General features: G+C 42.8%; 142 protein-coding genes across 142 annotated transcripts; 70 read left to right on the top strand and 72 right to left on the bottom strand.

Annotated features, from left to right (window-relative positions):
- Window positions 1–1,278: 1,278 nt before the first annotated feature.
- EAF02_000848 (uncharacterized protein) lies at window positions 1,279–4,670 on the bottom strand. Its single transcript, XM_038896896.1, has 2 exons — window positions 3,352–4,670; window positions 1,279–3,192 (listed from the first exon to the last, which is right to left on the bottom strand). The coding sequence occupies exons 1-2, from the start codon at window positions 4,375–4,377 to the stop codon at window positions 2,845–2,847; spliced, it is 1,374 nt and encodes a 457-aa protein (XP_038763755.1). The 5' UTR covers window positions 4,378–4,670; the 3' UTR covers window positions 1,279–2,844.
- Window positions 4,671–6,868: 2,198 nt separating this feature from the next.
- EAF02_000847 (uncharacterized protein) lies at window positions 6,869–8,486 on the top strand (the record flags this gene model as incomplete). Its single annotated transcript, XM_038896895.1, has 3 exons — window positions 6,869–7,032; window positions 7,089–7,255; window positions 7,864–8,486. 3 exons carry the CDS (start codon window positions 6,869–6,871, stop codon window positions 8,484–8,486), a joined length of 954 nt encoding a protein of 317 aa, XP_038763754.1.
- A 1,247-nt stretch (window positions 8,487–9,733) lies between these two features.
- Window positions 9,734–11,520, top strand: EAF02_000846 (uncharacterized protein; the record flags this gene model as incomplete). Its single annotated transcript, XM_038896894.1, has 3 exons — window positions 9,734–9,833; window positions 9,918–10,549; window positions 10,600–11,520. 3 exons carry the CDS (start codon window positions 9,734–9,736, stop codon window positions 11,518–11,520), a joined length of 1,653 nt encoding a protein of 550 aa, XP_038763753.1.
- A 333-nt stretch (window positions 11,521–11,853) lies between these two features.
- On the top strand, window positions 11,854–12,838 carry EAF02_000845 (uncharacterized protein; the record flags this gene model as incomplete). The annotated part of the gene is made up of 2 exons (XM_038896893.1): window positions 11,854–12,026; window positions 12,079–12,838. The coding sequence occupies 2 exons, from the start codon at window positions 11,854–11,856 to the stop codon at window positions 12,836–12,838; spliced, it is 933 nt and encodes a 310-aa protein (XP_038763752.1).
- A 566-nt stretch (window positions 12,839–13,404) lies between these two features.
- EAF02_000844 (uncharacterized protein) lies at window positions 13,405–14,964 on the bottom strand (the record flags this gene model as incomplete). Its single annotated transcript, XM_038896892.1, has 1 exon — window positions 13,405–14,964. One exon carries the CDS (start codon window positions 14,962–14,964, stop codon window positions 13,405–13,407), a length of 1,560 nt encoding a protein of 519 aa, XP_038763751.1.
- Window positions 14,965–16,566: 1,602 nt separating this feature from the next.
- Window positions 16,567–18,036, bottom strand: EAF02_000843 (uncharacterized protein; the record flags this gene model as incomplete). The annotated part of the gene is made up of 5 exons (XM_038896891.1): window positions 16,567–16,992; window positions 17,049–17,156; window positions 17,222–17,271; window positions 17,328–17,757; window positions 17,848–18,036. The coding sequence occupies 5 exons, from the start codon at window positions 18,034–18,036 to the stop codon at window positions 16,567–16,569; spliced, it is 1,203 nt and encodes a 400-aa protein (XP_038763750.1).
- Window positions 18,037–20,066: 2,030 nt separating this feature from the next.
- On the bottom strand, window positions 20,067–21,100 carry EAF02_000842 (uncharacterized protein; the record flags this gene model as incomplete). Its single annotated transcript, XM_038896890.1, has 3 exons — window positions 20,967–21,100; window positions 20,854–20,914; window positions 20,067–20,772 (listed from the first exon to the last, which is right to left on the bottom strand). Exons 2-3 carry the CDS (start codon window positions 20,889–20,891, stop codon window positions 20,067–20,069), a joined length of 744 nt encoding a protein of 247 aa, XP_038763749.1. The 5' UTR covers window positions 20,892–20,914; window positions 20,967–21,100.
- Window positions 21,101–22,404: 1,304 nt separating this feature from the next.
- On the top strand, window positions 22,405–23,133 carry EAF02_000841 (uncharacterized protein; the record flags this gene model as incomplete). Its single annotated transcript, XM_038896889.1, has 1 exon — window positions 22,405–23,133. The coding sequence occupies one exon, from the start codon at window positions 22,405–22,407 to the stop codon at window positions 23,131–23,133; it is 729 nt and encodes a 242-aa protein (XP_038763748.1).
- A 542-nt stretch (window positions 23,134–23,675) lies between these two features.
- On the bottom strand, window positions 23,676–24,728 carry EAF02_000840 (uncharacterized protein; the record flags this gene model as incomplete). The annotated part of the gene is made up of 2 exons (XM_038896888.1): window positions 23,676–24,495; window positions 24,559–24,728. 2 exons carry the CDS (start codon window positions 24,726–24,728, stop codon window positions 23,676–23,678), a joined length of 990 nt encoding a protein of 329 aa, XP_038763747.1.
- Window positions 24,729–25,331: 603 nt separating this feature from the next.
- EAF02_000839 (uncharacterized protein) lies at window positions 25,332–27,718 on the top strand (the record flags this gene model as incomplete). Its single annotated transcript, XM_038896887.1, has 6 exons — window positions 25,332–25,354; window positions 25,407–25,685; window positions 25,768–26,094; window positions 26,829–26,872; window positions 27,432–27,498; window positions 27,601–27,718. 6 exons carry the CDS (start codon window positions 25,332–25,334, stop codon window positions 27,716–27,718), a joined length of 858 nt encoding a protein of 285 aa, XP_038763746.1.
- Window positions 27,719–27,874: 156 nt separating this feature from the next.
- On the top strand, window positions 27,875–28,297 carry EAF02_000838 (uncharacterized protein; the record flags this gene model as incomplete). The annotated part of the gene is made up of 1 exon (XM_038896886.1): window positions 27,875–28,297. One exon carries the CDS (start codon window positions 27,875–27,877, stop codon window positions 28,295–28,297), a length of 423 nt encoding a protein of 140 aa, XP_038763745.1.
- A 2,609-nt stretch (window positions 28,298–30,906) lies between these two features.
- Window positions 30,907–32,299, bottom strand: EAF02_000837 (uncharacterized protein; the record flags this gene model as incomplete). Its single annotated transcript, XM_038896885.1, has 2 exons — window positions 32,126–32,299; window positions 30,907–32,006 (listed from the first exon to the last, which is right to left on the bottom strand). The coding sequence occupies exons 1-2, from the start codon at window positions 32,139–32,141 to the stop codon at window positions 30,907–30,909; spliced, it is 1,116 nt and encodes a 371-aa protein (XP_038763744.1). The 5' UTR covers window positions 32,142–32,299.
- A 2,657-nt stretch (window positions 32,300–34,956) lies between these two features.
- EAF02_000836 (uncharacterized protein) lies at window positions 34,957–35,481 on the bottom strand (the record flags this gene model as incomplete). The annotated part of the gene is made up of 1 exon (XM_038896884.1): window positions 34,957–35,481. The coding sequence occupies one exon, from the start codon at window positions 35,479–35,481 to the stop codon at window positions 34,957–34,959; it is 525 nt and encodes a 174-aa protein (XP_038763743.1).
- Window positions 35,482–36,292: 811 nt separating this feature from the next.
- On the bottom strand, window positions 36,293–37,303 carry EAF02_000835 (uncharacterized protein; the record flags this gene model as incomplete). The annotated part of the gene is made up of 1 exon (XM_038896883.1): window positions 36,293–37,303. The coding sequence occupies one exon, from the start codon at window positions 37,301–37,303 to the stop codon at window positions 36,293–36,295; it is 1,011 nt and encodes a 336-aa protein (XP_038763742.1).
- Window positions 37,304–37,695: 392 nt separating this feature from the next.
- EAF02_000834 (uncharacterized protein) lies at window positions 37,696–38,749 on the bottom strand (the record flags this gene model as incomplete). The annotated part of the gene is made up of 3 exons (XM_038896882.1): window positions 37,696–38,252; window positions 38,315–38,415; window positions 38,475–38,749. The coding sequence occupies 3 exons, from the start codon at window positions 38,747–38,749 to the stop codon at window positions 37,696–37,698; spliced, it is 933 nt and encodes a 310-aa protein (XP_038763741.1).
- A 2,011-nt stretch (window positions 38,750–40,760) lies between these two features.
- On the bottom strand, window positions 40,761–42,815 carry EAF02_000833 (uncharacterized protein; the record flags this gene model as incomplete). Its single annotated transcript, XM_038896881.1, has 7 exons — window positions 40,761–40,941; window positions 41,023–41,327; window positions 41,481–42,107; window positions 42,273–42,464; window positions 42,520–42,593; window positions 42,655–42,707; window positions 42,778–42,815. 7 exons carry the CDS (start codon window positions 42,813–42,815, stop codon window positions 40,761–40,763), a joined length of 1,470 nt encoding a protein of 489 aa, XP_038763740.1.
- A 1,061-nt stretch (window positions 42,816–43,876) lies between these two features.
- On the bottom strand, window positions 43,877–44,816 carry EAF02_000832 (uncharacterized protein; the record flags this gene model as incomplete). The annotated part of the gene is made up of 3 exons (XM_038896880.1): window positions 43,877–44,544; window positions 44,622–44,675; window positions 44,789–44,816. 3 exons carry the CDS (start codon window positions 44,814–44,816, stop codon window positions 43,877–43,879), a joined length of 750 nt encoding a protein of 249 aa, XP_038763739.1.
- Window positions 44,817–47,228: 2,412 nt separating this feature from the next.
- On the top strand, window positions 47,229–48,479 carry EAF02_000831 (uncharacterized protein; the record flags this gene model as incomplete). The annotated part of the gene is made up of 1 exon (XM_038896879.1): window positions 47,229–48,479. One exon carries the CDS (start codon window positions 47,229–47,231, stop codon window positions 48,477–48,479), a length of 1,251 nt encoding a protein of 416 aa, XP_038763738.1.
- Window positions 48,480–49,071: 592 nt separating this feature from the next.
- Window positions 49,072–50,623, bottom strand: EAF02_000830 (uncharacterized protein; the record flags this gene model as incomplete). The annotated part of the gene is made up of 3 exons (XM_038896878.1): window positions 49,072–49,238; window positions 49,301–50,310; window positions 50,373–50,623. The coding sequence occupies 3 exons, from the start codon at window positions 50,621–50,623 to the stop codon at window positions 49,072–49,074; spliced, it is 1,428 nt and encodes a 475-aa protein (XP_038763737.1).
- Window positions 50,624–51,724: 1,101 nt separating this feature from the next.
- EAF02_000829 (uncharacterized protein) lies at window positions 51,725–52,248 on the bottom strand (the record flags this gene model as incomplete). Its single annotated transcript, XM_038896877.1, has 4 exons — window positions 51,725–51,857; window positions 51,994–52,036; window positions 52,104–52,182; window positions 52,246–52,248. The coding sequence occupies 4 exons, from the start codon at window positions 52,246–52,248 to the stop codon at window positions 51,725–51,727; spliced, it is 258 nt and encodes an 85-aa protein (XP_038763736.1).
- A 1,790-nt stretch (window positions 52,249–54,038) lies between these two features.
- Window positions 54,039–55,747, top strand: EAF02_000828 (uncharacterized protein; the record flags this gene model as incomplete). The annotated part of the gene is made up of 3 exons (XM_038896876.1): window positions 54,039–54,454; window positions 54,525–55,640; window positions 55,696–55,747. The coding sequence occupies 3 exons, from the start codon at window positions 54,039–54,041 to the stop codon at window positions 55,745–55,747; spliced, it is 1,584 nt and encodes a 527-aa protein (XP_038763735.1).
- Window positions 55,748–56,689: 942 nt separating this feature from the next.
- Window positions 56,690–58,600, top strand: EAF02_000827 (uncharacterized protein; the record flags this gene model as incomplete). The annotated part of the gene is made up of 4 exons (XM_038896875.1): window positions 56,690–57,872; window positions 57,937–58,139; window positions 58,184–58,519; window positions 58,598–58,600. 4 exons carry the CDS (start codon window positions 56,690–56,692, stop codon window positions 58,598–58,600), a joined length of 1,725 nt encoding a protein of 574 aa, XP_038763734.1.
- An 805-nt stretch (window positions 58,601–59,405) lies between these two features.
- On the bottom strand, window positions 59,406–62,199 carry EAF02_000826 (uncharacterized protein; the record flags this gene model as incomplete). The annotated part of the gene is made up of 4 exons (XM_038896874.1): window positions 61,608–62,199; window positions 61,143–61,560; window positions 60,908–61,082; window positions 59,406–60,856 (listed from the first exon to the last, which is right to left on the bottom strand). Exons 2-4 carry the CDS (start codon window positions 61,515–61,517, stop codon window positions 59,406–59,408), a joined length of 2,001 nt encoding a protein of 666 aa, XP_038763733.1. The 5' UTR covers window positions 61,518–61,560; window positions 61,608–62,199.
- A 1,048-nt stretch (window positions 62,200–63,247) lies between these two features.
- On the bottom strand, window positions 63,248–64,465 carry EAF02_000825 (uncharacterized protein; the record flags this gene model as incomplete). The annotated part of the gene is made up of 1 exon (XM_038896873.1): window positions 63,248–64,465. One exon carries the CDS (start codon window positions 64,463–64,465, stop codon window positions 63,248–63,250), a length of 1,218 nt encoding a protein of 405 aa, XP_038763732.1.
- Window positions 64,466–64,870: 405 nt separating this feature from the next.
- On the top strand, window positions 64,871–67,300 carry EAF02_000824 (uncharacterized protein). Its single transcript, XM_038896872.1, has 3 exons — window positions 64,871–66,011; window positions 66,075–66,687; window positions 66,737–67,300. The coding sequence occupies exons 1-3, from the start codon at window positions 65,112–65,114 to the stop codon at window positions 67,228–67,230; spliced, it is 2,007 nt and encodes a 668-aa protein (XP_038763731.1). The 5' UTR covers window positions 64,871–65,111; the 3' UTR covers window positions 67,231–67,300.
- Window positions 67,301–68,677: 1,377 nt separating this feature from the next.
- Window positions 68,678–72,052, top strand: EAF02_000823 (uncharacterized protein; the record flags this gene model as incomplete). The annotated part of the gene is made up of 3 exons (XM_038896871.1): window positions 68,678–69,019; window positions 69,100–71,365; window positions 71,412–72,052. 3 exons carry the CDS (start codon window positions 68,678–68,680, stop codon window positions 72,050–72,052), a joined length of 3,249 nt encoding a protein of 1,082 aa, XP_038763730.1.
- Window positions 72,053–75,464: 3,412 nt separating this feature from the next.
- EAF02_000822 (uncharacterized protein) lies at window positions 75,465–77,630 on the top strand (the record flags this gene model as incomplete). The annotated part of the gene is made up of 4 exons (XM_038896870.1): window positions 75,465–75,624; window positions 75,789–76,678; window positions 77,129–77,453; window positions 77,509–77,630. The coding sequence occupies 4 exons, from the start codon at window positions 75,465–75,467 to the stop codon at window positions 77,628–77,630; spliced, it is 1,497 nt and encodes a 498-aa protein (XP_038763729.1).
- A 2,584-nt stretch (window positions 77,631–80,214) lies between these two features.
- EAF02_000821 (uncharacterized protein) lies at window positions 80,215–80,727 on the top strand (the record flags this gene model as incomplete). Its single annotated transcript, XM_038896869.1, has 1 exon — window positions 80,215–80,727. One exon carries the CDS (start codon window positions 80,215–80,217, stop codon window positions 80,725–80,727), a length of 513 nt encoding a protein of 170 aa, XP_038763728.1.
- A 632-nt stretch (window positions 80,728–81,359) lies between these two features.
- Window positions 81,360–84,221, top strand: EAF02_000820 (uncharacterized protein; the record flags this gene model as incomplete). Its single annotated transcript, XM_038896868.1, has 2 exons — window positions 81,360–81,870; window positions 81,930–84,221. The coding sequence occupies 2 exons, from the start codon at window positions 81,360–81,362 to the stop codon at window positions 83,963–83,965; spliced, it is 2,547 nt and encodes an 848-aa protein (XP_038763727.1). The 3' UTR covers window positions 83,966–84,221.
- Window positions 84,222–87,285: 3,064 nt separating this feature from the next.
- On the top strand, window positions 87,286–90,202 carry EAF02_000819 (uncharacterized protein). Its single transcript, XM_038896867.1, has 7 exons — window positions 87,286–87,594; window positions 87,691–87,745; window positions 87,820–88,010; window positions 88,069–88,748; window positions 88,805–89,074; window positions 89,126–89,516; window positions 89,565–90,202. The coding sequence occupies exons 1-7, from the start codon at window positions 87,498–87,500 to the stop codon at window positions 89,870–89,872; spliced, it is 1,992 nt and encodes a 663-aa protein (XP_038763726.1). The 5' UTR covers window positions 87,286–87,497; the 3' UTR covers window positions 89,873–90,202.
- A 1,691-nt stretch (window positions 90,203–91,893) lies between these two features.
- EAF02_000818 (uncharacterized protein) lies at window positions 91,894–96,110 on the bottom strand. Its single transcript, XM_038896866.1, has 6 exons — window positions 95,849–96,110; window positions 95,370–95,798; window positions 95,161–95,267; window positions 94,378–94,938; window positions 93,170–94,329; window positions 91,894–93,082 (listed from the first exon to the last, which is right to left on the bottom strand). Exons 2-6 carry the CDS (start codon window positions 95,375–95,377, stop codon window positions 92,096–92,098), a joined length of 2,823 nt encoding a protein of 940 aa, XP_038763725.1. The 5' UTR covers window positions 95,378–95,798; window positions 95,849–96,110; the 3' UTR covers window positions 91,894–92,095.
- A 208-nt stretch (window positions 96,111–96,318) lies between these two features.
- On the top strand, window positions 96,319–98,214 carry EAF02_000817 (uncharacterized protein; the record flags this gene model as incomplete). Its single annotated transcript, XM_038896865.1, has 2 exons — window positions 96,319–97,155; window positions 97,210–98,214. Exons 1-2 carry the CDS (start codon window positions 96,775–96,777, stop codon window positions 98,212–98,214), a joined length of 1,386 nt encoding a protein of 461 aa, XP_038763724.1. The 5' UTR covers window positions 96,319–96,774.
- A 709-nt stretch (window positions 98,215–98,923) lies between these two features.
- On the bottom strand, window positions 98,924–100,180 carry EAF02_000816 (uncharacterized protein; the record flags this gene model as incomplete). Its single annotated transcript, XM_038896864.1, has 4 exons — window positions 98,924–99,184; window positions 99,289–99,834; window positions 99,915–100,063; window positions 100,117–100,180. 4 exons carry the CDS (start codon window positions 100,178–100,180, stop codon window positions 98,924–98,926), a joined length of 1,020 nt encoding a protein of 339 aa, XP_038763723.1.
- A 2,357-nt stretch (window positions 100,181–102,537) lies between these two features.
- EAF02_000815 (uncharacterized protein) lies at window positions 102,538–104,244 on the top strand (the record flags this gene model as incomplete). The annotated part of the gene is made up of 3 exons (XM_038896863.1): window positions 102,538–103,133; window positions 103,188–103,760; window positions 103,851–104,244. 3 exons carry the CDS (start codon window positions 102,538–102,540, stop codon window positions 104,242–104,244), a joined length of 1,563 nt encoding a protein of 520 aa, XP_038763722.1.
- Window positions 104,245–105,110: 866 nt separating this feature from the next.
- On the top strand, window positions 105,111–105,422 carry EAF02_000814 (uncharacterized protein; the record flags this gene model as incomplete). The annotated part of the gene is made up of 1 exon (XM_038896862.1): window positions 105,111–105,422. The coding sequence occupies one exon, from the start codon at window positions 105,111–105,113 to the stop codon at window positions 105,420–105,422; it is 312 nt and encodes a 103-aa protein (XP_038763721.1).
- Window positions 105,423–105,894: 472 nt separating this feature from the next.
- On the top strand, window positions 105,895–106,505 carry EAF02_000813 (uncharacterized protein; the record flags this gene model as incomplete). Its single annotated transcript, XM_038896861.1, has 2 exons — window positions 105,895–106,237; window positions 106,339–106,505. 2 exons carry the CDS (start codon window positions 105,895–105,897, stop codon window positions 106,503–106,505), a joined length of 510 nt encoding a protein of 169 aa, XP_038763720.1.
- A 250-nt stretch (window positions 106,506–106,755) lies between these two features.
- EAF02_000812 (uncharacterized protein) lies at window positions 106,756–107,274 on the top strand (the record flags this gene model as incomplete). The annotated part of the gene is made up of 1 exon (XM_038896860.1): window positions 106,756–107,274. One exon carries the CDS (start codon window positions 106,756–106,758, stop codon window positions 107,272–107,274), a length of 519 nt encoding a protein of 172 aa, XP_038763719.1.
- Window positions 107,275–107,401: 127 nt separating this feature from the next.
- EAF02_000811 (uncharacterized protein) lies at window positions 107,402–108,208 on the top strand (the record flags this gene model as incomplete). The annotated part of the gene is made up of 1 exon (XM_038896859.1): window positions 107,402–108,208. The coding sequence occupies one exon, from the start codon at window positions 107,402–107,404 to the stop codon at window positions 108,206–108,208; it is 807 nt and encodes a 268-aa protein (XP_038763718.1).
- Window positions 108,209–116,027: 7,819 nt separating this feature from the next.
- On the bottom strand, window positions 116,028–121,053 carry EAF02_000810 (uncharacterized protein; the record flags this gene model as incomplete). Its single annotated transcript, XM_038896858.1, has 13 exons — window positions 116,028–116,141; window positions 116,200–117,071; window positions 117,126–117,551; window positions 118,192–118,197; window positions 118,256–119,133; window positions 119,203–120,062; window positions 120,126–120,187; window positions 120,244–120,363; window positions 120,429–120,460; window positions 120,515–120,552; window positions 120,719–120,726; window positions 120,789–120,809; window positions 120,912–121,053. 13 exons carry the CDS (start codon window positions 121,051–121,053, stop codon window positions 116,028–116,030), a joined length of 3,579 nt encoding a protein of 1,192 aa, XP_038763717.1.
- Window positions 121,054–125,345: 4,292 nt separating this feature from the next.
- Window positions 125,346–134,617, bottom strand: EAF02_000809 (uncharacterized protein). The gene is made up of 10 exons (XM_038896857.1): window positions 134,338–134,617; window positions 134,257–134,277; window positions 134,126–134,152; window positions 133,697–134,068; window positions 131,425–133,646; window positions 131,311–131,370; window positions 131,229–131,260; window positions 126,915–128,098; window positions 126,116–126,850; window positions 125,346–126,061 (listed from the first exon to the last, which is right to left on the bottom strand). The coding sequence occupies exons 1-10, from the start codon at window positions 134,374–134,376 to the stop codon at window positions 125,708–125,710; spliced, it is 5,046 nt and encodes a 1,681-aa protein (XP_038763716.1). The 5' UTR covers window positions 134,377–134,617; the 3' UTR covers window positions 125,346–125,707.
- An 813-nt stretch (window positions 134,618–135,430) lies between these two features.
- On the bottom strand, window positions 135,431–136,747 carry EAF02_000808 (uncharacterized protein; the record flags this gene model as incomplete). Its single annotated transcript, XM_038896856.1, has 4 exons — window positions 135,431–135,872; window positions 136,005–136,384; window positions 136,444–136,548; window positions 136,601–136,747. The coding sequence occupies 4 exons, from the start codon at window positions 136,745–136,747 to the stop codon at window positions 135,431–135,433; spliced, it is 1,074 nt and encodes a 357-aa protein (XP_038763715.1).
- A 1,817-nt stretch (window positions 136,748–138,564) lies between these two features.
- EAF02_000807 (uncharacterized protein) lies at window positions 138,565–141,506 on the top strand (the record flags this gene model as incomplete). Its single annotated transcript, XM_038896855.1, has 4 exons — window positions 138,565–138,866; window positions 138,926–139,197; window positions 139,425–140,568; window positions 140,672–141,506. 4 exons carry the CDS (start codon window positions 138,565–138,567, stop codon window positions 141,504–141,506), a joined length of 2,553 nt encoding a protein of 850 aa, XP_038763714.1.
- Window positions 141,507–141,569: 63 nt separating this feature from the next.
- Window positions 141,570–144,224, bottom strand: EAF02_000806 (uncharacterized protein). Its single transcript, XM_038896854.1, has 6 exons — window positions 143,758–144,224; window positions 143,604–143,688; window positions 143,201–143,511; window positions 143,090–143,144; window positions 142,583–143,033; window positions 141,570–142,528 (listed from the first exon to the last, which is right to left on the bottom strand). Exons 1-6 carry the CDS (start codon window positions 144,094–144,096, stop codon window positions 141,973–141,975), a joined length of 1,797 nt encoding a protein of 598 aa, XP_038763713.1. The 5' UTR covers window positions 144,097–144,224; the 3' UTR covers window positions 141,570–141,972.
- A 3,192-nt stretch (window positions 144,225–147,416) lies between these two features.
- EAF02_000805 (uncharacterized protein) lies at window positions 147,417–149,027 on the bottom strand (the record flags this gene model as incomplete). Its single annotated transcript, XM_038896853.1, has 2 exons — window positions 147,417–148,434; window positions 148,489–149,027. The coding sequence occupies 2 exons, from the start codon at window positions 149,025–149,027 to the stop codon at window positions 147,417–147,419; spliced, it is 1,557 nt and encodes a 518-aa protein (XP_038763712.1).
- Window positions 149,028–149,470: 443 nt separating this feature from the next.
- Window positions 149,471–150,350, top strand: EAF02_000804 (uncharacterized protein; the record flags this gene model as incomplete). Its single annotated transcript, XM_038896852.1, has 2 exons — window positions 149,471–149,850; window positions 149,921–150,350. The coding sequence occupies 2 exons, from the start codon at window positions 149,471–149,473 to the stop codon at window positions 150,348–150,350; spliced, it is 810 nt and encodes a 269-aa protein (XP_038763711.1).
- Window positions 150,351–151,021: 671 nt separating this feature from the next.
- EAF02_000803 (uncharacterized protein) lies at window positions 151,022–153,343 on the bottom strand (the record flags this gene model as incomplete). The annotated part of the gene is made up of 3 exons (XM_038896851.1): window positions 151,022–151,769; window positions 151,829–151,908; window positions 151,961–153,343. The coding sequence occupies 3 exons, from the start codon at window positions 153,341–153,343 to the stop codon at window positions 151,022–151,024; spliced, it is 2,211 nt and encodes a 736-aa protein (XP_038763710.1).
- Window positions 153,344–155,037: 1,694 nt separating this feature from the next.
- On the bottom strand, window positions 155,038–157,342 carry EAF02_000802 (uncharacterized protein; the record flags this gene model as incomplete). Its single annotated transcript, XM_038896850.1, has 4 exons — window positions 155,038–156,752; window positions 156,813–157,129; window positions 157,198–157,228; window positions 157,279–157,342. The coding sequence occupies 4 exons, from the start codon at window positions 157,340–157,342 to the stop codon at window positions 155,038–155,040; spliced, it is 2,127 nt and encodes a 708-aa protein (XP_038763709.1).
- A 1,076-nt stretch (window positions 157,343–158,418) lies between these two features.
- On the bottom strand, window positions 158,419–160,700 carry EAF02_000801 (uncharacterized protein). The gene is made up of 2 exons (XM_038896849.1): window positions 159,862–160,700; window positions 158,419–159,807 (listed from the first exon to the last, which is right to left on the bottom strand). The coding sequence occupies exons 1-2, from the start codon at window positions 160,424–160,426 to the stop codon at window positions 158,729–158,731; spliced, it is 1,644 nt and encodes a 547-aa protein (XP_038763708.1). The 5' UTR covers window positions 160,427–160,700; the 3' UTR covers window positions 158,419–158,728.
- A 794-nt stretch (window positions 160,701–161,494) lies between these two features.
- EAF02_000800 (uncharacterized protein) lies at window positions 161,495–164,282 on the bottom strand (the record flags this gene model as incomplete). Its single annotated transcript, XM_038896848.1, has 11 exons — window positions 161,495–161,911; window positions 161,960–162,388; window positions 162,697–162,816; window positions 162,909–163,017; window positions 163,105–163,178; window positions 163,226–163,716; window positions 163,772–163,866; window positions 163,917–163,942; window positions 164,001–164,035; window positions 164,106–164,122; window positions 164,173–164,282. The coding sequence occupies 11 exons, from the start codon at window positions 164,280–164,282 to the stop codon at window positions 161,495–161,497; spliced, it is 1,923 nt and encodes a 640-aa protein (XP_038763707.1).
- A 2,125-nt stretch (window positions 164,283–166,407) lies between these two features.
- Window positions 166,408–168,167, bottom strand: EAF02_000799 (uncharacterized protein). Its single transcript, XM_038896847.1, has 4 exons — window positions 167,759–168,167; window positions 167,503–167,650; window positions 166,996–167,407; window positions 166,408–166,932 (listed from the first exon to the last, which is right to left on the bottom strand). The coding sequence occupies exons 1-4, from the start codon at window positions 167,835–167,837 to the stop codon at window positions 166,579–166,581; spliced, it is 993 nt and encodes a 330-aa protein (XP_038763706.1). The 5' UTR covers window positions 167,838–168,167; the 3' UTR covers window positions 166,408–166,578.
- A 294-nt stretch (window positions 168,168–168,461) lies between these two features.
- EAF02_000798 (uncharacterized protein) lies at window positions 168,462–168,989 on the bottom strand (the record flags this gene model as incomplete). Its single annotated transcript, XM_038896846.1, has 1 exon — window positions 168,462–168,989. One exon carries the CDS (start codon window positions 168,987–168,989, stop codon window positions 168,462–168,464), a length of 528 nt encoding a protein of 175 aa, XP_038763705.1.
- Window positions 168,990–170,891: 1,902 nt separating this feature from the next.
- On the bottom strand, window positions 170,892–171,341 carry EAF02_000797 (uncharacterized protein; the record flags this gene model as incomplete). Its single annotated transcript, XM_038896845.1, has 1 exon — window positions 170,892–171,341. The coding sequence occupies one exon, from the start codon at window positions 171,339–171,341 to the stop codon at window positions 170,892–170,894; it is 450 nt and encodes a 149-aa protein (XP_038763704.1).
- A 3,963-nt stretch (window positions 171,342–175,304) lies between these two features.
- Window positions 175,305–179,114, bottom strand: EAF02_000796 (uncharacterized protein; the record flags this gene model as incomplete). Its single annotated transcript, XM_038896844.1, has 2 exons — window positions 175,305–176,861; window positions 176,913–179,114. 2 exons carry the CDS (start codon window positions 179,112–179,114, stop codon window positions 175,305–175,307), a joined length of 3,759 nt encoding a protein of 1,252 aa, XP_038763703.1.
- A 658-nt stretch (window positions 179,115–179,772) lies between these two features.
- On the bottom strand, window positions 179,773–180,789 carry EAF02_000795 (uncharacterized protein; the record flags this gene model as incomplete). The annotated part of the gene is made up of 3 exons (XM_038896843.1): window positions 179,773–180,491; window positions 180,544–180,633; window positions 180,702–180,789. 3 exons carry the CDS (start codon window positions 180,787–180,789, stop codon window positions 179,773–179,775), a joined length of 897 nt encoding a protein of 298 aa, XP_038763702.1.
- Window positions 180,790–181,328: 539 nt separating this feature from the next.
- EAF02_000794 (uncharacterized protein) lies at window positions 181,329–182,585 on the bottom strand (the record flags this gene model as incomplete). Its single annotated transcript, XM_038896842.1, has 3 exons — window positions 181,329–181,384; window positions 181,434–182,116; window positions 182,170–182,585. 3 exons carry the CDS (start codon window positions 182,583–182,585, stop codon window positions 181,329–181,331), a joined length of 1,155 nt encoding a protein of 384 aa, XP_038763701.1.
- A 1,680-nt stretch (window positions 182,586–184,265) lies between these two features.
- Window positions 184,266–189,740, top strand: EAF02_000793 (uncharacterized protein; the record flags this gene model as incomplete). Its single annotated transcript, XM_038896841.1, has 5 exons — window positions 184,266–184,976; window positions 185,032–185,419; window positions 185,482–185,889; window positions 185,941–186,098; window positions 186,153–189,740. Exons 2-5 carry the CDS (start codon window positions 185,404–185,406, stop codon window positions 189,738–189,740), a joined length of 4,170 nt encoding a protein of 1,389 aa, XP_038763700.1. The 5' UTR covers window positions 184,266–184,976; window positions 185,032–185,403.
- Window positions 189,741–194,336: 4,596 nt separating this feature from the next.
- On the bottom strand, window positions 194,337–199,502 carry EAF02_000792 (uncharacterized protein). The gene is made up of 3 exons (XM_038896840.1): window positions 199,055–199,502; window positions 195,193–199,000; window positions 194,337–195,141 (listed from the first exon to the last, which is right to left on the bottom strand). The coding sequence occupies exons 1-3, from the start codon at window positions 199,282–199,284 to the stop codon at window positions 194,548–194,550; spliced, it is 4,632 nt and encodes a 1,543-aa protein (XP_038763699.1). The 5' UTR covers window positions 199,285–199,502; the 3' UTR covers window positions 194,337–194,547.
- Window positions 199,503–200,847: 1,345 nt separating this feature from the next.
- Window positions 200,848–201,798, top strand: EAF02_000791 (uncharacterized protein; the record flags this gene model as incomplete). The annotated part of the gene is made up of 1 exon (XM_038896839.1): window positions 200,848–201,798. One exon carries the CDS (start codon window positions 200,848–200,850, stop codon window positions 201,796–201,798), a length of 951 nt encoding a protein of 316 aa, XP_038763698.1.
- Window positions 201,799–202,363: 565 nt separating this feature from the next.
- EAF02_000790 (uncharacterized protein) lies at window positions 202,364–204,650 on the bottom strand (the record flags this gene model as incomplete). The annotated part of the gene is made up of 3 exons (XM_038896838.1): window positions 202,364–202,572; window positions 202,646–203,201; window positions 203,250–204,650. 3 exons carry the CDS (start codon window positions 204,648–204,650, stop codon window positions 202,364–202,366), a joined length of 2,166 nt encoding a protein of 721 aa, XP_038763697.1.
- Window positions 204,651–205,811: 1,161 nt separating this feature from the next.
- On the top strand, window positions 205,812–209,213 carry EAF02_000789 (uncharacterized protein; the record flags this gene model as incomplete). Its single annotated transcript, XM_038896837.1, has 1 exon — window positions 205,812–209,213. The coding sequence occupies one exon, from the start codon at window positions 205,812–205,814 to the stop codon at window positions 209,211–209,213; it is 3,402 nt and encodes a 1,133-aa protein (XP_038763696.1).
- A 963-nt stretch (window positions 209,214–210,176) lies between these two features.
- Window positions 210,177–212,014, top strand: EAF02_000788 (uncharacterized protein; the record flags this gene model as incomplete). The annotated part of the gene is made up of 6 exons (XM_038896836.1): window positions 210,177–210,202; window positions 210,266–210,374; window positions 210,428–210,508; window positions 210,562–210,712; window positions 210,763–211,702; window positions 211,762–212,014. The coding sequence occupies 6 exons, from the start codon at window positions 210,177–210,179 to the stop codon at window positions 212,012–212,014; spliced, it is 1,560 nt and encodes a 519-aa protein (XP_038763695.1).
- Window positions 212,015–212,670: 656 nt separating this feature from the next.
- On the bottom strand, window positions 212,671–214,563 carry EAF02_000787 (uncharacterized protein; the record flags this gene model as incomplete). The annotated part of the gene is made up of 4 exons (XM_038896835.1): window positions 212,671–213,302; window positions 213,377–213,550; window positions 213,605–214,061; window positions 214,147–214,563. The coding sequence occupies 4 exons, from the start codon at window positions 214,561–214,563 to the stop codon at window positions 212,671–212,673; spliced, it is 1,680 nt and encodes a 559-aa protein (XP_038763694.1).
- Window positions 214,564–215,337: 774 nt separating this feature from the next.
- EAF02_000786 (uncharacterized protein) lies at window positions 215,338–216,972 on the top strand (the record flags this gene model as incomplete). Its single annotated transcript, XM_038896834.1, has 5 exons — window positions 215,338–216,040; window positions 216,114–216,473; window positions 216,536–216,594; window positions 216,669–216,770; window positions 216,859–216,972. 5 exons carry the CDS (start codon window positions 215,338–215,340, stop codon window positions 216,970–216,972), a joined length of 1,338 nt encoding a protein of 445 aa, XP_038763693.1.
- A 464-nt stretch (window positions 216,973–217,436) lies between these two features.
- Window positions 217,437–218,015, top strand: EAF02_000785 (uncharacterized protein; the record flags this gene model as incomplete). Its single annotated transcript, XM_038896833.1, has 5 exons — window positions 217,437–217,457; window positions 217,511–217,556; window positions 217,615–217,718; window positions 217,778–217,891; window positions 217,953–218,015. 5 exons carry the CDS (start codon window positions 217,437–217,439, stop codon window positions 218,013–218,015), a joined length of 348 nt encoding a protein of 115 aa, XP_038763692.1.
- Window positions 218,016–218,091: 76 nt separating this feature from the next.
- Window positions 218,092–218,841, top strand: EAF02_000784 (uncharacterized protein; the record flags this gene model as incomplete). Its single annotated transcript, XM_038896832.1, has 1 exon — window positions 218,092–218,841. The coding sequence occupies one exon, from the start codon at window positions 218,092–218,094 to the stop codon at window positions 218,839–218,841; it is 750 nt and encodes a 249-aa protein (XP_038763691.1).
- A 127-nt stretch (window positions 218,842–218,968) lies between these two features.
- Window positions 218,969–221,612, bottom strand: EAF02_000783 (uncharacterized protein; the record flags this gene model as incomplete). The annotated part of the gene is made up of 6 exons (XM_038896831.1): window positions 218,969–219,729; window positions 219,834–219,912; window positions 219,968–220,231; window positions 220,288–220,586; window positions 220,648–221,267; window positions 221,323–221,612. The coding sequence occupies 6 exons, from the start codon at window positions 221,610–221,612 to the stop codon at window positions 218,969–218,971; spliced, it is 2,313 nt and encodes a 770-aa protein (XP_038763690.1).
- A 4,539-nt stretch (window positions 221,613–226,151) lies between these two features.
- Window positions 226,152–230,704, top strand: EAF02_000782 (uncharacterized protein; the record flags this gene model as incomplete). Its single annotated transcript, XM_038896830.1, has 4 exons — window positions 226,152–226,693; window positions 226,746–226,816; window positions 226,873–227,405; window positions 227,453–230,704. The coding sequence occupies 4 exons, from the start codon at window positions 226,152–226,154 to the stop codon at window positions 230,702–230,704; spliced, it is 4,398 nt and encodes a 1,465-aa protein (XP_038763689.1).
- Window positions 230,705–232,730: 2,026 nt separating this feature from the next.
- EAF02_000781 (uncharacterized protein) lies at window positions 232,731–235,257 on the top strand (the record flags this gene model as incomplete). Its single annotated transcript, XM_038896829.1, has 4 exons — window positions 232,731–232,813; window positions 232,862–233,406; window positions 233,456–234,674; window positions 234,741–235,257. 4 exons carry the CDS (start codon window positions 232,731–232,733, stop codon window positions 235,255–235,257), a joined length of 2,364 nt encoding a protein of 787 aa, XP_038763688.1.
- Window positions 235,258–236,018: 761 nt separating this feature from the next.
- On the bottom strand, window positions 236,019–236,674 carry EAF02_000780 (uncharacterized protein; the record flags this gene model as incomplete). Its single annotated transcript, XM_038896828.1, has 3 exons — window positions 236,019–236,160; window positions 236,220–236,565; window positions 236,617–236,674. 3 exons carry the CDS (start codon window positions 236,672–236,674, stop codon window positions 236,019–236,021), a joined length of 546 nt encoding a protein of 181 aa, XP_038763687.1.
- A 3,375-nt stretch (window positions 236,675–240,049) lies between these two features.
- Window positions 240,050–241,999, bottom strand: EAF02_000779 (uncharacterized protein; the record flags this gene model as incomplete). Its single annotated transcript, XM_038896827.1, has 4 exons — window positions 240,050–240,898; window positions 240,950–241,323; window positions 241,373–241,848; window positions 241,917–241,999. The coding sequence occupies 4 exons, from the start codon at window positions 241,997–241,999 to the stop codon at window positions 240,050–240,052; spliced, it is 1,782 nt and encodes a 593-aa protein (XP_038763686.1).
- A 3,211-nt stretch (window positions 242,000–245,210) lies between these two features.
- EAF02_000778 (uncharacterized protein) lies at window positions 245,211–245,777 on the bottom strand (the record flags this gene model as incomplete). The annotated part of the gene is made up of 5 exons (XM_038896826.1): window positions 245,211–245,343; window positions 245,405–245,495; window positions 245,548–245,577; window positions 245,634–245,660; window positions 245,720–245,777. 5 exons carry the CDS (start codon window positions 245,775–245,777, stop codon window positions 245,211–245,213), a joined length of 339 nt encoding a protein of 112 aa, XP_038763685.1.
- Window positions 245,778–246,336: 559 nt separating this feature from the next.
- On the top strand, window positions 246,337–249,782 carry EAF02_000777 (uncharacterized protein). The gene is made up of 3 exons (XM_038896825.1): window positions 246,337–246,431; window positions 246,591–247,952; window positions 248,005–249,782. The coding sequence occupies exons 2-3, from the start codon at window positions 246,810–246,812 to the stop codon at window positions 249,115–249,117; spliced, it is 2,256 nt and encodes a 751-aa protein (XP_038763684.1). The 5' UTR covers window positions 246,337–246,431; window positions 246,591–246,809; the 3' UTR covers window positions 249,118–249,782.
- Window positions 249,783–250,537: 755 nt separating this feature from the next.
- On the top strand, window positions 250,538–252,688 carry EAF02_000776 (uncharacterized protein; the record flags this gene model as incomplete). Its single annotated transcript, XM_038896824.1, has 4 exons — window positions 250,538–251,158; window positions 251,208–251,480; window positions 251,666–252,478; window positions 252,536–252,688. 4 exons carry the CDS (start codon window positions 250,538–250,540, stop codon window positions 252,686–252,688), a joined length of 1,860 nt encoding a protein of 619 aa, XP_038763683.1.
- A 684-nt stretch (window positions 252,689–253,372) lies between these two features.
- EAF02_000775 (uncharacterized protein) lies at window positions 253,373–254,483 on the bottom strand. The gene is made up of 3 exons (XM_038896823.1): window positions 254,344–254,483; window positions 254,207–254,288; window positions 253,373–254,144 (listed from the first exon to the last, which is right to left on the bottom strand). Exons 1-3 carry the CDS (start codon window positions 254,344–254,346, stop codon window positions 253,786–253,788), a joined length of 444 nt encoding a protein of 147 aa, XP_038763682.1. The 5' UTR covers window positions 254,347–254,483; the 3' UTR covers window positions 253,373–253,785.
- A 550-nt stretch (window positions 254,484–255,033) lies between these two features.
- Window positions 255,034–255,914, top strand: EAF02_000774 (uncharacterized protein; the record flags this gene model as incomplete). The annotated part of the gene is made up of 3 exons (XM_038896822.1): window positions 255,034–255,070; window positions 255,123–255,287; window positions 255,456–255,914. The coding sequence occupies 3 exons, from the start codon at window positions 255,034–255,036 to the stop codon at window positions 255,788–255,790; spliced, it is 537 nt and encodes a 178-aa protein (XP_038763681.1). The 3' UTR covers window positions 255,791–255,914.
- Window positions 255,915–256,394: 480 nt separating this feature from the next.
- On the top strand, window positions 256,395–257,187 carry EAF02_000773 (uncharacterized protein; the record flags this gene model as incomplete). The annotated part of the gene is made up of 3 exons (XM_038896821.1): window positions 256,395–256,533; window positions 256,581–256,839; window positions 256,944–257,187. The coding sequence occupies 3 exons, from the start codon at window positions 256,395–256,397 to the stop codon at window positions 257,185–257,187; spliced, it is 642 nt and encodes a 213-aa protein (XP_038763680.1).
- Window positions 257,188–258,354: 1,167 nt separating this feature from the next.
- EAF02_000772 (uncharacterized protein) lies at window positions 258,355–260,038 on the bottom strand (the record flags this gene model as incomplete). The annotated part of the gene is made up of 2 exons (XM_038896820.1): window positions 258,355–259,053; window positions 259,106–260,038. 2 exons carry the CDS (start codon window positions 260,036–260,038, stop codon window positions 258,355–258,357), a joined length of 1,632 nt encoding a protein of 543 aa, XP_038763679.1.
- A 3,922-nt stretch (window positions 260,039–263,960) lies between these two features.
- Window positions 263,961–265,506, top strand: EAF02_000771 (uncharacterized protein; the record flags this gene model as incomplete). The annotated part of the gene is made up of 2 exons (XM_038896819.1): window positions 263,961–264,634; window positions 264,690–265,506. The coding sequence occupies 2 exons, from the start codon at window positions 263,961–263,963 to the stop codon at window positions 265,504–265,506; spliced, it is 1,491 nt and encodes a 496-aa protein (XP_038763678.1).
- Window positions 265,507–266,698: 1,192 nt separating this feature from the next.
- On the top strand, window positions 266,699–267,883 carry EAF02_000770 (uncharacterized protein). Its single transcript, XM_038896818.1, has 4 exons — window positions 266,699–266,916; window positions 266,986–267,016; window positions 267,109–267,535; window positions 267,585–267,883. The coding sequence occupies exons 1-4, from the start codon at window positions 266,800–266,802 to the stop codon at window positions 267,622–267,624; spliced, it is 615 nt and encodes a 204-aa protein (XP_038763677.1). The 5' UTR covers window positions 266,699–266,799; the 3' UTR covers window positions 267,625–267,883.
- Window positions 267,884–268,121: 238 nt separating this feature from the next.
- Window positions 268,122–268,986, bottom strand: EAF02_000769 (uncharacterized protein; the record flags this gene model as incomplete). The annotated part of the gene is made up of 4 exons (XM_038896817.1): window positions 268,122–268,250; window positions 268,397–268,450; window positions 268,474–268,673; window positions 268,764–268,986. The coding sequence occupies 4 exons, from the start codon at window positions 268,984–268,986 to the stop codon at window positions 268,122–268,124; spliced, it is 606 nt and encodes a 201-aa protein (XP_038763676.1).
- Window positions 268,987–270,054: 1,068 nt separating this feature from the next.
- EAF02_000768 (uncharacterized protein) lies at window positions 270,055–272,231 on the bottom strand (the record flags this gene model as incomplete). Its single annotated transcript, XM_038896816.1, has 6 exons — window positions 270,055–271,117; window positions 271,171–271,269; window positions 271,321–271,578; window positions 271,626–271,743; window positions 271,803–272,056; window positions 272,122–272,231. 6 exons carry the CDS (start codon window positions 272,229–272,231, stop codon window positions 270,055–270,057), a joined length of 1,902 nt encoding a protein of 633 aa, XP_038763675.1.
- A 542-nt stretch (window positions 272,232–272,773) lies between these two features.
- On the top strand, window positions 272,774–273,388 carry EAF02_000767 (uncharacterized protein; the record flags this gene model as incomplete). The annotated part of the gene is made up of 2 exons (XM_038896815.1): window positions 272,774–273,219; window positions 273,277–273,388. The coding sequence occupies 2 exons, from the start codon at window positions 272,774–272,776 to the stop codon at window positions 273,386–273,388; spliced, it is 558 nt and encodes a 185-aa protein (XP_038763674.1).
- Window positions 273,389–273,665: 277 nt separating this feature from the next.
- EAF02_000766 (uncharacterized protein) lies at window positions 273,666–275,253 on the bottom strand. Its single transcript, XM_038896814.1, has 3 exons — window positions 275,100–275,253; window positions 274,370–275,045; window positions 273,666–274,305 (listed from the first exon to the last, which is right to left on the bottom strand). Exons 2-3 carry the CDS (start codon window positions 274,967–274,969, stop codon window positions 273,922–273,924), a joined length of 984 nt encoding a protein of 327 aa, XP_038763673.1. The 5' UTR covers window positions 274,970–275,045; window positions 275,100–275,253; the 3' UTR covers window positions 273,666–273,921.
- Window positions 275,254–275,913: 660 nt separating this feature from the next.
- Window positions 275,914–281,913, bottom strand: EAF02_000765 (uncharacterized protein; the record flags this gene model as incomplete). Its single annotated transcript, XM_038896813.1, has 3 exons — window positions 275,914–276,554; window positions 276,609–278,808; window positions 278,857–281,913. The coding sequence occupies 3 exons, from the start codon at window positions 281,911–281,913 to the stop codon at window positions 275,914–275,916; spliced, it is 5,898 nt and encodes a 1,965-aa protein (XP_038763672.1).
- Window positions 281,914–282,506: 593 nt separating this feature from the next.
- Window positions 282,507–284,996, top strand: EAF02_000764 (uncharacterized protein). Its single transcript, XM_038896812.1, has 3 exons — window positions 282,507–282,993; window positions 283,048–283,629; window positions 283,677–284,996. Exons 1-3 carry the CDS (start codon window positions 282,904–282,906, stop codon window positions 284,583–284,585), a joined length of 1,581 nt encoding a protein of 526 aa, XP_038763671.1. The 5' UTR covers window positions 282,507–282,903; the 3' UTR covers window positions 284,586–284,996.
- Window positions 284,997–285,058: 62 nt separating this feature from the next.
- On the bottom strand, window positions 285,059–286,927 carry EAF02_000763 (uncharacterized protein; the record flags this gene model as incomplete). Its single annotated transcript, XM_038896811.1, has 3 exons — window positions 285,059–286,222; window positions 286,274–286,384; window positions 286,439–286,927. 3 exons carry the CDS (start codon window positions 286,925–286,927, stop codon window positions 285,059–285,061), a joined length of 1,764 nt encoding a protein of 587 aa, XP_038763670.1.
- A 1,212-nt stretch (window positions 286,928–288,139) lies between these two features.
- Window positions 288,140–289,982, bottom strand: EAF02_000762 (uncharacterized protein). Its single transcript, XM_038896810.1, has 2 exons — window positions 289,684–289,982; window positions 288,140–289,584 (listed from the first exon to the last, which is right to left on the bottom strand). Exons 1-2 carry the CDS (start codon window positions 289,747–289,749, stop codon window positions 288,475–288,477), a joined length of 1,176 nt encoding a protein of 391 aa, XP_038763669.1. The 5' UTR covers window positions 289,750–289,982; the 3' UTR covers window positions 288,140–288,474.
- Window positions 289,983–293,272: 3,290 nt separating this feature from the next.
- Window positions 293,273–294,197, bottom strand: EAF02_000761 (uncharacterized protein; the record flags this gene model as incomplete). Its single annotated transcript, XM_038896809.1, has 2 exons — window positions 293,273–293,973; window positions 294,026–294,197. The coding sequence occupies 2 exons, from the start codon at window positions 294,195–294,197 to the stop codon at window positions 293,273–293,275; spliced, it is 873 nt and encodes a 290-aa protein (XP_038763668.1).
- Window positions 294,198–300,414: 6,217 nt separating this feature from the next.
- EAF02_000760 (uncharacterized protein) lies at window positions 300,415–303,150 on the top strand (the record flags this gene model as incomplete). The annotated part of the gene is made up of 2 exons (XM_038896808.1): window positions 300,415–302,212; window positions 302,273–303,150. The coding sequence occupies 2 exons, from the start codon at window positions 300,415–300,417 to the stop codon at window positions 303,148–303,150; spliced, it is 2,676 nt and encodes an 891-aa protein (XP_038763667.1).
- A 682-nt stretch (window positions 303,151–303,832) lies between these two features.
- EAF02_000759 (uncharacterized protein) lies at window positions 303,833–305,004 on the bottom strand (the record flags this gene model as incomplete). The annotated part of the gene is made up of 3 exons (XM_038896807.1): window positions 303,833–304,521; window positions 304,578–304,809; window positions 304,873–305,004. The coding sequence occupies 3 exons, from the start codon at window positions 305,002–305,004 to the stop codon at window positions 303,833–303,835; spliced, it is 1,053 nt and encodes a 350-aa protein (XP_038763666.1).
- A 2,408-nt stretch (window positions 305,005–307,412) lies between these two features.
- Window positions 307,413–309,147, top strand: EAF02_000758 (uncharacterized protein; the record flags this gene model as incomplete). The annotated part of the gene is made up of 4 exons (XM_038896806.1): window positions 307,413–307,572; window positions 307,643–308,236; window positions 308,276–308,577; window positions 308,665–309,147. 4 exons carry the CDS (start codon window positions 307,413–307,415, stop codon window positions 309,145–309,147), a joined length of 1,539 nt encoding a protein of 512 aa, XP_038763665.1.
- A 591-nt stretch (window positions 309,148–309,738) lies between these two features.
- On the top strand, window positions 309,739–311,100 carry EAF02_000757 (uncharacterized protein). Its single transcript, XM_038896805.1, has 3 exons — window positions 309,739–309,852; window positions 309,953–310,595; window positions 310,679–311,100. The coding sequence occupies exons 1-3, from the start codon at window positions 309,802–309,804 to the stop codon at window positions 310,759–310,761; spliced, it is 777 nt and encodes a 258-aa protein (XP_038763664.1). The 5' UTR covers window positions 309,739–309,801; the 3' UTR covers window positions 310,762–311,100.
- Window positions 311,101–313,114: 2,014 nt separating this feature from the next.
- EAF02_000756 (uncharacterized protein) lies at window positions 313,115–315,001 on the top strand (the record flags this gene model as incomplete). The annotated part of the gene is made up of 9 exons (XM_038896804.1): window positions 313,115–313,358; window positions 313,481–313,553; window positions 313,605–313,688; window positions 313,744–313,868; window positions 313,918–314,057; window positions 314,115–314,235; window positions 314,300–314,408; window positions 314,461–314,720; window positions 314,818–315,001. The coding sequence occupies exons 1-9, from the start codon at window positions 313,291–313,293 to the stop codon at window positions 314,999–315,001; spliced, it is 1,164 nt and encodes a 387-aa protein (XP_038763663.1). The 5' UTR covers window positions 313,115–313,290.
- Window positions 315,002–315,885: 884 nt separating this feature from the next.
- On the top strand, window positions 315,886–317,877 carry EAF02_000755 (uncharacterized protein; the record flags this gene model as incomplete). Its single annotated transcript, XM_038896803.1, has 1 exon — window positions 315,886–317,877. One exon carries the CDS (start codon window positions 315,886–315,888, stop codon window positions 317,875–317,877), a length of 1,992 nt encoding a protein of 663 aa, XP_038763662.1.
- Window positions 317,878–319,761: 1,884 nt separating this feature from the next.
- Window positions 319,762–321,233, top strand: EAF02_000754 (uncharacterized protein; the record flags this gene model as incomplete). Its single annotated transcript, XM_038896802.1, has 3 exons — window positions 319,762–319,938; window positions 319,994–320,948; window positions 320,998–321,233. 3 exons carry the CDS (start codon window positions 319,762–319,764, stop codon window positions 321,231–321,233), a joined length of 1,368 nt encoding a protein of 455 aa, XP_038763661.1.
- A 1,419-nt stretch (window positions 321,234–322,652) lies between these two features.
- On the bottom strand, window positions 322,653–323,291 carry EAF02_000753 (uncharacterized protein; the record flags this gene model as incomplete). Its single annotated transcript, XM_038896801.1, has 1 exon — window positions 322,653–323,291. The coding sequence occupies one exon, from the start codon at window positions 323,289–323,291 to the stop codon at window positions 322,653–322,655; it is 639 nt and encodes a 212-aa protein (XP_038763660.1).
- A 585-nt stretch (window positions 323,292–323,876) lies between these two features.
- Window positions 323,877–325,700, bottom strand: EAF02_000752 (uncharacterized protein; the record flags this gene model as incomplete). Its single annotated transcript, XM_038896800.1, has 8 exons — window positions 323,877–324,230; window positions 324,286–324,354; window positions 324,445–324,848; window positions 324,906–325,226; window positions 325,284–325,343; window positions 325,401–325,450; window positions 325,502–325,547; window positions 325,676–325,700. The coding sequence occupies 8 exons, from the start codon at window positions 325,698–325,700 to the stop codon at window positions 323,877–323,879; spliced, it is 1,329 nt and encodes a 442-aa protein (XP_038763659.1).
- A 4,071-nt stretch (window positions 325,701–329,771) lies between these two features.
- On the top strand, window positions 329,772–330,608 carry EAF02_000751 (uncharacterized protein; the record flags this gene model as incomplete). The annotated part of the gene is made up of 1 exon (XM_038896799.1): window positions 329,772–330,608. The coding sequence occupies one exon, from the start codon at window positions 329,772–329,774 to the stop codon at window positions 330,606–330,608; it is 837 nt and encodes a 278-aa protein (XP_038763658.1).
- Window positions 330,609–330,641: 33 nt separating this feature from the next.
- Window positions 330,642–331,672, top strand: EAF02_000750 (uncharacterized protein; the record flags this gene model as incomplete). The annotated part of the gene is made up of 2 exons (XM_038896798.1): window positions 330,642–331,137; window positions 331,202–331,672. 2 exons carry the CDS (start codon window positions 330,642–330,644, stop codon window positions 331,492–331,494), a joined length of 789 nt encoding a protein of 262 aa, XP_038763657.1. The 3' UTR covers window positions 331,495–331,672.
- A 1,971-nt stretch (window positions 331,673–333,643) lies between these two features.
- Window positions 333,644–335,731, bottom strand: EAF02_000749 (uncharacterized protein). Its single transcript, XM_038896797.1, has 2 exons — window positions 334,581–335,731; window positions 333,644–334,535 (listed from the first exon to the last, which is right to left on the bottom strand). Exons 1-2 carry the CDS (start codon window positions 335,100–335,102, stop codon window positions 334,095–334,097), a joined length of 963 nt encoding a protein of 320 aa, XP_038763656.1. The 5' UTR covers window positions 335,103–335,731; the 3' UTR covers window positions 333,644–334,094.
- Window positions 335,732–343,279: 7,548 nt separating this feature from the next.
- EAF02_000748 (uncharacterized protein) lies at window positions 343,280–344,759 on the top strand (the record flags this gene model as incomplete). The annotated part of the gene is made up of 2 exons (XM_038896796.1): window positions 343,280–343,486; window positions 343,605–344,759. The coding sequence occupies 2 exons, from the start codon at window positions 343,280–343,282 to the stop codon at window positions 344,757–344,759; spliced, it is 1,362 nt and encodes a 453-aa protein (XP_038763655.1).
- A 4,933-nt stretch (window positions 344,760–349,692) lies between these two features.
- On the bottom strand, window positions 349,693–350,137 carry EAF02_000747 (uncharacterized protein; the record flags this gene model as incomplete). The annotated part of the gene is made up of 2 exons (XM_038896795.1): window positions 349,693–349,860; window positions 349,913–350,137. The coding sequence occupies 2 exons, from the start codon at window positions 350,135–350,137 to the stop codon at window positions 349,693–349,695; spliced, it is 393 nt and encodes a 130-aa protein (XP_038763654.1).
- A 995-nt stretch (window positions 350,138–351,132) lies between these two features.
- Window positions 351,133–352,671, bottom strand: EAF02_000746 (uncharacterized protein; the record flags this gene model as incomplete). Its single annotated transcript, XM_038896794.1, has 1 exon — window positions 351,133–352,671. One exon carries the CDS (start codon window positions 352,669–352,671, stop codon window positions 351,133–351,135), a length of 1,539 nt encoding a protein of 512 aa, XP_038763653.1.
- Window positions 352,672–353,575: 904 nt separating this feature from the next.
- EAF02_000745 (uncharacterized protein) lies at window positions 353,576–354,305 on the bottom strand (the record flags this gene model as incomplete). The annotated part of the gene is made up of 2 exons (XM_038896793.1): window positions 353,576–354,015; window positions 354,101–354,305. 2 exons carry the CDS (start codon window positions 354,303–354,305, stop codon window positions 353,576–353,578), a joined length of 645 nt encoding a protein of 214 aa, XP_038763652.1.
- Window positions 354,306–354,875: 570 nt separating this feature from the next.
- EAF02_000744 (uncharacterized protein) lies at window positions 354,876–357,292 on the top strand (the record flags this gene model as incomplete). The annotated part of the gene is made up of 2 exons (XM_038896792.1): window positions 354,876–355,195; window positions 355,555–357,292. The coding sequence occupies 2 exons, from the start codon at window positions 354,876–354,878 to the stop codon at window positions 357,290–357,292; spliced, it is 2,058 nt and encodes a 685-aa protein (XP_038763651.1).
- Window positions 357,293–357,968: 676 nt separating this feature from the next.
- Window positions 357,969–359,139, bottom strand: EAF02_000743 (uncharacterized protein; the record flags this gene model as incomplete). The annotated part of the gene is made up of 4 exons (XM_038896791.1): window positions 357,969–358,009; window positions 358,071–358,341; window positions 358,399–358,766; window positions 358,836–359,139. The coding sequence occupies 4 exons, from the start codon at window positions 359,137–359,139 to the stop codon at window positions 357,969–357,971; spliced, it is 984 nt and encodes a 327-aa protein (XP_038763650.1).
- Window positions 359,140–359,883: 744 nt separating this feature from the next.
- Window positions 359,884–360,890, bottom strand: EAF02_000742 (uncharacterized protein; the record flags this gene model as incomplete). The annotated part of the gene is made up of 3 exons (XM_038896790.1): window positions 359,884–360,056; window positions 360,127–360,813; window positions 360,860–360,890. The coding sequence occupies 3 exons, from the start codon at window positions 360,888–360,890 to the stop codon at window positions 359,884–359,886; spliced, it is 891 nt and encodes a 296-aa protein (XP_038763649.1).
- Window positions 360,891–361,618: 728 nt separating this feature from the next.
- EAF02_000741 (uncharacterized protein) lies at window positions 361,619–362,443 on the top strand (the record flags this gene model as incomplete). The annotated part of the gene is made up of 1 exon (XM_038896789.1): window positions 361,619–362,443. The coding sequence occupies one exon, from the start codon at window positions 361,619–361,621 to the stop codon at window positions 362,441–362,443; it is 825 nt and encodes a 274-aa protein (XP_038763648.1).
- Window positions 362,444–367,073: 4,630 nt separating this feature from the next.
- EAF02_000740 (uncharacterized protein) lies at window positions 367,074–370,304 on the bottom strand. The gene is made up of 6 exons (XM_038896788.1): window positions 368,827–370,304; window positions 368,675–368,738; window positions 368,397–368,611; window positions 368,014–368,340; window positions 367,569–367,961; window positions 367,074–367,499 (listed from the first exon to the last, which is right to left on the bottom strand). Exons 1-6 carry the CDS (start codon window positions 368,934–368,936, stop codon window positions 367,418–367,420), a joined length of 1,191 nt encoding a protein of 396 aa, XP_038763647.1. The 5' UTR covers window positions 368,937–370,304; the 3' UTR covers window positions 367,074–367,417.
- Window positions 370,305–370,477: 173 nt separating this feature from the next.
- On the bottom strand, window positions 370,478–371,115 carry EAF02_000739 (uncharacterized protein; the record flags this gene model as incomplete). Its single annotated transcript, XM_038896787.1, has 2 exons — window positions 370,478–370,582; window positions 370,813–371,115. 2 exons carry the CDS (start codon window positions 371,113–371,115, stop codon window positions 370,478–370,480), a joined length of 408 nt encoding a protein of 135 aa, XP_038763646.1.
- A 447-nt stretch (window positions 371,116–371,562) lies between these two features.
- On the top strand, window positions 371,563–373,106 carry EAF02_000738 (uncharacterized protein; the record flags this gene model as incomplete). The annotated part of the gene is made up of 2 exons (XM_038896786.1): window positions 371,563–372,104; window positions 372,155–373,106. 2 exons carry the CDS (start codon window positions 371,563–371,565, stop codon window positions 373,104–373,106), a joined length of 1,494 nt encoding a protein of 497 aa, XP_038763645.1.
- A 659-nt stretch (window positions 373,107–373,765) lies between these two features.
- EAF02_000737 (uncharacterized protein) lies at window positions 373,766–374,059 on the top strand (the record flags this gene model as incomplete). Its single annotated transcript, XM_038896785.1, has 2 exons — window positions 373,766–373,796; window positions 373,848–374,059. 2 exons carry the CDS (start codon window positions 373,766–373,768, stop codon window positions 374,057–374,059), a joined length of 243 nt encoding a protein of 80 aa, XP_038763644.1.
- A 1,140-nt stretch (window positions 374,060–375,199) lies between these two features.
- EAF02_000736 (uncharacterized protein) lies at window positions 375,200–376,215 on the bottom strand (the record flags this gene model as incomplete). The annotated part of the gene is made up of 2 exons (XM_038896784.1): window positions 375,200–375,849; window positions 375,903–376,215. 2 exons carry the CDS (start codon window positions 376,213–376,215, stop codon window positions 375,200–375,202), a joined length of 963 nt encoding a protein of 320 aa, XP_038763643.1.
- Window positions 376,216–377,846: 1,631 nt separating this feature from the next.
- EAF02_000735 (uncharacterized protein) lies at window positions 377,847–380,879 on the bottom strand (the record flags this gene model as incomplete). The annotated part of the gene is made up of 1 exon (XM_038896783.1): window positions 377,847–380,879. One exon carries the CDS (start codon window positions 380,877–380,879, stop codon window positions 377,847–377,849), a length of 3,033 nt encoding a protein of 1,010 aa, XP_038763642.1.
- Window positions 380,880–381,627: 748 nt separating this feature from the next.
- On the top strand, window positions 381,628–382,639 carry EAF02_000734 (uncharacterized protein; the record flags this gene model as incomplete). The annotated part of the gene is made up of 3 exons (XM_038896782.1): window positions 381,628–381,676; window positions 381,727–381,902; window positions 381,968–382,639. The coding sequence occupies 3 exons, from the start codon at window positions 381,628–381,630 to the stop codon at window positions 382,637–382,639; spliced, it is 897 nt and encodes a 298-aa protein (XP_038763641.1).
- A 350-nt stretch (window positions 382,640–382,989) lies between these two features.
- On the bottom strand, window positions 382,990–383,644 carry EAF02_000733 (uncharacterized protein; the record flags this gene model as incomplete). Its single annotated transcript, XM_038896781.1, has 5 exons — window positions 382,990–383,053; window positions 383,110–383,189; window positions 383,246–383,368; window positions 383,433–383,512; window positions 383,575–383,644. The coding sequence occupies 5 exons, from the start codon at window positions 383,642–383,644 to the stop codon at window positions 382,990–382,992; spliced, it is 417 nt and encodes a 138-aa protein (XP_038763640.1).
- A 311-nt stretch (window positions 383,645–383,955) lies between these two features.
- On the top strand, window positions 383,956–389,496 carry EAF02_000732 (uncharacterized protein; the record flags this gene model as incomplete). Its single annotated transcript, XM_038896780.1, has 6 exons — window positions 383,956–384,033; window positions 384,101–384,167; window positions 384,239–384,619; window positions 384,673–387,185; window positions 387,233–387,446; window positions 387,494–389,496. The coding sequence occupies 6 exons, from the start codon at window positions 383,956–383,958 to the stop codon at window positions 389,284–389,286; spliced, it is 5,046 nt and encodes a 1,681-aa protein (XP_038763639.1). The 3' UTR covers window positions 389,287–389,496.
- A 247-nt stretch (window positions 389,497–389,743) lies between these two features.
- On the bottom strand, window positions 389,744–391,049 carry EAF02_000731 (uncharacterized protein; the record flags this gene model as incomplete). Its single annotated transcript, XM_038896779.1, has 2 exons — window positions 389,744–390,503; window positions 390,553–391,049. 2 exons carry the CDS (start codon window positions 391,047–391,049, stop codon window positions 389,744–389,746), a joined length of 1,257 nt encoding a protein of 418 aa, XP_038763638.1.
- A 164-nt stretch (window positions 391,050–391,213) lies between these two features.
- On the top strand, window positions 391,214–392,233 carry EAF02_000730 (uncharacterized protein; the record flags this gene model as incomplete). Its single annotated transcript, XM_038896778.1, has 2 exons — window positions 391,214–391,363; window positions 391,415–392,233. Exons 1-2 carry the CDS (start codon window positions 391,340–391,342, stop codon window positions 392,231–392,233), a joined length of 843 nt encoding a protein of 280 aa, XP_038763637.1. The 5' UTR covers window positions 391,214–391,339.
- A 1,007-nt stretch (window positions 392,234–393,240) lies between these two features.
- Window positions 393,241–395,844, bottom strand: EAF02_000729 (uncharacterized protein; the record flags this gene model as incomplete). The annotated part of the gene is made up of 2 exons (XM_038896777.1): window positions 393,241–395,427; window positions 395,482–395,844. The coding sequence occupies 2 exons, from the start codon at window positions 395,842–395,844 to the stop codon at window positions 393,241–393,243; spliced, it is 2,550 nt and encodes an 849-aa protein (XP_038763636.1).
- A 3,530-nt stretch (window positions 395,845–399,374) lies between these two features.
- Window positions 399,375–400,584, top strand: EAF02_000728 (uncharacterized protein; the record flags this gene model as incomplete). The annotated part of the gene is made up of 2 exons (XM_038896776.1): window positions 399,375–399,561; window positions 399,641–400,584. 2 exons carry the CDS (start codon window positions 399,375–399,377, stop codon window positions 400,582–400,584), a joined length of 1,131 nt encoding a protein of 376 aa, XP_038763635.1.
- Window positions 400,585–401,182: 598 nt separating this feature from the next.
- EAF02_000727 (uncharacterized protein) lies at window positions 401,183–402,403 on the bottom strand (the record flags this gene model as incomplete). Its single annotated transcript, XM_038896775.1, has 3 exons — window positions 401,183–401,448; window positions 401,502–402,281; window positions 402,358–402,403. 3 exons carry the CDS (start codon window positions 402,401–402,403, stop codon window positions 401,183–401,185), a joined length of 1,092 nt encoding a protein of 363 aa, XP_038763634.1.
- A 1,677-nt stretch (window positions 402,404–404,080) lies between these two features.
- On the top strand, window positions 404,081–405,034 carry EAF02_000726 (uncharacterized protein; the record flags this gene model as incomplete). Its single annotated transcript, XM_038896774.1, has 2 exons — window positions 404,081–404,167; window positions 404,237–405,034. The coding sequence occupies 2 exons, from the start codon at window positions 404,081–404,083 to the stop codon at window positions 405,032–405,034; spliced, it is 885 nt and encodes a 294-aa protein (XP_038763633.1).
- A 5,158-nt stretch (window positions 405,035–410,192) lies between these two features.
- On the top strand, window positions 410,193–411,336 carry EAF02_000725 (uncharacterized protein). The gene is made up of 2 exons (XM_038896773.1): window positions 410,193–410,675; window positions 410,772–411,336. The coding sequence occupies exons 1-2, from the start codon at window positions 410,369–410,371 to the stop codon at window positions 410,984–410,986; spliced, it is 522 nt and encodes a 173-aa protein (XP_038763632.1). The 5' UTR covers window positions 410,193–410,368; the 3' UTR covers window positions 410,987–411,336.
- Window positions 411,337–411,753: 417 nt separating this feature from the next.
- EAF02_000724 (uncharacterized protein) lies at window positions 411,754–414,192 on the bottom strand (the record flags this gene model as incomplete). Its single annotated transcript, XM_038896772.1, has 1 exon — window positions 411,754–414,192. One exon carries the CDS (start codon window positions 414,190–414,192, stop codon window positions 411,754–411,756), a length of 2,439 nt encoding a protein of 812 aa, XP_038763631.1.
- An 800-nt stretch (window positions 414,193–414,992) lies between these two features.
- EAF02_000723 (uncharacterized protein) lies at window positions 414,993–416,667 on the top strand (the record flags this gene model as incomplete). Its single annotated transcript, XM_038896771.1, has 2 exons — window positions 414,993–415,017; window positions 415,241–416,667. The coding sequence occupies 2 exons, from the start codon at window positions 414,993–414,995 to the stop codon at window positions 416,665–416,667; spliced, it is 1,452 nt and encodes a 483-aa protein (XP_038763630.1).
- Window positions 416,668–418,029: 1,362 nt separating this feature from the next.
- Window positions 418,030–418,756, bottom strand: EAF02_000722 (uncharacterized protein; the record flags this gene model as incomplete). Its single annotated transcript, XM_038896770.1, has 3 exons — window positions 418,030–418,202; window positions 418,360–418,378; window positions 418,679–418,756. 3 exons carry the CDS (start codon window positions 418,754–418,756, stop codon window positions 418,030–418,032), a joined length of 270 nt encoding a protein of 89 aa, XP_038763629.1.
- Window positions 418,757–424,155: 5,399 nt separating this feature from the next.
- On the top strand, window positions 424,156–425,853 carry EAF02_000721 (uncharacterized protein; the record flags this gene model as incomplete). The annotated part of the gene is made up of 2 exons (XM_038896769.1): window positions 424,156–425,515; window positions 425,588–425,853. 2 exons carry the CDS (start codon window positions 424,156–424,158, stop codon window positions 425,851–425,853), a joined length of 1,626 nt encoding a protein of 541 aa, XP_038763628.1.
- Window positions 425,854–429,405: 3,552 nt separating this feature from the next.
- EAF02_000720 (uncharacterized protein) lies at window positions 429,406–430,927 on the bottom strand (the record flags this gene model as incomplete). The annotated part of the gene is made up of 4 exons (XM_038896768.1): window positions 429,406–430,129; window positions 430,194–430,596; window positions 430,660–430,725; window positions 430,786–430,927. 4 exons carry the CDS (start codon window positions 430,925–430,927, stop codon window positions 429,406–429,408), a joined length of 1,335 nt encoding a protein of 444 aa, XP_038763627.1.
- Window positions 430,928–432,855: 1,928 nt separating this feature from the next.
- Window positions 432,856–434,475, top strand: EAF02_000719 (uncharacterized protein; the record flags this gene model as incomplete). The annotated part of the gene is made up of 2 exons (XM_038896767.1): window positions 432,856–433,497; window positions 433,576–434,475. 2 exons carry the CDS (start codon window positions 432,856–432,858, stop codon window positions 434,473–434,475), a joined length of 1,542 nt encoding a protein of 513 aa, XP_038763626.1.
- Window positions 434,476–435,376: 901 nt separating this feature from the next.
- EAF02_000718 (uncharacterized protein) lies at window positions 435,377–436,594 on the bottom strand (the record flags this gene model as incomplete). The annotated part of the gene is made up of 3 exons (XM_038896766.1): window positions 435,377–436,250; window positions 436,317–436,466; window positions 436,566–436,594. 3 exons carry the CDS (start codon window positions 436,592–436,594, stop codon window positions 435,377–435,379), a joined length of 1,053 nt encoding a protein of 350 aa, XP_038763625.1.
- Window positions 436,595–437,732: 1,138 nt separating this feature from the next.
- EAF02_000717 (uncharacterized protein) lies at window positions 437,733–438,869 on the top strand (the record flags this gene model as incomplete). Its single annotated transcript, XM_038896765.1, has 2 exons — window positions 437,733–438,795; window positions 438,853–438,869. The coding sequence occupies 2 exons, from the start codon at window positions 437,733–437,735 to the stop codon at window positions 438,867–438,869; spliced, it is 1,080 nt and encodes a 359-aa protein (XP_038763624.1).
- A 1,057-nt stretch (window positions 438,870–439,926) lies between these two features.
- On the top strand, window positions 439,927–441,819 carry EAF02_000716 (uncharacterized protein; the record flags this gene model as incomplete). Its single annotated transcript, XM_038896764.1, has 1 exon — window positions 439,927–441,819. The coding sequence occupies one exon, from the start codon at window positions 439,927–439,929 to the stop codon at window positions 441,817–441,819; it is 1,893 nt and encodes a 630-aa protein (XP_038763623.1).
- Window positions 441,820–442,635: 816 nt separating this feature from the next.
- On the bottom strand, window positions 442,636–445,399 carry EAF02_000715 (uncharacterized protein). The gene is made up of 4 exons (XM_038896763.1): window positions 444,685–445,399; window positions 444,518–444,635; window positions 443,896–444,464; window positions 442,636–443,833 (listed from the first exon to the last, which is right to left on the bottom strand). The coding sequence occupies exons 1-4, from the start codon at window positions 445,018–445,020 to the stop codon at window positions 442,784–442,786; spliced, it is 2,073 nt and encodes a 690-aa protein (XP_038763622.1). The 5' UTR covers window positions 445,021–445,399; the 3' UTR covers window positions 442,636–442,783.
- A 572-nt stretch (window positions 445,400–445,971) lies between these two features.
- On the bottom strand, window positions 445,972–447,157 carry EAF02_000714 (uncharacterized protein; the record flags this gene model as incomplete). Its single annotated transcript, XM_038896762.1, has 4 exons — window positions 445,972–446,125; window positions 446,183–446,819; window positions 446,872–446,957; window positions 447,009–447,157. 4 exons carry the CDS (start codon window positions 447,155–447,157, stop codon window positions 445,972–445,974), a joined length of 1,026 nt encoding a protein of 341 aa, XP_038763621.1.
- Window positions 447,158–449,999: 2,842 nt separating this feature from the next.
- Window positions 450,000–453,262, top strand: EAF02_000713 (uncharacterized protein). The gene is made up of 4 exons (XM_038896761.1): window positions 450,000–451,387; window positions 451,440–451,527; window positions 451,597–452,535; window positions 452,661–453,262. The coding sequence occupies exons 1-4, from the start codon at window positions 450,464–450,466 to the stop codon at window positions 452,705–452,707; spliced, it is 1,998 nt and encodes a 665-aa protein (XP_038763620.1). The 5' UTR covers window positions 450,000–450,463; the 3' UTR covers window positions 452,708–453,262.
- A 537-nt stretch (window positions 453,263–453,799) lies between these two features.
- EAF02_000712 (uncharacterized protein) lies at window positions 453,800–455,975 on the bottom strand. Its single transcript, XM_038896760.1, has 2 exons — window positions 455,608–455,975; window positions 453,800–455,560 (listed from the first exon to the last, which is right to left on the bottom strand). The coding sequence occupies exons 1-2, from the start codon at window positions 455,817–455,819 to the stop codon at window positions 454,351–454,353; spliced, it is 1,422 nt and encodes a 473-aa protein (XP_038763619.1). The 5' UTR covers window positions 455,820–455,975; the 3' UTR covers window positions 453,800–454,350.
- Window positions 455,976–457,352: 1,377 nt separating this feature from the next.
- Window positions 457,353–458,825, top strand: EAF02_000711 (uncharacterized protein; the record flags this gene model as incomplete). Its single annotated transcript, XM_038896759.1, has 1 exon — window positions 457,353–458,825. One exon carries the CDS (start codon window positions 457,353–457,355, stop codon window positions 458,823–458,825), a length of 1,473 nt encoding a protein of 490 aa, XP_038763618.1.
- A 634-nt stretch (window positions 458,826–459,459) lies between these two features.
- EAF02_000710 (uncharacterized protein) lies at window positions 459,460–460,542 on the top strand (the record flags this gene model as incomplete). The annotated part of the gene is made up of 8 exons (XM_038896758.1): window positions 459,460–459,486; window positions 459,548–459,588; window positions 459,864–459,879; window positions 459,941–460,006; window positions 460,062–460,176; window positions 460,228–460,293; window positions 460,346–460,424; window positions 460,479–460,542. The coding sequence occupies 8 exons, from the start codon at window positions 459,460–459,462 to the stop codon at window positions 460,540–460,542; spliced, it is 474 nt and encodes a 157-aa protein (XP_038763617.1).
- A 1,630-nt stretch (window positions 460,543–462,172) lies between these two features.
- Window positions 462,173–464,185, top strand: EAF02_000709 (uncharacterized protein; the record flags this gene model as incomplete). Its single annotated transcript, XM_038896757.1, has 6 exons — window positions 462,173–462,221; window positions 462,272–462,497; window positions 462,546–462,777; window positions 462,834–463,191; window positions 463,245–463,827; window positions 463,918–464,185. The coding sequence occupies 6 exons, from the start codon at window positions 462,173–462,175 to the stop codon at window positions 464,183–464,185; spliced, it is 1,716 nt and encodes a 571-aa protein (XP_038763616.1).
- Window positions 464,186–465,116: 931 nt separating this feature from the next.
- Window positions 465,117–467,619, top strand: EAF02_000708 (uncharacterized protein; the record flags this gene model as incomplete). The annotated part of the gene is made up of 4 exons (XM_038896756.1): window positions 465,117–465,529; window positions 465,576–465,753; window positions 465,806–466,207; window positions 466,261–467,619. 4 exons carry the CDS (start codon window positions 465,117–465,119, stop codon window positions 467,617–467,619), a joined length of 2,352 nt encoding a protein of 783 aa, XP_038763615.1.
- A 4,965-nt stretch (window positions 467,620–472,584) lies between these two features.
- On the top strand, window positions 472,585–474,910 carry EAF02_000707 (uncharacterized protein; the record flags this gene model as incomplete). The annotated part of the gene is made up of 4 exons (XM_038896755.1): window positions 472,585–472,900; window positions 472,963–474,219; window positions 474,272–474,544; window positions 474,597–474,910. 4 exons carry the CDS (start codon window positions 472,585–472,587, stop codon window positions 474,908–474,910), a joined length of 2,160 nt encoding a protein of 719 aa, XP_038763614.1.
- Window positions 474,911–478,248: the final 3,338 nt, after the last annotated feature.

Raw genomic sequence — 478,248 nt, 5'->3', positions numbered from 1 at the left:
CGGAGCCAGCGTTGGGGGCTAGGCCCCAGAAGATTAAGCTCCCTGGTTGGAAGTGAGTTGCCTGAATTCGCATCAGTCTACAACACATTTTCTTCCACCGTAGCAACACTACTAAGGAGATCAGTGAAGAGGCATGGTCACGCCTGCCACGGATTAGTCAAATTTTTCGAACTTCACCGCTGCAGATCCATGTAATTACATATTCATTGGCGCAACCAAAGGATTCATTGGTGCTTCTTAAGGAGGTGTTGTGAAAGTCGCACTTTTGAATGCACCAGATACCGGTGCTGTGGTGGTGAATGCGAACCCATCATTACCTTTCGTCGGGAACAAATGATGCCAGTATGAATGTTGACAGAAATGTTGTAAATTTCCGCGAATAGTTTGTCTATTAGGTGATGACCTTCCACTAATTAGCTGTATTTAATACTTTATATGGGCGAGAAATTGGATCTGACCGATTTCCCGCTCACATAGAGGATGAACTCAGACGGGAAAGATGTCACTAGATCTTATGTATCACAATAGACAACTTTTAGAAATTCTTTCAAGGACTGGTGTCATGTTCTTGATGATAGACACGATCGTGCAATGCGATGGAATGTGACTTTGGTTGTTGGGGGGTTGCGTGTGTTTATGAGACACTTTTTTGCTTCTCTAATTAACAAAGCACAAAAAAATAGTAAAATAAGGATCAAAAAAAGTTGGATCAAAGCCAATGGGTGGGGAAAGGGGTGCAGATTCAAACAACCACGAGAGTACTATTCAAGAAAGAATTAGTATACCGCTGTGCCAACAAGTACAAAGTTTCTCGCCCAATCTATCTCTCTGGTTAATCTACAGTCACTATCGTCAGGTGGTGTGACTATGATGATCTTAGGGATAGAGAGGCATTTTCCAAATTGATCAGAGTCTCTTGAAATAGGGGGAGGCTAGAGGTAATCTGACTGCTTCTAGTTTGCTTCTATCTCAAGACGAATTAGGTCAGTGTGCCCATAGGTGCACATTTTCCTGGCCAATCTGCAGTCACTATTATAAAATGATCTAGCTAGATAGAAACATTTTACGAATGAGCAGATTCGCTCGAAGTAGGGGTGGCCAGAGGTAATTTAATTACTTCTGGTTTACTTCTATTTCAACATGCACTGGGAAAGTACTGTGCTGACGAGTACAGTCCAACTTTCTTGGCAATCTGCTCATTGCAAGCTTTTTCTTCCTTCTTCTTTTAACCCTTACCGGTGACTATGAATAAAAAGAAGAAGATGGGGATGGGGATGGGGATGGGGGTGGGGGATGAAGGCACCTTTTTCGACTTAGTCGAAAAACGCCGGATTCGAATCTAGACGTAGATACCCAGATGTAGATGGTCAATGGATGAAGGGGTGGGTGGGAATAAAAAACTTTCGAACAGCAAATGAGGTTTCGAGATGAAGTTGAAGTCTGGTTAGTATCAGAGAATATGAGAATTGATATCTTTTGGGAATTTCCTTGGGATCTGGGAGTAACGGATTGCGATTAGTAATTTGGAATAAGGCCTTTTCCGGATGAATTTTGAGATCTGTATGTCTGGGTTTGGCGCCGGTTTTCTTGGGAGGGGGAGATTCTTGGGGGCTCAGAGAACGGAGATTTTGGTAATTAAGGAATGGAGTTTGTTGTTTGAGGTTGGGATGAGTGCGGTGACATGACGTGTCTTGTGAAGTGAGGTGAATTGTGTGAGATTATGTTGTGTGTGGTGATGATTTTGTAAAGTTTGGAGTTTGATGGTTGGTAATTGAGGTGTGAGGTGTGCGATATGATATGAAATGAGGAATGCTTTGAAGTGTACTGGTGGATGTTTTCATATGTCGTTTTCGACAATTAGTTTGCAGGATTATGATCGATATTAACAAAGGTGATGGTTAGGAGCCTTCGTATCAGGCTTTAGAAGGCGCATTGGTTGGAGATAAGATTTTGAGGATGATACGGCTGAGGTTCGATGGATTCAGGGAGGCTTGATGGTGGGTTGTGTTTGGGATGGAATCTGGAAGTGGAAACGGAGGAGTGTTGATGGTCGATGGTCGATGGTTGAAAAATTGAGATTTATGCCCTTTTCTGATATGGGAGGGGGTTTCACGTTCAAGAAAAAGGGGGGTTGATTTGAGCTGAGTAGGGGGAGGTAGGGTTGAGAGTATGGATCTGGGTGAGGATATGGGCGAGGTGGAAGGAAGGTATGTGAGAGAGAGGAATAGAAGATGAGATATTTAAAAAATGAGATGTTTGGGGTATGAATGCGATGATGGATGCGATGATGCGCATACCTAGACTTGGAATCTAGATTTACGAGAAGGAAGCGGGCTTGATATGCGTTATCTCTACTCGTTCTGCTCTGCCCTTCTCTACTATACTCTAAAGTCTAAATCCCTATATTGTCTCCTGGCGAGTTGTCCGATTCATCCGATTCCTGATGATTTGATTGTGACATTGATGTGATGTACAACAAGGATTTTGTCTATTGTTTATCGGGGGGTTGGCGATGTTTCTGGAAATACCTAGATAGGTACTGTAAAGTTTCATTGCCACAGCTTTCAATCCTCAGGCTCTTTTTCGAGTGTGTATATTGTAGATCCTCATTCCCTCCCCCCCTTTTTCAAATATTCCCTTGGGGCTTTCTCTTTTCTGATAAGCTCCCTCATCCTTCTCTTTTAGATCCTGGTCCTCTTCTTTGGTTGGTAAGAGGAGAGGAGAGGAGGTGTGTATCTTACACACCCAATTTGGGATTTGGAATATCAAATCTACTTGGCCAATGGCCGTTGAAATTGTCACCCATGACCATCTATCCAACATTTTGTATATTGACACATCCACTCAAGGATTCGAATGCAACCAATGCGCACTAGTACACTTCGTTTTCGAGGTCCATTCCCTTATTCTTTCCAAATTCCATCCGGAGATATACTTCTGATCATCTTCGTTCTTGGGTAATCGCTTCCCGCCAATTCGGATTGTGTGGGATAATGCGCAGGTATCGCCGTGAGAAACGAATTGGAAACATAGCTTGTCTGCGATACAGGCTGCTTTGCATTGTGAGAAGGATACTGGAGTGCCTTTGTTGTGATATATTTTCCAGCCTTCGTCTGTGTTTTCCCAATCGTTCATTTGAGGGACTAACTGGGGAGCGATGTATTCAAATAGGTCTTTGAAGAGGAATGGTTGCTATGTGAATATATTTAGCAGGAATGGACTTTAAATGGGGTGTTGGAAATATGTTTTTAAGAGGTATTCATGTATGAGTGGAGACTTCCTGAGTTCATAATGTATTTAATTCTCCTTATTTATCTGGGGTAGAAGGGGGTAAAATAAAGATTTATATACCATGCTCATTGTACAGGCTTTCCAATTTTCAATCCATAACCACAAGTCTTCCATGTCTGTCCCAGTGAGGTGATGTAACGACAGTACAGGCTCACACCAGATTTCGCTCCCAAAACCAAGAGTTGACGGTACTTCTCCATTAAACATTGGCCAATAGCCTTTAAGCATGATACCTATCTCCTTTAGTGCTTTCCCAAGAGCTTCATCACCACAACACAAGGCTGTTGTGTTCACGCCGAATTGACTGTACATTGGTTCTCTATCGCCCTCTATGTCATGCATATTAAGTGACTCCAAGGCACTATACGAGAGAGCATATGCACTACCGCCATGAGCAAATGGTGCTTTAGGATCAGCCCAGACGGGACTTCCTATGTATAATTTCTTTTGGGGGTCTAAATTCTCCAATAACGCAAGGAGATTATCCCATTCGACAAAAGTGTCTGTGTCAATGAATACATACCATTTTCTTCTTGGAAGAGCAGTGCTAGTCTCTCCCAGCATCTTCCAGATCTTTCGCTTTATAGCCATATTCTTATACTTGGCCAATTTCCATCCGCCTTTGAGCTCCCTGGTATCTTTCCCCAGCTGTTGATACCTCTGCAGTTCATCGTAAAATGTGAATTCAGGATAATCCATTCGTTCGCGTATCGAGATATCCGCTAGCGCATCAAGAACATGAAAAGAACCAACCTCTTCTTCCAAATCCGAAAAGATCAAAATATTCTGACGAGGAACCTCAGACATCAGAGTGGCAAGTTGGTACTGCAGTCTACTTTGGGGTTCCGAGCCGCCGGTTTCAATCACTATTTGCACATCTGATGCGATGGAGGCTCGCGAGGCCGTACATGCTTTGCTGAAGGGGGATAGTTTGTGACAGCTGCGATCCCAGACCCAGGTATCGAAGCGTCGTTTTGGGAAATTGGGAAGAGGGATTCTAGTTGCGAGGAGGAATGTGAGGATGAGACATATTGTGGCTTTGAGAAACTTGTATCTTCGTGAGCGCATTGGGTAGCGAAGAACCATTGTTGATTAATGTGGTGGCTACAGGAGATGCGGGTAGATACTTTCTAATGGGTGATTTCGACACTGTTAGAGCTGGCGAATTTTGTTCATTTTGAGGTCAAAGAGGGGGAGGAGGAAGCGCATTGGATGCTCCAAGTACATAGAGGCAGTCATGGTCTGCCTATATACAACACGAGAAGAACATTAGCCTATCTATCTTACACCCGACAGCTTGGGTCGTAAGTGGTGGTTATCATTCATAATTATCGAATTTCTCGCTGATGAACCATCCAATCTCTTAATATACTGCGCCGATAATACTACATCGTGAGAACCAACACTTTCAAAAATCTGACTGTGCTTGCTGACTTTTAGTGCGGTACGTAAGATATAATTGAGCTATGGACAAGGACACAAGCGGGGCAGAATAGGCAGTGTTTTGGTCCCCTGCATACCGCAGATTTGGTTATTAGGTGGTAGGTATAGTTATCAAACGCAACTCCATTCTCCTTCTACCCCATTGGCGACACCACCGCAGAATTCTCAACACCTACCAAGATAGGCAGTTCGCCGAGATGCTTAGTTATGTGATCCTTGCAACATGTCGTGTTTTTTTAAAAGTCTAGCATTTTTCCTCACATGTTCTGGGAAGATTGCTGAATTTGATCCACTTTTCTAGCTTGTCGTATTGGTGATGAAAAGTTCCACTTCTTCGACCGAACAATTTATGCGGCTATCGGAATCACTCCGCCGGAAGATATCAGAGGATCCGTCGGCCTTAAAAGGGGCTTGATGCTAGTTTGATTTTCTCTTGAATTAAGCTTTTGGACGGATATATATATTGACTACTAGAAACGATACCTAATCACATTGATCAATTGAATGTGAAAATAGATATATGTAAGGTGTCGAATTACGAATAAAATGTTAGAAAAATTATGAAATTATTATTTGTACGAGTACAATGGAGTGACATTCTCTGAGCAGCCAACTCCGTTGATCTTCCTCGTACTCGCTAAGATACCTTCCACTAGTGCTGATATGAGGCATTTAAAGATTTATGTTCTTCCTCGCAAAATTGTAGGCTGTCGAGGCTGTGTCTAAATGCATTGCCATAATAAGTCGAAATACTCTGAATGATTGTTGAAGGGTTTTCCGGATGCTGTTGCCGAAGAAGTGGGTTTGGAATTGTTCAGATGTGATATCAGCACAAGATATGTTTGGTAGTTGTTGGGGTGGTGTACTGTTGATATGCAATATGAAGTCATCGCATTGTATTGTCAGCAAGCTCCGGCTTCTTGAATGTTTTTATTTTGTGTACTGTTGGGAACACTATTCGCGAGGGGTTAAGCGAGGGGTAAAGTCTTTAAGAAGGACGACTTTTGGAGAGTAGAATCAGTGATTGCTTATCTGATTTTTTTTTGAATGGTATCGTCTTATGGTCATTGAGATAATATCCTCGAGACCATCTGTCGCAATAACGATGAATATATTATGTGTGGTACGCAGCGAGCGCATGCTTCTCGTCGATATAGATTTCTTGGATTTCAACCTTACTCTAAATACCTAGATATCCAAGTGTCTTATTCATCTGAGTAGTTTGGGCAGTAATCAATTATTGCCATTGAGATGATATTGGCGAGTTTAGTCATGATGTTTGGATGGAGAGGAGAAGAAAATCCAGTGCTTATACTGACTCAAAAGTTTGAGAATGGTACACCAGTGGTACTTTAGGCGGAAAGTCAAGAGCGTATGCGTATATCTCTTTGAGGTGTTAGTTCACTCATTGTTGGATATGGTACAATCATATTGTAAACTGTATACGCTTAGACTTGAGTTGTCTCAAAAGTACGTGAAGTGTACTAAAGTTCTGGCTACATTGGGTGCTTCAAAAGTTCTATGCAGTTGCCTTTGGACGTATCAAGAATCTGGGACAGTTCGCTCTGCTGCTGTTAAGTTCTGTGAATTGATTAAAGCTCGAAAAATCTGGAAATCAAGAGCCTTCTAATGATCAATACTCAAACGATGATTGGTTGCACTGTTAGTGAATTCGAGATGTTTCTGCCGCACTTGTTTGGTCACCGAACTCTATGGAATTTTATCAAATTTGACAAAACCATTTGCAACGAATTTGCAATATCATTACACATTCCCAAAGATATCAAATGTCTGAAGCGGTTCTTACCAAGGTACGGAAAATATCACAACAAACTCCTTGATAGTGCTATCAACGGTTGTACCTCAGTACCGAAAGCTCCTCTTGGAAATCATATCTCGCGGCGATTCACTGCATGAACCAGTTACCATGGACATCTCGAATTTCTCAGACCATAACCAGACTGGACTTATAGTCGAAACGAACTCATCCCATCCAATAAAGCTTTCTCTCAAGATCTTCTTTTCCATATTTGTATTCCTTCTCGATATAAATTCTCCAGTGCTATATCCCGCTGTCAACGCTTGCTCTCTCTTTCTCTATGTATACATGGAGTTCACAAATCCAGCATACAGCATGACACATCCCACGGTTTCTGACAACGAGCAATCTTCGACCAAATTCCTCCGACACATCCTCTTTACGATCGACTCCTCATTGAAATTTATCGATTCGCAGACGCCGGAACAGAGAATACTTTCTGGTATGATGGTTCTATACAATGGTGTCAATGTATACTGGTATGGTTGGAGGAAGCACAATGTTGAGAATGAACCAGTGGAAGTGCGAGGGTTAGGGAAGACTCTGATAAATGTGGAGGATCAAGAGATGGAGATGAGGATGGAAGCTTTGGTGCCAGGGAGGTACAGCATGGGGATGAATACAAACTTGTAGGTCTGATGGATGATATAGGCGCGAGAAGGGAGAAACAAGGGTGGAATTACGAACGTTGGAAACTCGAAAGTATGACATTTTTGTTTATCTCTATCTTGCTACGACATCGACTGACAAGCCATCAGGATAGATTTGGGAGTTGGATATTTTTGAACTTGCGTAGGCTGCCATGCCAGTCCGTTATCATTTCATTCAAAATCGTTAGCTTTATCTACACTTGGTTTTGAGAATTGAAAAATATCATGCGGGACTCTTTCAATCAAGTTCTTTTTCCTTGATTTAGTGCTTGTGATCGTAGAATAGCCAGATTGAAGTACTTAGTGAGAGTATTCGCAATGAAATAGTAAGTGGTAGAATTTGAACTTAGTTTTCTTAGATGGTCATAGTGGTATCTTTGAAGGCCATGATAAGAATGTCTTTCAAGAATGTTCATGAAGCTGAGATTCAAGCATGCGTGTTCATAGAATTCGATCGAATAACCTAAATTCAACCAGTAAAGTGAATACTAATTCAATAGGTATTAATGAACCTTACACCATACAGCTAACTCAGCTAACGTGTTTCAAAATCTTCTTGTGCACTGTGGCCTCAAAGGCTTTACAAAAGGAAATCCACAACATCTGCAACATCTGCAACAAGAACAATCAAACTGCAGGAATTCTTAACACAATATCAAGAGCAACATGGACCAGAGAAACTTCATCAACGTCACGAGAATCAGCACATCGACTTTGACAACATCTTCACGAATTTGGCAACTCAACAAATGGCTCCGAATATCTCTTTCGAGGGCCAGCTCCCCAAGACTCTCAGTCGTAATACGCTGAATGATTCCGGAAGTAAGAACTTTGAGGACGGCAGCAACGACCGCTGTATGATTTACTACGTTACAATTTTCTTACTTGCACTGTTATGCGCGTCTTTGTACGGCATTTACCTGTGGATCAGAATTCTACACGTGGTGGTGTTAAGATCTCAGCGGAATCAGTTAAAGATCAAATTAGAGGAAATTGTTGAAGAAGTGGACAAAATTGATATGAAGATTCAGATGAAGGACATGAAGATCGAGATCAATAAAATGGAGATGAAAGTGGATGATCTTGAGGGAAAGGTGGATGAGAAGCTCACCCAAGAGCGACTTGATCATCAAAATAAGATGCTAGATCGGAAGACGCAGGCACAAAAGGAGAAAGATGACTTGCAGGTCGAAATTCTGAAGATCCAGGATCAGCTTGATCAACTTGAGCAATGGTTGAAAGAGGCCTTGGTGTACGTTCCTGGAAGGCAAGAGCAAAGATAATACAGAAGGTAGGATTACATCACCCATCCTTTCAATCTATAATACCGACTAATTAAAGTACTCCCAGGCAAACTCGAGGTGTCGACAAGAGATGTATTTCGACACTTTTTCCTCAGATGACCGACATTTGTTTTCTTCAACAATCTTACGGACGATGCATAAACGTTGGATATTCGTTTTGGCATATTTCTTTGGGCAGCCTGAGGACATACGCGGATGGGGTGGGTTTGTGATGATGTAGAGATCAAGAGATCACTGGCTTCAATGATGGATGATTTTTATGTAGACAAGACGTCTCCACTCGACTTCATTTGAGTAATTCAATCAAATACCCTTGCTTTTCAGAATGGATCTTGCTACATCTCAATATCTTCGTATGATGAAAAGGATGCTGTGCAGAAGCTCGACCAGCGCTTCCCCGTTTGTTGAGAAATATATGTATGAATAGTTTCAATTCGATAATTCGGCATCATCTTTCAGAGATTTTCTCCATTTGTCGGATCAAAAACCCATTTATAGGTAGGTACCTGCTGGTCATCTTCAAACTCGCCTAGCTTTCTGGAATGCTGAGCTACTCTACCGAGCCTAATACAAGCTTGTTAACATTGACCTCCCTGCTTTTTATGTACTGCTAGAACACTTCTAAAAGTGAAAACGCTGAGCACAAGAGTAGAATAAAATTTAATGTATAATAGCAGGCTCTCCGGATGCTCTCCAGAACAATCCGAATTTGCGGATGTATGGGGTGTTCTGTTGGGTTGTCTATATAAGGAAGTCTCAATTTGAACGGTTGATGTCCGATTGAAATAGGGGAAGCTTTTTTAGTCCCGAGGTCATGTTAAGTAATCAGATCAGGACAGCTGGTGAGCTACTTAAGCAGTAAGTCGATGATATCCGAAAACTCGTGACTTTAACCGAGCTTGAGACAAGCCAAGATCTGGGGTAAAGTGTCTGAGTGTCAATATTACCTCGGTGTTTCGGCTTTGCAGAAAGTTCTGTGGTCCCTAAGGTTCTCCACAAAGGCGTTGTGATGGATAAGGCAATCCTGACACCGCATATCTCCAGCCAACCAGATTGCTGATCAGTAACGTATTTAGGGAGATGAGTTTCCCTTACTTTCCTCCGCTGTGCTTTGATTTCTACATAGCCATTTTGTTCCATAGAGACCTCTATAATAGTTTATTACTTTCTTGTTTCTTACAATTGGTAACCTGCAGACAAACCGATAATATAAATACAAACAAAATATGCCTACTGCATCAACATATCCCCTATTAGATATCCCACAGGTGGATCTCTGGGAGTTTCTTTTCGAACGAAAAGATAGAGAATATTCAGATGATAAAGGTACCGATTACATTCTGCAGTGTTGATTATCATTTCTATGAAATGAGCCTTCATAGATCAATGACTGACTCTTTGCTTCTCCAGCAATTTACACGGATGCCGAGACGTCACGGTCATACAACTACAAGCAACTGCGAGATACTGCGATAGAGTTTGGAAAAGGTCTGAAAGCTGTTTGGGAATGGAAGAAGGGCGATGTACTTGCACTTTACACACCAAATTGTATCGACACTCCTGCTATCTTATGGGGAACCCATTGGGCCGGCGGAATAGTCTCTCCTGCGAATCCCGGATACACTGTCGAGGAGTTGACCTTTCAATTGAAGGATTCCGGGGCAAAAGGGATTGTTACACAGAAGCCTTTTCTGAAAGAAGCACAAGCAGCAGCTAAAAATTCCGGTATACCTGAAGATAGGATCATTTTGGTGGGTGATGGAAGGGATGAGACGCACCGCTTTAAGCACTTTACGAACGTGCGAAATTTGGCTGGCACATCAAGATATAGGAGGACAAAGAGTAAACCAGAGGATCTAGCATTTCTGGTTTACAGTAGTGGGACGACTGGTCACCCGAAAGGAGTTATGCTTACGCACGGAAACATTGTTGCGAATACCTCCATGGCAAACGCAGCTGAGAAGGGCAATCTAAGTTGGAAAGGCGGAAATGATGGCAAAGGCGACAAACTTCTGGCCGTTCTCCCCTTTTTCCACATCTATGTAAGTCACTTCGCTACTGCAAGGTTGCCGGTTTTGCTAACTACTTTCAGGGCTTGACATGCATTATTCACTTCTCTCTCTATATGGGTTTGGAATGCATTGTGATGGAGAAGTTCGAGTTGGATAAATTTTGTCAAACGATACAGAACTTTGGAGTTACATTTGCTTACGTGGTTCCCCCTATTGTTCTCATGCTTGGAAAGAGCCCAGTAGTTTCTAAATATGATCTATCATCTGTTAGGATGATGAGCTCAGGTGCGGCGCCATTGACACGAGAACTTGTTGATGCTGTATATGCCCGTCTCAAGATACCAATCAAGCAAGGTTATGGTCTTAGCGAAACAAGTCCTACCACTCATCTTCAGCCTTGGGAAGATTGGAACAAATATCCAGGTTCTGTCGGACGTTTACTATCAAATCAAGTAGCAAAGTATATGAATGCCGAAGAAAAAGAGGTTCCGGCAGGACAGACTGGTGAGCTTTGGATTAAGGGGCCCAATGTTTTCAAAGGTTATTTGAAGAATCCCGAGGGTACTAAGAACGCGTTAACAGAGGATGGATATTTCAAAACTGGAGATGTAGGACATCAGGATAAAGATGGCAATTTTTACATCACTGATCGAGTCAAGGAATTGATCAAGTACAAAGGTTTCCAAGTACCACCGGCAGAGTTAGAAGGACTCCTCATCTCTCACGAAGATATAGACGATGTTGCAGTGATCGGTATCTACAACGAAGAACAAGCAACAGAAGTACCAAGAGCTTATGTTGTCCCAAAGAAAGGAATTGCGGGCGATAAAGAAGAGGAAAAGAAGATCATGGCATGGTTGCAAGCGAAGGTCGCAAGTCATAAGAGGTTAAGGGGCGGAGTTAAATTCGTGGACGTGATTCCCAAGAGTCCCAGTGGAAAGATTTTGAGGAGACTCTTGAAGGATCAGGCATTGAAGGAAGGGGAAAAGGCGAAGTTGTAGAGTGGGACTAGATGCATATAAATATTGAAAGTTGTAGACTTTTCCTCTATCGGAAATATTGGATGATTCCAAATATCTCGAGATGATTCAAATGTCTTTCTCGAGATAATTGATTTGTTTTTTATCATTTTCATTTCTTTTTGTGTTCACATCGGGATTGGATAGTATGAGACATCCCGAAATCCGGGGTCGGCTAGAGGTCGGGCAGTAAATCGGAATCTCGGTGGTGCGGCCGCGTCATAATTTATCTTTACAAACCCAACCACAATTGATATTTTGTGAGGCTTCTGATTTGTGAAATTGATCAATATATTGATTGTTACTCGACAAAACATGGCAATCATTCGTTCTCCGGCAATCCGTCGCATCATCTCAGGTGCGCCCCCTTATCTGCGAGCTTCGCAAAAAAGATGGGCACAAGTTCATGATGTCCGGTTCTTGGCCACTCAGCAATCAGACAGAGTGTTGGAAAAGTACAAGGAGAAGCTTGAACAGAAAGCAAAAGAGTAAGAAGTGAAAATCAGTAGATGCTATGCCTGTAGCTTATGAGATTCATAGGGAAGGTCTGCGAGACGCCAATGAACTGAAAGAAGTCTACAAATCCAAAATCGAAGAGCTGAAAAAGAAAGCCACTGTTGCTATTCCTACTCCTACGAATGCCCCTCCCACCCCACCACCATCCCCGACCACTTCGTCACCTTTTCCTGCACCTCCACCACCGCCTCAAACTCCGCCCGAGAATGCGCCCTCTTCAACTCCTGGGCTGAAGACTTTGTCCTCATACCTTGATCTCGAGAAGGTCCGCGATTTATCACAAGAGAAGATTGAGGCACTCTGGCGATACCGACATGCCAGCGATCCCAGGTCATTGTGCGCAGTTATACCCCTAGATACATATAAAACGATTGAGAAGACCGCCAAGAAATTCCCTCACTTCATTCTCCCACTTCCAAAGGAGGGACAAGGTGCTGAAATTCATTTCTTACAATGGACTTTCCCAGCTGAGAATACCGTCACTGTCCTATTCACACATCTTGCGGAATACAAATTGAGAGGAGAATACAGTCAAGCGCATACTACAATCACACATCATTTAGAGCTAGAGAAAGAGAAAGGCTTGGTGTTGTTACAGGGTCAGGTTGTTGAAGGAAGAGGTGTGAGCGTGGATGAAGCGAAATGGTTGATTATGTGTTTGCAGAAGTTTTATGGTCCGGTTGGGGAAAAGAGTGATAGACGTCGACTATTAGAGATGTTTGGAAGAGGTGATCCGGCTTTCAAGGTCGAGGATTTGGTCGAGGAGGCCGAGAAGATTATATAGAGGGGGCCTAGGCATTAACGAATTGTACGATACGACCAGACGACTTGAGACATGATCTGGGGTTGGAGTTTGGCTCAGTCTTGTAAGCATGTGATGACTCTTCTCTCCCATAACAAGTATGTGTCATAGTGTATGGAATAAAATGTACTGAGTTTGCAAGCTCCAAAGGAAGAATATCATCATGCGGAAGCTTAAAAGTTGTTTCTCACACTTGCTCGAATGGATAATACGACATTTCGCATTCATTCTTCACCAAATCAGCACTGCAAGATACATTGGTACTTCAGTAGTATCGCAAAATGAAGCGGTTTTCGAAGTCCTCGATTGATGATGCGGCATTTTCGATGTTTCGCCAGCTATATTATACAACATCAAGAATCACGGCGGATTCAAATATAGTTCACATAAATCGCAAATCATGTATTGGTAGGAAATTATTATTTTAAATTGGAATTAGTCTATACAATTGTCCCATATCTCTCACAATTATATCAACTTCCGCAAAACGAATGCCAAAACAATTTGGAAAGTCCTTCCTCATCCACATTTCTTGAGCCTCCACCATTTTATTTCCAATCCGCCATTCCGTAAGGGTTAGAATCACACTCTGGGACTATTTTGACTTTACTAGTGTTAGTAGTGGTGATATTGGCAACGACTTCATCAGGATCCACCACATAAAGAATCTCCGCCTCCTCTTCGAATGGCTCGTCGACTGGTAGCTCTGCCGCAATAACTTTGTCTCTATTCTCTTTATTAAGAGCAGGTGAGTATTTCTCAAGATAGTTGTCAGTATAGTATACTCTCGTATCAACAGCCCCATCCCAATCCTCTTCTAACCAAACGACTGTCCAATCTGCAAAAACCGGTTCCATTTCCAGCTTATCATCTTCCAGAAACAAAACAGCACCGCATTCCTTCAATGCTTTCTTGATTCTCATAATGTATCGCTCTGTTCGCTGGTGAAAATTCGCCAAGATCTCTTTGTCGAAACTTGGGTCCAGACAGCCTAGAGTGTACAAGAGCTCTTGGAAAGCGACAAGATTGCCTCGTGTTCCAGCTGCATTGTTGACTCGCATCCAAATGGTAATAGTCTTCTTCTCTTTGGGACCAAATGGCTTGACAGGATCTCGAGGCGGTAATTTTGGTAGCAACGTATTTGTGGGATCGAATTCCTGGGTAATAGCTTCTGATTCAAGCTGAGCGTCTGGATTTTGAGGTTGTATTTGACCATCAACGGCGTTGTTTCCTGCATCTTCGAGCTCTCTGAGAGGCTTTCGGGCTCTCGACTTCGGCTGCGGAGTGTTGATGGACAGAAATTGGTTTGTGCGAGGTGTTGTATTTGCGGTAGCGCTTGCGGTTGCGTTGGCCTTGGTCTTGGTCTTGATCATTGCCTCATCTATATCGTTTGATCGTTTCCGGATTGCAGCGACTTCTTTTTCTGCGAACCTAGATTTACTGGGCGCATCTTGTGCTGATGGTACCGGTTCCAATTGTGCTGGTTGTGCTGCCAATTTAGACACTTTAGACTTTAGAGTGATGCTTTTTCTCACGGTAGGTATTGCATTTGTCTTGCTCTTAGTCTCTAGCTTAGTCTTGCTCGGTGTATCGTCCACGTAGACAGAGGTTGTGGACTTGTCAGACTCAACACTAACAGGCGAACGTTTGTTCTTTGCCTCTTTAGAAGGACTGACTGATTGTTTTCCGGGCGCTTTGAGAAGCTTTTTCGATACTACTAGAGTCTCCTTGGTCTCTGCTTTCTTCTTCTTCTTGATTGGCTCATCATCTACAGAGCCAGCTGTGGTAGATTTTGGAGATGGAACGCTGATTCGCGAACTTTTCTTCTTACTTTCTTTCTCTGAAGGATCGATTGGTTGTTTCTGGGTCGCTTTTAAAGGTGCCTTAGCTGCTTCTGCATCTTGCTTGAGTGTGAGGATGATCTTCAACTTCGGTTTTGGTTTGGTAGTTTCCGTGTTGGTGTTATTAGTTCCAGTCTTGCTCGACGCGTTATCTGCAGGAATCGAGGTGGTGGACGTAGGAGACGCGCCATTGACACGAGCGCGTTTAGGTTGACGTAACTCTGCGGAAGAACTGACGGATCGCTTCTTTGAGATCTTTGGAGGCATCTTGTTTGTATAATAAAGTTGAATAATTTGATGAATTTTATTCAAATACTTTATTATTTTGAGTTAATGATGAAAGAGATCAAATTTGGGTTGAAGGGAAGAATCGTGTTGAAATATAGAAGTAGTTGTTGTAATTGAAGTTTCCTGTATTATTCACAGGGAGCGCTACAAGGAGCTCTTGTTAAGAGCCTTTTGAAGATGGACGTAGCAAACTTGAGGGTTTACGGTATGGTAGATACAGCGGCTTGTGACGACGCTAGCGTGCGTTTTCTTGTACTAAGAAATTTAATTTTTATTCCAGTTGATCACATGCGGAACTGAAAAGGGTGGAAAGCGGAATGGGATGGGATTTAGAAGTGAAGAGAAGAAAAGTTGAAGTGAATCTTCGAGATGAAACAAGGTTACCTAGGTATGTTGGCTAAATACACAAGTAAGATGAATGTAGGCGAAGGTGATAGTATGATAATGTTTCAGTCAAGCTTTTCCGATGAAGACTGACATCTCCATGTTTCCATTTAAGTACCGTGGATCTTGGGGTTTGGGAGGTATTCGAAGTGATGGAAGCGTTTTGCTCAGTTTTGCAGAATTAGGTTGGCTGATTAGGTATTTATCGTGAGTCTGTAGTATCGATGTGTTTCGTTTCATACTTGGACTGTCTCATCTAATCTGCCGTCATGTTTTCGAAGTACGTCAACAGCTTGTATTCTATTGCTATCATCTAATCAGCTATCTTGTGAAGAAACGCTTCATATTTCATCTTCAACTTTGTCTTCGTCTCCTCATGCAGAATTTACGCCTTTTCGTCAGGTCAATCTCTCCAAATAAATCTCATCTCGTCAGTTATATATGTTCGTACAGCTACTCGGTAATGCATGACGGAACGTCAAAGTAAGGATAGGATGTAAGCGAGAATGAAGTCACTACATCAGGCAGCTAAGACCAATAGTTATGTATTTTCTATCTATTAGCATTTTTACCAATAAGCTAAATTTTTGTGATTGGAAACCTCGCTGCTCTCTACAGTCACATTTCTCATTGCGACATCTCTTCGCTATAATTCACAGACTGTACTTGGCCATCGAAATTTAGTCTTGCAAATCGCTACACACCCTTGAACACAACACGTGCATCCTTCTGATGAATTCTACAATAAGTTGTGACTTATTGTCTTTGATTTTATCGGCGTCCAGTTGAAGTAAGCTATCAGAGAAGATGATCGAGTGGTTAGTTGGTCAAATTTTGTCGAATTGTGTACTATATGGTGCATGTATCAGTCGTGTCAGGGTCGCATGCATCAAATAGTCCGCAGGCTTCGGTGCTGATGTTTATCGATTTCCAGCCGACCACAAGACTGCAAGATCCGGATGAACGATCTTGCCTGGTTAGTTGCGTATCTTAACCAGCATAAGAATCATAGTAATCAAAGAGGTATATAACTAGTAGGATGACAGAGGATTTTATTGCAATTCTGCTGAGTAGGTAGTCATAGCTAGGGTTTTAAGCTATCAAAGAACATGAGGAACTTATCATTAACTATTAGTAGGTCAATTAGCAACAGAAAACAAGCAGGACAACGTCTAAAGTCTCAGTTGCAAGTGATCCTCATATCAGCCATTCTTTAGGTGGTTCCAAGTCCTCCAGTAAAACATTTTCGGTTCCCAAACCAGAACAAATATGATTTCCAAGAGTATCCGCTATCAACTCATCTTGAACCAGTCGAAACATCATTCCGGTTCTTTCCTGCAGCTCAGCTGCTTTAGGTCGTAGTAGCGGCTCTTTCATACAACATTCCATAATCAGTGCTCTGAGCATCTGCGAATACGCATTTTTTATATCCTTTTCATCTTCAAGATAATATGCCATATTTACACCGCTTCTAAGCCTCTCATTATAATTCACCGCATAACCTTGGGGGGGCATAAAAACAGATACTTGGCTGTCTAGTAGACCTAGCATGATGAGTCCAACCATGTAAACGTTAGAGCAAGTTCCGTGGCGGGGATGATCAACATCAACTTTTCTTTGTTCCTATTTGAAGTGTTAGTTCATTTTGCTTTCGAGGATTTGATGTTAAAAATTCTCACAGGAGGTCGACATGCTATGGCACCCCTCTCTTGTCTATCTATCTTGGCAGTGTCATCGGTCTGAAGATCTAATCTTCTGACTTCCATTGCATCTCCGAAATCCCCAATCTGTCATCAACCACCTTGGTTAGTGCATCTAGCTTTATTTGATTACACAATATACTTGTACATACCTTTATAACAGGGCAGCGCTTATGTACTTTATCGCAATACCCAATAAGTACTTGAAGAAAATTTGTTATTAGCGCTCAACATCTCTAAGACGAATTGAGTATTTACCATTGCTTGTGATCATATCATAATGACCAATCTCGTCTCTATCCCACCCGTTCTCGCTGAGATCTTCTGTTCCACGATCCAAAACTGTTACAGCTTGAGCCAAACAATAAAAAATCGACCACATATCAGTTTCCGAGACAGGAAACCTCATCTCCTTATCGATGTGTATGTCCAGTAAGGATGATAAAGCGCCGCCGGGGCACATTTCGAGGAAATACATTACATGTCCTCTGTCATCCATTTTGGGGGGACCGTACATATGAACAATGTGCTTCGTTGGAATCTTTCTCAACAAGTCTAAGAAAGCCGCTTCCCCTCGCAGACCAGTATAGGAGTCTGGATATACCTCATAGCCATCGTAAACAAGTTTGACAACCACTTGCTTCAATTTCGGCGCATTCTTTGCCTTTGGATCACCACGCCACTCCCACTATCAGAGAGAATTATCAGCCAAATTCTTTGGTATGGAATTCATTCTCTAGTTCTAGGAATTGATTCTGCCTGCAAAGATTCTACTCACAAGTGAAGCCCCACCCCCTGCGCCCGCACCCAAAGTTTTTGATATCACCCAACCATCCCCAAGACGATTTTTCCATAGCGGCTCTCTCGTCTGCCATTCTTTGAAGTATTCATTGAACTGACTCTCTTTACGTGTCAAAGCGTAACGAAAGTGCTTTTCGATGCTTAGAATGGGAGCTGGGTTGGACATTGCGTTACTAGTATATTCGATGAACTACCAAAGCTCTTGAGATGTATTTGATTGTCAACAATTTGATGGTGATGATTTTGAAAAGGAATTAGGTTCTTTGTAAATATTTTCTTGTTGGGTTAGTTCGTCAGGAATCAAAGGCCATCGAGTGTGGAACAAAGGGAAGATAATCTTCCTCTCCTTTGACAACATTAACATATCCGAGTTCGAGAACATTCAATTCGTACTTGAAAGATGTGAAAATACGATGTTAATTTGATTTTTATAGCCATGATAATCAAAACTTCTACCTAATCGCAATCATAGTTTCAGATTCTGTGAGACCATTTTCGTGTCGGAGCTTTTGCAAAAGATTCTTTTGTACACTGTGAGATGTCTACGGGTTATAATAGGTCATATTATATAGTTATTCATTTATATGGTCTCTATATCGTGTTGATGTCAGATCATAGCTCCTTTAATACTAAGAGACATGTTGAGAGCCCCGCTCCCTTCTTTATGTGACGAGGACAACGAAAAAGAGACAGAACGGGGGTTGAAAAAAAAACGGTATTCAGCCAGGATTCAGAGCAATAGATGCGATATACCCCCATAACTAATAATTGTACTTGATATCTCCTTCCAGACAGAAAGAACACATCAGCATTTAAAGGTGAGGGGTTAGTTGGCTATGTCATAACTGCTTTGTAGTACTATTTGTAGTACTACAGTAGAGAGTAATTTCCAGGAACAATAGCGAAGATAATAGATATCCACCAAATCTATGATAATTAATACTAAATCAATAAATTCATATGTTATCCAATCTATTCATTGCCAAAGGGGTTTAACGGGAGAGAGATCCGTCTACGCCCTCTATCTGGTCCAATCATGTGAATATCACTCTCACTATTGCCTTTTAGACATTCAGAGCCTCTCGGATCACTCCAGATCCTATCATATAGAATGTAATTTACTGTAACAGACAAGAAACCAACGATCATGTAAAACCAACCAATCCTATGGGCACCCATATCCTCATTTGTCAGAAGTCCTCTAGCGAGCCTCATTTCAACACACGAACTACACGTCCTAACACTCAAGCATTTGAAATTCCATTCATTCTCTCTACACATCTTGATCTCTTAACCATCACTCAACGAAATAGCTATTCCAATATTATCCGACAAATCAGAAAAAAGCTTTCATTTTGAAGTGAAGTTGGGATTTTGGAGAATAAAGAGCTGTAACTGATGGAACGGATAGTTACGTCATTGCATCGACTTTGTAGGGAGTAAGTCAAACCATTCCCCTTCAAATAAATCAGGGCTATATCTCTTACTAGGTGTGTGAAAGTTCGGGGCTTTGATAGCTCTGATTCAGAGCGGACCTATTAATGATTGTGTAAGCAGACTTGAGGACTGCTGAAGGACTATCACCACTGCGAGCGATAGTTCAATGTATTTAGGGTAACAAAATAGAAGAGATCTGGTATTTTTCTATAAATTTGAAGGACCATTGGATACTACTGACTCATCATTTCGAATGTTAGAAGGTGAAGGCAATATAAGCGTCACATGCTTCAGAGCCGAGACAGCTAGCCGTGGGACATACAATTCGTGCAGATGAAAATGAAACAGATCAAACACATAATATTGTGTGATAAGACAGAACACAAAACAAGGACAAGGTGGAGATGTATGAGGTGTATGCATAAAATGTGACTGATGTGGCAAAATTGTTCATACATGAGTGTTGTTCCAATTTCTATATGTTTTCATTTTTAGTTTTTTAGTTGCATGTCTTGGATGGGAATTGGCAAGATGGGACAGCGTATCTATTCACAGGATGGAAGAAGAGTTTTACGCTAGACGAAATAATGTATTGTCTAGATATTGTAGCCCTAAAGAGCAATTGACGACCAAGACGCCCTATCATCTGAATAGCGTTAATCATTAACACACGAATTTGAATCGAGGTTAATTCTTTTTTCGGATAGTGCGGGGAAAAGTATAGAAGCTAAGAACAGCTATCACACGTGCTGACCCTTTTTATGTAGATGGCCTGCTTAAGTCATTCTTCTCGTTCCCCATTGTCTTGGACCCCTTAGCTTTCCTGTAGCAGATACCATCGGGACTATGAACATGGAAACCGCATGGTCCAAAAGCATCCTTAACACCTTTTGGTGCACTACCTAAATTGACGAAAAATGCTCTATGTGTAGAAATAATCTGGAAAATCTCTACGAAGAGCTCTGGGCAAGATTTGTTGAGCGGGAGGTAATTTTCTATAGCCCCTTCTGGGTCCTTAGTTGCAACGTGTATCGCGAAAGCCAACATAGCCGAAGCGTATAGTCGAAGCTTACTTGTGCTATGAGTATGATTGTGAATAGATTGAACCGGCCCTGCAGCAAAACCTCCTGGGTACTTCATCATGTGGACTTCCATAATCTTATCCATAAGTTCATCCATCAATAATGGCATGCAGATCTTTTCTGCTAGACAGTAAAGTTCTAGCATGGGACGAGTGGTGGTTTCGTCGGCATATGGAAGGGTACCGCGATAGAAATATTCGATAAGATCAGCACAGGTAGCAGGATCATCTTCAGGAAGATACATTTCACCGTTGGATCCCTCCTGAAACCCTTTGTTGAACCCGGCATTGAAGAACTCTGACTGGTCGCACAACACCTTTTTATGAACAATGTACTTCTCTCTCTTGGGTCCAACATATAAAATGACGGTTTCGTTGAGTACCCTGATATTTCAAGATTAGTTACAGGTCATATGAAAATCATGCTTTCATCATAGCAAGCGGAAAGCAATAGAAAAGACTTACTCGGGCGTCATGAGAGGTGATCTAGAGGTGGAACTCATCGTGGCAGTTGAGGATGGATGTCCTGAGCTTTATTAGAAATAAGTAGAGGTTTGATATAATTTGATGTTGCATACCTTTGAGAATTACTAAATCTTTTCGAAGCAAAAAAACTCTACCGTACTTTCTACTTCAAGACCTTCGAGATGGCGGATAACGTCTTGGTTGTAAAAAGGTTGCAGTGTTTCAGTTGATAGATCCAGCCTTTAGCTGTGAGCGATGGCAACCCTTGGAAATTCATTTTCTTTTTGAGAAAGTGGGGACTTTTGATACTATTCACCTACATAGGCAGGTAGCTGCAGCCTCGTATTAAAATGATATTCATCGCCGCCACAGTGAATATATCCAGGATTTTCGTCTGGTGAATTGCGTTTGCTTTTCCCAGGACTTCCAGAATCCTGCAAGTTGTCCTAACCGCCTTGGCAAAATGATGAACCTTTGATCTGCAGCCCTAAAAAGGTTCGGTTGGCGCTAGGCGTTACAACTACCTAGATCTAACGACATGATGACGAGTTAAAAGATCGCGTTGATCAAAAATGCAGTAATACAGATCTTCAATTATGAGCTACAAGAAACAGTGAAAAGTCTGGTGAGATTTTTGGGATCCAGAGAACATATGCTAAGTAGATAACGTTGTAGTTGCGGCGTTATTCGACAGCAACAGGTTATGTTAGGGCACCATCTTCATGTTAGTGGTAGTCTTTCAATGTTAACATGACTATATTAAGATCCATAAAAAATCAGCATTCTCCCCACTCTTTCTATCAAGATTTCGTTAGTTACTTGTCAAACTCGTCATTAGCTCAACCTTAATTGCTTAGTGATTGATCGAAATGGCGGGGTTTTTATGGGTTTCTTTCTCAATTCCATCATGTGGAGATACTTTGGGTAAAGCATATAACTTAATTCCAAAACCTTGTTAGTAGTACCAGTGGAGATTGCTTTTTTTGGCATTGGGATGACAAAATTGAAAGTTAGAAGTCCATGGAGATCTAAATCCGACGACAAGCTTTCATTTGGCTTGGATCTAGCATTTGAGTTCAAGGACTTCATATTTTAGGACACTATAGACTCGAACTAACGCTCATAGTCTCATGATTAGGCTCTGAGTAATTTTCATCATTATACGCTAAACATTTTCTTATATATACCTCAAACATCCCCTGTACTTGAATTTCACTACAATTTTTCAAATTTCAATACTATTTTTGACATTTAGATATACCTTAGACACCATCACTTTTGAACACCGTTACAAGCTTTCAAGCTCCGACACAAGTCTAGTCTCCATTTCTACAGAGATCTCGAGACCCCTAGCAAAGACAGAAGCAACATCAAGAACGATTTCTCACTTCATCAATACCCACAGTCGACTAGGCCGAATACCACAACACCTACCGCACAAAGGCACTTCAGACTTGGCCATCGAGTGAGCACCTTCCGAGAACCAACGTAGCCAAATATAAAACACTAAGACTAGATTTCAGTACCATGAACGATAACTTGTTCACAGCAATGTACCAGTTTGTCGTAATCGGCAAAGGTGGCATAAGGCTCGATTCCCACAGAGGCCTTCTCTGTGATCACTTCAAGTTCTTCAGAGCACATCGACTAAGACGTGATCCTCTAGAAGTCCCAGCAATGACCCAAAAAATGTTTGATTCTCTATGTTCATACGCACACAGTAGATGCCTAGATCGCTTTACTGTCACACCCCTCATTAGCAATGCCACTCATACATTCCGAAGCCATGCAGGCCGAAAACTTTTCGAAGAACATACTCAATATCTGCGCGACCTCTACTACGCCGTCGAGCTAGTCGATGAAAAGCCACTTATGAACGAAATCATGGACGAGATTCAAGACCTTCAAGCTGCTGCATATTCTGTTATCTCCCCCGAAACGATCCAGGAAATCTGCATGAATACGAAAAGATTCAGCCCCCTACGTCTGTATGCTCTCTTCACCATGAAAAACGAATCAGAGAAAGGTACCGAGGAGGGTGTAATTCCTGGAATCGATGTAATATCGCGAACCTATGCATCCGAGGCAGCTACTGATGATGAAGAAATAAATTTAGATGAATTCTGCCCAGACTATCAGTTTGTTTGTATGAAATGGAAAGCAGAGGGAGAGTTCGATCCCACTGTCATAGGTAGCAGATTTGGAGATCATGGTTGCGAATTTCATGAACATGATGACCCTGAAGAAGTTGGAAAGTGCGGCCCACTGTTCAATTACTAGCAGATCAGCTGGCAATATTTATGTGGATTAGCCTGTGGAGAATACGGTTTTTGCGTATCATGCATTGGGAAAAGGACAGGCATATGGAGCGATATAAAGGAGTATTTGCACAAATTTATAGACTAAATTAAGGGACTGGGTGGTTTTAGTATTCTTCATTTCATCTGTTAAAAATCTTGTATTTCTAAGAATAATAACATCAAATTGGAATTCACTAACATGCCATGGAAAATAATTCGCCTCTACATCCACTTTTGCCTTCAAATTTCACGTTATGAAAGCAAGAATATGATCAAGGGAATCATACATTCATAGTTTTGTATGCATCGTATGGTATGATATGTAAGAAGGAAGCAGATATGTTCCCGATAACTCACTGCTACCTTTGATTTTTGAAATATTAAAGATCCACTTGCGCCGCTTTACTTTTTGCACGTCGTCGTTTGCTCCTTCCCAACCGCTTTCGACTCCAGAAACGCCGTGTATTAACATGAGAACCCTCAATGCGTGCTCATGACAATATCCAGTCGTCTTTGCTTTGTCTAAACTTCTAGATCAGCCAATAAGTAGCAGATCTCGTCATCCTCAGTACCATTAGCGGCTCCTGAACCAGATCCTGATCGACCATGAATATGGAATTGGCATGGATGAACACCTGGACCAACAACAGGAACAGCAACAGGAATACCATCAACAGCAACTCCTCCGTTCTCCAATTCCTCTTCCTTTATCTTGGTTTCCTTCGCATATTCTTGCTTGGCATCGCGAATACGAGGATCGGTGCCCTTGGTGAGCTTAATGAGCATCTTCATGAATTCGGCAAAGAACTCATCACTGTTCTTTATCAACCACTGAAATCCAGTTGTGTCGAGACCTGGTACCATGGCAGAATAAAGAGCATTTGCGGCGCAGAACTTGCGAAGTGGAGACTCTGGCTGAGAGTGTTCAAGAATGTTTCTCACCAAACTAAATGTCAAAAGGGTAGAACCAACAGCAAGACCATCTTGAATTGTATCAATGATCTTGTTGAGAAAAGTGTTGTCCATCTCAAACATTTCCGCGAAAACATAGAGTTGACAAAGCTCCAAGATTCGAGTTCCTTGCTCAGCTTTAGACATGCGGTGACTGACGACGGGAATGCGACGAGTGTAGAGATACTCATTAAAGTATTTGAAGATAGCAGGACTTGTATCGTGGATGGAATACATTTGATTACGATCCAAAGTACCACCTGTTCTCAACATCTTTGCGAATCGACGAGAAGAAGCGATTAACAAGTTGTTGTGGATGGAAAAAACCATATTGCCGTGTATATCATCAGACGGTCCAACCTTTAACATTATTGTTTCCATTCCCATTGTGCTGCACACAAAAAATTAGATCGAAGGCAAAGACGGGGCAAGAATCGAAATGGTTTATACTGACTCTGTGAATAAGACGTCTGGTTCAAGCTTCATCAATGCTGTTGACTTCGATTGCACGGCAGATTGATTGCTTTGACTGGCGCTTTGGGGTTTCTTGGGTGAAACATTTCCTGCAGATGCATTCCACTGCTTGGTAGCTTCTTTCGCGTATTCATTAAGCTGATCGGCCATGTTAGAGCTGATCAATGGATTGCTCAAGGTGGATGGAATACTTGCATTACCCATCGTGGCGGCAGATTGCAGTAGATACAATTGGATTTGAAAACGAATCTTTGTAGGATTTATCTGTTTATACGGCTCAATCGTCTGTCCGAGAATAAACAGTTGCTTTGATGAAATATTTGGGTATTGCTAGGTGAACAACCACAAGTAAAGGTGGATGCGGAAGAGGAAGAGAGAAGGAACAGGATGAACGGAAAGAAAGAATTGAAGTGACTTCGAAACTCTAAGCGGAAATTCGATGTCCTAAGTCTTTCGTAGGTTGGAAAAAGAAATATCATTTCGAAAGTGAATCGACTGTCAATTTATTTGGAGGACGAGGCTGAACTTCGCGACTTTCATTTTCAGAAGAAAGTCGTTCGCCTCGAAGCTCTTCTCTCACCACAATTTATCCAGCTCTCAAGCCGCAGTCGTAGACTCTGGTGGTTCAAGAACCTCAATTACGTTGAGATAGGTAATCTTGTTTCCTTCTGAAATTCAAGTGTCAACATTAATTATTATTCAAGCTTCTTATATTTGAACTCTGGCGCATGGTCTTTGATTGATATGTCATCCATGGCAGGGCTCAACCTCGGAAAGTAAGATCAACACCAGTTACTTCCATGAGCTCTCCTCACTAACACACTTCAGAGTTCTGGGCAATGAGCTAGTTACAATAACTATAGGCAAGGAGAAGCAAAAGTTCACTCTGCACAAGCAGCTGCTATGCGAGTCTGTGGAATATTTTCGCGCGGCCTTCTCAGCAGGTGGATTTCAAGAGAGCCATAGTTCCTGTATGGACATGCCAGAGGATGATCCTGAAGCTTTCGAGCTGTTTGTTCATTGGTTGTATCGCGGAGAAGTAAGGAGGGCAACGAAGCTTACGGATATCGACCAATTTCTCAAACTTTACGTCTTTTCTGAGAAGTTGTGCCTAAACGAATTAGCAAATAAGACTATGGACGCGATACAGGAGATAGTTTATGACCTTTATGAATACCCCCAAATGTAGTCAAGAGCAACTGGACGGCGTCTGGAGAAACACGTCTTCTACATCGCCCTTACGCAAATGGCTCATTCGTCTACTTGTCTACAATGTTTGGGACGATGAAAGATCCGGTACACCCGAGAAAAAGACATTTCCGCTGAATACTGAAGAGCTCATCTCTTTGTGGCAGCTCTTTAAAGACCACGAAGATCTTTATGCGAGTTTCTTTACTCAATTACATAAACACCCAGCAGACAATCCACCACCATGCCCATTTGAATCAACAATTCAAGGCCTTGTACCTATCATCGACATTCGGAAGGAGAAGTCTGCCATCTTGATAGATCATAGGTTTAGCTTATTGAGGAGACTGGGAACAGGGGCGAACACTAGAGTTGTTTCGAGGACCAGGTGTCTTTGAAAGTGCATCTGTATGGCTTCATTAAGCACAGCATTTGGAGCGAATGTTCCCAGAGCATTTTTACTGGCTAGAAGCAAGAAACACATACTCAAAGATGGAAATATTATAGCAGCTGCTAGATAAAATACGTTGATCGCAACTAACAGACGACGATAGTTTTAGAGACATATGAAGATTCGCCTTCCATCATCCATAGTCAGTTACGTGAGCTTTCTAATACTATGCTCCGAGGGTTGAAGATAATATTAAAAGTGATTGTGATCTCAAATTGACATGATAGTTTTGTTTGGCTGCTTAGATAGTCAAGCAGCAAACATAAGACAGCACTTTTGATGGGCTGCATGGATCCCAAAGCTTTAATTTTCCCAGCTATAGCTTCTGATTATGGAAGCTGTACCAGAGTCACATCTATATTTTACATATCGAGGGGTTTCTCCTATGTTTTGAATCTATAGATATGGTAGATTATGAGTTAAGAGGATTTGCTGATGCCAGAGCCTTCGTATATCTGACTAACGGGGCTCCCGACTTGTTACCAACAGTATGAAGAGAATTCTTGCGTATCAGTTCTCAATACCCAATACTTTCATGGGCCATTCTAAAAGCGTAATGTTTCGAATAGTCTTCATCATATTTCACGCCAAGCCAACTTATACTCGCTTAGTTCACCAACTCCACCATTGCCACCCGAATATTGTGCTTCAACCAGTCAGAATTGAACAAGCATTTTGACCACTGAAATTTTCTAAATCGCAAATGAACAGAGATTCTCACACTATCAATATTCATATTCACGTGATAAGGTTATCAGATTCAAGCACCGGAGCTAGATACAAATTAGTGATGTCGTTCTTCTCAATGGCCAAGCTAGGTCTTGACTACTCCATACTAAAAACACTAGCGTCAAAAACTCAACTTCATCGGCTGTTACAAGCCTCAAAGTCTTTGTAAATGTTCTTTTCAGAACGTTTTTCTGTCACGAATGTCATTTCCTCGTGATATCTAACCATCTGATAGTCAAATCCAAGGCCCTAGGCTTATTAGTTTGAAAACTTCACACGAATACTTGGCCTTATTGCTGGAGTATATATTCATTCATCGCCCCCCTGACCAAAGTTCTCTTTTACATTACAGGACTGTTAGACACATACACACAAAGATATTCTGTACATACCTTCACTCAGCTTGGATATATTTAGATCTTTATCAACATATATACCATTATAAGATATAATTCTATCTCGTCATTCTAAACAACATAAATCAGACTTAAATATTTTAAGCGAATCAATAATGTCTCCGCAAGAAGTCTTTAAGATTGTGACTTCGAGAAAGTAAGCTTGATTCTTCCCTATCATCGACCTATAGAATATCTTTCATACCCGGTCTATAATCAAAGTTTATACTCCCTTGAATATGCTAATGAAACCAATTAGGAAAAATCCTGACCCAGTAGTATTAGTCGTCGGCCCAGAGAAAGAAGTATTCGCAATCTCCCAAGCCCTTCTCGTCGACTCTATTGAATACTTCAGGACAGCCTTTCTCCGGTGGTAGTTTCAGAGAGGGTATAGAAAAGGAAATATATTTGGAAGAAGAGAAACCCGAAGCCATTAGATTATTGGTTGGATGGCTTCAAAAGTCCAAAGTAAACCTCGACTTCACCAGCCAGATATTTAGAAATTTCTGGGAGCTCCGTATCAGCGCAGACAAATGGTGTTCGGAAAAGCTTGCAACGATGTTTCCGACATCATCTTAGCTCTCAGAGGATCGAACATTTCCTTCGAACACCGAGATGCATGGAAACTTTCCGATGAAGATATTTCTGCCATTTGGCAACTCTCACTACCAAACTCGTCTATGAGAAAACTCTGCATCCAATGCTTAGCCTGGGAATTTCGCGAAGATCTGGATGACCCAAGGGACGGAAGCGTAATTGGACTCCTGATTATCAACAGACTGCATTCTATTGTCGACATGCCTGATTACATCGTCGAGGATATCCAAGCCGATTTTGACCCCAGCACGCCTTGCGATTTCCAACATAAATACAATATCTCTTGGCACGAGAAAAGAGACCGGACCGTTGTGACTTTCACGACCATCGTGAAGGTCAAAGGAAATGTGAAGAGGTGAAATATAGCGTTGACACCGCTGATGTATTGGATATGGCTGGGTTTCTCATCAGAAAGCCCAAAGTTAATCAGCATTGGAACGATGGAGGAAAGAAGGCATTAATGGCGTTTTCTACTATGGAATTTTACGACCGTTTCTTATCACAATAAATCCAAGTATTATGAGAGAATGAAGGTCGAGGTGATTTGTATCCCGATTGTAAATTGGAGGGGAATTGCAGGAAGGATGAGCATAGAGGCCTGGCCAAATGTACTTATAATATGTTAGATTATAGACAAGTATACAAATATTTTCTCACCCCCGAAAGAAAGAAGTATCTGTATCTGGTTTATTCTGGTGATATGATTGAACAAATACTAGGTAACTCTTAGAGAAAGTCCTTCCAAGCTCCAGCTTTCACAGTATTGAGGCAAGAAAATTGAAGCATTGCGTTCAAACCTAAGCGAGGATGAGTGAACTTCCAAATTCACTCCGTTTTAATTTCACTTCACTTTTCTTTCCCAATTACCCAACAAACATGAATTGAATAATCAACTCGTCAATCATCCACTACAGAATCTCTTCTGATAAGATTGTCGGCGCACAAAATTTTATACACTCTGAAATTTCTTCGATTCTCATCGCATCAGTTTGAAAGAGAGTAAGGAACCTCTTCCGATCTACCATATTGTAAGCATGAATACAGCATTATTCTTCTATAACTGATGCGATAACTAACAGCTGGCTGCAGACTTGGGACAATATTACATGCAAAGCGCAACAATTGACCTCTACGACTTTGGCAGGTACTCCAGTACCCGTTGAAATTCCTGCTTCGAAGAGTGAGCCGTTTTTTCCAGAATGATAGGAACTTAGAGTTACTGACAGTATCATCCTAGTACTCTCGGCACTGAAGTTGTCAACTCATGGTCGGACCCAAAAGAAAAGAATTTACCGTACACAGAAGCTCGTATGCGACTCATGTGATTACTTCCGAAAAGCTTTCTGTGAGCCGTTTAAAGAAGCCGGGGAGGGGATCATTTGCTTGACAGAGGACAGCGCAGATGCCGTGGGATTGTTCGTTGAATGGTTATATCGAGGCAAAATCGAGTTCAGTAGAACCTACGCACATTTCAACACTTTAATCAAGCTTTATTTGTTGACGGAGAAATGGTGCTTTTACGATTTGGGAAATAATGTCACGGATGATATAATAAAATTCTTTTGGAAAGATACCCTAGATAGATCCTGCTATCTATACCCAGATGTGGTCAACCATATTTGGAATGAGACTGAAGAGAAATCGCCACTTCGAAGACTCTGCATTGAGCGGTTAGCCTGGGTTTATTGGGACGCTAGTAAAACCAACATCACTCCTGGCGAAGATAGACTATCATAGATTTGGAACGTTTGCAAAATCATCGCAGTTTCTTCTGTGAATTTTTTGCATACTACCAGGATTTCGATCGGTACGCGACACCCCCGAACCCTGGTCAGCCATCAGTTTCAGCGAGCTGTGGTGATCTTAAATGGGCACGCGGCAATTGCGCATTTCATCGTCATAATGAAGGAGAAACACGTAAGAAGCTTACAAAGGCAGCCGGGGATTAGACGTACAACAGCGAAGCGCAGAGCAGCAAAGAGCAGAGCCATGACTTTTTTGCTGAATTGACTTCAATATAAAATATGAAAGATGATGCTTGAGCATCATATGGAGAATTTGAGAGCAGGAATTCATCTTTTGACGTCCAGATTCAATCACTTTTTCGAAGGTAAAAAAAAGATCATCACTACAATAGTCCAGGTTCATGGCAGCCATGCCCTTGCTATCACCATCACAATTCAGCGCCACTTTCCTGCACTTTTAAGTAGGTTCATTCAGTCAAATATGTTGCATTACTCGATCACTTGAAGATTGGGTGTTTAAACGTTAATTTCAGTTGGGAGGAAAAAACAAATGATTTTTGAACGATGACTAGTATGGGGCCGAGGTGCGGATAGCGAAGCACATCAAAATCAAAAGTTTAAAATTTCAATGGTCAAATCCACTGCAATCAGGTTGAGGCTTTCAATCTTCACAGATATCAGGTGAATGCGGAAAACAATCACCTATCGTCTGCGAAAGGGATTCAGATACCACTTTACCTGTCAAAAGAGGCGAGCACTTGAGAGAAGGGGTCGGGAATTGACAAAGCGGGATATGCATACTATCATACCTTTCCGCAACATCTCAGAAAATCCGAGCTCCTCGTATCTTATACTTACAAGTGCTTGTGCTGCCACGCTCAATATTTACTCATGAATAGCACTAGCGTATGGAAATGAGTATGATACATATGAACTCCCAACAGTAGTGATTCGATATGGAAATAAATTGAATATCGAATGCTATGGTATCGAGCATTTTAAAACACACATATAAAAGAGAAATAAAAAAGTTGGTAAATATTTAATAGAATTTCACTTGCTCGCTCGCGCAGTATATGCGTACAATCTAAAAGGTATAAAAAAGCATTGAAGAATATTCCAACCTTCTTCATCCCATCGCCGCGCCATTAAGAATCCGAGAAGGCGATCACACACAAGATAATCACTCATTATGCCTCACCACAAAATTACATCCCAACCCCTCAAGCTCTTCTATACATCTCCCTTCTTCTCCCTCCCTCATCCATAACCACCCTCTCCCTCTCCGCAAATCTTCCCGCCGAACTTCGCGGTCTCCCAATCGATCCATTATCATAGGGAATACTACCCCTCCTTCCACCAAATTCCGAAGGTGATACCTTTTCTCTCTCCCATTCTCTCTCTCGATGAATATTCACTATTCCAACTCCGCTTCCTCTCCTCGCTCCCGCACCGTCCACAACTCTATATCCACTCGGCGTAATAGGTCTTCTATCATCCCATCCCGTTCCCTCTACCGTCCGGTAACCACTTTGCACCGGTTCGGGGGTACCACTTCCTCTACTCCCTCTCCTTGCAAATGAGCTCGGACTCGAAGACGCATGCCGAGATGGAGTACCACGCTCAATAATACGATCTCTTTGGATATAGATTTCCTCTCTCTCACTCCTATCTCTATCTCTTCCGCTCGAAACACTCCCCTTCCTACTTTTCCTCCTTGAAACATGGATTGCGCTTGGACTAGATCGTCCATGGGAATGCGGCGGCCAGTGTTCTTCTTCCACTTTTATCAACTCGACTCTGCTTTCTTCTGGTGGAGTAGGCACGCGAGGAGGTGAGAGATCGCGGTATGAAGGCGCTGGGCTTTGGGGCATGATAGATGGTGAGGGCGGGGGTATATGATGATGATGTGATGGGGGCGGCGCAACCGACATGGGAGGCGGAGGATATCCGGGGGCATATCCTGGAGGAAATCCTACCGAAGCTGGCGGGGGTGGTGGAGGTGGTGGTGGAGGGGCAACGGACGCCGGAGGAGGAACGGGAGTAGCTGGCTTTGGGGTCGGCGGAACAGGAGTGTGTGAACGGTGGATTTCCGTCATGGAGCTAGAATGCCGATGGCTGGGTGGCCCGCGGTGAATCTCGGTCATGGAGGTGGAATGCCGGTGAACTTCGGACATGGGTGTAGAAGGTCGGCGGCTGTGTTGTCTGATGACCGTTTCTGAGACGCGGGATACGGGGCGAGATGAGTGGGAACGTCTTTCGCGGACTATTTGGGTGGATTTACGGCGGGGAGCCCGGCGATCGACAAAGACTATATCTTCGTCTTTAGGACTGTGAAGGGGAGGTATGTTAGCACGGAGGTTTTTGGAGAAAATGGAGTAAGAATTTTGGTTAGGAACGAAATGCATCAACTTAGGATTGAATAGAAAGAGAAAATCTTACTGCCGAATAAACACATTTTATCTGCTTATTTTATCTTCTTTCTATGTCTATTTGTTTGCGTGTTTGAAGATATATTTCTGTAGATAAATAGAATATTAAACACAATCGTAAATAAATATTCCTTTGAAGGATATAGCAATATTAATCAATTAAATAATAAAGTCAATCGTTTTCATATATTCTAAAAAAAAACTTCTTCTTCACCGACCGAGTACCTACCCTCTATATATATATCTTCATCTCCACCCAGCTGCCATTGACTCCAGTCTCCACACCACCTACCCTTCACCATAAACAACTTCAATTACCATCAAATATCAAGGCGTGGACCCATCATGACGATGTGCACCTATAGCAATCAAACCCAATCATAATAAACGCATCATTTATTGGAATCCAGGGTCTGAATACCACCAATCCGAACATTGGACGCAGGCTGGATACGAAAATAGAAGGTCCCCAAGGAAAAGAAAATCCCAACCCAGCCACGGTCACATGTGCACACGATAATCCCTACTCGACCTGACGAATCCCCGCCGTCGCCCTACCCAAAGAATGATTCGCAGAGACGACTTCTCTCGCGAATGATTCTCCCTCCGCCGAACAATCTAGGTATATTCCAAGGAAGTTGATCCCAAAATCTAGATCCCGGATTCCATCACCTATCCCGACCATCCAGAGACCCAAACCATTCTCTCTTTATTATCGTGCATGATCTCTCCTCTGCTCTTCTGATTCGTCGCTTCCCGCTTCGCACAAAATATCCGAGTGGCGTTAGGCTGGTCCGGGCTAGGGATTCCCTGCCCATCAAGGCCTCGTTGGCAGTTTTGGTGTTCGCCTTGCGCGCAAGGCCTGCGAGAACTAAGCTGTTATCGTACAGTCATGTGATGCGTTTGGCTGGAATCGGATTCCTTGTGCCGATCGCGTATCCACGTCGGCAATCTCGGTACTCGCCGCTGCGTGGGAGAAGGCTCCGTTGGGCGTGGAGGCAGTGAAGATCGAGTGTCCGGTCGATCGCTAATGCGTCGCGTTGCATAGAATGTGTCTGGAAAGTAAGGCTGGTCTAGATGGGAACGAAACATGTCAAGTCGATGAGTGGAGTGAACGGTGGTCCGGAGGAGTTGGATCTGAGAATACATATTTTCATTTTCATTCTAGATTCATGAAGAACCGTGATTGCTGTCATTTAACGTTCTAGGGGTGTGAGATCAGATCAGAGATGAGATTGCATTTCGTGTGAAAAATGTGTCTACAGTCAAAATCCAGACAAGGTCATCACCCTACTGCAACAAAATGAACGTCGATCAAAATCGGAGTATGCACTCTGTACTTCCTAGCGATAACTCTTCATCCCAAGATGCTGTAGGTTAGTACTTCATCGACAATTACCGACAATCACCCGGATCTACTTCAGCTGAACCCATCCATCCGATAAGCTGTCCTTTTATTGAAAGGTAGGCAACATTTTCCCTCCACAATTCCTACCTTGCATGCTCGATTAGCATTTGACATTTTCCACCTACGTAATATTACCTTTGATTCGGATAAACCCCTTTTCATATCATTTTTCGATACAGTCGACTGTGGAAAGAGATGTTTCTCCGAGGTTTTTCTCTCCAACTTCGCAAAGTATACTCGTACGAAGATCCAACTCTTTCGCATGATGAAATCTTCATACGAAGAGTCTACATCATGTTTATCTTCGCCATCGTTCAGAAACAAGATAGACAGCGTAGAACGAAGAATTTTCTAGTTTTTTTTTCACACCCTTGATCCAAGTTCATAATTTGTTCATATTATAGGAACCTCAATTCAAGGATAGGTATCGCAGAGAAGTTGTCAAAGACACCTGGGCAATCTAAAACAAAAGTCTCGGAAGTTTAACACTCAACGCTCGGGGTACCAAAATTTGATGGAAGAAGTAGTTGCCATAGAGTTTGATGCTATATACCGGTATCGCTCTCGGTTCACTTTGCAATCTTTCCTTGAAATGTCGAAAACATCCGCCATTGTCATTTTCGGTGTTGAGGATGAGAAGATATCTGAACGAGCATCGATCATAAATGGTTCTTCGCTTTCGGATACATTTACACATGTTCAGCTTTGAAGAATACGCTCGAGTTAATTGGTCAGATTCAAAAATTGACTCTACAACAATATTACGAAGCTTGATTTAGAGTTCTATCACGCCATTTATCTACTCTCTGGTCATTACTACCATAAAGATTCCTCAAATCATCACATTCATATTCATATAAACTCATACACATCCACCTCACCCTCTCTAATCAGATCCCTAGTTTCCTCCTTCACATCCCGCCATTCATCCCCCAACACCCCCAATATTCCCCTCGCCTCTCTCTCTCCACATCCCCCAATCCACCAAATCTTCCTAACCCTCACAAACAGCGCAAACACAATCCCTAACAAAACCAACGCTCTATCTCTCCCCTCGCTAACCAACTCCCCAAAGCGCTGCTCGATAAAAAATGGAAAACTAATCAACAATCGTGTAATTACCGCTGGATTCGCTTTCGCTTCAACATGATTATACACATATCCCAGAAAACAAATCGTAGACAAATACGCTTTTTCAATTTCTTCACTCCACTCCTCATTTTTCCAATCCGTATGATTTCTCCTCAATAAATGGATGAATTTCTCCGCATTTTCCCGATCGAACATTTCCACAGGGTGAGCCAAAACCGGCATTCGTTTCACAAACATCCACGCAACGCTTTTCTTCTGCGCTTCGTCGTTTGCGTCTAGATCTCGGGATGAGATGCACTGACACGCGGTTTTGAAAGCCATCGATGCGCTGCGGGTTATGTTCATCCAGTCGGAGGGAGGAGTATAGGGGGATAGAGAACGGGTTTGAAGCATGGCGAAGGCGCAGACGCGGAGATGGCTGGAGGTGAGACAGATGGCGTCGGCGTTTTGGGGGGTGAGGTGGTGGATGTCGTGGCGGTGGAGTTGGAGAGTTGTGTCGAGTAGGTGTAGGCGTCTACTAGAGATGTGTTGGGGGTGGGAGTGGGTGGTTTGGTACTGGATGAGGGTGCTTGGTTGTTGAGGTGGAGGGATGATATACAGTAGATAGAGTATAGGAGTGCTTCGTTTGTTAGAGCGATTTCAGGAACAATTTGTGTGAAGATATCGATAGCAGTTTGGTCGGGGTTGGCTGAATTAGTAAATGTTACTGTTCGGCTCGTGTTGGTTGTGTAATGATGAAGCAGGGTAAGTTCTCGTAGACGTCTTTCGGCGGTCTCAGGAAATTTAGTCCGTAGTTCTTTGGCAGTGACGTTTCCGTATTGGGTTTCTCTGGAACCTTTCTGGATGCAGTAGATTCGTACTTGCATTCCACTCCATGCCGTTTACAATTGAGACAACTTGGTTGGCATTCATCGCACTGAACCGATGGTCAGAACTGGCGTCAGGGACCTGGAACGACATTGCAAACCCCGTAAGCCCCTCCCTTGAGATTTGAGCTCATTGGAACTTCGATTGTGCATAACGGGACTCGAACCATCTTCATAGTTCAAAAACTTCCTCAACTTTCAAATGTCGTCCCAGGTAGCACAAATAGCATCACGTGTCGAAGGAAATACACCACCTACTTTCACCCTTCTTATCCTACATCTTATACACCCAGTCTTACTCTTCCTATGAAATGTTTTCAAAGGTCCTTTCGCACACTCACTGCCAGGAGTCCACGATACCCAAGTATTACTGGTTTCCATCATTGCCAGTCTCACTAGCTTTCGGAATTTCTTCAGATTCGAATCCATGTCAACAGCATTCTCAACCGAAGTAGAAGCTGAGGGGATGTCCATATTCGTTGTGATATACGTCAGATGTTCTAAAGTAGAATCCTGAATGAAATTGTATATCGTGGGTTTATTCGTGCTGGTCGTGCATCTGAAGCAAATCAGCCTGTCACGTTTTGAGTGTTGTGGTAGTAAAATGTGGCTGACTTCCATCCGTAGGTACCTAAGCGTATCATTGTAGAATTGGGCTTAACCTTAAATGCAGCACCATTTAGTTAAACTTTAAACTATTTTCACGTCTACAACATTGTCATCATTCTCACAACTTTTCAATGCCCTTGATTTACAATCTTCACTGTGGTATTTCATGTTGAATGATCGTTATCTATACAATGTCCGTGCACTACTTTTTATTCGATTCATTATTTCTTTCCCCTTCTGCATCTTTCAAGCACTCGATAGCAACCGAATACAGCTCACCCGATGTCATGCTCTCGTATACCGTGGTTACCATACTTCCGATGGATTGATACGAGTTAGGCTTATCGGATAACCATTCCGAAGACTTGAGGTATTCCTCGTCAACGAAAGGGATGTGGAGCTCATTGCGTACATAACAATACATCCGCTCACCGGCTTTGCCCAAAAAGAACTTAGCAACCCCGGTTGATTCAGAATATTGTCTCTTTGTCACTTTGTGGGTGTCAATCATTTGCTTCGAGCACACTTTCGTCCAGTCTTTCAAAGCTTGCAAGATATCTAGACTGGGCTCCAAATTATCAAGAATGACTGCCTGAAGCGATTGAACTGCATGTTCAAAGCGCGTGGTCGAGTCCATTATTGAGCTCCAATTGAGATTTGTTGTCAATTTGTCCCAGAGGACCAGTTGCAAGTCAGAGAGTTCCTTCGTCTCCATGGAATCGTCGCATTGACCATGGCTTCCCTGAGTATATTTTCCAAGGCTCCGATTGAAAGAACTCTCAAACTTAGGCCTCAAATTCACAAAGAATAAATCCTGTATTCCTCTAAGATCTAGAGCTTGACATACAGCCACTAGATGCGCTGCGGAAAGCTGTGTCAGAACTTCCAAAGCCGATAGCGTGTATCTACTCGAGATCAGTCCTAGAGAATTCAAAGCTTGATTTCCCATTTCAGCCGTCTGAACATGTGATCCAACGGGATTAGACAGAAAACCAAGCTCAGATTGCAATGCCGCAATCATAATATCAATACCTTTAAACATCCAAGATTCGCTTGGCTCATCTGCCACCAGATTAGGAGGGAGGCCGTTGTTTGTTGCTGGATTTATCAACTCGGTACATTGTGCAAATAACATTTGACCAATTGATTGGCAAGCTTGTCTAGTCTTCTCTACGGCAACTTGTGATGGACTTCGCTTGGAAGTTTCCACCATGATGCATCTTTCCGTCATCACTAACGAGGGGATTATCAGTGGTGGAGTTCAACTCGATTGATACCTGTTCATAGGATAACAAAAGATCCTCTAGTGATGGACCGATCCACTGTGACGCAGTTCTAATAGAATAACGATCTTGACGTAGATGAAATTCTTGAGTATCATTTCCCTTGTCAACTTGGAGCCAGCCAAGAACGAGTAGATGTTTTTCGCTGAAACCGTTTGACCTCTATGGGGTCTGACATCAGCAAAAAAAGGATTAAAGCTTTCGTCCGTACCAGAAAGCGCTTCAACAGACATAGCAGCAAGAATTTGTGAAAGCAGAGCTTGCATAATCGCTTCATGCATGGCTAGAGATGCAACTGCAGCTGTCACTGCTGTTCCATTGACTAACGATAATCCCTCTTTAGGTTGGAAAACTGCGGGGGGATATCAGCTTGCAATAATGCTTTGTCTGCTGAGACGCGTTTTCGATCAAAATCAACGTAAACCTGAATCGCCGGCTTCCCTTCCAATGCTCCACCTATGTATGACAACGGGCTAAGGTCACCGGAAGCAGATATGCTTCCTCTAAGTGGCACTGCTGGGATAACTTCCTTGTTTAAAAGATCGAACAGAGATTGAACAATGACTGGTCGAATTGCAGAGGCTCCCTTGGGCAAGCGTATTGGCACGAATGGCCATTGCTCCACGAACCCAGCTCTCTGCATGGTGGTTGAGCAAACGGGATCAGACAAAGGAATAGCCAGTCTTGCTAGTTTCGCAGCTGTAGACTCCCTGTATTCAATATCGCTCACTGAATCGTTTGTTGCTAACTCTTCAACATGACGACTGTCTAGAGGGCCAGAAATAACTCCGTAATGGAGCATTCGAAATAAGCTTGCAGAAACTTCGGAGACGTTCTTGGGTCGAACATCTGCGCTTCCACCAAAACCAGTATTTACACCTTCCAATGTATGAGCTTGCGTGCTGTTGCTTTTACGTTTGCTCAAAAGCGTGTGAACTCACCATAAATTGAATCGCCGTTTTGAATCCGTTTTTGCAAAGCCTCTGCACTTTTCTTCATTTTGCCGGTTGCTCCTTCGCTAAGTGAGATTTTGCGACGGTATCTTCGAGACTTGTGTCAGTATCAACTTTCTTACACGTAGCGGTCAGAACTGACACTTACCTCGCGATGGCAACCAGGGTCGCTAGGTTCAAATTAGATCCATCGGCTCTTATTGGCTCGAGTCCAGAAACTTCATCTTCAATTGCACCTGAAAAGGCTTCCCAATGCGACAAGACCGTTCGATTGAAGCAATCCATCTTTGGTACTTGAAATGCGCTAGTTGCACCTGCTTGGTTGGAAGAACCAATCTCCGGTGTCAATGTCGTTCCATTAGATGGAACCACCTCTGGTGTTAAGGCTACTGATGGCGAGACTTTTCCATTAGAGGAATCCATTTGTAATGAGAAATTGTAAGAACACTCCTGACACTTTTGGTGGATATTCTAGTAGTGTAGCGCAAGACTTCAACCCTCAAAGGACCCTTGATGTATTCGGAAAATTGTGAAAGAACAATTCATCTTTAGATTATACATACGTTTTTTTAAAAGAAGTTATATTTCTTTTGCTATACAACTCATCCGTCTTCGTAGAATGAAATCAAGTATTAAGTTTCAACTAAACCATTGGCATTCAACTAGTTGAACCCTAAATCTGAATATGACTCCTTTCACCTTCTCGAGTGACCAGAAAGTATACAGTTCAGCTGCTGTGAAAAACGGGTTAGTCCTGTTGTAGCTTACCATCTTGTGGTATATGCTTTCTAGCTTTGGAGTTGCATAGATTCTGACAGCACGATTAGATGCGTGGTAGATCTTCATCACTTCACACCGCCCTTGTCATACCTGAATTCTTCGCATTGTACAGGAAAGACGAGAAGAAGAAATAATCAACTTCGATGGAATGTGGAATCTGGAAATAAGATTGACGTAACACAAAGTAATGCATGAGTAGTGAAAATGAAATGCGATTGTAGTATGACAACGAAGTGATTGATCCGTTGTGTAGAATTTGAGGTGGAAAAAAGAATGTCGATTACTAATCTTGCATAATGGATTTGGTAGACGCATTCACTTACTATGTCATATGTATCTAATTATATATCAATATGGGCGTCTGTTTTCCAAAGAAAAGTGCCATATTGTTGAAATCAATTCCTTGGGATACGGAAGGAGCGTTCACAGCGGGATAGAACACAAAGTCAAGATTCTTCCAGCCAGATTCTCTGATATTCCGAGTTGCAGTCCGACAGCCAGAAACTTTCATTTCTGAATGCCCCTAATAGTTGAAATGGTTTGGAATACTGAATCTTGTTTGGATAATTGTACGGCTTCCAAAAATCAGGAGCTTGTTGGGTATCTTCTAGTCCGGAAGTATAACCATCCTGCTTCACGATGAATGGGAATGGCTTCAGTAAGCTTGTTGATTGTGATCAATTCGGCGACCAAATTGATCAGAGCTATTGAAGGACTTCTGTTTTCAAGAACACTGATCATCAAGACTCAGGCAATGTTTTAATGAGAGTGCCGTCAAGAATTATTGAGAAATATCTCGCCAAGGAAACTACCGACATAAGTACGCTGACAGAAAAACTGCCAAAAGACTGTATGAACAACAGCGACTCATTTCTGTATGATAAATTATTCACAATACGCATTTAAAGTGTGGTTTCGTTGCCTTGATGGTTACATTTATCTTGTCAAGAACGAACGACCGAGGTGACTTCTCCTCCTGCATTTTCGATGTGCCTTATGTTATTGACTCGATATCAATATTGGCTCAGGAGCAGATGATATAGTAACATTAGGTATGCTGGCAATTCAAGCACTAACTTGTCCAGAATTTCATAACAAAAGAGTAAGCATTCGATTAATAGAATAGGAAGGAGCGATTCTGAGACCTTCATGGTGTACAGATTCTTTGCTCCCGACTGACCAATGTGCATTATGGCTTCCTGTAATATGCTATTTTTCTCTCTATCAATTATCACATCATGTAGCTGAATACATCTCATCAGTACAGAATTTTTGCTAAAATGCAGATAAATTCTTGTATCCAAGAACCGTGAAAGACTACTTGTCAATGAGAGCGAAGACATGGTGGCGAGACACCAAGAAATACTTGAAAAATCAGCCAAGTGGCCGAGATCTTCGAAATGAGTAGTTCGTATGAAGTTGCTGAGGCCATTGTGCTCGATCCACATGGGATTTAAGAGAAGATTCACCCAATATATAGGTACTCATGATGAGAACCATTACGTAAGATTGAATCGCTAGACTCGTGAAAGGGTTTCAATCATGGACTTGCACAGATATTCAATACACATCATCAGATATTCATATGAGATACAGTTTACTGGGATTTTGATCACCTAACTAACAGAGATCCCAAGTCCGGATTGACAGCAAACTAGGACTGAGGATTAGCAAAATACCACCAATAAGCTCCCTGCAATTTGCTCCCCTCGATGTAATTCGTCTTGTTAAGTTTTTCATTGGGACCATGAGCCGCATCATCCGACATCCCTACTGGCAATAACATGATACTCTTTTCCCCCAATGCCTTTTGCAGATCAAGTGTTACTCCGATACTACAAATTCGTCATACTGTTAGCCAAGAACTCTAAACAAAGAGCCAAACTACCAAAACCAGAAAAATAATATAAACTAACCTTCCACCCTCCCTCGTCAAATCAGGTTCAGTATGATAAACTTTCTGCGTAGCCGCCTTTCCAGCCTTGTAATTTGCATCATCAGGCGAAGCAAGCCAATACGGAGCTGTTTCTCCAAACTGTTTCGCTGTGCATGTATTTTTGCTTCCGAGTTTTTCAAATTCTTGGCAGAGATAGTTAATGGTGAGATTGGAGACGGTTTCCTGATCCATGGACGGCACAGTGCGTATGGAAAACTTGGCAGTTACTTTGGGGTAGATGGCGGTGGTTTGGTCGGGGCTGGAATCTGCGCCTGCGATACCGTGCTAGAATTGGGATTGTGAATATTTTCTAGTATGAAAGGAGTTCAAGGAAAATGGTTGTGTAGATAGCTGAAATTTGCGGTAGGTGAAACATATGAGATAACGGAGAATGTTGGAAATTGAAAAGTATAAAATGAAAGAGCTGGTTGGGCTTACAATGGTGAGAGACGGATACCTAAACCTATGCATGAGAGTCTTCTTAGGATCATCATAAATATTCGCATCGCTGCCAATAGTCTGTTGAAAATCCCGCGTCGAAAACTCTATCGTAGCATATTCCTCCGCCTCTTCCTTGGACACATCATCTACAAGTTCATTAATCCCCGGGATCAAGATTTTACCCTGAGAATCCACAAGTTTCGAAAGCAGAATCACTAGATCCGTCATGGGCTCATACACACATCCTCCAAACATTCCACTATGGAGTTGAACACCTGCATGTTCCACTGTGAGGTTGAAGTAATTGATACCGCGAAGTCCATATGTTAGACATGGTTTCTTGGTCGTAAGCCAATAATTGTCAGAGATGCATGCAGCATCGACGTGTTCGAAGAGAGCGCGGTTGGCGATTGCAAATTCTGCGAATCCGGTGGATCCAGATTCTTCCATTCCTTCGAAACAGAATATGAGATTCACGGGGACATCGACTTTTGCTTCCTGGTAGGCTTGGAGTGCGTTGAGCCAGCCGAGCACGGGTCCTTTGTCGTCGGTAGAGCCTCGTCCGTAGAGTTTTTTGTCGGGATCTTCGCCTTTTTCTGTGATGGTCCAGGGGTCGGTATCCCACTTGAAGATTAGATTATCAGTAATATTCATCAAAGAAGGGTGTGAGGAAATAATGAAAGTGAAGAGCCGAAGCTTTATCGACAAACACAAATAGTCGCTTCATAAAGCATCGCCAACAAAATCGAAAATCGAGAATAGAGAACTTAATAAACTAATCAAACTTACACCTTCTCCCGGAGGCTGAACATCATAATGACCATAAATCAAAATAGTCTTCTTCTTACTCTCATACATTTTTGGATATTTAGCAATAATAACATCCGGTAACTGAAGTTCTGTTTCTGGTTCTTTCCCCAACGAGTGTCGATCCACAGATGCATTTAAGTTCGTGAGTTGATCTGTCAGAAAATCCGTCATCTGATGCGTGTCAGAGTACAAAAGATCTCCAAGGAGCAAAAGAAGATGTACATACAGCAACTACATGTTTGCGTCCCTCAACAGTTCGCTCAGAAGAGATGGATGGGATTTTGATCGCGGGTACGAGTCCTAGATTGTAGTTAGAATATCTGATATTTCATTATCCGCAGATTTACTTTTCTTCACTCACGATCATGGATAATGTTGAAGTTGGGAGCGGTAGCGGTAGCAAGCTCATCGATTCTATATTAAGCACGAAGTATCTAGTGATTAGCAACAGGTTCAAGAGTTCCTATCCCGTAGATCCAAATACATACTTCTTAAAACAAGGTCCAAATCACCCGTAGCCATGGCTAAATGGAAGATAAACCACTGCACTTCGTAAAAGGAGATAAGAGATTCGAAAAGGAGATCAACACTATAGAAATCTCAAAACCAAACAACAACTTTCAATTTTTAAAACGACACTCACACTTGGGCAAAACACAAATGAAAAAGCGACTCATACTCAGGCCGAACTTTTGATGAACTATATACACAACCTCGTCACCATTCCACAGCCAATCCTCTCACAAAAATCTCACCTATGTATGCATGTATCTCTCTACCCCAGAGTGCTACCACTGAATTGCTTCCTTCAATCCCACACAATAGCTTCCAGCTAGTCCAAACCCTCCTCGACTTTATCCCACCACCGAAGCACCACTCCACTGACAACACATCTCCCAAGTGTGACTCCCCAAGAAATGCGGGGAATTCCTCACAAATCACTCATCACATCTCGCGGATCGCGCATCACAATTGCAGATGCAGATGCACTCTCATAACTGCATAGAAGCACAGTAGCGTAAAACCCAAATACACTAGCACACATGTCGTGCCCTCCATCCGCCTGTCACAACCGCAGAATTCCCATTCCACAAACGGATGACAGTCTTGGTAGACGTAGCGAATCCTTATGGAAGTTACACAATCGAGATACAGTTGTACGTGTACCCATTATACTTCAGTACACTATGGCGTTCGATGACGAGCTGAAATCTGGGGGTGTGAACGATCATGTATGTATGTATACGAGAGGGAGTTATTATTGCAGATCAGTTTGAACGAGTGATTTCTATGCGATGTGATGTAGCATCATACGCAATCAATCATGAAAATGTATTCTTGCATGTTGGTGAATTTACAGAAGATGCGCAGGAGAATGTGCATTGCTGTCACCAGGGTCTGGTGACGAAATTTTAGGAGGAAGGAAAAAGTGTCTGTAGATCTTTTGAGACACGTGCAGAAAAATCGGTCGTTCAGATTGTCTAAAGATAAGATGCAAAAGATTGATACTTGGTAAGGACCAGCCATGACTCGAATATATCACAGAAACATCCACAGAATCATATTGCCAACTTCACTCTGACTCAAGTCACCAAAACTGGATATGAATATGAATTTGATTTACCCACCTCTGGAAGATTATCATTCCCCAAAATGGGCTGTCCGAATTTCTCCCAAAAAGGTATCGTGCCCTCCCAATACTCCTTGCAGAGTTTCTTATCCTCGACATAATTTTGTACTTTCAGGCCCAAAACCTTGAGTAGCGAATGCGTGTGTGATTTTTGCACATTGGGGTTAATCTTGATGATAGAAATAAAATCCACTTCTGTGCCAAATGGCCAATGATGATTCCATAATCGAATCTGCGAATTGACAATATATCTCATGATGTCTTCTCTCTCAACTTTGTGATCCTTGGATACACCCATCAGGCTAGCAGTTCTATTGAGCACACCATTGGCAAACGAGAAGCCAGTGGCAAATCCTGAGAATCCAAGATAGTGACTATTAACCATGCTAGCCGCAACGCTGACGGGGATATCAGGATCGCGCTTTTCGATCCCCTTGAGAAGACCTAGAACGGGTTCTTGCACATGACCATACCATACAAGGCTTCTGGCTATCGCTGCATGTGAAGATCTTGCCGACGAGATAACAAACAGTTGGGTACTCGGAGTCTTTGGTAAGAAATGATACGTGCAGAATGTGCTATTGTTGATGATCTCTTTTGTGAGATTGGCGTCATATTCATCTGAGAGAAGAGAAGAGACGGGACATGATCAGCAATATTCAAGACGGCAAAAGGTAATTGGGGGATATGCTACTTACTCCATGCTGGAGCTGGGTTAGCTGTTGATGCAGCCAGTGCTTCTGTGTTTTCGACTAAAGACCAGATACAGGGGTTAATGTTAGCATGAAAACTTAGACAATTGTGAGAACTAAGTTACTGATTCAGAGAAGAAGCTTTAGATCATGGTGTAAAAGATCCAAGCTACTTCGTTCTACATGACGACTGGTGACCATAGACAGAGCTTATTCCACAACAATCTAAATCAAGAGAAAAACAACCAGAAATTTGATTTCCCCATCCAATACTCGGGGAGAAGTAGCGGTTTCGCGTATAAAACCGTAAATGCATACTCTAAAAACTCACACCACATGTCCTGCACACTTGTGGACTGCAATACATTATAGTATGTGTGCTTTATGTATTCTCCATTGCCATACCCTTATCACTTTCAATTCATTAGCCATGGGAATCTGATATTCACCTGAAAATCATACCACCAAAGCCGGTAACAAACAACCTCAAACGTCTTATTGTCCCGTTACCTGTGAATCTCCGGTGTCCAAACACTAAAGAGCCTTCCCTCATCTGCCAACCACCAGCCACACCACAAATAAAACCGAAGGGTAAATAAGGTCCGACATCCACGTATTCAATATTCAGTGTCATTCACAAGCTCAAACTTAGGCACGCACTTGTACCCTACTCAACCGATCTATCCAGAACCCTTACTCCAATTCAGATACACACACATACCCGCATCAAGACGAAGCATGTGAGTACCCAAGTAGACCATCTCATCACTACATCTCCATCCACAACACAACACAACACAACACAACACAACTAACCGCCCATCTGATCCAAACATCTGCGCCAAAGATTCCTACGCCGAGATCGAACGAACAGCATACATACATATATCTTACATCCACTTCAACCCAACCCCCACAAAACGATTTGTCGTTTCCTGCCAATCTCCAGCACTCAAATTTTATTACCCCGCAGTCTCGTGTTTCTCGAGAAGAGTTATTATTAGCGTAGCTCGATTCATCTTAGACGAGCATACTATACAAAAACTAATATGCAGCAATACCAATGAAGAATAACTAAAGACGCGAGATCAACACAAACGAAGAAGGTTAAAAGCGGATACGACAAAACTGTTCCCCGCGTGCCACTTTTGTCTCTCGACTTCTCTTTTTTTCTAGGGTACTCGTAACGCTACCGATACGATTGGCTGGTAGAAGTAGTTTGACAGTGTTAGGCGGGTGCGGGTGCGACCGCTTTTAGTGTTGGGGTTGTGACGCGGTGTTGACGTTTTAGTTCCTGATCAACAGCGCTCGTGCTGCTAGAAAGTATGCAGCTTCGACGCTAATGAAATCAGACACACCCACAATCACACGATTTTCAAAATTCTGGGTTAAAACCATCCATCAATATTTTTGATCGTGAAATGTATGGAAGTATTGGAAGGCATATATAATATAATTCTATCATCTTTGTGGACTTCATAATGTTATTTCATATCATTATTTGTTTCCGAAACGTCAGTGTCTTGAAAAGAATTTCAACTTGAGCGAGTCTAGTGTGCCGGATATTCGGTCCAGTGCATCAAATTAGTGCTCTTGTAGTTTCCCCATCTCGTGATACGTATCTCTAGCTTCAGAGATGCATATCTTCTAGCAGCACGAATAGAAGACAGGCTGAATTTCCGTGGGTAAAAGACTTGTTCTTGTCCAAAAAAAAGATAGTACGAAAGAAGATCCCTTATAACCCACTTGGCCAGCTACCAGGTAATTCTACTACAACAACTCCCCTTTGTTTTACCCAATCCTTCTGCAATGTTTACCCAGATATGAAACTCATCCAGCACTAAAGCTGCGTCTATTCCAATCTACAATGACTCATTGCAGAGCCAAAACCCCCAACGAGATATCCAGATACTTCATATCACTACCCCAAAAGAGAAAGGATTCCCACCATCTTCTCACTGCTAGCAACAACGATGTAACGATCTTACCCAACTCAACAACAAGAATCGTTACCATAACTTCCGGAAACCCACAGCTATCTCACGACGCATGACTCAGTATAACGAATGTGCGAGTGTGATGTGATGTAATGAGCGAATCTCAGAACATGTTGAGCCCTTGGCTCCTAATCGAAGCACCTACATCATTACATTCACCGCGTATACACGAGTGCGACAGAGATGAGCTGGCTAAGGAACTTGACAAACCCCTCATTCCTATTCCAAGCACTCGCATCGTTACAACCAGCGTACATACGACTATTACGCACAGTATTGTGCAGACCTCATTCCCGCCTCCCAATCTTCAGGCCACCTCCAATATATCCTATCGACGCAAGCATATGCACTCATGCGTGTTCAAGTGCAACAAGAGAAAAACTGCGTCATGGGTCGTCAGAACCGACTGAACGAAGAATACATAAAGCGCTGCGAGAACCACGATGAATGCGAAAAGCCCAGGTCTGAAACAACTCCTCAATCAATCAATACATACATACATACTCAGCATTGAAAACTCTCACCCATCATTTATCATCTATCATCCATCATCCATCCCTCCATCCTAACCCCCAAAGAAATCCCCAAACTCCTACCAACTCCCCACCCCACCACCATGCCCACCTACGCCCCCATCGTCACCGAGCTACGCGACGAGCTCCTCCGCGAAGTCGACGATCTCGACACCGCCGTGCGCAACGCCCTCGCCCACGACATCCCAGACATGAAAACCTACGGCATCACCTCCGGCAAAGGCTTTCTCGATTTCGCAGACTGGCTGGTGCGCGGCTGGATCCCCACCGAGAGCACCAACGGCCGCGACATCTACTACATCCTCTGTATCTTCTACTTCGTGCTGGCCCAAGAACCGTTCGGCGTGCGTCAGACGTCCATTCTTCCCAAGAATGTGAATAAGCCGCTCACGCCGCTCTCGGACTGGCTGGTGCGCTATGCCAAGGCGATTGGGAACTTCATGGATAAGCCCGAGTCGTGGAACGAGACTTCCTTGACGAGTTATCGAAATTCTCCTCGATTCCGTGTGTTTGAAGCTGAAGATCCAAAGAATTGGACGACTTTCAATCAATTCTTCTATCGCAAGCTCAAGGAACCCCGTGAAATCACCTCACCGGAAGATGATCGCATCATCACCTTCCCTGCCGATTCCACTTTCGCCGGTGCCTTTTTCATCACCGATGAGTCCGAGGTCGTACTCAAGAACCTCCCTTGGAAAGTATCAGACTTGCTCGGCCCATACGGGAAACAGAAAGTTCCAAACCTCGACGACAAAACTACATACGGAGAAGTGTTCCAAGAAGGAATTTGGACACATTCTTTCCTCAACACCTTTGATTATCATCGACAGCACGCTCCCGTCTCTGGAACCGTCGAGGTCATCGATGTGATTGAAGGTGCTGCCTATTTAGAGGTACTCGTCGAGACAGACAAGAAAGCCGGAGGACACAATTACCTTGCCCCTCGCCGTCGCATTTCCCCTCGTATGAAGAAGCCAGAGTCCAACGGAGTCACCACACTCGACGCTCCTGATTCACCCGGCTATCAATTCTTGCAAACCCGTGGAATCCTCATTATCAACAATGAAAAGTTGGGACGGGTAGCCGTCATGCCGATTGGCATGGCGATTGTTTCCTCTGTCAACATGAACATGGAACTAAAGGGCAAGAAAATCAAGAAAGGAGATGAGATTTCGCATTTCGCTTTCGGCGGATCGGATTGCGTCATGATGTTTGAGCAGAAGGCTAGAGTGTCCAATTTCCCGGATTTGGAGGCGGGCGAGCATTTCTACTATGGCGAGAAACTCTGCAAAGCTCATTACAAAGATAATGTTCCACCTCATCTCAAGAACTAAATTGCCGTCAATTAAATAAACCATTGAGCACTATCTCGGTTGTGTTGTCATTCCCTTGATGTTTGACGTGGTAGTTACGGTATCCATTTATGTTAGCCAGCTTAATACATCGAATTTTGATCTGGTAATCACACCAATTGCCTTTGACCGAGTGAGATTGTGATTTCGAGAAAACTTGCAAGTAGTAAAATTGGAAAAAAAGAATTAACAATAATAGATTTAATCCATCCACCATCAATTTCCCTACGACTTCAAGAGCACAGGCGGTGGCACTTGATGAATAGCGTGTATACCCCTTCATCATATGCCACAACTAAATAATCACATGCGCTCATGATGAAGCACAATACGTTCTCATTACTCCACTGAAACAACCACTTGGAAGTTGTTCATACAACAGAACAGACAAAGACCCCCTGATGTCTTTTCGCTTCTTCGATTTGGTCGCGTGCACATATTAAATCATACACTAGGCGTGGGAATTTCGGCAAAGACGTGAAAATAATTATTGTCATGAACTTTCGTGATTTCATTAACATTATCATTATCATTGATCGTCTACAGGTCTATGCCATCATGCTATGTAAGAAAATTACTCCAGTATCTCTGACAGAAACCCCCCAATTTTCTCCACCAGCTGCCTAGCAGCCTTGGGGTTTCTCCAAAAGTGCTCTCCATTAGCGATCTCTTCGTACCTGAAAACTACTCCGTTTGCAGATCCTCTACTCTTACATAAACTCGACAGTTTTTCAGTCCAGCCTGGAAAGCGAAAGTCAGTGCTCATTCATTCAAATTTCTCATAGCAATTGGCTTTTACTCACGTTCGACAGTTTTAACTTGGACGAAAAGATCACCGGTCCCATAGATAACCAAAGTAGGATCAATTGTAAACTTGATGTTGTTATCTATTTTGGGACCTTGCTTTCCGAAAAGGGAAGTCAACCTGAAGCTCCCAATACTGGCCAAATTGTTGATCATGCCATCAGGAGGCAAAGGGGAAACGAGTAGGTAAGCAACTTTGAAATCACTTCCAAGAATTTCCATGATATTGGCATCTTCTCTATCACGAGAAAGTCTCTCTGGAATTCCCACATTCATCACACTATCTTTGCCCGGGTCAATGGACGAAGGGTGGCTTTCTCCTCTCCTTGGCGACCCGGGATGAACAATAGACTTGAACTTGTCCATACTCTTTCTGACCTTCATCGGTGCATCCACAGAAAACGATCGTCTCATTCCAGATCCATGCATATCATGACTAGCTCTTCTAATATCTTCATTGCCGCCCATTCTGACCCCTGAGCTAGATAATCGAGTTTTGTGATTTGTGATTTGTTCTCCTGATTGAAGACTACGACCTCTCCGATGACCTCCAGCTCGAAGCAATGAATATGTAGCTTCCATCATTTCATTTTGTTGAGTGGCTAAGAATCGTGCTCGAGATCTTATGTCTGCGTATGGACTGCCAGATGCTGGTTGCTGAAAAGGAGCTAGCATGCCAAGAAGGCTTGGCTCGAGATTTATAGTGATGAGGGATCCGTATGAGTAGCCGGCAAGTAGTAATAGAGGCTGTGCATCACTGCTCTCAACTGATCCTGCGGAGGTATATCTGCCTGGAAGGGTATCATTCATAGGCTGCATCAAGCGTTCTGATGGGACAGGAGCGAGGGTGTGGAGTTGAGAATCAGACTGTGCAAACGACGGTGGTCTAGATGAATATGGCACAGAAAGGTGATGTAAATAGGTTACGATGAATCCGAGAAATGATATATAATCCTTTTGCTCGGGCAAGGAGGACCATGAAGTGTGCCCTTTTGAGGAGCCCGCACCACTGGAGATACTAAGTGAGTCTAATGTTCAAGCATATGATGATAGATGGGCAGTTTTATGTACCGAAAATTGAAAGTTCCCACAATGAACCCATCATTCAAAATGGTAGAAGCAATCAAACCAACGACCGCATCATCATAACTTCCCCCCAATGGAGCGTAAGGATGCGCAACAATAGCAGCTTTCTTTCTCGATGGCAAAGCCTGCGAGATGGAGTTGGGTGCCAGACTTGACGGATGGTAGATACGACACTCGAGATTTAGATTGTCGTGGACAGAAGGAATTGTGAAGCTCAAAGTAGGTGGTGGTAGCATAACGGTTATGTTTCCTGAGGATGAATAATCTCATCCCAGGAGTAAGTTCAGTGGAATTGCTGTTGGCATAATGGAGTAAACTTCTCCAAAGTACTATGACATCAATGCCGATTTCCTGTGGTGATGATTAAAGTCGAAGGGTATATGTAAATGTTCAGACTGTGATGGATTTGAGATTGAAAGATGAACATGATGAGGTGGAATAGTTTAAGGCTGTTGCGCCCCCACTAGCCTGTAGATCTCCCGAACGTAGCCCATAAAGAATCGCCAATCACCAATACCAAGGTATTCAATGACGGGACGAGTACCTGGTGAAGTAAAGTTGCATATAATTAATAGGCATGTACAAGATCTGCATTAGAATGATACGAAGCCATTAATACCAGTCAATCCAAAGTCCAATTGACTTTTCACATGTAATTTCTGTTTCGAAATAGTTTTCTGTCGATTACAAGACATAACCATAACCGTAGATGATAGGGCTGAGCTGAATTGGCTGAATAAAGGCTTGTAAGTCTTGCATACAACGACTTAAACAGAACACGTCCGTTTACTGGGGTTTCTTGTTGTTGAAGAGAGGTAGGAAAGTAAAAGCCAAGAGAGGTCAAGAGATTTCGAAGATCTGATAGAAATAGAGAGAGGAAAAGGGGAGAGTGTGGTGTAAGAAAGATCCGGGTAGAGAGGGGCAGAGGGGGGCAGAGAGGGATACAGTTAAAGTCTAGTAGGAAAACTCGATTTCGGGTCTTTTCGGCTGGCCCTTCGGAACATGGGGTATCAAGATGTGGAGATGCCCTCTGAAGAAAAATATACATAGTTCGCAATACATCTTCTGTCTCTGGCTACATCTTCATTTTCTTCCTTTGCCTGCAAAAGTATCCTAACTCATAGAGAAGAGAGTACCTCCCATCAACCTTGACCATATCGTCGTTGTACCGCCACCTTCAAGCGGACATGTCCACACAAAAACGCCCAAAACTCCATGGGATCTCGACCCCTATCGATCGTTCTCCAAATCGCAAGGTAATCTTGCCGTGAATTCATTCCCTCCGCGCATCTGAGATGCATGTACTCTTTTTCGCATATCCGCTTCGAAGGCCACAATCATCTCTTTCTCTCAAAGAAGCCGGAAGACCCTGCAAAGGCTACCGATGTATCCATAACCCATTCACCAACTCCAAGATATTTCTCGATCCAACCGTTAATTTCTTTGTTTTCGGTGACATCTTTCTTAAGGCTGGGTCTAGAGTCCCGAAGGATGGGAATTGTTAGCCTTCTACACCGCCCAATGAAGAAACCCAAAATTTGCATCTGTAGTGCTAGTTCATCATTTCGCAACATGGTCGCAAAGGAAGGTATAGGGGTTAACACACGTTAAACCAGTTGATCTCTTCATACCAGCCAAGAATGCTGAGACTATATCAAGGAGGTCAGTATATTTTCGAACCTTTTGCCGCAAGGAGAACCGGGAGGGAGTAGTTACATAGGACAGCATCAAATGCATAATGAGTAAGTCTTCCGAGCTTTCCCGCGAGTCCAAATGTCAGTAAATTGAGGAAGAACTGAACTGATTAGGTTCCCAAGTTCTGAAAGACCTGAAAGCTTAGGGGGAGGCAACTAATTACCATATTTATGACTTGAAAGGCGAAGTTTACACGCTCTCTAAGATAATAGTATGGAAAATATAATGTGAATTATCCGGAGCCCGACAAACGTTTGATGCGCAAAAGGTTGGCTTATGATTTGCTTGTTTTGGAAACCAAGGTTGTTACGATGTGAGCTGACTTTGAGATTGGGATAATAGGTCGTCTCGGATTCATTCATTCACCGACGCGATATCAGAACCTTAGGATAAGAAACTAAGGAGCTGAGCTAAGAAAGATCGTTGTTGCCTTGCATGTTAGGCACTTAGGCCGAATCTCGGAAGTTTGCACGGTCGACCGACTATGGATCATGGAGTACTCCGTAGAGCGTCCTGCGTCCAGTCCTGCGTCCAGGCGCCCAAGTGGGTTCCTGTTACATTTTAGTCTTTGAGTTTTGGCATTCAGGACCGAAAGAATGGCCGATGCTACTTACTACTTACTTGGTGCTTAGGGATTCATGTGGACTAACGCACATCTCTATCTGCTATCGGACCTGAGTTGCCCAGTCTCGAGAGAGTCTCAGCAGGCAAAGAAGCAAAGAATGGCCCGACAACAACACACGCATTTCACCAGATGGCACCCCAAGATATTCTGTTTCATTCGGGGTAAGGGATCTGTGTGCCAGGTACCTAGTGCATAGGTACCGGCCTGTACAATTCAATAGGTGTCATTGCACGAGAAGATATAAAGGTAAAATGTGTACGGAGTATCGGTGAGTAGTAGGTTTACTGGATTGTATGTGAAGGCTGCTACTTGTTCGTACATACACCCCGATATCGACGGAGTACACTTGAGTATATATCTACTAGCTACCCAGATACACATCAGTGAAAAGAGAGGCAAGAGAGGTAAGAGAAATAATAATCCAATTATTATCAATGATTTTAACCTTGATCCTTTGCTGCGTAATTCTCTCGAAACCATTGCATGGCAAACACCTCAGCTACTCCCTCCCAAGACCTGAGGTACACCGATACCTGAAAGATATTTGACATAGAAATTCAAAAATTCACTATCACGGACCTCCCGGCCGGTATCTCGCTGGACCCTTCACTCCAATGTCACCTCAAACATATTGATGTGGGGTTGCACACCAGGCAAATCTGCGAAGTGGGATACACATCCCTAGTACCCAGCAGTGGGTGAGATGGCTAGCTTGGAGATGAGGGGGAGTCGATTAGATTTTTTGCAAAAAAAGAAAGATTTCCCCTCCTCTCCCCTCCAAGCTCCTTCAACCATAAAAGCTTCTCAACACAACCACAAGGTCTTTAGATTATCTTCTATTCGTTCGAGTTCTTCCTCTTCCTCTTCCTCTTCTTCAATCCAACTCAACCTCTGGTCAACTGGTAAGTGTATCATTTTATTTCCCTTCCCCTGCTGTCCATCATTAATATACTTCGGTGGATGGGGAACCCCTTGTGCTTTGTATTGGATCTCAGCTCAACAATCCAAATATTGGCATTCTTGGACTGTTTGATCGTTGTCCGTGTCTTTTGATCCAGCCAACAGATTGGCAGAAACGCGGCACAACTCCAAACTAATAATACCCTTCCTTTTCCTCTCTCTGCATATTTCCATCCTTTTGTTTCTCATTCTGTACCTCTCAAAAGTATTTCATTCAACCTTGATTCTGCATTTTCCTAATCCGATTGCTCACATTTAAACTGACGAATTGAAAAAAAGAAAGGCTTTTTAACAGTTGCACTTACCCCCACCACATCGAATTCCACCTACATATTCCTCCTCCTCAACCTCCCTCTTGATTATTTTACAAAATGGCTACCGCAATGGATCACTTAGTTACCGGAACCTCCAAGATTGCTTGGTTGGCAAACCTCAACACTGAGTTCAAGCCTACCAAGAACTATCGCCGTACTTCTATTATCTGTACCATCGGTCCTAAAACCAACTCTGTCGAAGCTCTCAACAAGCTCAGTGTGGCTGGTCTCAATGTTGTCCGCATGAACTTTTCCCACGGTTCATACGAATACCATCAATCCGTCATTGACAATGCCCGTGAAGCCGAGAAGGTTCAACCAGGACGTCAACTCGCCATTGCTTTAGATACCAAGGGTCCAGAAATCAGAACTGGTAACACAGTTGGTGATGCCGATATCCCTATCTCTGCTGGATCAGAGATCAACATTACAACCGATGACAAGTATGTCACTGCTTGTGACGAGAAGAACATGTACGTGTAATTCACAACAAACAATTGGTCATGAGAGTATCCAATGCTAATCTATTGCGACGCTTTTCAGGTACGTTGACTACAAGAACATCACCAAGGTCATCGAACCAGGACGCATCATCTATGTTGATGACGGTGTCCTTGCTTTCGATGTTTTGGAGATTGTTGACGACAAGACCATTCGTTGCCGCGCAAGAAACAACGGAAAGATCTCTTCCAAGAAGGGTGTCAACCTCCCAAACACTGATGTCGATCTCCCAGCTTTGTCTGAGAAGGATCAAGCCGATTTGAGATTTGGTGTCAAGAACAACGTCGACATGGTCTTTGCCTCATTCATCCGTCGTGGTGAGGACATCAAGTCAATCCGTAAGGTTCTCGGTGAAGATGGAAAGCACATTCAAATCATTGCCAAGATTGAGAACAGACAAGGTCTCAACAACTTCCCTGAGATCTTGAAGGAGACTGATGGTGTCATGGTTGCTCGTGGTGATTTGGGTATCGAGATCCCAGCTGCTGAGGTTTTCGCTGCTCAAAAGAAGATGATTGCAATGTGCAACATGGCTGGTAAGCCAGTCATCTGTGCTACCCAAATGCTCGAGTCCATGATCTACAACCCAAGACCAACTCGTGCTGAAATCAGTGACGTTGGTAACGCCGTTACCGATGGTGCTGACTGTGTCATGTTGTCTGGAGAGACTGCTAAGGGAAACTATCCTAACGAGGCTGTTACCGAGATGCACGAAACTTGTTTGAAGGCTGAGAACTCCATCGCATACGTTTCTCACTTCGAGGAGCTTTGCAACCTTACCGAACGACCAGTCAGCGTTGTCGAATCATGTGCCATGGCAGCAGTCCGTGCCAGTTTGGACATCAATGCAGGTGCTATCATCGTTTTGTCCACCAGCGGAGACAGCGCACGTCTTCTCTCCAAGTACAGACCAGTCTGCCCTATCTTCATGGTTACCCGAAATGCCAGTGCATCCAGATACGGTCACTTGTATCGTGGTGTCTATCCTTTCCACTTTGCTGAGGAAAAGCCAGACTTTTCCAAGGTTAACTGGCAAGAGGATGTCGACAGAAGAATCAAGTGGGGTATTGCTGAGGCTCTCAAGCTTAAGGTATTGGCTCAAGGTGAGAGTGTCATCGTTGTCCAAGGATGGAAGGGTGGTATGGGTAACACCAACACGTAAGTTTTGATCATGCCGAATTCAGTCTGAATCTCTGCTAATCTATGTTTCCAGTCTCCGTGTCATCAAGGCTGAGCCAGAGAACCTTGGTTTGGAGCAAATCTAAATAGCAAGGGAACAACTTGAAATAATACCATCATGAACTTTAGTTCATCTATAGAAACGATATACCCGAACCTCACCTCGCATCGAACCAAGCTTCGATGCTTTATACGGCCTCTCGAGTTCGTACCGTAATTAGTTTTACCATTCTTTCATGCTTAAAATGGTTATGATAATGAAGAACAAACAAACCAGAAGGTCACGGATTGGGTGCAAACGTACAGAATGTACTGCCTTGTTTATAGACGAATACCAAATGCTTTACCGCCTGAAAATGTGATTTTTATGATGATCTATGGCTAGTCCGATGAGAGTGATACTGATAACAAGTTATCCCCATTCCTTTGAACTTTCTTCAAAGCTATGTGATGTTTGGTTTACAAATTCAAACAAGCACGACGATCTAATATAAGTTGAATTTATACAATCCCCTTGAAATTCCCACACTTGAACTTGCTTGTAGAAAAGCGCTATTGTCGAAAATTATGGCCTTGCTTGCGTTCAGCCTCGTCTTCGTGCACGTCCCCAACGAGGCTGATCTCCGCATCTTGTGCCTGTCGCATGTGATAGAAGCCACTGCTACTTGTCTAGATATTATATACTCAATGATTCAAACTGGCAATCCTGCTTATCCTGCTTGATTCACATTTATGCATGTGTTCATATCATTTCAGATAGTGCTCTGCAACTTTAACTAAGTAGTTGTAGCTGTTCCAATTCTATTGCTCCTCCCATTCTAATACTCTTACATTTCTCCGTTCGAAGTCAGCTTGTAGCTACAGCTCTCACAATCGATTTCATCACATCACAGCAGTGGTAGCGAATACATGTTAAACCTATAAGATATCCTATAGACGAATCTTCAACTGTTAAAGAAGTTACAAATTCTCATAATACCAAAACATCAGATATCAACAAAAGAAAGGCCTCCAATCTCGAAAACAAAATGTCCCGCTCCCGTAACTCATTCTTCAGCAACTCTTCAGGAACAAATGATCAAGATCATCCTCTTCTATCAAGCGTATATGATCCGCATAATGATGTTCGTCTGCGAGACCTCTCTTCCCCTTCAGCATCGAGAGCTACACCAAGTCCACCGCCAGAATTCTATAGGGATATGAGGTCACCTACTAGTGCGAGTGCGAGAACACTTTCTCCGAGACCAATCTCGGAATCTGGATCTGCGAGTAAATTGAAAGGGAATGGGAAGGCGAAGGGAAGGAGAATACAATTTGCTGCTCCTCCGCCGCCGATTGTAGGGAGTGTTGCTGGGTTGGGCAATATTGGAAGGAGCTTAGATGGAAGCGGAAGTTCTCATTTGAGAGGGAGCGTGGTTCGGGAAGGAAGAGGAGTTGGAATATTGAAAAGTGTGGGGAGTGCTGTGGGAAGCTCGGCACAAAATGACAGTCTTTTGGGGCTGGAAAGGAGAGAACGAGCTTTGCAGGCGGAATTACAAATGTTGCTAGATGCGCAGAGTGAGGGTTTGATGCAAGGATTCGGTGGAGGTGGTAATAGAGAAGAGCACAGTGGAAGTAGCACGCCCACGACAAGGTCATTACAACGGGATAGAGATAGGCAGGGAGGTAGAAGTACAGAAGGAGCTCATGTGCGTACAATTCCTGTTCGACAACCAAAACGAAAATCGATCGGACTAAGAGGATCCAGAAAAGGATTGTTAAGGAACATGGGTCTGTTGGCAGATGTTAAAGTTGAGGAAGATGAATTGTTGACAGAAGAAATCAAGAGGAGAGAAATGTGTATTGCAAAGACAAAAGATTGGAAAATCAGAATCGACGAGGTTAAGAGAGAAATTGGCGAATTCGTCTCAGCAGACATAACAAATAATAGAGTCTCTTCACCGAATGAAGAAAGTCATCAATCTCCTCATGCAAGCAAATCCGAAGAAGATCGAGAGATAGCCGAACTACGGACTGAAGAGCGGGCTGTCGAAAACGAAATCCGAGAGACGGAAGATAGGTTGTTACAAATGAAAGCCAGACGGAGCTGGCTGGCAGACCGGATTAATGAGAGAGTTAATCAGAGGGAATCGCGATTGTCTAGCTATCGTGGTGCTTTGAGGGAAGTGGAATCAGAAGTCCAAATATTCTTGACGAGACCCGACGGCTATGGTATCGATTAGTATGGGGAGTGAAGAAGGATTCATGACACTGCCCCCTAAACGACGGACATTAGAAATGGCAGAGGAATGGTGGAGTAAAGAGATCAATTCTTTGCAAGCCCGAAAACTAGAGGTGCAAAAGGAAAAAGAAGCACTAGAAGATGGAGCAAAGCTCTGGGAAGAATCTGTCAAGACAATTGTGAACTTTGAGGATGAATTGAGAGAGAATATGAAGAGTAGCAAAGTGGGTGATATCGAGGGATTCAAGATGCAAATTGTAAAAATGAAGAAGGTGATAGGGAAGTTGGCTGAAACGGAAAGGATAGCGGAGAGCAAAGGCTGGAATCTGTTGGTGGTGGCTGTGGGTGCGGAGTTGCAGGCTTTCATACAGGGAGAGGAGATTCTGAGAGACGCGTTGGGGAAGTTCGGGTGGGGGGGGTTCTTGGTGATGATCTTGCTATTGAGAAGAAGATAATGGAGAAAGATCATGATGAGAGAAGTATCGATACAGATATGGAAGTGAGAACTACGCACTCGGGAGATGGAGAATCGGCGACTGATGATGATGGGTTGAGAGAATTGGAGGCGGAATTTGCGAGGCAGGAGAGAAGGGAGGGAGGGATGTTGGGAGAGGGGAGAATCGGTGGGATAGAGTGGGTGGGGATGGGGATGGGGATGTGGATGTGGAAGAGAGTGATGAGAAAAACATCTGAGGGAGTTGATGGTGGGGCATAGTAGAGGGGATGAGGAAAATGATACGGATCATGAGGGGTTTTGAGGAGGTTGGCTTGGCTTTGTAAAAGGGGGAGATGGAGTGGTAATATGGTTAGGGTTGAGGAGGAGGAGGAAAGTACTATTGATACCATTGGGGTGGTTCCTTTTCTTTAATCACGAGATTGCGTAATGTTGATTATTAATGGATGAATGAATGAATGAATGGATGAAATACATGTATACATATGCTTACACCTTTTTTTTTTTTTTTTTGCAAATCCCATATCATTCCCTTCCCTTCCTCCCTCCATGAATTTTTGAAATATACTTGAGTATAGAGATCAGAGAAGATGAGAAGATAAGAAGATATAAATAAGATGATAGGGATAGGGATAGGGATAGGAATATGTTATACGGTATGATATATATAGGTATATATATATATATATTAATCCCACCCCATCCCATCCCATCCCATCCCATCTCTCCCCTTCCAACACATGTCCCCATGGAAAACTTCTTCAACTTGACTTGATTTCTTGAAATTTAAAAAATTTAAAGATGTTAAAGATGTTAAAGATGTTAAAGATGTTAAAGATGTTAAAGATGCAAAAATCCAACCCAATTTCCCATATCCATATCCATATCCATATCCAAAGCCCAGTTCCGGTTCCATACGTAGATACATACATACATACCTCAACCCATCCTATTTCATCCTATTCCATTCATCCACCCTAACCAATCCATTCATCCATCCACCCCAACCCCCCAACCCAACCCATCAACAAACCCCCCCCCCCGATCCACCCGATCCCCCCACCTCACCTCAGCCCATCCCATCATGCACGGCACACCTCTTCACAGCCCACAACTCCCAAAACTTCCAATGCTGCTTCAACACAACCTCGCTACCCTGCTCTCCCAAATCCCCCATCGCATACCCATCCGCACACTCACAATTCGCATCCTCCTGACCCTCTCCCCCACTCTGCGCCACTCTCCCACCTCTCTCCCCCCCCTCCACCCCCCTCTCCTTACTCAACGACGAAGCCGAAGCCGCAGAAGAAGAAGAAGGTAAATGCACCGAACTACTATGATGACTCAACGTACGATCACCAATCGCCGTATCCTCGAAATCTACTTCCTCGTCGCTCTCGCCGCTCGAGTCGTCGAGATCCATGTCTGCATCGATGGGGTTATTGAGAATGGCATTATTTCCCTGGTTGCCCGCTCCCATTCCGATTCCGATTCCGATTCCGCCCGCCCCTCCGATTCCACCCATGCCATTTGTGCCTCCCCCGACATACCCAATGCCTCTCAAGCTAACCCACTTCAATTCCCGCAACTCCCTCCTTAACATCCGCACCACTTCGATCCAGCTACTCCCCTCTTTCAATTTCACGCTTCGGAGTCTCACGCTCCTCAGCGTATATTTATGTCTCCTGAGCAAACCGATAATCTCCTCACTATCCAAATGCCATGCTCCAAACCCTAAATATCTCAGATTCTCCCAGGTGACATTGTGAAAAACCGCTTCGAGGGGTACATGAGCAAGTGGTCTATTAGACGGGAACCCCACATGAAGACCCTGAATCTGATGAGCCGAAGTGAAGAACGTGTTGAAGAGAGCTGAAAGTTGGTACATTTTATCATCCGACGGTTCCTGTATTTGAATTTCTAAACAAGTGAGTCTATTTGCCAGAGTGGATATTGTGTTATGGGAATGTGAATTGAGGAGAAATGGAATACGCGGATTGACGAAACGAGATGAGAAGCGTGTTGCGGGAGATTCAGACTCGAGAAATGCGAAGCCGAGAGCCCGGGCGGAATGTTCGCATGCGGCTGTCCATTCCAGCGGGTCGAGATCGAGAGATAGAATCGGGTCGGTGATATTGTTGTTATTGTTATTGTTTTGAGAAAAGGCGATCCAGCGTCTTTCTCGGAGGAAGGAAGACCAATCCATATCTACTCTATCCTGAACTCTCATGAGACGAACTTGTTGAAGATGCTTGAACAATCGAAAGGCACGTAGTAGACTCTGTACATCTATTCTATTATTGATGATGGTAGACTGTTCACGTGCTCGTGATAATACTCGAAAAATAGTGAGCTCATCCTTGCGACTGCGATCAAGCTTTGTTCGAAGCTGCTTAAGCGATGGCCGAGATCTATCGACTTGACGTGCATTGCCATTTACTTGTTTAAGATTCACTTGTCTCTCGAGATCAACTGTCGCCGCGTGTGTCTCATCGAATAAAATCTGAAGTTGACTTAGACCTTTAAATGGGTTAGCGGTTCTTCAAAATAATAGGTAAGACTAGAAGATACCTCGATGGTAAAAGACAGGAATCATGTACGAGAACTTCTTGACGTGTTCAGCTAAATGAGGACGCTCTTCTACCAAGAATCGTAACCGATTGAAACCAGCATCAGAGCATCGAATGGAGACACGGGCAAACTGTCTTCCTAGTAACAAACTGTAGAATTTTCTGCACGTACGGCTCTGATAAACTTATCGTTAGAGATGTAATTGGGGATTAATAACGAATGGGAAGATCCATACAAGAGTTGTGGTAATGTTTGTATCCTCTAAGGATTGTGGTGGCATAGATTGAAAACTCTCTACACTTAGAGAGGCTCTATGGTCAATGGGAATCAATTTCCCAGAATTATGAACCAGATATTCAAGGATATTCTCTAGAACCTCGTTCGAGAGTTTGAATATAGGTGTAAGCTTGGATCTAGGTGTTCGCGATTTACATAAGGAATATGCTCTGTGAAATCTCCTCTGCGTCAAGCAGAAGTTGAGCACGTGTGGCGATTGAGTCCATGGATTCCAAGAAGGCGGTCTTTCATTATAATCTTCGTAAAGTAATTGCAAAAAGATTCGAGAAAGGATATCATCTGGGAGTCTCTCAATAGATTTCAGATCGTCCATCTCGAGGAATACAAATGTGATGATGGACGGAGAGCACTTTTTTCTAGAATAGCTTGTTAGAAGAATTCAATATAATCTATGCAGTCTTACCTCACATAACGAGCGTATTGGGACAGAGTGTTCTTGAGGTTATTCGGAGAATATGCAAGGATATAACTAGAAATAATGAATGTATATCAGATTGTTACATCATAGTGGGTGGAATTGAGTGCCGGCACTCTATGTATGAAATTGGATTTCAACGTCGAGCAGCCAGGTTTTATGATTTCTGACGTGTCGATGCGTCTCGAGGGATCACTCAAGGGATATTTCAACGGACAAATGTGTGTGGATGGATCTCTCCTCAGATATTTATTAGAATTTTATTGTCATGCAGATATATTGCTTGCTTTGGGTTTGGTTGGTCAGAACGATTTCATGGCCTTGCTGCAGCGGCTTGTGGGTTACCGATCGTTCGGTGCAAATACAATCATGTGATCTTGGATGAAAACCAATCAAGTATGGAAGAATGAATATTGAGAGGGTGCAATTGATATAATTTGATACAAGAAAAGATACAGATTTACTACAAGGATTCGCCCATTCATGGCTGCATGGAATGACAACGAATCGTAGGTTAGCGGAGTAATGGATCGTCTTAATTAATGTATAGCGAACGAATTACGGGTCAGAACACGATGATTGTGGTCCTTAGGCCCTAGCACGGGTAGGTGTCTAGACAAGATGATAAACTACGATGCAGAAAAATTAGATAAACTTATCTAATTTTCCGACATCTTCATGGACAAAAAGTGTGATGCATACGATTAGATGGTTCGTCAGATAAATGAAGGACAAATTAGACCGATAAAAGAAACAAAAATGTATTAACCCAATGGTTAAAGGGTTTAAAAGGGTGGTTCTTGCTTGCTTATTATGCCCATGACCTAGTCTCAAGGCGAAACATGGATCAAAAATTGAGAACGAACGGCTTGTTAATGTAGAATGTAACTGAAGGCAAGTGAATGCAACTCTCAACCATTTCTGTCGAATTTAATACACATTCGATAATAAACCTAGTCCAGTAGACACACTGATTTGCTCTTTTTAGTGTGGGTAAATCCTTCCACAATTATTGGAAAAAGGCTTGAATTCATTTGAACCTATGCATCTGAGAACCTGTGCATTTGTGAGATAAACATGATTGGATGATGGGCGCTTAATTCAATAGTCCCCGCATAACTCGACTCAATTGCACCACACGAGGAGAGATGTCTGAAGGACCAGCTTTCATTATATAATTCTCCGCGACTTGATGAAATAGAGTCCAATTGACGTTCCATCCGGTTGCTTAATTGGAAAGCCCCTCATTAGCAGGGGTTCTAGGCGTTGTTGAATCATGGAAATGGTACTATGAGGTCGTAGTCGTGGGCGTCGATACCCAGACGCCATTAATACGTTGAATCAATATTGAGAGCTACGTTCCAGACAAAGTGAAGCGGGAAGAGATGAGACGATGAACCCTGTCGGATGGTGATTCCTGTGCATGAACTCTGTATTTCTGCAAATGACGTGCATATTGTGACGGCGCAGCAGGCTCGATATTGGGTCGAGAAATTCTGCACGGAAGATATCACTCTACAACCTTATATCCGACAACAGTGGTACTGTATTCATCCTTCTCCTTAATATAAGCCCGGGCCAAGCTGGGCTATCTATGCAGAACGAGGTCTCTCGAGGTAAAGTTTTGATTAGAGTGACGATGTCCGGGCGCGATCCGCCATCTGCTTTCTTATTGCAGTACTACTGATTTTTGAAGCAAAGTCTGATTTAGGGGTGTCTCCGAGACCAGCTTGCGCATCGAGCACGTCGACTTCATAAACCTCCAGTGCCTTCCAGCCCTTCTCGACTCTTCTATCGTTTACTGCTTGTCCGCCCGACCTAGTTTCTCCCGACACAACGAGTGCGGTGACAGATTCATCCGTAATAGTTGGCCCATAAGCATCTTGAATTTCAACACACTCGATGGTGATCGAGCAAGTAGTGAGTTTGGTATGTGTTGCTCGACCATTTGAAGTTGCCAGTGGAACTGTTTGAATTGCTTCCTCCTGACTAGTATGCGTGAAAGAAAGAATCGATATGAGGAATTCAACGACGTCATTTTGTCGTTCCTCCCAACTCTGCAAGTGATCGGCATATTTTTTATTCTTCAGCAATTCGTCCCCTGTGATACCGATAATCAATCTCCGGGAAGGGTCCTGAGCGTCGGCGGTTGGTTGTAATAAAAGTGCCGTAGCTGTAAGCAAAAGTTTGTGGCCCGCATGAAGATGATCAAACGTGCCACCAACTGCTACTACAGTATGGGAGGCAGAAGAATTTGGTTGTACAGGCTGTGGAGTATTTTGAATCATGCTCACTCCACCACTGACCATTTGAAGTTCTGCACCTAAAGGAGGACTAATGCCATTTGCGAAATGTAAAAAGTCTCGAAGCAAATTCTGTCCTTCCTCGCCTTGCACTGAAAATATTTTGCTCCATTGGCGTCGAGTGCTTGCGAAGAGAGGAAGTCCAACGATCGGACCGCCAGCCAAAACCCCAAGACTGGCATCACGCCCAGAATTCTTGTTAGTGGAAAAGCGCGTAGAATCATAATCCAATAAAACGATGCGAAAATCCACAGCGCCCGGTAACTTGGATGTAATGTCAATGTCTTCCTTGGCACATATAGAACAGATCAAGCTGTATAGACCGCCCAAAAGCCTCTCCACCTCATTGTAAATTTGAGATCTTGGTTCCTTCAACCGATCCTTGAAACTTGACGAGGCAAGTGCAATTATAAGCTTGGTACTTGGCGATGAAGTTTTAAGACTCGAAAGTACCGCCGACAATGATGAAGAGTATGCCGCACTGAGAGTTGCTGGTGTAGCTGGTGCGGGGTGTTGAGGGAGCAAAAGTAGGGATTGTGACATGATCGCCAACTAGGTATCTCGCCGACACACTGGGACTTATTAAATCGATTGAGATCCGATGTCAGAATCGAATGGAAGTATGAATGAATGCGAGCAAGACTGCTTGTATAAGAGAACAATGCAATAGGAAGAGAGTTGTTTGTGTAGGAGGTATTTAGTTTGTGAATGCATCCATGAGTTGAATACAAACAACCAAATAATACGTAGTAGGCAAGTCAGTCAAGTATTACTCAATCACTCCGTCACTCAACACAGGCTTCGAGGGGTAATTTCTCGCCAGCCTTATCAGATGCGATGTTAGGCTCTGTTGTGTCCACCAATGCCATAAACTTTGTCTGCTAATGGCCTAATCAAATCAAAGGCCCCATCAGCCATGCCACCATAACCTTACAAAGTCCATCCATACCTGTACATGCTCACCTGGGTCCCTCCATACTTTTATACCAATGATATAACTTCCAACCTTAATTCTCCCACTTTCTCATCCCGAAGCTCCATCACATTGGGCAGTCAGTCTTATTATTGTCATTATTGTTATTACTACTGCTGCCACTTTGGTCGTTGTATGTAGGGGAAGGGAGGAAGCAGCCACTCAATTGTCTGACATTTGACATTGAATAGGTAATTTATTCCCTGCGCCTGCGCCATGCCTTTCGATTCTTTTAATATTCACTCAAACTCTCGTTCGTCTTCATCGCAACAAAATGCTTTACCGGGAAATTCGACTTCGGGAGGTATATTACAAGCCGCAGCAAATCTAGGTAGTTTTGGTATGCCTTCATTGTCTAGCTCTGCCACAGGACAATCTGCACCACCACCAACAACATATGGTTTACCCCATCCAAATTCTTCCCTGCCGACCACTTCCAACAACCACACATCAATGAATCAACAGTCTCAACAATACGAAACACCAAGGCGAGCTCGACACGCCGACGAGCTGCATTCAAATATGTCTGCGCAACGAGGTGCTTTATCTCCAAGAGATTACGGTGCAAGTGGCCCACGTATGACTTTAGACCAAGCCACTCCAGACTCATCTCAATATTCAAATGCAGCACCACTTCCAGGTACTCTACAACCAGGAAGACCAGGTGTGACTTCGACAAATACAGCCCCTTCAATACCCACAATATCGCAAGATCAATATTCAACCCCCTCACGATCCGCAGGCCTTTCGCACAATTACACTCGATCTAGCCCAGCGGCAGGATTTGATAGTCAAGGTTTTGCAACATTTCAAGCAACCACACCGGGCGGATCCGAGCAAAATACACAAAAATATACAACACAAGGCTCTCAAAGAACTGTGTCCAATACTCCTCTTGGTCTTGCAGACATCCGACCGCGTACCGATTCAACACTTGCCGAAGGCTTACCTGGGGCCAATCCATATTCATATGATGGTACCAGCGCAACACCTACCAACAGCAACTACCTCGCGCCGTGGGCTCTATATGCATTCGACTGGTGCAAATGGCCAGCGCAAAATAACGATGCTGGGAAGATCGCAATAGGAAGTTATCTAGAAGACGGGCATAACTTTGTAAGTTTATTGATTTCACTTTGAGCCTTAAGCAGATAAATCAGTACTGATATCAGCTATTAGATTCAAATCCTTGATTCCCATATTGTTCCCACCCAGTCTGAATCCTATGTACCTGGAGCCCCAAAATATGGACTTGAATTTACAAAGGTTGCCGAAGCCACACATTCATATCCTGTAACTCGGCTCTTGTGGGAACCACCATCATCGCAAAAGCAATCTACAGATCTACTAGCTACTTCGGGTGATCATTTGAGGTTGTGGTCGCTCCCATCTGAAACTCCAGTCGCATCGGCAAATAACACTATCGGAGGACGTACTTCTAATTCCGGTCGAGACTTACCTCCTAGCAAACTCACGCCACTAGCCTTGCTGTCTAATTCAAAAACACCAGAACATACTGCCCCTCTGACCTCCTTGGATTGGAACACTGTCTCGCCTAGTTTAATCATTACTTCAAGCATAGATACGACATGCACCATATGGGATATTCCCACATTGACTGCCAAGACACAACTGATTGCACATGACAAAGAAGTCTTCGATGTCAGATTTTGCGCAAACAGCGTGGATGTTTTTGTTAGCTGTGGAGCTGATGGAAGTGTGAGAATGTTCGACCTTCGAAGTTTAGAGCACAGTACCATCATCTATGAGCCAACTACAAAGGATGATAAAGGTATGATTTACGAAGCTAGTGTTAGGCATTTTACTAATTGCACTCATAGATACGAGTCCTGGAGGTGGCAGAATAAGTCCAACTTTAGCCCAGCAAACTATGTCCTATGCACCCCCTTTACTACGACTAGCAGCATCGCCACATGATACTCATCTCCTCGCTACATTCTCACAAGATTCCAACATTATTCGTATTTTGGATGTTAGACAGCCTGGACAAGCACTCCTTGAACTTCAGGGGCATTCCTCATCCATAAACTGCATAGAATGGTCTCCAAACAGGAGAGGTACTCTTGCCTCTGGAGCTGATGATTCTTTGGTTCTTATTTGGGACCTACTGAGTCCAAACACTGCCCCTCCTGTTGGTCCTAGCATGAATGGCGCACCAGTATCTGATAATTCTCGAGGGCCCACTGCCAGTTGGCAATGTGATTACGAAGTGGGAAATATTAGCTGGGCGCCACGAAGCAACTTGAACAATAATGAGAACGGCGATTGGCTCGGAGTAAGTGGAGGAAGGGGTATCTGGGGTGTGAAACTGTGATGAATTATGATGAGCTTTCAGGTCGGCTATTAGAAAGGAGCGTAGCATTATCGCATGTTAAAGCCTGGAGTTCGGTTTCCTGGAGATTGCATCTACAATATTCGAGTATTCATGATTTTATACTCATCGGAGCTCATGTATGATAGGAGTGAGGTGACTGGTCACTTAAATTTACAATTACGAGTAACTCGTATGGCCAAAATTGAAATTTCAACAACCAATTGTTTGCCTGATATTGCAATATACGCACGCAATTGTCCGAGATGATTGTAACTACAGCCCTGCATCTTCTACAACATCATCAGTTATGACTAGCCTGACCAGCTCCACTGTGATCAAAAATTCAAATCAACCTCCTTGCCATGAATATGCTCACTCGGCAAGTATCGACTACCTCTCGGCATTAAAACACGGTACCAGGCAACCCGAGTCCATGTATATGAATGGTAGTCCTGCGAGAAATTCGAGGTTCTAATGTCTACCACAAGCCCATGAAGAGTGTGAGCGTGGGAATACGCTGAATCCATGAGCTCGCAGTGCCGTGCAGTCCCCAGTGATTATATTCAAGACTGAGAGCAAAAATCTTCGATTTTTTCTTATAACAGGATGCTAGTCTTGTATTTGATAGAGGATTCAAATACCAGCGAAGAATGGTTGAAAGTATATGGACAAACCGATGGTACATCCTTAGAGATACAACAAAGGAATGAATTTCCTGTATGTAAGGAGAGCTTTTTATTGGTTCGACTTCAAATATCGAATCTTTCTGTATAGTTCAATTCAGGATCAGAGGAAAATAAGTCGGGGGTCAGTGGGATCAGCATCAAAAATTTATATTTACATCCTTTCAACTCAACTTGCACACACAACCTAAAATTCAACAATCATCCACAGGAGAGGATTCACGAGTTCCCTTCAGTCGCTTTTGGATACCCAGTAGTAAGTTCCTAATTCATATAGCCCTGATATAAGGATGGGCATAAGAAATTCTTCAATTGATCAGCCAATAACAATGCTAATTAGAATATCAATAACCACTCGCACCTTCCAACCTTTACTTTCCCCCCCCCCCAAAAAGCCTCAAAAGATAGTTGAATCTCTTTCATTTTATAGTCAAGTTTTCCTCGAATAATTCAGTCCTATATAATTCTCCAACAATGAATTGTATTGAAAAAGATCTTGAAAAAGAACTGTACAATCTATTAATAAGTCTTTGAGCAGTACACTGGCTCAAGACTCATTGGCTTAGGTAATTCGGGGTTATCCCTAGATAAGTTAGTCCCACTACGGGTCGGAAGGCTGAGGCCATTTTGAACAAAGGTTAGCTTGCCTTGCCTTATATACTTTATCCATTGACCTTGAGATTTGTCTTCTTGAAAAAAATCTACAAATACCTCTCATTTCCCTCTTCGAATGCACATTTTCTTCTTTCAACCTTTGTATTAAAATGTCTACCTCAAATTTATTGAATAATTCCTTTGATGAAAGCGACGAAGAGGACGATAATTTCAATCCCCAACCTGCGGATCTTTCAGACAACGAAGATGAAGGAAACAACACAACCAGCGCGCAAAGACAAAATGAAGCTTCGCGTCATCAAGTAGGCGATGACGATGGCTCCGATGATGAAGCAGGCCCCTCGAGTAATAGAAAACACGGGTCGGGTGGTGCTCAAGACGACGATGAAGACGAAGATGATGAAGGCGAGGGAGAAGACATTGGTGGAGGTGCTAATGATGATGACGATGAGGAAGAAGAAGAAGAAGAGGATGATGAAGAGGAAATTACGGTAAGCACTTCTGAGCTGCATATACAATTCCTGTTCGCCCACAATGCAGTGACCGACATTTTTCTAACCGCAAAGTGTAGGGACACCGCCGCAAGCGCCGCAGAGACCGTCGCAATGTTTTCCTCGATGTCGAAGCTGAAGTAGATGAAGATGAGGATGAGAATGAGGATGACGAAGATGAATTGAACGAAATGAATCACACTTTCATTGCAGACACACACCCGGATGATATGGCAGACCTTCCAGATGGTGGTGAGACAGATGACAGGCGTCACCGAGATTTAGATAGAAGACGCGAAATGGAGGCGAGTCTTGATGCGGAAAAGCAAGCAGAAATTCTACGACAACGATATGCGAACAAGGGTCGATCATCAAGAGGCACTGGAGACTCAGCGGTCGTTCCAAAGCGTCTTTTACTTCCTAGTGTTGACGATCCTAGTATTTGGGCTGTACGATGTAAAGAAGGAAAAGAAAGAGAGGCCGTCTTCTCTATTATGAAGCGCATAGAAGAGAGAGCTGGTACTAAAGAGGAACTTGCGATCACTTGCGCTTTTGAACGTGGTGGAACGCAGTCTACAATGAAGGGTTTTATTTATGTTGAAGCACAGCGACAAGCCGACATTTTGACTGCTATGGATGGCCTTATGAATGTCTACCCTCGAACTAAGATGATGCTGGTTGAGATCAAGGAAATGCCAGACCTTCTCAGAGTTACGAAGAGTCCAACTGTAGAGGTTGGAGCATATGTACGACTTAGGCGTCCAGTGAAATATGCGGGTGATCTTGCGCAAGTGTTGGAAGTCACTGATACTGGTCTCGAACTCCGTGTCAGATATGTACCTCGTCTCGACTATGGTCTTCATGAGGATACTAGTGTAGGAGCGGACGGAAAAAGAAAGCGCCCAGTAGCCGGACCACGTCCACCCCAAAGACTCTTCAGTGAAGCTGAAGCTAAAAAACGACATGCAAAACATCTGCAAGGTCGACCAGACACGAAAACATGGAATTACTTCAATGAAGAATATATCAATGGATATTGCGAGAAGGAGGTTAAAATCCAGGCGCTGATCACTAAGGATGTTAATCCAACCCTCGAAGAAGTCACAAGATTTGCTTCTGGTGCCGAAGATGGAACCGAAAACTTGGATTTAAATGCTCTCGCTGCAAGCTTGAAAGCAAGCACAGCCAATGCCTCTTATTTACCGGGAGACGTCATTGAGGTTTACGAAGGGGAACAAAAGGGTGTCGTTGGTAAAGCAGTTTCTGTCACTGGTGATATTGTCACAATGGCTGTGTCCGAAGGAGCATTAAGAGGTCAAACTATCGAAATTCCTATCAAGGGTCTACGTAAGCGTTTCCGTGAGGGTGATCACGTCAAAGTGATTGGCGGCAGTAGGTTTAGAGATGAAGTTGGTATGGTCGTCAAGATTATTGAGGATCGTGTCACTTTGTTGAGTGATCAAAACAATAATGAAATCACTGTTTTCAGCAAAGATCTTCGGGAAGCAAGCGATTCTGGTGGGAGTGGTGCGTTAGGAAAGTACGAGCTTTGGGATTTAGTTCAACTAGACCCGTCTACTGTTGCTTGTATCATCAAAGTTGATCGCGAATCGCTTGTTGTTCTTGACCAGAATGGATCTAACAGGACCGTCATTCCATCTCAGATTTCCAATAAGCTCGAAAAGCGTAGGAACGCGGTGGCGACAGATCGTAATGGTGCTGAGATCAAGATGGAGGATACCGTGAAAGAATTTGGGGGAGAGGCTAGGTCTGGCAGAATTCTACATATTCATCGAGCCTATCTCTTCTTGAAGAGTTCCGAGCTGAGCGAGAATGCTGGTATATTTGTGGCGCGAACTACCAGCGTGCAAAGTGTCTCTGCCAAGGGAGGACGCATCACTGAAAATGCGGCTTCACCGGATCTTAGCTCTATGAACCCGGCAATGAAGCTCAATCCCAAGAGCAACGGCCAAATGCTTCCACCTAAATCATTTGGTCGTGATAAATCTATTGGTCAGACTGTTACAATCCGCAAAGGCCCATACAAGGGATTACTCGGTATTGTTAAAGATACCACAGACACCCATGCAAGAGTAGAATTACACACAAAGAGCAAGGTAATCAGTGTGCCAAAAGACTGCCTTGGATTCAAGGACAAGATAAGTGGAGCATCGGTAGATCCAAATGGTTTCAGAGGTGGTCCTGGTGGTGGTAGAGGAGGAGGAGCTCCAAGAGGTCGTGGTGGATTCGGAGGTGCAACTCCTGGACCAGGTTGGGACTCTGGTGCTGGTGGACGAACACCAATGCCAGGTGGTCTTCCTGAACGCACTCCAGCTTGGGGAAGAAGTAAGTTGATTCTATCTTATTCTCCAATATTTACTAACATTTTTAGCTCCTCATGGTGGTGCCCAAGGTGGAAGAACGCCTGCCTGGAAGTCTGGTCCCACTGATGGTGGTCGAACACCTGGTTGGTCGAACGATGGATCTCGAACTGTTTATGCCGCAAATGATGGTAGTCGGACAGCCTATGGAGGTGGCAATAGAACTCCTGCTTGGTCATCCGGTGCCAAAACCCCAGCTTATGGCTTATCAGATAACTATGGATCCAAAACTCCCGCGTATGGCGGCAGTGGAAATGCTGGAGATGCATGGGGTTCGAAGACTCCAGCCTATCAACCAAATAATTCAAACGACAACTGGAACTCCGGCCAATCCAATAACAATAATTGGGGAACAGCCTACGATGCTCCAACCCCTGGTGGTCCTTTATCGGCACCTACACCAGCTGCTATGAATGCACCAACCCCAGGTGGATATTCTGCTCCCACACCAGCTGCAATGAACGCTCCAACTCCCGGGGCTTATTCGGCGCCAACACCAGCTCCAGGTTATTGGGGTGCTCCTACACCTCAAGCAATGGATGCTCCTACACCTGGACCAGGATATTATGCAGGTGCCCCTACACCGGGTGCCTATGCTGCGGATACTCCAGCAGGTAATTGGCAGGATGATGGTCCTAGATACGTGGATTAATGGTGATAAGTTGCATTTACTTGTGGGTTGGCATGCATGCGTCGGTGGTTCGGAGGAACTTTATTGATTAAAATGGAGCGATGGAGTTTTCTTTTTTCTGAGGTTATTTCTTGGGCATGTTTGAACAGAATGGTCACAAAGGGAATCCCGTTTTTCGGGCAGAAAAGCGCGTAAATGCATGAGATATCAAGATTTACAAAATCAAAGCAAGATTGTTCATATGGAATCTTCTCTCAGACTTTCCCCCATTATTCGTCCTTCTCATCAATATGAGCATCTCAACTCCACTCTTTTAATAATCAATGACCAGTGTACAATACTAGCGCTCCGAGCAATAATCCATGTAACCTCTTCATCTCTTTACAATCACAACTACCTGTTTGATATTTATAACTCACAATGAGCTGTAATGGTAGGTTGGTACCTAATTAAAGCAATATCTCGAATATAGTGAATGGCGAGTGCTTCCCTTGGTAAAACTTTAGTAGTTGATATAGAGAGACTTATCACAGGTAGAGCAGATAGATTATTGATTGTCATCTTCAGGGTGTAGATGATGGAAGAACTGCATGTATAGGATAGCAGGAGTGAGGAGTGAGGAACGAGGAGGGTTTATATGATTGCGCACTAGTAATCCTACGGCATCCAATTGATTCTTGCGCAGTACTCATCTTCCAATAGTCTGTGAGATTGCTTGGATTGAGGAGAGACAATGTTGGCTTCTACACTGCCATACCGTGCTCAGTCATGTTATCTCGATTGATACGAACATATCAGGTTTTGTTGCACCTTTCGTGATCGATCGGGCTGCTCGTTTAGATGGCGCCGGGAGAGAGTTGGATGGATTTGAGTTTGGAATTGAGGACGATATGGCGTGGTGAGGTGGAGTTGGAAAGTGGATATATGTAGTAATTATGTATGTTATATGATGTGATCATTATACTCGTGTGGCCAGAAAGTATGCAACTCCCAAACTTAAACTAGATGTACATGCCAATGCCACAAGATGATAAACTGGTTTTATCGCGGCAGCGTTGCATACAGCACGGGTATTTGTTGGGTTAGCGATTCCGATTGGGTTTGTTTTGAGGAGGATATGGCGCGCGTGGTGTGATGGGTCGTGAGGTGTGGAGAACTCACTTGGAACAGATGTATAATATATGTATTCATGTATATCTCATAAATTGATCAATATATTATAGTTGTTATCGCATATTCGATGATAATATTAGGTAGGTGGTAGTATCCATACGGCGGTTGGGGATCGAATGGACAATTTCGTAACCAACGTTGCGTTCGTTTGCTGATGCCATTTTTGGATGTCACTGGACTGGAGTGGGCTGGGGATTCCCCATGTTTATCTGGATACCAAGGGATTTTATCGGCAGTTAATTGACGCGTGTATAGAGATCTAAGCTTATTTTATATGGATTAATAGTTCATTTTCAAGAATGGTATTCGCGTATTAATCTTCTATTATGCATCTTTTAGAATCTATCTTGGTAGATTAAGTGTAGATTAAGTGTAGATATCTCAGATGTATGTATCACTTCATCTCATATCTCTCCGAACCCACCGGTAATGTTCAACGCCGGGCTACCAAAATGTGTTTTCTGTTCAGATCATGAATGACGAATCTCTCTAGGAAAAAAGTAGCTTTGAGTCCGAGAGTGGGAGTTTGTTCTATCATACTCCGCACACAATTAACAACTAACGATCGATGCTCAAGTTTCATCTAGACCTACGAGTGTTCTGTTGCATTCGTACACCTTGTATCTCAACAAACTCTTGCCTTCCTATTTAATTCATAGTACAATTGTTGGTACTATCAAAAGATATCCACCTACCCAGTATCTCCAATGTACATATAGATCCTAGCCATGCCACGAGGAACAATATCACGACTTTCTCCACGCACCTTCCGGAAGCGCTTGGGTCGACTAGTAAGGGTGGCACGGTGAAGACATCGCATGCTGGGTTGACAAGGATAGATTGAAGGATGGGGAATAATTCGTGGGTGAGTGGAAAGAATGAGGAAGGGAGGCGACATCGGAGTTACTTGATTTAATTGTAGAAGGTTGGAAAAGGTTGGGCACTAGATGGAAAACTCTGACTTGGTAGACGCAATTATTGGTGGAGGAGATGAAATTGAGAGATGATTGACATGACCGACATGAGATTCGATGGTTTTGTGAATACTAATACATGATTGGCATGGGATTGCGTATTTTGCTGGCCTGACATACAGGAAGGGGACGATTGAACGATGTTGACAAGAAAACGTGCGGTTGTAGCTTCGATTATCAATCATGGCGATTGTGATTGTGGGTGATGAAATGGCTTGGTAATTGATCTATAATTGATATCTTAGTTCAATTCCAAGCAAATTCATTCAAGCCGTCCACGGTGTGAACAAATGATATGTTAGAGAAAGTTGCAACCTAGAAGTCTTGTCATCATATATCACGGGATGTCACCGCGATACCGAACCGATGTGATACTTCCCTTTTTCGGAGAATTCTTTACCCTTGAAGCATTAAACAATATGTAGCTTATTATCATTCTCGTCTCCAAATTATTTGATAGATTCAACGTTCATCTGTAGATACCCCTTCATCACTTATCATCTCTGTCTCGCTAGAGGGAGGGAGGTAAAGTTAGTAACCTTTTAAGCCGCCACCGGTGAGCTTAAAATCATATTGTGATCGTTTTGACTTGCAGTCATTCGCCAAGAATACCTAAACACCTGTACAAGTAATCGTTTCAATAATTCTCTTCGATTTTTGACCTGTTAGCTCCTTCAAGAGAAAATAATATATTTCTTTCTTCTTTAAACTTCATAAATACATCCCATCGGCCGAAGCTAAATTACCTTGTTGTCCTGCTGTAAACTACGCTAATTGTGTAGATCGCAATAATCAAGCTTTCTCATCTAGTGCATTGAAACAACAACCGACGAATATTTCCGATTCACATCTGAAATAGGAAGCTCACCAACCATCCATACATACACCGTACACCATTTTCACCGTATAGTGAGTAACGGCAGTCCAATTCCAAGAATTCTGATCATTCTATTTGATCATTCAGTCTTACCGTCCAAGAGATATCACAGTGAAACTAAACAGAGGAAAAGCTTGCGAGCATTATCAAATGATCAATTAAGATCTCATCATCATCGAATAAGACGTTAAGAAAGACATTTTCAAAAGAAGATATCAATCCCATCGTACCCAACCACATCTGATTGAACAATCTACAACATTGTACCCAATATATCTCGGTTTGGTCATAAGGACACAAACATTCCCCCTTCGTCCTTTTTAAAATCTGCTCCACCTTCCAAGTTAGAGGGCCTTCTCGATAGAGCAGAACAGACGAGTTTTCTTTCGTTTGACAGAGAGTCTATCAAATGGAGAACGAAAAATACTTGCATGGTCGGTTGGATCCCGGCATCGAATCGACTCTTCAGTTAGTCGAGGCAGTGGAAAGTCCTGATATGAGCAATTTCTTCTCTTCCCAGGAAGCACCATCCTCTGAATCATCTCAATCCAAAAATGCGGCATTTCCGGGTATGTATCTTTCTTCGTTGCATTGTATTTGCTTGGTGTTCTTGGCTTTCGAGCTGTGTTTTTTCGCTTGATGGAAATGACAAGATCTTTCAGTTAAGCATAAGTCCCAATTACTGTATCCAGTTGAAAGAACCATGGCTGATAGCAATCATTTCTATCCTTAGGTATCGGATCTCCCAATGATACCCAGCTCAAGCTAACCCACCTTCCGGTTGAGATACTTCGCCAAGTTTCTTCCTATCTTTCGCCATGCGATCTGATAAAGTTAGGCAAATCGTGCAAAATATTGTATGAAATCACAGAAACTGATTCACTTTGGCGGCGCCTGGTACAAGAAAATGTGCCCGGTGTCAAGCTTAATTCTCCTTTCCCATGCGAGTCTTTCAAAGAGCTTTACCAATCTCATGATCCTCACTGGTTCCTTACCAAGAACAAACTATGGTTTGGCGACTCTGATTACTACGGGCAGCTCATGATATCTAAATACAACCCTGAGACTGGTTCTATCGGATTATACAGACTTCTAACACAAAGACCTTCACCTCAATTTTGTACATGGAAGGATGATATGTCAGTCGTAATTCATTGCTTTGATCCCAGAACGCAATTAGCTACTTCTCCTCAGCAACTAGACCTCCATTCTTATTCGCACCGATCCCTATCAGATATGGGTCACACCGAACGAAGGCTCAAGGGTGAGCTACCGCTAAAAATGGCGAATCGCGGAAATTCTACTCGGGAATGTCCTTCGAGGTTCTTGCTATCAAAATTGTTAGTAGGTAATCAGCCCAACAGGCCGCAAGCAAATAAATGGCCACCACCAAAGATTCCAGCAAAAGTTCGAGCAGGTCGTCCTACCATTTTCGATAATTCATGTACAGCCACTTGGGGTCGACCCGAGAATCGTTCTCAGATCAATGAAAAATCGTTTCGTATTAGAGGCTGGATGGAAATGAATGGTTTGGTACAAATAGGAGATCAAATCCAAACATATTCGACTCTTGATTTTGAATTGTATACACCGACAGAGGATAAGCCTTATAGAGGTATCTTTGTAAGTTTGCTCTCACTTTATCGCTTCCTCAATTCACTCAGATCTGAGCTTTAATGGAGAAGTTCATCGGAAACTTTGCCTGTTTTACGAGGCCTCTCAATTGCATATCTCTTCTGTACATTCATGACTTTTCCCAGGCTCATGATATATACACGATATGACTTACAACATGTACAATGAACGAGGAAACGATCAGGATTTCCAACAGTCCGGATACCTAGGCAAAGAATATCTCAAAGGTTTCTGATCTTTTTCCACATGTTCGATTCATCTAGAACACTGAATCGAATCAGAACCAAACTCGTTTGAAATAATCAAATCACTCTCAGAGATTCATAACTTCGCAAAACTGAGACGCCACATCAACCTATTATTAGACAAACCGGGTTCAACGGATCATCACCAAATCAGGATCTTAAATTCACCTGCTGATTCAAATCACAATTCTAGGTCGGAGACTACTCAGGTCATGGATGCGAATATCTACTATTAGATCAACGAGATGGACTTCAGAAACAGGACGAACCAAACATGTCGAAATCAAGAGGCGAATCGCACGAAGCGTGGGAAGCAAGAAAAGGGCAAGCGCGAACTCCCACAGGGTCTCTATGCGCTATTAAATTGACTGGAGATCCAAATATACCTCGAGGGGAAATTACATGGGTCGCTGATGATATTAGTGACAAGGGATTAGTTCGTTATGGGGAGAAGGATTGGCCTGGTGCAAGAATTGTGAGGAGTCGCGGTCAAATTGCCAATCAAGGATATAAAAATCGTATTTGTTTCCTTTCTCCAGCAATTGTAGAGGGATTCTTACTGACTGTTGATAGCAAAATATATCGAAACGGAACTGATAATGATTTCCCCAGATGTGTTGGCACAGCACTGGGTACCCTTCGGACATATCTCTTTCTTTCATAGAGTAGATATTGATAGCTATGTAAATCAATAGCTGGGAAATCATAAGGAGAAAGATAATTTGAAGGAAGGATAAGGTTTCTGTTATATCTTGAAGACGATCTAGATGGCTGAATTGAGTTTGGGATGATATCTAGTGGGGACCGCGATGGTCAAACTAAGCGGCACACCAGACTCAAAGAACTACCTAGGACTCTGAGGACTATCTGATAATGAGTTTCAGTTTTGTGATTCGAATTCGATAGTCGGATGGTCCTTCATTGCCAGATGATACGACCGGCATGTTTTTTGATCTGCTATTTATTGCATTTACTGCGTTCATTGCACAGTATGGATGGAGTTTTGAATTATAATACACCGGGAGTTCAAAGGATTGGATCTATTTTAGGATACTATTATCGCTTTGTTTCTTTGTGTATAAATTGATACCTAGCCATTATAATAACAATTCATCATATTATTTACAGAACTTTTCATTGTTCTCAAGTTTTTGATCAGGTAGTAAGAATGATTTGTCTGAAGTTCCTTCATCAACGCACAGACATACACTCACCCGCCAATAATATATAATCCACTCTTAAATAATGTTTACAACAAATCCCATAGGACCCGTGGATTAGTGGTTATATCGCATCCTTTACATTGTAATTCAACTTTAACAACTTTGAATTAATTAATATCGGATTAGGTCCCCGGTTCGACCCCGGGCGGGTTCATCAATTTTATTTGTTGCTGTTTTTTTTTGGGTGAGGGTTCGGGATGGTGGAAGGGGATGGAGGAAATCGATGGATGGGTTCGCTGGCACGTGGGTGGGAAAGAGGAGAGGATTGGGAAGGAGTGGATCGGTGTGGGGTGGAATGATTTTGTTAATAAGTGTATGTATGTGGTGGTTGTGATTGGTGGGCTATTCACACGTGGTGTACGATGAATAATGATTGCTCCACCTAAATATGGGTCACCAATCACCTTGTAGCAGATACCTAGTTATTATGATTTGATGTGTAGAAAGAACTCTGATGTTTATCATTGGATATAGTTATTCATTCACTAGACTTCTGATAGCGAATCAATTATTTGCTTTGTTTTTTCCTTCCTCGAGCCTTCTTCATAAACAGATAGACGAGTAAGAGAGGCTCCTGGTAGAGGATATCATCGAATCACGAAAGGGTGAGATAACATAGGTGTAAGTAATAGTAAGTGTGTGCACAGCGAATTTGCATGGGGTGTTTTAGTGACTGGTCTGGAATTAGGAAAGAGAGGATGGTTTGCATGATGATGTCGAGGGGAGTGGATGTTGGGATTCATTGGCTATGTATGTACGAGCGATCTAGATTCATCTATAGTGATCAGGGGACGAGTGGTGGTCATGCAGGCGGATCATCTGAAGTATGTTTGTTCTATGTTCGAATCGATTTGGGGGGTGCTGAGTAGTATTCTTTCATACTTATTTTGTGAGTACCGATATTGGAGATGGGGAGTGTATACTGGAAGGAAGGAAGCATTACGGATGAGTGTTGCAGAGATTTTGGATGTTTGAGTTTGGTTTAATGTTTGAATTTATTTGAATGTTTGAATTCAGTTAAGTGTCTGAAGTCTGTTGGATATCTGAATTAAATTAAATACCTTAAAGTATCCGACAACCAAAAGCTCCTCGTCGTCGGACTAGGAGTAAAAACCGTATCCTCTACATACCTACCCGTATTTCTTTCCCCCGACCAATCAACTACCTTCCATCCACCTTTAGGCTCTAGATATATCTTGCTCCATTTGGTTTCCTTGATCTTGATGGCTTTCTTTCCCTTTGCCGTCGCTGCTCTTTTACATCTTGCACATTTGTTTAAACTCCATAGTCTTGATTTCCCGGAGGCTTTTGGGCATGGAGATGTGGTTTTGTAGGATTTGTTTCTCAATTGGAGAGAACAGCTATGAGTATATTTGGTTATGTGGGAACAATCATGGTGGGTGTGGGTGATGGTACACATGATTTTGTTTGTGACTATTATGCTAAGTTGTTTTGTGATTGGTGAGTATAATGAGATTCGAAAAAGATAACTTGGGTATGTATATTTGATATGGCGGTGACTGACTTTCGATGGTATTTGTGGTTCCGGTATGTGTTGAGTGAATCACAATGACTTTTGAACAAGAAATGAACAATGTGGTTGTTCGCTACAAAGCTTTTGTACTGGAACATAACAAAGAAAGCAGAGTATGAAAGACAGTTTTGGAACTACAAAGAAGACAAACAACGTTTGATAATGTTCCTAGACATTGGAATCTTGCTCAAAGGCTTAGAAGATTTCTTTGTGTTGTTTCATTGTTAAGAACAATCGCCTTATTTATAGTTTGAACTGGGAACTGGGTGTTATAGAGATCGATTTCGTGAAAGTGTAGGAGTATCTTGTGTTAAATCTTCGTTCTTATCCGAAGCAAATAGATAGGTGAAGGACAGAAACAGAATGGGATCAGAACAACCCTCTCCCATGAAGTATAAATCTGGCTGATTCTATACTTCTAAATTATCATCAAATCATCACTCCATTGATTAACACTCCAAGCCCCTATAACAACAACTCAAAACAACCAAGAAAACACCAGATAAACTTACCAACCACATCATGTGTAACTGGATCTGCACCATTGAGGTTTGCCCCACTTGCAACAGCAAGCAGAAGACTAGCTACGAGGCTTTCCACTGTGAAGCCAATTGCTACCCTGTCCGCCGAAACGCTTTCTTTTGTAAAAACTACAGAAAACTCAACAACGAGATCATAGCTGATTCTCCATGCATCGATTGCGAAGAACCGATCTCTGTCTTCGAAAACTCAGATTCAAGCGAGGATGAGCAGAAGACAGAAATGGACAGCGAGACTGTTGCAGTTGACGACGCTTCAGAGGATGAACGCGACTCAAATGATGGGAACATGTCCGATGTCTCAGAAGTTTCAGCACTCTCAGACGAAGATGATCAAGATCATGAGACAGTCATGGAAGGTTTGATGGCAGGACAAATTCAGTACGACGACGACGACACGTTTGACGCGCGGGAATTCTTTGGCGATCCAGACTTGGACGAAGAGGAATCACCATTCTGGCCCAGAATCGAGATGTTGAGGAGAGGGTTGGATTAGATTGGCTGGACCAATCAGATCGGACCTCCTTGACTGCGAGAGATAGAATTTGTTTTTTCCCTTAATAGATAGATATTGTACCTAGTTAATTTTGAATATTTGAATGTGAGTCCCGAATGTGAGATGAACTAAATACCGAACCCAAAGGTTGGAGAGAAATGAAATTGACCTTGGAGAAATAAGAGATGGGATTGAAGCCGTCTCTGAGAAGAATCAATTCTGACACATGAATGAAGATCTAATGGTTCATCCTTGACGATATATCGTTTGATGGAATGTGAGTGAATTTACACTATGGAAATATATGAGAGCTGCGAGGGGGATATATATGAGAGACTTTGGCGTAGACAACCTCGGCAGTTGCTTCGAGAAATGGACTATACCTAATCTAGCTTAGTAGAAACCTTCATCTCTCTGACCGCGGACTTTCCAAGAAGCACAATTGCAATGAAATGTAAAGAGTTCATGATGGCCCGTGTAGCACATCTCCATTCATCACTTTGTTACCATGCAATGTACGTGGTCTGCCTGATCGAAGGAGCTGGGCGCCAAGCAGAGTTGAAAAGTTGCAATGCTAATAAGGAAATTACTTCTGCAATTCCAGCACAGCAATGTAAGCATTTCTCTTGAACATGTTGTCTCGGCTTTTGAATTCTACGCTGGAAAAGCTGTCAATCAAAGAAGCAACACCTTTGGAATCTCCTAAGGATTTATATCCAACTCTGTCTTTTCCTCCGCCTCATCCGGCGGGGAAAGGAACCCGATCAATATGTGCACGATGTCTGACCCTACTCTCCCATATGATAAAACTATATGGAGATGGAACAAAGCAAGATAAACTTCAGATTATGCACTCTCCATCAATGCAAGTACGCGATTTTCGACCAAAGCACAGAAGTCTGTGGAGACATCCTAAGGATGACCCCGAGGAGGATTCATTAGATGAGAATTGCGTTCTATGTGCAAAGATCAGAATTCTTTTCGATGCAATGCAAGCACATGTATCATTTGAACCTTCCTTGAGAGATGCACCTTATGAGGACTGGAGCTTAACTTGGGCGGGAAGCATTGATATTCCGGATAGATGTCTTAGTGTACTTATTACCACAAAACATAAGGGCGGATTTTCATGGGAATTGGTATGTATCTACAACGAAATTTATTAAAAATTGTGGCTAAATGATGATCTAACTTATGATCAGGTGGCTTTAAGGTCTACCCCGGTGCGGACAATAATGTTGCACATATACCAGCCTCCGAGGAAACGTCCCGTGATTACCCTGTTATTGTACCACTGGATTTTCAGGATCCCACAGGGCAAGATACTAATATCATTCAACCTGAGCCTGCTGCTTTCTGTTCAACACTAAGCGCTGGAACAACGGCCGGGGTAAGGTTATGGATGAATACTTGCGCAAACTCCCACACACAGTGTCGCAGGATATTCAGAAAGGGTGGCGACGATCAATATGAACCGGAAACATATTGGTTTCCAGATCGCCTACTTAAAATTGCTCGAGACGACTCTGAGCCTGGATATTCGGACATAAGTGCGCGTTTGGTAGTCAGATCTGATCCTGCCGACTTTCCTCCAGGATGGAAGGGGTTAGACTACGCTTCTCTCTCTCATTCTTGGGGTCCTGAACCGGATCCTTCTGCTCCTCTTGGTGGTCGTATCGGGGCAGTGCTCACTAAGTCAAATCTTGCCCTTTGGCGAGTTGACGTACCACTCGATGATCTTCCACTCACCTTCAGGCATGCAATAATTGTCTGTGTGACGTTGGGATTTCAGTACATCTGGATTGATAGCTTATGTATTATTCAAGACAGCCTTGAAGATTGGCAGGAGCAGAGCGCTATGATGAGAGATGTGTACAAGTTTGCATGGTTAAATATTGCGGCTCTATCCACCACATCCGACTATGAAGGTTTTATCAATGAATATCGAGATCCACGAGCCGAGTTTGGATTTCGAACTTCTTTTGCATCTATTCTTGGCCATGATCTTGAACAAAAACACGCTGATAATGACGACTGCTTGTTACTTAGTGGCGTAGCAAGGCTTTTGTGGAACTTCTCCTCTGATATACCTGGTAATACTGTGTCGAATGCACCCTTATTTACACGAGCATGGGTATACCAAGAGCGCAGTCTTGCTCGACGGACTCTCGCTTTTGCGAAGAATAGTGTGTATTGGGCTTGTGATGAACATTCCGGTGGAGAACAGCCCGAATGGTCTGGTGTTGAAGGCTCGAGTTTACGAAGAACGTTACACTTTGTGCGGGAAACGGCTGTATTGAACCCGCCTTCTGAAGAGCAACTAATGCGGTTACTAAGAGATTTTGAAAAAACCTGGCAATCCACCGTAGCAGCATACACACGTTGTAAATTGACACAAAGCATTGATAAACTCATTGCCGTTTCATCCATCGCTCAAGAACTGGCGGCAATGATGCCACAGAAATATCTCGCGGGACTATATGATTTCAACGTTGTGCATCAACTGACTTGGGTTAACATAGATGGACGAACCACACCACCAAGAAAGCGAGTTGGAGACCCAGAATACGTAGCTCCAAGTTGGAGTTGGGCCAGTGTTGAAGCACCAGTACATAATTATACCATCACTGCATCCGGCGTCAGTCCAAAATATGAAGAAACCCCTGGTTTTAAACAATTTGCACTAGCCAATGTAATAGGCGCAGACGTGGCACTTGAAACAGAGTACCTCTTTGGTTTTGTGAAAGCGGGATGGATGAGATTACGTGGACGTTTGAATCGTGTAAAGGCAGCTTACAATAGAGCACCGAGTTGGAATGCTTGGGAAAAAAGTGTTCAGCTTATTGACGAAGACACGGGACAAGGTATATGGTATACCGGAGATACTGTAGAGGCATATGAGATTATTAGTTGGAATACGGGAATCAGAAGCTTGGTGTGGATGCCGCTGCTGATAACATTCGATAGCACTGTGTCATGTCAATGCATCTTCCTTGTTGAGGTGGATGCTTCGGATCAAATCGGCGATGATGGAAAATTTGTCAAGCCGGGTGAGAAAGTATATAGAAGGGTTGCAAGTGGAAATTTTGGGAGTGTTACGAGTAGTCATCGACATAATAAATTGATTATGGGATTGGGGAGATATCCGTTTATGCGAGAGAAAGATGGCCAAGGACAGGCGTTAGCAAATGGGTTTAAGAGAAGAGAAGATGGATTCGAGCAGATAGTTATCATTTAAATGGGGACGATCTCTGGTATATATCGAAGAGCTTAAAGTTCTCACATAGTCTTGATTACAATCAAATCAACTATGAAGACTATGAGTTTTTCATCCCGACGCTATACACTTGGTTAATTGAATCGGTGAAGACATAGTATGTATATACTTCACATTGTGTACAAGCTGGTGCTCGCGTTGCTTTAGAACCATTATACCAGAGAAGTGGGTGGGAGATGAAGTGTAGATACAAAAGGGAAAACCCCTTATAACCCTCCACTTCCTCCCTCTCCACCCCTTTTCAAAGCTCGATGATTGTTTCAGTTGATATGATTATTTCACTTGATATGATTATTCTACTTGACATGATTATCCCAATTGATATAGTTATTCTATTTGATATAATTATCCCACTTGATATAGTTATTTTGTTTAACATGATTGTTCTACTTGATATGATTATCCCAATTGATATAGTTATTCTATTTGATATGATTATTCTACTTAATATAATTTTTCTACTTGAAATGATTATCTCAATTGATATGATTATCCCAATTGATATGATTATTTTACTTGATACGATTGTTTTATTTGATATAATTATTTTACTTGATATGATTATCCTAGTTAATATGATTATCCCAGTTAATACGATTGTTCTACTTGATATTATGATTCTAATCAATTGTAATATATAAGTCGGTTACCCTACTTTCGGGCCACCCCTGTTATGGGCCACTTTTCGATCACTTTTCACACCAAAAATGGAATTTCTAACTTTCTTATTTATAAATAGAATACATTGAAAATTTATATATATATAATTCAAATCGTTTTGAATTTATTCTGAAATTTTTAGATTTTTAGGATTTTTCTATATTGAGATCTAGAGCTTTAAAATATCGATTTTTTAATTTGTATAGGAATCACATACAAATTTGAAAATTTTATAAAATCTTTAATAACTTTTTAATAAAAATTCGCTCTAAGTACCTTTACATACAAAATTTGGTGTAAAGGTACCTGTCCGAGTTCCCCATATGTCCGAGTTCCCCATACGTTACGTTATAAAAAGAGAATATAATATTAAAGAATCAGATGTGACGAATATCACGTGACATACGTGATGACTCATCACAACTAAGTTCAAGGCTAGCTTGAACTAGGCGAGTGTTATTATACAAGAGATAAAGAGATCCCTTAAGGATCTCTTTCCTCTTTAGCTTTCTTATTCTAGTTATTTGACCTCTATGATATGCTCTAGTATGTGATCGTGACAAGAAAATGAATTTCAGATTCAAAAACGTTTCGGGTTGAAAAATCCATATGAAGTGTCATACTGAGCAATGCCCAACTTTGCTATCAAAATCGACAAAATTCTACCTTCCATCTCCCATTCTCAAACACTTTGCCCCACCCCCATCATTCCCACCTCAGAGATAGTTTTCCATGGGGTAAACGGTTCTGCCTTGCAGAGAATTTTTTGGAAATGCTCAATCGGAACCATACTTATTATTATCGCTAAAACTAACAAATGTGCGGTAATTGTGGACACGATGGTTGTGAACTGTGTCAGGCTTCCTTATTTTTTGTCCATATGCAACACTTTTCCTATAGGGTGAATGGGGGAGGAGGCGATTAGCAGATTTTTACTGCAGTCTGCTTACTCGTAGGAGTACTTGCTTTCTCACAATGACCTTATGCATATACCGTTCCTGTAGGATAAGTCGGGACAGCAGGCGGTTTGCAAGTCTCCACTACCTAAGGCGTCCTTGTTTTCTATGCCCAATTGTTAAGACTTCCTCATTTTCATCAAATCCATTTCCCAATGCCCAATGCCTGATCTTAAGCGCTGCGATGGATCCATCAAAATTCCATATTTCAAACTTGCTGAAATTACTTTGTTGCCTATCTAGAAATATGCTTTCGCGTAGTTAGAGGCGAGGGCGAAATTTTCATGGGAGTCTTTACGAATCCGAGGAACTGCCAAGCTGGATATTCCTTGTGCACTTACACATAATATGTTACACCAAGAATCCGAAGGTACCCCGAATGCAATGTGTCAAAGGGTACCTAGTACCTACTCCACAACTTTCATGGATGATAAGGAGTTTGACGGGCTTCCCGTATCAAGTCTTCCCTTTCTTCCATGTGAATTTCCCCAACCGGAGCACAAGCCGATGCGCGGAGTTGGTCGTACGCGATGTTCCAACTCGCTTTTGAAGCGCTCACTTGACCGCAATAGTTATTGATGATAATATACCTACCGGTAATGGTGGCTGTTATCCGTAATGTCACAGGGTACCTACATATTGTATGTCCATCTTCGTTACAAATTGCTTGGGAGGAGGTTGGAAAGTAAAAAGTTCAGAGTTGGATAGTTCAAGGAATACTTAGGTAGAACTATTCTGTGAGATTAAAAAGCTGTAGGATTCAGAGAGTGGATATTCGAGATCTAGTTTAACGCGCTGTGTCCAATGAATATGAAGTTAAAAGAAATATGGTATGATCATGATGATATCTAGGCTGGGCTGGAAATGGAAATGGAAATTTCGCGATGAGATCAGTGACCAATGACCAAGTTTTTGAACGGAGTATATCCTGTTTGAAATAAGCGCGTGGGTCGAGGCTTTAGGAAATAACATGGAGTTAATTCATTGTTTATATTTCGATCTTTGATTTGATGCCTGGTGTCCTGGTTTGCTGGTTTGCTGGGAGCCTGTGGCCAATTGATTGTTACCTAAAAACAAATACCCCTTCATCTCCGCTTAATTATGATTCGTGATTCGTGATGAAGTCTTGGAATTTGACATTTTCTTTTTGCTCTCTACGTAGATGATTTTGCTCTGTACGATACGATCGATACCTATACGATTTTCCATCATTTGATACTTAATATACATAGCATACACCTTGACCCCAATTAGCTTAACCTTACCCATAATCCCAAACCTTATTAGCAAATAGGTTTGTATGTAGGTAGTAAGCGTTCCCCAGCTCAATATCTGGGTATATAGCGGTGGTATTGTGGCAGTAGCGGTATAGCGCACACACACGGCGGTTATTGGTAGTTCAGAGGCGTTCCGAATAATTAAGGATCTAGGGTCTACGCGTCAGGGGGGAAAAGATGTTTATCTTTACTACCCAAGGTGGTTAGGTTGTCAAATCTTGAAAGGATTTCCTCCGTACGCAGTATTCGGCCATCTAAATTGTCCTAGTGATTTGAAATAACCCCTCGTATCAGACTAACCTTGTAAGCTAGCCTCTTGATCCATTATTACCGAGTATGTATGGAGTACTATCTAATCTTACCATTATTTCTCCATTCCGACACTTTTGGGTCTACTCTACATCGTACTAACACTCCATCTAGTAATCATGTCTAACCTACTCTTTAGCATTCTTACTTCTTATTCTTAGCCCTGCTTCGGCAGGAGCGAAACCCCATTCAGTGAACGTTGTTTCCCCACAAATTCTCTTGCGCAAGAACCATAGAATCATATCTTTAACATCCGAAATTCCACGTTCCCACCACAATGGTTCCGTCAAAATGGAGGCTCAAAGCCAGACTCAAAGTCTATTTGAATGCAACCAGTGTGGTAAGAAATTCCAACGTAAGGCACATTTACTTCGACATCAACAGCAACGTATGTATTCTCCCCATTCCAAAACCCAAGATACTCAAGCGACGATCTTATGCTGTCATCGAATGTGGAGAGTTTCCTGACGTGTGCGAAATCTAGATTCCGGTGTTCGACCATTCAGCTGCATATTCTGTACCAAAACTTTCAAACGCAGGTAAGTACCCGAGAGATGCACAAGCTTGTATCTTTGTATACTCTTCAATACTCAGTACTGACAATGTATCATAGCGATGTTCTCCGAGACCATTTCAGCAGATGCGAACTTCGCGGATCTGCCGCTATCCCAGATTCCCTAGAACGAGGGCGGAAACGACACGCTTGCAATGAATGCTCGAGGCTGAAGGTCAAATGTGACAATGAAGTACCATGTCACAAATGCAAGGAATTTGGAAGGCGTTGTATCAAAACTTGGGGTACCAGTATGTTGTCAATGCTCACTGAAAGAAAGTTTGCGATATCGTTAACAATATGTTCAAGATTCCGCTTCATCGATAAAAACTTCTGCAAGCCCGGAAACGCCAGCTCCTCGATCTCTAACGCCTCCATCTACCACTCCGGAACCTACATCAGATCGAAATTCCATTGGCTTCCTATTGAATTTTCCAAATGAGGCAGACTTTATGCGCGAATTCCCAAAAGCTTCAACAGGGAGTAGTCCAAAGGAAAGAACTGCGGAATACACAAGCTTGGTCCCTCATAATACAATCCAGCCATGGGCCACAGGAGACATGATGAACCAGAATATGGCAAATTTTGGATACACTTCGAGTATGGATGTGGACCAAAACCTGGCCTTTCTTCACAATTTGGAATTCGACACATTCGAAAGACAAACGCATGGATGGCAGTTTCCTCAAGACAATTTAATTCCTTGGTCACCGGATGGAATGTTTAACGATCGAAATGTTCTAGAACAACGTGCCTACGATATACGGGAAAAGTTGAGATATGCTGCAAGCTCAATGGTTGGACCCAATGCTATCTCCAAAGAAGTTTTGGAAGCAATCGAGATCATAACTGCCGATACTATTGCTGCGTATATCAAATTATATTTTAAGCATTGGCATCATCATGCACCTATGATTCACGAAGCTACCTTCAATCCATGTACAGCTGCATTACCCCTAGTACTTTCGGTCATGAGTCTTGGTGCAATGGTAAGCGTGCTTCATATTCCATAAATATTAGAGTTAAATGGCTAATGAAAATTTAGTATTGCAAACAGGCCGATGAGGTAGCGAAGGGAAAGCTCCTTTTGGACATCATGGAAACCTACATCTATTCAATAAATGGATTCAATGACGAATTCGACTTACCCGGTAGAACCTATGCTGAGCGTACGAAAAACTTGTCTCAAGAATGGTTACAATACCAATTAGAGGAATTTCAAGGCGCATATCTCATTGTGGTTGTGCAATACTGGATTGGCAATGAGATAGCAAGGACACGGGTGAGGCAACAACGCTTCGCAAAATTAGTATCAGTGAGTACCACAAATCATATGTTTTCATGGAGCCGAGCTAATATTGGGCAGATATACCGCTATCTAGAATTGAATATCGTACAACATTCTCCTGGGTTTGTTATCAAAGATCAATCTTCGTTCAGGGATTGGATTCGTAAAGAATCTTATATCAGAACGGCAACTGTGATGATGATGCTCGACAACGCATTTGCAATATTCAACAATCTTACTCCAAGACTTCAATGGACAGAGATAGATCTCCCATTTCCTAGCAATGAGGGGTATTTCAAAGCTGCAAAATTTGAAGATCTCAAGGATCATGCAGGTTTTCCCATTTCAAAAATAAAGATAAAGGATGCTTTCCTATTATTGTTTTCTCCTATGGAAACCGCCAAAGAAGACCTGATACCATTATGCAACCGCAATCTAACTGCTTTGGATATGCAGATGCTCATTCACAGTAAGACTATCCATTTACATTGAACCATGTACAAGGCTGACTCTATAGTTCTCTACGTTCATATATGGACTTCAACATTCTATAATCCTTTGGTTCACTTACCCTCAACGTCCATTCCTTCAATCGTTGCACCTTTCAAACTCGCGATAAAAAATTGGAAATTTGTTTGGGATGATATCAAATCAGCGGTAGATGCGGATGAATGGAATAGGCTTGGGTTTGAGAGAACAGCGGAAACTTATTATACTGCCGTTAAAAGTATCCTAGACGTTTTTGAGCTGAGGAATGGAAAATTTCCTCCTTTGCCTAGTGATTGTGAGAAGGGTGCTCATATGAAAAGGCTTTTGAGTTTTTGATTTGGTAGCATGGAGATATATATGTTGGTTATTCGGGTTTGGGAATCGGAGTGAGTCGGATTTGGTGGAATGGATGGTCGGATGGATGGATGGTGTTTTGGTTTCATATGGAAAGTGATACTCAAATGCATATTGGGAATACATGGGATTTGATTCAACGAACATGTTTATGGGATTGGGTAGGAGTGGAATTTTTTGATATTCAAGAGTCTGAGATTTTTGAGGAATTGTACAATTTACCCGTGTCTTAATCATGGAACACCAAGTTCCCTATTATCTTCAATCTCCATTCTATACCTAATGTTAATCCATTACATTCATTTGTCCAGTTGGGATTATTAATCTTATTTACTTTTGTAAAATCCAAGTAGATTAATTAAGTGTTATTAACAAAATGGGAAATACGTGTGCATAGGTACTGGTATCTAAAATCTCAAGTAGAGATTAACCTTACGAGAATTCTTCTGAAAAAATGACGTCTACAAGTGTATATGATGTGATTGATTGTGGGTATTTGCCGACGGGTTTGAGATCGGCGACGCCCCGAGGTTTAGGAAGTTCTAAAGTCTAAATTAAGGAATAGTGCTAGATTGGAGATCATTGGTGGATACTAGATGGAGAGTATAATTAGTTTCTTTCTATTGGAAGAAGATGGAAATTATATGAAATTATAGAGATAACTTGATGTTCGTACATCGGAAATTACGAAAACTCCGCTGCGAGAAAAGAAAAAAAAAGGGCTATGCGAGTTTTTATCTGCAAATACTAGCTAGGTATGTAAGGTTATGTATGTATTTTATCTTCTTGCGGTAGGTATCTGCGTGTCATGTGCGTATAGCTAGCTTCGGAGGAGTGTACATTTTGGCGATGGGATGGGCGAGGATTCGGAGACTAGAAGTGCTGGATGTTTCAGATGGGGGAGGGAGGGAGAAGTGAGAAGTGAGAAGTGCCGAGGTCGAAGGAGCGAGAGAGGGAGAGAGAAGGGAAGAGAGAGAGAGAAGGGAAGAGGGAGAGGGAGGCGAGATGAGGAGAGTTCGACCGAATCGGTGGTAGTTCCTGGATCAGGATGTTTTGTCCGGAAGACCTTCGGAGGAGGGGGGCGAGCGAGTCAGTGGTTGGTAGGTAGCATCGGTGATCTGCATGGGATTTTTAATGTCCGTTATGGGGATTGCATGTTGTGTGGGAACGTGAAACTTTAAGAGATATGGGTGATCTATTTAGGTCTTTTCCAAGTGATATCGGCATGGGAAATTGGTGATGGGGAATTAGAATACGATACCTGGGTTTTGGGGGATGGTAAATTTATCTATGGGTAATATTTATGTGTGTTTCTACACATCGTGCAATTACCTCGTCTTCGTTTGGATGTTAATATGCGCTAGCATTTGATTTTATACTAGTTTATAGCTTATTTTTTTTTGGCATCTTCATTGGGTAGGTGGTTGATCAGTCTTGTATTTACGTCGCGGCAGTGGCGCTTATTGAGTCTCTTTCTTCCTTCTTAAGACTATACCATATATCCAACATCACAATATCAGAATACGATCATCTCTCTGCCCTTAAAACCAACCCATGTTTTTCAAAATCTCATTCTATTCTATATATTCGTTTCTCTGCTATACATACCTAGGTACCACCCGGTCTCTTCGTACTATGTCGTGTGGATATCTATATCTATATCTAGGTATCTGTGAATTATCTATCTATTATCAGGACTCTCTCTGTGTAGGGAAGTTCATGAAGAAATGAAATTTGAGGGATGAGATGGCTTTGGGAAGAGAGGTGAGTGTGAGTATATCATTATTACAACTGTTGAATGGAGTATAATGATTGAAAGATTTCCCATCATTATATTTCAATCAGAAATTGAAAATCTTTCAACCATTCTGATCCTCTCGATTGCCAAATCAGATTTGATAACCGAAACCCATTGAATTGTTGAACCAGATCTGACGATTAAAAGCACTTCATTTATTGGATTGAATTCACAACATTCCAAATACTTAGGTGTCGATGAAGTAACATTCCGAAGAAAAGATTGATTATATTAAACATACAAGAAAATGTCACATCATATGTCCACCTCTTTCCATCTCCCCTTCAACCTAAATTTATATCACTCCACTATAAACAAGCATTCATTAGCATATCTTTCCCATACAATCTCTCCATACATCCATCCAACCCAGCTCCTTGACAATCACACCATCCTCACGTCGCAAATCAAAATAAACTCACCCTCTCAACTTCACAAATCACCTCTTCCCACGCCTCCAACACGTCGAATCCCATCCCCAACAAAACATCCCGATCACTTCCCACAACCCAATTCAACACCACTCCCTTTCCATCCCCCTTATTTCTATTCTGTCTGATACTCAACATGACCAATCCTTGCAAGATTGTTTCTCGTTGCGCATTATTCGATGGGATGATTGGGGCTAAGATACCTCCTACTGAGTTATTCCCATTTCTATTTTCTTCCTTTTCTTTTCCCTTGGGATTGAAATTGTTGGGATTTGTATGGGAAACAGAAGTAGATTGAATAGGAGAAGAAGAAAGAACGGGCATCCAACGCGAAAGCATAGTACCAGACTTTGAGATAATAATCGTGCCCACGAGACTCCCATCGATTGGTGATTTAGCCCTCACGATACCACAAGATTTTGGATCCATGATTGCGAGATTATAAAGACTATGAATTTCAGGCGATGAATGGGTCTGGACGAAGTCGAGAACTTGGGTTGCGGAGTTGGAAGGACCATGAATCAAATCAAATTGAAGGGATAAGCGTTGGATCGTTCCTAAGAGGCCTTCTGGAGGTGTCCAAATTGATACGTTGCGAATTATCAACGTGTATAGGAATCTGGGAGAAAGGATGTCCCAGCCATTTGTAGCGAACCAACGTTTAAGGCGTGCACCTTCGGTGAGGTCACTCATAGGAATGCCAAGGTAGATAGCTGGGAGGGTAGAGCCGAGTTGAAGGTGAGTGATATTTGGTTTTTGGAGGAGATGACGGAGGGCACGTTGATGGAGGGAGTGGCCGATTGAGAGATTACGCTTGGAAGGGTCGACAAATAGGGTGGAGATTGTACCGGTGTGAGTACTGGGTAAATAGGTGGTGGAGCAAAATCCAAATAGAGCTTGAGTACTGCTGTTGCGCACAACGTAATGAGACTCTTCAAGAGAATTATTGTTTACGGCAGATGGCTAAGAACGTGGAGGAAAGTGTTAGCTATCTTATACGTGAATTTAAATGCGAATACCATGGTGTAAAAGAGAGTCTAAAACACATACCATTTCAAACGAGCCCGCTGTTGCACCCGCTAATGCCGATTGTTGATTCGGTGGAGTAGTCTTCTCGATAGATGTAATAAGTGCTTGTAGACCTCTTGCATCTCTATCTCTATTATAACTCTCCACTAACCAATGCTGTCTCGATTTCTGTACTTTCCTACTCTTTCTAAGCGTAACAGGTAATGTTCCTTGAGGAACAAAATCCCCAAATAACGCCCTCACCAATGCTTTCATAGCCGTTTCCGTAAAATCAAAAGTACAAACATATGTCCCAATACTCTTGTCCATAGCAAAATCATATGGAGAACTAACTGAAACCACAATCAATGACTTCTTCTTTCCTGCAGAACTAAGCATCGAACACATCATAGCGACATGTTTGGTAAATCCATTTTGATATAAATTTCGAGTTGCATCAGCTGTTATAATGATAATGGTTCCTGCTCTGTTGATCAGATTTTCATGGACTGGTCGAACTCCATTTGCGGTATATGAAGTATGAAGAAGTCTTCCATGTCTTTGACGTGCTAGAGCTCTCCCTAATTCTCGAAAAACACCTTCACCACTCATGATTGATGATTTGTGTGATTTTTCAGATTCATTGTTGGTAGATTTTGCACTCTCGTGACCAAGAGTTGCGGTAGATGCTGGTAATGGCTTCACTAATGGTGTTAAAAGGAGAAGATCATCGTCATCTTCAGAGTAACTATTTGATAGCGGGAGTAAATGGCCTTTGTCTCTCATGATAGTTATTGAGTTATCGTATGCTTTTGTAGACAAAGCGAGATGGCCAGGATGTAAAGATGTTAGATGGCTAATACCTGGAGGGTTCAAGGCTTTAGCCCAAGATGTGCACTGTGATTTGACCCTCAAGACTCGCTTCAAAGAGAGGTTTATACGTTCTCTAGAGATCATGTCATTTTCCAGTCCAAGTTTCAATCCTGCAATGGCTTCTCTTTGAACAGAGTAAGAGCGACAGAGAAGTACCAGATCACATCCAGCTTCTACTGCCATGACGGTACCACCTCTAACTCCAATATCATGGCTTAATGCTTCCATCTCAAGACACTCAGAAACAACTACACCATTGAAGCCAAGATCGTTCCGAAGGAGATCATCCACAACTTGATCACTAAGACAGGCGTGCATGACATTCATTCCTATTCAGTGTTAACAATACAACTCAACAATACAAAAGATGAACAAACCAGCATTTGCTATTGCACATCCACCAACCATGATGGAATCCATTCCTTCACGAATAGCATTTCGGAATGGAACCAGAGCACCAAGACTTAGCTGCTCAAGAGTCTCTGTGATAATGGGCATGTCAAGAGATGATCCTAGGAAATCTAAATTTCCATAAGATGGAAAATGTTTCCCGCAGGAAGCGAGCCCGGCATCCTTATACCCATTCATGGCAGCAATACCATATTGAGAAACTTCTTGAGGATCATCTCCAGTAGCTCTAACACCCAATGGTTGATAACGAGCATTTGTCAAGACATCAAGACAAGGGCCCATTATCATATTAACACCAACTGCTGATAATTCTTTGGCTGTTGCATTGGCAACTTCGTATGCAAGCTCTAGAGATCCAGTTGCTGCCATTCCCATTGCACTGGGAAACTGACAGATGTAATCTTCATCAAAAAGGCTATTAACGCCACCATTCTCTTGATCAAGAGCAATGATTAAAGGGACTAGATGACCAGCTTGGTGCGCGATCGTTTGGAGTTCCTGTACTAAATTTGCTGTCTCTCGGGCAGCTACTCAGGTCAACGATTGTCTATAAGGGAACTTGAAGAACAACATCATCATCATACAAATGATATGCACGTGAAATATATGCGACTGGGGGGCGAATTACATGGCTGGGTCAAAAGCCATCAAGGTGACAAGTCAAAGCCACTGCCAACTGCCCATTGGATTACAAAACGACGGGGAAAAAAGAAACACTACAAACAGAAATAAGAAATACAAATTATTACACTTCATGTTCTTGGTCGACAGCAAAATAGCACCTAGATGATGATCTTCAATAAGAGTCCTGATTTGAGGAGTAACCTCGGTCCCCTCAAATCCCATCATAAAGCATCTGTAGTCAGAGATACCCGATTAGTATCCAGGATCAAAAAAAAAATCGCAGAGCTATAAAACATTGTCCCATACAGCTCGGTAGATTAAGAATATACTCCACTGTCCCATGGCCCTTTATTTTGTTAGCCTATTTCCAAGTCTCTATGTAAATGGCCCAGAACCTACCAATCGAGGTCCTTCCACAAAGGATCCAGTTCCTCTTCTGTAGCATCCATCTTTGATATGTTCTTGCTGTACAAATGTCGTTATTTTCCCTCCGGACAACGTAATTTAGAGAGTGTAACAGGGCTATAAACTTGAGCGCAACGTTGGCCGGGTGTCTAGGATGATCGTCTGCTCCGCTTTCCGTGTGTAATTAAGAAATCATGATATGTGAAGAATGCTATTGGATGGTGTTATACAAGGAAAAATGAAAATGAACGTATTCATCACAGCCGTCGCTTCTTCGCTACTATTCAAAAGGTATGCATGAAATATATTTTGATGTATAATCATCAGCCTCACATATCCAGCACCTTGGGGTGTGTCACTTGAACAGATGTAAGTGGTTGGTTTCAGCTAGGGTGTTGTAGGACGTACAAATGTACCTACGAGGTACTAGACAGTGATAAGTGGGTGGCTGGGATGTTGTTCTTCCTCCATCTGAATTGGTCACATGATGTTGCACCGGGGAATTGTCGGACTGTGCGCCGTGGTGTGTGTGGCTTTACTCCAGACAAATATCACGACTTGAAAATTGATTGCTCAGGAAAAGACAAGCCAGCATGTTTTCAAAGTTCATACAAAATTCAAACAATAACATATAATCTCGGCGACTTGGCATATCATTATTATCATCAAGTGATTTCAAGTGTGCTTGATAAATAGATTATTATTCGACAATTTAATCATTTCTCTTGAATTTAAACTACCGACCTCCGATGATCCTTCGATTCGATACGACGTTACATATGTATTTGCGGTTCCCTTACAACATAAGATCCCAACATTGAACGTTGATGGTAGCTCGTCTTCCTCTCCACTCAATCAACCACACCCTCTCTACCAGCCCAACGCTACGATATGGTGGATAGGATAGATGCAATATGACATGATACTGATACTGATGCTGATGCTGATGCTGGGTCATGGTATGATACAATTGATAACACATGAAATTTTCAGTTTGGAAGATACTTTGCCCTTCCAAGGTTGTTGTTTAAGGTTATCATGTTTTAGATGAGCTAATGTTCGGATTTGCACTATCAAATCATCCCCAGTACGGCATATGCGTTGGTAGGTAGGTAGGTAGGTATGGTCATATGTAAGTAAACTATGGAAGGTACAAGTGAATTCTCAAAGTTCTTCAAATCTAGAGATATTCATTTTCTAGTGAATGAGATTGCAGTACTATTTGCATGATATCTTCAAATCTTCTTTCTCTTTGTCTCCTACCTTATTTCTTAAAACACTTCCTATCTTCCTACCTTCCTCTGTAACACAACTCTACAATCAAGCCCACAATCATGCCATCGGCACTACCGACCTCGACTTCCAAAGTCACAAAGTTTACAAATTGTCGTCTCCTAAAGGGCGAATCTTTAGTAACCCAAGATCTATGGGTCTCCTCCTTCACCGGTAAAATTATCCAAAGCCAGGAAGCTTTCTATGGTCAATTATGTGTGCCAGATGAAGTTATTGATCTGGGTGGTCGCATTATCTCACCAGGTTTCATCGACACACAATTAAATGGAGCTTTTGGATTCGATTTCGCTTCTATACCAGAAGGTGATGATCCTAATACTTATGCAAAGGAATTCAAGAGGATTAATCAACTGTTGATTAAGACGGGCGTTACTTCACATTTACCTACTATCACATCATCGAGGCCGGAGGTCTATCATCATGTAAGTATTTGGTGTGATCTATATGGATGAATTTGTACTAACAATCTCCTCAAGGCACTTCCATTTCTAGGTCCATCTGGAGCAAGTCGTCTTGCATCAGATGGAACCGAATCACTGGGCGCTCACGTTGAAGGACCATTTCTCGCTCCCACCAAAAATGGAATCCATCCCCTTCCCGTCCTATTAGCTCCCAAATCCAACGACCTCACTTCCCTCTCAGATTGTTACGGTGCTTCAAACCTTCTCGGAAATATCCGTCTCATAACCGCTGCCCCCGAACTTCCACACATGACTTCCCTCATCCCAACCCTTACCTCCCCCCCTCACAACATCATCTTCAGTATCGGCCACACAGAATCTACCTACGAAGACGCCACCGCCGCCGTCACCGCCGGAGCAACAATGATAACCCACCTCTTCAACGCCATGCTTCCTCTCCATCACCGCAATCCCGGAATCTTCGGTCTCCTCGGCACAACCCCCACAACCAATTCCTCCCCCTCCACCACACCCCCCTCCTCTCCCCTCGTCACTCAAAACATCATCCCCCCTCTCCCCAAACCCATCACCCAACGCCCCTACTTCGGCATCATAGCCGACTCCATCCACCTCCACCCCACCACCATAACCCTCGCCTACAACGCACACCCCTCAGGCCTCATCCTCGTCACCGACGCCATGCACCTCGTCGGTCTCCCCAACGGCCGCTACGCTTGGAACAACGATTTCATCCTCAAATACGGCATCCACCTGCGTCTGGAATCCGATGGGAAAATCGCAGGCTCCTCCATCACGCTCGTCGAATGCGTATCCAATTTCCTCAACTGGACAGGATGCAGTGTCGCGCAGGCCTTGAAAGCAGTTACCGAGACCCCGGCGAGAATGCTGGGCTTGGACCATGTGAAGGGTGGGTTGGAGGGGGGAATGGATGCGGATTTGTGTGTGTTGGATGTGGTGGTTGAGGAGGGCAGGAAGAGGGTTGTGGTGGATGAGGTGTGGAAATTTGGGGTTAGGGTTTTTGAGAGGGAAGGGGAGGAGAGGGGAAAGATTATTGGATAGGGAAATGAGGAATTCTGGTTGTTCATTATTGGTGGGAAGGAAGACTATGAACGCTTTTTCAATTGGAGTTTCTATTTATTTTTCTTCATTTGTACTTACAGATTAACAAACATAGCGAGTGTACTCTACCAAATTGCCAAAGAACTACATAGATAGAAATTGGTTTCACAGCCCAAGTCAGAACGAAAACACATAGATACAGATGAATTTTTGTCAAACTAGATACTCTTGATACTTTGTATACTTGTGTTGTATGTGTATATTTGTGTTAAATATTTACAATAATCCCATACACAACACACAACGCGCACACATCATTGCAGAACACAATAAAGATTATTAATTTATATATTCATTTATTCATTTCTCATTGACCCTCATCTTGTCTATTTAGTAATACAGAGGATTCGTGGGAATCTTAGAAATTTAGTGTAGGTGAGTTTACTTTAATGTAAATAACTTCCGCCTCGCTCGCCATAAAAAACAAAAGAAGCAGAAAGGACTTGGTATCTTGCAAAGATACATATGGTCCAAAGAAGAAAGTGAAGAGAAACGTAGAAAAGCGTTGCGTAGATCTACCCCCGAAAATCGTAAAGACTAAAAATTCCGCTACGAAGAGAAGACCTTGTTATCTTGTGTCCATGTAACCCAATTTGATCCTCCCATGCCCAATATTATCGAATCCGTACCCAAACTACTAACCGCAGTATCAAACCGATACAATTCTGCTTCCCATACGGTCAGGAATTAAATCTGGAGTAATGCTTCTGCGAATTGGATACTCGGTAGCTGGTGCAGCCAAGAAAGTGCTTGTGAGAGGTTGTGGAGACTTGATGGTAGGTGTTTCTTTGATTAAGCTCTCTGCCATAGGTGCGAGAGGGACAGTACGCTTGGGGCCTGTACGAGCAGCAGATGGAAGGATTTGTTCGAAACCTTCATCGGCAGCGACTTTCTCAATTGATTTCCAGTACTGTTTGAAGTTTTGTTAGTAACGGAGTTCAACTATGATTAAGAAAGGAAGTTGACCATGGAGGGGTAAGTGGATGGCGGGGTAAAGTAAAGTGGGGCAATTACTCTGACTGTTTTAACTCGAAGCTCAAGTGTTGCATCTTCATCTGCAACGATCATTGGATGTGGATGCATCTGTAAAGAAGAGAGGGTCCACATGTGGTTCACACCTTCTTCAATACATTTTGCCAAAGCCAAAGCTTTATGTGCTCCAGTGATAATGATGACAACTTCTCTAGCCTCCAAGATAGTTTGAATACCCACTGTCAAAGCCATCTTTGGAACCTTTTCCAAATCGTTATCGAAGAATCGGGAATTGGCAATGATTGTATCATATGCCAAAGTCTTGACCCTTGTACGAGATGCGAGGGAAGATCCAGGCTCATTGAATGCGATATGTCCATCTGGTCCAATTCCGCCAAGGAACAAATCGATTCCGCCCTTTGCTTTGATAGCTTCCTCATATTGTACGCATTCGGCCTCGAGATTCTCGGCATTGCCATTTAGGATGTGGACGTTTTGAGGAAGGACATCAACGTGGGAGAAGAAATGCTTGTACATGAATGTATGATAGCTTTCTGGGTGGTTGCGCGGAATACCAATGTATTCATCCTATGCAAGTTACTTATGTTAGTGATCTGACTTGATACTAGAGGTGAACGCAGCTTTGTGTGCAAAGTATACAAACATACCATATTGAAAGTGACCACATTTCTGAATGAGATTTCACCAGCCTTGTACTTTTCGACGAGAATCTTATATATGCCAATCGGGGAGGAACCAGTAGGAAGACCAAGAACGAAAGGATGGTCTGGGGTAGGTCCGAAAGCGTTGATACGATCTAACCAAAATGTCAATCGATGTTTGTATCTTCAGCCAGAGGTAGAATCTTACCAACAATGTACTGCGCAACGTAGGCAGATGCCTCTGTTCTGCCATCTCTGATGATGAATCTCATTTTGATTGTATTTGAATTAATGTAGGAAGTTATGAGGATTTCTGAAGTGTGGATATTAAGGTATGTAGGTGTTTGTAGATTGTAATGTAAGTTTGCAGAAAGTTTAGGTATGATTATATTCCCGCAGAGATGGAGTATACGGCATGCGAACAGTGAATATAAAACCGAAGATTATCTACCTTGTAGATAATCAAAGAAATTGGACAAATGGATTGCCGTACCTGCCCTACCCTACTGATATGGGTTTCGTCGCAAGATGATGGCATCAAGCCATTAGCTTCCATGCTTCACAACAAGGAAATGCAAACTTTCATCGACAAACCTTGATAGAAAGTTCTCATGATGGTGTTGTTCATTGGACAGTTTCAAGTGTTGTGACCATTGACTCTATCATTCTGCCCCTCCATCATCTTGATAGTGTATGGAACGTCACGACGACCCAGTACTGATAGCCTTACTGATACCGGTAGTTTGATAGAAAGAAGGATGGTAGTTTGCTTACCCCACAAGATCGATGCATCTCCACTAACGGCTGTCACAATGAGCCCTAGAAGCCCCGAGTCATAAGTTGGTCAATAAGTTCCGATGAACGATCAAGCACGTTGACCATTTCATTGGCATATCATATCCATATCATAATTGTTGGTTGTTGGTCGTCGTACACATAGTTACACCCACGATACAAGCTTTCCAAAATCCCTCCCAAAGTTGATGGTGGTGAAGTTTCAAGGAAGGAGGTGGGAGGGGAGGGTCGGAGAAATTCCAAAGGACGTTTTGATGGATGGCTTGGTGTTTCTTCTCGTTGTCTTACCGTTACATTCGCTTAAAGCTTATCCCGATTAGAATTGTGGATTGGAGGAATGAATGTACGGAGGAACGCTAGATTAATTCATGAAGTACTGATGGATCATGGATGGAATTGATCTTCCGTCTTGGTACTTGGGTTGTGAAGTCGTAGAGGAATATTAGTTAGAAACTGCCACGACATATCAGATCACAGCTGATGAGAGAAGTTGATATCCCAAAATCCAACCTGTACTTTGACAATAGAAGTGATCATTATTGATGCTTAGATAAGCTTTCAAATCTTCTCAATTCCTCCTTCTCCCCAAAGATCCTCCTCTGAGTTCTCTCACATTTTTCTATCATGTACTGTACATATCTAATCCACTCACAGCTTTGTGCCGTAGAAAGAAATCATATCCAAGCTTTCCTGTAGATGGTGGTGGGTGGTGGGACGGAGATCCAAATGCAAAATGCTCTCCCCAATTGTAACGTTGCTTTCAAACGAGCAAAGCAACTAATCGTTTTTGCTCGCTACGATTGTATTGGAACCCATTATATGTAATATTACTACATACGGTTTAAATTCAATGCGATACGAACCACATATCATGAAATCTTGACAATTTGACTCATGGGAATGCTCTGGGAATGTTTCCCTGAGTCTGATTCTGATTCGGAGTCGGAGTCGGATTCTGCGTCGGATCTACTACTACCTAGGTACTTTACATAGTATCTCATCCAAAGATGAGGAAGGGGCTATTATGCAGGGGCATATCCATTTTCGATGGTCTTGAGGATCTTGTCCTGCTGAACAATGCAGCAACGCAGCAACGCAAAATTATGATCAACTTCTAAACAGAATGGAGGGACGGCTTAGCATTGGACCCTTTATTTCCAAGTAGCTTGTTTCAATTGAAGAAGGTCACTTTTGTTAATTTATTTTCATTACCATTGGGATCCAACTTTCTGGGAAATGACGAACCGAGTGAGGATACGATGTTACTCCCAATCATTCTTGTCTACTTGTAGCATTCTCTTCAGTCTTGGCTTAAACCTTTTCCCTTATCCTACCAATTCAATCTATTCTTGGAGCTGGGTAACCAATTGTTTGATATTGCATTCCTCGTGAATGATGGCGCAATAGTTACCCTCCCCAGGAAAGTAACAGGTCTTGTACGTGTTTCCTCCATAGACAACCATTCATTCATTCATCCATCCATTCATTCCAGCTTGTTACCACAAAACGGCAGAAACGTCTAGCCTACATAATTTTTACGAGCACGAGGGTAAAAGTCCTACTGCCATATTTCTTTTTCACATCGTATACCTCTAGCGCCCGATCTGTCCTTTCCTCTTACATCCATTGGATCCATTTTTTTGACTCAATTGAAGTTTACCATCTTATCAATCTTTCAGTTGTTTAAACTCCCTTCTTCATCTTTGTTGTGATATGGAGCAGGCGGGATCCATATCAGCACTACCCTAGCACTTTCGTATTTTAGCGCGTTAGTCTCATTGAGCATTTCCTATATGTATGAGGACTTCATATCATGCAGCCGTTCATCGCTGCCATGCATAGCGTACGACAGGCTTTCTATGCCGCATTTATCAAATCTTTTCTTAAGACAAAGTCGATTTTAGAGATCATCATCAAATTCTGGATTGCGCCCTCGACCATCAAACGGATCAAGGACGAAAATGTTGATGTAAAGGAGATTTCACTGACGAAAGTCAAGAAGTTTTTAGACGAGGTTGAAGCTGCCTTTAAAGATTCTACGACAGAGGCCTCCTTGTTGGCATTATCAGATGGCTTGAGAAAAGAGTTCGCGGAGAGCTTATTGGAAAATCCACAATGTATGCTTCCTTCATACAATCATCAATTACCTAGTGGTCATGAATGTGGAACATACCTTGCTCTAGACGTTGGGGGGTCGACTTTTCGAGTGGCTTTGATTAAACTTGCTGGAAAAGGATGTGAAGGGAAAGAGATCGAGGTTATTGGATTGAAGTCTTTCAAGATCAAAAATGCTGAGAGACAGCTTGTCGGGGTACAGTTCTTCGATTGGATGGCAGATCGAATTGTCGACACTCTTTCCGGGGAAAAAGAAGAACATGAAATTTCACAGGCACCCTTATCCATGGGATTATCCTGGTCTTTTCCTATTAAGTATGATCATCAAGATAATTATCCAATACGAAGTCAGCTGACGGTAGTTCACAGTCAAACATCACTCAGGGGCGGTTCTCTCATGATCATGGGCAAAGGATTTTGTGCTGCCGATGGATTGATTGGCAAAGACCTAGGCGACTTGATTGAAGACTCTTGCCTGAAAAGAGGACTCAACGTTCAGTTGAATGCCATTGTGAACGACTCTTCAGCAACATTACTTTCCAAAGCATATATAGATCCTACCACTCGTTTCGCATTGATCTTGGGAACTGGTTTGAATGCTGCAGCTCATCTTCCTGTCCACATCTTTTCACAGCCAAAATTTGGGATCCGTCCTGCATCTTGGCATGATTGCGCAAAACATGTTATTGTCAACACGGAACTCTCAATGTTTGGTGGAAGTTATCTTCCGTACACAAAGTGGGATAAAACTTTGAAGGCAAATCACCCTCGACCAGACTTTCAACCATTTGAACATTTCGCAAGTGGTGGATATATAGGAGAAATCGTACGATTAATATTGATTGATGGGATTCAGAGCGCAGGGCTATTTGGAGGAGTGGTGCCTATGAATCTAAGGGAGAAATACTCGCTAGAGACCGAAACTCTCTCATACATCGAAGCGTAAGTCACCAACTATAAGACACTTTTCTTTGTAGTTGCCATCATCTTCATGCATTTATAGTTACCAAACTAGACTAACACTATCCTTAGCGATACAACTCCATACCTCACTACTGCCATAGAAATATTTACCACCCGTCACCCATCCTCTCATATCCCCACCGAAGTCGATCTTCGTGCTTTACGACTCATAGCTTCCCTCGTAACTCTTCGATCTAGCGGTCTCATTGCTGCTGGTGTCCATGCCCTCTGGCACATGCGTAACATATCCGAATTAATCTCACCCGCCAACTCAACTCACACAGTCGTGGCTTACAATGGCTCTGTGCTGGAGAATTATCCAGAATTTCGAAAAAATACACAAAAACATATTGATATGCTGGTAGAAGCAAGTGGTGCAAGAGGCAGTATTGTGGAGTTAATGTATGCGGAGGAGAGTTCACTGTTGGGAGCGGCAGTCGCGGTAGCTTGCTGCAATGCTTGAATTGCAAAAGTAAGGAGTGCGGTAACAGGTAGCAAAGTTTTACATCGTCTTGCATATCATGAATATGACATACTGGCAGTGCATATATACCTAGGTAGGCATAGGTATACTCTGTTAAGCGGGATTAGGTGTTGCATGGACATAGAAAATTTCTTCTTAAAGCATTGTCTTGGAGTTTGAGATTACATCGTTGATATTATCAGTATCATTTATAAATTACAAGAAATATAAAAGTTACCTGTCTCTATACAGAAGAAAAAAGAGGCTAAAGTTTCTACTAAATCAATCGATAAAAAAGTCAGTAATATTAAATAAACTCTTGAATGTTCTTTAATTTAGAGAATTAAACGTTCAAATAATCTAATCATTCTAATTCAATTTAGAGAATTAAAAGCTTAAATAGTATAATATAAATAGAAGAAACTATTTAATACTATTAAATCTTATAGACTTGTTATATTGTTGATTTAATATGAAATTTAATAAGGTGATTAAATTTGACTTCTTTTTTCTCCTATAACCTTACATCCTGTCTGAATGAGTGAGATGAGATGATTAGAAAACGCATGACTTCGCGTATTTAGCGCGATCAAAATACGCCAATCCTTAATTTATCGCGTCGCGTATCGTCGTCCTCTTCCTTATCAAGTCCATCTTTTCCTTTCCCGAAGTTTTTAGGCTCAAGATCAAGCACGATTGAATCTTTCGGAAGAAGAAGAAATATAATGCTCCTATGACCTAACTTGCAGATGCTCCAAATCCCTGGAAAATCACAATGCTCATTCCATCTTATTTATCCAAACCATCTCCCATTTTCGACAACGCGCAAGCCTGAGACATCTGCCAGCGGAATTCAAGCCACGAAAATGACCATTGATAACCTTCTTAGGGGCCTCAATGCTTCACAAAAAGCCGCCGTCTCATCACAAGCAGATACCCTCGCTATATTGGCAGGACCAGGAAGTGGGAAAACACACACTTTAACGTCGCGAACGGCTTGGTTATTGCAACAAGGATTGCAACCATGTAATATAATTGTGGCAACTTTTACGGTCAAGGCAGCTCGAGAGATGAAAGAAAGGATTGGGAAGTTGATAGGAAATGGATTGGAATCAAAGTTAATACTGGAACGTTTCATCGGATTGCGCGAATATACCTGGCACAATACGGGCATTTGATAGGGATTCGAAAGGGCTTTGGAATCGCAGATTCAAATGATTCTCTAGCCATCATCAAAAGAATTGTGAAGCGGAAGGACCTGAATATAGACCCAAAAGTCGCGCGATCTCGCATAAGCTCTCTAAAAGCAAAAGGTTCTGCATCTGCGAGCAAGGTTCCCGAGGCCAAGAAGAAAACTGTGGATACGCAAGAATTCGAGATTGTACATGCCGAATACCAAGCAACCCTGGAGCTTTCGAACTTGCTCGACTACGACGATTTGCTTGTAAGATGTGTCGAGCTTTTACGACTCTATCCATCCTGTGTAGCCAACATTGAAGCCGTTTTGATTGACGAATTTCAAGACACAAACCTGGTGCAATTTGATCTCATGCGATTATTTGCTGTATCTCAAAACGAATCACTATTGTTGGAGACCCCGATCAAAGCATATATAGCTTTCGAGCTGCCGAAATCAAAAACTACAAACGAATGATTAAACAATATCCGGATACAGTTACCATCTCGTTGGAGGAGAATTACCGGTCATCGGGCGCCATACTACTCACAGCACTGAATGTAATTGAGCAAGATTCATCCAGAATTGCAAAGTCTCTTTTGCCTACCCATGTTGTTGGCACACGTCCAGTTCTCCGCAAACTTGCAACTGCTCAGAAGGAAGCAGACTGGATTATTCAAGAAATACAAAGGATAATGGGTATGACAGGCGACCTACTAGACTTGAATGACTTCGCTATTCTGCTAAGATCTTCGGCACTTTCAAGAATAATTGAAAGCTCATTAGGCAAAGCAGGTATAGCCTACCGTATGGTTGGTAAGCATCATCTCTTCTACCAACTGTGCAGCTTACAGCCAGATCAGCGCCTTTAAAAAAAATGCCAGCAACGCGACTGACCTTTGGCTAACATATTGCAGGTGGTCTTCGATTTATGATCGTATTGAATCAAAACGTTATTGGATTATTTGAGAGTGTAAATTTACCTGATCATAATGATGCTTTGGCGAGAATCATCAACACTCCCTCGAGAAGAATCGGCGAAAGTAACCATAAAAGCTCTACTCGAAGAGGCAGAGCAATCTAAACTAACCCTTTGGTCATTGATCCTCAAGTCTGTGCAGGGAAGACGCACACAAAAACCAAGCTCACATCATCAGTCGAGAGAAGTCTTTCGGTCTTTGTTGATATTATCTTGACGGGTATGAAGAAAGTTGCGGATCCCTCAAATAAGGAAAATTCGATTGTAGAGATTTTGGAGTTATTATAGAGAAAAACGTCTTACGAGACCTGGCTTGAGGAACACCGTGGTGACATTACTAAGGCACAGTGGGACAATGTTGAAAGAGCTTATGACTCAGGCTGCAGACTTCCAAGAGCTTATATCCAATGGTTATGAGGATGAATCGCTCCCTCAAATCGATGGTTTGAAACAAGAAGATGCTTCCGATTCCCTCTCTCGATTTTTAGCCAATGTAGCATTGGCTTCGGAAGTAACGAAGGAGGAAGACAAAACACATAACACACCTCAAGTCACAATATCTACCATACATGCTGCTAAAGGTCTAGAATGGCCAATAGTCTTCATTCCTGGTGCATATCAAGGCAGTATACCACACTCTAGAGCAGAAGACACTGACGAAGAACGAAGATTGTTATATGTAGCTATGACCCGAGCTAAGGCTTTACTTAAACATGAGTTGTCCCCTCAAAAACTCATTGCAAGAGTTGACAACGACTTGTCCCTTTCTCTCTGCCCGTGGCCTCAGAGCACATTTAGACTACAAGGGCCCTTCGTTACGTTCAAATACAGTTCAGTGCCTGGCTCAGATCCTCCGGCGACCGTTTCCGACTAGAGAATCAATCGCCGAATCTTCTGCCTGTCTCGAGCGAACTGAGGATACATATTACCCCTTGGAACCGGAGAATGACAAAGAGGACGAGTCCAAGTGGAATGTTGGCAATGGTAACCCCAATTTCACCATGGGTCAGCGACCTGCTAAACGTCGACGTGCTGATATAGCGGACCAAACTGGAAACATTTCAAGCGTGGTCTATAACAACACGCCCACGACAACCATGGAAAGAGCCTCTAAGTTTACCTTGAGTGGTGGGTTTGTTAGTGCTGGCTCTCATCTTCAGGTCCTTGGCGAGCAATTGTCGAATCAAACCAGGGGTGAAATCAAATCAGCTTCAATAAACGAGAAAGCCAAAGGCTCTAAAAAAGCCATCAAAAGTCCAGCTACTAGCCAAGGTACACTCTTGGGGTTCTTGGGGAAGCAAGAGCCACAAAGGGAGACTAAGCCAGCGCCCATAGTCGATGAGTACCGAGAAGAAAAGACCAGGGCTATTGCACAATTACATAGACAGCGAAACACGACCTCCGAAGGACTGATGCAATTGACGCCGCAAAATGATAGCGAAACTCTGCCTCCACTTTTTTCCGGACATCGTCTAGGGACGGCTGCTGCACTATCTCGACCAAACGTTAATCGGATCCAAGGAAAACAGGACGATAACTATGTATTCCTCTCTAGCTCTCCACCTAGAGCAAAACAACCTAGGATACTTGCCGAACCGGCGCCAGAAGTCCCTTCCCCTGGTCTAACAGCAAAACCCGCAATCATGTCGTTGGTCCGTCCCGCGAGAACGATGCATACCACTAGCATGTCAATAGCACAAGGATCGACTGGTGCCAAAAAGACACTCGGTGTCAAAAGGAGCATGAATGGCTGGGCCAATCGTACAACACAGCCCTTTGTTCCCCCAACTAGGAAAAAAGAGAGCTAGATAACGCTTATGAGGAATAACGGTCTGGGATAGTTTTGGATATGGAAATCGCTGTACTACAATCCTGTTATGATATCTTCCATGCGTGGTGGATATAGGAGAGATGCCTCCACTGGTGTGGATTGGAGGAGTATCGGATTTGCTCATGAGTCTGCCTATATGTTGCATAATGCTTAATGAATATATGATTATGAGATCTGATCTAATCTGACCGAATCGATTCCTCCTGGGCTGTAGTGATCACAAATATAGAATTACTCTTTCCTTTTGTATAGTGCATCGCTCTCATTGTTTTTCGGGGCGAAACTACTATTTACCCTTCATTTGTACATCCTGGACAGTTTACAATAGCTTGAAGGGTACTTTGTGGATGGATGTGTAGAAAATCGCTATATTTATGGAGATACAAACACAAGTGTAGTAATATAATAGTAATGATACTACAGCTTGGTTTGTTTCAGGGGCTCTTTGGCACCGGAGGTATTGCTACTCCTATGGCCTGAATACATCTCGAGGCTTCCAAAAAATAAAAAATAAAAAAATAAAGATGTTAGTGAAGTTGTAAGCTGAAGGGAAGTGAGTAATTCTATGATGAAACATATTTGAAGAAAATTGAAAGTGAGATGGTATGATATAGTATAGTATGATATGGTATAATATCAATTTAATGTTTAGAAGAATCTTCTAGAAAAAAGATATATAAAGATATATAAAGATATATAAAGATATATAAAGATATATAAAGATATATAAAGATATATAAAGATATATAAAGATATATAAAGATATATAAAGATATATAAAGATATATAAAGATATATAAAGATATAGACAGATATACTATATTAGAAATTACAATAGAATACTATTTATAAAATGAAAAATCTATATTTTGAGGAAAAGCTTGGAAAGAAACCTAGATTTCTAATTCTATAATATTATTATTTTTCTATAACGTGGTTTAACAGTGGCTCGGCCATATCAGTGGGTCGGCCCACTTTAAAATACATATAAAATCAGCCTTTTTCAATATTCATATTTTAATTATCAATCATTATTTTTGAAAAAGAAAAGAATATTAAATAAGAATAAAAAATCAGTTATTCAAAGTAATAATTTTTTTTTCAAATAATTCTTTTCGATTTCAAAAAAAAATCAAAATTGTCATGATTTTCGTTACAAAAAAGCTTTTTTTTATAATAACTATTTTAAAATTCTAATTTATTGAAACTAATTAGATTTTTATAATCTATATATAATCAAATATTTAATATTAGATTTTTAGAAAATTATATCAATAAATAAAGAAAGTGCACGGTTGTGCACAGACGTATTTTGTATGTAAAAATGGTGGCCGACTTACTGATATGGCCGAGCCACTGTTAAACCACGTTATGTTTAAATAGTTATTGTTAAGTTTTTATATTAATATCACGGGGCAGGCGGGCGGGATAGGGTTCTAATAACTTTGCCCTAATCTGGCAAAGTTATATTGGTTCAGGCAATGGGTTCAGATTGAGGATTAAGACGTAGCTCAAAGAGCTACAATACAGGATCTTCTGAGTTGAAGATATACAGAATTTTCACAGCGAGCTAGCCCGATCGGGCCCTAGCTCGCTTGCGCTCCGGTGCGAGCGCTCCTTTCGGTCCTCTCCGATAGGACCAGCATATCACGTGAGCTCACACCGTGACAATTAAATTATTATATAAATAATTACTCTATTTTATATAATCTAATTATTTAAAGTATTCCTTCTCTATCGATTAAAGTAATCTACTATGTTTCAATTAAAGTAATTTATTAGAAATATTTTAATTATAAATCGTAGGTAACCAGATAATTTAAATCTCTCTAAACAAATTCTATTTATAATACTATCACGCTAAAAGTGATATCACCGATAGCATTAAGCTAATTGGGTTTATATAGGCATATTCTCTCGTGACAAATACTCTAAGTATTCATATATATATAAATTTCGAAATTTAAAAAATTCTACTTTTCTAATAAATTCTTTTATTTCAATAATCTTACTACTACTTTTAATTTTGATAATAAATCTTTTGTATTTAGAAAGAGGAAATACATTAGTATAAGAAGATATCGAGATATCGAGATGAATTCGCTTCTTCTCTTTAATTTTTTCTACTCCTGGTTGATTCTTGTGGGATTTTTTTTGTTCACTTTTAGACTTTCTCTTTCCTTACTTTTCCTCTCCCCCCTTCCCCCCTCCCCCCTCCCCCCTCTCCCCTCTCTTCCCCTCTCTTCCCCTCTCTTCCCCCTCTTCCCCTCACCATCTCCTCTCATTCCCAATTCACTTGTTTTTCATTCACTTTCCTACCCTTCTCCCCCGCCCTCCCGCCCTTCCCCTCTTCTCTCCTCTTCCTAAACTTCTTCTTTCCTCCCTATTCACTTTCCTCCTTCAACACCCCTCTCCCTTTCGTCTATTCACTATTTCCCCCTCTTCTTCATTCTATTCTCAACACATCATTCACCATCTCTAATTTATAATTATCACTCACCAATCCATATCCACCAATCCATAGTCACCATATCATATTCACCAACCCCAATCCCTCATATAGTCCCATCCAAGCACATTCAACAAAATCAGCTGACCACACCCAATCCATCCATTCTACAAGACTACAACCCTCACCAATAACCATCCATCATTCACCTATCACCTACCTACAAACATCTTCTCATCTCGTATCGCAAAAAGTGTGTGTGTGGAGGCTTCATCCGACCATACCAATCAATCAATCAATCAGCCACACACACACACACAACTTTCACACCCTTTTTGCAAAGCCTTGTGATCAAACCCAATTCTCCAAGATCACACTTTTTCCCCCTTCCAAAAGAAAAAACTTTTGTTGCATATCTATCATCCAATCTTAATATGCAAATTTCCGCACCCAAGCTATCAGCTGCTCATTGTTGCATATCGGAGTATTTATACTTTTTATTGGTTGCGCACATGATCTTTATGTTTCAGGCGAAGAATATCTAGGTAGGTAGGTAGGTAGTAATAAGTATGGGATGTTTATTGTAAGGTATCTAGGGAGGGAGTGAGGGGAGGTGGCTGTTGAGGTATATGTATATTTGTATTTATATTTACATATTTTAGGAAGTATAATAAAAATGATAATGATAATGAAGTATTATGAAGTAGGTATTAACCTTGTTATTTATACCAACCACCTACCAACCAACCAACCAACCATCTAGCATCAAACCCAAAACTCACAAACCAAACAAAAATCATTTGTTGCACATCTCAAATCCAATAAAAACACCATCCCATCTCTCCTCAAAAGAAGGTGAAGAAAGAAGAAGGATGCGTGCGTGCGAAAATCTCCACATTATCAAATCCAGTACCTAGTGTCCCCCAAACCAATAAAACCCCAACCCCCCAAAACAAAAATCCCATTTTGTTGCACGCCTCCCAACCAAGGAAACTTCTTGATTTCGTCCCTCCCCCCTTCCTCATTTCTCTCACCTCTTTGTTGCACATCTCAAGCCAATCTCTTCATTTTCTCATCCTTCAGTGCACGACGCACACCCTTCAAAAGCGGTGCTAGCGAAGAGTCCCTAATCCACTCCACTCCACACTTCTACACCGTTCGCTGTATACCCCTTTTCACACCTCCTTTCCTCCCTTCCTCCCTCCCTTCCTCCTGCCTCTTCATCCTTTTGTTGCATATCTAAACCAACCACCGACTCGGAATTGTTTCAAAAGGAAAGGAGATGGATTCAAAGTGTGCATCCATTTCATTCGAATTAAATCAGATGTAATCAAATCTCCACTCACTCACTCCTTTATAACTTCTAGCCAGTAACTCACCTAGCTATTACTAACAAAACAATGACATCTAAATATTACTCTCTACAATAAATCCCATCCCTTCCCAACCAATCCGCATCCACCCCTTCCTATCTCCTCCCTCCCGACCCAAGATCCTCTCCAATTTCCTCCATAAGTTATAACCTTACCTAAGTAAAGTAACATTCATTCCTTCGTATTCATCACGATGCACGATGCACGATCGATACGAATCCGCCCCCCCCCTCCAAAAAAAATTAAAAAATTAAAACAACCACCAAGCGAGCTATTTAGGACAATTTCCTCCATTTGTTGCACATCTATCCACGAACCATAAACTTAGTAACCCCGAACCATGTTCAGTCAAGAATAATCACTGGGTCCTCTGATGAAATTCTCCACTACTACCGATACTCTCTCGTCTCTCCCTCTCTTCTCCTCTTTTATGTAAACTCCTTTCTATTGCTAGAACTGTATTTGCGAATATCTATCTATTCTTATTCCCATTCTCAGTCCTCGTAGTGACAACTTCTCCTTATTGCACTCACTATATTCCTAAACATATACATATACATCCAAATCTCTCTCTCTCTCTCTCTCTCTCTCTCTAACTCACCATCAGTTATCAATGTTCAACCATCAACCATTAACCCAAACACCAACACCAACACCAATATACACACATACAAACACACACCAATCCCCTCCCTCCACCTCACGGATTCTCACCCTATAAAATAAAATCCAAGCGTCTTGATTTAAAAACCTATAAATGAGATGAGCAGAATAGCGATATAATAACCTATAGATATCTACTGGGAGATAGGTACCTAGATGGATAGATAATAAATATATAGAAGCAGTGAGCCTATATACTCTACTCTCTCTACAATAGGTAGATATCTATTTCAATCAAATCAAATCAATATCTCAAATCATTCATTCACTCATTCAATTAATTAGTAAAAACCTTTTATTTCAATTTCTACGTACCTATTCCAGTACGAAGTATATCTAGTATTAAACTCCATATTAAGTAGTCAAACCGCTTTCAATCCTTAATCCTTAAATTCAAATCCAAATTCAATCAATATCGAGAGAGAGAGAGAGAGAGAGAGATCAGCAATTCCAAAACTCTATCAACAATCAATAATCAACAATCAATAATCAATAATCAAGAATTAAAAAAGCTTTAAATCCCTAAACTCAATCTAATCTAATCCAATCCAATTCAATTCTTGATTCCTTATAAATAGTTAATAATTATATTATAACATCTATTCTCCTATAATAATAATAATAATAATAATAATAATAATAATAATAATAATAATAATAATAATAATAATAATAATAATAATAATAATAATAATAATAATAATAATAATAATAATAATACTAACCTAAATCCAAATACTAAACACTAAATATCAAACCTATAAAAACAAAATAAATCTAGAAATAATTTTTTTTTTTTTTTTCAAAATTCAATAATAAATTTCTATATCTTATATATATATATATCTTGAAAATTAAAGACAAAAAGACCATTGTCCTCCGCAAGGAGCCCGGCTGGTTCAGTGGTAAAGTGATCGGGCCACTCTCCCACTGTTCTACGACTTAAGGCTATAGCGACGAAATTTTCGTATATATGGGCCAATCCCCATCTTTGGGATCCACATGGATCCACTCTATATGCCGCCCTCATAGGCCACCTTAGTGTGGACCTCATAACACAGCTCCTCTGAGCTTCGACAATCTACCGCTAACCCTAATAGAGCTTCTCTATTATGGGCCGCAAAAGCGATCGATCGAGTGCTGAGGAGGAACTAGTGATCCCCCCTCCAGCCACCACCACTGCGCCTATGCGCCACTCCGCTATCAAGCAGAACCACCGTTCCGGCCGCTCCTCTTGAGCGGCCTAATAGCCGACCCTCCGCTCCTCTGGAGCACCACCACACACACACCCGCTTCTTTGAAGCGGCACACCTGTACACACTGCTCCTGTCTATAAAACATGGTTCTATGACAGAAGTAATTGTACAATCAGAGCGCTCCTCTCCATGAGCAGAAGGAAGCGCTAGGAATATGGGGCCAATCAAAAAAAAACGGCCCTATTTGCGATCATTACACTGGCTTGTTTAGGATATATAGAAGGAACTGGGTTTACCCTATGAGGTTTTACTAGCGTGCGCATCAGCGCCTTTCTGTATTTGTAACTCTAGATCTAGTCACGTCTTTCATACCCCTCGGGAGGTCCTCCACAAGACGTTAATCACTAAATAAATAAATATAAATCTTGAAAATTAAAAAAACTATAGAATCTTTCTCTAAGAAATTATTACTAAATATATATATATATATATATATATTATATTATTATTATTATATTAGTAATTTTTCAACCGGGCCGTATAGGCGAGCCTCCCAGGGGGCATTACGATTGGGCTAACTGCGGGATGATCTTCTAATTTACATAATCTCCCTTTCCTAGGGATAGGGTCTCAATACTCTCAATAGCCTCCCAAGCGATGGCTAGCGCACTGCGCCTTTATCTCCGATCCTCTGAGCGCCTCCATACACGCTTTCCGATCTCCTATATAATATTTGTTTGAAAGCTGCTTTATCCTGTAAGGGTAGCTTTTGTATACATTCTATTACAACATGGTATACGCGTGCTTCAATTTTTTCCACATAGCTTTTCTAGATCTATTCCCTCTTATTCTCTGCTTATATTCGCCTGAATCAATCGATCCCTTTTCTTCTCTTCTTTTATTCTTCTGATAGTGTTTTAGGGCATATACTCCTATAGAAGTTTGTTATAGTAATAAATTTAGCGAATTTGGCTGGTGTATACATTAACTGTTTCAGTAGTCGTTCTTGAGCTGCTTGATTGCAGGGTGGGTATTTGGGCTTGATATCTAGGGGCCAGGTTTATATATATATATATAATTTCCAAAAAAAAGAAAAAAGAATAAATTAAATTAATCTATTATTTTAATATTAAAGTTTTAATCAAGATGTAGAATTTTGAGAAACAGATAGATAGCTTTTTCTCCAAATCGTAAGATGTATTTATATACTCTTACATATACTTATATACTCATATACTCACATATTCACAAACTCATACTTACACATACTCACATACTCACACTTACTATTCACACTCATCTTCACATCACATACTTATTACACCTCCACCTCCACCTCCATCTCTATACATACACATGCACATTCATCAACTCCCCCCTATCAACTCCCCCCTATCAACTCCCCCCTATCAACTCCCCCTATCAACTCCCCCCTATCAACTCCCCCTATCAACTCCCCCCTATCAACTCCCCCCTATCAACTCCCCCCTCCCCCTCCCTCCCCCTACCCTCCCTACCCTCTTCCTCTTTCCCCTTCATCATCCATCCCCCCATCCTCCCCCTCTCCCTCTCCCAATCACACACCTCCCCTCACCCCCCCAAAACCATCTATTCATTTGTTGCACATCTCAACACGAACCATAATCCCTAATCCCTAATCCCTCTCAAAAAATTACCCTTGAATATTTTTTTTTTACATGTGTGTGTAGGTAGCTGACCTCACTCATCAACATGGGTTTGAGCCTCGGAACCAATAAATCTTTTTTCTAGAAGCTTTCGAGGAAAAGGTGTGAGTGGAGATTCAATTTAATCAAAAAGCAAGCGGGTATAATATCTTCTCTATTGGTGATGGTTTTGGGGGCTGAATACGAGGGGCAACATTATATCATTGGCTCTCAATTTTCACATCATGTTACGAAATCATGAGGTCACAAAAACCACCAGAATTTGATAAAAGCTCATTCATAATTCTATAAAAAGTAGGCACAGCTCATTATCCCACTAAGCAATAACCTTTAAACCTGTCAATCATAATCCATTCATCCCATCAATACTGCCAACATCTGATATCATAATAACCGCTCCAAAACTTGCATTCGTGTTGAAATTTGCTATTTACTCTCCTGCCTTGACAATTTTACAGATGAGATCAGAACCTCCAACTGAATCTCCTTCTTTAATTTGCATACTGCTGACCTTACCAGCATGTGGTGCAGAGATAACCATTTCCTATAATCATAATTAGTATATTGTTCATTGCATTTAAATCGAGAAAGAATAGACTCACCATCTTCATGGCACTCAAGACAGCAAGTGGATCACCCTTCTTGACTTCACCACCATCCTTAACTCTCAACTCAACGACAACACCTGACATAGGAGCTCCAACTTGGCTGGAATCTCCTGGATCGGCCTTTGGTCTGCTGGTGTTCTCAACAGCTGCCTTGTTGTCATCAACTGTGACTTGTCGAACTTCTCCGTTCATCTCGTAGAAGACCTCTCTCTGTCCAGTGGTATCTGACAGTGGACCAACAGCAAGAAGCTTCAAGATCAAAACCTTACCCTTCTCCAACTCAACATGGAATTCCTCACCAATTTCTGGTCTTGAGAGGAAATATCTAGTTGGAAGGACACTCAAATCACCGTACTTTTGAACGAACTTTCGGTACTCATCATAGACCTTAGGGTACATGGCATAACTTGAAACATCGCACTCAGTGACACTGCCCCATTTGGCATGGATATCTTTCTTGATTTGAGCCAAATCAAGTGGCTCAAGAGTGAGACCAGGACGCTTATCAAGCTTGCGTCGGCCACGGAGAGCATTGGTTCTCAATGGTTCAGGGAAACCACCGTATGGTTGACCCATCAAACCTTCAAAGAATTCCAAAACGGAACCTGGGAAATCCAATTCACTGGCTCTAGCTTGAACGGCATCGAAGTCGAGTTTGTTGGAAACCATGAATTGTGCCAAATCACCAACAACCTTAGATGTTGGAGTGACCTTGACGATATCACCAAGTAAGTCATTGGCTTGCTCGTAAGCTTTCTTTGTTTCGGCCCATTGAGCACCAAGACCAAGTTGAGATGCTTGGAACATCATGTTGGTCAATTGACCACCGGGTATCTCGTGCTCGTACACATCCGGGTCAGGTCCATCTCATGGGAAGTTAGCAGGGTATTCTTGAGTAGAGCAGGTAGATAAAAACTTACGTAAACCAGCCTCAAATGGTGAGTACATGAGACGAAGTTGAGACCAGTAGGTGTCGATAGCTCGAACATGGTGAACATTCAAGCCTGGGTCAAGCTCTGATCCTTCCAATGAAGCAAGAACAGCTCCAACACTTGGTTGAGATGTCATACCAGACAAACTATCAGTAGCAGTGTCGACAGCATCAGCACCTGCTTGAGCGCAAGCAACCATAGATGCAACACCAGTTCCGGCAGAGTCGTGAGTGTGAACGTGGATTGGAAGATCGGGGTACTTCTTGCGCAGAGCTCCAATCAACAATGTAGCAGCTCTTGGTCTAAGAACACCAGCCATATCCTTAACACCCAAGATGTGAATCTTCAGAGCAACCAGCTTCTCAGCCAAAGACAAGTAGTATTCCAAGTTGTACTTCTTGGCTGGGTTCAACACTAAAGTACCAGTAAGTTAGTAATTGATTCTGTGAAATAGTTTGAAAAAGAGGGTGAAACTAATTTCGGGACAAGGTTTTGAATGTCCGAATTGTTATCGGCAATTGAAAAGTCAATTCTATGTGAAGGAAAACGAGAACGAATTGCTCTCCTCGCCTGAAAGGAAGTTGAATTACTGCCCCTCTCGCAAGCTTTTCAATGTCCCGATTGTTATTACCAATCGAAACAACAACTTGGGATCAGAAAAACAGGGAAAAGATATTGCTCTTCCCACAAGCTTTTCAATGCCTGAAATGTGCTTGACAATTTAAAAGATTGCTCGTTGGGAAGATGAAAGGGAAGCTCTTTGACTCCATGGAGTTTTTCAAATGTCTAAAATGTGAAGGATCAATGAAGAGGCGCGCCAGAATGGAGTTTATTCCCATGAATGTTTTCAATGTTCAAAGTGCCATGAACAATTGAAAAGATTCCAGGAAGATTCACCCCTCCGATAGACCTTTTCAAAGATCCAACTGTGATAGACAATTGAAACAGGGTCTGAAGTAAGGGTAGGAGCGGGAAGGATTAGGAAGGAGCGAAAAGAACGAAACAAAATATAGGGAAAACATCCAAACGAAGTTGGATATCGAAAAGTACGTACTGTCACCTAAATAAAAAGTTAGTATGATAGCTTCAACAGAGTGAATGATTTTTAGGATTTTTACCAGAGTAACAAATCGTCGCTTCAACAACACCACCAGCCTTGTGTACAGCCTTAATACCAACCTCAAGTTGATCAATATCGTTCAAGGCATCAAAGACTCTGAAAATATCAACACCGTGCTTCTTTGCTTGCTCACAGAAGTGATAGATAGCATTATCAGGCAATGACGAGTAAGCAACACCGTTAGCTCCACGCAACAACATTTGGAATGGAATGTTTGGAACAAGCTTTCTCATCTTTCTGAGTCTGTCCCATGGATCTTCATAAAGGAAACGCATGGCAACATCGAAAGTAGCTCCACCCCAACATTCCAAACTGTACAAGTTGCTGTAAGCATGACTTGTCTCCTTTGCAATGTTCAAAAGATCAACTGTTCGAACACGTGTAGCAAGAAGAGATTGATGAGCATCACGCCATGTTGTGTCCATGAGAAGACATCCTTTGTTTGCTCTGACAGCCTTGGCGAATGCTTCAGGACCTTCCTCAACAAGAATGTTTCTCCATCCCTTTTTGCATGGTACAGAGGTATCAATCTTGTTTCCACTCTCGTCAAAGAGCTCTGGCATGATGATTTCACCCTTGAATTTTGGTTCTCCCATTTGACCCTTGATGCTACTTCCATTTACGGCAACATCTCCAAGGTATGCCAACAATTTTTGAGCACGGTTTTGACTACCGACCAAATCGAACAGTTCAGGGGTATCGTCGATGAATGTGGTCCAGCAGTTACCATCAATAAAGGTAGGGTGAGTGAGTAAAGTAGCCAAGAAAGGAATGTTAGTCTTGACACCACGAATACGGAATTCGATCAAAGCACGAAGGACCTTTCTTCGAGCGATTTCATAAGTAGATCCGTGACAAGTACATTTGACCAACATACTTTGAGGAAGTTAGTCATGGTTAAACAATAATAAATTTCTAGGGAAAATGAGAAAAACAAATACGAACCTATCATAATGAGGGGTAATAACTGCGCCAGCGAATCCGTTACCACCATCAAGACGAACTCCATTACCACCAGCCGAACGGTAGACTTCAATCTTTCCGGTATCTGGTGAGAATCCTTGGGATGGATCTTCTGTGGTAATACGACATTGAATAGCAAAACCTCTGGTGGAAATGCGATCTTGTGTAAGACCCAATTGAGCAAGTGTTGCACCTGCAGCGATTTGAATTTGTGCTGCAATGATATCAATTCCAGTGATCTCTTCGGTGATGGTATGTTCGACTTGAATACGTGGGTTGATTTCGATAAAGTAGTAACGGTTTTGTTGATCAACCAAGAATTCAGCAGTTCCTGCGTTACGGTAGTTGACCGACTTGGCAAGTCTGACAGCATCAGCCAAGAGGTTGTCTCTAACTTGTTGAGGAAGATCCTTAGCTGGTGCGATTTCCACCACCTTTTGATGTCTACGTTGTACGGAACAATCACGTTCGTACAAGTGAACAATGTTTCCGTGGTTATCTCCTAAAAGTTGTACCTCAATGTGCTTTGGTTTGTCAAGGAATCTTTCGACGAAAACAGTTCCATTACCAAAAGCCGACTTGGCTTCGGATGTGGCACGGTTGAAAGAATCTTCGAGTTCGGATTGTTGTCGGACAACACGCATACCACGTCCACCACCACCATATGCTGCCTTGATGATAATTGGGAAACCATATTCATCGGTGAATTTCTTTACATCCTCGAATTTTTCGACAGCTCCTTCGGTACCGGGAACAACTGGTACACCGGCCTTGATAGCGATTTCTCTGGCAGATACTTTGTCTCCGAGGGAATGGATAACGGTTGGTGAAGGACCAACAAACTATACAAGGATCTCATGAGTTATAATTCTCACATGTTTTAAGACGACGAAGATTCCACTTACGATAAGTCCAGCCTTCTCGACGTTTCTGGCAAACTCGGCATTTTCAGAAAGGAAACCATAACCTAATGGAAAATTAGATCATGTCCTCAATAATTGGGATGGATCCGAAATCACATACCAGGATGAATCATTTGAACGCCATGTTCAAGAGCAATCTTGATGATTTCATCTCCTGCCAAGTAAGCACCGACTGGTGTATATTGACCCCGCTTTCCAATAACATATGCTTCATCGGCCTCTGTAACACAACATAATCAGCCTCTCTTCACCGTGTATACTTCCGACTTGTAGATTTGTACTCACTCTGCCTGTGCATGCTAAGACGGTCCTCATAACTATCAACTCGGTCAGTCGGATATCCATCTATATGATTATCGCCAAGGCGTTACCTAAAGACTGCGACTGTTTGCAGAGAAAGCTCGTGGGCCTAGAAAAAAGAGACGAGTCAGTTTGATGCATGTAAGAAACGACGATGTGTGAAATATCTAGAGAGGAAAACAAATAAACTTACTGTACGGAAAATCTGAATGACGAAAAGATCGGGTCAGCACATTCTGCAGTTATCAGCTTGTAGTAATTGGACGACAACATACACGAATAGCTACACAAAGTTAGTTTGAGTCACATCACACAACCATTGATTGATTGATGGGGGAAACTTACGAATTTCTCCACGATTGGCAACTGTAGATTACAAGAGATATAGATTAGCATATACTGCAGGAACTTTGAAACCTTGGTAGATTCATGATGGTCAGTCGATGGAATGAGAGATGGATTGCTCACCAAGAATCTTCTTCAGTTGCATAATAGAGGAGTTGGCTCTAATGCGATGAACGGTATGTGGGTGTTTGATATCGGAACCCTCCTCAAAAACCTCACTGTAAGCTCCATCTCCATGAGGACCTTTCTCATCGTGGTGAGCCATGATTGAAATTTTGAGAAGATTTGGATTGTGATGTATTTGTTGAGCTTCTTTGCTCGTTGGATTTATCACCACGGACGGAGGAGGGGCTTTCGGATTAGGTTCGGACCAAGGATGGTATGGTGGATGGATAAGTAGCGTGTAAATTTAAAGTCTTGGTAATGGAGGGGTTAAAGTTGGGAGGTGGGTGGTGGGTGGTGGGAAAGCTCTCAGTAAAAAGAGCTAATAATATAAATCAATCAATCTCCAAGTACCTAGGTCGAGTTGAAGAGTGCTAGGTAATCGTAGGTAACAAGATGTGGTAAATTAATGAAAACGCGTACACGGTACAGCGAAATCAATTGGGGGTATAATATTCTTTGGGGGAGAAAGATAATCGAATGTCTTCTTGAGAGAGGGGGGTGAGATGGATATATACTCCGTCGAGGAAGTATAAGAAGGAGGAAGTGGGAGAAGAACAGGAAGAAGAAAAAACAAAGAAGTAAGGGGACTCTCGACTTTTTGAACCTCTTTTCTATCTTCTCATGTAGGTAGTAGTGAGGACTAAAGTAAACAAGTAAATGAGTGAGAGGACTCAGAGGACTCAAAGGAGTGAATAGACCCGAGTTTTCTTTGGGTGATCTTGAGGCTCGTGCCATATGGTGAGGGGCAGGAAGGATATTTGACCAGGTTTATTTAAGTCTCACACCTATGAATTTCTTGGGATTTCTTGGTCAAGTCATCAAACCCAATAAGTCTCTTGGCCAGAATGCATTTCTCTCGATTCAAGAGTCTTGGAGAATGGAGCACCGATACATGATACATCAGTGGAGGCTTCGGTGCATGCTTCGGTCGATGGAGGGGCTCTGATCACACAAGAAACACAAAGCAACGCGAATCTCTGCCATTTGCTTTGCTTCACTCGGCGGCACACTCGTTCATGTTTTGATACTTTTGCTGATTGAAAAAAGGCTTGATTATACCGTCGGCTATAAATAAGATGGTGATTAGTTTCTATCTATTATTGTACATATTGAATCAGTCCGAGTACCTGGCTAATGAAGATATCAATTGTTTGTAGTTTGTAGTTTCTACTGTTATTTTTACTTTTATACAGAGTACACAGATTCACAGATGCCCAGATCAACCCCACCATTATCACTTTAACTTTCACTCCCGTATGAAATTGACCGACCGACCGTTCATCACAATACCGAGAATCCCAGATAGGGAAATGGAGAAAGTTAAAACGCTGCTGAAGGATCGAATGGAATGACGCTCCGCTGGCTCTCCGAGGGCCACTGCCGTGGAGGCAGACTATTTGCTTTTACTATTCCCGTTTTACGATGTTACATCTAACCTAAACGTTAATATATTGGAATTTCATAACCCAGAATCTAACCCGTCAATCAACCCATCACTCTATCTGTCCATCACTCCATCTGTCCATCAACCCATCAATTCATCATCCATCAACCCATCACCCATCCATCACCCATCCTTCATCCATCATCCCGAACCCAAACTTCTCGGAAATGTCTACCCTGTGTTTTGACCGATCTAAGCGTCCCAAGTCCCGAACCAATCACATGCGCACGATGATCCTCTGATTCAGATCGTCAACTAGGAATAATATAATAATATCAATATCAAATCCAAATTCGTTTTGGCAATGGGAAATCGGTGATTCAATTGTATATCGTATTAGTTACCTAACTATGATAATACCAGAGCAAAGAAGTATGTAATAGAGAGACTACAACATTTACAAGAGTCTTGCCTTGGAATTATGGTATGCTTTGGTATGATGAATGGATTGGATAGGTAATTACTCATACATCGGTAGGTACCCCTTCATCAAACAACTAGAAGCGAAATGTATCTTTCCATCTTTGCATCCATCTACGAGGTATCGTATCTACAAAGTAACCCTTCAAAAATCATACAAACCAGCAAGGTACCCTACCTACCTGCCTACCTACCTACCTCAATATAATTCCCGTTCACCATATATACATATTACATATGCATTTCTCCGCGTCTACCCCTCCACCACACATTCCATCCCACCTCCCACACACACATACATCACACACATCAACCACCAGCCATCCAGCCGCGTGGGATATACATCTCCTACCAATAACACTCCATTCAATACAAACAATATCGATCCTTTCCTTTCCCTTCCTTTCCTTTCACCCATTGCCTCGCTCCGTCCTCGCATACATTTCCGATTATCGCAGTCCCATCCTCCATTCATCATTCTCCCACGCGTCCTCCCATTTCCATCTCTCCTCTATCCCTCATCTCGCATCTCCCATCTCCCAATTATTCCCACGGCAAACCGTCATGATTTTTCCGTCTCTCGCGTAACAACTAATAGATACAGTACAGTACCTATCCTATGTACTAACCCAGTAACAAACAACAAACACCTCTCAGGTAACTTACCATCCCATCTCTCGTGGGGCCCTTCAAACCCCCCAAAATATGGCGGGGAGTAATAAACAATTCTCCAATCTCAAAACCGTGACACACATACCTACAAACCTACAAACCTACCCAAAGACCAATCTCCAAAGTTACAAACCGCGGCTCGGCGCACAAATCGGCCGCCGGCGCTGAACCTGAATATTTCCGCTCCACGCATAATGAGGGGTTACTCATCCATACCTCCCTCCCCTCCCTACCCAGTGTGACTCTTCCCAAGAAATTTAATCTCAAAACCTGATCACCAAACTTTTTTTTCCCTTCACAAATACTGTACAATACAACCTCACAAGCGATATCGCCCTCGTTCTCTCTCCATCTTCCCGAGGCTATGTTTATTACCTTGGGTATCGATCGATCGTTTCTATCCATCCATCTCTCAATCCTGCAGTCTAGATTCATCAGGCTGATTATCGGTATGTTACTGTTACAGCGTTAAACGATTCGCTATCTAATTGTCCGAAAACTTTCCCAAACCACAAGCACAAGCACAAGCACAAGCACAACTACAGCCGCAGCCGCAATATCCAACTCCAATTCCAACTCCAACATCCATTCCCCCTTCAAACCTTTTCCCCTCCCCTCTCTCCCTCAAAAATTCCCACCCAAAATACCACTCTACGCTTACCTTTACCCCCCAGCACCCAAGCCTCTCAGCATCACATCGCAACCCATCCCATCCTCGCCATCCTCGCCAAGCCGGCACGCCAATCTGTCTCGAAGCCGCCAAGCCTTGATTCCAGATTCTCTAGATGCGCCTACCTACCTACCTACCTACCTATGAGCCTACTAAAGTATTTGATTTCCACGCCCCATCAAACCCATCCAAACCCATCCAACCTATCCAAACCCTCCCCAACCTACCAAAAACCCAACCCCATCCAGATTCCAGACCCCTAAACTCTCGGTGCATACCCGGTGTCATAGCCCTCCCCAAGCAACTTGGCACATCAAAACATCCATCAAAACATCCATCAAAACACCAACCCCTTCCCTCCCCAAGAATCCCTCCAAGAACTCATCCAAAAACTAAAACCCCCCCTTCAAAGTTCAAAATGCCTCAGTAACATCGTGAAACCCTCTTGCAGAATTGGCATGCTTGGCCTAACCCACCCCATCACATCACATAGCATAGCATAGCATCACATAAATCTCACCTAACATAATATTAACATCACACACAAATCACACACACCAAATCTGCAGAACATCACATCGTATCGTATCCGCTCTCCATTTTTTCAATCTCCAATCTATACCTAACCATTCCCACCTGGGCAAGCCTTGGCATCCATGGATATCATATAAGGTTTTGAAATTTTGGAATTTGAATGCCTACCTAGTACGTACCTACTACTACTACTACTACTACTACTACTACTACTACTACCTAGGTACCTAGGTATAAATCCATTGCGACGATCCAAACGGTGTGGACACTGGAGAGAGAGAGAGAGAGAGAGAGAGAGAGGATATGCGTGCGGATTCTAGTCGGGCCGTCCAAGACGTTTGTTTGCTTGTGTGTATGTATGTATGTATGTGTGTGTGTTTCCATGTTTGAATCCAAAAAGTACCTAGAATATTCATGGAGTGTGAATTTGTGAATCTCATTAGAATATTCATGGACTTATGATCAATGAATCTAACTAAAACATTCAAAGACTTTAAATCTATGAAGTTATTTCGAATATCGAATTGCTTTCAAACATCGAAAGAGGGGTAGGGGATATAGTGGCGACAGGGTTTCCCACAATCCAGGCTGCAGTCTCACTTTAATCTACAAATAGGATCTCTACATAATACCAAGGCGGGATCAACGGGACGGTGCGAGCATGGCACAGCATGGCACTTTTGGTATCACTCCATTCAACATCAAAACTTTTATAAAACAAGCTTTTAATTTTCTCATACTGTGCAGAGGTACATCAGAGAATCTAAAAGCAGACCAATCCATCAACGCTCCTCAAACTATCAGTTACAAACATGGTGAGTCCCCCATTGAACAAGGAAAAGGTTTCCACCCAGTAAATGCTGCACCAAGCATACAATTACATCATCATCATGGGAATGTACCAAGATGTAAAATCTTCATGAAATTCCAGACCAGATGAAAAAATCAAGAAAATGTTACAACCCAAATGCAATATCATTATGTATAAACGCGTTTTTCATCCTCAACCATCGTCTAAAATCCTCCAAAACCTGTTGGTTGTGGTGCAAATCCATTAGTGTGACCGAACTGGGCTGGAGATGCACGTCCGGTAGGTCCAGCGGTGATCATTAGACGATTACCTCCGAGAATTGGAGTATTGTCCTCTTCCTGAACTTGTGACTTCTCTTTCAACTTTCTCTCTTCATTATCCTTCTTCAGCTCAGCAATAGTAGAACTTTGTTGGGCCAAGTAGTTGATCATGAATGGCATAGTAAAGTCGGTAAGACCATGACGCCATGAAATTTCCATGACAACATGGACAGGAATGAGGTCGTAGCAAGCATAGAGCATACCAACGTAACATTCACGGCTGCCGATATCAACGAACTAGTAGAATGATTAGCAAAGGAATGAGGAAATTGGATTACACATTGAACTTACATATCTAAGCAACTCCTCAACCACATCTTCCTTGCCAGAAATAGCAGCAGTCTCAATTGCGTCTTTGAAAAGCTTATCTTGTTTTGAAAGAGCAATGGATTTCTCCCAGCGCTTGTTGTTGCGGTAAATGTTGGAAGCAATTTGACGGAAGAAAACTAAATCGTGACGCTCTAATCGTTGAGCAAGCTCGACGGCATCATAGTTATCGTAATTCTGAACTGAATCACGGAGGGTCTTGTAATCTTCCTCTTCAATCAACAAGTCATGGATAGCACTGTTGACAATCTTCTTATTCTGGGTCTGAACGTTGAGAAGGAAGGGTTTGATGAGAGGGATGTTGTCGGATTTTTCGAACATCTTGACAACACGGTTGACGTCGATTCTTGGAGAAAGTGCTTGAAGAAGATCGGTAATGAGAGATGGTTGCTCTTGAAGATAGAAGTTTAGAGCGCGGTAGTAGATCTCCAAATTTGCTACCTTAACAACGATATCCTTGAATGAGTGGTGCTCCCATGCGTCGGCAGCTCTCTCCATCATTGCAAGAGCGGCATTGTCCCACTCATCATAATGGCAGTACAAGAAAATCAACTCGGGCCAAAGGTGAGCTTCCTCGCACGCACGAATTACCTTGGGAATATTGATTCTGCTCCAGAAGAGCTTCAAGTGCTCCATTGTGCGGTCTGGGTGATATTTGGAAAGGGCAACGCCAAGGGCTGTAAATAATCCCATGTGAGACTATGTATTCAAGATTAGCTTCGTCTCCTAGAGATGTTTGGTCTTTGCTTGAGATATTTCTTACACGTTCAAGACCCAAGCCTTGCTCAAGCAGAGCAATAAGTTCGTCAAAGTAACCATTGTGTTCATACTGCTTGACTAAGTTCTGCAACTCCTCAGCATCAACAATCAAATTGAGACCACAAATCTGGGCAAGGCGGAATTCCTTCTTTTCAACACAAGCAGCGTTGACTTGCTTCCAGACCTTGATATTGTTGGCCTTTCGGGCACATTCCACGGCAGACTGGTATTCCTCAAGATGAACGAGGGTGGTGGCAAGTTTGGCCCAGTTTGAAATACTAGTGAAGAATATCTTCGCAGCTTGGTGGAATCCTTCAGCGTATGCCTTGTCACCCGATTCTTCGATATCAGCGACATTGGTTCCTCTGAGGAAGTCCTCAAGTTCGCTGAGTTGATCGGTACGAGCATATGCAAAAGCAAGTGCAGTATCAATGGCAGGCTCACGAAGAGTCTTACGGGCCATACGAAGGTATTTGATAAGGTCCTCGTCCTTTCCAGCATGAGTTGCAATTTCAATGACTTCGAGATAATTGCTTGGATCATCGGCGCGAATGTACGAGGCAATACCATCGCTTACACGTAGACCATCCAATTGAGCCTTGGCGACCCTACTCCATACTTCGGGAAGCTCCACTTTCTCAGCATAGTCGTTCGCACGATCGATACTGACAATGTGCTCAACGAGTACATTTGCAGCGTTGGTGTGGTCGTTGATCTTCTTGTAAACCTCGAATGCTTCTTCGTACAAGCCGACTTCAATACAGATAGAAGCTACATCCGCTGGGTTAAATGCGTCTAATTTGTGAATGTAATCCATGACTCGACCCTTATCAGCTTTAGTAGCGGTGAGAATGAGAAGATTTTGCAAGCTCTCATTGTCACTGAAGGGCGAAGGCTCGAGGACAATCTTTTCGAGCAACTCAATTAGTTCGCCCGGAAGATCAGCACTAAGGAAAGATGCGACTGCAACAGAGACCTTTTCGGGTTCAGTTGATTCGGGAACAGCTGTAGAAATGATTTGATCAATGACGGATCGGCGATGTATATTGTTTTCCGAGAGAACAAACTCCCAAAGCTCTCGATCAGCTCTCTCCAAGAGATAGCGAGCTTGAACTTTGTACATGGAATTTTCATTGGTGATGTTAACAAGCTCGAGATCGTTATGTCCCTTTCTGAAACAAATGATAGCTTTCGAATAGTTAGCAAAGAAATCCGGCAAGTTGATAAGAAACCGGTACTACCGATTATTACGTGGTGAGCGATATGAAATTAGGTTGTCCACTTCCAGGAGACAATATAACACAATGAATTGTATTGGTCGTGACAATTGGCACTACCGAATTGTAATGTACAAGACGAGCAAAATTTTTTATTAGAATGTCCGGATGAAGAGGAAATGGTATAATCAGCGAAGATTATGGCCCAAGAAATGTCGTAGATAATCGGAATTTTGCATGGACTTAAAAAGTACTTTTGGAGTTGTCGATGTTGTCGCACAAGCTAAGCTGGGATCCGGTAGAGCAAATGGCTATTGAAGTTTCCACTTGCAAAGGAGACAATATAAGAGCGATGATGGTCCAAGAACTTCGTTATCGACGTGGTCGATGATCAATGCTACGAATTGATGGATATATTTGGTAAAATGTGGTCCAAGAAATAGCGTTGCGAGGGCTCTTAGGAAACCGCTGTAAGCGTTTTCCTCCGAGAATCTTTGACCAAAGCCTGTGGAGATCTTCTGGGAGAAGTAGAGATAGCAGAAAGTTTGGATATCTTGAACGAAGTAGCTGCAATAGAAGATTGTGGTCTCTTGACTGGAGGTGCGATGATGGATTGAGTAGACTCTTTAATAGAAGCCGAGATTATCGAGTGTACAGGAGAAGTTGTAACCATAACCTTATTCGATCGTTCAACGGGAAGTATATTCGAAGATAATGCCAGTTGTTCCACGGCAGTAACCTTAGCTTTGTGAGGTTCTGACTCATTGCGTAGTGCCAGGTCACTGACTTTGTCCAAATGCTTCCTTGTTTTGATGTGCCGGTCATACTTGTGCAGTCCTGGCGAGGGGAAGCCACATATAACACAAGTGTGATCGCTCTTTACTCTAATCGACACCGTTGATTCGAGCAATGCTGTCTCGTGCTTTCTTGTTTTCTTGTGTCTAGCCAGATCTGATGCATTACCAAAAGAATAATTGCACACGATGCAATGGAACTTTCTCGAAGCAACGTTTGCAATCGTTTGAGCCTCGCGGTGATGGTCTGTGACTTTTTGAACACCGGCGGCATTATTTAGATGCTTTTGGGTTGTTAAGTGCTTCTCCAAACTATATGCATGGGGATAGGTCATATTGCATGTTTTGCAATCAAATTTCCCGCCATACTTCAATTTGTTCTCGGCTTCCTTGCTCGTTCTCATAGGTTTGTCCATGTGTTTCATCAACACTTTATGATCATTCAAGTGAGTCAGATCGCGAAAAGCACGATCACAGACCTCGCAAACATGCGTACGTAAAGCAACAGCATCTGGAACAATGTAAAGGCCGGCAGTCTTGTCAAGATGCACCTTGGTTTTGTTGTGTTGAATGAGATTTACTTGGCGTAGGAAAACACGATTGCAGGTCTTGCACTCAAAGTACTTTGTAGCTCTGCATCTCTCGTTGTATCTTGCTAAACTCTTTGCACGAGATTCTCTTTCCGAGTCAGACATGACAGCATGCAATTGTGCGAGTTCCTTAGCTGCGATTTGGGCAACAGTTAGACCCTCGTAGCCATGCCGAATACCCTCCCACAAGGAAGAATGGCTGCAAAGACCGTCGTACTCCAGATCATGTAGTGACCAAGGACAGAAAGTCGGCATGCCGTAGTCTTTGCGTGAGACCATGGCCCATAGGACGAATGAGAATGTAGCTTCAATGATGAGGAAGAGCGCACGAAGTTGAATCTTCTTTCCAATTGCTGGTAAAGGTGCCCAGCATAACATGGCTTTATGAACGATCTGGTACCCATCACTGAAAGCTTCCTTCACAAATCTGGGTAACGTCTGCTTCTCGTCGTAATTCTGAAGACGTTTAAGGACACCACCATGTGAGCTTGTACCGGAGCCCACATATATCTTTGGCCGATTACCTGGCTTCTCCAAGACAAGGAGATAAACACCCCAACCATCTTCGCTGTCGGTAAGACTGTTTGGCACTTCCTTGAGACACGCTACCGATGGGGGAGTTTTGGATTGACAGATTTCCAGAAGATTAGGGGCAAAGATGAGTAGTGAGTCTAGGGAAAGTTCTTCAAGGTTATTCCAACTACTGATGAGGATGTCGTGGATTGGGTTTTTGAGGCTTTTAGGAGTGCGACACAAGCAGATCCAAACAAGGTACAACAAATACTCTTCATCTGTAGGGTCGGCACAGACTACTGGTGTGGCGGTAGCGTCTGCCATTATAGGCTCAATCGGTGGTAGGAAAGTTGATTAAACAACGACGTCGTTCAACTAAAGCAGAGCCAGCTCGAAAGGTACTTTTTTTCACGAGTCAACAATTATTCCAATCAAGATGGTAGACTGTGAAACTCACCTGTGGCGGAAGAGGATATCTTAAAGTCGTCGGTGACAATTTTGATATCCAGATTGATCAACTCAAGTGAACAATTATGAGGCTGAAGTTGGGTGAGGTCTTGATCGACAATGTCAGAAGATGCGACCACAAGTACTTTGAAACAGATCGGCAATACTATTTATGATTGTTACAATTGCATTGGAACGATGGATACTTGAAAAGTACTTTCAAAGTTAGCATATTCCTCATCGACAATGTCGATTATTAGCTTGACTTACCTGGACTTGACATGCACTTTCAAGGAATTATCGTACCAATCCGGGAATGTAGAATGAGTAGATATCGATGATTTGACAAACAGTATTGTAGGAGTAGTGTTACTATTACAGAGTAATTGAAACAATACGTGTGCGTACAATGGTATCTCGGTTGCATGAAGATGAGAGGATGTGGAAGAGAAGAAGAAGAAGAAGTGAAAAGATTCTCTACATTGCTGCCTATCAATTGCAGCATCATGAGGAAGGGTCAACCTCATGTTGTTGAGAGATTGAGGTGCGATAAGGAAATCCAGTCCAGAAGGGAAGGGGCGGTCGTGTTTGTGGGCGAGTCCAGGTATCCAAGAAAGATTCAGTCCAGAAGGGAAGGGGTGGTTAGTGTTGAAAAATCCCAAGTATACATGGGAAGGCACTACCTTCAATATACGAGGGGAACATTAAAGTCCATTGTGAACGAAAAAAATCAGAAAATCAAAAAAAACCAACTAACCAATTCCGGGGTCGCGTTTTGCTGCATACGAACTTAAAAAGGTCAGTAAATGAAACGATAAATGAGGGTGTAGAAGACTAACCCAATGAGCAACGTATCAAATTGGTTGTTGTTCTCAAGCCACTGCTCTGGATTATTGTTACTATTTTTTTGTATTAGCTACATCGTACCATGCACTGTGTGATGATGAACATACCTGTCGATGTATATCTTTGCTAAAGCGTTGTATACAGCTTGTTGCTGGTTACCTGCAGCCAGGGTTGCCTCAAGGAATGGCAATAGAAGCTTAAGACGGTTTCGTGTTTCAACCTCATGAACAAGTTCATCGATAGGGATGGAAGCATGATTGACTGAATTCAAAAGGTTCTTGATAATTTGCTCATCACAGTCAACATCAAGTAAACCACCAACAACAGCAGGTGTTCGGGCTGGGTTCACACGCTGAACATAGACCTCGATAGATTGAAATTGTTGATTTTGATAAAGGTAGAGTACCAACTCGTGAGTAAAGTTGAATCGATCACAGACGATGATGAGTGGCAATTGCTCGGTCAATTTGGCTTCCTTTAAGAAGTTCTTTACGCGTTCAGGATTGTAGAAATTGGAATCTCTGCAAATGCGTTCCACCTCGTTGAATTGCTGCATCTTGGCGGCGCTCTCAATATATTTAAACACGACGTTTTGATCTTCACTCAAGTTGACAATGCTACCAAGATAATGGTAGAGACCCTCGGCAGTCTTGTACTTCTCGAAAAGATCAATCAATCTGACAGCACCGAGTAAATCAGAGTATTTGACAGCGATTTGAACAACAGCCGCAAGGTTTTGACGAATGTTTACCTTGAGCATAGCATCAAGACAATCTAATGACTGCTCAAGGGACAAGCGACCAAAGTAACCAGTAAGCCATTCTTGACTGAAAGTTGGCGAAGCAACAATATTGACAATTACGCGTTTGATGGCTTCAGGGTCTTCATAGTGCTCCAAAGCTCTTTGAGAAAGGCCAGCTTGCTCACACAATTGTGCGATTCTAGGCTTATCATAGTGTGAGAACATCTCATTACCAAGAATGGCGTCGGCAACTTGAGGAGCATTCATGAGATTCATTTCAAGAAGACGAGTCTGCAAGTGTCCTTGCTCTGGCTTATTTTCCTTCAATGCATCAAGTAAGAATCCCGTAGCAGGTTGAACCATTCCTTGAGACTGGAATACATCTACAACACGCTCAATATCGACAAGTGAACCACCCTCAGTGTTTGCCAACTGTGTAGCGAACTCGGCTCCCTTTTCGGGGTTGATGGAGATGATGTTACGAAGTAATTGGACATAGTCTGGTTGATAACCTGCTTGTTGGGCGTAAGGTAAGATCTTCTCGAACTGGCCGCTCTCTGCGAAAGCAGCAACAACTTTGTGAGGAACGTTTGCCTTGAGATAGATAGCAAGTGCAAGCTGTGTATCTTGTTGACGGACAATGTCACCTAATTCTTCGGAACAGTCAAGCTTGTTCTCCTTCATCCACTTTTCAAGAAGATGCTTTCGGTTCTGGGCCAAGACAGGTCGTACAAGCTCCAAAGTCTCGTGTTTATTCAGCGATCCCTTGTCAAGTAATACACCAAAGTATTGCAAGATGACAGATAGTTGACCTGGAACAGCCGGTACATTCTTAAGACGTTCGATGGTTTGTGGGGTTCGCAAGAAGCCGCGAGGAGAGTTTGCAGCGATCTTTGATGCCTCAGAGTAGTTCCCTGCAGACAAAAGTTGCTCGAATTGGTTGGCATAGAGGTTGTCCGCACCAGGTAGACCGGCTCTCGAAGCAAGCTTGACGGCTAAACCAGAGTTTGCAGGATTTTGGAGGAGGTATGGAATAATTGTCGTTTCATCAACAGATACCGACAATACCTGTCCTCTTCGGTTGACACCAACAAGTCCTGCGGATTCCGAATCGCCAGCTGTGATGAAAATCGTCTCGCTCGAGATACGGTTCATGAAAATACATGTACCGGTTTCAAGATCGTAAAGGTGAATAAAGCCGTATTTGGTAACCAAATAAATAATGCTGTATTTTTGTGAAACTTGCATTGCAACTGGGAAATCGTTTACGGCTTCAGCAGGGAAGTAAACATCGACTGCCTTCTTCGAGAATGTTGGATTTGAAGCTTGGTGGTCGACCTCGACTATGTGTAGCTTTGCGCCAGTAGCAGTCCGAACCGAAAATGTGAATACCTTTGTATCTGCTGGGGCCGATTCCAATCGTAATGTACCGAATGCTGCCGCGTGACCTTCGATAGCCTGACTGATGCCTCTGTCTTTTGAATAAAGTTGCATCGCTCCTACCACTCGTCCTTGTTGTTGTGTAATGCCTACGACTACCATCCACTTTCCATCGCCGCTAACACGATAGTTGATAATTTGGCATCCCTAGCATAACATTAATACCAATCCTTTTCTCAGAAATAAATAAGACTCACAGCAAGATTTGGATTTCTCTTGAAGACCTCTACCGGGGAAGCCTGATTTGGGTCAAATACATCCCAGTGATAAACTGTTGTATCAGTAACCAAACCCAAGCTTGTCTCACTGAACCATTTCCAGAAGACAACATCTTCGTTCATGGTAGCAGACTTCAGCTTTGCCTTGGCGCCCAAGTCAAATATCTGTAAGGTCCTTGATTGTGCCTTTAATGCGATGACCTGTTTCGACCAGTGCATGATGGCACTATCCGCCTTAATAGGTCTTCGAGTGACAGCATTGTTCTGCTTTAGATCAACGATGACGACTTCTGGTTGTGCAGCTTCGTTCTTCTTTTCTCGTACGCAGATGTAGGAATCTGACTCCAGTGTCTATTCGAGTAGTCAACACATGCCCAATGCTCAATTCAAAATTACGGAATTACTTACACACGAATTAAAACCTATCGATTGTGCCTACAGGATTAATTGTTAGCAAGCCAGATCGAGATTGGATGTTTGAAGCTGAAGTCGTTATGGCAGAAGCTGGTGAGAATAGCTGTGTTGTGGCTGGTACATACCTCAACCCCGACACTTGTTAACTAAATTAAAGTCAGTAAACACAAGTCAACAATCCCATCATCGCACAACTCATATCATACCTGGAGAAGCTCCGTAAACTTGATTGGTAGTGGAGCCATATTTACTGGTTCTCTGATCTATGCGATCAAAGGAAATGGCCTTATTTAATTGTTGACCCAATGTAGTGGGCAAGCTATCTGCGCAGAGAGGCGCTGTTTACCCAGAAACGTGCTCAATTAAAAACAAACGGAAGTTTGAAAGTACAAGAGTTGTGGAAATTAATTAAGAGGATTTAAGAGATACCCAGACTAAGGGTATGTTGCGGAATATGGGATTTGAAATGTGGAGAGGATATGTGGTTGTATTGCTTCTAAAAACTGGCCTTGTCACTTGCGACGACGACAATTGTAAACGGCTGGATCAGTGAGCAAGGAACGCGCTAATCCGTTTTAGTCATTTGAGCTAGCCGCGTCACGTGATAGGATATCTAAGGGGCACGACCTTTTTCACTAGCGTTCAACTTTACGTCAACACTCATTTTGGCAACGATGAAGCTATCAATCTTTCTGAAAGTTTCCAAAATACAATGATTCGCTTTCACACCTAAGGCGGCTCCTGATTGTGTTCCACAAGGTTCGGCTTCTAGTAGTGAAGCTGTGGGTAGACCGCGTCACCCGGAACAGCATTCTTGTATCTTTACAGTTAGATAAAGCTGCTTGATGAATCGGCAATCGCTTTCTACGATATGGTCATTTGGCATGACACGATTCTCACCAGATTGTTCATTTTGCTATGTTATCTGCTTCAAAAACGGCATATGTACACAGTTTTACCTCATCATTGTTTTCTTTTCGCGTTTGCTTTGTTCCCCTATCAAGCAGACCACGCAGACATGTTTGTCAACCACCAGTCAAGTGTATTCGGTTTATGCAGCATCCGAGGTGGATGTATTGTTTAGAGAATTTAGGTTCTCGGGTAGTTCTGGGGGTTTCTCCAGCTTCAAGATATCAGTAACAACATCTGATGCACGATCAACACTCAAATCATCATTTCTTATTAAATTCATCGTCCCTGTCACACGTCAAACTCTTACAGATCCCCATACTTACAAAATGTTCCATTCCGCCAATGTCATTGCAAGTATGGTACGTAGCCTGTCGTCATAAGCTATACTTATACTATATCCTGTATTGTTCGTTCCCTTGACTCATTGTTACCATTGTATTTACAACCTCTGTCTTTCGAGACATTGTCTTCAGTGTCTTCATTCTCAATCTTATAAATTTGCGTAACCAAAATACCTACTTCCTTCCCGGTGCATTTCGGTTCGGGATGCTCTGGAATATGCTGTAATATCCCCCTTTGACTACTCTTATCCCCATCGCTAGCATTTATGCTTTCATTATAATTATCTGCAGTGTCGTTCCCAGCTTCCGTAACCATCGTCGTTGCAAGACCGTCTTCAATATTCCGTAATCTGATGGCGCGAGCTTTCATGTAGCCTTTTTTATGAGGTGTTGCAATGGTTGGAGGGCTGGGTCTATCGTCTGAGGGGCCATAGGAACCGTTTCCTAAGCGAAACGGAGTAATGGTCTGAGAGCACTGAGACATGCTGCTATTATTCCTAGACCGATTTCGATGGTAGACCACCAGACGATGGGAGCCACGCCATAGAGATAGTCAACTGCTTTTGCATAGTTGGGAAAATATTTGACACGAATTATCGTGGCTATGCTAGCGAACATACCCATTCCTAAGAGAATACTGATGGCGACTTTGATTCTGGGAGAGAGTTTCAAGTTCCATACTATGAATGCGGGGGATAAGGGCAGTAGACCAGTCGGTGATGATGTTCATGCCCGAGAAACAATAGCTTAGGATGAGGATAGCATTGATACTGCTGCATTTCCCATCGGGAATGGTTTTGTCCCAGGTGAATGCCATGGGTCGACATGTTACAATAACAGCTATGTCGGAAATGAGGACTGTCGCTACGGACCCTGCCATGATTGCGTAGAGAATTTTTCTGTAGGTCAGGCTGGGTGTTATGCGCATTAGGGAGATACAGATGCTAGCTTTGACTGGCAATGTACCTGTCAAGGTGAAAAGTTGAAAGAGAGTAAAGTACTGTTCTCTTTAATTAGCGACCTTAATTTCAATACCACTATCCGCATGTATGTACTAACCTTGACTGCAGGCTCCATTTCTGCGGCAGTAATAGTAAGGTTATGAACACCCAGGCCATGGATTGCGGACATCGTCGACATGGAGACATTCATCACAAATATGATCTATATCAAATTAGCAAACTCGCCAAATTATGAGAAACGGTACTCTATATACCCATCCCAGCAGTATCATCCAATCGTCCAAGCCGAACGCTTCACGCGTTACCCGAACCAAGCATCGCAATGCTAATGTAATGGTCGATAGTCCAAGAAATACAAAATTGACAATGACAATTGTAAGAGCCCTCTGTTCTAAAACCATGATGGTCTAGTCTAATATGTGCTCAGCACACCACCGGCACTCTTTTGACGAAGTTAACCTCGGAAATGAAGCTACAAACAGAACGATCGAATAGCACAACTGCCAGAGTCATGAAGATAAGTGAACTCCGAGTGAAATGTAATAAGTTGCACCAGAGCGGATTTAGGTCTTAGGGAGTTCTTTAAAGTCGAGCCTTCAAGAGCAAAACCCTGAGGGTTGGGCTGAGGTTCCATATTTGCGGTTCTTTTTGCAAACCTCAAAAGTTTAAAAAGCAATGTTATACCACGAAAGGATACACAGCAATTTTAGATCTGTGCAAACCTTACCCTTTAACACAACGAATTGTTTCAAGTATTGTCAAGAGCCATAGGCGATACCATGTCTAAAAGGAAGATCACCAAACGGCAAAAAATCTTATTTCCATGTGGGAATCATATAACTACCAACAATTTTTCATGCAGGCTAGGAAATTTTAATGTCGGTTTGCCAGGGGACAAATATTGATGTCTTCTTTCGTCCTCGTCGGACCGCACACCATGGGGTCGATCAGCCGAGCAAGCCCCATTTGGGAATACATCATATTCGGAACACCTGCCCCGAACAAGGTATATAGAGTACGGGGTAATACAAACGTTTCGTGTAGTGATACCCATGGATGTTACAAGTCGTTCCATTGTCATCTTGCTTTTGTTCAGAAATCGTCCACTTTTATCAACGTCCATCCCTTTCCTAATGCGGTCAGAAACCGTTTGAAAGGATTCGGGAGTGGAGAGTGTGGAGTGTTGTCCCTTGAGAATACATATTCACATTCTTTTCTTATGAGTGTGGTTCGGTCGACAGGGAGAGAATTGTAATATGTTTTGTTGTACCACTTATTTATCCACTATCCACTTTTGAGATGATCTCCGTTGAATTCCCGGAACCTTATTTCATGAATTAATTCATATGATTGGATGGGTGAAGAATATTGGCATCGTAGGTGGAAGCGTTGCATATTTTTGATTTATGGCGGTGGCAGAACATGGGCGAGTTGCACATTTGATATATCATATTGTCTTGGGTGATGGATTTTGCCGGTTATCTCCCTTATGGACCACGCTGTCGGGCTCTGAGATGCCTAAGTAAGAGCAAATTCTTATTCTTGAATTATGCAAGGAGCCAAGACGTCCGTAGGATGCCACAGGTTGATTCCTTATCTGTCTAAATGGTGAGTATGCAGAGCGGCCCGTTATTCTCCAAGCATCAGGGCTCTTGTCCATATGAACAACATGGTTTTTTCTCCACGTGGTGATCAGGTCCAACAAACAATTTGAGAGTTACAACGTTTCCAAGTACTCGTGCGGCCAGAAAGTATGCAACTCCGGCGCTGTGAAAACCAGGTTAGTCCTCTTGTAGTTTACCATCTTGTGGTATGTGCATCTAGCATCGGAGTTGCATACTTTCTGGCAGCACGAGTACTCTCACAGTCAGAACACATGCAGCTTCGAAGCTAGTCAATGCACATGCCACGCGATAGGTAGCCACGCTAGGAATGGTCTTGGTTTCTTAGCTCCGGACCTGTGTACTTTCTGGTGGGACAAGTACAGTATATAGAAGGATTATAATATTTCTTTGCATATGCTACGCGATAGTAGAATAGACTAAGAACGATCTTGGTTTCCTAGCGCCGGGCCTGTGTACGTTCTGGCAGGATAAGTATATAGAAGCGCTTTGATCTTTCTTTTCATCTGCAGAATAACAAACTTCCAGCAATTTTTTTTTTCATTGAAGATTACGAGGCACGACGACACGGATTACGCTAACAGTCAGCTGCGAAGATGGCCGACAAAACCTCATTCAGAGTTGTTATCATTGGAGGCAGTGTGGCTGGTCTCGTGTTGGGCAACATGCTTCAGCTGAACGGAATCGATTTTATCATTCTGGAGGCCTACCCCGCCATAGCTCCCCAAGTCGGGGCCAGCATAGGATTGCTCCCTAACGGCAACCGAATCCTCGATCAATTGGGATTGTTCGACAAGATTCTGGGACTGGCGCCTCCGGTTGAGCGGTTCAATTTTCGCAATAGTAAGGGTGAGAGGATCGCAGGTCATTCTGGGATGAGACATTCTTTCGAACAGAGGTAAATACATACATACGGGTGCCGTTGGGAAAACTAGAGTATGTTCTGATGCAGTGTAGACATGGATATCCCATTTTGTTTCTCGATCGTCAGGAAGTGCTAAAGGTGCTGTATGATAATATTAGAGATAAGTCGAAGGTTCTAACCGAGAAACGTCTCGCGAAGATCGAGATGAATGAGAAGGGCGTCAAAGCAATCATGACGGATGGATCGGAGTTCACAGGTGATATACTGGTTGGTGGTGACGGGATTCACAGCAAGACTAGATCGGAAATGTGGAGGCTGGCTGAAGAGAAAATTCCGGGCTATATCCCTGCTGGGGAAGAGAATGGTAGGTCTTTATTTATTTGTTGATTCTTGCCATGTGGTGGGTTTTCATTGCCCTAGGTTTGAAACATATCTGGAAGCGGGGTCTCCATGAGTCTAGACTGCGGTCAGAAAATCAATGCTTCTTGGGGTTCTGAATCCTGTCAGAGCATTTAGATTTTTTACAGTGTTCAATGCACTTCAATTGTGGAGCTACTTTCATATGACAAAAGCTCAGATCTAGTTTGCTAGTCCAGACTATTTCACACACTATCAAGAAGTCAAGTTTCAAACATCAATCACACCCAGCTCTCACGCCAAACACCAAACACTCCCTTCCCTCCAAATACCTTAAAATCCCTCAACTAACACCATCCCAGCCCCTCCTTGCGACTACAGCTGCATCTTCGGCATCTCCAACTCGATCCCCGGCCTCGAACCGGGAAACCTCCACTCCGTCTTCCGCGAGAAAAAACTCCTACCTCATCAACGGCGGCCCCGAAGGCCGCGTCTACTGGTTCTACTTCTTCAAACACCCCACCACCCTCTACGGCCGCGACATCCCCCGCTACACCAAAGCCGAGGAAGCCGCCGTCCTCAAAGCCCACGAAAACGACCCCATCACCCCCGAAATCACCTTCAAAGTCCTGCAAGACCGCAAAATCACCTCGACCCTCACGGCACTCCCAGAATACGTATTCAAGAAATGGCATTTCGAGCGCATCGTCACGATTGGAGATTCCGCGCATAAATTCAACCCCATCAGCGGCCACGGCGGCAACTCTGCGTTTGAAACTTCCGCCGCCTTTGTCAATTCGCTCGTGAAATTGCTGAACATCTCCCCCAAACCCACAACGTCCCAAATCACAACAATGTTCGCGGATCTCCAAGCGCGGCGCGAATCGCGCGCGATAATCCTGAAAGATGCGTCGCACGAGCAACAGCGCACCGAGGCCATGGACGATCGTCTCCACAAATTCATCGCGCTGACGCTCTTGCCCCTCACGGATACTGAAGACGTCATGTTTAATTTCTCGGGAAACCAGCCGTACGCGGAGAAATTAGATATGGTGGAGCTTCCACCCCGTCCCAAACTCATCCCGTACAAAGATGAGTTGGCGCAGGCCCCGGAATTGCGAGGGCGCACTGGTTGGCTGCAGATGGCGGTTTATATGGCGCTGGCGGCGTGCGCGTATTATGGCATGTGGATGCATTCGAAAAAGGCGGGGTTGGCGGAGGAGTTTGCGGGGATTCTGAGGAGTCCGCGACGCGCGGCGGAGAAAGATCATAGGTTGGGGGTGTTGAGTGTGTATTTCTATGGCATGTTGGTTCAGCCTTTGGCTGTCTGGTTGGTGGAGGGTTGTCGCAAGCGTAATGATATGAATCTCGTGGCTCTGTAAGGAATTCTCTTTCACTTTCTCTTTCCCTTTTCTCGGTTTTCACATTTTCCAAAGAAAAAACAACTATCAAGAAATAAAAAACTAACACCCATCACCCAGCCCAACCATCTGGCTCGCCCTATCCCAGTACTTCGGCTTCGGCATCATCGCCCCCATCTTCTACACCGCCTACACCCTCTTCTCCAACGCTGAACCCTACTGGTGGCCGCTCTCCCGTCTCGTCCCCGCTCACTACATGAAAGCGATTCTCCCCTGCCTCCTCCTCTGCTACATTCTCCCTACGCTCCTCCTCATCCTCCCCCTCCCCCTCACATTCCCATTCCTATTCACCCTCCCCCTCACCCAAATCTTCCCCCTCCTCCCCTCCCTCACCACCCTCCTCACCTTCCTCAGCAGCACCATCCTCAAAACCCTCATCCCCCCACCCACTCAAACCCCCACCGCCTCCCACACCCCACCGACATCCGCCCCCTGCGCACCCTCTACCTCTCCACCTTCATCCTCGGTCTCCTACTCCACCTCACTTCTCTCATCTACATCTTCCTCGTCCCCAACCCCCTCCTCTCGCTCTCCTCCATCTTCCTCCCGACTCTCTCCAACATCCCCCCCTCCCCCCTCCACACCTACTTCCTCATCAATTTCTGGTCCTTCCACCTCGCTACCTACATCATGTGCTGCAACGCAGTATGGGACATCAAACGCGTCGGTCGAACCACCATCGATGTCGGCAAAGCCGCTGCGCTATTACTTCTTGCGAATGTGCTTGTGGGGCCTGGTGCAGCATTGGTGGGGTGTTGGTATTGGAGAGAAGTGCAGATGGCGCGTACTAGCGTTTCGGCTAAGAAATGAGTTGGTTTATTGGTACTGTACTCTACGACAAAATCGGCGGTTTAGGCGATGGATCAATCCAAGTAGAGAAAGCAGGAATAAATAAAGATAGTGGTGGCCTGAGATCACATAGCACATACATTACGATCTCGAGATGTGAAATAGACAATGAATGATTAAGATTAGTATCTCTTTCTATTAATTTAAATGAGTAGTAGAGTTTAGTTGCTACCCCCCTTCATCTATCTCTCCATTTATACATATTCCATATTCCATCATCCATCTATGCATTCATCCATTATCTATCAAATCCTCCAGCCTTTCAAGCACTTAACCCCTATCTCATGTGTCAAATCAGTATGAGGAGCCAAGTGAGCTGCCCTCACTTCACTTCAAAAGCAATAGCCATTTGGCCAAATCTTTCTTCCGAAACGCCAAAGGGGTATATAGTACAACGCAAAAAATGCAGCACATCCCAAAAAAGATCATAATTTCCATCCCACATGATCTAAAATGCAAACCGTAAGCTTGAAGTTATAACGATGAAATTGAAAACCAGCTCGAATCAGGAATTAAGCAGCAGCCATTTCAATTTTCTTTCCCTTAACACTATTCCATTCAATGGCCAAACTGCCAATAATAGTAAGTGCAGCCATAACCGCAGCCACCAAGAATGATTGCGTCAACGCATTGTTATAAGAAATTGTCACACCAGCCAAATATTCTGGTGCGATATCTTTTTGAATGCTAGTAGCACCTGTGCTTAAAACGACTGCTGGGTTGAGATCCGGTACATAATGTGCCAAATTCTGGGCAAGTTTATTTGTAAACACATTTTGACCAATGGAAACAAATAGAGCTCCTCCGAGTGTTTGGACAAAAATGATGACTGAAGTACCGGTTGGCACTTGAGAAATGTCGAGGACGGTTTGGCAGGCTATAAGAGGCTGTTGCATACCGAAACCAATACCGATACCAGCGAGACATTGGTAACCGATCCAGGCAGCGTGATTAGTGTCTGGCTTGAAGGTGGTTAGGAGACCAATCCCGATGGATGCGATGACCGAGGAAACGATCATAAGTGGTGCGTAATAACCGACTATTGTGACAAGGGCACCGGAGATGATACTTGAAGAATTAGTTAGTATGAAGTTCCGCGAAATTAAGAAAGATTGTACGAACCTGACAATGACCAAGGTCAAGACCATTGGTATGTTAGAAATGCCAGATTTGACAGCCGAATCCCCCTTGACGGCTTGGAACCAAATAGGAAGATAGTAGATCAAAAGCAGGAAGTATGATCCGAGACAGAAGGAGAACCATGCAGCAGACCACATGCTTCGCTTCTTCATAATGTTGGGTGGTACGGTGGCGCTATCTCCCTTCCAGAATTGGATGGCGATGAATATTCCGATCAACACTCCGAAAAGTACGAAAAGTGCGATGATACGTCCATTTCCCCAAGGATATTTGGTTCCACCCCATTGAAGTGCGAGCAATAGACAGATGATAGCTGGGATGAAGAATGCGGTACCTAGAAGATCGAATTCCTTTATGCGTTCTTTCCATGGGAGGTCTGCAACAGCTTCTCTATCGGGAGCTTTGAAGAAGACCAAAATAACAAGAACAGTAACTAAGAAATTGAACAATTAGCGATTGCTTTTCTCACAAAATTCTGGAGGGACTCACCAGCTCCAATTGGCAGATTGATTAGGAAGCACCAACGCCAAGTTGCTTTATCAGTCTGTTCAAGTCAGTGTTTGTGTCCTCGTAAAGTGAAATGTTACAAGTCAGACTTACGAATACACCTCCAAGTAGAGGTCCAGCAACAGAGGCAATACCATACATAGCTCCAATTAAACCAGTATACATGGGTCTCTTAACCAATGGGACTGAGTATGCGACAATGATCAAAGCACCAGAGAAGATTCCAGCACTACCCAAGCCAGCAATAGCTCTACCAATGATCAACGCAATTGAATTTGGTGCAACACCACAGATCAAACTGCCGAGCTCGAAGATACCAATCGCAACCAGGTAAACCCATTTTATCGAGAAGTATGAGTAGAATTTTCCAAAAAGGAGTTGAAAGGAAGCAGTGGTGAGTAAGTCTGGGAAAGGCATGATGTTAGTGGTCAAGTTCTACTTTCAACAATTTCTTCCCCATGGGGCTACAAAACCAACAAATAGTAGGGATTCTTACATGCCGATCCGTACCATCCAACATCGTTCAACGAGTGAAACTGATCAGTAATCTTAGGAATAGCCGTTGCAATGATAGAGTTATCCTGTTCGCCAATTAGAACACACATACACAAAAGAATACCATGATCCTAGGGAAACTCGACAAAACTTACCAAAGCCATCAAGAAGACTGATAAACATAAGGCCAAACTAATCAACTGTAATTTAACTCCAGTTGGATATTCTATACCCTCTGCGCTTGTGTGAACTCTGTTCAACTCCTCTTGCTGTATCTCTGCTGCACTTTTTGTCTTCTTCAACTCTATAGGATGATCATTATCGCCTTCATGGACCGAAGGCATGGTTTCCGAAGGTTTCTCTGACAACTCAGCGTCTTTCTTCATAGCTTCGCGTGCTAGAACCGCTTGTTCGGCGTCTGATTTCTCGTGCATGATGCTTGAAGAACTGATCGAAGCACTGGTAGTGGGTGGTACCTTTTGGTCTGTCATCATTTGGTATCCCGTTGTATAATGTTTCTCTTGCGGATGAGACTTCTTAGAAGTACGGGAGAAATGAGTAAAAGACAGCTCCAGTCGGCACCTAGATATCGTTCAAGTATTTGAAGAAGTAATCTTTAATTGACTACGAGGTATGTACTTTAAGAAGTCAGGTGTGAAAAGTAAATCTTGTATTTAAACCCTTGCCAACGGACGAATTCGGCGGGATTCCTCGTCCGTGTTTGGAACGGAGGAAAGAATAAAATGAACGGAGGATCGAAAATAAACGGATATAGAAGATGATAAAAGTCCGATTGGAGAGACTTGTTGGAAAAAAGAATGGCTTTGTGATAGATATAGAAAAGAAAATAAAAATATGCCCGGTAGACTAGGGCAACCCAAGAAATTGGAATTCTTTGACAGATAGAGGAATAGAGGGTCCAGGTCCAATTATATAAAATTCAATTAAAGAATCCTGGGGTAAAAAAGGTTTTTTCAATTAAGGTTGTTTTTTGAGTCGTCTTTGGCAGATGCTTGATGGATTATTAATCCAAGAAATAAGATCTAGGGAAAAGGTAAAAAGGGAAGAAAGACGATGAAGATTAATCGAATATAATATACGTGTATGTATATATATATACCCCTTCATCAACCGATAAACTCAAATTCGAGGATATACAGAAACAAAGGAGTCATCGGAGAAGAAGAATAAAAAAGTCTCCAAACACTTTCCTCTCCATCGATCCCTTCTACCTAAATCACATTATTCAATCAATTTCTCACTCACAACTTACCAGAGGAAAGCAAGAGAAGGAAAGGGTAAATGGAGGCGTCCCAATCCCCATTTCCATCCACTCTTCATCCCAGCCAACCTTTCCATCCATCTAGATTCTTCTCGACTCCTAGCCGAATCCGCTCGCTTTGGAATGACCAGATCCATCCCACCCAATCACACCCCACGTAATCCGATGCGAGGATTCCAAAAGTCGCCGCGAAACATGGACACGGATGTATTCAAGTGTCCGACGTTCATCCTGTGTTCTCCACCTGGGTGTTCATTCATTCTTGGTGCGAGAATTACTCGCTTTGATCCCTTGCGGCCTGGCTCATATTTACTCATCTCTTTCATTAATGATTCCATGAAGTAAGATAAGAGTCTGTAAGACGTCGGGTGTTCGAGAACTCAGAGGAAGCAGGCGTCATGGTTTTCGTCTTGGAATTAGGATGGTCTTACATCAAAACCAGGCAGGTATATGTGGTGACGAGTGCTGAATTTTGGTGAATTTCGCATCGTTCGCATCGCATCTTTTCTTGAACCTACGATGTGATGTGTTTTGAAGACCTGATAGACGGATGAAATGCATGACTAACGGTGAGCCCGTTTCGTGAGCTAGCTGAAGTGAATATTTAATATTACTTAGTACCGTACCTACTGGGTATGTATCGAGACCGCTCTCCAAAAAACCCCAACACCCGTGGACCTTGATGACACATAGCTTAGTCAATGAAATACTCCTCGGTTACGATTTCCGATTTCCAGTATGACCACGATCGACTCATATCGACTCTGTTACATGCCAATCGCCATGGTGTCGTATCGTCCTACAGCCTACAGGACACCATGTCCATTTCACGTACAATTTATTATATCGCGCCACGCCATTACAACCTTGGAAGAGTCCAATACCCACCTAGTAGTCAAATAACAATATGAACAATTTCCATTGGATTCGGAATCTCATCGTCACCAATTGAATCGATATATGATATCTCATCACACTCAAAGATAATAAACTATATCATATATCATACGCAAATACATAATCAAAGTAAAGATAACAAATCCCCTATTCTCCTATTCTCCTTGGAAAGTATCGTACTCCATACCTAGGTGCCTATCGTACATTATACCCAAATCCTAAGCTTCAGATTACAATTATACTAGGTACCTATAAACCAACCGACCAATCAACTAATCAACTAATCAATCAATCAACCCCCAAACTCTCTCTAAAAGTATCAATACCGGTACACTATCTAGTATCTAGTATCTACCCAGCTAACCCGACATCTAACCCGAGCCAAATCTACATACGGAGTACAAAGTATAAATCTCACCACATAGCATAGCAAGGAACAATAAAATCATCTACTACCCACTTCTAACCGAGGATTTTAGTATGTACATACTCTGTATATCTCTCTATCTCTACCTATCGCTGTCTCGCTCTTAGGTACTAAGTAACTACATAGGTAGCCATCAACCTCATCTTCATCCCATCAACCTCATCCCATCCCATCTATCCCATCCCTATCCATCCCAATCTCCAAATAAACTACAGCTTCAAAATTCAAATCCATAGCATAATTCCCATCCATCTAATCACCACAATCATTCCATACTACCTACATACCTACCTACATACCTACCTCCATACTATCTACCCAAATACCAACATACCCACCGCCTTCCTCCCCCCTAACTATCTATCTATCACCACTGTCCTCTCCCCTAAAACATACCATTCTGTACACGTATCCCCATTTAAACCCCTACTCAATCTATAAACCATAAGCTCACACCACCTTTTATCTTCACCCATCACCCATCACCCATCACCCATCCATTCACCGCCAAAAACTCATCTCATCTCATCCCATCTCATCCCATCCCATCCCATCCCATCCCATCCCATTCCATCTCATTTGATCCATCACTCCCCCTCCCACTTCCCCTCCCACTTCCCCTCCCACTTCCCCTCCCACTCCTTTACACAAGAAATTCAAGAACCCCATCCCCATCCCTATCCCCATCCATACCTACCTACCCTACCTACCCAACCAAACCAAGCCCTCACCCTCTCACCCTCACCCTCAAAATAAGAAAACGAGTACGAGATTCCTCAATTATTCTCCATACCTAGGTAGGTACCTGTGCAGGAAAACATACAACCACGCAATCTGAATCGATCTCAATCAATCTCAATCTCAACCTCACTCCACTCCGAAACTCATCAACAAACTCATCAACAAAATCATCATAAACACTGTTAAAAAAAGATTCTTTCATTATCGAGCTAGGTAACTTTTGAATGCCCAATCTATCAACCTCCCATGACCTCGACTACCAAGTATGCATGCGATGACCAGACCAGAAGAAGCCAAGAGTCCAAAGAGATTGAGACCTTTTATTTCCCCTTCCACCTAACCATCAGATCAAATCACCACATCACTTGCGTCACAAAATACATCGCTGCGTTTCTTCTTTTCACTTCCATCTTGAAATTTCTACTTTTATGTGTGAAAATATTACACACGTCTACCTATCCACCCGCTTAAGAAGTGCTTGGATCAAGAGTGACACCAGCAGCAATAGTGGCCCAACCAATCAATCTCCAATGCTTTTCAATACGACGGCTTAGCGCAACCTTCTCTCCAATGTTTGTGCAGGCTGGGTTAGTCAAGAGCAATTTGGCTGCATCTTGCTTGACAGCCATGACCTTAGCACCAGTAGCAGTAGATCCAATGTTGACCATGAGAACCTCGTTCTTGGTGAGCTTGGTAACCTTGGCTTGTTTACCATCAGCAGTCTTAACACCCAAGAGACGACGCAAGAGATAATAGTTGACTTCGATTTCAATGTAGATATCAGGAAGACGACCCTTGAGACCGAGAACGAAACCAACGAGACGATCGGCACGGCAAAGAGTTGGATCAATTCGAGTACCAACACCAATAAGTCCTCCTGGAACAGCGTATTTCAGTTCATTGTTCTCCGAGTTGAGAGTAATGATTCTGCTGAAAATTGGTTGACACTTAACACCTCCCTTTTCGTCGCGAGAAACGATACCGGGTCTAATCTCGATTTCATCACCCAACTTGATGACACCGTGCAAGATACTTCCACCAGCAACACCACCCTTCAATTCGTCAATTTCAGCACCCGGCTTGTTAACATCGAAGGATCGAATAACAATCATTTGTGGATCCATGGTGAAATCTCTTGGTGGAACAGGGATGTTGGAAACAAGAGCTTCGTTAACGGCATCGATGTTGAACTTCAGTTGGGCGGAGATAGGAATAATTGGTGCTCCTCCTGCAACAGTTCCTCTGATGAACTTCAATATCGATTGGTAGTGTTGGTTTGCGCCTTCTTCTCTCATCAAATCGACCTTGTTTTGTAGAATAATGACTTTGTCGAGCTTCATAATTTCGATAGCTGCCAAATGTTCCGAGGTTTGTGGTTGGGGGCAAGTTTCGTTTCCAGCAATAAGTAAGAGAGCGGCGTCCATGACGGCTGCACCAGACAACATAGTACTCATGAGAATATCGTGACCAGGGCAATCGACGAAACTGTAACATGTTAGCTATTGCCGCTGCGTAAAAGTGCAAGCAATGATAACTTACGATACGTGTCTCAAAAGTCTGTAGGTACCGCTGCATCCCTCTCTTTCACAGGGTGGGTCAACCTCCTTCTCACTCTTATAACTTCTAAAGCATCCAGGTCTTGGGCACTCTTTGTTATCGCATTGGTAGATCTTTGCATTGGCATAACCAAGCTTAATCGTAATGTTTCTCTCCAACTCGTTCTTGAAACGAACAGTTTGTACTCCAGAGATAGCCTTCACCACAGTTGACTTTCCGTGCGCCACATGTCCAATAGTACCAATGTTGATAGTTGCTTGTCTTGCGATAATCTCTGGGGTGAGGGGAGTCAGGGACTTGACATCCAAGTCTTTTGGTTCTGTTTGGGGTGGTAAGGTAGGTCGAACAATAGCTGGCGCAGGTTCTTTATGTGATGATTTCTTTAATGCGGATTTGATGGGCTTCTCGTCAATATCCTCTACATTGTCGTCAACCTCTTGCGCATCGAGATTAGGAGATCCTGGGTTAGAATCGGATTCAGATTCCAGATCGTTTCCAAACTTGTCACCGTTCGAAGCCATGTTGGGTGGTCGTTCTCTGGTGGGTTTTTGCTGTTCTGTTTGCTAGAATATTTGCGTAGCGGGGTAATCGGGTGAAATTCCTTTATGTGGAGCTATCTATGGTGGCTGAAATAATTTCAGATAACTCAAGATTCTCCCTAAGATACGATCTTAAATTCGAGAGATGATTCAAATGTCGTGGATAATACTCCTCGTTGACTGTGAATGGGCAAGATTTCGAATCTAGATAATATTCTTTGAAGTGGGTGACTCAACCGAGAAAATTAACAATCTCGGTCACCGTACTTCCGCTATTTCGGTGACTAACGGATACTGCCGGCCATGATGTATCAATCAATAATATCTTTGAGAACACAACTCATCTTGAATGGAAATTGGAAAGAATTGCACAAGGTTCGAAGCTAGTTTTACTTTCTATAAATCTATAAGAGAAGTGAAACACAATGGCAAAGCCAATTGCAAATTCCGTACAAACACTACCGCGGTTCTTACTCCCCAAATTGAGCTGGCAGACACGATCCTCATTACCCCCGCATACTATTCGAGCATTCAGCGCGGCAGCAAACAAGAATGGAAATTCACAAAGACATACTTCTAGTCAGCAGATATCCAATCGAGTACGATCCGTAGACAGCGGACACAAAGCTCGAACTAGCATATTACAAGAACCATCATGTCGAAGAGCATTCCACGCAACCCCTCGTCAATCTCGAGACCACCATTTCGACACCCTGAAGTTTGTTCAACGGTTACGGGATGAGGGATTCACAGAACCCCAAGCTGTGGCTATGATGAAAGTACTCAGCGATGTTATTGAAGAAAGGTAATGATCTACACTCCTATACACATTCTCTCTTCAAGCTCTCACCATAGTCAACTAACCTCCATCCCAGCATCCAAAACCTAACCCGCACAATGGTCCTCCGCGAAGATGCCGCTCGCGCAACCTACACTCAAAAAGTTGATTTCGCCGCCCTCCGCAGTGAACTTCTCTCTGCAGATTCCACCGAATCATCCACAACCCGCGCTTCTCACGAGCGGCTCACCAATGATCTCGCTAAACTGAATGCTCGTCTGCGGGACGAGGTTTCCCGAACCCAAGCTTCCGTTCGATTAGATTTGAATTTGGAAAAAGGCAGGATAAGAGAGGAGGCCAATGTTCAAGATCTTAAAATCAAGGAAACGGAGACAAAGATTGAGCAGGAGGTAGCTGGGTTGAGGGAAAAGTTGGAGGGTGTTAAGTTTCAGACGTTGCAGTGGTTGATGGGAGTTTGTACCGGTACGGCGGCATTGATTTTGGGTGCTTGGAGATTGTTGATGTAGGAAGTGTTTTCTTTGGTGGGAAAAGAGCAGTATTGATACCAGAATGCTTTGTGTTATGAATAGAACTGGATTATAGATTAATCATTGAATCTGATTGCAAATCTCAAACACGTCAAGTTGATGTGAACCAAAGAATTGCAGTGACTCTACCTTCCAAGGTTATGTCGGATTATAATTCATACCACCATTGTGGGAGCTATCAATGTTTTCTTTGTAGTACGTGGGATCATTTACTTCACAGCCAATATCAAATAAAATTATCTTCATTTCACTCATCTCCTAGAATCATCTGTAACTATTCTATAAACACTTCATTCCGCCTGGCCTTCGAATTTCCACCATAAAAATAACTTCCGCTCATCCATTCTCCGTTTATTTTTAGGGGCGCATAGTGGAGATGCACTCTGGAACTTTCATCTCATATCCTGACGAACCTCCTCCTCGCAATGCTTTTCGGAAGGAAATAAGTACTGATGGTCAAAAAGGGGATTTCCAATGAACAACCGAAAATATTGCTGAGCGAGACCAGATCATGATTGAACATACCCAGGCCCGAAAGCAAGCTCTCTTTACTACAATTTCTGAGCTGACGCGAGCATCTGAGCGATGAGACGAAATAAGAAAACCAGAAGGCATATGAGATGATCTCAATAAGGAAAAGATCGACCGGCTCAAATAGTGAATTGGCTATCGTCAAGCGGATCGGTGAACCAAGTGGTAGTATTCTTGGGGTTTTTGCTGCGCGTATAGTTTTGTCGACATTCCCTAGTGCTCGTAGTTTCAAAGACCTTTAATAATAGAGCCGATCTGAAGTCATTATTGAACTTGAATGCAAGATGCGCTGGCTTGTTGCGATAGATTTCGATGTCGCCTGGCACGAGTTCAGAGCTGCCGTCGAAGTCCTCATCGACAGAAGTGTTGTCAATTTTGTGTTCGAGAAACGGCCGCACGGATGCACTGACGAATAGTTTTGGAATGGGATGACCGGCTCCAAGAGTCGAAAAGACCTTTTCCACGTGGTCACCTTTCAAAAAGGTTGGAGGAGACGGTCCCTTTCGTTCTTCCTTCAGAATTCTTTCAAGAACCGGAAGCATGGTAGTCGCTGGTCCAGCAACTTCGAGATCGTCTGCGGCAACTATGAAGTTTACGATCGAAGTGATCTTCTGTGTTTGGCTTAATCGAGAACCAAATGAGACGTTGCGACAGACCATATATTGTATGAGCGCATCAAAGAGATCTGACTCGACATCAAAGAGCCTTATCTCCTTTTGAACATCGTCTCCTGAAAAATTTATCAGGTTCTTTAAGCATTTCGAGTTGTCGCAAAGAAGCTTCGTCGGAACTGAACGAACTTTCGAGTCAGAGAGATTGACAATTGTAAGGTTAGCCGAGTTTTGACAAAGACCAGAAAAGGTGGTTCTGTAAAGCATGATTAGAATGTCCATTAGCCGTTCGAACAATGGGAAGTGGGCACATACTTAATCCACTGGCTCGCGGGCTCTAAACTGGTATCTCCGTCGCCTACCTGGATACGTGCCTTCTTTGTGACACGCTCAACCTAAGTATTGTCAGAAGTTGTACACTGATATCATTGATTGCGCTCAACTTACCGACGTGCTTCCCAATCCTCTCTTTAACGAAACATCCTTCCGGCTACACGAACCTCGAACGTCGGGGCTTTCAAGTTCGTCATCTGAAGTCGATGTTTCCCTCTCCAAAGCTATAGCCTCTTCGACATTATAATCGCACAACGCTAAGGACTCGATGCATTTATCAACCGAAAAGTGAGGGAGGTATTTTTGCATTTCCTTCACTTTTTGACGCTGATCTTCTGTAATAGAATTGGATAAATCGAAATCCGGAGAACTGTCACGAGAAGCGTTCATTTTTGTTGAATCACGGACTTCGTATTCTGGGCCATCACGTCTTGAGGTTTGACGACCATCACAACTGGCTTCGTGCCTTCTGATATTCGACTTCGAGACTTCCTTTTTGCACTTGACACAAATTCGCTTCGTCTTCATACGACATGATTTCTCGTGACTAGTTCGCATCAACCAGTTCTTTAGTTCCGTCCCACAGAACTTGCAAGTGCGGTTCTGTTCCTCATGTCTCTTGACCCGAGGACTCTCCTCAAAGGGTGGAATACTGCTCATCTCAATATCGGAGTTAAAATCCTCCGGGTCTGATTTGTCCACGCTTTTACCTTTATCGATAGGTGGCTTTCGCAGGTTGGTGTAGTCGGGGCTGGCACGCAAAGTTGCATTATCTTCTTCTGACTTAGGGTCTTTTTCATCGTCGCTAGTGTCGACGAATAAGTTGTTTGGTGTTTGGTGCAATAGCTCAGGTGGAGATAAAGTGGGTTTGGTCGGCTCGTTCCCACTAGTGTCGCTAGAAAAAGAGCTTTCTGAATCTGACGACGAATCGACAAATAAGCTTTCATCTAATCTATTCATAGGACTGATTGCCGGACTGATACGCCTAGTAGATGCAAGAGCTACCTGTATCGCAGGGTCCTTAGAAGCATCAACAACACCCTCAAATAATAGGCCAATGGCACAATCAAGAGATCCCCCACAAACTTGCAGGGCATAAAAAGCCCACCAGATGGTCACATCCGGTGCCAGATTGATAATTCTTTCAACTTTGTCGCGCATCGTGACATCCCCAATTTCCTTTAAACTTGTGATGTAAATGATCGGTAGATATTGATCTCTATTATGGCGTGTATCGTGAAGGAAATCTCGGGCCGCGTCCGATTTTCCATTGCTCTTAACTAATACATAAGTAAGATATAGAAGAGAGTATGATGGATAGGATGGGAGCATTGCTGCAACTTTATCGCGGAGTTCCAAGTCGATAATATCGCTAATCTGGAAATCGACTCTCTTCGCTTCTTCTTTTGATGGCCGAAGAACGAGAGTGTTTGAAAACATAGACGAGGAGGCCTGAGACAAACCGTTTTGACCACTGGGTCTAATACTATCAATCATGATGAGATAGATTGTGGAATCCCAGCAAGGAATTCAGTATTACCGAGTAATGAATTGCCGAAGATATGAAAAGGATAAATTAGAATAGCAATGTTGGTTCCTCGGAGTGGCAATGAGATTCTGCCTTTAAATCAAAAGCTTAAAGAAAGAATGACTTCCCTCTTTAAGATCGAGTTGATAAGATACCCAGGTATCACTCTTATCGATGAGAGATAGTTTAAAAGATTGGCCTTGGTTATGCTAGATAGGAACTTCCGCGCGAGCAAGAAATAGCGATAGAAAGTCAACACTTGGGATTGAGATGTCGAGAGAGACTTGCTATCAAAGTCAAAAGTCAAGTCTTCGGAGGGGACAAGAGGTCAGATGTCGAAGAAAATATGATCGAAGGTTGAAACTAAAGCGCAAAGTAGATAGTCTTGAAGCCAGAGGGAAGAGTTGGCGGTAATTACTATGTATCAAATCACCTATCTAGAGATAATGGGTAATAATAGAAAGCCAGCGCGAAGTCGGTTGATATCTGAAGAAGTATTTCAAGTTCAAAGAAACCAATATCGGAAATAAGAAACAAAATTCAGTGAATCAGAAGGCTGTAAAGCAAACTGAGGAGCCAAAGGTAAAAAGAGAATAGTAAAGCTTCTAGATCAGCTCACTTTTGCAAGCGTTTGCAAGCGTTTGCAATAAGTCAGCGCCAGCAAGCAAGATAATGGTGTTGTTGAAGATGAGTTTTCGAAGAGCCAAAGTTGCAAGTTGTAAGTTGAAAAGTTAAAGATTGAAAGAGGATGAACGACAGCAGGTAACTACCCAACTAACTCAAACCAAAAGCGGGGTAACTCCAATTTCCCTTTCCAAATCCAGAAAGCGCTCAAGCAACCAAGCTTTGCTCAGCAGGAGCAACAAGAAGACCAAGCAGTGAATGTCTCAAACTGCTTAATAGAATACCTACCTACATACCCCAAAGATGAACAACTTCCGCAGACACACCTCAGAGCTCAAAAGCGAGAAGAGAAATGAAGCAAGTATCCATAACCACCACTCGCAAAAGTGAAGCGAGAAGTGCGTGTGAATATCTCACAAGACGTCGCCCGTTGAGAACAATAACTATGAAGAGTGAGCGAGCGATCAATACTCGCAACTATAACTATGTATTTCAGTCCCCAGAACCCCTTTAGCAATGGCCCAACCACTTTTGAATGTTTAAATTCATCTAGAACTTTCTCAATACTCCAGCCACTTCTAAGTGTTCAAATTGATGGAAAACTTTCTCAAACACACAATCTATCACATCGCCCACGCCAGTGCCATTGAGTCACTCACTTAAGGTGCCTGCACTACACAGTGATATTCAAAAGAATAACAATTAAGGGATTGTGAATGGATGACTGATTGATTAGATAGATGAGAAGAAGCTTCTTCCAGAAGAGTCATCATCTTCAATTTTATAATATTAATACCTAACATCTCTAGCAAGCCTCGATACCAAGTACTTGACACAAAACCCCTCAATCCTCTCTTGGAATACCAAATTCAATTCTGCCAACCAACGCCTCATATCGTAGAATTCGATCAAGTTTGTACTTAACCGATCCATCCATCCATCATGATAGACCCTACCTGGGTCTTCTTTATTCCTCATTCCTCACTCCTAATACCTCATGCATCGTACATTAAAGATTCGTAATTGTGCACTGATCCATTCATCGTCTCATATCCACATCTTCCTCATCAGCTGGTTCGACCCTGACCAAAATTTCCTCTAACAACCCCTCGAGGAAAACATCCACATCCTTCCCCATCCCCACTGGTTCCTGTTTATCCCAATGGTCGATTTCTTTGCACACATGTGCAAGCTTATAAACTAATTTTCGTAATTTCTCATGAGCAGCTTGTGCCCTTTGTTGCTTTGGAGTGGCTCCAGTCGTGCGAAAAGCATGTTGTAAGCGATACTGACGTCTTTTGAGTGCTTCTTCAAGCGCAGGAAAGATCACATCGTTCAAGGCATCAAGATCGCCGGTTGGACTAGCAGGAGCAGGTGAAGGCATAGATGATGGAGCTCTAGAAGATTGAGATGATATACTTTCTTGAGAGGGAGTATTGCGTAATTTTTTCGATGGTAATGCAGGTAATGGCTGCTGACCTGTCTGGCGTAGATTAATATTCTGAAGGCCTGTAGGGTTGGGAGGTAATGGAAGTGGCTGTTGCTGTTGCTGTTTCCGAGGCTCTGCAGTAGGTACTTGGTTTGGAAGTCTTTGCTGCAGTGGTTGAGGCTGACCGCTACCACGGAATGGAGGAATTTCAGGCAATTTGATAGGGGCAAGTTTTGGTAATGACTGTTGCGTATTTGGCCGTGGTAATGCTGAAGGCGGTGTATTTTGATTCGTGTACTGTATTGGTATTGGGGCGGTAGAAGGGGGTATTCGCAATGGCGGTGGAGATGGCTCACCGAGCTTCAGAAATCCCATATCTCTTTGGAGTTGTTCTTGCAAAGTACGATCATAATCAGGAGAATCAGAAACTTGTCTATTTATATAGCTCGCAGCCGTTCTAGGTGTCTCCAATCCTGGAGGTCTGAATTTTTCTGGTGATGGTGGAAGAGGGACCTTAGTAGGAGACATTGAAGTCTGAATACTTGGAACAGGCCGTCTCTGTGGAGAAGGTTGCCTTGGTTGTGCATCTACTGGACAATTTGTTGCTTTGACAGTTTCAATACTCGAGACATATCCTGGTTCTTTTAATTTCGAGGGCGACTGCTGTCTCGGGCGCTCTGCATAATTATTCTCCTCTGATAGCCTCGATGCTCTTGCATTCGTGTCAGATTCTCCCATAGTATTCAGCCCAACCCTTCCATTCCCTCTTCCGCCAACTGGTCGGACCGTACCAAAATCCCACAAGTCTTCATCGACAGGCTTAGGTCGGGGAGCTTCTTCTCGTTCATTATCCGAGTCATCATCGTCACCCTTGTGATGCACTGCCCAACGTTCGTATCGCTCTATCAATTCCGTCAAATATGATGTTTTCTTGGCTTTCCGAACAAAGGCGTGTTTCAACAATTCTCTGGCCGACGGTCGTTCTCTCGGGTCTCGTTGAAGGCACAATTCGACGAAATCCTTGAAAGCCCTGGTGAAATTTCCTTCTAATTTTGGGGGCGCATTCTTAGGTATGAGAAACAAAACTTTCATTGGATGAATATCAGAGTATGGAGGTTCGCCGTTGGCGAGCTCGAGTGCTGTAATTCCCAGAGACCATATATCCGCCTTGTGGTCATAACCAGATTGTTTGATGACTTCCGGGGCCATCCAGAATGGAGTTCCAACAAATGTATTCTTCTTGGTCATGGTAGCAGATAATTGGCCTGAAACACCGAAATCCGCGAGTTTAACTTGTCCATTGGCGCCCAGTAGAACATTTGCAGCTGTCCTCAGATGTTAGCTCCTGGAATCTAACCCAAGTTCCCACCGAAAATCATGCAAACCTTTTATATCTCTATGAAGCTTCTTATCTCCATGAAGATAATCCAACCCTAGCAAAAGTTCCCGTATAATAATCGAAATATATTCCTCCTGTATCAGACCCGGCTTCATCAAGTCGCCACAACTACCACCCGAGCAGAATTCCATAACGATCCAAAGATCCGAACCTCTAAGATATGATCCATAGTATTGCGTAACAAACGGGGAATGTAATTCGGAAAGGATAGAGATCTCTTGAATAATATCTTCGACTTCATCTTCGGCATTTTCAACGTCTATAACTTTTATGGCTACAGCCTGCCCGGTGCGCTTGTCAACTCTGCTGAAGGTTAGTACATGGCCTAGATGAGAAATTGGATTGACAATTGGCAGAAGGAAGAACCATACCCTTTGTAAACTTTACCAAAACTACCACCGCCTATAAAAATGAGCCTCTACACAGAATGATGAAAGTGTACGCAAACATACCGATGCAATTCTGCTTTGTATACAAAGTCTCAGGATCTACAACACCACTCATCTCATGCGCCATTACTCAAAATCAAAATCGATTTGAGTTGGAAAGAGAAATGAGACAACGCCACTGCTGATGTCAGGTCGTGTTGTCGGTTTGTTGTCCGCGTTTTACTGGGAGCACCCCGCTGATATTTCGTCGCTCTCCAAACCCCGGGAAGGGCTGTAGTAGTGAATTGATTTGGCCTATCGTCCAATGTATCAGGCACAATCAGTTTTACTTTGTTATAACGTATCGTCTCATACACGAACAGACGGGAGAAGGTTTGTTGGTTCCGTCTCTTCCTTTTTTCTGCAGAGGGACAAGGGGATCGCGATCTGGGCCTGTGAACGCGGTGTACGGTATGGTATGGTGGGGTCAACGGCTACCGAGGGTGTGTATCACTATATCAAATAGAGAAGAAAGAGATTGAATGTCGAAGCCTGTCCGGGGATTGAGAATCGTAAATATTGTAAATGGAAAGCTTTCTTTTTCGCAAAGGAGTAAGAAGAATGATTGTGTAGAAATGGAAGAGAAGCAACTCGAGCTAGCTATCTAGAGGAATGCAACTTATGGGAAGCGGCATGCACGAATAGAGGTGGACGCGGGATAGATAGACAGTAAGTAGAGATGGATAGGTATTGTTTCATCAATCTGGGGAAGGTACCTAGGCATGCATTGGCTGTCGAGGAACGAATGGGCCTAGTTGGTAAATTTGTTTTTTGATTTGTTTAATGATTAATGATAAATATGACTCTTCTCTTATGCACTCCCAGATTTGAGATTAGAGAATCAGGAACAAATCGAAATCCTAGGAAAACAAACACATTATTGCTTATTTTTTTCATGAAATGACTGGTCTTTGTTGTCAATTCATGCATCTTGTCTACCAGCCAACCACCTCATTCAACCAATTGGTTGAAACCGACGAGCTTAACTTGCCCACTTCGCCAAACGTCAATAATTTCAGGGGTTAAGAAGCGTAGCGTATGGCCCCCGGCGGTTACTACTGTATGTCATAAACGTCACTCGAGCAACACCGAAGAATTATATCAATCTAATATAGTAATTCAAGCATCTAGAACTTCATTATTAGTGTCACTACTATCATGTCACTGCTATCATGTCAATAAAGATATTTTCATATCGTGATATTCTCATTTCTCATTCCCATAAATCTATAGCCCAGGAACCCGATAATCCTTGCATTGCTGGAAAGTCCCGTCTATGTACAACGATGAGGTGCCGAAGTAAGAAAAGGGAAACCCCCTCCCTATGTGATTTTCTTTATGAGAAATAATAGATCAGCAACTTCAGGGGAGTAAGCGTATTTTTCCATGTACGGTGTGAACAGCTCATTATTATCTCGCCCTGCGATGCGAGCAATCTCTCTGGTATCAATAATCTCCAAAACTCTCAAAACATTTACTCCTCGATGAATTCCACCATCACAGTCCCATTATTGAGTCCCGCAGCCTTGACTGTTTCGTCCAAAGAATCTATCAAATCTTTCCCTGCGCTTCTCAGCTCAAATGGGACACCTGCTTTCCCCTCCAGTGGATCCGACTTTAGCCATTCATAAATGCGACGTACTGTATCATCGAGCCTAAATCTATGAACAACACGACCATTGGCGTGTCTGAACTGAATGCGCGTGCTTTGTGAAAGGGGACCTTCGGGCTCAGTGTGCGGTCTGTCAGAAGCAATCTGAGAGAAAGGAGAGACTTCTGCACCAGAATTGGAATCATTTTGAGAAGGTTCGGCTATCTCTGAGCTCTCTTCTGAAGTCTCTTTACCCTTTCCTTTGCTGACGTCTCCGAAACTCTTTGTGAGGTCATCTGGATCATCAGCTTTAGGTCCCGTTGTTCCGTTATTCGCGAGACTATTTTGCATCGCTAGATTAAGCATCTCCTCTTCAGTGAGCTTATTGACATCTACCGTGCTTGTCTTCTCTTGCTTTCGTCTTGCGACGGGATTTTTCTTGGACAGATCGAGACTATATCGGTCAAGGAACTCAACCAGTTGCATGAGAAATTCTGCAGGCTTTGGTACTGGAGGCCCTGACCAAACCTTGACTTGCTCTCCAGTTCTTGGGTCGACGATCGCAATGTGAGGATATGCAGCCTCGCTATCTTTCTGGGGAAAGTAATATTGAATGTATTGGCTGCCCCGTGGATCGTCCTTGGAATACTGCATAAATATGAAATTCTCCTTCACAACATCTCTAACTCCAGGGTCCTTCCATATATCGCGATTCAATGACTGGCAGTCAAAGATAGAGTTATCTTGAATATTGACTAAGATCCACTTTCCGTTTTCTTTTCCCTCGTCGCGAGCGGAGTCCCAAGGCAATTTGTACATGAGGTCGAATGGTGGCCTAAAAAGCTCTGCAAGACGGGCGCTCTTACTAGTTCCTTCTGCTCCTGTGACCGCTCGTGCTGTATCTTCGTTTTCCTGGTCCCAAATCGATGGAGCCACTCGTCCACCCGGAATTCCTGTTCGAGCTGTTTCGATATTAGTAAAGAAAAATACTAAAAATATTATATCATTGTCCTTACCTGAGCCTCCACCGGCAGCCGCCCTAGTTTGTCTTTGAGCCCGGAGTCTCATTTGCTCCAAGACTTCGCTTTGCAGGGCATCATCTCCATCCCATCCTCCTGGCCCACCGACAAGCGTCTCCGTTGTTCTTGCGATAGGCGCTCTTACGCCTTCTGCATCGAATCCGCCACTTGCATCACCACCGCTGTAAAGCTCTTCTTGCATTCTCCGCGCCATAGCTGCATCGTCCTCAACTTCCGCGGCACGTGCAATAGCGGCAGCTGTTGCAGTTTCAGAGTCGCCATCGCTATTATCATCATCGACTTCCATGTCGTCATCGGAATCCAAATCGACTACCCCAGTTGCATTTTGCTGGGCGCGGTTCGTAGATCTTTGTGGTCTGGTAGAAGTAGGTATTTGTGGCGGCGCTTGTTGAGAAGCAGCATTTTGGCTTGCAAGTTCGGGAGCTTCGAAGAATAATCCTATTGCTTGTTCATGATTGTTGTCGGTCATTCCAAGGTACACTCTTGCCACAGCCTCCGATTGTCCTGTAATGGACGTAAAAGCTTCGACGGGGTCATCCATGATGAATGATCGGTCGAAGAATGGTTGACTAGATTCGTGTTTGTGTGTGCGATGAAGAAGGTATGATAATTTGAAATGAGAGAAAGATGTTGGACCTGGAATAATTAGAAACCTTCGCGGTTGAAAGCTTGAGCTAGAAAGTATGATAATGAGAAGAAGAGTTGAGTTTCGTGAATTGTAAGCTTTTGATAATGATTTGAAATGGTGCGTGCAGTTTATACGGTTCAGTTTCGCAAGTGAGTAGGTGGTGGTGACTTCAACTGATTCAACCTAGATCTTCTTTTGTACAAATGAGTTAAATGTTGTTTCATCCAGATGTGGATATCGATACCATCCGAAATCGTCACCCCTCTGCAACCTGATAACATAAGGCGGCGGGGCAATATCAACCAATCACACAACAGACAAAGGTTTGCGCTCCGGGTCGTTGCAGCCTCATGAAAACAAGGCTAAAACTATGAATGTAGTTTTTCTACAACATTACCCAATTGGGATATGTGAGGTTAATTTGTATAACCTGGAATGTTTAAGAGCTTGCGAGAAAATTATTGTATCAAGACTTATACACGGAAAGCTTTTGTATGGCATAAGGGTAATGTACTCTATGTACCATTTAGACCACATTCTAGAAGTAAAATAGTAATATAAGACTATAAAAGCGACTATACGTATAAATTGGAATAACTATATCAGCAAAGCTTTGAAAGACGGGGGAGGATGCCTTTGTATCTATCTGCATTTCTACTCCCACTCGCAGATGCAGAAGCCAGATACAAAGATTCTAAAACAACTTGTGCAACAGATCCATGATATTTTGATATAATGTGATGTTTTCAGTATTAATAACTAGTAACTACTATTGTTACCATATTCTCATCGATAGAGTGTAATCTATCTGATCTAGTTCTAACCCTACAAGTAATAGTTCAGAACAACCAGAATGGCCAGAACGACCAGAATTACCCAAGACCATTTGATTGTTCAAATCAGTTTTTGACGCCGTCTCATGCCATCCCATTACAATAAGCCACCAACACCGCAAACCCCATACCCTGTCGATGATCTATCTTACAAGCCCACCAAAATTAATTGTTGTCCACTCGATTCCAATTCTTCAATCCAACTAACACACAAAGGGTTTCCCGTCTCAGCGATCGCAATTTCTTGTTTTTCGATTATCGATGCGAGTAACTTTCTCGTGGTGGTTGTATTCGAACCAAAGCTTGTCTCCTCCAACCTGCGAAGAAATTCTAGAGCACTTTGTTTCTCTTCCTTCACTCGAGATGCTATACCCGCCATAAAAATAGGGAATACTACGAATCTAGCTCCAAGACGCCCTAGATCTATCATCGTCTTGGCTATTAAAATTATCTCTCTGGCACATGAAGAGAGTTGTTCTTCCACTTCTGCTGCTATTATCAAAGATTGACCTTGATACATACTTGTGTGATAGTAGATTTTACAAGCTCGATAAAATAACTGTGCCTAGCTCTGTCAGTGGGTGTCCTTCTGTATTGACTTGGGAAAACTAACATGTGTTCTACAAGTAAATGGTCCGCTTGGAAGTTGTCCCAATTCGCGAAGCCAGCTCTCTTCCGGCGTCTTGCTTTCTACAAATCCAGACCAATTGTCATGGAATTCCATCAGAAGTATGTGCAAATCATGCATGGATCTGCATCGATTCATGTTAACTTCGATTCTTGGCTTTGAGTCATCTTTTTCTTCAAATTTCATATTTCGTCCCGTCTGTGCCATTTCAAGGGCAATCAGAGTTAGTTCTCGATTCATCCTCAGCAAATCGGGCATCTCGCGAATTGCTTCCGGTACAAAAATCATGTTAAGCGATCGGTTCTCCAGAGCGTCTTCGGGAGGCGGTAGCATGTTTTGCTTGAGAATGGCTTTGCTGAAAGACCCTGTGCCAGTAGTGGTGAGAAGAGCATACATGTCAATATATGAGGTAAACTATAATATCGGTATTAGTGATTGTCTCTTATGAAGGTAAACGTAATTAGACGGCAAGTAGCTGCTATTCTGAAAAGCAGAAAAGGGCAGATTTCCAATAGTACGCACTGCAGCCCTACAATCAAAGTTTTATAATGTTCGAGTACAAGCAAAAACTTCGAATAGCTTGTCGTACCGATTCCATCTTTAGAAGCTGATATCAAATTTTCCAATCAAGAGTATTTGATGCCTTGAAAAAGGGGGGGGGGGGGGCGAAGCATAAGGCAGGGGCTTGGAATCGGGAATCTAAGAACAAAGATTACACTTACAACAATGATGAATCCATGTGGTTCTTTACCATAAGCTTTCTGCCGAAGCTGAAGAATACGTAGAATTCTATCGGAATGCTGTTCCCACATATTGTATTCACGATGTCCGGTCGCAGCAACCTTTGTACCATTCATTAATAAGTGCGTTTGTCAAAGGACCACAGATATCAATTATGAATCTACCTCGAATGCGAAGTGCTTCTCTGACTTACCTCAAATAGTAAAAGTAAATAGTGTGTGAACAGCGCCCCATCAGAATAGGCGTCTTCTTGGGTTTTAAGTGAACTGCCCAACGTGGTAATGACCATATGGTATCGTTTTCTTTCGTTGATATTAGCTCTCGATGTCAAGTACCAGGATTGCCAATTTTATTTGTGCATTCTCACGATGATGACAAGGCTTACTCACAAAACGTCCTCAAAAGGTATATGATTCGTTCGAGATAGACTTAGCGAAGACAAAGCCAGGATTGCAAGATGTAACTTCTCTATAAGTAAGTGTCTAGATTTGATGCCTTTGTTTCACTTACAGGAGGGTAATCTGCAGAGTATCTTTCGAATATATCTGGCCCCGAAGCTTGTTCAGCCAACCAGCATATCTGATTCGCCAGTACATTCCGATAATGATCCAGTAGATATGAGTCTGTCTCTCTATCCACAAGTGTGATGGGTAGCTCGCTGGGAGATAAAACTTTTTCCAAGCTGGCTTTCCTGGAGAGTGGTTTTTCTGACTGGCTACGACTACCCGGATATCCTACAAATCTTTCTAGGATAACAACGTCTGGCCTGGTTGACTGGAATCGATGTCTGTTCGTACCAAAGCTTCTTGGGCGTGAGCTTTTGGTCTCGTACTCCAGTAACCCATCAAAACTTTCCGGTATAACGGCTAAGGTATACATTCCCGGTCGGTAATAGGAAGCCTTCTTCTCACGTTGCTCGTCGCTTGACAATTCGTTATAGGGTGGTAATTTGTCATGTTCCTTTGGTTGATTGCTTTGCGGAGGCGTAGTGGAAGCGGATGCTGAAGACGTCAATAATAGGACTTTTGAAGAACAAAGTGATTCCGCTAAACATACGATTCCAGACCAAGCTACTGTCCAAAGAAACCCCTGGCGTACGGGCTACAATTTTGTTTGTTTCATACTTGAAATTGGTTCTTGGTTCCCAGTCACTATGCTGGTCAGTCATTTATTTACACACAAAGAGAAGAAGCGACTGTACCAAAGATGAAATAGACGTTGGCATTGCTAGAGATATGTCAGTAATATGATACAATGCATGATCCCCAGTAGAATAGCTACTGACTTGGCATGTGGGCTTTGTTTCATCACACTTGACCTCTATGGAACGAAAAGTATTAGCTATAGTAACCAGTATAAAAAGCTTGGAGGGATGCGATAGAATACGAACTACGAGCTCTACATGTCCTACACTTAAATTAGTTGGTGTACAAAACCCGGATAGAAGAAAGGCATACCAGCATCCTCCTTTCGAACGCATAGACGGAGGAATTCCGGCAGGCTTACTCTGTAAAGAACCGGCATGAGGGGCATAGTGATAGGGATGATCTACGGTGTCTGGCCACATAGATCTGAGTGGTATAAAACGTGGATTGTTCATCGGTTCGAGGGAGAATGGTCGTCAATCAGGTGCAATGAGCATCAAATGCAGTTGTTTTGCACTTTGATTGCGGAAGGTATGGCCTAGAATCACTCAGAAAGTATTCAAGCCTTAAGACGCCCAGCCAAAGTGGTGACCAGCTGGTTGCCCTTTCCGGAACCGGTCTCTACGGAAACTGCAGCCTATATGTATGTGCAGGTGCCGGCTCATGCAGGTCGCAATCAGCGTCGAGATTTAAAGGTTGCAGAGGAGGGTGGAATCAGAAAATTGCTTTGGATTCAAACAATATTCGCTTTGAACTAAATTACAGAGGTGCTTAGAGTGGAATGTAAAAGTGGTGTGAAATCCTCTGATTTCCGTAGTCTATGGTTAGGCTAGGATCACCCATCATGCACATCATTTATCATAAAAAGGGTCCAGATTAGCAAAACGGCACTTACGCCAATGTAAAGATCGATGATTAAGAAGGCCGGGCTTCTGTCATGTTGACTACTGTACCCTTCGTGCGCAAGTAGGTCATCGAACCACAAGCTTGAAAACTTTTTAATGGAGAAAGCCTGTACAGCCAAATGCAAATCATATGTTAGTGGTTCAAGAATGGCCGGTTCTAGCCAAGATAGATACAAAGTAGTTAGTTGACTGTTGATCGTCCACCTGGAGCTCGGGGAGAAGATCTGATGATGATGTGGTCCAAGCATCGTTTTTCTTCACAGGAGACAGGCGGGATAGAAAATCCGCACTGGCCATGATGATAAAGAAGCTATTGACTGCTTCTTTTCAGTCATAATGTTGGTTTCCATTATACTCAGGCTGACCGAAGAAGTGAAATAGTTGCATTGCTCTTACAATCAAGTAAAGATACACAGTCTGGTAGAGTGTGATGCATAGAAAATTAACTTTGTAAGACTGACAGTAGTGACTCGAGATGTTGGAAGTACACTGTAGTGACCAACTTAGTCCACATGTGACATACTATAAGATCTGGAAATATCAACGGGCCCTACTAATGAGGAATAGATACCCACCTAGTAATCAACCTTCAAGGAAAATAGATAAATGACAGATGTATGACTGAATAGATTCATACTATTGGAACTTGAGTATCATAATGTTAAACTTGTTCGATATCAAACTTGTTCAATATTGTGCATATGTGTGCGCGCGCGTGTGTGTATGTGTGTATTTGTATGCCAATATAGTGGTTCCTCTCGAAATAGAGTTTTGATTGACGAAGTCTAGACTTTTAGACTTTTAGAATTCTAGACTCAACATCATATGGAATATCATTTGGACGATAGACTAGTAGTACCTAGTTAAATGGATGCCTACAATGTCAGGAATAGCGTGGCAAGTCGGCTGTGAAAATACCTAGGTACGACGTAGTGAAGGCGTCGGGACTTTAAGCCTTCGAGATTCGGGACTTCGGAGGATAAACTATCTGACTAAGATATAAGGCATGAAGATATCAGCACAATCACACCAATCTTCATTCGGCCTAGTCTTCCAACTAGCTCGGACCCGCCAAAATTTGTGAGATATAAGAAAATTTCCTCGCACAACTGGAAACCTTCTTCCCTTCAACTTATTTTTTAAGTGCGGCTTGGTACCTCGTGTTTTTCGCGCATCTGCTCGCCATGATGTTAACGAGTGTCAATGGTACCATAGATCGATCCCAATTGCAACCGCTGCTTTCTCTTTAACCTCTTTCCGCGAATTCGAAACTTTTCGTCGAGAATTCAGGCTGTGTTCGTCGGTTTGTCTGAAAGGGCCCAACGGATAACGGTTGGTGGGTGAGAGGACGGAGAGAGTTCGGACATTCTTTATTTAAATACCGTATTGGTTGTTGGATTAGAAGCAGATTTGATGGACTGCAGGAATCTTGTTGGAAGTTCGCAATTGTCTGGGTGGCATTCAAAAATGCGCTTCAGGTCGCGCACGCCAGTCGATGTAGAATTTTGCGACCGTGGTAGTACGGATCCGGTTTGTGGTTTGTTTTTTTTTTGTTTTTTTTTGGAAGATATGTTGTAGTTTAGTGTTTCAATTCAAATTATTACAATTACTTAAAAGTCATCAACGTCAATGTGAAGGCAAGTTTCGCGGAAAAGGATATCTTCATGAAGCTGAATCATAAATCATTCTACTCAAATGCCATGCACAAAAGCGCCCCAGAAGGCACATCTGTTAACGCCATCCCATGCCTATCATCGTATAACTATACCGCTCATCATGCTCATCAATGTAAACAAATCATGCTTCATCGTCTTTAATGGTCATGGTCAATCTTCTCCAGCTTCCCTTGGTCGCGCTTTTCACCAGTTTCCCCAATAATTCTAATCCGATCAATGCGTACCTTTTCACTGTCTCCATCACCATCCACAATGAAGAATACCAAGCTAGTAACATTCTGGAACTTCACAAAGCGGAGTGATAATGTAGCAGTGCCTGTTGAATCCCAGTCCTTGGCTTCCAGAGTGATGGTTTGTGTCTCAGGAAGACCTTCAGCCTCGTCAAAACCAACAGTGTGAGCTCGGTTTGTGTAGATCTTGATAGTTTTTGGTCGCATTGGCTCTTCATCATCATCATCCTCGTTATCAGATGCTGAAGGCAGAGATGTGATCTGTGGGACGGGAGATTAGCCTCAATACTTGAGATCTATGCGCATGTGTTAAATGCCTCTTACCTGAACACTATGAACTTTCAACATAGATTGAAACGGCATAAACAACATGAGCTGCTCATCCGTATCACTGACAACCCAGTCCTTAGCCTTCGAATCTGCCGCCTTTCCATTTGACAAGGCACTGGGTTTGCTTGTATCAACTAATGTTCGCACAGTTCCGAATTCACTGTCGGCGTTCAACAACTCTAGACCTTTGATATCAACCTGGTCTGTCACATCGTTGTAGCCTCTTGGAAGAGCTCCTGCGCGCCAATCGCCAGAACCAGATCCACTTGCGAATCCAGACGAAGAATCTCTTGAATCATCTGCCTCTGCAGCCAACTTCCTTACAATATCTTGTAGCTTCTTTGGATCGGCACCTTGCACTTTCTCGACTTGCTTGCCTCCCTTGAAGATCATGAATGTTGGCATACTGTCGAAGTTGTGTTAGCAGATGCTCCGTATAAATACCCCGGACTATCGACTTCATCCGCTTGTTCAGTAATGTGCTATACAGGGAGAACATACGCAGTAATACCATAGGTGGATGCAATCTCGGTCTGGTTGTCAACATTGACCTTTGTGAATGTAATCTTGTTTGGACGTGATAGCTGCGCAGAAAGCTGCTCGTACATAGGCGCAATAGCCTTACATGGTCCGCACCAATCCGCGTAAACTGTAGAAATGACAGCATTAGTGAGGTCCATACCAGTTCATAGTAGTATTGTAAATAGTGATGGAGGGGCAAGTCGTAATGGGAGGGGTTACCGGCGGGGTAGCTTACAATCTGTCACAACAATCTTAGAGGTCTTCAGTAGATTGCTGAATTCCGCTGGTGACTGAACAACAACTGTTTTCGACATGTTTTCTGTAAATGAGGTTTAACAAAGATGCAGAACCAAAAGACTAAATTATTATTATGGAAAAGGTGTCGGAGTTGGTTCTTGCCGCTGGGTTAGAAATCAATACCTGGTCATGTGATGTAAACAACACTTCCATTTATTTCCCACCTTTTCTTGAGCTTCGTACTATGGTAACATGAAGACTTTGAATAAACAGGAGTGAAGTTTTACTACCTGAGTAGCTAGGCATATAAATACTTGCCTGGGTATCTTTATCAATCAAACTGTCATCTGAACATTTATGTATCCATTTCTCATAGCTAGTGCTAGAGCTCTCATAAAAGATTTCACGATGCCCGTTTTGAGTCACCAACTGAATTCGAACAATTTACAGCCAGGGCTTTGGTCAAAGTTGATGATATTGGCTTACTCATGAGGTACTTGGAAGCATCCGTGTGACCTTTTTTGAGGTTGTAGTACATAGGTAGCCCCACCCATCAATCTATCCAATGCTAATCCTAATCCTCCTGTGTCATGAATGATGCTATCCAATCCGCCAAATACTGCATCGCAGCCCATTACAACTTATCGCAACTCGTCTGTACAATCCCAGCCATTCATCAAGATACCCATACACAAGACAATCTAACTTCTCTGTCCATTCTCTCTCGTTCCTTCATTCTTTCCTAACAGCTTAGCTGCCCTTTCTAACCTGTTTTTTCTTTCCCTCAACCCACCCCTCACACTTGCCTCACTACCATCAAGCTCCATACTACTTTCTTCACCCCTCTCTCCGATTCTCTCTCTCTCCTCCAAGTCCCTTCCTCTTTCGAGCTCATCCTTATCTCCCCTGATCTTCACGGTATACATCCCAGTTCGTTCGATCTCTCCTTTCACCAATCCAAGCTTCCTGCCTATGCTCACGCTCCTGCTGCTTCCACTTCTGCTTCCGCTCCCACTCCTACTTCCATTTACAACTTCGTTACCACGACCAGAACCGCTCCCGCTGCCGCTGCCGGTATATCCCAATCCGAGTACCCGCCTCCAAAAGCTCTGTGGTCGTACGACCGGTGCATTCCACCCCATGTCCACTGCTATACCCGATTGCGATGATGTTTGCGACTCAACTTCGCTGCGCCAAATTTCGATACGATTGCGTGATATATCTGGCATTTTGAGTATAGCTGGAGAGAAAGTCTCCGACTAATAATTCTGGTCTTGATGGATTTTGAAAGAGAGGAAGGCTTGTAAGTGGCGCATATTGACTTCGAGTGACAGAAGGTTGTTTTTGAAGAGGAATTTGAGATGTGGTGATCGTGATATTTAGGGTCAGCTGCTATTTGCGAGCTGATTGAAGCGGGTGATAAATGGTGAATTTTAGGTGAGTTAATAGAAGTGTGGAAATGCTGTGTCAGTTCAGTGAATGAGCTGTGCTTAAATTGAATGGGTGTGGTGAAAGATAAATGGTTGGAAAGGTCGCAGAGGCTTTCGTTGGCTTTTATGGGCTCGTGGGGGAGCATATGATCAGTGCCGACTCGGTTCGGCTCGAGATGCATGAGGTTGAACGTCATTTCGTGTTTTTTATGTCGCATCCTCTTTGTCCTCTAAAATGGGCTACTGAAATAAATTCACTATGTATTTTCTCATTATTGCAGACAGAAATTCCCTATTACGCTTCGCAGACCTTCGTTTCTAAGTGGAATTTGAGTATCGAATTTAAATGAGATTATGTGCCGAAAACGTGGGCCATGGTTTCACTGAATGATTTCGAACAATCAGCCACATTCTATACCAGTAAAATTATTATTATCTTATTGTTTAAATGGCTCAACCACCTTTTCAAATTGTTATGTCAATGATCTACATCTTTCAAAAGTAGGAAGAGTTGAGCTCATCTCTTAATAACAGGCGAGAGTTTGATGCTCATATGATTCTCATTGTCTTAGGCGTTCTTAACCTTTCAACAATAATTGATATCAACAATCAATGTGATGAAGGACTAGAAAATCTGTTGTCAGATCTTGGACATCTATGATGTTATAAGCCGTGCTAGTATCAGACAATGAACCGCGAGCATTTTATGATAATCCAGGCGTTGATTCCCAGACATTCAATAAACCGCTTCGATTGGTGAGCCGAAGCAACAACAGCAAGCATATAGACCCCCTCAATAACAGTCGTGCATGATTTGCAGAGCATTCGACGAGGATAGACGGCCACCAGTGGGTGGTGTACGGACCGACTCGACACTGCAAAAATCGACTTGGCAATATCCCATGAAATATCAGTTCGGATATCTGAATTGTTGTAATGATTCATTACAGATTGAACAATAGAATGATAGATCCTGGTATCAAACAACTGGGAAACAAATTTGTTAAAATTTAAAAGTTGAGAAGTCTCCCGTCAGTCCATCTAGTAGACTTAGCGATGTCGTCAACGCCATCGACCGGACCGCTTTCGTGTGATAGCTAGGAAGGATCAGGTGTTATATGTGATGCATATTAGTTGTTGGGGAGGAATGGGGTCAGGAGAGCTAAAGAGAAGAGGCAATGCACTGGAGGACGTAGATGATGCTGATGGATGTGATGGGAGATGTCATTAGAGTTGTTCCAATCATACAGTTTCGGGGAGTGGAGCGCAGCATATACACTAGGCTCGGAACCTGTAGTGGTTGAGAGGTTAATATATGAGCCCTGCTGTTAAAGTTGTTGTGTTTTTTTCTGGGAAAGACATGTTAATATGTAGCATATCATTGGTGGAACAGTCACCAGGCTTGGATGCAGAAAGTTCTACATCCAATAATGGGTTCAATTATAGTATTCATCGCTGAACATCGCTGCTTTAGAACCATGTTTCTAAAAGACCATGCCGCTGGAGATTAGCCTCTGCTTCCTTATATCAATCCCATAACCCTATCTCGATACTTCAATACTTCAGTCATTTCTCCATAAGAGAGCTATGATATCGTCATCCTCATCCTCCCAATCATTCTCATCCTCCCAATCATCCTCCTCCTCCTCCTCCTCCTCATCATCATCAAGTATCCCCAACTCTTCCAATTTATCCAGGACCTTATCCACGACCTTCTCCGCCACCCAATCCAAGTCTGCAGAAAAAGCCGCCCAAAGCCCCAGCCCCGTTGGAACCACCCACCACCCCCAAACCCCCCTCGTCTTCCACAGACCCGCGCACCCTATTGCAAAAAAAACTCCCCACAGCCCCATTGACAACAGCAGCCGCCATCTTGTCATCCTCATCTTCATCTTTGAATAGAACAGACCCAAAAGGTGTCTTGATTCCTTCGGTCTTCGCTCGTTCTTCCCATTTCTGACTCTGCCTTCGACAATAATAACAATAGAGCTCATGATCGCGCATCTTAGATGAGGGAGGATAATTCTCGAAATCGGCGACGAGAAAGGTGTTTTCGAGGCCGGCGCGGAGACAAGATGCTGAGAAATGAGTGAAGAAGAGTAGTAAGAGCCAACCACTGCGTTTGAGAACGTAATGATCTGTGTTTGGCATGGTGACGTTTGGTGTTCCTGTCAAAGAGAAAGTATAAAAGATTAGAGGTGTTTCTTTGTGTGCGGTGTAATGATATTCTCTTTTCCAATAAGGTTTTGAAGAAAAAAATGGTGCCCACCTTATACCGAGAATAAGTCCAGCAATGAATGTTTAATGAAACTACGGACCCGCAGTCAGTTTGAAGAAACAAAGATCAAGAGATATCGCATCATTCTCAAACTCCAGAATGGTATTGGATATTTCTGAGATAGAGAGGAGATTATTCCAAACACTAGGTGGGTACTAATTCAAACTTAAGAATGTACTTGGGATAAAGTTCCAACGTCAAATAGAAGGTGCAGAACAAATGCATATTAAATCGGATTGCTAAACAATCTGTATAAATTTGAGTTGCCTCAACATCACCTCTCCTCTTGCCACTCGAACATACAACAAAGATTTAAAATTTGTTATCCCAAACTTTTACCCTGATACGATAAAGCCACTGTATTACTTGCGGATTTCAGCTTGTCAATTGCATGTCTCTTTAGTATTCGATGTTCATACACCTCAAAAGCTCCAACGACTTGTGTATTTTGAACACTCAAGACTCATCTGATATCGTCAATAATTCGTATCAGACTCACAGAGCGATCTTGATCCATTTGCGTCGAAGCATCCTCTGTCAGACCAACAATTAAGCTGCTTTATCTACTATGATATTGGGGACTTTGCTAATGGAATCGAAACCATTTATCTCATCGGCCCAGGGTAAACCGACTATCCTATACTCTTACTGTTATTCTTTGATCTATGATCGCAGCAGCTTTACCTGCCGAAATCTTGCCTACGATATCCCAAGTCCCCTCTCTCAGCCGGAGTTGGAACGTTTCTGTTCATCACTTAATGTAGACACTTGAGCAATGGTGTCGGAAACAAACTTGCCCAGCAAAAATAATACCCTTCTCTCCACATCAAGTACTAGAGGAAAACCAACGATCCTTGCATTAACATATGACGTTCTCTTGACACCAAATATAGTCGCAACACTGTTAAAATCACAGCTCAAGTACTCCTAAGCAATGATTGCCCAAGCTTCTCTGATTTTGTGTCTGTCACCGCAGACATGATTATTGTTCCTCGCTTCTTGATATTGAAGTAGGCTCAGACCTTCAACAAATGCTCTGAGATATCTAACTACTTTCAAACATCCAACCACCCTCAAGTCAACAACTGATCAACCCATCCATCTATCTCCAAATCCAAACACCCACCACGAAAGTCAACCACAATTACAATCAAAACCCCCCAAATATCTCTCCCAGCACTCCCAATCAAACTCCAGCTCAATATCCTTGATCGAATTCCTCTCTAAACCACAACCCCATTTGATCAGCTCCAGTCGCTTAGCAATAACACCCCCTTTCCCCCCTTTCTAACCCTCCCTTAGATATACACTCAGCGCAAATAACCATCAAGGTTTCTTGCTTTCCGCATATTCATATTCTATCAGGGAGATGTAAATATCGGTACTCGGGGTGTGTTTCTCATTTCATTTCATTCCCATTTCCATCACTATCTCATCTCTTCCCATGCTAAAGCCTGATATCCAATCCCGAATTTACAATCTTCAATCCCAAATTCATATTCTTCACCCCGATAATACAACTCTAATATAATTCCTTTCCTCCCTATGTACCCATCAATCATCATAACTCACTATGCGCATCGATCGTTCATACGTCATGGACTATATGTGAATCTCCCAGAAAAGACACAAAGACGAACGGAAGAATAGATTCGAGATCAAATATAAAAACAGACATACCCAAGAATATACTTAAGAAAAGATATAGGCAAATAGCAATCATATATCAAATAAGCAAGTGAGTAAGTAATCACAATCAACCCCTCAACCCCTCTCTCTCTCCCTCACCCCCTTTCCATCCCACAAAACCAACCAAGCGAAACTTCGAGCTAAACTCCAACCGCCACTCTCTATCCATAAATTGTTGACACCAATTCACCAAGACCGATTCATTACAACCGATTCAGTACACTAATGCACGACACTATTCACTACTACGATTCACGAAGACTAGTTACTGATACTAAGTTACTAATACAATTTACTAATACCAATCACCAAGAGACCGATTTATTAACACCAATCACTTAACACTATTCACTAATACCAATACTAAGTTACTATACAATGCAACCAAGACCGATTCAATTAACAACCGATTCATTACACTAAATTCATTAACACTAATTCATTAATACTAGTCAACTATACTCATTCATTAATACCAATTCAATAATCTCTAATTAATAATCTCATATACTCCCTCTTATAAGACTCTTACAACTCTCTCGTATACTATATATATATATATAACATCCTCTATATCTATAACCTCTAATCTTAAATACATCCTATTAACGAAATCAAGATATCAAAATCAAGATATCAATCAAGATATCAAATCAAGATATCAAATCAAGATATGAAAAAAAACATATAAAAAAAAACATCAAAAAAAACATCAAAAAAAACATCAAAAAAAACATCAAAAAAAACATCAAAAAAAACATCAAAAAAAACATCAAAAAAACATCAAAAAAAACATCAAAAAAAACATCAAAAAAAACTAGACATAACTTACTAATAAGCATAACTACTAATAAATATAACTATTAAAAAAACATAATATAAAAAATTATTTCTATTTTCTATCCTATTCATACTATACTATACCAGAGTAGCTTAGCTTAGCGTAGTTTAAATCATATAATTGCTGACTATATAATTGCTGACATATAATAGATCATATAAAAATCATATCAATAATATATCAATAACATATAAATCATAAAAAAAAAACATATAACAATAATAAATAAATTAAAATATTCATATCTACCCCTCATATCTTCTATATCTTCTATATCGTCTATATCTTCTATATCTTCTATATCTTCTATATCTTCTATATCTTCTATATCTTCTATATCTTCTATATCTTCTATATCTTCTATATCTTCTATATCTTCTATATCTTCTATATCTACATTTCCTATTTCTATTTCTATTTCTATTTCTATTTCTATTTCTATTTCTATTTCTATTTCTATTTCTATTTCTATTTCTATTTCTATTTCTATTTCTATTTCTATTTCTATTTCTATTTCTATTTCTATTTCTATTTCTATTTCTATTTCTATTTCTATTTCTACTACTCCTTCTATTCCTTCTATTACTCCTACTCCTACTCCTACTCCTATTATTCCTATTATTCCTATTATTCCTATTATTCCTATTATTCCTATTATTCCTATTATTCCTATTATTCCTATTATTCCTATTATTCCTATTATTCCTATTATTCCTATTATTCCTATTATTCCTATTATTCCTATTATTCCTATTATTCCTATTATTACTCCTACTAAACCACAACTACAATCACCATCACCATCACAATCACCATCTACTTACTCATTCATCTATCTACCCACTCAATTATTAACTATCAATTAATACCTATAAACCATAAACCATAAACATCTATCTCAATTGTTTAGTCGAATATACAAATACTCGAATATACAAATACTCGAATATACAAATACTCGAATATACAAATACACAAATACACAAATACTCGAATACTTCATACTATCAACCCATATCAATACATACATACATGCATTTATTCATTCCGCGCTAACCCATATATCCATATGTATATGCACATTAAGTCTATCTCTTTCTCTCTTTCTCTCTTTCTTCTTTCTTCTTTCTCTCTTAAACCTTTTCACCCCCCTATTCTGATCCGATTCACGCTACAACCAACCGACCAACCCAACCATCCCATCCCATCCATACGCATAAAATAACCCATCCATCAATCCATCCATCCATACAATGCAATGCACGCACCCTGCACCCCAAAAGCGGAAAGGCAAGCTCAAATCCAATCATGCAAAAGTCATCTCAATTTCCTCCTCTCCCCCACCCCCCGCAAATTCATCCTCATCATCATCCGCCCACGCATTTTTTTCCGCCACGTATCCCAATCCCATCCCCATCCCCGTCACTCCCAATCCCAATCCGACTCCCACTCCTGTTCCCATGCCCACAGGTAATGTAGAAGCCGATTTCAATTCTGGTCTTGCACTACTCGATCCAGTCCCATCGAAGCCACCTCCAAATCCACCATTACCATCGGCCACATGACCTAAAGAATGGAAACTTGTATGTCCTCTCTCAGGTAACCTCGTACTACTAACATTAGCCGAATGAGGAGGAGAATGATACGCAGTATCAAAAGTCATCTCAAGTTCTTCCTCAGGTTCCTGAGCCAGATATGGTGAATTTCTCGCGAGATCTTGTCGAGAATTTGAATTCGAGTATGAATATGTTGAGCCAGCACCAAATCCATTCGAAGGACGAGGAGAATGACCTGGCGAACGATAATCGTAAGCATGTAATGTTGTACTCGCATCATCGCTTTTTGTTGGTCGAAGAGAATTGCGTGGACTGGATTGTGGACTATTAGATGAAGAGGCGAGGCTAAGTTTCATAGGTGGAAGTGTGGATTTAAGTTCTTTAACCTCCATATGCTTGTTACTACCACCATCAGCAGCAACTCCACTAGCGACTTCGGCACGAATAGCATCGATGTCGAAAAGAATACCATGGTTATTCCCTTGGCCATCCTCTGTTCCAGATCGGCTTGAATCACGACTCTGCTCGTTCTTTGAACTTTCTACATATGTCTCCCATTCTTTACGTTCGACGGCTGATTTCTTTTTACGGCCGAAGAAACTAAATCTTCCCTTTCCTTCTTTCTCTTTCTTCTCGAATTCTTTTCGGGCTTCCTCGATCTCATTAATAAGTTCTCTCTGCCTCTCTGCATGATTTTCCGGGTCCGGATCTTCGATTTCAGTAAATTCGTCGCTCTCAACCTCCCATCCCACCTCTCGAAGAAGCTTGGGCATGGCAGTACGATATGCCATATGTCCCGGTACTAGATCAGTAACATCCACATTTTCTATTCCAGGAACATTCTCGACCGGTGCAAGACCTGCTACACGTCTAATACCACCACTAGTAAGACGGAAAAGATATCCTAGAATCCAATCATTCCTTGCATATCCATTGACGAATCTACCAGCCACAACAGATCTCGCTTTTAAATAGTCATCCTGATTCACCACATTAGGTGAACCAAATAGGTAAACATTTTGAACCAATCCATAAGCGCCTTTCTTGGCGAGTTCTTTGAGACATGAGAAGATGACTCGAGAACCAAGGGAATATCCCACGAAGGTGATTGGTCTGGTACCAAGGTTTCGATCAATAAGCGAGTCTGCAAGAATAAGACCTGCAGCATTTGCACGGTCAAGGGAAACCGTCCATGGGTTATCGATGAGATATGAAAGTTTAGTTAAAACGACTGGTAATTGTAAAGCAGCCATCAAACCAATGAGGATGGTACTTCCGAGAACTTGTTGAAGACCTTGAGTCAAAGCCTAAAATGCGTTAGTATATATACAGTGTGTGCTGATAAATTCAAACCTTACCTCTGTTGCTAGAATATTAATGGTATCTCCCATACTTGTAAGCATTTCCGGCTCCCAAAGAACCGAGTATATATCTCCCATGATCGGATCGACTGTACTATATGGCAAGCGAACATCATCAACTTTACCCGTCATCCATCCCGAGACTGTAATGATCAAGTTGACTCGCTTATTATTATGCAATGGCCTATACTCAAAGGTTTTGACTGCCCCAGTTCTACGATTTGCAGCTTTGATCGCAATAAAACCACCTGAAGTGGCAGCACCCGTTGTGATGATAGCAGCACCTGCAGAACCAGCAAGGAAGCCACTAGTACCTGCTACACCGATTGTAGTGAAACCAGCCGCGAGACCTGCTCCGATAACAGGTGCCAAGAGACCTGCCGAAAGTCCAATAACTAAACTTCCACCAACGGTAGCAAGACCCATCATCAAATATCTTTTCTTGAGAGCCATTTTCCTCCTGTTCTCTTTATGATCGTCCTCATTCCAGTTCTCCCTTTCGGCTGCTTGTTGCATTTCCAAGGCATCTGTTACTCGTTTCTCAAAACGACAGATTTCTAACCAGGAAACTTCCATATTATCACCAACCTTTTCTAATAAAGTTCTAGATCGTGCATCATAAACAGAGTCCGCAATCAAAGTCAAGAAAAGGTCACAAAGAACAGTCCAGCGAAGATCGATATCAATGTTCTTAGTAGTGGGAAGTTGTGAAGGAGTTCGAACTTCGGGTAAATCTTCGCCATCATGCTCTTGGTATGGTGGAGGTACAGCAGCCGGTTCTTCCTCATTATATCGTCGAGGAGTTTGTGGACTCAAAGGTGATTGTGGTAAGCGTGGAGACTGTATGGATCCTCGTGGTAATCGCGGAGATGAGATGGATTCCCTAGGACTTCTACCTGAAGCAACCGAGTCTTTACTTGAATGAGCTTTCTCGGCCATAGGATTCTTTACTCGTGCATTTTGCATGAGAGTCTCTGTCAGATCTGAAGGGACTACTCCATGTTCAGCCAATTGCTCAATCATGATCTGTTCATCTGTACTGATTTCCATATGCGCATATAGCCGAACCATCATTTTTTGAGTCCACATTTTCATAGCTTCGGCTGAAACTTGCAATTCTTTCTTGTTTCCTTTCTTTGCTGACACCAATGATTCTTGTTGTTCAAGCATTTTAGAAAGGATAAGTCGAGTCATGCCAACATATGCAATTCTTTGCCCTTCCGTTAAAAGATCCTTAGTAGCTTGCATTTGAGAAACTGCATCTCGCTGCTCCTCATCTTCCACTTCTCCAGCTCCAGTGCCATGAACATCTTTGAAAAGGTATTGTGTGTTTTCATCCAAACTCGTCGCAGATTGAGCATCTTCGTCTAGTTGAACTCTGGTATATCCTCTGCCGGCACCACCCAACCCTGCGTATGCATCCGGTTCTTCATCAGATTCGTGTGCCTCCTTTGCAATTAACCTATTATCATCATCGTAAATATCGTACGGAGCATACGCTGGCATTGTTTGCCATTCATCATCTTCTTGAGGTGGGCTTTTTGGATCAGGTACAGTGGTATGTTGATGCGACCATTCTGATATTCCCTGACTGGTTCCCTGACTTGGTTCCATCCGACTATTCCTGTTATTCACCGCGGGAACCGCATTGCTGTTCTTGTTGCCACTAGTATTCTCCAAACTTTCTGCAGATTTTGGCTCTTTTGCAGGCTTCGCAGGTTCCGACGATTCCGCCAGAGCTTCTTTACTTGTGGATTCGATATCTTCGATTGTTTGTCGAGGTGCCGGATGTCCATGAGCTGGCAAGTCCTCATTCCGAGTTGTCTCGCGAGGTTTTTGAGGTTCCGGATTCGTGGTCGCAGGTGATGGCGTTATTTGCACAACCTTGAGTTCCTCTTCTTCCTTATCTGACCCATTATCCTTTACATCGTCTGCCTTTTCTGCGTCTCCCTTAGCAACATCCGCATTCTTCAACCCATTCTCTTTAGTCGCAGCATTCCGATCTTCTGGGACACTCGGCTTATCCTCCGATTCGACATTCTCCAAATCTTCATCATATGCTACCGGTTCCGGAACAACTCTCTTCTTGAGGGGTAATCCGAAGTCATCCAGTTCTGCAGGTCCATTTTGAACAGCTGTACCCGGTCCCACAATGCCATTTTCCTTAGCATTTGTGGTGGTCTCATCACTCTGTGGCATATTGTTCCTAGCACTTCGACCACCACCTTGACTCACAGGGCAGGTGGCGTCTCTAACAGATAAATCATCTAACGTCACTTAGACATTCGTTGTTCAATCATTAAATGTGTTCTTGCGCGGATCCATGGATTCTGAAGCACAAAAGTGTTCCGAGGTCGATGCTCTGTGCTTTGTATGGATTTCGTACACACCGTACACACAGACACCGTCTAGTTGACTAGGATTTGGGGATTTGGGAATGACCGATGCACTTCCTCAGTGAGTGAACCAGTAAACGATTGGAACGTGCTTTCTAACGGGTAAGGGTATAGTAATGATTCAGATGTTTTATTGCTTATTGCTTATGGGCAATGAAGGTTTAAATGCTTTTGAGGACTTGTAACTTTTGAGGAATCATTATGTTGCTATACTTTAAATAGATTCGACCTTTACTTGATATGTAGTTTGGGGTCCATCTTCTTTGTTCTGTTATCTAGGGGGTCGGTCAAATGCGACCTACCTATATGACGAATTGGAATCGTAATATCGTGCTCCCCGATTTCTTTAGTACTGTAATTTCAACAACCATAATCATGCAGCTCAATTCCGATTCTTTGGGTATCATTCTAAAATTGTAATTAATTTATATGTAACACTCTGCTCGATATTCCTGTATATATTAAGCTGTTTCATCCATTTTCTCACTTGAAATGGTCGTTTCCCCATCAGCTCCATCCTCTGCCTTTTTCTTCGAGTGTAGACGTTTTCGTTTGCGTTTGACAGGTTCTGAACCATCCGCTCCCGTATCATTTGCATCAGCCACTTTGGTTGACGCATTAGGCTTCGTACTCTCTCCCTCGACCTTCTTTTTCTTCTTCATTGCTAATGGATTGGGTCCTTTTGGTCCTGGTGCATTCTTCTTCTTTTTCGCAACACCTTCCGATACACCCATATCTTTCTTTGCTGATTCTTCGTCATCGTCCTCATCGCCTTCATTTCTCTTCCTCTTGAGACTTCCTGAAGCTCTTCCTGACTTAATGCCTTGTCTAAATTTCGACCTTTCTTCTCTATCTCTCGTCTCTGTAGATGTTTCTGCCATAGGTTCCATAATCATAACACTCCTGTTGATGTAAACCAAAGGTACGCCCTGAATTGCCCTCATCGCCTTTCTCACTTCTATATCTTGACTTGCTACCACATATCTGTGTTTATTGGTTCCATTGTTTTTGCCGTCAACGACTGCTTTGATACAATCACGGGCAGAGAGAGGTTCGGGATAATCTTCTGGGAGATGACCACAACGGCGTCGCTCGTAGGTTTTTGCTTTGTCGATGAGATAGGAAACTCCTGGTTCTGATGAAGCAGCATATAAATGGCGCATTGAGCATTGTGTAATCACTAATGTACGTCAGTAATTAATGCGACAGGAGATGAAAATGTATGAACATACTAGGCTTAACTTGACCATGAAGTGTTCGCTCTAAACCACCGACCAAGTCCATCTTGAATCTATCAGCATCCTTAATAATCTCTGCGTCAACTGTTGAGAGAGAAAGTCAGTCATTGAAAACGAGCAATAGTACTGATGCGCAACGTTGGGGAGCTCACGAAGTACTTGATATGCTTCACGGAAACCAAAGCTCATGCCATATTGCTGCATGAGCTTTTTATATTGCTTCGCTCTTTTTCCTCTCATGTTTTTGAATTCGTCAAAATAGTTTGAGGGTCAATTGATTGAGTTTGGTAAATGGTAAGAGATGTGATGATGAAGATTGATAATTTTTTTATCGGATAAATTTAACGATAAGGACTTATCGGGAACTAGGGTGGGTTTTCCCAATGACCCAATGGCTTCCTAGTATTTGTTGCTAGCCATGCTAAGCCAACAAGTCTAGAACCAAAGGATATCTAGGAGTACTTCAAAGTCTCTACTTAATATTATATGAATGTACAAAAGTCTTTATACTGCCTAAAAAAGAATACCTATTACATAGATGGTTCGTACGCCGTGTATTTCTCCCACCCGCGAACCTCCTCACTCTGCCTATCTCTTGTCACGATTTCCATCCCTTGCAAATCGAGAATATTCTGTTTGGTGTTCTTCTTCCCCCTAAACAACTGTCTCTATATGCCTCTTGGCGCGAGTTGCTATTGCAAGAACAGCTTCTGATGACTTCAATCCCGAGGTCATATCTTATATGCCCCAGATAATTCAACCTATACAACTACTTCACTTCATCCGTTACTGCGTTTACATAGAGCTGCAACTACACTTATGTCGTCTAGTTTACCTAACAATCAATTAGTAAATGGTATACCCTTCAGCCTCTTTTTACTCACCTCCTTCCATAGCAAGACCTTCCTCGACAGCATGCTCCATGAAGGGACTCTCTGCGAAAGGATCTTGCGCGATCACTTTTGCAGCTTTCATGAGCTCATCGGCTACAAATTTCATACCACCTCCAGCACCACCTCGTCGATCTCCAGTACCTATACCTCCCTCACCTCGCTCCCACTTACGAATACTGCTTACAACACTTTCAATTATTTCATGCTCCCATAGATTGTCAATTACGCCATCAGACATGGCAAGAACGACGTCATCTTCCTCAATTTCAACCTTCTCCATAACAGCATTATTAACAGGCGTGTCGGGGCTATTTGTACCGAGTTGTCGAGGACAGTCAAACCAATGCCATTGTTCTGTAGTTTTGAAAACACGTTCCTCCTGTTTCGGTCTTATGACTAGTACTTGTGAGTCGCCAATGTTGGTAACGTATAGAAGAGGAGTCGCGGGCGCAGTAGGATCGGTATCATCCAATTTATAATGCAATTGTGCCCCGGTAGCCGTAGTTGTGCCTTGCCATTTATTCGGACTCGCAGTCGCTTGAATAGTTTGCTCATATGCCTTTTGTAGATAATCAATAGGATTCGGCTCGAAGTACTTTCCTGCAGGTCGAGATCTTCTTGCGTCGTTCTCTACTTCCGCAGCCCAGAAGTGTAATATTAGCCTTGACCATAAACTGACAATACGTTAGCACTCCAAGGTAAATTGTGATTTCAGAAAGCCACCAACCCTGCATGGCCACCTTCTCTTGTAGACCAGGCGCCGACACCATCGTTTGCGCCAATAAAGTAGTCACTGGAGTAAACCGCATCATCGCCATTTGTATATCCTCTGATCACCTCGCCGTTCACCGAAGGTCTTCTATCGCGACTCCGATGATGAGTACTTAACGGATCGGAAAAGGAACCTGATGGAGGAGATAGAAATGGAGGAGGAAAAGGTCGAGGCTTTCTCTTGGCAAATAAGGCAAGTCCAGTTTCGAATTTAAATGGAAGGGATTCTTTTCGAAATGGTGGTATATCGACATCTGCAGATGTGGAAAATGCCAATTCAGGGCGCCATCTCGGAGAACTGTGAATGAGAGTACGACGGGATTGATTATGTATAGCTTGCGCAACGTGTGTTCGACCAATCGACCTCCTCATCCCAGCGTCGTGATTGATGCACAGAGGTGAAGAATTACCTCGTGGTCGAGTTGATGGAAGTTGTCGGGATACAAACCGAGAAACTCCTTCACAAAAATTGCACTCTAGACGATAAGAACCTTCATTGTTCAATGGACCAACCGCGATAACGAATCAGGTACGTATTAGACACGTGATGCGTGCCATAAATATAGATTTCTTAAGGCTGAATATGGCTGTGGATAATGACAATTTGTGTGGAGCATGCAAGGATCACCAAGTCTACTAGGGAGGAATTTGAATCAAGAGTGGGTGAAAGACGGAAAACAATCTGAATCCATGGACCAATTGATTTCGTAAAGAAATTGACATGTTCACCATTCACTGCTCATCATATGGTGGTGATACATCGATGCAAATCTACCACGTGCTTACTTTCTACATGACCATGACAATGAATGAAGCGACGAATTGATATCTGCGTTGCCTTTGCTTGACTTGGCCTGCATCGATTAGTGAGTGTCTGGACCGGCTGTGCTGTCCTTTGAACATAATCTTGCATGATCCGGAGAATTCGGCTGAATGTGAAGGTGCTTCTCTTGTGATTTGCGTTGTCAAGCCTAAAAGGATGATCACCGCAGGCATGTTTTATATTCTTCGGGACCAAAAGGGATTAATTCTTCGTATCACGGTGGTACTGCAACTTTCCGCGCGAAGGACTTTCTCGGACAAATTGATTGGTGTCTATGGAGGGAAGAGACTCAAGAGAGAGAGTTTGTATGTATGTAGGTAAGAGCTTGGGCCAGATTTCAAACAGTTTGGTAATCATAACGTTTCAGAAAGACTGGAGACATTGAGAGATATGGAAAGAGATTGGAGATTGGAGATTGGAGATTTGACATTGGAGATGGGAGATGGAGATGGGAGATGGGAGATTGCAGATGTTGGAGATATTGAAAGTTATTACGGAGTCGGTGTTTAAGTAGAAAAATCTCTCAGAATCTCTCTTTCTCTCTCTCTCACACAGCCACTCATTGCCAATTAATTGATGGATCCGATACCCGATAAACGAGCTGAGAGAGCCGCTTGCAGAGGTACCTGGGCCCCCTTTGGCTGCTAGGTAGATTGTGATGGTTCAATATCAACCAATTAAGGTATGCTCGGCGTTACGATCTCGTATTATTGCTCCTCGTCTTGAGGGTCTTGGAGTAAGAAAGCACGCAGACACGGCGGGTGAAAAGTTAAGGATTTGCAGGTACAGGCGATCAGATCAGCACTTGACACTTTCACTCTTTTCCCAGCGCGTGTTGAGATGGAAAGGCCCAATGAGCATTACCAAAGCATTACCAAAGTGAGCGAGTGTACGAGTACGCACGCTATTTGGGCAAGAGAAAAATGATGCGTCCATGTGTTGAGGATTCCAAGTTCGTAGTGCCAGGTGAGTATTAGTAGTTAGCAGTTAGCCAAGACCGGTGAATGGTAGGATGCTTTGGGGAATAAGAGGGGCATGGATAGAGCATGGATAGAGCACAAATACATCGTCCTGTGCTAGAGATGTACTAGAGATGTACAATGAATGTGTGTATAATAAGGGAAATTCCAATGCAGGAGATAGTACGTACCTCGTACCTAGATGCATACACATGCTTGGAATTTGTCAACAGTTCCAAATCTTGATCCAAGTCTGGGAGCCACATCTTGACTCTGTTTAACAATCGACAGACAAAGAGTCAATGATACATGCTCGCCGCTACCAGATGAGGATAGTTTGTATGTGTTGTTGATGTGATAGATGCTCGATAGCTACGATGCCCTTCTTTCTTAATGTATGTAATGTATATACCTACCTGACTATGTCTGTCTATCTTCACCACCTTCCTACACATGTCCCTTTTTCGTCCGGTCCTTCCGCCCATTTGATGAGATATGAGACCTCGTAATTGAATCATTTCATGTGATGCAAACGAATTACGCCGTGAAATCAATTTGAACCCTCCACTCCCAAATAAACTCCCCTTTATGATCATTTGGCCCCAGATTCTGAATATTGTCTATTGTTTTCCAAGATTACCGACCTAGGTACCTAGTAGCTATTCAATCTGGTGCTCTCTTGACCACTTCCACTTCTTCTACTTCCTCCTACTAACCAACCTCTTCATCTTTTCAACCCTTTCTCGACCTTCGACCTTCGTTCTTCGTTCTTCTTGAATATATATCCCATTTCATTTTCGATTTTCTTCCTCTAGCTCTATCTACACATTTAAACTACATCTTAGACTTCTCACGCAATTTCCTCTCGTATATTTTTGGCTCTTCTCTCTCTCTCTCTTTCTTTCTTTCTATTTTGAGCATCGGTAGTCGGACCTCTCCCGCCTCTTATCCTCCCTCTCATCATTCCCTGGTCTCACAAAAGTGACGTCCCCCAGATCCCGCCAATCCCCCCAAAAATTAACAAGATGCTAAGCAGGTACATGAATTAGTACGCATACCAGTACATTATTCACCTGCTTTCCCCAAATATTCATCATTCCTCAACATTAATCACAATACTCCCAATTCAATCTTTACATTCTTTTGCATTTGCATTTTGCTTCAATTCATCTTCTGTTTGCAGCCTTTCGAGCTTCCTTTGCCGCCGGCTTATAAAATTGGGAATCATTGTGCTGTTATATAATCAACGGTCCGACAAAGAAAGAACAAAACACAGAACACTTCTTAGATTGTACATGTCATAAGTCCACCATATCAATTCGAAGGTTCATCCGGAGCTCGCGGAATCACCGCTTCATTGATAGATTTCCCAACTTACTATTATTCAAAGCAAATTAATTCATTCAAAATGGGCCGAAATCGAGGTACGTTGGAATGCGCCACCATATTTACAAGTCAACCATTGCTAAATAGCTCCTTCCCTTAGTTATGTCGTTCATGTCCCAGTTTAGGGACAGAGACTCTAATAGCCCTACTCGACCACCTCCATCTACAGGCCGAGCACGAAGTCGAACCGAATCCTACACACAGCAAGGGTCCCAAGATACAGGAAAGTCGTCCTCGGGAAGAGAGCCATTTCCAACTTCGAGCTTCCAAATGCCCTCTCACCAGGAAGCGCCTTTGAGCGAAGTTCGCGCATCTCCTCAGCCGACTCGAACGAGGGAACGAGCATCTTCTAGACCAACGTCTATGGCACAAACCTTTCAGCCTCCACTGATGGATGTGAAGCAAGATACCTTGCCGGAACTACAACCAATCTTCACATTCTTGAATAGTCACAGCAACAAATTGTACCAGGAAGGGTATTTCTTGAAATTGGATGATCAAAACATACGTACGTATTATTTTCTACATTGGTAGAGCATTTTAATCTAACATCATGCAGACGGCAAGGCCAATGCCGACCGAACCTGGACAGAGTGTTTTGCACAGCTTGTGGGAACTATCCTTTCATTGTGGGATGCAGCAGAGTTAGATGCTGCTGGGCAAGACGGAGAGGTCCTCCCAAAGTTTATCAATCTCACAGATGCCTCGATCAAAATGGTTACTTTTACTCTTCTCAAAATTGGTATGATTCCACCTACTAATAGTCTATAGATCGAATCCCTTCCCACAAGGTCACCCACAGAAGCACCTTTACAGAATGTCCTCAGCATATCCACAGCTGGTAAGAATAGATACCTATTGCATTTCAATTCACATCACTCGTTGGTTCAATGGACCGCCGGTATCCGTCTCTGTATGTTTGAGCATGCGTCATTACAAGAAGCCTACACAGGTGCGCTCATTGCTGGTAAGGGTAAATTATTAAACAACATCAGACCCATCATGGAGCGCTCAAGGATCCAAACTGCAGACTGGGCCCGAGTGAGATTTGGCGCTGGAACGCCTTGGAGACGATGTTGGTGCGTAATTACTCCACCCGATGAAAAGGAAGTCCAGCGATTACAAAAGCAATCGCAAAAGAAGAGGTCGGCATATGATCGCTCCCGACCCCCTATATTGAAAGGCGACATCAAATTTTATGATTCCAAGAGGACGAAAAAAGTTCGACCAATCGCTACGATTAACGATGCATATTCTGCGTTTGCCATATATCCTCAATCCAAACCACTCATAGATGCTTCCACTTTAGTCAAGGTTGAAGGATCTATTACGATTCACTCAAACCCCCCTTTGACATCTGAAGGATTCGTATTCGTCATGCCCGAGGTACATCCGGCTGTAAGTGGCTTTGAAATGATGCTCCGCTGGCTTTTTCCGGTCTACGATACGTTTGGTCTGTATGGACGTCCTGGTCGTTTGATTGCAGAGACAAATGACACCAGAAGTTTGATGTTTGCAATGCCAGAACACCGAAGATATGGATATTTAGAAACCCTCGATGTTTCAAGTCTAATATCGGAGCAAGGTAGCGCTAACTGGCTAGAATCTGAATGGAGAGGAAGAATGAAAGATTTGACAGCGAAGCGAATGGTGACTCTCAGAAACAACAGCCAAAGAAATAGCCAGTACGGCAGTAGAAGAAGTCGCAATAGTGTAGGAAATCCTCGGACTCGCCTTCAGTTTGACGATGCAGCATCGGTTAGATCATCACCATCGATACAGTTTGGTGCCCGTCCGGCGGGAGATGTTGGCTATAGCGGTCTCCCTAGAACTGATTCGGCACCTGTTGCATTTCAACAGCCAAAGACCTCAGGAGCGCCTCATCAAAGGTCAATATCTGAATCTCAACCACCCAGCCGTGATCAGAATCAAAATCCTTCTGTCTTTGATGGAGCTTTTGAACCTGCTCCTATCCCACTGCACACTGGCTCAGATTTGAAATACGCACAAGATGCTACACCTTCCCCCGACCGCCTCAGTTCAGAAGATGAGCAGGCAGCCAGTGCAACTCCAGTTCGCGAACTACGAGAATTGCAAACGGTTACGGTTCCAGAACCTGTAGCTGCACCCCCAGCTTTCAAACACGCGCCGGGCGCTCAACCCCCCAGCAAACCCCTGCAATCAACAGATCTTCGAAAAGCGAATAATCGCATGTCTACCGCAACATTATCTCAGTTAACTGGTGCTGCCGGTGCTGCAGCCACTTACCAAAGTCAAGACCGACGAGGATTGAATGCTCAAACGCATGATAGAATAGAGGAGGATGAAGATCAAGGTAGAGGGGTACTGTCAGACGTCACCAGATATCACCATATGCCTGCTAACCATGACATCATTAATGAAGGCATCGTAGCAACCTACGAACCTCGTAACGAACAAGAGTCCACTCTTCCCTCGAACCGCGATCAAATCCCGTATCAAAACCAACACTATCAATCTAATAATACAAATTTTAATTCAAGATCACAACCGAATCTCTCAAACGATATGCTCCCACCAAAGAACCCCTCTAGCCAATCATCTCGTCTACAGACCAGCCAAAGCATCTCAAGAAAGCCTCCTCCTACACAAGAAGAGAACCAATCAAGCCCTAATTCGTCGCATCCACCTTCTAGCTCTGGGAGCTTGACTCAACATATTCTCGATTCAGGTGCTTTCGACTTGATATTGCCTAAAGCAGACGACTTTAAGCTCCCCCAGATGAATAGACACAATAGTGATTTAAGTAGTGCATATGACGACGCTGCATCAACTGGTACCCCAGATTATGCCAGTACCAAAAAGTCTGTGCGATCTGTACGCACGCAAGAGTCTGTCGAAAAGCCTCGAGCAGGGAAGAAGAAGATCATCGGCAATATCGAAGTTGGGCAGCCGCTTTATGGTGACGAAAACACATTGTCAAAAGGAGTTGATATTGATTTTGGTCCTACCTTTGATCTCAATCGAGCACCCGGTCAAGACTCTCCAAGCCCTCCTCCTAAACAGAATAATTTTAATCACTCAAGTCCTGAAAAGCGTCCAAGTCATGAAAGATCTCCTAGCGGCAATGCACTAGCTTGGCAACCTGGAATGAGTGCAACCGCTGCTAATAATACCTTTGGCCACAAACAAGGTTTGACGGCGGAAGAGTATGTTCAGCAGCGTTCCATGGTTGCTGCTGCCACACCGCAATATATCCACCAACGTCAGCCTTCAGGCAACATTCTACGTGCAACTTCTCCTACACCTGCACGCGCCACGCCTTCCCCTACACCTGGACGATATACCCCTTCCCCTACGCCAGGTCAAACTTCTAAGCGTTCCAGTGCACTGATAGGTCAACATTCACGCCATAGCTCAGCAGATTTATTAAATTTTAATGAAGGACATGGTCAAAATCGTCACTCACGCCATAGCTCAGCAGACTTGTTAAATTTCAATGAAGGACTTGGTCAAAACCGTAACTCACGTCGTAACTCAACAGATCTATTAAATTCTGCTGAAGTGTATGGTCAACAGCAACACGCACGTCACAGTTCAGCTGATCTTTTACGTCCAAGCTCCAGAGGTGCAAACAGAGTTTTAGGGCCCTCTGGAAATGGCACCCTTACAACAAGTCTCTCTGCTCGAGAGCAAGCTTTTGTTGCTAAAATGACTGGTGGACCCCTCATTGCCATGGCTAAGAATACTAATAAAGATAACGTTGTTTCTGCTGGTCTCGTTGGAGCTATTGGTTCGCGTGAGAAGGAAAAGCAACATGTCAAGCAAGGACTCAAATCGCAGTCGGTACAGCATGCAATTGCACTTCGTCAACAGCAATTGGCTCAGCAACAACAACAGCAGCAGCAGCAGCAAGCTGAACAACGTCGCCTTGATCAACAATTAGCTGAACAAACTCGTCTTTTGCAACAAACTGAGCAGAACCGTCGCCAGTCCCAATATGCTAATACCAACTATTCACCATCACAGTTTGCAGTACCTAGTAAGAGAGGTTCATGGATGGGGCTAAACTTCCCTCAGGCAGCAGCATGGACAACACCAGCGCAATTACCAGGACAATATCAAACAACTTTGGCACACTCACCTGGACAATATCAAACAACCATGGCTCACTCGCCTGGACAATATCAAACAACCATGGCTCACTCGCCTGGACAATATCAAACAACCATGGCTCACTCACCTGGACAATACCAACCAACCTTAGCACACTCTCCTGGGCATCAAGCTTCCCCTCATCAATATTCTCAACAACAGCAATATTTCCCTCAATATCCACCAACGCAAGGAGGACAGAGGAACTCTGGATACTATGGATAGAATATGTAATAGGTTGACAGCATAGCCTGGCGTTATTCTTAAAAAAATCTTGAATTGAATTGGATTTAAAATGATTGTCGTTTGGAATTGAAACAATCCTTGTTTTTGTAAAATGTTTTGGTCTTTCCTTTTGGTCTCTTTTCTCTTTCTCTCTTTTGTTCATAGCGGGGGCATGGCGTGAGGGCTCACGTAAACGGCTGGATGGAGGGGATTTCTGCATTTGATTGAAGTTGAATGTTGGGGATAAATTCGACTTAGTCTGGGAATGGCATTTCTTCTTTTTTCTTTTCTTTTGTAAAGTATATCAAGTAAATTGGATGGATGGATGCTGTGAAGCGAAAGGATAAGGCAATCCTTTGTACTTGAAGGGGTATTAGCTTAGGAAAGAGTAGATTAAATGAATGTATAATTCTCAATTTTGAATTGTGAGCTTTAGCAACTTGAGGAACTTTTATTGTGCAGGTAGTGTGAATTGTTTTGTATTGTATTGTTGTAGAATTGTTATAGAACTGTTGAATGTGGTTGGTTGTTTTAGATGAGTAGGTAGGTAGGTAGGTAGGTAGGTAGGTAGGTAGATGGGTAGATGGGTAGATGGGTAAATAGGTATGAAGTAAGTAGGTAGATGGGTAGATAGGTAGATAAATAAATAAATAAATAAATAAATAAATAAATAAATAAATAAATAAATAAATAAATAAATAAATAAATAAATAAATAAATAAATAAATAAATAAATAAATAAATAAATAAATAAATAAATAAATAAATAAATAAATAAATAAATAAATAAATAAATAAATAAATAAATAAATTGTTAAAAGGAATAGAAGTTACCAGCGCTAAGCACGTGATGAGATTAATAATATGGTTACTTAAGCCTATTAGATACGCTAATACTGGCACGGGATCATTGACAGGGTAAGCTGCGACAGAGATCTATATAAAGTGATTAGTTGGTATAAGCTTACTGTCAACCTTAGAGCACCATTTCTGATCATCAATAGCATAGCGATCAAAAACATCACAAAAAAAGCCCAAATTCTATAAAAGGAAATCCTCGAACGTTTTGATAATAATAACAATCTCACAACAAACCTATTCCAACCAAACCGCATACCCAACAAACTCCCATAGAACACGGAAGTATTCCTTAAAGAAATGGAAAAAAGTATTATAAGAGTTTCGAATATCTTACCAGAACCCGACCAGATTACTGTTTGCCTTCTGAAGGTTTAGTAAGACTTTATTGAATTAATAATCGCTAGAATTTTTAATAAATATCTACAACTTAATTACTTCTCAAATAAATAAAGATAAACAAAGGTAATAATAATCCCTAAGATCAAAAAGAAAAACAAATCGTTAATATAATCCTAGTAATCGATAATTCTATTCTCATATATTTCGAAGGGTCTGAAATATATAATCACTTGATATATCTCATAAACTGCAATGATAGTAGGCATACTCAGCCCCCAATATAGTGAAGCACTTCTCAAGTGAACAGTAATGGACTTAGTTATTTCGTTTGTATATAATATCGAAAAGGTTTTTGCCTGCAAACAAGAAGTCACAATGGTTATACTGAACATACAAGGTGTATTCGATATACTTTTATCAAACAGGCTACTGGAATGTATGTGTCAGTAAGGGTGGCCCTATTCCCTCCTATAATTAGTCTAAATTTTTTTGAACAACTGTTTAATAAAAGTTTAATTAGAAAACGCAATTATAGAATATAGCTATATTAAATGTAGTACCCCATAAAGCTCCCCACTCTTATCTGTATTATATATTCTATACCTTACTAAGCTTTTGAATCAAAATACTAAGCTACACTTCGGGTATGCTGATAATATCTATATCTACTACATATCCAAGAATATTTGTAAAAACATTGATCTTCTCAAATACAATCTCCACTAGATTTTTCAATAGAGTGAACGAAACTATATAATGTTTATATCAAAAAAGCTAGAAATAATATATCTTTTCTAAAGAAAAGAGGTATACATTCTATACCTAAAGATGAACAATAAAATAACAATCCATTCAATCAGCAAAACGAGTAACAAAACTGTTCAACCAGCTCTACACTGGCTGGGAGTCTGATTTGATTGGAAGCTCTCCTTCAAAAGATATATAGCAGAACGAAAAGCAAAAGCCCACAAGGTTGTAAAATATATCAAAGGGCTTGTATAGATATACCACAGCCCGCTAGCTGTAGTGCTATGCAAGGGGGTGATTATTTATATCCTTCTCTCTGCTCTTTATAGATCCGAGGCATAATATACAAGCTGAACAAAGCTAAACCGGGTGGGGGGAGCTGTTTGTGGTATAATAATAAACATAAGGCTGGGTAATCACATTATTAAAGTTAATCAAGCGATTATTCTAATAGCAAAAGGAATTCTATTTACTTGATATATGATTCTGATCATTACAATTCTGAGAGACTTTAGATTACTATTTAACAAGCTAGCACTCAAACAAATATGAATAAGATTTGTGTTCTGACTCTACAAAATAAACGAAAATTATTTATTAGTAATTTATTTAATATAGGTATTTCAATATAAGATAAACAATATCAATTTTCATAAACTAGTTGGATTGATTCTGAAAATATCAAAACCAATATTTTCCTCGCTATATTTTTTTGCAGAGAGCTATAACAATTCTATAGAAGGTATAAAGAAAGAAGTAGTTGTATTTGAATTCATATAATAATAGAATTATCTATCTAATAGCCATATCACAATCTTCTCGAATAGTATTGAATAATATTATTAAGAACAAAAGATAATCGGCTATGGCTATACAATCTATCGGAAATAATTTCCAATAGTATCCAATTATAGAACAATCAATTTGCTTTTGTATATTTTCGATATCAAGATAATAAATACTCTAAAAGATTTGGAATACATTGTTCGATTAAAGTTAGCTAAGCAAATCACTATATGTATTGATAGTACCTTAATTATCTAATATATTAAAAGCAACGCCTCTAATTCATTTCAATAGGCATTTCTATATTATTATAAGATTATGAGAAACAGATAAATAGCAATCCAATGATTACCTAGATATACTAGAATCCTTGAAAACAAAAAGGCCAATCGGCTTATCAATCTGGGCATTTGCAGTAATTATATCAAAAACAATAACTCATTGCTTTTTATTATTAATAGGATAAATTTAATAACTAAAATCTTTAGATGAAAAGCAGAATAGAGATAGTGAAAACGAAATGAGGTTACCTTCGCTAATCGATACTATTACTAGCATCTCAGTTATTAAGTCAAGGAATCTAAGGAACTTGTTCTCCCCCATTCTATTCTTCAGCAATTAATAATACTCAGAACCGGATATAAGGACTTTGCGTTCTACCATCAATACTTTTAGTATAACAATATTATTTCAAAATGTTTTTATAGATATAGCAAAAAGCCTAAACACTTAATGCTCTATTAATACTTTTGTATTCAATTCAATAATTAACCAAACAAACCCAACTCAATTCTACGAAATACAAAGAATACAATCGATTATTTCTCTTTTCTTCTGAAAACCCCAACAGACTTTGCAATCTTTCTAACAATCACTAATCACTTCAAGCAATTATATTCAGTTTTTCCAAAGATCCTCTAATCTCCCATTTTCATATTATCAACTAAAGCTATATCTCCTCTAAAGCTGCTTTCCCTTTTTCATTATTATATACAAACTATACCAAACAAAAACTAACAATATAAAACCCTCTAGTTAATTATAAATCTAAACTATTCAGTATAAAGTGAATTAAACAATACCAATATTGCAAGCAGGAAATAAATAGTAAAAGCATGTACAGTACCCCTAGCTGTTTTTTCCCTAATCTGTATTACAATCGTAGAAAAACGAAATGTATAGCTATGCTGGCATCCCCATTAGCATAATCCATTCCTAGTATCCTCTAGGAGATTGTAGCGAGCCCCTGCAGCTTGCCCCCTGGATATAAATTAAAATAAATAAATAAATAAATAAATAAATAGTCAATATAAAGGTCTTTTCCACTCAATCTTCTAATATATTAGATATTAGATATTAGATATTAGATATTAGATATTAGATATTAGATATTAGATATTAGATATTAGATATTAGATATTAGATATTAGATATTAGATATTAGATATTAGATATTAGATATTAGATATTAGATATTAGATATTAGATATTAGATATTAGATATTAGATACAAAATACAAAATACAATCTAGCTAACTATTTAATTAACTTAACTATTCTTTTTCTTTTTTTTCTTCTTCTTCTTCTTTTATAAGTAAATAAAGTAAAGTAAAGTAAGCTTTTAATTATTTGTTCTGATTCCTATCTTATCTATTCAGATATCTAGATATCTATCTATTTTTGATTAATGATTGATAATTATCCGGCCTGAGTTATTATATTAGAATCTTAGTTTATATGATTGTTATAGTTTATATGATTATTTTAGTTTATATAATCATCTCAATTCATACAATCATCTCATACACTCATACTCTCTTACAAAATACAGTCACCAAAAACAATCCCAGAAAACCATAATGGTACAGTTTGTCAAATATGTATTGACTATCTACTGGACGAAAAGAAGTGTCTATACAACAAATCTTCTCTCCGTAATTTATTTTTGAATAAAAATTACATTAAAATACTGTACACGATACTCAACAGTATCCATACCTCGTTCAGACATAGGAAACCCTCCAGTTCAGTTCATACCACTCATATACTATCCACCTTTTTTCAATCACCTAATTTACAAAAGAGCAACAGCGCCCATAATGACAGCAATCAATCCCATGGAGATGCTAGAACGGCTAGCAGAACCAGTGATAATCATGCTTGGGGATGCAGTCGCTGATCCACTTGCGGCAGTGATGCCAGTGACAGTGACAGAAGAAGTTGGTTGAGTGGGTTTGTTACTGCTTGTTCCACTAGCATAATGTCCAGAGGTACCGTTGTTGGATGAGCCAACTGGGTAGACTGGAGATCCTGTGGGAGCGATAGCTCCTGGTACAACAACAGTGGATGAACCAACTGGGTAGACTTCAGATCCAGATCCAGTAGGGGTAACAACTCCTGGTACAACAACAGTGGATGAACCAACTGGGTAGACTTGAGATCCAGTGGGGAGAATAGCTCCTGGTACAACAATAGTGGATGATGCACCTGAACCTGGAACAATCATAGTCGATGAAGCGATGGTGATGCCCTGAGAAGATGAGACTGAAACAGCCTTACCTGGGAGACCAGAGACGGTAGAGTTCTCAGGAGACCCTGGGTAAGCAACACCAGATGGAGAGCTAGCACCGACAGTTTGAATGATGGTAATGACGGATGCAGATTGAGTCTATGTTTGATTAGCTGTAGAACTAAAAGAAAATCACAAGGGAAAACTTACAACAGTGAGAATAGAAGGAGAAGCAGAAATGGTGATAACAGATGGTTGAGCACATTCTTCAGAACCTGCACTTCCAGATACACCAATGGCAGAGGTCAATGGTTGAGAGGAACCAGTTGCTGGTGCAGGTGTAGTCAAACCTTGAGCTGAGCTGACTGCTTGACTAGCAACTGGAACAACTGTTACAGTGCTGTAAAGCATATCTCCACTGTTAGTGTTGATAGCGGAGGATGGGCTACCGGTTGTGGCACTCAAACTTGCAACAGATGGGGATCCATTTCCAGAGTTTCCTGAGTTAGATCCAGTTTGTGTAGAAGCTGGAGTAGAAGCGACAGGGACATTGTTGCTGGAAACGACAGAGGCAGATGGAGATGGAGCAGAGACACCAGAATTGCCAAAAGTAGATGATGGGGCTGGTCCGGATGCTTGTGCGCTACCTTGTGGAACAACGACAGAACCGCTTGGGGTAGAAGTTCCTTGTGTTTTAATGGCAACTGTTCTAGTGGCATAGATGGTGGAAGACTGGAAAATTGTCGCATAGCTTGTTGTTGTCTCAAGACTGGTGACTCCTCCGTTGGTCTGGGTCAAAGTTACTGGGTAGACAGTAACGTATGATTGGACGGAGACTGTGCTGTAAAGTTGTTCGGTAGAAACACCTTGGGAAACAGCTGGGACGGAGCCTACTGGAGCGGAAGCCACTGGGGTCGCGACAATAGTGCTAGTAGCGACACGAGTGGAGGTGCTGTAAACAGTGGACAAGCTGGTGGTGGTTTCAAAGCTGGTTGTACCTTGGCTGGTGTGGGTGAGAGTTACTGGGCAAACTGTAGTGTAAGAGTCAACGATGACAGTTGTGAAGACAGTTTCGGAAGATTGAGTTGAAGCAGAGACAACTGGGGCAGAGGCTACTGTGGTCGCGACAACAGTGCTAGTAGCGACACGAGTGGAGGTGCTGTAAACAGTGGACAAGCTGGTGGTTGTCTCAAAGCTGGTTGTACCTTGGCTGGTGTGGGTGAGAGTTACTGGGCAAACTGTAGTGTAAGAGTCAACAATGACGGTTGTGTAGACAGTTTCGGAAGATTGAACTGGAGAAGAGACAGCTGGGCCAGTAACTTGAGCAGAACCAGATGGAATGACACTAGCACCCTCGGAATCGGAAGTTGCGGAAGGTGCAACCGTGATAGTACGTGTACCAGTAGCGGTTGATGAGCTGTAGACTGTGGAGGTGCTAGAAGTAGTGAAGACGCTAGTGGTTCCTCCAGTGGTTTGAGTCAAAGTGACTGGGCAGATTGTGGTGTATGAATCAACAATAACGGTAGTGTAAACAGTCTCAGATGAGAATCCTGGTGACGAAGCAGCTGGGCCAGTGATTTGAGCGGATTCAGATGGAGATGAACCAGATGGCTTCACGACAACAGTCTTGGTGGCAGTCATGGTGGAAGAGCTATAGACAGTTGAAATGGTAGAAGTGGTCAAAACACTTGTTACACCATCACTAGTTTGTGTCATGGTAACAGGGCAAACAGTAGTGTACGAATCGACGATAACGGTTGTGTAAACAGTTTCGGATGAGGAGGCAGATGGAGAAGAACCTCCAGTGACACTAGCACCACTCGAATCGGTAGTACCAGATGGGCTTGAGACGTTGGCAGATCCGGATGGAGAAGATCCATTGGAAGAAACGGCTGGCAATGAACCACTGGCAGAAGGTTGGGTTGATCCCGAAGCATTGGGCGAAGATCCAGATGGATAAACTCCGTTAGATGCACTTGGGGATGAACCGGAAGCGACAGATGATGGAGAAGATCCAGCTGGGGCGGTGGAAAGTCCGCTGAGTTCACCAGAGCTGGTTTGAGCTGGAGTAGAGCCAGAAACTGGGCAAGCAGTTTGACCAGAGAGAAGAGCGCCTGATGAAACACATGGAGCAGATGCAGCGGCGCTGCCAGATGGAGATGAACCATTTTCTGATCCTGAGGCACTTGGGGAAGAGCCGTTTGAGCCGGAAGCACTTGGAGAGGCACCACTTCCAGATGGAGAACCACTTGGGGATGAGCCAGTTGCGATAGAGCTTGATGGAGATGAACCGTTTGATCCTGAGGCACTTGGGGAAGAGCCGTTTGGTCCTGAGGCACTTGGGGAAGAACCGTTTGGTCCTGAAGCACTTGGGGATGAACCAGCTGGGGAGGTGGTCTCACCGCTAAGCTCTCCAGTGCTGCTTGGGGTAGGAACTGAAGCAGTGTCACTTCCGAAACCAATCACACTCGATGAAGGAGAGGAGCCTGAGAGTTCACTGGACAAGGCGGAGGTGATGGATGCCAAGTTAGTGCTTGAAGGTCCAGTACCGACGGGAACGACAGCGGTAGGAGTTGTCCTTGGGACATCGAAAGTAGATGGGCTTGCTGATGCGACTGAGGTAAGAATGATTGTGCCAGGAATAGATGATGGGGCAACATTGGTCTTGGCCGTGGTAGTAAGTGATGGCAAGCTTGATGGAATGGCTCCTGACGCGGTGTTGCCAGCCTCAGTAACTGGGCAAACAGTTGTATAATCGACAACGGTTTGAGTAACAACGGTGGTACCTGCAAGGGATGCTGGACAATGGATAACATTTGAAGCACAGCTGGTAATGGTAGTAACTTGGGTAGCGTAAGCTGTAGATGTGGTCAAAGATGCTGCACTAGTAATGGTTCCAATTAATGATCCAGTGGCGGAAGAACCGGATGGCCGGGAAGCAGTTAGGACAGTGCCATTCGCGAAACGTCCAGTTCCAGATGGGGCGGAATCAGAGTTAGATCCTGACGAACCGGAATCAGAGCCAGACCCTCCGAGACCAATAGAGATCGAACCACCAAGACCGTCGGAACCAGAGCCACTGGAACCCGAACCACTGGAACCCGAGCCAGTGGAATCAGAGCCACTGGAAGCAGATCCAGTGGAAATAGCACCCAAAGCTCTGGTAGAAGTTGGTCTAGTGGTGCAAATAGCAGCTAGGGCACCAGCATTCACAGTGATAGCGGCGGTTGGTGCAATCTCGAATGCAGCAAAGTCGATGTTTGCAACGGAAGCGGCATATGCACCAATGTTGACATCGACGGCACCCGAGATGGAAAGTGGACAATTATCGGTGCTACCGATTTCAGTGACATATTGAAGCAAATCGGCATAGACACCAAGTTCAAAGCCGTATCCAATGCCCAATAGAGAGACGGTAGTACCAGCCTCAACTCTGCAGCGAATAGAAGCTTGTAATGTGGCTTCACCAGCAAGAACAACGATAGGAAGGTCATTCATGACAGCTCCGTCGAAGTTATAGTCCTTGATAGCACCGGCCAAGAGGTCAACAGTAAGGGAAGCACCTTCTGGGAAGGAGAATTCGAAACCAGCAGAAAGATCGACTTGAGCATCGACGGAGATAACCAAATCGAGGAAAACGTTCAAGCCAACCGAGACAGTATCGAGGATAGAAACATCAGCAATAAGACCAGCTTCGAAAATATTGAGAGTGTAAGTGGCGGATTCAGCGGCGAAGACATTGAGTTCGATGTGTCCTCCAACATCCTCCAAAGAAATCAAACATTCCAAGCTTGCGGCTTCAACAATGGTTTCGTAAGGACGTTCCAAGAACTCGATCACCTCTTCGATGATGTTGCTGGAAATTTCGGCCACGGTGTTGGTGACGACGGCTGTACCCCATGTGCGACAATCAACACACTTGATTTGGCATCCTGATGCACTTCCAAAGCTGATCCCGATATCTGCACCAAGACCGAGGTCAAGAAGACCAAATACGTCCAATGCGGCACTGACTCCACTACAAATATGTTAGCAACAAACCTAACATGAAATCATCTTTGGTAACTCTTACGTATCTAACAACACCTCATTCTGTCTCGAGCAGCCAATGTCATGTCTGCAAAGCTGCTTGTGGGATGTGTGTCTTGCAGCCACACCAGAGTGTACGCCGGCAGAAATACCAGTATGGACGACGTCTATACGATCAGAATACTTTTCAGGTGCATAAGCCGGTGGATATGCTGCTACGTTTGTAGCAAGGACTGCCCCAACGAGGGCCGTCCCGAGAGACGATGAAAACATGACTGATAGAATAACAATAAATGAAAATGAATGTGTTTAATATGAAAAAATAAAAATAAAAGATTGTAACAGGCCTAGAAGGACCTTTCGTAAAGAGAGTGGTAAAGAATGCAAAGCAGGCTTGAAAAGTAAAATAATCATGGAGAGGAGAACATCTTTTAAAGACGACGACCATAACGTTCTCACCCCTTGAATCTTGGCATAGCGTTGAAGCTATCATGTTGATCATCTCGAATGAGAAAGGTAGATCTACTCTCCGAAATGAAAGTGTCTTTCCTATACTGGAGCCCCCTGTTCCGTACCTGACTTGAAAAATCATCATCTCCATATTTTGTGTAAAAATATGGGGTACCTTCGGACGAAATTCCAGAAGCCGTCCAGCAACTTTGCTCTCATAGACTTGATCTGATTACTGTCCAGATAGAAATATGGTCAATGCGGATAACATAAAATAGCATTCTATCAAAGCACTTGATACCATTGGATGTAACCTGGTGAGAAAGGTCTGGAAAGGAATGGGGGAAGTGAATACTGAGAGATTTTTGAGTACTTTCGGACTAGTAATGAACTGATCTACAGTAAAGCACGAGCTTCATACCCATTTGGAATGAATTGCCATACTCGGAAAGTCCCCTGGAAGTTATACCTCACGGCATAAAGTTGGCAGTGGGGTTGACACGTCCCCTTAGAATGGATTTGATGTTTCAGGTCCAAGATTTCCGGAATCCAGGCTCAATAAACCGGATTTGTGTACGGACTGTATTGTACAATGGCTGTCCTTAATACCTAGTGTAGTGGTGAAAATGACTTGTAGGTTGCTAAAGAGCTCAATGCCGGTGAACCGTTCCGTACAATAGCGGCAGTGGCAGTGGCAAGTCCCTGGACGCATGGTTGTGCTCTTGAGAATAGGTCTGAGAGTCGATTGAAAGGGGCAATGTACATCTATCTGTATGTTTATGCATCCAATTATTAGTATGTAGTCATACAAAATTGGAATCTTCTGACGAACCAGTGGTACAGATGTCATGAGGAGCTAATCATTGGATACCTTTGATTATCAATCTCTCTCACCACCCAGGTATCTGGTCTTGAAGGAATCCAAGAATAGAAACGATATTTCCAATTTGTGGCCCCCAATTTGCAATTGCTCATACCAAATTATTAGATCTGCACTTTGGTTGGCCGCCTCATGACTCGACAAGGCTATTGTGCGCTAGACCCATTATAATGTTTTAGCGTACATGTCAAGCGAAATTGCCGCGACGTCGCATGAGGCTAAAAGTTATACTCAGCCTCGCATTGACGCACACAGGCTAGATTTGAAGTCCGAACTTTCATCAAATTTACAAAGTACCTTATTTACCTTCACAAAAGATCGGAACCGAGCAGGTTAGCATACTAGGACGTCGAAATCAAGTATAGCTTGTGATCAGACCGAGGCATTGTTCCGCATTGTGGTCTCTACACCCGCGTCATTGAACGCTATCTACATAGCACCTTTCAAGCTATCGAAATTATCAGTCTCCTATCATAGGATTCACAGCACAAGCATCACCACCCAGCATGTCACTCTCCTCCTATCTCGCCAAAAATTACCTCACCGCCTCCACCCCCTCTTCCAGTACCCCCAAAGACAAAAAACGCAAACGCAAGGCTGCCGCGCAAACCGGTCTCATAATTGCCGACGACGATGCTCCCGGCTGGTCCAATCCTCAAGACCATGCCGACGACGATGATACCCCCATGATCACCAACAATAGCACCTCTGAATTTCGCAAATCCAAAAAATCATCTTGGAAAACTGTCGGCGTACCTGCTCTCCAACCACAGAATGAAGATACCGCCGAAGCAGACCGGATAATCCAGCAAGCCGCCGCCGAGAACTCTGCCGCTCTGCACGCCGACGAAGAACCTACAATTGAAGAGACCCGCGGCGGGCTTCAAACTCGCGATGAGGCAGCTGCGCAAGCTGAAAAGAAAAAGCGAGTTGAAGCCGCGCAATGGGCGCGCGAATCCGGTTCGGGCAAGAGTAAAGGGAAAGAAGAAACTGTCTATCGAGATGCAACGGGTCGGCGAATCGACATAAGTATGCGACGTTCCGAAGCTAAGAAAGAAATGGATGAAAAGGCACGAAAGGAATTGGAAGAACTAGAGGCGCAAAAGGGAGACATACAATTATTAGCAAAGGCGAAAAGAAGAGAGGAGTTAGATGAAGCGAAGTTTATGACGGTGGCGAGGGGGGTGGATGATGTGGAGATGAATGAGGAATTGAAGGAAGTAGAGCGGTGGAATGATCCCGCGATGCAGTTTTTGAGTAAAGAGAAGAAGGGCAAAAGTAGGACGGGAAAACCATTATACAAAGGTTCGGCAGCGCCGAATAGATATGGCATTCGGCCGGGTCATCGATGGGATGGGGTGGATAGGGGCAATGGATGGGAGGCAGAGAGGTTTAAAGGGGAGAATAGGAGGTCGAGGAATAAGGATTTGGATTTTCAATGGCAGATGGACACCTAAACCTATGTTACATATTACAAATTGCCACTTACGTATACCCCGGGAAAGCGACGATCAATGGAGTTCAGATAATGATAATGCACGGCACAATCATGAAAATCATGTATATCTGCATATTCTTATTTTCTTCCCAATTCTATGTAGGTGTTGTAGACAAACTGTGAATGGCATCTGAGAACATCAAGAAAACTTTGCACACATGGCCTGATCGACCACATATGAATATTATACTTGAGCACCACGAGTAAATCTTTTCATCCCTTCCTCAATGGTATTTGCAATTAATATCATCCCATCTTCGCCAATTTGAAAGATATTTGCCTTCCCATCCCAATGCATCATAATACCCCGGGGCCATTGTAACAAATTCGTTGCATGTACCATAGCGGCCAATGTACGTTCCTCTCATATCCATGTCACCAAACACCCTTTTTGGTAAGATATTATATCATCTCCCATCTCACATTCTCACCCGCTATCCACCATTAAATTCCCTCCACGATTAGATTTGGACACCGAAACCCATTTCTCCAAAAAGATCCAAACAACCATGATACCATGCTTCCTAAACTTTTGGTCGCAAAAGTTTGTCAGGTCCATATTTAGTATATTTCTTGATCATTTCCATAAACTCCTTTTTAGTGGTCTGTCCTTCACCATCACCAACTCTTCCACGGAAGTATGCCAATATTTGACTAATGGAGACACCTGTTGAAGGCAGACCAGCAATATCTTTGGGCGTGATTGGTCCAGAACCAGAGGGAGATGTAGCTTCTGTAGTGATATCATTAGTATATGTCTATTATCTAAAGAATTGCGGAACAATGAGCAAAAAAGACATGCTTACCAGCTCCTTGAGAAGGGCTACCAGCACGGCTACCACTCGATTTACCAGGAATTGGACTACCAGGTCTTGAAGTCGTTGGCGATCCTCCCATACGAAGAGTGATCTTTTTCTTCTTTGAACCGGCTCCATCTGACATCTCACCACCTGTGGCTTCTCCGTCGCTTGTGGCAGTTTGCGGGTTGGGTGTAGAAGAACTGATTCTTGAGAGTTCGCTTGAATTTACTGACATCTTGACAATAGATGATTTCCTCTGAGGTTGACCCGGAATTGGAGTAGATGTACCTGTAGGTTGCGATGAGCCGACATGCTTCTTCTTATGCTTCTTTCTGGAAGATTCGTTTCCACTAGATTCTGAAAGGTTTGGGGATCCAGCTCTCTTAAGATTCTTGGATTTCTTCAAAGGATCAGTGTGCTTAGGTCGACCGGAAGGTGTGGTGTTGCCTTTTGACGAAGTACCCGAAGGCTTTGCTTCGGCCTTTAATTTGGCTTTGGCCTCTTCATCTTTCTTCTTGTCGATCTCCTTTTGCTTTTCTTCATCGGAGGTATCATCTTCGCTCTGATAAACGTTAGTAGGTAGATTGAATGACTTTTGAAAAATGCATACATCTGAAGAAGCATATGGATTGCTAGAATCACTATCATAGATGAAATTCTTTTCGCGCTTGGTTAAAGCCTTTCGGACACCCTTTCCTAATTTCTTCTTTGCCTCCAATTCTTGTTCTTCTTTGATGAAGTCTTTCTCAACAGTTTCTTCATCTGCTTCACCAAACAAGTTGGCACCTCTTTGATCTTGCTTGATTCTTTCCTGAGCATCCTTTGTATCTTCGTCCCTATCTGGCTCAACTGTGGCAAGCTCATCATCATCCTGAAACAAATCATCAGCATCAAAATCAAGCTCATCGATATCTCTTGTTTCATTTCTGCTCGATCCCTTGAAACTTGCACTCTCTGTCTTGACAGTATACAACTTATTCATCCCCCGGATATTTTCCTGAGTTGCACGTTGAGCTTCGTTTCTCTCTTGGGTTTTCATAGCCCATCTAGATTCTTTGGTCTTTTTACTCAACAAAGCTTCCGCTTCATCGATTGTGAGAGTATTGAATTTGTTTTTCGAGGTAAACTTGTACCACTTCTCGACTGGAATCATCTTGAAAGCACTTCCCTCTGTGAAAAACATAACATTGACTTCTGACAAGGCACTCTCGTAATTACCGACCCAAGTGTTCTTGTTGTCAGCGTCTTCCAGGTGCCAAGGTAACGCTTCCTCATATCTAAGATCGGACTCTTTCTTTTGCTCTGCTGTCTTATCTAAGCGATGTACTTGAGTTGTCTTTTCATTTCGGAAGGCTTGAGCTTTTTTAGCAGCTGCTGCATTGGCGTTATTGCCAGTAGGAGCTATTTGCGCACGATCTGCAGCCTTTTGCGCCTCCTTCTCGGCCTTTAATATTTCTTGTCTTTCTCTCTCCTTGGAATCGACTGCGTCCTCCATAACTACATCTTCATCCTTGAATGCTTTGCCCGGAGGTGGTTGCCGAGGGTCTCTGCGATGAAGAGAAATTGGTCGCGTGAACTCGTTTTGATCTGTCGGGTCAACCTCTTTCTTTCCAGAAAATCTCATTGCATGATATCGGATTCCATCACGCAAAGCCCGCCTGGTAGTGAAGAGAGGATAATCCGTGACTTCTCCCTTGGGAGGATGAGTCCAACCACCGTATGTTTGTCTAGGCGCAACATTGCCATTGACAGGAATTGGACCTCTCGGACCGGGTGCGCGTGGACCAGAAACGTTGTTCAAGGATGTTGGCCCATTCGGTCTGGCTGGTATCAAGCCATTCGAGTTCGCGCCGGCAGGTGTAGAAGATGGATTTGGTCTGCGGATAGGTTTCTTTCGTGGTCTCAGAGGATCAGCAGCCTTGACTTTACGTGTAAATTGTGGTGCGCCGCCGCTGTTAGGAGTTGGGGTAGGAGTTCGACCATTCGACATGCCAGATGGGGAGGCAGACATCTTGAATGACTATTCGGAAAGTGCCTAGATTCTTGATAATGAAGGTTCGACCGATACAGTAGACTGGACAGCCGATAGAGAAATCTTCTGGACTGAACAGACTCAATGAGTTTCTTCTCTCTTAGAATGAGGTTGAGAGCTGTTGTTGCCTTGAGACAGAGCCTGGAGTTATGTTCGGTCGCAAAAGCTGAAAAGAACCGGTATCTTTAATCTTGAACTTGTGTACATGTGCTATTTATCGTTGTCGAAAAATATATGAGTAGGTATAGATGAATTGAAATTTGATCCTCCAAAGTGGTAGTTGATTGTTCTTTGTTGAATTTAAATTTGCTTTGTGGATCAACTTGGTTGACTTTCTTATATGCTTCTACCATCCAAGATACAATTCAGTTCTGTTGCAATGACAAGCAATTAAATCCCACTAGTCCCAAAACCGTATGGTGACTCCCGTATCGACAATCCCTGCTCAGTTGTAGATAGTAGCGCCATATTGTTACATTTCACTAGGGTGGCCGTAGTACCAAGCGCCAAAAGTCAAAAGCCAAAGCTTCTTGTGCTGGCCCGATATATATTGTTTGCATCACATTCACTTGGAAGACTTCGAAGAGGGGAACATACACTTTGAAGTATTCGCATTTCTATCCACATTCTGCATCTCACATCGACCACCACCAATAACGATCACGTACTTCTTCTTGATAATCACTTTTTGATTTGGAGAGAGAGGGGTATCTCAACAACTACATTCATCCCAAAGAGAAGGAAAAAAGAATATTCTAGACCACAAATCAAGCAAACGAAGATATATGGAAACTGTTCGACCACAACAACGATAACATATTCCATCGGATTTCACCATAGAAAAGTATCTCATGATTACGCATTTACGTCGAGTCAAGTCAATTCAACCTTTTCTTCACATCCAATTCAAAAAATCATCTAAGATATTGAAGGTCAGGCTTCAAGAAATCATCACATGATTAGTCTTCATTGATTTGATTCACTCCACTTCCAGAATACCGAATATATCTACTTCCGAGGTTGTAGTTTATCATCTAGAAATATAAGAAGAGGCATTGTTCAATATATCAATCTTCAACATCAAACTGCTATTCTATTCTAGAAAACTTCAACCCAACTTGTTATCATATATTTACAAGGATGCTTCCAGTAGGGAAAGATCAAGGTGGGCACCTGCCTACAGGAAGTTTTGGTGATAATGGACTAGAAGATCGTCTTCGAGGTCTCATTCTCAATAATGCCAATGTTATCACGAATAATGAAAACATCAACATGCATCCTCTTCCTGCAACTGGTGCCGCTGGTGTCAAATTACCACCACACATGCTCACAGCCAGCCCATCGGAGCAACAGGAATACCTTTCCAATATGACCTCCAAAGCTACTGGATCATCACAGCCTATCCCCAGCAACACTGCTCCATTATCCCCTCAACCTGGAAAAAAGAGAATGAACCAAGCACAAAGACGACAAATGAATGCTCAACTCTCAATTCCAGTCAACTCTGGACAATCACAGCACCATCAGCAAACAGGCCCATCAGCCCGAAACTACACACCCCATTCAGGACAGCAGCACTCAACACCATCTACACCGCAATACTACAACAACAATCAAAGGAGCAACCAAAGACCGCAACAAACTTACCAACAAGGACAATTCTCTCCACAATTATCTTATCAACAGACCAGGTCTCCTTATACCCCTCAAATGGCATACCATAACTCTCCTAGGTCAGGTGGTTTTCCAAATCAAGCGAGTCCTAATCTTCCGTTTCAAAGTCCTGTATATCCTCAGCAACACCAACAGCATTCTTGGCAGAACATGAATCAGACAAGCCCCGGGTCTAATTCTTTCGCTCAAAGACCTCCACCACAAAATCGACAATTGTATAATCCAGGCCCTTCAAATTCTGGTGGACAAGGACGGAGAAATTTTGGAGCAACTACTGATGAAATGATGGCGCAAGGTGCATTCTTGGACAAATTGGCTGAAGAATGTGTTCCAAAAATAGCGATTGATGCCGACGAGGCAAACAAGAAGGAGCGATTTCGAGCTCATATCGAAGAGATCTGTAAAGCAGCGATTACTGAACATGAGCGAGAAAATAGTGGCAATAAAGAATTTGATTCTTCGACAGTCCAATTGAAATGCTACGGAAGTTTAAGCTCGGGCTTTGCAACCAAAGGATCTGATATGGATCTTGCAATTCTAACCCCATTCTCGAATCCATCTGCAGAGTCTTCGGAGTCTCAAATACCACGGCTATTAGAGAAGCGATTGCTCAGCTTGGGATACGGCGCACGATTACTTACTAGAACAAGGGTTCCTATCATCAAGCTTTGCGAGAAACCAATCCCAAAGTTGATGGCAGATCTTCTGGCGGAGCGTGATAAATGGGAGGGCGGTTTGGGCGAATGTCAAGACGATGATGCAGACGACAAGCACTTAGACAGTCATACGACAAAGTCTCCTGAGCCAACCCCAGCAGAGACACATTCGAAATCTAAGCCATTGACCAAAACTACCAGCAACACAAGCCAATCAAATAGCAAAGGAGAGGCACAACAAACCGATAAGAAGGGTATCAGCTTGAAGCAAAAAGAACACCAGAATCTTATTGACTACCATATTTGTGCGAAGCGTGCTTTAAGAAAACATGGCGGGCGCGATTTATCTGTGAACTCGACTGAGCTTAATATGAAGGAAGCAAAGACTCTCAATGAAGTTTGTCGGGCTTTCATTCTTGGATTGCATTCTGAGGATCTATCAAAGCGGTTATCCGATTCTCCTTCCATCTCTCCATTATTTGATCCTACTATACCTTTTGTACAGCGATCCCTGAATGGGATTTGCACACAAATCGAAGGGGAAAGACTAGCAATGGCATGGGATAAGCGGACTTTGTTGGAAGCAACTGATAAACAAGAGTCTGATGCTCTTGCTGTTCTCGAGTCATGGAAAGTTTTACGGAATAAAACAGGACCCCTTACCGAGTCTGATATTTACAATAGACAATTGCATACCGCCACAGAACGATTGAAGAGGATCCATTCTTTGCGTTTTGCATATCTCGACCAACTAATGTTTGAGAGCCCAAAACAATACCTCGCGAGAGTTGAGAAACTCAAGGAAGATCTTGAAGGCAAAGGGTTACCCCAAAACCTCATCCGCCCACGTAACTTAACGGAAGAAGAAATTATCGGCAAATTTGTTAAACACTACATTGATGGTATCCATGATGTTCAAATTCGCGATACCTTGCAAAGTATGGAGGGAATAGTGACCTTGAAAGATGTAGCTCGCCGACATCAAATTTTGCAACTGGTGAAAGATTATGAGCATGCTCTTGAAGTGAATTTCTACGATGAGGAAGCCAAACCTCACGTTGAAAGATACATTCCAGTGTTGCGTGATCTAGCTTCTAGGCAATTTTCTGTTGATTCTTCACAAGCAGAGTTGGTAGCGATCATCCGTACTCTCCCTGACCCAACTCAAATATCACCCAATAAACCTCGAGACCGATACAAGGATCATCTTGAATTTCCCAAAGACAAAGTTGGAATTCAATGCGATATCAATTTCTCAAATCATTTAGCTTTGCATAACACATTACTTCTCAGACTGTACTCCATCTGTGACCCAAGAGTCAAGATTGTAGTATTATTTGTGAAGCATTGGGCCAAGATTCGAGGAATCAATACTCCATATCGTGGTACGCTTGGAAGTTACGGCTATGTGCTAATGGTCTTACACTACCTAATGAACATTGCCCAGCCTCCAGTGCTACCAAATCTTCAGCACATGAATAAAGAGCCACCTGCACATCTTTCTCCTGCCGAAAAAGAAGCCCAAACTACTTGTGATGGTCATGATGTGAGGTTTTGGAGAAACGAAGCAGAGATCAGATCTTTGGCAGAGCGTAAGATGTTAACACATAATCATGACTCTGTGGGTATGTTACTTCGGGGATTCTTTGAATACTTTGCACAGAGCCAACAGATGACAACGGTTCAAGGAAGAGGATTCGAATGGGGTCGTGAAGTTTTGAGTTTACGATCAAATCATGGTATCCTTAGCAAGCACGAGAAAGGATGGGTTGGTGCAAGAACAGTCGTCGAAACCACGCAAATCGCAGCTCCCCCTACCCCTTCAACACCAGCATTTTCGACTCCCGCGACTCCAAACTTTACGAAGGATAATACTAATAGTGTATCCGCCGCATCAGAAGGCAAACAGCCCCCTAAGACTATGGAAGAAATTAAGGAGGTTCGCCATCGATATCTATTAGCAATAGAAGATCCATTCGAGATTGAGCATAACATTGCACGTACAGTGACTCACAATGGAATTGTATCAATTCGAGATGAGTTCAGACGTGCATGGGGTATCATCAAATCTCTTGGAACCAAATACCAATCGAAAGATGGTCTCCTAGATCCGATTCCAAATTCTCCCAACGACTCCAAATACGAGTTACAGATTCTACTGGATACTATTCACGGATGGGAAAAGCAAGTAGTTGCGGCTGGAAACATCTAAAATTCCATGTGAGACATGAACATTCCAGGCTATGTCGAACAAAGGATAGACGGACGGAAAAACTGGAGCACTTGGCGTTGTTGGGGAAGAGATAGATTATTATTGTATGATTAGAAGAGAAATGCGGATTAGCTCTTGTTACGAACAATACCAATATGCATGATTTGTTGGTGATTAACGATAGTCTTCCAGTTCTACGTGAAGAATCCAAGCGGATTGGCCCCCTGCTTTTACCAAAAGACAGTTCGCATTGTAAATATTGTTTTTGTACTTCCCCGCATATTGGAAGCTCCAGATTTTCTCGATATCTTTCGATTTGATTCATCAATACGAAGTGTTGGAAATGCTGTACCAGCATGTTTCGTACCCCCATGTATGCTTACACGCGCACCAGCGGAGGTTTACCCCAATGACCCCAATAAAGTTCGGCCAGTTCTTATCTGGGGAATTTCCCCACGGATATGGAAAAAGTCCCCCACAAGTGCGGGTAGTTTCTCCAGGATTACTCCAGGATTGCTGGGATTGCTATAGGATTACTCCAGGACGACTCCAGGATTACTCCAGGATTAATATCAATTAGTGCGAGGCGAGTGTCGCTATTGGAACGCCACAACTAAATAACAAAAAATGTTGAGTGCGGATTGGTGCAATTATTACCTCAATCATTTCCGTGTGGAAGTAAACCCTTGGGAACGGTGTAAAAGATCGTACGGCGCAGTAGACCATGTTATAGCTATCAAAGCCCCATGGGGAAAAATGATAAGTATATATACAATTCGAACCCCTTGATCGAGGTTACACTTGCTTGTCAGTTCTATCTCATCCATTGTACCTTTGTAACTTCTTTCTTGCTATCAATTGCAGAAGAAATCAATCGACCAAGGAGGAATTCACTTCAATTGTGCCCGTTGTCTAATCACACGAAACGTCAATCAGCGTTGTGAAGAGGAGAACAAATTCAAGATGTTCAACACCACTAATAAGAGATGGTACAATGGTTAGTATCATCTGGAAACTTCAAACAGTTGAACAAAGTTCTAATTTTTCTCTAGGTACATCTCTATGGTGGCAGCCGCATGTATGGTGTTGTACGGTTATGATGCTTCCGTTTTCAATGCTTGTCAAAACTCCAAACATTGGGTTGCATACTTCGATAAGCCCGTGAGTGACACAATCATCCAATCGAGTAACGACTAGATGCTAACATTCTCCAGAGTACATATACCCTCGGTCTCGTCAACACATCTTACAATATCGGTGGTATCGTGTCTGGATTCTTCTTTGGTGGACCGATTGTATGTGGAATATCCATCATTTGGCGAAGCATTCATATGTTAACATGACTTAGGCCGATAGACTCGGACGAAGATGGGGAATGGGAATCGGTTGTTTCTTAACTATCATTGCTACATTCGTCCAATGTTTTGCACCAAGAGGAAACTTGAATGCCTTCATCGGAGGTCGTGTCATCATTGGTCTTGGACAGGGAATTGCTTTAAGTATGTATCAATCAGAATACTTTACGAAATTACATCTAACAATAGTATAGCCGCCGGACCAGTTTACATTGGTGAACTTGCACCACCCGAGATCCGTGGTAAAATCATGGGTTTCTGGCAATTGTTCTACTCAGTCGGTTCTTTCATCGCCTATTGGATTGCCTTCGCCACTGGAAAACACTCCGCTGCTCTCGGAGATTGGGATTGGAAAACAATTGTCATTTTCCAAATGATGGTTCCAATCCTCATCTGTGTCCTCCTCCCCTTCATCCCCGAAACTCCTCGTTGGTACATTTCCCACGGAAATGTTGAAGGAGCTCGCCATGCCCTTCTCCAAGTCCGCGACACTGAACAAGAAGTCGAAGATGAACTCCTCCAAATTAGAGAAGCGCTCGAATACGAAAAAGAACAAAAGTCAACCAGCTCTTACAAGGCTTTGTGGATGGATAAATCCGTCCGCAAGAGAATGTGGATTGCTTTCGTCATCAACGCTGGTCAACAACTTACTGGCCAGGGTAGTCTCAACAGTTATTCCTCAGCTATCTACAAGGGAATCTACAAAGATGCCGAAACTATCAATCTTATCAACGCTATCAACGGTACCTGTGGTATTATCTTCACTCTCAACGCTGTCTGGACCGTCGATCGTTATGGACGTAAATTCCTTTTCATCGTCGGAGGATTCGGAATGGCTCTCTGCATGATCGCTTTTGCCGCCGTCGGAATCGCAACACCAGATTCATACTATATGAACGGAACAACGAAAACTCTCACCAAAGATCAACCCGTCGGAATCGCACTCACATTCTTACTTTTCTTGTTCATCTTCTTCTATAAACCTACTTGGGGAGCCACAACTTGGATTTGGACCTCCGAAATCTTCAGTATGAATGTTAGAGCCCAGGCCGTGGGTATGTGTAGTCAATGGCAAAACGTGTCGAATTTGATTTTCAATCAATTCTTCCCTGTTTTCTTGGAGAAGTGCAGTTTGTAAGTTTCTCTCCCTCGCACTCTCTTATCTTTGAAATAACTAACATCTCCTCTTCTAGCTACACATTCTTCTTCTTCGGCGGTATAAACTGTCTCCTCGCCCTCTTCGTCATTTTCGTGGTGCCAGAAACCAGAAACATCATGTTGGAAGAGATGGACGTGCTCTTCGGAGGCGTAAACCATATTGAGAAAGGAGGGGCGCAGCTTGGGATTGAGGATTCCCATCATGCGCATGTTCAGCATGTTGAGACCGAAGGCGCGGATATTGCGGGGGTGGAAAATGAAAATGTCGTTATGCATGAGAAGGTTTAGATTCTGAGATGTTTATTGAGTTTTGGGATATGAGTCGCGGATTGGTTTGGTGGGTTATATCGAATGGACTCATGTGGTATGACTGGCTTGTACCTACCTCCCTATGATGAGGAATTAGTTAATATGAGATGCTGCTCAGTATTTATGCATTTAATTAAAGAGTTTTGTCTCTAGTTATTTTACGCTTTTGTGCAATACTGAATGTTGTATGTACTGGCGAAAGACTGTATGTTGTTTAGAGCTCTCGGACATGAGATTAGGTTTGGGGGTGTAGACACCAAGGAGCATTTTCTCGTAAATACCCAGACACATTTTCCCTCTGATTTCTAAATTGTCACTGAGCCATAGGATCACATAATATCAAGGAAGTACATGATCTATCACAGAAAGGGAAGAAAGTAAAACAATTGTTGGCCCAGTTGTTTCTCGCAAGCTCTAAAACATTATGGTTAATATTCAATGTCCGAAGAATATCGCTCACATCACATATTATCTATTCACAAAATGAAATCTTCTAATGATTTGACGCAACATGAGGATTGATATTGGATTCTTTGTTTCTATCAAGATTCTAGAAATATATGAAAGACTGAGGCTTTCGTTTCTCGTTCGAGCTAATCTTGATCTCTGTATATATTACTGTTCAACCTCAATTCTTACTTATCCGCAATTAAATAATTCAGAGCGTATTGGTCCTCATCAATCGGAAGACCAGGCTTGAAAAGAGTATCAAACTCCACGAAGCTGAAATCCGCAGGTACGGTACCCGAATCCCCATTCCCAGTCGCATAAACTCCGAGCATCATTCCTGTAAATGCAGCGCCTATGGGCGGATCGGCCGTTATTTCCTCAACTATTGTTTCGCCCATCCATTGTATGGCTTTTTCATTGGGTTCATCGCATGGTTTGAAGCCGAGTTTGTATCCTTCGTCCGTACACCAAATGTACAGCGTTACATCGTCTTTGGTTTTTAGCTCTCCGAAGCTGTGGCCTTTGGCTTGACCGTTGATGAAGATATGAGTGATTACTTGTTTGCGAGATTCTTGTGGAGTGCCCTTGATTCCGATGTGGGCGTAAGTCAAATGGTTCCAGTATACTACAGTTCCTGCTTCCATATGGGTAGAAGTAGGATTGAAGGAGAGTCGAGTAGACCAAACTCCCACGCGAGATGTTTGTTTGCGAAAGAACACAGTAGGGCAAGCTGGACTGCCGAGTGTGTATGGACTTCCAAACAATCGTAAGCTAGATGGATTGGTAGTTATCTCGAAATCTTGTTTTTGGGGAGTATCTAAAGTAATAATTAGCATGTTCGATTGAGAATAGGCATTTAAGCATCGAGTGCCATAGATGCACTGAACTTACTCTTTCGATACCACCCAAGTTGTAACTTTGGACTCGTAAATTCATCACGCCACTTGGCAGATTGTTGGATCTGATATAATCCTAAGCCCTCGCCTTGAAGGGTAATTTTCTTGCCTTCGTTTACAACTGGCCAGTCATTCTCCCACGTCATAGGTACGAGAAAAGTCTCTCTTCCTAGATTTCTGGATTAGCTGATATACATTCAGACAGCTAAATTTCTCCTCTTACCAAAAACAGAAGATTTGACTCCATCAGCTAGTATTACAGGCCGACATGCAAGCAGAACGGCCCACCAATTCCCTTCTTTATCTTCAACAATATCAATGTGGCCTGTGTTAACCACTTCATCACCTTCAACTCCGATTTTCCATAATGGAGCATCGATAATTTCCCATGGTCCGAAAGGTCCAGCTGATGATCGTGATACCCATTCACAATGTCCCGATTCGGTGCCGCCTTCAGCAGTAAATAGATAGTAGAACTTCCCTCTCTTGAAAAGATGGGATCCTTCTGCAATGCCTGACGGAGAAGAGCGAATTACCTGGGGAACAGATGTAGAAACCCCGGTGGAAATATCAATAGTAGTGATGTGAATGGCAAAATCTTTGAGGGGCTTTTCAATTGTACGCTCATGCTTGCGTCTAGTGGTTGACAAATAGACTTTTCCGTCATCGTCAAAAAACAGCTTCCATGATTGTTAGCGTCCAAATCATCATACTTTCCCTTCCGGGTGACAGTAACAAATATCTAAGCTCAACATGAGCACTTACGTCTTGATCAAACCCCACTTCATCAAACCAAACTGGTTCGCTCCACTCACCCCCGAAAACATCTTCCGCTTTACACTTAACATAAAATCCTCTTGGCCAAACCCTCTGATCTTCTTGTGGTCTATACCTATCAAAACACGCAGCTGTGATATAAAACCAGCCATCATGCTCCCTGATAGTCGGAGCCCATATTCCACCCCCAGGTTCAGGGGTCCGAATATCAAGCTGGGAACGACGGGCTAAGGCGTGGGATATGAGTTTCCATGATATCAGATCAGTGCTGTGATATATTGGTATCCCGGGAAAGTATTCAAAGGAAGATGTGATGAGGAAGTAATTGTCGCCAGAGCGGATGATGGAGGGGTCGGGATGACTTCCCGGGAGAATAGGGTTGGTGTAGGTGTTGGGTTTGGTCATGATGAACTCGGAGTATGGGGAAGCAACTTCAAGATCATCCATGAGGCTCAACTTCAAGGCGTGAGAATGTAGTTTCGAACAAAGTCATTTTTATTTGAAGTGCCTGCATTCTGGTATCAATGTATCATGCATGCGGCCACATGGATTGAATGGAAATTAATATAATTGGTGGATCCTAATTCTCCCACCGCAAACTAGCGTAGGAACTGACGGCTGGAGCGTGCATTAGTTCCCGTGACTGTTCAAGTCTGTTCTGTCATCAATCTTACAACAAACAGTTGGCGGTCAGACTATTTTTCGAAGTTTCTCTGAGCATTTTGACATCAGTCCTTTCAATATCGGAGACATCGAAAAATTCCTCGGATTCTAATGTGGTTCCTCAATTCTCAAGTGAAATAGCAGAGCATATCTCGTTATTGACAAGCGTGTTCATTACTTGGCGTTTCGAGAGCTATTTTCCTTCAATATTAGCCTGTATGCTCTGAAAATCTTCAATCTAGGCTGATATAATTAACTTCTCCTCTCGGGTGGAGCTTAGATTTGAATGGTGGTAGATCTACTTGGTCATACTATAGCAGTGGCCAACATGGACATCAAGACTCCTCTCTCGGTGGAGTCGGAGTCCGAAATGCACGTCTTCTCCTTCCCAGGGTATGTCTAAGAGGTAGGAACTTGAGATTTATGAAGGAGATCTCTGGCTTTCCCAATTCCCATTCTCTCCTCGTATTTCGTCCGTACTCTTCTCATATCTGCAAAAATTGAACATACGCAAAAATGCATCTCAATCCCCGTCCCTACAATATTCTCTCTGTTCTTTTGCTCTCCTCATTTCCCAATCTTTCTTCCTGTGCTGAAGCCGTATCTTCAACTCTTTCACGCCCAGAGATCATCGTTGCACCCATCCAACCTGCCAAGGCTCACTTGGCAACTACTGCGCTTTCTACCCCCCGAAATCGCACTTGCCATGTCTCCTCCTTGGGCTCTGGCCGCGATGATTCTCCCGCCTTACTTGCCGCCATCAAATCCTGCAACAACGGTGGAGTTGTCCAACTAAATGAAACTCTCTACACAATCTCCACCGCGCTAGATCTTAAATCTCTTCAAGCTATTGACTTCAACATCTCAGGCACCATTCAATTCTCCTCCAACATAGCCTATTGGACTGCCAATAGTTTCAAGTATGCTTTCCAAAACAGCAGTGCCTTTTGGCAATGGAGTGGAAATGATATCAATTGGTATGGGGGAGGAACCATTGATGGGAATGGGCAACCATGGTGGGATGCCTTTGCTAAAGATAATACTCTTGCACGACCGATATTGTTCGTCATGAATGGAGTGACAGGAGGAAGTATGAGCGGGTTGAAGATGAAAAGTCCACCGAATTGGTTCAATCTCATCACGGGCAGTCAAGATGTGCTTGTTAGTGGGATGACTTTGACGGCAGTGACGAGTAATTCTAATCCGGTTAAGAATTCTGGTGGGTTTCCCCTATTATTTACCGACTTTCATTCACTTTTTGGTGGATATATTTGACTAACGAGTGCTCAAAGATGGCTGGGACACTTACCTCTCTTCCCATATCACAATTCAAAACTCAACCATCCTTAATACCGACGACTGCGTATCCTTCAAACCCAACAGCAGTTCCATTATCGTCCAAAATCTTGCATGTACAGGTTCTCATGGCATATCCGTTGGCAGTTTAGGACAATACGTTGGAGTGACTGATATCGTTGAAGATATCTACATTTATAACAATACACTAAGCAAAGCCAGTGATGCGGCGAGAATCAAGGTCTGGGCAGGTGCAGTACCGAACTCAGATGGAAGTCTACCTTATGGGGCAGGTGGAGGTAACGGCGTTGTGAGGAATATTACGTATGACAAGATGACGGTTTCTAGTGTTGATTGTAGGTTTCATATTATTTTGTCCGAGATTGGGTTATTTTCTTTACTAATTGGGAAATGGTAGACTCGATTGAACTCACTTCTTGCTACATGCAAACTACTGCAAATTGCAACGCTTATCCTGTGAGTACTTTACTTCATCATCCTCTTTGTATCTCACAAGAATCACAAGAACAACTAGCTGACGATTCTCCCAGACGAAAATGACAATTCAAGATGTAGTATTCAAAAACTTTGTTGGTGTCTCAAGCACAAAACATGACCCTAAGGTCGGAACTTTGGTGTGCAGTAGTGCTTCTGTGAGTATATTCCTTGTATCCCAAGTCACATACTTCTATCTCAAGAATTACGACCCTCTTTTCAGTGACTCTAGACTAACGAGAGAAGTCATGCATCAACATCGCAGCTCAAAACATCAATATCACCACGCCGAGCAAGAAAACTGCAACATGGACTTGTACGAACGTGAATAAGACTTTGTTAGGAATCAATTGTGTTTAAGGAATATTGAAATACTCGATCAGGTGATAAGGAACGAAGAAACAGTACATTAGTTGTTTAGTAGTGGTTGTTGATGGCCGAAATATGTTCTCCGGCAGGAGGTTGGTTATTATGAGACGAGATCATCGTAAATCAATGACAATGAAAATATCAGACACAACTTTGACTATATGACAATATCAACAATGTGTATCGAATATATGTAATTGAACAGAAGTTTTGAGAGGTGGAAAATAACCAACAGGTTTATTTGACACTGCGAACCATGAACCACAATGTCATTTCAGGATCGAACACAAGGTATAGCTCACCGGTAGTATATTATTTGAATTTAGCGAGAATCGAGATAAGAAAGCGGTGACCCCAACACAGTGGCAGAAAAGAAGACTTGCATTTTACCCCTCTAAAATATTTTGAAGAAGTTCGTCATAGACATCACTAAAAACACTCGAAAAATTATCAATATGCCGACCGAATTAGAAGAGGTAGAACTCAGCTCCTATTCTTTTCATTCAAATCATGCTAACTATTATTGAAGCTCGTCGATTTTATATCGCATGGAAACACTCAAGTGCGGACGATCGGTATGTTTAAGATATTTGAACCACCCGCTCAAACTTCGACTGATTTGCGCCAATACAGCCGTCGAGAATTTGATTCCATATTCATTATCGCAGCCTTCAATATTCAAGACGAATGAGCTTCTACCAGTAAAGGATTTAAAATTACTGGTCCGCGACTACAAAGTACGACTGAAACCTCGCGAATATCATCGTTAGTAGAGGCGCAACTAACGCATGTATAGCAAATAGCCAAAGATGCAATGACAATTCTCATAAACCTGTCGACAGACAAGGAAGTTTTGGAATATCTTGCGAGTGATAAAGAGTTCATCAATACTTTATTCAACAAATTGACAGTATGTCAATCTCCTACCTTGATCTTTGAATCGACAATATCTAACAGCTCTTCACTCCTAGAACCCCGCAGAACCAAATGCAAATCTCATTGCTATGCTATTCGCAAATCTCGCAAATGGATGACCTGAAGGAGATCATATTTCTTGAACGTCCTGCGCCGAAAGAATTGACCTCGAATAATCGCGCGATCGATCAACTGATGGACCTCTTTGTGAAGGGTGCAGATGGAACATACAATAAAGAGGCTGATTATGACTACCTCGCATATTTGTTTGCAGATCTAGCCAAGCACGAAGAAGGACGAAAATACTTCCTGACAAAACAAGAATACGATGGGGTTGTACCTCTCACAAAAATGACGGTTTTCACCGAACACAAATCAGACATTCGCCGAAAAGGAGTTGCATCGACGATAAAGAATGTTGCGTTCGAAATTGAATCACATCCTTCATTCTTGTCAGAGGATGAGATCAATATCTTACCATATTTACTGCTACCTATTATGGGGAATGAGGAATTCGATGAAGAGGAAACCATGGCAATGCTACCAGATCTACAACTATTACCACCAGATAAGGAGAGGGACAGTGATCCCATTATCATGCAAACACATGTGGAAACATTGATGTTGCTCACAACCACAAGAGAAGGGAGAGATCTTATGAGGGAGATCAAGGTTTACCCAATCATAAGGGAATTGCATTTGAAGGTTGATCACGATGAAATGAGAGAGGCCTGTGAGAGACTGGTACAGGTTTTGATGCGAGATGAGGAAGGAGAGGAGAAAGTGGACGCAGGTATGAAGACTTTGGCTCGAAGATCTGACAAACCTTCCTCCTCGCCAAAACCATTCTCATCGCAGTCAAATGGTATCGCAGGAAGCTGGGCATCACAAGATGCAGAGGACCCTGCATCAGATTCGGATGATGATAAGATAGTAGAAGTATAGATTTAAAATACTGAATACAAAAAGTTCATTTCCACATTTGTCGTACCAATGTCATCTCACATTTCATTCGAACACACCAAATGCCCCCCATCCCCCCCAACAATACCTTTCCTCCCAAACCACCCTCTCAACTCAAGGTAAAACTATTACTAACCGCCGTGAAGGGACTAATCGTACCCAAAATATTCTTCGAATCCCCATTATACCTAACTCTATAGGTGCCCGCCGTTGTTCCATCTCCAGTTCCCGTCTCCCAACTCACAACCACACTACTAGTACCCGTCAAGCCGTTAACTCTCGTCCAAGTATACACCAAATACCAATCCTTATCATCTCTCACTGTTGTCCAATTCCCGTTCGAACCCAATTGTTCAACCGCCGTGAATGTACCTTCCAATCTTAAGTTGTTGCGAGGATTAGCTCCCACAAATGTCGTGTTTACTACAGATCCGATCTTGTAGGATGCAGCTGGCTGTACGGATACGCTGCCAAATGATCCGCTATCATACGCTACCCCGGTTATAAAACTTAAACTCGAGTTGACGTTGTTTGGTGGGCTGGGTCCCGGGGCAGGCTGACTGGTATTAGTAGCGGAGAGATATCCAATGGCGGATGCGGTGAGATGAATGTAAGCATCTAGTTCATGTTGGCCGAATAAAGTTGAAGCACCTTCGTAGCGTTGGATGGAATATTCCTCGGGGGTGGCGAGATAGTGAGCGTATGTGTTTGCGGGACCGCCGAGAACTACTTTGGGGGTGGCGGTGGTTATTTTGGAAGATACGGCTGCGGCGGAGATGGCGGATTTCCAGCGTCGCCCGGACATGGTGGTTGCTTCGGAGGGGGAGATGATCATTATTAGTTGTCCGACGCGAAGGAGTTGCACGTCGACTTGAGCGAGTTAGCGGGTTAAGGCAAGTTTGGTGATGTGAGGGAGATGGGGTGAGAAGATGATGTGAGATAAATGTTGAGAACTGAGTTGAGAAATAATTTACCGATATTGGGAGACCAAGCATAAGGACTTGACATCTCACCCACGTCTAGAAGAACAGGCTTGGGATATTGACAAGCGACCTGAAGATGATTAATAATAGATCTATAGTCAACGCCCATATGACTGGGAACATACCTGTTGAGCAGTTGGTACTCGGAGAAGACCAGATACCAGACTCCAAAGAGGATTTGAGGGTGCACCTGGATCATTTTGTACAAAGTCAAAGGCTCCCGGTCCATCGGTTGTACCGGCCGCAAACGAATATCCTAATGCTGCAGGGCATGTTTGGACAATCGATCCATTTGCAAGAGGGAAGTCATAGTATTGCATATCTTGGAAGAAATGGAATGATTTGACACTTCCTCCCACGATAGGAGTACCGACCGAATCCAATGTGTTCTATAAGTATCAGAATTTGAGCAAATTACTCTTGACAGAGGGAAGAAAAGACTTACATAAAGAGCTTGAGCTCCGGTAAATTGTCTCTGTCCAATGATATAACAACTCTGAGTTCCCAAATCTAATGCTTGAAACGCTGGGCCTCTACCATGACATGTCTCAGAGATACCGGCACAAGTACTGTTCTCTAGGGTACATTGTTGACCAGAGCCATCGTCACACCAGGCGCCAAGAACGTTTGGTGAGGTGTCTCCGACGCTTGACTGTGAGAAACCAGCGACGAAACCTGGAGCGGCTTTAGGGTCTTTCAAGGCCGCTTTCTCGAATAGATAAGCTGCCACTCCTTTATTATCGCCTGAATTTATAGTGCTTAGTCAGAAGATGTATCTCTCATAGGGAATCTCTGAATGACTTACCAGTAACATGTGTGTTGTTTTCCAGCATGGAAGTACCATGAACACTGAACCATGTTAAAACGCCAATATTCAATCCATCTGAAGCCCGCTGGAATCGAAGCATAGATAATGTCTTGTCAACATTATCCGTATATAATGCCCTTTCCGTTGCAGGGTTGGCAAGATATGCGTAAAGACTACGGTTGATATTTGCATCTGTGATGTTTGTGTCTCCGGTGGTTAGATATCCAGTAGTGAGCGAATCATGGGCCCTCTTGATCGAGAGAACTGCGCCATCAACAATTGCTTGATAGCTTTGCTTATCGAAACCCAATGAAGTGATTTGCGGCAAAAGATAATTGTAGTATGCTCCAGGACCAGAATGTTGATGTGTTCCTGTGACGGCAATATTGTTTTGCCCGTATATTGCATATGCCGGCCCCAAGGCAGCTAATCCTTGAAGTATTCCATATCTGATTGCAGTATCCCCAGATGCTGTGTCGAGAACTAGGTAGACAAATCTGTTGGCAGGGGTGTTTACATCACCGACAATAAAGGCTCGGGAGTAAATGCGTTGACGCAGCCCTGTTCCGACTTGTGGGAGACTAGCATAGCCCATAAAGTTTATTTCAACAACAGGACTATTGAGTGACATCAGTATAGCAGGGGAATGTAGGAACAGAGTTCGAGTCTTACCCTGTGATATCAGCCTTGCCGACTCCAATGAGATATGGGTCACCCGTTGCTCGAGTTTCGTGTTCATGATTATTTGCCCATCCAGAATTGGTATTGGAAGACTCGTCGATTGGCTGAACGTCTTCGATCTTTGCAAGTCCCACAACTAATGCAGTAAATGCAGTGAACAAAACAAATCCAGCCAATGTCAACAATATTGCACTTGCTAGAGACCTTTGGCGAGGAGTTTCGGGTCGCTCATTGTCCGACTTTTCGTCGGCCGCAACTTGTGAATATTCAAACCTCGACATGATCAATGATCAAAGTGCGAAAGCGTAGCAAGAAAAGAAACATAAGTAAAAGGATGGTAGCAGGTAGATGGTATATCATCCAAAAATAATAATCATATCGGTGTGGCTCGCGTGGTAGCATAATTGTTACACGTGCCATTTTTTGACCATGCAGAAAAACATTTTGATTGAAGATTCTCACGGAAGTTTGGACCGATGAAGTACTCGTGCATGGTAGTTTTCAATCATGATAGCATTGCTTGTACCTCAATGTAACGAGGGGCTTGCTGATCAATTTCTTCTTCAGTATCATCACCCGATTGCATCCCCTGACGAGCCTTTGTACAACCTATAGTTTCGCTTGAATCTTAGGAAGTCAATTAAACTTGCTACTGCATTGATGATGCCTGTCCAATAGATAATGCGGGGGATTAAGCCTTCATGGTTTATCTCGAGTCTTCTTCGCAGGGGAGCTCGGGGAGCCTGTTCTTGATCATAGACTGTTAGATTTGGCAGGTCGTTGATTTAAACCCCTGACCGGCTGCAACCACATTGGCTTCTTGGCATATTTGTATCGCAACTTGAACATGGTTGATTGATACCAATATTTCTTGCCAAGGTACCCTCCTTCTGCGAGAAAGGGGGGGTTTTAGGCTGAAAAGTAAACGTGAAGAACTCATTTCTGCAATCCATTTGTACAAGTTCATAACTTTAGCGTAATAGAATTGAATTCATAGGATATTAGAATAAATGTGCCGCAAGCCACACAACCTTCGCTAGCACTTAGATTCCTCACGCCTGCTTGATATATCAAAGTATGAGTTCCACGTGAGCGAAATTTTCCCATCTCTGAGAAAGTAATCGATGGCGATCTCATAAAGAGATATGATGAGAGACGGTATTGGAAGGAGTAGATAAGGATCAAATTGATAACTGAAGTGAAGTGTGCATGATGTGCATGTGCGTGTGTTAAGCCTCGGCTGCTAGGTTAACCGATTTCCCCACTATGTGCACGTCCCTACTACGTGCACGACTTTGAAAATATCAACATTATGGCTTCAAACATCGATGATATGCCTTTAGAGGCTCGTATAGAGCTTGCATTAGATCATTTGAAAGGGGTTCAAGCTCCTAAATACACCCAGACAGCTAATTTCTTTAAAATTGATCGATCCACGCTCTCCCGGCGGCATAGAGGTAAAACCACCTCGAGAAAACAGTTCCTCTCCGATACGAAACAAGCGCTTTCTAGCGATCAGGAGGAGGTTTTAGTTGATCAAATCAACAAGCTGACACAGAGATCTATCCCTCCTACAAGCCGCATAGTCAGAAACCTTGCAGAAGAGATCCTAGGCAGAGAGGTGGGAAAGAACTGGACTAGCAATTTTGTCAAGAGGCATTCAACACGTCTTAAAAGTCGGTATCTCCGTTGCATTGATAATTTGCGTGTGAAAGCCGATAATGTTGCTATATTTGATTACTTTTATGATCTGGTTTGAGCTATTTTCTATTGTTGTTGATCTTTATTACCTAAAACGCTCTTGCTAATGCCCCTCTTTTTTTAATTTAGTTGATAAAAGTGACCATAAAATACGATATACGGCCGAGAGATATATACAATTGGGACGAGAAGGGCTTTATGATCGGTATGGGGAGGACTATGAAGAGGATAATGAGTGCTAGCGCCTATAATAGAGGCAGAGTGACAAAAGCTAGGCAAGATGGATCAAGAGAGTTTATCACCCTATTGGCAGCTATATGCGCTGATGGGACAGCTCTCCCTCCCGCTCTTATTTATAAAGGAGACTCAGGGGATCTACAAGATACATGGGTTCAGGATGTAGGGGAGAAGGATAAAGCCTATTTTGGAGCCTCAAGCAATGGGTGGTCGTCGAATGCTTTTGGCCTATATTGGCTTATAAACGTATTCGACCCTGCTACACGTCGAAAAGCAGGTGGAAGATATCGTCTACTTATTGTCGATGGTCATTCTAGTCATGTCAATATGGAATTCCTTTCAAAATGCGATGAATTAAAGATTATTGTCTTAATTCTCCCCCCTCATTCTACACATCGACTACAGCCTCTCGACGTTGGAACCTTCGGTGCCCTTTCGACGAATTACAGTACATTATTGAATGATTTGATGCACAATAGCGGGGGGATTGTTGGTATGACAAAGCGCATGTTTTGGGGCATATTTAAAAAGGCTTGGGAGCTCACTTGTACGAGGCATAATATCTTACGATCCTTCGAAAAAACGGGCATATATCCTATGGAATAGGAGTCTTACGATCGACTGTATTGCTCCGGAAGCTCCTCTTACGCCACCTACATCATTTAAAACTCGCAGGGATGCTCTTGCTACACCGTATACGTCAAAAGCGATGCGTAGAATGAAATTAGAATTTCGTCGCGCTCCCACCCATGAGATCACTTTAAAGCTTTTTAAGGCTGCAACTACATTAGGAGCTGAAGCTTCTATACAGGGGCATAGATCTAAAGGTTTAGAAGAGGCTCTAAAGCTTGAAAAAAGGAAAAGAGCTCGTTCAAAGCGTTTAAATCTCATTGGAGAGGAGGGGAATGGTGCGTTTTTTATGGTCACCTTCTGCTATTATTAAAGCTAGAGCGTATCAAGAAGATAAAGCACTTAAAGAGGAGCAAGAGAAGGAAGCTAAGCTTCAGATAAAAGCTGAAAAGAAAGCTGAGAAGGAAGGAAGGAGATTGAGACGAAAGAGAGGGTATTGCAGAGGGAGGTTGATCGTCAGATTGCACGTGATGCGAAAGAGGAGGTTAAAAAGACTCTAAAATCAACAAAATCTCCAATCAAAAGAGATAAAAAGTTCCCCAAAGCTTCTTCTACTATAGATCTAACATCGACAAAGACTATAGAGCTTTCTGATGCTGTAGAGGCTAATAATTCGAAGGGGAAGGAGGAGGAGGTCATATTGCGATCTAGTAGAGGGCGAGCACTACGAGTTCCATCGAAATTCAAAATCTGAAGATTTTATTATGTTTTTAGATAGTATTGTATCTTATCATTTATCAATTAAATTGCTAGCTCTTTATCTTATAAATTGGGAATTGTTATTAATTTTTAAAGTTATTCAAAAAGGGTGATCGAGATCGTGCATATAGCAGGGACGTGCACGTAGTAGGGAAATCGGTTAATTGATTGATCTCGTGACTTTGACTGACGTTCTCGAGTCCTTGCAGCCAACCTCGCCAACTTCGCCAACTCTTCGGATTCCCTACGGAAAATACACTTTACAGCGCAGAATTCGTAAATATACACCCAGGGAGTGTCAATAATTGTTCCTCAACGAACCGCCCGGGCCGATCTATATTATCACAAACTTCAGCCTCAAGCTGGGTTTCAAAGCTTCTAGATTGTAGACAATTAAGTCGAAAGACCTACCACGATGGTCAGAATTATCAAACCGTTTAGCACAAGAATCGGCCTAGTCCCCTTCAAAATCCACACATCATTAGCTCGAGTTGGCCATAAAGGATTGTTTCTCTATCGAGTAATTGATCCCGGAAATATATTTCGGTCGAAGCTGTCACGGTGTATTCAAGAAACTGTGATAAAGAAAGCGGAGTCGGAAACCTTTGCATCTCCATGTAGCGGCGAAATTATTCGCCTAGATGCTGCGTTTCAATTGCGGAGCCTCGAACAAACCAAAGGATCACATTAGCTATACTCCATTTGTGTGTGTAGAGATAAGAAAGTTGGCAAAGCCCTCCGTGAGTTTAGAATAAAGGTACCAAAGAAAAAAGGTATGTGAATGATGCTAGAACTGAGTTCGAAAGATAATCCCTCAGAATTCTGAGGTTGACTACACATCCCATGCCGATTGTGTCACTGCATGTCTGTCTGATCTGCAGAGCGCCTATACAAGCAATGGCGAGGATCGATTCGCCAACTCAAACGGAGATACATTAACAAGATTCGATTCTGGAAAACTACCTCAATCACTATTCAAATACTTTTAAAGTGACTTCGATGGTCACACTCAATTGGCAGCACACTTGAGACTTGTCAAACAATTCCGGATCATCTGAAATTTTCAGCAATGATACGCTATTACAATAACGTTTCCTGTTTTGGAAGTTCCATTGTCGCTTTGTTATAAGAGAAATTCCCTGCTGCCACATCGAAGCTTTGGTAGTTCAAATTGCTTTACATTTGTTCATTTTGCAAGATGCTACTACGTCATTATCATGGTTGGTATCATTGATATATTTTATTAACATACGATGCCTAGATCTCTAGTCTCTTGGAATTCTGGAAAAGAATTAGTAAATACTTGTAGAACAATGTTCTTCTCAAAGATTGTTTTTTTCGATAATGATTGTATTGTTCTTCACGCTTCGCTTAACGAACAATACTAAGGGGAAACACCACGATTAGTCCTCGACTAGAAGTGATGTAGGTCTGATTATTATTGCAGAACTTTGGACCATGGTGGTTGCAGTGTTGCTTGATGTCTTCTGTCCATTCTGCAACAAACCTTTCTGATGTTTCAACACCATTTGTCGGACGCAAAATTTATTTCAATGACAATATTGAAAGGTAAAGGCTCGAAGAGTCACAAAAATCATAGTCATTCTACTTCTACATCACGCATCCGACTGCCAGATGATGACCAAAATTCGTCTATTGAATTGCGAAGTATCAATGACTATCAAGCCGATGAAGACATCAAATCATCTTTCAAGTCCCTATTCACATTTACGACAAAAAAGCACATATCCAACATAGTTCCATGTATATTATTTGCATCATTAGCGGCGTTCTCAAACCTATATCGGCAATATTTTACGGAAATATCTTTGGTACTCTTACAAACTTTGGGGCTGGTGTTCTCACAGCAGAAGAGACCTTACAAACAAGTCTCGAAATGGTGCATAGCTATAACTATTCTCGGAGGCGCGGTATGGTTGTTCGAAGGTCTGTTTCTGTGCTCGTGGATGGTGTTTGGAGAGCTCCAGGCTAGAAGCGTGCGCGAAAGAATGTTTGCCGGCATGTTGGAGAAGGACTTGGAATGGTTTGATCTACGTAAAGATGGCATCGGATCATTGTTGATTCGAATTGAAACGTATGTGGAATCTATTCACTGTTGAGTTTAAGCAATACTGAAATAACAACAGCCAAATTCGAGAGCTCCAACTATCCACATCCCAGCCTCTTGGGTTCCTCCTGTTTGAGACTGCCAGCGCATGTGCAGCTCTTGGGACTGCCTTCTTTTACTCTTGGAATCTGACTCTTTAATTATAGTGACATTTCCAGTCGCCGGTGGAATACTTTATCTGATCTCTAGAAAGATGGGTCCAGCAATCGAAGCTCAGAAAGTGAGCTATCGCAAGCTTCGAATTCACAAATACAGCGATTACAGCTATCGATACTGTCAAGGCATTCAACGGACAGGACCAGGAAGTTTTGGCAGTATTTATCAGCAATTAACGATCAACAATCCATTACATGATCCAAGCCAGGTCAAATGCATTTCAATTTGGGATTACGAAGTTTGTCATGGTGGCTATCTTTGTTTCAAGGCTTTGGGTATGGTCTCACTTGGTCGATCATGGACTAGATGCCGGAAAGGTTCTTACAACGTTTTATGCTTGTTTGACTGGAATGATGGCTATAGAAGTTGGTTTAACCACAATGGCTTGTCTTGGCAAAAGGAATGTCCCGCTGGAGCGACTCTCAAGTCTATCATGAATCAAGTGGATAGAGGAGGGGTTGCACAGTATACAGAGGGATTAATGATGCCCAAAATTTGCAGCGGTGATATAGAAGTCAATGATGTAAGTAAACATGGCCACAGTAGACCGCCAAAACTGATTAAGATTAGGTTACATTTGCATATCCTTCCAATCGACAACATAATGCTCTTGTAAAAACAACATTCTTCTTCCCTGCTGGCGAAACTACTTTCGTAGTTGGTAAAAGTGGTTCTGGGAAGAGTACATTAGGAAACTTATTGCTCAAATTCTACGAACCACAGGAAGGGAGTATCTTGATAGATGGCCAACGTATACAAGATCTCGATACCGATTGGCTGAGACGCAACATTACTCTCGTACTGCAGCAGAGTGTGGTATTCAACGAGACTGTTAGGAAGAACATAGAGTTTGGCAAGGAAGGAATAACCAATGAAGTTAATATCATGGATGCCTGTTCTGCAGCCAGTCTAGAACAAGTAATTGCTGACCTTCCTGATGGACTTGATACTCTGATCGGTTCTAAGGAGAGACAACTAAGTGGTGGACAGAAACAGCGTGTTGCATTGGCTCGAGCTAGATTACGAGATGCACCAATTTTGATTCTCGACGAAGGAACTAGCGCCCTGGATCTTACCAATCGAATCAAAATCATGGATAATATTCGAGAATGGAGGAAAGGAAAAACGACAATCATTGTGACTCATGATATTTCACAGATATTAGATGATGACTATGTTTACGTTATGGAGGAAAGTAGAGTTGTTCAGGAAGGTTATCGTAGAAAACTTTCTGCGAAAGCTAATGGTACTTTCGCTACATTCTCGCCACTCCCGGAATTGCCTGTGGAACAATCGATAGACCTTTCTAACATTAGAAGAAACTCGGACCCCGAAACACCATTAACCGGAAGCTTTGAAGACTTTGTTCAAGAACTGACACCTCGTTTCTCCACACAGTCTACACTCTATGGCCCAAATGCAGCAGACCGTAGGTCCTTGGATATATCAAATAGACGATTGTCTCTTGGATATGCTTCAATAGCCTATGCAAATGACCTACAATCAAATAACATTTGGACATCAGGGACTGACAGTTCACGTTCAAGGCTTGATGGTTTGCAGAGACCCACCTCACAATTTCAGAAATTCAAAGCGTCAGATAGTCGGCAGTCCAAACATTCTATTCGGCCGCCAAGGTATCAAGACGCAGGATTCCAGTCGATACCAGAAAATCCCTCAGGCAAGCCAAGTTTTGATAGAAGCTCTCTGGTTCAACGCCATCTCAGCTTGGTGTCAACCAAGACGAATCGAGACTCTAAAGTTGTGCCAATCGATTCCTTGTTGGAATACTCAGATGACTCCACCGAGAATGCGGATGAATCCAAAGAGATGAACGAAATGGGTCATCTCAAACCCGATACTTTAACTAAGATCTTGAAGACTGTTTGGCCAATGCTGAACAGAAAAGAGCGCATAATTCTCTCGGGTGCATTTGCTGCAGCATTTATTGTGGCCGTATCAACCCCAGCTTTTGCCATAATATATACCAAACTTCTCGACACTTTTTACCAAAAGGAGAATCGAAACTCGAATGCTTTTAAATGGTCGCTTATCTTACTCGGGATAGCTATCATTGATGGCATAGCATGCTTCTTTTCGCACTATGCTCTAGAACGTGCCGGACAAGCTTGGGTGAGTGCTCTACGCGTAGAAGCATTAAAAAGAATTCTCGCACAACCTAAGTCATGGTTTGAGGAATCCAGAAATTCTCCTGGTCGGTTGAACGAGGTCTTGGATAGGAACTCTGAAGAGATGCGTAATCTCGTTGGTCGTTTTGCTGGTATTGTATTTACAGCATTTTTTATGCTATGGATATCAATCATATGGGCTTTTGTGAATACATGGAAACTCACATTAGTCTCAATGGCAACTGGCCCAGTTATATACGCTGTCACCAAAACATTCAATCGCGTGAGTGGAAAATGGGAAAACAAATGCAACTACGCTTCTGAAATGACAACCAGCATATTTTCAGAGACTTTCTCTAACATCAAAGTGGTTCGGGCTTTTACTCTGGAAACTTATTTCGAGAAGAAGCATACCAGAGCTACAGAAGAACTTTATAAAGTTGGGAGAGTACGAGCAAACTACTCGGGGTTACTTTGGGGACTTACAGATGCGATGTCCTTCTTCATCACTGCAACTATCTTCTATTATGCCACGGTTCTCATTACCAAAAGAGAGATTAGTATCGCGACTGCACTACAAACCGTCAATCTTCTACTGTTCGGCATTTCAAATAGTACGAATATGCTGGCTATGATACCACAAATAAACTCTTCTCGCGTTACAGCTACGCATATGCTTGAGTTGGCTAATCTCGATTCATCTTCCTCCCATGAAAATAAAGGAAATGAACGACTTTCGACAATTTTTCCAATCAAATTCAATCGCCTCTCATTCACATATCCTGCTCGCCCCGAAACAAGAACGATCTCATCCTTTTCTCTTTCCCTAAATCCTAACTCAACAACTGCACTTGTCGGAGCCTCCGGCTCCGGAAAATCTACTATAGCTACTCTGCTTATTGGTCTTTATCCACCAGATACTTCAACACCACCCCCGTTGACATTCAATCGAGTTTCTATAACCAACTGTCACATTCCGTCTCTCCGAGCTTTTATCTCACTGGTCCCACAAACACCGATTCTATTTCCCGCCACTATTTTCCATAATATCATTTATGGTCTCCCAGAATCTTCTTCCTGTGCTAATCTTCCATCTGCTATTGCATCAGCCAAAGATGCTGGGGTCCACGAGTTTATAACGTCGCTTCCACAGAGTTATAACACGATGGTAGGAGATGGAGGGCAAGAGTTATCGGGAGGACAGGCCCAGAGAATTGTGATATCGAGAGCGCTGGTTAGGAAACCCAAGTTATTGATATTAGATGAAGCGACGAGCGGATTAGATGGCGGTAGTGCGGAGGTGATAAGAGAGACTGTGCAGAAGTTGAAGAAGAGAGAAGGAATGGCCACGCTGGTTGTAAGTCATACAGCTGAAATGATGAAGATGGCGGGCCGAGTTGTGGTGATGGAAGAGGGGAAGATAGTCGAGAGTGGTGGTTTCGATGAGTTGAAGAATAGAGTTGGTGGGAGGTTTGGGGCTTTAGTTGGAGATGATTCAAGGGATACTGCGGCGATGGAGGAAGAGAATGATATTGGAGAGGGCAGCAGTAACGCTGGTGGTGGTGCTGATAAAGAAGGTGGGTTAGGTATTAGGATTCCTGGTTACGAGGAGGTAGAATTTCACACTCGAAGAGATACACCAATTCGAGATGCAAGAAGGAGAGATACTTGGCTGCGGCAAAAGAACCATTGAGATGCGATTTCACTGACTATCGTTATCACAATTTCATAATTTGACAAATCTAAATTCGACCATTTGTGTTCACACTTTCCTCTTGGTTTCTGCTAGAATAGTTTGAAGCATATATCTTGCATACAACTCTCCTTAAAGCTTGTCCATACATCAAGAAAGGAAAATAAAGATAAGATTACCCCAACATGTTTGCATTTGCTTGATGAAATGATCGTTTTTATCAATTATCTGATTTCTATCATCCTTTTCATCCGAAAATGTTAGTGTTCCCGTTCCCCAAATTAGCGATGCTCACTAGCTGCGTGAGTTACTGAAACGGGATTTAACAAGCAGGGAAACGAAACATAGCGCAACCTCCCAGAATAATGTGATGGTTCCTACCAGGCAGCAAGATTGATACAGCCATACCCTATTTTGAACATAGAAATTAAGATCTCCCAATATACTCCTTCAGATCAAACCAAAGTGGGTCATCGTGCAATCCTAACGACCGACCTTAACAGCGATATATACCTTGATTAGGGTTTGGCTCGCGAGAGGATTTGGCGATCTTAATTTGAATTTCGCTCTCACTACCAAAGCTTTCAGGATTGTCAGTCATTCCGCGACATAACTTCGCTATCAATATTATAATGGGTGATGAATGGCTGCAATATATTGTGGGTAGCAATGATGTCGTTAATTTATGCGTAACCGCCGTAGGGCTGGATGATTTTCAAAGGGGGAACCAGTGGGTGTACGGACTGACGGGACACTGCAGAAATGGACTTACGAATATCCTTTGATATATTCCGATATCAAAAAATCAAAAAATGAATTTGTTATAGGTTTCCATAGATGGGAAGTGTCCGTCAATCCATGCACCCACTGGTGGGGGCAACAAAAAGAAAGAATGTAAAATTGCAACTTCATTAGATATACAACAAAAATCGCGATCTTTTACTGGCATGAGTTGAGTGGTAGCGGTTTCGATCATAGGTGCTCTGAGTACCTTCGGAGATATTCATACTTGTGGCTTGTGGCTCTGTAAAAGTTTAAACGCTCGAATCGGTAGTCTTACAGCGCTAAATTCGCCTCAACGGTGGCTTCGAGCGTATAACACTAATTTGACATAGCCGCCCGCCAAAACTCTCGAGAAAAACTTAACTTGAAGCCATGAACTTATTCTCATCTTGCTATCTCATTTGTTTATCTTACGACTTGAACTTTGAAAATCACAGTTGATACGTCACTCAGGACCGAATTCTACCAAATATCTGATGCATGTCTGCAGTGTTCCATAAACAGTGATTTAACCTGTGAACTTTTCAAGATCACCATGAGGTCCTTTCGTTGCCGTGGTTGGATAGTGTTACATCGGAAAGAGAGACGTTATCCGATAAACCCCACAATTATCCTGGTATATACTGGAACCAAGGATCAGGAGAACAATCGGCAATACTACAATGAGGTCTCGCGTCTTTCGCACGTGTGGCTCAGTAGTAGATATTGAGGTTCACAATTACTACTTGAGTGTTGTTGACGTTCTTGAGACTAAGACCATCTAAAAATGATTCACAGTACTATGGACTATCAAGTGACGATGTCATTGGATAGAGTACATGATCAGCACCCTAAAACACGCCTCGTTCGATAGCTTCGAATTTAGTTTAGGCCAAATATAGAAGAAAATTGGCATGTTGCTTCTACAGCATATGCTAGTTGCACAATGGTAGAGTAACACCACTTCCAATCACCTTCCTATTTTTACCATTCACCAACTTCATCTCCTATAGAAGTCTTAGGTCGTACTGCGTCATCAATTGCTATATTTCCCCCAAGAGAGTATGCAGTCTTATATCTCTAGTTTATCCATGCGCCCAACATTAGACATAGCCTTTCAAGTGGCCTTTATCAGACAACCTCCACAACATCCCATTCTCGGAACATTATATGCTAGCGCTGTGGAGTTCTTATAAGACCTCTCAAGGTAACCACGAAGTTTCTCCTTCCTCTTTTCAAGCTATTCATAGCGCGTCGACGAATTATGAATTCAGTTTTGATCATTTCCTTTCTCATACTGGACATTGTCCAAGCCCAAACCGATTACTCACAACATGTGAATGTGTTGTAAGTTTACAGGGCTCTTTCGATGCAGATAGTCTCTAACTACTTAAGTACTGGAACACAAAATGGAGGAAACGATTTCCCGGGTGTTGCTCGACCTTGGGGAATGGTCAAACTTGGCCCCGATCTTCTCATTCAGGGTACCGACTCATACTCTGGCTATCTTCCTAATGGAAATTTCTCTGGCTTCAGTATGATGCATGAGCAAGGTACTGGAGGTGCACCTAAATATGGAACGGTTGCCCAATTACCTTTGGTTGGAACAATCACCAACCCTTTATCAAGTATCACTGTCGGCAGAGCAGTTCCTGACCAAGGCTCTGTGGGTTACTATCGGGCTCAGACAAGTGATAATGTTGTTGTCGAGCTTGCTGCTACATCACACGCTGGACTCTACCAATACACGTTTCCTCCCACAAGCACCGGGAACAACATTCTGATTGATGTTAGCCATGTGGTGCCATCTTTCAGAGGCCAAGGTTTGAGTCAAGCATACGATGGAGGAAGTTTTCAAATATTTTCAGATGGCCATTATGAGGCATCTGGTGTATACAACAATGGGTGGAATAGATCTCCTGGTTGGACGATATATTCATGTAAGTCTAATTTTTATGGTACGATTTCCGATCTAATCAATTTATCAAGGTGGCTATTTTAACGTAACACCTTCTGCATCGAATGTATACACCAATACTGGTACTGGTAGTGTCATCCAGCCTAGCAAATCAGCTACTTCGGCTGACTTGAACACTGCCGTTGGCGGGCTCTATACATTCAACACAACTGCTGTTGCATCAAGAGTTGGGATTTCCTGGATTTCCAAGGAAAAGGCGTGCCAGAATGTTAACAACGAGATCCCGAATGATTCCACATTTTCAAATGTCGTTTCTGACACTAAATCTGTTTGGAATGATGAAGTTCTATCAAGAATCACAACTACTTCTACCAATGCGACCAATCTTGGATTGCTATATACATCCATGTATTTCATGAGTCTTCTTCCAACAAATCAAACAGGAGAAAATCCAGGATGGACTTCCACCGAACCATATTATCAAGACATATTCACTCTTTGGGATTTATTCCGTTGTGGTACAGCTTTACTTCACGTCCTTCAACCCACTGTCTATGAAGAATACATTCGCTCCTTGATTGATATTTGGCGTTTCGATGGCTATATGCCCGATGCTCGTTCTTCGAATTATAATGGTCGAACTCAAGGTGGCTCCAATGCTGATAATGTCCTCGCTGATGCTTATGTGAAAGGTGTAAGAGGTCAAATCAATTGGGATGATGGCTACGCAGCCATGGTGAAAGATGCTGAAGTCCAACCTAACAATACCGTTCCACCTGACCCAATGGCTCCGGACTCATCAACAAAAGAAGGACGAGGTGCTCTACCTGATTGGAAACAATATGGCTATATCACTCCGACATATAGTCGTGCCGGTTCTCGAGCAGTGGATTATGCATACAATGATTTTTCACTTTATCAGGTAGCAAATGGATTGGGAAACACAGAAGATGCAGCCAAATATCTAACTCGCTCACGAAACTGGAGAAATCACTGGAATCCCAATTTGATTTCTATCGGATACTCAGGATTTGTGGCTCCTCGCACAGCAGCAGGTTCTTCAACACCTTTTGTTGCTGTGGATCCGTTGACTAATATTGGATACTGGGGTGATCCATTTTATGAAGGTAGCTCATGGCATTATTCTTTCGGCGATGTTCATGATATGAATACTATTATTGAATATATGGGAGGAGATGCCACATTTTACAAGAGATTGGAAACGATGTTTACCGTTGGCGCGAATCCTAACAACCCAGGAGGTATAATCTTTGATGGCACAAATGAAGTGTATGTATCTCATGATCTATATCAATCGAAACAAAAACACTGAAGCGACTAACTAAAAAAATTCAGTACATTCAATGTCCCCTACCTCTACAACTTTATCAACAACCAATCTCGCTCGATCTACCAATCCCGAAAAGTAGCCAAAACCTACAACCTCTCTCCGACTGGTCTTCCCGGCAATTCGGACGCAGGAGCCATGCAAACATGGCTCATATGGAATATGCTTGGTCTTTATCCCATCACCGCGACCCCCAATTTCCTAATCACATCTCCCTGGTTCGAATCCATAACTATAGATTTAAGCCCCAGCGGATCTTCCGCTAGCAATCGCAAAACACTCACCATAACCAGTACAGGCGGTGACGGGAATGGGGATTCCAATTACTACGTGCAGAGTTTGAAGGTGAATGGTGTTGATTGGAATAAGAATTGGGTGGTCTGGAGTGATATTTTTGAGGAGGGAGGAAGCATGGAATTTGTGCTGGGGAGTGAACCGAGTGGGTGGGATGAAAATGGGGAGAGAGTGCCTAGTCCTGCTTCGGAGACGGCTGCAGGGACGAGGAGGTTTAGAAGAGAGATCTGAGCAGATCTCTGGGGAGTTTAGATGAATGTTGGGTTTCTTGTATATATAATTATGCGTTTTAATCACACCGTGGGCTTGGAGTCTTGATAATGGGATGGAGTGGCCCGAGTGGATGAACATTTCGTTGGTAGCCGTCTTTTCACCCTTTCGTTTCAATAGTACATTTTGTTACTTTCAAATCATTCCCACAGTCTTCTGAGAGCAGATTTAAATTCCCTTTTTCTTCTTGGGATACAGGTGTAGATTTTCTAGAAAACCTCACATCAAAGGTCATTTCGGAAGGGGGTAGGAGTCTTGGCATTGAGCAATGACTAATCAGAGCAGCGACCCCACCACCCCGATCAGTGCGGATTTCAGTTTGAAACTGCAAACCCTCATACATACCTAGTTTATTGCTTGAATATATCGCACGTTGATTGGAAAATTCTTCTACATAACCTCCTCTATATTTCTCAGCTTCGCAACTCTGGTAAGTGTCAATACTTCCGAGAATGTTTGTTACAGACTCAAGCGTGAGCTGCGAACTGATACATATCCATCCCTAGAACCACGACCCTTTACTTCCAGACATAATCAACGAGACAGCACACAACAAAGAGACATAAATGAAAACAAGATGAAATAAACAATGGGTATTGTAAACGAAACATAACACGTGATTACCAGAACCACCGATGGGAAAGCTCATCTCAAACCCAAATAAACAATTAACATTACGCATTCAGACCAGGAACCCGCCTCAGCTCAGACTCTCTTCTCCCTCAGATTCGTCGCAGCGGAACTGTGGTAGATTTATCGGCCGCAATTTGTCCCAAGACACCGCCGCCCACTGCCGCTGCTGGAACATTACTAGTTGCTTTGGCTGCTGCCGCTTTATATGTCCCGAAGTTTTGGGTTCCATTCCTAAATAATCAATCAGTCAAAGTCTGCATAGACCAATACGTGGGATAAGAATCTCTTACGATGCATTGATTGTCAATACCATTCCTGCTTGACAATGCTTTCCCTGCGCACAGTACATGAACATGGGAGCTGTACTATTGACAGTCATAGTGAAAGTCGTGATCATGCTTTGATTTGCCGCCGTTGGAACGAAACCACTGTGAATTGCATTGGCCATTGGCTGACACGGTGAATCAAATGCGGATTGTGTGACGGTGTGGTTTCTCTCGTGGAATTGGAATTCCACCTTGTCGCCAGGCTTTGCGGTGATTTCTTGCGGGGTGAATAGAAGAAGAGAGGTGTTGCTTGAACCAACCACAACGGTATGAACCTTTGCATCTGCAGCACTGGGTGCTTGTGTTGGAACTTGGAGTTTGTTAGCTGCCGAAGCATAGAAATGAGATCCACACAACTTACCACCAGCTACGAGACTAGCTGCCATCAAGGCGATTGTGGAGAATTGAGAGAAATGCATGATGATTTATTTGTTGGTAAGTAATGTTTTATTAGTTTCTAGAAGACAGCATTTAATGGCAAACTATAAAAACAAATGGGATTGTGTATTATATATGCATAGTCCAAAATGGAAGATGACCAGTTCTGGAAGTCCTAGCGTCAACATCAGAAAACTCGCATCAGACTCTCAAGCTTTTGTCTTAGTATTCCAAGCTGAATTTTCATCTGTTCAAGCATAACTGGAGTCTTCGGAACCGAATCTCAGAATATCTGATGTCAGACTTCATGCGGGAGTTGCTTTACCGTCAGAAAATCTATATCCGGCCAATCCAGTATCTAAAAGCCGAGACTTTATGGAAGCTATCAAATACTGAGACAAGGTTAGAATGAGGAAAGGAGCCTCACATTCGGAAAATTATCCATCTTTGTTGTGTTGCGAAACGATCTAGTGATGTTTACCCTCATGTCTGTGCGAAAAAGAGTCAAGCTTGTGTTTAAATTTGCCTCTCCGCGCAGGAAATGGACGAATCAAAAGTATGGAGAAGCGTTTTGGGTATTCTGAAACAAACCTGCGACTGGGCTATTTCTTCAACAGAGATCGACATACCTTTTTGTGTCATTGAAAAGAGATAACTGCGCCTCGTTGTCTTTACAAATCACTAATGCCGTTGATGCCGTTCTTCCTTCTTGTTGACATGACGACCTTGGCAGGAAAAATATCCGATGACAAGCACATCTTGGGAGACTTGGTTCCCAAAGCTGGGACGTTATTAAATGCCGTTCGATTAAAAAATTGCAGTTTGACGGTTTCAGAGCAAGAATGTTCATCATGAAGGTGAAGCAGCAGTGTCATTATTCATAGATATAGCCCAAAAATACATAGCTGGATTGATTTATGCTTAAAACTTACACCCCGGATGTACTTCAAGATCTAAAAAAAAGATGTGAAGAAGACAATGACTACTAGGCATATCATCTCTTCCTCCTCCCCGGACTGGACGATTAATAAGTTTTTACTTACCCGGTACAGCTGCGTATTGTGTCATATCCTAGATCGCCAAGTGCAATTCTTGTTCCAAGCATTGTTCTTGCCGGGTGCGCATTTTAGGATGCATGAAAGCTAACGGCTTCTACTACCTACTCGAAATTTATTGCTTGATAGCACAGAGGACTGATATATCCATCTACCTGTCAATGTTTGAATTTGGCACCTCGGAAGATTCAAGTAGGTGCTAACCTATGCCACGAAACTATGTGTTTATTTTTGTATTGTTTGCTAACATCACGCAGCCTTTGTAGTAGCTAGTACCTACCTACTTCAGACGACTAATAGAATACTCAACCATAAGCACAAAATACAATAATACGATTAAGAATAGAGGGTGGATGTAACCCCTCATATTTATGCTATCAAAATATAGGAAATCTCGAGTACTCATCTAATGAGTTGGGATATGTAATGTATATGCTGGGGGTCTGCAATAGAAACATCATCACTCTTGATAGTAGATCTTCCATCGAGACCCAACTGAATTATGTGGATATCCAATAGCTTTGGAAGTTGTAATTCATCTTGATTTCTAAAATAGCTTTGTATTCATTTTTATTATAATACAGATAAGTCTTTGTAAATATAGATAACCCATGCCTTCTGATGTGGTTAAAAGCACCGTCGCTCTCCTTCGGTAGTCAATCTAATAACCTTACACCACAACGTCAAGAAACATTTTTTGTACTCATGCTATACAATACATCGCACACCAAATGATATCACATATCGATATCTCCAATATCACTTTGAGGTCTCTCACATATCTCTCATCTCAGCCTTCCATGTTTGCCCTCCATATTATCAAAATGTATTCACAACCTTAAGGTTACCTAGGTAGGTAGGTATTGAATATTGTCATACATAAATCCATCCCATTCACTCCCTCAAGAAAAGATAAACATGAATGGGATACTCAACCCCCTACCTCCAAATTTCGCCACACCTAAAAATGCGTTCGATTTCATCACATCAGACATTCATTACATTGAATATCTATGGTACAACACGAGATATAAAATCCCATAGCACACATACAATCCCATCCCATCTCATCCCATCCCCCAACCCGAATACGATAAGGTTACAACCTACCTAGGTACTTACCAGCCACGCTCGCCACGCTCGCCACGCCCAAGCCGCAGATAGGTAGGTAGGTAGGTAGGTACCCAGGGTTATCTAACCTTCGGTACCTAAGTCTTAACTTAACCTTCTTACAGGGATACAAGCTGCATGTATCGGCAGATCGACAGGCTAGTACGTTAGTAGCTTAGCACACCGAGTTAACTTTTGTACCAGCACTTTGATTTTTTGGGATAGTGTCCGCGTAGTGCGAGGAGAGGATGGGTGGTACTGGAATGTTTAAATAAGGTTTGGAGCGGTGTGGCTGGGATGGGGATTTGATCTGGGTATCTAGCTCGATTTTGGATGGCGAGAGGAGTAAGGGCACTAGTCTTGATGGTGAGGGTACCGGGAGAGTGGTTGGTTTGCGGGATGGGGCTGGGGATGGGGATGATGAGGAGAGAGCGGTGGGGGTAGGAGGATGTGCTTCGCTGGGTATGTATGCATGTAGATAAGGGGGATAGAGATAGAGATAGAGTTTGAGGTTGGTGAGTTGGGGATAATGGTAATGTTGCTTTGAAATGGGATGGATGCGGTGGCGGGTTGGGTGGCGAGGAGAGAAAAAACTCTATTACTGTGTTGAGAAGGATAAGAAAAAATGCTTGAGTTTTGTTGGTGGCGATGGTAGAGATGAAGTTAATCTCGTGTTGGTGTTCAGGTACCTAGTCAGACATTTCTCGTGAATCGATCTTTCGCGTTTGGATTTTGTCGTGGGATTTTGGGGTTTCTTCGATATCATATGATGGGATGGGAATGCCTTTGATGGCTATTATTCGCATGTTATATTTCGTTGAGCTTTGGTGATTATTCTTCAGATTTAGCAAGGGATCATGATGAGGATCATATTGACATGCAATAAAATCACCATCTCCCGTCCAAGGCCGTCGCAGGTACCATGTTACCAGAGTTTCTTTTCAGTCACAATATGCACAGTGGTCTTCAATATTGCAAGAGATATAATAAAGGTAACTTTTGAAAAAATATAAATTCTATAGAAAAAATATGTTCATGAATCATTAGAAATGTACTTAAACCCCAATCACTGATGTGGATGCCATTTGTTTCCATGCTATCATGGCATCTAATCCCTTTACCCCAAAAATCTCGCTTCAGAATACAAAATAACAATAATCAAATGTCAATTCCAATAAAACATTCATTCCCAGGCAACTATGCAAGGATATGATAAAAGTTCTCCAAACACCAGGTCCCAATTGCAAAAATTTAAAGTCCCGAATCAATCTCATCCACAACCGCGGTACTGGAATATGCATCCCATTGCGTGCAGGTCTGCTGCACCGAATTGACAATGGCATCATTCTTGATATCGTCTGGTCGCTCCAAGATATTGGCATACAAGCCTCCGCTAACATGCCACGCGATGTGGCAATGGAAAGGCCAGACGCCCGGGTTGTCCGTGGTGATTTGCCATACCAAGTGACCATTTGCTCGCACAAGTTGCACGTCTCGTCGTTGAGGATTCGCTTGTCGGGTAATGGTGACACCGTCCCAGTCTCCGTCACCTTCATGGAGAATTTGCATGTTGTGTCCGTGCAAATGCATGGGGTGCGATGCGGGAGTAGGGTTGTTTACGACAACGCGAATGGTAGTGTTGCTGCCGAAATTTCGAACGTTCCATTCATCGGGGTAGGTGAAATTGCCTTGATTGGCGAGGGAGAGGATAGGATTGTTATAGTTTGCACGGAAGGATGTTCCGCCGAGGGTCCAGAGGAAACTTCCGGTGTCATTGACGTACGAGCCAATATCGAGGTTTTGGGTTGTAGAGGATGTTTCTGCTGCGAGAGAATAATAGGGTTCTGTGGTGTCTAGCTCATCATTTGTGCAAGTTCCTGGATCTGGAACATCCCACGCTGTACTTGCTGGAGTCGAGTTTGTGTCGGCGCCGTCGTAATAGATTGCTGCAAGAGCATTTGGTTGATTGGACAAAGAACACGTTGTGGATATGTTTGATCTCATCCAGAATGACGAGTCAGATGTTCCAACATTAGCGGTGACAAGAACATCGGTTCTTTGACCAACTGCCAAGGTGACAACATTGGTGGTATACGGTTTCTGCATCAATCAGTATATGTCCCAGTGATCATAAAAGGTTGCGGTACTTACAACTGGTACGAAATCATTGGCAATAACAACCATCTTATGTCCATCGATACTGAATCTTTGCATTCCCTCAGCACCGGCATTGATTAATCTCAATCTGTGTGTTTTTCCAGTGGTAAACTTGAAACGAGAGATACCAGCGTTATCAGAGCATGCGGTGTTATCTCCTGCAGCTTTCGTAGAACAGTCGAAGTTCATCTTTCCATTGATGAGATTGTTGTCTGAAAATGGTTTAGCATCCCCATTGCTCTCGACAACCGATTTGACTATCGAGAAGTAATCCTTGTGATAATAATCGGTTAAGAAAACTGGTCCAAGATCAATGTCATAGGGTGCGTTTGCAGGGCCATGGATAATCATAGGTCCCACAAGTCCACCTGTATGGATGTTAGTATAGAAAAGGAATGTAAAGACTTTTGTTCTTACCAGCATATTGAGCAGAGTAATGCGAATGATACCAGGAACTTCCATAAAGATCGGCTTTGAAAGTATACGTGAAAGAAGCTCCAGGGGCGATAGGGCATTGTGTTACAGCAGGGACACCATCCATGTATTGAGTTCCCTTTTGTAATAATCCATGCCAATGGAAAGCTGTTCCCTCCTCAGGTCCAGTGATTTGATTGTGTACTGTAATCACGAAAGTATCACCCCAATTTGCCTCAATCGCAGGTCCAGGAAATTGCCCATTTACAAGTATGACGTCTTTGGAATAGCCATCCGGGGCAATTGTGCCTCTCGTGACAGTAAAATCGTAGGATCGAATAACTCCGGTGTGAGGAGCTGATGTGTATGGGTTATTCCCACTTGCAGTCAATGAACCCCAGGGATATCCATTAGGAAGAGGATTATCTGTGAGGAAGGGAGGAAAAGTTGGAGCTTGTAGAGTTCCCCAAACAGAATTTCTAGACGAAGAGTCAATAATCAAACCACTACAGTATAGAATTTCCTCGACTCAAGGACTGAGACTCACCCATTAGTTGCGGATTGAGATAAAGTGTTAATAATTCCGGCACCTGCAGTAAAGATGCCAGCGAAGAGACCAAACCAACTCATTTTGAAATGACTGTCGCAACAAGATTAAACGAAAGACTGTGAGATGGTATGTAGATATCGATTGTAGATGTTGGCAAGTGGTGATACTATATAGATATGAAAAAAAGCTTCTGAAGCGCCCATCATTTCCCGGGGCGCTAAGTCGACGAAGATTTGCTCTAGTATAGTATTGCACAGACTGAACTCCCCGTGTAACTTAAAAAAGATCAGACACTCCCTACATTTTATTTGGGGCTTGACATCTAGCGTAGAGTGATTGAATAATTCTGTACTTTGTCATCATGGAAGAGACTGATGTAAGCCTGGGGTATAATTCGTTCTAACTTTGGACACATCTAGCGTGGATCCTAGATATGCTACAATAACAAAATACGGGAAGAGGTTCCTCAGAAATTAGCCTGCCTCCCCAATAGAGTTGGAAACATGAGAAGCATATTCTGTGCTGCGGCAATTTGCCTCCAAACTCTGGTATAAAGTATGAAATTTGAGTTAGCATTATCGAGTACCGACATCTTACCTACATTGTACCTACATAGTTCCTACATAGTATCTAGGTACATGGTCAATAAAGATTGTGAATGGTGCTTTGCAGATAAGGTTACCCGGAGATCCACTCCGCTCCACAAACGAAAAACGCATGGTCGGTACCGAGTGGCACTAACGAGATGTGATGAAGGGATAATATAAGACGGCAAAAAGACTAACCTTAAGGAAGCGAAACTAATCGACTTTCCGCCGTACTCTGTATATTAGAACTTTCTAATTTGAAACAAAATCCCTTAGATTCGGAAAGAAGAGAAAGGGAAAAAACCAAAAGAAAAAAACCAGAAAACCCAAAAAAACAAAAGATCCCTCTCCTTGACTTCTTATTTGATTTGAAGGATCAGAAGGATCATTTAGGGCGATCCACTCCGTATCCCAATGTAAGAAATCTCGTTTGTGTACAGTGACCATTCCCGTATGTATCTCGAACAATATTCCGATAACCAGTTGATCACTGTTCAAAAGGGGACTAGTGTAGATCTTCATGATGTTTCGAAACAAAGTCATGTCCAGATTTGGTAGTGGGTACCCAAGCAAAGATCAAGACTTACATTGAGTATTGAATAATGCTATTTGTATCAGGTACCGAGGTATCAACCCACATCTATGGGCCTCGATTCTATGCGATATATCATGTAAACAGAAATCATATTGCAGTCGAGTAGTAAAGAAGATATTACTAACAATGATGTGTTTCATGGTTTATTTGTATACAGTGATATGTTGCTAGCCGTGATAACGTGAGGACCCGTGCAGAGGTCAGCGTTGTATTTGATTAGCTGGAGGATCTGGTGGTAATTGAGCCTGTTGATGATTTAAAGTCAGTATTGACACGAGGAAACCACGATTAATGGTAGAAGCCTCAAGGCCGTGATAGGAGTACATAATACATCTTATTGAATCCAGTATTGGACATCAATTGGCTACAAGAAACGTGGTCGTTTATTATTAGCACACAACGTCGTGGTTTTCGCATGCAGTTCCAAATCGTTAGCTCACGTAAAAAAGGAGTTGTGAAAACTTCCGCTTTCGATAGTAATACACAATTGATGAAGTTTGAAGAATCATCATGTTGTCATTCGTCGCTACCTGTGTCTTACCATCATAGATAGTCTTTTTACGGTTCGATTGGTTCTAGAACTAGAGGGTGCAAACATGTAGATGGATAATAGTTTTCTCTCTTAGTTATCTCAGACGTGCCAAGCGAAAAAAAATACTTACTTCACGCTAGGTAGGCATTTTGCCCAAGGAACAATCTTAAAAATCGGAAAATATTCTTAGTTGGACAAGTACTCCATAAGAATGATCACTTCCCGACGGAGCGTCACTGCTGATCTTTCGATGGATACAATTGAGTTCTGATATTTTTCGACAATGACAATCAAGTTGTACGGACATGTTACTTCCCGAAGCGATATTGATGTTGCCAAATGAGTCGAATATTGATCATGTTCTCTTCAAAATTCTTGTTGGTTCAACAGCGTAAATGAGATTGATTCAAACATTTGCTCGATGAATCTCAGCTGAAGCCAACTCGATTGTTTAGATGGTAACGTGTCATTGCTCAAGGCAGTTAGTCAAAGTGAGGTTTCACCATGAGAACTGAAGGGCCGAGTACCTCGCCCAGTGGCGAGTGCCTACATATCGACACCTGTGCAGAGCTAAGTCGACGTCAGCCACAAAGCGAAGCACTTGAATTAAGTGGTTCGTGTGGATGAACAAGCATGATTCGTCTGATCAAGACTTTATAAACCCTCCAGCTATGTTCTTTGCTGTACCGAGGCATACAATTTCACTCCGAGAGGGTCTTTCGATGCGCCTTATAATGGCTAGGGGTCCATCATCGAAAGTACCGTCGGATTTTTAAATTTTAGGAATCGGGATTGGCATCTAAGATCGAACTCATATTCTGCCATAGCCATGGTTCTTTGATGGTTTGTAGTACATCAACCTAATAAGAAGACTTCGGTTTCCGTTCACGCCGAAAGGAATATAATTCATCAGTACGGCCGAAAGCGCGATCTTGGGCGAGTATATACGTCATGTCGAGAACAAATATTAAACAATTTCACCAAGCCACTGCGTCTGTCCCATATGGCTTCAAGAATGCGATTGCGAATCCGTCAAGAATGAGTGTCTTCATCAAGAGTAAATGATACTGTGAACATAATTTAGATCTAGAGCCCTCATCTAATCGTTGAAGATCTCATAAGGAAGGCCAAGATAAGAGGTCAAGAGCAGCGCTTGCATAGCTTGCCCCTTCATATGATCGAAGTCGCAACATAAAACACGCACGCTCCATGGCCATCTCACGTTAGTGGCTAGCAAGGCATCCAAGCCTTTTGGCCACAACATAGGATTCAACCTTTCATGACACCGATGAACCAGTGATAAAGTAGTAAGATTCGTTTATTGTTGAATTGAGCTCATCAGGAGGCTCGAGTAAAAGAAAAACGCTGGGCGAGGCTTTGTTGATACAGTTTGCCCCCATTAAACTCCACCCCTATGCAAACAGTTGAGCGGCGAGACCCGAGGATCGACAATTGAAATGTCTCTACCTATTATGTATAATCATATGCCTTAAATTACAAAGCATTCGCCAGGTTCCATCTTCTCCAAAGATAGAAGATGGGCTTTCCCTTCCGACTCTACAGTCGAGCATTTTTCATTATGATGTTCGCGAAGGACGATATGGTCGATTCATAACCAGGGGACGTCGGTTTGCACGGCCGAATGCTGCCAACGTTTCTGGAGATGCGATACTATCGGAACGGATGGTACTACCAATGGCCATGAAAAATCTGAGTGCCAACTCATTAGCACATTGAAACTGATTTGACAGAAAGGAATGATGATAAATACCCGAAAGTGGACCCGGAAGTGAGCATGTATGTGCGTAGAGTCCTCCAAACTCCATTGGGGCCAGGACCAAATTTGATGATAGTAAGTGTGCCTTGGCCTTGTCAGAATGGATTCTTTTCATGCCTCCTCCAGCTTCAACATACCGTACATAAACCCCAAAATAGCGCCGACAGCTGTTATTGAATGCAGTCAGTAACTTGCATATATGAACGAGATCATGATCGCATACTGCCACCCATCATAGCTCCCATCTGGACTATTAAACATACATGGTCAGTAAAAGTCCTAGAGAGAGGGGTAAAACCACAGCCTTACGCTTATTCCAGATAGTTTGGCCACCGGGATGGCCTTGAGGTTGTGGTACTGGAGGCATGTTTGGCGATTTCAAAGGATTTATTTGACGTATCTAGTACCGCGAAGTTGTAAGGCTCATCAACTCATATATCGCAGCTTCGAGCTTTCAAAGTTTCAAATGTTCAAATCTACCTACTAAAATGTAAAATGATCACGGCATTTACCGAAAGCATAGACCATACACACACAAGGAGACAAGCACTAGTATATTCCCCCACATTCTCAACACATTGTGGCCTTAATACCTAAGGCACAGAGGCGAAAAGAATCATGTATGTCACGTGCCAATATTCATAGTCCAATGATGTTCACTTAGAAAACTGGAATTGTTGTAGTGATTCATACTAAAACCACCCTATTTGTAGACAAAAGAGTCTTTTGCGATAGCTCTAAGATAAAATGATTAATTTTTCATGATATCCAATCTCTTCCTCTTGTCCTTTCGTTTCTTCTCTTCTCTCCTCTCTCTTCACCCATCAAAGACCCTTTTGTATCTGCAAGAGAGCGCGTGCGCAAGTGCTCTTATCCCCGATCTCGAACTCTGGTTGGCTAAACATAGACCTCGCGTGTCTCAACCTGAATGTCCAAACTTTCCACCTTGGCAACATCAAATTGAAATAGGTTTCCTTTTCTACCACCAGCAATTGTCCTACAATACCTGCATTGCATAGATGTAAGTGTTCTTATTCTTTGCCTCAATCACAGAGTCCACTTTGTATGATTCTTGATGCATTCCAGTTTTCTTTGCGCTCCCTTTCTCGACTATCTCGTCACTCGTCATCATGGCGCCAAAACTTTGTGGGCATCTACTAACGATCATCATAACTTCCAGTGCGATACGATACCTCTTCCATCCAGTTTATTAGATAGAGAGTTGCGGACATTTAGCATCCACAATATAGACCAGAGGGTCATCGAAGCGAAGCATCTTTGTTGCAGTTGAGGTTGAATGGGGGGAGGAAAGCAACAACATTCCAACGATCTTATTCAATCAACATCGTCAGGGATAAACTTATCTACTGTGAAATACGGCCAATAATCAGTTTAACCGATGACGGCAGTCGCAAATCCACCAAGTTTCCCGCAGATCAACAGGTCGGCATGGGGATCTAGTGTTAACCAAGGAGGAATGAATGCTATTAACGGCGACGAAGTGGGCAGAATGTTTATGCCACGAAAAAGCGCTCAGCGTGCCAACTCATCTTCGTCGATAACTTCATTATCTTCAATTTCTTCCACTTCATCCAACTCGACGGTATCGCAACAGACACCGCAGACTAATGGCGTACCGATGTCCTCGTCTAATGAATCAAACAATTGGGGTACGGCAGCGGCACGGAAGAAGGTCCCAAGAGTGCAACCGCCATGGACCAATAAATCAGACTCGGCCCCTGGTTCCCACACGACACGGCAACCCCCATCGGCCTTGACAAATGGAAATTCTGGTTCATCTATGACTCCATTGCATCAGCCGGCTCCCATGGTACCATCCCAACATGTTACACCAAATGGATCACAGCCGATCAGACCCCAGGGCCAACCTACGGAAGGGGAGCCAATGCTTTACTTGTTATCAATGAACGGCACATTTGATCACAAGAGGATATCAGTACCCTTCTACCCGGATAGCTTGAGGATTGGGCGTCAGACAAATGCTAAAACAGTACCATCGCCTGCGAATGGATTTTTTGATTCGAAGGTACTATCGAGACAACATGCAGAGATTTGGGCAGATCGTAGTGGGAAGATCTGGATTCGAGATGTTAAATCATCAAACGGTACCTTCGTCAATGGAGCGCGCTTATCGGCCGAAAACAAGGACTCAGATCCGCATGAGTTGCAGTCGCAAGATCATCTCGAGCTTGGTATAGACATCGTTAGCGAAGATCAAAAGACTGTTGTACATCACAAAGTCGCTGCGAAAGTCGAACATGCTGGTTTTGCGGGCTCAACTAATAATGTTCTGGATATGAGTTTTGGTGATTTGAATCCTGCCAATGGATCAATGATGTTACCATCTCAAGGTCCCATGCTGAGGGGAAGAACTGGAAGCCAAAGCTCAATAGGTAGTAATGGTCGCGTGGGACTACCGGGTAGCGTAGCTGGGAGTCAAATGAGCGTGATGGGTCAGCAACGCCCGATGAATTTCTGGTTAACACCCGTTACAACAGAGCAGATTGTGAAGAGGCTTTCTGTAGGTTCATATATCTACATGCATAATCCATTTTGACTGACATACAATTTAGCACGAGATGCGAACAGCTCGATTGCAAAATTCCGACCTTGGGCGAGCAGACAACTTTTTTGGCGGCCTGTTATCGAAAGATAGTGTGAAAGAACTTGAGAGTGCTCCAAATGTAGAACTAAAGCCTTCAGCAAACGGTTCCGCTTTATCTTTTAGGGCTGAAGGAAAACCTCGATTTTCTGATCCTCCAGCGCCGCCGCCCCAACAACCTCTTCCTGAAAAGCCAGATGTTGCCCGTTCTCACAACTTTGATCCCTCTTCACCTACTGCCTCATTGAGAAGATCCAATACAGAAAAGCAGAGGTCTTTAGCGAATGGTTCTCCTGTAAGAGAAGTCAGTAGTCAAATAATCACGTTGGTGGAGGCATTGGCATCGGCAAAGAAAGAGATCGACTCTCAAAGTGCTCGGATGCGGGACTTAGAGGAAATGCTTCAAAAGGAACGACAAGCACGAGAAACTGCGGAAGAAATGGCGAAACGATTGGAGCTCCACACACCGGACAAAAACTTGAACGGAAGTGCCAGATCTGGGATGGAAGGTTCAATACTCGAAGATGCTTTTGAGCCACCCTCAGATGATATTTCATCACAAGAGAAAGCCGATATACAAGTGGACGCTAATGGCATTGCCGACTCATCTCGTCTGTTGGAACAGCGCCTTGAAATCATGGTTTCTGATATGCAGGAGCTGCGATCCCAGATGGAGTCATATAAGAAAAGAGCAGAAAGCGCCGAGGGGGAGAGGGATACCGACCGAAAAACCTTAGCAGAGATGATTGAAAAAATTCGTTTGGATGAGCAACTCAGACAACTGTCTTCCGACCGATCCCGATCTCCATCGAAGCAGGCTTTTGAAAAACATGTCAACGGGACTGCGAATGGAGGCGATCTGGCACTGCATTCCACAAGACGACCAAATGGTTTGAAACATACCTCATCGGAAAATGATGATCTTCATGCATCGCTCACACGTGCGATCGCTTCAAAGAATGTCAAACACGATCCTCTATTATACCACTCGACACCTTATGTCTCGATGCTTGGCGTTGTCATGGTTGGTATGGGGTTGATGGCATATCTCAACGGTTGGTCACCATCAAAAGCGGACCAATAAACCGCACAATCTTTTAATACACGTTTTCTTTTATGTTCGAATCAAGCGCAAATACCATTCACGCGTCATACATCGGGTCATCGAGACCAAACCTCTGTATTTAGTCTCTTTTGTAATTTTCACGGGGTCCGAAGATTGTTTAGTTTTGCATGTGGGCGTTGTGGGGTTGCGGGATTGTTGGAATCGTGGCATTGGGGCAAGCGGGCATGGGCAAGCGGTAGGGGCACAACAATACCAAGATTCTGGTTTCGTTTGATTGTTTGAGGGGAAATGGATAGGTTCATCCATATACATATACCAAAACGGGTTAGGGAATGGTATGGACGCTTGAATGGGTTGAATGGCCATTTATCACTTTGGTAGAATAATTCCTTACAGTTGTTGACGATAGCACAAAGTGGACCCGTTACTGGCACTTTCGATATTCTGAAAATGTTCAGCTGAAGTGGACACTTGAGGCTCTATCGCTTTTCTCCTTTTTTTCATTTCTCTCGTGTTTTTCTTATGCATGGAAATAATTTGCCCCAAATTAAACTTGTGGGTCATGAATAGCCTTTCTCGTGTCTTGCAGACTCTCAGTCAACTCTTTATCGGACGCTATGTGCTTCTTAGGTTTATCAATTAGAAACTCTGAAGTCTGTACTACTAGGCCTCTAATAGTATGCATTATGTTCCTTTCTATTAATACCTTGACTGCAATAAAAGCACTACAGGCTATGAGAGATATCATCTCCAATGGCCCCAAATCGAGTTTAGAAGTCCGGTTCGAGGTGTTTAGATGTATTCTGAATGGATGCTAACTAACAACATATGTATGTTTTATATTGGCCGGATGATCGTGTTGTTGTCTGGAAGTTTTGAGACTAATTAATTTGAAATGCCAGATAATATAGTTGAAAGTCAGATTGTATGTTCTTTGAACTGGACATTGATATCGGGACAGGTGAGTTGATTGGTATGGATTCAATGTATGATTTTAGTCAAAGTCTAGTTTTACGGCTCTGCTATACAAGGCCCCTCAGGACATACCTTGAATTCGTCTTTCCAAGCGAAACACTGTTGAATTCCTCTCACGGACAAATACCAACCTGTCTTGACGCGGTTCTTGTGGTGGTACTTTTGTGAGGTTTATGAAGAAGGTGCGTAGCGTGATTGTCCATGGTAACAATGATTCATTCAAGGCAAGCGCTTTCGATCACACACCATCTACAATGAATTGTGACTTGAAATCGATTGAATCGACGTACACATTGCAGATATTTGTTTTAGCTAAACAACATTTTTCTTCAATCATTATCATCATTGTTTTCCGATTAGCATTTTGGGCGCGCGCAGAGTCGCATTTTAAATGAAATCAAAAAAGATCAAATAGACTTGTTCCAGGGTTTGGAGAAAAGCTTTAGAGAGATCTTTGAGGCCTATGTCGGCTCAAAACAAAAGTATTTTTGGCGCAGAGTTCGCGGTAAAAGAACCAAGTCCTCATTTTCAGCACGAGAGAACAATGGCTGTTCATATGATAGATGTGCCTGTGACCAGAACATCATCTACTCCTGAAGCTTCCAGTCAACGGACTCCCCATGCGCTCACACCCCCGCCGTTCAATTACACACAATACATGGAAAGCTCGTTTGATGAATCCAGCCATGCTGGCTGTAAACCGGAGAACATCGAGGATACATTCAACGTACCGTACGGTGTTGATGCTCAGGGCAACTGGTATGGTGATGTGCCAACCCCAGGGGCTCATAAAGACGAATATATGGGTCGTGCAGAAAATTTGTTCAAGGAACCAAAGTCTTCTGATGTCCAGCGCGACGAAAACAGAGAGAAACATCTGCCTTCTTCTCAATCTGATCATTCTGATCTTTGGCACGCACCTACTCCGGGCAATTATGATAGTGCAGAGGTGGAAACCAACGAAACCCCTTTAGATGAGCCGAATGCTTTCAATACGCAAGACACTTACACTATTCTTCCGCCTCCTACCCCTCCAAATATGAGGCCTGATTCTAGCCAATGGGATAGCAAAGTAGGAAATACTGTATGTTACAACCCGCTCAATGGCAGGTCCAGTTTCTCATTCTTTTTAGGACCCAGAAGTCAAAACTCCGCAGAATATACTTCGATTAAGCGTTAATAAGGGCTGTGAAAAGATTGAAAAAGATTGTCAGGCTGGGAACCTACCAGAGAATGTTGCTAACAGAGCAAAATACTTTTTGAAAATGCTCTCCCAGGCTGTTGCAGAATTCACCTATCTTCATTTGGACGAAACCATGAATAAAGTCCTAGCAGTCCTTGTTGCCTGTTGTATCTATATCGCCTGTCAACAGTGCAAAATCCCCCGAACCTTCATTGCAATTCGGGTGCTCACAGAAACTTCTTCACTGGAATTCAAACAGGCTGTTCGCAAATCTTTTGAGATTATACAGAAGTATATCTTTGAGACTAAATGCTCTTGCTTGAGGGCATTCAGTATGTTTCCATGTCGAAGTATACAACAATGATATATGCTAACGGCTTTAGGGGCATCTTCTGAGGATGCTGTCAGATATGCCATAGGCTGTATAAAAAGGATGTCGTGAGCAGAATCTCCGAGTCACTAGCGTTCTGTATAGAATGTTCGAGTGCATATCACATGAGTTGTGTAACATCACTCAGTGCGACGATTCCGACCCCCGACCCTAGCGGCTTAATTTGTCGAAGATGCGTTCCATGTATTATTCATCCTGACGTTGAACAAAATCCAGGAAAGCCAACAGAGAAGCGTTTAATAGCCGCTCGCAATAGTGTTAGTGTCAAATCCAATGATGGCGAAAATATTGAGAAGTCATTCAAATTGCGCGACGATCGATCCCAAAGCCCAGACTTAGTAAGGGAAGATCTCAAAGCCAACTCAATAGACAATAAGATGATAAAATGGCTTATGAAACGTTGCAGGAATCTCCAAAAAAGACAAGATGAGGACATTGTAAAAGTTCTCGCCTCTGTCCAGCAAGATTTTCTGGCACGAATTGAGAATGCAGAAAATGCGACAATAAAACTACTAGAGCGGAAATACCAGGCGCCCCGGATTAAATTGGGCAAGGCACAAGAAGTCTACTTGTGTGCTCTTCAAACCGAGTTGTTACAATTTAATCTACAGTCTAATTTGGAAAAGTTCCTCGCGGGATTACAGCAAAAAAACAACAAGACAAGTGGATTTAAAAGAAACCGCAGTATTCTTGAGCCGTCGGATGAAACTTGCGAAGAATTCAAGACCGCTCTTGTGAACTGTCACTCTGAAACTGCTACAGGAAGACCCGCAGAATATGCCGACAGGTCCTCGGAACCTAGAAGGGGAGATTCCCCGCAGCATTTTCAGGTTGCTTCAGCAGGAACTCAGCGCTCATCACGATACGAGCTAGGCTCTGAATTATAGGAGGGTGAAATTCAAGAGCATCCAGAACCTAGGTCTCGGAAATTTGAACCTGGTATGAGAGATGGTCAACAAAGAAAAGCTAAAAGGGCAAGAATTGACATGCAAGAACAGATGTCGCAAAGTGCCAGTCAGACCGCAGCTCCAAAAAAGTAGATCAAGCAAGAGCTAGCGTAGATAAGCTATCAAGATATAGCAGCATACATGGGGAGAGTTGATGGATTGGATGATGTCAACACAGCCAAACATTGGGACATGCATATGTCAGAGATTGGATACTAAGCACTTGTTGCTAGATCGCTTTGCATTAGTTGGCCATGACCGACAGAATTTTTCAGCGCATAACGTATTCTTAGAGGAAGTATTGGAAAGTTATTTGGGTTATAGATTCAGTTGTTTTGTGACTATCATCCCAGAAGCCAGAGCCTTATAACTGTCATGGCTGGATTAAACCACATGTTCACAGCATACGCATTAATCAACAAAAGACACTTTATTGAATTTTTCAAAACGGGAATTGATATTTCACTGATTGATATTGAATGCAATAATAGCTAAAATCTCTGTACTCAGATTGTTTCAAACATGTCACCAAAGCCTCTTCCAGTAGTATCGTCCAACGCTAGCGTTCGTCCCATCTTCTCAAATTTCATTGCCTCCTTGATTCTCTCAGCCCTCCATTCACGAGTTTTCTAGATTATTTCTTCATTTCTCTTGCAAATTTCAGCAATAATTTTCTCACTTTCCTCCTTGTAATTTTGATAAAGAACTCCCATCTGATCCAGATGGAAATGTTTTTGTTGGTTTCAACTGATAGTTGATAAGCGTATGGTACTTTAATCTATTATTTCTGTAGTATTTCTTGATTATTATTAATTTCGGGAAGCTATTACTTATATAAGGAAGCGCTAACGCCTCCCTAGCTAAAACAGTGCCCTCTTATGATCACATGGTTCATATCCTGATAGTATCTCAATTCGCTCAGCAGTAAGTCCCACAGTCGGCGCACCATCAAGAACAATAACAAACGTCCACTCATCGATTATCTTGAAATAAATAACAGGCCGATGAAGAGTAAAGACAGTACGGGAGCAAAAGCCCTGTTCCTCGGTAAATTTCTTCATGTTAACTTCTGCGAGGTCCCTTATTTCTGCCATGTTGTCCCATCCTTCTGCTACTCGTCGGTAAGGTTCTCCAGCTCTTGTTATAGATGGAGCTTCATCCACTGATAGAGACCGTAGTTTATCCTCATATCACCCTCTCAATAAGTCGTTCAATGCATTCGAAAACAAGATTTTTTTGCATTTCTCTTCCGCCCTGGAGATCGATTTCCGCATTTCTTTTCTGATTTTTGACAACTGGAGTCGATAGTTTTCAATTGTCTCGGCTTGATCTTTGTTTTCTTTCTCCAGAATTGCGTTATCATCGGATAGTTGCTGGAATCTTGACATGGCTGCACTGGACTCCGAGCTCATTTGTTCAAGTCGTGCTTCGAGTCTCTCAATCTCTAACGATTTGGCCAGTAAGGTTTTTCTTATGAATGCCATTGCGTTGTCAACATCGTCGTCAACATCACCCCGCTCTGAAACATCGGTTCTTGCTCTTTTATTGCCTTGAAGAATGTTAAATCTAATCATTTATGATATGAGATTCCTGGCATCCGTGTGCACTCACGATTGGTCCTCGAATTTACCATTTCATCTTTTGAGGGAATCAATGGTTTCGGTTTTGAACGGGCTGGTTTTGGTAAAGAATTCTACACGAGATGTTAGAACCACGGAGTATTGCAGACAGCCTGAGATGAAATTCACCATATTTCCGACTGATATCGACAAGTTCTAGTCTTTTTGCATGCTGGGAGTTCGATGAGAGCTATTCCATACAAAGTATCCGATTCTTAAGACTCAAGAAGAAGGGGTGAGCGAAAGCATCAAGTCAGATGAGAAGCAGGCGTTTGTATGTTACACAAACGGGATCCAATCAAAAGTGATTCTTTTTCTGATAGGTGACAACATCTACTCGCCAACAATTCTGCTGGATATCAATAACGGGGAGGTTTGCAAAGAGATCCGAGCGTATTATTCAACCAATCCCGCCGTAATTCTATGCGGATTGCCGAGAAGCCTGAAGGCTTTCAAATTGCGCACATTGATCAATCGGGAGAGGTAGCGATATCAACCGGCATTAGCCAGGTTACCTAACTGGAATCAATGAACATAATTTTCTTAGACTTGCAGGTGAAGTTGTTCACCGAAAAACCTGTAGCTAAAGTTGCGTTTACATTCGAAGTCAAGAGGTAAATCCTCCCCCTTACTTTGCGAGAAAATATAGCGACTCCCACTTCCGCTACTGTTTAATTTAGTGATGGATACTCCTATGCAAAAGCCCAAACGTTCATTCTATGAGTCGGACTCAGAACAATATATTTATTATGGTCCAGAAAAGGAAGAGATCAGAAGCAACGAAAGGAGGCGATAAAGCAAGAATGCGTCTCAACACAAATGGTCAGAGTACCAGCAAATGTAGGAGCTCAGAACCGTATGCGAAAACATATTTGAGAAAATAGCTAATCTAACTATCTGTAACTCAGCTCCTATCTTGAATAGCCCAGATACATTTAAATCGACCAAGAATAATATCCCTGCGCTGCCAGATCTACCTTCGTCTTGTATCTACGATGAATTCAACTCAACCACAGGTGATATTATAGACTCGACAAAGAAACGTGACGAACTGCCAGGTATTACGAGAGCCGGTATGGTCTAGAGAGTAGCATTTCACTTCATAATCCTCAGAAAATACCTAATAACTCATTCAGAACTAAACAAACGATTGATCGAATTCTAGAGTAAGATGAACGAAATCAAAAGATTGTTGGATATATTTTAGAAAAATACTGTCGCTTATTGGGATTCGAAAACAGAACTCAGCGCCAAGGCGAACGTTGTCGCGACGGAAATAAGAGAATTCTACGGGGCGTGTAGAGAACAAATAGGATCATCCGATGAAGTTCTTGCAGCAATGGATAATGATATGGTGAGAGAAAAATTAAAATCATTCGATGAACTTCTTGCAGCAATGGGTAATGATATTGCGAGGTTGGGAAGGCAGACTGAGGAGGTAGATAAGATGGCAAGCCTTGTTAAAATGAATATGGAGTTGGAATTAAAGGTGCACATGCAATCTACAAAGCTAGATAAGCTTGAAGATTGGAGAGTGGAGATGCGAAGGATGGTGAGCAAGTGGGATGCTGAGTAATGAGCTGGTATAACTTACTCCTGTTTGATCTGCTAATGCATGGCAATGATGGTTTCTTGGTCGATTGAAATTGAAGTTGTTCCTTTGATAATGGTCTTTAGTGATGCGCGACTATTCCTATGGCTATGTTGCCCAGGACTTACGTGCTTGCTCTTACCATTTTCAGTCCACCAGTGAGTGCATGGACTAACAGAACACTACAAAGAATTGACTTATAAATATCTTTTAATATATCAATTCGTAAATCTTAAAAATTGTTACAATTGTTCATTGGAGATGCAACAATGCAAGTGTGAATTCTAACATTAAACAATCGAAGAATGAATTTGTCAAAGATTTCGAAAGTTGAGAAGTGTCCCGTCAGTTCATGCACCCACTGGTGGACATCGCTCTTTCCACTTCCAAATTGCTGCGGGTTGCCACTAATCGATATAGATGCATATTTTAATTCTGAATTCCCCCTTCCTAACATGCAAGAAACAGGAAATCAAATCATCATTTTTTGCATTCTTTAATTCAGTGGAATACTTACCCCAATATCGATTTTGATCTATAACTTCAGAGCCCCAGATATTCCTACCTTTCGATTTCGCAACTACGAAATATGCCGTCTGCAAACGCGGAAAGACGTCGTCCCGAACAAAAATCTAGTAACGGTCTCGATGGTGAATATGCACGAAATCAAGCGGGTGTTTTAGAGCTAGACTATGGCTCACCGCCTCGGAGTGCACAGTTTCCTAATCGTACGTATCACGGATTTAAACTATGTTACTACGCTAACACGGCGAAGTCTCCAAAGGAAGCGATACAGAAATGGAGGAAACGAGAGACGATATTGACGAAGCAATGCGGAGACGTCATGTCGCTAACGAAGAAACCGACGAAATTGTTGAGAAGCTAAAAAACAATGTAGATGCTTTCAAAAAGAAGATCTCCGCTTTAGAAGACCTGCTTCGTGATGAAAAGGCCAAGAGTGAGCAGGAAGTAAAAAAGTTGCAAACAGATATGGCCGAGAAAACCAGAGAAAACCAAACTATCCAGGGATTTATGTCGATTGCAAATCAAAGAACACAAGAAGAGATACACGAAAAAGTGCAGCTTGAAAAAAAATCATCAAACAAAAGACCGAGATCAATGATCTGACAGCTGCAAGGCAAGATCTTCAGAGACGCCTGGACGAAGCGAATCGAAAGTTAAGTGTCGAGGTCGAGAATGGAAAAAATCTACAATCAAAATTCACTGCTGAAATCGCCAAAACCCATTTATTGCGAGAAGAAAAGCATACACTGGGAGCGGAGTTGGAGGATAAGAAAAAGCTGCTAGATACACTTCGTGGATGGTTCAGAACGATTAAAGCGTGTGCGAATGATGAAACGCTCGATAGCTACTTAGCTTAACTCGAGGGTTGGGTTCACTAAGTAGCGGGAGTTATAGCGATTAAGCGAAAGTAGTTTGTTAATAATAGCCTTGAAAGTTTACTTCAATGATCATCCTTTTTCTTGCAATTCTTTCGTGATCTATTTAGTCCTCCTCAACAAAACCTACACATACACAGAGGTGTAAGCTAGTCGGACCTCAGTCTGAAAAGCTTTGTATTGGACCCCCAATACCTTCTTCCTTTCTCAAAACAATCATAAGATCGACCCTCGCCCCCTCCCCCCTCTCATTGCAGCGGGCCTAAATCGACTGCAGGAACACAATGTGCACAGTAACTTCTCACTCGAGGGTTCGCGTGAAACATGTGCTTAAACCAGGCTTGGAGCCAGGAATATCTTCATTACTAAATTGGTCGACACTTCACGCACTTCGTCTTACCTCGCCGCATGCAATTCAAGAATATATTCACCAATATCGATGCCCATTCTCAGAACTCATAAATTTACTACGAGGGGGAAAAATGCTATGACAGGGGTTGCTTTAATTACTTCTTTAATTACTTGAATAACTACCTAGTTATTCAAGTAATTCCTGCTATGAATTACCTAATTCATAGCAGGAATTATTCACCACTGTTGAGAGAGTACCTCGCCTGCCTCAGAACGATTCAATCAATGAAAAGATAGAAAAAGATAAATTCCAATCACCACAAAAGAAAAGTATAAGAAATTGCAAACCCACTGACAAAATCACCAAGCACACTAATGCCCATAGCTCCAAAGTCAAAAGATTGCATCATGCGCAAGGGTATTTCTGTTATAAACCTTATCATCAGTCAGTATATCTATTTTTATCTTTCTTTATAAACCAAAATTTCATCTCATCCATAAATATCCACCGTAGATCTCCAGCCATATACACATATATCCGATGCAATCAGATAGATACCCTTCGCCGTCCTCATCTCTCAGTTCAAATAATCTATCCAAAACGCCCGCCAGAATCTGCTGGCATTCAATGCACAGATAATTCGTATCCCTTTTATCCAAAAACGCCCATATGTAACGAAACCCTATGTAACTGTCTGCTGACACACGAATATATACATGCCCTAAATCCAGCAAATCTAATCCAGAAAGATTTGAAATAGAGAAGGCAGCAAATAGCCCCTCTCCTAGAATAGAAGCTCATGGCATAAATCTCAAAACCACAACGTTTTCCCTATCTTCTTCATTCTCATGTTGACCAACCCACCTATGGTCACCCCTCCTCTTGACATAAACCATATCCACCACACCGTCTGCTCTTTTCCTTCCGCCAAGCGCCTCCCACGCTCGCTTCTTGCCCGTATAACTCAATCCCTCACGAAGAGCGCCATAAGCAAAAGCTAATCGCACATCTTCCTTTCCAGAAGCCCACATATCTGAGTCGCCCAGATCGAATGTTCCTTCCATCTTCGACATGTCCCAATGAATACCAGTGGGATATTCGGCGAGAGAGTATCCGTTTGTGAGAACCCACTTTGACGATCCCTTTCCGTCGAAACCGAATCTTTGGAAAACGCATGCTTCACCACAGGCATCTGCAACAATGTGAGATATCTCGGGAGTAGCATGATGCCAAGATTTGTAATGATGTAAAGAGAGGGGCTGATGACCAGCTTCGTAGAAACCGGATGGGTCACCCCATTGATCGAGTTGATTGAGTCTGGGGAGGTAGTTCAGAGTAATTGAAGTGTGGTTCTTGATACAGTGGTAGAGGAGTCGATCGCCCTGGAACCCAGATTCGGTGTATTCGCCTGTAGAAGGATCCACGTCGAGACAGGGGAGTCCAATCAAAGTGTGTGCGAGAGGGGCAGTAATAAAAACACCAGCTCCACCGTAAGCCTACAGTCCGTTCGTTAGTTGACAATTGGCAGGAAGGATTTTAAGTTCTTACCATGGGAACACGATCATGCATAATAAAATCCACCCGCTCGGTGAGAGTACCGATATAATACTCCTCGTTAGGATCATAACTGTGCAATTCCTTCATCAATGCGCCAAGCGAGGGAAAGAAAGTATCGTCATCAATCAACGACAAGTATTTTCTGCTTGATCTTGATGGATGGCTGTAAAGAATTGGTACCAGATCAACATATCTACCCGGCATATCGAGAGAAGGATCCGAGTGGATGACCGTTGCATCAATTCCAACATCAGTGAGCAATTTTTGAGCAGCTGCCAATTGCTCTTCGGTGGTATCGTGCAATTGTAAGACAAGTCCAGCTCCGTTCGATGTGCCATTTCCATCTGTGAGCCATCGTACCCATTCCTTGACTGGCCCATCAACTTTGTCACTGAATCTCTTGTAGGTGGTTGAAACTCCAAACAATAACTCGGAAGCGTCAATTTCGTCTGGTCGTGGAGTTTTCATGACGTGAATTTCCAAAGGCTCTAATGTATCCGCTGGTAGCCTCTCAACATCTGAGAGCTTAATCTTCTTCCACCCATGAGGAAACAATTCTTGGCTGGTATTCGTCAACATTGGTCTTTCCTTCGCATCTGTAACATATCGTATAGTTCTCATCACGTAGTTGATCTCCATCTCAACATTGTTCTTCGCCAATACATCTCGTAAAAAGGCAGCGTCGTCAACATCAGTAATATTCAATTCTACCGGTGCAATTTGAGCTTGCTTTGTTTCATGAGTTTGAGCAACTTGTTTTGCAGTTGCTTGTGACTTTTCTGGTGGTGCTGCATTTTCTTCTTTTGGCGTTTCCTTGAATGCAGGTACGATGGTCTGGGAAACGTTCTCGTGGTAGTAAGATAAAATGAGGAGAAAAGCTACCGTCGCAACAGCGAGGAAGCGGTGCACAGGCATCCGAGGCATTTTTGGGGGCTGTCTTCGGGCTCTAATGGCGATTATCGCCTGGTTTTCGCTAATCACTTCCTGTAAATGCTAGCGATTCTTATCGTAATGATACCCAATCAACAAATACTCGCTCGTGTCGTAGATAATTCAGTGCAATGCAACTGCAGAGCAAGAACGCAAGATTAAAAATGAAGGTGTCAAGGAAATGAAAAGAGAGGGAAGAATAAAGAATGAATTCTAGATTGATGGAACAGGTCGGACGAAGGTCCAGGTGGGAAATGGGGAGAGAAAATAGCTGAATGAATAGGAGAAAGGTGGAGACGATGGAGAATGAATTCGGACAGGATGACGAAGCGTTTGATGGTCCCTGGTCGTTGGTGGCACTGGTGCAAGATGGTAAATTAAACCATGGGGAATAATCAAATTGGAGTAAAGAAAATCCATGGTTGGAAAATTCGAGATGCTTCAAGTTAATCATTAATTACTATGCTCATCGAGCTCATCCATCTAAAGGGGGTCGCTCTCGGTGGAGCCGTATATCTCTAAGTTTTGAAGGATTGGTCAATGTAGCGGTTAGAAAAAGTAGATCTACCTAGTAGGCATCCAAAGATGAGCATCCCCATGTAGAGAGAGTACCAGTGAATATAATAAAGTTGTATACCTACCTAGTTTCAAGGACGGCTGGAAAAGAATCCAAGGTTTCAAGGTTCTACAAATGAACATGTTATTGCATACCAACAAATGACTGGCTCGACTGGCTATCGAGGTAATTTGTTTAATAGGTGTTATCTGTAGGTAATTTGAGTGATAGGATCCACAAGACAATGTCTAGGGTAGCAGTTCATGATTAGCGGATTAAAGTAGGAAATTGAGATAAAATCACTGAAGGCATGATTTTTTTATCAGACTATCGATTGAGGCTGGCTTTGAGACGACGAAACTGTCATGTCAGTTTTATTTAAAGGTTAGTTTGATACAAGTTACTGCTATTTTAGGTCCCATAAAGATGTTTCCAGAGACCCACGAGATTTCTGGTTATAGAAAACATAGGGACACGCAAGTGCCAAGGCGGTAGTTGGGAATATGCCTGCTATTGCCTGAGCGCTGAATAAATAGCGTAGGAGTGTAACAAGGTTTGAAATGCTTAAGTTAACCAAGCATTCCGTGAAGCTTCTTGAATCCCATGAATTATCGAGTCAGTCCGACGAGAGTAAGAAGACACAGGTAGAATCAGAGATTTATTCCTCGTAAGGCGTGATATTCCTGGGTGACCCTCACCAGCATGTCAAAACCCATGTTTGAGGAAGTTGCAAGTTCCTGATCGGCTGTGGAGCGTTTAATATCGAGATTGTCGACAATCTCAGCAAGTGGACAAATCACGTTTTCCATGGATGAGAGCCGGAGGGGGCTGAGTAAGTGCCTATGATAAGAGCTCTTCAGATATTCTGACGATCTTCTCGAAACGTTTTTGATAAACTGCTTATCACTGGCGCCGATCAGGACTTCCGCTGCTGTTGCCTAGGATATGGGATTTCAAGATCCCGAATCAAAATAACCTCAGACCCAATTCTAGGGAAAACTGTAGGAACAAATACGGAAGAGGAAATGTACGAATCCCACGAGTGAAAGTTGCAACGCGGTAAATTCTAACATCAGATATCCCATCAATTTTTGACAGACCTGTGTGCTAGTAGGTTACATAGGCAGGTACGATAACGCAAATATATCATTCATCTAGTCGACGCAGGAACGACAGTGATTATCAAAGCAGACATAAAGGTGCCGCCCCACTTAGAGCAAGTCTGTGATGTTGAAATTCGAAAGACATTCCCCTTCTCTTCCCCAGATAATCCCAATAAGGATGAGATTCACGAGAAGAATACCTGGAGAAGAAAGGTCAAACGTAAAGGCCCGAAAGGTCCAATATAAACAGTACATCAAGTTGGGAAACTGCATTTGTGAAACGAGCTGTCTTGGATTGATTATGGGGAAACACGTTGAATGCGTTTAATCGGCAAGAGTTAATTAACATATTTCGAGCTTTAGTCATGAAATTCCTCTGTTGAAGTGCGGTGATTCAAAATGACGCCACTAAAAGGAATTATTATTAGATTGTGTCAAAAATTCAAAATATAAACAGCACTTTTTCTCGGGCCAATTCCGAGACCTATTCAACTTTATATCGTGAATTTGAATGTACGAAGTACTGACTCTGATGACGAAGCACAATCGGCTAATCTACCCTATTTACACGATTATCTAAAAAGCTCGTATGTACAACTTCCACCTCCGGTAAATCAGATCCTCAAGATGAATTTGTTAGAATCTGTGCTGTACCGTTACCGCCATTGACGCACCCTTCCAGAAGATCAAAGCCTCAAAGGCGATGTGATTTGCCAGTGAACAGTCACATGTCACGAATAAAGTTGCGCTAACTTGGATGTTTACCGACTATCACTCTCGTTTTCGTCAGAGGTAATCAAAGATGGCTCCATATCTCAATTTGACTGATGACAGGTTCCATCTAATAACTTACCCTCGTCTTGGATCAAGCCGATAGACTATTCAGTCTGAAATTCAGACTCTGAACTTCTCTAATGACGTTGTCAATCCGTTAATGACTTGCTTTGAACTCGTGCTTCGCAATTCCTGCTTCTCTCTAAAGTTAGTAGGTTAGAAGTTTTTCCACTCCAGTATACATTCTATAATCAATCTGCCTGACCGGCAATGTATGACTGATATCAGAGCCATGAGCTGACCGCAAGTGCTCTTGTTGACAGCCTTCCAAGATACAATGCGTGATTGAACGTCTTGATGCATTACATACACTCCTCTTAGCTAAAGTGGTCACTCTCTCACTGATCCAGATGTGTACGGGGCAATCTGTACGCAATCCTGTGGAGGCTATGGGCAATTTGATTCATTTCTCGACATGCGTACCTATTGCTTAACGATATTGCTTCAATGGTGTAGCACTCTCTAATATCCTACCATTGTTGACAGTATCTTCGAACTTTGCAAGTCGAAGACTGTCTATTCCAAGTCAAAAAACCACTCATTCATCTCAAAAGAGGCTCATGGCTTCCTTGACAAGAGCACCATGCCGAACCCATTCGAGAGAATAAGGAGAGCTTCCTAAGCCATGACGAAAATTGAGACATTTCTCAATGCTGACTACGAAGAGCAGGACTGTCACTCTTTTGTGAGGACACACCATCACACTAAGCTCAATCCCGACCATTACAAATTCTGATCCACGCCTTCACCAAGACCTTGTAGATAACAAATAGGAGGGTTCGAAAGATCAGAAAGACCCTCGACCTTAACATTATATCTTTACCCATTTATCCTCACTTGAGATGTTGCTGAACGGAATAGACTTATTGCTTGGTGAGCAACACGATATGCCCCAACTAGTTGACACATCTCCATCCTGTCCGCAAGGAGGTCATGATATAGCTGCAAGTCGACCCCGACATCTTGTAGCAGATAAGCGTAAATGGCGGTGTTGCATGAAACGTTCAAGATCGGCAACTTAGTGGCCGGAATTGCAAGAGAGGTCATCGTTCGCCGTATGAGATTGGAAATGATCGGTAAATTGGAGAGAAAAATCATCTAGCAATATTGACCCCTTCACTTTCTGCCAATTCTGAAATGGATATCAGAAAGACTTGCTAAATCATTTTGGTGTAATGGACCACGATGCACGGGGTAGTAAGAGAGAGAGAGAGAGGTGAGAATTTGATAGGACAATGTAGGTCGGCTTACCTTAGCACCTTATTGGTGGCTCAACCCCACCCAAAAATGATAAGCCGAGCACCTCATCTGCTATCACGACAGAGACACCCCCATGTTCAAAAATTAATCGCGATTACTCACATTATCATCATGGCGTTTCGTTCCATAACATCCTTCAGGTTCATTTCAACGTCTTGTCGAGATGGCAAACTCTATCCCTTCCTCTAGCTCTGACGCTGCATGTAGTTCCGACAATGATACCGAAGTTACTGACAGCAGTGCTACTACCTATGCTTATCTCGCCGATGACCCTGTACATTTCTCTTATCGGGATGGTGACCTTACATGGTCAGGAGCTGTAGGAATTGATGGCGGCATATCTGGTGGGAAAATCAAAGGAGAAGATGTGATCTGTGTTACTGAGAATGAGGGACCAAACGGTACTCTGGGCTATACAATCTTCAGTCTGCTTCCAACAGAAGGAGGAACTAAAAAACTTCCATTCGATTTGAAGACAACATCTGCCACCAACCTCCCCCAAGAATGTCTCGAAAGTTATCTGATTAGGAGTTTGCCGACATATCTTCGCTCCGCGGAAACGCAAATATACGTTTTGGTCTCAACGTTGTCTGGGACAGGGTTGGCGCCAGACTTTTACGACACTGTATTACACCAAGTTCTCGGATCTATCGGATTGCCGGAAGGAAGCTACACCTTGATCAGAACAGATAATGCGGATTCCGTAAAGGACTTTGCAAGCTCAACATTGCTGGAGGGCGCAAATAAGGGTAAAAAGCAATCGATATTGATGTTAAGTGGTGATGGTGGGATGGTGGATACAATAAATGGATTGCTTGAGAGTGGAGAGAAATCAAGGTGGGCTTCTCCGCACACCTATCTGTACTATTCACTACTAACATCTTGTTCACAGATCGTATGTAAAACCGACATTATCTCAACTTCCTCTTGGAACAGGAAATGCTCTCTTCCATTCGTTGCATCGGCCTTCTCCGATCCCGTCAATATATATACAGGGTCTACGGACATTACTTCATGGTACCCCTTTACCACTTCCAATATTCGGTGTGAAATTCTCTCCTGGGGCACGAACCATTACGAACGAAGGTCAAACAGAGACACCACTCACAAACAATATTGTCTACGGGGCAGTTGTCGCGAGTTATGGCCTCCATGCAACTCTGGTTGCCGACAGCGACACAGTCGAGTATAGAAAACATGGAGACCAGAGGTTTCACCTGGTAGCTGGTGATTTATTGTTTCCAAAAGATGGAGCTCTACCACACGCTTATAAAGCTTCTGTCACATTGACCAGATCTGATGGTACAGAAGAAGTCATACAAAGAAAAGAACACGGATATGTTCTCTCAGTACTTGTGTCCAACCTTGAGCGAACTTTCACAATATCTCCTGAAAGTAAACCCTTGGATGGCCAATTACGAGTCATACACTTCGGAGCTGCAACTGGTAAGCAAACAATGAAAGTAATGGAAGAGGCATACAAAGACGGAAATCACATTGGTATGCAATGGGATGAAGATGGCCAGAAAGGGGGAGTTGGATACGAAAGTATCGAGAAGCTTAGGATAAATTTTGAGGAATCTGGAGATGGTTTCAAATGGAGACGATGTTGTGTAGACGGTTTGATTGTGGGTGTTGAAGAGGGAGGCTGGATGGAAGTTGAAAGGTTAAAAGGCGAAGGGACATTGGATGTTGTGGTTGATTTGTGAAATCAACGAGGAGTCCAAATTAGAATATCATGTTGCTCGTGAAAATAGATCGCTTAGCGGATTAGACGATTTAAGGGCGGTTATTTCTGGGGGCATTACGTGTTGGGATTAGACGTCACAATGGCTGAGTGGCAGATTTTAGATTGAAACAGTTAGCCTGGAGTTTTGAGTATAGCATCTTACTATCTTACATATCATATTTCGCATGTCATCTCTCTCATCACTTGTCATGTATCTATATGTCAGCAATTGCTTCGGTTTTCCGAAAAGCCGACACCCAAAGGCCCGTAGTCATCCATTCTCCACGGATCTTTGGTCAATCCTTAATTCTTGAATTTGGTAGTTCGGGTCGGGTAGTAGTGGATTGTACAGCAGTGAGTCGAAAACACATGGAGGCAAGTATTTTTGAAAAGGCATGTCTCTAATTCCTTCGCCTGGTGGCGTATCAATATAATTCACATGTAAATACCCACAATTCATTCTTCGTTTCTCGCTCTATGCGAATCCATCTTTATCATTACCTTTCAATGCATGTACATGCACTCTTAGCATCTGGTATACTCCACACAGCCATTGAAAAGTCATAGACTGTCGGGATATCGATCATGTGATCTAAAGAGGGCACCGTATTGCACTAGCGTATGCACTAGCGCTAGCACTTCTACTATATTAATTACTAGCTTCCCATAGATAACAATGATCAAGAACGAATACAACCATAATAGACTAAAGTACTTTACACTTATCAACCAAGTTGATACCAACATAGACCATCTGTTGGTTAACGAATAGATTCAGAATATTTTTTACAGGAGGAATTGCTAACAAGATTTTCCTAATCCATAACGGCAGAGTCACAAGAATCTTGCTCAATTTACTGACAGAAACTGCAATTATGTTCAGACCTCGGACTTGTAGTCCCAAGGCTGTCTTGTTGATACCGGCGTTTAGAACACGATAGTCATTCAAATCTTGCTCAAACTAGCGCACTCATCTGAATTATTGATACAGGCGCTTAGAACACGACAGTTAATCAAATCTTGCTCAAACCAGCGCACCGATCTGATCCATCCAAAGACCAATTCGCAGCCGATTGGCCAGGTGCGGCACTGATGATACGATTCTGTCTTGGTTGAAATAGATGTCCTCGCAGGGAGAATTTTGATAACCTCGCTTTTTTCTCAAAAACTGGTGGCTATCTAGTCCTCTTCTTTTCTTTCACAGAGCCCAAAGTTCCTACATACAACAAAATTGTACAGCGGAAAAGCAAAGTGACACGCTGATTAAGTATACATGGACATGGGAACATCAAGCATGAGCATGGGAGGTGCGACGGCGACTGCAACCGGGACAATGACTGCAGTGACCACCGCTGCGGCTATGGATATGGGAGGCGGATGTCAAATTTCTGTGAGACACATCAGTTACTTTCTATTCTTTCAAGTATCATACGAATTATATCTAATAATCTTCGTCTAGATGCTTTGGAACTGGTATACCATTGACTCGTGTACGTCAAGTTCTCTTCTACCTTTTATATCTGTGGACAGATTCCAAAGCTATAAACTATCATCTGCGTCAGCATTGTTGATAACTCTGTAGGTTTTATCTCGAGCACATGGCACATTACCTCGAATGGAATGTTCGCTGGCTCTTGCATTGGCGTGATACTACTCGTCATGTCACTAGAGTTCCTTCGTCGAGCATCAATAGAATACGATCGCTTTATCGTCCGTCAAGCACGAAATCAACATCAGTACATCCAGTCTAACGCAGAGATCAATCCCAAGATAGACGGATCCGGCCCTCAGTCGACTCAAACTGTCGTTGCTTCACAAAAAACTAGGCAAAGCTTTCGACCAGATCTCTTGCAACAGATAATCAGAGCACTCTTTCATATGATGCAGTTTGCAGTTGCATACTTCGTTATGTTGCTGGCTATGTATTTTAATGGATACATCATCATCTGTATCATAATTGGAGCTTTTCTAGGTGCTTTTGTGTTCAGTTGGGAGCCGATAAATTTGAGGTTAGCTATTTTCGTAACTCGTTTGAAAAACGACCTAACAATTGAATAGATCTAAGGATAATGAGGAAGCAACCTTCTGTTGTGGTTAGTGAAGTTGTTGAAAGACTGAAATGGTCAACTTAGATCGGATTCGGTGGCACTGTATAGAGGTATAGGGGAACGAAGCTGAGAAGTGTCAGGAGTTGAACGTGAATGAGATTCTAGGACTCAATGTTCGTAGTGGAATACCAATAGAAACTATGATAGAAGAATAAACGAATAGCTGGCAATTAATCACACCTAAAAGGTCTAGTCAGGCAAGTCACTAATGACCTGTAGACATATACCAGCAACAATCAAATCTTACTCATGTTATCTTTTCTTCATTCTGAATGTTTCATTTTCTGGAGAGTCAGGGAGTTTATAAAACAACTGGTTCTGATGCGCCAGCGGATTATTTGAAGATATTTTATCAATGTTGAGCCACAGCTTGATTCTCTATGACCGACCTTCAACTTTGCATCACGAAAATGATATCTCAGACACCAAATCTTTCAAACCAGTCTGCAACCTGCCTCCAACCACAATTCCAAATACTGAGCTTTTTTCAAAAATCACCCCAGGCCCTCATCAATAGGTTTTCGCCATCAGAAAAACTACGTTCTCTTTCCACTTCATCACAAAACTGGGAGGCCGAGTGGCTAGAAAACAACTGAGAAGCCCAAGTGTTATAATGCTATAATCAAGCACTGAAAACAAAACCAGTATTAAAATCCAAGAAGCAAAACAAAATCTGCCCTCAAAAATGAGCAATCGGTTCTCGATATAATTTCTTGACGTAAATAGAGACTTCCTCACATAAACACAAAAGTTAAAGCATACGAAGCTTGCGCGCCATAGCACGCAGCTCGGTTTTGCGTTTATGCAAAACTGCAGCTATGGTTCAAATAGCATGGCACTCGACTTGGATGAGAAGGATCACTGTGATCGGGTGATCTCTGGCTGATACAGCTCATGACCCAAAACGAAAAGACGCAGCTGAGCAGATACACTTTTGTTTGCGTGCTAGTGGAAGTTGTCAGTGCTAGTAGCTGTCTAGTGAGGAAAAAACACAGTGTGAATATTCCGGCTGCGAGATTGGACTCGATATATCTGACCTCTGAATCTTTGTCAGATATTTCTTTTATAGTCAAGAAGAAAGGAGGTATGAACTGGTGCGTGCTAATTGATCGAAAAGAACACAAAATACCGTCGAGACCAGATGAAAGGGATTTCTGGCGGTTGCAAGTAGTTTGCAAAAAAGTAGATGCGCATTTCAGGGTCCGAGTTAAATCTATGTTGTCTACCTTCTTCCCATAGTGCTTTTCGAGTAGCATCGGATATTCTACTAGAAGTAAACTGATGATGATTATAATGATTTGAGCTTCTATTAACATGAAGTATACTCGACCTTTTGGTTTGTGCCAAGACATGTCTGATTCACAGGGGAATTAAAACTCGCTTTGGAAGTGGTATATAATCAGGATTCATGATGAGGTTAAAAAGAAGTAGGACTATCATCCTGAGCGTGCAGCTCAACACTTCGATATAAGAGTTCTTCGTCAACAGACTTACTTGTGACGGCTATTGTCAATAATAGGATATCAAGTGACCGCAGCTTTTTCAGTAGGCAATCTCGGTTACCTGTGAATGGAGCATATTTGAGTGTATTTCTAGTACGAACACGTCGCAAGGATCCTGCCAAGCGATACCAGAAACAAATAGGCATGACAGATCATATCATAATCTTGCAAGTACAAGATAGATAACCATAATGTAATAGTGTGGAATAAATCGCACTAGATTTCACTTATGTGATGATTGATTCTATCATTCCTTGCCCTGACTTTAGAGAGATTTCAATCTCTGAAAACAGAATGTCTGGAAAAGTTTCTAGAACCTCATAGTTGGGTTGGTAGTGTTGGTAATTAACTACATTAAGAGAAAAATTTCGGCCCAAGATTCATCAAAGGTTCCTCTTCTTTGAGCTATTAAAACCAGCTCTGTTTCACAAATACAAACGTAGTCCTAGTGGAACACACTCTTTGATATGTCTTGACAGTAGAGATAAATTAAATACAACACCGATAAGAAGTATCAGCGAACTTCAAGGCAATCACAATAGCTATTGAAACATGGCACACGCGTTACTCCACCATTATCCAGTAGCGGGTTGTCAGAAGCAACACCTATTGCGTCTTTGAAACGGTCCATGGGGTATAGGAGTCAGTATCAGTAGGTCAAATAGCCCATAATAAGATATTATCATAACGAGAGGAGATCGTACTGAGAATTGCAAAGTCGAAAATGATCGAGACTTAAGAACTGGATTAAGTCAGTGTACAAAAATACCTGCATATACGGGATTTAATAACTGTTGTACTGTAATGATCATCCTCAATTCATCAACAAGAAATGCCCTTAAAAAGTGAAAAATCAAGCAGTGAATGATATCGACTACTACCTAGTCACAGATACCGAGCTTGCCAATCCATCCTCTCTCATGCCCACGAGAAGTGTTCGGAATATAAGTACACCCCACCAGAGCTTAGGTTCTTCATAATAATCAAGTTCTCTTTCGCAACAGCATTGCGGATATCATCTTGCATCGTAAGCGGCCCGCACACGAAGACGCCCATTGTCTGGCCTGTTGTCCTCGCTGCGGCGGCTTCTTCTCGGATAATTGAAGGTAGATCTGGGCGACCGCGCACTTCATCTTTCGGTTCACTTGCGTCGGAGTTTCTAAAGGCTCCTGTATTCTTATCGATGACGTCTTTTTCTGTCGATATGATATTGGGCCTTTCGAGCTCAGAAGCAGATTCAGTCGGAGGTTGCACCATAGGCTCAGCTTTGCCAGTCAGATGTACCTCGACACTTATGTCTGTACCTAGTGACTGGTAGTCCGATAGCATATTGTTAACGATTGTATGGAACCATGTGCGGGTCGCTATGTCTCGTGTTGATAGTATGAGCCGCAACGATCGAGGACTGCGAAGGTCTCGCTGACATGATGGCTTGTCAGAGGTCTGCTTATTCTCTTTTGTTTCTTCATCTAGAGGTTCGGGAACCCCCTTTAGAGAGCTAAATCGCAGGAATTGCTCGACAAAAGGTAGCATCCATCCAGCTCCAGAGCCACCAGCAACCACAACAAGACGATCGCTGTTAAAGTACTTCTGATTGTCTATACCACTATAAGGACCATCAACCAATACAGGCACCTGTATGCCTGGGCGTTTTATTGCATGATTGTACAGCCTTGCTGTAAAGCCTCCTTGATGGCGGATATAGAAAGTAATTTTGGACGGTTTATCAAGTGATGTAGATGGTAGCGAGCAGATGGTGAATGGATGAGAGCTAAAATTATGGATACCGAAGCTCCGGAACCGCAAGAAACAATGTTGTCCCGGTTGCCATTTGAAGTTGGCTGGTATTGTAATACGTGTAAACCCATTATCTTCAATGAATATTTCCGCTTTCTGATGCGTACCGTACTCAAACAAGGTCCTAAGCCATGGATACGTCCAACAAGGTACGTACACTGCTGCTGTTGCGACAAAATAGTCCCTACCAGTTTGTTAGGAAACTCTTGAAGATATAATTTGCTTCACGGAGCATACCATGATGTTAGTGTACCGCTGCAGTGCCAGAAAAAGACTACCATGAATACTACAGCCGATAAGAAATGTGTTGCTTTGAAAAACTCATAGCCAAGATTTCTGGTGAGTGATTAATCGTCTGTGGAATGTTCTGATATCAAGATTGCTTACCGAATGGGACCATAGGATGCAAATGTGAGCCACGCCTGAAACACAAGCGCAACAATGCCAGTCCAATATTCGAAGATGTTACTCACAGTGAACTGATTGACCATATCTCCATTATGAATATGCCAAACAATAAATGGAAATGTGTGCATCAACGCCAGGATGAAGAAAGCATATGCAATCCACCGGTGAAAGACCTGGAGCTTCTCATATGGTACTCCGGTCACCATTGTTATCCAGTTCGTCTTGGTTGCAGTCGCACTATGCATAATCAGTCTGGGTTCGCATAGTTGATTAGATGAGCGTACAAGACGAAGGGCATACAAGCTAACGCCAGCCAGCCAGACCTGGTACCTAATGGCGGCGAGTTGCCCCAAACGGTGTCCGTCCCCGGCCAGTAATACGGGGATGGTATCAAATCCATGCCTTCAGAAGAGGTTAGTCCATGTATCTTTCTACCAATTGCAAATCAGCATCGTACTTACAGAGAAAATATGTGGCCCCTATAGCTCCTAAGAATAACACTCCCACGGGCGCAGAGTTCCACCTTAGACCTTCGATGCGAAAACCTCGATATGACAAATATCGAACGAATGCGACGCCCCTTCGCCATATCAAAGGCTCAGACCTGTGGGACAACGCAAGCACTTGTGTCAAGACGTAACCGATTGTGAAAATGCCGATAACGCACATAAAGAGTGCTACTGTTGGCAGCGCGAATGTCCAGTCTGCTACATACCTAGTGTATTTGTCAATCAAACTTCTTCGTACTGAGTGGTATCTTGTAGAAGGTGTATGGCTCACCAATTGCGCCATGGTTCTTTGTAATACTTGCACTGGTCGGAGTCAAAGCCTTCACAATCGAAGGCCCGACCAGACTCGAACATAACAGGTTGATATATCCATGCAGCCATTTGATTGTAGTTTTCTTCGCGATAATGTTAAAGCTGTCTTGGTGGTTCGTCCCCTTGGCCTGAAATACTATGGATTTATTCACAACGGTCTTGGATCATGAATAGCAAAAGCTTAGAAATTCGAAGAATATGATTGCCAAGTAGCATCGGAAACTTTCAAGCTTCCAAACCCACTACATTTGGAGAATAACGACTCGTCCCACGCTTGGCCACTTAGATTTAGCGAAGGTAACAATTAGTTAATCGAGTTTTTTAGCGCGCGTAATATCTCACTCAAACTCGCGCAAATCGATCAAATCCCCATTTCGAGACAAGTCCCGTAGATACTCACCAATAAAAAGAGAGATGTTAGGGAATTTGAGCAAGTTTTCTTCCGAATTAGGAAGATTCGTCAATGAGCTACGACAAGGATAACTGGGTAAACGGTATTAAGTCGGGATTGGGCGTCTTACGACGGATGATAATAAGAATCTCTAAGCAGTAGAAAAGAAGCATCTGTTAAACGCTTTGCAATTTCGAATATTATGCAAACTCAGCCAACTATGAAAATATCAATGCCCAGCTCAACAGGCTCAACGGCCATGTCAATGTCACCAACCAGCACAATGTCAGGCATGTCGATGGCCAGCTCAACCAGTTCTTCGATGTCAATGTCGTCCGATACAATGATGGGTATGGACTCTATGGCAATGACATTCTTCACCTCTTCAACCACACCTCTTTACTCAATGGATTGGACACCGAGCACCACTGGCCAGTACGCAGGCACATGCATCTTTTTGATCGTATTTGCGGCAATCTTTCGAGCACTGTTGGCTGTCCGAGTCCACTTTTATCAGCTGTTAGCTGCTGCCGATACCCGCCGCAGTGGTGGTCTAATCTATGAACCACATCGGGAAGAGAAGTCGATTCGGCGCCAATGGCAGGCAAGAGAGGCAGTTTTGCTAGGATTGATTGACGTCGTACTTGCGGGCGTGGGATATTTACTGTATGCAGTACCACTCCCGGAACTTTGTTAGTAATAGATATGCTAACAATATTTAAGAATGATTGCGGTAATGACCATGAATGTCGGATATTTCCTTAGTGTATTGGCTGGCGTTTTCGTCGGGGGTGTTTTGTTTGGTCGTTATCTTGCCGAGTCATCGGCGCATTGAAAGGGAGTCTCCAGGCTTGAGATTACAATAGGTCTCCTTTAATGGTGCTGAGGCTGATGACACCATCTCAGCACAGTGATGCCATGCGCAAAAGATGGGACCCTTGAGATGGCCAAAGGCCTGATCATGGCTACCTGCGAAATACTTCAAGTATTAGGGTTTGGCACTATGTATTCTCTCACCATGAGTTCTTAGCCTTCCACGCTTCCCACTTAGGAATTCGATGAATACTATTCTATGGCTCGAAATGACTGCAGAGAGTACACATGTGCTTTGAAAGCGATAGTAGAACTCTAGAAATCTTGAGTAATAAATTGATTCATTTATCTAACGAGATGTCTACCAAGCAAGGCGATTGAGATTTCTCTTTTCATCAAACAATTCATTTATTCCATCGCAAAGCATAGAGTAGCGCCCTCAAGTTTCAACTCGCTCAAATCGAGAAATTCACTCCCAGTTGAGTCCAAAGCATGCTCACAAACTTGCAAGCACAATCACATTCGTGATAGCTTATCCATCGCACTCATGAATTGCTAATTCGCAAGTGTGATAATTTGTCCACCTTCCCAAGTCTCTCCAGCATCCAATTTTTGCCATCCACTAACAGATCCAGCTTCGACACAGATCATGGTTCTCCATCCGTCCTTTGGAGCAAAATCGCCGATATCCTTGGCGTCGATCCAAGGGTTCCAAACAACAACTTGGTTCATGTTATCTCTTGCGACTGTGTATTTCTTTTTTCCTCCCTCGGAAACAATTATTTCGGTGGATGGACCGCCGGCAGGAGTGTAGACACGATCGGTTTTGGCAGAGATGGTAAGGGGATCGGTGGGAGCGGTGTTTGTGGAAATTGGTTCGGTGAGTTTGTCGACATATGTAGCATTCTCGAGACCTGTGATGGAGATTTGGGAGATATCCTGTTGTTGATCGCACATTAGCATATGACGTCGTTTGCGGAGAGATTAGTATAAATAAACATACCTGGATCTTCAAATAAGTGTGCATCAAGATCTGGAACTCCCAAGCTGTAGTACCCTCATTTCTAACCACCATACTCGTTCCAAGGCCTTCTCTACTAAGTGTAACACTATAAATCAAACCAAACTCGCCACCCCACAACTTCCTTGTCTCCTCAGGTACGTTGCTAGCACTCAAACCAAAGTCCAACTTCACACTGCTATCACCACCCTCTTGTCCCTTGACGGTACTGCTCTCGCTAGTACTCTTTCCCAAAAACTCCCATCTAGAGTTGCGCGCAAAACCATGTTGAGGTAAAGTATCAACACCCTTCGCTTTACCTTCCTCGCCCTCTACCTTTCCGAACACCGGGAACACGAGAGGAATACCACCACGCACAGCTTTTGTACCATCTAGCACCGCTTTTTCGCTAAGCCAGAGTTTTTCAGTTCCGGCAGCATCTTTCCAGTTTATGATTGTAGCGCCGTAAAGAAGGATTTCGACCGATTCTCCGGTGGGGAGAACGGCGGAGACACGGGAGTTGGAATGAGTGGTATTTATTTGAGCATGAGGTGCGAGGCCTGGAGTGGCAGAGAGAGCAGATGGCTTCTTGGGTCGGTCCATTGTTGAGATTGTTGCGTGGATGATTGAGTTGGGGATTGTTAGATCAAATGAGGGGTAAATTGATCGATGAAAGAAGCTAGGTATGGATGAGATCTTATCAACAAGGTGGGATATTTCGATGTATTTATACTTCTGTGTGTGTAACTGCAGGTGAGATGAAACAAGCGTATAGTGCAGTTGTACCAGCTGTGTATAATAGGCTGAAAGAGGAGTATCTTATGAAGTTATTCAGGTGCGGTGTAAAGTGTTGGAGTGAGGGACGAGTCTTAGAAGTACCAATTGACGGGAGTTACCTAAGACAATCTAGTACATCACACCAAAATGTGGGATGTAAGCGAGAAACCTGAAACAAGAAATAATGACCAGGGTATCCAGGATGAAGGAGCTGAAAATAGATTAGTGGCGAATAGAAATCAGACTAAAAGTGGGGCTGATCATCAACAAGGACTAGATCAGGCTAAATGATGATTGGTCTAGGAATTTATGTATGGGAATGGACAAGAGGGCATTTGAGGGCGAAGAATTTGAAGAGATACTTCTCTGTGTACGAGGAGGTGTATATGATTTGGTTTCACGTCCGTTGACGAGGGCTAAACAGGTTAGATGGGATAACACCTAGAGGGCAAAGATCAAGAGCGAATCAACATCAAACTGAGACTACAAATACATCATTTCCTTACCGATCATTTGAAGACTACTAGGTGATATGGGCAAATCTTTTTTGTTCTTATCTAAGATCTAATTCATGGTTAGTTTGAGACTCTCAGGGGAACTGATGAAATAAAAAGTGTTCATAGGTGCAACATAATTGGCATTATTTCTGGTATCTAAGCTACAAATTATCCACCAAAACTCCTCCATGCAATCATGTCATGTATGTCTTCATGTGACATTTGTTAGCCAACCACAAGCCAAAGCAAAACGCCATCTCAATGCAAATGTCCTCAATCATCAGCTGATTGTCTTCCTCGCCTGATTGCTCCATACAATTGGGCTTTTGCATCCATAAATATATCCTCTACCTCATTTCCTTGCTCTCGATTAAGAGCAGCATCCCCAAGATCTCTAACTAAGCTCAGCAGCCTCTCCTTTATAGTTTGGTATGTGGGAGCGACTGTAGCAGGCTCTACTATTCCCTCCTGTTGATCGTCGTTGGCTTTTTGTGATCCGAACTCCATCTCCTCAGCTATTTGCGATTGTAATAAAGTTTCCTCCACAAAATCTAGCTCCGGTTCATCGACTTGCTCAAGTGCTTGACTTGTTTGTTCCACATGTTCTGAATCATCGCGAGTGATATCGTCAACAGCTTCAGTGCTAGAAACTGGCATAGTAGGGCGGTTATTGGCGATTACTGACGAACCGGTCTCGGTGATATCTGGGACAGAACTGAATTCTCTCGATGCACTCATGCTTGAATTGTTCTCAAGAATACTCTTAGCTCCTGACGATCGTGTATTCCTTCGAGTGGCTCGTTCAGATCGTTGAGATTGAGCAGATTGGGCTTCAGAAATACTATGTGTTGCAACAGGCTCTGGTGTCTTCGCGGGACGACCCTTTCTCTTCTTTATTGGTGGCACTGATAAAGCTGTACAATCAATTAGTATTCTTTTATTTCACATAAAGAGAATATCACACGTACCGTTTTGAGATACCTCTTGTCTGCCAAGCACCGCACTATCAACTTCGAGGGTCTCGTCGAATTTTCTCTTCTTCGCTGGAGTATCACCATCACCATCGCCTACAGTTTCATTCTTAACCTTAACCTTGTTTGGCGTATTCTTTTTATTGAATGTCTTTGGACTCTTGCTCGTATTGGTTAGACGCACCTGCTGCTGCCCTGCATGAGGTACTGCACTAATAATAGAGCCAGAGACAGAGTCATCAGCCACGGGTCCATGTAAAGCGTTCTCTTTTCCATTCCTTTTCAAAAGCTGTGGTGCCGGAGTCTCAGGAATGACAGATTGAACAGCCGATGATTGAGACACAGGGCGTATTGGAGACCAACGTTTTGGGCTCGGAATTTTGCGAGTGGGCTCGGCATGAACAGAGACGGTAGCTAATTTTGCAGATGCGTGAGTTTGACGAAGAACTCCACCTTGATTTTCAGCTAACGCCCTATCCACAGATTTTGCTAGTTTGATAAAGCTAGATTCGTCAATATCGCTCAGAGGAGAAGAACTGTTGTTAAGCATAGGGTTTGTCATCGACAACTCTTGTATCCTGGGTGGCAGTCCTCGTGGAGACGATGTAGCATCTTCGAAAGTCTCGTCATCGCTTGTGGGTCTGTCCGAATGTATAACACTTGGCCTAGTATCAAGATCATAACCTTTTGAGCTGTTTGGCGCTGGCAGCATCGCTGCTGCACCACGTCGGCTTCGTCTTGGGGTGGATGGTAGGATTGCCCTATGTTTTTTAACTGGATCCATAAAGATCTCAGCAAGTTGGACACTCGAAGCTTTGCTACTTCTATGGTCAGCAAATATTTGCTGAAGCTCTTCAGCCCTAGCCTGCTCTTCGCTACTAGTAAGTTCAACGGTTGCGTCCACATCTTCATCCAGATCTGAATCTCTAGGCGAGCTTCTGTATGTAGACAAGGTTTGGCCCAAATCGAAATCATATGGGTCGACTTGTGTAGGAGCATTTAATGAGCGATTGGTGGTTGCATTGTTGTTAATCTCATCCGGAAAGTTATTAGGAAACGAGGTGACATTGAATTCGTCGGAGGAAGAGGGGAGCATCGAAATACTTTGATACATTGATAGAAATGACGGTAGAGTCGACTGCCCAATGCCATTCTGGCCTTTATTTACAGCGTCTTGCGGCACATCATTCCTTGGATTAGCTTCGGGTGGGGAGGACGTGATTGCCATATCACTATCTCTAGGTAATTGTATCTGACGCTTTTGTGAACCAACCGTTACAGCTGGCGAGGAAGAAGGAGAGCGAGAGACATCTTTTGACAAAAGCACACGACGTGCTGGAGTGGGCGATGATGTTAGGAACGTATCCTGGTTTTCGACAATTTTAGTATCGGGCGTGCTTTGCCTTTCACTATTGGCTGGTGTTTCTAAGAGTAACTTTGAAGCTGATTGACGGGAAGGTAGTTCAAGGTCGTTGTCGGCATGCTTGGGAGTTAGCTTGGAGCTCAGGTGAGGGCTAGACCTGATGTCTGAGAACATGGCTGCTTCTTCAGCTTGTCTTTCTCTGACCTCTTTCTGCCGTTCGGTCAAAAGTTGTGAGTCATACGTTGTTTCCGAAAAGGGAGAGGAGCCAGCAATCGCTTCGAATTGAATTTGGGAGTCTTCATGTCGTGACTTAGCAACGAAACCCCTCTTCCTTGACTTCCTCTTCCCAGGTTCCGGTGTTGTCTCACGAGACCTCTTTCGAGATGCCGCCTTACTGACTTCAATAATGACTCGTGGAGATGGATCTATCGATTTTTGCTGGTGTGCTTGAACCACACTGGACGAAGGAGCTTTGTTCGAAATTTTTGGTAGATTGGCTTCATTGGAGATGTTGGTGTCTGTCTGCGTATCAAGAATATCGAGAGGTCGCCTATGATTGTTTGATATTTGATTTTCGGAGCTTTCGGATAATGATGCAAGGGAGAGGTCCGTGATCGGGAGGAGTCTAGACAAAACTTCTTTGACCATGGGAGGATACTGTAAGTCACCCTTGAAAGAACCAAATGCATCTTTCCACATTTCTATGGCTGAGTTTGCAACATGAACACGCTTACTTCCCAAGCCAGCGCACAATAATGGCTCAAGATTGTTCAACAATTTTGATAGATCAGTAGAACTCAACAATGAGCAGATCTTATTCCAGAGAGAATTAACCTACGTAGTTAGCATTGCTATTTGATTGATCGGGAGACACCAACTTACGGTTCGGGATAAATCACTTCCACCATGCAGTTTTGCCTCTTCGTCGCTTATCCAGCAAATGATCCCATTTTGTAGTTGAGTCAAAGTTTCGCCAAACAAAACTTTTGGACATCGTACTAAAAGCGCTTCAACCTCACTAAGAAGACCACATATGGTGATATGATCATTGGATGAAAGCTCCGTATATGAACATCTTAAGCACCGAGAAATATATTGGTATAGTTGGGAATACGGATCGAAGATGTGAATTTTTGGACCAGCAGTTGCACTTCCCCAAAGACGCCTCCGAGCTGCATCCAAAGCTTGTCGGTCTTTCGGATATGATGCTTCTTTGACTAGGATTTGGCAGTATACTACTTTATTACCACAATACTCGTCATCCGGTCGCCAATTTGAGACCAATGTCTTGGCTATTGGCTCAATAACAACGATAGCTCTGCCTCCGTGCCCCGAGTCAGTGGTCGCAGACGTTACCAAAGCTTGAAAGAGATCTTCCCATCCTTTCAAAGGCTCCTTTGGTGATAGGTCAATCCCGACGTCGAGAATTCTTGCAACACTGCGATATTCAGCGCCAAGAGGACGAGAATCATGAATGGTGCTAGTCACGACACCGTCGTCTCGAAAATTTATCGCTGCTGTAGCAAGTTTTGCAAGAATTGACCAAAGAGTTCCGCACGACTCAGTATTATCCGTTGGAAGAATTTCTAGAAGGTCCTTGACCAAATCCATTTTACCCTTACTCGAACGTCGGGCTTCGAAAAAGGGCATAAGTATGGCTTCAGCCATTTCTGAAAAATTTACATCATGCTTAAAGCCGAGAGGAGGGCTAGAAATTAGAAGGATTAGATGATGAAGTGGTGATCTAATATCGCCTTTTGTTTTTCCGGGTCGATGTGAAGGGGTTGCAACGACAATGAAATCGTCTTGTTGCCCCATGGATAGGAGCCTTTCGGTAAATGGTAATACCCCCAAACCACTTATAGCAGTAGTTACAATAACTTGAAAGCTAGCCAAAAAGTTTGCTTCGTTTTTCCGATGAAATGTCAATGTATGCAAGCCATCTGGTCCCTTTTGCCAAATTTTGTACAATGTGCTAAAAAGAAAAGCAAGGCATGACATGGTATCATTCGATGTTTTGACCTCTTTTGCCGCTGCGGATGAGATTGAGAAAATGTAAGTTTCCCAAAGAAGTGATATTCTGCTTTTGGGGAGAGCAAGCTCCCAAAAAAGCAGCTCCATAAGTGGACTCAGAACAGAGAAGACTCGAGATGCACTTTTACGTAGCCATCGCGGATCAAGTCCTGGAAGCTCTCGAGGTGTGACAGCATTATCATCCAGAGCTCTGGTTGGTACCCAGGGTCGTTGGGTATGCGCATTGAACAAACCACAAAGGATATTGCACGCGTCACCCAAATCCTGCTTAGCCAATGCGGGATTCTCCACGAAGTCAGTGGGAATAAGTTTATCCCGGACGATCTGAATTATATATGTATCCCAGAATGTATCAAGCTGGGTTTGCGTTGTATTTGGCTTCACCGAGTAATAGAATAAATTGCAAATACTGCTCAGAGTTGACTTGCGATGCAGATTGTCGGAGTTTGAGATTTTACGAACATCTTTTCTTGGAAGTTGTAAAATCAAGGGTTGGCTCAATGTGTTGACCATACTGAAAGAGACCTTTTCCTCTAAAGTTATTACAAATATCATGCGGTTCCACGCCAGATTTGCCGCCAATTTTGTGTTTTGGTCACTGGAATTGAAGCAGACTTTGATCACGTCAAGCCATATTTTGATAAAGGCCCAGTGCTCTAGCTGTTTAGGTCGGGCACGGAGAAATAATATGACGGCCGCCCAGATACGTGGTGTGGAGCTTGAAGGTTTCTTTGCTATACTTCGCAGTCTATCGGCAAAAAATTCGACATACTTGACATCCTTTCCATCCGATCCTTTGAAAATCTCTGTGACTTTTGAAGATATTTTGCTCTCCGTCCCGAGTTCAAGGCTAGCCTCTTCACCAAACGCAATAGCAGCAGTCTGTATGTTTGAATAGCTGTTGAGCATATCGCTGAAGAGATCTCCAAGCCAATCTGAATTAGAAATCATGTGAGCTCTGGATTGCCTAAGAAAAGTTCGGTAGATGTTGATGCGCTGTTCTACGATGCTTTTGCCTCGCACATAATCCTCGATATTGTGAATCGCAGATATCAATTTTGTAACCCTATCAGCTGTCATGATCCTTGCCGAGAACTTTTGCTGTGCAATGATAAACATCAGATGCCTGACAATCTCCTTTGACATTCCAGGATTCTCAAAAGTCTTCAAGGCGTAGTCCATAATATAGCCATTGAAATCGGGGGTCAGCATATCTGCGATTGACTTCTTATAAAGAAAGCTAGACATAAGTACTAAAGCCTCTTTCGCAAGTTGAGTATCAAGAGCCCCAGTTTCAAGCTTGGCATTTAGGTCCCGCTTTATGAATTGAAGTATCAAGTCCATCTTGTCTGACAAAGCCTTTCTATCCGGAACATTGTCGCAAGCCTTCAAGGCGCCCGATAAGGTCGTGTATGCATCTAGCTTTGATCCCCTGTCTTTCCCAGCTAATTGTTTCGATATTGATTCCAACATTCTAGCATCCAGTATCAGAGGTTTTGAGGTTAATGTCGTGTCGTCACCTTCGGAAGGCACAATATTTTGTGTAGGGTCAGGAACATGGTGTGTCTTCAGTATTGATTTCGTCGCTTTTCGCTCCGCTGATGGTGTCAAAGGCGATAGAGCTTGTGCAGATAGTGTCTTTCGATCGGTGATAATTCTAGGAGGATCTTTGTAATCGTACTTTTCGGACCAGCCTACTTTCTTCCTGGTAGTCGATGGTGTACTGATGAGATCCGCAGATGAGTCTGGAGTATTTATTTTAGGCTTTCGAGGTGATTTGTCTTTTGAATTCAAAAAGAATCGGAACCAGGGATGTCGAGGCTCACTGGATTCAGGCTCAGTAGGAGTTGAAGGTCTCGGCTCAGTGTTAATTGATTCTGCAGTAGTTGAAGATGGCGGTACCATGGCTGCAAGATCGCAGCTATCGTGAAGATGAAATAGCAGCTGTACCGAAACCCATCTTCTATTCTTTGAGAAGATGCTTGAACACCGGAAAGGTTTTTGGTAATTTGTAATTTGTCCTGTAGATACTCGCGTGGTTGGAGAAGATGACTTGGTGAACCTAGCCAGTGAAAGTTAATTAGGCAGAAAACGCGACAAACTCCCAGCGCGCGTCGAAAAACCACTTTAAGTATTCACCGCTTTTGGCGAGTCCGATTGATTACTAATGCATGCGACACATCTACACGTGTTTATGTACCCAACAATTCCGATCTTTTACAATCTTGAGAGCATTTGCGAGAAGTCTTGGAGCACCGTATGTATCCATTTTCATTTTATTTCTAAATGACTATAATAGGGCGATAAAAAGTTTGAAACAAACTGTATAGAATTATTAGCTGCATCCCTAGTAAAGTAAGATTGGTCACTTGATTCTAGTCAGGTCATGTGATATTGATCACTGATGAACCTACACCTCATTGAATGCTATATTCTCCTATGTTTCTCAGCCGTATTGATTCATTTATCCTATGTATTACCCAATTCACTTGACTACTTCACTTAACTACCTGGTAGGTATGGTATGGAATCAATACAATGGTGAGATCTCCAGCTCCAATCATGTTTTCATTAAATTATGAGTACATGCATAACTTTTATGGGGACTACCTAGGTAGGTATACAAGGGAACGAATTCACTCTCTTTTGTAGGGGGAGAGAAATGATTACCTAGGTAGCTGGAGGTACTTGAATATCTCAAAGTCTTTATTTTCCATCAGATGTTGAATATTTTGTTTCAGATTGCAAATTGTTAAACGCTCGATTTTTGAATAAATTTGGAAAGCATCTCAAATAAGGTATCAAGTCGAAGTGTTACGCACATTCACGTCGCGTAACCTTTGAAAGAGTGAAAGTAAACAAACAGTCAGTTATCTCACACAAAATCGATCAGACATGCCACGATCAAAAAAACCTTTGGCTGAAGCAACACCCAATGCATCGATTCCTTCTAAAGACCGAGGCTCTATGTTGCCAACCATGGAAGTAAGTCATACACACATGCAAGTTGTATCCCTCATCCATTTTAACAATAAACAGGGAAACAAAACCAATGATGATGATACTGCGATCGATTTCAAGAAATATGATCATTTGATAGACATGGAATTGGAGCGTTGTCGTTTAAGTCATGAGCTGTGTAAAGAATGGATGTCACTAGGTGTGACTGAAGCATATCATGATACATTTTTTATGTATATGGATCCAACCAAAGCACCGGATTATACCGTCCTGCGCCGAGACATACAAAAGTTCATTACAAATGCACTTGAAGAGCAGAAGAACCCTCCTCAAAGAGGTTCGTTTGTATCGAGAAAACCCGAGGAAGAGGTTTCTGGAAACAAAAGACCAGCTGTGGTTAAAGTAGGAGGTTTATCGCAAAGCTCCGACAAATTACCAATCAGTGAGAATGTCGAGACTCGGGATGATCACAGTATCGATAACGGTGATTTAGATGAAGGAATTGTGTCAAAATCCAGTTCTCAAGCTGCAGGTAAAAGGTCCAATGGAAGAGCTACCGGTAGCCGGCGCAATCGAGCTGAAGATAATGAGAATGCTGTGATCGAACCCGAGAACACCTCAGCAATTATGTCCACCTCTAAATCCAACTCAAACCAGTATGTATTTCAGTCACACCAATCATCCCCTCGTTTATTAACATTACATAGACAGCCAAATCTGTCCTTACGGACCAAGAAACAAAGCGTTGCCGCGAAAAGCTCAGAAGCATTCTAATGGCAGACGAAAAGGGATTTGGGAAGGAAGAAAATAAATACACTCCTTCAGCAGTCCAGTTCGAGTTACAAATATACCGCAATGGCTTCATGGGATTTGGTTACAAACTTTGTGACTTAATCGGCGTCTCGCAGGAAGATTTTGATGAGTTTATGGTTTCCGCCTTTGGTATGTCCAAAGAGGAGGGAAGTCAGAATGAAGTTTGTCGAAGAAGTTGGGACTTGCTTCGGGAATTGGAAAAAGAAAGAAGAGATGGGGCCAGCTCGAATGGAAATACTAAGCAAACAAGTTCATCAGGAACTAAAAGGGCCCCAGGTGGAGAAGTCGAGGGCTTACCAAAAAAGAAGAAAAGAAATATTCTGAACGAGGAAATAATGGATGCTATTGCAAACATTGGGCTGGAAGATGATGAGGATGAGGAGTATGGTGCGATGGAGGTATACGATACTTGCGACTCGCTTCGAGAAAAAATCCAGGAGTATTTGGATGAAACAGGTGTCAGTCAAGCCGCATTTTGCCGCGCACTATCGAAATCACTGGACGACCAGAGAGTAACCCCCGCACAGCTCAAATCCTTCATGTCAAAAACCGGACCAAAAGCTGGAAACACATCTCTGGCATTTTATGCAGGCTATTGCTTCATGGAAAAAGTTAGACTTTTCGAAAAGAAAGAAAAAAGTGAGTTTCGGTTGGAAATGGAGGATATCTGGGATGGTACTCAACCAATTACTTACGGACGTGCGGGATTTGATATTTGGACACAAGAAAGTCAATTCGTCCTTGGTTCTGCGACTTCAACATTGGAGATGGATGAGTATGGTGTGATGCATTACTTTGAGTGATTTTGGACAGTCATCTGTTGTTGGGAGCTTTTTCGGCGTTTTCCGGTTGTTTCCTGGTGTCGTATTCTGGAATTGAGGACTTGGGGCGCATAGTAGGAGAAGAGATAGCGCATGAGATTTTGGTGGCATTCAAATGACTTGTATTACGAATTCAACATTCAACAATGGTGGAAAATCGAAGGTGTGTACAATATAGGGATATTAAATGAGATTTGTTTATTATGTGGATATTGTATGTCATGTATAAAGGCTATCAGCAAATATTAGCAGTCTCCATAGACCGACAGTGTAATATCACAATTGAACCCACCCAAACCATATCATATCATTATATCCTTCCAAGAATCTAATCATACCACATCACTAAATCAAATCCTCATAATCCCCCTTCCCAAACCCGCTATAAAAAAAATCAAAAAAGAAAAGAAAAGAAAATCATAATCTCCCCCATCCCTCCCCTCCCTAAAATCAACTCAACTCATCGCAAATCCCCACCTCCCATCCACCCCCCTCTCATACCTCACCAAGACCCTCTTCTTCGCCTCCCTAAACGCCCTATTATCCACTCCCCCACTCACCCCAAAAAGCGCATCGGCAATTGGTCGCAACAGCAAACTCATCCCTATATACGCATCATCCCCCACCTGCACGGAATTACTCCACACGGCGACCACAAAACACATGACAAACTGCACCAGGGGGATGAGAAATACGATCAGCAGGAAAAAATACGTATGGTTTATGCCGAGGGCGAAGCCCGTGTGCGGCTCGAGTCCTTGGTAGGAGGAAGAGGGGTTGAAGGCGGCGGCGAGGGAGAGCGAGGTCAGTCCGAACGCGGTGATTTGAGAACCGATCAGAGAGGAGTTACCGTGCATGGGGGTGCCCCAGATGGTTTTCTGCGGGTACGATGAGGTTTGTTGGTAGTTCGTATCGTAGGTGTATCCGGTGTTTGCGATGGCGGCGGCGGAGACCCACGACATGGCGTCGCTGATGTAGGAGATGTTTTTCTCGTCGTGGAGGGTTTTGGAGAGGCTGATGTTGCAGCTGTAGTACCATTGCGTGTTGATGTCGCTGGTTTCGAGGGCTTGGATGACGGAGCAGCGGGGACTGTCCGGACAGAGATAGTCGCCTTCGGTGAAGAAGGTGGTGGCGTTGGGAGCCCAGGAACTTATGTAGATGGGATTGATGTCCGGGTTGCTGGTGTTGAAGTAGCCGGTTGTGTCGTTGAAGTGTGTGACTTTGTAGGAGGAACAGGAGTAATTCATTTCGAGAGTTCGCTTGGTGTAGACGCTTAATGAACCGGTTTTCTGGGTGGATGCAGAAGAAGAAGATTCGGTGAATACGAAGACCATTTTGTTGTTAGGTTGGTCTTGCCATATGCTATAGTTGTTGGTGAGTCCTTGGTAGATGTCTCCTTGGGTTGGAAGGTCGTCAATCGAGCTGCCGATTCCGAGATTCCAAGCTAAGCCCCCATAAGCGTGAGCTGTGTATTCTTCATCTTCAAATTGAGGGTTGGTGGTATTAGAGAAATGTCTCATATTTGGAATTATAACATTGCCGGGTGTGAATAGATAACTCTCTGTGCTGGTATCGAAACCATATGTTAGACTAATAGCTGCAATAGCTGCTTGTACAAACTATTATCCATTAGTTTTCTTCCTCTTCTAATTAGGAATACAATAGCCTACGATATTGAATATCAACCACGAAATAGCCATACCGAAAACCAACGGTCTCTTGGAAACAAACGCCAGTTTTCCAAGATCCATCAAACTATCCGCGTGTAAAGTAAGATCAAGCTAACCTTCCATAAGCAATTGCTCAAACATCGGAATTGCAGAATTTCCACCTACTTCATAAAGATTTCTCTTCCTAGCATGTAAAATTGCCCAACGCGCATTCAACGCCATATCTTTCAACGAAGTAGCAATATTGATACCCAGAGCAATACTAATGCCCGTGGTAATCGCATTGAAAATTCTCTTGGAACTTTCTGTCACCGTACCCTTCTTATTCCAATACCTCAACGCCAGTAAATAAGCAATACACAATACAAGCGTAATCAACCATCGTGCCAAACTTTTCAACAAGATATGCCAAAACTGTTTTCCGGTCTTGGATTTATAAGGCACGGTGGTAAAGGATTGTTCAGGTTTATGAAAATGACTTTCGAAATGTGAATAATTTTGCTCGTGAGGAAGTAAGGTGGCCGCGCTGTTGGAGTGGGCAAGATTACTGCTGGAGGTTTGGGTGGGTGGAGAGGGTCGGAGTGTGCTGGTGGATGTGGGACTGGTCAATTCGATTTGGGGAGAGGTATTTATGGGATCGTAAGCATGTGACATTTTGATCGTTCGGATACCACGATGGGTGATGAATTTCTCTCTTCCAATACTTCGAACTTTGAACTTGGGATTTTGAGAACTTAATATTAAAACAGAAATTTCAACAACATACGTAAAAATCCAATAATGGGATTTCAAGGAAATATCAATCCAGTAGGTAATATATATCTCAGCCCTGGGATTATAAGGTTCAGTATTCTACCCATAGATAAGACGAAAGAATGCGGCTCTAAAATGGATCCTTCGCTGCACAATGATATTTAGGATCTGACATTTGATGTGATTGGTCTATTCACGATGCTTCGAAGGATTCTGCAGGGATTTTGGTCTCCAGCTGAATGATTTGGACGACCTTGTATGCACGCCGAGCGTGCCCAGAGGCGGCCGCTCGTCCGCATCTTATGATACCATGTTTGCTTGCTGACAAGTTTTGTTTGTCATTTCGAAGAATGGGATATTGAAGTATTGAATATCGATCGGGTGTGCTCGTGCGGTTTTGTGTTCGTAATTGAAAAAACATCCGAGATTTCTGCATCGTGGTAAAAGTGGTGGCTTTGAGGCACAGCTTGCTGACCATACCTACCTAGTAGTTTACTACGTTTCATGTGCGTGGTGGATAAGCTATCCTTGTTTATAACTTTATCCGGACGCCATATGATTATGATAGAGAATATTAGGGGGCCAAGGGGCCAAAATCCCTTTCACGTATCAGAGATCTGCTGTTTTTACAAGGAGTTGAATGTTGTTTCTAGATTTTTCACGTACTGGCCAAGACAAAACAGTCTAGTGATGTGTTTGATTTAACCGGGGAAGCATAGAATACTACAGTATACTCATACGGCTACGAACAGAGAGTTACAAACCCTCTGCTAAGAACCCGAGGTTATTAGTCCTTCTGTAGTTTACTATTTTGAGGTGTGTGCATCTAGCTCCAAAGTTGCTTCCTTGCTGGCAGCATAAGTACCTTTCGAGCACATCTCAGTTTGTTCAACGCTGAGCTGGATTGTCAATTCTGACGAATTGTTGGGGTTCAATACCCTCACGTTAGGAGCTTGGCTTCCCCGGGCCCACTTTTGATCGCTGAAGCTATCAACTCGGCCAGATCGAGTGCACTTGTGACTTTAATGAAAATATATGATGGTAAGAATATATATCTGGCTCTAGATGTGTCGCCTTAGGTGGATTATGGAATGGAGTGAATAGAGGAGTTGCATTCTGTATGGATGGGCTGTTTGTCTTGGAAACTTCTATGATATTTTTTGATATTGTTATTGTTTTGAGAGATTCTACCTGATTATGTGGCTTTTATCTATTGTATTTGAATCGAGGAGACCACACAGATTTTGATATATGGCATCTCCAGCGAATATATCCAAATGATTTAAAAGCCACGCTCGAAATACTCTCCCCGGGTCCTGCATGTTAATCAATGGCGTCAACGAAGACTACTGCCATGTGCGATCCACACCAAACCGTTCTTGCGCTGATATTTCATGATATCCTTCTTTAGAGCTTTCCCTTCTTCGTCTGATTCAAATTTGCAAAGTTCAAACAGTTTCAGGGACTTTCGATCTAGGCCATTCCAACCATGATTCCCAATCTCTACCAAGATAAGTTTCGACCACTGCCAACAGTAATTTCCCAGCATTGCCTACTGCCCAGTTGTCTCGACAAACGTGTAGTAGAATACTATAATACGCTAGTACAATCAATGCTCCGGGCCTTCTTTCATCGAGAAGATCTGTATACTCCTTTGGCAGCGTAATTGGCCATGTGGTAATCATTCTAGGTTGAGGACTTCCATTATGAATCTCAAAGAAACTTGATATATACACCCATTTTAACTGATGTATAGTATCACACAACACCCCGAGTTCCGCTTCCTCCATACCAGGAATCTCAGGTAGCTTTTCTTGAAGTGCGAGAAGATGGTCCACATATTCATCAGTGTGCTCCAAATCTGCATTGCCAAATTGCAATAGTTCACGAATCTCAGATTCCATTAAAACATCCCACCACCCAGTGAAGCAAACTCTCACTCCACGCATCAATTTAATCGCTTGAACTAGTTTATCAATGAATTGATTCAAGTCCGAACCAGGCATAGAAAATGTGTCCACAAAGAAATGAAGTCCCAAAATTCCGGAATACACAAAGGCCGGGATCAGATTTTCATGATCCACCTCTTGTACCGATTCGTTAAACATTTTGATTGATAGTTGTTGCAATATTGTAGATTCATCGTGATAAAATTGGAATTGATCAGGACGAATGATACTCAAATGCAGTGCTGAGCAAGCAAGAAGCTCGTACATAAGAAACGGGGCCCTTTGAGCATGTTTGATTATCCTGAAAGTATGGTCTCGAAATTGCCCATCCCACATGAATTCTCGATCTTCATAACAATGTTGTAACAGCTCTAGATGTGTGAAGTTCACATATGACTGAGGTAATGATGGGGGCAATGATGGAGGTTCCGGTTGCAACAAGGGCCCATGTGGTATTTGTGGGTCACTTTGGGAAGTTGGAGTTGGTGAATTGGTAAATGTTGATTCTGGGGTCGTGACCTTGCTGGTATTGGTGCTTGCAGTAATCTTATAAGAGCATGTGTGACTCGCCGTCTTGCAATTGACACATTCTGGATGAGTTTCATCACACTATGAGAAGAATCGTTCACAAATATTAGCCGCATATTCTCGACGGGTTGATGGGCAATAAAAGCAAGAGTTTTGCTCCACTTTCTGTGTACTACTAACCTTGATATGTCTTGATTTACACTGCAAACATCCCTTCCTCGACTTTCTATGGGATCGGCGATTCATTTTTATATCTCAATTCGTGAAGGATTCAAGTAAAAGAACGATAAACTGGAGAAATCGCTCCTGATGAGTGCCCAGGTGTATTTGTGTGTATTTGTGTGTGTTTGATTGTGGCTGTGTTGATATTTATTAGAGGCAGGCATTCGTCAATGGAGCTCCGTATCAAAATAATGAATCAAGAGTATTTCTGAAACATTCGAATGCAAGTGTTTATTAACAAGAAAAGAAGGAGATGGAGTATCCAAAATTGAAAATATCTTGATCCTTACATAGATTGTTAAACATAGGATACACATGATATCCAAGTTCATAATGAATCGAGTGGTTGGAATACCCTTTCCATGCCTAAGGCATTAACCACATTTAGCGTACTTTCTGAAGGTATTCCAGAGCGCAAAGTCAATTCTCTGTGAAATACAAGTTATTAATGCTATAATTATCATGACGATTTTTGATCGGATATAGAGGAGGCTTTACGGGAGACTCTTGCTAGTAAGTTTGATGCAGAGTGAATCTATGAGATGCAGTATCAAATCACAGGTAACGGAGGAATGAGAGTGATGGAGTCTGAACTGAGGAAGAGTAAGTAGTCTAGATGATATCTTGGCACCACCGTTGAACATGACTCAAGTCACGATTTAGTACGTCGACAGCCTCCTAGCATGACACTCGAGACTCACTCGCCTCAATATCCTTAACTTACCTAATCAATCTGATAATTAACACCTAGGAATTACACAAACATTGTGTTTGCACGAAGGATTTAAGTTCATGTCATTTTTCACAAAGGAGGACTCTGCGGGCGAGATTCTAAGGCGCTTGTTATGCACACATTGTGAAAGCAAAATCAGAGAGGAAATCCGGACGGGTAGATATTTTCATGATATGTGTGTCGAGATGACCGACAACCGCAGTTACTCTGGGCAGTCGAAAAGTATGCGAGAACAGCCTGTCCATTATGTAGACTTGCTCTTGCTACACTCCAAGATGATGGTTCACCGCTGAGCGTTACATCTGACGGCATGCCTTTTGAGAGGGCTAGCTAGGTATTCCTTCGAATATGCAAAATTCTTGATGCCTCAGTCAGGTACATACACAGCTCACCATTTTACTGTCTCTTCTCCGTATAAAAAAAGACAATCTTCATTGCTGCTGATATAATAATTCTGAGTTAGTTCCAGTGCATCCAATTCAAAAATCGACTGACTCTATTGCCACTTTTATGCAGTCAAAGAAATGGGTCATGGAATGTATCCATAGACATCAAAAGTATGCAATAAAACTCGTCTTCATTATGCCATCACGATCACTTGAGGTTAAAGTTCCAAAAGGAAGACCAGAATACCAAGTGCGTCTTCGAACTTTCAATATACCACCTGGTACCCAATACACAACACACAGTCATGTTTGGGGCAGCCTGAACTTTGTTCAGTTGGTTATAGATAACATTTCTGGTCTTCAGGAAGAGATATCAGTATCCACTCTCACTAAGACACTTCACAATGCACTGAAAGTAATATTGGAATTCGGGTTGCATTACTTGTGGATAGATTCCTTATGTGTTATTTGAGATGATGTTGACGAATGGGAGAAGGAATTTTTTCGTATGGCTAGTGTTTATGGTGGATCCATTCTCAACATAGCCACTGCTGGAGCTCGAGATGGCAACGATAAAATGTTCATCGATAGAAATCTGAACCTTATTCGAAGCGCTGAGTTAATGACCCATTCCGAGTTTGAGTGGGGCGGGTCTGATGGGTATAACCAAAGCTTCTTTTGGTAGAAATGAATATTTACGAACGGTCTTGCATGGAATCACCACTATTTCAAAGAGCATGAACATTACAAGAACGAATATTGAGCCCTCGAACGTTTCATTTCAGTAAACATCAGGTTATACTCAACTGTCATACTCGCGCATACTTTGAGACAATTAATCAAGTGGAAGACGCCCGTTTTGGCACATCATCACAGCTGAAAGATCTTCATTCTGAAAATTTCTGGTTGCTGTTTGGAACGAAATCGTCAAGCTCTATACCAAGTCCAAATTAACAATTAGCAGCAATAAGCTTGTGGCGCTTTCAGGTATCGCCGAAGAATGCAACTATAGGGAGAGACATCTACCACTTCGAGGACCAACTTAATCTTGGTCAAGTGTAGACACAGGGATACATTATATTCATAGTCGTGGACTTCATTGTGAAGACAATGATTGGTATATGGCGACTTTAAAATACTCGATCTCCAAGTTCATACCACTCCGTCTGATCCATTTGGTCATTCTTTTGGGCGGCACCAAACGCATTGCGTGTGTCAAAGTTCTTGACAGCGAAGTTCTTATCACCGATCCACCAACAGGAAAGCCTAGCGGGGTACACCTTTGGTTTGATAATAGCAGCCATTGTACAGTTTACCCGCTGAAAATCACCAATGAGGCTCCAGAAACCCGTTGGCGTGGTGCTGAATTGCGTCTCTTGATTACCCCTGTCGCCGGTAGGAAAGTTTTCTTCGCGCGCATTGGAGCATATTTCCCTACCGATAAGTCGTGCCTGGCGGGTAATTTGGAAATTTTTCTTGAGGATGTACGAAGAAGTCTTGAGCCTTTACGCGATAATGATTTGTCATTATATAAAGGGATCACCAGATATACGGAATCAACGAGGCTGGGAAGCGAATGTACACCATCACATAATCTAGCACGGGGATTTGACCTCATATGCCAAATATTGAGCATCGCCTTCGATTATTCATCCACTACTCATCTGGGCAAGAATTTTTCGAATTTGTGATGGTCAATCTTCAAAGATGATTTCGGGCCTCGTTTGAAAGCGAAAATGGGTGATTTATCAAATTCTAAAAACATAAGATGGAAAGTTTTACAGGAATTTCAGCTTCAGAATGAAAGCATATTTCAATGATTCTGCGGGTGTTTGGTGTCGGAAATGGGACTGCAAATTATCACTGCGAAGTTTCTTCGGACTGTCGGATGCGAAAGGAAATGGGAAAACTCACAATTGATATGATGAATTGGATATCTTGTTTTCTATCCACCTGAAGTTTTATCTACTGCTGCTATCTGTTCCTCAATATCTCAATTTTTTTCTCAATATCAAACATTTATTGACGACATTTTAATAGTGTTTCATGGATGGAAATACTTCAAACAAACAGTTACTCAATATGTACACGTTGTATTATGGAACAAGAAAATGTGGACATTGGGTGCGAGAGATTTAGTTTCATCTCATTACTTTTCAATTGGCTACAGATGTTACCTTGCAAAGGTTCTATATTGCAATCCTTATTGCAAAACTATTTCATCTAGTTGCTATAGTGAATAACTCCAGACTCCTGTTTACCAAATGTCTTGCCCAGACAACCCAATACAATCATAACAGTGAGAGTAGATCCCAATCCCAACCCTAAATCTTTATCTCATTGACTCTATAGCATGTGGTGCCAGCCTCTTTCATCATAAAATCTTCATACCATGCTTCGAGGACCATAAACTCTTGTCTGAGTATTGCTACCTCGTTTTTTTCTCTGCACCATTCATCAATTGAACATTTTGCGCCTCTACTCCCGCCTCTCTTGGAGATGTTCTAGTTCCTGCCTGTACCTTAAATTGAAACGGATACCAGATAAAAAAGATAACAGTGACAATCCACATTGGTACTGTATCGAATGTGTACAAAGTCCATTCATGCATTAGAGGATATCCCTTCTGGCCCGCCGCATACTCGATAACTCTGAAGACTGATCGAACGAGAATGAGAGCACTAATGACGTAAAGACAATGCAAGTGATGAATCCAATTTGCTTCAACAACGAAAGATTCCGTTGTGGGCTCTCTTCTCATTCGGCGTTCGAATATAAGAGCAGTAAACAAGAAAAAGGCGAAAGCTATGATCTGGATGAACAAACCGACCAACACGACCTTTTCACCAATACTGGCAGTGCTGGTATTGAACATCAACCCGGAGGATCCTCCTTGCACGAAGAATGACAAGACATCTGCGATGACGAAAATTTTCGTAAGCCAATTGCTCCGAATGAGGGAATGATGTTCTCCGTGGACATATCGCATAATTCGACCGAGTGTCATGTAGATCGATGCGGCCAAGAAGGCTGGAGCAACGAGAGTGAAGAAACTTTGGATGATATATGGCATGAGAGTGCCGGTACTGTTGACGGCCATTACTCGACCGATGTAACCGATGAATTCGACTGTAAGGATTAGTATGTGTTCATATCTCAAGGGAGATGTTGAGGTACTCACAGAGGCCTCCGACGCAAAATGCTGTGCAGAACCAGGACTTAGTCTTAAACATACGCCAGGTATGTAAAGCGGTTGTTATGATGAAGAGAATTATAAAGATGACAGCTGCAGTCATAGACGGAATGTAGTTCCAGAGATAGTAATCTCCACTATAGGGTTCGAGTTTCGCCATTGTGAAGAAGTAGGAAGTCGGTATTCGTGTAGTTGTGTTGATATGAAGGGTGTTCTAGACTGTTCTCAATGAACGATCAAAATTGTATGATGTAAAAGGGAAGAGTTGGAGATGGACTTCCAACTCCAACTCGAGGTTATCAATAGGTTTTATTCTCAACATCTTGAGAATTCTCGACTATTGCTAAAAGAAAAATCGATAGTGATTTCTGTTTACCTCTTATCAAATACGCGTATTTGAAGATATGGAAGTATTTGACAGCGGTATACGTCGATACGCTCAATGCATTTCCCCAAAACTCATGCAGATTACTCAATTGAGTTAGCGCAGCCTTAAGGGATCGTGGGGCGTTGCATCTGCAGCTTAGGTTTTCCGAATACGCGTATTGGAATGCGATCCAATGAAATTCGAGATTTTGTAATTTGAGATAAAATTGAAGTTTTTCTTTTCAGGAGGTTGGTTCCGACGGTGCAGTAACACTGCCATGTTTGTTTTTGTTGGGAGAATGTCATTCCGCATGTATTGAAAAGATTTCTCTTGTCAAGTTCATGGTTTCGTGTGTGGTCAAAAATAGGAAACACCGACCATAAAACGAGAGGTGGGTGATGGGTCCTGTTACATGATATTGCTTTTTAGAAGTCTGGACTGCAAGGTCGTGCATAATCACGACAACCGTTCAAGTATCAATGCTCGCGCTGTGGATTCAACTGATATCGGAGATATTTTGCTATGGTATAATTAAGCTTATTCACAGCGAAAAAGTCGCTCCACTCCGACCAGTATTTTGATTAAGCTTCGTCGAAAATTGATTGCGGGGTAAGCTGAGTATGAAACCTCTTGACCTTGAGATAATTCAGGCGCAGCAGCGTTATAGAGATATTTTTGAAAAAATTTGGTCGTGGATTGGATGCTTATGGCATTTTGGCTATGTTCTGAGGGCCAGACCTGGTGAATTGAAGCAATTCCATTCATCCAGCAGGCCGGCGGCATTGGACAGCATATTTGTCAAGGGCTATCTGAGCAAATGATTTGGGTCTCCGATAGAGAAATAAAGAAAGTCTGTCTCTACTATCACCCATTCTCCTATTACGCTGTATCTTTTACTCCTTTGTTTCCTTCCTCCTGCTTCCAACCGCTTTGTTTTACCTCCCTTTCTTCCTCCCCCCTTGGCTATCACAAGCATGTTCTTAATTGCTTCTACCTCTCCCACAAAATCTCCCTTGTTAATCGATAAATTGTATCGAGTTGATCGTTCTAGATCCAATTCGATTCATCATATGTATCGTCTCTGGGGAAATGGTAAAGGGGAAGGAAGTCGGACACTAAACTCACGTTTCCAAACGACTTCCGATTACAACCCTTTCCATAACAACCCCTCTTCTGCTCGTTCCATCTTCGTAACATATCGCTGGGACCATTAATATGGTCAATTCAATTGAACACGCTCCCGTACAAATCATCTATGATGAACGATATATAACCCACGCGGGCATGAATATATCCGTCAGTTTGCCATTCACCTTCCATCTTGCGGCGTATGAGGCTAAGTTTCGAACGAACTTCACCACAAATTGTTACATCTTCTTTGCCAAAACTCGCCCAAGGTACTCTGCAAATTCTGGTCTTCTCTTCAGAGGAGGTTTTGCTAAAGGAGGTTTTTGCTTGAGAAGATTTCGCTGGAAATGTTGAATGTTCAGACTGATTCTTCATTTCCATTGCTCTTAGTAATATCGCTGAGCGATGGTTAGGATCAGCCTTTGGTAGATCAGCGCCCTTCATGTGAGTCTCATGTCCGAGACAGTTGTGACACGCGGCGACGGGCACAATCTCCCCCTCCTTATTTCTTTGTCATCCATGGCTCTGCGGGGGCATTCCTTGCATTTAGTAAGATCATCTCCTCTTAACCAAGTGTAGTCGCAGGTACTTGCGAAGTAGGGTTCGTAGTACGGACATGACTTATCACAGATGCATGGCTTGGTACCATCGCCACCGCATGACCTGTGATATATATACAACTCTTTGCACATTTTGAGATAATGTTTACTACAATACTGAACGGATTCGTTTCAAATATAAGTAATGATACTTTCAGAGGGTTTAAAGAGGTGTTTGATTTATGTTTCCTAGAATTCGTCAGTCTTGAGAGTAAAAGGTATCGGGATTGTAAAGATTATCAATGCTTGTGTCGCTGCTATCACGATGATAGTAATTGCATTGATCGCTGTCCCAAAGATTATAGGGTTTCTGTTCGTTAAGGGAAAGGGTGTTTTGAGGAGGGTGATGGAGGGGCAGTAACCTTATATATACCTAGGTATATGATATCACTCTGCTCACTAATTTACTCTAGCTAAATTATAGCGTGGTACAAGTCAAACTTTAAATATCACCATTCTGCACTAGGTTCCCATTAACTTTCCCTTCCCCGGTTTCTCTGCTCATTTCTCCATACCAAGAATATCATTTTTTGATACTCATCATTCAAAGGAACCTTTTCGATAGTTGCAGTAAAGAGGGTTATTCTATCTGAAGCTGTAACGATCAAACTAATGAAATTGTAGCATCTTGCATCGGGGCTAGTATTATAGCTTTGCCCTGTGATATGAATGGCTACAATTAAGTACCAATTATCTAGCTTTGATTCGGTGCCAATGGCTATTTGGAATTGGTACTTATCTGATCTTGTAGGCTATGGATCTAGGCTACGAGACTAATGCATAAACGGCACTAATTCCTGACCATCGTCATCGTGATTGCCAGTCAATGTAAGCTTCAATCAATTGATCGATTTCAAAAAACTTTTGGTCAAAGTAAAGAACAGTCAATTCAGTCCACTTTGAGATGAAATGGACTTGCCTATTAAATGAGTTCATGCATGTTCTCAGACTTGAACATTTTCGAACCCCCAGAGTATCACGGATTTCACACTTACTTTTCTCAAAGATGCCAACTCTAAAAGAACAAGGAATTATCTCTACTCACGACAAGATAAAGAACTCAATCCTTTGTCGCTGGCGAAACTTCAGTTCTAGCTATAAATAGTCCTCGTTGTCTTTGTATCTGAAAAAGGATGGTCAGACCTGTTGTTACTTTGTTGGAATGTTGTGAAAGAATTTTGCTTCCCTTTCATAAAATCAGTTAACTGTGCAAGAACAACCCGATTGTTGACTATATCAGAAGTCTGCAACTTTCCCGAAATTGGTTTTGGTAATGTACCTTCTGACATATTCATCACAAAACTCATCTTATCAATCATTCTAATCAAGATGCTTACCCCAACAGTATCGCTCCAGAAGCAGAGTCACGGCTTACTTTTGGTGTCGAACTAGAATTCCTCTTAGCTACTATATCCAAGGGCGGTGAAAACCCTCATCCAAGTGATCCTCGCGAGGTAGATCCAAGAATTCTCGCGGATGAAGATTCGATAATTATGATATTGAGAGGAAATTGGAGGAAGTTGGCATGCAGCGACGGTGAAGGAGTCCGACTATGGCAATGTGGGAGAAGTGAATAGAGCCGCTGCTATCGATTGGATATTGAACAACCGACTTCACCGTTGGCCCGGGCCAGCAAAATTCAAACGTCAGAAAGTATCTTGAATATGCATGGAAATGGCATCTCCTCCCTACTACTACGATGAAGTCACTCGAAGGACCGTAGAAACGGTTGTGAGAGAATTGAGAAATAGTTACTTAGTTCGCGTCAACGACTACAGGGCTGCATGTTCATGTCGGCATTGGATACCGTGGTTTCGACTGGCCATCTTGCGTAACTTTTTGGCCATTGCATGGACCTACGAACGTCAGATTTTGTTATAATAGCCTGAGATTCGGCTAGATAACCCACATTTGTAAGTCCCTCAGAGATTCAAAACTAGGTAGCTACAATCCTAGGCTCACACGCCTTGAGGTTCTAAATCGTATTCTGTCATTTACTAATAATGGGCAAGTAGTTAGGGAAATTGGAAAGCAGAAATACAGAGCTTTAACATAAGTAATTTGGCTCCCTCCTTTCCTTTCTAGTTTTGGCAAACGCACAATCGAGTTTCGTCACCACCCTGGAACTCTCGACTCGGAGAGCATTTTACACTGGGTTCAACATATGCGTGAAGTTGGTCGAAAAGGCATGTCTCATCAAGAACGAATCCGAGCTTTTTGAACAACTCCGAACCGATGTTGAAAAGCCAGTTGGATTGGAGACAAGAATAATGTTTACCCACGGTCGACTATCTTATGTGGCTTGGCTGCCCATCCGAAGCATACTACTATGGTAAGCAGCTCATATCCGACAAGGTCCGAGTAGAGAAAAGAATAAGAGATGCTGCAGAAGAAGAAGCGAAGAGCGTACCTACACAAACCCGCAGGACCTCCGCAAAATATTCTAGACATCTTGCGGAATGCCTCGGGACACCCAGAAATAGGTAATGGAGATGATGCAAACTAGTCCTTATAAAATATCGAGAGGCGTTTGAATCCATAATGTAATTATCCTCGTTGTCAAGGCCAAGAACTCGCAAGGATAATAAGAGGTAAGTCGCTCCCATATCTTTCTCCGCTCTGATATACTGGTGGTCGGCGTGCAAGTGGGTATATATGCATGCTACGAATAAAACGAAAACCATGGTAAGATATTCTCACTCATTTGTCCCTCGTTATCCCTATAATAAACATGATTTTTTATCTTTAACATCAATCTGAAAAGTTTCATTGAAAACGTGAATAGAGTGGAGTATGTGATGAAAGATCTGGTTCTTATCAGATTCGGCCCCCTTCAACCGAGCAATAGTGAATGCGTCATCTCGTTACAGCAAATTGAATTCTTATTCAGTAAATCTTTGTATATTTAGAAGCAAAGAATGTGTATACCTGTTCCAAATCAATATTTATACTGTGAAGAGGTGACTAGCAGACCATCAGGACTCCATGAAAGTTCGTGAAAGGGGCGTGCTGCAACCTCCAGAGATCAAAAACCATAAAGTGTCTAAGAAGACTCATTTTGGACAAAAAAACCGGGCACACTAATGAGAGGAGGAATCTAGGCGGTCTAGACTCCCCGGCCTCGAACAAATAATGATAAACACGTGCCGCACGCGAACGCTTCAAGATACCGCTTGTAATTTCCAATAATATTTTACTCTTTAAGGTCAGTACAGTTGCATTTATTGATAGATTCATTGAGTTCCATGATGGAGGGAATTGATGGTGAATTTTGAAAACCTCCAAATTGGTTCATTGCAGCAGCCATATCCATCGATCTTGTTTCATTGTGCATTAGGGGTTCTTTGTGTCTCATGTTGCGATGATTGAAGAAAGAGGTCTGGATAAAAATACTCCCGTACCTCGAAGAATGACGGCTGAGGTTCCCCACTCAATGTTGACATGTCATCTCATCTCACCAAGATAGGATAATATTAGGTCCTAGCTTTGAAACTGTATTGTGTTGTGAGTCAAATGCATCGAGCTTTCTGATTTAACAATTTTGGTGGTGCATATCAATGTGTTGCAGTATGATTGGTTAGTAAAGCCAGGGGTAAGTTAGTGTGGGCCCTCCTGCCTTATTCTTGACAATTTTTATCGCAAAAATGCACATTTTTGGAGGTATGATATATATGCATTTCTAAACGAAGAAAATCTTGGGATCGGTAATGTTACAATAAAGTTGAGGCTCTGAAAGATAGTTCAGTTCGTGACGTCGGTTTAGGTTAAGCAAGGAGAGGTGACAGAAATTGTGAACTTATGATCAGGCGGCAGCGCTTAGTTCTAACACCGATGAAGTAATACTAGCTGATAAAACTGACTAGTTACTACAGCCAGCCTTCGACATTTTTTACTCGACCAGAAAATCAATGATTGTTTTGACTTATTCCCTCGAATGGCCGTAAGACACGGGCTGATAGTATACCGAAGTATTTTAAGATCTTACACATGCTTGCAATCATAATCTAGGGCTTATGGACAACAAATTAGTGTGAGTAGAGATATAATGGATGTGGAGAACATCCACGGTAGAGAAGACTAGTTTCATGATCTGCCATGCTATTTTGTTTGCTACATTTCCTTTTGCCTCTCTTCGAAAGATAGGTGCGACGCTTCTAGCGTAATAATCTTCTTCACACTCCTATATCTCTCACCTTTTTCTTCTTCTTTATTTCTTGTATCACGACCTTCAAAATTGGCTGTTTCGGTGTCTGTTTAAGCACTGATACGTCCTCTCAACAAGTATGGCTGTAGATGTCGATGCCATGGTGAACGCAGATGGAGTCGAGGAGGTTATTTCAGATGTCTCCATGCCTTCATGGTTTATGGACAATTGTGTCAAAACTGCATCCGAGCTGAGCCAGGAACTGCGTCGAATTGTCATCCTTCCGCCAAATCCGCCCAATCCTACCGAAAAAGCCAAAGATACGACATCAAATGGTCAGGCATTTCAAGAAGAAAGATATGAATTAGATTCTTTTTTGTACGATGAACTTTTCAACCTGATCATGCCAAAACAAAAGGCTGAGGGCCTCAAATCGACCTTTAGTTCAGACAAAACTCCCAAGTTTGCGCTTGATGCTGTTCAACTTCTTCTCCCTGGAGGGTTCCATGCTTTTCTTGGCCAAGAATTCTTAGCAGAGGTGGCAAAGAAGTTTGCTAGTGATGTGCAAGCGGATTTGGTTGAATTGAATATCGACGATTTTAGAGATTTGGCAGAGCATTTTGGGAACGGAGAAGATTCAGAACACCGAGATGGGCAAAAAAGGAGTGACGATCACTACCTCAATCTACTCTACGATCGGTGTATGTGTGTGGAGCTCTGCTGCCCAGCTTCTTCTGTCTGCAGTACATCACGCTCGTCTTCTCCCGTTACAAGGAGTGAATCTAGTGATAGTGCATCTGACAACAGTGAGTCTAGCGTTGGAACGACAAATTCCCAGGAATATGGAGTCGAGTGCGTGAAAAGGACAAGAAAGTTTTCCGACAGGCTCTTCTTCCTATCGCAGTACCTTGGTCTTCTGACTTTTGCCGCGATACTTTTATTGACGGTGATTTCTGTTTTGACAGGCAGTATCATTTTCCGTCACAAGTTGATGTATCAAAAGACATCAGGAATCTGCAACGAGATGTGTTCAACTTTATCTCAAGATGAAGAGGAACTGTCGTCGGTTGATGAACAGCTGGAAAGCAATGAGTCGGTAGTAGGACATGGAATGCAGAAGATCCACCAAATCGAACCTTTCCTTGATAACCCCGAGGAAATGGAAATTGACGACGTGGAAAATTCTCAGTATACTGCTCTCTTGAAAAAGATTATTGAGTCTCATTTGTTGAAGAATACTCTGGGGAGAACCGGAGATAAAGAGGACGTAGAATCACCAGCGCTGGTAATTCTCGTCTCAGGTGTTGGCAGGTTTTGTAGTTACAAAAAGTATCTTCAGGTGTTCAAACATCTACAAACCGCTATCAGGACTTTATCAAAAGAAGATACAATCATTATGATGTCAGGAGGAGATGACGATGGTATTCTTGAGTCAATCAGTAATCACACCCAGAAAGGTATTCTGCGCATGTTTACTGCCAGAAGCCAGGCACAGTATAGACTCCTCGAAAAAGATAAGGAGAAGGCAAGATTAAGAGAGAATATAAGACACCTACAACGTTGCATTAGAATGTCGCCAGAAGCAAAAATGTCACCTTTGGCACAGCCTTACGCTATAGATTGGGAGACTTTCATTCCAGATGCTACCTTGCGAGCTATGCGCCGTCATTTCTTTCCTTGGGACAACATAGAGATTATCGCCAGAACGATAGCGAAACGCCAACTGGATATTGACTCTATGAAGCTAGTTATGGAAACATATGAGAAGCGAAGTGAAGCAGAGAAGCAGTGGCTCGAAAATCACGAAGATGAGGATGATCAAAAAGCGCCGTGGAAATCGAAGCTCCCCCGACGGGCTTGGAGCATAGCGGAACAGATATCGAAGAGTCAAGAAGACGAGCATTTGTACCAATTGCTCGACACTGTTGTCAGTCCAGGTAGTTATGCCATCACATTGCGTGTCTTGATCATAAAATAAAATTCTCACACTTTCACAGGCGATCTTAATACAACTTGGTCAAACATCGAACTTGACTCAGATATCAAGGCCCGCATTACAGATCTGATCTCACTCGGAGAATCTCAAAAAGATTCCTGTGGAATTCTTAAGACCTCGGCTGGAGGCGCACTTCTGTACGGTCCTCCGGGGACTGGTAAGACACAGCTCGCAAGAGTACTTGCAAAGACCTCTGGATCAATCATGTTTAGCGTCTCTGGCGCCGAGATGGAAAGCAAATATGTTGGCGAGACGGAAAAGCTCGTTGCAAGTTTGTTCAAGCTCGGGAAGATGCTTTTCCCATCTATCATCTTCATAGATGAAGCGGACTCTTTGTTTAGTTCTCGTAGCCAAGGTGGATCAGGGTCAATCTACCAGAGAAAGCTCGTCAACCAGCTGCTACAGGAAGCAGACGGCGTCTCCAAAGATTCAACCTCGCCTTTCTTACTTCTTGCAACAAACCTACCCCACCTGCTTGATCCTGCAGTGTTGAGACGAGTACCTTGTCGAATCTACATTGGACTCCCCACGATCTCAGCAAGAGAAAATATGTTCCGTATGTTCTTAAAAGAAGAATCCTTAGATAGGAGTGTCGATCTAAAGAAGCTTGCGGAAGTAACACATCGATATACTGGGTCAGACATCATGGCTTTGTGTGTTGAAACCGCTGTTATCTCGCAACGAGAATATCGCAACAAAGAAACGGGCGAGGCTTTGGATGTTAAGAACAATAGAATCTTGACTATTTCACACTTTCACCAGGCATTAAAAAGCAACACTCCTACAACATCTCCACAACTCATGCAAGAGATGCGAAGATTTGCGCAAATGTATGACAAATCTGCTGTATCAAGAATGGTGCTTTACCAGTATTGGTAAGATTTGATGATTACCAATGACGAAGATCAGGGGGCGCGACATAATTCATTCGAATAAGCGGTACTTCGTTATCCTTGTTGTATCTCTGGGGTTTAGGGCAAGAGGTGGTGCTAATCCCGATGAAAAATGAAGTAGCAGCAAGGTAATGAACGAATCGAGAGATTGAGCACTGGGAATGATGAATGTGTGTTCCAAGAGCTTGGCTGGGAAAGTGTTCAGACCTGGAAGTTGAACATTCTGGCTATGCTTAACGGAGAGTTAGAATCTTGATGAAGCATAGTAATAGGAGAGGATATTCTCCGGTAATCAGGTAATTTTTAATGTGCTTACCTAGTCAAATGGTATTGTCAGCGATAATGGGTGTGTAAGTAGAAGAAAGGGGGTGGCTGCATAAACGATTGAGTTGACTTTGTGGCTGAGAGCCGTGCGGTGAGGCTTACCTGAGCACGTCAATCAGACCAAGAATTATCAGATTTAAACCTCAGTATCTCACGAATTAATAATATCAAATATTTTGGTAGATTTAGTTTCCATGTAATGCTTTAATGACTTCCTCAAGCAATTTTCTACTTTCCTAGAGCTGTGGTTCCAATATCTCTTTCCATGTATTAGACGCGGTCGTTTCCATCCATTATTCATGTCGACAAATGATACATCTCTGCCTGAGAATAATCATTCAGACCTAATAACCAGCCTTTCGAACGAAAAGAACATCTGGGAAAGAGCTATTCGACGCATCTAAAAGTGGATGCGTCTCGATACCTTTGAGAGTCCAATCGAAGAACTCACGAACATACGAGGTAATGCCGTGAATCTCACGAGGTCCATCAATAGTATCAATGAGTGTCTCGAAGTAAGATTCATTGACTGATCGAACGCCAGCCACATCGATAACAAACGGTAGATCAGTGAATGAGTTATGAATTGTCTTGGGGAGTTCAAGAGATACCCTAGGATCTTTTGGAGTCAAAAGATCCGTCGTGTTCCAGAATGCAGTCCATGATGGGTCACTAGCAATAGTGTGATTATCATGTGCAAAGAACATGTAAGATTTTTTGATCTCAGATGAGTTACCGAGTCCAGTTGGCCCAACAGGGGGTTGCAATTTACCGTCCAAGTTGCAACCTGCCACGTATTTGCCTGTTGTGTCTGCTTGCAATACAGCGGTCTGAGATGAGGCTCCCAAGGAATGTCCGTATAGACCAACAACCTCAGAAGTTTCCGAATATACACCCGTGACGAACTCAATGTCTTTGACACGGATACTTTGGAGATACGCGCTAGTCGCGTCAGTTGGGGCTCCGCTGGCGTACGCACTGTAGATGATGGTTCCATCTAGAAATTCCACAATTGCTGCATCATACGGATGATCTATTGTCACAATTCTGTAGCCCCAGCTAGAAATTGCTTGTGCGATAGCACCGTACTGGAGACGACTGGTATAGAAACCACCAGTCCAGATGAGAAGAGGCGTATCAGGCTTGGTGGTTGGTGCTTCAAGGCAAATATCGGAAATTTGAGTTGAGAGAATGTTGTCAAATCAGGGCTTGGGAGATCGTTCTCATTGAACCACTTTGCCACGGCAGCTGGCATGTAGTCGATTTCGCCAATGCTAGCACAATCCTCCCTAAGATATGGCTCATAATAGCTGACTACAAGCTGACGGTATGGGGAAGATCCATTGAATGGGTTGGCCCGCGACGTGTCGGTAAGCTCTCATACTGTAATTGTGGAAGTATATGGTCCTTCCGGAACAGGAAGTGGGATGGCCGTGGTATTAAGAGATGCCTGACCAATGACGAGGGAGGGGACAAAGGACAGGAAGAAGGCAGCACGGAGAGCAAGCGATGCCATAGTGAAGGATTGGTAGATTCTTCTAGCACAGATTATTCTCGTAGGAGAGAGTAGAAAGATGCGAAGAGACTAAGATAAGCAAGGAAAATCTACTTTCTTAAATCAAATATTGACTTTTAGGTATCGCTAAGCTAGCTTTAAAAAAGGGCAATAGGATCTTAGGAGCAAGAGGGAGTCATTAGTCTGCCGCGTGTCGACTTAGCACGAATCGCACAAAAACCCTTGGAAACAATGGGAAAGTGGTCGAGGTGGGGGTGGGGCATACTACCAAAGTCCGCTTTACCTCCTCCTTGAGCCATTGTGGAGAGTATAAGGTTTCTCAATGACACGAGCTCGAGAAGAGACTTTGAGAACCATCGGGCGGGCTTTTCATGCCAGTCGGGGATTCTCAGCTTTGTGAATGTCAAAGAATCAATTGCTAATCCACGATGGACCAAGTTTGCCAGGTTTCCAGAGGTCACACGTAATTTCTACTACAATACGGAGTAAAGTTCTTCCCCATAACCGAACTTAATTGTGCGGGACTTGAGAAATCAGCATTGCGGTACTCATGGCTGCATACTTCCATAGCTCAAAAGCACATCAACTGTATAAACAATACATTAGCTTTCGGCCCTTCTTTCTAAACTAACACATTCCCACCTTAGCAAGCTTTCCCTATGGTTTCTTTTTGTATCGGTCCCGAGCTAGTGTACCGGTGTATCGGGTATAATGGGATTTAAGGCACGATTTCAGGGTGCGTCTACGCGAGTGGGGGCTTTAAACCCTTACCACTTCCCCCACCCTTCAACTAGCACTGACATGACACCGTCATAAGCCAATTATCGAACCCATTTCGACTTATGCGGGGGTGTAGGGTTTTGCGGAGAACGGAATGCGGGGAATTCACCTCAAAGTCTTTCGTAAAAAAAACTGCACTACTATGGCATGCAGCAAACGCACTGATACTGCATAAGGGCGGGGTGTTGGAGGATGTATAGTTTCTACAAAAATAATTTGCTATTAGGACCAAAGGTGGGATGATATCAGAGTTTCCAGTGCTTCTTGCTGATAATTATGGACTTCCGAACCTCTCCCTCACGTGTTATGGTTACCGAATCTTGCTAGCGAATATAAGAGTTGGGGCCATCGCTCACCACACAGGTAACGCTTTTCCAGCTAAAATATAAGATTATTCACCTTTCTATACCCTAGTTTATTCATTATAATAAAAAATTAAATTAAAAACTATATTATAAAAAGATTTAGAATCATCAAAATTATTTAAAAACATATCATTTATTTTTAAATATTTTTAGAATAATATTTTTGTAAGATTAAAGTTAGTATCACGGTGCAGGAGATAGGTATTAGGTAAGATATATGATATTCTATAAGGAGTGAAGAAGAAGGTGGAGAGGTGCTGACTATATGGAAAGCGGATGCCTAAGGCATCCATATAGCTACGTATTGAACCCGTGACAGTTAGAAATTTCAAGAAAAGTTCGAAAAATTCGTTTATTATATATGAGAAAAGCGTTACAAGTTAAAAATTCTGAGTTTTTTCAATTAAAAGTTCTTATAACTTTTTAATAAAAATATTTAAAAATAATTAAAGATTTTCTTATAATCATAATGATTCAAATCATTATGATTATAAAGTTTTATAATTTAATATCAATAATTGAATTAATTATATAATATTTTAATTTGTATAGAAAAATATGAATTTTGCAAAGATTATATCACAAAACGTCACGGTGTGCGGTGAGCGATGGCCGTAACTCTTACATTCGGGGCCAAATGCACTTTTCAAGCATCAGCACCGAGCAGCCGCTCATCCATCGATGATACTGTGAAAAGACACAGGAATAAAATCAGGATTAAAACCTAGATTATGGAACTCAAAAACTGGAGACTAAGGTGTGTCAGTGCATCGCGGAAAGTAACACTACGGAAGTGAGTTGATCAAGTCTTATAACTCCGAATTATATCTTAGTTGGGTGCATGCATGTACTTTGCATACATACTTCACACCACGGATTTAGAAATATACAACATTGTGATATCCGTCTAAGCCGTGATTACTAGTAGCCCCGCGCTACAAACAAGGAGTGCCTCTGTATCTGTAATGAGGTAAAGGTGACGTATCAATGCAGCCATTGGTAAGACGAGAGTGGTGGGTATAACTCCGCTTTTGTAATATTCCAACCTTGCCGATAATTCAACTTCAAAGGGCAATTAGCTCGATTTATATTTTGACTCATATTGTGTATATAAGGTCTCCAGATGTCTCCTGGGTTTCTTATCTGATCATTCATTTGCATCTGCATCTCTCAGATCATCTACTATTGTATACACCAGACGGAGCTTCTTCTTAGGTGGTGAATGTCGCTTTGCTTGGATTTTTCATTCACAACACCGAAAAGATGATTGGATTGATTAAAGCTGTGGCTTCTGTCTTGGCTATTGGCTCTGGTTCATTGCTTGCAAATGCAGGACCAATAGTCTTGAAACCAAGAAGCACGAATAACTCGGATAGTTTCAGTATTAAAGCTCCGCTTGTGGTTCAAACATCTAGTGGAATTGGTAAGCAATCAAGCAATCTATATGGATCAACTTGACAGCCAGGCAGAAATTTGACTAATGTTCTCATAAGTTCATGGTGCAATCAACGAAAGTGTCCCCTTGACTCGACACTTTCTGGGTATTCCATACGCACAATCAACGTTCGGTAAGAATCGTTTCCAAAAAGCACAACCACTTCCTGCGTCCGCAGCGCAACAAATTATCCACGCCGATGCATTCGGTCCCAATTGCCCCCAATATGAAGCAACCCCTGCATCTGTCTACACTGACGTGAGACGTGAATATTTTATTCAAGGTGTCAACGGAGATGATTGTTTAAGCGTTAGTGTTTGGGCACCATTGTACCCGACCGAGGACAAAGTCCCCGTAATCGTTTGGATCTATGGAGGTGGTCAGACCACAGGTGGTTCATCTGTACCTTACCAGAATCCACAGCGTTGGGTCCAGCGTACTCAATCGCATATTGTCGTCTCATTGCAATACAGACTGAACTTTTTCGGTCAACCAAACACACCAACCGAAAATGCTGGGCTCTACATTTTTGATGCTAGAGCTGCCCTCCAATGGATTCGAGACAATATTGCCGCTTTCGGTGGTGATACTTCGCGCATGGTACTTTGGGGCCAATCTGCTGGAGCTACTCTGACTGGAGCTCTCAGCATCGGTTAGCCAGATGATCCAATTGTCACTGGATTTATCCAAGATTCCGGCGCTGTCGAGGGCCAGGGTGTCCATACCGTTTACACTGATACCACTCACTCGAACTTTACCTTTTTGGCAAATGAGCTTGGATGCACTGGTAATACCACAAGTCAGGTTGAGTGCATGAGCACTTATCCACAAGCTGATATCGAGGCGTTTATTCAATATTGGACTGATGCTGGCAAGACGCCTGCATTGGTTTTTCAGTCGTATAATGATAACAACAACACATTTGCGAACTATACTGCTGCATATCTCTCTGGTCATTACGCAAAGCTACCCAAAATATTGGGACATAACTTGGTAAGCTCTTTCTCTTCTCGTCTTTCCTGCTTGCTCATCAACAAGGAACCCTCCAAGAATCAAGCCCACTAACATGTCAAACCACAGATTGATGGAGCTTCCACCGCTGCACTCTCCTCTGGCCCTCCTGACATCGAGGGACCAACCCCCGAAAAGGAATTAGCGGCTACGTTACACGTTCGTTGCGGCGTCGTAGCCGAAGCGCAAATCCGACAATCTCTCAACGCAACAACCTACCGCTTTGAATATTCCGGCAACTTTAGTAATCTCTCGCCACTCCCCTTCATGGGAGCGTATCATTCCAGTGAACTGCCCATGATTTTTGGAACATATGCTGATGTTGGTGGAGACGGAACCCGATTCCAGAAGGATACTAGTGAGGCAATGCAAGATCTTTGGTTGGCATTCGCAAGGGATCCAGAGAATGGATTGAGCAACGCGGAGTGGCCTAAATATAAAGAGGGCAGTGTGGAGGTACTGGGAGGTGAGCAAAACGGTACCCTAGTTACACATTATGCGACGCCAAAGGCGGGGATCGAGGACGCTTGTCTTACTTATACTGGAAATTGAGGAGGGATTTTAATATTAATATTTATGATGACGTTAAGGATCTCTGATGAGGTTGGATCAATCGTGCAACAGTTTATCATTAAATATCCCAAAATGATCACCTCTCTATCTATTTCTCTGCCTTGCAAATACAAAACACAATGTAGTCCATCGACAGGGCTACATTACATCACCTCAATGAGAGCTAAAGTTACCACCCAGGCCAGGCGATACGATTGAACGTACGCTCAGCTGCGTGATATCTTGCAATGGATCGTTTGTTTCATATTAGATGTTTGTAGAACGCTGATGCTGTCGATATCATTCAGCTTACAGCTGATAGGGAGGTGCAGTAGAGCCGATGGGTGAAAACAATGCCATACAATTTCTTTTCTTTTAATGTCAACAATTTTATATTGAGACCAGATACTAGTTCAAAGAATATCGTACCTGTAAACATCGCCAAAGAAACACAAAAAATGAAGAGTTGAGAGGAAACATCACAATATCAAAGATTTCGGGAATTGTCATGCACGTGATACTAGTCTACCGAGGAAGCGGGTTGGTGTGGGGAAGCTTAGGCCGAGCGAAACCGGTCGGTCCTTCATCATCAAGAGCTTCAAACTGTGATTCTTCCACGACGACGACGAATTTTCCAATACCCCTACTATAAATATGTCCGCCCTAAGAATTCTCGTACCCGTAAAGAGGGTTATTGACTATGCGGTCCGCATTCCCACTCTCTCCGAATTTTCAACGACAAATCCAATCCCTTGATTTCCGCCGCGCAAAGAAAAAATGCCTCTAACTAACCCAAACACAACAGGTCAAACCCCGCGTCAACAAAGCCCAGACAGCCATCGAGACCAATGGCGTCAAACACAGCATGAACCCTTTCGACGAACTCTCGATTGAAGAATCTGTACGAATTCGCGAGAAGAAATCCGCGCCCGGCGGCGTCGAAGAAATCCTCGCATTTTCCGCTGGACCGACCAAATCGCAAGATATTCTACGCACAGCTATGGCTATGGGTGCTGATCGCAGTTTACTGGTTGAGATGAAAGATGGAGAAGAATTGGAACCATTGGGAGTAGCGAAACTGTTACAAAAGGTTGTGGAGAAGGAGAAGAGCAATTTGGTATTTTTGGGGAAACAAAGTATTGATGATGATGCGGGGCAAACCGGACAAATGTTGGCGGGGTTATTGGGATGGAGTCAAGCGACGCAGGCGAGTAAGGTGGAGTTCAAGGATGGAGATATAGTTGAGGTTACGAAGGAGGTGGATGGCGGAACGGATGTGGTGAGGGGCAAATTACCTATGGTTATCACAACAGATCTGAGATTGAATGAACCGAGATATGCGAGCTTGCAGAGCATCATGAAGGCAAAGAAGAAGAAGTTGGAGAAATCTACACTTGGTGACTGGGGCGTCGATGGTACCAAGAGATTAAAGACTCTGAAGGTCATTGGTAGGTCAATCATTTTATACAAGCATTTGATGATTCAAGCACTGGGTGGGTATACTGGATATCTACTAACAACATGGATATAGAACCACCGCCAAGACAAGGAGGCGGTAAAGTCGACGACGTTGATGGAATGATCTCCAAATTGAAGGAATTGGGCGCATTATAAAGGGAAGGGAAACGATCATGGATGAAAATGGGTGTAAATATGTATGAATTATAGGATCAGGCGAAGAAAAGCGTTGGGCTTTAGACGTGAGTAGAAGTTAGAAATGATCAAGTCTACTTGCACATCATTTCGATAGATCTATGACGAGAAACAGATCTAGTGCGAAATCAGCGCTCTGTGTATAATGCTTGAAGGAGCTCTCACTGTCGATGATGCTGTGCCTACTATTCAACCCATTGATCGCAAATTCATCTGAGTCGGACTTCGTGTAATATACTACGGTTGAAATGTAATGATTCTTTGTGTATCACTCATTGGATACTGCAAGTGAAAACCAGCCCAACACTACTCGAACACCGTTGGAGAAGTACTCGTATAATGGGCTGTACTGGAGATTGAATAACTGTCCGAATTGCGCACCTCACCTCCGATGCCTCCGAGCGACCCGAACTTCTCCATATAGCTAATTTGTTGACGTCGATCTTCCCCAACTTATTTACTGTCAAACTACCTAGGTATGTCTCCCTACGGATTATCACCTTCCTATAGTGGCACCCTCCGTACATTACGAGAAGATTATTTTGAATTTGTAAATCATCTCTTCCAAAAAACCCAAGATCATCGTCATACATCCTGAGCCTTCCCCCAAAAAGTTTAAGAGCATCAATATAATTAAATTAAATTTGTTGACATGATGAGATGTCTTGATTCTCTTGGGACTTGGGACTTGGGTATTATGGGGAGTGGTATACATCAAGGTGTATTTTTCCTCTCGCTTACATGATGTTATACCGGTGGATGCTATTTAGTGTAATGATTGACTCTTGCTCTCCTGAGTCTCACCAATCATCAATTAGTGCCCATGACCCTGAAAATGTGAATCACCAAATTTTAAAAGTTATAAACTTTGGACTATTTAATTTTGAAGTTCTGAAAATTCCTATTGAACCTTATTGTTTTCTTTTTTCTATTTGAAGAATTCGATAATGATTTATTAGTACAGTTCGCATCGTGAACCGAGTCGAGTCCCTCTGCTTGTTGTTAGTAAACAAAGTTATCAATCAATATTGAACACAGCTGTGTTATTGTTATCTACCTACGCAAGACAAATCTGTAGTGAATTTACATTGGATTTCTTTCTTCTCATTGTTCTGATAAACGTGTCGTTACAGCGCGCAAAATACACCATATCTACCTTTCCCTCCTCCGACATCATACCCGCATGTCCACTTCTGTTAGTACGGTACGGAGTAAGCCACCAACCGGGAGGCTTGGCCCTACGCTCTATCTCCATACCCAGACCAGTCAATTTGCCCAGTCTCCCTAACACAACTCGCTTAGCAAGAATGCGTTCGGGAATGCGTATTGTGTACTAGCAAGACCCCTGAATAGGGCGGGATGCATGAGCCAATTGAAACTACTCGTGCTACCAGAAAGTATATAACTCCGACACTAAATACATTATATCAGCTTCAATAGGCCAATAAAATCCACTGCTTTTTCTAATCTCACTATATTAAATAATGATTTGAAAAATTGAATCAATTAAATCGCTTATTTATATTGAAGCCCTACTACTTTCAATACAAATTTCAATAACTTATATCCCTTTTAAGTATTAAAAAGCTTCCCTATAGTGGTTTAATCCTATTGAGACAGGAGTTGCATACTTTCTGGCCGCACGAGTACGTTTTATTTTCTAGATCTGTATTGTTTCTAGTTGTGAGAAAGAAGGCTGTGCTGATTGATGGGATAATCCGATAGGGAATATTGTGTGATGGGGAAGCGAAATTATGAGTGGTGATCTTGGGCGAAGAGTGTCGATCTGGGGGGGAGAGTGGAGTTCAGTGAGGCCTTGTTGAAAGTATGAATGGAATAAAGTAAAGAAGGTGATGGAAAGAGAAGAGTGGGAGATGAGGTTCAGATTTAGACACCCGTATCTATGGGAACGACGGGGGTGATCGAATGAATATATACGAATTTTACGTCCCGAACACAAATGAAACTCGAGATTTGAAACCACATCAATCAAGCCAACAACGCCTAAACCCACAACAGCCATCTTCCCGGTCATTGATAAGAAGAGACGCGATTTCATACTCCCTACAGCATCGTGGCAAAGAGTCTGTACCATGTGAAATAACCCTTTTCGGCGTTAAAAGTCATAGCAAATCTTTTGACGTTCAAGCTAGAAGTATCAAAATTGCTTCTAGCGCGCTCTTATCTCTGGCTCGTGATCTTCCATTTCATCTTAGAAACGTGCTCCCGGAAATGTTAATTTTTGGTATACAAGAATAAACTTCCCACTGAAAGTTGGCTATTTTACTCATCCTCTCATCTTGCATTTCATGTGCTATCTCTCCAAAATTCGCCCCGATCGCCATCCCGCTAATTAAATTCGCTGGTGCGCTTAATACTTCCTTCGTTCGAGCCTATCATGATATAAGAATTGTCGGTACATGCACGAGAATTCTCTTGCAGAATATTGCATAGGGGAACCGTGAATAAAAAACGACTGAGAAACACGAAATGCACTCACTATTGGTGGAATCGGCGACTTGGTTCCCGTTTGTGGTGTTGATTCTAATCCTCAGATAGTATGTATTATCACACATTCACAGTAGCATTTTGTCCACCGCGATTTGAGGTTGACACTGTGCTCCCGGCCACAGTGGGAACTGAACCAGTTGCGAATAGAACTAACGAGTCTTCTTCTCAGTATTTCGAGATGGCTACAACTTGGGTCGGTAAAGAATTACCAACTACAAGATTATGTTATGCTCGTTGTGTTTGTAAGTGATGCCTATTTCAAGTCAGTTTTCTAGATCTAACATACATCATAGCTCTTCTACACTACTCTCATGGTATCTATAAACATTGTATTCAATTTAGATACAAATCTCATCTCACCAGCTGATATTCCACAAGTTCGTGTTCTAATCCAAAGTCTTCCGAATTGGAGAGCTGACAGAAGCTCAATAGCTCACTCCTGAATCAATTGCATCTCGTGTGAAAGGCAGCAAACTCGTGCTCGTAGTGGAACAGTCAATGATCATGACTATTTGGGGTGGCAAAGCTTGTTTGTTGTTAATGTATATGCAGATGATGTTTGTCCTCTTCCCCAACGCATGTTGGCTATATTAATGAAAGATATAGGCAGGGTATTAAACCCCACAATTTTGTTGTAAAACTAGTCGCCACATACGTGGGTACAAGCTTGGTGGTCATGGAGATTCTTTATTTTGGGGTATGGTGCAGACCATTCTCAAACTATTGGGCAGTCCCTACTCCGAATGGTTTGTCTGAAGCAACGTCTTTTCCTCTGAGATCGTAGACTAATATGAAGATTACAGAACAGTGCTCAACAGCTCTTCATCACTTGATAGTAAACGCAACATTCAACATCAGTTCCGATCTCATGATGTTGTTTCTACCAATGCCGATGGTCATCAAGGCACAGCTCCCTACCCTGAAGTTCGTTCCCATCTTCATTTGGTCTCTGTCATTCGTTTGTGCCACTTACTAACAGTCTATTTAGGAAAGCGCTTCTCATCAGCGTCTTCTCCCTTGGCACATTTGCCATCATATCTGCTGCAGCTAATAAATATTATTCCTTCGTGCATCCTTTTGGTGTGATGTGGACCTACGTAAGTTCAATTAATTGCTTTGTCTTCAAAACACTAATATTAATTAATGAAGTGGTATATAAGAGAAGCATCAACTGTGATGTTCGTGACCAATATACCGATGTGTTGGCCATTGGCAAGAAAACTATTTGGTTGGAGATCATGGTCTGGAACTAGTGAAGGCACCAAGTCAAAGAGCAGAGCGGCTCCTAAGAGATACTTCACCAACGCGACCAGTTCAAGATTCGGGAATAAAAGAGACAACTCGATGTATAGAAGTGAAAGTAGAGATGTAATAATACACGGAAGTACACAAGATGGTTCAGCAATAGGGTAAGTTCCTTGTGCCCTCAACGTCTCTGTTGAGATATTTCTGTCTTCCGAATTCGGTCGTCGACATCCTAGAAAATGAACTAACTGTTGATGATAGGCTGGAAATATGGGAAAGTAGGGAAGTGAGTGTAAAAACTGAGCAAAAGAACCCCAGAGAAGAACGTATCAAGAATACGACAGCCGTCACTGTCATTGGGTCGAGAGGCAATTCGAGCGAACAAGAACAAGGAAGGAGTAATTCGAGAACAGAGAGTCGACAAGATATAGGCCATGCATTATAATTGTCTAGTTAGAAATGAAATAAAAATATAATAGACAAAATCCAGGGCTAGAGAGCTTTAGATTCATATACATCGTGATATTTACGCAAAGTCGATAGTACTTGGTGAACTATAGCAAAACCTTTCCATAAGAATATTGGTTTTTGTAGTCTTTTTTAAGGATATATAGAAATATCCTTATATAGAGATTCTACTTAATCCCAATATAATAGTAATTTTCTTCCGATTAATTCTGATCAGGCTAATACTATAACATTTTTGAATTTCAATTGAACTTTTTTAAAATTCTAATATATTTATATTAATTTTGATAATTTTTTTAGTTTAATAAAATATATATATAATTTTGGAATTAAAAAATATAAGAATATTCTAATAAAAGAGTTTTAAGAATATAGATCTTTTTTAGATTTAAAATTTTTTGGAATCGAAAAATATATCCTTATAGAAAGGTTATCCTTATAGAGGGGATCCTTATGGAGAGGTTTTGCTGTATTTTGATGAGATATCTTCCAGTTGAATTATAATCTCAAGACGAAAGACGAGAAACGAAAAGTGGCCAAGATCTGAAAGCCTGGATATCAAGGCAAAACTACCTGTTCAGCTTAGGTAATCGACCTCATCCATGTGGCATAGTTCGGATGGTTCCGTAACTTTTTTCAAGGATCAGACGTGATCCTGACGCGTTGAATTTGATTCCAGGCTTTGATAAATTGTTTGCAGGACACAATTTCTAATCCTACGACGAATTGAAGAAAGAAAAGTATCCCATCAAGATCACAATTACATAAAACCATTTTACTACCTGATTTTACTATCAATCAATTTTCAATTGACTTTTCTAGAAATGCGCATTTATTAAGTTGACTTTCACACCATTTACAATGACTGATTGGAATAAATTGAAGGTCGTTGACCTGAAGGCAGAGTTGAAGAAACGAGGCCTTCCACAAACCGGTCTCAAACCTGCTCTTGTCGCTCGACTTATATCTGCAGAGAACGAAAATGAGTCGGAAAGTGACATGACAGTTCAGGATGATGCGAGCAAAATAAACCCAGAGTCTGCGACATCTCCAGATACAATTTCACCCACACAAACATCTTTCGAGACTGGCACAGAGCCCAGACCTGACAACACAGAAGAATCGCAAGAAAACACAATTCCTGAAAATAGTGAATTGCAAACATCACCTCCTGAAATTGTCGCAGAGCAACAAACGAGTCCGACTATTGAGCCTGTCGATTTGAAGGAGGCGGCGACTACATCAACTTCGGCTACAGATGATAATCAACTCCCCTCAAATGAAACAAAGGAGGAGGAGAATATTCAGCCCGCACAACCGATAGATACGACAGAGTTCTCTCTGCCTCCGTCGCAAGCTACATCTCAGCCACCCGAACAACCTGAGGGTAATCGCTCTGCTGAGCTATCCGTGGAACCGCGAGAAGCAATTGAAGATCGACAAAAGAGAAAACGCAGATCGCAAAGTCCGGCGCCTACAGCCACCGATATTTCTCGAAAACGAGCTCGACCAAGCGACAGTATCGAAGAAGTTGCGACTTCCAATGAGGATGCGGAATGGGTGGAGAAACATAATGCGGTTGACACGGGCGAAGTCAACGTTGAATCGAAGGAGGTGACAATGGGTGAAGATGGACCTATGATTGTCGATGACTCCAAAGAAGAAGTAATAGTCGAACAGGCAATCCCAAATACAGATGCGGAAGAAGCTAATAAAATGGACATCGATATCGAGGAACCTCAGCCTCGTGGTGAACTCGTGACAGCTTCACCAGAAGTCTCACGGCCACGCGATTCGAGATTCAAAAATTTATTCTCCTCTCCACAGAAGTCGAATGATGATACAGAAATGCGACATTATTCGCAAGAGCCTATAGAGGATGAAGGATCATACAATCCGATTCCTCCCGCTATTCATCCTGCAACTTCAGCTCTATATATCCGTAACTTCGTTCGACCACTTCAAGAACCTCGACTTCATGATTATCTCACAACTTTGGCTACTCCACCTGGCAGTGATCCAGATCCAGATGCGATTTTACATTTTCACATCGACCGCGTCCGCACTCATGCGCTCGTTCAATTCAAAACGCTCTCTGCCGCAGCCAGAGTTCGCAGCGTAATGCACGATCGTGTCTGGCCTGATGAGCCAAATCGCAAAGCATTGTGGGTTGATTTTATACCAGACGAAAAAATTAAAGAATGGATCGATCAAGAACAAGCATCCGGCCCTGGGCGGAATACAAAAAAGTGGGAGGTAGTCTATGAGGAGATAGAAAATGACGGTGATCGTCAAGTTACTGCTGTCTTGCAGGAAGCTACGGGGGATCCTCAAGTGATGTCTGCCAGAAAGCAATCAATTCCATTTTCCGCACCGACAGGGCCATCAAGGGGCATCGAAGGAGCACCATCTGGACCTAGGAGCTTCAGTGGCCCAAGAGCTGCGCCTATGCGGAACTTGTCAGAGCTTTTTAAATCCACTACAACACAACCAACGCTGTACTGGCAGCCAGCATCAGAAGAATTGGTTAATAGGCGACTAGATGCGATTGCGGCCATTACCACTAAGGATACTTTACGTCATACTGGACAAGACATCAACAGATATACATTTGAAGATCATGACAGATTTGTTGATCGTGGAAAAGAAATCTTCTCGGGTATCAGACCTCCATCTGGTCATCGGGGACCGAGAAATCAGCGTCCAGGACGTTACCAAGGTAGAGGTGGGGGCGGTGGTCGCGGGTATGGACATGGAGGTAGGGGAGGTGATCGAGGCTACGATAGAGGCTATGATAGAGGATCTTATGACAGCTACAGAGGACCCCCCCGAGATCAAGATAGACGTTACTGAGAAGCAAAGGAGAAGTAAGATTTTAACAGGTGAAGTTCTCTATACATAACTAGAGAGTTTCACCGAAGATGAGAAGGGCTGTTGCCCGTCGATTTGTAAGATGATTTGATTGTAATGATAGAAAATACTCGAAGTGACTCTCAATACCTAGTACCTATGATTAGTTGGGTGCTTGAGATAATATCAATGTTGTACTACTGCTATACATACCTACGTACATACTCTTGGTAGTGCAGTATTTCTCCTCGGCAGATTAATGTTTCTCGGATACATAGGGAGTACATGCTGTACGTTGTTGTTCAAGAAATGCCCGAGAAACGAAGAATTTGGTAATTCGCATGACCTAATTCGTTTTGCTCTCTCCGCCCAGCCACATGGCGGGGTTCTCTTTTTCTCAGCCCCTGATTTCCTTGAATGGAGTAGTACCCGACAGCTCAGCAATGAATGGGTGGTGGAATGAGATGGGGCCCAAAGTGTAAAGATTTTGCAAATTTTCTCGGGGCTGCACTGCATGTTATTGTTGATAGATCTACAGAGTTTGTGTGAAAATATGGATGTGTGGAAGGGTTTGTTTACGCAATTGGATGGATGGATGATGAAGTAGAATTTTCTGATATGGTCTTTCCGAATCATGATGAGGATTGGCTTTATTTCACATATTACTGAGAGGAAGGATAAAGCACAATACTGTAGAGAACTTTGCTATCGATGATCAATAGGTCGTCGGTATCTACCTGCCTACCTAGCTATAGATAATACTCAATCCGTACATACTGCACACCTATTCCGTACAGATTGATGTTCATGCAATCCGAGGTCTCTTACCTAGGAAATGTTGAAGCTCTATTCGGTATAAACGGGAAGCTGCTTTTAACATCCATTCTCCTGGATCTACGTTGTTGCAATGTGATTGTCAAAAAAACCAAGAAAGGGAAAGATAAGATGTGATATCCATCATCTCATTGGTCAATTCCAGCTTGGGGTCAAAGTATTAAGAAATCGAATTGCGTTTTATAATTGAAGCTTCTAGCGTCCTTCATTGGTTCTTCTACCACTTTTTAGCATTTCATACTATTGAGTCCGTCATCGGCTTTCTAATCTTTCCTTCTCTTCCTTCACTTCCATCACTCCCATCACGATTCGCTTAACTTTTTCTATCTTCACTTCTTTTTTTTTTCCTTTTTTCGATGAGTACAAACCCACACAATTGACCAATCACATAATTCCAACACAGCATTAGCTTCATTACCAAAAAGAACAAAGCGGCATTCAACCTTTTTTCCACTTGATGAATCTTTTTGACTTTGTACTATCCATCTGTCACACCAAAATACAACTCCACAATTATTAAACTTCCCACTTCACTCAATTCCTTCTGAACATTTACATCTCAACATCTTCAAAACTCTTTCTTCTACTGATCTATCAGATACGAATAGAAAAGTCGCGCGTATGAGTGGTCGCTCGTCAGTTTTTACTTCTCAGGTATGTTCTATTTCTTTGTCTTCTGGATGTAATTGATGTGAATGATGATGTGGATGAGTCAAACGTCATGAATTCTCAATTCTCAATTCTCTTATCTTTGGGCTTGAATTTGGAAGCCAGACCTTCTACTATTCTTTTCCATAAGATATGACTCTTCATCAATCAAAATGTCTACAGCAACTTGATCATCTAAGAGCGATTTGACTAACAACATGTTCTTGTAGGATTATATCTCAGGTTCGCACATAACCCTATCCATGACCCCTCCCAACGAATACTTACCATGGCCAAAATTCTAACAACCGTCTCCTAGATCACATCTGGAAAGCTTCAGTCAACTGAAATAGCTTTCTCAAACCTACCGCCTACTAAATTATACACACACAAACAACTACAATCATGTTCTCCCGATTCGTAAAGCCTGCAGCTTTTAAGCCAACCGGCTATGGCATCCAAAGAGTTGCACAACAAGCTAGATTCCTAGCTACTGTTGAAGGAAGTGCTGGTCGTGCCATGCCATACACCCGTCCTCGTGCTACTCCAATCTCCCATGACCGAGCTACATTCACAATCAGGGTATGTTACATCGGTTGACCTGTGAAGAAATTTCTGAGTTGACGATCTTTGACAGGATGGCCCAGTCTTCCACGGCAAATCTTTTGGCGCAAAATCCAACATCTCTGGTGAAGCCGTGTTCACAACATCCCTCGTTGGTTACCCTGAATCCATGACCGATCCCTCTTACCGTGGACAAATTCTTGTCTTCACTCAACCTCTGATCGGAAACTATGGTGTTCCATCATCTGCCAGAGATGAGCACGGACTTCTGAAATATTTCGAGTCACCAAACATTCAATGTGTTGGTGTAGTTGTTGCAGATTATGCAGAGAAGTACAGTCATTGGACCGCTGTGGAAAGTTTGAGTGATTGGTGTGCCCGTGAGGGTGTACCAGCCATTTCTGGTGTTGATACCAGAGCTATTGTCACCTACTTGAGAGAGGAGGGTTCTTCCTTGGCTCGAATCACCATTGGAGAAGAATATGATGCCGATCAAGATGAGGCTTTCGTTGATCCTGAACAAATCAACTTGGTCAAAAAAGTCAGCACCAAGGCCCCATTCCACGTTAGCTCTGCCCATGGAGATATGCACGTCGCAGTTATCGATTGCGGTGTTAAGGAGAACATTCTCAGAAGTTTGGTCAGCCGTGGCGCAAGCGTTACTGTCTTCCCTTACGATTTCCCAATTCACAAGGTTGCCCACCATTTCGATGGTGTCTTTATCTCTAACGGACCTGGTGACCCAACTCATTGTCAAGAGACCGTCTACCATTTGGCCAGATTAATGGAGTCATCCCAACTACCAGTCTTCGGTATCTGCCTTGGACATCAATTGCTTGCTCTTGCAGCTGGTGCCCGCACCATCAAGCTCAAGTACGGAAACCGTGCCCACAACATCCCAGCTCTTGATTTGACCACCGGTCAATGTCATATTACCAGTCAAAACCACGGTTATGCCGTTGATATGACTACTCTCCCATCCGATTTCAAGGAGTACTTCGTCAACTTGAACGATGGATCCAACGAAGGTAAATATTTTCCAAAATCCTTTCTTGAACACTAGCTAACAGATTATAGGTATGATTCACAAGACCCGTCCAATTTTCTCCACGCAATTCCATCCTGAGGCCAAGGGAGGACCAATGGATTCCTCTTACCTCTTCGATATGTACATTGAGAACGTTCAACGTTACAAGAAGAACCAAGCTGTCTACCCAGCCGGCAAGGACAACAGACCAAATCCTCTTCTTGTAGACATCTTGTCGAAGGAGCGTGTTGGTGTCGCTCCAGCTCAAGTTGCCGCCGCCGCTTAAGCTTAAGGTTAAATATAATTTAATGGGAATCTATGGAGCGTGGTATCTGGGATTGACTTTCACTGGCGTTTGTAATTTGTCAACCCCTGACAGGGTTTTTTTGGGAAGTTTTTAGTTTTTAGTGGTTCCAAATTAGTGAATAAAAAACTGGAATTAACTGCGAAACCGTATCTTTTTGCGCAATACGTGTGATTGTGAAATACAAGTGGAAGTCCATTGATTCGTTTGAAATTAGCTCTATGTTGGCGAAACAATTTGGCTGCAGCAGAAGTAAGATTTTACTTTTAACCGTACCGGGATTATATTGTTCTGAATTGACCGATCGTTGTCGAGGTAGGGTATTTGGGGGGTTGGGGAGATTGAGAATACGCGATGTAGAGGTGTAGCGATAATTGGATAGGGGAATTGAAGAAGAAAAGCGAGGAGAAAAGGGGAGGGGACGGGGGCGAACAATGACGGAATGATGGAATGAAATAACCCCTTTTCTTATAGAACTAAAAATAGATTGGAGAATCCAAAATATTTCTTTTCTATTTCTATTCTTCTTCGTCTTCTTTTCATTCCCGGTCTTTTGTCCAATGAGGAAGGGACGGAATGCTTTCCCTTTCTCACAGATCCCCCTCTCGTAGTCCTTCTCTAATGCCAAAGAGCTTATTGTTTGATATTCGTACAAAGATGGGGACATACATCATCTTACTCTCATATTCATTACGCAAATCGTAGTGAAGAAGAAAAAAAATGAGTACCGAGGTAGGGATGTAAAAACCATTTGCAGAAACCTCGATATGATGGATTGATGGGTTTCTCGCGGGCTCGAGAATATCGTGTTGAGATTTCGATCGGCTGTATAGCTGCCCTCTTTCTTTTTGCGTACATGGAGAGGTTGAGGGGTTGTGTTTTCTGTTTGGTTTGTGATGGATAGGTGATGGATAGGTGATGGTGTAAGGTTAATTGGTGGGGGAAATGGGTGAGGGGTGGGTTGAGGATGTAGCTTTTTTTAGTCTTGTTTGAGATTCTGTGGGTTGTATTATGTTTAGAAGAATGAATATGACCTGTAAGTTTGATGTCAGGGTCTCTACAGAAGCCTCTCTCAAGTCACTGGGGAGTCACCTCAATTATTGGAGATCATGACACTCATTGGTAATGTGATGCATTTTGAAAACAAGATTTATCAGACGGCGTTTTATTGTACTTGGTAGGGTGATACGGTTAATAAGGTTTCTTAAGCTTGGGCTGTCATTTTTTGTGTTGATATCAACTTGGTTCATAGATATATGATGGTTGTAATCGTTCTTGATCATTAAATCTATATGTAAAGAATCGCCAGCCTAGCTCATACTATGCCCTCTTATGATCACACAATCAGTTTCCCGACAACTTGAGCACAGTGTCCAAAAGGAATTCGTAAAATTATCAATTCTAATTTCTCTCGATATCTTTTCGTTCTTGAGGCTTTCTCAAAGATTCCTTCAATCCATATTCTGTTTCTAGACTTGTGGTCAGCGGTATTTCCTTCTCTAGCAAAACTAACACGCAAGCTAGTCCGGCAAAGACCCTAGCGATCTGCCACACACGCTTTAATGCTTCGCGGTATCCAGCACGAATTTTTTCACTCCCCATGCCCTGCACTGCCCGGCCAGCGACCAACATGGTGCCATTACGAGCGCCACCACATATCCCACTCCCAAGTATAAAAATGGCGACAATGAGTATGGCGATCCAGCTTCTTCCAAATATATTGCACAACTGCCCAAACAAAGGCTGGAAGGCTGAACTGCACACGAAGAAAGCATTCGTGATCCAGATGAAATTCTGGCCCATCTGCAAATAGGATAAGATTACAGGGGCAGCGGTCGAGACGACTGTGTTCTCGAGGGCGCCGAGGAGATTGGTAACACTGATACCGATGACGATACACCAGAATTTGTATCCACGTGCAAAGTCGGGTGGGGGTGATGGAGGTACATTGAGAAAAGATGATGGGGAGGAAGGAAGCACTGATTCGATGGTTACGGTTGTGTGTGCTGTGATGTGAACGGAATCGCTCGTGTGGTTCATTGTTTGCAAATTAAGAATGCTGGATGGCAACGGATGTTCTTGCCTACTTTGAGCAGAATATTGGGGCTTAATGACCGGCATTTATAGGTGGTCTTTGAGGATATTGCGAGCCGCGCCTCTGAGATTGCGTTTCGGAGTTCCGAAACTCCGAATGCCTGGTTGAGTGGATTGATTGAGACGGGTTCATGTATGTTGGTGATCGTTGTGATCTTAATGAGCGAAGTGACCACTTGATGTTTTTCTTTTTGTATTCTGTTCATGACTTACTGTGTAGCAGACTTGCCTGGAAAGTTTTATGTTTGATAGAACACAATTCGATTAGGACACACAACGACTATGGATTTGACACAAGATTCATATTTCAGAACATTCGAAGACATAGCACAAGTTTCATACTTAAGATCACGTTTTTTGTGAAAGTAAAATGTCATTTAAAAGTCCATGCAAAATCTTTGAAATTCTCTGTAGTGTGCGGGACTTTGAGTTTGCCTCTCCAGGAGGCGCCGAGATGCACAAGAACAGATTATCTGTAACTACATTGTTTGACGTATGGATAATATGACATGCTCGACTCGTTGTCCTTCTTCACTCTTCACTCTTCACCGGTAAAAATCTAACCCAAATCTTTGGTTTATTCCACATAGTATAAACAGAGAAATCTCGATCAAAAGATAAATCTTGCCCTGGCACTGCTTCTAAATCAAACGCCCACAAGACCTTCGCAAGATATAATTTCATCTGCGTCCATGCAATTGCACAGGCTGGACACATTCTGGGACCTTGATTGAAGGGTAGAAAAGCCTTGAGATTATCATTTTGATATTTATTATTGTATTTTGGGTGGTTGGATGGAAGCCATCGCTGTGGACGAAACTCGAGTGGATCCGAAAAGTAGCGTGAGCTGCGTGCTGGTGCAAAGTGGCTGATTTGGCAGATGTCCTGGGAATGATAGATAAGTAAAGGGTTAATAAATTGGATGTGAAGAGTTACTTACTCCGCGCGGAATGTAGTTGCTATCGACGATGGCCCCGGGACTCATGCGCGGAAGACCATCATAAATATTCTAATGGATGTGAAAAGTTTCTTATAAGCAATTATGTAAGTGTTTCATATTCGCTACTGAATCAGGAGTGATCTTATAATAATTTTTGACATTGCTCCGGATTTCGTTGACAAGTGATTTGTAGGCACTCGGTTCATTTAGTAGGAAGAAAATTGAGGAATAGAATTGATTTGACATTAGTTCCCAGCCTGCCATTAGCAATTGACCCGCTATTTGCTCCAAGTAATTGATTTGCTTCTGATCTCTAGGAGCTGGCGCATCTCTTGGGATAAGTTGTTCACAGTAATCCAGGTGTTCCGTCTTTCCCCTGCGTTCAATTCGTGAATGGACTTCTTGGCTGTTGATCTTCAAAACCCGTGGCATGGTGAGCCAGAAGGATGGTAGAACGAATAAGTACAGAAGTGAACCGAGGAGAGGGAATTTTTTGGATACTGCTTGGATCGTCAAAAATAGGTTGACTTTGATCACAGCATTCAATAGAAGAGAACTCTTCTCTGTTAATAATGGATATGTTAGATTAACGGAGCATAGTGGTTGGAAATACTACATACCATTTTTCATTTGGTTCATTTGACGATTATATGTCATATCCGCAAAGACATCCATAGTCAACCAATGTGCCCACTGACGCAGCTCAACACCCTCCTCATCTTCCATTGCTTTCATCTTATCAACAAATAAGTCAATATATTTATGCAAAACCGCTTCCTTAGCTTTAGCATTTCTAGCGCTGAATGCGGGAGAAAGTCTTCTGGCTACATCGCGGTGCTTGACTGGATCGATCTCGAAGGAAATTCCTCCATCTTCTCCTAGATCTTCGAAGTCTGTTTTGACAAAAGTTTCGAGATGTTTCACATGCGTTGCGTGTATATCTGGAAATGTTATGTTAGCTGACTGCCACTATTGTCATCGAAGTCGTCAATATTCACCCTTTCCCGCTTGTGGTATAAGAAATACAAGCTCATTCGGGGCAATACGAACAACGTCGCCTATGAACAATCAACAGCTGGGTCAAAGAGAAGAAGATCCGAATTTGTATTTCCCACCATATTGTTTCAACACTTCTTCGATCTTCCACGGCCATTTTCTGGTGAGCCTTGAGTTCGTTAGAATTCTAACGCATGCTACAAAAGGATCAGGATCTTACCAATTGTATGCGTACCAAATATTGGAGACTGCCGCTAGCTTGGGACCTGGGTATTGGGAAAGTGGATGGAATTATAGATTATAAATGCCACGAATAAGCGAATAGAGGAGCAACTGAAAGTGTATTATTATTGAGATTGTGTTAGGTTACGATTGGATGTGAAAATTGACATACAATTACGACGGACACCAAGAGCCATAGAGAAAAGTTCGCCCGAAAGGTATCTATAAAATCATGGATCGCCATGAGTTATTAACTTTTGCGATGTGAAGATGAATGGTGCGGTTTTGGCGAGTGCTGCTAGTATTGCAAAGTTATCTAACCAAGGCGAACTAGGTCATGAAGTTGAACCCTCTTTTCTTCAAATATTAATCGTGAATTCATAGACAAGAGAAATAATATTAATATACTAAAAATATATCGACCATATATTTGCTATTATTTGCTCGACATCTTGTTTTTCTCCATTTGATCCCGACGCCGAAAACTAATTGTTACTCGGTTTTCGGTGCCGAATTACTACAACTGGTAATTATCTTCTTCGGAACTCCGTCACAGTTATTTTCTCAACCTTGGAACGGTCTAGCTAGTTTACTACAGATCTTGAGACTTTTCAAGCGAGCTCAGGTCAGCGAGTTGCGCGATAAACTTGGAATCTAGATGTATGGCGTGCAGGACTCGCTTGGATATACTTCAATGCATACCTGGGTAAGTGTTGGATTAGACTCTAGCCTGGAAAGAAATTGTAGAATTATTCAACTATCAAGCTCCGCTCATGCGTTTGGTACTATCTTTTACTGCCGGAATATCATCGACAACGAAAACACTTACGAGAGATAGTGTGGTCAAGATTAGTTGTAAATTAATCATATCGATGGATTATGTGCGCAGTCATACAGAAAATGGGATTTATTATTTTTTGATTGAGTGTTTCCCGAATCGTCACTGTCTTTCACGTTTGTCAATGCCTGAGGGAATTGTATCGCTGATTCTAATACAAATTTATATTTGGATCCACGAGATTGATTGACTGAATCTATATAATGGTCTACAGCCATTATTTGATTGCTAGAGATGGGTTTATTCGACTAATTATTCGAATCATTATTAGATTTCGAATTAGATTGTTTTCTATTATGCCCTTTATTGGATTTCAATTCAGGGTATTTTGTAAAGCATTTAGACTCCAAATGCCCCTTTTTAGAGCAGTGATTGCAATAAGGAACTTTTTTGAATCTAGTCTTATTCGCATATAGATCGATTTTAGATCGCATTCTAGCCTCTTCGGATATTAGCTCGGAAAAGAGCTTATCCAGATCAATACTAGCTGTGTTTTTAGCTAGTTCTTCGTATTTTCGAGAAGCGAAGCTATCGAAAGAGCTAGGTAGGCCTCTAAGAAGAAACCATACTATAAAAGCTTCAGGAACTTCGAATTTCATCGATTTTAGGTAACTATACGATGATTGGATCGAATTAGTATATTCGTCCATTCCCTTAGAGCTAGTATAATTAGATTCTATTAGCCTATTTAGGTATCTTCCCATTGATTCGATGGAAGACTCTCCAAAAATCTTAATAATGGAGTCCCATAGGCCTTTAGCCGAAGTTTTATCCTTGAATCTTTCGACTAATTCGAAGCTAATTATGGATTTGATAGCTTCTAATGCCCTTCTTTCATTTTCTTGATACTCTGAAAGCTTTTCGTTATATCTGATTGCTAATTCAGATGAAAGTGGCTGTCCTAATTCGTCTATATATAGATTTTTGTTTGGTGGCGTTTCTGTACCATCGATATATGACATAAAGCCATTTATTTCAAGAAACAGCGTAGCTTTGTTAATCCATTCAATGTAATTAGATCTATCTTTTAAAAGATCAGATTTAAAACTGATACTAGAAGTCATTTTAAGCCCTTTTTGTTATAGGCTAATTGGACTTATAGACTGGATTGGTACTAGTCTACATATATAGCTAGTTTTGTATTTGAATGGATTTGATGAATAAATCGATTTAATATAGATTTTAGTCTCGAGGATCGAATAGACCAGCCACCTCTTAAATTAGCTCTTTATCTTATTCTATATAAAATAAAGACTAAATAAGCTAGGGCACCATGGTATGAAGAATATTGATATATCACCCGCTTTGGGTAGCGTATAGTATAGATATATCGTCTAGGGACCTAATTTTATTCGCTCAATTAGGTTTAGCTTCAGGGACGCAGGCCTCAGGGTCTATTTATAGGCGAATTTCGATATAAATTCGATTGAATCGAATCGAAATGATGATTTTCGACAGCTGAATGAAATATTCGACAGCTCAATAGCTGTATATATATGATATAAAGCCTTAAATCAAGCTAATTCCCTTTTTAAGCTAGTTTGAGCTAGCCGGGCTCATAACCTCTTAGAGGTCAGCTTTTATAATAATAAGAATAATTATTATTATTATAATAGTAGAGGATCTAGTAAGTTTGAGCTTAGGGACGAATCGAATATATGATATAAGAATTGAATTGAAGTCAATTTATAAGAGCTAGGCTGAATTAAGGTGAAATTGCTTGCTTTTTCTTAGGTTTTCTTTAAAGAATATCCTAGGTTTATATAATTTATAATGAAATTCTAGTAGTTTCCATACTTATAAATAAGATCGATTTAAACTGTATCTTATAGAATTATATTGCATCATAAAAAGAAACTATACCAATTAATTTGATCTGTTTTATCAACAGTTTTCCATATGCTTCCATTCTATTCCGTTCCATTATAAATCAATTTGATAAAAAAATACTATTATATAACTATATGATAATATAATTTTATAACATAAAATCATATTATACATAGATTATTCATCAAGATATCTCTTAATATCACGCTAAAAGTGATATCACCGATAGCATTAAGCTAATTGGGTTTATATAGGCATATTCTCTCGTGACACACCCCCGAGATTGCTGACTAGCTGGTTGTAGGCAGTAATCTCCGTACTAGCCTCATTGAGTCATAAATGCACAAATCTCTTCCTATCTCCATGTGATGCCAAATCTAGGTTCTCTTTTGATTGGATACAACTAGTATTAGGTTCTCTCTGGATACATCTAATAGGCTGAGCGGAGATAGTGGGGCAACAGAGCAGGGTCCTCACATTAGCTCCAATAGGCCAAGATCAGATGACTAATGTGGGTCTGTTGAAATACCCTCTTATAAGTGGGCCCACGAAAAACCACTACAAGAGAGTACGGTAAAGTGAAGAATTATGCCACTGCGCTATAAACGCATACCGGGCTCATAACTATCACGCTAAAAGTGATATCACCGATAGCATTAAGCTAATTGGGTTTATATAGGCATATTCTCTCGTGACACTTAATTAGTAAGATATTAATAAGTGATTTATTATAGATTTTCATACTTGTCATCAAGTTGTCTAAATGAGCAGTAGGGTTATTCTTGTAAATATACGGGATCTGAGACCTCAAAAGCTTTCAGCCACCACCATATCCATGAGCTTAATCTATATAGACCATCATAGAGCAGCGAATGATTCTAGTAGCTGTTTGAAACAATGGTTTCAGAGGGCAACATAACTCGGTATCGGTATCTACCTTTAACTGTGCTGATTATTGCAACACAAAGAAACTCCAGGAGCAGCAAGAAGACCAATTAAAACCCCCACTCAATCTGGAGACTCGAGCGGTTAGAGCACTCAATCTGCCCATTGCATGCATGTATCTAAGCCCGGTGAACGCTCCAATGAGAATGAGGGAACGTGAATTTGGATGGTCATGTGATTCTCGGTAGATTGTAGGCAAATGATTTTCCAACTGCGCCGCATAAGTCGCATACAAACGGATAGATGGATGATCCTGTAATCCCAACAGTTGGAGAAAATTTACCAACACTGGTGGTAACTAGATTCTGAGAATGAGGGCGATTCTAGCTATCGAGTAGTGAAAAATGGATTTTGTAATTGAAATAGATAAGAGTGTTGGGTTACGTAGTGTAAAGTTTACTTTTATAAAAAAGCCTATCATTTGTTCAGATATCCAAAAAGAACGAGTGATATAAAAGCTTTGGAGGCATACAGAAATTTGTAAAGAATCTAGTTGTACGATTTCTCCCCTGCTAAGTGGCGCAGGCGCTAGTACGGGTCTTCATCCCGCATGACTGCATCTTGTTTTAATCAACTCATGTTGGATCTTCTTTTGTTCAAACTACCCATATTTTCTTTCTAGCTTTAAAAATCTGTTCATAGGGCTCCGAGAGTGATGGATATGATTGCGTGTGGAGTTTCTCCTCGAAGATTTGCGTGCGATCGTTGCTGTGGTCAAAAGCTGCGATGCATTCGCGAACAGACTGACCAGCAAAACTGCGATCGATGCTTCCGTACAGATGCTGAATGTCGCACGAGCCCTGTCTTCCGTGGACGTAGCTATGTGGGAGACACTGCCTTTGCTTCTACAAGAAGCATAGGGGAAAAGGCAAGAGTGCAAAAGTCAGTGCGAAAGCGGCGATACAATAATGCTGCGCAGCTCCAAATGCAGTCACAAGCCAATACTCAGCAAGCGGTGATAGATACAGCTATTGTCACGGAAACAGCAAGTCCTTCAGGATCCTTTGGACAAACAGGGCTGATGAATATATTCGAATCGACTCAAACATCATTACCTGTGCCAATGTATCCTACAGACTTCTCAGACACAATGAATGATATGAATTGGGCAGCCGAGGATTCTTTATTTTCCGGTCTCATACTTCCAGATGAAACGGATCAGACCTTTCATTTATCTGGTAACTCAGGTACAAGTAGCTCAACTGAGGGTTATCCGTCACAAGCACCGACATATACAGGAGATCTTCCCTCTCGACCTCCGCCATCATTGATACTTTCACCCCGAACGACGTCTTCCACTTCGACATCTAATTTACAAAATCTCGAATGCAGCAGTCACAAAACATTAGCTACGATATCTGAAAACAACACTTCTTGCGAAAGCCCCGAAGGACAGGTTGCAGGTAGCATATCTATTGACAAGAATGAAGAGGAGACTATTGTCCAGCGGTTAGCCAAGACTAATTTGGATCTTGTTTCGCTGCTTTCTTGAATTGATAAAGACACCCCAACTGCAATCGTAGAGATGCTAGTTGAGCCTATTAATGAGACAAAGTCCCCAAGAACGAGGTTGGACGACATTTTAAACGGTACAAGAGATTTCTTGCAAGCTCTTTGTCTGCTGGCAGGCTCGTCTGGTCGACATTCAGCCAGCTCCCCTCGATCGTCTACTGGTACTGTACTGAGTTCAAATCCTACATCAAACACCACAAGACCTAATTTCCAAAAGAGTAATAAAGACTATGCAAATACTCTATCCGGAACTGATGCAAGCAGCACATCCTCGCCCGTAGACAGTTCTTCCTCGTCGATACACTCCGCCCTATCAAAATCTGATTCGCGAACGTACTCAAAGTATGATTTCGCAACTTCAATCCTCATTCTTACATGCCATATGCATTTACTGCGGCTTCATGAAGTTCTATTCTCACGCATACATGGCTTTCTGACAGAGATCTCGGACAGTGATGACCCCTCTCTCTGCCCCCTTCCTGGGCTTAGCTTTTGTAGCTTTCTATTACGTAAGTCACGCACTTCGGCACAAGATGAGGCCCATTTTGGTTTACCCAAATGCTGACTTTCCAGAATCCGGTAATCTTCAGGCGACTATTCTCATCCAAATTATAACCAGCCTTTTCGAACAGATCGAAAGACTTCTGGGCTTACCACGTGAATACTGGATATATCCTGGCGAGATCGGGCCGGATGACTTTGTTTCGGGTGGCTTGTTCAGTAGCGAAGAGATGGTCGGCATTGTAAAGTTTGCATTTCGGCAACAGGAGTCGGGCGAATCTGAAAGTCGAAGAGGCGGATTGGAAGCATTACGCAAGCATCTTGAGGGGATAAAACAATTGTTGAAAAATAGCATAGCACCTTAGAGCCAAGGCGAAATGACTGAGCCCACAAGCAGCTTCTGACTCGTTGATGCTTGAATCTCGAATGATAGATAATTATGGTCTTCCTGGAGCATATCATATAGATCTACCATGTCATCCTTATCACTCCACTTATTTTAGGAAAAGCTGTTGCCTTTGAAAGTCTCCAAGCAATGAAATTTCTTTTGAGAATATCTTTACCAGAATAATGATATTTGTTTCTAAGGTGGGTATCGACAAGGTTATTCAATCATCTGCCGAAACTATCTTTCTTTGGACGCTGTGACAGGATTACTTGTCCCATAAAAAAATTGTATTGAGGTATTGATGATAACTAATGCGGGTATAGAATCCTCCCGGTGTATAGTGAAAATCCTAACTCGAAAATAAGGATGAAAATGGGCTCTCGAGGCTGAAATAAATGGCGGATAACTTTTGTACAAGGGACCAAAGAAATTGAAGAGAAGGGATGAACAGTTAAATTCGGGGAGGTTAGAGATGAAGGTGGGATAAGCGCCAGTGCGGGGTACGTGCGGGTCAGTTATATGGGTGGGCTAGATAGATCTGTGCGTATGGTTGGGACTAAGGAAAATTTCTGGGAGGTCTTGTTTCTCAGGGTGCCTTGAGTAATCGCAACTCGATGTTATGTCATGTGTGGATTGTCTGTGGAGAGAGATATAGGCAGCGTGGATGTATAGTACTTTTGTCGCTGAGGTATGGACAAGAGGAACAGACGGTTTGCATTGCGATGGATAGTCGCCTTGAAAGTATAACTGACAGATAATTATGTTGGATTTGTGAGGACCTATCTGTGAGTTGAGCCAGAGGAAGTGATTTGATGCGAATGTTGTCTTACTCTCGAATTGTTCTTGGCGTTTTCTGGAACTGCTAGTTGCGAGATTAGCGAGATAGGTATTGAAGAGAGGTCTGATCCGCGTTGACCTGATGCTTGGTTCGACTTATAGTTCGTAAATACACTTGATGACTTAGTTATTTGCTCTAGACAAAATTGCTTCTAGTTTTCATACCACTGCATTGCTTACTTTACAAAGCTAAAAGAAGAGGAGCAGGGTGGTCGGCACTCGCTATTATTTCTGTTCCAAAATTCGACTCAGACTTGGACTCCGTTGTTAAAAACATTACAATAGACGGCAAATACAATCAGAGGAGCAAAATTCATATAGCACTAGAAGTACTCGCACTAGAAGTACTCGCACTTGCAGTGTAACCCAACTAAAAATCATGCATCCTATAAACGATTTAAGCCTCGGCATCACCAACCTAGATATGCGATTTTCGATACCCATCTTCAACATCCAAAATCCTAAACTCCTACCAAGATACAAGCGAAAGGAAGAGATCGAAGCATGGATATTTTACGAGTAGCCAGATGTGATTCGGTGAAAATGTGGGGAATCCTTGAAGCGAAAGGATCGCGAGGATGGATGTCGAGATTGCGATAAAACCCGGATTCTGGGTTAGATATAGAAGCGGGGTGACATTTGAGTTGGTTGGTTGGAGGAGTGGATGATGGTATGCCGTGTACATGGGATTAGGGATGAGGTTTTGAACATCTCAATGAGATGTTGAGAATTTTCCATTTTAGATACCTAGGTACGTGGAGATATCTGCATTTGGGTATAGCTCCAGGATACTTTGAGCCTAGATTTTGATGTGATGTCATTTCTTAGAAGACCACAAGATGTTACCTTCAAGTGACGGGGAAATGTTATTCATTGAATATCCTCAGACATGGACCCCAATCGAAGTAAAATATACGTACCTATGTTAGCCAAACAATGAGTTCCACTTTTGAGCACTACTCGGCACCCTCAAAATTTGGCTCTAGACTTTCATATTTAACGGCCAAGGTTATTGAATCAAGGTTTGGTAGCGCGGCCGTGGGTCGAGGATTAGGTGTGGGGTTGAGGCTATTGAGAAGGAATGTATATACCTACTAGGTACCTAAGTACTATCAGACAACTGCCAACTACAAACAAACTTGTCTCTCTCAAAATATTTCATATTCATGAATATTGGGATGATGTAGAACTTCTTAGTTAAATGAGATAAAACCGGTGGCTAGCCCCACTAGTCAATCAATTTCTGATGAAGTTCAAACAATATGCAGCAATAGAAAACAAAAAATTAAGATAAATAGTGTTCATATTTAATCTTTTATGAAGACTCAATAGCCTTCTGGTGGTATTAATCTGTATCTAATAATACAGGATTCCACCAAACCTGTCCACTTCCACCATGCAAATCCCAAACCTTTCCAATTACTCCATTCCCAACGACATGATAAGATAGATACGTAAAGGTCATATTCATGTCGCAAAACCCAACCAACAAATGAAATCCACCCCAACTTTGAAATGATTGTGTGAAGCACTTGTAACTAAGTGCATTTTGAAAAACTCCCCTCTCTAACGCCGGATGCTCATAATTCTCCTCCTCATGGTTGAAAAAAAAATCAATTACGCCTGGTATCATTTTCCAAAGATAGCTTAAGAAATTTGACCCCCATAGTACCGACCCTTATTTCTCCGATAGATTATAGAAACGATTCGAAATTAAATTCACAGGATAGAGACAAGCTACTAAAGCCCAGATGGTTGATTAATGATAGCATCGATACCCATATCCATAGAAGGTAAACGAGAGTGAAATGACGCTCGGTTATCTTGGTGGTATGGACTTCGGTCGGTTTGTGGGTAGCCGTCGTTGCGGTCCGATTGTGGGTAGCCATCATTACGGTCTGTCTGTGGATATCCATCCGGTCGGCCATCCGAGAGAACTTGTGGTGCATATGAGTAATGTTGTTGATTAAGCGGGTCATTAGTAGAAGCTTCTGAGCCATTATCCCGATCATAATCGCCGTCGAGATTGATGCTAATCCCGCTGTCTTCATGAACTTCATAATCATTGTGGTCCGAGTATGTTGCATTTCCAGTTTGTCCTCCTGCTTCCATCATACGTTCGCGGCGAGCATAAGCTCGCGCAGATGTTTGCATATTTTTGAGACCAGTTGACATACACTTCTTCATGTTAGTATAAATCTCAAGTATATTCATTTGAACACATACCTTTTGCTCCACAACAGTCCATTTCTCCCCAGTAGCGGCAGCCAGTTCGGACCAAATCTCTTTGCGCATATCCATATAATGCTTCGCAAGGGTCTCGGATTTAACGTTATCCCAATCATCACTAGACTTTCGTTCCATCAAACGTTCATGGCGCTTTCGACAGGCGTTGGCCGATTTGTTTGGAAAATAAGTTGCCTGGATAGGTTGCCAATTCAATCCCTGTTTCCGTGCTGCTATCAAAGTTCGATCATCAATAGGTGTCCATGCTCCAGATGAAGGTCGAATTGAAGGTGGCATTGGACTACTCTGGACATAATGTTGAGTTGGAAGTGGTAAAGGAGGTTGTTGTACAGGACCTCCTGTTGCATAGCTGGACATATTCTGGTAGCTGTGTTGCAGTGGTTCATAGTATGGTGTGGCCATGGGTCGAGAGTTGATAGGTGGATATACGAGGTTGTTAGAGGTGAGAGGTGGTGATCGATAGTAATCCATAGCTTTGAATGAACGCTGTTCCTTTGGCATTCTAGGAAGACGGGTTTATGAAAGATCGGTACTACTTGGTAGTAACCAGGGGTCGAAACAATTGACGAGTCAATTAAGTATTAGATGTAAAAGAAACTTGCAGACCAGCCGGCAGGAAACGTAGGAAATACTTGACACGAAAACGAATGGAGTCAGATATGAGAATTGAAATCTAAAGCGAGTTGACAATAGGAAATTCGTAGAAGCCAAAAGATGATGTTGATGCTGAATGAGGACGAAAGGTCTTAGCCAGTGTACCGGCGACCGACCTTTATAATACAGAATTGACCAGCTCGATTATGTGTTGGAAGAAATAACGCTGGGGGCCATTTGGGTGGTGTCTATAGCCTCATTAACGCCGAACGTCCAAAAATGAGACCTCAACTAAATGATGAAACAAGATGGGTCCGATTTTAGATATCATCATGATAAATCCGACCCCGACTTCCTGGGCCTTCAAACTTTGGCAAATGCACGAAATTCTGTTACCAGGATCAACTACAGTAGCCGCGGATAGACTATTAAGTCTCCAAAACTCGAGGGGATACGAACAAGGGATGATTGTATTGGTCAACAGAAGAATACCGGTCTCTTCTAAGGACATTGGGCGGTAGTCTCATCTCGAATTTTGGAGACATATCTGATGGGCGCGTAAATTATGTGGGCGTCAACAAGTAAGCTGCGGATGAGGCGTTCGCGTACCGAAAATAGAATCAAACGGGAGAGATCTGTACAGGGGGGGATGACAGAAAAGGGCCAGTGCAGGGTATATTAAATTTACAAGGGCTGTGTATGAGATTTTTTAAGAATGCCTTTAAAGATAGTTAGATCTTGGTAGATTAGATGATGATGAAACATATCATAACGATCCTGTTTCGTAACGAATTGAAGATGTTGAAAATGGTAGGTAAAGATGAAAAGAAGGTATATTTGAAAGACTATATGGATTAGAAGAAAGAAAAGAGACGTTTATTTGATGCGCGCGTGTAAAATGATATGTCTAGACTAGACTACCTCGACAAGATAGACACTGTACATCGTCTACCGAGGTAGTAACTCTTGCGTAAATGGTATTACGAGAATGCCGTAATGGAATTAGTTGAACTTTTAGACATCACGTGAAAAGGTCTAACTGGTGGTGATATTTGGGCCTCTGTTGGTTGGAGCTTCTTCCTCTTCCTTTCCCTTTTCCCTCCTACTCCAAATCAGGAAGAACGTTGCTATTCGATTCCTTACTTGCCTGGTAAAAACGATTGGATGACTAATTTAAGAAATGCAAAATATTTCGGACGAATCTCTTTCACTTACTAGGATCTCTGCTTCCAAGACAGCATTGACACTGATCTACACGATATGCATATGCACAAGTGCACAGATGGGAAATCAACTCATCCCATCTCTACCCGCTCCTTCTCGGCTTCTATCATCCAAACATCTATTCTTTATACCCTGTCACAATTTACCCCCCTTGTGACATGCCTCCACCTTGATTTCTCTGCTCGGGAATCTACCAAAGTACCCAGGTATCCCGAGGTCCTCACAGATGCCCGAGATCATCTAGGTTTATCTAATCTCGATATCTTCATCCCAGGTCTTATCAAAAGGGATTCTGCAAGGGCGCCTAATGGCGATAAGCGGTATGCAGTTTGACAGGCACTGTTGCTATGCTTCAACAAACAACAAACAATCCGACCGGACAAAGGCCATTGAAGACCTCAATCCATTAGGCAGTGTTTATCTTCGAAGCAACGTAAAAGTCCAATGTTCATCCCCATAGCCATGGCCATGACCACAAAAAAATCTTCATGAGGTCGTACATCCAACATTGAGTGGAGTGCGGACCTACTATCTTCCAACACAACAAGATGAAGAAATCTCAACAACCGCAACACCCCGGTGAGAGCAATGAAGAGATTGCTTCATACTTTTCTTTCCCACATGCAGTCGATAGTCGTCTGTGCCAACAGCCGCTCTACCTGGGGTTTCCTCTTGCCTCACCCCGTCGGTGAATATCCAACGCTTGTGCCAATTCTTTACAAGGGCTCCGACTCACACAGACCAGCGTAATATCCTCACGCTGACAAGCGTCCCTTGAGCTTGTGGGATATACTCGGGAAGAGTCCGGTAATGGTATCATCATGCGCGGCAGTACAATTTTAACGTTCCGGTATCTACAAGTATAAAGTCAAAGAATGTGATTGAAACATTTCAATGGACCAGAGCACTCCATTGTCTTTTTGCACTGTTGCAAGCGGCGCCTATCTGTATATGAGAGAACTATTTTCTTCAAAATACTACTCATAACATATATCTGTTTCATCTGAAAATGCTTCAATTACGAATGATTCACCAACAGTTGGATGATTAGCATACAAATATATCTTGGGCAGTTTGTTTTTATCTCTTCCAGAATAGTTTTTCTTGGGTGACCAATCGCAGATTTTCTCATCTGTTTTACTTTAGACGCCGCTCTCCCGTGTTTCAACTGTCATCCATCTTGGGGGCGAATATTCTTTATAGTAGAATGCAACGAGATGGCATAGTATGCTTACTTTGCTCAAATTTGTTCGGGGAGGTTTCTTCTTCATGTTTCTTTGCATAGTTTGCATGCAATTCGCAATGACAGGTGCATGATATTTCAAACAACTCCAACATCACCACCACCACTTTTATCTACATTATATTATGCATGCCGAACCTTTGAGAAGATCCAATCGCCAGCAAATGCGAGGAATAATCCAAATTAAATCTCTTTAGATCCTTACCATTATCCTTCCGAGACATTCCATGGTACGTGCCCCCTCAATAAAATTTAATTGATCCTCAAGAGTGCCGTACGGGTCTTATTTTAACTACTAGGAACGAACATCTGGTCTCTGCGCAGTTCGATGTTGGGGTATGCAGCTGCTTATGTGTACTGCGGAACTGCGCCCCAATCAACATCCTTGTTAAAAACGAGATTATCAATTAGTTGCATGAGAATGATGGGCATTCTCCTGTCATGCAGTACCTGCATGCTCTCTGGATATTAACCGTCGAGCCATTGGGAGAATTGCTAATCAGAAAGGGACCATAGTGTCAGACCATGCTTAGCCTTACCCTTCTGGGGCTTAGGTGCTTGTCCTGTTTTCAATGTCAAAGGATCACATAGAATTCATTCCTACGAATCACTTTCAAGGAGATTTATCTCCAAGACTTCTCAATTTTGACCTCATCCTATCTGACTAGCCTTCGGTACTTTAAGCCTTGGATCTAAAGGATCAACTCATCTTCAACGGGATCGGAAAGGGCCCCCGAATGGCCTACAGATCTGATGACATGCACTAGCATCTACAACGCCAAAGCTCGATGGGATTTGCTCCCTTAACATCATATAACTCTGACACATCTGTCTATTCATTTCTATTTATTTCTATGTGTCGAAGGATCGATATGTAACTTTGACACAACAAGGTTAGATGAAACGGACCACATTATAATTCATACTTTGACTCTCAAAGAATATCCCCACTTCATTGGGTGACTTACAGAAGCATCGAATTAAGTAATTCGGATCCTCATTGCGAAGGAAAACTTCATGTTGGTCTACTTCTCGGGCCACTAATCACACATCTTATTTTTGCCACCGATAAAGTTAGAGAGGCATTCGACGATTCCCAGCTTGCAAGCTTGTGATATGAAGAAACGATGCGCCGCAACATTATATTCAATTCTTTGAGAAAGATTCAGATCATCCACGTTGAGTTGGGGTTGGCATTGGTTCCTTCACTGCCCCCAAAACGGCGTTGTGCTGATTTGTTAACAAGAATTCTACAGGCAAGCTTCCTTTCTGAAATATCTTTCTTATGGCACATATGGCACTGCGAAAGTTCGAGCGTTAATTGATGAACGTACAAACAACATAAGTACTCTTAGCATAGGCCTTGAAAGCGTATGTTCACGAGTTTACGTATGCCTCCAAATCATCTCTGCAGATTCATGCTAGATTTCGCATCAGCAAGGTTGAACGAAGACAAATTTTCTGAGGGGTATACACTCTCACAATCACCTCAAAATGGCACACATAATATCATGGCTTTGATGAGCATTTTTCAGAAGTAACCGAGATAAGGTAGAGAGATTTGTTATTGTTGCCATTATTACAATGAGTAGAGTGTTTCTTTTTCACTACATTAATATTCCTTGATCCTATTATCTGGATTTTACCAAAGACATATGTGACACCTTCACAATTAATTCTCTTAGATGGCAATCTGATGTCGACAACGCCCGAAGATGCCCCCACAATCATCCATCCTTCGACCACTTGCGACCTTAATTCTCCGCGGCTAGCGTCAAGGTCGGCGCATGTCGCTACTCGTATGAACTTACTCTTGTATACACCTTTCGAACACACCGCCGTGTACCTGCATCAGTCCAAATCTCGTGGGTGATATCTCAGTCATGCTTCTTGTTACAGATTCGAAATTCACGCATTGACGATTAATTGAGATGCATAGTCTACATGACCGCAGGTAAAAATGAAAATGACATTTCGATACTTTGAAACAATTGAGCTTCGAGGAAGCCTTATGTTTAGCTCAGGCCGCGTCTGAGTCTATACAAAGAGGGATGGTACTTGGTATAGGCTCCCACGATACGATGGCATAATTACCTTTGTCGTGTGTTGAGTTGGATACTTGACCAAGAAAGTGCCTTGTATCGCCCCTGATCAAGGCTTCCTGTGAACGACAGCTCATTGAATCTGAGGGAACTTATTCCTCGCCCCTATATTCATCAGCGCCTAGGATTTTAATCCGGGACGAGCATTGTTCATGCAAGGCAAGAACATTGGTGACCAAAGACAATGTCGTGCTGCCATCGTCTAAGCCCTTGAATCTAGACCAATGGCTGAAATGTCTACAATCCGAGAATCATCAGGCCAGTTGGTCTGATGATTGATGTTATTGACATTGGTACCCTGTGGTTGGAACCTTGGGAGAAGCAGACCTTGAAAGTGACTTCGATAAGCAACATATACAGCCCGCAAAGTGGTTGATTTGCCTTGCAAAATTAGATAGCATGATAGCAACAGACTAGAGGATTGCGGGTTTATCCCTTTTGGCTACTGAACGGCCAAGAATTGTCACATGACTGTTGCGAAGGTCTCTAACATCTCGTTTGCTATTCTTGCTGCTATGGATCAGAAAGGCACACCTTTACATCAGGAATGAGTCAATCAATCGTCTTCATACTGTATGTTACAAAGAGGATTCAAAATGTAATTGGCAGATCCACCAGACAGTCGATCATTTCACATGCTTGAAGTGCATGCGATGAGGACGGCGTGATGAAGTGATGGGCACGAATCACTCCAGAAACTTCGTCCTCCTCTCACACAGGTCAATCCCAGTGGATATAGACGGTCGTCCCGTCATCTATTTGCTATCGCGATCCCAAGACATCTCTGGATGAGAAGAGATATGCACAGCTCCAGCTGGTGTTTTGGAACAGCAGAATGCCTAAAGGAAGTACCATCGAGGTCTTCGCAGAGGTCTGCAGTAGCCCACTATCAATCATGAGACAACGCTCCTAGAGTCAAGTCTCAATTGAGCTAACGATCTCTCCTCCCATGATTCGGTACCTATCTTTACACTCACTTCGCCTCGGCACGATTTCTGGTCGTCAAACTCGACGGTGAGGGATTAGGTAGATACGTACTTCAGGAACGTACCGAATCCCGAGGCATCCGCCTTCACAATTATAATGATATTGTCTTCATCCAGCGTTTTCATGACATTATCATGATTCCATCGCCAGATATCGCGATAATGGTGTTGCGAGGCGTGATAAGAGAATCTACGCGCCTCCTCGGCACATAAGTCTCCACTTCTTATCGGTTTGTACCGATGAATTCCGCCTGTAGGTTGACTGGGAAACTAGGAAGGTGCCGGACACGGAGAACTAGTTTTGCTAATGAATTTCAAGACATCTCAAAGAATCTTGATATGATGATTAGCGTCAGAGGGAGAACAATTGGGAGAATTCAAAATGATCGAAGGTTGTCAAGCTCGTGATGAATTGTTACTTTTTTGTCATCATGATCGTAATTTATTAAATTCAAGAGAACAGAAGAAATTTATTATGACTGTATGTGTGATTGATTTTTCCAAGGAACAGATTTAACTTTTTCCAATGTGATACTGTATACAAATCGAATCCACATTAATAATTTATTGATATTGATTGATTGGTCTCGGGAAGGAATAGGCATTCCATCCAATTCAATGTCTCAATGTCTCAATCGGATACCACGAGGAATTTCCGATCGTTTAGATCTGGTATTTTTTCCCAATCATTATTACAGGATCTGTCATACGTCTTGGTTAAACTTTCTTATCACGAGCATTTGACTATTTTCCCGTGCACTTGGCATGAGCCTCAATGCAGACTGGAATCCGAGAAGAATGTTGAGAAATCGAGAGAATAGCACAATTAACGAATCAGAATTGGAGCAGAAAGCGAATCTCTCTCCCACTCCCATTGTTCGTAACTGGTAGAAGCAAAAACTCCAGGACAGAAACATGGTTTGGAATCGGATGATTTTTTTGACATGAATTCAAACGTCGTTGGTGACTTCTAGTACTGAAAAGGAAGGTGGAAGATATGTACTGGGTTATTAATTGAGATTGAATTCTTCAGGTGGAGGTGTGGATGATGACATGGGGGGATGTGGTTGAGCTTATCTTTTGCGGCGCTGTTGGATGGGATGAACGGGGACTTGCGGAGCTCACCGAGGATTATCCTGCGAGCGGTATCAAAGATCGTTTATACTGCTTCGAATTGATCTGAGGCTCTCGCCAAGATGGTGATAGGATGGGTTTATCGATTGATTGATATGAATTAGATGGTTGAGGATTGAAGTAAGGGAGCCGAGAATATCAATTGTTCACTGTTGTCATTTGTTTACATCACCTACTGCACAGTGACTCAATGAGACTTCAATATTTGAGTTGTAAAATTTCTTCTTCTTCAACTTTTCTATTCTACAAGAGGAAATGATATGTTAGTTCCCGTATCGATGGATCTAGGAACAAGAAATACACTAAGAGACTAGGAAGCCGAAGTTTAGCTGGTTATTTAGATGCGGCAATGAGTAACGTCCACTTTTGTCATCGAACTTGGCGGGATTCTCTTATCGATAGATATTCGATAGATACCGTGACAATCACATTGACAAGATGAAAATGACAATGGTTTCTGCCTGTTTGTATTGGCTATTCGTACAACAACAATCACCCCCCGGATTTATCAATCGGTCTGGTATCACGCCAAGACTTCAGTTGGCGAGTTCCTACGGAGAATTTCCCGTATATGTAACGAGGAGAATAGATATTGAAGATGTTCGTGTTGAATTGGATGATGACGGTGAGATTCCCAAGAAAGTTCCAAGGCTTATTTGCATACATTATGGTTACATACAGCCTACCCGATGGACTCCGTAGGTCTTAGCGGCGGGTTTGCATGCATTGCGATAAGGCTTGAATTCTGTATTTCTTTACATTATGAATCCTGGTAACGATATCGGAGTTGGATTGATTTTTGGAAAGAGGATTAGGGTAGCGAGGCAAATTTAAATGATTTATTGTCATTATTTGCTATCTTTTGATATCGTTTGGGTGTGTTGTGGGATAATTTTGGTACTCCATATCCATACCAATATCCATATTTATCCAGACGAGCTAGACTGATCCAGCTCCCCTCTCTAGTATCTGCAAGGAAGATCAAAGATCAGCTCCCCCGTCAAATCGGTCAAGTATTCTCAACGGAATGAGAAAGTTTATTAGATAAAGCCTCAAAACCAGGAACAGATGCGTGAATATCCGAAGCGTGTGATTAACATGTTTTCGAGGACATTTGTGGGGATATGGGTCATTTACAATGCATTCTTTGCTTTGATTAACAATTCACTGCAGGCACCACGGAATATATTAAGCTTCCAGAACCTCGAATCCAGTTCATTTTATTCTTACTTCTTTCTCTACCTCTTCTATAGCTTCCCTTACGCTCTTCCTTCCTCCTATCGAGTAATAGATAGACCACCGAGTCTTCTTATTCCAAGATCTTCTCTTGTGTTTCTCTCTCCTACTCATCCCCCGCTACTCCCCCGATAGACCATATCAAACCCTCTCGACAACATGCGTACTTCTGCTCTTCTTAGCCTTTTGGCTGGTGTAGGATCCGTGGCTGCTGCTGCAACCACTAAACCATATGGACTTCCAAAAACCAAATTAGACACGAAGGATATCCATTTCAGTGTTCAGGCTGATGGTTTGGATGTTAAGTTGGATATCACCAATTCGACATCTAGTGTGGTCAAGCCTAAGGTTTTCATCATTTCTATGGTATGTATCTCCTTGCGTCATCTTGACGGGTCTCAATTCCAGAATTTTCGTACAACTTTCGTTCGAAAAGACACGACAATTATGTTCAATTTGGGCACATCATCTGACTTGTTTTTAGTTCACGCCCGAAGCAGACATTTGGTATGAGAACTCCTTCACCCCAGGCTCAATCGGAAATCTCCTCGCGAAAAACATCACCGTGCCCGGATTCTCCCCTATCTTCCCACAAGCCCATTGTCTTGCCGATGGATCCGTGTGTCAACTCACCACTGGTGAATCTGAAATCAACGCAGCTTCAACCATCACCGCTTTGACTCTCTCCCCCGCTTTCGATCTCTCTTCGACTTATTTCCTTGTTGGTGGAATTGCTGGTATCAACCCAAAGCATGGTAGCATTGGTGATGTCGCATTCTCAAAATACACTATCCAAGTTGCTCTTCAATACGAATTCGATGCAAGAGAAAAACCCGATAACTTCACCACCGGATATTTCCCCCAAGGTTCATATGCTCCAGATCAATACCCTGGTAACATCTACGGAACCGAAGTATTCGAAGTCAACGAACCACTCCGTGATTTGGCCGTAGGATTCGCGAAGAAGGCATCTTTGAACGATTCATCCGAGTCCATCGCCTACCGTGCATTGTACGCAACCGACAACTCCTCCGCAGCTGTCAACAAATATCAAGCAGCAACCCACGCTCCTACTGTCATCACGTGCGACACCGCTACTTCCGATGTATACTACTCTGGTACACTCCTCGGAGAAGCATTCGAAAACACCACAACATTGCTCACCAACGGTTCGGGAGTTTACTGCATGACCGCCCAAGAAGATAACGCCACTCTTTCCGCTCTTTTGCGTGCTGCTCTCTTCAAGATCGTCGATTTCTCCCGTATCATCATTATGCGCACAGCCTCGGATTTCGATCGTCCATACCCCGGTGCCTCTGTCGAGTTTAACCTCTTGTACTCCAACCAAGGTGCTTTTGAACCAGCTATTGAGAACATCTATCTCGCTGGTACCGAAGTTATCAAGGGACTTCTTGATGGCTGGAACTCAACTTTTGCTGAAGGTGTGGCTCCTACCAACTACATCGGAGATATCTTCGGTAGCTTGGGAGGCGAGCCTGATTTCGGACCAGGAAGTGAGTTCGGTGGCGAGGAAGTCGATCCTAACAACGAGATTATCTATGTTAAGAGAGATGGACAGAAGAAGGCCAAGTCCAGAAGAGAGATGAAGGGAAAGAAGGGATTGATGAGACGTATTTAAGAGATGATGGTAATGGTGGGGGTTATTTCAGTGTCGGTCCGGAGCTGAGAGAGTTTTTCCTCAAGCGTACAAGAGAGTATGCTTTCGTCTTTTCTTCGCGCCTGTATCTTTATCCAAAAGTTTTGGTCGGTCTTCTCTCGTTTTCCTAGGCGAAAATGTTGAAATTTGCGTGGATGTTAGTTGAAGTGGTCTGTCGATGTCTTACGAAAATTTTGGGGCAACGGATTTTGATGTTTCGAATCTCGATGAGCTATGCATTGTTAGTAGATTCAAAGAGATCTGAAGCAAGATTTCGGGCGAAGAGTATTGCGGGTTTCGATGCGTTTGAAATAAGTCGATGATGGTTGTAGATAATGGGTGGCAAGGAATAAGTCACATGACTCGAAAAAGTGCGATGGATTATGAGTACATAAATGCAGATGAGCTATGATATATGAGAGGATATTTATATCAGTATTCAGATTTGTGGTTACAATTTAGATCCTATAGGATGGATCGATAATTAAGCAAGTATATAGGAGAGATGAATATATGAATATACGATTTACATTCAATATTTTTGCTTTTCGTCTTTTCATTTCTGCTAGTTGATTCATTATGATTGGTATGAGAGACAGGCTGAACTTGCCTCTGCGATGATTCTTGTTGGCCTGTGGAAATCATCGAATACATTTCTGGTTTCCGAATTGACCTTCAGGAACACTTTGGCAGTGATGATTATTTCGTATGGATAAGTTATCTATATGATATAATCTGCCTGAAAAAAATTCGTGAAGAGTCAGCCACAAGTATGACTTGAGACTTTCAAATAGCTGGGCAGAATTCTTTCCCAATAATCTCGGTCTGGTGATTATTCGAGTACATGTTTGCATATATATTCACCATTCTCCTTTCGATCTCCGATTCAAAATTCTACAAAATCACAGTACGCACAATTTAAATGAAGTAACGATGAGCTACTCACCGAAAAGTTCCGGCTAGCTTTCACTATTAACGTGTACTTTGTAAGTATAGAAAAAATGAATTCATAACGGGACGGATTTGGTGGATTAACAAAATGAAGAAACGAGGAGAAGCCAATGCTCGCGTGCCTCTTGATGTTCATTTTAAAATGATCAAGATGTGTAAAAGGTTTGCATTTATATCAACTCAACGCTCCAGTCATTAAGCGGAGCATGAAACATCTAAACTCTTCTACAAAAGTCCAACGCAAAATACAATAAAGGAGATATTAGCCAAAGTTGCTTCTTCCCCCACCTCCCCGTCAACTTCTATTTACCATTTTCCATTCCGCATGCCGCAAAGAATTCGAGCTGCTCCGGCTACGGCTGCGGCTTCAGCAGCAGCTGCAGCTGCCGCTTGCTGAATACACCCATAACATCTCTCGTTTGTAAAAGATTTCGACGCAAAATTTGGACACCGAACTCTTGGAGGCTTCTGGTTGCAATGTTGGTTTATTGATTCGATGACCCTAACTTGGCCGGTTCTTCCGTCGCACCAGCAGCGTCCTATGTATTGATACTGAGTACACATTCTTGGGGATATTGGGAGAGGATTTGAAATTCGAGGGCCTGTATTTGTTTTAGGTGGTTGATATTCGTGCGGAAAGACTTCGAGTGAGGTCTACGGTTGCGGTTTGTGTGTGTGTTTTGAGGATTCGTCGAGGGATGGTGATGTTGATGAGAAGTAAAGTCGAGAGACTATCGCGCTTACTGAATATGGGAATCTTATCAAAGGTAGTGAAGACTTCGTGGATGTGGAGTATCAAGGTGGTAAGAAAATGCGATTCAACTGATGGAAAAACTGTTGTTTTGAAGCTTTGAATTTATTTTCATAGACCTGTGGACTTTTGGTATGCAAATACATGCCTGTAAACAATATGAATCGACTTTCTGACTGGGCTTGTATTAGTATAACGAAGACAGTCATGAGTGTGACTGGGCGTCGAATTTAAAAATCATACGATTGCATTGCACATTCATGGACGACTAATGTATGTAGAAAATTGGTATTCATTTTGAAGGCTCAACGCTCTAGTGACTAGGCGGAGGATGCAACGACCAAACTTTTCTACAAAGTCCAACGCAAACCAAAAAAAGAAACATCAAGATGGTGAACCGTCTCACCACCAATCTGCCATCAACATTCTGTCATTATCTATGCCCTTCTGCTCATGTTTTGAAGAATTGCAGCAGCTTCAAGTGCTTCTCTTTCTTCCTCTCTCGCCTTTGCTTCTCTTTCTTCCTCTCTCGCCTTTGCTACCGCCTTTCCTCTCTCCCATAAACCATTACATGATGGACAAACCGAATCCCTTCTTATTTTTTCCTTGGGTGACACTAGTGGCGGATTATGTGGCCTTTTCTTTTCATCTTCACACGTGACAAAAACGGTCTCCACGAAAACAGAAGTAAGAGGTTTTCCGTTACAATAACAGGGTGCATATCTCACTTCAAAACAGCACATTTTGAATAGGTGAGAGACGATGAGTTTTGAGGATGGTACTAGTGGTTTTTGTTCAGTATACAATTGAAGTGCGTATAAACAAAGACTTGGAATCTCACCGTAAGTTTGATATCAATAGAAATGGGAGGCTTGAGAACTTGTTGATGATAAGATGCTGATATGACAGTTAGAGGTTGAACTGAGGGATTGTTGTACCGGTAGAAGGTGTGAATTAAGTTAGGAGGAAGAGAGTTATTCGTAGATACGATGCAGCGGGGTATTAAATAATGATAATCTGGTTTTGATGAACGTCTTGTCGTTTTGATTCTTGAAATGTGAGGAAGTCGATTTGAGATTTTGGAATTATGTTGTAGATTGAAGGGGAAAATCTCTACACAGAAGGGGGACTCGAGGCCTTTTATGCACATTTCGCTATGCCCATACAGTCATTCTACCGAATTTATTCTCGGGGACTCATGCTTATTCTTCGACCAAAAGACTCAATCTGTTCTCCAAAAAGAGTCATTACTGTGCTAAATACAATATTCATACCCCTTAGTCATTTCACCGAACAATTGTACGCTGTACAATTTGAAGGACCGGCATGACTGGCCAAGCTTCCAGTGACTATAATGGCTTTACCGACTCAATTTGATTGAGGATTCGTCTGACGCAGAAAGCTTTCTGTGAGTTCTTGGACTCAGACTTGTCATTGAGCATTCATAACATGGCATGTTCTGACGTCAGGTTAGGTGAGGTGGAGGTAAAAAGCACATCTGCGCACTTGCAACGTATATAATATCAATGTTAACGCATCAACCATGAGTCCCTAGGTATGACAAGGTAGCAAAGTCAATGCTGATATGCACTGCACTGAATTGCACATGAAAGAAATTGATCAAAGTGTTTAATAGGTATGGATGTATTCATTGACTCGACGCTCCAGGCGGAGGCTGAAATTTCTATACCTTGAATCGAAGTCCAACGCAAATAGCTACATAGCAACTGGGCCTCATCCTTCTCTCGCTCTCTCCATTCTCTTTCCTTCTCCCTTTCTCCCCTTTCTCTTTCTCCCCTTTCTCTTTCCTCTCTTTCTCTTTCCTCTCTTTCTCTTTCCTCTCTTTCTGTTTCCTCTCTTTCTGTTTCCTCTCTTTCTCTTTCCTATTCTTCTCACCATCGCTAGTGCCTCTCTGTCTTCTTCCTCTCTCTCCTCATCTTTCCTCCTTCTCTCATCTCCCTCTTTTGCTTTTGACTTTTCACCCTGACAATATTTGCATTTCCCATGATAATGTAATTTTTTCTTCACGAAGGGGGTGATCAACTCCAATTCCGCATCGTATTACACGGCTGGATAATTCGAAAAGTTCGCCTTTCCTGCCGTTACAAAAGCATGGTCCGGTATAGATATGTAGTCTGCACGTTGGGCACAGAGGGGGAGGAAATCTGATAGTTGAATACATTCTATAAGTGCGATGAATCGGTCTGTCTTGAATGTCGCGTTAAAATTGCAGTATTACAAAACAACTTTCTTCGGTGGATGTCCCGAGAACTTGATGATTATATGGGTAATGATGTGATAATGCTAGCGACAGTGACGTTGAGAGTTCACTCGCAAGTCCGGAGGAAACACAGAAAGTGTAGGCGTTTTCAGGAACGTGGAGACAGGAAGTGGTTCGTAAATATGAAGTAGTAAGATAATCGAGGGTAACAGTATGATATTGATGGAAAGTAATGTTATTTCCCGAAGTCTTGAATATTCGAAGTTTGAAAGTTGTGCAAATCGGTGGATGGTGTTGAAGATCGAAGGTCAGATACTTCCACAAGAGGAAACGGAACGCTTTTGTGCTGAGGATACTAGGCTTACACAGTCATTAAGAATTATGGGAAGACAGTCACTGCGATTCTCTTCTTCTAGAGTCACTTGAACATCTCCAAAAGAGTTATGGTGATTTATCAGAAGGGAGTCAACTCTGTGTATTCAAAGTCAATGACTTTCCTCTACCAAAAGAGTCATATAAGTAGAAGAGCAATTCAGCTGCTGAATGATAGGAGTTCGTTATATAGAACAAGGCATGTTATACAGAGTATGAACGTGGGTTCTGATATGCATCCGGCACTTGCTCTTCGTGGATCACTCGATCCCGTAAGAAATCACAGTGACTATATAGAGTCGTATAAAGGTATATATATCACTACAATTACGATGGACAGAAGATGGATATGAGTGAAATCGATTATAAGTGTAATGAGACATCGAAATTTACACTCATAGATACTGCAATGCATTGCACATCAAGCAACCTGATAAAAATGTATAAAATATTTGTATTTTTTCACTCGACGCTCCAGACTGACCGGGCGGAGAATAAAATCTCTATACTTTTTACGAAAGTCCAACGCATCATTCTAATCTAACTGCACAAAACGAGAAGTTAATAGAGCTCGCCCCTACTCCAGCTTCAACGTTTTGTAGCTTCTCTTCTACCGAATACTAATCAGCAATTGCGTCCTCGATGAACTCTGCGAGAACGACTTTGATGGGAAGCTTGATAGCTTCTCTGATTGCCTCCTTAGTAGCTTCTCTGATTGCCTCCTTGGTAGCTTCTTTGATTGCCTCCTTAGTATCCTCCTTGATTGTCTCCTTGATTGTCTCCTTGCGCTGCTCGCTCTTCTGCCACTCTTTGCACCTCTTCTCTTTGTGCTTTTCGTACCTCCTCCCATTCCCTTTCTTGCGCTTCCCTTCTCAAATCAGGGCACTTATCGCAAGTGTCTTCTTCAATTTTTGGGATTACGCCCAGATAAAGTCGCTCATACTCATCGTGCGAGCCTCCATCCTTCACATTGTTGCACTTTTCTTCATATTCCCTCAGGATGACTTTCCTGCCATTATTGCCCTTACACCAGCACGGTCCTTTGACAAGTATTGTCGTACACATCTTGTAATAAACGGAATAGATGGCGATAGGAAGATATTGAATGCTCTGAGACGGGTCTATTGGCACGAATACTCGACTGGTTCAAGTTAAATAATTATACGACAAATGGCTTCGTAGGAGGCTTACGGTAAGATCAAATTAGATCGGTATCTTGTAAACCTGTAACACTTGTCGATGTAATGACGATGAGAAGAGCGTAATCCGTAAAAGTCAAGTATCGAAGCACTCTGTGATGGAATTTTGATTTGATTGAAGATGTTTTTGTATTTGATTGTAAACTGGATCTTTGAATTTTACTGGGGGTTGTGGAGTTGAGGTTGTAGGTGGAAGGTCAGAATTTCTAAACAGAAGGTAATGTGGTGACTTTTGTGTCGAGAGTAGTGTGCTCATACAGTCATTCCATGACCTTTTCTTCTTCAAGAGAGTCATTATTGTCGATTAAAATCGAATCGAGTTGGGGATCTTTCAGGACTCATTGTGATATCTCCAAACGAAGTCATATTCCACTCTCCGAAAAGAGTCATATCTGCGCCGAAAAGCAGTATTCACCACACTGAAGCATCTCGCTGAATGAGAATCAGTAGTCGCCGTTATGTCATAGTCGCCATTATGACATAACACGCTAGATCTTGAAACTTGGTTCCAGAACTAATTCCACATTTGCGCACCGTATCGAAATGCAAAAATACAAGACGGTGATAGGAAGTGTAGATGAGAAGTAGATAGACCTGAATCTTGAGAGGTAAAGATTGTGTTATTGGTAGAATGAAAAAAGGAGATGGGAGACTATATGCCAGGAAGGAAATGTTTGGGTATGCATGTAGCTCATGATTAGAGATACAATGTCAAAAATATAGTGATATTTCTAACATTGCACGCCCGCTGGTAGGTTCATATCTACAAAACCAAACGCGAAAATATTGTACACACAAAATACAAAAGTAGAGATGGATAAAAGAACCTCTATCAACATACAAATCTTTCTTCCGCACGATTTATCTACTCGAATTTACCGAGGCGACTACTGGGACAGGCAATTTCTGCACAGGTATTTCCTCATGCCCATCCTCGTCCACATATTCCCACTCCTCATCATCCTCTGTTCTCTGTCCAAAAATCGCCGACAAAATTCTACTCCACAATCCCTTTTTCTCTACCATTGCCAAGACAAGTACGACTGGTAAATGCCAAACACTTGCCCAGAAAAGCTGTTTAGCGCTTCCTTTTTGGCCCTCGTATTTCCAGAACCTGTACGCCTCTCGTACCAACCATACATTTACAGGCATGCTAGCTGCAGCGAATGTCCATTCAGTTACATTCGCATAACAAAGTCCAATGCATAGGGGTATGCATGCGATACTATATCTAAGAGCCACGCGACCGTTCATGGCAGGATTAACCCAACATAACATTCTATACCCGGCACCTTTGTATTCTTCACGAATAGACCAGGACAAAGGCATAAAGTGCGAAAGTTGCCATGCAAACAGCAATCCTGCTAGTAACCAACCTCCTGCACTATCTGGTCCAAGCAGTAAATCCTGCCATTCAGGTGTTGAGGAAGAAGAAAGATGTGAGGAAGTTTGTCCAGCCGCAGCAGTCCATCCCATCAATGGAGGAATACCTCCAACTATTGCACCGACCCAAGTATTGAAGACTGTAACTCTTTTCAATGGCGTATAAATACCAGCATATAGCCCAATATTCAAAGCACCCAAAAACGCAGTGGTGGGATTGACCCCATAATATAACCCCCCCACCCCAACAACTCCACTCGCAATTGCGAAAAGTAAAGCTCCACCAGGCGAAATAAGTTTTCGAACAAGAGGTCTATTTCGTGTTCGTGACATTTGCGCATCGTATTTAGGTTCATAAAGCATATTGAGAGTGTTTGCGGAAGCGGCGCATAGGGCCGTGCCGGTCGTAAGGAAGAGAAGGGTAAGGGGGCTCAAACTGGGTGTTTCAAGAAGCGTCGAGGATAAAAGTGAGGGTACTGGGTATAATGTATAGGCTGAGCATGCGGTAAGAACAACGAGCATAGAAAGGCGGGGTTTGGTGAGTGACAAGAGGACTGATAATAGTCGTTTTATGGAAGATTGTGGAAGTGCGCTCGCGCGGTCGGCATGGATGGTGGAAGCATTCTCAGGAAGGAATTCTTTATCGCCTTGTTGTTCGAGTGATTGTTTATGCCGCCTTCGTCGATGGGGTGGCAGGTTTTCTAATTCTGCAGTGGCCGGTGTCGTAGATCCATTCTCGATGCTTTCTTTTGCCCCGTCTACGTCTTTCCTGCTGAGTGCATCCACAGATGTACTCATACCACCCTTTACTGCATTCCCGAAGATATCTCTATTCGTAAAGAAATAGCCAGTCCCCAATCTTTGCACTATCGTTGTTTTCCTACCATTTGAATTCGAGAAATTCCTCGCAGCTCTTCGGATTCCTCTCAATTCTGTTCGAAGGGAGCATGAAAGGCATACATTTCCCAATCCATTTTGCCGTAAAGCACCAGCAAATATAGGAGACCGGACAATCATTGCGAGGGTGATTGTCGAGCTTCAAAAGCCCTTGATATTGATAAGAGTTGCAATGATGTGAGGATATAAAGTTGCATGATTTCTCGGAAGTTACCGAACAATTTTCGGCATGAAAGTGATCGACCAATTAGATGGTGCTTATTTTAGGTGAGTATTTAGATATGGAGGGTAGATGGACAGATTTCATGCATAGTGAAGAGACCAAAATGCTAGAGTACATTTTATATTAAATCCAAAGTTCTTCAATGGATGTGTTCACCAGATAGTGTTGTGAATTGGTTCCCAGATAGGAATCTGATAATTGTCTGGGTTTCACACCGCCCGGCAGAATAGCTTCAAAAGTATGCCCCGCAATCTGCTTGTGACATGAATTGTGAGAATGGAATTGTTATCTTGCTTGTATTGTAACCCTTAACTATTTATTATTGAAATGCAGTTACTTTTATGTTAGAGATCTCAAGAGCGAGAGGCCACAAAAGTAAGGAAATCTGCTATTATAAGAAGACATGTCGAGGCAGAATCCTGCGTGATAATCTGCCTATGTATTGGTAAAAACAGCTCATAGCTTCTTTCTAGCAATGATTCTTGGTTCGTTCACAGAACCTTGCCTTTCCTTAATAGGCAATCTTCTTTGGTGACATATAATACAATATCTCTGCCTACAGTGGCTAATACAACTTCTAGAATGTCGCTCATTCCTTTTCACCAGCCCTTTCACCAGCCCTTTCATAATTCATTATACTGTACAATATTGGCATGGCCAATGACTTCGTATCTATTTGAAGCTTATAATAGAACAGTCGACGACAGGTTGAAATGTCTACCATGTGGCTGAAATTATGTCGCCACTGTAGACTTGCTTTTAAAGTTCGATCTGAGCCTTGGATTTCCCTCATCCCTCGAATTATACTCCTGCTACACTCACCACATTCCCCCCCAAACTCTTTACAATACCACGTCTGAGTTCTAATCTCTCCTCAATTTCGGAATCAGGCATGCCCTCAGACCTGTAAACCAGTACTGTTCGAATAGTCGCAACGTCCAGATATTTCCTTCCCTGGAATCCCTTCCTGCCAATTTTCTCGAAGTCCCTCTCTGCTTCTTCTGCTATTCTAGACCTCGCCGCCAGAAGGGAAACCGCAGGATTGTTTGCGGTTGGAAATATCGACTGCGAAGGTGTGGAAGCAGAAGGGATAAAATTGTTGCCGGATGTGATGGGATCTTGTGCTGAGGCTCGGTTGAAAGTAGATGAATTGGAGAGAGTAGGTGAAGGTGTAACAGGACCTAATTCACGAAGGCGAGAATTGAGACCAATATCTGGATCGGATGCATCAAAACTTATCGCTATGAAATATTACATTAGCAGGCGGATCCCTAGTCCAAGACTTCCAATTGAAGGGCCAGAAGTCATTGATAGAAGATAACAAACATTGGTTCTTTGTAGATGAGGAGCTTGCCTCTGGATGAACAGTTGGCCCCAGTTTTGCGGAAGGGCTTGGTTGACTTGGTTGTACATTTGTGCGGGGAGATGAAGGCGGCGGAGTTCGAGTTGGGTATTTGCGTGCAGTATTCGAAGCTGATAAAGAGGCTGCTTTCGAAGCTTTTGCTAGATTTTTGGATTGCGAAGCTCCCATATTTCCAGTAGGTCAAATTGTTTAAGGGGATAAAAGTTGGTGGCAACGTTATTGGTGAAAATGAATAGTCGATGGAGCTTGATGATGCACTGATGAGCTTCAATGATTTCTGGGGAAGCTAGCCTATACGTAACCGAAAAAAGCGGCGCAAATTGAGTACCCTTTCAAAGATCTTTTTTAATAGATTATAAATTCATTTCAAAGTAAATATTGAAAATTGGAAAAATTAAACGAAAATTTGAGTCTTTTTTGTAGTGGTACTGAGTATTTTCATTATTTAATATTATATCGAGAAGAGATTTTAATTGTTGAAATTCTTTTGAATGGTGGTCAATTTCCGCCGCTTTTTTCGGTTACGTAGAGCTAGCCTAAACTTCAAGCCTGAATCGCAAGGTTAAGGTTATGATTGGCGGTAAGACTCCTTATCTTCGACGGCAACGAATGCTTTAACAGTGCTTACGCGGCATGAATTATATTTTTATCTTCAAGTGGATTCTTCAAAATGGTTCTTCAAATTCTTTCTTTTCCATCATGTATAGTTCATAGTGGGAATTCATCGATTTTGAAATAATGTTTGTGTTATGTTATGTTTCTGTCTTTAGTTTAACTTTTCTCCATTCTGTTACAGCGTTTGCTGAACCTCAATACCCTCTGTTTCAATTTCTGGAGTCTATCAGATCCCATAGTTCGGAATGGAAATTGAACTTCTCTTCATCAGCACCTCATTATTTCGCATCAGTTTACGGACTTCTTCAACAGTGGCCAAATACATTCTTTCCGAGCGGGCATAGTATTGTTCCGTGTGAAATACCTCCTCTCACAAAAGTGTATCATGGCCGAAGAGATGGTGAATCTCTACCTGAAAGTCCAGAATGGGTTTCTTTCGACATGTGAGTATATTTCAATGTTTTATTTTTTGTTCTTCGGTTAGAAATCTTTCCCCCCTGGATCAATGCCAAATCGGCGTTCCGGTGAGCTTCTCATCTTAATTTGCGAGTGCGGTGTCTGAAAAAACCAATTCAATCAAAAAAAGGAAAAGAAAAAAAGGGTTCGAAGGATGTAACTTGATGAATGGTTTCCGGATTGAATTCAAAAATGCAAGCCTTGTAATGCCAATGAATGGTTCTCCTTCCAGCTAGCTCACTATTCTAGATAGCTTCTGGCTATTACGTTCATGATCACGCGCTCTGTTCTAACCTGGCCAAAGACGAGTGATGCCAGGTTAGACTATTTGCTAATCATGCTTCAGTGAAATGGCCTATGGGATTATGGGTTCTACCAGAAATTCCCATCTTCTTACATTCCAAACTACTCGCACAGCGAAATGCGTTTATTTTGACGGTGAATCTGCTACACTCATGGGCACAGGTCGAATGGATACACAAATGCTCCACATCTACGGCAACGTAACTGGCCCAGATCCTAATGGACACTTTGGACCAGGCTTAGTACAAGAGTATGATAGGGCAAGAGGCCTCTGCTCCTGGGTGCACGAAAGAGGTCTCGGCGGAAGAGGCTGGGGAGTTGAAGGTTTTGTAAGAATGAATGCTGGATTTGAGATGATCTGGTGTGACTTCGAGAGCGAAACACTAAGATTAGTGGAGAATTTGAATGTTACAGCTCCTTTACTTCCCCAAAACACACCAGAAGAAATATATGAAAAGGAAGAAGCGGATCTCACATCCTACCTTCCACTACCATCTATAACGACTCGGTCGCCGCAATCTACACATACAAAGAATCCCACTGAAAATCATCCTGCTATGCCACCAAACTTTAGACGTGATTCTGAGAGAGAACCGTTCCTTCGAAGTCAAGGATGGGGTTGGTTCACAAGCGCTGCTGCTCATTACGGTTCTTCTGGAGAAGGACCAGGGCTTGGCGAAAACAGAGTCAAGCTGCTCACATGTGGAATCCTCAACTACTACTCTCCCAAATTCGAGAGCCAAGCAAAGGCGCGAGGTATAGTAGAAAGGGAAACATTGAATTTAACAATCGAAGGGTTCTGGAAAGCTAATCCGGAGGATGAGGATGCAAGAGTGACTGCGTTGAACGCTTTGATGCGAAGGAGAAGATCCCATACTTTAGACGATATCAGTACAGACGAAGCAGCAATAATGAAAGTGGACTCGGAGAGAGTTCTCAAGAATTTACTCGGTCAATCTTCGAACTGTACTGGTATTGACTGGACAACGATTACCAACGGAATCGTTCAAACCTACGCTTCACCGCTAGCTCAACTTCTTCAATCCCTACAAAGTTATTCTTCAGTTCCGACATCCAACAAAACTGCAGAAAGAAAGTGGATGTCATCCATTCGGGACCAGACTCATTCATTACTTCTCCCTTTCCTCGAATATCCATCGCCCAAAGAAGCCCCTTCAATTTGGAAACGAGACTCCACTCTCTTCCAAACCACTTATTCCCGGTGTCACTACCACCACACACGACTCCTCTCCCCTTCCCTAGGCATCTATCTCTCACTCGAAGAAAATTCCCTCAAATGGGCCGTCGAAGAAACCCAAGCCGGAATCTGCAACATCCTAATCGACATTGGATTTTCCGTCGAAAATATCTGGAACACCACATTCAACCAACCTTCCCCAAACCCAAAAATAACATCCAATCTAGCCCCCCCAAATAAAAAAGAAATTCTCCGCTGGATCTACGGGATACAAGAACTAAAAGCCTGGCTCGGCTGGGCCGGTGAATGGACAAGCTGTGAAAAAAAATGCGCGCCAGATGAAAAATGTTATATTCCCATGTGGCCGATGTTAGGGGGCAATGGACCAATTCGACATCCACCGCCTGGAAATCGATATGGAGATAGACCTGGGCCTGGCGATGGATATAATCGGCCTCCTGGTAGAGGAGAGCATGGGCCCGGTGGATATCGGCCCGGGAGACCTGGATGGGGAATTGACGAGACGGATTTGTGGAAACCGAGATGTGTGGGTGTTGATTATATTATGGGGGGTTTGGGGTAATTGAACGGGTATATAGGGGATGTGGATTGTTCTTATATCTGTTTCTTTTGCTTGGATAAACACTAGATTTTATGGAACATTATTAAGAATAAAGTATGAAGGGTTCAGCAATTCAGAGGCTTAGAGAGTACCAGGTAATATATACATGACATTTCAATACCTACTATCCATATCCTAACATCCATAACTTACCATCCCATATACATCAAACCATACCATCTTCCCACACCTAACTGAACTCCAGCTCAACTTGGCTGTACACCAATCTGCTTACAATTATACAGTGAATCTCTCTTTAAAATATCCATTCCATACCTCGCCCTAAGACTGTCCTATATATTCATTTTTACGTCCAACAATATTGTGATTAGTTGGTACAGTGGTTAGGAAGTGCAACTCGACTTCCAACCAGCTGAGAAGCCCTATGACCAAACTAGCAAAACAGCAAAATAAACAATAGCAAAAAATAGCAAGAAATATGTCTCGAAATCTTCTAGATTCCAAGCTTTAACACACTTTTTTCCTTTTTGTTAGGTGAAGTCTTGATTATTTTGACTGGGAATGAGAACTTGGCACTATTGATATATCATTTGTAGATCGATACAACGCTAAAAGGCTCATCCAGAACTTCCTGCTCCGCGTGCTAATCACAGTATCCTCAAATTTAAAAACACGTTTACCAACTTGAATGTCCGCCATCCATCCTCAAATCCGCGCCTGTAAGAAAACCGGTCAGTAATCTGTCCCCAAATAGATTTAACATCCAAGTGTAACGTACCTGTCATAAAACTACTAGCATCGCTGACCAAAAATACCGCCGCCCCTCTGTATTCTTCCGGGGCACTCAATCTCCCTAACATATTCTGTTTTGGCCAGTCCGTCCTCCTCTCTGGGAATTTCTTAAAAAGTTCCTCCACCATAGCTGTCACTATATATCCTGGAGAAATGGTGTTGACTCGAATACTATGTTCACCCCATTCACTAGCCAGATTTCTGGCGAGTTGTAGAACTGCGGACTTCGATGCGTTGTAGGCGGGGCATATGAGACCCTGAAGATCACTAGTTAGTAGGGATATTAAGTCGAAGAGGGAAAGGGGAAGACAAACTCGATTGGCAACAGTTCCACTCATACTGGCAATAAGCACTATACTTCCCCCGTTACCAAATTTCACCATTTGTTTTGCGACTGCCTGTGCTGTCATAAAAACACCGGTTACGTTAACACTCATCATTAGGTCGACATCCTTAGCCGAGTATTCCAGAGCTGAAGTTTCTTGTTGTATTCCAGCTGCTGCTATCAGGCCATCCATTCTTCCTTCTTTCTGAGCTATCTCCTCAATTATAGAATTTAGACCCTCGACATCTCGTACGTCGATGCGGCGGTATGAAAGCGATGTGCCGAGTTCTTCCTTCGCGCGCTGTGCAATGCGATCGAAATCAGGAGAGGGGCTTTCGAGACGATCAAGGGCGTATACTATGCTATTTTGTCAGATGGAATCATTCAATCTAGATTTGTTCTCGAATTGTAATCGAAATTGCACACCTTTAGCACCGGCCTCTAATAAGGCTTCCGCCTGTACCAATCCTAATCCTCTGCCAGCCCCGGAAACACACACTACTTTATCGACCAAATTAAATTCGGGTAGACGTTTTCTGGTCCCTAGATATGTTGAGGGTTGACCACTCTTGAGTGCTGCGCTTTCGGCGTCTGGCGCAGGAGGTGGTTGACGTGTTTGAGATGGCGGACTGGAGAGATGTGGAACGACAGAGAACGGGCGTGTGAGAGGACGAGGATGGGATCGGAGACATCTGATTGAGATACGTGAAACATTTCGAAGGGTAGACATGACTCCTGCAGCTTTGGGTTTGATTGGTCGTTGAGAAGAGAAGGCCGTGTTAGAAGCTCAATGATATGCAATTGAGAAGAAGCAACAATAATTGAAGACAGAACTGTATGTAAGCCTGTCTTAAACAACGTCTTTTAAACAATTGTAGGAGCTAATGCTTGTTTAGTGAATCACCAAGCATCTCGGGTCCATGAATGGCTGGAAAATCTAGCGATCGATATCACCTCCGCGGGGGAAAGGCCATAACGAAGCCACTTGACTTTGCAGCAGCTGGAGTGGTACAATCATGGTTCTTTGTGGGTTGACGCTCCATGAGCCAATGCTTCTAATCCCAAGCGGGGTAATTAATGACAACAAACTCAACAAATCATCTAGAACTTCAAAAACATAATCACAGGAGGGGCACAAGACGTTAGTGGTCTATTTTAGACGTCCAGAGCTTGAGGTAAATGTGCTTCTCCCGACGGCCCACCTTTTAGTCTTTCTCCGCATTCTTAGCCGGAACGCTGGATTAAGTAATCCGGGAACAAACAATGTGAGATCATGCAAGGGATTGACAAACAATTGACATCGGAATACCTTCCCTAGTTGTGAAGTGCACAGTACGTGCTTTTATTGGCAGATTTCAAACAATGATTCTAGTAACATAGCTCGAGATGCCGAGGCATTGCAACTTTAGCCAATGCTAAGAGTGTGTAATGCCTCAGCCAATGCTAAGAGTGTGTCACTACATAGGTGTTTTGTCTAGAACAACATTCTCTCCTTCAACTTGTCGTGTTCCACGATATCTTGTTCTTTGCTCAGAAACTCTGGAATATCCCAGGTGCAATTTATGTACCTGCCAGCTAACCATTCTCTTCTCTCTTGAGATAAAAAGCACATCGAATCACCCGCAACTTCTGGATCATCTCTCAAGACTATTTTCAGAAATTAGCAATCAACCTTCGATCATTTAGCACTTTATTTAGCTATGGAAATACCATGTACCTTTGTGAAGATATGCCGGTAACTTCTTAGCCATGTCTGTATTGACGGCACCAGGATGTACACAATATGCCAGTAATCCTTGTTCTGCATACTCTGTCATTGTGAATTCTGTCAATCTCAACAATGCGAACTTCGAGGTTTGATATCCGCTAGCTCCAGGTCGCAATGAATTTGCTCCAGTACTGGCTACATTGATAATTGTCTTGAGTCCACCCTTTAGCATCAGGGGAAGGAACCCACGAGTCATCCAATATACCCCACGTATGTTGACTTCAAATGTCTGCCACCAGTCATCATGGTCTGAGTCAATTATTGATTGACTGGCTGCTAGATATCCCGCATTGTTGATCAAGATATCCAATCTTCCAAAAGTCTTCTCAACCTCCTGGACTGCGTCTTTAACACTCTGGTGATTGAGTAAGTCAAGCTTAATCAATAAGACTTTTGGTGAAGCCTTTCCTGCCGCTTTTGCTGCCTCTTGAATTTCTGTCTCGAGTGAGGAGAGATCCGATCTTGCACCGATAGCAATCCCTTCAGCCCCAGCTTTTGCAAATGATATAGCTGTAGCTCTGCCAACACCTTTCGAAGCGCCTGTTATGAAAACTATGTGTTTGCTATGGTCGGACTTCGTCGCGGAGTCGATTGCGGGGTACGTGGTGTTGTGCAGAGTGGCTGTAAAGTTTTGGCCTACTTTATGTTAGTTAAGGATTCGAAACTGGATGGTGAGTCTTACCATTTGGAAGAGGGACGGGTGGATACGACATTTCGATCTTGGGTCTTGATATCCGCGATACAAATCACAACGAGGGGAATGAGATACGAAAGAGAAGGAGGGAACGAAATGCAATACTTAGTCAGAGATACTTATAAATGGGAAAACCTTGTAGAGTGCCGACAGCATGCAGAATGACCAATATTAATTCCGCATCGCTCCGATGCAACCAGGTCATCCGTACTCACATTATTGATTAATCAATGGCTGCTGGGAATTATGGTACAGACAACCACGATAAGGTTAATGATTACATAAGCAATCCACTCTGTTACCAAACCACACCACATTCGATGTTAACACATCGCAACAGCCTACATAACATAGTAAAGTTAGAGAATACAACAGTACTAACACACATTAGATGTTTGAGATTACTTCGCAAGTGCAGTCATCCTCTTGATACAAGTTCACGTGCATATCTAATTATCATTTACATTCAGCCACCTATTTCACCAATGCTTTCTACATCATTTATGCTTAGCTTTTCTGATATCGTTACTTGTATTGCTGAAATATATGTCATGAAAGTAAATTCTTTCTCAGGATCGCTTAAAGTTGAGCGACTCCCAAAGCGTACAATCTTCTCTTAAAATTCGGTTATCATCGATCGCAAAGTGCTTTGTTCTCAGGACCATCTCTGTAGAACCACTACCCGTGAGCGAACTGCGAGCTGGAAAAATCGGCAACTCGATCAAAACTTGAATCACATCGCTCAAGATGGCAAACCTAATGAAAACCTATGAAGAGAAGAAAAAACAGCTAGGTCTTGTACACAAGGCTATATGGGGCCCTCAGTGGGATCGTAGAGCCAATGCAAACCCTCAATGGAGGTGGATGTCTAAACAATGGCAAAGAGAAGGTCGTGAACCACGAACGGAAGTGGGACATTTCGACTTTTATCCATACCCACAGAAGTGGCAAGACTATGTTGACGCAGTGAAGCAAAAGCCTAATATTCTACCATCCTTTCAGGAAGACAATAACAGTACCGTTTATTCTGATGTGATAGATTGGGGTTTTGGAAAGCAAATCCGTCAAACCAACAGTCCTTTTCCTGTATTCAACATAGGGATTAATCCGCAACATCAAGGTTGGTTTATTCCCACACACAGTTCTCTAGACGCCAAGTATCGGTTTCCGGGGAGACGAAACGTGGCGGGCCCTCATCAAAATGAGGAGTCCACAGGCGTATTATTAGGAGTCTTCGTGGGCTTTCGTAGAGTCAGAAGGGATAAGTGGAATCCATGGTGGTGGGAATTTGTGTACGCGAGATTAGATAAGAGAGATCGGGCCCTCCTACATGCTTATGACTATAACTACCTTGGCATGCCTTTTTCAGCTGTGAAAAAAGGTAAAGGCACGTCTTGGAAGTGTAGGACAAATGACATTATATGGGTGGAGGCTCTTGAACCTATGACTATGGAGGAGAGGACAGAGTGGATAGGGGATCAAGTCAGGCGGCCAGCTGCTACTTATCACAATCATTGCGCAGATTTTAACGAGCTGAGATGTGCATTTAATCTTCCTCCATTCTATTTTTAAGGCACGGGTAAGATATTGGAAGGAATCTATTTTTCTGGGGAACATTTATCAATGATTTTCAGTCAAGGGATGCCTCTTTCGCTTGATCAGACAGCCTGATCAGAATCATGCCAATCATGCTTCGTAGGCAGAAAAAATGGAACTCAAGGTCACGGAGCACTGTGACAATGATACAAAAGCATTTTACTCTTCAATCTTATACATTGTCTATGAAACAGACGAATCTTTTTTCCTTCTGTCGGGTAGAGTCATGAATGAGATCCAAGACGTAAGATTCAAGATAAAGATAAACCCGAAAGGTATCAACGAATACTTTGGTTATTCGAAATATAAGCGATAGGCCATTAATCGCGGAAGGATGAGACACTTTAGTGCACCTTTTTTACGTTCTCACTATGAGCTACATAGAAAGTATTTAGTTCGGTACCTCTCTATCATCAGTTTTAACTATCAGCCTTCAAGGTTAGAGACGAGCACGTTGCCGTATATTGTACTCTCTTTAATTTTACACAAATTCATCCAAACATGAAAATTGGAAAATCACCTAAATGGGACAGCGTGCATGTGCTGACTATGTATGATGCAAGTTGAAACGCACCAAGACAGCCGCATCGACCTGTTCATCCGGAAGACCTTAGTGCCACGCTGTCAAATAGAGGGCATGCATATATCTTTTGATCTTTCTCTTGACCATGTTAGAATTGCTACAACAGCAACGGGGATAACTTGAGCTCCTTTGAGGCTTGTTTGCGGCAAGAGCACCCACGACTACGCAACTAAGTAATGTGCTCAGTCAAGCTGTGAAAGAGGTTCAAAATAGGCGTGGGGGTGCTGTAGAGGTAGCATTGAGTGTTGATGACATGTGCGATTTTAAAACGCATGGAGAATGACCTCATCTCATACTAAAAAGCAGATTCTTCCGATAGCAACTCAACCCGTTAACATAGCAAATATAAAGAAGTTCACACGGCATATCTGCTATAGGCGGGCGCTTCTAATAACTATTCAAGAGAATGACAGACAGTGAGTTTTTGTAAAATGTGAAGAATGAAAAATGTAAGCAAGCTCTAGCGAAAGCTTAATAGTCCTGAAAATAGTTCCTAGATGATGACATGCACTTTAAGATTCTGTGCTACATCTCTTGGAATACTGGAGTTTGGGGGTCTTTGAGCAGAGCATTATACTCAGAGCATTATACTACAGTTGGCACTCGAACTTGGCTATTTAGAAACCATCCATCTCTATATCTTGTAATTTAGCTGGTTATTTTCTGAAGTGAATCTTACTGGCAGAGTGATTATGTCTAGCGTAGCGAAAAAAAAGTTTTATGCAGCAAAACAATAGCAAGCTCGTTCCTATTTCCATAGAATAGATGCCATAAGAATCACACAAATACACAAAATCCAATATCAATCTTCTGGAGATCGTATCCACCCAGGGATCCAAAAATTATACCAAACCTATCCAAAAATCAGAACGAGCAAAAACAGTATAGTAGGTGTGATAGCTCGAGTTAACCAGCTATCAAGCCTACTATTGAGAGATTATTGATATTCTGGAACTATATACCCCTTGACCATTTCTGTTTTAGATATTGCCCCACTTCTAAGATATTTTCGTGGGAGAGAGATTTATGCTATTGTTTCTGCATCTTGACTTGTGTCTATCTGCTTATGAGCCTCTTGTCTTGGGTATATCTTTTCGGGACTGTTTGTGATTAATTTCAACTCATTGTTACTGTCTATGAAGTTTAGGTTTTTAAAGAAATTCTGGGTCACTGCATAAGAATAAAATGTCATAAAATGGCCTCAATGACTCGACTGTCTTGGAGTGATGGAGGGGTCTAGATGACAGATATCACTAGCACGAACTTCTAAGCTCTGCTGTCTAAAGCATTGCTTTGATGTGAGTATTTAATGTTAGACAGGGTATGTTAGAGTTCTTATTCTCAAGTCATGTTGGTCAAAAGTGTCCAAGAATCAACCAAATTTACAGACAAATGTCCTGACCATTTATTATGAATATATAGAATCTAATCTGTGAGAGACTTTTGTAAAGCATTCAAATTGGAGCAGCTACATGAGCATGAAGAAGTCTTCATCAACTATTTGGATGAATACAAAAAAAACTGAAGACATAGATACCAACCAGGTAGGTAGATATTGAGATGTCTCTTACTTCAGCATCACAAGTACATAGGTATCTCCTCATAATTCACTTTCTCCCAACAAAAAGCTTGATAGGGCTTTTCATCCGATCATGTTAAATTAAAAATCTTGATCTCTGGATTTGAAAGTCTTCCCGAACCCGAAGGCCGAGCTCTAGCCTTGTTTGCCATTACCTACTTATATGTTGGATAAGGAACGATATATTTCAAGAAGCACACAATAAAATCGAAGAGAAACTAAAAGTCAAACTTGCATTATATCTCAATGAATTTTTACACAAAGATTAGATTCTTACCATCAAAGTTTCCTCTTCCTTCCAGTCCTTCAACATCTGCTCTTCTTCATTACCAGGTCCAAGTTTGCTGTCACCCGCAACAAACTTGGAATAGAAACTCCAACTCCAACTATCAAGCCTACTATACAAGTCTTCATGACTTCATCAACATGATACTCCTCAACATTATGGTCACAGATCCTCTCAGAGGCACCTCATTGAATCACGTCGATTCAATCGACCAGCATCAAAACGATCGACGCAATTCACAGGGAATGACATATCATTCTTCAATCTCGGCATTTTGGAATGGCAAACAGCTATCAAGCCTACTATACAAGTTTCCATTGCTCCTGTGCTGGAATTTCCTGGATCGCTCTAGGAAATCGTATGTACATCTTTCGTCCATAATGCATCATTACGCACAAACTGATTTCCGAATACAGCTTCAGCTATCAAGCCTACTATACTTCCGTTACGAGTTTAAGAGCTGCTCAACTCTGGTGCTTGATCTGGTGCAAATCGGACCAAGCACCAGAGTTGAGCGTTCATCTCAAGGTGCTTCGCCGTCTCGAAGACCGCATGCAGAGGAGACGGCGTCAAAACGAAATCAAGTTCACACACTGGGGGCGCGCTGACTGATGGCGAGCAAGATTGGGATGCTTTCAAAAAGATGATGTGGTGGGACTCGTTGTTTTGGTATGGATTTCTTTTCTGCTACTGTGATACTGTACGCTTTCAATAACTAACTTCGTGCTTTACTAGGAAATACTCTAGGAGCACCTATAAATTGAAGATTGTTGGTTTAACAGCTCGATTTCACTTCGAAACTCAGATAACGCCGTTCGAGATGGATAATAAGTGCAGGTTAAGCATTATTTATATCATACACAGGAATTTGTGGAGACTTGGATGTACACAAGACTTCAGAGGAGGATTATATATAGAGTTTCTCATCGCAATCAAAATCAAAACACTCTCAAAAACCCCACATTAATCTTTTCCAATCTCTCTGCAAACGTTACTAAATTGTGATCACACCTAAGAGCCTGTGATGTAAGCACGAAGCAGCCAGCAAATGTCACGTACCGAAATTTAGCACAGAGTCTCCATACAAAATTAAGCGAGATTTCATCATCATGCTGCACCTAGCTTGTAATCTTACCTCCCTACCTAGCCCTAACAAATTTCCCAATCTCCCTTTCAAATTGAAATCTTCCACCAGGAAAGAACCTTCATGGTATAGCAAATAAGTTTTGTTTCGACTACTTCCGCACAGTATCGTGAATCAGGATAGCTAACCGTGTGCTCCTATTTCCTTTCAGCAGGGATATTTCTAAACCACTACAAGACTGTATGAGATCTCCTGAGAAGCGCTCCCGATACCATTAATACCAAAAGCTCTACCGCGCACAAGAAAGCAAAAAGTGCACACATCTGCAAAGACTTCTACTTATCTTACAATGAGTCTAGTAAACAGACAGCGCCTTGTACCCTAAAAACAGCAGATACAAACCCCAATCTCGCAGACACAAAATCATCAACTCTCAATTACATGCCTGGACGTATATTGCGATTATTCTGACTACTTCAAAAGATTCCAGTTATTTTATGAGAATAGGAAAAAGCAGATTATCAGATACAAGAGTGTTAGACGTGATGGAAGCTGTATCGATATCTACGACTTTGAAATCTTGTATTCACTTCATGATGATTAATCCACATGCATTAATCTATACAGTATACACATATGGATCCGTCTAATTTCCGAGACCCATGGAGATCATCTCATACCAGATGAGCCTCGGGATGAACTCGAGTGAATAATATGTATAACATTTGAAGAAATTCGCAGGTGCATTATTCGCTCATATATAGGTAGACGCTGCGCTGCTGAAAAGATAGTCTGTACGATTAAATAGATACCTAAGTATCCATCTTGACTTCCGTAAATTACCTATTCTTGGCACACTTACCCCGCCACGTCAGCCTTGCATAGATGATCGAATCCCGCAAATGCATAAGCAGCATAACCGATATGTGCAGTCATCAGTACCAGAGATCTGGATTATCACTGGCATCCGCATTATACCCTGTGTTTGCAGCTATCCTAGCAAGGCGGGTTCTGCTGCAATGCTCAGTTCTAGGGGTCATCACATTCACAGCATGTTGCAAAGATGGGAGTATAGAGAGTTTTCTAGAATACTATATTATACATGGGAATTCCCACCATATTTGAGCATTTGCGCGCGCGACTCGTGAACTAAAGTTACAAAGTACAGGAGAGTCAATGGAAAATCCTTGTAGAGAAAACAGGTGATTCGAAAGCATCAACTATAGAAGTAAAGTAATTGAACCACCATCCGTTTCTAACTCCTCTTCTAATCATCACCGTGTATCATCTTTTATCAGAACTCGTAAAATCATCAAACATCATAACGCGTACCAAGCGGTCAGTTCTATCATAGCCCAGTTCGAAAAGTTCAAGTCGAGTTAGTTATAGAGTGACGTAGGTAAGAATGAGAAGATTGCTTAAGCAATTTTCTCGTTCTCTCTGTAAGCCAGAGTTGGCGATATTGCATCCTCGTCACCCTTTTCCATTGTCATCATAGAGCTGAAGATAAGAGTTAGCATTGGTCAAGAGAGCGGAAATGCAAAAATGGATAAGAACGTGAGTACATACACAAGATCTCCACGAGAGTTAGCAAGAGCAGTTTGGTCACTCGAAGAGTTCAAAGGTTCTCCCGAGCGGCCAGAAGCACGGTTGGTAAAACGTGAGCGGGTAGCAACAGAGAGAAATTCCCCAAGTGCCTTGCGACGAGCAATGAGTTGATCCATCCAGTCTTTTGGCTTTGGGCTACCATTCTCAGTGTAGTTTGAAGGATTTTGCATACGAGCAATCATCTCTGGGTGCATCTCAATCTCTGCCTTTTGATTATCGAAAGAGCGAGCCTTGAAGATCTTTTGAACAATCTGCCAGCAGCAAATGAGATTCCCGACCCAGATAGCAACTGAAGATTCGCGAATGTACCAAAGTTGATAAGTTGTTGTCAAAGGGCTAGAGAAGTTGTAATATCTGATGAACGGGTTAGTATTCAATCAAAACCTGAAATTTGGGGATAACCTACTTATTCAAGATGGCTGCAAGAATTGTGAAGACAGCGAGAGAAAAGACGCCCATCAAGATAGCTTTGCGCATAGGTGGAAGACGTGCAATATAAAACATCCAGAGTGGAATGAGGATCAAACCAAAATCTGAACTGATGTTGAAAGCCATTTGAACGATGGAATAATGCTGGTATGTCGCACATTGTTCATCTTGAACCGGAACTGCCCAGTATTGTTTGAATGGACGACAGACACCAACGTAGTAGACGAACATGATTACGACGTAGCCAATAGCAATGTAACCCATGAGGATCTTGAGTGCCATTTGCAAATTTGGAAGGTTGCGACTTGGAAGGAGTCAGCTTTGAAAGTGTGCTGAAGATAGAACAAATGATGAACTTACCAAAGACGCCACAAGAAGAGCCAAATGCAAACCTTGACGCACCAGGTGGAAGCAAGCATACATTGTTCAAGCGGAATGACAATGATAGAGCCATGAATGCGCGAAGCCACGTCGTCAGGGTCAGCCATGATTGAAGCCAGCTGCTCTGGAGGGAACAGATTGGTTTCATAACGAGCAGAAACGTTAATCAAAATTAAGAGCACTGTGTAGAAGCACTGCAAGTCTGTTAGATGTGAACTGTAACAAAGCGCAACATACGAATGATTAACGCCACTTACCATTGTGACACACATGAGCCAATCTTCAAATCTCATCTTGGCCATGACCCAGGTAGCATTGAGACTACAATAAACAACCACGTCAGTTAAATCATTACAACAACACTGAAATCTCTGAAACTGCTTCGAGAAGGGTAGAATATTGTACTTACATGCGGAAACCAAACAAGATGAAAGAAGGAATCACAAAACCAATGGTATTATGGAGGAGCTCAGAATTTGATGGAGAGACATCCCCACGGGGAACGATCAAAGGAGCCATCTTGACTCTCAGGTCCTGATAACTTGTGTTCTTTGGTGATTATTTGTTATGGTTATACACTGACTGAATTGGGGAAAGAAAAAGGTTGGTTGTTGTTTTGGATAGAAAGAAGTTTTTGAAAAGAAAACTTCTTTAATGGAAAGGTCACAACTCGGAGATGGAAGTGAAAAGAATTTGAAGTTGAAGTTGAAAGATAACCAATTGAATGTGAATGCGAATGTGAATATGTAAATTTGTAGATTGTGCCCCTCTTGGTGAATATCTCTCTTCCTCCTGTCCCAAAATTGACGCTAGTACCAACTTTAAATTTGACACTCCGGCTCCTTATGAAGTCGGCTGAGGGGAGGGGAAACACCAACATTCAAAAAAGATAAGAAGAGAAGAGAAATAGAGATGAAAGGTTCGTGAGAAGAGACAAATATCATCTGAAGAAGAAGTTTCTAAAACCCACAAGATGAAATTTGGCGTCTCACAACCTTATCCGATCTTGTCCTACTTTTTGATATATCGAATCTTCAGCGCTTGGCTCTCTGGATTGGCAAGCAAGCAATCAAGCAAGCACATACAATCTCGGACTCGAGACCTAAAGCTGCAAGCTGCCATCTTACTTCAACGTTGAGCAACAGACAATCTTAATGATGTTGTTATGCAGCCCTACTCTCCAGTTTAAGCTACCCCTCCCGTTCTGAAAGTTCTTAGAGTTCTCCGTTAAGTTACCATACCATTGCTGACCGGTTCAACGATTTTCTTTCTAGGATTGGCGCCACAAATTGAGATGCGGATCGTACCCTTTTCGACTTCACAGAATCTAACTCTTGATCATTGAACGGGAAATTGCATATTTTGCAAGGTTGCTATCCATGAATCATACGTTGAAGCTTGGCACGGCCGTGGAACATATCAAGACCAGTTCTGCAATGTTGCAGTAGTTGTGTAAGAAGAATATGCAACTACCCGCAATAAGTAAATTCTTTGGTTATTGTAGCGAGAGTCGTTGCTGACACACAAAAGGCTTTGTTGTCATCTTTAACAAGAGCGATTCTGCAAGGCAAGGGCATACTATCTAGATGCACCAAAGTTACGTACCTTTACATGATTTTTTACATGACCAAGTAAGCCTCTGGGTTCGCATTGCAGCGATCTACGAGACACAAGAGGATCCGATTGAGCGGAAGGCAGAGTTTGACAACGATCAAAATCTGGAGAGCTGGTAAAGTTTGTACTCTCTGGCACTACATGACTACGATACAGTAGCGCTGCTCTGGATCGCCGACCAAAGTACGGGATACCGATTATCCGAGACTAACATCCGGATTGCTCCTACGTTTGTCAAATTTGCACAGATAGGTATAAGGAAACACGTTAAGAACATTAAGAAACGTTTGGCATGCCAAAGTTTAGGGTCAGATTCTTGACTAGATTCTATGACCTTGGGAAGAAATATTTGGGAAGTTCACTGACAGCCGTCTAGCAATATTTATAACTCTAGCGCCATGCTCAATTCATCAATACCAGTTTTTTCATTCCTTCCTTTAATTGTATTATGCCACAGGGGTAATGTATGCCCTCAAGGCTGTCGTGGCATCACCGTCATGAGCCTTCAACAAGTCCGTGACCTTGATCTTTGTCAATTCGAGTTCCTCAACCTGCAGTAGAAATTTGATTAGCCTCGAGCACTAGGATCAAGTATCAAATTATAGCTACGAGGCAGCATTGATGAGGGGATAGGATAGGCAGAGTGTGATCAGTATAAGCAAATCAGACCGCAGTACTTAAGAGTTGGGGTGGCTAAGAACAAAGACTTTATCTTGGATAAAGAGGATTTAACTCAAATAAATGCTCAATAGCTGAGTTCTGCATATTAGAGTTAACATACCAATAAATTGACATCGGCCGCTTCAACCTTCACTATCTTCTTCACAACCTTTTTCTCGTCTCCCTTCTTTGCAAGCTTTCCATTCGTGGCGCTAGTGCCTGCCAACCTTTCCATAGCTTTCCTCACAGCCTCTTGATCTACCTCTTTCATCGCGGACGAGTCATCTTCGCGAGGGGCATCGAGAGAGGAGAGAGCAGCAGCAGCTTTACGATCTTCTGCCGACTTGGCCTTTTGAGGGATTTCATCATCTACATCGCCAGTAGTTGCACCTTCAACTAACGTAGGAGGTTGGGATTCGGACATTTTGATAACAGATAGATTCGCTGGTGGATGTTAATTGTTGTTTGAACTTTGCACAAGGGAGACAAGACTGTCAGAGTGACGTCTAAAAGGATCCAAGCACAATCATTGATTTAAGTTTAGGATTGGGGCTGCAAATCCCACACCTGTAGGGCTGATACTGGTTGACAGGCTTATATCGGAAAACTTGTTCCCCGACGGTAGCCTGATATAGCCTAATGCTCTGAGGAGGGGCTGAGGGGTACCCAACCACAAGCTCGGGCCAAGTGAAATAACCTTAAAGCCACACACTTTAATTTTTATTATTTGAACCCCTCCGCAAAACCATCACATCATTTCTCCAACGTTTTTTTTTTGTTATTTAGATCTAACTGGTTGTTGCATCACAGCTTAGAATAGCTTCATAATTTCCAATCTAGGAATATCATCATAGGACCCGATTCCTTCAAAATGCCAACCTTTGGTCCTGGAGCAGAATTGGGAATTGGTTATGATGGATCCCAAATGGCCAGACCCATTGACTCACATCACCAGGTTGAGCCATGGTCGCCAAGTTCTTGGACTACAAGACCGATCAAACAAGATGCAATATATGAAGACCGCAAGAATGTAGAGAAGTCATTATCGAAACTTCAACGTCTTCCTCCCATTGTTACTCCCACGGAAATCATTCAGCTCAAAGCAAGTTTACGGGATGTAGCTCTTGGCAAAGCATTTCTACTTCAAGGTGGTGATTGTGCTGAGCTATTCGACTACTGTGAGGAGAACGCTATTGAATCAAAGATAAAGCTCTTGCTTCAAATGAGTTTGGTTCTTGTCTGGGGAGCCAACAAGAAGGTAGTCAGAATTGCTAGAATGGCTGGGCAATATGCGAAGCCGAGATCAAGCCCCACGGAGATGGTAGATGGCAAGGAGACCCCATCTTTCAGAGGAGATATCTTGAATGGTTACGAAATTGATGAGAGAAACTTAGATCCACAGAGACTTGTTAGGTAAGCAGATACCTGTGGGGCTATCACGGTACTCGACTGACTCCCAGCAGTGCATACTTTCACTCCGCAGCTACTCTCAACTTCATTCGAGCATCTCTTTCATCTGGTATTGCAGACCTGCATAGCCCAATGAACTGGGGTCTTGGCCATGTTCGGGACCCAGGCTTGCAAGAGCAATACTCGAAAATTGTAGATTCTATCAGTGAGAGTTTACGTTTCATGCGTACCATTGGTGCAGATACAGCGGATCAACTTCGAGGGGTTGAGCTCTATACTAGTCACGAAGGTCTTCTACTTGAATATGAACAGAGCCTCACTCGACTTCTCAAAGACCCATCTCAAAACTTACAAGCCGGTGCAAACGCCGAAAAGAATGTCGATCCTACTAAGGATGGAAAGGCGTACTTCAATACATCAGCACACTTTCTTTGGATTGGTGACCGGACAAGACAAGTGGATGGGGCACATATTGAGTACTTTCGTGGTATAGCCAATCCTATCGGCGTCAAAGTAGGCCCTACAACTTCTTCCTCGGATCTTTTGGAGCTTCTTCGAAAACTCAACCCAACAGTAGAAGTTGGTAAAATAACACTCATCACTCGTTACGGGGCATCAAAAGTTCGCACACTTCTTCCCAAACATATTCGAACAGTTGAAGATAGCGAATATGCCCGAAGCGTCGTCTGGCAATGTGATCCAATGCACGGAAACACAAGATCCACTTCGACCGGCATCAAAACGAGACAATTCACAGATATCTTCTCCGAACTTCAAGAGACTTTGGCAGTCCACCAAGAAGAAGGAAGCTACCTTGGAGGTGTTCACCTTGAATTGACCGGTGATGCTGTGACAGAATGTACTGGCGGTAGCGAGGAGCTTGCCGAGGAGGATTTATCTTTGAACTACACCAGCTTTTGCGATCCAAGACTGAACGAAAAACAAGCACTAGAAATGGCCTTCTTAATTGCAGGTCATTTTCGTGAGGGACCGGCCAAAAATTAGATAAATGAATATCTAGTACACATGATTATCGTCTGCGCTGGAACGCTGAAATTACTGGTGACTGCATATCTTCTTTTCTTGTTTCCGATTTCTATCTCACCACTCATAGGATCTATGGATGCGAGCTTCCTGATTCTCCATATTCTCACTAAAGAATGCACGTTCGTGCTTCAGAATTTCCTGCCTCTTAATCCATGTCTATGGTGCCTAATCAATTTCAATCATTCACTGCACATCATCCTCAACATCATCATTGTCCGCGCCGACATTGCAGCTGTAAGTGCTGCTTCAAATGTTGTTATCGAGGCGGAACTGCTATCTGAAGTCTGCCAAGACGAAAGTATACTATCAATTGCCCGACTCCTGATATCGTAGCAGATCTTTCTTAGAAAGTCGCAGAATAATATCAGATGCTATCCGAAACAACCCCCCCCCCCAACGGGAGGTCCACTCTCTAGGGATACCAATCATGGTGGATCCACTGCGCGAGTGTGATAATGAGTTCCTTAAAGATATCGGATCCAATCATGTCCTAAGCCCAAGTGAAATAGTCCTATTCCAATGTTGTAAGAAATTTTCATGTAGTTAAAGTTGTTAAACATCAGACGTACCATATGCGCTACGCCTTCCAACAACATCAGTCCTACAAAAGGGTGACAATGATTGAGCACGGTGTTGTTAGCACTCCTGGTATGCAAATCATTCTCAGCGAAACATCATGTCTAATTGGTTTATTTTTAGTTGATACTGTCGTCAGTGTGTCGGCAGAGAGAATGGGCGCGCGCGGTACAATAAGCGGCCCAGAACTTCTGGAGATTTGTTCCGACATACTATCGTACACCTCATTGCAGAATTCTGCAATAGGTGAACCCCAAATTGCCATTCCTGGAGAATTACTAGGACGCTCTCATTGTTTTGATCAGAGTCCTGGAATTTCATGCTCGGATAGGTAGTCGTAGATGCATCTACTATACACAAGCGTTAAGCTCCTATGCAAAGAGTCTCAAGTTAGCTACTTTCACCCTTTCAAGTCTGGGCAAATCAACTTACTGCTTTTACGCTTATAGCCAGGATCCAATGTTCTGTCATGCGATGGAGAGGGATTTTGATGAGGGGCGCATTTTGTAGAAGCATTTGTCTTGGATGGGTTAACTCACCAACCTTATGAAATGATTTGAGAAATTTCCTCAAAGAGATGCTGGAATTGAAAAAGGATGTTTTATTCTTCCAAAAAGTTCAAGGCTGAATAAGATTAACATCCTCATTCTTGGAAATACTTTTGGAATCATTGTCTTGAGGCTGTCGAATCTCGGTCATGTCTTGATAAAAGATGAATAGCATCGTGCTTTATAGGCTATCACTGGTATAAACCAAAACTCTTGTGGGATACCGAGAAGAGCTGTATTCTTTACAGGACATGTTTGCAAATAAACCTAGGTAATTATATTGGATCAAGGGATAGATATCAGGATAACTGAATGTCGATCCAAAAAGCAGAGACTCGCAAGCCTTACGTGAGAAAGAGATCAAAAAAGTGCATTAGGAAATCTAATTTGCATTGTGTCAGGCCTAAAGATTTGTTGCGTTGGGGATCTTTATATGTCTTTGATTCCTGTTGAGAATGACGTGGATGATGAGGTTTGGAATGGTAGGGGAAATGGCATTTGGAACTATGTTTGATATTTATTACTTGTTGCTGCTACTGAGAATAAGTTGAAGAAGATCAAAGAAACTCATAGTGGTCTCTCCTTGGTTCCGTTCTATGGCTGCAACTTCGGTATGGAGCATATGAGTATATATTTGTGAGTTCTTGTTTGTTGTTTAAAATGTGTAGAATAAGATGATATATTTCTTGAAAGTTTGTGTTGATCATATCTATTTGTAGATCGGGCTTTCTCTTTTCAATACACATATGCTTTAATACCAGAGTTTTCCATGATTGATATGGATTGTGCTATGGCAAGCGTGCCTTTCTATTGCAGGCATTGTACATTATCGATATATCCACATTTATTCCAGCTATATATATACATGTAAAGTATTTAATCCTCCTCACAATTTCATTTGGTCAACACCATGCTTGAGCATTCTTCTTAAATACAGGTGCCGACAACACTATCAGTGCTATTCTTAATGTAAGAGTATAGAGGGTTAGAGGAACCGGCACACAGAACACCTTTAACAAACACACCTGCAACCAAGTCGGCGGCAATAGGAGAAGTATGAGTGTGGTCATTTGGATAATAGGTGTCAACAGTTGTAGCGCCAAGAACGGCGTACTGATTGGCGAGATATGTACCGTGGTCAATGAAGCTAGCCATGCTTCCAACGTTTTCCACAATAATCTTGCCATACCCGGTGAAACGAGGGGATGTGTATGAGCATTTACCTGTCTCGCATGTGTTATCTGGAGTGGGAGAGGAGATGATGACATGGGCGCCTTTCGCAGTCATGAGCTCGGTGGCATTGGTGAGATAGGTGGGGTATGTTTGAACGATCACACCGGCATCTGTGGTGCAGGTTTCGTTGCCAGCTCCGACGCAATCAGAGCGGCCGTTATCGGTGGGGGTAAGGGATCCTCCATCATTGTGTCCGAACTCAATGATGACGATGTCGCCGGATTTTATGGTATCAATGACGGCGCCAAAGCGATTTTCATCGGTGTAGGAACGGGCTGAGCGGCCGGCTTTGGCGTCATTGACGACGGGGATGGTCAGGGAATATGGGAGGTATACACCCCAACCTGTAGCCATCAGCTATATACACTATATGAAAATCTTGGTGAGTTATATCTACCTTGAGTTCCAGTTCCACCCCCACCGAGAGCCATTGTAGAATCACCACACATATACACTGTTGGAGATGCAGCTGATGCGGCAAGTACGACAGCGCTAGAAGCAACGATGCTTGAGGCCACAGAAGTAGCTGCAACGGTAGAGGTACTTGAGGACGAAGCTGTATCTTCAGAAGCGGCAGCTGATGAAGCGCTTGGAGGAGACCATGTTGGTCTTACATGTTCCCCGTTAGACTTGCCATATGCGTGATTGAATGGGACCGCAGAAACGGAAGCTGCCAAGGTGGCTAAGAAAAGGCCTGATGTAGTCTTCATGATCGCTTTCTACGATTGTTTGATTTGAGGGTTTAATTTTTCGTGTTTTATACTGAGAGGATAGTGATGAAGTAAAGGATAAAAAATCAAGCAGGTAGTTAACAAGAATAGAAGAGAACGAATGTAACCGGTAGAAGCAACAGAAATCGAATAAATAGCACAAAGAAGAAGCAAAGTCACCGAGTTCGAATAATGATAGACGGAGTGCAAAAAAGAGTACTTCGTCCTACCTTGGGTATATATTCAATTGCATTACCACCCACACAAGGAATCATGTTTCCGCTTGGAGAATCTTTAGATGAAGGAACAATAGTTCCTTTACCCATCGATGCCGTGCAAGTTTCCACCCCTCCTGTTTTTCCCATCAATAGACGAACATGTCTGTACCAAATCGGGCCAAGAGATCTAGATTATACGACGAGATCTCTCCTTATTGGTGACATTCTTCACGGAGATGCTCTAAACGAACCAAAATGACCGAAGCTAGGATCTCGACAACGATATTGACAAACAAGCTTACCAGAGAGAGGAATGTCGCTTGGATAATGTGGGTTTTAGATAGAACGAGATGGGATGGAAATGACAGTGGTTGAAACCTAAATTGTGAAAGATAGATTGTTTTAAATTAATGAGGGGACGGGCGCTTACTAGAACGGGAATCACATTAACTGGAAGGGGAATTTCTCACTTAATTAATGCCTGAGGCATAAACTTCTCGGAGGTTTTTGAATATCCCGAGTGTCCATGAGATGTTTGGATATGTTTTCAACAACGCAGAAGCATCGGATGAGTATTTGTGCAGTACCGGTAGATCTAAATGTTCAGCATAGAGTTTCGACGCTTGTGTTGAGGCCCCACGTAGTTTTTTCGTTCCTGGTTTGAAGGTGGAATGAAACTTTGCACCAGGCTCAAATTTACCTAAGGTTAGATGTTCCAGACGTATTTCGTCCCCCCTTCCCCCGCTTAAGTCTTACCCAGGTAGCAAACGGAATTTCATAGGAAGACCTAAGAGATCACACTAATAACTTTAAGCTAACCCTTGCATTTTCGTCCGAACCTTCTCTTTCTCATATCATCTTAACTTCACGATATTGTTCTTCTCTTTCAGATAATCCCTTCGATTGCCATAGTCACCTGCATTCAAAACAACAGGTTCTAAATAATAGTCTAGACTACTCAAATTCTTCAACCAATCATAATTGGATGGGATGTTGGAAAAACACGGTATTTTTCATCCACCTCGCTTCCTCGACCAAAATCTAGAAAGTGATAAAGGTACTTCGACTTTCGACAGTCAAGCCGAAGAGGTATAGTATTCAGAAAGAATACCGGGCAGACAACCCATATGGATCCATTCAAATTGGTTATAGCTAATGCTGTTGGAATAACTTAATTGTCGTGTGAGGAATAATCAATAAAACTTTGAGCAATGAGTCTAATTGTATCAATAGGACTAGAAAGTGATGATAACAAAAAAGGTGAGCATTATCACAAGATCCATTACTCTATAACTGAGAGTTCACAACAATAAACGCAGTTTCCAAGCTTTTGCCACTTTTCTCAAGTGCTTGAGAATACCACAGACATACAATCTCGAAGTACTAATCCGCTTTTTCCACCAATCATAACCATTACCCAATCCAATCCACACTGGGTGAGCTCATATTACTACCACATGCGCTATCATCGCAGGTGTGTAACAAGTGCCTACAGTCCTTCAGGCATTCCACTTTGTTTTTCCTTTGGATGCCCGTCACTGAATCATATATACCACTATGATCCGGTTTTGGTAACGAAGGAAATCTCGCTTGGATTTTCAACAGGCTTTCGCGCGCAGCGGAGATCCGCGGTGAAGACGAATTTCTCTTAGGAAGATACAAATTCAAATCTACTTGTGGAATGCTAGTATACTTATCCTGAATCAAAGATAGACTTTGCCGAGCTGACGACCTTGGTGCTGAGATAGTTTCTGATATGTCTGGAGATATCACAGGTTGGATGCTGTGGCTGGCTTTCTTGCCGTCCCTCAGATTACCGTGGGGGCTTGTGGGTGGCGATGGGATTGAACGTGTAACGGGATCTTTGCTACTGTTGCGAGTAGCAAGCGTCGACCAGAAGCTTGCTGGCTCCGCTCCGCTTTCTATGTTCAATTTAGGAAATGCGGCATCTTGTAGGTGTTTGAACCATGATTTTTTCCCTTCGCAGTGATTAGGTTCAGCCGACAAACAATCAAATATGGTGACTTTTCTCAGCTTGGACAACGTTTGTGAGCTCGCACATCTTCGAACACCTGTACATGACCCAAGCGAAGAACCAATTGCCGTGGCATTTCCAGAGCGAGCTGGTGCTTTGGGGTGTGCTTTAATGATACTTTTCTTTCGTTCTATACCAGCATCAGATTTTTGGCGTTTTGGAGCATCGGATTCGAAGTTATTCAACCACGAGCATACTCTATCCGGGGGGCTAATGGCAGTTTCGTTAAGCCACGAATTTCGCGTTATAGGTGTTGTCGCCATACCGCTTAACATGGGTGAACTTATCGCAGTTCGAGCATCGATTCCAATGCTGTAAAGAGAGTGAGATGGGTGGGCATTAATTCCTTTAGAAATTACGTCGCCCAAGAGCCGGGATTCACGAATGGGAATAGATATATCTGGGAGTGGGGAACGCCACTCATGGGTCGATTTTCTAGGAAGAGGAGGGAATGAAATTACATGATCTTTAGGCGATTCTTGTTCCGTAATTGTAATGAAATTGGCATCATCCCCATTCACGACCGGCTCACATTGCCAGGACCATTTGCTGATGGACATGCGAGCATCGGTGGGGTCAAAGGTGCCTTTATTCTTGCTAGTTCTATGCTCTTGATCGGGATTTTCTCGGTGATGAAAGCTCTTTCTTGTTTCGTCATGTCCAGGACTTGCAATATCGTCTTGATCTGTGCTGGGCTGACTAGAACACTTTGACTCGCCTTCGAAGTGAGCGTGGTCTCTCTCACTTAAATGCGATTCTTGTTGACTATGCTCCTCCCAAATCACTTCGTGCACACTTCCAGGATCTCCTTCTGACTGTCGGTCAAGCCGGCCAAAATTTGTTTGAGAAATTCCCAAAAAGTTATCCGGATTTCCTGAAATTTCTGGGTTCACAATGCATGTTGGGGAGTGGGGCAAATTAGGAGAAAATGTTCTGGCAGTAGAGTTGCCAAGTTGTGAGGTCTCTTTTGAGTTTTCCGATTGTGCTGCATGTATGTGAATTTCACAGGAAGAGGGACGCACTATAGGTACTACGCCTTTACTTGTGAAAGACATTGACGATAACCTGCTCCCACGCGGTGATTGATCTTGGCTCGAGCCATTCGCGGCTGAGACAGGCGGGCGACCTTCGGGTGTATGGAGTAGACCAGCTTGGAGCAATTCCATTACAGCTTCGACATCCTCTCGAGTGATGATATATGCCTCTGAATCTTGTGGTAGGTTCTCCGAGTAGGCTGGCTGGCGACTCGAAATAGAAGGTATGCCAGACATGGTCCCTGGTGTCGTCAAAAACGGTGAAGTTCCCATGTTGCTACTCATGTCGGATTTGTTGGATGCGCTGGGCCTTCTCAAGGTTATAGCAGATGGCTTTAGCATTTGAGTGTTTGTGATCTTGCGAATAGTCAACCTGTCGCGAAGAGAGCGTACCATGTCGTTATATCTGGCACCAGCAGTGAATGATGAACTTCTGTTTCGCTCATCAAGAGGATTGGAATCAAAGAAAGCATGTCGAGTTTTTGGGTTATTTCCTTGCACGTGTTGGCCGGAGTTAGGCTTGAGTAGCGGGCGAAGCTTAAGTTGGCGCGTGCCAATCTCAACTGAGCTCCATCTTCTCGATACAACTGGAGCGGCTGGTTCAGACATAAGCCTTCTCTTACCCATTCTCTTCGGTAGGCAATGATCCCTACGAGTGTTAGGTAAAATCGCACCTTCCAGGGCTGTTGGCGCGACCTGAGTTGGAGGAAGCCAGTGCGAGTTATAGTCCCGCTCCGCTGCAGCCATTTTCTTGGCCTCCCTTTTCAGTCCTTGGTCGCAGGTCCCTCTGCATCGACGCTTACGTTTCTTGCCCATACCCTCAGTGTTTCTTCTACCCTGCTTCTTAACCATTGTGAGACTTTCAGAGCTTAGTTTGCGTGGCTTGTATGGGGCAACTATTCGATCTCGAACTGAGGACATACTATCGGTGGTACATGAATACTCAAGTGAGCTAATATGGGAATTCTTTGGCGAGGAGGCCAGCATTGGACTTCCTTCTGTCGGCAATAAAGGCGATGCACTTGATGACACTAGATCGATCTCGCCATGACCGCCGCGCGATCGGCTTGGTGTAGAGGGATGTCGGCCTTCGAAATAATCATTTTGCAATGCATGCCGAGATATTGGAGCCGTACTGCAAGGCGATTTTTGTGGGTATTGTAATGAATAACCCTGTGGAGGTGTCCGAAGTCCAGGAATATCTGCAACACACAACTGTCGCGATCTGGGATTGAAAGATCGATCGCCACTGGCGACTTTCCGGCCCATTCCAGAAGGGACGCTCAATATGGAAGATGGAAGTGAAGTCGGAGCATTAGGTCGTAGGGGAGGTTTTTGAGAGGGTTGATCATCAGTGAGACTCCGTCTACTAGTCATATTTGAAGTAGTGATAGATGCTGCAATAGGGATAGAATTTGGAGCTTCGGGGTCAATAGGGTGTGTGGAAGATATCGTAAGATAGATATAATCACAGGTTATTTTGAAGCTAAGGATACGAAAATGATACAAGCAAGTAGAATGTCAGAAGCAGCATCAAACCTCCATATGTATACTGGAAGAAGATAAAATAATCAAGTTTGAGATAGCGGTAGAGAACGATGGTTTATCTGCATCTTAAGAAAGAACTACCGGCAGCCAAAGTTTTGTCGTGGGGAAGCCGCCATGATGAAGGCCACTACTAATGGCTCTTCTTCAGTATGAAACATGTTGCATCTCCAATGACTTGGAAAATTGAAGCTCAAGTTTACACACCCAAGTTCTGTGAACCCAAACGATGGTACATATAATAGGACATTCGGCACATTGCGAATCACCTCTTCCATGTTTTTTTGCATTAGGGGAGTGTGTCAAGATTCCTGGCAACATGGAGGTACTGAATGGTCAGTTTAGATTCTTAAACTGACCAAACTAGAAACTGTAAATAATTTTGTGTGCCGCTTGCTCAATTTGATTGCAATGATAAAAAGCAAAGAAAATTGAAGGTCTGGGAAAGATCTAAGATGGAGATGAATCACTTGCACGTGACGTTTCGCCAAGACAGACCCTGGCGGGCGTAAAGCACCAAGTTTGCATCATATATTTTGAAATGTGTTGCTGCACAATGCAATGAGCCAACGACAAATGAATGCCAGCCCAATTTATTCCTCGCAAATCAGGTCGTCACCGTATAGCCTGTAAGCGCAATTCTTCAATTTTGTACATTCAAGGCTAAAATGACGCAAAGGTATTGCGCTATACAGGACCTTGCTCGAACAATGTCTTCGGGTTCCTATACCGACTGAGCTCCAACCTAAAGGATTTACTCATCCGCTAAAGCATCTTGTACGCAAACAATTCCGGCGAAATGTACGAGAACACAGCCCAAAAATTGTTGTCGCTGCACTAAAAACGGGCTATGAGGTTCGTTCGTACCATTCAGAAAGATCATTGTCTACATGTCCGATACTGACAAAGTCATTCTCCAGGCAGAGGAACTTATTCGTGCCGCTGGCGATGGCGACGCAGATTCAAGACATAAGATATACGACCTGCTACACTACCGGAAATCTGTAGCCACCAGATCCGCGCTCGTTCCTCAACCTCCTAAACTTAAGATTCGTTATCCAGAAGCCATTCCAGGTGTTCCTAAGCTTCTCGAAACTCGTCCTTTACCATTCGAAAAACTCTCTGGGCCTCGTCACGTACCCAGGTTTGCGAAAGCAATGGTATCAAACTTTCTTCGAATACAGAAACCGCAAAGCCCCTATCTAAGCCGGGTTTTGAGGGATAAGATAGATACTAGACAAAAGCGCGTGAATTCTCGTGAAAGAATAGAGTATCTGGAGGAGATAGCTTTCGCAGAGAATACTTGGGAAGACCTGATTGAGGATCAGTTGGAGAATGAGGGCTTAAGTGTAGACGAGTGGAACAAGAAACAGCCTGGATTGGGCTGGGGAGTTGGATTCTGGGAGAAAGACCTGCAATTGGCCGACGTTTATGTGAAACATCAGATGGTGAACGAGGCACTCAAGGTGGTCGAACTGTCTAAGAAACAACTAGAAATAGTGGATAAGGAGAAAGAACTATGGAAACGAGAGAGGGGCCAAAGGAGACATGACAAGAAATTGGCTAAATTAGAGAAGAAGTTTCAGGTCTAGCATGAGCCAGCTCTGATTTAGGAATTCGATGGCTACTAATCAAGATGAGCAAGTTACTCTGTCACATTTTCTGGTGTGCTATTCTCTAGAGGGTATTTGCCCAGAGAGATTGGGGATAGAACTAGAGGAAATCATCGCAGCCTTGCGAAAGTAATCACCGCTTGTTTTATTCGTTTATTTCTCATTTAGTAATATCATAACGGGGATATAAAACCCAATTTCGCCGCGCTGATGCATCCGTATCAACATAAAGAAAAGTCATATGCATCACCCATCTCCCCACAGCCTAAGAAGTGCTGTGATCTCAAAATTGCTCGTGTCATGATTCGTCTAGTGAATGCGTAAGGCACTTAATCGTATGTGGAACCCTCTTGTGGTTGAGGGAGCTTCTTGTTTATAGGAGATGCCATGTATCTAGATACTGTAAGCCTCCATCTTCACTATGCAAATATATACATTGTAAAACTTACTTTCTCAACTCGGTCAAGACAGTCTCCATCGTGTTGTGGCGTTGCCAGTTCGCAAGGCATGCAAACCTTGAAGGGTCGACCTAGAGCATCAGTTAGCTCCAACTACTGTTCATGGCGCTCCAAATAGTATGCTAACCGTGCCATCATCTTGCACACCGGGAAGGTTGATCTTGTTAGTAAACTTGATGGTTGGTGGAACATCGGGATAGTTCTCTCCGCAGTGCATGGTAAGAGAGTAGATGCGATTCTCGTGGACGCTCTATCGATACCCCCGCTATTAGTTCAAAGCCAGTATATACTGACAAGTACAAGTAGAAACATACGTGTGGAGGACCGAGAATCGTGCCATTCCAGTTGGACATGTATAAATCGTCGCCGTCAGTCAGACCATAAGAGCAAGCGTCTTTAAATAACGAGAATCATTAGAGGTTGTCAAACTTCAATGCTTATTGACATCCGACTCACCAGCTCCAAGACCCTTTTCGCCCTTCTCTAACTCCTCTAGCAATCTAAAGTTTCTTGGTACTTTCGCCATCTTTTGCCTTTTGGAATCTTGGGTTTGGATGGTAGATAAAGTGTCAGTATCTGAAAATTCAAATATCTTGAAGTTGCGCAGTAGGGCAAGAAGTTGTAAATGGTTGATAAGTTTTATTGAGGAAAGGCGGCTGGTTTGATCGCGGGGTTGATCTCCAAGAATTCCGGGCGGTCAATGTCGGCCAATCCTCGGCAAAATGTCTATTGACAGTCCATCTGGATAAAGGACAACTGAACCAATGGATACACCTCAGCAAGAACATTATGTCTCCTGAAAAATAATGGAAAGGTTAATATTGAAAACCAATCAACATGACGGCGCAGATTCTCGCCTCAGAGCTTGGGAATCTTATACAAGAGAGTAAAAGAAAGCATACAGATCTTAGAAATGTAAGTTCATTTCTTCGCGGCCGCCATTCAGTCAGGCCCCTTTGCGTTGCTGATTTGACAATATCAGGCAGCAGAAAAGAGTTTAGATGAGATCAAGGGTCTACGATCAACTTCTGAAGCCCAAATAGCTGCGGGTAAGTTTGTAGACAAAGATATGATGTTGTCATCAGAAAATGCACCATAATTGTGACTGATGTGCTATTAGACCTCACTCAACGACCAAACTTCGTGACACCTTTCCTCATTGCTTGCGGAACCAAAAATGTCAAATTTACTGGAATCGCAGTCGTTTGCCTTCAAAGATTAGTTGTGTCTCGTGCACTTCCTAAATCAAGGCTCAAAGAAGTTTTGGAGGCACTTCGAGAAGCTACGTCAGCTGGTCTTGATGTACAGTTGAAGATCCTCCAAGCATTACCGTCACTTTTGCAAAACTATGCAGATGAATTGAAGGGGGAGCTGTTAGCTGCAGCTCTAAATATATGTACCATTCTTCAGGCAAGCAAGAATGGTATTGTTCTTAATACAGCCGCTGCTACCCTTCAGCAGTTAGTCGTCTCTGTATTTGACAAAGTGGTAACAGAGGACAGTGAGTTCATAGATCGATTGCCAAACCACATAATTTATCTAATTACGAGATAGAAATTGCTTTGGAGGTGCCTACTATAGGGGAGGCCCCAACTGAAGATGGAATTATTCAGCTGCGTGCCGCCGCTTTGGATGCTTATAGAGTTTTCAACGACATATGCTTATTGACGGAGGCTCAAAAGCCTCAGTTTCTAAGATCAACAGGTCTCCCGCAAACCTTTGGACTCGAGCTAATCGAATCCGTTTTGACTAATCATGCCGACATATTCTTATCGCATCCTGAGCAAGCAAATATACTTCGAGTCCGAGTTATGCCATTCATCATCAGCGCACTCTCAGAGAAGCTCAACTTTGCAGTGACTGTCAGGATTACAAGAATTCTTTATACACTTCTTAGAAGGCATTTGAGTATTCTATCATCTGAAGGCGAAATGGCCTTAGGTCTGCTCACCCACATGCTTGACCACGACACTGCTTTGTGGAAGCGATCACTTTGCATGGAGGTACTGAGGGGTATTTTTGCCGAAGCAGCTCTGATCAGGAGAATATTTTCCATGTACGATGCTCAGGAAGAGAAGAAAAATATACTACGAGACCTTGTTGCAGCTTTCGTTAGAGTCAGCACAGAAAAACCTGCTGTCATTGGTCTTGGTCATCAGTCCACAATTCCAATTGCCAGTCAGGGTAATAGTTCAGACCAAGCAATGCTCGAGGCTAGCGGAGTTCCTGGTATCATTAGCAGCACTGTAAGTTCGACCGAGCCAAGCGCTGGAGTGAGTGCACAATGGAGTGCGATGAGGGTACCATGCATCGACCAGCTAGACAAGACGGATGCACCGTCTATTCCCGAATCATATATCTACGCCCTCACTCTTGCATGTATCAGTGGCTTTTCCGAAGGGCTCGCTAAATTTATTCTGCCACTGACGGTACCTGAACGACCTCGAAAAAAAGGTCCAAGACATTCTGAAATTGAGTCAAAGCTTTCAGATTCACGTTCTAGCACCCCTGATATTAAACCAATCGAGAGGAGCTCGTCTTATAAAAAGAATCCAATTCCTATCAATCCGTTAACTCTCGAGGATCATCATCTCTTCCAAGAGGTCAAGATTTGCGCCGGTATCGTCGACGAATGTTGGCCTGCGATCTTGGCAACTTGCTCAACATTTCTCTATGCGGCGCTGGACCAAGAGTACTACCATGGCTTGGTCAGATCATTTCAAAAGTTTACTCACGTGGCAGGGCTTTTGCGGCTTGCGACGCCACGAGATGCATTTCTGACAACCTTAGGAAAGGCAGCAGTACCGTCAAATGTCTTGACAGCTACTACAACTCAAATACAGAGTCCAACAACGCCCACGGCGGATATGTCTTCTAGCTCGAGCATTTTCAGCAACGCAAGAGGGCTATTAAGTGTTGATAGTTTGGTGAGCAACCCTGAACGAAATAGACATGTACCCGTTGATGCATCTAGTTCGTCGCTCAACACGCGCAATTTGCTTTGCCTTCGCGCATTACTGAATCTAGGGATCGCATTGGGACCGACGCTTGAATCGGCGTGGGTGATTGTTCTTGGCACATTACAACAAGCTGATTTGGTAATATTTTCGAGTTCCAAAACCGTGAGAACTCCCACCACACAAAGACCAGAGATTCAAGATGTCAGCAATACTTCTGCATTACTTGCAAACTTTGGTACGGAAATCAAAGCAGTCGAAACTGCTGCTACAAGACTGCTAGAAAGTACTATTGATTTTCCAAATGAACCCTTTGTAGCTGTTGTTTCAGCTCTTTGTGACTTGTTCAGCAAAGAGGAAATCCTCAAGATACCAGAAAAGCCAGTACCTTCCAATCCATCATCGCCCGAAGGAAAAAGACCGTCTTACGCTCATAAACGAGCCCATAGTATTGTTACAGCAACTTCTACGCAGAACCAAGAAGACTTGTTTGCGTTAGCAAAATTAGGCGATATCGCAAGCATTAATATTGATAGATTAACGATACACGAGCCTAGCGCTAGCGGATGGCAGATGTTGACATCAGAATTGATTTCTGCTTCTTGTTCTCTCTCTGCGACACCTTCTGTCAGACTAAGAGCTGCAGAAATTCTTGTTAGAATTGTGATCGAAGCGGCAACTTCTACACTCGCAGACTCCGAAATTCGACGAGGTCTCGTCCAAACCATGCTACTTCAAGCGTTGAGTCGTGCCCTTCATCCACTTCAAATGGAAGATAGACAAGTCACCGTAGCCATACATTCGACCGATGTCGAAGTTCACAAAACGATTCTTGAGGGCCTCAAGAGTATTCTTGAGCAATGTGGAGAGAAGCTAATCAGTGGTTGGGACATTGCATTTGAAATTCTTGGCAGTGTCTTCATTAATTCTGACCGCGAAGCAAAAGTAACTGCTACTCGATCTGCTAAATTAGTCCGATCTGCTTTCAATTCTCTTCAGCTCATCTGTTCTGACTTCCTTTCGTCATTACCGAATTCTTGCTTTCTAATACTTGTCGACACTCTTTACCATTTCTGTACGCAAGATGATGATCTTAACATTTCACTGACGGTAAATCGCATCCAAAAAACTCCTCGATCATTTCTGATAATTTTTAGACTGTTACCTTCTTCTGGGTATTGTCGGATTTTATTTCTAGTAGAACCAGTTCTTTTTCACTTAGCCCTGATCTTATCGAAGATTCAACCGAGGAAGCTCTAATTGAAAAGGCATCTGGTGATGACCGCGCCGTTTCAGACGCAGCTTTATGGATGCTTCTCTTGCTACGACTCACATCTGTTACGGCAGATGAAAGATTGGAGCTTAGAAATAGTGAGTACAGACTGCTATTGTAGCGGGGCCTTGTCTAACTGTTGCAGGCGCAATTCAAACGTTGCTAAGGATATTCGATGCATACGGAGATCAGCTCAGCGCAGTAGCATGGTCTATGTGCCTGAAATCGGTCATTTTTAGATTACTATCCTCAATAGAGGCACATTTACAGTCTATCACTGACCCTACGCCGACGCTTACAGTATCTGATAAAGACAAGATAGGATGGAATGAAACTACTGTCGTGGTTTTGAGCGGCATTACTAATCTATTGGCCGATTATTTGGATGTCCTCACTAATCATCCCACATTTGAAAGCTCTTGGAAAACCCTTCTAGAACATTTTAAAACAATGCTAGATTTCAAGATTCTTGAAGTCAATACAGCTGTCTTTAAGGCCTTACAACAAATTCTTTCTCGTGGTAATATCAAAGAGGGCACACAAACAAATTTTACCCGATCTTCAATTGATATGGCATGGAGTCTTTGGTCTGATTCTCTGCCTTCAGTGAACATCCATGTGCTGGATAAACGTGTTGACAACCAGGATTATCTGGTTGCTTATGTGTCTGCTCTTCATGAGATTTATCGTCTTGTGCAAAAAGACCTCGATGCAAATCGAGTTAAAAGAATGCTTACTCTGCTCCGGGAAGCTATACAACAAGCGAACGCTTCCACCTATTCCGCAGATATTGAGTATCTTACACCACTACAGTCTCAAGTGTTAGAGTCGCTTAAAATGATTCGTACCGATATTGAGGGAGTTCCTGCTACCTTAATTAGCCAGGTTGCCGAATTTGTTGCGTTGGCTTTCGTGCCGAAAGACACTACTTCTAACGTCCAGAGGCCAACATACGTGGCTCTGTCCAAAGCTTCGATGGTATTATCCGAAAAGCTCATTCTGTCGCATTCCTCGGAACCAGATATATATACCAGCGGTGCAGTGTCTTCTTCTTTGTCCGCGCTTGCAAATCCCATTGTCACAAAGTACTCGTTTCCGATAATTTCAAAGAGCATATCGCCTTGGCGCCAGGCCACAACGTCAGCACTTGCCATTTTGGGTGCCATTTTGCCAATAATGCCAACTGTTACCTTGATTGACGAAGCCGTACGGTCTATATGGGCCTCAACGGTGAGCATAGCTATTGGAATCACTTCTGCAGATTTTGATGCTGCTGCGAAATTAGCCGATATCAAGGACGACCAGGATTTCGACATCGCATCATTCCTAACCTTGCGCGAGCTCATTACGCCCGCGCTGGGCTCCGAAGTCATCCTAGATCGAATTCGTCGCACTTACACTGAATCACTCTTCCACATGTCCATCATCCACCCTGCACAGCCCAGCGAGCTCCCGCAGCCCGGTCAGGAACTACTAGCCACCTTATATCATCCCCGCAAAGGTCGCACTGTTGATCCCATCCCCTCGCCCCGTGCAAAAATGAGCTACATTTGTTTCGATGAACTTATCTCTCTTGTCACTCTCAACGATGGCTCTGTGCCCCGCATCAATCTTGCTCAAGCAGCTGCGCCATACTTGATACTCAGATCAGGCCTCACTCTTCGCGCATATATTGCTGATCAACCACTGCGCGGTCGCATGCCACAACCATTGTCCCAACGCAAAGAACTTTTGTACATCCTCAAGAAGCTTGTCGGGTTGAAGTGTGAAAGCGAGGCAATCCCGGATACACCGGGTGTAGAGAGTGAGGGCAAAAAACATTTACATCGCTTATATCCGTTGTTTGTGAAGGCTATGGGAGCGGCAGCGAGGGATCAGGAGGTCTTGGAGTGGATTGGGAAAGCGTTAGAGGAGGTAGGGATGGAGTTTGGGCTTTGAAGAAAGATAAAATTGATGTTCTGAATTTTTTTGAGATGAAATTTGGGAATGCATGTCAGAGCAGCATTAGAAACATGGCGTTGGTGCTTTTCGTTACTCTTTAGATTGCATTGGAGTCTACATCTTTATCTTGAATTAGAACCTGTTTTTTTTCTTCGCTGGCGTCATTCCATATCGAAAGTCCAAAATTATAGATTTCAAATAAGTTTTATTTTATGGTTGAGAGTATTTTGAGTTTTTTGAGTTGCAAAGACTACCTCTTCAATGCTTGGGTAGGTAAAAGGTATTTTTGTCAGCAGCATCTGACCCCGCCATAATAAATACAATATACAGTGGCTCGCTCATAAACGCATATCGCTGATAGTCATACATTCCACTCCCCTCCTACTTTCCTGGTCCCTGTTCTCGATTGCCTTTTAGCACATCGTTTTTTCTCATGTCATGTTATATCGTAAGTTTACTTTCTGGTGGCGTTCTCAAAAGATGCAAGCATGCTTCTCTTCATCTCATCATTTGGGGACTCGTTTTCTGTACTCGTCTGTTCGGCGCTTTTCTGTCCCTTCAAGACCTTTGCGGCCATGGTTTTCGCTTGAGCATCACCAACTTTTCCGTATACTGCCATGGCGCTAGCAATCATGCTTCCGATATCCCCCACATTTCCAGGGACAACAACGGCCGTACCCTCTTTAGCGAGCTTGCCAAATGCTTCAACGTACTTTTCAGCTACACTGAGACTAACAGCCCCTTGAGCTGATTCCTCTCCCGAAGCAATTGCCTGAGCTACTGCCTCGATACCTGCAGCTGTGGCTTTTGCTTTTAACAAGATAGCTTCGGCCTCACCACTTGCCATATTGATTTGTTCACTTCTCAAAGCCTCGGATGCCAAGATCACACTTTGCTTTCGTCCCTCTGCGATATTAATAGCGCTTTGTCTTTGACCTTCGGAATCGAGAATTTCTGCACGCTTGCTACGCTCAGCAGTAACTTGTCTGTGCATAGCTTCCATAACTCCTTCCGGTGTGTGAATATCCCTAATTTCGTAACGCAAGCAAATCACACCCCATTCCTGTGCAGCTTCGTTAATAGCGGCTGTGATGTTGGTGTTCAAGGCGGCGCGCTCCTTGAGGACTTGATCGAGGGTAAGTTGTCCAATTTCTGAACGCATCGTTGTTTGTGCTAGTTGAGAGATAGCATATTCTGCATCCTCGACTCCATAACTTGAGATATGTTAGTGTATTTCCTAGGCAAGAGAACAAGGTAGATTACCTAGCCTTATAGGCATCAAAGACTCGAGTATAAAGCACACCATCAAGCTCCAAAGTAACGTTGTCGGTGGTGATCGCGCTTTGGCTAGGAATCTCAATCGCAGATTCCTTCAAGCTCTTGACATATGCTATCTTATCTATTATTGGCAATAAAATGGCGAGACCAGGTTCCAATATACGGTTGAACTTTCCCATCCGTTCTACGATCCATGCTGTTTGTTGGGGAACGAATCGAATAATGGTATTCGCGGGTAAGGAAGGTCGCTGAAAATATGAAGTCGGTATATTCGAGTTATTAATTCCCATCAATCCGCTATTCGGCGCTCTTATTCTAGAAGAGGCATGGAGCTGTCGTTGCTGTTGTGTGTATCTTTGAGAGAGAATGGTTTGAGCTCTAGGAAATAGAACTCGAGATGTAATTTTTGGTAGAGAGGCCGAGAGACTATGAGATAGTCCCGGCGCACTCATGGCCATGCGATAGGTTGCCTCTAGAGACATCGTTTCGATTTGTATATTTGTATGGGGGCGATAGCTGTCTTTCGTAATGACCTTTCGACATCATAAGATGCATGGCGGAGCTGGTCCGAGAAATTAAAGACTAGCGGCCGCGTCTCCGCGCTGATCAGCTCCATCCCGCTTTCTACTACCGATTTATAAACTTGCTACGAGTGTTCCTGCACATTTGATACATTAACGTCTCTCAAACTTGACGATATACAATTTCTTGAACCGCGGCTTCACCAATTATAGTTTCAACCTCATTGACTAATTCAGATCTTCCCGAAAGGATGTCCGAATACTGGAAATCAACGGTAACTTTCAAGATCTACTCCCAACCTACAATCATTCTAACACTTTCCTAGCCTAGTTACTGGTGCAAGCACTGCAAGCAATACGTCAAAGATACCAAGCTCGAGAAAACAAACCACGAAGCCAGTCCGCGCCATCAAGGCAATCTCAAGCGATTCCTGCGCGACCTCCACCGCGGTCACGAAAAAGACGAGCGGGAAAAAGACCGCGCCAAAAATGAAATCGCCCGTTTAAACGGCATTGTGAGTGGAAGCGGCGACGCAGGAAGTTCCTCACAAGCGTCGCGCCCTAGTTCCTCGGCGCCGAAACCTCCCGCGACGGCCGCGCAGCGAAAACAACAATTGGCGCAATTGGCGGAGCTGGGCGTGAGCGTTCCGGATGAATTTAGATCGGATTTGGCTATGGCCGGCGAGTGGCAAGTTACTTCGGAGCGTGTTATTGATGATGGGAGTGGGGATATGAAACCTGATGCGCTTGCGTTGGGGGTTCGGAAGAGAGAAGCCGAGGATGAAGATGAGGAGGCGAAAGAGGCGAAGAAGAGGAGATGGGGCACAGCGATCCACACATATCCTACCGAGAATAACGACGATGATTTAGATGCTTTGTTGAGCCATAGCAGTAAAGGCAAGGGTCCCGATGTGAAGCTCGAAACAAACGACGGTGTCAATATAAAGATAGAGAAGAAGCCCGAAGAAGATGTGGAGCCTCTAGCGAATAGCAAAAAGGAGGAACCGGTTGTGAAACCCGAAACACAGGAAGATGTCGAAATCGATATAAAGCAGATCCCGGAAGCCACAGAGCAGAACAGCGAGCCTGCAGCATCAGGAGTCGTCTTCAAGAAGAGAAAAGCCAAGAACATTCGCCAACGATGAAATGCCACAATCAGAATTACATATCCAATTACTCAAAAAGTAAACAACTCATTCCAACCATGGAAACACCATTTTTGTGCACATCACAAAATAGTGAACACAAACGCTCGAGCAAACCCAATTATAGTGGGGGGGGGGGGGGAGAACCTCACGTTGCGGGGGCGGGGCACATGCCTTCTAATATAGATCTGATATGGTCTCCCATTCATCTCAACGTGGAACTTAACTTCGCAAAGAAGTTCATCACGTTGAAGCAACAGCAGATAGGAACTCCGTTAAGAGAACATCCTCACATTTCGGCTTACGGATGGAGAGGTAGGTACTGAGCTGCATATAGGAACATTATGCAAGGAATTAGAAAGAAGATTTCCCAATTCGGACTCCACGCAGCCAATGATTCGTACATGAAGGTCAAGAAAATCATCCCAGAAACTTCTATCTCGGGCATTCTCAGAAGAATTAGTCGACGCAATAGAACTTAATAGTCTTCTCTAGAGCACACATTGCGCCTTGGCGCCTCAATATCACAAACAATCCCAATCTGATTATTTAACTGTATAATATAATTTGAGTCTATCCATAACTGAGGAGCCCATAATCCCTCTCCTCACAAGCACATCCCATCCCCAATCCCATTCCGAAAAATCAGCCTTCCTGCACCATGAGTCCGATCAAATACCCATACCTACAAGCCCCGTGAATTTTGGCTGCACACTATAGGAGTATACTGTATCGGTTCCTGAATAAACGAATCCATCGCCAATTACGCCTATAAACAGTTGTAATATATCACCTCTCAGATTCCTCTCCACTCCATCCATCCACAATCTCGCTAGTTAAAAAAAAGTACCGCTATGTACATACATGTAGGTCATGTTGTACTAGCTAGTGTGCAGAAAAGAAATACATCGCTGTGTCAATTCGACTTCGCTAATTATTCATGCATCGCATTACATTGTATCATCTCATCATGAACAATCTCGCCCCCTATCAATTTACTTCTCTCTTTACTGAGTTATTTCGTTGTTGGATTGGTTTTGTAAATTTGATCCTAGTTGTTTCCCATTCTCCTCTGATGAACTCATGAGAGCCGGAGTATCCGGTGTAAGCGTAAGCTGGGGTGTGACAATACTGGTATCGATTTTCGTGTCTGGCATCTGGAGCGCCATTGGACCTTGGTGGTTGGGCTCTGTTTTCTGGAGAAAATCTCGAGGTCGTAACGTTTCCATGCTTACATCCATGTCTTGAGCAGCGGTTTCATCAGGGCTTCCGCGTCTAGAGCCCGATGCTTCACTTGCGTTTTCGACATGGACCGCATCGAGCGTTTTCTCGTTGTCATTCTCTTTTTCAATCATAGCCGTTATGCTCCGGAAATTGAACATAGACTCAGCTCCTGAATCGCCATCTTCGTTCCCCTCATTTGTCTCTGTAGCACCAGGACTTTCGATACTTGTAGAAGAGCCTTGGGGATTGGTACCGTTACCTGACTCGGCCATTGAAGATGAAGCGCTAGATGCGGTACTCATTTGTCGTAAGTGAGACGGCTTGTCAGGGCTTGTAGGTGAAGGAATAGACTGATGAGTCTCTAACAAGCTACAACTCGTCGAAGGATCTGAATGCTGGGCACCAAGAAGTCCATTATCCGTGGCACTTCCGTCGTTACCCAAATAAGGGCGAGCTACACCTTTTCCTTTTCCTTGTGGGGGCTCCTCGACTTCTTCGGGTGTCACTTCTATAGCCAAATTGCTTGCGGCACTATCGCCTCTCCTCCGCCCAGTAAAAGTAGCAGCTAGACTGTTGCCTAGATTCAGCATACTCGAACTAGCCGAATGTCCGTTAGTGCCGTAGATAGATTTTCTCTCCTTTTTCTCTTTCTTTTTCTCTTCTTTGGCCTGCTTCTTCGCATTTTTTGCAGCCTCCTTGGCGGCTTCTTTGTCGGCCTTTTTCTTTCGTTCCTCTTCCGCCACAATACTGAGTCTAATCGCCTCAGCCATCATCATTTCCTCGACGTCTCTCGTTCTTCGAGCAAGATTAGAGTCTCGACCTTCCCTACGCGCTTGACCAGACGACTCAGCTGCAGTCCTGGAACTGGTATCGCGGTTCAAAGGAGTGGCAGATCCGCTATTGTCAGGATCATTGCGGTTTCTACCGAAGCGACTTCGTCCGAAAACATAGCTGCGGTTTTCCGAGGTTCCGGGAAGTACATAGGCAGCTGCGTGTAGTGCCGAAGCGGCGGCGTTCTTCTTAGCCTTTCGCAGATTAGCAGCTTCAAGCTTTGCCGACCAGTCCGGTCTGATGCGGTCAGTCGTAATAACATTTGAATCATTAGCTGACAATGAAGTGGCCCGGCGCCTGTTGTCGCCTCTTGGTGCAAGCCCCGGACTTGGTATAGGCGGTGAACTGATCGATGACGACGATGACATGGCCGAAGAGAAGTTGGCCAGTTCTGGAGGTGGCTTTGCATAAACAAGTCCACGGCGGAAAGGCGGTGGTTCGTATGTCACGCCAAATTCGGGTCGCTGACAGTAAGGACACGCGGCTGGTTCCGAGACCAGCATTTCTGTATCTTCGGCTTGATCGGGCGCGGGTTGTGGTGGACCGTGGTGTTCTGGCGTATGCGGATCCGGTCTCTTAATTTGTACAAAGCATTCCGAGCAAATACTTTGGTCGCAACATCGAGTCCTATTTAGATAAGGGGGGTAAAATATCAAGCATATTGAGCATTCAACAGCGTCTTTGTACAGAAAAGCCTCGATAGCTTGACCATTTACTTGGGAATCTCTGGGTAATTGAATCTCACGCGGTCCCGAATCCGATGCCGAGGTTTCCTTCGACGAAGATTTTAGGCCTAACGTTTTAGCTCGAGGTCGGAGTAAAGAGGTAGAAGTGACAGGTGCATTCAGGGGCGATGCCGGAGATGACGTGTTGAAAGATGAGTGTGACGGTGAGCGGCCAACAGAGGTGTCGTATGAAGCAGATTGGCTTCGTGAAGCTATTGGCACAGTCAAATTCTGTAGATTCGAGTTTGGTGCATTCGCGGAATTGGAAGAATGAGGCCTGCCACTGTCTTCGGAAGGTATTTCATCAGCGGCTGGAATGGGAAGGCCTCGCCCTGCAGCGACCAACTGATGTTCGGTCCAATCACTCTCATAATCATCTAGCCCCCTCCAAAAAGGTGCAACTCGCCGCTCAATCTCGTACATGTCAGCATATTGACTAGGCATCAAATATCATAATCTTTAACATACCATCAACTGTCTTACTATTGCCTTGTTGAAATCTTCTGGGCCAGTGTAGACGCCCATTGTAACCAAATATCCACCATCTACATGCTCCTCCCTAATGCTTCTCTCTCGCTCTTCTACTCTTGCAACCCTCTCCCTCTCGAGTCTCCTCATTTGTCGCTCGGCCGCTGTCTCCTTCCTCTCCGGTACTTCGTTGTTTGATCCGCCTCCCACAATAGCTGCTACTAGATTTCGCCTGCTGCCTCTGCCAGTACGAGAAGAATATGGATCGTGGTCGGATGGAGAAGTTGGCCCATTCGTACCGGCGCCATGATGTCGATGTCTATCCCCGCCATGCGAGTCGTCCCGCGACTGGTGCTGACCCATTTTGCAGTCGCAATGTCCGCAGAAGTAGGAATCAACTGTTCATCGAGGATTGGGGTTGGTAAGAACTATATCCAAGAGAAAGTCTCGAGTTGGCATGCGCTGCCAACTTCTTGAGATTGAGTGAATGTTGTGAATTTATGCAGGTTCTCGGCAAGCGTGGGGAGTTGTGATTGTAAGGTTTATTATATCGCCTGAGCCACAGTAAAGGTCCACTCCCAATCTGGATCACACGAGCCAAATTCAGATAAAGACGAGTTGGGTTCCCTTTTTGTTGTTGACAAGAGGGGTGAGAAGATACAATCAGCTGCGACCTTTGTGATAAGGAAAAGTCGTCTGGGTCAAGCTTGTGATATTCCTCTTCTTGCCCAGATGATGGATGTTTTTGCGGAGGTAGAAGAACTTATTAGATAACTGGTAAATGAAGGGGACCGGAAGAAAGATTGGCGGAGTGGCTTTCTTTCTTATACTCGTATTCCTGTAGCTAATCGTCAAGATGCCTATATCCCTACGAGATTGTAGATCTCCTGAATTTTATGATGGAATAGTGGGTAAGAGAAGACCAAAGTTAAATTTCTAGGAGTGTTATGACGGTAGAGGTAGAGATGGACAAAGCCTTAATGTAACAATGCAATCAATCAATGCAGGAGAAAGTTGGAAGGGGGGATTCTCTTGGAAAGTCGTGTTGAGGAGAGTGATGTTGAGAGTGCAAGGAGAGTATTGAGGAATTGGAGAATGGATGAGTTGAACAATTGAACAATTGAAGAATTGAAGAATTAATAAAGAATTGTGTTCAAGATTGGCAATCCATCCACACCTGGGTAGCTTTCAGCTATTCAATCAATCAATATTTTGACTAGTCGTGGCCAGACGGATTCCATATGATAGGCAAAAGGTTATAAAAATGGGTTGGTGTGCTTCGTAAGGCCGCTCTTTCCGACAGAGTGAAAGCAGCTGGAGGTACAAATGAATTAGTCCGTCGAGGAGTCGTAGAGGAGACGGAGACGGAAGAAGCAGTCAGGGCAGGGCAGGACCGAGAGATTCAATTGAATATGATCATCTACTAGATATTACTCGTACACAGTTTACAATTGCATCAATATCTAGCACGGCATATCTTCTGTATAAACAGACATCTCTACAAAGTATCTCTATCTCTATCTCTATCTCTATCTCTATCTCTATCTCTATCTCTATCTCTATCTGCGTCTGTGTCTGTGTCTGTACCAAGACAGGGACATTTCGGTACTCAGTTATTATAATTCCCAAGCGTTCACGTCAAATGCGCCCGTTTTCAGCCATCCATCAGGGAAAAGGGAACAAGCCATCACATTATCCATGCAATCATAACATACGGAGTAATACCTACCCAGGTTCCATGTGTCTGCCACTCACTGTCTGGTCTTCATCATCATTTCAATCCCATCTACATCGTACATGCTAATGAGTGGGTAGGAGGAACCTATGTATGGAGTTCCTCATTACCAACTCCATGTTTCCTTCCTTTCTTTTCTTCTTCTTTTCCTCTTCTTTTCCTGTTATTTCTCTCAAATTCACATTTTAGTCCCAATTTGACTTTCGCTAGATGGACATTTCCATTCGAATTGACTTATTAGTACCGCACTTTGACAATATCGGTACTAGAAAATTGAGCGTGGAATATTAGGTCGAGGTCAGGCAGGTAAGATCCGTCCGTTGATCCTGATCTAGAATCTAATCCTTCGGGTCGTACCTTACTCTGGCGTGGATGAAGTGTCCAATCCGAGGTTAGGTAATTAGTGGAATTTCTGAATCGGGACTATTGTGCCTGACTTGAGATCTGCCTGTCATGTACTTATACTGACTGTATTATTGTCAAATTGCTCCTGTCCCAATCTTGGAGACGGGATTCGTTGTACTTTTCTTCCACTGTGTTGGGAATATTAGTACCAGTCCAATCTTGGAGAGAGATGCTCCCTCCGCAAACTCCTTTCTGCCATGTATACCAATGAATCCTTAATACCATCCACTTTTCAGTATATTTGAAGCATTTCTTTTTCGAGACGACTTTGACACGATGTCCTTCAATAAACAAATTGAGGGGCAGAGGAGGGGCTTTGTGCTTTACATACATTAGGTAGGTACTTTATCCTTGGTATAATCACAGTCCCAGGTATTTGGGATTCGCCAAGTTTCAACAGGCTATCAAATGCTCTCGATGAACCGTTGTTCATATGCATATCGACCGAACCTTGGAGATTGCATAGATCAACTTACCAAGTCTGCATGATTAGAACGGAAGATTAATCATGCAATGCACCCGAATACAGATACAACATCTCCTCCGCGCCATTAACACCAATGATCGATGAATGATTATGATGATAATAAGGCGACGGACAAACACGAAAGTAAAGCTGATATCGAACATTGACATAGAACACATGAGATGATTTTTCCCATGATTCTAGATTTCTCACCATGTTTTAGGGCTCCTCACCCCACTAAGATTGATTGTTGACTGTTGAGAGATCCAGTCATCCATCGCCTAGTCGCGCGACCTGCCATTGAGTCGGTCGATAGTCGGAGTGTTCGGATTACGAAGTTTAGAACCCAGAACTTATTAGAACGTCCACGTACTCTGTAGAATCGAAAGTTCCAGGTTGGCTCGGTTGGCTCTGAATAATCGAAAGATCAACAGGGTCTTGGAAGATACCAGCGAGATCAGATGCATCGTTCGCATGAACTTTTTTCCCTTCGAGATCATGTGTCTCGTTTCGTCTGGTCTCCTCTTTTTCCCCCTCCAAATTCTCTTACACACGCGCGTAAGTTTCTACTTGCAAGATGAAACCCGATGAGTTGAGATGATGCCAGTTGAGACAGAAAAGAAAGATGGCCTTTATCGTGAAGATCGATCGAACTGGAATACCTACGCCCTTGTAGTATTGTGGCTGGGAAGACCTTATCAATGGTGTCCTACCTCAGCCTAGCGAGCCTACCTAGCGGAAAACACCCAGCAAAACTGGCTTCGCTTCACTAATTGAGAGATCGAGGGTCACAGGTACAATTTGCATTGACATTTCTGCTAAGAATGGGTGATAAAGTCAAATTTATTTAGGATAATTCAAATCTCAGATACATTCAGGCTGAATTCATTCAATGCCTTTTAACCATCCTAATAGGTCAATTTGTGACATTCCTTCCATCAAAATCTGCCAAGAGGGGTAGTACGAATTCAGAAGGAGGGATAAAATCATCTAACCCCACTATAACGTCTTCCCACAAGCCTCCAATACATTTTTGATCTCTCACAATCATTCAAACGACCGTGGCAGCACATTGACAATTCTCACAAAAGGTGACTAACTGAAATCATTCTTTCTTTCTTTCTTTCTGCATTTTATTTTACTTCTTCCCCAGCTACATTCTTCCTTCCTTTCAAACTTACATACATTCTTTTTTTATGGTCCATCTTCAGATCGCTCGAACATAGGTAGTCTTCAACGACCATTCAACAACACTGCACGGCTACATTCGGGTTACCCATGTACAATATGACAACTCGCCCACCACTTTCAACTCTTCTTCCACCTCTCATCTGCGGCACCGGAACTTTCAATATTCAATATAATGCCGATCCCTTCGCACTCCCTGCAAATGCTATTGTGCAGAGAGCATTAGAATCGGGCGTAAATGCCTTCGATACATCTCCATACTATGGTCCCTCTGAAGAAATTCTAGGTAAGAATATCTTCTCTCTTTCTTTCGATTTTCCCCCTTCCCTCAATCTCCACAAGCCCATGTTCTAACTCATCTGTAGGTCGCGCCCTCCAACAACCACAAATCCTCGCCAATCACCCCCGCTCTAGCTATTACCTCATAACAAAATGCGGTCGCATCGCCGCTTCTGAATTCGACTACTCTCCCGCATGGATCAAATATTCCATTTCCCGCTCTCTCGCCCGTCTCCACACATCCTACCTCGATGTTGTCTATCTCCACGACGTCGAATTTGTTTCTCCCTCGGAAGTCCTCGAGGCCATAAACTGTCTGCGCGAGCTCCAGGCTCAAGGCATAATCCACTACATTGGAGTATCAGGATATCCCGTCCCGCTTCTCTGTTCCACCGCCGAAATGGTTTTGCGCGAGACGGGTAAACCTCTCGATTGCGTCATGAGCTATGCAAACTTCACGCTCCAGAATCACTCTCTATATACTAGCGGGCTTGCGCGTCTCCGCAAAGCAGGCGTGGATTGTGTGCCCAGTGCTTCGGTTCTGGGCATGGGGCTTCTACGCAGCTCCGGGGTCCCAGTGCCCGGGAAGGAGGATTGGCATCCCGCGCCCAAGGAGCTCCGTTCTCGAGTTCAGAAGGCGGCGCGATGGGTAGAGGAACGAGGGGAGCGATTAGAAGTGGTGGCTATACGGTGGGGTCTTGAACGCTGGGCTCTCGATGGTAAAGTCGGCTCGGAACCTATCGGGGTATCCCTCATGGGTGTGAGTAATATAGGAGAGTTTGAGGAGACTCTACGAGTGTGGAACAGTATCTTGGACGGGATCGATATACCCGGACGAAAAGTCACGGAAGCGGAAAAGCAATGGAGTTTGAAGAGGAGAGAAGAGACGGAAGCGTTAGCGAAAGGGGTTAGGGAGATCCTTGGGGAGTATCGCGATTTCGCATGGGCAAGTCCTGATGAAGGGTTTGTGAATATGAGGGTGGTCAAGGGGGTTGTGGATGAAGTTGCTCCGATGCTGCCGGCAGAGTAGAGCGGTGCTGTTGAGAAGGCGGAGGATGTTGTAGCGATCAAGGATTCGGACAAAGGTAGTAGACTTTGAATGTCTACTGTAATCTCATCTTGGCCCTATTTGGTTTACGTATTACTCATACACGCACATAGTCATCAAAAAAGGGTATTGCATGCATGACTTGGATAAGCGAAGGCGTTATTAGTTGTTCGATTTCAATGCTTTTCAATTTATGTGCTGGCAGCTCTCACGCAATTATCATAGCCATATCTAGAATCAAGATCAGCCTTCTTTGCTTTTGGTGACTTTTAGATTCGTAAAGGATGAAGTTGAATATCCAGGACCATTTTTATGGGAATCAACCCAAAAATGAGATACCACCAGTAACTGCCAGAGATGAAAAATGGCATGATGCAAAGAAACTTTTTGTCAAAAGGAATATGGTCTTTTTTTCTTCTTGATATCAGAGCTCTCAAGATCCACAACATGTCCAGAAGAACTCAATTCACAAATCGTGACGAGCAGTAAAAACTCCATTATACGCCATACTTCGCATTTTTTCCCAAGAAAAGATTTAACCGAGCACTTTTTATTCGTCCAAACATATACCCCCGTAAATCTAAACAGAAGAATGCTTGCGACGTTCTCGGACAGCATCGGCAAGCTGCTCGAGGACTTCGACGGTAGATTCCCAGTTGATACAAGCATCGGTGATGCTGACACCCTTCTTGAGACCAGATGGTCCCTCGGCAGGAACTTTTTGGTTGCCTTCGTTGATGTTGGACTCGATCATGACACCAATGATGGATCTTTCACCAGCACGGAGTTGGTCGCCGACAACTTGGGCTACCTTGGGTTGGTTTCGGTGGTCCTTGTTTGAGTTTCCTAGGAGGTTTATTAGAGAATTTGTCATGTGAGATTGTGTAGAAAAGACATACCGTGAGAGCAATCAATCATGATCGCTTGCTTTTGGTTCTTCTTGGTCAAAGTATCCTTGGTGAGCTTGACGTTCTCGGCATCGAAGTTGGTACCCTTGGTACCACCACGCAAGATAACGAATCCGTGCTCGTTGCCACTAGTTCTGGTGATAGCAGCAAGACCCTGTTTTGTAACACCCATGAAGTGATGTTTGGCAGCCGCAGATCCAATGGCATCAATTGCAACAGTCAAGCTTCCATCGGTACCGTTCTTGAATCCAACTGGGAAAGAGAGACCTGATGCAAGCTCACGATGCAATTGTGATTCGGTGGTTCTTGCACCAATGGCACCGAGGGAGATCAAATCTGCGAGGAATTGAGGGGAGATGGTATCGAGCATTTCAGTTGCAATGGGCATGCCGGTGCTGGTGAGATCGCAGAAGAGTTGACGACTAATTCTTAAACCCTTGTTGATCTTGAAAGACTCGTCAATATCCGGGTCGTTGATCAAACCTTTCCATCCGACAGTTGTGCGGGGCTTCTCGAGGTAGGCACGCATGATAATGCAAAGATCGCTCGACAATTTATCGGAAAGATCCTTCAGTCTTTTTGCGTACTCGATAGCGGTGCTGGGGTCATGAAGGGAACAAGGACCGACGACAACCAAGAGGCGGTCATTTCTACCCATAATAATCTCGACGGCATCTTTACGGCCTTGCACAACGGTCTTGAGAGAATCATTTGTGATGGGGATTTCGGAAACAAGTAGTTGAGGAGGAATCAAAGGGTCTTGACCCAGAACTACAAGATTGGCAAGAAGATCAGTATTTATATTTGAAGAAAGAGAAGGAAATTGATTTTTTGGCGGGGGTCATACTTCGAGTGTCGTCAGTGACGAGGGGTTCGAAGTCAAGTTGAGGCATCTTGTTTGAGATATGAATATGATTTCAAAAAGGGGAGATATGGGGAGGGATCTTATAGATCTTTTCTGACGCTGACTTGACTTCTTAAATCAATGGTAATACAGTTGTTGTTTATTTTTTGGGTGAGATTGTCTCGAGTTGCTTCGTTGTCGAGCTGTTGTGTAAAGTGAGTCAAGGTCAAAAATTATAGGTGGATCTGGAAAAAGTTCATAAAGTGGTAGCGCTCGGACTAAATTGACAAATGAAAGTGTGGGTGTTGTTCGATAATTAGTAGATATGCAGTGACATCTTTAGCCAAGAAGAAAGCTCGGATTGATCAAAGGGTTTGAATGATTCCAGTTATTCTAGTAGAACTAAGGGTTTGTTTAGGTCTGCGAGGTCGCATTCCGTGAACATGTCAGATTGTCAGATGTCTATGTAGAGTAAGTATCCATCTGATGTGTCGATATAGAGTCAATGTTTAATTTGTTGACATGTTGGCATCAAAACTTCAAATGAATTTCTTGCAATTCATCCTGTGTATAGGTTGTGTGTAGTAGATGGGCATTCGTATATCAATTGAAATGCTCACGGCGTTATTATTCGCTCTCTCCACAATATGCCCGCTCACGAAGGTTTATATCTTCAGGTCAGACCCAGGTTAGACAAAATAAGCTGATGTTGCTTATGGGAGGCTAATGCTCTCATGGCCGGTTTGACTGGGTGTGGAAATTCACGCATCTCAAGGCCGGATATCTATCGTTGATGGTGCCTATAGCTATTAGATGGGTAATTGCAGACGATATAGTATGTGAACTCTCCCTCTCCCTCTCTCCTCGACATGGCTGGAAGAGACAGTAAGAAAGTCTTTGTACACTCTCATCTGAAATCGCATACACAGGCGATCGTCTGCACATTCTTGTCTGAGCTAGTATGGAGAGAATGATCTGTTGAATTTCGTCCCATTGTGAATAACAATAAAGGCTACCTACCTAGGTATTTATTATCAGCATAGCATAAGCATTCACAGATGTAACCATGACTCCCAACGTTGGGAAATCTTGTCGGACGAGAGAGCCGAGCCATCTTGAAAGAGACAGAATTGATAAGAAGATCTACCGGTACTGTCGATCGAACTGGTGAACCCTGATAACGATACCTGTACCTTTAGAAGCTCTAACGTTGGAATCTTTCAGCCTTGTCTGATGATTCCGATTATCATTGATCTAAACCCAAAAGAGTCTAGCCTTATCAATTTCCATACAGTAAAAAGAGGTTTCCCCAGAAATTTGTTAGTGTCCTAGTGAGCCTAGAAGAATCTCAAAACATCCAAGTACACGATGAAGCATTTATGAAACTCACCAACTATTTTACGATGCGACCTATCTAGCCCTGTCAGCTAATTCCCAATTAGGTACCAATGACTTACTTCCACTGGGGTTTATACTGCAGTATTTACAATTGATTTGAAAAGGCCTTTGACCGACTCTTCTCAGAGTTACCATCACGTTCCTGCATCTTCATTCAAATGTCTTGAGCGTCCATCGATTGTCACTTGTTTAAATACAACCCTTCTTTGGTGCGGCTGAATCCTCTCCAGCCTTGCCACCTCCTTCTTAACTATCTATCTGCCCCACACAATAACACACATCAATACCTTTTACCTCCATCAGACAACCTCGTGGAAGATTTATCAACATGTTCGTACCACAGTGGCCGAGTAGGAAGCGCGAAAGAGACGATGAGGATGAACTAAGCACTTCAGGCTTTGGTGCTCACAGAAATGTAAGCATTGCACTCACTTCAGTTTCAGATCACCAACAGGATCTTAATGTTAACGTATGACTTGATTAGAAACGTCATCTAGCGAACCTACCGCATCGATCTTTACCACATGCCAAACGTCAGATTGCACCCGCTTTTGCACTCAGTCATTACACGCCAGCACCTCCCACAATCACTCCCGCAGACTCGGACTCGGAGAGAACTCCCATCATTGCAGAGCCGACGAATTCTCACTATTCATGGACCTCGTCGTCGTTAACAACGGCCACACAACCGCATGATGATGAACAAATGAATAACAGCGGAACTTCATTTTCAAGTCAAATGTCAGAAGGACCAACTTATTCAGATGATTTCGATATGACCGATGGTGGCATGCATCTAGCTCCTGGTCTGTTCCAGCAAGATTCTTCTGTTAGCTTAGCCAACCGAATTCCTACCCCAATTCACAGCTCCTTCTCCGCCTATCCCCGACTCGATAAACCACTCCACCCTATTCTCTCCGAACCAAATCTCACCGATGATGCATTCATCGATCGCTTTCGTCGCGGTCGACGCCTTCCCAGCCCCATTAGCGAAGGCGAAATGAGCCCTAGTGTCATTGTCAATGGCATTAACGATATGCAAATGGAAGTCGAACCCTCTTTTCCCTCTCCCGAATTTGAGAAAGAAATCCCGACTCCTCACAAGAAAGGCCATACTCGTTCAAAACATAGCTTGCGGAACTGGAATGGATCCACTGGAGAGCTCATGGGAAATTTAGACGGTGTGGGGACAAAGAAGAGCTTCAGTATGGGGTATAGGGCGGATTGTGACAAGTGTCGGAACAAAGTTCCGGGTCACTTTAGTCACATTATTACGTATTGATTAATGGGTTATGCTAATGCAGGTACGAACTTTGGGATGGACTAGGTTAGGGATGGATGGAGATATGAATTAGGCCATGGAAATATCGATACATCTGGGTGAATGGAGTGAGGCGATTACACTATGATCAGCTGCCAGCTATTCAGCAAGGCGTTTAGGAGCTGTGTCCAAGCAATTTCCAAACAGAGGTAATCATTGCTAATATTATTAATGAACATATATTAATCAATCTATGCCTGTGCAACGTTATGATCTTGAAATTTCTATTCTTTGGTATCCCAATCGAAGCGAGCATTCAACCTGCTTGTTTTTTCAAAATCCTCGCGAGCATCCAAACCTCGCTCGAAGCGGTTCACCATTCCAAGTTCCTTTGGTAGCTGGAGCCATTACATGATTCTAACATTGCTGAATCGAGGTGATCGAACATCCTCTACTTCCCCCATACATTTCAGCACCTACATATTCGCTCTCACACACCCGAGCAATAAGATACTAACCAACAATCTTCATCTCACCTCTCCACATCTCTAGATTGCGGTGCAGGCAACTAACAAATGAATAAGTAAATAATCGAGTAAATAAACAACCAGCTAGGTAGGTACCTCCTTGGGATAAATAAACAAACAAACAGAAATACGATATGCGATATGCAATGTGGAAAAAAGAAATGGGTAGTACTGTAATTCTTGGGATGAGAGGGATGAGATAGGTAGATAGGATGAGATAAGAGAGGGGAGACGGGAGCTCGAGGGAGTCTGATACCTAAGGTTACCTAGGTACTTTTTTGCATGTCGTCGGGTAAGTGTTTTGCCGGTGATTTTTTGATCTCGCTTGGTTGAATAGTGGGGAGGGGAGGGGGGAAGGAGGGTGATACTGGCGATTTTTTGGGCTTGGTGATTAAGCTTTAGGTAGGTAGGTATGGATAGCTGTGGGTATGGATTAAGTTTGGGTTTAGGTAGCTTTGTGGAGAGAGGAGTGTGGATGGATGGATGGATTTATGATGTGTTTGAATTTTTTTTTCTGGGGGTTTGATATGATGTAATAGATCTGGGGTTGAGGTTGGGGTTGAGGTTGAGATCAAAATGGGAAGTTAGTGGAGAGTGAGGTGAGGATGTATGTTGAGATGGGGTTTTGAGGGTTAATTAGTTGGTTAGTTGGTTACTTGTTGACTCATTCAGATTCTGGAATGGGAGCGAAGGGGTTGATTTATTTATTGTTTTTTTTGCTGTGGTTGGTTTATATATATGCTTATGTATGTATTTGTGCTTGTCTGTGGAGTGTGATTTACATAGTACCTAGGTAAGATAGATACATACTTATGTTTGCAAGATTTCAGATCTGGTGTGCAATACGTGTGATTTTGGGATATGGAGTTTAGATAGATTTTAATCCGGTGCGATAGTTCTGATTAGAAGGCTTGAGACTGCGACTACGGGTTAGTGATGCTGTTGAGAGTGAATGTGGAATGGATTATGGTACCTACTGGATTATAAGGTGGATGTGTGCGTGGCGTGAGGAGATGCCAGTCAGTGTCACTTCTCCAATCGATCTAAATTTCAACATGCTCTCTTGGTCCTGGGTTCCGGGTATGAGTTCTGATTTGATTGTACTCTTGCGTTGGCTTTATTCAAGAGTACAACCAAATCCTGATCTGTAGGTAACGACAGTCCAAATACCTCGCCAAGCGCTATATATTTCTCCGGAAAATAGAAATCAGTACGTGACTGCGTCTTGCCTAAATCTCCTTTTCAATCGATCGTAACTTTGGTATGCCCTTGAATTTGTGAAGTTTTTCCCAGGAAACAAAAACCATAATCTGACTATGTCCTTGACCTCTTTGTCAAAACATTGAAACTATCCTCACAAACAGACTATAACTTTCAGGGGAGACAAGAACACTGTTGTCTAGTGGTACATGGAGGTAAAAGCACATCCGAGACGGAAGACAGACATTTGAGTCTAGTAGTAACGATGGCCTTGCTAAGAATTGAGAAACTTCGCGTTTTGGATACAAAACGAAAGGCGGCAGAAGACTGATAAATCACTATGCCGCTATCAGGAAGCAAATGTTTTAAACAGGAAGTCGAAGTCGAGGTCATGTAAGATTACATGAATCTGAGTGTCAACAGCGCTCGGTAGACCGCATGACGTTTTCAACGACGTGGTCTAGCATGTTTTTCTGTGAAGACGTCTACTTCGACTCGCATGTATATGAAATCTTAAATTTTCGGATGATTATATTGAAGGTTTGAGAGTAGAGATGAAGAGGTGGATGTACCATCTTACCTCATAGAATAAAGTCTCTCAATGTGTTGAATATAAGAAGAACATGGTTTAAAAGGTTCTCGACTTGTTTGGAGAGATTCGAGGCATAGTATGAATCACTAGAAGCATTCACCATGTATTATTTAAGGAATATAATCAATGATTGGCCATCCTTTGGAAGAAAAGAAGACATTGATAGAAATACTAACCAAATAGTCCAATTGAATAAGGAAACACCCCTGAATGTACTCTGTGGAATAGAGCAGTGATGAGGTACCAAAAACAAAAGAAAAAAAATAACATTGACCTTCCAAAAACATTGGAAATCTCCAGCAGCTACGGAAGAGTTGACATCGAGAGGCATCTTTGTAGTGTGAAGCTAGGAGAAACTATTTCTAGCTTCCGGCACTCTGAGTTGTCACCCACACTATCCTTCGAACTTCATCCCATACCAGAATTCCTGGAAACAAAACGGTGTACAGGACTTATCCATCGCCAATTACAATAAATATGAGCATTTTCAAGACTATGATTCGAACACCAATTATTTCGACTGTTCGTTCTTTGCACCGGATTCCGTTATCCCGCAACCTCCATTGCAATACCAGTCCAGTACCACACTTGAGTAGCAATCACCATTCGCCCCGATACCATTTTTTCGGTTCGAAAGCTGCTCAATCTCATATATCCCTTCAGCATCGTCTCAAACACTCGACAACTCTGACATACGAACAAAAGCACCAGCAATTTCGAAACCAGCACCAATCCTTCCACGCCCGCATGTCTACGCCCAGAAAAGTATATGAGGCAAATAGATGGTTCTGTTTGACTGGGATCTTTGTTGCTTTTGGTTTTCTTGATATACACTTGTACTTGACTCGAGATGGTCAAAAGAAAGAGGTAGAGGAAAGGAGAGAGGGTCAATGAGAAAGCGAGTGTTTCTAGAGAAGTGGAAGGCAAGAAATTCGACGAGTTAAATGCGAATGGATTACTATTGGTGGTAGAATGGAGGGGTTTCTATGGAGTTTAGTATTGACATATATTTGTGTAATAATTCTGGTGTTCAAGTGTATTTCAACAATTGGACGAACAATGGGCGTTCAAGTATTGCCATGTTGTGATTTATATACTGACGTCAACGTCCATTGTCCAAACTTGGCGGGGCACGCTCAGCGGGGTACATAAGATCTTACATACTCACTCTACAGATTCGCGCTAGTCAAAATAGACACACCTGACAGTTATGGTACACATTCGCCTACAGCAAGTGAAATACACAAGAGAAATTGCTCATAGCTAATTAGTTCTCACGTGAATTGATAGATTTTGATCCTTGTGCTCAGTGAGAGCTGTCAGAGATGACAGTGTACCCACCTAACCATCGGAGGAAGCTAAGGTTAGTTCTCGAGGTCACGCATTGTAGATTATTATACTAATAAGTCTTTCAACAATAACTTACTACGATACCACAAGCCATTCCAGATATAGGAAATCACAAAAAGCAGATAAATTGTCATAAATACTCTGCGATTAGCTATCGAGGGAAGCATTGTTGATCATGAGCTTTGTTGACCATATCACGTTGGCGGTTGAATCTCCCGAGATATCAAATTCGCTAAAGATTTTAGGGCGTGTAGAAAGGTTGCATGATCATGAGTTCTCACCACAAGCAACATCTACGATTCCACCATGGCAAGAACTCTTTCTTTCTTCTCATTATCAGTAAACTGAGATGGAATTCTATATCTGACGGTCCAAACTTCCAACGCGGAATTTTGGTACAGTATTGACAAACCAAGTTAGTTCTATTGTTTTGTCGTAGCAATTGGGGGATTTACTTTTTCAGGTCATCAAACTTTTTAAGCTGCGTTCGCGCTTCATAGGCAGCAAACTGAAATCGAAAACTGGAACAGCCTCTGGGATCTTTGCTTCGCCGCGAAACAATCCCCCGACAACAAGTACATACATATTAGCATGACTCTGTACTCCGATACAAAGTGTCGTGGGGTCCTGTCAGATTCCCCATTGCCTTTCCTTCACAATACATAATTGATACAGACATGAAAATTTCTACACCGAGGCTAAAGCGCATCCCAACATTCACAAAACTGCTGCGCGTAGAAGATTAAAACTGTGCAACAATTAGTTTGTGCACAGTGGCCGGATATGAGAACCTGATGTCGGGATTTTCTGGAATCCTTTACTGCAACAGAGAGGTTTTATGACTCAATGTTGTGGTATCGCATCGTTTCTTTATGTTTTAGATTTTTCCGTTGTTAATGTCGATATCGATTTTGTTATCATCTTCTAGCTTCTTTTCCTACATCTATCATACTATCAATTTAGCTTCTCTTAATAATTCCAGCAATACTAGGCGCTTATAATGACGGGAGCGTGGAGGAACAGCACGAGCCTAAAGTTGGGGTCGATCTAACGTTATGGCCAGTAGTCAAAAGGTACGTTTACCGCGACTAATCCTAAATCCTTTTAAAAGGAATACTTCTGAAACGATCTCTTCAAGAATAGAAATTATGATCTTCGATTACAGCCTCCGCCAAAGATCTACAGTGAACATGTTGAACATTCGTCTTGGAATCATTCTTGGCTGAATAAGTGATGTTCGCAATTGTGTTTTCAACAATTTGACGTAGAAATTCCAGTTTTGTATCTGGATGTGTCAGAAGCCTAAATCAAGCATTGTCAAAGATGACAACTATATATAAATAAATATACAGAGCTAATCGATCTTGTGGCCATACATTTCAAACACCTGCTTAGCCGCACCCACGCAGCCTTATCTGACCGCAGCTGGCGCAATCCTTCATTCACCATGATGGCTACAGCCAACGACACGATTAGAAAAGTTATATGTACTGAGATCTACACAGCAGCAATCAGAGTTATGACGTTGGAGTTTTTTCTGTTCTTCGGGTTGCTTTTATTTAATAGTTCTGGAAACTAAGATTGTGATTTTTAATTTGTCTGCAAAGAAACTCTCACCACGACGATCATCTAAAGTCACATCCTTAATTCATCTACAAATAGAAGAATCATCGCAGCTAATTCAAAATGATTTCACGAGTCCTATTAGTACTCTCTCTTTTCTTCACAATCATCGCCGCAACCTCAATCCCAATATGTATCACCGATTCCAGCACAACAACCTCTTTCAATATATCTTCTCTATCCAAATACACCACCCAAATCTGCACCCAAATCGCTTCCAACAATTTCTCATCCACGGCCAAGAACTACAATATAGATTCCAGCTCCAGCTCCATCGTTTCGCTTGCCTTTACATCTGCAGCCACAACTTGTCCAGGGAATAGTTCCGCAAGCGACTGCGAAATCGTTTATGATCATCTTTTCTCTGGGTGTAAGTTTTGATTTGAGTTTTCTCTTCCTCCTCTTTTATATTATAATTGAAAAAAGAAAAAGAAAGTAAGTAAAACAAAAACTAACATATCCACAGGTGGTGACAACAGTTCTTCAATCACGGGTTCAGGTTCCATCGATACAGGATGTGGCGTATATAATTTCCAACTCATAAATACAAATCCGAATACTTCGAATTCGACAAGTGTATCGAGTGAGAGTGGAGCTAGTAAAGCTAGCGTGGTTAGTTATTGCACCGTCACGGGTAGTGTGCTGTTTGGAGTGGCGGCATTGTTTGGCTGGTTTCTGTGAAGAGGGGTTTTGTTGTTGGAGTGGGAGATGATTGTTCGACTGCTGGATTTATAGGTATATTTGTTGTGGTTTCGGTAGATGTGGTGGGAATTGGTTCAGTGAGATTTGTTGCGCTAGATGCGAATACAGTTCGGTTAGGATGGGTTTTCGTGGCTATCCCTCTTCATTGTGATTCAGTCTGAGGACGTATCAATTTCTATTAAAATGGTTGTTCTTGCTGCATCCTTGCATCAGAGTCTTTGATACATTAGATTTTATTTTTGTTTTTATGATTTCACGAGTGCTATTTTTAAAGCAATTTATCGAGCGGGACAAAAGGAGAGAGAATCTGAAATGTATATCATTCAAACATAATTCATCTAAGAAATCCTTCAAATTTACTTCTCAATACCGTTGTGCTAGCAATCCTTCCGATAGGTGAATTCACTATATATGCATACCGGAACTTGGAGAAAGATGCTATCAGTTCTCTCGGAGAGCACTCCTGTCATGAATACACTGTCAATTAGTGTATACTATTCTCTTGATCTTTCGAGAAGCCAATGTACACTGACGTATACACCTTCTGTACATCTATAATAATCACCCACTAAATCCTCCTAGCCTCTAAAAGCTCTCATCATCAAAAGACCTAAAAACAAAATCCGCATCAATTCTCCCATTCCCATTTCCAAATTTCCACAACTGCAGTAGTTATCCATTCCAACCCCCAGAAAGCAACAACTCCAATCTCAATGAATACAGACCCCAACCTCCCAGAAATCCACTCAAAGCAAAACCATCATGACTGGATTAAAATCCGCCGTTTTAACTGCCCTATCAAGTCCCCGCATGAGATTCATCAGCGAATCGACAGGCTCATAATATTCATCCAACATAAACTCGCGAAGTTTCGACAGCATGCGAAGTTCATTGTGATTTGCTTCTGGAGAGGTGAGACTTCGATCCGAGCCTGAGGGCAACTTCAAATCCTGAGTCGCACCTGCATCTGGTTTTTGTGCTAAGTCGAGATTTGGGTTAGGTTCTGAGGGTGTGTTAGATGAGTCTAAGACATGATCCCAATTGGGATTCCATTTACTGTCTGGAATTTCTGGGTTGGTTTCGCGATTGCTGTGCGTTTGTGTATCCATATGCGTATCTATATCACTATTTCCACACGTCTTCATATTCCAGCTTTTATCCACCCATCCTTTATCCATCCACCCTTTTCCAATATAAGCACAGTGAAATATCGAAATATCAGAATTCAATCCTTGAACAGAGATTTTCGTCCTGATTTTTTCATCGAGATGAGCATTCCTATAATCATCCACAGGTCGCAGGACTCCACAAGAATGATTCTCCGTCCCATCGTAAAAATGCAGTACAAAATCTCCAACTTTTGTCGAGCGGGGAACAATCCCAATACTCACAAGCCAGGGAGATTTAGAGAATCGCGCAAAAGCTCTTTCACTAATGACATTCTCGCTAGATGGAAATATCGCCGCAATAAGTAGAATAGCAATAGGAGAACCGTGAAAAAGTTGCCATAGCTTGGCTTCAGAAAGTTCGCAGATTTCGGAAAGCTTGCAGCAATATTTGAACACCTGATGCATGGCCTTGCTGAAAAGTTTATAGTGTCGCAGATCGGGGCTCTTCCAGAAAATATCCTGTACTCTTAGAGACTCCCATGATACGTAGAGACCTTTGTATAAGTTCCGAAGCTTGGAATTGAATTGGAGATCCCATACCTGCCGAACGTCAAGTTTGGGCCTGTCCTTGTACATGTCGAGAAGTTCGTAGAAAGTATCAATCAAAATCTGTTTTTGCTCGGCAAACTTTGAACTTGAGAAGTCCGGTGTAGCAGTCTTGGTCACAACGGCAATAGCTTGAAAGTCACAGTATACTGTTAAAATCTGGGGATCAACGGGTATGATCCAAGGTCCCACTTTAGAACTCATTTTCAATTCTCCAGGCGCCGGAATATCCGTGATCTGACCTCCCACAAACGGCCAGCTAGAATTCGGCAGGTCATTTCGTCCGAGAGTCCAATCTGGTACCCAGCTGGGTAAGCCCTCTCGTTTCAAATGGGGACGCATAGTTTCGGAATGAAATAGCATATCCCAGAGTCGTCTTGGCTCGGTAGAGATAGCAATGTAAAACGCCGCATCGACAAAAACCTCATCTACGCTCTTGGTGTAATCCACTACCGGCAGATAATCTTTCGGGTCCAAATATGAAGAAATTCCATAACTGTACGGAGGACGAATTTCAGCAACAGCAAGATATCCGTAGATGATGTCTCTAAAATCGGAAACTCCCGACCCTTGTCGCGATGCGAGAATACTCAGAAGAGAGGATCCGCCAGTAACACCGCTCTGAAACTTCCGTCGCGATACATCCATGCTCCTCAATATTTCCAGATGATACGCATCCGCTTGAGTCACGGTCTTGGAAGATATACGTGAGGATGAATCACTCTGAGCCGCATACTCTTGCGCACCTACATCGATCATCGGTGTATCCGATCTTTCTTGTGGACATGATAAACATCCAGCCTCAATATCCGAGTTAACAACAAGCTCATTATTCCCATTCAAAAACACACTACAAAGATCCTGCCACAGGACTCTGCACCTCCCAATCTGCACCACAACTTCTCGCGAAAGAAGCAATTCCTGATACGTCCAAACTCTCGTAAACCAAGGACGCGAGAGCACATCACGAAATGCAAGACCATGCGCTCCCGACAATCTAGCATCTGCTCCCCCTCTCCCAATACAATCGAACAGCGTGTCTATTTCCTCCGAAGACTCGCCAAGATAAATGACAGTCCGACCCCCCAGCCGATAAATCTCTCTCATCAACCCCAATTGCTGAGTACGCTCGCCCAAATTATCCTGATCAATACATATTGCATCTGCCCATAACCGCAGGGGTCGATTTTCATCACGAAGATGAATAAGGGCATCTGCTAAATTAACTGTTACAGAAAACGGCCTTTCATTAATAAATACAATTTTCCTCGCCCTTGGATCTCCCCAAACATAAGAGAGTGCAGTATAGCCATCATAGATATCCAATCGACACTCCTTCAAACTCGTATGCACGAGACTACAATGGATTGGAGAAGAAGGGATACCTGGATGTATAATCAAGAGACGAATTGCATCTGATTCTGTGAGGTTGTGGTATTCGAATGCTGCGGGATGGGCTCCTCGAAACATGCGTGATGGGAAGTGGAAGAGGAAACTCATAACCAAACTGATTCACAAAGTGATCTCTCCACGAAGAGAAAAATTGGTGCATACAAGAATAGCTACTCAAACACTTCCTCGCGATCCACCGAAAATAAATAAGAAAGCTAGGAAGTAGAACCTTATGAGACTCATGAAATATCAAGTTGAATATTGTAAGTTACAACCAGCCGCTTATTATCCTGTCCCACTGAGCGCTTAAGTAGCAGTGATGCTATCAAATTTAGCCGCGTTCCCCGCTACCTACAACGTGGAGACGATTGCACAATCCAGTCTAGTAAGCATACAGGGAATGAATGAAGTGACAAGGTAATCTTTTGAGAAGCATAGGTAGGTATTCCTACCAACCCCAAAGAGACTGTAACACATAATATTAGTACATCTACATAATAAAGCATTCAATTCCTGCATGCCCTTTATCATCAATCCATGAATACCTCGATATCCTATTCCATTACCTGACAACAAACTCTCCAATTACTCACCCCATTCCCAAAATTATGATTCATCGCTAGCTAGCTACCTAGTAGGTGCGTATCTTATCTCAATGCATGGCATGCACCGCAACCTTCCCCCTGTTCTGCCCAAGGCGGTAAGGTTCACGAATACGAATGAATAGCATCGGAGTCATCCAATTCCCAATGACTCTATTGATCAAACACTGAGAACCTTGGAGTATATAACCTTTAACTTTCCTCAAGAGGGAGTTATTCGTTTCTTCATACCACATCATCTCGTCGCATCTAATAGTTAGTATGGATCATAATACAATGGAAACCAATACCTTCCCAGCAGGTGCGTTACGATCTCATTTTCACTTCCCCAATTCGTATATACCCATCACGTTTAGCATCACCTTCACACAACCCACCTCGAAGATCATGTTATTCAAGAGTAAAAAGGACAACATAAACTGGATCATGTAGAAAGAAAGACTCCAGAAACCCACCAACAACAATCCAATACAATCCAATCCAACCAAGTAGTCAAAATATCCCAATCAACTAACCAACCCCAGGACTCCTCGGCAACTACTACTCCGTCCGTCACGAACTAGGTCTCTACCGTTCCTGTGCCGTAACATCCTACTACAGCTTCAGACCTAGCACTCCCAATCCCATTCCTGAACTAACCTCCCGCCTCCAACACGCCCTAAGCAAAACCATAGAAAAACACCCCTCACTCTGTTACGGTCTCCTCCCGGGCTCAAAAAGCCACAACCTCCCCGCCCGCTTCAAACGACTCCCCCAACTTTCCTGGGACGATCTCGTATCCATCTCCTCGCTCCATACAAGCAGCGATGCTCCATCCCAGGAAACGCGTGTTTGCGAAGAGCTAGGAGCTTCTCACGCGCAGCTCTTCCAGGACCAGGAAACCAAACCCGCCTGGAAACTTCGGGTTCTCGTGCACGAGATGGAAGATCAGACTTGCAAGGTCCACATACTCTTTGTAGTGAATCACGCCATTGCCGATGGATTAAGCTGTGCTTCTTTCCAACGGACTTTGCACGAGCAATTGTCGCTAGCGACAGTAGAAACGGTGGAGAAACAGAGTGTGCAGTGGCCGTATATAGTACCAAACAACATCGGGAAACCAATAGCCATCGAGGACGCCATGCAAATCAGTCCCCCAGGCTACGAGTCCTTCGCACCCACCACAGCACCTCTCACCGACGAAAAAGTGAAAGAAGAAAAAACATGGGCAGGAAACTTCCCCAACATGCCCACCATCGAATCCTACAAATCTCTCGTCCTCCTCGTGACCGTTCCCCCCGAGAAAGTTCAACGAGTGGTAGAAACGAGTCGCCGTCTGAAAATCACCGTCACGGGTTATCTGCACGGGTTGATCACCAGCTATCTTGCGCGCGCGGTCGTGACAAATGACCAACTTGGTCTGAAGGCTCACACGCCATACTCGCTGCGGAAATTTAGCAAACTCCCACTGAGTGACGTAGCAAACCACGTAGCCTTCATAACCACAACGTGGGACGCGGGACTGTTAGACCGAATCCGTCATGCGAGAGAGGAATCCCCCGAAGAAGAAGCATTGATTGCCGCGATGGGAAGACAGATAACCCAAGAGATCTCGACAGATCTGAGCAGAATCGAAGCCGGAGGCGGCGTCCCACAATTGAGAAACGTCGCAGAGATTGACGACGTGGAATCCTACTGTCTCGCGAGAATGTCAGCAGAGCGATCAGAAACTTACGAACTATCGAACCTGGGCGTGGTTAAAGTGAACAGAGTCCCCGAAGAAAACTCTCTCAAACTCGAGGGCCTGATATTTTCGCAATGCGGAATGGTATTCGGTGCCCCTCTCGGATGCAATGTTGTGAATCTCGAAGGCGGACCATTGGTCCTTAGTTTAACGTGGCAGAAGGGTGGTGTAGGGGACGAGATGGTGCAAGGATTGCAGCAGTTTTTGAAGAAGAGATTAGGAGCATAAACTACTTACGCAGTAGACGAAACTAGAAAGTTGGCAAGATGTATATATATAAAAAAGATCGAGGAATTGCACTTCAAAGTTTCATATAATGTCCATATATATCCTCAAACATTGTAAATCGCAACAATAACAACAATCCAACTGCGAAATTAAACAAACCATGCATGCCATGCGTGTTAATCAAAGTTCACATAAAAATCCCTTTCCTTTCCTTTCTTTTCATAAATCTTGTGGAATATATATAAACCCTTATCTGAAAAGCTAGCATGCAACAGTCTAGAGGAGGAATATCTACAAATCTTGAATATTACAGGCTAAATCCAGTCCTGTACTGTATTGTATATAACATCGATTGTGCAAACTAACCTATACGTCTGGGAGAAACAAAAACATACACACAGTCTACCGGTACTTCTTACACTTCCACTTCCACTTCCAGATTCCAGAATGACAATTCTGCAACTCTATGCATAACCTTATATATGTCACGATTCCCCAATTCAAATATACATATAATAGATACAATACTAACTCCATAGCAAACACAAAAAGAAGAACGGGAAACTCAAAAATTGACAAGAAAACAGAAGAGTAAGAATCGAGAGAAGGATTGGTATATAATTGCCTATATATGTAAAAGGAGTGGAAATCATCATAACCAATTCTCCCCACATCAATGTAGGAATCTGGATAGTGGAGAATCACTCACTACATGATTATGAAATGCTTTTCCCTGCGGCATATATATCGGGGTTTGGGATACGATATTGATATTGATATTGCGTTTTCGATTCTAGTGATGCTTGAGATGATGGGATAGTAGTGGGATGGATGGATGGAGGGATGGATAGTATAGTATAGTACATGAACATGAACATAAACAAGAACATGAATAAATTCTCCATGACTCCAAGAAGAATTGCACATGACAGAGTCGAGAAGATACTACTCATCTGTGTGTAACCAAGACGGAAATTGCAGGTTTCCAATATTGTAACGTGGAGATTAGACAAGTAAGAGCACAGTAGGAGACCATTCGATACCAAGGTATTCCTTTTCGTTCTCTAGATTGTATGCTAACGTCATTACTTGCATCAAAATTTTGTTCAATCTATTCCCCTTGTAGAATCTAGTAATTGACTTGGTGGGTGGGGACCCCGTGTGTCTAGGTATCTGCACATCTCACAGTCGCAGCACTAATGTAAAAGATCTGTCGGCGGTACAGGAAGGAACTAGCCCTCGACAAGATCGAGGGGATTTGGAATTTCCCGCCAGCAAACTCTCATCTCCATGCTAGTCTCAAACGCAAGACATAAGGAGCGCCAACGAGACTTCGGTACATGAAGCATCTAGACCCCGGATTCAAGACTCCTTGTGACCATCCTCGCCTGTTTTCTCCTGATTGCTAGTGGCAGCATGCGGATTCGTCTCGGGCTGCGCCGAGCCCTGAGCCTCGAAGCTCGCTAGGAGATCGTCTATCTTCTTTTCGAGGTTGGTGAGGTTAGATTCGAGCATCTGTGCTGTCTTTTCGCCGCCTAGAAATCGCGTTGTCAGGGGTCATTCGATCGAGACGACGATGTGTGAGTTATGCAGACTAGGTGAAGAGACGCATGTCTAATATTCAGGGTCGCGTGGCAGAGGGTATAACGAAAAGGGAAGACTAGGACAAGAAACCATTGGTGGAAAACGCACGTTGAAGTTCTTTCAAGGCCTAGAATTGGGGAATGGTTAGACAGGGGTCTTTCAGATGCAGTTCTGGACTGTTGGGGGCGTGGAAGCTCAGGATGGCATTCTCTCTCCGAAACGGGTTTTCGCATTAAATTTTTGAGAATGCCCATGGGAAAAGGGTGAGGAAATCTAGAAGTACATGATGGATCACACGGGAATCTGCGAACGGACAGGAAGCGTCTGTACGGGTGTATGTGGACGCGCAGGTATGCAAAGACATTTGGGTGGTGAAATGACTCGAGAAGCAGAACATGTGGAAATCGAGTAATCATGATCAACATACCTGGGCTAAATCTGCATCTGAGGTGGCAACATCACCATTTTCGGAAACGGCCTCTGTGTGATTGTTTGATGAAGACATTGTGTTTGTGATTTGATTGAATTATCGTCTCGAGGAACACTTAGGGCTTGGGAAGTTTCGGAAGCACGGTGCGTTATCGATAAGTTGGTGGTTTGATGGTCAGCTCAGCTCAGTGCAGTGCTTGCCTAGTGCTTGGGTCTTGGTTACTTGGCGTTGGCAATCGGATCGTTTTAAACTGGGAATGTTAGAAGTTCGCTTGGACCCAAAATGGAAAAGCAGGTATCGACTTTGATGGACGGAGGAGATACGAGATCTTTCGCAGGTAAATGGGGGTTTCTGTTGATGGAAATGGGCAAATGGGCAAATGGGCAAATGAGTAATAGATGGGGGACAAAGAATTGAACTTTTGCATCGTACCATCATGCCATGTTTCATGGGACATTTCAACATCACCTTATCTTGCCCCGGTGTCATTCATGGCTTATACTTGGTCATCTTACGAGTACAAAGAGTGGCATTCCCAGTTGCTATCAATAAATGCTCGAGGAGATGAATAGGATAGTATAGTAATCATCAATCAAGATATGTCGATGGTAATCTAGTTACCTACCTGGTACATTGTATATACCTAGTGCTCATGTATACTTCGTACACTCCCACAACATAAGCAATGGAAGAAATCCCATGACGCCGACACAGATCGAAGATAATTACTGCAACAACAATGTAAGGATCTATTTCCGATCATCGATCTCATTTATTCATAGGAGAAACTTTCCGACCCCGACCTTTCTCTCATCTTGTGTAACCCAATGTGTTTCTTTCATTGTCGTTCTCATGCTTGATTGGGTGTACCTACCTAGGCAAAGAAAGAAAGAAAGATATGATATGGGAATGAAAATGACGATGGAAATGAACATGGATATTTGAATAGACAGATTATGTGAAGGATCGCATTTTCCCAACAGTTCGATGGCTTGCTTGCTGACTTGGCAGCCGGTGGTCCCTCTAGTCCTCTAGTCCTCCACGCACGTCCTGGCAAAACGATGATTTTATTAAGTTTTGGGTGCCACCACCTGCATAATGTCACGAGTAATGGGAATCAAAGTATAATTCTTGACAGCGTGCTGGTGAGAGGGTTTTGAAAGGTTTGATGGGGTAAAACAGTTTGACCTCACTAGACCCAATTTAGTATGGAATACACGTGGAAGTTAACAGAGAAGGAAAGTTTAAACAGGACACTGCCTACTTGCTAGTTGCTAGTTGCTACTTGCTAGTTGCTACTTGCTAGTTGCTACTTGCTACTTGCTACTTACTACTTGCTACTTACTACTTGCTACTTGGCTCGATGTGGAAGGATGGAACCGAATATATAAAAGAAGGAATTGAAAACGAATTCCAAAAGTTTAACAAATGAGATCTTACATGGACCATCAAAGGAAAAAAAAGGCATATTTCACACCAATACCCTGCAAGACTACCTACCTGTGGAACTGTGAACGGGAGACCGTACCTCGGGCCTATCCAGCTAAAGTTAACAGGAATTATTAGTTGTACGGACTCCGGCCATGCATTGCAGGTGGGTGGGTGTTCGGTATCACATCTGAATGTGGGCACTGGGCACTGGGCACTGGGCGCTGGGCATTGTGGGCAGTGATGTATCTAAGTATCTATCGGTCAATCACGAATCACGATTAATCATGCCATTTTTGAGAAACGGATATCAAATTCGAATGTCGGTGCTTTGATGTGCGATGCGCGTCGATACCTTCGTACAACTTTTTGCGAATAAGCTTATTGGGTGACTCAGCTAGATATCCATCAATGAGGGCGCTCATCCTGATTAATACACCCATCCATCAAAATCCATGATGGGGATGATCATACCTGGGTACAATGGAAAGTTATCCACATATTGCTTCGGTTGAGTTTCGACCATCAATTGTATGAGGATCTGGAATGTTGGGATGCAATTTGATAGGCAGTCAATATCATCCATCCCTAGTCGTGATGACATGAAAAGTATTCAAGAATGAGCGTTGCGTGAGAATACGGTAGACCGCAATGACTCAAGTGAGCAAGCGACATCGACGATTGGAAAATCGATTGGCCGACAATGCACCATGGCCTTACTTCATCCACACTAACCTAACTACCGGTATTCACACGGCCACGAAACATCGTCATTCGATGCTCCTCCACTCCAATCCTGTTACCTTTTATATCACGTCCTATGGAGGTAGGGGCAAGTAATATGGATGGTCCCAATCTTACACATCCATCCATCCATCCAGTGAGCCATCCTCGATGACTCTCTTTACATCGACGTTGAATCTCTGGGTGATGAAGAGTAGTTGCCGCATGATTGTTTCACAGTTACCTTGTTACCATAGAACCTTGATATCGGGGCATTTATGGAAGAGTGAGATTGAGATTGAGGGTGGGAGATGGAAGGATGAAAAGATGCAAAGATGCAAAGATTGAAAGCTCTAGAATTGCTGTCGCTAGAATCTAGATGCCTACCATTCTCGTACTGTACTCTCCTCCTCTAACCACATTGAGTAGGAGTTCTGGGTGTGTGGTAAAAGCTGTGAGGTGTATGTATGGTACACGATCTCGAGTGCTAATAATAACCTGACTGGGGAAATGGGAAATGGGAAATGGAAGTCTCTCGGAGGAGAGGTAGTACTAGGGAGGTCGATACCAGATGGGTACAAAGTAGATAGGTCCGTCGTCTTCTACAAGCATCGACAGCTTCTCTCATATGGAATGAAGCTTCGGAGATAGTCCGATCTTCAAGTATCTGATATAGCTACCTAGGAGTATCTAATAAATTACGATATTCGGTAAGATGCATGCAGGGGATGCATCTTAGTGGGTAGCACGTATCTACGTATTTATGTAGGTATTTATGTATCTCTATTCTACGTATATATCTACCAGGTACCTGAGGTATATGGATATTGTTAGTTTTTGTCATTGTAAAAGTCCGTACAATCAATCGACCAATGAATGAAGTTCAATGAACGAACGAACGAACGAATGGATGGATACCGGTAGAATGCGTCCGTCGACTCTGTACGCATACACTTCTTTAAGGAGATGAATGTACCTACTGCCTGTCTATCTACCAACCTACCTACCTATCTATCTGTCTACCAACCTACCTATCTATCTATCTACCTACCTACCAACCCACCTACCCAAGTGCTGCACTAGTATCTAGTTATATATACACAATACAAATACTAGGTAATATACATAATCCGAGAGCATAAATTACTTCATCATCAAGACATCTTCCTCCTACCTCCCTACTCCCAACCGACTGAAGCAGGTGTTCCTTCATTACCCAGTCGGTATTTCTTTACCCAAATAGGCCAAGCGCCAGAATTCCCCCAATCCTGGAAAAGACAGAAAAGAAAAGAAAAGAAAGAAAAAATTAGGGAATCTTTTTTCCAACGGGATCCCATTGCCATTAGCGTTTGATGATTCTCGGAATGCGAATCGAGAAAACAAATGTGGCATCGGTGAACTGTGCTTCTCTGCCTTCTCTTGCTTCTTTTTCCCAATGCCCATGGCCCCAATTCCCCGTCCCTGCATCGTCCCAGCATGCTGAGTCAGCCGTGTGAATCTCGATGACAGCCGTCCACGGTGCAGTCGGTTTGGAAAATTCTCTTCCTTTCTTCATCATTTTCACCTCATGCCTCACTCGCCTCACATCCTTTCCACCTCTGACACAGTACCGTACTGGACTCTCGTGCCTTCTTCACCTACCCGGTACCTAGTGTGGTAAAATAAGCTCCTATTTTATCTTTTATTGACCGTCACTTTATTGGCTTCTTGCTCCTCATTCGTCCGTAGTCCTTGGTCCTCGCAGTCCTCGCAGTCCTCTCTTCCACGCCTAGTTCCTATTGTCAACCCCACTCATTCGACTTACTTTCATCCACTCATCATATAGAGAATTTCACACCCAGATCTCGAGATCTCGAGACCTCCTCCGTACCAGCAAGAAAGGAAAGCAGAGGAAAGAAAGAAAAAAAAAACAAGAAAAACAACACCCCCCCAAAAAACATTCAGGCATAAGCAACGAAGACGCCTATTTTACTTTATTTGACTTTATTTTATTTCTTTCATTTATTTAGTAATTTTGTTTGTTTATAGTACTCTTCTCAAACCTTCTTCTTCCTTGAACCTCTTTTTATATATTTTTATATACCTTCTTGGGTAATTCTTGATTCATTATTCCTCCCTCCCCTCCCCCCCCCCCCCCCCCCCCCCTCTCTTTTTTGTCATCCATCATTTATTTATACTTCTCTCTCTCAAGATACCATCATTCGCCGCTACTTGATATTTTATATCACAGAGCCATTCAATCCCTTCCAATACCATCCATACCATACATGCGTACATCTTCACTACACAATTTCCAATACCCGAATACCCATTCAAAGTCTCTTCTGTTCTTCAATTAGCGCTCGCTCATACACGCATGAATCGATTGAATCGAATGAATCGCATCTATCGCATCGATCGCATCTATCCCGTTCTTCTTTTTACCCATCACCCATCCTGTCCTGTCCACCTTTTTATACAGTCCTAGAATTATCCCGAAATCGATTTCTCTCCGCCACAAGCTCTCTCATCTTCCATTTACTCCACCGTGGGAGATAAATTCTTTCATACCATCACTCAAGATTCACGACCCACTGCTGAGGTACTCTTACTCTCTCCACCTACCTAGCCATTCTTCAATTCTCCGAAGCAGGTATACTTCCATACTTCTCAAACATTTGCCTGCCCTAGGCTTGCCCCTCTCCACCAGTCACATCTATAAGCCACCGTCGATCTCGCATGGCACCTAGGAATATTTATGAGAATACTATGTTTTAAGGCCCGCATGAATTTCTGGCTAATACTGATGTGAAGTAACGCATTGCAGGAAGAGCAGCAGTCCAAGTATCTTGATCGAGATCAATCTTTTCATCTGATCCCGCTTTCACCAAGCCCTTGTCATTCAACCATATTCCGCGAAGTAACACATTGAGAAATACCATCTTCATAAATCACAACACGTCGAGTCACATTCACATTTGTCTTCGTATCTCAATAGTCAATCAACCCTTTAACACTGCAACCACATGATAAGGACGGGAGAGTTGACAAACCTTCATGGTCAAAATTGCATCTGATCCTTACTCCTTTGACGACATTCTCTTCTCTCAATCGCTTTATGAAGGAACCAGATATTGGCATTACAAAGAGAGATTACATCTCAGCAACCGTCCGAGAGATCCAACATACAACACAGCCTCGAAGCTAGAAATCCATACGAAAATCCGCAATTCGAAACACAAAAATAATCCTTCGTCGTAGGTGGATAGGGCATCTTATCGTAGGAAATTGGAAAAACTCCCACTAACATTTCTGGACACAAAGATCCAGAGGCAGCCTGCTGTATGACGACTGAGTTGTCGGAAATCTTTGCGGAGTTGGGCATCTCTCATTACCTCCTCAACTTCGTCGAGCAGGGGTTTGATACATGGGATACAATACTCGACATCACGGAATCCGACTTCGATGCTCTCGGTGTGAAACTCGGCCATCGTCGGAGACTCCAGAGGAAGATCGCTCATTCAAGGGGTCTATCGTCGGATAGGGCTCTTGCATCTCCGACTAGCACAACACCCGATACTCATGGAGATGAGCCGAAAGCAGTAGGGAGAGACGCTAAGGAGGGGAGTAGTGGGCCGCATGGAGCAAAGAGAAAGTATAGGAGACATCCCAAACCAGATGAGAGTGCACCAGAGCGGCCTCCTTCGGCATACGTCATCTTTTCAAACAAAATGCGCGAAGATTTGAAAGGACGTGCCTTGTCGTTCACTGAAATCGCCAAGTTGGTCGGCGAAAATTGGCAGAATTTATCGCCAAGCGAGAAGGAACCATATGAGCACCAGGCGTATACAGCAAAGGAGCGTTACAACAATGAATTGGCCGAATACAAGAAGACGCAAAATTTCAAAGACTATTCGCAATACCTCGCCGACTTTAAACAAAAGCAAAACCAACAACTAGCGACTGAGATGGATGTTTCGAAAAGACCCAAACTCGAAGCCCATGCGAGTACAGCAAGCAGCGGAACAGCAAGCAGTGGCGGTAGTCAAACTGGTGTGGATTCTTCTATGGGTCGTATGCGTGTAGATTCCTCTGCATCTTCGATGTCTCAATGGCGTCCATCAACCTCACCCTCCTCCGCTGCGTTGACGCCAGTATCCAACATGTCAGCCGTGCAAAATAATCCAAAAGTGTCAGGGCTACAGGGAAGGATCGGTCCAGGATCACCAATTGAGATGTCAACAGTCCTTCCTGGTTATCGTGAATCTATGTTGGGGTCAGGTGCGCACCATTGGCGAGAAGATCATCGCGATGAAGGCACCAATGGAAAACAAACATCACACGGAGCCGCTGGCGAAAGGCGCTTCAGTCAATCAAGTCCTATCACTTCCGCCCTACAAGATCCGCATTCAATCATGAACGACTCAAAACAGCATCGTCGCAATCTTCAAAGTAATCTAAATCCTACGCCACCATCACTAACCTCGGAATCAACGGTACAGTCTACTAGTTCCACAAACAGTAATTCTTCCATGTATGGTGGACCTCGGACACCTTTAGAACCGGACTTCAATCGGGCTCTTCCGATTCCCACATTGTATCCTTCAAGACCCGGAAACTACGAAGGACATTTGCCATTTTTATCGGCGCCTCCAACTCTATCGACCCAAAACTCGCTACTTGGTAGTCAGCAATCACCGAAAGGTTAGTGGCAATCTATTTTTTTTCCGTCTTGCTTCATCGATTTCGTAGTTACTGGTGGCTAATCAAATTTAGTAGTCAATCAACCGCAGGATTTTCCTACCACAATGCCGCCTATGCGAAGATATAGTGAAATTCCCCAAAGAATATCGAACGCTATGGGTAGTACCATTGGCCGATCCGACGTAGCGAGACCCGAAACACGGTCCATTGATAATCCGCCACCTCAGCCAATCAATAATTACGGTTTGGCCGGGGAAGAGGTCGACCTTGATCCTATCAACGCTTTATTGAGAGCAGGAGAAATAGTGAATCGTAACAGCCGTGAGAGGCAACTTTGATCGTTGATAAATTTTCAAATCTCACAAATGGCTTGAAGCTTTTGGTAGATGTGGAGACTGAAGACGGATATGTTTGCATGGAATTTTTCTCGGGGGTCTTTTTTGGCGTACGGAATCTGGGTTTTGAATGGAGCCTGGAGTCGTTGGGACATGGAGGATACACAAGAATGTGTTTTTCTCAAAAGGTCTTTTATGACATACCTGTCCTTGTTACTAGACATGAGACTGTATTGTATGATTTCAAATATGATTTTAAAGGTAAACTGGATTGATGGTCGAATATGGATGGATTCCCGAAAAGAACTTTCAGGGCACTTGGTAACGAGGAGATGATTGTCGGATTTTGGATATATATTTTTACTCTTTGGCTGTAAGCGAAAATATTTTATATCTAGGTGCTGATCGATGTACATAGGACATTGGAGCGATGGACTGAAGGAAAAGGATACTTTAGGGCCAAGTTTTGAGAGAGAGAGAGAGAGAGAGAGAGAGAGAGAGAGAGAGAGAGAGAGATCGGAAGCGAAGCCGTTTCTTAATGATCATTACATTAGATGCGGGAGATCTTCTGCAATACTATGCATATTGTTTTATTATACCGTGTTTTTTTTTTTGGAATTCAATACCCTTATGATATTCAATGTTATATTTTTTTTTCCAAGCTTGCTTATTGAGAGAGTATACAAAAAAGGGATGTGAAATTTTGAGGTGGATGAATTATTCTTTTAGTTGGTAGGTAGAAATTTGAAGGTCGATATATGTGTAATATACAGAGACATGTATATTCGAATCAATTATTATTATTATTATTGATTGTACTTTGATTGGAATAGATGTTGAATGTGGTGAATGATGTTGGTTTAGTGTTTCGTGTTTTAGTGTTGAGCTTTATATTCGTGACTTGGATTTAAGGGGAAATGGTGGAAGAGATTTGTTACGTTTTGTGGTTTCTAGGTTGGTCGGTTGGTGGTTGGTTGGTCGGTCGTTCTGCTTGTTGTCAAATCTCGTACTGGGATAGGTAGGTAGGTAGGTAGGTAGGTAGGTATTGAATTGTTGAGAGGATTTATGGATGTATGGATGTATAGGGGGAGTTTGGAGAGTGGAGAGGGGAGAGTGGAGTTTGGAGAGGGGAGAGGGGGAGAGTGGAGAGGGGAGAGTGAAGTTATGGGATTATGGGATTATTGATGGGTGTCCGGGTGTGTATTTGTGTTTTTGTGGTGGAATGGGGTTTGTGTGTTTAGTTGCTGGGGGTTGGATGGAGGGGTTTGGGGAGGGGAAGGAGGAGGGAGAGGGAGGAGGGGTAGGGGAGCGGAGTTTGTGTTGTGTTGTGTTGAGTTTAGTTGGGTTGGCTCGATTAGATTGCATTGCATTGGGATAGTGTATATATAAATAGATATCTAACACGTCTCCTTTAATCAAATTTTTAATTTACAGCTTTAATAATCCTGTATAAGAGAAATGGAAGATAGGGGTGGGTGATGGGAATTCAAAGATGGAAAATGGGAATGGGTGGGGATTAAGAAGGGGAAGGGGAGGGGAGGGAAGGGAAGGGAAGGGGAGGTGTGTAAGCGAAAAATTTATGTTTTTTTAGGGGGGGAGTAGTTCTTAAGAAATATTTAATTGATTCATTTGATTGATTGATATATTTAATTGTTTGCTTGACTACCTAGGTACTTGATTAGATATTAGAAAGAGATATTTGTTTGTGAGAGAAATGTTTTTATATAGATGATTTTGTAGTAGGAATAATTTGGTAATGTTTGGTTTGGATGTGGTTGATTGATGAAATGGATAAAATGGATGAGATGGATGGGATAGAATGGGATGGATAGGATAGAATGGAATGGGATAGGATAATGGAATGGGATAGAATGAACGAGATGGATGAGATGAGATGGATGAGATAGATGAAATGAATGAGGTAAATAAAATAAATAAAATAAATAGGATAAACAAAATGAATGAGATGAATGAGATGGATAACTATATATATTTATTTATAGAGCGAGTGGACTAAAGGGAAATAGAGATTGTAGTATTAGGGTTGTTAAGATATAAGGTTTGAACTTGAGATTGATTTGGGCTTGATTTGAGCTTGATTTGATATTACTTGAGTGATTTTTTATTTTATTTTTTTATAGAGATAAATAGATAAGTGATTATAGAGATTTATAAAATGCGTTAGGTTATAGTATAGTTAGTATAGTTAGTATAGTTAGTATAGTTAGTATAGTTAGTATAGTTAGTATAGTTAGTATAGTTAGTATACTATAGATAAAAATAGATATAAATAGATTTTTAGAATTTAAGAGAGCTTTTACTTTTCAGAGGTTTTCTCTTTAAAAACAAACAAGTATTATAAAGATTTACTGTATCAACAAGGGTATTTACTTCAAAGGAATGACTTCAATACAATGGCTACTGTATCAAAGGTATTAGGCGAATGCGAAAGAGACTAGCTCTTTCAGTAGTGCTTATATAAGGCCTACTATTTTCCCACTTAGCTAGCTCTTTAGATAGAATACAATTAGACATTTAGGACCTACTAATAGTGGGTGCTACGTCTTCCGTATCTTTCTCGAACCAACATTAAGGATATAATGCGAAAATGAAATAAAATGAAATAAGATATATTTCAAGAGTCGAAAGTCGAAAATCGAAAATGAAGATACTATTTCTTTAGATCTTGAATAGATTAATAATAATATAACTATTAATATTAATACTAACATTCTCTCAAGAGAATCGCTAATAATAATTCTCCTGTCACGGGGTGACACTAAGCCCTTTCTGTCCTGTCCTGTCCTGCTATATATGCGAGAGTAAGGTAGAACTTCCAGTTCTACCTCCTAGTCTTTTGGGCGTTTAGCTCAGCGGTAAAGCTTCTGAATACTCCCAGAGGTGATCCCGTGACAATTAATAGATACTTTCTATATACATAGTATACGCATGAAACAATTACCTACTAATACAGACAGATAGTCTAATACCAATTATAAAGTAAGTAAATAAATAATCCCAACCAATCGGAAAGTTATAATACGAAGAAGAATTCCAAAATATCAAATACAATTCTTTACGACGAAGGAAAGGATAATGTGTGCTATAGATAGCTCTGAGCATTTAAGAATAATGATGATAACGATATGATTAGAATTTGGATTATAATCTTCAAGGGGAAAAAAAGATTGGAATATAGAATAGAATCAATGGAAACCGATGAATAGTCTGAATAGGTAATCTTACGAAATATGGACTAGAGATTGTATACAAATGTCCCGAAATAATCTCGAAAAGAGGAGCCTACTCTTCATAAAAGGGTTTACAAGTTGCAATGAATCATTAACATATGCGAAGTTCATTTGTGTCTAACAATGAGATGAATGTGGATTAAAAATTAGGAGTAGTAATTTACGCGAGAGCGAATAGTCTTTTAAGCGAAGTTCCAACTAGGTCGGAGAAAATGATATAATAATATACGTTAAACAATCTAAAACAACAGAAGTGAAGCAACATTTTGGTGTCTCGAAGGGATATGTAATTTGATTCAACTTTTCAAATGTGTTCCATTTGGAAAAGTGCTCCATCATCAACCTGTGCCTTTCCATTCGATTCAACACTTGGCTCTTTCCCCTCAACTTGCTGTGCCCACCTCTCTGGCATGATTGCCTTGAAATCAAATGTGCCCTGTGCACTTCTAACCACTTCCCCCTTCTCCGTAATGACCGCATCAATATACATACTTGGCGTAACATCAAAACTTGGATTCCAAACATCGATTCCTTGGTGGGCAATGGCCACCCTGGCCGTCGAATTGACATCCACATGTCCATCTTTCCCTACTATGGCTCCACTTATTTGAGTAAGCTCTGTTGGAGCGCGATCTTCAATTTTTATGTCTGCTCCTGAAGCTGTCTCGAGATCTATACTTGTCGTGGGTGCGGCAACTATAAATTTGATATTATGAGCTTTTGCAAGGACTGCGAGAGAATAGGTTCCGATTTTATTGGCTGTGTCACCGTTACGGGCCACACGGTCTGCGCCTACAATGACAGCAGATATATTTTTGATGTCTTTCATCCGGGCGAATAGAGCACCGGCCATAGAATCTGTGATGAGTGTTGAGGGAATCTTTTCGTACACAAGCTCGAAGGCAGTAAGTCTGGAACCTTGGTTATAAGGACGAGTTTCAGTACAATAAGCGTGGTCCAAATAGTTCATTTTGTGCAGACTGCGGATTATACCCAAGGCGGTGCCGTGACCTGAAGTTGCTAGAGAGCTAAAGAGATTGTAAGTAATTTTGCCCTATTCGACAAGCAGAAAGATACAAGTAGTAGACATACCCAGTATTGCAGTGTGTGAGAACACTCAACTTTCTGTAAGTCTTGTCCATTGCTCCTTGTGTGCATGGCGGACTTGTTGTAAAGAATTTGGATGGATCGTCATTATTTTCTTCTCCAATTGGCATCTGTTGTCGTCTTAGATATTCCGCTCCATATCTGCCAATTGCTAAGTTCGTAGTAAGATCATCTTCCAAGATCTTCTCTGCTGCAACAATATATCCGTTTCGAACATCCGCACAGGCAACATTGTCATCAGTTGCATCTGTAGTTTGTGCCGCATTTTGAGAGACCCGTTTGAGAAGTTTGATAGCATTTGAGAGGTCGACGGCAGTTGGTCTACTACCCAAGAGATAATCGAGACGTTTGTTGATGTATTGGACAGTTTCTTGTTTTGTCTTAGAATCTGAGATCATCCATGTTAGCCAGCTATCACATGCAATTAAATCAGTCTGTATGAAGTACCAACCATCTTTCTTATGATGAAGCTCTACGGCCAGCGCAAGAGCTGCCACAATCGCGATTGCTGGGGCTCCTGATAAAACACTTAGCCATCAAAGCTCATTATGTTTACCAACAACAGAGCGGTACATACCTCTCACGCGCATCGACTTGATAGAATCAAATGCCTCTTCACAGGTAGAGACATTATCATAAACAAACTCATGCGGAAGTCTCAACTGATCTAAAACTTCTAGTTTTCCTCTGCCATATTTAATGGCCTCTAAACCAGCCATCTTTGAGCTGTCTGGTGTTTGTTAGATTTCGGCGAGGATGAGAGACTTTAATGTGTACTGGGAATGGAATTGGAATCGGAATCGGGCAGAGCGAAGTGAAAATAAGATAAACGAATGCTTTATTTATATGCAGCTTAACAGTCTCTATATATGGAAAAAGAAACGAACTCTCGTACACAGTCCCGAGGCAATCTCATGTAATCGGATTCTTGAATTGTTAAGTGTACACTGAAAGGCAAGGGCGAGAGGGTGAATGAATATAAACGTGGGTAAATGGTTAAAGCGCCAACAAGGTTTTGTTTTGATAATAAAATTTTACGGAAAGACCCCGCCCCCGCCATGCCAAAATAAGGCGGTGAAAGATCAGCAAATTTCCACTTATTAAAGAAACGCTTGCATTTTCTCTTTCCAATTTTATAGTCACGTTACCACTGTCCCCTCGACATGATTATTTTTCATATCGTTTGTACAGTTATAAAATGAGTTTTCTCCTATTCTAGGACTTGCTGATTATCTAAATTCATTCAATTGGTTATACTTATGGTATTAAGGTAAAAATTATCATACTGCAAGAAAGTTGGATGATTAGGGGAGGGGAGATATATATCACAACATGGCGCCAAGTAGCCTCGTGTCGATATGAAAAGAAAACTACATACCTTTCTCGTCTGTATATCGAGGTTCTTATCCTCTGACACAATTTCTTAGTCTCAGGTTGGCGAAGTCGTTGGGAAATACATCAAGTGTCTGTTATAACCAAGCCTACTCTCGAGCAAGCGGTCAAAAAAAGGCCTACCGACATTGCGGCGTGCCAACCCTATGACCCATTCAGACCATCTGGGTTTGCGGATAGATCAGAAGTCGTGCTGATTCTTCTAGATTATGGGAGGAATTTTCTTGCATGGTAGTCCTGCTTGTGCTCAGATTTCATGGGCGATTTCTTGCCTCTCATGATGAGAGATTATTTGCAGAGCAGATATTCTGGCCATGAGGGTTTAAAAATACGAGTCCCACGATGGATTACAGAACAAGTGCATTTTGACCAGCTTAGACGTTCAATCAAGTCTTATATCTATTGTTTCGCATGATGACATGAGCTCCGGTGCCAATAGTAACCTATTCAGCGTCTATGGAGAACTGCGAGATGTACATTATACACACCCTTAGCTAAACTAAAGTCGTATTCGACACCTTTTATATGTCAATCTATGGTGAGTGCCTTTCGTGTCTTTCTGACTGCTCTCTTTGTATGTGCCTTGATCCGCATTGATAATGGGGAAAAGAAATCACCGCAGATATAAACGCCATTTAATATCGATTTCGTCATGGTACGGAGCTCGCGAAATTTACAGCAGCGTACTGGAGCAACTTGCAGATGAATCGCCCTTTTTTCTATCATAAACCTTTTTAATGGGATTAATCAGAATGCGCGATTAAGACTACCCTTCTTCAACCTTTCAGACGCGTAGCATAGTAACAACATTTTGGAGTATTCTATTACACCAGAAGAGAGATTTGACCATACACCCACACAAGTTTATCATTCAATTCTTATCCACACAACGGATTGCAATGATTCTGCGTTTGAGAAGCCCGGATGTTTATCAGTGGATAAATTGATCTATCGCATACACCTTCCGAATTGGTATAGTATGCAATAGTGGGGTCGCAGATATATATGCATTCGTACAGCTGAAGCTTCCCACACCTACTTGATGAATATCGAAACGTTCATGGCCTAGAAAACGCTCAAAAAATATACCGCCATCGTACCAATTCTGACTCATCTCCAAAATTTCTTCAGAATAATTATTACAACTACGAATCTCGCAGCAAACAGCACAAAGGCTTTGGCATTCAAGACTGCTTGATATCTTATCCTTCCAAGACTTTTCAATTTCAATTCTACAAATCAGTCTTACAGAATCATGTCATTCATCGTCCCTCAGCTTGGTAGCTCACACATACCACTTACAGTAAGACAAGAAGCTCTTGACCGAGTATTTGCCGATCCTGGAATTCCAGATGCAGTTCATTCAACAAAATCATTTTGGATGAAAGAACCGCATCCCGCTGTTGCAAGTGTACAATCAGAGCACCTACCAAAATTTGCCGATCATGTCATTATTGGTTCTGGAATTACCGGAGCCTCCGTCGCACAAGCTTTGTTGGAACATCTCGAAACGGCCAGTCCATCAGAAGTTCACTCTTCGTCGCATCCAAAAGTGATCATGCTAGATGCTCGAGATAGCTGCAGTGGTGCCACGGGCAGGAATGGTGGGCATATTTTGGAAACTGGTGAGGAGTATGCCATGCTTAAAGAACGTTTGGGTAAAGAGGAAGCCATCAAAATCCACAAAATGCGCATGTCCCATCTTGAAGCGCTGATTAAGAGTGCGGAAACTTTGGGGTTGACTGAAGAGACACAAGTTCGCAAAGTGCGTTTCTTGAGTGTGTATTTTCACCAAGAAGCTTGGGAAGATATCCGGAAAGATATAGAGCTTTTCATGGCCGAGATGCCGGATGATTCTAAGGGATGGGGTTTTATCGAAACCGATGAACTAGCAAAGGTATATTACTGTAAACTTTCTACTTCACGGCCTTGCAACGCTCGATTTATGTGAATTATTTTGCTAACTTCTATAAAGGAGTTTGGAATTCCAAATGCTGCTGGTGCCGTAACCGGCATTGCGGGCGCCATGTGGCCCTACAAATTCGTCACTGGACTTCTCGCCCATCTACGAAAACAATTCCCATCAGACTTCCTCCTCGAGACAAACACCGGCGTATCCGAGATCCGCGGAGGCAGTGACTACTACGAAGTCATGACACCACGAGGAACAATCAAAGCCAAACACGTGATCCACTGCACCAATGCCCACATTGGCCATCTGGTCCCGGGCATCAAGGGCTGCATCTTCCCCATCGTCGGACAGATGTCCGCCCAACCCCCGGGCGACAAATTCAAACCCCAAAGCGACCACTCCTGGATCTTCAACTACGATCGCGGCTTCGACTATCTCACCCAACTCCCCGTCACCGCCGCTTCGAACGGTGAAATGATGATGGGTGGCGGATACGCCCAGACTCAGGACGGCGGAATCCACGAAATGGGTGTGAGCACCGATGCAGAATTAAACATGTACGCGAACATCCATCTCCGCGGCGTCCTCGGCGCCGTCTTCGCGCCCGAAAATTGGGGCGCCGTAAACGACCCCGCCGTATCGGCAATGTGGACGGGGAATATGGGATTCAGCAGCGATGGGCTCCCATGGGTAGGCAAACTACCCGCATCTCTCACCGAGCGGAGCCTAACCACCGCGGGCGGAGCCGAGTGGGCGGCCGCGGCCTTTTCCGGCGAGGGAATGGTTCACGCGTGGTTGTCTGGGAAGGCGCTCGCGCACATGATTTGTTCGTGGAAGGCGAGTGAGAGTGCGGATGCTGCTGTTCCAGAGTGGTTTCCGGAAGCGATGGTTATTACGAAGAAGCGATTGGCGAGGTCGAGGTTAGCTCGAGATGCGCAAGAGGAGGCGGAACGAGTTTTATGATTTGTGATTTGTGATGTGTGAGATGTGATATATAATATAGGAGCTGTGTCTCTGCATGATCGTTTGATAATATGTATAGATCGTCTTAATTAAGGCTTTTTGTCAATATCAAATCCCTAGCATTCTCCTCCCGAAACATGAACCAAAGCTCCATGATTGAAAGTAGAGCTGGCCCGACAGCTTGCTCCATTTACTCCCAGCTTATACCAGAGCTTTCCTCGCCCCGGTAGCAGGGAAACAATGTGATTTCTGCAGGAAAGTCAGATAACCTCAGGCGAGGCCGTTCCTTTTCCACACTATAACCATGGAAATATAATTACAAATCCTTGCTAGGCCGCCTAGATTCAATACTAAGCAACTGCCATACGAAAGACGAACGATGTTTCTTTCAGACAATTTACGAGAAGAAGGCAGGAGGAGTGTGTTCTAGCATGAAGAGTCCACTTCGTCGCTTGGTTACAATCCTATATGCGCTAATCTGTTTTCTAGCAAATGTGTTAATGGTTCGCTCCGAGTAAGGAACAAAGATTTCATACGTATATTCCATCTTGAACAGTGGCTCACTTGAACAAAATGTTGCACCAGGGACCCAAAAAGATATTCTCTAGGGGGAACAAGCCTCAGAATAGGTTTCATTGGTCACAAAAATTTGTTTGCTGCGAAGAATAACTCTGATCAACTTGAATTTATAGAATTATCAAAAAAGTTTGCAATTGCCAATCTGTACCATACCTCTTTATTCATATCAGCGCCGATCTCAAAAGTCAATACCCACTGCTCCTATTCTCCTATTGTCGCAACCCAATCCATGGAATATGCGTCTATCCCAATGCTTCAAAGCTATTGAAACAAGCCTTCAAATTTATGTTTAAAAACACCGTATACCGAGTCACTGGACTAGTTATGCATCAATACCTGAGCTTTTCCCTTTATCCTCAGAATGGTTGTCAGTTGGGTCTGCTGGTTTTGCTCCCCACGCCCATGGCATCCAATTCCCACTGGATGTCGTCCTCTCCATCATTTTTCTTGCTTTACCGACTTCTTCCGTCCCACTATCTGCATCGATTTTTTCAAAATCAGGCTCACTCTTTCTTGAGGTCATTCCGCTCATGGAGCTCTTTGGTCGATCGAGATTATCATCTTCGCTGCTAGTGCCATCAAATGACATACTGGAAATATTTCTCGGGACACGTTTTTCATTTTGTAGTGTTTGCGCCTCCTTGTCCAAAGCTGAAAGAAGGATTGAAAGGCGCTCGCGCTGTGCTTGGATGAAAGTCATACGTTCACTCCCAGATACATGAGGAGGTATCAACATCCCACTGTTCGAAAGATCTCGAGTATCCGATCCACCGGTAGCAGCGTTGAAGGAAGTAGCAGCGGAAACTGCTGAAGCAAGGAGGGAGTAAAAGTCTGTCGCACTGCTAGCAGCACCTCCGACCGGATTTAATGGGAATGAATGTCTAGCAGATGGTAGATTGAAGCGTGCCATGAGACTTTGTGTATATGAATAGGTGGAAGGCGTTGATGGTGGTGTGGGTTCTTTAGGCGGAAGACCAAAGACCTGCTGCCTAATCAATTCTATAGCTTGTTTGAGATATGTCATACCAGCGGCTTTTGCACGTTCATGAGCAGAAGCTATGAAATCATCGATGGCGAGCTCATTATTGTGAAGCCATGGGTGAACGTGTGTTTGGTAGAGGACTCTTGCGCCTTGGGTTTGAGGGAGGATAAGGTAGAGAAGGAAACCGAGTCGAAACCACGAGTAGAAAGGTATCCTAATTGAAATTTATTGTTAGAGGGATTTTTGTGAGTGCGATTTCGAGAAAGAGATGGCTGCGAACCAAACTAGTATAAATCCAACCCAAGATTCAGCGAACAAAGCGATCGCAAGTACCACCCAATACATAAGCCATGGTGTTAATAATGCCGGATCCGAGGTCTTGAGAGCTTTGTAGGATGCGAACACTGGAAAAAGAAATGTAGGAACAGAACTAAAGTCTTCATTAGTATATGGTTAATATATAAAATTGTTACTTTTACTTGGGTATTCTGGGCAGTTTGTGAATCTATAAAGGCGGGGTATTACTTACGATAAGAGCCTTGCGAATGTATCGAACATGATCGGTTTGGGGGCTCAATCTGATTGTCTGGTAAAGTCAGAAGCGATAGCTAGGTATACGAGGTACTACACGATTTGTTGATTTTGATAATAAAAAAGGGCAAGTAATGGGGTACAGACGATGAGAGTGTAGGTTGTTGCAGTGGAAGGAAGGAATGGGGATGGAGATGGAGATGGAGATGTATTGATGATGGTGGTGGTGGTGATGACGGCGGTGGTGAGTGACGTTGATCATGTAATAAGGTTACGAAGTCAAGTACCTCCCTAGTAGCCTACTAGGCTCGGTATATCCAAGCTGAGCTAGGGAGTCTCTTTAGCCCACCTAGCTTCAAGGATTTCTTTGACCTTTTGGAGCGTTTAGACTTGTTTTCCTTATCGATACGGGAGTACCAGCTGTCTATATTGGAGACTCTACGACATTTGCATACCAAGGTGAGGAATCCTGAACCATCATTTGCCCGCTGAATCATTGTTATCGTATTGGAAATTCAATTCAGCGTAGTTTTCATGTTACATGCAAGCTGTGAAGTCTAGCTGTGAAGTCTAATGAATTTAGTAAAGTCTTATATCTACCCGTGACAAATGACCATGATGGCAATCAAATAGGGCGACCGAGGTAGGTACGTATACACACACCACCCACAGCCTTATGGGTTCACTTCATTACGACGTCGTGCGGAGTATCAAGCAGTCGAGGCAGTGAATGGAATGATGGAATGATGGAATGGCTCAATGGCTTACACCTGGTGCTCTGACCCCAGGAATGACTAAACGATCACTTAGTCGGGTGTACGAGTACAGGACAGGGAAGATCATGGGGTAATGAACCCGCCGTTCAATGCGCCCAGAAAAGTATATGGGTGAATGAGTATAAACGAGTACAGACTCGAAATTCTTGGAGCTTTTATGGCCTGATCCATTCTCCCATAGGAATATGGGCTGAGTTTCCTCATTTCTTCCTCCCAACAAAAATCTGAGAGAGATTTCGTATAAGAGGTCGTACCTTCTGGTAGGTTACATTTCTTTCTTCCACTAATAAACTTTGACAGCTGCCACACTTGACATTCTTCAACTTTACTCAACCCATCCATCTACCTACCTTGTCTACAATCCATACCTACCTATAATACCCGCCAGTATGTGTATCGTCTTAGCAACTACCGCACATCCGTCCTACGCACTCATCATTCTTGATAATCGAGATGAATTCATTCTTCGCCCGACCAGCAAGCCACACTGGTGGTCTTCCAATCATCAAGAAATCCTCTCAAGTCGAGACCTTCAACGTGCCGAGCAAGGAACATGGCTAGGCATTACGAAGACTGGTAACTTTGCAGTTCTTACAAATTATCGCGAAACAAATACCCACGACAAAGATCATCCTGTACAAGGAACGAGGAGTCGAGGCGGTATGGTCACGGCTTGGTTGACGGCAGAAAACGACGAGAGTACCAAACAATTTGTACACAGGCTATTGGACGGGGATGGAGTGAAAGGTGTCGGCGGGTTCTCCTTGGTATGCGGGAAGTTGCGAAAAGAAAGATCCTCTGACGACCAAATGGAACCTCTAGCAATCATTTCAAATCGCAGCGGAACCCCAGATGAAGTACCATGGGTAGCGGCCAACAGAGGAGAGGTTTACGGCTTAAGTAATACTTCCTACGATGATCCAATAACTTGGCCCAAGATTAAGTCTGGCAAGGAAAAGGTCTTGGAGGTTGTAGAAGAAGTGGTACTCAATGGCTTTGGAGAAGAGGAGCTAATCAAGAAGTTGTTCACTGTTCTGGATATCGATACGCTCCCGAAGAAAGATGACAGTCAGGACTTTGAGGAGTATATCTATCAGCTGCGCAAGTCAATCTTCATACCTGCCATCGGCCATGCAGCCCCAGCTTCAGAAGTTCCAAAAGCAGACGAGATTGCAGCTGCTGTCGGGAAGGTATCGTCATCCAACGAAGAATCCGCAGTCGAGATGAAGGAGGAGCGGATCAAGGATCAGGAGGAGCAAAGGCCAACGCCCGAGAACAATAATGTTATATCTGGCATTTACGGTACTCAAAGGCAAACCATCATTCTCGTAGATTGGCAAGGACATGTCACATTTATAGAGCGCTCATTGTTTGATGAAGAAGGCAATCCGTTGGAAAGAGGACAAGCTGATATGAGGTTTGAGTTCAATATCGAGGGATGGAATGGGGAAAGTAAGGGAAATGAAGTATACCCGCACGCAGTGCTATAGTTTGCTAATAGGATGACAGACGACAAAGTACAATAGTATAATTTAAACCGTTAAACCAAACGATAAACCCTTATTAAGTGCCAAGGGCATGATTACATTACCTCGTAGTAGAAGCGGTAATGCTGCTGATGTATATATCCATCCGAGGACCATGTGTCCATTTTCCTCAAACCATGCTGCAAGTTTCATTCGAATGTTTTAATGTTCCAGACGATAGCCAAGATCAGTACCTTTATTACCCACCTAGTTAACCTAATTTCTGGGGTAAGTGAAGTGAAGTGAATGGACAGGTAGGTATGTATTATGTATTTGTAAATTCACTATCGATGTCATGTATAGCGGCCATATTTTAAGAACGCACCTTCCACATTCTTTTCTTAAAATAAAAGACTTCAATCAATTTCACCAATAATCAGTGATTCCTTCCCTTCCAATCTCTTCTTATTTCAACCAATCTTTCAGACGACAGACTTTATTTTTATCATCTCCTAAATGAAGGGGATATTCATCATTCAACAAATGTTATCGAATTTTTGAAATCGAACTTTTGCCTAGGTATTCATCACGCCGCCTCCGCATCAGGCAATGATGAGGATATGATAAATCCTTAAGAAACCCCCATCTTATTTGCCTGGCAAGGTTCCCAAAAGCGGTTTACGATCTTCTTGGTTTTGACAACTCTTGTCATTCCTTCTGCTTTAATCTTCAATTGTTGTTTTCTCAACCAGAACAACCCCAGAATCTGGAGTACAGCTTGCGACTCGCGACCCAAACGACCGGTCTATAAAGTGGCTTTGATATCTTGAAGCTGAAGAGAAACCAAAATTCGTAAGTTTGACATCTCATTACCAATTTCTTTTGGAACAGGTCGATATCAACAGAGCAGGAGTTGGATTATGTACGATGCAAACCCTGCAATTCCATCATGTCTATCTGTATTCGTATATGTATGGATTCATAGTCGGCAAACACTTCTAAAATAAGCTTCCATGGAATTTCGAGAATGTTGGAGGACTTTCTTGTCGCTCTATGCACCTTCTGAGACTTTGCATGCTAATTGTGTGAGACTTTAGTAGAGAGCAAATCAACGGATATGGCCAACTATCATCGTCGCATTGCCGCACTCCCATCGAGTCTCTTATCAGAGGAAGATAGTCATTTGAACTCGTCAAAACGGTCTACTTACAGATATGAACGGGGATCAAACACGCAATGGCTAGTTGAGACCCTCCCAATTCTTGTCAAGAGGACTGCTCATCATTCTCCAATCTCGCGTGGTACAGCTTCTTCACCCCCCAAAAGCAGTAATTTGCCTTGCCCGGTATCGTCCCTGCGTAGGCCTGTCAACAATTCGCCAGTTTCGGTCTCGTCTTCACGGTTCCGTCTCGGAAGGGAACCTGTGAATCCAAAGTCATCCCCACGCACCAGAATCAACGATGCAAATAGTGCCCCTTCGCCGAATCACTCGTCCAGAGGTCCACCCTCGAATTCTCAATACACGAAAATCGCAGCTTCAACAGCACGTAGAATCCCCTCAAGTTCACCGGCTTTGACCTCATCCCTACTTCATACCGATGATAAAGGAGGCAAAGTTCATCAAAGACGTAATTTCCCGCCTGAATTGACAGCTCGCGACATAGAGTTTCTAGAGAATTCACAGTCTTCTTCTCCAAACTTATCGGCCCCGTCTTTGTCAAAACGAAACCAGGTTAGCAATTTACCATACTCAGCTTCATCTCCAAACATCAAGAAGTTATCAGATTCCAATGAGAACGCTCCGCCAGTTCCGTTTGCCCCCAAAAGTGAATTACATGAAAGAGTCTTGCATGGTCGTCGTGGGTCTGCACACACCAACAATTACTACCCGCATCCGCTATATAGCAATCCTACCGTTGCTAGCTCTGTCTTGACTGCTTCTGCATCTAGTACGGATATTAGCCAACCACATTCTCAAAATCAAAGGATGCCAGATCGTGACTCCTCAAGGATTCCAAGCCCCACATCAGGATCCAGCTTGAAGTCTACTAGTCGTCGACATCTCCATTCTCCAGTGAGGAGAGCTATAGAAAAGGGAGAAGAAAGTCGGGCACGAAGACGGCACACTTCACCAATTTTGGCGTTACCAAACATTCAAACCAATGCAACATCTCCTGCGGGACCATGCCAAACTGCTTTTAAAACATCGGAGCTGACACCGGAGCCAAAACAGGAATCGACTTCTCTTCCCAAATCAAAAACGTTTGGTGTCTTCTCTACTCTCAAGAACTCATCCTCTATTCAATGGCTTCATAGTAATCGCTCAACGTCAAACTCCACTCATTCTGCAGGCCCAACTATCTCGACAACAAAATACTCGCCGATTCCGGAGTTTACAACAAATACCCTCCAGGTCCATACCGCTCAGCCTTTTGCTTACTGGTGCGGTCGATTTCAAGCCGTGTCAGACCGGTATCAGAGCGAAGATTTTCATGTTTGTGTCATCAATCCCCTTCCTGTTCCACGAGATAGCGATATAAAACGTGAAAAGCCATCCTCTCACTACAGACGCACCGGTAAAGCACTCCGAGAAGCAAATTCTCCATCGAATTCTGATTCACCGGCTCCATTCCTAGAGAGATCTCGCAAGAAGACCCCAGTCAAATCACATAAGACTGTTCTCGCCTTCTCAACTCCAGCACACTTTCTAGAAGATTTTGATAAACGAGCTCAGAAGGTCATGGTGTTTCTCGCATCATTGTGCTGTACAAGTCCGGCTAAGAAGAGTCTCAGGGAATGGCAAATTCAATATGCTACACTAATGAAGAATAAAGCTCTAATGCCTAGAAATGACACAGATGATAAGGGCTTCTTTGGGAGAATGGGAAAAGTCATTAGTGACGGTGTTAATGGGAACAAAAATGGTACAAATGGAAGAGGAACTGTAATGGGAAAGCGAAGCGCTTTTAGCCTCAGGAAAGGTGGTAGAAGTGCAGCGGAAGACCACTGACTATTCCTCCAATTTTCGATGATCAAAGCTTGGGTGTATTCGAAGCGAAGGTTCAGATGTTGGAATACTAACATGCCTAATATATTTAGCTCCAAGGTCGTGGTAATAGGGGATGCCAAAATATTGATTTGAGGAACGACGTTGGACTTAACAAATACAAATGAACGTGGCAGGAGCTTGCAAGTAAATGATGATTCGATGAGATACGATGGTTATGAGCGATTCAATACGATACAATAATATGAGATAAGAATCAGACGACACGAGATGAGAAACTACAATACGATTTCTATGAGGACATCAGATGGGCTACGAAATGGTTCACCACAGTACAATAAGATGAGATGGAAAGACAGGTTCTAAGACATTGTTTAATAAATAGCTATAGTTGATTATTTCTGGTCTCTCAGTGGCGAGAGAAAAGAGCAGCAGCAAAAGCAGCAGCAGTAATAGTAATGAGAACGTTTGAGACTTTGAAACATTATCCCAGTATTGGGTTGGGGCTTGAATATTCCCTACGGACCGTGATTTGGAAGCAGTATTTGAAAGTCTGTATACCAGCCAATTATCAACACTGAACAAAGGCGAACTTCAACATATTCCTAGCAGAAAGACGCATAGTCAATTAGCCTGTTAAACTGCAATGCTCGAATCCTCGCTTACAAGCCCGCCAGCCAATGAAAAGCTACCTCGAAGCTAGAAATGTGTACTAATCACCACTCATGGAGCAGATTACTTCTACTCTTATTCATAACGATGCAGTGCTGAAGAGCAAACGATATCGAAGAGGGAAGCATAGGAAGAATTTGAATATATCATAACGTGAAATAAATAACATTTTCAAAGGCTCCTAAAACGCAGCAATATATACAAGGCGCCATAACCAAATATCCAAAACAATCCTCCATTTCAATTTCAATTACAGCGTTTCTCAAAACTTGTTCACTCGAATGAAATTATCCCATCAACAGCATCTCTTTCCATCCACCAACCTACTCTTCCCATCCGTCAAATTCAACACGCTCTTCGCCTCCCCACCCTTACTCGCCGCCACACTGCTCGGCGTACTGCAGTAACTAGGCGGCACATCCAGCGCGGGATTCTTGGTGAAAAAATTTCTCGGCCTCAACAACAACGTCATGGGTTCGGCCGGCATGATGGGAAAATCCTCGGGACTGGGGAAGTGCGTGATGCCAAACGTGTGCCAGAGCACAATATCCGTATTCTGAATCGACGCCTCGCCGTTGGCGATCCACTCGGGCAAGCCTGCGCTGGGCTCCCCCGATGTCTGGGGCACGTGGCGTCCGGCGGGATGCAGCTGGTCGTCTGAGTAGGGCGTCACGTGGACGGCGTGGCGGGCGAAGCCGGCGCGCTTCCACACGAGCGACCCTTCTTTGGGAAGGAGCTTGGGAACCTCCCGGCTGACGAGTTTGTAGGAGACGGGTTTGTGGGAGTAGGGGTTGAGTTTGTTGGGGTTGGCCATTTCCCAGGTGCGCGAGGTGACGCCGTCGTAGTCGGAGATGGATTCGTTGACGGTTTTGTATTCTGTTTTTTGGGCGAAGAAGGCGTTGCCGTAGGGATTTTCGGGGGAGCCGACGGCGCCGGCGCCGGGGAGGGCGTCGGCTTGGAAGACGGTGTTGTTGGGGCCGTCGATGTTGGAGTCGATGCGCAGACAGAAGAGATGTTGATGATTGTGCGCGTTGACGCCCGGGTAGACTTCGGTGCCCCAGCCCTTGGTGTCTTCGCCGGGGTTCATGGAGTAGGTGTTGAGGATACCGGTGAGCTTGATTTCGAGTTGGATGGTGCCGTCTTGGTGGAAGATCCAGTAGACGCAGTATTCGTAGTTGGCGGCGGTGAAGATGTGGGAGATGATGAGTTTGCGGCCGCGAGTGACGATGACGGATTCGTCGCGGAAATCGGTATGTTTGAAGAGGATACCGGCGTCTTCTTCGTGGATGCAGATGGCGTTTTTGATGGTGGTGCTCTCACCTGCACGGTTTACAAAGGCAGCGTCCTAGTTTATCTATAGTTAGAAATGGCTGGGGGTGTTTCATGCTGGAATGAATTAGACTGTACCATGTAATGAATAGCACCTTTGCAGTCACAGCCGAGAGAGAGACTGTTAGTCATGTATCCTCCTCCATACTCTCCAAGATCGAAAGCGTGTTTACGTTGATGTGGATGTTCGGGGTTACCATAAGGAACAACCATCTCGGCGAGAGAAAGTCTGTAGAATATAGGTCTGACAGTACCCTTGTCATTGTATGTAATGTTGTTGAGGACAATACCTTCCTTGTAATTAAATCCGACATGGAAGTTCCAGTTTTGCCAGTTGAGCTCTCGACCATTGACCTTGAATGATACGCCAGATGGTTGTGTAATATTGATTGGAGTGATATCTTTCCTGTACCCTCCCTCTTTCTCAATGCTCGCTGGGTGATAATTGTTTGGCGCTGCCTTGTTCACGGGTCTTCGAATCTCAGGGATATCGATGTGAATGATCTTTTGTTTTTCGGCATCGAAAATAGGACAGAAATCAAGGGGGAAAGAGTATTGCGAATCGTCCATGTGTGGTCGATAATACATGAGGGCTTGTTGTAGACGAACGTTGTTGCCAAATCGGTGGTCGTAACCAATGGTCCATGCTGTTATCGCTTAGTATAAGGGGAGTAAACGAGGGAAAATACAGGGGACTCACGATCGCAATACACTTTGTGCATATCTTCCGCTGGAATACCACTCAACACACATTGTTCAATGACCTTGGGATCTTTACGAACAACATGCTCGACAATTTGGAGATCTTCCATGGTGATCTGAATTTATTGTCAGCTTTTGTTTGCTCAGGATAGGTTGAGAACATACCAAAGGTTGTACACCATCAATGTTTTCCCATTTCAAAACTCTTCCCTCTGCCAGATCAACCAAGCCATCGTACACCTTACCACCTGGCGCGATAACCACCACATCTGCGATTCTCTTTGGTCTTGGAACAACTTCTGGGCTCTCGAGCCATTTCATCATCTCCTTTTTGCGAGGTTCATATAATGTGATGGCATTGTAATGAACGGATCCCTTCTCAGCCCGGATAATCTGAACTGCTTTCTCAATTTCTGCATTGGAGAGAGGATCGAATGGATGAGGTGGAGGGGAAGTTGCGGCGAGGTGATATGCGAGGGATTGAAGTCTATTGGAAGCCATTCTAGCGAATTGCAGAAGTCAATTGGGAGAAGAAAGACAACAGACAGATATCCAATTGAGACTCTTGATTCTCTTTGAAGGAATTTCAGAATAAAAAAGGATCTTTTACAAGAAGAAAAGCAACAGAAAGCGGTATACAGAAAGAAAGGTGATGGGGGGACTGGAAGCTCCAAATATATATCTGCTACGCGTATCTCCACTGAACGTCAGGTACCTGTGCGTGAGCGGGACTTGGTATATCAATCGGGTCAAGACACGACAGACCAGCGCATGAAAGTTTCTGAAGTGGTATTCTCATTACATTTCTCAAGAGGATTGTGAGGTTATCGTATGGCTGGACAAATCCTAGCTCGTCCGATTCTATGACCGATGACTTTGATAGCTGTTCCAACGAAATATGAAAGCTTGGAAAAGTGGATAGAGGGGTCCGATAAGCTTGAGATAAGATATTCTAACCCCAATTGGGTCATGGAATCCCGATCCACGTGATTGCGAAATGTCTCGAAATGAGCTGTACGGATTAGGGATGAATTTCCGGAAGATTTCGTGTGGGTTGGTGAGAAATAGGAAATGTTGATAGGGAAGTTCATTCGTCTTGTTTTGACAATGTGGTTGTACAAAAAAATATAGTCGATCCCGGGGGTCTTGGGATCAGATCGATCGAGGGAATAATTCACCGCAAAGACGTTGAGCATCACGCGTGGCCTTACTGATACCAGTGAAGGAAAATGATCAAGACATAGAGGGCTTACAAAAAGAGAAACAAGAAAGACTGTTTGCAGGTAAAATCGAAGCGACATGTTTAGGAGAACTACATTGGAAAGGTTAGGATACAGAGCTTTTCGCTGTAGTTATACGAGCAGGCACGAAGACGATAGTCAAGTAGAACAGTACGTATTGCAATACTAAAAAAGATCCCTAGACTTCAACATGGCGCATACAAATAAGTCTCTAACAAACATTAGGTCCCGATTCCAACACTTTTGCAACCCCCTGTGCCAGAACGTCATGCATAGGATAGGTAGGATGCAATGAGTTCAACCAGAAATACTCGTTGACAGGTATGTAGCAAGATGGATCGCTATAATTTGATGTCGGCGTACCACTGCAGTAATTTGGTTAGCAGGTTAAAATCAACCGAGTGATGAAGGGAATAGCTTACTTCTCGTACGCGACGCAATAAGCAGTGGTATTGTGGTAGACAGATGTCTGAGGAAAGCTCTTCGGATTATCCAAGACTTTTGTGAATAGGGCATGAGCGTCAACTGTGAAGACATTGACATCCGTGAAGGTTTTCTTGAGGCTTTGGGCAAGTGTCGCAAGACGGTTATTCCAATCAGCAATATCAAGCTTTTCCTGGGCTTGTGCTGCAGCCCCGCCGGCAATCGACAATGGGCTTCTATCCACAGGTGGAACATTCAGAAATGCAAAATTACGAGCGCCGATGTAGTAGAGCTCATCTACTAGACCGTGATAAACTGCCATGATTCGTTCGTTAAGGTTTGCAGTTGCCGGAGCTCCAAGGAAATACGAATTACCAACATCGTTGATGCCGTCGAAAAGAGCAAAAAGGGTGTTGTCAGATGACCATGGAGCTATCTCTGGCTTTCCTGCGTAAGTGGGGAAGAACTGGTTCTCGATTTGATTGGCAATAGATGAGACTTCTGGTTTATAAGGTGCTACAAGATCGGAGTCGACGGTGGCTCCTCCATACGCCAAATTATACGTCAACACGGTAGATTTGTTTGTATTGACTGTGAGATAATCTACCCAATTTGGACCATTGGAAGAAGTATAGCCTAGGAGAAGTCAGAGCTACTTAGAGGCATATCAAATCGAAGGTCTTCTAACCTGGATATGTAGGATTTCCAAGTGGATTGGTCGGTGTCGGCTGAGTCCCATTCGTCTCGAAGCCAGTCTGCGTGTAAGAGTCCCCACTAGTATAATTAGTATGTGTATTCTACATTGTTTTTTGGTGAGTTTCTCACAAGACGAATGCATATTGGAGTTTGTTCCAACCTGGCCAGTGTGAGGTTGCTGAGCAGTGTTTCTGAGTATCCTGGGCTAATGGTGCTCCATGAACGGAAGCGAGAAGAGATGCGATAGCAAGCACAGTTGCCAAGCGTAACGAAGCCATCTTTGCAAAACTTGTCAAGAAGCCTACGATTTAGGTGATGAAAATATGAAGATCTAATTGATGATGTTGAGAGAAGATCAACGTATATCACTTAATTCAAAAGACCACGGCCTACCGAACTTTCCGAGAGCAAGAATATAAAAGTAGACATGTTCACAGACTAGAATGGGTAGATAAAAAAAAACTGTGATTGTATCGTTTGAATTGATTCCTTGTAACGCAGCGGGGAACAGTCTACAACTAACCTTTTGTAGAGTATAAATCGTATGAAATGGTTTGTACTCCGAATTCAGACGGAACATCTCGTTCCGCTGCCGGTTGAAGGCCAAGCTTCTCCACGATGTATTTTGCATGCGGGGAAGATCTAGCACCCGCCTGCGTCATGAGATTAACTCGCCAATGATAGTCTGAATGACAACTTAGCCGGTGGGGTTCGAGATAACTCTATTCACCTTGTGAATGAAATCAAACCTTGCTATTCCGGGTGATTGAAGAACGGAAAAATTTGCGACATACAAGCGGAACTATATAGATCTTCGAAGCTGGTTGATGGATGGATGGATGGATGGATGGATGGCGATTCAAATATGCGCGAATGTTTGAACATTGTCAAAGATTTGAGGCGATGCGATGTAGAAACTATTTATCGGATGTTTACATACATGACAACACAGTCCTCGATTCTTTGGTTGAACAATCCACTTCTAAATAAGTTTCACAGAGTTTGCACCTCAAAGAATCTCAAGAATATCAGATAGATACGGCGTATTCGTAGGGGAAAAAACAGTATGAATTTGACCAGTCAATTATCCATTGAAATCCCTTGAATTAAATGAGTTATAACTGGACTATAAACGTAATAAAAATGTTTCCAAATAGATCAAAGGAGTCATTAGCTTCTAGTTATGTAAGTCATATTTGAAGAGAAGGCCTCATCGCAATCAATATTCGAGGGAAACAATCGAGTTTCTCAAAAGTGTTAAAGTGTTATCAAGGTGGTCAAATTCCGACTCGTATTTCTTTTACGAATAGAGAGTGTCTTATCACTCCACCATCGGAACATCCTCGGGTAGAAGCTCATACTTGGATCAAATCACTGAACAGAAGGGACTTGATGTTTTGCGAGGTATGGTATAAACTTAGGTAGTTTGTCAAGTGTCGTCCTAGTCAGCTGATGACAACTGGATGAAGGTAACGATGGCACGCTGTAGCAAAAGCCTTTCACGATTGATTCGCTATGACAAAATGCTATTCGCCTTACCAAAATTGTTATCTGCACGAGAAAGAATCCCCGGTAGTATCGGAAGGGACCCTCTAAGATCTCAATTGTGGACTTCCAGAGTATCAGAGACCTTTGATCAAATTCTTTTGAAACGGGGCGATTGACTTCAATCACAGATGGTTCTTATTGATGCAGACGGTGATGGAGGGTGATATTCTCAGATCCACGCAGGATTCTCCCAAGTAGTATTTGAAGTACGTCCAAATCGAAGAAGAGCTAACGTTCGCGTTCTTTCTTTTGCTGAACACTAATAAATAGTGGGATGGGACGGGCCGGGTAGAAGACTAGAAGTGTTGCCATAAGTGTGACTCTAGTGCCGTGGGAAGGAGGAACTTGGACTATCATGCCTAGGTGTGTTTTTGTGATGATGCTAGGTGTATATATATAAGGATTGGTATTTTAGATGGTTAACGAGTCATGTGACGATAGGCCACCGTGGCGAGCGTTGATAATCTTAAGCTAGATGCACTTTAATGATTGCTAGAAAGATCTAACTATTAATCTCAGGGTTACCGGTAGCTAAAATTTGGGCATCACTTCAGGTACCTACTTATATTATTAGATGAATATATGAATATATGTTCATTTCCCAGAAGATTACAAACTCATCCTTCTTATGCTTGGTAGTACATACGTAGCTAATGTTTTTGATATCATGTCAGATATATTACATGTGTACTCCATCGTACATCGTACCTGGTACTTACTCGGTATCGATACTCGGGCATAAGATTCAAAAGTAATTAATCTGATCGCCATCTACGTCACCTGGCCCTAGAATCTTTTCCCACAAGGGACGGTAAGGAAACCCTTGGGTAAAGCCCTGTGCCTTGTGGAACCCATTCACGGATGATACCTGGGAAGGAAGATAGCAGTGGGGATATTCTTGGATCACTGCCGGCGAAGAATCAAAATGAGAATGAAGATAAAGATAGAGATCAAAACTCGATGCAAAGGGGAAGAGAGAGTACATACGGAGTATTATGATATACGCCTAGTGTCTATCTAGTGAATGTGTATATGTATATATATATATATATATATCCATCTAGGTTTATACTTCATATATCGTACTCGAGGTATAATCAAATCAGATGGTGAAGAGACCAGAAAGGCCACCAATACCATACAATTCGATCCTGTTCCAGACAATGAATGGTTATTACCTATATATCAAGGTATACATGCATACATACTTGACCACATAAATCAATAGATCAACGCAAGACAACGAAGCATACGCATACCTATACAGTTACTCGGAGACAGTTTATACTCCATCAACATACATACATCCACATACGAAGTACACACATACACCTACTAGGGCTAGGGAGGGAGAGAGAGAATCTTTCTATCCATTCAGAAACCTTTCACGTGTAATGATCTCCTTGGGCAGCAAAGGTGCATCGGTACATACCAGATATCATCAACCCAATGATATTGCTTAATACGAAGTCAACACTGCGTAAACCATGAGTGAATCCTTGAATCCTTGAAGTTACAAAATCCTTGAATCCTTGAATATTTCGTCACTTTAACCTGTTTGTGTTAATTTTGCATCGCTTTGCACGCTTTGCTCACTCGCTCATAACCTTTCAATTCCAACCTCCAAATTCTCCCCAAAAAGTCAAAATTCAAAATCCCACATCCTCGAAAGAATTATCCACCGTCTCCTTTTTTTCCCTAAAAAGAACTTTAATCACAAGTTCTCGAACCTTAACACAATTCTTATATTCCAACCTCCTTATTTTCATATCGTGAAAATTCTATACCTCTCATCTCCGGCAAGCAACGTCTTTTGGGTTGATTCTGATCGATACTTTTGGTTGGGTTTACCATCCACCCACGTTTTTTGATCACTTAAGCGGGGTACGAGTTCACCATCGCAACTTACTGGGTCATTTCGCATAAGACATCCCTCAGCTGAACAACAACTTCTCGAACTCTTCAACTTTTCAACAATCTAAATCCAACTCTCACGCCATTCACTTTGATTTAATCGAACTTAAATTCGAGAAATCATGTCTAGAATGGGTGATCCTTATCGAAATTCCTCGGAAACCCTAAGCAGCCGTGGCGGTGGGGGGAACCGTTGGGACAGTGAACGGTTCGCCTCGGAGCGCGACCGAGTCCGTTTCGCACCCGATCGAGACGAACGAGATTCCCGATTTCTCAGAGCTACAGGTGGCCATACACGAGAACGGTCTTATGATGATGTTTACGAACGTCGAGGTCCACGAGGATACGAAGAGGAGCGAGAACATTACGACGAACGGGATTATTACGATTCACCCAGGCTTCAACGTGAACCAGAACCAGGACGACAAAGATCTACAACTATTACATTGGAAAGAGAGCGAGAGAGGGAAAGGGATGATTCCCCACCACCTCCTCGAAGAGCTGGTGGCAGACCCGCATTTTTGAGAAGACAGAGTTCTCTTGATACATTTGACCGCAAGCCGCTGGTTAGGTATGAGAGAGAAGCCGAGAGGTTGAGGGATGAGTATGGTCCACCTGCCAGACGCCCAGATGTTAGGCCACCACCTTTGACACCTGTTCCACTACCAAGAGCTAGAGGACTGCCCCCACCTAGAAGATATGCTGAGAGAGATTACGACGAAATCAAGGTCGCAGAACCCGACTTCTATGGTGATGAAGACTTCAGAGCTTATCCCGAAAGAATTAGAGAAAGAGAAATCGTCAGACGAAGGAGAAGAAGTCACGAGAGAAGAGGCAGCCATGAGAGAAGAAGCCACAGAAGTCATAGCAAGGAGAGTCGTTCGACTGCCACAAGAAGCGTTAGAAGCGAGAGCGTTAGCTCATCTGATAGTGGTACTACGATATCAGTAAGAAGTGAGTTCCCTAAGAAGGGAAAGACAAGAATGCCAGCTAGGTTGGTCAGCAAGAAAGCTATCATCGATTTGGATTATCCTTTCGAAGAAGAGGTCAGTCATTTTAAATATGTATCCGTTAGACAAATCGTATTGACATGTATAGGGTGACACGATCATCATTCAAAAGGCACTTGGAAGAGAAAATATTGATGAGGTCATCAAGTTGAGTGAGGAATACAAAGCGGCTGAGAGTAAGTATCTATCTTTCATTCACTCTTCATCGCCGCACCAAAATGCCCCCTAACCCCATGCTTCCAAAGAAGTCAAAGTCGAAGAGACGAAAGAGGTAGAGACAACTCTAACAACATACCTCATTGCTCCAGAACTCGAAATGTCAGGTGGCCGATCAGAAGCTGGAACTGTGATCGAAGAACGTACGGAGGTCTTCACTATTCCACCACCCCCACCACCAGTAGTACATCACGCACCTCCGCCTCCTCCATCGGTTGTACACCATGTCCCTCCGCCTCCTCCATCAGTTGTACACCATGCTCCTCCACCTCCTCCATCCGTACACTATCCGCCTCCTCCAGAGTCAGTTCACTATCCTCCCCCGCCAGAGTCAGTTCACTACCCGCCTCCTCCGCCAGAGTCAGTTCACTATGCACATCCACCTCCAACTCCAGCTCAATGGGTGCCACCTCCCGCATCGGTTGTATATGCGCCACCACCTCAACCAGTCATATATGCACCACCACCGCCACCTCAACAGCATGTTGAGATCCACGAATCCACTAAGATCGTCGAACGTTCTCCATCTCCAGCACGAAGCACATACTCTCATCATAGTCACCATAGCCACCATACTCATCACCATAATGACCCCGTCATATTGGAAGGACGCCCTAGATCGCGAGACGAAGAGAGCGTCTTTTACGAAAAGCGGGAGATCATCGAGCGCACAGAGCCTATCGGTGCAATGACTTTATCACACTCTCATAGTCATCGTAAGGATGAACGCTCCATTCGAGCTGAGATCAAAGCTCTCGAGGCCGAGAAGGAAGCACTCAAAGCGGATCGACGCGCTAACCGAGAGTTGCGCCGCGCGGAGCGTCTTCGTCGTTCAGGGGCCCGACATAGCGACAGCCAGTTGGTACTTTATGAAGAGGAAATCCATGATGGTAGAGATGTGACCGTTGTAAGAAGGGAAAGGATTGTGGAGCCTGAGGGAGGTGTTAGGATCGAAAAGGACCGAAAAGGTAGGATGAGCATCAGTGTTCCTAAACATGCCTATCGTTAGGTGTCTTGCCTGAATGAGGTGGGTCACTTGAGATCGGAATGGGTGGTTTTTGTGAATGAGAGCTAACCCGCTTATTCTTCACAGCTCCTCCACCAAAATTGGTTAGAGCCATGTTGGCTACCCTGACTTAATTTTTTACCACTTTGACAATAAATACCTTTGCTTTATATCACGCATTTCGAGCGTTTATTGAGTCGAGATAGATTAATGAATGGCGTTGACACATATTACCTTGTGGCTGGTTGGACGGAGCTCGTTAATTTCATGCAGGCAGAAATTGTACTTTTTCTTAATTTACTTTTTGAATTCTTTTCACGGCATGGCTATCTAGACTGTATCTGACATGGAGGGATTCATGGGAGGGATATTGGACATGGAAATGGTTCATACGATGATGATATTTACAGCTGCAATTTTACGTTTTATTGCTTTTCGTCTTCTGCTTTTCTAGTTGGAAGATACATTAGTTAGGATACCTACCGATACGTACAGCTTTTGTGCTTTCTCCCTCTCTTCTCTTTCTCTTGCTCCTTTTCTTTTTCTTTTGCTGCTGAATACGTATGCATTTTGCACGGTTTAATGAAGTTACGAAATACTTTTTTTTCTTCTTTCTCTCTTTGGTAATTTGGTTTGGTAATGGGTGGGTGGGTGGATGGATGGATGGGTGGGTATTTGGGAAAGCTGTAATGGCATTCTACCTGGTTGATGAATGGATGGATGGCTTGGTGGATGGCAGGAAAGTATGAAAAGTGTGGAAAGTGAGGGAGGAAGGGAGGGATATCTGAACTAGTGATAGGGAGATAGGATACAATATTATGATTATGAAATTGATGGTTTCAATGCTCGGTGTGTTTGTGATGAGTTGGGGGTGAGGATTAGAGTGAGGATTAGAGTGAGGATTGGGGAATTGTAGGGGATGTGGGAGGAGTTTTTTTTTTTGGATATTTGATAGGTGGATGGGTGGGTAGGCTCGAGGTAGGTACTTGGGTATGCTAAGATGGAATGGAATGGAACAAAATAAAATGAAATAAAACAAAATTGAAAAAAGAAAGGAATAGATCAATCAGCCCAGGATAAACTTCTTCAGGTTTACCTACCTACCTACTGACCAGCAGAGCCTCAGAAAATACTAGGTAGATACGTTGGAATGATCCGACACGTTAAGGGCATTTGGATGTTATCCAAGGAAAATCCGATATCTACGTGGCGGAAGTGTAAATCGATTAATTGATAGCAGGTATCCGGAAGTCTATTTATGTACCTAGGTAGGTAGGTATCAATTAAACTGCTCGTGCATCCATCATAAATCGTGCGAATATTTTCGGTTTAGTTTAGAAAGTCGAGTATTCCGGTCTTTGAGTGACTTTTGGAAGACAAGACCCTGAATGTTAAGATTGTGAATACCGCGAGTAGGATGGTATCTACCTACCTAGGTACTTGTCTTGGTATCTACAGTATATGTATATAAATCCCCCGAAATCATGTGGCTTTGTTTGAACACCGTAAACACCTCGCTATGCACCATTTCCTGCCCCATCCCATCCTAATCCATCGTGATACCTTCCCTTTTGGCCAATTTTTTGTTCTCTTTTGAAAATCGAAATATTGGAGTGCGCCGTGTTGCTAAAATGCGTCATCTCTGTTCTACTTTGTCTTCCTTGTGTGTATCCCATCGAGCTGCATGGTTTGTAATGAGCAGTCATCCATCAGCACGCAATAGCACTGTTGATCTGAATGAATAGCGCAACACTCAAGATTTTCTCCTCTTTCTTCCCTATCCCTGTCTTATTTTCTTCGCTTTGAAGTAATCTCTTAACTGTTCCACCCTCGTAACAAAGAACATCCTCTTCGCATCACTCTTCCAAATCAACACTCCCACCTCTTCAGCATATTTCGCACAACCTTCGTATTCCTTCTGGGTCTCAAAATCCTTCATCAAAAATCCCGGTACGGCTTTCATTCTCTCGTTTTCTAATTGCCAAAGACGGATTTGATCAACGACCGTGGGTGGTAGTACAGGTCCTCCATGAGATGCGGAAGAAGCTTTGACAAGTTGGGGATGCGCATGGGTGGATAGGTAGGTAATTATTTGGTCGGATGTAATGCCATGAGCTATGGCGGTACGGATAGAATCGCGAGATACGCGGCCACTGACCATGTTGGGATAACGAGTGTTGAGTTTGGTGAAGAGTGAAAGAACGGCAATTTGGAGGGGTGAGTTTGTATAAGCGTATAGGCGGTAGTTAGTCTCGATTATTATAAAACCCTTTTGGCTGGCAGCAGATTTGGAGGCGGCATCAAATCCTGCAGCCACAGTGCGAAGTGCACTGGCATCAGAGGTGAGAGTTGTGGCTAGACGTGTTGGAAAGAATTGTGTAGGGGCTGAAGGAGGGAGGTAGATTAGCCCCAAGTCGATGAGATTAGCCAGCATCCCTTGTTGGGCGTCTGTGAGAGTCTTAGTGCTGTATGCACGTCCGAGTTCGAGGGAGCCTAGCATGAAGAGAAAAGAAAGTACATCGACGGAATCCATTCCCATGCTTTCGGCATTTTCAATCCATAGAAGGAGCAGAGTCCAGACTTGCGCATTGGCTTCTTGCAATAGAAATGAGAATCCAGCTTGAGTGATACCGATACTTCGACCTCTTGTAACCAATTTTCCTGCATCAAGTAGTGCTTTCACTGAATTTGCAGGCCCATTTCCATCCCTTCCTGACCCGGATGTAACAGTGTTGACCATATAATGTAGAATCCCTTCCCATTGTATTCGAGCATGTGTATCCAAGAAATCAATATCAACATGTGGCGCAATATGGTCCGACGAAGGAACTCCGAAAGATTGATGATTTCCTCCACCTGTAAGTGCCAGTCGTAGAGAGGCTCCAAAATTCTTAGTTAAGGCTACAGTTTGAGGATCTTCTCGGCTCAGCGCAGTAATATCGACAATATGCAGTCGCGATAACAAGGATAGGGCTTGATCTTTTTGCCTAGGACATTTTAGCATATGGCATCCATTTCAAGTCAAGACACATACTTCTTGCTCTTAGGTTGTACCCATTGATCCAGAGCAGTGAGGGGTAAAGGCTTAGGCATATAGAGTAGTGCCATCACAAAGGTTTTGGCAAGATGAGGCAGCATGCGCCTGAAAATGGCCAAAGAAGTAGAAGGTTGCTGATACAATCGCCTGAAAGTTGTACCTGGTAATCTTTCCAGGTACTCGAATGAAGCAAGAGTTGAGACAGACATATTGAAATGGTAATTGTCTATCGTTCGCAGATATTATGAATTCGTCATCGCTGGTAGGGAATCCAGGAAGCTCTACAGCCTTGCAAGTAATAAGTAGCCTGGTGGTGGAGAATTTTGAGCTTGGACCATATATTTGTCTCCCTCTAGCGAACGAAATACGGTGGAGCACTACTAGTCACCTACTTGCTGGATGGATGTGGGTGACTTGCACTCTGTATTTAGCATCTTCCTCACATTGTACAATGGCATTCTTGTTCAATTTGCAAGCTCCAAACTCCAATTCTCCAGTGCCCCATCAATCTCGCAACGAATAGACATGCCCAGCAGTCGGCGGGGTCAAACCCACGCACGCGATAAGGAGGTTGAAGAGGACGGGCACCGTCTACTAAAACCTCTTCTTATACACTGTCTTTTGCTGGTATCAACCTGTAGCAAATAGGAGGGCGTCTCACGTGATCACATTATTTCGTAATTGAGTAGGTATGCATAAGCATCCTTGGCTTATCATCATGACCGTTGCTTCAGTTGAATACAACTTGACTACACCTCCTTCAGGAAGTTTCGGAATGAAAGGGACCCAACAACATGTTTTCTGTCTCTGTCCTTAAGAGGTATAGAAGACTACCCTTCAAAATCCAAGCTACCCTTAGGCCCATCCTTCTTACCCCTTATCAAAATAGAACTCATTTCCAGATTCCTGTCCGACAAGCTCACACGAAACCCCCTTCTTCTTTTTTATCTGGGACACGATTCAAAATAGGCGAGTGGCGGCGTTTCCTGATTTACTTTATGATATGCCTTCCACTTGCGTCTGAAATAATAGATTGGATTCTAGTTCATCCCCTCAAATCCGTATACGTTAAAAATTTTACCTACAAATCAAAAGATACATCGGCATCGTATCAGTATGGGATTCTGCACAAAGGGTATATCCGATTGGTCAGTATCAAGGCTGGGAATTGGGACGATCCGATTGAATTGGAATTGAATCATGTCAAATTTCACCCGGTGGAACTCTATGGGGATTTCTCTCCGCTCTACCCAAATGTGCCTACGTATGAAGCTCTATCATATCCGTGGGGCGATGGGAAGAATAAAGTGTATGTCTTTTTTTTGTCATCATTTGCATCTCCTTGCTGTGTATTCATCTACTCGGAGTTGGCATAGTGCTTGGCAAGTGCTGAATGATACCAATGAATCGAATAGCTGGTACCTTGGAGAAATATGTACAAGGTACAAACCTTTTATGAGAAACCAAGATTCCTTATCTTAAAATTTGAAACACTTGAAGATATACACAATGTTTAGATATTCAAGTATATGAGGATGGGCCGTACATGTTTTCATAGGTTTCAATGTAGATATGGTATCATCCTTCCATATTTTATGGAAAACGGCAAAAGGTGAAATTACAGCAGTAATATCAACTAATGAATACCGCAGACCAATAAAGTTGAATGGGCAGCCTTTCAGTATCACACCTATCTCCACTCCGCACTTCTCGTCCTTCGTGATAATTCCAACCCCGCCCCAATGTGGATTGATGCCATCTGCATCGATCAGAACGATCTATTTGAAAAAGATACGCAACTACGCGTCATGCATCTAATTCACACGAATGCTACTCGTGTACTCGTCTGGCTTGGTGAAGACGACAAAACGGTCGATCTACATGCTGCAACCGAGATTATCTCTCACTTCAAGATGAAAAGCGGAGAATTGCGAAGAAAGGCCAAGTCAATAGCTCAAAAGGAACCTTCAGCTGATTTACAAGTGTGGCTGCAGAAGTGGGTCGACGGCGACTGGCATACTGGGCCGGAGTATATCTCTGGCTGGAAAGCAATGCAGAATATACTCGCTCGACCATATTTCACGCGATCCTGCATAATCCAAGAAATGGTGTTATCTTCTAACCGAAAAATTCTTGTAGGCCATCACGATGTAACAAATATTCTCGATCTTGTTTTCATCATTCACAACTTTCCCCAGATTAAGAATCGGATTCCTGCCCAGTATCTTAATGAACCGGACGTCATACCGCGTATCTACCAGCTAAGCCTGGCCATGCAGACATACCGGACTGCCTTGAAGTCAATGTATGTTGTTCCTGGCACCAATCGTGAGTTCAAACTCGCGGGGCAGAGGGGACTCAATTTAGGAGAGCTTCTCGCTAGGTTCCGAGGCAAAGAGTCCACGTTGCCAATGGATCATGTGTATAGTGTTTTGGGAATGACAATAGACTCCAGCATCATGTATAAAGTTCCTTTTTGGACATCCTGGACCAAGAAACTACCAGTACAACAGCTTCCACAAATTGATCACAAGCAGTCGCTGAGGAAACTGTGTACCGACACTACGCGATATATCCTAAAAGAAGATGGGGATTTAGGGGCTCTGAGAATGATTAATACACATAAGAAGCCCACCAAAGACAAAGATTGGCCGTCTTGGGTTCCAGATTTCTCATCTCAGTTGCCGGGGCCAGGCGAGCCAGAAAGTATGCAATGGAATTTAGAGTCTTCAACATTTCCTCAAAACATGAATAAATTCTTTGTTGATAGAGGTAGGTTGGTGGTGTATGGACATGTTCTTGGTGAGATTGAAGGGCTTGTTGGAATGATACAAAGAAATGGAGAGTACTCCAATAAGACGGGTGACAGACCGAGTGAGTTGAAGAAGGAAAATTTGAGGTTGAGCCAATATAGGGATGGGTTTGGGTTTTTACCGTTGGCGATTTCGAGAGATAGTGAGGGACGGTACGTGTTTGGTGGGACGAGTATGAGGAAGGGAGATTTGGTAGTTGTAGTTGGTAAAGGAAGAGACCCATTGATTCTGCGAAGACTGAAGCATGGCGAGGAACTAGGAGGTGAAAGCAGGAAGGAGAGTACTGAGACGCCCGTGTACCAATTAGTAGCAACAGCGAATATACCGGGTATCGAGAAAATCCAGAAGAAGCTTGCTTTGGATGATATACAATGGGATGTTGAGAAAATGATTATAAAGTAAGGCAGGTCGGTTTTATGGATTGTTCTATGTGCGATAGTCGAGAATAGACAATCTGGTTTCAAGATACAAATGGACAATATGTTGACACCCGACGTATCACATGTGAGCTTTGTATTTTGCACATATTTCTCCATTTGAATCAAAACTGATCGAATTTAGATACGCAAAATGGAATAATGAGGTAGTGAAGGCATGAAAAATACGACTAGAACTACTACAGCTATCACGACCACGACCACAAACACAATCAGACACCTTCCACCGTGCTATATCCGCCAGTATCGAGAGTCATAATGAGATTTCAACCAGCACTGGTGACATCAAATTCAGCCGAACATGCATTAATGGTAAAAGACCGCGATCGAATGTTTTAAGATATAGAATTCCTTAATTAATTCAATTGATTTGATGCTTGACATCACCGGTAGACTTCGTTACCGGCCGATGCGGCCCCAGTAACTTTGAACAGCGGGCGGCCTTACTGCGGCCTCAGACACAACCAAGGGTATTAATCCCTGTTCAGCCAATCGCGGTGTCCTCATACAGAATTACCGATGTTTTTGTAACTACAACACATTCTTATATCAACAATCTATCCAGCTTCACCATACTATTACTTCCCGAGGCCTACAATATGGCTGCTCTAAGATTCGTGAGATCAGTGAGTTGTCGATAGGCCACCAAAATATGCCGATGCTGATATCATTACCTTCACTCAATAGGTTCTGAAGTCTTTTCAAGAATCATCAGGACTTGAGCCGAGGTACTGTTTTCCATGTATTTGGGGTGTCATTTTATAAAATACAGCTCCAGTCTGTCGTCGCAAGTGTTTAGTCGGCACTTCTTTCAAGTATGGGACTTTCAGCAAGTATCTGAAATCAATCTAGTCGTTCTAGGTTACCGTTCATTGGTCCCCCAGGGCCTCCTGCGTAATGTAACAGCGTACCTCCTCTGTACTAGATCAATCTGGGACATTTTTCACTGCTATTGTGGCAGCGACAGTTTTTGATAAAAATATCGACTGACATTTGACTATAGACTCTTTGGTGAAAATGTAGGAAAAGCATTTGCTGTGTATCTTTTAGCTGCGAATTATTTCCATTGACTTTGAAAAGCTTCGAGTCACAGGAGCCGAGCCAGGACGTGTAAACTTTGAGCTTGACATCAAGAAGGAGCACACCGTAAGGAAACTTTCCAAATCGTATATGAGCAACTCGTTCAATTGTCTTCTGTTAGAACCGTTTGAATATTATTCATGGAGGCACGATTGCCAGCATGGTGGACCTAGGTGGCTCACTAGCTGTTGCCTCGAGGGGTCTTTATGCCACGGGTGTTTCTACTGATTTGAACGGTAAACGTTATGCGACCCAATTGCAATTTTATGTTTCTAACCCAAACAAAGTTACATACCTCAACTCTGGCGGTAAGGTTGGAGATGTGCTGAAAGCGGTGGTGATTTGCGATAAATGTAAGTATTGTCGTGTCATTTTTTGAATATCACATCTCTAACATGAGAGTAGTTGGAAAGACCTTAGCGTATACTTCTATCCAGTTTACAAATAGCAAGGGCGAAGTAGCAGCACGTGGAAGCCATACAAAGTCAGTCTTTACCTCCAGTCTTTCAGATTCACAAGCTAAATAGGATCATGATAGATACGTTGCGCTCGCGTGGAAAGAACCCAAAAACATAGTTGAGGAACTGTCACCACGTCCTTAAAATTCCCACGTGCTTCAGCCTTATGTGTACGACGTGGTCCATTCACTCTAGCTTTTAAGGCCATATCGGGATCATGTGTAAGCAATTCAGGCAAGTGTTTTCCACAGGCAGAATATATCTTGACCTTGACCCGAGCATTCGGTTCCAACGAAAATAGTTCAGATCAGGACATCGGGAATGCGGATGTATATAATTGTGGCTTTCTCCAGCTACTCGGTGTATGCAATTCATTACCTAATAGATGGTTCGCTATTTCTACTAAGTTGTCTAGTTACTAGGCGAATTTACTGTGATTGATTGGCCAATAGCGAATCAATCAAGTGCTGATATGTGCCATTCATTGTCAACCCCGCTATAGTAGTTCATATGGATTTTTCAACCCAAAATAATTTTTGAATTTTATATTCACTATCTAATCTTTCAAATCTTTTAAATTTTAATAATAATATTTTTTTTAATTTTTTAATCATTTCTATATAAATCAAAAACTTTATTCTTAGTTTCCTTTTAGGATTTTTATTAACAATTAATTTTAATATTAATATTCTTTTAAATAAATTATATCAAAATATTAATTAGTGAATTTTATATTCAAAAAACGTTTTGGGTTGAAAAGTCTATATGAAGTGCTATACCCCGCAGCAACATTTAGTGCCAAGTCAAGCCTCGGAACAACTTGGCGGGTTCTTCAGGGGTCATGAGGAATGATACAAGCATTAAATAGGATCTTACACCACATGTGATCTAACCAATGATTGGATAAACAATGCTTCTTGGAGCGTGCTCGAAATAGCCCATTCACTTGATATTCCTGGATATCTGTAGCCCATGTTTTTGTTGGCAGTGGTCAACAGTGGCTTAAGCCGCAACGGTGCGTCTTCGGCGTTCAAAAAAGCAGGTAGTGACTAGAAAAGAGTCTGCGTGAAGCAATTGGTTTGTTTGACTAATCGTCTGATTTGCTATAGGTTCGATCCGGAAAACATGATGTGGGCGTTCAATGTTTTGAGTCGTCCTACCCACGACTCCAAGAATTGAACTCTTTGAAGTAAATTTGCTATACGACTCGCATAAGATGAATTGTGTATTTAGGTAGTTCGTGTTTATGCAGAGGTAAACATGCCAAGCAAGTACTGCAAGGCTACGGGGATTCACCCCTCCGACGGATATTTTACCCCAGATTCTACTCAAGGGTCCTATGAATGCTTTTAAATCTCTCGGAGCATGGGTGAAGGCAGACAGATCATGCGCCTCGCCTTGAACCGTTTCAAGATTAGAGCGAATCAACTCTACTCACAAATTAGTGGCGTCTTTCAGCGAATTAGCGATTTTGCAGGAGCATGTGTCTCTCATTCACCAAATTACCCCAACATCAACTTGAGAATTTGACATAGCACGTGTAGAAAACCAGATTATTGGGTGAATATGGCAGTGAACTGATTAATGAAAACATATTACTTACTGCCCCGCCGTAGGTGGCTCGGCTCGTTGCTACTTAAAGTTTCAACAGTCTAGATTCAACGATCCAACTTACAACCAACAATAACCTTAAACATACCTTCTCAAGTTTGACATCCTTTGCATTTCCATACTTCGGAAATCATATCATCGAGGAGTCGTTCACTCAATCATAATGTGGTACACTACTAATGTCTACGTTATTTGCGCCTTCGCCGCGATAGGTAAGTGATTCTCCTCGAATCCAATGCAAAACAATGAGTAACATATATAGGCGGTGGTCTTTTCGGCTTCGATATCTCGAGTATGTCTGGTGTTCTTGGAACTCAAGCATATGTCAGATACTTCCACAATCCTCAATCCTACGGTCAAGGTGGAATTACCTGTGCTATGCCCGCTGGATCTCTCATCGGTGCTTTAGCTTCCTCTTTCATTGCGGATAGATGGTCTAGACGAGCTAGCATTCAAATTGCGTCTATTTTTTGGATTATTGGTTCAATGTAAGTTTTGACCTCCAATTATTCGAACATAACTAATGCTTTCTTTAGTATCCAGTGTGCTTCAATCAATGTAGCTATGCTGGTTGTCGGTCGAGTCATTGCTGGTATCTGTGTTGGCATTGCTTCTGCGATCTGCCCTGTCTATCAATCAGAGATTGCTCCAAAGGAAATCAGAGGCCGAGTTGTCTCTCTTCAACAATGGGCAATCACATGGGGTATTCTTATTCAGTACTTCATCCAATACGGTGCTTCGACAATCGGAGGTGGTGCAGAAAACCCAGTAAGTACGATGTCACTATTCTAAGAGCTAGCACACTAATCAATATATTTCCACAGGACCAACCTACTTCCGCTTTCCGAATCCCCTGGGGTGTACAAATCGTTCCTGCAGTTGTCTTGTTCTTTGGTATGTTCTTCTTACCACGATCTCCTAGATGGTTGGCCTCCAAGGATAGATGGGAGGAAGCCATCAAGGTTATTGCAGACCTCCATGGTGGCGGTAATGTAAACCACCCAAAGGTTCTCGCAGAATATCAAGAGATTGAGGAGGCACTCCGATTCGAACGTGAAGAAGCTATCAGCTCTTACAAGCAACTCGTGGCCCCACGTATGATCAAGCGTGTCGTTCTAGGAATGTCCATTCAGATGTGGTCTCAACTCTGCGGCATGAATATCATGATGTACTACGTCGTTTGTAAGTATTTTTTTCTCGGCTGTGGTAGAGTATATCACTAATGGCTCTTTCAGATATCATGCAAGGTGCAAACATTGCTAACCCGCTTATTACCGCCTCAATTCAATACATCCTCAATGTGTTGTTGACTTTACCTGCTATCATCTATCTTGATCGTTTCGGACGTCGCCCAGCCATGCTCATCGGTTCCTTCCTCATGATGACCTTCCTATTCATTGCCGGTGGGCTTCAAGCAGGCTACGGTGAACCCAACAACACATCGAAGACTCAAACTGAACAGAATAAAAATCTGACATGGGTTGTTCATGACAAGAAGGGTGTGTCATCTGCCATCGTCGCTATGACATATCTATTTGTTTGTGCATTTGCAACAACCTGGGGACCTTCATCGTGGACTTACCCAGCCGAAATCTTCCCCAACAAGATTCGTGCAAAGGCTGTTTCTCTCGCAACTTCGGCAAATTGGTTCTGGAACTGTGTTCTTGCTTTTGCTGTTCCACCACTGTTGAAGAATATCAACTGGAAGATGTACATGATCTTCGCCACGTTCAACGCACTTGCTTTCATCCATATTTTCCTTTCAGCTCCCGAGACCAAAGGCAAAACACTCGAGGAGATGGATGATGTTTTTAATAGGTATGTTCTCTCTGTTCTCCAATACGATCTTTTCCAGTTCTTTTCAAATGTTCCTTGAACAAAGATACTGACTCTTCGATCTCAATACAGTGGTCTCCATCCATGGCAAAAACTTCCCGAGGGCTCCAGATTAGACAGATTAGCGGCAGATATAGAAGCAGGTGCAGTCAAGGTCGCAGCCCCCGTGGGTGGTGTTGGTGGCGTCCCTGGTGAGAAGCGCACCCATCATCACGACAGTGTAGTTGCTCCAGAGAGCGCTCATCATCGTGATGGTATCGCCGATGTACGACAAGTTCAGCATCATGATCTTCATGATGAGAAGGTAGTTGTTGGTCGTGAGCGTGGCACAGTGGTCTAATCGTGTGGTTGTTCTTCGCGATACATATACTGATGGATGTTTCTCTTTTCTTCTCTTTGAACACATAATGAAGGGTCATTGATAATTAGTAATACAATCTTCTATACGAAGTTGTTCTGTTCTTGAGCAAGGTCTAACACCTTAGCCAAGATTTATGGGCTGTAGCAAGATTTTGGGGGTCAGTCTAGCGCGGAAATCGACTAATTCATTGGTTTCCAGTTGACTATCATGAACACAAGAATTGAAAACGTGATTATTAAAATTCATGGATGATCTCAAGCTTAAGGTCTCTTGGGTGGTGATTTAGCTTACTGTGTGCTCTGTAACTGCGAGCAATAAGCGACCATTGGATGAATTTTTGTGAGAAAATAAGAAATGTAAGAGCTCGATTCAGAGCTCGAGCTTATGTCCAATAAAAGATGGGGAATTGGAGCTTAGAGCACAAATTATGAAATCAAGTCGATCTCGTAATGATAGCTAGGTGCATGGTTCTCTGATATGCAAGCTGTATATGACCTTACCTAGTTTTGTTGGAAGGGATATCGTTAATCACGTGATATCAGAGCTAAAAAGTCGTCAACGTCATGGCTGTTTAGCTTCGATCCGGCATATCTCATTCAGATACCTAGAACCATGGAGAAGACCAAAAGCCATAAACCATCGATCAAGCGCATGGCGTATCCAATTCATCCCATAGACGCGACAGAGGTAAGCTACCAATGAATGTGTATCTTCTTGATGTAGGTAATTTTCGTTCAGCTATTGTTTCTTAATTTTGAACCTCAACCAACATTGGATGTTTACCTCCCTTTCTTTACACTTGTGCCCTGGCAGATATCTTAAACGGCTGTCACTTCACAGTGCTAGCATTGGCAGTGCGCGCAAAATTTCCCCCTTCCGTCAAAGCAATTCTCAATTCCGAGGCCTAAAAATGGCACCCAAACGAAAGAGATCAACAGCTGCGGCGACTCCCATGACTGATGGCGCTTCAAATCCAATTCTTCCTTCGACTCAGTCTACTTCTATTAAACCACCTACCAGACCTTCGCGGCAGTCTTCACGCAGGGGCAAACCTGACACCAACCCCGAGCACAATGCAGATATTGTAGATAGCAAGACAGCACTTCGTGCAAGCCCAGATGCTGACGAGCCTGGGGAGTCGTTCAATCTTAAGAAAATTGAGGTACCCATAACTCCCGCGAAGGATAATGGTGTAACTGTTCCCGTCAAGAATGAGGAAACCGATTCGCCCCTAACGGATATTGGTGATGATATCCCTGTGTCCACGCCTGCTAAGAAACAGAAAAAAGCCCCAACGAAAAGCTCAATTGCTGCAAAGAAAGGGTCGGATGAGATAAAAGCATTTGTAGCAGAACAGGCAGCTAAAAAGGCTGCGGAAAAGAAATAAAAAGGAGGATGACGAAGAAGAATGGGATAAAAGGCTGGATCCTGACGGAGATGAAGAAGGGCAGGCAGAGGATGCTGATGCTATAAAGTTGGAGGCGAGAAGACCGCCCCCAATCAATAGCGACTATCTGCCTCTTCCATGGAAAGGAAGATTAGGATATGTAAGTTCTCCTGTCGCAACCATATGTTCGAGATGCTGATATTAAAATCTAGGCATGTCTGAATACCTACCTCAGATCCTCAGATCCTCCTGTTTTCACATCTCGAACCTGTCGTATTGCTTCTATTGTCGAACATCGACATCCTTTGAAAGACCCTTCACAACCTGAGCATGCAACCAAAAATCGACCAGATAAATCGAAGCCAGCTTCTATTGAGCGAGGACAACGATACGTCGAAGAATTGTGCCTAGCAAATGTTCGAGACCTACCCAAAATGCTACGATGGAATGATAAATATGGTATCAAATTCATGAGACTAAGTTCGGAGATGTTTCCGTTCGCTAGTCATGCCGAACATGGCTATAGCCTTGCCCCCTTCGCTAGCGAAGCTCTTGCCGAGGTGGGGAAAGTGGTAGCTGAATTGGGACATCGAGTTAGCTCACATCCTGGACAAGTGAGTTAATTTTGATTCATCTCGAAAGCTAAAAGCTAACAAATTGTCTGCAGTTCACTCAACTAGGTTCCCCTCGTCCAGAAGTGATTGCAAATGCATTTCGAGACCTTGAGTATCACGACGAACTGTTCCGACTCCTGAAATTGCCAGCCCAGATCGACAGAGACGCAGTCTTGATTTTGCATATGGGAGGTACATTTGGCGACAAAGCGGCCACGCTCGATCGCTTCCGTGAAAATTACGCCAAACTTTCGCCTTCCATTAAACAACGGCTCGTCTTGGAGAACGATGATGTATCGTGGACTGTCCACGACCTCCTTCCAATCTGTGAAGAGCTCAACATTCCTCTATGTCTTGATTTCCACCATCATAACATAATGTTCGATTCTAGTCAAATTCGTGAAGGTACTAAGGACATCATGGAGCTCTTTCCCAGAATCAAAGCTGGATGGACGAAGAAAGGTATTACACAGAAAATGCATTACAGCGAACAGACGCCTCAAGCCGTCACAGGTCGTCAAAGACGGAAACATAATCCTAGACCTGCAACACTTCCACCCTGCGCCAATGATATGGATTTGATGATCGAAGCAAAAGACAAAGAGCAAGCTGTGTTTGAACTCATGAGGACATTCAAGTTGCCGGGATATGAAAAATTCAATGATGTTGTTCCTTACGAAAGAGATGATGATAATCGCGTCTTACCTAAGAAGCCCAAGAAGAAGAAGACCAAGAAGCAGATTGCAGATGAGATTGAAGAATTTGGACATGAGGTCGAAGAAGAAGAGGAAGTAAGCAAAGAGATAATACCAGAAGAAGAAGTTGGCATGGGAGGAAAGGATAATCGTGTATACTGGCCAGTCGGTATGGAAGAATGGTTACGACCAAAGAAGCGTGAAATCAAGAAGAAAAACTCTGAAGGGTCCAAAGAGGAAGATGAGATGTTTAAAAACCCTACACCCGCAAATTTCGAGGCAAGGAAGAAGATTACCGAGAGGAAAAAGATGCCTTTTGATGAAGGGGTTAAGGAGAAATTAGCGAAGGCAGAGTGTCTGAATGATGTTTACGAAGTGGTGGAATTGGTCAAAACTTCGCAATCTAAAGTCGATGAGAGATCAGAAGCTAATGGGTTTGCGGCGGGGCCTGGTTCATCTAAAAAGAGCACGCCTGTTAAGAAGAAGCCAGCACCGGCGCCGGCGAAGAAGAGGAATGCGAAGAAAGTGCAGACACCTAGTGCTAGCGTCTCGAATGAAGATGCGGATGAGGACGAGGATGATGATTTGAGTATGCCTGATTTATCAGCTGATGATGAATTGGCAAAACCGACCACGAAAGCTAAACCGGCTAGGCAAAGTGGAAGAGCCGCAGCAAAGAAAAAGAGTTATGTCGAAGTTGATGCTGATGAGGAGTAGTGTGTATGTGTGTATTTGGATGTGTATGTTTACCATTTTATGTCTATCTTGTATATTATCATTAAACTTGTACCAAATCATTCAAATATGCAATTCTGGAATTTATGGTTTCAGTCAATTTAATTCCTCTTTTCCAATGTGATTGTAGATTCTCCGATGTCAATCTCTTACTGCTTTTTGAATATGTAAAGAGACGGTTGAAACTTATATAGTACATTGTCCTATAGCAATTACGTTGCGACCATCATAAAGTGACTAAAGTATATTGTTTTGCTCGCATTATTATCTGTAATCGGTCCCTGCTGGCGTCTTTGGACGATACTAGAGGCGACCTTACAATCTCATCTATGCCATCCAACGCTCTGAGCTGATATCCTCCACCGGCAATAACAAACATTCATGAGGTGGTTAACAATGATTGTCGATTCTGGAAAGTCGTTTACAGGGAATTATGCACCACGGGACGGAGAGTTAAACTGCGTTAGTGTCGATTCTTCTGAGAATCTTGACATAGATCTTGAACACAATCGCTGCGTGTGTGTAACAGAACTTCTCTGATAAGTTCGGGAGGGGTTCAATCTATATTACTGGGTTCAACATAGTCGAGTATTCTTTTGAGAATCTCGGATGTCGTTGATCTTAATACTGAGTGTGGATTGTAGAGGAAGGTGAGTGGCAGAACTTGAAATTATGACTAGCTTCACGAGGACTTCTGATCGAAAGACACTGAAGGATAGATCACATGTGTAATGAACTCTTTTGTGGACGGTGTCCATTAACTTGTTGTGTACATCTTGGGATTGAGTTCTTGTAGTTGGTTGGGAGATAGGTTTTGGTAATGAGAGTGTGAATCATATTATACTTTTCGTTGAACAAAGGTACAGAAGTTCTTTAATCTAGATGGACATCTGTCGGTATCATTAACAGTTCCATGCCCCGAAATGTAATGCATAAGTGAATCCGCTACCCCGCTCCATTCAAAGATGGGTTGATCTCCACTACCACCTGGGCAGTTCTATATACTTTAATTTGGCTAGTGAGATTCACTTACTAAAGTCCTCCAAGTGACATTGTTCATCACAACAAATGATCTTGGTAGGTCGGAGCGTCCATTCCACGATCTCTTTATATGAACCTTGCTGCATCCTAACGACTCGAAGTCATCAAACATTCGCGGGTGCTCTAGAGCTCTTGACATGGTTTGGAAAAGCAAGGTGCGTGGTCAACGGGTTATCCTAGCAGTTGGGTAGGTAATCATTGTGGGTATACACGTCCACTACGGAGGGTTTGTTCCATCAACATCATCACCCGAGGTTTTGAGAACCTTCATTGTTATTCGAAGTAATCACTGTTGTTCCAATTGTCGTCAACTATACATATTCCGTCTCATGGACAATAACAATGATACGATCGCTCGCAGAGATACTCGTCGCGTTCGGCAACACCATCGATAGACAAAACGGATTGATGCTGCAGAGCTTCCTTTCCACCATTTCAATGGCTTGGAAGAGATAGCAACATGAAGAGCAGGATGAGTGGGACTTGTGCCAATCTCATCACCAACCTTTTTTTCCAAAATTTCTGGCCCCCTCACCCCCCCAGGATGGTATTCCACCAAAAAGTTTGGTGATCCGTCACCTATCCAATCTAGGTAGGCGACGATACTACCAAATATATGAAGAGATGCTCTTATGGTAAGATCGTCATCGTCTACCACACTTGCCAAAAAAATTCACCCGCAAGAAGTGCAAAAAGGTATTGAACAGAGGGGGATTCGAACCCCCGCGGGCTAAGCCCATGAGAATTCTAGCTGATTTTACATCAACTAAGCTGTTGAGCTTGAGTCACACGCCATAACCACTCGGCCATCTGTCCTTGATGCTTGATATGATAAAGAGAGTGTAATTCAGTAGATACAACAGAAGATTGAACTGTAGTGAAGAGCGAATAGCAAAGCATCGTTGAGAAAAACTTTTGAGAAAAAAAAAGGTGCCGGGAACATCCACAAATGGGTGGATGGTCCCTGGCGGGGCTTTCCGCGCTAGAGGAAAGTCGATGGATACTCTGAGGGATCCAAGGGAAGGAAGAGCATTACAGGAGATGTTCGAACTTTATAGTGGAGCTCGGGAGCAAAAAGATTCAAAAAGAAAGTTCTATTGAAGGGAATTGAGCCCAACGGGGGGGTCGAACCCCCAACCTTGTGATTAAGAGTCACACGCTCTACCGATTGAGCTAGCCGGGCAGGCTATGATGATAGGTGTTTGTTAGAAAATTGTCTGCAATATGGCACCTTTTGCTAAACCTGATGGGTGAGAAAAATCTTTGCAAAGTTTTTGAGGATAAGCGAGGGGGGTGTTGGTGGTGAGAGCACAGACCATAAAGTTCAAGACTTTAGTCGTATGCACCATCACTGTACTTACTCAGTTCTCAATTTTGAATTTGAAATAGTATTCAGATGAGCGTAGTATCACTTCAATGATTTTGAGTTTTATAATGGAATTTTTCGTAGAGAGTCATGAGACAAAATAATATCAAGTTTTGAGTTTGAAAGAGCGATGGCATATGAATGCTAAATGCGACAATCACTCCCACCAAGAAAGAATGTCGTCGTCCATAGGAGCTTAGATATGTACCCCTCACAACGCTAGAGACACCAGTGTGCGCAATGACAAAATAGCGATTGCAAAAATCACTCATCGTGTGGTGAAATGGTTGCGCCACCGACAAAAATGCAAAAGAAAACATACAACAGTAGGGATTCGCTGGTGGTCACCCACCCAACTACTAATCTACCGATCTGAGGCTTATGTATGGCAGAGCGGACGGGATGCCCAGTTCTCCTCAGTCTATGGTCGTATGTGCTAGGAGAAGCCCAAAGCAAACCTATATACCCTCTTATTGTTGAGCCCACGCATTCCAAAACAATGTTTCGTTTGCTGTTGTTGCTTTCGTATATATGGTGGTATTATGGCCTTATAGGATTCTTTCCTTTCTTCGTATGGTGCCTGCAATGCTACATGGCATAATTCCTTAGTTACATTCGATAATTGTGGCTCTCGTATCTGCTGGAATTAATCAAGGAATCTAATGTTCAAGCTTAGCCAGGTTGTTTGTAGGAATGGTAGATTTGATAATATAAATCGTGTTCAGTTACCTCAGTACCCTGCCTGTCTTTATGAATCGGCCGTTGAGAATGAACGGTAGCTTGGAGATTCCGTTCTCAAACATACATGAGTCTAACATTTAAACATGTTGTTTTGGCGCCGTTCTTCCTCGGAGATTCTGGAGTGGACGGGGAAATCAAATGGTTTTACTAAATTGAACATCTTGCCATTTTCAGATGAACTGTTGTAGACTGCTTACACGACTTCTTGATGCTGCTCAAGTGAATTGCACTCGTTGTTGGATAATCTGAAGCCTTATGCAAAACATTCTCAGTTGTGTCGTACTCTTACGAATATGCTTTATGAGTTCATTAATCTACTCCACTATTTCTACTTTGGTAAGGAAATTGGTTCGTCTAGACATTGATATATCCTAGTTTTTGGGATCTCGTGAATGCCCGCGGGACCCTTTCTCAATATGATGATATGATGATCGTTGCTACACGAGGAAGATCAGACAAGTCTAGTATCACCATTGGATTTTTGTGGAAGTGCCGAGTCAGACTATCATCAGATTTCTCCGGGAACTACAGACAGAAACATCTGAAGTAACTCCCGATGTTAGAGATTTGATGTGATGAAAAAAAAAAGAAAAGACGCTTAAAGATTGAATTGAATATTTTCTCATCATATCGTTCCTTCTTCTTCATCGTTCTCGAAGAATATTCTATAGAGAAAAATTCCCAAGTTTCTATTTTCAAACCATCTGGCGATGGATCGATGGTTATGGCTGTGTACTTGTAATAATCATTAAATCTTGCTCCGTTTTCCATCTTGGTCTGTTTTCTGAATCATAACCAACCAAGCTTCGTAAGTCCTATTCTTGTTACAGACTAAGGAATACAAGCGAGAAAAGACAACTTAATGGAGAACTCCATAGTCTCCATCTTCAACACTTGACCAATCATTTCAATAAATTCACGAAACGGTACCTGAATGTGGATATCTTTCTAGAAAGCCTCCTGTCCAATAAATACAAAGAATCGTCGGACTTTCCCAAAGTAAGTAGCAACAGTGGCTCAGTCAATCTTTACCCCTGAGCTAGGGCTTGTCAGTTTCGGCGTGGTCCCCAAGCTTTTTAACTCCTGCTTGGTCCATCTTACCCACGGCCCCACTAGAACTTCTCAATCCTTGGCGAACCCCTGGTGATTCCAGACTCTGAGTCCCGAGCAAGTAATCTTTTTTTCTTTTTCGACATCAAGTTCCAATGGCTCATCCCCTGTTCAAAAAGATATCCCGATAACCGTGTCGATTCTGATTCTAATGTCTTCATACCACGCACACTCGTTCATCTCTTTGCTTTGTCGTTTTGTAATGTGACAAGCTTTTTCCGGTTTTCTACCAGCGATTTTCAGATTTCTCTCCTTCATACAATCGTTTGTCCCACTCATATCTGTAATTCACGCATTTTATACACTCAAAAAGCATTATCATATGCACCAGCCTTCATTATATCTCTTCCTATACACCTGCTCTCTTTTACCCAATCTTCAACATTTGCACTGTTATACAAAGGCTAGCTTCTGCAGCTTTGACCATACTTCTATTCATTCCAGGTAGACCCTAGGCCATATTATCATTATACAGCTTTTTCACATACTCTTCTAAGTCGAGGCCCCAAACTTTCGACACCTAATCATAGAAACCGCTCATCATACAATTGGAGCATCATCCCATTACAAATTTACAATTGAACATACATCGACGTTGAATAGAGAGAGAACTTGAGTTTTTTGAGTTTTGGGATTCCCGACGGTATACAGAGGCGGTCTTCCGCGTGTCAATACACACCGTCGCCATGATGTTACGGCCAATTTCAACCCTCTCAACTCTTTCTTTAGTCTTAATAGGAACTCTGCCGGGCAGAGTCCTCGCAGCCCAAACTCTCACGACAACAGGTTATACATCATGTTTGGCCGATTCAAATATCTCAGTCCAGAAGATGGCCGTCACGTACAATAATGACGCGAAAACAGTCACCTTCGATGTGGCCGGATCCAGTACCAAATCTCAAAACGTCACAGCTGAGATAAATGTTACTGCATATGGAATATCAGTTTATTCAAACACCTTCAACCCATGTGATTCGACCACATTTGTAGAACAATTATGTCCGAGTAAGTTTTATCCCCTTTTCAACGAGACGGAAGAATCATTAGAACTAATGCTCTGATCAAAGTCCCCGTGGGAGTTTTTGCTGCCTCTGGAACACAAGCAATTCCAAACCAATATGCCTCGATGATTCCCGCCGTTGCTTTCTCGGTACCTGATATTTCCGCCATAGCTACAATCGAACTCAAGGACTTGGACACCGCAAAAGAGGTTGCTTGCGTGCAAGCAGATGTCACTAATGGTAAAACTACTGCTGTGGCCGCTGTATCTTATGTTGCCGCAGCTGTAGCCGGAGCTGCTGCTGTTGTAGGTGGAGTTTCAGCACTCGGTGCTGCAGCCAGTGGAGCAGGCGGAGCAGGCGGAGGAGCGGCCACTAGCCCTTCGTTCACGGAATGCATGACGTGGTTTCAGGGCATGGCTATGAATGGAATGATGTCCGTCAACTATCCTCCGGTCTATCGACAATTCACCAAGAACTTTGGATTCAGTACTGGTATTATTCCTTGGACCGCCATGCAACAATCGATTGACAGTTTCCGAGCTGCTACTGGAGGTAATTTGACGACTGATAGTGTTACATATTTGAAAAATGCTACGTTGGTATTCTCAGATGGATCAACTGATACTCCCTCCAAACGATCATTACTATACCTTCGAGATATCGTGACGTCAATCAATGGAACGGATGATGCTAGTGACACCACCACTACGACAGCAATCATCGAAGAAAAAGTAGCGGGGATCAAGGCCTACGTTGAAGAACTTTCAGTTCCACAAGCCAACACTTTCATGACAGTTCTCCTTATCGTTGCTTGTGTTATTGCCGCTATTGTCGTCGCAGTACTTGCTTTCAAAGTCCTCCTCGAAACCTGGGCCCTCTTCGCATCTTTCCCAAAAAGTCTTACCGGATTCCGAAAACATTACTGGCAAACTATGGCTCGTCTCACCGTTCAATTGATTCTTGCTCTCTACGGTGTATGGGTTCTTTACTGTATATTCCAATTCACCAATGGCGATTCATGGGCTGCTAAAACACTTGCTGCTGTTACATTGACTATCTTTACTGCTGTCCTTGTATTCTTCGCCTACAAAATTTCCTCGGCGGCAAAGAAGCTTAAGGAGAGAGATGGAGATGTGTCAGGCTTGTACGAGAAGAAGGACAATTGGCTCAAATACAGTATGTTCTACGAGAACTACAAGAAGGATTTCTGGTGGTTGTTCGTCCCAGCTATCATCTACATGTTCGCAAAAGGATGCGTTTTAGCAGCAGCCGATGGACATGGTCTCACTCAAACCGTTGCTCAACTCATCATCGAATGCCTCAGTAAGTAATCCCGTGCAACACTACAGGACTCTCGTTCTAATTCTCTTACCAGTGCTCTCACTTCTCCTTTGGAGTCGCCCTTACGAGAGAAAATCCGCCAACGTGATTAACATGTTCGTCCAAGCCGTCCGTGTCCTCTCTGTCATATGTATCCTCGTCTTTGTCGAAGAACTTGGTATCGCCGAAACCACCCAAACTGTCACCGGTGTCGTCCTTATTGCCATTCAATCAGTTCTCACTGGTACCCTCGCCATCCTCATTGGTGTCAACGCCGTCATCTCAATCATTAAACAAAACCCCCATCGAAAACGTCGCAAGGAAGCTGGTAAGTCTCTTCTCTCCCCATCCAAACTTCTCAAAACTAACCTCTCTCTAAGAAAAACTCAATCGCGACCTTGATAATCTCACTCCCCTCGACGCCCGCAACTCTCTCCTCATGGACTCTAAATCTAGCATTCATTCCTATGAGGCCGATCCAAAACACCCATATCTACACTCCACTCACGAGACACATGAACCCTCAAGTTTCATGAACGAGCCCGCGAACCCATATTCGCGCAGCCAAGAAAATCTCGTCGGTGGAGCCGCGCCAGTGGCTGGAACTGGGCATCAGAGCCGTCAGCCTACCGTCCCGAATATGAATATAGGAGGTGGAAATTCCGGGGGAGCTTACAGGGGGATGGCTTATTAGATCTTTGTTTCATCCCTATAGAGGAAGGAAGAACAGAAGAAAAGAAGAAATGACAGGTGTCTTCACACAGAAGTGAAGCACAATAGCATCCCAGCTCATCTCATCGACCAATTGGCTTGCTAGCGAGCCGATGGACGAAAAAGAGAGAGAGGGTATATCATTAGTATCATAAACAAGATAACGATTTCCTTGCGTCACTTAGCGGTACAAAATTCTCTATTTATTGCATAGGGTTCTCTTTGTACAGGTACGGGAGGGAAAGAGAGGGATGTTGGATATATGTGTGGAGTGGGATGTGTGGTTTATTTGAGTTTGTTTCATGCATATATGGCACATACCCTATTTCCTTTTATTCATTTATCTTTTCTTGACTCTTTTTTTATAGTTCAGTTTTAGTTGGGTGATACTAGCATATTTTCAATGAGAGAGATATTATTACATGTTATCTATGTATATGTAGTCCTTTGTGAGCTCTGTGAGTTGAATAGTTGGATTTGTGCATTTGTAACTGGATCAACTTACATCCTGAAACCTTGATACGTGAATCTTTCTATGCAGCATCTTAGATCACGTCCACCCGAGTATTCGATGTTTGTTGCTTGTATATTGTTGTCTAGAATAAGTCATATCTATTTCAACTTGATCTTTCAGTTTTAAGGCAGACTAGCCTTTCTTCACCACAGCTAACTTCCTCCGTGGTAGCCACCGATCAAAAGCCTGGTCCCCACGTAGTCTCATAGAAATCACGCTACGTCGACTGCATGATATTGCGTGAAATTCAGTCCAAATAAACATCATCACATCAATCAATCCGGCCAATTGACATGGTGTAAGATTGACATTGACTCAACATTGTAAATCAATCTCAAAGATACTTTGAAGAAGCGCAAAATTGTAAAGTTAATTAGTTATTCAATAAGCAAACGTCATTGTGATTCACCGAATGAAGAGGAGACGCTTGAATTCGCTTCTTGTCCAATGGTAGCAATGTTTGATTAACTGGAGAACGATTGTGTACTGGTAGGTCTCATTATGTAGTAACGTTCGCTAGGTAGATCTAGTTATGTCGTAGAGCTTAGACTGTGGTTACATCGAGCCTGAAATCATGATTGTTCTTTGCCTTCCTGACTAGGTAGATTGCACTTCTCTGTCAAATATGGATCTTACACGAAGATGAAAATCGAGTGTGTTTAATCTCGATCTCAATCCTCTTCGTAACCAGCAGATCTCAAGGTTCTTGAGCAAGGCCCCAATGGTCTATGGTGCGATGGCCTTGACTCGTACTTAGGCCACAATAGTCTTTTGAATTACAATGTTCGGGAAAAGATTCCGTCAGTCGAGTAACAGTGCTGTAATGATAATAGAATTTTTTAATTTTCCAGAAATTGTGTCCAACGAAATTGTTCCCCAACGGCTTTGATGGTGTCACAACAACGGCATTAAGATTAGCATGACCACAAGAAATCACACCTTGCCTGCACTTGTAGAAAGAAGTGCATAAACAGCGTGCCGCCGAGACTATCGAAATTCAGAATAAGGTTGGCACGTTACTCTCGAAATGCAAATAGGGCCACACTACTGGCCACCATTCGTGGGAAACAACATGGTGCAAGCTTGCAAAGATAACCCCAAATTCAAGACATGAGATCACCAATCCACGTGATAAGTGTGGTGTTTCCGTATGGGCGGGCTGCATGAGGGCAGATCACTAGGATAGATCATCAGTACTATGATCAGAGAAATGATGTATTCTCAACGAATGAATCATGAACTACCGGCACTTTCGATAAGTCACTTCGGCACATCGCGAAAGCTTAGACCCAATCACATGTTGGTCATTGTCTTCAACATCTCTTACTGGCCTGGCCGCGCGCTTCTAGAGAAAGATAAGAAACCAATACCTTCACATCTTATTGATGGAGTTGATAACAAGTAAAGTTGTAATGAAAGCGCTTACATCAATGAACTCTATTGTTAGAGATATCATTATTTGACCTTGGCCACCACGTTGAAATATTTAGCTGTTTTTCCTTTTTAATATTCTGACATCACTCCTACTTGAGTTTCGTTTAGAACTGAAATGATTTAGCGAAAGATGAAGGGGAAGCTTGAATTGGAAAACAGGAAACTTCTTGTGTACAACACAAAGAAGAGCTGTGCAAAGAATCTGGATCAATGTTATTCGCAGCAAACCCTTCAACTGAGTCAACTCGTATTTTGGGCTAAATTCCCAAAAAAGAATGCTTGTGCGTGGAGCGTTTTTAACCCAACCAATTAATTATCATAGTACAGTTAGTACCTAGACAGCCACTTCCGTGATTTCTACAACATCAGAAAACTGAGGGTGGTTTGTCCTAGATTCCAATTAATTCACTGCTCATTCAAACCGGTGTGATTATTTTTTGAAGTACATGTACAGATACCCTTGTTGTCAGTCGACGATTCGACATATTGACATGTCGTTGAAACAAATCATTCCCGTACTTCAGTCTGAGCGCATTGCTGCAGGCAAAAAGTGGACGAACCAGCCAATGAAAAGAAGATGAAATGTGCTTGGAACTTTTGATATTGGACCAAAAAATCAATGTGATAATAATATATCCCAAATATTTACTCGCCTTCTTCGTCGCTCGGTCAATCAATGGATGGATGGTATGACAATTTAGATCAATGGAGCCGTAGCATTTTGGTACCGTGATCACAGTGTTCAATCAAGGCGATCAAGGCTGGCTCAGTCAAATCTGTTAGGCTTTCTTCTCTCTTCTGTCCCTCTCGTCAATTGCGTATCGCATGTATGACTCGAAAAGTCGTAAGCTCCGTTCATAACTTCAACATCCCCATCTGCATACACAGAGTAAAAATTGATTTCTCATACATCGGATAAGAAAGAAGAAGTTTATCCAGAGAATATTCTAGTTGGATCCCGGGGGACGGACGTTTTAATTTATTGATTGCTTGTCGATGGATAGTCATACCCGGATTGTCCAATATAGGAGTACGAGAAGCAATGTTTGGATAAGGTAATGAAGTCAATGCGAAAACAGAAATGACGATGCTATTCAGATGCACATATAAATACATTACGGCTTAGATTAAATCATTATAGGCTGAGCTAGCTAAGCTGACTGAGTAACAAGAAGTTGTCTAACAAGCACCAAAAGTTTTGCAAAGTGATTCTAAATTCTAAATTCTAAATTCCAAGTGAGCAGTGAGCAGTGAGCACATGGAAGTAGTTTGGGGGTGGCTAGGGGGGAAAGAATTGGATATCGGACAGCACGAAACATCCTTGGATGCTTGGCGCGCTAAGAGAAATGGAGAGTGGATTTTGAATGCTCAAA

The sequence above is a fragment of the Botrytis sinoallii genome, assembly GCF_014898435.1.
Source record: "Botrytis sinoallii strain Bc 23 chromosome Unknown BSIN_001, whole genome shotgun sequence".
Classification (NCBI taxonomy): domain Eukaryota; kingdom Fungi; phylum Ascomycota; class Leotiomycetes; order Helotiales; family Sclerotiniaceae; genus Botrytis; species Botrytis sinoallii.
The sequence above is the reverse complement of the archived record's forward strand: the minus strand, read 5'-3'. Positions and strand labels throughout refer to the sequence as shown.

Coding starts and splice junctions, on each gene's coding strand:
- EAF02_000715 (XM_038896763.1), bottom strand. CDS start 445,020: ATGGCTTCCAATAGACTTCAATCCCTCGCATATCACCTCGCCGCAACT. Junction 444,636..444,684: donor TTGATGGTGTACAACCTTTG/GTATGTTCTCAA, acceptor CAATAAATTCAG/ATCACCATGGAAGATCTCCA. Junction 443,834..443,895: donor AAGGTGCTATTCATTACATG/GTACAGTCTAAT, acceptor TAGATAAACTAG/GACGCTGCCTTTGTAAACCG.
- EAF02_000713 (XM_038896761.1), top strand. CDS start 450,464: ATGTCTAGAATGGGTGATCCTTATCGAAATTCCTCGGAAACCCTAAGC. Junction 451,388..451,439: donor ATTATCCTTTCGAAGAAGAG/GTCAGTCATTTT, acceptor TGACATGTATAG/GGTGACACGATCATCATTCA. Junction 451,528..451,596: donor GGAATACAAAGCGGCTGAGA/GTAAGTATCTAT, acceptor ATGCTTCCAAAG/AAGTCAAAGTCGAAGAGACG.
- EAF02_000792 (XM_038896840.1), bottom strand. CDS start 199,284: ATGTTTTCATCGTCTCTCGGGACGGCCCTCGTTGGGGCAGTCCTTGCT. Junction 199,001..199,054: donor AATGAGGTGTTGTTAGATAC/GTAAGAGTTACC, acceptor ACATATTTGTAG/TGGAGTCAGTGCCGCATTGG. Junction 195,142..195,192: donor CTCCTTCTATTCTCACTGTT/GTAAGTTTTCCC, acceptor AATCAAACATAG/ACTCAATCTGCATCCGTCAT.
- EAF02_000806 (XM_038896854.1), bottom strand. CDS start 144,096: ATGATGACAGACCAAAAGGTACCACCCACTACCAGTGCTTCGATCAGT. Junction 143,512..143,603: donor TGGATGGTACGGATCGGCAT/GTAAGAATCCCT, acceptor TGCCTTTCCCAG/ACTTACTCACCACTGCTTCC. Junction 143,034..143,089: donor CAATCTGCCAATTGGAGCTG/GTGAGTCCCTCC, acceptor TCAATTTCTTAG/TTACTGTTCTTGTTATTTTG.
- EAF02_000819 (XM_038896867.1), top strand. CDS start 87,498: ATGGAGGCTCAAAGCCAGACTCAAAGTCTATTTGAATGCAACCAGTGT. Junction 87,595..87,690: donor ACTTCGACATCAACAGCAAC/GTATGTATTCTC, acceptor TGCGAAATCTAG/ATTCCGGTGTTCGACCATTC. Junction 88,749..88,804: donor TCATGAGTCTTGGTGCAATG/GTAAGCGTGCTT, acceptor ATGAAAATTTAG/TATTGCAAACAGGCCGATGA.
- EAF02_000762 (XM_038896810.1), bottom strand. CDS start 289,749: ATGAATCGCCGATCCCATAGAAAGTCGAGGAAGGGATGTTTGCAGTGT. Junction 289,585..289,683: donor GTAAATCAAGACATATCAAG/GTTAGTAGTACA, acceptor TTCTTCTCATAG/TGTGATGAAACTCATCCAGA.
- EAF02_000740 (XM_038896788.1), bottom strand. CDS start 368,936: ATGGCTCCTTTGATCGTTCCCCGTGGGGATGTCTCTCCATCAAATTCT. Junction 368,739..368,826: donor ATCTTGTTTGGTTTCCGCAT/GTAAGTACAATA, acceptor TGTTTATTGTAG/TCTCAATGCTACCTGGGTCA. Junction 367,962..368,013: donor CTTGCAGCCATCTTGAATAA/GTAGGTTATCCC, acceptor CCCGTTCATCAG/ATATTACAACTTCTCTAGCC.
- EAF02_000757 (XM_038896805.1), top strand. CDS start 309,802: ATGTCCGCCCTAAGAATTCTCGTACCCGTAAAGAGGGTTATTGACTAT. Junction 309,853..309,952: donor AGAGGGTTATTGACTATGCG/GTCCGCATTCCC, acceptor CAAACACAACAG/GTCAAACCCCGCGTCAACAA. Junction 310,596..310,678: donor AAAGACTCTGAAGGTCATTG/GTAGGTCAATCA, acceptor ACATGGATATAG/AACCACCGCCAAGACAAGGA.
- EAF02_000770 (XM_038896818.1), top strand. CDS start 266,800: ATGGACATGGGAACATCAAGCATGAGCATGGGAGGTGCGACGGCGACT. Junction 267,017..267,108: donor CTGGTATACCATTGACTCGT/GTACGTCAAGTT, acceptor ATAACTCTGTAG/GTTTTATCTCGAGCACATGG. Junction 267,536..267,584: donor TGGGAGCCGATAAATTTGAG/GTTAGCTATTTT, acceptor ACAATTGAATAG/ATCTAAGGATAATGAGGAAG.
- EAF02_000775 (XM_038896823.1), bottom strand. Junction 254,145..254,206: donor GGTAAATTCGAGGACCAATC/GTGAGTGCACAC, acceptor ACATTCTTCAAG/GCAATAAAAGAGCAAGAACC.
- EAF02_000777 (XM_038896825.1), top strand. CDS start 246,810: ATGACGGCAGTCGCAAATCCACCAAGTTTCCCGCAGATCAACAGGTCG. Junction 247,953..248,004: donor AGATTGTGAAGAGGCTTTCT/GTAGGTTCATAT, acceptor CATACAATTTAG/CACGAGATGCGAACAGCTCG.
- EAF02_000818 (XM_038896866.1), bottom strand. Junction 94,330..94,377: donor ATGTGCAATAGCAAATGCTG/GTTTGTTCATCT, acceptor AACACTGAATAG/GAATGAATGTCATGCACGCC. Junction 93,083..93,169: donor CAGCGGGCTCGTTTGAAATG/GTATGTGTTTTA, acceptor CCACGTTCTTAG/CCATCTGCCGTAAACAATAA.
- EAF02_000809 (XM_038896857.1), bottom strand. CDS start 134,376: ATGGCTCCACTACCAATCAAGTTTACGGAGCTTCTCCAG. Junction 134,069..134,125: donor CGATAGGTTTTAATTCGTGT/GTAAGTAATTCC, acceptor CTACTCGAATAG/ACACTGGAGTCAGATTCCTA. Junction 126,851..126,914: donor AAGGCTTGGGTCTTGAACGT/GTAAGAAATATC, acceptor TTGAATACATAG/TCTCACATGGGATTATTTAC.
- EAF02_000749 (XM_038896797.1), bottom strand. CDS start 335,102: ATGCCAAAGGAACAGCGTTCATTCAAAGCTATGGATTACTATCGATCA. Junction 334,536..334,580: donor GGACTGTTGTGGAGCAAAAG/GTATGTGTTCAA, acceptor ACTAACATGAAG/AAGTGTATGTCAACTGGTCT.
- EAF02_000801 (XM_038896849.1), bottom strand. CDS start 160,426: ATGGATGACCCCGTCGAAGCTTTTACGTCCATTACAGGACAATCGGAG. Junction 159,808..159,861: donor GGCTGCCGGTGGAGGCTCAG/GTAAGGACAATG, acceptor ATATCGAAACAG/CTCGAACAGGAATTCCGGGT.
- EAF02_000764 (XM_038896812.1), top strand. CDS start 282,904: ATGCCACGATCAAAAAAACCTTTGGCTGAAGCAACACCCAATGCATCG. Junction 282,994..283,047: donor CTATGTTGCCAACCATGGAA/GTAAGTCATACA, acceptor AACAATAAACAG/GGAAACAAAACCAATGATGA. Junction 283,630..283,676: donor AATCCAACTCAAACCAGTAT/GTATTTCAGTCA, acceptor AACATTACATAG/ACAGCCAAATCTGTCCTTAC.
- EAF02_000766 (XM_038896814.1), bottom strand. CDS start 274,969: ATGGACCGACCCAAGAAGCCATCTGCTCTCTCTGCCACTCCAGGCCTC. Junction 274,306..274,369: donor ACACTTATTTGAAGATCCAG/GTATGTTTATTT, acceptor GATCAACAACAG/GATATCTCCCAAATCTCCAT.
- EAF02_000712 (XM_038896760.1), bottom strand. CDS start 455,819: ATGTCTGTCTCAACTCTTGCTTCATTCGAGTACCTGGAAAGATTACCA. Junction 455,561..455,607: donor GTACAACCTAAGAGCAAGAA/GTATGTGTCTTG, acceptor AAAATGTCCTAG/GCAAAAAGATCAAGCCCTAT.
- EAF02_000824 (XM_038896872.1), top strand. CDS start 65,112: ATGCCTTTCGATTCTTTTAATATTCACTCAAACTCTCGTTCGTCTTCA. Junction 66,012..66,074: donor TAGAAGACGGGCATAACTTT/GTAAGTTTATTG, acceptor ATCAGCTATTAG/ATTCAAATCCTTGATTCCCA. Junction 66,688..66,736: donor AACTACAAAGGATGATAAAG/GTATGATTTACG, acceptor TTGCACTCATAG/ATACGAGTCCTGGAGGTGGC.
- EAF02_000848 (XM_038896896.1), bottom strand. CDS start 4,377: ATGGTTCTTCGCTACCCAATGCGCTCACGAAGATACAAGTTTCTCAAA. Junction 3,193..3,351: donor AAGCCTGTACAATGAGCATG/GTATATAAATCT, acceptor ATATTCACATAG/CAACCATTCCTCTTCAAAGA.
- EAF02_000725 (XM_038896773.1), top strand. CDS start 410,369: ATGATTTCACGAGTCCTATTAGTACTCTCTCTTTTCTTCACAATCATC. Junction 410,676..410,771: donor TGATCATCTTTTCTCTGGGT/GTAAGTTTTGAT, acceptor ACATATCCACAG/GTGGTGACAACAGTTCTTCA.
- EAF02_000799 (XM_038896847.1), bottom strand. CDS start 167,837: ATGTCGAAAACAGTTGTTGTTCAGTCACCAGCGGAATTCAGCAATCTA. Junction 167,651..167,758: donor TAAGATTGTTGTGACAGATT/GTAAGCTACCCC, acceptor TCATTTCTACAG/TTTACGCGGATTGGTGCGGA. Junction 167,408..167,502: donor TCCACCTATGGTATTACTGC/GTATGTTCTCCC, acceptor CAACTTCGACAG/TATGCCAACATTCATGATCT.